Source organism: Manacus candei, unplaced genomic scaffold (assembly GCF_025592945.1).
Source record: "Manacus candei isolate 608988 ecotype Guabito, Panama unplaced genomic scaffold, ASM2559294v1 h1tg000015l, whole genome shotgun sequence".
In the NCBI taxonomy this organism is placed as follows: Eukaryota; Metazoa; Chordata; class Aves; order Passeriformes; family Pipridae; genus Manacus; species Manacus candei.
Window position 1 is genome coordinate 10,742,487 of NW_026138063.1, and position 565,305 is coordinate 11,307,791.

The following is a 565,305-nucleotide window of genomic DNA, read 5'->3' on the forward strand; positions in this document are numbered from 1 at the left end:
AAGGCAGGATTACTGGATCTTTTTCACTTATCGTAACCTGTGCCCTATTTCTATGGAAAGAAGGTGAATAGGTCAGGTGGGATGGGATGATAGCTCTTTCCATAAAGACTGAACATGAAAGAAATTGCCTAAGCAGCAACAGGAAGGAGTTAAACCCCAGCACAGGGAGCCACAAAATCTCCACTGGATCGAAAAAAAAATAAATCATAGTCTTTAATTTTTAGCTTTCCTTTATGGAAGTTGCAGGACTTTGTTTACACTGACTGCAAAGCCAAACCAAGATCAACATGCCCTTGATTTTGCTTTGCATGTTAAGTACTGCATATTTACCCCTTGCCACCTAATTTGTGAATTTGCCAGGAATCAAAACATCCATTTAAAATAGCCAGGAAAACAGCAAAACATGAGTACAGCTAGATCATTATCTAATGCATGGTTATGATGTACTGAAGGTGGCTTTGCAAAGTATGATGAAGTAATAAAATGAATCTAGACAAAGGAGAATAAAATAACATTTAGAAACAAAAACAACAACCAGAAAACCCCAATCCCAAACAAAACACAACAAAAACCCAAACAAAAGGCAGAAAAAACCCACGGAAAAGTTTTATTTGCTCCAAAAGCTGATTCTTGGTAGAAATTAAACTGAAACATTTCAGATTAAAAATATTTTCCCTGTGGAAAAGCAGTGGAGGCTCGTAGGGTATCCAAGGTGGTATCCAAGGTTGTCTCCTTTGAGATGGGCTTCATGGGTGAACCTCAGTCTTTCCCAAAACCCTCTGGCCTATTCCCCAGGGAGAAAGGAGGCTGCAATTCAACCTTGGGCTGAAAACCTGGTAAGAAATACAGTCCATCTGGAGAATGAGGGAAGAGAGACCCCTAATCTTCAGTGTTCATGCAAGTCAAAGGTTTTTCAGGGACAGAAGGGGAGTGAGTGGTGAGCATGGGGCAGCAGTGATGCATGAGCTGTTGCATGCAGATTTCAACATTATTTTTGTGGATGCAGTTGGTCTAATTTGCCCCAAGTTGTCTGTCTTGACAGTAGCATAGCCACGTAGGAAAGAGGAGAGTCTGTCTTGCTTAAATTGTTCTTTGTATTTGGTTGGTTTTCCCCTAGAAACAATTTGGTAAGGAACAGCAGGCTTTGAAGTTAAACCCAAGTCTTTATGAGAAATACTGCAAAAAGTGGTTTTTATAGAACTTTTGGTTTTAATGACCTAGGAGGATCTCTGACTTTCTCTCAGTACTTACACCTTACTGTTTCTCAAAGCATAATGTTCAGCAGAAAAAAAAAAGGTAGTCTTATCACAAATCTGAGACTGTCAACATTTTATTCCATTTTTCACAAGTATCAGACAATGCAGATATTGGTCCATTAGAATACTGAACCGGGAAAAATTATCTGCCTGGTAATTTGTGAGTGTTGGGATGTCTCATGGTGTTTATGCCTTAGTTTTCCCATTTGTAGAACAGAAATTGTTACGGTTTTCTGTTTTCCAAACATCCTTGAAAGCTGGATGGCGATGACCATATGACGTTTTAATAAGTGAGCAATCAAAAAATGTATAAATGAAGTAAAATTACATTAAAAAAATAAGTAAAGGACACTTTTACTTTCTACCTGTTTTTGTAACGTGTCTTATGAAAGAAGGGGAAATCCTTCTGCAGCTCAGGTTGTAAACTGAGCTCAGCTGCATTATTAGACATCAGAAAATCCAGCCTGGCAGGAGCAAGAGGAAGCCAACCTTCCTACGCATCACTGTCAGGGAGCTATTGCACTCACTCCAGTGTGGTGGTAATGAATTATCTTTGAAATTGTTGGGCTTTTTATTTCTGAATGTAGGTTCTCAAAAAAGGAAAGTGCACAGGATTTTCAGGGTTGCTAAGAAAGCAGCAAGAGATATCAATCTGAATCTTATATTGTTGTTGATGCACAATGGAAGTTAATGAGGTTAGCTGGAAGTGTTAATTGTCCTACACTGCTTGCTGTCTACGCTTGCTCTGGAAAATCCATGCATGGCAGCAGCTGAAAACTCAGCAAAAAGTGCTTTAACAGAGGAAATGGGCAACATTTGGCCCAGTAAAATCATAATGCAGGTGGCTGAGAAATCACTCACTCAATTATATGCATGAGGGGGACTCCATTTAAGAGCAACATTTGGAGCTTTATGGGCAACATAAAAGGAGAGAGAATGAGGTTTTTATATCGCTGCGCTCAGTTGTAGAAGAAGCGGGAGGTTGTTTCCCACCCCTTTGCATATGCTTGGACTGTGCAGGGAAAATGAAAATGTCTGCTCAGAGATTTGGCATAACACCTGGGGAGGATGGGCTGGAGCTATTCCAAAGGCCCCCTGCACACAGCCTGCTACATCCCCTATTATAGAGTGATTTCATGCATTCAGGACTGGGCAATATCAAAACAAAAGCCATACTCTAAAAATAAAACCTTTGGCTCCTTTACTAGCAGTAAACTCTCAAAGTAAAAAGTTTTCAAAAAATATGATCATAATTAATTGTTGCTTTTCTTGTCCCTTGGCAGTTGCTAGAGCAAGTGAAGTAAGATTATCTCCCAGCACGCACAGCTCCTGCCATTTTTATCATCCTTCTGTCTCCTGTAGGGACCCTCCCGGCCCCTGGAATATCATGAGTAAATCTCTTTATTAAAGCTTTTTTTCTAATGCTTATGTTGGCTGAGGGAAAGTGCACAGGTAAGAGTGAAACACCTTCCAGGGCAAAGTATTTGTATTTTCCTTTCCTTTAAATCCTTTTAGTGCCTTAATCCCTGATTTTTGTGAGGCTAGGGCTCCCAGTTCTATAACTCTGACATGGCAATGGCTGTGTCCATGCTTTCCTGCAGGCATGTCAGTACCTGCACTGTTCCCATCCCTCCTTCCTACTGTTGATTAGAAGACCCAAAACATTTGTTTTCTGCTGGTATGGATAGTCCCTTCAATCTATTTAGAGAAGATCCATCCACTAGCTCAGTGCTCTCTTTGCATTTCTAGCAGAGAAATTCCTAATTTATTTTTGTATTAAACAAAATACAAAACCACCACAAATACCTTAATTTTTTTTTCCTGCTGTAAAGCTTGACATCTGGGCCTGTAACAGCTCATCAGTGGATTTGTGAGATGAAGCAAATGACATTTCTATATAGAGCACTGGCTGCTGTAGAAATCAGATGGTGAAATGGAATTGCAAAGAATTTGGTATTGAGTGATGATCTTCATCCAAGGATCTCGGAGTACAGCAATCCCCACTTTGCTGACACAGACGATGGGTGACTTACTCCAGCCTGCACAGCAAAATTGGCCTCACAGCTGCATATCTCTGGAAACCTGTACATAAAGCACAAGTACCCTGGAGCAGGAATCACATCTCTGTGTTTTATAAAGCTCTTTGTTATAACAACTTTTTGATCCTGGTGTGGACAGAAGTGCATCTGTAAGTAGCTGTACATGAAATACTTGTTCCATCCTTGCCATGCATGCAATTCCCTTGGATATTTTCTTGCTCCATTGCCTTGGCAGAAGACAACTTGTGCCTTGCCTCCCTACACACATGCAATCTGAGCTGTAGTCTGTATAAACATAGTTTCTGTGTGTTAAAACACAGCATGAGGTCAAGGCAGCACTCGTGCTCTGTCCTGACCCCAGCAGCACTACACCAGAAAAAAGTCTGGAAAGCTGCCAGCAGAACTGCTGGGAGTACAAAGTCAAACCAAAACCAAAGACCTGAAGCAGTTTTAATATGAACCTGGTAAACTCCTAGGATGTGTTTACTTCCAGCAGCAGGAGACTGGACTCAGCAGCCTGAGTGTCTCTTCTGTCCCCTGTTTGTCCTCCTGAGGGCTGGTGATCGGGTCCCTGCCCCAGCCATGCCTAGTGGTTCCCGTGGCCACATCCCCAGGCTGAGCTTTCCCCTTCCCGCTGGTGCTGAACGCCCAGCCTCAGCAGTGCTTCCCCAGGATAGCTCCTTGGCTGGAGCAGAGGGAGTCGGCCCTTGTGTGGAACGGCAGTGCTGCCCTGACTGCAGAGAGGCAGGAGGACGTTGGGGACCACAGTTCATCTCCCGATGCTTGTAAGCAAACTCAAAGAGTAGAGGCACACTGCTGTGATGATTTTCAGTGTTCCTTGGAATTGCTTTGTTCCTCCCCAAGTGCCCAGCAGTGCTGTTGTGCTCTTGCACTCTTGCTGTTGCCCCTCCCACAATGCCAAGATCTTCATGGTGTGCCCACAAGAGCCTGCAGAGTTCAGAGCACCCTTACACAGGCATTTTCCAGTGTGTGACTTTGTGGATGGCTGGAAAGGTTGGAAGGGATGGACACACAATAAAGCACACCTCCTCTCAGTGCCAGCCATCGTTGTATTGAGACACATGGAGATATCCTCATTATCACCAGTTCCAGCACCTCTGTGACCTCTAGTGTTCCTGAGCAAATCCTGGATCTCACCCTCCTCCTTTTAACCTTTGGAGTAGCTGGGCACTGCCAGGCAAATTCTGCCCATCACGATGTGATGTTTAAACCTTGTGCAAAGGCAATTAATGTGCTTCAGTGAAGGCTGGAAATCTAGTTCTGTGCTCCAGCTAGTACATTCAATAGCGAAGACATTCAGACCCAGCTGCACCATCTCAAGCCACATCTGATCAAATTTGAGTCAGCAGCAAGAACTTGCTGATTCCCAGAAATTCCATGTCTTGTAAAGAGATGATAGTGATGCTTGTCTGTCAGCACTGTGCTCCAGCCTCTGGCAGGAAATGAGGGTGCCAAACTGGAGGGTGCCAAACTGGTGGCTTAAGGGGACTCCTGGATATTCATGGCCATCAGGAGTTCTGTGGCACTCTGCTAGAGAAGAAGCATTTGTATGTCCCCTGCTGCCTTCCATTCCGGGGAGCTATACTGGCCTTTTGCACTTCCAGCTGAGCCATTTGTTGTAAAGAATTGAAAAGCTATAAAGGTCATATTGTTATTGATATTCCAGTTTTGCTATGATAAAGGAAAATGTTCTCACAACGTTCATCTATTGTTATTTTTAATGAAATCTCTCAACTTTGATTGCAATGACTTTGCATATAAAACATATGTGAAAATACACATACATATATATGTAACCTACTGATAATTAAACAACATAGCTGGTTGGAATTTACTTTCCTGGAAGATATCTCAATGTGATGTCTTTCTGACTGGAACTCATGCTATGCTCTAACACTTCAAAATTTCCTGTGGAACTGAATGCACACCTTTACCTAGCATGCAGCTCACCTGCTTGTTAAAGGCCTCGATGGGGCTGAAGCAGGCTTATGACTTTAAAATTTACTTTGGAAACTGTTAGAAGCTATGTGGGTACTAATGGTACTCAATATCTGCAAAGATGTTTGCTTGCTGTTGGACCCTTCTCTGTTCTCTTGAACTGGAAATGCTTACCTGTATATACTTGGTGCAAACACAAAATGCACACTGCTTCATCTCAAGCACAGGCACTTGGAAGGAGGAAAACTCAGCTCTGTTCCTGCTCTTGCTGTGTGCTTTCAAGTGACCATTGCTTGCCAAGTTGTTTCACAAGAGAATTTGCAGGTGAAGACATGTCCAGAGTTTGGTGCTAGAGGTTCTTGGCAGCTCTAAAAGCAAATCCCCGATGAACTCAGAAGAAACAGAGTTTGCTCTCTGGGAACATCCACAGGGAGAGTACACTGAAGTGGCTCAAAATAAGTAAGACCTCGAGAAGCACAGGAGGAGGCATGTCAGCTTGAGTTGGTCTAGGGTGGTGCAGAGTGATCTGTCAGTGGAAATCTATCTTTATGGAGCTGCTGTGAGGTGTCTGCAATCCAGCACCCAGGCATTCCACGCCTGACAATGCCTCATCACTTCCCTAAGAACAAGAGAGATAAGGAAATAAAAAAATGCCAGAAATGGCTTTATCAATTGGCAACTCTATGTCATGTTTTCATTAAAACAGTGGAGACTGGGGCCAGCAGTCTGTAGCTTTGCTTGATAAAGAGATTTCTACACATACAAAAAAATCTAGCAAATCCATTACCTTTTATCTCTGTTGTACAATATCACCAAGTGGAGAGTATTAGTCACTTCTGGAAGTGGGAAAAGAATTTTACAACACAGAATCACATCTTGTTTCTCTCTTCCTTTTTCCAAGATTTTGTCCATCTGTTCCCTTTTTCAAAAACAAACAAACTATTAATACAGAGCTTTGATGGAGCCTTCTGTTCAAGGCTCTTAAAGGGCTGTACAGATATTCATGATTTTATTTGCCAAGAAAGACTAGAAGAGATAAATATTAAATTCTTTGCTTCCCACAGGGCAGATGCCAGAGAGGCTGTGTGTGTACATGTGTGTAGTGCTGACACCACGACCGGTGCCCTGATTTTAGACTCAGGAGAACTCTCTCAGTCCCTGGTTTTATCTCAGCATTCCCATAGGACTGTACACTAACTGCCTATTTCATCTGTGTCTCAGTTCCCCTATTTGTAAGACACGCATTTCTTTTCTTTTGTTCTGCCTTGCCACTTGCACACCTGACTTCAGCTAGTGCACAGGCACAGGGTGATCCATTCCCTGTGGAACAGCCCTTGCCTGGGGATCTGTGCTGGGAGGTTTTTTCTGTGGCGTGGCATAACCAGACCTTTTAGCAACAAAACGCTTGATGCTGGACTGGCTGTGCTGGGTACCAGTATCAGCGTAGTCCTGGCAACAGGACTCACTTCCAGCTACCCTAATGCTTGTTTGGATTCCTAGGCAGTTTTTTTGCCAGCACCAAGATCTTTGCTGCTTCTGTTGCAGTGCTGGTGGTCCTAAAGGTAGATCAAAGGGGCCTGCCAGAGCTGCTGTTGCTCCCTCATTTGCATCACCAGTGAACTTGCATAGCCCTAAATCCAATGTGGTGCAAGGACATGGAACAGTGCATTGGTACAGTTTGTGGAACTGGGGCCTTGATCCCAAATCTTGCTACTTTTTCCTAACAAAGGCACCCGTAAAGCACCAGAGAAAATGTACACGTGTTGAGGACTGCAGATTGAGGATCTCCCCCAGAAATTACTTCCTGAAAATCTCCTTGTTGCCTGAAACATCAGAGCTAGGGACTGCCAGCCTGGGACAGTAGCCCAGTCATGATGTTCTCTTAGCAATTTTTTTTGTCCTTTTTGTTGGTGAAGAAACAAAAGGATAAATTGGATAAGATGCCCCAGATGGAAAGATTTTGTTACCAGGGAAAAAGCAAAGGCATTCAAGAAAGGAAGGAACCAAATGTATTCAGGAACATCCCAATTGCAAGTTATCAGAAGTCAGAGCCTGAGAGTCACAAAAAAATTGCATCTTAAATGCCTTAATGAGAGAGCAGCCAATGCAAAGTTTTAGTTTTTTATAATGAAAGATGTCTCTCATCTCACTCTGATTTGAAATAGAGCTCATGATGGTTTTCAAAATATACTCTGCAAGTCTGAGTTGACTTGTGAGCCATTTATCTTAAACAGAGATTAACAAAGTTGACCTGACTTGAATGAAAATGATTTTCATCAACACTGGCCAGTTCCTGGGCCAGTCTGCATTGCAAAATTGTTACAGCTGGGCATAAGTGGCAGCTTCTGCTCAGGAGCTCAGAATAAGATTAGTAAAATGGATTGGGTTTAGAAATGTGGTGGGACTGTTGGATTTGGTGAGTGTAGCAGGCAGGTCTTGAGTCAAAGAGAATAAATGGACACCAGGCATTGTACACAGACAGAAAGACTGCTTGGATGAGCTGAGTAGCCATGGAGAACAGCCAGATTATCTACAACAGGGTTGATATCACGCTGTCTCCACCCAGGAACAGTACAAACAGTGGTAAAAGTACTTGTAGTGTGTCTAAATCAAGATGTGCTCACAGGCAAAACATCCTGGATAAGATGACACTTGTCTGAAAGGATCAACTGTTTCTTTTTGTGCTACAAGAGAGTCCTTTCTCGGTCTTGAGGGAATGTGCCTTTTTGGCATATTATAACTGTGGGAGGCCAAGGCTTCTTTGCTCCAGCAGAAATCCCACCCTGCAGGACTGGGATGCATGCATCCTTGTTCAGAAGGTGGGGATCTACTCTGGACTTGAGGGGTTTGGCTCATGAATATGCCACACATGTAGGCAGAGAAGACTGAGCTGCCTGAAAGGAATATGGGTCTGATGCCATTCCAGAGTCAACAGAGAGACACTGCTGGAGAGCAGTTTGGAGGGACTTCTGGACAGCGTGTCCAGCCCTCTGGAAGGGTGGGAGGAAATGAGGCTTCAGAGGTCAGCTGCATTCCTACTCTGATCTCTCACCACCTGCCACCACAGAACTGTGAAATTCACTGAACCTTTAAGTAGAGAAAGTCCTTCTATTATGAGATCTCAAGGCTGCTTGGTGGCAAGTGACATGGCAAAACAAGTTATTTCAGGACAGGTGGGGAACAGTGAGAGCTCATCACAGTGAGTACTGGAGAAATTAGACTAGACATTGTTGTGCAATTTCTTGTCATGACTTGGCGTGACCTCCATTATACCCATGAGATCACCTCCAGTGAGTATCAATAGCCTCTTCCCCTATGTCTTAATGTATTTTTAATACCCTGCAACTGCCAGAAAAATAATATTGTTTCTGGAAGCTTTCACTGCAACATTTAGTTATATATTTATCCTATTGTCTGTGAATTCAGGATCCTTAATTACCCTGAGCCCAACACCTGCAAAAGGAAAAAGGAGGCTAGGAATATATACCCACAGTAGTTTTAAAATAACATTGAAAGTCTTCATTATCTGTCCTGGTTGGGTACAAAATCTGATACAAATGATGATAGGCAATTCCTAGCATCTTGACCGGGATATTTTGAATTATTGTAACTTACTGATGAATTAGTCAATTAAAACTTCCACGTAGCTTTAGTTCCAGCTTTTTACCTTGTTTACCAAACATCATACCTTTTCACAAAACACAGATATTCAGCATGTGAATTGTATCGTCTCAGTCAGATGTGAGTTCTTGTAGTTACCTTTGCTAGATGTTAGCTTAGCTACTAGCTTAGGATGTAATGTTGCCCATCTTGAATCAAAATTAAGTGGGATTTATGAGGCTGTATAAGGGCCTAAAATGTTCCAAGTGGCAAATATGGATTGAGAAGAGCACATGTGAAATGAGTGATGATAAGGACTGTGCCATAAATATAACTAATCTTACAGCTATTGCCTCTACTTCAGTTGACTATGACAATAACACTTAACGCTCTTGATCAGAGGATCTCAGGTTGTTCTGTAAGGAATTCTTCTTGTTCACATTATTCTGTCAGTGAAAATTAATACTTGGAGATATTAATGACATCTGACACTTGAACAAACCACTACATATTGTAGAATCATAGAATAATTTGAGTTGGAAGAGATCTTTTAAAGGTCACCTAGTCCAAGCTCCCTGCCGTGGGCAGGGACACTTTCCACTAGATCAGGTTTTTCAAAAGTCCATCCAACCTGGTCTTGAACACTTCCAGGGATGGGGCATTCACAAGTTCTCCGGGCAGCTTGTTCCAATGTTATATCACCCTCATTGTAAAAAAACCTTCCTTATATATAACCTAAACCTGCTCTCAGTCAGTTTGAAGCCATCACCCGTTGTTCTATTGCTACATGCCCTTGTAAAAAATCCCTCTCCAGCTCTTTTGTAGGCCTCCTTATGATGTAATAAGAAAGAGTACAAACCTCATTTCCTTGTATATCCAGTGAGATGTCCTACTCACTGGACCATGGTGCCTCCTCGGGTACGTGGCCAGGTATAGTTATATACACACCTGTAAGCACATACAGCTTCAAAACAGTACAGAAACAGTCCAGGCACCTCAACCACACTCAGAACTGCCTAGTTGTGTGGCATGTGAAAAGTATTAAAGGAGTGAAAAGAGGTCCCTTTCAATGGCTTTCCTGGTAAGGGAATGATCTGGAAGTCAAATTTGTTGATTTTCTCTGAGAAAAAAATCTCATTAACTTGGGTGTACTGATCCTATACCCCCTGCTGGGACAAGAGACAGAAGTACAGCATTGACAGTGGTGCTTTGACCTGGGATCCACTTCTGCTTGGGTCTCCCATGTCTTCTCTTGGTCTTTCTCTGTCCTGGCTCCCTGGGAAATGGTGGCTTCCTGATCTCTCCATATAACTGCTGTGTAACCCATACCTTGTACCTACTCAGTGGTGAGCAGATGCTGAGGGGATGAAAAATTCCCTGGGCCAAGCCCTGAAGTGGTTGGCAAGAATAGGTCGATAGCCTGATTCAGCGGCGACAGCACTCCACCCTCCTTCTGTAAATGCTTCCCATCTCCTGCTGCCAGTCATTACAGAAATAGAGGCTTACCTTTTCTCAGGAAGATCTAAATGTCCTGGTTGCTCTTTGGTAAAGGGGATATTTCTCCAATTAATTATTAAGTGGAACTCTGGCTGGAGGAAGGGGCTGCAGAGATAGTGAAAAGGAGAGAGTGTTTTAACCTTTCTGAAGCTCTCCTGCAAACAGCAGCAGGTTTGCCTTGTGGGTCCTGTCCAGTTCTTGTTCTACAACACATCATCAAGGCTGGCCAGCAGAGAATGCCCTCATGGGGACCCTGCCAACTTCCATGGCCCATGGGCCCATTTTTTCTCTCTCCTTGGCAGCAGAAAAACGTTGCAAGGAAGCTGCTCATGTCTCCATCCTGCCCTTATTCTGCTGAGCTGGATGGAGGGTCCTGGCTGTGCAGCTGTTGGCAGTAGGGGAAGCAGACTTGGAAAAGCAGTTGTACAAACAGTGAGAAGATTCACCACCAAGCATGGTCTACTGGATATAATGTTAGAATGGAAGTTCAGAGACCTGGGCTTTCATCACCCTGCAAAGGAGACTGCAGTGACTTCCTCACCACATGCACCGGCCCTCATTCCTTAGTACTACCATAAGAAAGCTGCAGGGGCCCAGGAAATCACTGTAGCAACTCATGTCTTGGTCTCTTCAGCAGTAAAATAATATTCTGCTATGCTGTGGTCCTACAATGAAAGGCACTTTTCAGGGGCTGAAGTGGGAAAGATTAATTGTGCTGTCTTTTCCAGGTAGAATTGCTGAGGCAGACCCTCCACCATATGTATCAGCAGTCTGTATAGTATGGGATATTTACTATTGGACCCCGTATGCAGGAGGATTTTGCCCTGACCCTATGCTTTTCTTTTCAGATGGCTTAATTGTCCTTACAAAGAATACAGAGGAGAATATGTGAGACGAGGCTCAATTCCATTAATTACTAGATGTCTTCTCAAGTCTGAGTGAAGACAACATTGCAGAGCACCACAGCACTCACCTGGCCCTGCCCACCACTGGGAATCCTGCTGTAGCACAGGCACTAAGGCCAAAAGTGTAATGCAGCTCTGATTCAACTTACAAGCTGCCTAATTCTGTGTGAGGCTGTGCTTTTGTACTCAAGGAATGCTACAATCAGTAGGTATCCTGAAACTTTTCTGATTTACTCATGTCTTAGCAGCTGCAAAATAAGAATGTATAATTGCAGTGCTTTGGTTCTGATACTCTTTTCAGTGCATTACAATGGAGATGGTGAGAGGCAACTCACCAGCACAGTGCCAACCAAACTCAGCAAACAAAAGTCATAAGTAAGGAACAAGTAAACCAGGAATGATCTCCAAAGAGTTCATTTACTCCACAAGAGAGCTTTTCCCAAGGCCCTGTCCAGTTTGTTTTCCTGTTACTATTGCCAAGTGATACCTTTGCAAGTGCCCTGAGACTGCCCTGGCAGTGGAAGCCTCTCACTATCCTGCCATCACTCACCTCACAGCTGAAGTGTGTAGCTCAGGGGGTCAACTTCACATTCGGCTTTGGAGGAGCACAGGACAGCTGCTTTCCTTGCTCAGACTATGGCCATGTCAGCCTCTGCACTTCTTTTTCCCTGTTGTTTGTTTCTACCCAAAATCCTTTCCCAGTAAGTGCACAGATTTGGATTCCAGACACTTTCTCCAGTCTGGACTGCAGAACTTTGTTCCTGAGCACAGCCATCCCACTGACCTGGCCTGCCCTGTCCAGCAAGATAACTCGAAATATGTCTTTCTGGATGAATCAAACCATGTCATCTAAGCATATTCACACGCTTTCCTCTTGTCCTTAGCCAGCTGTTGGCAAACAGCTCAAAAGTCAGGGTCTCTGGGGCAAAGAATCCCAGCAGGACTGGGAGCACAGTTCCTCACTCAGTGCTTGAGTGAGGAACAGGAGGCTCGCTCCTAAATCAGACCCTGCCTCACTGCTCCTCCTGCCTAACCTGCATGACTCTCATTTTCATCCTTTAACTTTTCTCTCTGTTCTTTTTTGTGTGGTTGTCAGGAAAAGCTCCAGAGTTGCTTGTGACTCTGCACACCATGGTTTCAGAGCTGTCGTTCCCTTCAGCAGAGAAGGCTGCCCTGGGACCCTCTGGTTGCCGTGTACCTCTACATCTGATTCACAGATTCTGGGGACAAGCCCTTTGCATTTGTGTCCCCTTGTTGCTCCTATCTGTGCAGTGTGGCTGGGGACACCTCTTCCTCCCAGCAGCACCAGCAAAGACATAGTTTGCTGGGGGCTTTGGAGGATGAAAATCAGCCCAGGGTAGTAAAATGTCCAAGCTGACTTCTACCATTAAGCTGTCAGCAGGATGTGTAGAGGTGTTTAAATATTGATGCAAACACAGAAGAAATAGTTGCCTTCTTCCGGAACAGGTGAGGGATTTGTGGTGTAAAACATCCCAGAGCTCTTTGCAGTACTGTGCAGGTCACAGTTGTCCCTCCCTAGTACAGCACATGGGAACCATCGTGGTAGAAATTCCTCATCTCCTGCCCACACAGACCCAGAGAGATGAAACACAAGTAAGGCAATACTTGGAGTGGCACAGAGAGATGAATTTAGCCTAGGGGTAAAAATCCAATGGAAATATTGAGAGCTGGAAACTGAACCTCTCCTTTGGGTCTGGATGTGATTGGCTCTCCTGGGAAAGGAGACAGAAAGCTGCTGAGCCAGAACTTAGCTGTTCAGAAAATGAAGTTTTGTTATTCAAGCCTCCCCACCAAAATCACATATTTGCAAATGGAGGGAAACATTATTCCTGGGGATGTTTGCAGTGGGCTTCCTGCTGAGGTTTCTGCCAGCAGCTTGTAAGTCTGAGCCAGAATCATATGTATGAATTTTCTGGTATTGTTGTATATCCAAATATTCAGTCCTCTCCACTTGTGCCCAGGAGAAATGCTGAAGAAGCCTTCATTTGTCCCTCAACATGCTTTTCTGAGTTACATCCAGGCATGATTGAGCTTCTTGTTTCTGCTGCTTCTCTTAAGTCATTTGGGAAAGGGGAACATAGAGGCACTGAGGGGGCTTGTATAAGGTGTGAAGGACAGGTATGAGCAGAGACAGGAGGATTAAAAACCTTAACCATTTTCTGGGCACTTTGGAAAAAATGTCAACATCTTTGAGAGGGTGGAAATGAGAGTCAGGGTTTTTCTCCCTAAATCAGCTGCAAGTGCAAATTCCCAGGCAAACCTCTACAGCTCTTAGAGCTCATTTTGCCTTATATGACAAGCACAACCCAGACTTCACTGAGGATCAGCATCATGTCGTCCCCCCAGAGCCTCTCCTATGGCCACCCCCCACCTCCCACAGCTCAGGGGCTTTTCCTAAGCTCAGCTCCGGGCTGGCTGTCAGAGCACCACTGTGCCGCTTTCTGGCTCCAGCTGCTGTGCCACATCTGCACAGACAGGGCTCACCACTGGCTCGCCTTTATTGTCCTATTGCCAAATTTTCTAATTATAGACCTGTGGCTATCAGCCAGTCAACTCCATTTTTGAGGCTTGTTATTGGACTTCGGATGTCAGGCTGAATTTTTCCCAACTGTCCATAATAACAGTAATAGCTTGACTTCCACCATGAGACAATTAACCTTCTTAAAGTTTAGTGCCTCAGGCTGTGCCTCAAAAAGATTCCCTCTACAAAGCAGACAATTACCTTTACTTAATAACCTTTCTCTTTCTAATCTGATATTAGTACCAAAGTAAATGTAAAGGGCAGTGCTCTATGTCCCCTCTTAAGTACTTCAAATGCCTGTCCATGAAAGCTAATGAGCTGCCATTTTGCTTAATCTAGATTTGCTGTGGATCTAACAGTACTCTGCAGCATCTCCCTTTTTAAAAAAAATCTGGAATCCAAGGATATAGCTCTGTTTTAATTTGTATTGAAACTTTATACTTGAAAAAAGGAAAACTGATGAAGCAGGAAGAAAAATATGTCCAAATGACAAAACAAGAGAAAGCATAGCCAGCATTGGTCAGCTGCTGTCTTAAGGCTGGTTTCAGTGGGAAGTGGTGTCAGTACCTGTAAAGCAGGAATTTGTTGCTGGAGCTTTACTGGGTCAGTTGCAGCCCCTCCTGTTGACTCCAGTGCAGCTGTGGGATGGGAAGACAAGGTTGGACAGTTTTCTTGTGCATCTGTCTGTCCCACCAGCCAGGAGCACTGACCTCTGCTGCAGCAGACCCATAGCACAAGTACAACTGCTCAGTGGATGCAATTTCTTCATGGACTGCTGCTCATGGTAATTAATATGTACAACATTAGTAACCGCTGAGACATAAAATGCTCTCTCAGCAAAGAAGTTATTGCTCTGCTGACCCTGTGTTTTGCACTTTCAGTGAGGGTTCTCTAATAATATTGAAAATCGCTCAAAAATTTCTGAGATAAAGGTAAAGCTCTATCATGTATCCAAACACTATTTTCCCAAGAATGCTAGTGAAAAACAGCAACAAAAAGCACATTTAAATAACCCAGGAAAAACAGGGCTTCGGCTGCTCTTAGCAAAGGTGCCTAATTCCTCTGTAACTCTTAAATCAACGTCTCTGGATGCAGACTGTTTCTGCACGCTTCAGAATGTTGCTTTCATTTGCTTTATGTTCATGCCCCTGCTAAGTCCGTTGCCTGCTGCTGAGCCAACATTTACTCTCTTCTCGTAAGAGTGCTCTGATTTCATCATCTCAATATAATGAGGTTTGTATTATTTTTTTATTATAATAGCAGCAGCCTCAGGTCTTAATCAAGATATTGGGCTAATTGCTATGGAAACCTAATTAGGCAGACCATGTCTCAAACTCTGTAAATATTTATACATGCACTTAACCGTCTGCATGCAAGCCAACCCACCCTGGCCATGGGAATGGAGCTTTGCACATGATGAAGTGTTGATAGGGGTGGGAGTCTCCTTTAAGACAAAGTTTAGCTGTGCTGCAACAAGTAGAGAGGAGTGTGTAGCGGTAATCAGATTGGGATCATGTGAGTGCAGAAGAGGCTCAGATCAGATAGGACCTGGGTTATGGGTTTGGGTTAATAGCTCTACACAACTTTGGAGCTGCTGCACTTTTTTAATTACCTTATAGAATAATAACTAAAAAATATGTGAGTCAGTGTACCAGACACAAAGATACATAGAGAAATACAGGGATGTGTGAAGTCTCCTTGGCCAGAATAAACTACCGGGTGTCCTGTGCCATTTCTCAGCATAGCATTTTAAATATTATTTGAAAAACGTTCTTTAACTCAATTTTAGAAGTGGTTTGCATGCATGAATCAGTTCAGATTTACATGTTTATTGCAGCAGAGAGAAAATTTAGTGTTAGTTTTGGTACAAACACTTTATACTGCTAAGGTATTAACTTTAGAAGCTGAATATATGGAACTAATCAAAACCCTTTCATAAACAGATTAATGAGGAGACAGAAATGCACAAGTACAAGCTGCTAGGCTTTGAACAGTCACATCTTCTACAGCATATTTATTTATTTATTTAAGTTAACAAGTATTTTAATTGGTTTTGTTATGTGTTGGTTTCGGTGGGGTGAATTTTTTAAACACAAAGAGCTTCTGGCAGATAGAAATATAATAATGTAGCTGGAGATCCCAGCATGAAAGTCCATGTCCCGATGCTGATCTTTTATTCAGGGTTTTTCTCTCTGTCCTCCGTGTTTGCTGCACCCTCTTGTCTGAGCCCTGCTTCTTCATGTGCATCCCTCAAATTTTTTGTGCAATATTTGGTTTCCAAGGTGGGAACAGAGGTAGAGAACAAGGGCATTTAATTTAACATAACCACTATGACATCATCCAACCAAGAATAGTAGTTTCTCTCCCCTTCTCAAGACTTTCTACTCAAGCACATTGTCCATTTAATGTCATTTATTGCTAGTAAATAACCTTGTACACAGAAAGCAGTGAAACACTCCAAGAAAAAGAATGAAAACAACCCCAAAAGCAAAATCAAAAGAAATTACTGTGACCTGCTTATAAACCCTGTGCTTGAAGCAGAGGGGGACGGACGGGAGATGGGGCTGCTCAGAACAAACGTTTCCTGTGCCGGCTGAGTCACCGCAAGGTTCAGCAGCGCAGTCCTGCTGGGGATGTCTCGCTCCCCATTCAGGACTGTAAATTTCCTTCCTGAGTTTGTTAGCAGCAAACAATGTGTGTAAAAAAAACCAAAAACAACCAAAACAAAAACAAAAAAAAAAACCCAAACAACAAAACACTCAGGCCCACTATAACTGCTGGTATTATGCAGAAGAACTAATGCATAAGCAATCTGCTGCATTTGGAGGAATGTGCAATGTGACACAAGCCACCGCAGAAAACCAGGCAGCAGCTCTTCCAAACCTGGAGATAAAGAAGGGGTCTTAACAGGGCTGGCTGAAAATTTTCCATTCAACACTTCTCTTTTAAGTTGGCTCTTGAGTAACCTTATTTTTTAACTCCAAAGTTATGTCATTTCTGTACAAAACATCAACTTCTTACTAAACCAACCAAACAAGAATCTCCTCTCTCTTTGCTAATCTGAATAATTTCGACCCTGGGAAAATGTCACAAGATATGCCTCAGCAAAATTTTAGTTCACATACACCAAGTCCTCATCAGACTCCAAGGACAGGTTTCCCACCTGCTGTCCTAACTCCAGGAAGAGCTCCCAAGAAAAAGGGATTAATGGGCAGGAGTGTCAGTGCTGCATGGTAAACCAAGTCTGAGCAGGACAGCAGGCTCTGGGAGAGAACGGGGCTAAGTGTGCTGGAGTTCCAACTCTAGAGACAGCAAGTCTTAATTGCCATTTCCTATCTTTCAGTTTTTCACTGAGATACCAAATTTTTTCTTATATGAAAATTATATTCCAATCACTGCTGAAGTTAAGCCGTAACCTAAGAAACTCCCAACTTTTCTTTGTAGCTGTCTCTTTCATATTTTGCCCAAAGCTTGAAGAAGAAAGAAAAGACGCCATGGGATTCAGAGAAACTTGGTATTTCTCATGTTTAAAGGGGGAGTTTGTCATTTTAAAGCGAGCATCTCTTTGTATGTCAGAAAACAGAGTAGCAGAAGCGACAACAAAACACACAGCTATTTTTTGATTTTCAGTTCACTGTGAAGAGTTGTTTTCACCCTCTCCCCCTTCTCCCTTTAGGAAGAAGTGTTAAATTAGCAATGAAAACAGCACATTAGCTGACAGGTACTGCAAATAATCTAATCGTGAGACAGCATTAAAAAAACCTATTCAGCATGTTGTGGATGTTGGGGTTATTTTCTTCAGCAATTACATCTGAGGAAAGCTCTCCTTAGATATTTAATGGGTTGCAGCTAAAGAATTTTTAAAGCACATTTCAGAGCTGCTGGTATTGAAAAGGATCAAGTATTTCTTAGTCACTGCTAAGTTTTACAATTGATTATGGTACATCCCAAGTTAAGCTCCTTCAGTAGGAAGCTGGTAATGCCTAACACCAAATACTGCAAAGGAGAGTCTGTGTAGGCATAAAAGGAGAACACAGTGCTGGGCATCATGAGTAAAAAGCCTTATTCAGCCAGGGTCCAAAAGTGACTTTTTTAATGCTTATTTTTAACTAACTTCTGCAATAAGCACAGAGTGCTACTTGGCTCCTTAAATAGCTGCAATGACGAGCTGGCACTCGCTTCTGTTACTGTGTGAATTTATGGAGCTGTTGTCACACGCTTTGTTAGAGGAAATATATGATGGTTCTGTCACAGGGACTGGACACCTATAATTCTCATTTTCTTTGCCTGCTCGTAAATCCCTGCTGCTCAGTCACACCATTATTATACTTGGGTTGCTGCTATAATCCCCTCACCGGAGTGAGGCTATCGCAGCGCCTCGCAGGGGAAGCGCTGAGTCACCAGTATCACTCCAGTGGAAATGAAATGCTGCACAGGGCTGGTGACTGCCTGTGCTGCAAAGGAGGTTCAGGCACATACATCTGCTTCAGGGGCATGCTGACAGATATATCAGCGGCAGATGCTGAAAGGGCACTGGGTGCCTTGGAAATGCCACTTCTTTATGTGGGTTTTACTGTCTTGGATAAGGTTTCGTGGGTTTTGGTGCCTGACTGGCACCAAGGCAAAGGGACAAGCTCTGCTTTTCAATTTCCTCTCTAAGACCCAAGAAAGGGCATTTGCTGCTTCTTGCTGTTTAGAACAGTACTTGGCTTATTGGAGCACAAGTCTTATGAGGAGGAGCTGAGAGAGCTGAAGTTGTTTAGTCTAGAGAAAAGGAGGCTGGGAGGACCTTATCACTCTCTACAACTAGGAGAGGTTGTAGACAGGTGGGGGTTGGTCTTTTCTCCCACCTAACAAGTGATGGGTCAAGAGGAAATGGCTTCAAGTTGTGCCAGGGAAGATTTAGATTGGATAGTAGGAAATATTTCTTCACTGAAAGAGTTGTCAAGCATTGGAATAGGCTGCCTGTGGAAGTGGTGGAATCGCCATCCCCAGAAGTGATCAGAAAACGTATAAATACTGTGTTTAGAGACACGGTTTAATGGTGGATCTGGCAGTGTTAGGTTAATGGTTGGACTCGATATTAGCAGCCCTTTTCAACCTCTTCTATTCTATTCCATACTTCCCATCTCCATGTTTTTTGCTCAGGTCAATGCACCAGCTACAAAGGACTTGGTTGTACTTCATTTGTGTGCATAAAGCCCTGCCTTGCCCCACAGGCCTCTGATGGACGACACTCGAGCAGTGTGAGGTCCTTTGTTGCTCAGACATCCTCAGTCTCGCTGGGCTCAGGATGGGTTTGATCATGCTGGCTGCCCTCTCAGACCCCATGCCTTTGCTGCAGCGCTACTTTTTGTCTAACGCCAGAGCCGCTCTGTGCACGGCAGCTCTCACTGCCTCTGGCTTTGCTTGTCAACTCAGTCCCTTCTCTCTGCTCCTATGGCCTCCAAACCTCTTTCATCTTGCCCTGCCATGCACTGCAGCCGCCTTCTTTCATCTTCTCTTCTGTGCCTGTGGGAATGCCCTTCTGAAGCCTGTGGTCAGTCTCATCCAAATTGCTCTCTGAGGAGCCCCGTGTTGCTGCTGCATCTCGTGTGGCAGCGGGTGCCTCGCCAAGCTCCACGTTGACCCACGCCGTGCCGGTAGTGACCACTGCTCTCTTGCCTGACCCCCAGGAAATTACTGCTCTCCCTTGTGCCTCTGTTTCTCTTTCTGGCTTTCATCTGTCTTTTTTTGCCCTGGCCAGAGGCTGCCGTGTGTGACAAGCCTGACGGTACCATGACAGCCTGGTCTCAGCTGGGAGCACAGATAATAACCGCAGCACTGTGAGCCACGTCCCTGCTCTGCCCCTCATCTGCACCAACCACACCTGGCCTGTCTCTCATGTCCACTGCTTGGAGACAAGTGAGCCAGGGAGGTCTGGGTTGTGTGGCCACTCCTGCACCTTTGTGGAGACAGAAAAGACTGAAATGTGGCTCTGTTTTATTCCCAGCATTGGGATGACTGCACTGGGAGTCTCGGCCCCATGTTGAAGACAAGGGCGTAAACTGTGCCTACATCCACCCGTGACCTGGCTGGCAGCCCAGGAGCCACCAAGAACAGCAGCTGGGGGTTGGGAAAGCACTGGGATGCTGCTAGGTGAATTGCTATTTCTCCAGGCCCTCTCCAGGTTCCCAGGGAGCTACTGAGCATCTGTGACTCATCCCAACAAGGAGCCACACTCAAGGAAAGCCATACCTGTAGGAAAGAAAAGTCCTGAGGACAGACAGCTACCACAATCATTGTCTCATGAAACTTGTAGCTCTCAAGAATGATGCTGTATTCTCTTGAGTGGTTCCTCCAGGGACTCTTATCCATGGCCCTCACCACAAGGTCTCCTAGGACCAAATCCCTTCAGCAGCCATGCACTGAGATGCCATGCAGTTTTGTCAGCTGTTGAGTGTCCCCTCACCCCCTGAGGGGCTCAGGGATGTCCCCTATCTGTGCTGTAAGCAAGCATGGAGAGAGTGGATGGAGACACAGAGTCTCTGTCCTCTTCCTCCACCACCATGTGTCAGCCCATTGCACCGGAAAGTGGTCTATTGATCAGGATTCACTGCCAGTTATTTCCCGGAGAAGCAAGCAGTGATTGAAGCAAGTTTTGTGCCTTTGAGACATACTTTCCTCCCTGGGGCCGAGCACTTATCTCCTGATCCACCACCAAAGCAAGAGGGAAGGGCATAAGCCAACCCAAGGCTATTGTTGCTTTCTAAAAGGCAGAGTGATGGAGATGGCCAATGATGGGCACCCACTGGAGGAGCTTAATCCCATTTTGACAATAAAATTACACGTTTTGTTAACACAAGCTTCCACCTGGAGAGTTCAAGAAAAGCACAGGGAAGTGTTCATTCTAGCCAGGAATTTACTATTCTGCTCCTCCGGAGCTTTCATAAGTAGGTTTCTTTGCTACCACAACATAAAGAACACCCCTTTCATAATTGGAATTGCCTTCCACTACCATGAGCCAAGTTTAAGGGCTTTTTTGGTTTTGTTTTTGTTTTTTTTTAATGTGGGAGCATAGAAAATTAAATCTCTGTTGGATTTTTTTAAGCAATTATTTTAAGCACTGTGAATAAACAGGGAGTGCCTTACAAACACCTGTTATTTTTCCCATCGTGAGTTTGGCTGCTGCTGAACAGTCAGAAATGCTGCTTTTTATAGGATACAGTGTGTTTATCTGGCAGAGAAGAATAGTGTTTGTTTTCACCACAGAATAATGCACTGGGTGCTGTATAAAGTGCAGCACCAACTTTTATTGAATAGGCAGCACGTGTTCTCTGGCTTCCTCCTGGTTGCTGACGGATTGGTGAGATTCAGTTGCTTCCATCACAAAAGAGGCACCTTGGACCTGGACTGAAGGAACAGGGGCCATTTTACTACCTACTTCTCAAAACTTCTGGGTTTGCTGTGGAGATGAGCTGCAGTATAAGAAGTGATTCAGATCTGGCTCTCAGCCTTCTTCTGAAGAAATTGGGGGGTGCCAAGTCTGGACTGTTGAACTTCAGCAGGAGTAAAGTCTATCTCAAAGTCCGTATTCCCAACATGCACTGAAAAAAAAAAAAAGGAAGATATGGAAACACTTCTGGGAGATTCTCATGATAAATTGCTTCTTCCTTACCCCTTTTCCCTATCTCCCTGTCTAGATGCTGCAGGCTGGCAGTACCATGGGGACAGGGTGAAGGTTGCTGCCCACACCAGAGCACAAGCAGAGCAGCGCAGGGACCTGAGGCAGAGGGATTACAGCAGTAGTTGGTTGGCTGAGCTGACCTGATTGAGCTGACACTTCCTTCTTTTCCAGCCTTAACCTCTGCTGAAGGTTGTCACCTCCTCTCGCCTGTCTTCCCTCTGGGTGGGGGATGCTACAGAGCAGCTGAGCAGGAACCTTGTGAGCAGGACATGGCCCAAAGGAAGGGAAAGAAGAGGTCAGAGGTGGCTGGGACTCCATATCAGATGAGACAAGGCACAGGGCTGACAACAATGGATTTGCAGCGTGCACTTGGCATTTCAGGTCAGACTTGAGGTGACCCGACCAGTGACCATTCCACAGAGACAGCCGAGATCCTTTGTCCTTCTTCCCTCAGGTAGCAACCAACCATCAGTGTTATTTTTCAAGTACGTGTCTCAAGACAGCAAGCCTCTCTAACGAGCTAAGACAAGCATCACATTAGCCCCTAGCAGGGATTATTTTAGCAGGGACACTTGCAAAGCTCTATTGTAGCCATCCAGCAAATGCTCTGCCTCCTGTGTTTTTGTTAGTATGGGAGGAAGTTTTTTACTAAATTTCCTTGCTTCTCTGGAGTTTTCCATAAATCAGGGCACATTCTGAAGTTCAGTTAAAGACCAGAAAGAAAGCGCAGGACAGAAGTGAAGGGAGACTGGGATTAACTGACTCCTGTTGGTGCTTGTGCTTTTGAGCAGTTCAAATATCCATGTGGCTGGTTTTCTCCCTTCTCCTGCTGGTCTGTTACTGGTTCTGCACTGGACCTGTGCTCTGCCAGTTGAGGTGCCCTGAGCAGGATGTGGCATGGATAGAGGAGGGGAGAAGGATGCCACGTGGGAGGAAGAACAGAAGTTTGCACACCAGACTTGCTGGTTTAGCAAAGCACACTGCAAGTCAAGCAAAGCTGCCTGGGCTCTGAAGAGCTGAGAGGGAGGCAAAGAAATCTTACCAGTTTTACTCCTGCTGTTGCTCTTTAAATGTGTGAGCATGTAGGCAGCCAGCCTGCACTGCTCACTCTGAGCCTCTGCATGGTGAATAGGGACACTCAGAAATCTCCACCAGCTGCTGGGTAGTGTCAGAAAGGATGTTTTTAGTGGTTAAGGTGTAAGACAGGTAGCAGAGACCAGGCTTCCATCCCGGGCGTTGTTACCAGTAAACTGTGTGTGAACAAATCCCTCAGGCCAAAATTTTCATTGCCCTGCCCTTCTGAAAATCAGGCCACGAGTTGCGTAAATATGGGTGTAGGTACCTAGCAGTAGGCAGCCAGTTTGGAACATTTTGGCTTTAATCCCTGTGCCTGAGTTACCTCATTTATAAAAGGGGGATAATTCTTTGCTACCTCGAGGGATGCTCTGAAGCACAACTCTGTTGATGCTGGTAAAGCATGTCCCAGCTCGCTGGGTAGCTATTATTCTATTCTTGACAGAAATTGGATATGGCAGAGCTGAACAAGTGCTCTTGGTGTAGTTTTCTCTGTTGCCAGTGGACCGCCTTCGAGTCACAGTTCCTCCCCCAGCAGAGAGACAGAGTGGACCAGGTACACTTTTGGCATCACCACAGCTCCAGGCTACAGCTTTAAAAAAACCCAAATACCCCAATAGCTCTGCCCCTGCCTGTCACTGCTCCAGGGTACTCGGACTGGACACAGGACATGCATCTTTCCCCCTATGGAGGGAGACAAGAATTGCCAGGACACTGGGTTGGGTGGCTTTGGAAGCTCCTTCTGTAAGGAACAAATTGTTTTTATATCCCCTCAAGCTGATGTGGTTTGCTTTCATGTAACATGAACTCAGAACCTCTTCTGCAGGGCCAGACTTGAGTAGAAGTCAATTAAAAGAGCAAATTGATTCAGAAAAGGATCTTGGATACTTTTCTTCTAGGATAAAGGAATCTCTTCCTCTACTTCACATAAGTTGTTGATACCAGGAAGTTTTCCATCAATATTCCAATACTGAAAAATCTTTAATTCAGTCCATGATTTCCACATCATTTTCATAGTCAGCAGCAAGACCCTGTTTCCAATAGAACTATGGCCCTTCCTCCCAGCAACTTATCTCAGATACTCCTAGAAGAAACATGGATGATGCACCACTTTATGCTAAGAAACACATATTTATATTTCAAAAACTCTAATGCAACAGGATTCTTATTTGCACAATGCTAGCAGAACAAATACCTCAAAATCTTGCACTTAGAGTGACAGAGTCACTTCCAAATTTAAATCATAAGATGTAGAGAATAAGATTTTTTAATTGAAAAACTGCCTGCTTGGTTTTCATCTTCTGTCCTTTTGGAAAATAAAGCATAGAGGAAATCTTGGGAGAAGAGTGCTATCCTAGAATTTTCTGTTTGGATTCATTCTCAGGGTGAGGTGATTTAAGTTTGGGTGCCTATCTTCAATGACAGCTGCTGTATCCTCTGAGTTACAACCCTCAACATAATGACAAACGAACATCCATGCCCACCTTTGCACCCAACTGGTTTCATATCAGGTAGTTTCACTGCCCACACATAGGTTAGATAAAAGAGGAGTCTTCGTTTCTTTTGCAATCCTCTTACCTCCTCAGAAACCTTCCGCAATCTGCATTGTCTTGAACAAAGGGTGAGCTAAAAGATGAGTGGGATACTTCATTATAACCTCTGGCTGTGCAATGAGTCACACCTGTGATTTTGAAATGCAAAATAATAAATTAAGAGGGCAGTAGTGAGATTGAGCTGACAACCTGATAATAAAAATACTGGGCAACTTGTCAACTTTGGCTGAGCAACTAAAGAAGGACACTTTTTGCCAAGCACAGGCAAATGAAAGGCTCTCTTTGCTGCACTGGTGTCATGTTGTGACCAATAGCAATGTCTAGTGGTTCAATAAAATGTAAACACCAAGTATATTTTCTAAAGCCAAGTTCTCTTTTTGTCCTCACAGAGAAGGAATGTTGGCATCCAGGAGTCTGAAGTAAAGATCAAGAGCTGGGACTATGTCTTATGCCAACAGAAAAATCTGTATGACTCAGTTTACCTAAATGCAGACTTTATAAATGGGGTTTAGAAAAGTTAAATTACTACTAGCCTGATTTTCAGAGGGAAGGCACTCATAAATATTTTTTATTCATTTATCGCCATATACAGTCATCTCACTACAGCTGTCAAACTAACTGTTAAACTCTTTTCTTTATTTACTTTATTTGCTAAGTGTACATGAGTGTGCAGTGTGGGGCAGTTCAGCTGCCTGAGCCAGCTCAGTGTACACAGCTCTGCAAAGACATGGTGCAATGTATGGCCAACAATGCAGGGCACAACTTCATGGGGTAGCTTTGCAGGAGAAGGAACAGCAAAATGCCATCCTCCCACCATCATCTGGGTTCAGCAGCAGTTTAACACCCTTTACATGGTGATGTCTTTTCATAAAACAAAAAAGAAAAAGAAAACAAACAAACAAAAAAACACCAAACAGAATTTGGGTAGGAATGAGTGCCTTTCCTCATGGAAAGAACAAACAAAAGGAAAAGACTTGTCACCAACATGTCTTCTCCTTTGGGTGACTATATGGATAGGTATTTGTTACCAGGAAAGCCTCTGTTGCTCTGGGCGAAGAGCTCTCTCTCTTTGTCTGTGAGGAGGAGGAGCGCTCTCAGTGTTTCTTCGGAGAAAGGTGGGGCTGCAGCTGTGTAGCAGAGATGCTCACGTGGAAGTTTGGCATGACCCAGCATTGTCATCAGGACAAAACATCCCCAAATCAAACAGAAAATTTCTCAATGGAGTAAAATCCCTACTGAAAACATGTACAGAAAGCTAATCTCAGTAGCAAGGTGGGAAAGCTCCTACCAGGACGTCAAAACTTCTGGACTATAGAGTAAAAGATAAAGTTTTTAAAAATTGCAAATTTTTTTTCTCTTTTCCTATCATTCCAATAAACATGGTGTTAGGGAATGGACATTCTGGTATGAGGCAGAGCCACTGTGTTGCTTGTAAGTGGGCAAAATACAGCATATTTTACTTTTTGGATGCTCTAAGCGGGATCTCTTTGCTTTTGAGCATTGTTCAAATAAAACAAAGCACTGGAGATTTTGCCCATCACTACAGTTGCACATTTAGTTTCATGGTGTGACATCTGGGCTGAGTTTGTGTAAACTCTAATGTCAGAAATAACGACATTTCCAGCCGATGGTACAGCAGTGATTGAACTGCCAAGGATGTGCCCATTTGTAGCAGCTCTGAGCTGGAGGATGGCTCATGGAACAGAGAGCTGATTTCTTTGCACACACAAGCACCTCTGACCCAATCAGCGCTATTCCAGCGGTTATTTTTCTGTCTTCAGTTTCAGAACTTGTAAGGATTTGGCTTGCCAGGCGCTGGATACTGAAATGACAGAGACAGATCTGGATTGCATCTAGCTGGCAAGTGGAGCACACCATTTTTAGCAGGAAGTATATCTTTTGATATTGCAGCGAGATAATTGATGTATTACAGTAGGTCAGCACTGTCTTGAGGGATTTGGGGCAATGGGATTGTCTGTACTCCAGTGTCATTCACAACCTCATGTTCATATTACATCCTGCAGTAATACATGCCTGTGCTGATATTTTATAAAAACCAGTTCCAGGTCAGGATGCCAAATTGCTCTTGAAGCAAGTGAATCTGGCAGCAAGGAAAGAGCTTGGGCCATCTTCTTGGCCACAAAGTGGTGATGGAAAAGTAAACAGGGCAGATGGTGGTTGCTATAACAGACACCTGGCACTGCTAAGCCACTGCTCTGTCACTTTACCCAGTGAAAACCTTAAGAAAAACCCCCACTTCCACAAGCATGTTCATGGATTTAATCCAGTGGGACCTAGAAAAGCCAATTTGACACACGTCCATAGGAAACAACCCCTTAGAGGATGTCATTGCAACCTGTTATCTTTAACTCCTCGATCTGAATGACCAAATACTTATTTACATCCATCATTAGGACCAAAGACTTGAATTTGTACTCTTAAATATGCAGTGAGGTACGTCTCCTTCTCCAGGCTGCTGCTTGCCAGGGAATGCATAGATAAAGCAAGGTGCTCCCTTCTGTCACCAAGGACAATGTGCTCTTATTAGTCAATAGCTGCTGGCAAGCCCTGGAGGCTGGACATGCTTCTCGTTTCAGCAACCTGGAGTGAACATGGAAAGCACCTGGCTACAAGGGCTGTAAACAAATAGAGACTTGACTGGGAGTTGCCACATAGCACAGGAGTTTAAATGATACACAAAGCAAGGCACCTCCTATTACTAAGGAAAATTCAAGCCACCGTTTGTCCCTGCATGGTTCTGTTTTCCAATGCCACCACAATGCCAATCCCGTCAAGAGACAGTTTGGGATGGAGGATTCGCTGGGCCTGATGCAATGTTCTCAACCTGGGATCAGATTAGTCCTAACCCAAGATCTTATGCAAATCCGAGGCTGAAGGAAGCTTGAGAATGAAATAAGAGAAAATCCCCCTGATCAAGGTTGCTGATAAAAGCAACCGCCTCCAGCTGGTGAGCAGCACCGCCCACAGCCTGGCTGCTGGTGTGCCAGGCTGGGCAGGGGCTCGGGAGGCTAATGATAGTCCAGCACACCGAGTGTGCCTATCAGGTAGGAGGATAACAGGATGTTGTCCCATCCCACGCACAGAACAGCTCTACCTGAGCAAGCAGGAGGCCATGCCAAAAACGCGGACAGAGGCAAACATATATTTCACACTGTATGTGGGGAGTCCTGGGGCAACTGTGCTGATGTCTCAGCTGTAATGGTTGTGTAGAGAGGCTGAGTGCAGGCACCATGCACCCTCCATTTTCCTTGCTAGATGTCTTCTGTTCAGTGCATTATACATGTACTTTCTAGTGTGGCCAAGATTTGGGAGTTAAGAGGGTCTGCAGGGTGACTGTGCTTCCCACCTGCTTACAGACAGTACTCACAGAGTGTTTGTTGTGGCGTCCCTTTGGTGGGAAGGGATCTACTCTAGTTATCCCAATTATTAGGAATGCAACCAGGTCCCACAATTGATTTCACACAAGCTGATAAATACCATTCAAATGGCAGCACCTTCTCTCCCCTGCCCTCAATGCACAAAGTATACGATACAGCAAAGTACAAAGCACCGCAATTGCAGAAACAACTTCTAGTAGCCACTGTAATCCCTGATAATTACTCTTCTTAACCTTCCCTGGTGCCTTACAGATGCTTGATGGCTGCTCAGCAGAGCCAACTGCGTGTCCTACCTGTGCAAGACTCTTGGTATCTGGTATCAATGTGACTAAGACCGACTTGCAGGTTCTGTCACCATTCCCAAGAAACTTTCTCCCGAAGGCAGTCAAGGCACAGGGCTGCCACGGCAGGTATTTTGCCCAATTAAGCAAGTGAGCAGTGCTATGTGGCTGGTTGACATTTAGAGCAGTGCAGAGGAAGACAGATTGGGAGAAGATGTTGCAACATTGTTTGCGTTGGCAGTGGATTGGGTTGCGAAAAAGCCCTAAGAGAAAGTAACAAACAAAGGGTGTGTCTGGAAAGGGGGTTGAGTTCAGAAACCTTTGCACAACGTGCAAGCAACACGTGCAAGAGCCAGGTGATTCAGAGCTGCCTTTCCTACGCTCTTGTGACCTAAATCCCCCAACAAAAGGGACTAGTATGTGTAAATACAGCAAGAGCCTCCTGGCCTCTGGACCTGGTTTTCCAGGAAGAGTTCTTCCTCCTTGCCCTCTTCTACAGAACAACACACTTAGGTGCAGCATGGATGTTTTTATGGTTGTGTTTGGAGGCTCAGGGAATGTTTAAGACCAGACTCGGGGGGAGTGGCCCAGTATTTTAGTTTTTGTGTGGCTGGGTCTCTTCTAACATAAAGCTTCTCTTTACATTGCCTCTTGCAAGTCAACTCTTGTATGATTATTTTAGATTCTTTCCATTTGTTTTTTTTTTTTTCTCCAGAATAGGAAACAGCTTTAGTTTGCTTGGAGGAGCAGAAGGTCAGTGCTCCATGTGTGTGATGTTTTTATAGGATCATGGAATGGTTTGGGTTCTAAGGGACCTTAAAGATCATCTAGTTCCAAAGCACCCCCATGTGCAAGGATGCCACCCACTAGACCAGGTTCCACAGGGCCCCATCCAACCCTCAAACACGTCCAGGGATGCTTTAAGAAGTATTGTGTTAGTACAGGCTTCTAGAAGAGCAGAACAGGCAGAATCAGCAATACCTCTTGGTTACAGGGAATATGTACTTTCCAGCTTCTTTTGGAGCTCCAGGAACTAAGTGCAGGTGTTCCCTGGTCCTTCAGTTCAACACACAGTATTAGTTATTGTTCCATCTGCTGTGGGAGCTCCTCTACAGCACACTGATGTGTCACTTTACAGTAAATTTTTCTGAGGCCATGTTGTTTCCTGGGAGGGGTGTCTATGAGACATCCATGAGTTTTTTAATCCCTTGGGGACCCGTTTAGAGGTCAGTCATTGCTTTCTACCATTATGGACAGCCTTTCACCCCATCTTGCATGGCCAAGAGGAGATCACACAGTGATGCTGACTCAGTGCTACAGAGAGGAGTTCTGTCACCAGGCACTGATGAGGCAAGATGATGCAGTGATGTCATGAGGGTGGAATCTGCATATCCTGTTGGAATAAACAGACAAATGCCAAGTCAAGCTCCTCCATAATCTCTTGCATTCTTAGATTTTTTTCACCATCATTTGTGATTCAGCCTTTGAGGCACCTGGTGTTTGTCTGTTTTTTTCCCACTACTGAATCATGTTCTCATTTGCACATTATTCCTTGTGTGAATTTCCCCAATCAGTGTCTAGACAGATACTGCTGTTTTGTGAGGAATACAGGTGAAAAAGCACATTGTTACTCCTGAGGATCTCAGAAGCTTTTCTGAGAGGCAGAAAGTTCGCTCTTTTCTTTGAACAACATACAGACTATCAAAAATCAGACCACGGCATGGGCAGAGATAGGAACACAGTGTGTAGGAAACATAATATTCAGGTAGGGCGGCCAACACAGTGCTCGACTGTGTCTTAGTCTCTATAAATCAGCCAGATGTCTCACAGGCAGAACAACACAAATAAGGTCTCCAGAAAGCACTCAAATCCAGTGAAAGAAGAAACTTTATGAATCAGCATGGTGTGTATTGAGGTCAGTGAGGAGGAAGGCAGAAGGACATTAACATGAGAATAGTAATTTATTAAAACACTGCAGACCTGAGAAAGAAGAGTAGGAATTGTTGATTTCAGAGATCATATGCAACAACTGCCAGACAGGGGACTTCCCTTCTTCTCTCCTGGAGTATGACCTCCATTCATACTTTAGCTGCTCTGGTTTATATCCACATGTTGTAGCTCCAAAACCCTCAGAGCTGAGTTTGTCTGCAATATTTTTATGTAATGCATTTATTTTAACAGCTTCCCTACATGGACTGTGTGCAGTTCTTTGGGGACAAAGCCATTTTTCAAAGTTAGTGCTGCGGAGACAATAAAGAAGAGCTAAAAGAGATTAGAGTTTTGACTCTTACTATATATCAGGGAAATCTTACTGGAAACCTCAGACAGATGCACAGTAAAAAGGCTAAGCATGCTGCTTCTGTGATATATTTGCCTGAAATTGCTAGAAGACTCATATAACTTTTCCCTGTTTGCACTTCCGAAACAGATTGCTTCACTTCTTGATCCAAAATTTGAGCAGTTCATGCTTGAAAAACTGCAAACCAAGGGGCATTGGCTGATAATCACGCAATTGTGCTGCTTTTTTGTCCCTTTTTTTTTAGTGTATGTTGACAGCACATAAGTCACTGTAGCTTTCCAGATAGTTATACTGGTAGAGCTCTGCTCCCGGTATTTAAAGGCAAATCTTGCAGTATGAGGACTGAACATCAGCAGAGCCATGGTCACTATCACTGTCAGCTTAGCTGGCAATAAAAGGAGGTTAAGCCAAATTGCATCGACTGCAGGCCTCTGTACAACAAAGTCACACTGGCTTTGTTTATTACAGGCTAAGAGGGAGTTCATGGAGAGTTACCACAGCTCAGCTGATATATGTAAGTTGCTAAGCTGGTAAGTCTTGAGTCCCTATTTTCTGATTCAGATCTGACACAGGAAATGGAAGACAATAATTAATGAGTGGAAGAGGAGATATGGCTTTACAATAGAGAGAGATGGTGAGATAACCTTATTACATATTTCATTGGATCTTTTACCAAACAGATGATAGACTCATTATAAAGGGTGCACAGAACAAAGGAAACATTGACATTTAAAGAGATTCTGCTCCGGAAAGCAGCCACAGAATTGGCATGATGGGTTTCCTTGACTTTTATGTTTAACTTTTGGGTGAAGGAACAGCTTTGTGTCTATTAGACCTGCAAACTATTGCAATGCGGGAGTTACACTGATTTTGAGTCTGATGAGATTTTGATCTTGAGGTGCGCTTGTGTTCCTTCCTCCATCTCTTTTTTCTTTTTTTTTTTTAAACTTCTTTTTCCATGAAGGCCAGGTAGCAGCAGCCTCTCCTCCATTGTTTTCTTTGTTTGGTTTTTCTCACTTGCTCACAGGGTAGGGCTGCTTTTCCCACTATGTTGTTGCAGCTTCAAAGCTACCTTCACACAGGATTATACAACCTTAGTTCAATCAGTGTGAACTTCTGCATTTGATGATCTACATTATCTGTAGAACGTCTTATCCTTGTTCATTTAAAAAACTCTTCTAACCAACTAGAGCTGAAAAAAACAGCTCTATTGATACTTAGAGGGTCTGCACAGCCTTGTGCCTGGATTTAGTTAAAACTTCTTAAAGCTGCACTCTTTTAAATTAGTGTCATTGAATATGCATTCAATATATTGGAAATATCGTGCTGGAGTTGTACAAGCTATTGAGTTATATCCTCAGTGAGATATTATAAAATCCTTTGCTTTCAACAAGGCTTGAAAATAAGAATTAAAATACTTGTAAACTTGAAGTATATAAGTGCACTGGTGGAATTGAAGCAGTGACAATATTGGAATACATACACAGGGTGAGACAAAACCGCATCTGTCTTTGTGTCACATCTCTCTGACAAAGCACCCTCGTCAGACCCCACGGCTCCTGAGGTGTCTTTGGGAGCACTGGCTGCTGCCTGGTTACATTTGGGATCACTTGGAACATGACGTGTTTCAAGCTAGTTAAACTCTCATAAAAACCTGTAGGAACACCCAAACAAAAGGCTGCACTGAGGCCATTTTACTCTTTCTGAAATGACGTTTCTCAGAATTTGGGTTCACAGGAAATTGCAACTTTCCGGTTTGATTCAGGAAAACATGAAATGTCAGATTTTTCTGTGGAACAGAGATTTTGGGCACTCATTCAGCTTAGCCAGCAGGTGAGGAGAAGCTTAACAGTAGCACACGGAGTCAGAGTCCACCGCAGTAATCCCTTGAGCAAAGAGCACATGAGGCTGGAAAGCTCTGAAAGGGAAGTCAAAATGACCCTTACAGAAAACCTTTCCTAAAGGAAACCACATCTGTTCAAGCTGGCATGCAGGACTGTTCTCAGGAGGAGCGAGATGCAAAGTTCAAGGGAACTGCCTGCGAAGACACACAGTGACGGCGCTGGGGTTATATAATGCGCCTTGGTGTGAGGAAGCTCTTTGTTCTATTTACAAATCCCTGTAATACTGACGAGGAAACTTCAGTGGCTGCCTTCCAAAGACAACAATGAAGAAAGAAAGGTGGGTTTTTCTTTGTCTTGCAGCCCCCACAAATCCCCTCCTATTCTGAAATGTGATTTTTTAAATTATTTTTTCCCCCGTGTGTAATCCCATTGCAGGTTTTACAAGTGTAATTACAAAGCAATCAAACATGGGAGCAGTGAGGAAGAGTGCACCAAGGAACGCTGAGCCTATTTGTTTGAAAACTCCACAGGTGCTGGTTACAACTTTGAAACACCAGGGTTATTGTGTCTGGAGAATATTGTTTCATCCACAAAGAGGTCAAATACCGGAGAACATTCTTGGATATTATGTGAGATTTAAGTCAGACTTGTTTCTCAAATACTACCTTATAAGCCTGTTTATCTGATACAAAAGTTCCCAAACCCTGGGAAAACTCAGGGTGAGATTGGAACACCAAGGGAGAGGATAGAGAAGAGGTCACAAAATCATGAATAATGCAGAGAAAAGGATAGGGAATGATTAATCACTATTTGCTATAGCACGAGAACACTGATTTTCATTTTAAAAAATCACAGTAATTTTTCTGTGCAGAAACAGGCTGTTATTAAAGAAACTGCACTAAGCCAATCCCTGGGACTCTGCCTGTACCACTCACTTTTCTCTACTTCTTAGTAAACATTAGACTGAATGGTGTAGAGCTGTAATGTCCTCTGGGTATAAACTTTGGTACCTGTTACTAGATCCATTCTGTATATTTACTGATGAACAGTTTGGCTGTAGACTAAAACTGAGCTACAGTACTTAGGCCGTTCTTGCTATTCAATGAGAGATTTATTCTGTAAGACCCACATCTTCATCTTTAGCTATTAACAAGTTCCTGTTTAATTTCCTAGGTATTTTGGGGGAAAAGGCATTCATTTGGTAAAAGCACATTGTAAAAGAACTACAAGGTAAGGATAGTCCTCTTGAGTCTTGTTCAAACTCCATTTCAGACATCAGGAGTCCTTTATCTCAGCTCTCTATCTGGGAAAATATTTACCCATTCTAATGACCTAATCACAGGAAGGGGCCAGGGCCCAATTTTCTCGTTTGCCTGCCTGTCTCATCATGGGGTGAGGCTTTATGCAGGGTGTGTACCAGTCCCAGGTCCTTGTGCAGAGCTTGCAGTTGGTGTCCAATACCAACAGCATCCACCGGTGCAACACTCTGGGTGCTTATGACAGAGTCCGAGTGCTTTCAAATGCTTCCTGGTGATATTCAGCTTCTCCATCAGTGCCTTCCTACCATGTGTGCAGTGTGGCCACCTCATCTAAGAATCTTTGGAGCAACACTGATGTGGATAAAGCAAGGCTGAGTGGATTGTTGTTCCCGCTTGAATGTAAAGAATGAATGAAAGATCTTAACTGAAAGGTGCTGGAACCATTCTCTTAGGACAAAGGCAGAGCGGGAGACAGCCCAGATGAAGTCATGGACGTTCAAAGAGTTGAGTTGCTGTGTTTCCACAAGTAAAGACGCAAGCTGATATCTTGGTAATAAGAAAGGGTGGGGACGGTTATATTCTTAGGTTGCTTGTTGCCTTAAACCCTCCTGCTCTGTAATGCTAAATAAAACACATACTTAAATGATATAGCTCACTATTCCTCATCAGCTGCCCAAAGGGAGGAAACAGAGAGTTGTAAACAGCTGACACATGGGTGTAGCCAGCTTTTGATTTAATAGTGGAGAAAAGTGGCATTTTTCAGTCCGTGTTTGGGAAGGGTGAGATGCTGAACACATGAGATGGGCCTCCAGAAGTTCTGCAAATGCTGGAATAATATGGCTGAAACGTAGGCAGGATAAGGCAAATACCAGCTGAAATTTTTTCCCTGTAGTAGGTGCGGGCCTGAGAAATATGGGTGACACCAAAATGTTGGCTTTCCTGAAATTTTGAAGCCATTTGACTCTTTCTAAAAGCTCTGTGCAGATCAGATATTTTTAAGTGTATTGCCTCAAGCTCACAAGCTCACCATGGATTACCAGCTCTTGACAAGAGCAGTACCAGGCTCCTGGAGCTGTGGTGGCTGTGGTGGGTCTATAGCATCAAACAGGTAACTGAAGTAGCTATGTCCTGAAAGAGGGGACAGAGTACACATAATAGGTTGGTCTGACATCTTATGGATTTGCCAAGACACTAAGGAGATCCTAAGGTTTCTCCAGAGCAGCCATCTCGTAATAGTTGAGAACAAACTCAGTGTTCTCAGGTTATTACACTGAAGGGAAGGGAAGATGGTGCTTCCGGTGCACATTTACTCTCCAATTGTCCACTAGATTAGAGACAAGCAATTTGGAAGAGATCTCTGAGCAATCTGGTTTAGCTCTCTGCAGACATTCCTCTCCAGCCGCAAGCAGCTCATGAGCAGTTTGAACCCAGCTCTAGTGCCAGGGATCTGTCACCTCACTGGCAGCAGGGCTGGGCTGCCTCGTTGGCGATCCAAAATTTTGATGGTGTGAGGAAATGTGCATGCAGGGACAGCTGAGCCCAGGGATGCTGGGGTGCCCCGCATTGCCTCTGTGTCCCACAGAGGAATGGAGCAGACAAAGCAGCCTCTGGGCAGAGATGCTCTTGGTGGAGGTCAAACAGATGAGTTGAAATGGGTCTATAAAAATTATTGAGTCAGTCTACACTTATGTGCTATAAGGTATACAGAGTTCTGAGGATAACTAATGGAGATAGCGAGTTCATCACTTTAATACCCGAGTGTGATCTCCCAGAGGCTTGGAAGGCCTGCTGTCTCCTTTTATAGGTGGTGCACTGAGGTGCAAAGCTCCAGAGTCACTGGGGAGGAACATACTTGGACAAGTGTTTCCCATTAGGAAATGTTTATTTGTCAGACATGATTCCTTTCATGTTGTGTGTGTGGGAGCGTATCCATTTTAGCAAGATACTCTAGGAAATGTTTTCTTGGAATCAGCATGGAATTTCTGGCCAAAATGGTCCTTTATCATGGCAAGGTCATTCCTGGGCTGGCTGGGAAACTGTAGGTCAGGTCATGGACCTGAGACTGGCAAGACAGGGAATTAGAACAGGCGAAACGGTGCCCTGATCTTCAGTTCTGGCACTGTGATTTGTTTTTCATTGCATGCTTTTTGTCCTTTATTACAAGGGACAAAAATGTTGAGAAGTCCTGTTTTTGTCACAGTAGAGATGGGAAAGCTTCCAGACTCTCCAAGATATTGGCAAATGTTGGAAGCTGTTTCTAGCTCAGCTCAATCTACAACTTTCCCAAAGTCCCACGTCTGCTCTGTTGCAGAGTGGCATACTTAGCCCTGGTTTCCTACAAAGAAAATGATGTAAAGAAAACTATTTACTTTGGAAAATGACTGCCTAATCACATAGCTGGCACTCAAGAACTGGAGACTGAGCAGCCATGTCCTCTCGTTTTAACTTCATTGTCCTCTGTTTACAAGCTGGTCTGTCAGATTGGTCACACCTCTCAAATCTCAAGGCAGTAATTTTCCAAAATAAATAGTTTTCTTTACATCATTTTCTTTATATATATATATATATCTTTGGTATAACCAACTTAAACTCTTGCTTCTTCACGACTTTATGCCATTTAGGACCTCTGTAGGAGTCAGCTAGGTGTTTTGAAGCACTCTGTGGAAGACACCTCCCAAGCCAGCAAATCCAGAGCTTTGCTGTTGCATAAGGCACTATCTTATGGCACTGTGGGATTTGGGCTACCCAGAACCTCTGGGGACATCCACCTTAAGTTACTGGTCTTTGGCATTACCCAAACTGCACAGCTTCTCAGACTTCTCAAACTCTTCTCATCAATCCTGTTCTTCCCTCAAGTCTGCCCAAAGGTCAAAAAGGCGATGGAAATGGAAATGTTCAGGGGGGCAACCAGAGAACTCAAGTTTTGTTCAGATGAAAACCATCGAAACAGAGAGGTCCTCTGGACAGAGAGGTCAGAAGGTCATTGGCTTATTTTGCAGCCTTCTTAAAAAACTCCCTTTGGATCTGTTGTTCACCGCAGCTTAGACCGATTTTCATCCAGAATACCTCTTCATATTTTAATTTTGTTTTTATTTTATTTTATTTTTTATTTGTGAATTATTTCTCCTATATTTTACCAGGGGGAATCTAGTTTTCTCATCTTCTCCCTTCCTAATATTTCATATCTCTTTAGATGTCTTCGTACTATACCCATGCTCCCTGACTGAAGGAGTTACAGGCAAAATCCACAGTTGGCATTTCTAGCTTGCAGAGATTATATTTAGGTGGCTGTATACATTTCTACGTGCTGTAACTCTATTTACTTTAGAAGAAGAGCTCACAAGATTGATGAGTGAAGCAACATATTTAAAATATACATCTTGAAAATGCGTTAATGACTATATAGGCTATAGGTCCTTGTGGAAATAAGAAGAGTCATTCTTTTAATAAACAATGGAGCAAATCCAGTTTTTCTTCCTACTTAAGTTATTTCCAGCATATTCATTAAAATGCTACCAGATTCAATAATATTTGTCTCTTTCTTGGCTTCTTACATACATAGCTTTCTTCCATGACAACAAATCCAAGATTTTTTGGAGCCAAAGCAGGAATGATGATGTGTTTTTGTTGTTGTTGTTCTTCTAACCAGCTGTCTCTGCTCATCTTGCTGTCACTAGGAGAAGACATCTGCTTAGTACATTCAATATTTTCACTTTGATTCTCAACAGGGAGGTCAGAGCCTATGCGAAAATGTCCCCCAAAATATTTGTTACCACAAACATTTTTTTTAAGACTGGGGTACTTTGTTTACTCCGTGTAGGCTCCATAAAGAATTTAACTTATTCCCTTCCTGTAAAGCAAAGCACTCGTGATTTCAGTGCTAAAATCTGGACATGAGACATTCACCATTAGTGAGACATGGTGCAAGATACCAGATGGTGTAAAATACAAAGTCTAGTGGCTTCTGCTTTAATTATATCACATCATTCTGATGAGATACTATGAAGTTGCTTTTTTTCTCCCCACTAAGCTGAGACCCAGAGACTGAGGATTGTTAAGGAAATTATCAACTTCTTTACCAATTCTTTGTGCTAATTTCATCAAAAATTATTAGAAATATGGAGTAGTGCTAGTAATGGTTTGCCTATGGCCAAAGAGCTTCAGGCAGTTCTTTCTTCTAGACTCTAGCAACTCTCCTTCCTCATTAACCAAAGATGCAGTCTAGCAAAATACTTCAATCCTTAAATCCACCCTGTTCAATGGAAAGCTTAAACCTAAGCTAAAATCTCTCTGGGCTCAAATTGGATTTAAGCATGTCCTTAAAATGAAGTATGCTACACTGGCACATTGCTCAACTGTACTTCTCAGCATTGGGATTTAGCAGTTCTACAAAGCTTTACCATTTCTGTGGCACAGGCAGCTATGGCCTGGACAGTGGATGGAGCAGGGCAGGGAGCAGACCCTGATATGGGTTCAGGGAGGTTTATACACTCCTGAGGTACCCCAATGCTATTGCTGTGAGCTCAGATTTTGCATATGCTTCCAAGAATACCCTTTGGAGACCGAAGGGTCAAGTGTGCACTGCGTGCGTCTTGGTGGAAACAGGCGTCCTGCTGGCGAGGTGGGTGAAAAGTGCTGTGGTTTGGGGCAGAGGACTCTCCAGTTGATCCAAGGCTAATTGCATCTGATCTTTGTTTGAAAATTAGGTGGCAGCTCTCCCAAAAACACATGCTTAGTGTGTTTTCCAACTTCTCTGGCTTTTACCCACAGATGAATTAGTTCACCAGGTGGGCGACTTTCCTGTTGTTCTGAAATTGTTGCTAGTGAGGGAATACGTCAGATCCCCACAACTCCATCTGATTAAGAGCTGAATTGCAGCAAAAGTGACTTGGGTTAGAGATAAAGATAATTTATCTAACTGTGAAGCTTTGGAATGGATTCTCCAGATATTCTTACGAGCAGGGTAGGTGAACCTCTGTCGGGTATGGTTTAGGCAGTGCTGCTTCTGCTTTCTGGTCTGAGAGATGCAATTCATGTGGCTTCCCAAAGGCTCTTCCTGTCCTAGTTTTTTTTGGTGAGTTTTGCATCTGAAATCTCACTGAGAAGGAGAGACCCAAAACTCTGAAAAGCAAGGTTTCACCTGCTGACTTCTGGAAACTTTGCACAGAAAAGTGCACCCTCTGATGGGAGGTGTGTCTTTCTCTGCTCAAACCTTGTGCTGTGGGTTTATAAGGCTCCTCCAGACACAGGGAAGTGAATCAACTGGTCTAAAGTCACACAACAGAGGGAAAATAGGAGGAGAAGCCAGGTTTCCAATCTCCTAGTCATGCACCTTAACCACTAAAAAACTTAATTTCCTTGACTTAATACTGGCCCAGGCTGACTCCTGTATTCCTGCCTCCTGAGTGGTCTATGCAATGTCAAACATTTCAGTCTTTTGCTGTTTAATTCATTTTGCTGCTATGGTGCAGGGTGCGGTAGATATTACCAAAGGAATGATTGTATGTTTGCCAGTATTTTTGATTCTTTCCAGGCAAAGAACAGATTTTCACAGCCAGGCTCAACACCTTGAATTTTCTACTTTCATTTCCAAAGTGTATGATATTGGTCATGATAGGAAACTGGAAAAAAAAAAAAAGAAAATTCATGCTTTGTTTGACAAGGCAGTGACCATTCTGGGCAGCACGTTACAAGGGTAATGGGCTGCAAATCAAACTTCTGCTGCTGAGCTGCAGAGGATTAGTCACAGTTCATCTACCTGCAAAATGGAGGTAGTAGTAGTTACTATCTTACACTTTGGAGGCTCAAAGCTTAAAACTTGTGGGATCATTCAAAGGAGGCTGCTATGGATGGGCAAAGTATTTTATCTTCTGTTAACAGGACTGGAAAATTGCATAAGCTTGATGGATAAAGAAGCAATAATTGTTGGATATGGGACAAGGAAAATATTTGACCACTGGTTTTCTCTGAAATACTAAATGGAGAACACTTGTCTCTCATCTTAGGCCAAACGTTTTTTTTTAGTGTTCAGATGCTTCCCCTAGATACCAATTGACACAACACTAGGGCTGTTGCAGATCTGCAAGAAAGCTCAAACAGAGAAAAAAAATCCAGGCAATAGTTCCTGTGTGTATCTGCTTCTCAGGAGCATTACAAATCTGGGCTCCATTGAGAGCCTCACCATGCTGAGGTTGACAGACATGAGTGCCAGGCAGTCCCTGGTGATGACCACCCGCTCCTGGTGGCAGAAAACCCCATCATGAGTTGTCCTTGGAGGGCAATCCAGGAGCATGACCTTGCAGCCCAGTGGTCAAAGCGCTCAGATGGAAGGAGATAGGTGAACTGTAGATTCTGGAGGGAGGGAGCTGAACTCAGGTTTATAGGGCCTTGGGTGAAGGCTTTGGCTGCTCAGCTTGAGCTGGTTCTACAGTCTCATCCACTGGTGCTCTAGAAAGCAGCTGTGCCCGTGTCTTTCACAACAGGCCATGTTCACAGAGCACTGCTGGCACTCTAGGTACAACTACAGCATGGGGCCCTGGTGACTCATGCACTGTTCAGCTTTGGTTTTGGATCTCAGCAGGGTTTAAACACAGGGTAGGTGGCTGGGAAAAGGCTTGGGTATTTCTAGTCATAGTCGTAATGCTTAGAAAACGCCTGTGACCATGACTGACAGGCTCATGCAGATTTGGCTGCAGTGCTTCTAAGACAGCATCTGGCCCTGGCAGCCCTCTCTGTTCCTGGGGGGATTTTAGCACCCCTGGTACACGGGGGCCACCACAGGGCACCAAATCAACTGCAGACAGGGGGTGTGCACTGAGGAGTCAATTTGGGATATACCGTGCTTCCCCTCCTGTGGGGCCTGCCAGGGAAGGGGTGCTTGTCAGGGCAGGGTGATATCTCCTGGGGTCTCTGATCTGGAAGCACACTGACTTTGGCAGCCAGGGAAGGTGAAGAGAGGCTGAATCACAATTCTCTACTCCAGCTTCTTAAGTCTTTTAAGCACTTATTGTCCTTTTTGGGTCCTTACGTGTAGACTTGCCCTCCTGGGGCTGTCAAGGACTGTCTGTGGACATTAAAGCTGGTAATGGGATAAGATTGTAAACATCTTCTGAAAGCAAACAGCAGAGCCCTTTATTGTAAAAATGAAATACATTTAAAGTGCCTAAAAACTCATCCAGAAATCTCTTTCCAAATGAGTAAGGCTTGGCAGTGCTCCCCTTCACAGCCTGAACACAATGTAACCCTTCTGTCTTCCCCTTCTCTTCAGGGCAGATGCAGATACTGAACAGCTACTTAAAGGGTAACATTCCATTATAAAAACAATCACACTAAAAATCCCAATTATTTTAATTGCAGTCCTTAGAAATAGCCACAAAACAATCAAACAGAAAGCAATCAGAAAATAGTTTCCCTTCCCCCTCTCCTTAATATTCTCGACAGGTTTTGTTCTGAATCTCTGAGCAGGCAGCTCCTTTGGAACTCCCAGCACCTTTTACCTCCCCTCACCTTGTCCTTCGCCCCAGCTGTGGAAGAACAGAGAGAAAGTTAGTTGGAAAGCACCCAAAAAATCACAGGAGCCCTGAACAAAACTTCCCTATGGAAAGTTGGATCCTGCAAGGCACAGGGTGCATTTCTGGGCCTAACGCTTCCCCGGCCCGGGATGCAGGGCAGGAAGGTGATGCTCGCAGGGTCGGAGCCGCCTCCAGCCCCGTTTTCTCCCCTGCCAGGTACCGGGAGCCGCTGCCCCCCGCCCCCCCTCCGCCGCGGCGCAGCGCAGCCCCCTCCCGCCGTGCGGCCGCCCCGGCCCCGGCCCCGGCCCCAGCCCTTACATGGACAAATCTGCCTGCAGGGAAAGACAGGAATTTGGGCCCTTGACGTCAGCCGCGGGCAGAGCGCGGCAGCCCGGCGGAGCGGGAGGCAGCGCCCGCCGCTTTCGCTTTTAGTTTCGGGGCCGCGCCGCCGAGCTCGGGGCCGCCGGGCCCCCCTTCCCTGCACCGGGGGGAGGTAAGGGCTGGGGGCTGGGGGGGGGGGCGCGGCAGGAGGGATGCGGGAGCGGGGGATGCGGAGGGGCCGGAGGAGCGGCGGGAGGGATGCGGCGGGGCGGGGCGCGGGAGGGGCTGCCCGGGGGGCAGCGGCGGGCACGGGATGGGGGTACCCGGGCGGGAGCGCGGGAGGGGCCGCCCGGGGGACGCGGCGGGGCAGCGGCGCGGGGCGCGGAAGGGGCCGGCGGGCGGGCGGAAGGAAGGAAGGGGCCGGCGGCGCGGCCGGGGGCGGGCGGCGCGGGGCGGTCCCGGGGGGGCGGTCCCGGTGCCGCCCCCGGCCCGCCCCCCCCCCCGCCACCTCCTCCCGCCGCCGCCGCCGCGCTCGCCTCCGCTGCCTCCTCCCCCGAGGTATTGTTGCAGATAATAACTTGCCCCCTTCCTCCCCCCCTTCCCACCCCCCTCCGCCCGCCGAGGCAGCTGTGCCACAGCTGGAGCCCCCGGCCGGGGCGGGGAGCGCTGCTCGGCCGCCCGGGGGGGCCGCCCTGGCTCCTCCCTCCGCCCGGGGCGCCGCGGCCGCCGGAGGGGGCCGGCCCGGTGCGGGGCGAGCTCGGCCGCGGGGCGGGGGCAGCGCCGGGCATGGGGCAGGGGCAGCTCCCCGGTGCTCGGGCGGCCCCTCCGCACGGCTCCCCCTCGGCGCCGGCGGGCGGGCCGGGGTCCCCCCGGGCGGGCGGGCTCGGTGCCGCAGGTGCACCTGGCCCGAGCAGGGGCCACCGCCCCGCCCCGAGCCCCCGCCAGCCCGCGGCCGGGGCTCGTCGTAAGTAACAAGTTGAATAAAGCCTCGGCGGCTTTTTATACGCCGGGGGAGGCCCAGCCTTGCCCGCCAGGTGAGGACGGAAAAGTTTCCCAGACCCTGACGTCACGCAGGGCTTTTTTTTTTTTTCTTAAATATATGTAGGTTTTTTTTTTCTTTCCCCTTTTCTTGCCCTCCCATTCTGAACAGGCTAACCTTGCCCCTGACGTTGTTCAGGAGCACTCCCCGCGCCCCGGGGCTGTGCTTGGGAAGCAGGCAGCGCTCCCGAGGAGGCGTTGATGGAGAAACTCCTGCCGTAATTGCTCTGGCTACTGTACCTCGAGGTGCAGCTTGGCCCTGCTGGTGAAACAAACGAGAGTTGGAGCCTCCCGCTTTGTTTTGTTCATTTTTTGTTTGTTTCTTTTTTCTACACGTGATGGAGTTGGCTTTTTGGGCCAGTTGTGTGGTTGTTTGGTTAGTTTCCTGTTTGTTTTCTTTCTGTTTTGCTAGGCAATTGGTTCACGAAAGTTTACCAATATGTTGATATGTGTTCCTGCACATCCACAACACCTTTGGCCCTCTGCACAAAGTGGTTTTGACCCAATGCAAAATGCAAGATCTCACATGGAAGTGTCAAGTCTGTGGAAATACTCTAGATTTGAGGATTCCTTTGCTTCCATGTACTCATTTGCCTAAAGAGTTTGTGCTCATTCATTCCAAGAGTGATTTCTGGGGCAAGATCTGAGAGAGTGGGAAATCCCTGAAGCGGGGTGATACAGCAGGTGCTGGCTCACCAAGTAATTGCGTATATGGGGTATTAGGAAGGTATGGGAACATGCAGAGCTCGGGAACAGGACACAACGTTTCATCTCTATGTTAATAATGTGGCTGTATTCATGCTGAAAAATGTTGGCCCCTGTCCTGTGTTTAGCCAAGCCTGCTGTGCACCAGCACAGACTGGGGATGTGAGGGACTTTCTAATTATCCCCACCCTTGCTGCACCAGGACTGGCCCACACAAGGCTAAATAATACTCTGGGATTTCCCTTGGGAAGTAAGTGCATCTGTGGATAAAGATTTACTGTTGAAAACTTCTCTCTGTTGGCCTTCTCTGTCTCCCCCTGCCCACCTCATGATTTTTCTTCCTATTGCTCCTGAATTTATTAGCTCTGTTATTCCCCTGTTCAGTTGTTTAGCCTTTGTTGGAGGGTTTTTCCCTGCGGGATGGGCCGCAGATGATCGTGTGGGTGGTGGCCATTGAGCCACCTGGCACTAAGCCCCTAGCTCTGTATCTAATCCTTCCCGTAACTTTATTATGATGCTGGTGCTGCTAATGGGCCCTTCAGTCCTGTTGCCCATTGTTTCACAGGTGGTTTTCCTTTAATTGTTTTATTCAGGTTTTCTTTTTCCACCTGAGTCAGCTTGTGTAGGTTGTTAAGAAAAACTGCCATATCAGGAACACTTGGGTCTGGGATAGTGGCAGCGCTCAGTTGCTATCACTAATGGTGCTAGGGACTTTCCTGCCATCAGATGTCTTCTGATCCTTGTAGGCTCCTTTCCCTACCCTGCAGTTAGAGGACCTGTTTGGAGCACATGTGTTGCTGAAGGTCACCATAGTCTTTTTGGGCATCTCTGGGCTGTAGACTAATGCCTTGTGCTGGGCAAGAGAGTCGCTTCCCAGAAGTCAGTCCCACCACGTGTATTTTGTGGCCACGGGCATGTTGGCTGTGCGTGTCCCTTGTTGCCAACAGTCCTGCATACAACGGTGTGCAGTCCTTGTGTGCTGCCTGGGTAAACTCTTGGGTGGAAATGGAGGATGTGTCCAGGAAAATGAAGCTATAACTGTGTCTTATTGAAGCGTCTGTAGGTATGGCCCCAAGCTGCTATGAATTGCAGCTGTACAGTCCTGTGGTGCCCGGGTTGGTGAGAGGTACTGCCGTTCTCCTGGTGTAGATGTCTCTGTCTTGCAAGCCCTGCTCACCTGGTGTGGTTGGGACTGGCTGGGCAGAGATGCTGGTACGGAGCTGGGTGAGAAGCTCTGATTCCTGTTGCATAGAGGTGAGTTTTTCACCTTTGGAGCATGTTTGGAGATCAGTCTGCATGTCAGGGCAGAATGCTGGTGAGCATGCCTGTCTTGGTGCGAGTTCCCACTCTTTGAGTCTTGTCCCTTGTTCCTGTTTCATGGAGCAGTTATCCAGCTTTAGGGGATAAAAGTATTGAATGGTCTTGTCTGTCATGTGCTGTCTTCAGACCAGGACAAACTGGCCAAAGCCTGGCTTTAGACTGGCAGGCCAGAAGGAATTTCCAGGTCTGGTATCCTGGCAATCATGGTTAGTTTACCTGCCTTGTCTCATGGAAATTTGCAGAGCACATTGGATTTCAAAGTTGCATTGCTCTGAGTAACACCTTTAGCTGTGCAGTGTTAGTGAGGTAATGGGCAGAATGAGGAACTGGTGCAGTGTAATTCAAGCTTTCAAATAATGTAATGGCAGATTCAGTTGTGTATCCCTTGCCAAAGCACTTGTTTCTCTAGGATATTCAGGGGGTGAAGCTCCAGAACTGGACTAGTGAGTTTTGCAAGGCACCTAGTAGTGTTGGCTGCTGTATCAGTGGAGCTGGAGTGCTTTTATATGTATCATATGATACGATCATCAGTATGTACTTTTAATTATAACTCATAGTAAGAATTACAGTGTAAGGGTTCATGGTCAGAGTGGAGACACTGCTCAGTTTTGAAGCCTGGCTGTTGCCTTGTTAAAATCACTGCTTGTGTCCTACCTGTATAATGTCTGACTGTAAAACTTAAGTAATGCCCTTGTGATCAGTGAAACTTTGTGTATGCAGTTTTGGAGAGGGATAATAAGAACAGTGGGGAGCTGGAAAACTGAGAGATTTTGACCAGCAGTATGGGACTGCTCCTATTAAGAGGACACATGTTAAAAAGGTGTCACAGAAACAGTGCTGTGGAAAAGGGGTGCCTGTTTCTTTGTACAAATGCAAACTAAGGTGAAAGTGGCTAAGAAAATTAAGTGCTTTTCAGTGTAACTAAATGGTGGCATTTATCATGCAGGATGTTGCTGAGAACAAGAATTTAGCCAAGTCTGAACAGGAGATTGGATGATTGTATGAATGTCAGGTACATTCAGAATTATACCAGCTAATGGTGGTGCCCATTGTATCATAAACATCTATTTGGAAAGAAGAGAATGTTTTGTGTAGGTTTCCATGAAGCATCTCTTGCTGACTGTAGCTAGAGAAAAGCAGTAGCTTGGGTGGATGACAAATTGTTCCAAGAAGACAGTTTCTGTGTGTCTGTGGAAACATACCCTCAGGGTGCCTACAGTGGTTTCTCTATTCCTTTGCCCATCATGGTTGTGTGAACAATACATCCTCAGTGGTATTTTGTTACTTGTCAGGTCTCTGAAAGCCTGACCCACAGAACTCTTCCTCCCTCCTAATAAAATAACTTTTCTGTCTCTGATATGACTCTGAGCAACACTTGTACCCTCTACTCCGGCTGGCACCAGACCATGCTGGGTTTCACCTTTGGCTGGTTGTCCAGGCACTGGTGTGGTCTGTGGCAGCCCTGGTGATCCATTCAGGTGGAGGGAAGTCCCTGTGCCATGCATGGAGGGGTTTTAAGGGTGGCTTCAGGATGATGAAGAGATATACAATGGCCAAGAGCAGGACTCGCTGGTCCTTGTGAGTCCCTTCCAACTCAGGATATTCTATGATTCTTTAGGTACGTCTGTGCTTTTTGGGTACATTTTTTCTTTTTTGATGAGGAGAAGCTTTCAGGGAAGCAATATGAATACCAAGTCCATGTGACCCACCAGAAGCCTGGGATTCAGCGTCTGTGTTTGCTCTGTGCACATCAGAGTGAGACAGTGACGCTCCTGTCTGCTTTCGGTCCTCTGCCTTTTCACCCCCCTGGCTTCATCATCTCCCTTTGCTCTCTCTCTCGTAGCAGGGTAATTCTGCTAAAAGCTAGAGAGCTTACTGGAACTGCAGCCAGAACAAAGTGGGCAGGAACAAAGGAGATGGAAACCATAACTTACCGAAGGATGTGGGTTCTCTGATGGACAGATTCACAAGGAACAGTACCTTTAAAGAGCGTGGGTTATAGGTAGGAAAATACAGAGCTCGAAATTACAAACAAGGGTTCCAGAGGAAGGATTGGAGGGAAGGTCTTGTTATTGGCTTCCATGTGTGCATTGGGATGCTGGAGGAGAGCATCAGTAAAGTTTGAAGAGCTCTGTGTTTTCCTCTTTTTGATTTAGAGAGCTCTTTGTTTTGTAAAATAGAAACAAACAGAGAAAAGAAAACAGCAAATCAAACCGAAAACCACAGACCAGAAAAAATCCCCACAAAATGTAAAAGCTTTTGAGAGCTTGTGCCTGCCTACGAAGTGAAGTTTAGCGGAGTGTAGGGTTGGCTCTTTTCATTCATTCTGCTTCTGGGCATGGCTGGCCAGGTAGGGCTGGTGATGTTTCCAGTCCAAACGTGCAAAAAACCAAAAGCCACTACCCACACTTAATCGTTGCAATTAAGGTTATTGGTAGAGACAACTCAGTGGAGATTCTGATTTGATCTCCAAAAGCTGGTTTTGATCAGGTTCTGAGCAACTGCAGGAGCTGGCATGAAAATGATAATTTTTAAGTCGCTGTCAGCAAGTCTCTGTCATTTTAGACTGTCAGTATCTGTTGTTGGGATCTGTGGGTGACAGTGACACACACGTGTGAGTCAGAAGCACTCTCGAACTATCACAATATGCTCAGGGAAGGAAAACAAACATTGTTGGAGTTGTGGGCTGCTGATAAACTTTTCTTAGACAAAGTTATAAGCTTTTGAGTGTCGCAGGCTGTTAGGATGTTTTCTGTTGCCCTTGATGCCATAAGGGAACCCCATAATACAATGATTCCTCAGCAAACCCATAAATTACTTAGTTTAGTTTGTGGGGAGTTGGGATGCTTGAGGGTCTCTGGCTTATGCCAGCTTTGTTTCTGGGTGATAGTCCATCAGCCCTCCTTGGGGTTTCCAGATCTGTCTGGGAGAGATCCTGTTTTGTGCCTAAGTGGGTTTATGCACATAAGCATCCTCTAAGTAGGTGCTATTCAGCACTGGGCTGCCTTCCTCCCAGTGTTCCCTCTGCTCAGTGATGCCACAAGGCAGGCAAACTTCTGCCAAGTCCTGGATGATTGTGCAGCCAGTGGAATAGTTAGTCGAGATTAAATATGGGCATTATCTTTAGGTAATAAAGTATCTCTTTAGGTAATAAAGTATCTACTAACTTGCCATAACTGTGCTGTTTAATGTCTATTAAAAGCCCCACATACTTCATTCACTGGATGAAATTTAATAGAAGTTCATCTAAGCATTTATTGCTTATTTAATTTAAAAATAAGTTGATCTCCACTACTGGAGTAACAGGCGCTAAGGATTTAATTAACATTTAGTAAACTGTCCTGTTAGCTCTGAATTGCAGTCAGGCCTTGTTTATGCATCAATTTGTAACTCCCTCCCTGACTACCCTTTTTTTTTTTTTTTTTTTTTTTTTTTGGACAGTTGATCTCATTGTGGGGAGCTGCAGTTGTCTCTTCTCCCCCTGCTCCTGATCTCTCCTCAGCTGGAGAGCTTGTGCATTGCCTTGTGGCTGGGGGCTGAAATGCTGCTGAGGAGCGAGGACCCAACTCCTTTATTGTGGGACCAGCCCAGACAGCTGGGCAAAGGCAGGTGGGGTGGAGGAGGCTGACAAATCGTGCCACAGGCCTTGAAGAAGGGTTTGTGGAGCCCGATGGGGTGGGTAGTGTTGCACTGCGTGGTGGGGTAGAAGTGGTCCAGCTCCAAACCTTTCTTAAACACAACAGAGCAAATTTAAGATGTCTCCTGTAGGGCTCTTTCAGTGATGGAAAGAGCTGCATGGAACTCAGGTGGGTGAGGTTTGTGTTTTGAAAGAGAAATGTTGGGATGTTGTTACAGGCGACTTACAAGTAGTTCTGCTGCAGTTGCTGTGTTCATTGTACCCCAGCTGAGGTGGTTTCTATCTTGGTAATGTGCATGTTCATCTTCAATGTGCTGTGTGCACTTACCCTAAGGAGTTCTCTGTTTCAGTAGTTTATTACCTCACTTTAACAGATTTAAATTACTCCACTTAGTGAGGCAAGCTTGTATGAAAGCAAGGAGTCTCCCAGACAGTGCAGGCAGCAGAGACTGGTTTGTGAGAGTGATTGAATTAGCAGCTGATAAGTGGTTGTAGCTCCAGCTACTGCATCATCAGTGCCTCACTCGCCTGGGTGTCAGTGATGTTCCTGTTCAAGCTCAGCGCTGAAGGACATCAGCTGACTTGGATTTAACACGTCTCATTGTTTGAGGTAGAGACTTAATTTGCCTTCCATGGGTTTGGGCAAATCTTGAGAGATACCTCAAGCCATTACTGTGGGCAAGACAAGTCTTTAATCTGGATTTCCCTAGAAAAATGGATAGTGGTTGTGGCAGCCACATGGCAGACCTGTAGTTCATTGCATGCACTGAACTTTGTTAAAAGAATGGTGTTAAAGTTGCAAAGTCCAAGTGCTCCAGAGCTATGAAATGCTAGAATGAAGGTGGTTGATGAAACCTTAATTTCAGCTTCACCTGCAAGCAGGTATTATGATATAGACAATTGATTGCCAGAGCACCTACTCTTTGCGTCCAGAGTGGAAGGTGATACTTAATGAGCAGCTATTCAGTTGCTTTTCTTTTTGTGCACTGTGTGGCCCCAAGCCTTATTTACCACGTACTATTCAAACTCGAGATGGAATGCAGAATTATTAATTTCCTTTGTATTTTTCTCAAGTACTCTTTGATCTTTCATTGGAGTACTTTGCAAGTTGCAGGAGTGATTTTTGTAGTGCCTTCCCAAGGTGAAGGAAAATTATTACTAATTTACTGATGGGACACAGAGACTTGGAGAGGAGTGAAACTAGTTGTCGCACGTCACCCCTAACACTGCAATCATGGAGAAAAAAACCCATTTAGATCAGGGTTGTTCTCTTAAGTTTGCAGTCATAACTGATAATAAAGCAGAGAGATTGTTGGAAAGAATTGTTTGTAATTACAGACTGAAGTTAGCATCCTTAGTGCTCAACTCTGGAGATTAGTCTGAACTGTTCACTGCAGTGATGCCTATCTTTACAGTCCATCTCCTCCATCTTTTCCACTTGTACCTGCCTCTTATACGTTATCATCATTATCCTTTACTAAGGGGCAAGAGCTGTACTTATCTTGCATGGGTATTGAAATGCCTTGATTAGTGTGAAAGCTGGTCTTTGCCTCTGGCATTTGGAGGCTAGATCAGCTTAATGCTGTTGAAGCTGAAATGTGGTGGTGAGCAGGTCCAAAAATGAGCCACAAAGATGGCTAAGGTCCAGGTGGTATTTATGTATAAAAACATATTTCAAGGAGTAGAAGTAATGGAGACTTCACATCATCTGCTCGACACTTCCTCAGTGGCTTGTTTCCCTGGTACAGTATGACTGACATTTTTTAGGGTAGTTTAAGCTTCTCTAAAAGCTGTGGTCCTTCTCTATCATTTCTGATCCTGCAGGCTGTTTTTTGGGAGAATGAGAATTATGCCTTCTCTAGAACAGTTCCACTTCGGTGCTTTCTCAGAGAATCCATTTCTTTTTTTGAGTTCTTTGGGATGCACGGAGCTGAGCTTGGAAAACACGGCATTGCATCTTTGCCATTTAAGGAGGTCTTGGTGAATCTTCTGCATAGTAAGTTTGAAATTCAAGTGTCTGAGTAATCCAGCTGAACTCTGCAGCTACTTGTGTGCCTGAAGATAAGCAAGTGTTTTAGCACTGTCCTGTACCCAAATCCTGATTTGCCCTCAAGGCAGACGGGTGGGGAACAACTGAAGAGCAGAAGGGTTAAAGTTACCTAAGGAGATGTCTGACTTATTTTCTGCTGTAGCATGTAGTGTGACTGTAGCCTTGCTGCAATGAAGAGTCAGCCTCATACAGTGCAGCAGATCATAATGTGAGTGGTGCAGACATTTGCAAGCTTTTAACAGTGGCATTAAGTGATGAACTGTGGGTTAGAAGCATATTTTGGAAGTTAGCAGTGATGCCTTGGACCTCTGTGTTGCTGCAGGAATGAGTGTGGGGTACTTGGAATGTAATGCCTCTTTGAGTGTCTTCCTCTGCATCTGAGGTTTGGGATTGAGGCCAGAGCAGGAGGTGAACTTAAAACAATATAAATGAGCATGTCTTTCTAAGGCACTCTGCCCACCCAGGTACTCAAAGTGTCTGGGTGAAAGGATGGCAGCTCACAAAGTGCCTGCACGCTTCCTTCCATGGCTTGGCACAGTGTGTTTTGCTCTGTTGCGTGGGAGAGCTGTGAACTTGGGGTGTGTGGAGGCTGGGGAAGTTAGTTTAGGAAAAGAAATTTTTGAGGACTACATCATAGCATGAGAGAAGGAGCTACTAGAGCAGAGCTTGTTTCCTTACTACATACAAGGATTCCTGTATGGGTTGTTCATTTTTAAGTCATTCTGGATGAAGTTGACTCCCATGCCCTCATTGCACACACAACCTACATGCAGTGAGTTGTGGGCACTGTTTCTACAGGTAGGTATCAAATGTCTCTGAGGATGCAGGGCAGATGGGTTGGCATCACCTCACCTTTGCACTACTGGGTGATTGCCTTGCTGTACTCTACCCTGGGATGGCATAGAGAGGGTACATGCTCTTGGGTGTTACAATGATCATCTGTGCTGGTAGCCCCTACCCTCTCTAGGCCGCTTGCTGGGCTGTTGTATGCATATCCACACCACACTGCTTCCCTGGATGCCATAGCCCAAGCCTTCAATCTGTATTCATCTGCACACCTGAGGTGGTGTTTTAGGTCTTAGGTTGTGCTGTCATGTGCAAGAAGTCCAAGCAAAAGCAATCTAGTCCAGCTTTGTTGGGTTCAGGGCAGTTGTCTGTCTGTTGGCCGTTCCCCATCCCTTGAAGGTGGAGTGCAGTGAGGCACAAGCAACAGCTCTGGATAAATTTCTTATATCTCAGGTGATTTGATTAAGGGTGTGGCCACTTCCATGGGTGCAGCTGGATGTACAAAGGTAGCTGTGTATATTATTAGAAGTCACACATTGGCTCATCTGGTTTAGTTTCAACTCTCTTAGTAGATGCACCTGCTAGAGTGGGAGTATTTTTTGCGTGTTTTGGTTGTGCAGATTCTACCTGATATGTAATGAAAGTGATTCCAGATGCTCTTGATCTCCAGAAAGACAAGGCCTATCTGTGTAATGAAAGACATGAGTAATTCTGGGTATGGTATTGGTATACTCCAGGGTTCCTTTTGTCCTTCATTTTGCTTCCTTATCCCATAGCCAATGTTTTCTTTGTTGTCCATATCTCTAAATTTTACCAGTAGCATCTTGGGCTGAGCCTGCCACTTGTTTTACTACTCAGATGAGAGTAATGAGTGGCAAACTGTGTGCATCAAAGTCCTGTGAACCCAAGCAGAGAGCACAGGCTGCACCCATGGAGTGACATCTGGGTCTGAGGAGGTCCTGCCCTGGGAGATGAAATAAGATGGAGAATGGGAAGAGAAAAGCAGAATGATTGACTTGGGGACATAGTGACTGCTGATGAGGGAAGATGAAAAGGATGTAAAAAGTGTTTGTTAGCAGAAGTGACTAAGATGAAGATCTGATAAGTATTGAAATGTGTCTGTGGAGGGAAGGGGAGCAGTAGCTTCTGGCAGACCAAAGCTTTATATTTAGGACTTGCAACTTGGTGCAAAGCAGTTCTGGGTCATGGGAACGTACAGCTCCTGTGGCCCTGCCACCGCAAGCCATTGCCACCTTTAACAAACATACGCAGTTTGATCTGAAACCTACTTGGGCTCTTCCCCGTCCTTCCTGGGGACTTCATCTCCCTCATGGCTGTTTGTCACTGTGGTTTTTGAGCTGTGCATATTCACTGTCTCATTCCTCAGCCCTCACTCACAGGAGGCCTCTGGGTGAGGGAGGGACACCCAAGTGGAATGTGAAACTTGATGCGAAGTCCCTTGCCACAAGGAATTTGGGGGGCTGATCTGCTGCAGCTTGGTGTTTGGGAGCCTGCTGGAGATCTGTGGACTGTGAGTGTGATCTGCAGCCCTGTTAGGGCTCCAGAGAGTGGGATGGAGGCTTGAGGGAAGGTGGATTTCTGCTTCAGAGGGCAACCCCAACATGGGGGCTCCTGGTGGAGCTGCACTTGCCCAGCTTGTTAGCAAAAATCAGTTGTGCATTTGGATGAGGTAAAGCAGAGGAGGGGAGCAGTATGACTCACTTAAGTTAGCAGTGACCAGAAGCAGGCTGTAGGCAATAGGTGACATCTCATGTCTCCATCCTAAAACAGTAAAATCTGTCAGGGAAGATACAGCCATATGTGCAAACACCGTATGTGGGCTTGGGTCTTGGTCCAGCATTCACATCCATAAATAGGTCAGCCCCTTCCTTACTCTAGCATTTGTGTGCACTTCACAAACACGAACCAGCTAATCCCAGCAGATGTTTGGCAGCCTCCTGAGCCCATAAGGAAGTTAAGTATCATTGCAGTTTGCTAGAGAGATGCCCAGGATTCCAGTAACACCTGCTGAAAGAGCCCATTGGAGCTGTATGGATTGGTGGCTGTGTGGGCTCAGCTCTGCAGGGCAGCTGCTGCCACTGCCTCAGGGCCTACTCTGCAAGGGCCAGACTGGTCTTACGTTGACATCAAAGGCAAAACTTCCTTTAGTTTTTGAGGGAGAATGGGATTTAACAATATGTTTACACACTCAAACTTTATTAAAATCTAGTTGAAGGAGCTGTGGATTTTGCTTGCTGCCTACCTTTGTTCATGTGCTGATGGACCCACTTCTTGGTGGTTGTGTGAGAAGTCATGATGCTCCTGGTTGGCCTGCATCCTTTACTTGCCTCCCTCTCTTTCCCCAAGTGTGAATGTGTAGTTGCAAGCTCTAACACCTCTGAGGTCAAGCAGGTTATGTGGATGTGTTGCTGAAGTGGCTGTTTATGCTGGAATTGTCTCTGGAGTCTCCAGTTTGTGATTCAAGTTCTCAAGAAGGACTGAGATCATATGTGTTTCTCCTGGCCTCTATTTTGTGCTCTGGCTGTGTGGCTGTCTTGATTTTTCAGACAGAGTCATAATTATAAGGCTGCTAAATGGAGTAGTGGGGGCAGCAGTAGGATAGTTCTGGATTACTAATAAATCAAGGACTTTCCTTAGGTATTTCCTCACTCAGTTTCCATGAAGCTCTGTATATCAGGGTGTACTTCTGTCTTCTCAGTTAACACTTCCTGAAGTCTCCTCAGGTCACAGATCCTGCTAGTTTTTGCCGTTCAGCATCTCAAGGACAAGCCTTGGGTATCTCCTGTGATGACAGAGGCTGTGGACTGCTCCTCCTGTCCCTCATCACTGTGAACCTGTGGCGGTCACTTCACTGCACCAAGTGCGTGCATCCGACTCGCCCGGTGCTGCCGGCTGCTGCTGCCTGCCCTTTTTGTCTGCGTTAGTTTAATTGAGTGAGGAGCTTGCAGGAGAAGCTATCCATCCCTGTGGTAACTGTGCTTGACAATCAAAAGTTAGTCTGGGGTTGAAGACTGGTACAGATTTGTTTTCCTTGGTTGCGGATCTGTAGCCTGTAATAGTTTCTTACTCATATGAACCAATGTTAACTTGGTTTGCCACTAATTAAAAGCCAAAAGGGTATGTAGTCCTCTTCAAAATAATTACCATCGTTGGTGAATGGAAGGAAACTCTGATGGCTTCCTATCTGTTTCCAAACCCCTTCGTTTTGCCGTGTTACTTTTCACTGGCCATGATGCATGGGAGGGGCCCTGTAAGGGCCAGCAGCCCTGTCCTAGTGCACAGGGAGTTTGTGCTTGAATCCTTTGTCTACTGTTGGACCAAAAGGTAAATACAGGAAAAGAATTGGGTGATGAAAAATTTTATTAACCTAATAATTGCATTTGGGGTGGGAGGATGTGTTTTCTCAGTGGAAAGCCATTAAAGGTGATAGAGGTGAGTGTGTGCACCCTGTGTGCTGAAGCATGTTTTTATCTTGACTTTTTATGGGCTAAAAACCAATAAGAACAGAAAAAGGTTTTGACTGTGTGTGTACTCACTACCAGGAACCCCAGTTCCTAGATAGTTTGGTTTGTATCAGTAATTGGTTTCAGATACACATCAACTTTGATTCATGTGTTGCTTTGGGGAAGGTGTCCTCTCTCTTTTCTATTTGCTCAGCCTCTGCCTCTGTCATATTTTTGCCATGATTGGGACTGGGCCTGCAGCAGCAGGAGGGCAGAGGGTCTTCTCCCCTCAGCTGCTCCTGAGTGCCCATGCAAGTGTTTGTGTTCCTTGTGCTCCTTCAGTGCAAATGGGCAGGGTTGTCCAATGTCATTGCTGGGTTGAGGGCTGAAAGGTGTCCAGTTCAAAGTGCTTGGACTCCCTGGAAGCAGGGCCTGGAGCTCTGTGACTGCTGTTTGCTCTGTAGGTGCAAAGATAGAAGCACTTCTCCGGATTTGCTATTTATTCCCACCGTTACCTTGTGGTGCGGCTTAGGCCTCTGAGCGTCAGCTGGGTAGGAGGAATTGCTGTCTGGGCAGCAGTCACTGGCTGAACATCCTTCCTCTCAAAGGAGTGATAGAGGGATGGGCAGGAATCTCCCAGGACGAGGTTCAGAGGGTGGAGCAGGATCAGCTCCACTCATAATGCTCTGCAGATGGATGTGCCTGACCTGCTGTGGAAGCTGGTGATGGCAACAGTGTCCACTCGTCTGCAATCCCCCCTTTTGCTTTCCTACCTTGGGTACAAAAGTGAGTCTTGTTCACTTCATACAGGGAGCATTCCCAAAGTTTCTGTGCTCTGCTGTGGGACGTGCAAGGAGCAGCAATGGGGCTGTATTTTCTTAATCTGCCTGTTTGATGAGGCAGTATCTGACTGTGCCCTTAGCAACAGGTTTTTTAATGCAGATCGAGTCTCCTGTTTTAATTGACTAAGAAAAGAGAACTTGAAGAGGGTATGAACCCACGACCTTGAGATAAACAGTTTCTTATTGAGTTCCTGAGCCCCTAAGCCGCCCCCTCTTGTGAGAGTAGTATGGTTTAATCGAAGGTCAGAGGTTTTGTCACCTCTGAGAGGCTCAGAAAAAGAGGGCGACACAAGCGAGTTCTCCCTGGTCCTCCGTGACTGCAGTCATTTTTGGCCTGTCAAGTTTCCATTGAGCTCGCTATGCTTGTCCCCTGATGTTGGATGATGGCTCTCTTGACCTTCTCTGGTCTCTGTGAATGCTCAAAAAGACCTGGTGATCAAGTCATCTGTGTTTCTGGGGGTTGTAACGATATATGGTGGCTATGGGCAAATGACCTATGTGAGGCTGCTTTGAGCCTCTGTGTGCAACGTGCAGATTCACAGCCTTGATAGGACATAGTCTTCTCTTACCAGCTCTTCCCACGCAGCCTCCCACGGGTGTCTCCTGTTTCTAGGCTGAGGGCCAACTGTGGTATCTCACGCACTGCTGCGTGGTCAGTCTTGGCATGTGCTGACTTGTGCTTGGCCACTGATGTTGCAGTTGCTCAAAGAGGTCTCCCCCCATTTTATTCTGTGTTTCCTTCTTGGGTGGTGACCAGGCACATGGCTGTACCCCATTTGAGAGGTGCAGTATTAGTCTGTCTTCCTGACTGCAGTCACTAACACTCCTTGAGCCTGGCTGATGGCTGGCATGGAGCTGGTCTTGCTAGCACATTGGATGCCAACTTCCTTGATGCTGTGCCAAGTCAGTCTTTTGAAAATATTGTCTGGCAAGTCCTGGAGAGATCTTTGTCTCCAAAAGCTTCTACAGTTCCCTTCTGTTTTTCCCCATCACCAAGTGAAAAATAAAAACACTTGGCTCGATAACAAGTGCTGGCTTCAGGGCTGGTGACAAAATTCCTGCTGACAAGCTCGGTATCGTAGGGTAGGAGTAGGTGAGGACAGGTATGATGGTGGTGTTATGCTGTTAGATGCTCCTGTGAATCACACCAACGAGACAGAAGAAGTTTGCAGAGACCTTTCCTGGTCTCAAGTGGTTTGTACCTTTGGTATGATGTTGCACTCACACACAGTAGCTAATGTTTCAAACAAATAGATATGTGCTCTTCTGGAGTACAGCGCTCTGGTGTAGCAGGTTTGAGGATATCATGTGGCAAACTCTTGGAAGAACACAGAGAATTAGTACCCAAGAAAACTTTGTGCTGTCAAACTGTCAGGTACACGGTAAGAAGCACGATCTCTCCCTGTGAGCACCAGTGAGATCCAGTAAGGGTGCTGAGTGATGTGTAATTGTGAACTTTGCCATTCTGCAAACCAGAAGCCTCTTTATTTTCACTGAGAAACAGGAAAAGTGAACCAAATCACACAGGTCCAGGGGTTCAATTTTACAGTCATTGTTGATGCTGTAGGCAAATAATAAAGGAAATGCAGTGCAAGTCCAGTGTATATTCTTCTCAGGTCAACAAGGTACAATGGCATAGAGGGGCTAAAGGCTTTTTATCCTTTATTTTTAAGAAGAGGAAAGATGTGACAATAGTTGCACTTACTGTGCTAAAAAGTTATGTGATAAATCACAATCCCCTTTTATAGGCAATTAATTAAGCTCCTTTGATGGGAGGATAATCTGCAGAATTCCCATGGAAGTCTGTGTGCTGGTTCTCTTGCACAAGGTGATGGCTCTGCCACCTTCCCTTTACTTGAGCCTAAGCCAGGAGGATGGGAGTGTGTATAGGGCTGGGTGCCAGGCAGACATGTGCTGTCCTCACCTCTGTCACCTTTGGGGGTGCAGAGGAAGTGCATGGAGCTGTGTGTCATCCTGCAGGGAGATTACCAGGTCACTGTGCTGAGATAGATGGGCGTTTCGCAGCTATGCTGTGGGATGGCATGTGCATGTTCCTGCTGAGCCGGGGCATTAGGATTGCCTTTCCTTCCCATTGTCCTCCTGCTGTGTAAGCTGGAGACCTTCTCAGTCTCCTTTTTTTCTAGTTATTGGTGTCAGCCTGAGATTTGCTCACCTCAGGGATGGTGGTGGTGGTGTTCAGGTGTCCTTTGGGGAAGAAGAGGGACAGCATCTTTGTCTGTGGTGAAAGTCCAGCGGCTCTGTGTGATGGTGACAGCATGTGTTATCCCACAAAGCAAAGGCGTGTCATCCCACAGCAAAGCAAGGGGCAGCACCCTTGCCTTCATCCCTCCCCATCCCAGACTGGGAGTGGGGGCTCTGTGGTAGCAGGCCACTTTCCCAGGAAAAGCATGAAGCATAGCCTCAAACACTGCCCATAATATTTTTTTCTTTTTTTTTTCCTCTTGTATAAGGGTCAGATTCGATGAAGAGTCTGGCTTCCAGCTGAAGTTGGGGTAATTTAGGAACTACTAGCTTTTTAATGTATTTTCTGCATGTCTCAGTCCCCATCTATGATGGAAGTAATGGTACTTTCTTGTTCAGAAGGCGGATGCATACACAGGCTTCTGTGGTCCTCCTAGCTTTCAGATGTAATAAGAGCATTTATTAGGGCTTGTCAGAATTGCTCCAGAATTTTTTATCTATATTTGGAATAAATGGCTCTGTTCTCAAAATGGAGCTTTCTGAGGAAACGTCAGCTTGCAACGCAGTTCTTGTTTTGTAAAGGAAAAAAACCTTGGGTTTTTTCCTATTTTTCTATTTGTGATAATAAAAACATTTGTTGAAAACAAAAATGTTTTCATGAAACGCAGTCAGTGGTGAGGCCGTTTCACACTCTGCTGGCTTATTGCCTTGTGTCCATGTTTACCTAGGCCTCTCTGCCCCATCCAGGCTTTTTCCTTTTTTTTTTTTTGAAGGACTATGCTTCCTTGGCCTCTTTATCCAGCTGTTTGGAAAGAGGAGCAGCAACCCTGAGAAACTTTTCTGTTTCTAATACATCCTTATCCACCTGAAGGTATTTGTTCCAAGGCTGAAACTGGATTGGTTTGCTACTAGGATATAAAGGTGAAAGAGGATGGCTAATGCTTGGAGGGGGCAAACATTTCTAAACCAGAGAGATTTACTTGTCCTGGTTGATTGTGCTTTTTAAATGTCTCCATGAATTATAATGCTTTCAGAAATACCAAGGCTGACCACGTGGGCACAGGAGTGTGGATTCCAGTTGCCTGCCAGCTATTTGTTGCTATTTTCAAATGATCTGGCCAAAACTGGATAAAATCTAAGCCTTGAACACGAAGACTGTCTGGTCGTGTAGGCTCTAAGTTTTAAAAGTTTCGTTTAAAAATGGTTTTAAGGACAGTGATAAGAGGGCCTGCTGTGGTGCCAAGGGTTTCATGATGGTGGCACCTGAGCAAGCTTTGCACAAGGTGTCCTCTGCCTTCAAATTTTGGCCATTTAAAACCTAAATGGTTAAAGGAACATTATCCTTTATAATAAAACTTTATAATAAACCCCTTAGACTTGGCAGAGCAAACATGCACTAAAATGCCATCTCTGCCCTAGGAGATCTCAACCTAAAGGTGGGCTGCAGAAGACCCTGGGCTGGGAGTGGGGACAGCCAGGCACCTTCCTGCCCCTGTATCTTGGGGCACAGCACTTCTCTGCTCTCCTGGGCACTGTCAATCTGGTTTTCTTGACTGAGCATCGTAAGATGTGAGTGGCGTGTTAGGGCAGCATTCTGCTGGTGCTGCCTGGTGAGGGTGGCCATTCCTTGGGGAGTGGGCAAATGGCATGGTTTTTTGGATTGCAAAATGTTGTCCTTTGTTTGAAACCCAAGCTCTGTGGTGCTCTGATACTGCATGAGTACTTGAAAACAAAGTCGATTATCCTTGTTTGGTAAAGAAGCTGGACTGCATTTGAGGGAGAAAGTGAAACTGCCCCCCTCTTGCTCAGGGTCTCTCTGACCAGGCTTAGTGAAATGCAGACAACAAATGGTGGGGGAAAAAAAGAAAACAGTGAAAATAAAAATCAGTGAGGATGTTTTGCAAATCTTCCATTTCCAGTAGACTGAGGGAGTGCGAACAGCGTGAGGCCAGTAGTTTGTGCTTGAAAATACGGGATCCAATCCTGGTGTCAGTTACAGACGTGTAAATCACAGGCAGCACTGCTGGCAGTGATGGGGAGCTGCTGAAAGGTTGCTCCAGCTTGGGACCTGCAGGCTTTCTGGCATAGATGTGCTGATTCCTCTCATTCCTTAGCCACCCTTTTTTCCTTTCTGTCTTTGGGCATTTAAAATAACAGGAGTGCAACGTGGCTGATCCTGCTTTTGGGTTGTTTCCCAACTATCGTAGCCCAGTGGTTCCAGCTCAGGGTGACTCCTGGCTGCTGGGATGTTTTAGGTAGGACTGTCTCGCAGCTTGCTCAGCCTCTCTTTAAATCTGTTCTGCTCCAAATGATCTTTTAATTTTCTGTAATATAGCAATCTCTGGGAGGAGAGTGGGATGCCATCCCTTCAGTACAAATTGGATCCTATTCCTTCTGTGCTGGTGTGCAGCTGGAGTGTTCTTGCCTCCTTTTCCCCCCCACTCTCCTAACTCATTTTCCCCTTCTCGTTTTAGTCACATTTAATGAACCCCAGAACAAACGTGGAAATCAAGTGTGGCAGCAAAGACACAAATGTGTCCCCTGGTCCCTAAGCCTGCTGCAGGACCTTGTGGCTCCTGCAGGGCAATGCTGTAGCACCAGGCTCTGTGCCCTGCAGCACGTAGGGGCTGCCAGGGAGTTTATGGGAGCTCATTTTCCCCCTTGGAGCTGATTGTCTTTGCTGTGGCCGGCATCAGCCTTCCTCCAGGACTAGGGCTGGACCAGGAGCTCGGAAGTTGTAAGTCCCATTATGGCTAATTTTGACACATGGGTTGTGGTGGATTTGGAAGCAGCCCCGTGCCGAGTACTATCTATGAGGGGTGTGTGCTTCCTTGAGGACTGAAACTCGCCATTCACAGCCACTGCTTTGCACCAGCACAGGATCTGGCCTCCCAAAAGGCAGCAGCCAGGCTGCTCGTAGTGGTGACTCCCTGAGCAGGTGCTGCCGCTGGCAGCAGAGCAGAGGAAACACGTCTCCAGCTTTTATTGTCTTGTGTGATCTTTTTATTAGATAACTTTGAATTGAGCAGTTTAATTTTAATGTATGAAGCCTGAGAAGCAAACACAGGGCCGGATCCTGCATGAGTCAGTGTCCCAGGGTAGAAAGAGGAGCCCGTCTCCATGTGGCTGTGTTCAAGTGCGACGCTACTGATTTATATAAGCTGAATTTTAAGTCAGATTTGGACTCCAAATTGAGGGGAGTATGTAAGGGGTCCAATTTTCCAGTGTGTGAGAATGTGGAGACCTCAGATGGCTCCCTTGGTGCTGGTGGTGGCCAGAGCGCCTGAGGATCAGGGCTCTGGCAGTGGAGGAGATAACATGAGATTTCTTAGTTTGGGAACTTTGGCCAGAAAATAACAAATATATTGGCACAGAGTGGGAAAGACATAAAAAGACGTATGTCAGAACAGGGCAGGCTTTTAAGTGGTTTTCATTTAAAATGAAAAGGTCAGATTGAATGAGGTTGGCGTCTGGGGAACTGTTCGTGCACCTGCCAATCATACAGGGGGGACCCATGTCAGTTTGTGCTGATGGCTGACTGGCTGAGAGCTTGTCTGTGCTTAAAAATTGGTGACTGGAACAGTTAAAATGACAATTTTCCCTGTGGCTGTCAGGTTGAGCCATCTGCTTCATGAAGGAATGGAACAAAGGATCCCAGCACAAGGCTGCTTTATCCCAGTTCAACTGGTGCTTGCACTTGGGCTTCAACAAGTACAGCTATACTGATTTAAAAAACAATAATAATAATAATAATAATAAACAGGCTCTGAATATTGGTAACACTTTCAAGTGTAAAGGAAATTAAAAGTGAATGCAGCTTTTGAGTAGTTAGAAAAACAGTTGCAATTTAACCAGGCCGTTGTGATAACTGTAATTAGCACTTGCTGAAATTATTTTCACAGGTAAGATTTTCATTTAAATGGATTGGGGTGTCTGGTTACTTCCATTTCTACGTGGCCACAGTAAAGTTATGCTTTTCTGAAAGTGCTGACTGCTGCTCTTTGAAACTTGGAGTTCTTGCAGAGGTTTTCAACTGTCCATTCCTGAAAAATCTGAACAATCTAAGAAAACTCAAGCCATAACAGATGATAGATGCTTAAATTCAGGCATTGTAAACTACTGGTTTCAGATTTAAATCTGCAAATAGGTAAAAGTGCTTTCTATATTCCCCTTGTGTGTTAAATTTATGTTTATTTTTTTCTTGAGAAATACTGGTTCTTACTGTCAACAATACAGCATCAATATTGTCAGCCAGTGGGTGAACGAACTGCTTCTGATCATTATGTCACAAGGTGATAGGGATAGCTGGTGTGGAAAGTAAAGCCAGGAAGACACAGTTCAATTAGCCAAGTCCTATCACTGATCTTGGAAACGTTTCGTGAATTAAACCTGGGAGACACAATCCTGAGCCAAGATTTTTAAACACAGGTTGGTTCCCAAGAAGTATTGTCTTACCTGGAGCTCCTGGAGGTGCTGTTGTGAGTTGAACTGAAATGGTGTTGGAACCAGAGGGGGATGTTGTTGTCTTCTGCCTTTGCAGATAAGACCGAAGGGCATTTTGCCAGGAGCCTGTGGGAAGGACCTAAATTGTATGTAACTCTACATCATTTTTAAATGAAAAGTAAACATGCAAAACCATAATATTTGCTTGTACTTGTCTCCTCATTGATGGATGAAGAAAAATTGTTCTTTGGCTGAGTTCATCAGCCAGAAAACCCTGCAGTTACTCATCTTCATCCCAAGCCTGCAGTGAATGGGAGAGGCCATTGCAATCTCCAGTTGAATTTGTCCTCATCACACCTGAGGGGAGCATTGATGGTCCTGGGAACTTTTATACCTGGCCATCCCTGTGGGGAATCAGGGCTGGGTACCACCACAGGGACCATGGGACTGAGCTGGGACAGGGTGAAGGTCTGTGTGCTCTTGTGGTGTTGGCATAGTGGAGATCTTCCACTGCCTGGGAGAGGCAAGAGCCCTGTTGCTCTCCTGGCTGCTGTGGCAACAAGTGTGGCATGGGAGACAAGAGGTGCTGGCAGGGGCAGGAAGGCATTTTGCTGTGTGACAGGGAGGAGGGACCTGGACTGTGAGCCACAAAGACGCTTTTGTGTTTTGCTGCATGTTGGTTGTAGATTTGTGGGCTCACATGAACTCTCATGAGCAGCACAGGTACAACAAATGCAAATCTGAACTGAGCTTTTCCATAGTTACAACAGCAAATAGCAGTAACTTTCTCTGCTGAGCTGAGATGACAGGCCAAGCCTGTGCTTGTCATGGGCTGAGATAGGGCTGTCAGAGTGACCAGCATGTGGCTGAGAGGGGATGCTGGCTGGGGGCAGGAAGGAGTGTGCGATTCAGATGCTGCTGGTCTCCGTGGGCTGCACCCTGCCACTTGTCCTGGCATGCCACGTTCAAGGTGGTGGTCACGTGGCCTGGTTGTCCCCTCTGCTCTACCTTCATCTTCTGCAGAAGGGAAAAAACAACACTGAGCTGGTCACATCAAGAAAGGGTAGTGTCTGCTTCTCAACTACAGGAAAGAGTGAGACAGTCCCCAATGGGCAGAGCTCCTTAGAAAAAAGGCTGTGCTGAGGAGGGGGGCTGGGGGTGTAGCTCTGCTCACAGTAATGGTGAACCCCATGAGCTTCAAAACGCATTAGATGATGCCTTCTAGCTCCCTCACTGTGTCTGAGGTCAGGGAGATGAGTGATGGATTCATGCTGCTCTCTTAATTTATGCCTCATTTTGCATCTCCTTGTCCCTCCCCCTTCTTAGTGGCATTAAGAGCAGTAAAGAAGTGGTGGCTTGAGAAGGTGTGAGTTGTTGGCCAAGCTGTGGCATCTGACATTTCTAGTCATTGCTGGTTGTTAGCCCAGTTCTGGGTGGTGGGGCTTGCTTTTGGGGGTGCTGAAAGGAGTCCAGGAGTCTGAAGGCTTCTACTTAAGAAAGCTGGGGAGGAAAATGCTATGTTTCCCATAAGTTGTGTGGGTTAAACTGCAAGTTTTGTAGACAAGCCGTCGGGAGGCCCATCCAGTGTGCATCACTTGAGTGTCTCTCTCTTTGCAGGGCTGGGAAAGAAACCCAAAGTCGTGAGTCTGGCGGAGCCCTGCGTGTTTCCAAACGCCCTGCTCTGAGTTCATCCCACCAGTAAGGCTGTTCAGCGTGAGAACTGGTACGTAAACATGATTCATAGGCACAGGGGGCAACTTCTCAGAAGGATGTCATGCCTTTTCTGACAGTGGCACCTTGTCCATGGTTCTTGAAGTTTGGAGGGGGAGTGGGATCATTGGGAAAGAGCAGACAAACTGATGGTTCCCTAGTGGTGCTTACACCCAGAGGCTTTGGTGGGGAAGGGCTCAGCAGTGAGAAGCTGTGAGTGTCCGAAAGTCATTCCAGGCTATGGTGCTGAGGCTTCAGACGTGCTCTGTTGAGTGATGCGCTGTGTCATAGCACGCACGGATGGGCGATGTGGGGGTAATGACAAATACATGCACCAGAAATGCAGATACACACACACACACACACACACACACACACACACACTGCAAGTGTAGGCACGTGGAAACAAAGATGGCAATGCGTATATAGTATGTACTATACAGTGGCATATGAGAGCTTGGGGGTGTATATACCAAATGTCCGTATGTGCTATATATGGTGATAAAAGAATGCATATGCATTCATGTTCTTTTTTTTTTTCTTTCTGTCTCTTCTGTCTTTCTGTGGAGCTGTTGCAAAACTACCAGATTCAACCTCCTGGGAAGCCTTTCTGGCCAAGGTTCTACAAGCCAGCACCTGCTTTGCCTGCCTGACTTCTTTCTATATTTATTCCCCTGCACCCGGTTTTTGCCTTTGCCTGTGGAACTGTCACAAACATTTGTACTGGCTTTTGGCTGCACAGGACTTCAGCTTGCAAGTCCTAAGTCTGCTTTTGTGCATGGTGGAGAGGAGTAGGAGTTTGTGTGTGTAGTTGTGCATGTGTATGTATGAGCATCCGTGGTCCTTGCTGTCTGCATTATGTGGTCTGTGTCCCTGTGATGCTGCAGCAGTCCCTGTGTTCTGTAAACCATGCAGGTTGTTCTCTCTGCCCCTTCAAGATGTTTTTATGAATCAAATATTCTCAGTCCTCTTGCTTATGTAATGTCATTTAAATGAAATTAGCCACGCCTGACCCAGTGGCTGCTTTATAACAATCTGTACTGCTGTGCAGGAGGCTTGAGTTGGATTTTATTCCCAAGCCCCCAAGATTTCACTTCGCAGCCTTAGAACTGTGGCAAGGAAGGGGATTTGTGTTGCCATGTAGCAAGGGAGCTCCTGGTGAGGCTGTGGATGGACATAGATGTGTCTGTCCCTCTGTTTCTCTCCTCTGTGTCATTTGGGGTAGAAGGTGCTCTGCAGCAGAGGTGCTGAACAACAGCTTATGCTTTGGTACCTCTGATTAACGTAAGCACAGTAAAAAGGGAGAGGGTATAATGTCATTTCAGCTGGGAAATGGAAGGGAGATCCTAGTGCTGTCTTGGGGAACGTGAAGCTGGGGGAGTAGCTGCACTGTGGGTCTCTCATGAGCAAATGCTGCTCGGAGGAGGCACGTGCTCATTCCCGGTCCGATGGGTACAACTTGCACATATTGAAAAGCAACACTGGGCTGCCTGCCAGGAGCTGGGAAATGGCTTGTCCTCATGTGCTCAGACCCCTGAGCTCTCACCCCCTCTAACAGCTATATTTGTTTCTGACATGGGAGTCCCTCTAAGGTCACAAAAGCATTAGGCCCAGGTTTCAATCCCAAGAGCCATAAAACGTACCCTACTTGACCCCTGTGCAAATACAGAGGCAGTGTGAGCAACCCACATTCCCCTGGGTTTCATTTCCCTGTCCCCTCCTTGTGTGCCACTGCAGCCTGCATTCCTCTCCCATTCCGTAAACCCTTTCCTCTCGCGCTGACACAGCTAATATTTCCCTGCTGGCAGGGCAGGCGAGGTGGTGGCATTTAACTGTTAGGGAGAACTTTGATCCGTTCATGCTGTAGAATCCCAGAGCTGTAAGGGCTGGTGCACACCTTTGGTGGGGTTTATGCTCTTCCAGGTGTTCCCCTTCCATGCTTTGGCTCCCTTTCTTGACTTAGATAATTCTCTACTTCATTCCACTGTTTGTCCTTGCAAGAAGCAATACCTTGAGAATTGTTTTCTGCAAGGGGCTGGAAAACGGAGTCTGAATTCATAAAAATTGCACCTACCTGACCCTTCTTAGTTTTTGAGCATCTTCTTGCACAGTGACTGCAGTGCTCAGAATATCTCCTATTTCTGACCATGGAGAAAGCTCTCCTGGTAGCCCTGCTGCTAGCTGGAGCACACAGCTCTGGGGGAGGTTTTAGTGGGTTTTTTGAAAAATAATTGATCAGCTACCCATCGAGAGCTAGTCCCAACCTGCAATGCACTGAGGTTGTCCTTATGTACCACTTAGTGCCACTTGGACTGTTGGCTCTTTAAAGCTGCCTTTAGGACTACCAGTGTAATGAATGTGTGCTGGTGCTCTCTGGCAAGATTTATTTTTTTTTACAGTGATAGCAGTGTAACACTGAGTTAAATGTGGTTTGTATTCTAAAAGCAGAAAACTTTGTTGTCTTCTAAAGCAAAGGTTTACATGTTTTCTGTCATCTGTGGTAGCGGGTGCTAAACTCTTGCTGCCTGACCCCTGCTCAGTTACTGGAGGTAATTATAGAGCCTCTGTCAACGCAGCTCCTCCCGAAGCCTGGGCTTCAGCACCAGTGGAAGCCAGATGTACTATAATGTCGCTTTTTACAGTTTGTTTTGGCCATACATGGGCAGAGTCAGCTCTGGAATTCCTTCCCTATAAATTCAATAGCATCTTGTGGGTGGTGCTGGGGAATCACTCTGGTCTGGTTGGATCGCCTCGCCTCAGCAGCCTGTTCCCCTTGAAAATGTCGTGCTTTGCACATTCCTGAGAGGCTGCCTGCTCCTGGAGCGATGGCTGCGGCTACCAGGAGGCTGTTGTCCTGTGCTGGCAGGCGTAGTCACTTCCCTGCTGCCTGCAGGTCAGCCGTTGCAGCCGAGGACTGATGCTTATGGGAGCATTGGCACGGGAATATTGCTCTGGTGTGCATGCAGGCTCTGCAGGGACACATGTTTTACAAAGCACCAGCTCGATGAGCCAGATCAGGGGAGGTTTTCCTGTGCCAGGTGAGCAGCTGGTGTGGGATGTGACAGCAGGACCTCTCTGGTGTGACGGAGGGTTGAGCCTTGCCTTTTCTGATGCCAAGCTATTGGTGCTATAACCACAGCCTGAGTCTGCCTATTTGCCTTCAAAGAACACTCTAAAAAGTAGTCCTATGAGTTTGCTGCTGCTGAGTTGAGATGAGAGAGAGGTTTCTTTCAAGGGGCAAAGAGCAGTGACTCCTGGAGTTGCTCCCATTGCATCTTCCCGTGCATCCCTGGGAGGGAACAGAGATGCAGTGTCACCCATCGAGCCAGTAGCCTCCAAAGCATAGTTCAAGATGGTGACATGGGGCCCCATGACCAGGCTGTGTGTAGGTCAGCAAAGGCAATGTGCTCAGCTTATGCTTCAGAGGGGCAAGTCATCCTGGTGCCAAAGCCAGGGAGAGAAGGGTGATTTTTTTTTTTTTTTGACATCCTTTGGAGTTTTGATCTCCATATTTGGAAATGTTTACCCATTGCTCTGATCTATTGCAAGGGAGGGGAGGTGACTCAGGGTCTGGTGGAAGCAGGATTTGAATTCCTGTAGTAAGGTTTTTTTTTTTATCCCCCCCTTTCTTGTTTTGGAAGCTTATTGTGGTCAGTTTTCGGTTCTCTCTTGCTCTTGGACCTTGTTCTAAATTTGATCTGCTCGAGAGGGAAGCGTGTTAATGAAGGAGCTTGCCTGAATGTTGGTAAGTGCATCGTTGCTGTTTTAGCAAGCAACTTGGGACTTTTTTTTTTTTTTTTGTGTTGTTTAGTCAGATGGATTGCATCAAAGTGTTTGCCTTGCTGGTGGAGACAGGCGTGTGGATCACCAGTCAACAGCAAGGGACCCAATGAAACCTTCTGCAGTAGGGAAAGATGACTTAGTGGATTGGTCTCAAAGGCAAAATGTTTCTTCAGGAGTAGGTATAAAGATAATATAAGCCAGCTCCCATTCCGTCACGCTCTTCCTTTTAGTTTCATTGGTTAATGCAGCAAGGCAGCAGAGCACTGTAGAGTTAAATGAGTATATATATGCATGTGGTCAGCAAGGAAAACATAGCTTATGTACGATTTCTGTCTCTTAAGCAAGAGTGTGTGTTAAAAAGGCTGCATAATGCATGGATATATTTCTCTCAAATGTTAATATTTAACTACTGTAATATGTGTAAAATGTTAATATTTAGCTACTGGATAAAGTTTCAGTGTCTGTTTTTTCCTGTTCTGTGTTTTTCTTTAGTGTGAAGTTTAGTGTGAAGTTTTTCTGATATTGTAGCTGGCTGCTTCTCTTTTTTTTCTTTTTTCACACCCCCCCCCTTCCTTTCTCTTTCCTGAAAGGAAGCTGCAGTTCATCCAGACAGTCAGGGACGTTGGGGGGAACCTGGAAGATGCTCTGCTTCCCGTTTTGTTCATGGCAGCTAAAACCATGCCGGGGAATCTGGAGCAGAGATCCGCCATCCTGCATTCCTTTTGTCATTTGGAGCATGTAACAAGCATAGAGTGCTTTTAACGCTGCTCTGGGGGTTATGTAGCTGCCACTCCTGCACCTCAAATGGAAGGCACTGCACTTTGTCCTTTTACTTTGAAAGGGGCATTGGTGACAACTCCTTTATAGTTCCCACTGCTGGTTAGTAATCCTTGTATCTTCTCGCTAACTGGTATTTTAGGCTGCTTCAAACCCGTTGCTATCATACTCTCTCTATTTTAAATTTAAGACCTTTGTTAGAAAGTTAAACCTCTTATTGATTTTTCTTTTGCCCTTTTAAAAAGGGATTAATACTCATTGTGAGGTTTGGTTTTTCCAGAGATGTGGATTTGTAGGAGGTCCTTGAGGTACAAAACTGTCTGGATTGTTCTGAACAGGGGAAGATAATTGGCTTAGTTTGCACGAGGATGGATGTGAGATAAAAAGCACTAGGCCCCAAAAAGTGAAGGACTGCAGTTGGGATGTGTTGAGGGTTTGTAGACTTCAGCTGTATTTTCTTTCTTGTTACTTCAAGGTGCTTGGATTACTGGAGCTTTGGGAGTCAGGGCCTGGCTGGGCTGAGCTTGGTACCAGTGAAAAGGAAAGAACTGCTGTCCTAAAGCATGTACAGCCTGAACAGGCAGGAGAGGTGATGAGTTAGGAAACAGGGCACTGGGAATGTGTATGGAACACCTGAAGTCTCAGCCCAGCAACTCGTCCAGCAGCCACTCCTCCGTCTGTTGTGCATGGTGGTGCCAAGCTGTGGAATTCCTGCAGTGAGAGGGTGGTCTGTGTCTCTCCTTGTGTGCTGTGCTTTGCCTCTGCGTGTGCACACGTGGCCCCGTGCCATGGGCTGTGCTTCTGGTGGCACGTGGATGTGGCGCATCCAGGCTTCTCCAGCTGCTTGTGGCTGAGCTTGGTGTTTTGGGAACAGCATGGTGGGATTGGAAATGATGATATTCTGTTCCCCTCGAAATTTTCTCCCTTTCCTGCTCACCAGGACAAGGCTGTTTGTTGGAAGACAAGGATGAGCAGTGCCTGGGTGCTGTAAACCAGGGCTCTGGAAGTGCTAGTCTGTCAAGTCTGGGGAAGCGTGTTGTGACTCTTAATGTTCATGTGCTCATCCATCACTGCGAGGACGTGACTTGAGAGCTGGATGGTCTGTGAAGGATGAGCTCCCCATGTGCTGCCCATGTCCCCTTCCTGATGGGTGCTGGGCAGAGCTGGGGTTGCTCCGGAGAACGAACGATGCCCAGCTGGGACTGCAGCTGCCAGGGCTCTCCATCTGGTGTTTCTCCAGGACCTGAACAGATCCGGTGACCACTGATGCTAACCAGGATCCACAGTGGATTTTTTCCTGCTCCAGGAACAGAGCCATTAAGGGCTGACCTTGTAAATTAATACAGCTGACTAAAGGTTTTTTAGCCTGGCACCAGTAAACACTGGAGTCTGAGAAGCCTTCCATGGCACTGGACCTCAAGGGAGCTCAGAGAGTTCCATGCCTGCCTTTCTTAAGCTTCTTTCAATCACTTCTAATGATGTGTTAAAGATGTGTTAAACGCAGAGGACTTGCTTTAGCTCCCATGTAAGGAGGTTTGGTTGGCAGCCCATCCTTCATCTCAGCTGTTGCCGAGATGGATCCAGGGCTGGCACTGCATGGGATGTGGCAAAGGGGTGACACCAACACTGTGTGACTGGAGTGCTGTGAGGGAGTTCAGTATGCACTAAGGGCTGGATGTATGTTCCCCTTGGGCAGGTAAGAGAAGCTGCCTCAGATAGCATGGGGCTAGCACATGTGGGCATGAAAAGGATGAAAGTTACAAGCCTCTGCACATTCGATACTTTGCATTTCTTTAGGCAAAGGTTTTGGAGCCCTTAAACACTAAATCGTGCCTGAGGACTGAGAAAAGCAGCATTATTCTGGTGTTCAGGCATAGAGACTAGGGCACTGTGTGGCAAATTTGGGAAAAGTATTCCATGTGATGGTTCATGCTCAGCTCCTGCAGACAGGTGGACACTTTGAGGCCTTGTGCAGAGTGATACTGTTAAACCCATCTCTCTTACTCTAATAAAGTCATACTTTTCTGAGCACAAAATATTTCTGCATCAGTTGCTTAAAGGTAAACCAAGTGGCATTGAGTATTTCGTAAAGCTGATCTGTGTTGCTAGCGCGTGACATGATCTCATCACGTATCATTACTTCAGAAATTTCCAGATGGCACCTTACCTAATTGTGAGGCTGCTCTTTCCTGGGATCTGAGTGGAGTGCAGGCTTTTAAGAAATGTCTGTTGTTATTAGCTTTATAATACGCGTTTTCCTGTACCAGCTGTTGCAAGCAGCAGGAGGTCTCACTCACAGCCTAATTCTTCAGTCAGCTTTAGGGGGGGGAGGCTGCTCCTGTAAGCTAGGTATTTGCATTTGGGATGAGATCTCCCAGATGAGAACAACTTGTTTGCCTCCAGTGGATGTGTTGGTTCAAGGACTAGTGTGCTCAGAAGGAGGAAACAGGTTGCTCTTGTTGCTTTACCGATGTCCTCGAATAGTTAACTGTGCTTACTGCTTGTCATGGTGGGGGATGACAGTGTTCTAAAGAAATATCAGGTTTCAGAAGACTGGCTGCCTGTGGTGGAGAGGAAAGGAGTCCTTGCACTGTGCTGCCTCATACCTCTCCTGCAAAAATATCAAAGGGACAAGTTCTGGTGAAGCTGCCTGGTTTTGGCAGCCACTTTCCTCCTACATCCTTGTTCTTCAGGTAAATCCCTCTTCAACTTCGATAGCTGTTCCCCTTTCCTCCCTGAAAAGTCATCATCATCCCTTGAAATTAAGGAAAAGACAGGAGGAGGGAATAAATGGATGTTAAGAAGTAGAAAACAATCAATTAAATAGTACATAGCATGTAATTTTCCTTGGAAACTTACCATGAAATTGAGGAGCACTTGAACAACTAGTAATTTAAATTGCATTTGAACACTGCTAATGAGTTGTTTGCATGGGAGTTTTGGTCATTTCACAGCAGGTTGTTGTCTTTAGTACCCCTTCATTCAGTTAAAAAAAAACTCCTGATGAGGAAGGTGCTATAGACAACTGGTCCAGCTGTTGGTAGTAAAAGGTGTACCATGGAAATTTTGCCAGGTCTTGTTAGATGTAGAGCCATTTACATCTTTAGCATTAGCTCTTCCAGTGTTTAAATTCATGGGAATTTTCTGCTTTTTATCTAAAAAAGCTTGTTATTGCTAAAAGGTAGGTAAATAACATTATCACTGTTGCACTCATAAACACGACAGAGTCAAGGGGGCTGAAGAAGCTTCTCCAGGCTCTTGGGGCTGGGGTTTGTAGCTGTGGGTCTGACCTAGGAATAAATCCTTTGGCTCAGTCCTTATCACCTCAAACAAATCATAACAGTGCTTTGGGATCTGATCCTGGCTTGCTCCATCTTAAAAGGAACAACAGAGACGTGCTGATTGGCTGGGCCTGCGGGGTTAAGTTAATTGTCTTATTTTTCCAGTGTTTAATGCTCTCCTCCACCACTGTTTTACTTATAAAATGCCAACTATTTTCAGCAAAAGGCAATATCAACCTAATCATGTGCTATATTGCTGCCGAATGCACTGGGAACAGACTCTATAGGAAGGCAAATGCAAGTTGCTTATCGCCTGTTGCTGAATGAACATCCCATTTTCAGAGCAGAGTTTTTGCAAATCCGTGGGCATGCTTAGCATATGGAAGGGGGTTCCAGTATCAAAACAAATCTGGCCTCCTGTTTCTGGATGTGTAGGTTGTTTCTTAGAAGATGGAACCTTTAAAATCTGTCCCTGCAAACATGGCTGTTAAATCCTGCTATTTCTAGAGGTGTGAGGCAGCTGTCTGTACTGAGATAAGCTGTAAAAAGGCAATATTTTCCCAAACCAGCTTTTTTAGCTATACCTGCCAGACATCTTGGCCAGAGGGAGTACACCAGGAGTGTCACCACTGCTACCCTTTTATGCACAGGGTGCTGAGCGATGTAAAAACTTCTGGGCAAGTCTCCAGGGTCAGTGTTAAGCACCAGCTCTTCCATCTCTATCTGGTGAAATGCTGCTATGAAGGTGCATTCAGAGCAAAGGAAGGAGTGCTTGTTGGTTCGACATTCTTATGTGATCTCCTGTTGTTTTCTAGGTGATTGCTTTGTCCTCGGCTTTTGTTCTTAATTTTCATTGTGTCTTTCTTGTTTCTGACTCAGTGACCATCTCTAATCACAGGGGGTTCTGAATGCCCCCCTCCCATTATTTACTTGAAGGCATTTGTGTTTGCTGTGTAGTCTTGAGGGTAGCTGGTGAGTTCAGATGAAACCAATAACAAAAACTGTAATTTTTCCTGAGGGCCTGGATGAGGTTTCTCACAACATAACAGTGTTATCACTTGTGCTTCCTGACACGTGTGCTACCCGCAGTGCTGTGTCAGTTATCAGCTAATTCTCCGCCAAGATATGTGAGTGTCAGAAAGCTACATCAGATAATCTTGTAGAGGCTGTTAAGACTGTAGGGACAGAGAAGGACGTGGCTTTTGAGCATGTTCCCAGTGAAGTATTTCTGAAAGCTGGGAGGGCACTGGGGATGGGTGTTTCAAAGTGACTGGAGTGATGTCCTCATGTAGGTGAAGAGCTGGTGTGTGTGGGGAGACAGGGGGTGAAATCCATGTGGTGTAGGAGTGCAGAGACCCCAGCAGCTGAGGGAGTTATGAAACCCCAGGCAAATTAGGTTCTCATGACACTAAAAGATAGTGCTTTATCTCAACCCAGTGACCTGTCTAGGAAGTACTTTATTTTTTGTTTGTTTGTTTGTTTGTTTTTTCTTTTTTGGTTGAATGAGCATTTTATCACATTGATTCCTGAGAAGTGCCACACCTGCTATGCAAATCCCCCATCACATATGAGCATTGTTTGTTGCCAAACAGCCAGCCAGTTGGATGCATTGGCTCTGACATGGGTGGAGGATTTTGCCATCGCTGTTGTGGTATTTTTATTCCTTGAAGCATGAGCTGCCTCTTAGTTACCTCTTGATGCCCTGTGTGTTGTGGGTAATCTTTTCTTTATAACTTCTTTTTCCTTATCCCAGCTTTTCATTTCAGCAACCCACTTCCCTCTTTTCCAGCTTCCTTTCAAAGGTGGACACACACTCAGCTGGTGGAACTGGATGTAGATTTGATAATTGCTCCCCTAGAAAACAGCCAAGAGTGTCTGCTCGTCCAAAAACCTACTGAAAACTGAATAGAGCTGAGGCATGTGGGGTTTGAAATAATTCCAGTGAGTTATTTCTGGCTGTGGTCTGCCCCTGTGGTGCTCCTTCAAGCTCCTCTACATCTCAGGGTTTGAGCTGAGGGTGAGCAGGGCTGGTAAAGGCCCTTTGTTTCCCCACCTCCCTTTCTCAACTTTTTTTTTTTTTAAATGGTGATAAATTTAAGTGATAACCTTGTAATAGAGATAAGGAAGAAAAAGTCATACAGGTAGGTTAAGTTTGCAGTGGAAGAAAGGCAAACACCGAGGGAACCCACACTGAGCTACCCTGAAATGCTGGGAGATGGCTTGTTTATCATTTACCTACCCTATAAATGTATCCTGTGCTTTACAATCTGGGAAGATGACAATCCTTGTCCTAAAGAGTCTGCAATCTGAGGCAGACAAATGTGCACTTGAGGGTTGGGAAAGGGTCAGCATGGGGATTGCTGGAGATCAAAGTCCAGATAAAAGTAGATTGCTGGAAGAGAAGGGCTTCTGCAGTGGGAGTTGTGGGTGATGAGAAGGGTGTTTAAGGTGCTGGACGAGTGAATAGACAGAGGAAGGTAAATTGGTATGGAAGGAGGTGAGAAGACCTGAAAGGAAGGAAGGTTGAAGGGGAGGGTAGAAAGTGAGAAAAGGAGTAGGAGGAAAAAAAAGAGCAGCAAGTCTGCTGTGGGAGGGGATGCTATAGATGAGAGTTGAGATGACCTTAATGTCTCTTCGTTGTGTGTTAAAAGCTATGCCATAACTCAGGTACTGCAATTAGTCATCTCCTAGTGTATGAAGTACCAGTTTCTTCTCTGAATGGAGTGTACTGGTCCTGGCTGGAGTCCAGTGCTAGATCTCTTTGACCAGGAGTGCTGGGTGGTTACATCCTGCCTATGTACCACTGCCAAAGCTTATTAGGCAAGCATATAAGCAACTTGTCATCTTCTGCTTTATACCCTCAAAAGTAGTTAATTCTCTAGAGGTTCAGACAGCAAATCAGAGATTGGAGCATGTGTGTGCATATGCATATATATATATGTATAATATTGATGTATGTGGTGTGGGTAGGTTTTGAGTGCAGCAGCCTGCACTTTAGTGACATCTGATGGGATAAGGGTGGTTTCAGTGGTTTGTGTTGCACCAAACCCGCTCCCCAGGTCTTTGTGTATTAACTTCCATGGAGCTGAGCTTGGAAAACTCACTGGTTGTCAGGTTCGTATGTATGCAGCTTTCGGTTCTCTAAAAAGACCTTGGGCCTTCCAAAGCTTCCTTAGATGTTTTGTTTTATCCTTAAAGACTGAAGAAGTCAAGGAAGAATTTACTGTCACCAACCTGATTTTCCTTTCTCTGATTTTTTTTAAATTTATTTATTTTTTTTTAAAGTAGTTATTCTTGATGTTTGGCATTTATATGCTGGCAAGTGACTGTAGACTGAAAAGTCCACAGGGTTCATGAAGCAGCAGTAGTAGCTTCACCCAGACCCTTTCTCTCCCCAGTTTGATCTACCTCTGTCTTGCTTATCTTTTCCTGGGACTCCTGTCTGATCCCCATCTATTTTTTGTGTCTCCTTTTACTGCTGATTCTTTTCAGATCTTCCTTCTGATTTCCCATTTCCTCTACAAAGTAGTCCTCCATCCTTCTAGTCCTTTCCTAATTGCCCATTAGTTAGACTCAAGTCTTTTTTGGCCAGTAAAAGGCGTGGGAACATGAAGGACATCTCCTCTGGAGCTCAGTCCATCTACTGTCATGGCATGCTGTTCCAGCAGGAGAGAAACCTGAGTTTAGAACGTCTGAAATTGCCCATTATCTCCGCTCATTTCTTGCAGTCCATAATTTGGGGGGTGGGGAAGTGAGGGAAAGAGTAGGCAAGTCACTCTCAGCATGACTCACCCCCTAATAGATCGATACAAGATGTTCCATTACATTTTCATTGCCAAAAATTACTCCCCTCTCCCACCCCCCCTTCTATGAGATGCTGCGAAGGTTTTCTTGCTGGGCCTAGTGGTGGTGTCTCTTGGTGTGAGTAGGTTGGTGCCTTGGCCAGCCCAGCAAAAGGATGTCTGAGTTTTGGTTCAGACCTTGCTTTCTGAGTGGGCTGAGGTTGAGTGTGGTGGAGATGACCTGGTTTCGGAGGGGAAAGAGATTCCTGGCTGCTCTCAGGAGATTTCATGTTGCTCGAGGCGTGGAGCAGACCTGTTTGATGAGAGGAGTCACTCCCAGCCTCCCCCTTTGGGAGGGATGCCAACAGATGTGTAAAGTACAAGGCAATATAAGGAGACATAGTAGAAAATATCATGGGATATGTGCCAGCAGCCCCTTTGGGCTGGTGCCACTGATCGCTCCCTTGGGCTGACAAGATATTTCAGTGGTGTATCCTTGCTGAAGTGTCTTGCTGTTTGCAGTGATGGGGTGGAGATGGAGATGCTGGGCATTCTCTTGCCTGCAGGTGTTTATGGAGTCCTGGGATTTTGAAGTATTTTTAGGGCAGTGATTCTGCTGTCTGTTTACTGACCAGTAAGGGTCAAAGCTTGCCCACAGCTGCACAGATGTTGCCAGATGTATATAAACACTTGTATGTATGCAAGTGTATGTACATATATGGTAAGGCAAAGAACTGATCCAAGTTTCCTTATTCCATTTGTCCTGTCCTTCCTCCTGGCATCTTCAGGAGCAGCTTTGTGGGCAGCCCTACTGTAGCAGTTAGCCATGATTGTATTGGTGCAAAGGAGAGTGCTCTTCCCTGGGGCTCTTTCCACCAGGTGGGACCAATCTGTGGCTCTCACCTGGAATGGCAAGTGCCCCATGTGCATGGGAATGGGATGGGGAGGGGAGTATCAGTAGTCTGACCTCAGCAGCCTCTTCAAAAGGATGCAAAGTATCTGCAGTTATATCACATCTTCCACCTGCCACAGTCAAGGCCTTGATCTGCTGGTAAACTTGCAACACTGCTTTAATAAACCCCACCACTAACAGGTAGGGTTTTGTTGGGAGAAATTCAGCCTGTGAGGGAGGTGGCTGAAGTTCATGAGCGTGCGCTCCTGACAGTGTTAGTACAAACAACACCAACAGCGTCTTCTGCTTCATCCTGCACTGGGAGAAGGTCCTGCGAGGAGCTGGGCTGTGTGGGGTTGTGCATTGTGTTGTGCCACGAGGCCAGGGACAGGGCCCAGGATGTTCAGCAGTCCCTGGTGAGCTGTGTGGGTAGCTGCTGCTCTGCTTTGGAGCTGCCGTCACAGAAACTGAACGTTACAGGATTCAGGGCACACACACAAATGTGTTTACAGAGCAAATAAAGGCGGGAGAGAAAAAAGGAAAAGCCTCAGAGTGGCTTTAGATGTTTTTTTAAGTGGCAAAGCTGAGAAATTCCAGAGCATATGCAGTTCATGTCTGTTTAAATAGAAACTTCTTTAATAGCTGAAATATCAGCTCCTACAGAAGAGCTTTCCTGGTGGGTCTTTCATCTCTAACCGCCTGCCCTGCCAGGGTGTGCTGGGGGATGTCTCTGAAGGTGCTGGGCTTGGTGTTTTCAGTTAGGCTCGTTAGGTGTTTGCAAAGGGCGATGCCTGCCTTCATTCCTGGCTTGCTTCCACATCTCTGATTGTGTAGAGGTAAAAGTGGTAAATTCTTACGGAAACTCATCCATTTGGGTCACAAGGGTCCCATGCCTGATGTTGTTTGTTTTGGTGGCATGTCATTTGACACCATCATGTGTGTACATGGGTATTTATATTTAAGTACATGTTATAAGTATATACAGCAGTTGAGAGGGGCAGGTATAGCACACTGGCATTTCTCAGGGCTTTGAACAAGATACCAAGATGTTGTTATTTACTGGAATTCTGGAGGAATATGGTGCAGAATGGGCTAAAGGGCTTCTCTCCCATTAGAGCTGTGCACGTTGTGTCTGTGAGCTGGCTGTTCTCTGAGCAGCAATTCTGGTGAAAGCCTGTGAAGTTGTCAGAGTAAAACCTCTGTGGAATGGGGTACATGGTGGAGGCAGAGCAGGGTGATAGCAGAATCTTTTCAGGCTTGACCTGCCCATTAAAACTTCACAGGGTCTTACTGGCTGTATGGATGTCAAAGCAGAAGCCTACTGTGGACATGATGCTGTTTGTGTGTATTCAATTTGATTAAAAAAGAAAACACAAGACATGAGGATGTTTTGAACAGCCTCGTTGAGCACTGCTGTTGCCCTCCTCATTAGCTACAGCAGTGACCTGGGGCTTTCTGCTTGTGCTGGAACTTGCAGAGGTATGTTTTTTCCCCTTTTCTTTTTATCTTTTCCTTTGAAAAACACCATTGAAGTGCCTCTGTCGTGCTTCAGCAGCATTGCTTCACCCTGTACTGTTGTCCACATGCTCATTGGAGGCTCCTTTGTTATTTTGACACAGAGCTAGCTGTGAGGAGTGGTCTGCAGGACCTGCTTCAGTGGGGCTACACCACACCCAAGCTCGGTAGTGCACGGGGCTGGGTCCATACCAGGTGTGAATGGCAAAGTGGGGTACTTCACAGCCTGTTTTGTCAAGGCTGTTCTTCTCTGAATGTGAAGAAACCGTGTTGAACTCCTTGCATTTTATAAGGCTTTGAAAGCTTGACATGGACATGATGTTCCTTCCTGAGTCATAGCTGCTGGATCTCTCAGTGCAGTTCTTTTGTTGCTCCTGAGTGCTGGAAATCATGTGGTTCAAACATTTCAGAGTTTGCTAAAGCTACATTCTCCTTGTAATATCTCTTTTTCCCTAGAAAAACAGGTGGGGATGTTTATTCCTCTCTCCCCACTTTCCTTCCTCACCCCCCAACCTTGACAATGTCCCGCTGTTGTGGATCATTTGTGTCATGCACCAGTGTAGCATATGTCCCTTGAGAACACACCAGTCATTGCTGGTTTGTCTCAAATCATTGTCATTGCAGTCTTGAATACCCACATTAAGCAGGTGGAGCTGATACAATCACTTCCAACGCAGCTGACAGCAGCTGGGTCAGAGCCTTTCTCACTGTTTCCTGCCAGAGGAGAAAATAAAGCACACGTGAAGGCAAAACACACGAGTTTTCCCCTTTGTCTCCCCTCCCCGGCCCCCAAGTCATGGTTTCCGCAACAACAAAGAAGTCTCAGCCAATCTGTTTCACAGAAGAGGCTGAATTTCCTAGAGTCAACGTTTCCATGTCTGACAAAGTTTTAAAAAATTAAAAAAAAAAAAAAAAAGCAGGGCAGAGAGGCTGCATGTGGTCTGGCAGGCAGCCAGGCAAGGAGTGCTCTTTGGGGTTATTATTAGGCAGATAACAGTATCAAGAACTTAAACATCACCCTGGGTCTGACGGCTGTGGTGCTCTGTGTGAAATGCTGATGCATGTTTCATACTTGTGAGAGAATATATTGTACTACCTGAAGCCACTTTTAAAAAGCACTTTTATTTTTCCTTTTCCCCTGCAATAACTTGAATGCCAGTAGAGCTCCTGGGAAGTGACTACAGGTGCTCCATGAGGAGCTACTGCTGGTTTAGGCCTCGCAAATGCTTTTCCTACTAGGACGTCTGAGTTCCTGCCTCAGATAGGAACCATGCCTAGACTTTGTATGTGTCAGACTGAGGTGTCCCTGAGTGAACTGGACTGCCTTGAAGATCTCCTAGCCCCTTCTCAGGACCTGTCTCAACAAAGATGAAGTTTTGAGGCCCATAGGTTCTGAAAGCTGTATGTGTACAGAGGGGTGCTCAGGGGTGTGGGGAGACCCTGTCACCCGTGCTGCAGTGCCCTGTAGCAGAGGGGACACATGGGGTAGTGGAGGGACAGGCTTTTGATGATCTTTGAGAATTGACATGCAGCACTTAACACACTTGAGGAGCAGAAGTTGATGAAGAGCTGCACAGGGCAGGATGACAGGGGCAGATCTGCTGGCTGGGAAGTTTCTTCTCAAGTACTAAAGACCAGCAGAAGAATGTCTGTTTGTAATGCTGCTAGATTCCATGTATCTGTCTGTGTTCCCATCTATAGCTGATATGTGAAAGGCTATATATAAACGCTATGATGGCTGGTATTTTGGCTGATACACTCACAGTTTTGTGCCACATTGAGAGATTTAAAAATATCCCCCCCGTTCCAGGAACATCCATACTGTGGCAGATGTCATCTGGTGTGGGGAGTGGCTTCTGAAAAGGGAGCACAACATTATTACTATGAGCCTTAGTAGTCTATTAGAATATTTATTGCTTCACTGCCACCGTAAGACATGTGAGGTGTGTTATTTCTGCCTGTCAGAGTTTTTTCACACATGCAGGCAGGCAGCATCTGTCATTCCTCCCAGCAAGTCACTAGCTTTCATTCTCAATGAACTTTCTTTCCAGCTGGAAGGAAGGCAAAATAAAGGCATCAGAGCTGATGAGAAAGGAGTTCATCAACTGTTTTTTTTTTTGCCTTGGAGTTGTGCCTCTGAGGGCTGTCTTGAATTTGGGTCCTTCTTGGCCAAGACACAGTCACCTCATGCTTGCCGTTGTTTTATTTCAAGGCGAGTCTGTCGACCTGTTGTGTCAGGCCCTGCGGAAACCTGGTATGAGTCAGAGCTGTCTCTGTTGCACGAGACGAAGAGTAGGATAGAAACAAGTGAGAAATGACTTGCTCAGGACTTTCTTTTGGGACTAGCTCTCAAGTTCCCCAGGCCTCAATTCATCAACTGAGGACCTGGCAGCACTGCCTCATCCCTGAGACCTGTCAGAGTGTGAGCAAGTCATATTTTTGTGTTTCCTCAGAATTGTGGTGTTTTTGTGGTGGCTGTGAAGCATTGGCTGTTCCAGCCATGTTGTGGTCAAAGTGCTCAGAGGGTGAATGCTGGCATCACCAGCAAACTCTGCTTGTACCTACAGGGGTAATTCTCCATTGCCCATGCTTAGGACTGGGTTTGGGTGGAGTCTTTTAGACTAGAAGGGCTGAAGACTGTGTTAAGGTTTGTCACTTTATTGTAGAGAGTTCCTGGACCTATAGAGAATATAAGGCAGTAGAAAAAGAAAAGGCAACAGAAATGTGAGAAGTCACACCTGAACCTTGACCTGGGTTTTGTGTTACCCTGCAAGGTATCAGTACTCTGTTCAAACCTTCCTCTGGGAGCTGGCATGGGATGCTTGTCCTGTAACTGAAAGCAGGGGAGCCAAAGCTTTCCCTTCTGTGTTGGGTGAGAATTGAGGCTTTGGATGTGGGTTCATTGCCCATGTTCATTGGTGAGGGGAGAAAATGATCAGTAGAGCAGCAAAGGTGTGGAAAGTGGGTTTAGAAACTTAATGTGAAGATTGGCCAAGTAGGAAGAATCCCTGTGGTGCTTCTTACTTGTCTGAGCCCATCAGGTGTGCCATGTTCCCTGCCTGGTTTGCCTGTGACTTGGTAGGGTGTTGTCAACACTGACCAGACGTCCTTGTCTGCCAGCTCTTTGCAGAGTTGTGGTGTTATTTAGGGAAGGTTTGCTGTAGAGGCTGGAGCTAGCCTGGGGCTCCACAGAACTGGCCTTGTGAATCACCATTGCCACAACACTTGTGCCTTGGCAGGTGTTGAACAGCCAGAGAATTTTTGATTCCTGGTCAAGGGCAACCCAAGAGCAGAAGAGTATTTTTGGGTTTACACCTACTGGAGACACAAGGGGCTGTTGGTCTGGACCAAGGTAGAACCTCAAGTTTTTTTCACTTTAATGATGGACTGAACAATGTCAGAAGCATTGTTTGTGGGGGTTTTCTGTAGATCTCCTGTTTCTTGCATCCATCCCACAGTTCTGTCCCAGACTCACTCATTCACTCATGCTGGGCCAATGTACACAAATAATTCAACTGAGAATAAGCCTGGTACATCCTTCTCACCTGGAGATGGACTTGCAGTGTTTTCCTGACAGGAAAGGTGTGGGAGGGACACAGCTTGGGGCTGTCTCCTCCCTGCTGTAGGTGGGGATGGGCCCTACAGCAGTGACACTGGGTCAGTTCAGATGATGTCCATCCAGCCCAGGGTCCCCCTCCGCCCATGGCCAGCAGCAGATGCCAAGGGAAGGCTATAAGCTTCCCCACGGCAGGGGTGACTGCAGTGAGCCCTGACCTTGCTCACTGCCCTTCCAACTGTGGCCTTGCAAAAACCCCGAGCATCTGTGGCGTGGCCCGGCCGGCAGATGAAACACAAAATACATAGAAAGCTTCGGTGGTGTGGGCGTGCATTGGGAGAGCAGAGAGGAGCGGGGTGGAAAAGTATCTCCGGTGTCACCTCACTGGGTGCCAGGAAGTGGCCCAGCACTGGGATGAAAGACGAGGAGGGTCTGGCCATGGTGGGGTCGGGGGAGCCGGCGGCCCTGGCGTGGCGGCACATTCTGTACATTCTGCAGCCCTGCAGCACATGGGGCTGCCAGCAGCCTTTGGTTGTGCTGCCAGGCATCCAGCCCAGCTGATATTTCATTACCCTCATACCCGCTAAGTTTCTCTTTCTACCCTTTTATTTATGCCCCTGCCCCCTCCCCCCCTGCTTTTAACCGAGGTGCACTTGTTTATCCATTGGGCTCTGCAGCCTGTAAGCAGGATTTCTCTGTTTCCTTTCAGCCCAGTAACACTAAACTGCTTTGGGTGCAGATAACACTTTTGGAACCCCTCTCCTGGCTGAATGAGCCTTGTGTGGGTCATAGCCAGCTCCAGATGAGACAGCACATGCCTGTATGTATATGCATATGTATCCAATAGGGATGTGGTATGAGTTGGCCACAGTGAACAAATTCACGTGTCTGTAAAGGAAGTAAGCACATGTTTTAGGCAGGGTGGCTGAAACAAGACACCGATTTAAACTGGATCCTGAATATACAGTTTGTGAAAACAAGCTATTGTATAAAACCCTAAGGCCCTGAAACTTTCTGGGGGAAAAAAATTCTGCAGTTTATTTTGTTTAAATGTCAGTTCCTAAAGATTTTCTCACTATGCCGGAGTCCTGGATACTGAGAGCCTGACAGTGAAGCAGAGCATGTGGAAAGGCATTGCATTAACTAGTGCTTTTAATGTTTAGTGAAATTTTAAATGGGGGGGGGGAATTGGAAAAGTACTAACACTGTATTTCAAGAAATTTTCTCCCTTCAGTGTTCAGGCTGTGAGAAAGCAGTGAGGATGAAAGTCATTCTTTTGAAGCACTTTTTGATCTGGAACTTTGCAATCACAAATAATAATAACAAGCAAAATGGAGTTTTGAGATGTTCAGTGTCTTAGCTTTAATGTTCAAGATGTTCAGTGATTTCTATAGATTGTGATCTTGTTGTAAGCTCTGAGATATATAAAGTCTTTTATAGCCTCTGCTCCCTTAAATCTGTAATTTCCTTTAATACCTAGTCTTTCATTTAAAATAAGCTTAAGGTTCTGGGCCTTGTGGTTGTTTAGGAAAGTTTTGGAGAAAAGGATTCTCTTTTCCTAAACAGGAGGTAAACTTTAAAAACACAAATTTGTATTGTATTGTTTTTTAAGCTACCAGCTCGGGGGCTGGACTGATGACTTCTGAATGCTTGAAGATGCAAAGCAGGTCTCTAGAAGAGAAGTGAATGATGTCTACTTTTTCTTAGGTCAGTGTGCCCTCAGCTCAAGATAATTGTCAGTGAAAGCTCACAGAGTTGAAAAAGTTCTAAGCTTCTACCCACCACTTAAACCAGGTTGTCAGATCAACACGTCTCGTTTACAGAGATGTACTCTGGATCTGTTACTGAGACGTGGTTCAGAATAGCTATTGAGGAACAAGTTGTTCTGCCACAGCTCTTCTTTGAGCACTTTGTGTGCATGCAGCTTCATTCCAAAATGAACATGCCTTTTTTGACTAAGTTCAGGCTATTTTGGAAGGTGGAGCAAGCTAAAACATGGAGGGGGAAAAAAAGCTCTGTTCTTCTGGAAATAAAGTGATTTGCATTGGGCGTATTTTCTGTGAGTTTTCTGAAGTTGCTCCCTACCTGGGTGGGTAGATCCCAAGCCGTGTGGCTGGCCCTGAAATTTTTGCAATTCATTTTACGGTAGCAGAGAGTCCTTAGGAGATCAGCTGTTTTCTATAAAAAAACTGGATGATGCTGATTTTAATAGAGGGGTCATGCTTGGCACATGGACCTTTTGTATGAGCAGACTGAGTGAGTGATGGGGCACGCTGGCACTGCTTGCATAAGGGTTTGACACAAATGAATTAGGTGATGAATCTAAAGTTCCACCTGCCATACAGATGCCATTTAAATAAAGATGTCCCCCTGATCTCAAAAGCATTTACCCATCACAAGGGTAGTATTTAAACTGTTTTGCTTAGCTCATGGAAAATAGGAGTAGATTTCGGTGTTGCCTTTCTGGGTGGGCAGTGTGACATTGCCAGCGGTCATGGGCCTCTTGGACAGTGAGAAACCCTCAGGGAGCTGGTGGCCAGCGGAGCAGGCGGCGCTGGAGCCGATGGTTTCCAGCAGAAACCTGGGCTTGTGAAGCAGCCTGTCCCTACAGACTGCTGGGGCAGTGGGGAATGTCGAGATTGTGTTTTGCTTTCCCACAGTGCTGTGTAAACCCTCCTGCCACCCCTTTAGTGTGATGTTACTCAGGTGCTATTACTTCTTTGGTAACATATTTGCATCCGCTCATCTCATGTTTCTCAGGAGAAAGTGGATCCAAATGGTGCAAGATCTGTAACTGGGCAGGTTGCCAGCTCACGTGTTGGCATTCAGATCAGAGGGATCGGTTGGATCAGTGGCAGAGCTTCCTCTCCCTCTGCCACACCTGGGAGCTGCAGCAGGGCTTGTCACTCATCTCACACAAGCAGAGTTGCACCTCCAGAGTCCTCCCAACCTTTTTTTTTTCTCCCTTTTGGAAAGAGGCAGAGCAGGACTGAAGCAGAAGGCTAAAGCTAGACTTGGTGGTGGGCACTTAAAATACTGATGTATGCTGTAGCAGAGACAACAGTGTCTCTTTAGAAACTTCCATGATCAGGAGGAGAGCTCCTGAAGAGGGAGGAAGACAAAAAGTATTGCATCTATGTGTATGAGATGGATGTTAGAACAACCCCTTCACTTTTCCCTGCCAGAAGTCACTCTGGATATGAGGTGGTTCTCCTCCCTGTTCTCCCTGTGTCCAAGCAGTTGCGTGTTGTCCTGGCTGTCTTTTGAAGTGGTCTCTGTGGTTAAAGCTGCTCCATGCATCAAAATCAAGAGCTGTGGGTTTCCCTCTTTTGTATCATGTAGAGAAGTTCACCTTCCCCACTGCTCACCTTGGTGCTCTCATCTGACAGGACCAAGCGCTGTGTAGTTTGTGCCAGAGCAGGAAGATGAACTGGGTTAAAAATCATAACTATTGTCCTTGATGTGCCTGGAAGAGGACAAAAATTGCCTTTGTCTTGTGTCAAACATTTTCTGATGCTCCAGAAGGTTGAGGAGGTGATGTGGCACGATAATCTCCAAGTGCTGCTACCTTTGTTGGCTTTGCGGCTGAATTTTGTTCACAACACAAGAACTTGTTAAGTTAAAAACTTTAGTTCTAAACCTTGCACTCCTGATTTCTGTGTATTAGCCTGGAGAGGCTTTAGAAGATTTGTCTGGTCTATGTTCCTGATGCCTGAGCTGCTCCGCCCCTTGGGGCATTTAATAGCAGGAAGGACATGGTGTCAAATGTGAAAAAGCTTGGTAAAATACAAAAGAGACCAACTGTTTCTAATGCATTTAGCAATGCTGATTGACAAGTGGTAGAAAAGAGAGGATGTATAGGCTAGTCATCTTAGTGGGTAGTTTCACTGCATTATTGAAACATTTTGGTGAAAGAAATGTATTTGAGTAGTGCTGCTGCATAAGAGAGTAAAGGCAGTGCTGCCTCAAACTAGAGGAGAAAGATGAGCTTACTGGTTTCCTCACCCCCACTCTTGTTAACATTTAAAGTGGAAAAAGTCATCTGATTTGAAAAATGTCATTTGGTTAAAGAAAAAAAACCAACCAACCAAAAACTCAAAGCATTTACTACATTTTGTTTTGGGTGGGATTGTGGGATCTACAGAAAAACAATGCTTGAGAGCTGGAGTGGCACAGGAATGAGTGGAGGTGAGCAATGTGCTAGGGCTGGATGTGGCACTGTCAGTGGTTCTGGTGTGGAAACAAGGTAGTGTAAATGGTTCCTCTTCCCAAAACTAAGATGTCCTGATTCTGTCCACTGGCTAGTAGTATATAAGAGAAGAAACAATGGTTAATTTGCTGGGAAAAAAATAAAAGCTAATGTGAGCAGAAGATTAATTTGGAGTCTGAAAGGAGGGCTGTGCAAATCTTTGAATGGTTTGGGTTGGAAGGAATGGTAAAGACTGTCTGGTTCCAACAGCCCTGTCATGGGAGGGACACCTTCCACTGGACCAGGCTGCTCAGAGCCTCATCCAACCTGGGCTTGGACACTTGCAGGGGTGGTGGAAGCCTTGTCAAAGTGCTTCCAACCATCACTGGTGGAGCAGAGGTTGTTGCTGTGCAGGGTTCAAAACTAGTGCTTGGGTGGAAAATGAGAAATGTTTTTGCGTGGGAGAAAAATTTAGTAGGAGACCCTGCCCTCCTTGAAACCCCCAGGCCTCTCTAGAATCTGATACTTTCAAGCTTTCTAGTTCTTCTTTGGTTTAAGAAAAATATTACAACACAAAGCTCCGTGCTCTCCCAAAAACTGCAGTATTGATTAAAAATTATGTCCAAGTGTTGCTTTTTGCTGGTGGGAGTTCTTCCTGAGAATAAATTGATGGTAGACCTCCAGGTGCTGCCCGGAGCTCAGACGCTTTCTGCTGCTCCACATCACTGTGTGGTTTGCTGGGAAGAGATACATTAAGTTTGCTGAGGATTTTTTTTTTTGTAATGCTGGTGGATGCTGTGTAATCTGTATTTTAATGTAATTCCCTTGGTCAGTTGTGCCTGTCGTCTGTGTTTTCTGTATTTTGGGAATCTAACAGTGTACAGTTTGCCTTGTTTACTCTCCTTCTCTCAGCTGCATGACTGTGTAATTCTGTCTGGCTGATAATCTCTGGCCTCAAGCTCTTTATGCTTTCCTGCTGACTTCAGGTATTTCCTCATTGCCTGCACCCTGCAGAGGTGCTCCTGAGGTGCTGGGTGTGGGTTACGAGTTCCTGAGAAAATCTGTGGGTAAAGAATTAACATGTTGTAACACTGAGCCCCCCCCCACTCTTCCCTCCCTGGTGTGGACTGGTGACAGTGAATATTCCCCTTGTGAGCTTGTCCTACCTGTCCCAAAAAGCAGATATCCTTGATTGGGTTCTCTCTCTTCTTTTGTTTTCTTTTGGCTCCTCTTCGTGAAAGTAAATAATGCACAAACTGCAAATGAGAGGTGGAATTGCAGGCAAGGAACTGACCTATAAGTCTCTGTTGATCTGGTTACATCCCTGCTCAGCAAGAAAACATCTTCTTGTTTGAAAGAAGATAAATTGAGTTATTCTGACTCAAACTGGTGCAAGGATAAAGCCACTCTGTTTGAACAGGTGCATTTGATTGGGGTCTGGTTTGAGCTGCAGAGCAAACTTGCACCCAAACATCCATGGTGGATGTGCCTGATCTGTGCTCACCTTCTCCACCTGCTTCCTCCTGACCTGAGCAGGCTGTGTGCTGAGAAGAGAAACATCACTCCCAAAAGTCTTACATAACCAACCCGGTCTGGGACAAAACGTTACTCTGGGTGAAGAGCTCTTCCTCTGGCAGGAGGCAGACCTGAAGGTCATCCTGGCTGCTGTAAAGCATGAGTTTCATGAGTTGGACCTGAGGATGGGAAGGAAGGGACAGGTGAGATTTAAAATCTTGGTGAGAGTAATGGCCTGTCAAGGAGTGGTTCAGGAAGGAAGTTTTGAGGTGTGTGTCAGTGAGCAGTTCAGTGCAAGCTCCGAGCATGAGGTAGTGACAAAAACCTCCTCTTGGGTTTTGTACAGCAGTTGCTCAGCTGTAGTTGGGCACTTACTCTGGCAACGGTGGCTGCAGAAAGACCTGCTGCTGCTGAGACCAGGAAGAAGAAAATGGGAAATACCCAATGTGTCTGCAAAGAAAAAAACCCCAAAGAGTCCTTTGATTGCAAGCTTTTGTGGGTTTCTCTTTATTTAGCTTGTTCACACTCCTTGGAGGATTTCTGGAGGGGCTCCAGAATTCAGCCTTGATGAAAGCCACCTTCAGACTTACTGGCCACATCCTCAATGGGGCTGAGTGTATGTGGGGAGAGTTCTGGCCGTGGGGCAGGCACTGCTGTTTCTCTGACTCCTTGGACCAGTTCCTAAAGTGAAGTACTGAAAACAAGGACAGCCAGATTAAGTGTTTCCCCTACCCGGTGGTATTTGTTGTGATGTAAAGCTGGAATGGTTCCTAGAAAGCATTAAAACACAAATAATATTAACCAGGACTGAGAGAGAACAGCCAGTTGCTGAGAAATGAGAAATATGTTACGGTGACAATGGGTCAGTAGGGATGAGGCTGTCTGGTTTTTACTACTGAATCTGCTACTAAATCCCTTGAGAGCCTCAGTGAAGGCTGGTCCAGTAGGACAGGGTATGAACAAGTCACTTGTCTGCACCAGGCTGGGATCAAGAGGCTTCAGCTGCAGGTGTTGCTGCTGAACTGGAGCATACTGGGCAAGGCTGGCCCTGCCTGAATATCATGAGATCCTGGGCTGGGGAGTTGATCCCTCTGACTCAGCATATTTGCCTGTCAGCTGGGACTGATCTAGTCCACGTGCCCCAGTGAGGCTTAAAAAGAGCACTTCCTTGTAAGGTATTTTGGGATCCTGGGAAGTGTCATGCTAATCACATGCAAAGTGCTGTTCATCGAATACTCCAACTGTTTATTGAGATATTTACCTGGATGATAATACCTCCTCCCCTCTCCTGCAGCATAAAACGTGCTTGATAACTCACATGAGTGCTTGTAAGGCCAAAGGGACAGTCAGCCCTTTTAATCTGTGCTGTCATGGAATAAATAACCCACTGAGCTAATTCTGAGCATGTCCTAATCTCACCTCACCCTCATCTTTGTTCACATGCGCAAATGCACCATCAGCAGTATGTGATGTGCTTCCCTCTCTCACAGCTTAAACAATAAATCCTATAAGACCAAAGCTTTGGAGATGAAAATTGCATCCTGTTGGTGGTCTTGGGCATGTGATTCAGGTTACTGAAGGTCAACTTGAAAGGACAGTGCTGACTTCAAAGAAATGTATTCCCTTCTATTGAAATTTCACACTATAATTTGGGGAAAAAACATTTTTTCAATTTTGCTTCATGTTAAATAGATGTATGCAATCATATTTGTGTTTCAAAGTAGTTAATTTCTACCATGGTTTCTACAAGATTTGTCCACAGCAACCATGAGAGAAAGAAACTACTGAAAACCATGGGGGTTTTTTAATTATTTTTTTTTTTTAACATACTGAAAAGGTGAGCAAGGGACTCAGCATAAGTGTAGATCCTGAAACTACCCGTGTTTTTCTCAAGTCTTACTCTTGTTGATACTCAAATGACCTCGATGGTAGAAAGAGTTTGTTGCTTTGAAGCGGGAAGTTGCAGCATCCTGCAACTCCCCTCCTCCTGTCTCTTTGTCACTCCTGTTCTTATTTGATCTGTTGTCACCTTTGGAAGAAGATAATGTGTTTCCCTGTGGGGGGTCGAAGGAGGGGGGAGGCAGGTTCCTGGTGGGTTTCTGTTATAGAAATCCATGTTTAAATAACAGGCGGTAAACTTTTCTATATTCTTCTCACTTTTGGAGGGTGTTTGGTTTTGTATGTTGGGATGCTGCACTTCCTGGGGCAGGCTTGCAGTGCGGGCTCTCCTCCCTGCAGTCACTATGTGATGTTTGATTGTTTCTGTAATTTGTCTGATCAGCAGATATTTTGGCATTTGTGTGTTTTGAGAGGGGAAGACAGGCATTTAGCCTTCAGCTGGAACAAGGCTCAGTGTTACTGTACATCTTGTATTCAATGCAAGACTCGCACAGAGACCCTTCAGATCAAGCCTTCTCACCCCTTTGTGTGGGAGTGCATGTTGATACTTCTCCATGTCTCTGTGAGCCTCCACACTACTGGAGATCCAGAATCCCTTTGCACAGGGTGCTGGAGGTCCCAGACTAGTGGGGGAAAGCCCTGAAGTTGTGTTACAATAGGGAATGATGTTGGTTGGCACCTTCCTCGCCACTGCTCTGGTAAGCAGCACTTTTGCTCTTGGCTTTGGGCACTGAAGATCTTGTTGATCCCTTATCCAGGTGGGGTAGTCGCTGGAACAGAGTGATGATTAATGCAGAGAAAGGCCAGGGCTGGGAAAGGATAGTGTGCATCCCTTTTCTGGGTGAGTAACCCGAGGGGTGGGTTGATGTGGGAGCAGCTAGACTGTAATGTGGATCACTGAGGAACAGGGAAGGGTGAGCCCTCTAACCTAGAGGGGTTTGGGCTCTGCCCCAGGCTAGCACAATAATCATCAGCATCAATATCTGGCACATCTATTTTTCCATTAGAAACTCAGTTCTTTGTGGGGTTTTAATATCTTGGCTATTTCAGATCACACTGAGAAACAGCATGGCCCTGCGCAGGCACTCAGCATGGATGCTTTAGTTGTTTGCTAAGCCAACATATGTAATAATAATTTATTGCATTGCCTTGAGAAGGGGGAAAATGGGAAAACCAAGCCCCTACATAGCAGGAGTTCTTTTCTATCAGACAAGCTGTAGGAACAATGTGCTCGCAATTAACTCTAATAGCAAGAGAGTAGCTGGTGAGGGGAGGGATCGGGCAACGGGGTGTTTTTGGCTGAGGTTCTCTTTGGAAACATGAGAGCTCCTTGATGATAGGGCTGGTTCAGATACCTCTCATTCATTGCTGTAGTCCTTCAGCCCTTCCCTTGCTGGGAAGGACTAAAGAGTGTTCTCTGTCACTTATTGCATCCTTCCTTGCTCTTGGCTCTGCAGTTGGCTATGTGAGACAACACTGCACTCTCTGCCATGGTTGGGGGGATATGGTGGGTTGCATGGTCGTCCCTTTGAGCATAATGAGGGCCAGTAACTGTGGTCCTTTGTGGGTGGTTGGCTGCAGCATCATACCATAACCCTTCTCCTCCATGACACAGTGAACTGGAAATCAAAGACATTTCTGAGTTTGGCATGGAGCATCCTGGGAGGAAAGGGATGCCAATGGAGTTGCACCTGGTTTTCTGGTGTCTGCCTTATAATGCTGTCCTGGGCTACAGAAGACTCCAGGCATCTGAAAGATCAGAAATGACAAAGTTTAGCAGTCACCCATGCCCAGTGAAGTAGTGTGGTGGAAGGCTGGAAGGAAATCACTGTCTTTTCTCATGTCCCTGTCCAAGATAAAGTACTTCCAGACCTCAGGGTGGTTATTTAAAACTCTGAATGAAAGAAACATTCTGATCTGTAGGTAGGCACAAAATTCAGGCAGTCTGGTTTGCAGCTAGGCTGGGGAGCCAGAGCTTTCCTGAGGGCATGAGCTGTGCGTGTGTGTGTGTGTGTGTGCAGCAACCCTACAAAACAGGATCTGGTTTAAGAGAGTATTTCTGTACAGGAAAGAACGTAAGTATATGCTTAAGTCCTACGGAAGTCAAAGCAACTTAAACACATATTACAGTTAATCATGTACTTAAGTGATTTTCTGAGTTGACCTATATCTGGAATGACACATAAGGTTCTCTTGAGTTGGGATTCCCAACCCCGTTCTGTAGTTCCTTCCCAAGGAAAGTGCTGATTTATTTATTTTTAATTCTTACCTTAAAGAACGGCCTGTTTTGGCCTTACTGCTTTGCAAGTTATTGGAAAGGATGGTGCGAAAAGTTAAAGCACTCTGAACAACACAGTCCTTTTCAAAAGACTAAGAGAATTTGTACCATTCATTTCAAAAGGACTCCATGTAGCAAGAATAATGCTGTAACAGGGATGTTTCACTGAAGGATACTGTTGGAGTTGAAATGCCGTCTGGTGTGATCAGAATGACAGCCTGCTTGAAATTGGTGCAATGTAATGTGCTACTATAGGATTGCTTTCCTTTAATGTATTTTTTTTTGCCTTCCTGAAGTCTCTTTGTGATGAGTGGGATGCTTGCAGCATGGATTTGAATGGAATATCGGGTAATAAGAATAATAAGCAGGTGCACTGTATAAAATTTAAGTGGAAAGCTACTACCTAGAAGGGAAAAGTAATGTGGTTACTGCTGCATCTTTTCCTCATAGGAGCATTGTTCCCGAAGTACTTATGGGTTTCCCTATGTATGAGGTTTATCTAAGATAAATTCCTATTCAGGTGGATGGGACACTGTGCTTCTGAATTGATTTTTTGGTAGAACTTTTTGTGGTTATAACAATAGACAGTGCTAATATATAGGTTCTTTGTAAGAAGACTAATGTTTTGCCTGGAAGTAACAGGATCATGTGATGAATGCTGGAGTGTTGCTGATGAAAAGAGGTGGGGAAGGAAATTACCTTTAATAAGGAGTTTAAGTGACATTTTTCTTATAGAATGCCATTATGTTTGATTTTTCACAGAAGCAAGAAACCAAAGGTGTTCGTGAGGCTGGTGTGGTGCAGCTGGTTGCCTGAAGACTTGCCTTGGCTACTCTTTTGTGTGCCTCAGTGCTTACCCCATCCTTGCTCTTGGGCAGGTTGGTGCTTCCTGGAGCCCATCAGCCCTGGCAGCATCCCTTACAGGAGCAATCCTCCTGGTGTTCCAGGCCCTGTTTGCAAAGCACTGTCTGTTCTTGTGTTTCATGTCCCCACTCGGCCTGGCCGGGAATGAACCCTTGTCTTGACCTGCAGCATCCTCTGGTAGGAAAGCTGCCAAGCAACTTCCAGCTGAAAACACAGTTTGTTGGGAAAGGGAACGAGTTACTTTTTGGCTTGCCTCTTGGACTTCTGGCCTCCAGACTAAGCAGATCTTCTTTCTAGTCCTTGCTGTAGTAAATCCAATCTTGCCAAGACCAGCAGTGATGCTGGGTGCTTTTCTGATCAAGTCCTCTCTCTAGTATTGGCTCAAACAAAACCTTCCAGATTCTGGAAGAAGAGGAAGTGTGCTCCTATGAATGTGCCTGATGACCCCCTTTTACTGAGGCAAGTTCTTAGCTAATGGTTAAAATCCATTCTAAGCCCCATTAATACAAAGGTACTTTATCAATGGGAGAACAGGATCTCAGGGCTTGCATTGTATAGGTACAAAGTTTAAGTCCTTGGTGGTTTTGATATATTAGCGTATTTAACCTAATAAATTCCAATAACTCTCTAATGGAAACTCAAGAGCTGTTTAGTTCACGAGAACTTCCATTTCTTCTGTCTGCAAAGTGGGGATGGTGCTTTCTGTGGTGGGGCTGTGAGACTACAGGGAGTTGGTTTGTCCTCACAGCTGTACAGTGGCTGAGTTACCATGGCCATGTGTTCTCCCAGCCTGCTGAAAAGTCGAGGCAAAGCCCTTTAACTGAAACCACCGAGAAATTGCTTCACTGAAATTTGTTAAGCCACGGTGATTTTTGATTACAGTCACCTTGGTATTTAGAAAGCGGTCTGGTATCTGAGCAAGTGTATCGTGGGGTTTGTTAGTTTTAATTTAAAGGGTTTTGAAATACTGGAGACTTCTGGGTAAAAAGAATGGAGGTTTTGCTTTTTGTATGGTACCAAACCAGCCTTGGACATGGTGCAGACAACTGTGTGGCTGCTTGGGGACTTGCTACCTTAACTGTGATATTTTTGCAGACAAAGCTTCAAGTAGAGTTCTGTTGAAGCCCTTCATACCCTACAGTGAAGGAAATTTCAAAGGGTTTGCACAGCCTGGCTTGAAGTTTCTGGCTTATGAAAGCAAACAGTGTAAAATGCTTTTGGCTGGTTTTTGAGGGCAGATGTCTGGACCCTTGCATTGTCACATAACAGTGGATTGGTTGGGCATCATCGTCTTTTGTTGCAGCAAGAATTTTCCTGAATCCTCTGTTCTGTCTCCAGAAATGGCAAAGACTTTTTCTGTCAACTAATAGCTCCCTTGACAGGGATGTGACTTCAGTCCCTATGGAAAATGATTTTGCATCTGTCCCAGAGCAGGAATGGGGCTCAGATCTGTTTGGTATTCCTAGCATTGCTTTTACTTCTGGGTTGCAGCAACTGTGAGGGCCAAATTTGTCCAGTGTGTCCCCATGGGAAACACTGGAGGAATGTGAGTCTGTTGTCTTGGGTAAGGATGACCACAGTCGTGTTGGGAGGTTGGCTCTGGAGCATTGAAGCTCTGTGGTAGCTGCAGGAATTTGCCCAGAGCATATCTCTGCAAGTGTCCTGTGGATCTTGTGTTAGTATCCACATAGTGCAAAGGCAGGGGCTTTGGTTGATGGGCCACATTTGGGATGATTTTGAAAGCCAAACCTTCTGCAGTGGTGAAAGAGCTGTAGGTGTGGCTGAAAGAAAACTTTTGCCTTCCTGCATTGCTGTGGCTGTGCTCACTTTCTTTTGTTGTTCAAAGGCAAAGGCACCATTTTATTATTATAAAAGGAGTAAAAAAAATCCCAAACTCCAAAATTTCTAGTCAACTGGGCTACAAACCTGTTGAGGGCAGAGAGCAGAAACACTGTTGAGAAAAAGTGTGAGCTTGGTCTGTGATATTTTTGGCCCTTAAGGGACTTCTGGTCCTTAGTAGCTTTGCAGTGAATGTAGGTGATTGCCCTAATGGTGATATCTCCGGGGAATGCTCTTATCACAAAAGTGGTGAAAGAGGATAAGGGAGATAGTTTTCCTCTTTCTCATGAGCATATTGCTTTTAATTCTTATAAAGAAGAGAGAGTAGGTTCTATCTCAGCATTATTGGCCAAGCCCTCAGAGACATCAACTGTTGTATTGAGACATGACAAACTGAGGCTTCCCACTGGCAACTCGTTGTGGCTGGTGTCAGGGCTGCCATGAGCAGGTGCTGGGGAATGCAAGGTGACTGCTTTCAGGAAACCAGCTCACCTCCAAGAGACACAGGCATGTTTCTTCTCCACACTTGTGAGCGGCTGTCTGGGTTTGCTGGTCTGCCCCACCTCTCTCCCTTCCTGCTCCTCTGGCTGCTCAGCGAGGACCGGTACCTCCTGAGAAGTTCCAGGCATACTAGTCATTTATTGCAAGACTTTTTTCTTTCTCTCTTTGTTCTTATGCTGTAGCATTTAGACAACAAGAGTAAGGAAGGTTTCCTAGCCGTCTGCTTAGAGCACCTACTCTGGGCAGGAGGTGACATCTCTGGGGAGACTGACAGTGGCTGATGCTGAGACACAGGGCAGTGGGTGGTTTCCCAAAGGTGGGGGACAGATACACTTGGCAGGGAACACGTGTGGGCTTGTTGGCAATGGGGAAGGAAGCGTTCACTCATGCTAATCGTTCCAGCCCGCAGGAATTTTTTATTTTACTGATTTTTGTTGGTGGTGGTTCTTTCGTGCAGTCATTATTTTTTTTCTATTCCCTCCTTTAATTGTTGAAGCTGTTTTTAATCCCTGACCATAGTAAAGCCACACTGTTAACAAAAGCAGCGGGGTAGCTGAAATTGCAGCTGTACTACAAGCTCTGCTTTTAATTTCAGGCTGTTATTAATGAGGCTAGAAACTTTCCCTTCCCCCAGTCGAGTTTCAGCTATGTGTCTTCATCCAAGTCACTTCACTCGGTTTTTCAGAGCATCCTTGACTCAGTCTGGGATACAACAGGTGAAGGCTGAAGGCTGTTTTTGGATGTCATGAAGAGGTTTCTGGCTGCTGTCCTTCCTGTTCCCTTGTGCATGTGGAGAGTTGGTAGCAGGCAGCTGCAGGGGCTGGGAGGGGACCTCCAAAGAGAGGGTGGCAATGGTGAGCTGCAGCTCAGAGGTGTTAGTGCTGGGGAGGAGATGAAACTTCACGTGCTTGGCAGAGGTGGGAGGACGGGATGGTTGTGTGGGTTTGGGTTGCTTGTGAGCTTCTGCCCTGCCCTGTGGTCCTGGGGCCGAGCATGAGGGGCTCTGATGGCTGCTGTTGTCATCCCGTGGGGCAGCTCCCATCAGTCTCCATAAAGGGAATGTAGTGTGCTGTGTGTCTTCTCCTCTCCTTTTTGCTCATGCAGTGCCCTGAGTGCCCACCGGAACAGTCTGTTGTTTACAGAAGAAGCAGTAATGGCAAAAAGGTTTTATTTTTTAGGATGTAATATTGTAATTGCATTGGGGATATGGAAATCCCAGTCTGCCGCTGAAATTGCTGCAATAGACTCAAACTTAGGGATTGTCAGGACTCTAGGAAAAATTCCCAGCAATTTACATCTCTAAAGTGCAGTCCCACATTCCTGTGTATAACCTGTGTGTGTTAGAGAGGACCTGTTTCTCTGTGGCTAAGGGCACATCCAGCCCCAGGTGCATGCACTGAAGACCAGGTTGTCCTTTATTTTCTGTGCAGGTATGACTTGAGTGCTGCAAACCTGGGAAACAACCCTTTAGGAGTGGAGCTGCAGTAGTCTCTAGTTTTTGAGTTATCAACCCCCTTCCCTGCAATGTAATGAAGGAAATTATTGCTTGTGCAGTGTACATGTGCTTGCAGCTCTGCGGGTGCACTCGCTGGGCTGGTCTTGTTCAGTTTGCTTCTCTTTTTATCCTGCATCTCAAGACTGTGATGTCTGAGCCTGACGCTCCATGGCATATGCACTAGTTTTTTTTCCTGGATGGATTTATTGGATTTCCAGTAAAGACAAACAAAGTCGGAAGGCTAACGGTGCCGAGCACGCAGCGCTGCGCTCCCTGGCCCAGCCTGCTGTGCTCAGCTCCTTATACGGCCAAAAAAAGAAAGAGGAAAAGAGGGCGCAGCGTGAATACCAGACATACGATGCATTCCTCCCAGCTGCAAACTCGGAATTTGCTTTTCCCTGGAAAGTGGACCCTCTGTACGTCCATTAATTCAGGCTCTGTACTGTTTATCAGGGAGAGGAAAGCTAGCATTGAGCTGGCTCTGAGCAACACTTAATTGTCTTGTGTAAAGGAATTTCTTTTCTGTAAGGGTTTTTTCTTTCTTTGGTGGGGGACAGCAGAGGGAAAGGGACTGGGAGAGGAAGGGAAGAGGAGGCCTGATGGGCCTGAAACTCGCTTTCACTTGGCAAACTGCAAGCAGGTAGACTGCAATTACATCTATTTTCTTCATCTAAAAATCAATCTGATTCATTGTTAGCCTCCGCCTTTAAATTATATTTTCCCTGAATAGCATCTTCCAGTTAGTGGGAGGCGGAGGGTAGATAAGACAATCGATCCTGTTGCTTCATTCATGATCTGGCTTCAGCCTTTGTTGTTTGAATAACTGTGGGTGTGAATGGCTGGCTTGAGGTGCTCTGATCTGGGCTTAGACTGGAAGTACAAAGCGCAGGTCCTCTATCTATTAGATATGGGCCTGAGTTTCCAAAACGGATTTGTTAGCTTGGGCATAGCACCCTCTTGAGAGCTCGAATGAGGAAGGTCAGGCCAGTCCATCATCTCTTCTCCTGTGCATGGTGTGCAAAGGCACCTTCTGCAGTGACACGGGAGCTGAACTGCCATGGCAGGTGTTGTGGTTTCCTAGATTGTTTGGAAGCCAAATTATGGACTAGAAGCCACAGTGGGGTGAATCATGGTGCTGCCTGCACATGGGCAGCCTGCCTGCTCACCAGCACCTGGACCCATGTTAGCAGGGACACCTCCAGCCAGCCCTGTTTGTCTTTATTTCCAAAGAGAGAGCTTTATCAAGACCACTTGTGCTTCCGTGGTTGCTCTCTGTGTTTCATGAGCACCAAACAGGTGGGAGAATTGGGCAATTGTCACTCAGCCAAAAGGCTTTTCTAGCAAGGGAAAAAGCAACCTGACAACTTTGAGTCATGTTTTACTGCTTTGGGATCAGAGTGCCTGGAAAGCAGTTCCCTATTGTTTCTTCACAGGCCTTGTGGAGGTGATGATGCTACTTAATTTCACAAGCTCCTTTCATCTAGCTCCTGCACCGTGCTTTCCCATCTTGAGGATGGGCTGTGACAGCACTTGACTAAGGCAATCTGTGTAGCTTTGTGAAGATCCCATCTGTTTCTCTACTTGACAGCTGGGTTGTTCCATGTTACTTGCCTTCTTGCTTTCCTGTAAAACCAAGCACGTTATTAGGACCCAAAATAGTAGCTCCTCTGGGCCATGTTGTAATAGGAGGGTGTTTCATGATGACAGGATTCAGCATTGCATGGAGGCAAAGCCCTTTTATACGTGCAAGGAAATAGCAACAATCTGCTTGCAGGTCATGCATGGCTCAGCTCTTTGAACCTCTACATTATCAAGTGTTTGCTGTCTCTGTTCTTAGAGACTGTACTTTGTAACCAGCACTGTAAATTATGAGGGTAATAAAGGAGTTTGATGTCAGAAGAAAGAGAAATGAATGGCAAATCTATGCTAATGGAAACATCTGTTGAGTATTCTTGTTACTCTTTCCTCATCCATCCCCACTTGCATCCGGAGGTTGTTTCAAGCCAGGTGGAGTAGAGAGTGGACCTTAGGCTCTGTGAAAAGGTAGCTATGGGTGCTAGACAAAATGTTTGGGGTAGAACTGCCAGGTGTTGTTTTTTAACACCGTTTCACTTAAGTGCATTATTGAGCATTTTGCTATAAATGAGACGTAATGGTTCTCCTGGTGCATTAGCCAGAGCTCCACGAAAAGTTGAACAGTGGGTTGTGAATATTAGATTAGGAGTTAGTTGATGTTTTTACTGTATGAGTTCTTTATGAAGATATTGATGTGGATGATGATTGCCAGTTGAGAACAGGAGACTGGCAAGCTGGTAGGATTGGGTACACTCATAGCATCCTGTGGGAAGTGAATGCTTGGGGTGCTGGACGTGCAGTCAAGTTCCTGTGCATGTCTGGCTTTCTTCTGAAGATGGGGAGATCCAGCTGCCCCAACCATCCAGCTCCAGAGCTGCTGCTGGATGAAATGTTGGAGGGCAGCTGCACTCAGGTGGCCACAGAGCCCTGGCTACAGGTTGGGCATTGTGGCTGCTATCCTGGTAAACCAGAGAGCCTGGGGGGAGAAATGGGTGTCAGGACTCCACTCCTGTGTCCCCAGTGGGTGTATTGCTTGCAGAAGGCTGTTGGATGTTGCAGATATCTGACCTGTGTGTGTGGTTAAGGACTATCATGAGTTTTGTGGGTGCTGAAAGGTCACAGTCTCTCTGTCTTGCTTCCATTTTTGCTAGGTTTAAATGGGAGTAAATTTCCACTGGTTGCTTTTCTAATGCAATGAAGCACTGGGACTGGTGGAGAAGGAGAGACAGGTAAATATTTCTGTAAATGTTTGGGTGGTTTTATTTCCAGGATGTTATCTTCTTGTAGGGAAAAAAAATGTAATTCAATAAACACAAAGCAGGCACCATGTTTACACCCTTTAAGTATAGGGGAATGCTGTTCTTCTGTTCCTTTTATATGTTTTTTTGTGGTACTGCCTTAAGGTGTCTTACCAGAAGTATGGGCTGTCATTATTAGAGAATCCTGTAAAACAGCTGTAATAATTGCACAATGTTCTTTATTGCTGTCAGGTTTATTCATAGTTATTTTTTTTTAAAGACACATGAGGGACTGTCTCTGCACACATCACTGATTTTGCTAATAAAATCTTATATTTTGATGGTACGTTTCATTGGAAAATCATCAACTGCTCCATAAAATTAAGACTTACACTGTCGTGGGATGGAGATGTTTCCTCTAGCCTTGATAGTGAGATTGATCTAGATGGATTTGTTTGATTTCTTAACAGCTGTTGTGGAGGGTACAGAATCCAGTGCCTCATCTCTACTCCAGATTGTCTGATCAGGGTTTTGGAGTTCAGCATCCAGCTCTTACCCCTCATTTTCTCAGCAGGCTGCTGTGATGGCCTGATGTCTGTCCCCTGTGTCAGTCAGGGATGCAGAAGGATGCTTCATGGTTGGTGCTGAGCTCAGTGTGACTACAGAACATGACTAGCTGTGTGGCTGCAGCCCAGAGTGGAGCTGGTGGCTGTGCTGCAGTGGGTGCTTGTACTCATTCGACAGAGTCATCCCTTGCCTGATTCTGAGCAACCTGGTCTAGTGGGAGGTGTCCCTGCCCGTGGCAAGGGGAGGTTGGAACCAGATGGTCTTTATGGTCCCTTCCAGCCCAAACCATTCTAAGATTCACTTATTTCATGGGGCATCAACTCTCCCCACCTTGATTTTGATTTTTTTCCACTTCCAACCCATGAAAAGCCTAATGTTGCTCCTGGCTGGTGGCTCTGATCTGTGCCAAATTGTGCCTCTGCTTTCTTAAATGTCTCTCACAGTTTCCCATGGCACCTGAGGACTGCAGGGATTAACTCACACATAGGAGTGGTGAGGCTCCCAGGGTGCGAGGACTGAGGGATCTGTACTTTGCAGAGGGGGTCTGAGTGCTCTGGGCTGCTGATGGATGGAGTGCTGGAGGAGAAGGTCCCATGGGAATGGAGGTGATGTCCATGCATGTGGTGTGCCTAGACATCTTTTCCTTTCTACAGGGAGTGGGTATAGTGCTTAAAACCTACTTGAAATTATTCCAGTGCAAGGTATGAGGAGAGGACACCTCTTTGACTATGGCCACCATGTTGTCCTCAGTGGTCTGTCCATGCAAGGTTTCTACTGGCAGCTGTGACCACAGGTCAGCTGCTCAAATGGAAATGTTGTTTCTATTCAGGCTATTCACGGATCACGGGCAGGTTAAAACTGCCTCTGTCCAGTATCAGCTAGGACATGCTTGTAAGCCTTAGGCTGAGCTTTTGCTGTCCCTTTTGGCTGAGATCTGCAGGAGCCTGGATCAGCAGAACATAGTTTTAGATCCCGCTGAAAGCCCAGAGCACATGAAAGGGCCCAGAGCAAGGTGAATCTGAGCACTGCTCTGGTTTATTTGGCCATTAAATAGCCAAGGCAGCGGTCGGTGTTGGACTGGCAGTCAGAAAACCACTGCTGAGCCAAACTCCAGTCCTGTATTTTGCAGTAATTAGCAAGTTTGAGCATGTCATTCATTCAGCCAAAAATCCTGGGAGATGACACAAGTCTGTATTTTATTGTATTCATTAATTTAGTGAGCCTGTGTATGTTGTATTTGAGGGAATGTTTTGCGTTCAGGTTCGTAGAGCTGAATCGATTCTATTTTACAGGAGACAGCCCAGTTGTCCATAGCAACCTGAAATTGATTCCCCCCCTAGTCTACCAGAAGCCGTTCCCTCTTGAATCATCCCTTTAATTTAATACAGTGAGCAGGATGTCCCTGCATGTGGAAACTTCTTTTTTTAACACTGAGTAACCTAGGCATAAAAAATAATCTTATTTGAACAACAGCCCTGACTCTGTCTTTGTTGCCACTTGGCATTAGTCCTTTCTGTGCCATTTCCTTGTACTTCATTTCAGGTACTGGAGGCCATTATCTCTGTCAGTTAATCACCACTGCTGCCTCAGGGGGATGCCCCCTGCACGCTGCCCTGGTTTACTCGGCCTCAGCTTTGTGGGCTGGCCCAGTGTGCTCATTATGCTGAAAAGTCTGTTCTTTGTAGTGTGTGTAGAATCAGCCCTGTGCTTTCCCTTGACTTGCAGTGGTGCCCACACGTGGCACTGGTGATGCAGTGGCGTTCCTCGAGGAGCGGGATCGGTGCTCCTTGCAACAGGAATGCGCTGCCCAGCGCATGTTCAGGGCAATGACATTGTTGTCAAGTGTCCCCTCCACCTGTTGCTAATGAGGATGCTCAGGGCCAGGAGCTGCCAGGGGGCTCTGCTGCAGAGACCCAGCAGAGACCCAGTGCTGCCTTCATCTCAGCGCTGTTGGTGCGGGCAACCTGGGGCATATACAGGCCTGGAGGTAAATACATGCTCTGTGTTGACCTTGCTGAATAATTTAAACTCAGAAAGCATTACAATACCTGCTGCTTACAATCTTCTCTGGCTTGTACCCTTTTGGCTCTGGTTTCCTATACTAGGTCTCTGCTGTTGTCAAAACCTCTTTTTGTGGGTTTTTCCAGCGGAAGTGGCTGGTTGGAAGGTGTTTGGGAAGAATGGGAAGAATTGCCATGGTGGTTTGCTCCTATTTAGAAATCTGTGGGTGCCTGAGGACTCCACGGGAACAATTGCCTTGTCATAGGATTGCCAGGGATGAGGAATTTAGGACATTTGTGGTTTTGCTACCTGGAAGAACACTTGACTGTCTTTGGAAGGCCAGCAGCTTGTGTGTGGTCAGTGCAGACTGCAACATTTTTCCACATTTCCCCATTTTCACATTTTCCACATTTGCCCCTGGATTTTGCACAGAGTGGCAAGACAGCAGAGACTTTCTCCTGTGCTCTTAGTTCTTGCCCTGCTTGTTGTAGAGCCATGGGAGGAGGAGGTGTTGCTGGGGCAAGGTGTGCCGTGGGAGCAGTTGTACCACCAGAATTGTCCCCGTTGGCTGTTCCACACAGAGAGAAGCAAGCTGCTGCTTGCATCTACACTTAGGCCATTAGCACAAATTGCACCAATCTGTGCTGCGAAATCTCTGCCTTTTCCTGGCTTGTTTTATGAAAAGTTAAAAAAAAAAAAAAAAAGGGAAAACGACATGAAATCGATATGGCAGAGGCGTCGGTTGCATGTTCACCTGCTGTCACTGCGAGAGGAAGCCGTGTCACTTGACACGCCGGGTGTATGGCACTTGTTGAGAAGATAGTTATTTCATGTCTCCCTATTTTTCTTGCATCAGTCATAAAATGGTTTGTTTAATGTGCATCATCTGAACGTTTCACTGAATAAGCTACCCAAAAAGGTTAATCTCCAATTCTGTAATGCTTTTACTGTCGCATCCAGCTGCTTCAAAGACAGCAGTGTGTGTATCTCTAATGATGACTTCCAGATGCAGAAGTAGCAGAGGCATCTACTTCTTTCAGGTGCCAAAACTGAGACTTACAAGGCCTGTTTTTTCAGAACACTTCATGTTTTGTAGCACTGTACATGGTTATAGTACAAATCTCAATTAAAGGTTGAACAAAGAATCTTAATCTCTTCTGGACGTGGTCTTTCTGTATCTTAGCCAGAAAAGGCAAAGCAATAAATATATGGGAAAAAAATGATATATGTGACTTTGCTCCTATCATTCAGAAGGTTTATGGCAGAGGCATAAACAGGATCTAATCTTTCCAAGTGATGCTAGGTGCCAGACCACAAAGCATCCTTTCTGGTCTCCTTACCATTGCCTGCCTTGCACGCTCCCCATCTTCTGAAAACTGAATGAAGGCAAGGAGACCATTGTCCCACCTGGCTGCAACCTCCTTATTGACATGACTTGGCTTTCATACACCACTAGCAAGTAGAGTCTTCAGGTCTCGGTGAGTGTGTGCCCGTGTTGTCATTCCTCCTTTCAGCAGGAGTACTGCCTGCCTGAGAGATGGGTATGATCTGGCTGGGCTAAGCAGAAGTTCCTCGACTGTTGTCTGTAACTTCTGTCAGCAGGATATTTGTAAATTTAAACGCTTCCTCACAGAAGTATCAAAGGAACTAAGGCCACTTTTCAGCATGAACATGAAAGGCTTTCGTGCACTGGTGCAGCCAGGATTGCCATGGAGAACAAAGGCTTTTGCTAATCGCTTCTAATGCCTTTCAAGTTTATGCCTCATTTTTTCCCCTTTTTCAGACAGCCTCCCAGAGTAGAGACTTCAGTGACTGACTCACCAAATAATTAACAGGAGGAGGACTCCATCTCTGAAACTTTTGAACACCTCTTTTAATTTTCTTAAACCAGCCAGCACTCTGGCCAGGATCCAATTTGTGTAATTACATTTGACCTAACTTAATCTCTTGGCAGTTTCAATTGCATGTGGTAGTCGTCTTGGCTCCCTGTCCTGGGCTGCCATTCAATGCTACTCCATGGTTTTCAACAGCTGTTGTAATTCAGCTGTAGAAATGGGTGTATTTTCTTGGTGGAAGCATTCCTCATATCTCTATCCTTTGCTAAACATCCTTATCTCGCTAATATTTTGGGAGGTGACGTGTCTGATGCTGCAGATGATCTTGCTGAAGTCCTTGGAGCTGCTTTCACTCTTAAAGAAGAGCATGCATTTAGACTCTTAGTAGTTTGTCCATCATATATTTTGAGATTGTTTTGAGTTTTTCGTCTTCATTAAGAGGCATTTATTTCTTAGTCTCCTCAGCTACTGTGTGCTGCTTTAGGGACATTATTGGTGCAGGTATTCCTCTCTAGCATTGAAAACAGTACTTCTGTTATCAAATCTGTGTTAAATAGGAGTTTGTCACCTTCCCGTGCTGACGGCAGTTGGGCTGGCTGGCTGTAAGTGTTGGCATTGGTAAGAGTGCAAGTGATGAAGGAAAGCAAATGCCCAGGGCAGCTGAGAAGGATTGCAGAGGGAAAAAAAAAACATCCCAAGCAGAAACTTGGAGATGAACAAAGTGCAGTAGCCAAAGGAACAGTTGGATGGATGATGCATGCGAAAGAGAAGACCCCGAGTTTTTGCATTGGCACATCCTTAGATGTGTAACAGAAATCTTGTTTTCACAGCAGATGGCAAATTGAGTGTTGCTTGACTTCAGCCGTCAGAAAAGGTGTATTTGTTACAAAGCCACTTGATCCTTTGGGACCAGGAGAAGCCCCTGCTGAGAGGAGACAGGAATTTAGATGAGATGGGGTGCAAAAGGTGATCTACTGCTGAAAGATGCAGTTGTGGCAAATTGTCTGCTACCATTTAGCTCTGCTTTTCTGAGAGTCTCCAGAAGTAGGAGGGGAAATGTATTATTGCTGCTCTCCCTTTTTACTGGTTATCTCTCATGAAATTTAGGATGTTTTTGATATTCAGAACTCTCCCCTGTGTTTCCAAACACTACTCAGTGTAAATCCTTTCTTTATTCTTTCTACATTGTCACCAAACCCTTGGGTTCATGAGAAAGATTTTGTTTTGCTAGGTAGAATATCCTGAAGATGGACGTAAGGACTATCTTGGGAACACAAAAGTTATTCAGCCATTCATAAGGCCTGACTTTTATCCTCTGTGTCTCTCCCATAATTACACACATTTAAATCTCAGAGTAGACTAGAAGTCTTGTCTCTGTTGGTTTCAGTGACACTGTAAATAAAGTCACGAGTGGTAACATTAAGATTTGTCATCTGTCATAGTACATAAATGTTTGGAGTTGGAGCCATTTTATTTTGATGTGTGCTGTGTATAACTTATAGGTTGGCAGAACTTTCTGCAAAATCCATGAACAGTTTCCTAGAACTGAGATTTATCAAACCCTTTTGGTGGTTGTCAGAGAAAGTGTGGCCAGGTTTGAGTGGTGGCTCATGATGTATCTGCAGTCATTGATGTTGCTTTTGAAGATCTGTTTGCATGTTAAATAATGGGGTGGGAAAAATTCCACTTCAGAGTTGTTGGGTTTTCCTTTACTATTGGACTGGACTGTCTACCATACTGAAAACAATTATTTTCTTTTCCATGTTTCAGAGTACTTTGTAACTGGGTGTGCCTGAATGCATCAGCCTTTGGATGTGAGCGTCTTCTCTTGAAACAGCCTCTTGATACCCAACTGCCTGCTCTCTTGGGGTAAGAAGAAAAATGCACATGCAGAGATTAAGAATGTGGTTTGGGCAGAAGCAGAATGGCAAAGAGAAGTCAAGCAGTACTGGTGCCTCAGCTTGTAAATTTTGGAAATAATGAACTTGTCATGGAGAAAGGGAAAAAACTGTAAATCTGTCCACTGTAAATAAGACAAGTTATCAACTTAAGTTGCAGCAAGAGAAATTTAGCTGAGGCATTAGTGATGATCTCCTGCATTAAAACTGATAGTTTGAAAGGCAAAGGTCAGTGTATCTGTGCAGAATGAGCTGCATGTTTTGATGATGAATTGATGCAACAGCAATTAACTCTGGTGCTCAGTGTCTTTGTTACCTGAATGGTGATGTTCTTCTGGAGGGAAGTGTAAGCTCAGTGAGAAGAGGTTTAATCCTCTGTTGTTGGCACGCAGCATAAACTTGTGGTAAAAACAGGAGGTTGTATCAATTCTGACTCCTTTGTAGAAAGTTTCTGGGAGTTTGGTTCTCTTCTGTGGTCCTTGTAAGAGATTTACTCTCAGGTGGGCAATCTCATCTGTTTTACTGTGACATGAGAACACAATGCTACAGCTACAGATATACTGAGCAAAACACAAATATCATGTGGAACGCAGAGAGATTGGAGCCAGGGCTGATGAAATGGAGGAGAGTTTAATTTTTCTTCTCTTTCTCTTCTGTTCTTGTTCTCCATTGTGTTTCTTTGTCGTACTTTGACAGCAAACACAGCAGGCTTTTCCTGAGTTTAAAAATGCTGGCTCACCAGCTGGGTCTTGAAATTATATCCTGAAGATGGCTGCTCCTTTAGTTCCCTTGCTTCTTCCTCCCTTCCCTGGATGCTGCTGATGACATACTGAGCCTGGGCTCAGCAGCCTCTGAGCCATCATACTGAGAGGAGTGGGGTTCAGGTGCTTCGTCTTCCTTGGTCTGGTGAAGAAGATCAATGAGATATCTGTCCTATCTCGCAGGACATCTGAAATTCAACCTCTTGTTGGACTTTGGTTTCTGTACTATTTATATTTCATTCTTAGTGTCAGCAAATACTGGTCTGCCCTGGAGTTACTCTAGTGTCTTATTGTTCATTATCGTCCTCTGCTTAGCAGAGATAAGCTGTTGTGTCCCAGGGGCATGGGAACATGGAAGAAACTTTCAAATAGTTCTAAGAAATGCAGATGGTGTCAAGAGAGAAATAAGGGATGCCTTTCTGAAGTCACCTTTTTACATGTTTTTTTTTTTTCTCTTCCCTGCCCCTCCCTTCTTGAGCTTTTCAATTCCTGCAACTATCTGTTGAAATCTTGAAAGCAAAATGCGTTCATGGAAAGATACAATTTACTGTGTGCCCCCCTGATCTTTTGATCTCAGTCAATCAAATAAGTCCAAGACCTTGCAGTTCACCTTGTTTCAAGGACGGTTAATAAGTTGAGTGGTTGTGCCAATGGCAGTGATGGCTTTCCAGCCTTGTGCTTCTTTTATTGTTGTTATTATTTTTTATGATTCTGACCTTTTGGACTGGTCAGGGTAAGATTATTTGCAAAGAATACTCCATAAATATGCCTGTCAGGACCAGAGTTAACATTCAAGCATTGCTGCTTAGCAAAAGAAAACAATATGCCAAAGTTCAATTTAGATTTCCCTGCAGGGTTGAAAATAATGACAAGACTCACTTAACATGGCAGGGGTGAGTCCTGCTACCTCTGTGGGAGTGACTGCCTTATGATCCTGCAGCACTTTGCAGCTCTGTGCCTGGGTAACTTGGCGGCTGCACCTGAAATTTGGCATCTGGTGCTGGGGCTCACTTGGGGAGGAGGATCCTTGGGTGTATCTCCTGAATCTTGAAGGTGCCAGCTCAGTCAATTAGTAGTTCTCTTTGATTTTGCAACTGAATTTTTTTACCTCTAATGCTGCACTCCTTGCTTTTGCTTGCAAATGAGGTTTTGTGGAGCTGCTCTAAGCTCTGTCCTGCAAAGTCATCCCGTTCTCATCCTTGCATTCGATCCTTGCACTCAGCACAAGCCAGTGTGTGTTCCAAGAGTGGCTTAGGAGAGCCTTAGTGCATCCTGGTATGTTGTGAGTTGTGACCTGTGGGTTGCTTGCTGTGATCTCTGAGTGCTTTGAGAATCCCAGATTTCAGTGGGAATCTGGTTGCATTTTCCTTGCTGTGACTATTCATGGAAACAGTTCCTAGATGTCTCCCACTTAATGTTTGCCACCAAGGAGGCTTGCAGCATCCAGTGTCAAGAATCTTGCTTTACTGTCAGGAAATATAATGGTGATTGTCAATGTTTCTGCTGTCCTGTCAGCAAAATTGACTCCTGTGGCTGGGAGCAGCATGAGGAGTGAAACTGGGAGCCAGCAGCTGCTATTAAGGCATTAACCTGCAGTGTTTGAAAGCCACACAGTCTGTTGCATAGAAATAGTTTGTCAGAAGCATGTGGCTCTTCTGAGGTTATCTATTCTTCCTTCCATAGATGAGAAAGTGAAGGTATTGAAGATCACTTGCTTTGACCACAGGAAGTTCATGTTAGTGGAGCTCTGAGGCTGGATCTGAAACCCATAGGTTTGACAAAAAAAAAAAAAAAAGCTATGTGTGGTGAAAGACAGCAAGTTCCCTGAAAAAATGTATGCTATCAATTGAGAAAGCAGACTGGGACTGGGTGGTGAAATAATGGTGCAAAAAGCAATGCAGCTTGTGGAAGGTCATGCAGCACCTCCATGCCAGACCAAGTCAGCAGCACTGTAACTTGCAGTGAAGATGGGTCTGGTTGCCTGTCAGCATCAACTGAGAAATTCAAAAATAAAATAAATAAATTTGTCTTTAGGCCCATCTTAAAATCCAGAAGTTGTTTCTCCAGCACCTGTAAATAACCCTTTTCTGGATTTACCTGCCTTGCTCATAATAGGAGAAGATATGGGGAAAAATGGGGAACTGAGGATGGCAGAGCAGTGCCTTTGTTGTCTGGTGCCATACCCTCACAAGTCTGGTGGCCATACCATGAACTGGGGAGAGGTATTCCCATCCCCATGGACAGCTGCCATCCTTCAGGTGCTGAGGGGAAAAGCCCTTCTGTATACAGGAGTTTTGCATGGCCCAGAAAGCGACACTCTTTTTTTCTTATTCCAAAAGGGACTGGCAATTAGCAGCAGGGGTAATAGCCACCTGGAATTAAATTGTATGGAGGCATGAGAAATAGTAGGATATATTTAGAAATATCTATTGCATATATATATATACCTCTTAAGAAACATGTTGGAGATGCCATATCCATAAATACTAATAAGGCTGTTTGATTCCAATTTTCAGGTAAGATTAACATTTTATTGAGTATTATATCTGTCACATTCAATGCTTTAGTGTACCATCCTCTCAGGCTTATTAGCATAATTGCAGTGCTTAAGCAACAATAAAAAATTCAACAGTAAAATAGCGGTTAGCACAGGCAATTTGTTATCAAAAGCTTTTACTTAAGGACAGCTTTTGAGCATATTTATTATCCAGTTAGGGCTATACATTATTTTTATTTAGAAAAACAAGAGGGAAACATTGTAGGTTTATTTTTTCTTTTTTAATGTCTAAATCAGAAGGCCTGAAAATTGGTCACAGCCTTTTTCTGTTTCTTAAAATTACTCAGCACATTCATTTGGAGTGGGAAGGCAAGATAGCGCAACAAACTCAGGTCTGGAGTAGGACTGTGACGTTAATAACTCAGCAGAACAATTCTGTTAAATTCTGATGCTGACCTGGATTCCCTCGTTGCATCCCAGACCCTGAAGACACTGTCCTCCCCCTCTGTGGCTGATGGCACTGTCATCAGAGCAGCACAAAGGCAGGGGTGGCCCAGCCTCTTGCCTTGCCAGTGGCTGCAGCCCGGGAGTCAATGCAGCCCTGTGCTGCAGGGATGATGTACCTTCAGACAAGGGGAGGGACTGGATGGGACCTGCAGGAAAATGGACTTTGATTTCAGTGCTGGTTGTCTCTGTGGCTGGAGCAGAGGAGCATGGTCTGGCTGTGTGACAGTGCTGCACACTCCCTCTGTTCCTTTTTCTCACTTTGAGGACACTTAAGGGAACAGTCCTTTTCCAGAAGATAAATAGCACAGATGTGAATGCACATCTGTTTGTGTGCATGCCCCTGCTCGTGCACATACACACAGAAGGTCCCTGTTGCTAGCATGGCAAAATTTCATGTGAGTATTTTAATTTTCAACAAATTTTCTACGTGTATTTAAAATAAAAAGTTGTACCTCATAAATGAAGAAGTAAATGAGTTTTAAACAACACAAGAAATCCTTACACTAAGAGGTCCATCAAGAAAAGCATATGTATATGGTGAGAGGAAGACTTGCTGTGATTGCTTGTGCTTCCTTTGCTGGTGGAGCCTTTTTACAGACCCTCTCTCTCTGCTTGCTTTTGCTCCTCCAACACCCTTCAGACCCGTAAATTTGTCTGGTTTTTTTGCTCCCATTTTGATTGTTGTCTAAGCTTACCATGAGGAGAAGTGAAGGCAGTGCTGCTGCCACAGGGAAGAAGCTTGTGTTCATAGTGAAACAGGATGTGCAAGCAGGTTGTAGGAATTGGGAAGGGAGCACATGGAAGCAGGTGAAACTAAGCTGGGCACATATTAGAGAAGTGATGTGCTTGTGGGGTCCTCTTCACAAACACCCTCTCCTGTGAATATGTAGAATTTGAAAGGAGCTGGTTGTTTCAGATCCTTTTTTTTGAGGGTGGGATAAAAAACCAATGTTATTATTCAGAGATAAATTGTGTGTTTCAGATTCTAGTGTAGTTGAGTGTCTTGCACTGGTACACAGCTCACTCTCATGAAACTGCCTAGCACTGCATGCTCTTTAGACTTTCTGTCAACAGAGAGCTTGGTGATGCTCCTGGGAATATGAATACACAGAAACTGACTAAAGCTAAACTTCCTGGGAACTTTGCTCTCGGTGGAAATTTAACTGTGATTTGAATTGCCATTGAAATATCTGCTCTCTGCCTCCGTGATCACCTCTAGGAATGGGGACTTGTTGCTGCTCTCTCAGGAACAAACAGGTTCCTGCACAGACCTGCAGCTCCCCATTGTTGCTCCTTCTGGCTTTGCTTGTCTGTGTTTGGTAGTGCCCAAGGCATCAGCTACTTGAGTGTCTCCTGGTTGCATCTGGTCTTGTAGCTAGGAGAGAGTTTTCTGCTACAGCCAGGGAAGCACTGTTCTAGGTCCTGAGCACAGGCACAGGGCTCCACATCCATAGCAGGAGCTGGGGGACCATGGAAGGTGTTTTCTTGGGGTGTGGATGTGGTCGAGGGCATTTCCATCTGGCTCCCACCTGAGATCTATAGTCCTCCAACAGTTTAGGGAGAAAGGACCTTGCAGCTCCTGGTTAAAAACAGGGTTAGCTTCAAGGTTGGATGAGGCTGCTCAAGAGCTTGTCAAGACAGTGGTGGCCTGGTGTGATCTTGAGGGATGATGATAGTATGTGCCTTAGTCAACAAAAACAGACCTTATGGAGGGCTTTGTAGGCTGTAGTCTGGTGTAAGGATAGTGGAGCGATGACATTTCTGGGAGAGGGTCTGTGTGAAGGGTTGAAAGACACAGTTTAGGTAATACAGTGACACAGTGATTCCTACATCAAATTCCCCATGTGAGGTGGGAAACACCATGCCCAGCTCTGCAGAACTGATGCTGCTGGAGTCTGGCTGCCACCATAGCCACTGGGTACACCTCATGCTCTCCTTCACGATGGATGGGGAGGGATGCTGGGAGGAGAGGGTCTGTCTGGAGATGAGTCTGCATGTGAACACATCTTCCTTCAGGAGGAAAGTGCCTATATGCTTCTGGCAGGGAAAAAAAATGGCTGAAAGAATTTAGCAGTGATAAATGTCATAAAAAATACTTATGCTGGAGTTTGTAAAGCCTGGAACATCTGTTCTCAACAGTGCTTTGATCATGTTGTGAGGCTTTTAAAATGATACTTCCATGAATTAAGTGAGATCCTTATGGCTGCAGGATTCCTTTCAGTGCCCTTTTTTTCATGGAGCAAAAAGGCAAATTTCACAGGGAACATTACATGACTTGAAACACATATTTTAACGGTTAGTATCAACCAAACAATGTTTTATTAGGTGCTAGAAAAATGTTCCAGTTCCATACCCCAGGAAGCAAAGCACTCCCATTTACTTTTAAGCTTATGGGAGCTGTACTTTGAAAAAAATGAATTCAAGAATTCAATGCTTGTATGTTACTGTATTCAAAACCAAAACAAACATGGTGAAGTGAGCTTAAACCTTTTTAAGTTGTTGTCAGAAAAGGACCTTTTTGGGTTTTGTTTCCAGGCAGAGGTACAGATGAACCAGGATCCATGTGTTTTCTGAGGGACCCACAGCAAAGGATGGTGAGATACTGATGATTTACTTCTCTCAGTGCACCACCTTGGACTGAGTAGCTTTCATCCAGTTTTCTCCAAGGACTCGTGCTTTCCCCTTTCCTTGTTATTTTAGGAGGCTTTTGCCTCTTGCCCTTCCAGCAGCTGAGTGTTTGTGGCTGAAATGTTTTGATGCTGAATGTCTTTGCTGTTTTGGGTTCTTTGCAGTGTCACGCCTGGCAGCAGGATTTCTGATCCTGCGCCTTCCTGCTACAAGTAGGGAAAAGACTGTCTCCTGGGCTGTTTGCAGGAACAGCCTGTAGGACATGAGGGGTGGCAGGAAGGAGGGAGAAACTGAAGAGGAGATGTGGAACAAGGGGGGTCTCCTCCTGTGCTATGTTTGTATGTTCAGACTTGAGAAATCCTTTTCTGCTGCTGCAGCCAGCAAGTCTGGTAGCTCCAAGCAGGATGGTGGGGCAAGGCTCCTTGCTCCAGTCTCTTCTTCCCTCCCTGGGATGGATGAATGGACCTGTGGGTGACCCTCGGGCTCTACCCAGCAAGCAGGAGCCTGGGGCAATCGATTGGTTCTTCATTTAGAGACTCTTCAAGCTGTGAAAGGAGGAAAAGTTATGATCATAAATAACAGAGGAGGAATATAGATGGGCTTCCTAGTAAGGTTCTGGATGTCAGGGGTTAATTTATGAAAACTAAATTGTTTAATTCCTGCAGCACCCAACAGGTGAACAGGCGGCTTATTGCCGTGACATATCCATTTATAGCAGTTTTCCATTGCTAACACCTGCGACTCAGTTCTGTTACATGCTTATGCTGTCTGTTAATTATTTACCAGTGATTTACAAGTACAGAGTGCAAATAAAATGCTTCTATGCAGAAGACTGCATTGCACACCCAAGATTCCTGGGAATTAGGGCACTCTGCTATCGTGTACAATTCCATCAACATCCCTGGGCTTTTGATGGAGGAGTCCTTGTATGTGCCTGAGCAGGAGACAGCCCTTTGCCTGCCAGAGCTGGCACACAGAGGGGCTGTGGTGTTAGTGAAGGGCTTACTACACACAGGGCTCTGGTGTATGAGTGGATCCTTTGCTTCCCAGCAGATTGATTTTTGCCATTTTAAATTACTGTCTTCCTCCTCTACAAAGGCTCATTCTTCTTCATAAATGATGGCAGCAGCAAACTGTTAAAAAAAAACCAAAAAACACAGCATGATGTGCTTTTTTTAAAAGAATAAAATAGTATAAAAGTCAAGTAGCAGATCAAGTTCTGACTCAGCTCGTAACTTATGATCCTATGTTATTTCTGTAACATTTTTAGCTTATGACCAAATTTTTCTAATATTAGGACACTGCCATAGAAAGTGTGTCAGTCCCAGGCTGCCAGAACCTGTCACTGTACAGAATATATACCCTTTTGAGCAAGTGTGCAGGAGCAGGCCAGTAAGTTCTTTGTTGTGGTTTTAAATTGCTGAAGTTCCTTTTTTTTTTTTTCTTTTTTCTGTCTGTTTGGTTTTGGTTGTTTTTGTTGATTTACTTAGCAAACAGTGCTGTGCAGAACAACATAGCTGCTTTTTGTTTCTCACGCAGTCAAGCACTGGGCTCCCGTCCCCAACTGTGCCTCTTGCAACTGGAGTTACTTTATTGGTAGATTTTCAGCCAGTGTAAAGTGCTGTAAGTCAGTTAAAACTGTACCAACTGTATGGATTTTATGGAAGTTGAGAATCTGGTCGTACAGCTCGTGGTTTTAGTAAGGAAGGAGTTCTGGAGATGGTTCTCCTCTTCTAGGCAGCAAAAAAGTACATGCAAAATTTATCTAAGCTTAGGGAAAGTGTGTGTGAACAAACAAGCATCTGTGTTGCAGAGAATGCTATTACTGAGGAAATCCCAAAGTTTACGAGTAGGATTTTTTTGTAGGTTCAAATCTGCTGTGGTTTCAGAGTATCTAAGGACACTTAAAACAGTGAAACTCCAGTCCAGCCCAAACATGCATGACACTCACAGCAGCAAAACCATCCTTGTGTTTAGTACTACTGACCAGCTCACTAATACAACATCTGCTCTGGGATTTTGTGTTTAATTTTTGTCTGGATACTAAAGAGGAATGCAGGGTTAATGAACTGTGTCCTGTTTCTCTTCACAATGCTTTATTTGCACTTTGTGGCTGCTTTTCATGGTTCTTTGCAGCAGCCCTAAAACGTTAACTGACCTGAAGAAATCAACAACGGACGCTTAAAAAATCCAAAAGAAAAGCTAGAAAGGATGTTGCTTTCTAACTTTTCATGTGAACACCTTGTACTCAGACCCGCTTTGATTAAGTAACCAGCGAAGCCTATTCATATGTACTCCAATTAAAATTTAATGAAGCAAGAGGATGTATTTGTGTATGCTGACTAATGCAGGAGGAATAGATTCCTGTAACTGCTCTGCAAGCCCTTTCCTTTGCCATCACGGCTCAATTTACTAGAAAGCTCCTCAGCAGCTGTGGGCCTCCTCTGGCATGAACAACCCTCACAAGTCTGGGGTCTTGTGTTTACAGCAAGAGGTGATGATGGCCCAAATGTGGAAATAAGGTGACTCTTCTGTAAAGCAGAGCCTTACCAATGAAGCCCAGTTTGGCTGATTGCCAGAGGTGAGCCAAGGCTTCTGCCCTAATGTGCTCCATTGGATAAGAGGGAGTCACTGGATGTGTGTGCTCTATCTGCCCTGATGCCAAAACTATCACTGAGCAGCAGTTGGATGAGTGGAGCAACACATAGCAAGAAGGGAAGTCCCGTGGGCCCTGATTTGTAAGTAGGAAATGGGTGCTCAAGCAGGGTCTGTGTGACTGGCAAGCTGGTGCCAGGAAACAGACAGGCTTTTGGTGCCTCAGCCTTTGCTGTGGGTTTATTGGGTAGTTGCTTTGGTCCTTGTTACCAAAGGGATCCGGCCCTGCTTTGCAGGGCATTTTGCTTCTAAAATGTGACAGGGAGTGCACAGACATCTGCGTGGACAATGAAACAACCGGACAGGGGTGGTACTAAGACTTGCTTACTTTCACACTGTCCCCATCTCTTCCTGGGTGCTTCCACGTCTGGGGCAGCTGCAGAACTCCTGCACCATTTTGCACCCAGGATATGGACTGTAGAAATGATATTAAAGGAGCTCATCTGCTCATTGCATAGTGCCCTGTGACTTCAGATTTGTTCAGGGACTGATAGCCCACCTCTAGAGTGGAATCTGGCAGTGGGGTGATGCTGTACAGCTATGTTAAATGCCATTTTTGGATAAGCAATGAAAGATCCTGCTGTATTCACTCATATAATGGGTTGGGCGATGAAACGGAAATGCTATGGTGGAATTTGCCTTTGCTGCTGACCCTTGCATGACATGTGAAAGCTCCTCATCACCAGACCTTTGTTCCGCCTTATCCAGAATACAAAGCAGTGTTTCATCGGCATGGCTGACTGTTCCCTTCTGTCTTGACTCAGTGGCAGGACTGCAGCAAGCTTTCCCAACATACACTGTGTTTTCCAGTTATCATCCACTTCAATCCCAGTTCCGTCCTGCCAAGGCTCTCACTTGTACTGTTGCAGTGAAGTGATGAAGAAGCCTTCAAAGGGAGATGCAACTCTGGAGCTGAGATCTTGGCCTTCATTTTTGGCCTGGAATGCTGCTCTTGGAACAGTAAGCATGAGATTTCTCTTGAAACCTTCTTTGTGTGCCTTTCTGAAGAAATAGCTGGAAGGAGAAGACCTGTCAGTTGAGCTCTAAAAGAGAAACCTATTGGCTCTGAATACACTGGGGACATTATTTAAGGTCAGTTGATCTGTGAGAAGGCACAACTTATCTAATGCAGCCTAAGGTTAGTTATGCAACAGACAAGGCTGTTCTTTGTTGTGAAGAACAACTTCAGTGTGTGCCTGTGAAAATCAAAGGTCTTGCTGAAGGCATGTTGTGTTCTGGCTGGAAGCTATTGGGTGTCCTCCTCTAGTGATTTTCCTTCTGTAGTAGATTAGCATCGTGGAAAGGTTTTCAGAGGAAAAGGCATTCAGCCGTTGCAGGCTGCAGGGGTGGAGCTGCCAGTAGATGTGTGCTTTGGTGGGTGCTGGTGCAGGACCATGTGCACGTGGTGTTTCAGACCAGCTTTTACCTCTGTCTGTTCTCCACTGTGCATCTCTCTGTGTCAGAGACCAGGTCACTGAATTGTCTAGATGCCTACATAGGGCAGTATTTTTGAGGTAAACACTGAAAGGGGTGTTTTCTGACTTCTAAAGAGAGAGATGTAACAACTTGCTATTTATATTGGTTTGAAATATGGCATTTGCAGTGTACTGGCTGCATGGGCACTGACGTCTCCTTTCTTGGAGAACTTTTCTTTCCCCATAATCTCTTATTAAACATGCTGCCCAGCCAAAGTGCTGTTATCTCTCCAGAGAGACTCAGCAAATAGAAGAAAGGGTATTTTTTTTTCTTTAAAATTAGGATTGGTCTCCTGTGCCTTGTGGGGTGGATAAGAGTGAGCAGTTCTGGGTAGGCATTTTTGGATTTGAGTCTATATGCACAGTGAAAAATGCTTTATTGCTTGTGCAAAGCTAAGCATAATATTCAGCAAGCTTGCCTGATATGCTCCTGGATGGTCTTTTTTCTGTGCTTTTTATTGGTGTGGTGTGTGCTGGGAGGTTTAATATTTGCAGGATGAAGATATTTTAACTAGCTTTGCACAAATGCTGGTCTTGTGTGGTTTCTTAGCAGTGCCTTCCTGGGCAGAACTACATGGTAGCGAAAGTAATCAAATACCCTGAGATTTTTTTTTTTTGAGGACTTTATGTAAGAGATGGAAAAATTAAACCTTAAAAGGAAATAACTAAGGTGTATGGTCACAAAATGTTGTTTTTCCTAGAAATTCAACTTAGTACGTAGACAGCTTGGTAAAGCCCAAATTGTCTGCGACAGAAAGGTGATGACTGTGACATGGTGTGACTGGGGGGAGCAAACTGGTATTGCTGCAGTGATCCCTGGTCTGGGTGATGCAGATGTTCCAAGCTCAGGGGGAGTGTTCCCATCTCCCTTAATGCAGCTTGGGACCAAAAGGGTTTTTCTTAGTTGCCTCTTGCTCTGGAAGCTTTTGGCTGTGCAACTGCTTTTGGCATTTGGCTTTTGGCATTCCTGTGATCTCCCTCTGAAGTCTGCTCAGGTGTTGCAGTTAATAAGAAATTTCCTCTGCTTTACAAAGATCAGACTCTACTTTCCCCCTTCTCAGCATCCAAAATGATTAGCAGTTTCTGTGGATTCAAGCCTATGGATTTTATGAGGACCCCTGACAGCCAGGGGTGATTGTGCTCTTCCCAAGTGTTTTCTAACTAGGAGGAAATCAATGCATCAAGGGGGACTGTGCCTGACATCTATTAATTACACAGTCCCCTTATGTCTAATGTACCAGAAGAGGGTCTAAAAGGCAACCCCCTTTGCCCTGGCTAATTGATACAGAAACAAATTGATACAAATGAATGTAAACTGGTTCCTTAACAAAAAGGAGAACATTAGTTTGGTAGTTGGAATTGGAAGGAGCAGTTGCAAACTGAAATAAAACATACAGTAGTGTGAGATAGTTGGTTGCAGCAGCCCCCTAAATGATCCCAGCAGCCCTGCAGTGCCCCGTGCTAAATGCTTGGGAATAAAACATGTTCTGCTGTTAATGCTGCATCAAATGAAGGCATTGTGGTACGTGCCTGGGGCAATGGGCTGGTGGATAATTACTGTGCCCTTCCAGTACACCATAGATGAGCTGATTTTGAAGCTTTACCATCCTGACTTCTGCAGCACAAATTCAGCTAGATATGACATCAGTGTTAAGAGCTGTGGCACTTGTGGTTACAGCTTTGGGATTCGTTATATTTACTTTCTAGGGAACTAAAATTCAAAGCAGCTTTTATGGCTGTCATGACAATACTGTCAGTTTCGAAAGAGGTGGGTAAATGTGCATTGACCTTTAACTAATATGGCCATATCCTATTTTCCGTGTGTTTCCAATTAGGAGAACTATGTTACGAATTTTTGAAAGAAATTTTTAAAAGAGAAAAGTTATTTAACTGCAAGACTTCTGCTTCTTCCCAAAATAAAAGTAGTGAATTTTTTTCCTAGTGCAGAAGGTTTCATATAACTATTATTATAAGCTGGAAATCAAGATTTAATAATAGCACCATACCATCTGCCACCAGTGGTGGAAGAACAAGACCGAACCCTTGACTGCTGTAAGCATTTTTAATTTGCAGCTTGGAGTGAGGCCACAGGGCTTCACATCCTTCTGTGGAGGAGAGGATGGGATTCTCAGTTGCTGCTGTTGATCCCAAGCTGTTGGGTTTTTAGTGCTGTAAGTAACAGGTGCAGCATCTTGTTCTTGCTGGGTGTGGTGAGTTGTGCCTTCAGAGTAAAATGAAGGAGAGTGTTGACTGTGCCAGGCTCTCTGAAGCCATCTGCAAACTCCTGGTTGTCAATGATGAGAGCTGGACCAGCTCTTTGGGAGGACCATAGCTAGTTTTTTCATGTGTTTTGGTGGTGGTGGTAGGCAATGGGCCCATGCTGCTTTTTAAAGGGCACATCCCTCCTCCTTATTTTCCTGGATGTACATTGCAATATAATTTTATGCCTTTATTCCTAAGACTTAGGCTCCTTTTCATGAGCTGTGGTGGATCTTTTGCTACCTTAGGAAAAGCAGAACATATTTTTCCACTTTTTAAAATGTACTTTGCTAAAAAGGTATTTTTGTCAAATTGCAGTTTCCTCCAAAACATTTTTCTTTATATAGAAAATGGTATTCCACCTCTCTTAGACCTTTGCTAACAGCTGTTCTGCTAGCTAAATGTCACTGAATTAAAAAGAAACAAAAATAAGAATATGATGGTTTCGGATAAAGATTTTAGTTGACTATTTCGGTCCCAGGTAGAAGTAAATCTCCTCTCTTCTGAACGTTGAGATATTCTAGGGATTACTACCCTGCTGTTTTACCCTGTAGAACAATATAATAGTGCAGCATTTCTGGAAAACTATTATAGATGTATAACATGTACATGGCTTTTGCCAGTGCAGGGAAGCGCTGGGGCAGCTATGTAGGACACCTGGTAACTGAGTGTGCTGCTGGTTTTGGTAACTCAGCCTTTAGAGCTGACCTATAACAAAGTTGATGCAATGGGATAGTTTCAGGTCGAGGTGCGTAGGAAAAGGGGACCTGTGCCAGCCTTTTGAAGGTTGCTTTGATTTGTTGCTGGGCACAGTGAGGACTCCTGGGGTATTATCTGAGGATTAAGTGCAACATTAAACATTGGAGCTGGCTTGTCAAAGAAAGGGCAGTTTATCAAAATATAATTTATAACCAGCAGTTTACTACTGGCTACAGTAATTAATATGGAACATGATGAGGCCCATCATTAATGTGCTTTGTTGTCTCAGCTTGCATTACTGCTGCTGGCAAGGCCAGCTTTCGAGGCTAATGAGGGACAGAGAGGAAAGAAATCTGTGCTGCTGTTAACTGATGGTAATATTTCTCCAGGTTGCACACTGCATTGCATCTGATCACAAATCTCAGCCAGACATACCTGTCCAACAAAAGCTGCTTTTCCAAATTCTTACTTAGAGAGGCAAGAATTATTGTTTGTGTCAAGGTTGCTCAGCGCTGCAGCAGCGACTTGATCTCCTTTCTGGTATTTTGGGGCAGCTGATGGCTCTCCTAAGGTGTGTAAAGAGTTCATGTTAAAATAAGAAAAACTGTTGCCATGGTCTGTTTGCTCTACTGAGTCTGAGTTTGCCTATATTCAGAAGAAAGATCCCACAATGTTATCCAAGTTGGAGAAATACCTGAGACTGGAGGGGCTTGGATGCAGGAGTCAGTCAGGTTTCCTACACAAAGATAGCAGTGGGAAAAACAAATGCCTTTGAAATTTGGCACACTTGTGGTTTAACACCCCCCCCCAAATTTAAACATTTGGTCAAACAGTACTTTCTGACCTGGAGCTGCCCATGGTGGCAATGCCTAACTGGGGCACCTTTATAGTAGAGTGTGTTCTATGTTACTTTTATTGAGCATTGCCCAAATGGTTGAGAAGGATCTTTTAAAGAGTCTTCTGTTAGTCCAGATTTAGCTACTGACATTTCCCAAGAGCATCAGGGCTCTTGAGCTCTTGGCTCTTCTGCAGGGAATCCAGAGGAACAAAACTAGAAAATTTCAGCAGTTCTGCTCAAGCTAGAACCAGGTAAGCAGTAGTCTCGTGGTTCTCTCTCTTCATCTCTTCCAAACATGTGCTTTTTGGCATCTTTGGTGATAAAATCAGATACATTCATTTCATGTTAAGATGACATGATAAATGGTACATTTGCCAGTTTCATTTCCATTGCCTTGGTTATAATGGGTTTTGCTGTGTGCCCTTAGTCATCCCTGTTGCTGGCTGTAAAGGATGGAGGGATGTGTCTTGTGGGGGATTATATACACCCATCATGTCCTTTTTTTAGATCTCAGTGCTTGACCTCCTTACTTATCCCATAAAGGAGCCTCTTGAACATTGACTAATCCCACCAGGATTTATGCAGACTGGCTGAAAGCCAAGTCCTCTCTGGGTGGGTGCAAGATACATCAAGGAGTTTGAACATTTGTGTCCTGGCTTGCCTGAATTAATCTTAGTCAAAGCAGCTGGGTGACTTGGTAATGCAGTGTTATGCCATCATCATTAAATTAATGCCAGGTAGGGCATGACAATTTCATGACCATTAAGAATATTTGTGTGCAAACGATGGGGCTGATCCAGAGAGATGCAGAATGGGGTATCACTGAGAAGTGCAGAGTTCTTAGTGTATGCACTTAGTAGGCTCAGACTACAGAACTGACTAGATGACTCACAACAGGGTTGAAAACCTTGCTTCTTCAGAACTATTTAGTATTCCAGTTGGTTTTAGATTTTTACTGTTGAATTGATATTTGTGTTGTAGCAGCAAGTGAACTTTCTCTTTGGGACCTTCAGTATATTTGATAAAGATACATTTCTCTGAGAACCACAGGGACAGCACAGCCAAGGATTCTGGAGGAGAGTACATGGCCAGAAACAGCTATCTGGAAAATGAACATTTCGAGCTAAAATATCAGTGCTCTTGTCTATTGTGGAGAGGGTCAAAATGCTATAAATGGCATGGTTTGGTTTGATGCAGGAGCCAGCAGATTACCCATCCCCAGTAATTGCAGTGTCCTTCCCATTTGGAGGGTTCTTAAGAAATTTTTGCTAGAATTAGATTCATGCTCTGCAGAGGCAGAGGGGGAAAGTTCTAAACATTTTGAATAGTTTTGAAAATAGTAATAATCTAATCACAATAAATAGCACAACAGTGATGTACACAAAGTGGTTCAAATATTGCTCAGTAATCTTTACCTAATGCATGTGATGCCTTGGGCCTGTTGGCATGAATTTCTAGTTGCTTTTTGAAACAAAAAAATAGTCTTTTTCCCCAAAGAAAAACTTGTATTTACTGCTTCATGTGTCTGTATACACAGATACGTGCATAGGTAGACTTGGTAACACTAATGCTGTCTTCTGTGATTTCATGCTGTATTAGTGAGGAGTGTGTTGTTGCCAAGCTTTCCAGTATTTGTAAAAGGTCTACATGGGTAATAAAATCTCGTTGGGAGAATTGATCTAATTTTGAGATTGAGAGGTGTGAGAATAAAGGATGCTTTACTGTAAATTGTAGGTAGGTAACAACAGAAACTTGAATATTAGAAGAAACTGGGTATCACACAAACCACACACTTTCACATCACTAAAACAAGAGCTGTGCTCACACAGAAACATGAACCTCTTTGCAAACCACAGAAAGTAAAAGGAGCACTCCTGTTTCATTATTGATCTAATTGCTCTTTTCTTGATATGAGAATAGATATGAAATGCTCTTGAATATTCCAGTATGCACAGAAACAGACTATTGCTTTTGGAAACTTTTAAAGGCACAGCACATACTGATAAACAGCAAGGCCATTTATTTCTGAGAGTTACAGCTACTTATCTAATGTCACCTAATTGTTCTTCTGGAACCAAACATATTATAGCTTCGATGAGAACTTTCCACTTAGGAGTGATATTAAATGAAGAGAGCCCAGACCATCTTTTCATATGACTAAATCAGTTTTGGAAGATCAGTTGGTGTAATCTTTTAAGTAAGTCCTGTTTTAAGAAAAAGGTCTTCTGAAGATTGGGTGTTTTGGAGTACCTCAGTGTTGGACTCCTCTAAAGCTCCCTTCTAACTCAAATTGCTCTGCAGTTCTTTGTGGTCTTTGCCTTTATCTATAATCTCTTTCCTTTGGTTTACAATCCCATTTAAGTCCAAGTTTCCTGAGTAACCTGAAAGTTTGGGCCCGTGGGACTTGTGCAAAATGTGTGTGGTTAAAACCTTGCCGTGTTTGCGTGTGAGAGCAAACATGCATACGAATGAGGTTCCTGGATCGATCCAGCGAAGTCTGGACGCGTTTCAAAGCTGAGAGTCTGACGAGGTGTGTGCTTTTCTGGGGGGGGAACTGTGAAGGTGAGTATCAGTCTGTGCTCACCTCCGTGTTTTACAACACTCTTCCATTTATGATCTCCACCAGCTCTGCTGCTCTGCCTGCTCCTGCCAGCAGTCTCACCTCCTACTCTTCTGCCAGGCTCTGCCAGACTGAGCAGATTCTGGAATCTACTGGCTGCAGGCAGTGCAGCTCCCTGCCGGAGCCCTTCCCAAGGCTGTGGGCAGACCTGAGGGAAAGGGATCCTTGGTTCTCCTTGGGTTTTGGCAGTGGCTTGCTCCAGTGGCATTAGACACCTCTTTCCCTTGGTTTCAGCAACTTCTCTCTTGCTTGGTTTCTATAACTTAAAGAGCACTTCTATCACCAAATTTGGGTCTCTCATAGAATCATAGATGGGTTGGTTTGGAAGGCACCTTAAAAGATCATCTTGTTCCAAATCTGCTCTGCTGTAGGCAGGGACACCTTCCACTAGACCAGATGGCCTTGAACTCTTAACTAGAACTGCATAGTGGCTATTTTTTCGTAGTGGGTTATCCTAAATACCCAACTGTGAGAAAGAAGCCAGATGCAACCTTTTAATAAAAGGCTTTTGAAGCAGTTTAGTTCATTTTGAGAACTAATTTTCACTTCCTAAAGTCACTAACACTTCAAAATGGTCTAGAGATTTGCAGAAAAGGTCACTTCCAGCAGTAACTGGAATAAAAGGTGGAGAGGAAGAGTGACTTCTCTTGATAGCTTGTTCTTAAGACATCTCAGTGATTTGTTTGATGAATCAGTGATGAATTTTTAGATGAATTCCCTGGCAATTCACTTTACCTGTATGTCATGTTCAGCTCATTGTAATTTTCCTTTCTTGTTTATTGGCTTGTTGATTTTTTTTTTTTCCCTTCCCCCAGGAAAACCAAATTAATTAGGTCTCTTTAAACCAAGATGAGGATGAGTCTCCAAGAATGTGACTGTGTGATTGGAGTGATGTCATTTCTACAGAATAAAATGGCTTTGTAGTAGTTGTCCAAATTGGTGTTCAAACCCATGTTCATTCTAAGGGCATTTTCCCTTGAATTGTCATGCAGTCCCAAGGCACTGAAGATAAGCTTGCACAAACCTATCCAAAAGTCAGCCTCTCAGAAATGTTAGGAACTTGCTGGCTTTGGGTCTCTGTTCTTGAGCCAGTAGGAGAGGAAGTTGGCTTTTGGTTTAGGCAGATCAGGCCAAACCCAGATTTGTTTGCATTTGTGCACCAAGTTTTGTTTTGTTTTGTTTCTGGAATAGCAGTTGTATATATAATGTAACGTGGGAAAAGATTAAGTAAACTCCTTTCAGAAAAACTTTAGCAGACATTTGGCAAAAAAATAAGAAAGATGATGATTTTGCTCATTGTTTCCTCAGAGCTTGGAAAACCATTCTTTTGAGTCAAGGTGAATTGTTGATGTGTTTGTAGGACTAAAGAGCTGTTTCCAAGATGCAGATAAATAGTCTGCAAGCACCCAGATGCTGCCAGGAAGAGAAGTAAACATTTAGCTCTGGAAAAGTGCAGATCACTTGCTCAGGGCCTCTACCCTGAAGGATTTATGTACTTGTATGTTGATGTTTCAGTAGCACAAGAAAAGCCTGATTTTTGGAACAAGTCTCAGTTGACCAACTCTGTAACAACAGGTCGTGACTATCGCCAGTGAAATGGACCACAGTCACAGCAGGTGGATGTGAAGAGTAAAGGTAGAAAAAGAGTGAGGGCAAAAACGGTGTTTCTGTCAATGTTTTGGTAAAGCTGGTGATGCACAAGACTGACATTCAATAGCAGTGTTAAATGGTAGAGCTGTGCTTTCTTCCAGATTGTTCCCGATAGTGGCTGAATATTGCCGTGCCTGCTGGATGGGAGCTGGGGAGAGGAGAAATGATTTACCCTGAACTCTATCTGGAGATAGCACCTGAACCAGGGGCAGGAAATCATGATCCTTCAACCCTGTTGAGGATAAGAAATTAATTTGTAATCCCCAGGCAGGTTCGGAAATTTTAATCCTCTACCTTGCCGCTGTTTTCTGTAACCTTTTGAACCAGAAGCTGGAGAGTAGCAGTGTACGTGAGTTGGATTTCCGTCTTTTTTACAACTGGTCACTTTTTTAAGTACAATATCACCTGCTTGTGGTGTTCTGGTGCTCAACCCACATAGTGGCATTTTGAATCATATGAATCAAACTTAACTTCCACTTTCCAGGAGAGTGGTCCAGTTCCCACTGAAGGATCATGTTGTCCTGAACTCTCACACAGTTCTTCCCTCCATCATGAACTAGTGTGGTGCTGAGCTGAGTACCCGCCCAGACGTAACCACGTTTCAGTGGCAGATGAAATTATTCCTGCCTCTATCAGTTTGTAAAGCACTTTGGGATCGTCTCAAGTGGAAAGTGTTGTTGTTTGTCTGAGCCAGTATTTTCTCCATGTTGTACTTCCATTGCTCCTGTTAGATATGTCGAGTTTCATTATATCTTCAGATAAGGCTGATGTGAAATGGGCTTCTGTTTTGTTTTCTCACCAGAGGAGTGATTCATATTCAAATTGAAATGTTGTATTGCTCTAAGCCAACCTTCTCCCCATGTGCTAATGGGAGGAGAGGGAGACACAGACGTGGACCAAGCAGGATTATTTTTCTCCCATTGCATTTAGAAACTTTCCAAATGGCTTTTTAGGAAGGCACGTGGACTTAACTGCTTGGCATGGGAGAATCCTGGTCTTGCATGTTTTAAGAATATGAGATGAGCCTGAATTTCGTCAGCTGTCTGTTTAGGCTGCAGACCCATATGCTACCAGCACTGTTCTCCAAAAGGAAGAAGACATTTTATGATCCACTTTAAGTTGAGGGTTTTCTTTTTTTCTTTTTTTTTTTTTTTGCCTGGTCCTGTATTTTCTCTTTATTCATACCACTAACTTTAAGAAAGTTGCTTGCACTAGTTTTGGGGCACTGACTCCACAGGCACCTTTTGCAGCACAGCAAAGGCCACCAACTCATGGTCTCTGTTGGGACCGTGACAGGACCCACAAGGATATCATAAGAGTTGTGTTGCTCTGTCACCTGCATGTCTAAGTGAATGTCTTTGTAGATCTTGTGGAGCCTGGTGGCTGTCCCATAAACATTTAGACTGGGATAATAATGTATTTAATGGAAGCCAATAAAATTTTGGTGAATATTCTCACCTTAGTGACCTCACTGAGCCTACTCAAGAGGAGATTTACCATATTTTAAACTTAAAACCCAGCTCAGTCTGTTCTTTTCCTTGGTCCTTCTAGGTTGGGCTTAGGTATGTGAAATGACCCTCCCCCACTTGCCCTTTCTGTTTCCACAGAGTTTGTGAAACTAGGTGAATGTTCCTAAGGTCCCCTCAAGTTTTGAGATAAATGTGATAGATGAGACATTGATCCTTGGAGGATCTGTTGCCTTTAATGGAATATCGGTGGCCATGTCCTCTGTATTGCTTTGACAGTTCAATTACACTGACCAGCTGAGGGCATTGTGAGGATCGAAAACCTTCTGCATTTTTGTTGGCTTAAAATTAGAATTTACGTGAAAGTTTATCCAAGGAGGAAGAAAGAAAAGAGACGGTGACAGATCTTCATAACCGATTGTAGGTTTGTTCACCACAGGAGAGCTGGTGAGACAAATGTGAGACCTTGGTTACACGTCACCTAAATACTTTCTGACTTAAGAGCATTTGAGCTGGAATCACTTGCAATTAGCATGGGCTTGGCAGAAACTGGCACTGCTGCTGTTTGCATAGAAACTGCTTGCATAGTCCAGTTGTGCCATGAGGAAAACTGCTGTTAGCAATTAGCACAAGGGTAGTCTTGAGGTGATGTCTGTGCAGTGGCTGCTCTTAGAGCAGCAGATGTCCTTGATGACACACTAGCAGCTCTAAAAACAAGAGCCTAGCTGTCTGTCATCTGTACGTAGTCTCTCTCACCCAAACATGGTAGTTAACCTAATTGTCACCATAGCCACATGTTTTTTAGGCAGCTATTTGTGTCTGGGGGCTTTTAATTGCATTGCTTCTGAAAACCTAGGCATGTGCATGGTCCATGGAGATGTGACCATTGCTACCATTGCTCTGCTCTTGATAATCTGCTTGGATGAGGCAGTTTCCTCAGCTCGCTGTGGTCAGGCTGATGCTGAGTGAACCTGCTGTAGACTCAAATGACCCAGCTGGGATCAATTGCCCAATTGACACAATAAATTATATTTAAGTCTGTTCAGTTAAGTAAATAATGAGGACCAAAGGGGCACCTGCTGGTCCCCATAATCTGCGTTGCTGCTTGGAGGTTGCGTGAAGAGTCTCCTGCTTGCTTGATGGAGCCTGGGAGCTTGTGAGTGGGTGGCGTGGGAACTGGGGGCAACTGAGGATTCGTACAGGGATGCAGAGTTGCTCCTTGGGGCAGAACAATAAATGTATGATTCTTGGCCCTAGAACGAAGAAAGCAAGACGCTGAGGACTTGTTGCAACCCGTGCAGTCTGAGAATGTTTTCTTCTTGTCAGATGCTGCTGTCACATAAGTTATTTTTTTGCCAAAGGGCAGGGAATGAACTAGTGAAGTAGGAGAGAAGGGTATGTACTGAAGGGCTGTGTTGTAAAATTCAGTGCACCAAGTGTGCAGTTCTTCACTTTCTGCTTTTGCAGTGTTTATTTACCTATATGATTTGGGGGGGGGGAGAAGGCATGGTGGTGTAGGAGGTACATCTGTCTCATCTCGGAGAAAGCACGTGTTCAGATGAGAAAGCATTATGCATACAATGCCTGAAAACAGCCCTTAAAATAGCACACTCCACATCTTAGTAGTGTATTGAATATATCTGGATAAGAAACAGGCTGATTGAAGTATTGAGCTTATTGTAGTGTGTCTGCTGTGACTCATCAGAAAATTGAAAGTCTTGAGACAAAACTCACCCCCCTTCAGTCTTTTTGGAAGAGACAGGAATTAGTCTTAGATGGGAAGTAATTAATTGTTCTGTGATTGCCCTAAATAGGTACTGAACAACAAACTCATACTGAAGTATTTATATCCTAAGCCCTGTCTTGTGAGCCCAGCTATCCAGAGTCTCCATCAGACAGAGACAGTGAAAAAGAAAGTTCTCTAGAATGAACAACACTTCCACCTACATGCATTTAAGCAAGACTGGTTGGAGGTGAGCTGGTAGGCTGCATGCTGTAATAAGCCATTTACTAGGATAATGGCTGCAGGCTACAAATGCTGTTTCTACTTAGTCTGTCTATTCAATGCAAACATTAAAAAAGAAAAAAGAAAAAACCCTCTCCCTCAGTAAAGTCTATAATACTCTTAATCCTCAGTGTACTCCATGGATATTAACTCAGTCAATATTGTAACACCCCATGGAGGCAGGTGGCACGTACATGCAGCCCCTTTCATCCACCAGAGAAACTGAGGCAGTGGAAAGGACTTCAGGCTTCTGGTTTTAGACTGGGGCAAAATCCTGGGCAACAGTCTGGCTTGATGGTGACTAGGATGGAGCTGTCTGTTGGTCTTTGGTGGGAGCATGGGAATTATGACTTTCGGGGACTAATCCCATAAATTTAGGGTTTCATTTGGAGAGATTTGCTACCTACTGTTGCAGGCTGCACTGCCCTGCATATGGAGTCATAAGAGGGTGCATTGGCACAGCTGACAGAGTTGGATTGTGGGGGGATGAATATGTGCAGGAATATCTCCATAATTTACTGAATAGATATAGCCATTACGTATCTGACTGCAGGATATTACTGGGAATCCAGATGTTGAGAAAAGAAGCAAGAGAATCAAGATGATCAAATACCTGTTTAAAAAAAAACAGTGCCCAAGGAAAAGGAGCTTGATGGCTTTGTGTTTGTCTGCAGTGAAGTCATGGCAACAGAGCACTCATTTAGCAAAATTAACTGTTTCTCTCTTACAAAAAAAAATCAAATGAAAACGATGCAAGGGAACATCCTTTTATCTAAACCAAATGAGTCCATTTGTGCCAAAGCAAAGGAGTCATTCTTGGGAGTTTGCTCCAGAGAGCACGTACTTTATTAGAACAGAATGTAATAGTTGTCCCAAAGCCATAACTGTAAAAGCCTGGTGCCCTAGGCGAGCACTTTCAGTAACAGGAAAACCTAAGTTAGGTTCCTGTACCCATATGGTGTTGAAATAGGAGCATGATTTTAAGCTTTTGGTTGTTTGGGATTTCAACTCAGTTAAGCTCTGGATACAGCTTTCAGGAGGACTCTTATCTCTTTGAAGTTCCTTATGGGTAATGCTTAGTTTCAAAATTATTTGGGCATCTAGGGACAAAATGCTGATGCTGCGTCGGTTTGGGTGTACCCAAATACTTGTGAAAAACCAGTAGCCTTTAAGTACCTTTGACTTTTGTTAGACCATAGTCTTCTTCATGCCAAAGACTCCTTTTTACTTCCTAACTTAAGTAGTATTTGAAGTAATTCTCACACAAACCCCAGAAATAACCCTCCTGTGCTACTTCTCTTTTGACGTTCGCTGCCCATCTCCGTGCGCAGACCACTCTGTGAAGCAGCAGGCAAGGTGAACCACACAGTGACTGTATTGGTAGGCATGAAAGTTCATTTTACACCACGGAGAATCTCATATTTGGAATTCAGAAATTGTTCATCTTAGTGATGAGCAGGGGCAAGCTCCAAGGAAAATATCACAAACTCAAATGTGTTGCTTGAGGCGCCTGGGAAGTGGTGTTTCTCTTAAGCAGTGTTTTCCAAACAGATTTTATTTCATGACTATCCTGGATATGGTTTTAGGCAATGCCTTATGGTTTCCATGAAAGTGTCTGACAGGAGAGTTGCAGAGCTTTCATCTGTATGATGGAGTGCAACAGTTTGGGGGAGATTTTTAAGTGTGATTCGGCTTTGAGGTGTTTTCTGTCAAAAATGTTGGGAAAGCTTCAGACTTATTGGAAACCTGCCCATTCATTGAAATCACAGAATATTCTGAGCTGGAAGGGACCCCCACGAGGATCATTGAGTCCAGCTTTTAAGTCAGTGCTCACCAAGCAAACTTAAGTTGTTTTCCATTGCTTCTCATACCTGGATGACACCCGTGCCTTTGTCCTGCAACTTAAACTTTGGTTTAATGAAAGTGGTAACTGAGTATAGATGGATGAATTTTGGTCACTGAAGAAAAACCATAATCATTTTATTTGAAGATAGATAACCCAGATGTTGTTGTGAAGGTCTTCATGTAAAAAGCCAATGTTTGAGGCAGTTTTTGGAAAACATCTCTTTCAGAAGGGACCTTGTGAATAGCGGGACTCTTCATACTGCTGACCCATGCTTGTCAGATGGGTTGCAGAGGCTTGCTGGGGGTCCATGATGTTTTCCAGCTCAGCTTCAGGCTGGTGTATTTGCAGTATTGGCTGGCTGTTTGTTTCCACTTGTTTCTCATCCCCAAGCCTGGATGTACCCTTGCTTTAGCTGTTAATGGTATGAGCCATGCAGGTGGGCTTGGATACAGCCCCCTGCAGGGAGGAGAGCAAGCAGGTGAGGGTGAGAGTGCAAAACTCAGGCAGTTGCACATCAGATGTTGTCAGAGGCTTTTGAGGAGTAACATCTCACATCTCAGGCTTTCTGCAGTGAGGGATGAGATCCCCAAAACACAATATTTTCAAGCTATGCGGCTCCAGCCCCATGGGTTGTCCCAACACCCATGGGGTGAATAAGTACAGCGGAAAAGCCTGAGCAACTGCTGCCAAACGACTGGGAAGATGCAGCCCACGGTGTCTGTTGTGTCTGAGATCTCTATAAAGTCTCTCGCATCTTTCCTCAAGTTTAGTTTTCCAGTGGAGGCTGTTGCAGTAATGAGAATGTCTCCCATCTGCTCCTCACATGGCTTGGCACATTTAGCCAGAATATATATATTTTTATTGTGGGGTTAGCCGGTGGTAACCATGACAATTAGACTTATCACGCAGCATTTTTTTTCCCTCCTTGAGTCAGTTTGAAATGCTGACAATTAAATAGATAGAGTACACTTTAGAGATCCATCAGTCTCTTTGTTGTCTTGACAACCAGAGTATATTTAGAAATGTAACAAGTACATGGAGTTCAATTGCACTTTTGCTAAAACATAGTTTTGTAGCTTGAGAATTTAATCTGTTGTTTGTAGGTCCAGGTGCTTATTTGAGCTGTGCCTGACTTTCTCTTGTGTCTCTCTGGGAAGCTCCTACATCGGCTGGTGAAAAGAAAGTCATCATCAGGCAGGGAGCAAATCTGCCCACTGCGTGTGGTAGGGGCTTGGGTGTGGGGCTGGCAGCCCCTTCTTACGTGGGTACTGGATGTGCTGTGTCCCTGGATGCTCCTCGTGCTTGTGGTTTGACTTGATTTGCAGTGCAAAAGGAACGTGTGTGATTGTTGTCCCAGATCTGCTGTCCCTGGAGAGCCAGTGCAGCAAACGATGCTGGGGAGCCGTGAGCAGCATGTCTGAGCATCCTCCCTCAGAGGAGCTACTCTCACAGTTCAGTAGCACTTTGGGACAGGAGGACAGTACCATGGAGTGTGATGCTGGCAAACTGTGATGGCTTTCCTCCTGCACCTGAGCTACCTCAGCTTTGGTTGCAACTGGGAGCATCTCGCAGCCACTGAAACAATAGGAGACTGTTTCTCTTGATCACTTCTGTTTTATTTTTGATTTGAATGGGGCGTGTATTTTTGATTTTACCAAAAACTACTACTAAATTTTTTTTTGTCCCTTCCTATTTGATTGCAAAATTGAGCTCATGCTCTCCCCACTGAACTGGAGCAGCAGCATGTGGGCTAGCTATCTGGAGCTATGGATTTTTAAGGCTACATTCAAGGCTGGAGGAGCAGGAGGGAATTACGATGGACTGCACTCTGGGGGGCTCTAAATATCCCTGTCTCCCACCAACCCTGTGCACACAGTGAGGATGGGTGGGTGGGTGTTGAGTGGCTGTGTTCCTTTCTGCCCTTTCCCTTGCTGAGCCAGTAGAGAGCTGTGGTCGGTGCAGGCACCTGTGTGAGTGTGACAGCCATACCTGTAAGTGTGGTGACATGCAGCTTGGACATGTGGCTCTTATATGCTGCCATCCTACAGCACAGTGCCTGTGAGATACAGGCTGGCACCACAGTGCCCTTGCTACATCCTTAGCACAGGACCTGGCAGTGCCTCTGCCTTGCCTTACTTGTGCTGGCTTACAAATCTGTGTCTGAAGAGAGAGGCACCCAAACGTGTGTATCAAAGTATTTCCCTGGCTTGAGTGGTGAATGGATGAAATGAAATACCTCAAACGTTCCCCACCACCCCTCCATCTGCCTGACCCAGGTAGTGATGCTGGTCAGAGGTGCCCCTTCGGAAGGCTCGCAGGTCGAGGAGCTGCTCAAACGGACTTCTTTGTGCTGGTGGCTCTTCGTAATCAGCACCTGAATCCCATGGCAGGGCCTGGGATGCTTGTGGATTTTCTGCAAAATGTTAAGCGAGACTCTTCCACCTCTCCCTGCTTCAGGCTTGGCTTATAATTCATGCTTGGCACTGTAATTTGGTCAGAAAAAAGGAAAAAAAACCTAAACAAACCAGGATTCTCCTTTATCAGCAAAGCTGTGGCAATGCAACAATCTGAACAGGAGCTTGGTTGCAGCTGATAGAGTGGCCTTTTGCCCAAGGGAACCAGTTCATTTGGTGAGATGGTTTAAAGAACACAACAGTAGGTCCATGGCACAGATGTAGTGATGTTTGGCAGCATTCAGTCCTGGGCAGAGGTCTGTAAAACTAGTCAGTAGCACTGCTCTGCTCCTGGAGAGCACAGTCAGTACAGGCTTGTCTCTGGGTGGTTTATTACAAGGAGATGAGGAAGGCTGAGGGAAAGGAGTCGATCCTGAGATCAGCTATTACAGCAAGTGACAGCCGGTGAAATGCAGCTGTATTTCCTTGGGTGTATGACATCTTGTCTGTGCATCATACCCAAAATATAATTTAATAAGGCTCAAAAGGAGGACAGAATTACATGATTTCGCTTCCTTATTCCCCGTGTTTCTTTTTCATTCATTATCTGTCAAGTAACGTTTGATTTCTCAGTGTGTATGCAGAGCTCGGTTTCATTTTTCTGTTTTCTTTCCTCCCTCCATTTTACCAATTTCCCAAAGAAAATCCCAAACTATAGTTATATCTCCACTCAAGGTTTGTTTGTAGAATGTTATTATGTATTTTTCCAGTGTTTAATAGCTGCTGGGGTTTATTCTTAAAATATAACCACCAAAACCCAATGATCCTAATGAGTCTTCAAGAATGTTTTAAAGAAGTTATCCCAATCCATCTGACAAAGATAATGGTCTTCCATTAGAAGATACTTAGCTGGAGGTTGCATGAACTGTAATGTTTATGGGTCTGTAGATCTGTAACCAGACAAAATCAGAATACCTCCTTGGATTTCAGTGGAGCTATGTCTGTTTATTACAGCTGAGGCTTAGGCAGTGCTTTAGATGCAATTGCAACCTCTGTGAAGTGGGGTTTTGATTTAATTCTTGGAAGCAGTAATGTCAGTAAAGAAGTGAAGGGCTGGGACCCACATACCCTGAAGTCTGTAACTTCAGGTTGTTCTCCTTCCTTTATTGTCAAGATCAGATTCCCTTGGTTGGGGCTACTAATTAAAATGCAGCTTCTCTTAAGCATCTCCCAAAGGCAAGCAAGTGAAAGTGGAAGTGCAGCCTATGCAGATTATCTCTCTCTCTCTCTCCATATTTTGCAGAAAATGGTAGTGGTTAGGTTGTTCTCTCTGACTGCTTGTGGTTGGGCTGTTGACCTGGAGTTTGTGTTTTCCAGCTCCAAAAAATGCAAAGGCTCTATGCTGAGTTATCTGGCTGTGATGCAGAGAGAACTGGGTTCTCCTTTCCCCCTGCTTATTCATGTCCTTGCAGCCATCAGGAGACATGGGCCACCGCTCATCACCCCCACTGTGTGTGGCATAAGTGATTCACCATGCGTTCATTTCTGGTCACATAAGGGCCATTAGTTTAAAGCAGGCTTGAGGCATAGGTTAGCGTTAGCTATTTGAAGTCTGAAGTCTGAAAGCAACATCAAACAGGGAGCAGAAAATGTATCATGCACAGAAAAATCTCTGGGATTTGTTTCTCCCTTTAAAAAATAATAATAATAAATTCCAAACTGTTTGCATATGCTGTCTCCTCTGTGGTCAGGACACCTGTCTGCCTCTTTGCAGATACTTGATACGGGCTTACAGTGCTCGCAAAAATGTTAACGCAAATTTTTTGTCATGGCAAATGTGAAAAGAATATCCAGTGTCTGTGTGGGCAGGTCCTCAGCAAATTTTTCTGTGCTTCTTATCCTTTGGTGTGGGTCTGAAGCAACTGCTGCTGTTCTGCTCCTCTTCCATCGCTGCGGACCAGGAGTGCAAAGCTGCTGCCCTGCCAGACCCGGTTCTCCTGAGCAGAGACAGCTGATGGTGGGTCTAATGAGGTTTAACCTGGTTTCCTTAAAAAAATCATGTTTATGAGTGGCTAGATATGTCTCTCCTTCTTCTCTTTAATGACTTAATCCTTAGCTAATCTCAGGAAAATAGAGGTGAGGATGCAGTTAGGAGGAGCTGGAGGTAACCTGGTATAACCAGGAGCATGGTGGGCTGGGAGAGCTGGGGCAGGCAGAGGTGAACCTTTCATTAATCATCCCTAGTATTTTTTGAACTTGCTCATTTATTCTCCAAGACTGAGATGAAAGGAAATAGAAAACACCAAATAGGCTCAAATATCAATAAGCTGGAAGTGTGAAAGACTGCTGGTTGAAAGCAACTTGTGGTAACTTAGAAAACCTGTGGTTTTTTTTTTTAATTGGGTGTCTTTGGAGGCACCCAAAAAGGAAACCAGAGCTGGAGATGGGGGTAGGGTTTGGGCTGTCCCACCCTGACTCTTTTTCCACAATGTCTATGTGTTTAGTGCATCCCATCTTTGCTTTGGTGCTTCTTGATGATTGCATGGCAAAGCCAGTGCTGTGGGAATGACTCACCGTTGGCCTGAGCGGCAGTGGAGGCTTGGGAAGAAGAGGCCTTTTAAGCATGAGAGGCAGAAGGAAGTCTGGTCAGGCTTTGAAAGGGACTTTGTTACCTGCAGCCCTTACGTCAGTGCCTTTCACCAGCTCTACAGTGATTTAAAACAAGTAGCTTCTCTTCCAAGTAAACCTCAGCTACTTCAGCTCTTGCTCAGATGTAATCTGTGCTGCCAATGTGTGAAAAACCCTATATGGGTCAAAACAAGGACAGACTGACACGAGTTGTTTCAGAGAGGGGAAAAAAAAGCTATGGTCTGCCCTGTACGGGAGGGCCGCTGGCCTTACATGCCCTTTTGGGGTTGTTTTCTTGGCGAAGTGTTACAGCCACCTTGATTTACTTTCTGCTTTTACGATGAGCAAAATGTTGATTCTGACCTTTCTGTTTGCACCTGCAGGGGTCCCTTGGAAGAGCCTGTCCGTACGTACGTCTGTCGGGGTGCCTGAAGGGGCTGCCTTGCTTCCAGGTGAGGAATGGATCAACTCGAGGGGCTTTTGCCAACTGCTGAGTTTAGAGAGAGTGGGAAGACCTCGGTACCACGTTTGGTTGTTCAGCAGCTGATGGGCATTTCTCCAAAGCCTGGGGTGGTGGGAGGCCAACCTACCCAGAAGGCTTGAGGTGATTTTACTCTTTCTGAGTCCAGGTCTAGAAGCAGCAAATGTTCAGCCCCCTCTGGGAATGGGGGTGTTGTATGGGAACAATTGCTTGGTCTTGTGGGCCATATTGCTTTGACTCCTTTTTGAACAAAACTTTCTTGCTTGTGGACCTGAACTCATTCCCCATCCATAGTGTGGCTCTCTGCAGGCTGGAGACACTCCCAGCTGGTGATGGAGAGCTGACTGTATTATTAGTTTTAATCAACCATGCTTCAGTGGATGAGTAGAAATTCATATGAGGAGCAAATTAATTTCAGGAACAGTGTCAGGGTAATGGGTGTGTCCTCAAGCCTCTCTGTTGTGCCATCCCAGGAGACAAAAGGGTACTAGGGGTGCTGCAAAGTCATGGCTCCTGTGGGAAGAAAGCAGCGTGCAGCCCTTCTGAGAAGCAGATAATGAATGAACCGCTACCCTCGTGATTTTGACTAGTGGAGCTTCTTTATTTGCCATGATGTTACCTGACTTGAGGACCGTGAGATGTCTGTGTGCTATGCCAAAATTAGGAGTAGTGCTTCTTCACCCTCTTGTGTCACTGAATGTAAAGACACTTTCGTTCTGCCCTTTTGCTATACAATGCACATCCCTCCTTTCTTCCTTTACCCTCTTCTTGGGTTTAATTTTTGTGGGTTTTTTTGTTGTTGTGTAAATTATGGCTAGCTGGAGATGAGATTTCAGCATCCTATTTGCTGCAAACAGGGGTCATTAATAAATGTTGAAAGACAAAGACAGACCAGGGATTAATAAGCAGAGGACAGGAGATTAATAGCAAGAGAGTAGAATTTGGTTCAAGGCCTGATCTTCCCAGTTGCTGGGTTATGGAAGATTAATGGCAGCTCTTCTGTTAATCTCACTCTTTCTGTGGCAGCTTTCCTGGCTAAGTCTAATAAACTGTCCCAGTGGGTTGCTGTAAATATGAAATCTAGGAAGAAGCCAATCCTTTTATACTGTTAACTAAATAAGGCAGTATTAGTTTTGCTTTCTGTTCAGAGCTTGAGCAATAACATCAATACATTTGTGAGTGGTGAAGTTAGATCTTCAGGTACTTACTACTCCTCTCAAGACAAAAACATATCATAAAATGTATCTTGCCAAGCAAGCTGTCTCCAACAAATTGGTTTTTTACTCTGTGTCTTGTGCAAGAGATTAATTTCTCTTCTCCTGACTGGGTTTTCAGCTTTCTTTCTGTGAAAAATTGGGCTCTTGACCTCTTGCATCTGGCTTCTCATTAGGCTCGACGTGAGATTAGATCATTTTAAGAGAACACTAACTTTGCAAAGATCATTCCTGGTTAAATTTGCTGGGGAACTGTAGAGCATGGGACTATGTCACAGAAAGTTTATTCTGATAGAAGGGTGCATGGAGTTCTGGGTGTCCTACAGAGATTGTCAGCCTCCCTCTCCTACCTTTAGGCTGAAACTGCTGAGTCAAGCACCCCTGTAGTCCTTTGACCTCTGCCTTTGGGTATTTTCCGTAGTCTTCACAAAGATGAACCCAAGCTCTTAGTGCATAGGGTTATAGTGAAATCTAGGTATGTGTTCCTGTAACAGTGAGCGTGATGAAGCCAGGGCTAACATCAGAACTTCAGCAAATATCCATCAAAACTTCAGCAATAGCTGAATTTCTTTTCCAGGGAAGAAAGGGTGTACACTGCTTCAGTGGCCCTGTAACAAAGCTTTTCCCCTCTCATCTGCTCTTGCATGCAGTGCCCTTGGCTTTTCAGAAGTTAATTGATTTGTCTATATTATTATTCTCTATTTAATTTTATTTGTGTAAAGAAGAACACACGCTAATCTTTCTCCAGAGAAATGTTTCCCATTGCTCCTCTTTGAACCTTGGCCCTGGGTCTGCTGTTTCTTAATGAGTGTCTAACTAAACAGCTACAGTTCCCACATGCTCCAGCCTTGACACAGACATACTTGCACACCCACGTGCCTGCTCCCAGTTGAACTGAGCAGCCTGCCTGCTCCCTTGCCCTCTGGCTGCTTTAGGATTCACGTTAGCAGGGCGGCATCTCCCTGGGAAGCCCTACATGCAAGAGGGGGCTTTATACCTGCGGGTAGAGATAGATTTGGCATCAAATGAGCTGTCCTATGAATTGGAAGGGCTGTAACCTCTTTACCACGCTGTGCCCCCACCCCCAGGCTTGTTTAATGTGCTTCTCCAGGAGCCTGGATTCCTGTGGGCTGCGCTGCCTGCGGCGCAGACCCAAGCGAGTGCCGAGCGCCGAGCTGAACACCCAATGCTGAATTACTGTCTGGTATGCCACTGGCTGCCAGATCTTTGATAGCTTGTTTTTAATGAAGATTCCTCCTGTAATTCCTAGAATATCTTGCAGTGCAAAAAATGAACGGTGTGTGTATTTTGCTGTGGGCTGAATTTTTTCCTGCTCTTCACAGTTCCCTCCGTGAACAGAGAGGAAAGGGAGGGGGAAGCAGCTGACTGCTTTTTTTTTGGTTGTTGTTGTTTTTCTACTTGACTTCTGTGAAATATGTGGCGATCAATCGCTCACAACTAACAAAATGTTTTTGTTTCTCTTTGCAAAAGCATATGGGAACTGCAGGAAAAGCATATGGGCCTTTTTAGGAAAACATATTGGTGAATGGACAAATTATAGTGGTGCCAATATGTTTTGGATGTCTGGCTAGACCACTACTACTACCACACTTGCTGGCATGCAAACACATCCACAAGATTTCCAGCATGCGAGGGGTGTGTAGTTGCTCCTGGGGAAAGGCAGGCTGTGCTGGATCAAACTCCTGTTAGAACAGTGCTGTGATCCATCGTCAGTGTGCGTGACTGCCTCACCATGTCCCGGGCTAGGCTCATGTTTATGGCAGCATATCCATTCTCTCTGAGCCCAGAGCTCCACTTGCAGCTGGCTGCAAGCAATGATAATGGTAACCATTTTTCTTTCTGAAGCCCTGGACTGTAGTCCTCTTGAAGCCTGAGCATCTTGCAAACAGGCTGGGCAGCCTCTGGTTTTCCTCTGCTGCTCTATTGAGACCTTTATGTGTTGGCTTGGGCTATTATTTTTAATTTTTCTATCAAGGGGTTTACTTTTGAGGAAATGCAGAACATTTGCATTATTGCTTCTTTTCCCAGTCCTGATTGCCCTGATACTGGTGACCCATGGAAAGGCATCCATGAGCAATAGGGGGATTAAGTGCTCTTGGTTGGTAGGTTGGTTCTGGTGGCTCACAGCATCCCTACAGTGTGAGCTGCCCTGCTGTGGACCCCTGTACAGGGAGAAGTCCTTGACAGCTCCAACTGGGCAGTCCTTCCCGCTCACCCTGGCAGCGAGGGAGTGCTGCCTGCTCTGCCTCTGCCTGTGATGGGCATGGCTGTACTGGGCTGCAGGGGTTGGTAGCAGTTCTCTGCCCACACTGGGTTTCAGCAGGTCCCAGGGGACTGGCTGAGGTCTCCTTGCACAGATGTGCACAGGGGTAGACACCTCCTGTCTGTAAGAGCTTACAGTCTAAGTGGACAAAACTGAGCTGCTGAGAAGGATGTGAAGGTCTGTGAGTGCTGGGGAAGATGGGCAATAACTGAACTCAGGTGTGGTTTCATGAGCAGGTTCAACTGGTCTGAGTTTGTACCATTGTTAGAAGAGGTGGTCCTGCTGTTCCTGTGCCCTAACCCTCATTTCTGCTCATAGAGTAATTTTTATCCTTTGTAAGATAAAAGTGAGTGGTGAGACAGAGGAGGAAGCAAAACATGTGGCTAAAGAGTGAGGGGATAAGCAAGATGCACATTTGGTCAGTCATTTTGACACAGTGTTGTTTATCTCAGTTATGAACCTGCACTCAAATATTCTGAGTGGTAATTCAGCACCTTTTAGTGTTCTTCCTCTTATGCCAACTTCAGGATGATTTGCTAGTGAGTAATTTTACATTATTTAATGTAGCCACTTTCCATATAGCTCTTTTGTTCTGTGAGACAATTCCCTATTTTATTATGCAAACGGTACATTAAGATCCTTGTGGGCCTAAGTTCCCAGCAGTGCTTGAGATGATGGCAGAGAAAGAGGTTATTTCAGAAATCATGATTCTCTCCTCTAGAAGCTTTCTTGGAGTTCTGCTTTAACTGCTTTTGGTATTATACATGCTTAAAAAAAAGAAAAAGTTAAAAAAATCCAGTACTTCCTAAATGTTATAGAGCTCAAAAATACACTATATGCCTTGTCACAATATTTAATACAGAGTGCTATTTACAGTAATGAATCAAAATGTCAGTTTTTAAAATATGAACTGTCAGAGTGTTCCTACTTTGCAGAAAACTTTGATATGACAGTTTGTTAATCATATGACTATTACATCAAATGTGTCTAAGAGTACTTTTGCTAAACGAAGTCTTTTTTTATTCTTTTCCCTGTTAATTCTGGTAGGGTTGTTTGATTGAATACACTTTGATTAGTGGTCAGAAGAATCCAGAACTGAATGCTTTTGTGTACTGACAAAGGGGATGTACCACTGCCTGTGTTCTTGCTGGTCATGGTCACCTAGTCTTAGGTACAGCCTGGTTTGGATCACTTTCCCTTGTGTGGTCATCCCAGATCTGCTGTGTGCAGGGCTCAGGCTCAGAAACGAGCCCTGACAGAACAGTGCTGATGCCTTCAGGGGTAACTCTGCATTTGGGGCAACTGGGCTAGAACTGTCTATTCAGTAATAAAAAGCTGACTTGTACAGTAGCACTACTAATCCCTATAGCTTTAGCATGAAGGCACAAGTAAAATAAAGAAAAAATCAATTTAAAAATAAAAACAAAAATAAAAATAAAGGCTGCCCACACCTCCTTGATGAGCTGAAGGGCTGGTTGTGCAGGGCAGGGTTGGTGTTGTTTCTGGAGGAGGAGGCAGGGGGCTGGGAATGCCAAGGTCCTCTCCCTAGTGATTACTCTGGATGAAGGTCAAGAAGTGTGTTTGTGCCCTAAACTCCCTTCCATTAATTTAGACCAGGATGTTTCCCTTTTTTTGTTCTTTTGTTTGCTTATCTGCAAAATGGGAGTAATTAATTGGTATTAGTTAACTCACAAAAAAACCTTAAAGCCGATTAGTCAAACAGCTGCACTTCCTGGTGAAGACAAGGGAGAGCTTATGTAGATAACCATGCTTTAGAAAATAGCCTCTGGAAGGAGGAGAGGATTCAGGGTGCTAATGTGAGGACTGGAGGCCAGAGAGGAGTCCCAGGTCTAGCAGAGTAATGTTCCTCCACCCAGAACGTGTTTGTGCCACATTGCCTAAGGCTTCAGATGTATTCCTATTGCTTGTTAAAACTCTCAGCTACCATTGCATAGGTCTTACAAGTACAATATTTCTGATTTGGAGTCGGCCCAGCACAGCTATGGGAATAGGAGGAGTCTAAGAAAGGAAAAGCTGTGTGTCAGCAACCCAGAAAAGAGGAGCATAGGCAATGCAAGACAGTAAATCTTAGAATCATAAAATCATAGAAAAGTTTGTGTTGGAAGGGAACTTTTAAAGACTATTTCGTTTAAATGCACCTGCCCTGGGCAGGAACACCTTCCACTAGATCAGGTTGCTCCAAGCCCCATCCAATGTGGTTTTGAACACTTCCAGGAATGGGGCATCCACAGCTTCTCTGGGCAGCTTATTCCAGTGTCTTATGATAAAAAATTTCCTTCTTAGGCCAAATCAGATGGTCTTGATTGTGGGTATTTCCTGGGGCCTGATTAACTTGGCATTTCAGCGGGGTATGTCTATTAGATAACAACCTTGAGACTTTCACTGATGTTACTGAAGAGGTGATAAAAACTTGTTTTCAGGGCTGTAGTCACATATTTAAGTGCACTTTTGAGTAGCACATTAGCCAGCTGTTTCATGTGAAAGGCAAAGGTAAAGGCACTGAACATATCAGAAGTCTGGTATGCAGAGGCCCACTGGGTCTCACCAGTGGAAGGAGACTTGGGAAGGTGAAGGCAGTGCTGTAGCATCCATTCCAGTAATATCCTGCTGATAGAGGAGGTGAGAAAAAATAGAAGGGAGAGGAATGGAGGAAGGAGGCAGCTGGTGTGTGAGGCGAAGAGCAGGAGAAGTTTTGCCAATGGTGGTGCCTGTTGTGGACCACCAGGAAGCCTGGGAGAAGCTGTCACGTGAAGCCAGTCCCAAAAAGGCTCTTTCACAAACACAGCAGTGGCAGAGGAGTTGCCAACAGTGAGGGCCACCAGCAAGACATATGTGAGGGCATCACTTTTCAAACCACATCTTTGTCACCTCCAATGAGTGAGTGCTGCCGTGTTGCCTCATCCCACAGAGGAACACTGGTTATTATTCAATTTTCATTTTAGACAAACCACACTGTTAGTGAGATGATTTTTCTTTTATTATCGTTAATTCAATGGATGGAAAAGGAGCTCTAACAGATGTATGATTAGCAGGGCATGAAATTAAAAATGTTTGCGTACAAGGAAAAAGGTTGTTTACTACCAAATTCCTCATTGGGAAATTAGCGATACTAAGATTACCATGCAATTCTGCAGCAGGCCTGCAGCCCCCTTCCTTCCCTCCCCCAGCAGCATTGGCTGAAAAGTAATAATATCTTTAGTGTTACCTTTATTAAAAAAAGTAGTAACACAGCTGAAAAGGGAGTACCTGCTTTTGGATGCAGATTATCCAAAGACATTATTCGCCCACTCTGGTACTGACAGTGTCAATTCAAAGAAATATTTTGACTGATGTTTAAGCTCATTGATTAGGACAAATTTAATATTTCATATCAAAATTCATTTGGATGGAAAATAAGGTTCTGACTGAATAATTCTGAGTGTGAGTGTGTCCTCTTACCCCTTACCCACCCCTCCTGCCGCAGGTAATGAAATTTTTAGTTTGAGAAAATTATCTTTTTTTCTTAGGAGCTCTACCTGTGATGCACAATTCTCAGGTACAGCTGCTCTTTCCGTATTTCCTTTAAATATCACAGAAAGATAAATTATGCTAAGTTAGAAGGGAGCCATCAGGATCATTGAGTGCAACTCCTGGCCTTGTGCAGGACACCTCAAGAGTCACACCATGTGCCTGGGAATATCTGGTGATGAATTTTGAGAGAGCTACATTAAGAAATGTGCATCAGAAACACTTTGTTTATCTGTGTTACACTGTTGAGATAAGCCTGGTCCTACCTAGGACTGAAAATTTCCTAGGTACTTTGAGTCTCTCCCCTATCTCATTCCAGTCATTTTGTCCTCTAAAACCATTGTGGCCAAGTTCAAGGCTGGCACTGGTTGAAGTTTGGGCTATTCACATGTCAAGTTTCACCTGAGTGTTTGCAGGACCCACACCCTAGGTGTCATCGTGATGGATTCTGCCTGCTGAGCCTGGATGGCACTGAGCAGAAAATAGGAAGAGGGATAAAAGATTGTTCCTGCGCTCTGGGAACAATTGAGACAGAAAATTGCTTCCAGGATTTCTTCACTTTTCCACAGAGGGTAATCAGCCTGTGTAATTCTCTACCACAGGAAATACTGCCTGAATCTGTTACCCAAAGACAGCAAGCAAAATTCAGATAACAGCCTGAATACCAGAGGTGCTGCAGAGCAGGGACTGTCCCTTAGTCAGGGTTTTTTTAGTGTAGTGGCTGCTCTATATGTCATGGGATGTCACAGTGGTGCAACTAATATGACAGATAATTGAGTAATTGCTTAGATACTGGGCATGTTCTGGTACACAGTTTGACTTTGGTGCCCTAAACAAGGAGACAAGTTTGTATGCTGAGGTTGTAGATGAAGTTTTGCTTAGTGTGATGGTCAGGTTATACCCCTGATATTGTGGGGGAGGTTAGAGCAGTTCCAGTGGGGGTATGGGTTTCCAGTAACTTCAGTCCTGCTCTTGGCTCATTTTTAATCTTTGCTTCATAAAGGTAAGCAAATCACAATTTCTGCACCTTTATTTGTTAGTCTGGAGGATGGGGCAGCACTTGGGCTACTTGGCAGGGATTTGTGTTAAGTTTCTAACAAGGCCTCTCAGACGTGTTTTATTCCAACTTTTAGAGGAAATTATTTAATTTTTTTACTTAAGTGAGAATGGTTGTAGCCAAATCATTGCACAAGCATTATACCTGCTGGGCACTGAAATTTGATTCCTGAATTTCCATTAGCAGGTCATACTGGGCCAAAGAATCTTGAACCGCTAGAATAGAAGAGAATAAAACAGAATGGAGTTGGTGTTTGGTTATGGGCTCTGGATGTCATTGTTCCTGACTGTTCATCTGGCTGATGTTTGCTTTTGTGTAGTATTTGTCTGTGTCTGTGCTTCTGTGCACATGGGGAAAAGGAGGACAAATATCACTGGGGTGGATTAGCATTAAAAAATAGTTAACTGATCAAAGCCATAAAGCTTGTCCAAGTGAATTCTTCAGAGAAATAGTTTTGAATTTCCCAAGCAGCCGCAGGCCATAAAAGCGAAGCGCTATCACTCAGAGATGCAAAAAATCCCATTCTGTTGGCGTGTTGGACCTATTTGTTCCTTTTTAGGAGGGGATTCAAAATGTTTTCTTAATTTTCTTCTGAAGAGCTCACTGCTATCCATCATGAGCCTTTGCCAGCTCTGCTCCCCCTCTGTTTTAACCCTCCACTGAAATCTGTATATGCATATTTAGCATTTTGGATGCCTTTTGGTTCTGTGCACTTTGCGGTGGGATAGCCCTTACAGAGCATGTCTTGTCTCTGAGCTCAGTGTTGTAAAGAAAGGGATAAATGTTGTCCCCAGTGTCTGGATGGAGGTGACAGGGAAAGCAGGATGCAGATGGAGAGTGATGCCTGAAGGGATGGCAGGGGAGCCCTTTTCCTGATGCCATGTTCTGTCTTGTTACTGGTCATGCCCCAGCAGGAGCACCAGCCCCACCAGGTCTGCAGAGCAGGTGGGGCAAAGCGGGAGGGAACTGCATTTCTCTCACATGGAGGAGAGAAAGCAAAGCACTTTGTTTGACTGCTCAAAGTTATTGAAGCCTCATTATTGAAGGTTAAGCAACCAGCCTCTGGGAATTGGGCACATAAACTTGCTTTATGCTTATGAAAGTCTCTTTCATAGTGTTTTGCTTTGTCGCTTCTTAAGATGTACAAAAAGAATGAAGTGCTGGTGTATGGTCCATAGACAGAGTGTTTGGATAGCACGGTCATTAGTAGGAATGAAAATTATACTGTGGTGGATCAGAGCTTGCCAAGAAAAAAAGAAGGAAAAAACTCTCAGGAGACATGAAGTGCTTTGTAGCTGGAAGTGCCTGTTGCCCTGCGAGAACTCAGCTGTCCTTTTCAGTCCCAGTCTTCTCTTATTGAAAATATCTTACTGCCTAATACCTACTAGCTTTTTAATACTGCCTAATTGTACGCACACCCCCCCAAAAGAAAGCCACACATATTTTTCTGCTCTTGTAAATGTTCAGCTTTAGGGCCCCCGGGGAGGGTGTTAATGGCCGTGTCCAGGCCGCCTTTCAGGCAGAGAATTCCACTTTTACTTCCCTTGTGAAACTTGGAGTCTCATTCTCCAGATAACCAAATTTTAACCACATTTACAATGTGTGTGTATATATATATATAAATTTTTTCTTATGATGAGTCCTAAGTATATTCTCCTAGAAACTGAGGTCATCTTTATAACAGGTGGGCAGTGCATGGAGGGCAAAGCTGTGTCTGAGGGACAGGCCTGTAGCTTTTCAAAAGGGATTAGATGCTTGCACAAGTGTGGGCATGACATTTGTCTGTTCCTTGTATACACCTCCTGTGCTTGGTTTCTGTGGTAGAGCAGAGGTAATTTACCCACATAGCAGAGCCATTTGCTACAGTGAAGTCATCATTGTTCAGTTACTAAAGCAATATACAGGCACATCCATATACAGGATAGTGCAAAGTCACTGGGAAACTCATCTTTCTCCTCCAAGATTGTACTTTGGCCTCTTGTATAGGCCATATCCTACCCTCAGATGGGAGCAGTGCTCAGCTGCTGATAATATGAGGAGAAATTGCATCTGAAGCCGAGGGCTCTTCTGCTCAGGGAAGCTATTGCGAAACAAAGCCAGGGTGTGAATTTAAAGTGCAATAGCTGTTCCGAGCGTACTTCTCATGTGGGCAGTCTTATTCTGCTCTGAGAGGGCCTTTGTGCAGTTCTGCTTCATCCAGTGCCAAAGGCACTCTCAGTGCAGAAAGAAGAATGCCCACACAGGGAGTGGATAGCTTTTCCAGGCTATTTCACCATGCTGAGGAGTCCCAGGAGATGCCATGTTTTTATGTCCCCATGAATGTTGCAGGAGCTTACCCTTCATTCAGCTCACCCTTCCACCCGAGCTTTCAAGGAGACGTGTTTTGTGCTGTGCATGTGGTGGTGGAGTTGTGTCTTCTGGACCCTGCTGGGTGCAGCTTGCATCACTCATTTGCCTGAAGTTCTGGGGCTGATCTCTGGGATCCCTGAGGTCTCGGTCTTCTGTGGATGTTGCTGGTGTTGCAGTTTGGCATTCTGCATCAGTGCCATTGCTTCTCGTGGTGTGTCCAAGCTGCTGAAAGAACTCCTGTGAGAACATGTCTATGATCATGTGTTGTTCCTTTTCATACGAAATTGTCAAGCAAACCTGTGCACTGGGTATGATCGTTATCTGAATACTGTTGAACAGGGAAAAAAAAAAGCCCATCTGTTCTACAAAGAGGCAGTGTAAAGAGCAGGCTCTGTGACTAAATAAATTCACATCTGTTTAGCAGAACCATCAAATGGCAAGCAGAGGGGCCTAATGTGAATCACATGTTGAAACCACAAGTATGAGTGAGATGAACTGCAAAAGAGAGAGCCTGGAAGTGTTGATCCGTGTGAGCAACTGTTGGTTTCTCTCCTTATTCTTTCTCTCTACCAGTTTCCTGAGCAAATGCTATAAAATCAAAAAATCAGGGGTGTGCAAATGTCTATGCGTATATGTGTGCATGAGTTTGTATTCCTTGCATGATTAAATGACCTTCCTACATCATCCTGAGCCATTGGATCATAACTTCAGTTGGAAGGGTGCTGGATGGGGGCGGGGCTGCAGAGAAGGGAGAGCAGGGCTGATATGAAGAGAGCAGGTTGCCCAGTGATGTGAAGGTGCTTCACAAAAAAAATGGCCCTGGGGTACCTTGTTTTAAAAAGGGACTTGCCTTGGAAGTGATTCCTTAGGATATCCCTCTAGCAGTGTCATCTCAAGGAAGCTGATGGAGCAATGTAAAAGCTTCAAAGCATAGGTTATGCCTTCATGTGCTCAAGCTAATTTCAAAATAGGTATCCCAGTCCTAACAGACTGCATCTTTCCATGGATCAATGTAATTTGTTGCTTAGGTTTTCCCCTTAGTGTTTTAAGCCCTGCAGAAACAAAGGGCAGCTCAAGTTTCTGTATTGGTTGCATTTGCTGTTTATTTCTTTTTTGCGTGCCAAGAACATGTCAATACAATTTCAAAACTTAGTATTTTTTGTGACTTAAGGCAGCAGTTTATAACTTAAAAACATGAAAGCTTTGGGGATGTACATACAACTCAGGTGCCTCAGTTAAGGTTCTTTGGCTGGTCTCCATAGCCCCTTGAAGTGTCCATGCAGAGGAGCAAGCATCTTCTCTCCCACAGGATCTCATGAAAAGAAACATGCAATAATTTTAGTCTCAAATAGTTTCTTGTTGCTGTCTTGCCTTTTGTCCTAGATATTCTGCAGTAAACGAGGCCAAACTTGTGGGAGCAAAGAGTGATGGAAGATAGGCTGTTAGACCTGATTTGCACAGATTCTGATCTGCAGCTCAGTCTGCTCTCTTTAGCTGACAGAGAGCTGTGCTCCTACAGCTCACCTGGGATGTGAGCTCTGCAGGAGTGCACTGGAGGTAATGAAGCACTTAAGGGCTGACGTGGTTGAAGGTCCCCAAGGAATGATTAAGGTGTTGGCAGCTGTGTTACTTTGAAAGAGAAATATGTGCATTACACAGCAAAGGCATGCTGAAATGCCTTTCAGATGCTTAGTTGTGTGTGGGAACATGCTTTGCCTTAGACCTGTGAGATAGCAGTAGCAACTATTGAAGGGCACTTGATAAATGGAGCTGTGTGTGTGCTTACCAGCTGCACGGCCCAGCTGCCTGCCCGAGCATAGCTCAAAAACAAGTGGTTGCCAGCAGTGGCTAAAATGCAGCAGCATGTAACTATCTCTAGATACATTAAAAGTCTGGTTCTTCCTTCCCTCCAAAAGTTCCCTCTGCTCATTATTCATTTCCCCTCTTCCACCACCCGCCGCCAGTCTCTCCCTGAGGGTGCAGTGAGAAGGTAAAAGAGCATTGTAATGTTTTCCTAGAGACTGTCAGGTTTGAGCTGTTTCACATCTAGGGAACTGATGTGGCCAGTCTAGTATGAAAACTCCTTTGTCACAAGTAAACTTCCTACTGATTTCTGGAAAGGGGAACAAATGATTAGTTTGGGTGGTCAAAACCAGAAAACACTAATGTGATGGTAGTGGAGCAACTGGAGTCAGCTTTTTAATATGATGAGCTTGTTTAGCAAACTTGCAAGGCCAGTGTGGATGCCTGGCTGGATTAACTTTCTAGCACCGTGGTTTGCACTAGTTGGGGAATATCACCCAGAGCTTTGCATATCACTGTCCTTGAATGAACAGACACAGAGTTAAAGGGGAAGAGCAGCAGTTTCTTGGGTTGGTGCTTCGTGGTTTTATGAGTTTCAAAGTAGAATTGAAAATTAAATCTCAAACACTTGTCTTCTGTCGCAAGTTTCTATTCAGAGAAGAACTAATGTTCTACAGTTACTAAACCAGAGATTTATCTTGATGTGCTCCAGTGTGTCATGGTGTGCTTTGCCTTTGCTTTTAGTATTCTTCTTCACCCATTTCCCTGTGCTTCCAGAACTGCCCTTTTTGAATAGGTATCTTCTCAATGAGCTCTATGTTGTGTTTTTTGCAAATAGCATAGAGGTAGCTTATATCACCTTGTGACTACTCCACATCCTGTGTGGCCATGGACATTGTGGAGCTCCTCCAGCTTAGGCACTGTCTCAAATTATGCCTTTTGTTCTCCTTTATTTCTTGATGAAAGGGCTAGAGAATTCTGTGAACACCCAGTCAAATATGAGTCCAGTGTGTCCTGTCACTGCCAGTAAAGCAAACTGGATATGGGGCTGCTTCAGGGGGAGCTTGGACAGTAGATTGAGATGAGTTACTGTGCACCTTTACTCCCTGCTGTTGAGGCTGTTAACCATCAAGGAGGCTGTCTTGCATCCACCAGTTGAAGTGGGATGTTGAAGAGCTGGAGAGGGTCCAGAGGAGGGTCAGGCAGGGACCTAGAACACATGGCCTACAAGATGAGGCTGAGTGCTTTTGCTCCTATCTATCATGGAAAGGAGGCAAAGGAGTGATCCAATGGCAGCCTGTGACTGCTGCCAGGGGCATTGTGAAGATGACAGAGCCAAATGCTTCTGTCCAGATGGCAAAATGAAGTGCCATGGACATGCATAATAGATTGGGAGATTCAACTGGAGAGCTGGAAAAACATTTTCATTGGGCAAGTAGTGTAACACTTGAACAAATCACCAGGTATCAGGGAATTCTTCATTTTGGAGGTTTTCAAGGACAAAACCACAGCAAGCCTTATCTAGCATTGGTGATAGTCCAGTCTCCTGCTAAAAGCAGGACTTGGTAACCTGCAGAGATCCTCTAGAAGAAGTCATCCAGGGATTTGTTGTAATTGAAGCTGTGACTTCCAGGATGGCTTGGTATCTCGGGCAGGAAGAGTTAAGTGGACCAGGTGGTAAGAAAAGAATGAGGGATCAAAGATTTTGATCCTGGACACAGTTCCTGTCCATGAATTGATTTAATTGCTTGCTTTTTAGGCATTAAAGAATTTCAAAGTCTGGATTGTACTGCCAACTCTTTGAGGTGTCACAAGAAGTGTATGATGGCACTGGGCCTGCACGTGCTTCCTTCCTGAGTAGGGTCCGTGCTGTGCCCGTGTTCTGGGCTGCAGCTCCTTTTCCATTCACAGAAACCCTCTTTATGGCTTGGGGTTCAGAGTGCCAATAGTAGATATGTTTTCTTCCAGGGACAACAGCAGCTCACTCTTCCTGCAACCACAGCTAGTTTAGAAGAGCAGCAAAGTGCAGGGACCCCGTAGTAAATTGAAAACCCGCCTACACCCCCGCTAGCCTTGCTTAGTAGGACCTCAAGCTGTTTCCTTGTTCACTCCATCAGTTTCCCACTGAGCTCAGATCCCTGCTATCTCTCCTGAGACTGAGACACACACACATACCCCCCCAGAGCACTCTGCAAAGCTAATACAATTATCTGTGTGTGTCAATATGCTGCCACAGTCCCATTTGGTCCCACTGGGGTCTGGTATCTCATAGCTGACCTGAATGTTAGTTCTGCACAGTTCCTTTTTGTTTACAGGCAGCATCAGCATCCAAACTCCCTGAGCTTGCTCTGACAGCCTTAACCTTGCCATCTCTTGTTGTCCTGTTTGCTTTTCTCTTATGTGGGACTCCTGATAGGCCTGATTCCAGTGCGTCTGCATTGGTTGAGAAGTTCAGTCCCTTAATCATTTTATTTGATGGATAAGCTCTGTGTTGCTTGGCAATCCCTTGCTGAAGTAGGAAGCCAAGTACTGAGCTGTGCTATAGGCAAGACATTGAATGTGGGCACAAAAGGAATAAAGGCAGCTTTTTTTGGCAAAGAGGTCTTGAAATAAATTGTATGCAGGAAAATAGTATTTGTGCAAGGGAACTCATGGTCTGAGACTCCCAAAATAACCTTTCTGCATCATTCTGCCTGTTTTTGCTGTCTCTATTAATATATTTCCTCTCTCATTTTATACACAAAATTCTGAAACATCCATCTCAAACTTTTCATTGTGGTGTAGCAGCATCCTCCCTAACTTGTAAGTCAGGTTATCGGGAAGAGAGACTTTAACAATTGGAAGAAATTTGTCTGGCTCAGAGCTACCTCCTGGCTCAACTCTTTAGGTTCAGCCATAAACTTTGCTGTATTTGAGTAAGCCAGCAGGTCTACCTCCTCCAGGCAATTGCCCTGGGGTTTGTTGTGACCACAAGTAGCTGAGTCTTTGGGTTAATGTTTTATCCAATATGATTATGTTTGGAGTAGCTGAGGATTGTCACAAGCCACGGAAGTCAGGAATCAGCTTGCTCTCTGGTGAAATTTTAATGCAGTCATTAGAATTGTATTAGATTATATAGATATATGTCTTTACTTCAGTGCACATGGACAAGTCAAGTTCAATTTATTGAGATTTTAAAGCCTAGTCTGTTGTCAAACAGCAGGATGTGACATGGCTGTAAGAGGAAGATCTTGTTCATCAGTTTTTATGTGTGTGTTTTGCAGCAGCAGTCAAATTCAAATAGCCAGCATCTAATCCCAAAACTACTAATGCAATTATACAGGGAAAGCAAAGAAGTTTTATGTTTAGTTTGCTCTTCTACTTTTCTATTACTGAAGCTGATATAAGAGAAATGAGGTAAGGGGGGAAACTTAAACTTGACATCAACATCTTGGTTGATATCAAGATTGTCCCAGCAGCAGGGTTTTGGTGTAAGAATTATAATGATATTGGGTTGGTGTCTGATGAACTATTTTCATGATGATATTAACCTGTGTCAAGCGTCTTTGTACCAGAGAAACTGTTCTTTACCATCACATCTTTGCAATCTCCACTATGAACTTACTGTCTTCTGTTTACGTCTGAGTAATACTGTAGAAGTTGTAGTTGCTTTAGTATGTACAACTAAAGTCACATCCCAAACTGGTGTAGATCTGCTGGCAAAAAAATGAAGTGTAAATGCAACTATACTAGGGGAAAAAAAGGTTATTTTCCAAGTATCGGTTATTGACTTTCAAGAATGGGCACAAACTCTGTCCCTTTCCAAACCATTGCAACTAGGGAATAAGGAATATAATGTTGCATTGCCAGTAGGTGATAATGCTGTTATCTCTTAAGGGGGATACAGTAATTGCAAACCAGTTTGAGTACAGATAAAGTCCCAGCAGGAAGTCTGGGGATTTAGATTCATAGAATAGCATCATCTGCTCCAGGAATCTCTGGAGGTTATCTGGGTCAACCTTGCTCAAACCTTATTCAGGGTGAACTTTGAATTTAAGTCAGGTCTTCTGGAAGATCCCATGGAAGTTTGATTGAACCTATTAAAGCCAGAGTGAGACATTACCAGACTATATTCTTCGAGGAATAATTCAGCAAAAGCAGTGCTCTAACTAGGTTTCTTTCTCCTTTAATTCCTCTGATTACATTAGTGATGTCCCACAGCAGGAAATAGGTAAATGCTCTCAGCCCTATTTAACTGGAGAAGTGACTTTGATTTCATTTACTTTTTTATTTATTTTACTTTGAGGGAATTGGAATGAAGATAAAAATGCCTGCCTTATCCAGGCAATGGAAAGAAACTCTGAATCTGAGGGGAAGAGGCAGGGTTTGAGGGAGGAGCTTTTTTGGACTGGTTAATATTACAGGACTTAAATTTGGTGAGATGTTGTGCAGATCGGCAATGATTAAGAGAGTTCCAAAGGAATCCCAATTTCCCAAATCACATAATTTCCCATACGATGTAAAATAGATGAGGATAAGTAGTACCATATGGGAAAGATATCCCAGGAGAGCTTGTGCTGAGTTTATAAGTACCTATGGCACTTCCTATGTTTGGTTAAAGGCCTCTAATGAGATCAGAATTTTGACATTGTATCCTCTTTTGAAGGCCACAAGAAGTAGGAGAGCTTCGTGGCTGGAGATATCAACCATAAATGGAGAAATAAATTCATTTAACATTCAGAGGGGAACAGTGCCAAGAAAAAAAAACAGCATTGGAAGTTTGTAAAGAGCAAATCTCTCTGGTCAGCCTCAGTTACTGCATTTGACTAATTAGTGGAGTGGAGGTGATGAGGACAAAGCGAAGAACTGTATTTTAGCAGGGCATTTGGATTTGCTGTTTGGGGAATTTTAGGCAGAAAAATTAAGACAAATCAACTCAGAGACTTCCAGTCTTGTAGGTTACACCTCTAAACAGAAAGGGGCAATGAATGAGTGGCATGATTTTGTGTTCTGAAGGGTGTCTCTTTGGCTCGCTTCTAGAGCTGACCTTTAAAACTCAGCTGAAAGGTGAAGTCAGAAGTTTTCACTTCGAGATATTTTACATGGATGAAAGAGAAGAGAGAGTGGGGAGGATGCAGTTTGCCTTTCTACACATCTCTTGTAAGCCCTTAGAGACAAACTCGGGTTATCTAGGAAAGATGATGTCTGGATCGTGTGTCAGAGAAAAGCCCCAACAAAGCTTTCAGTCACATCTACTGTCAAGTATATCTGGTCAGTCCTTTGACCTTAGGAGTGATGGTTCACTGTGCATGGGTGATACTAAGACAGAACATCACAGACCTACATCAAGCCAGTGAATTTAGGAAGGTGTGGGATGGAAGACAGAGCAGACTGTCTGGAAGCACAGACGGTTGTTGCTCGTTTTTTGTTAAACACTTTTGCTACCCACTATGAAGCATTAGCTTAATTAACTCAGGGACAAAATCTTCTGTCTTGATGAAGTCCATCAACATCCAAGGGAGTATTTGGTCCATGTTATAAATATGAAAATGAAATGAAGATTTATTTGAGTACAGTCTAATCACAGGAAAGCGAGCTTGTCTCAGAGATGAATATACTAACAATTTTAAAAGTAGACAAATTGGTACTCTACCTTGTCATTGCTTATCTGATGTGAGGGTAAATTGACTTAGAACCCTCCTTGTTTTACCTTTGCTTCTCAAAGGTGAATGACATCCTGTAATTAAAAGCAAAAACAAGCTCTTAACACCCACACATTTAAAAAAAAAAAAAGGGGCAACAAAAAAAACCCTTGTCAGGCTTTTATTACTGCTTGGTATTATCTTCTATTGATATTCCTGGTCTGACATTTTTAGATAATGCGGTCTCAGCTTGGGATTCGTGGATTCCAGTTCCTCTGCTGTGGTGTATTCTTTCATGGTTAGAATTTTCTGAACTTGCAGCATTCTAATGATAGAACCAGAACACACTGTTTTCCTTATTTATGCAGCGTGATTTCACTCTTTGCTCTTAATGTTATTTATCATAGTTAGTCTGGTCTTATCCTCTGCCTCCAAAAGTAGGTGATGACTAATGCTTCCAAGGAAGGAAGGCTAGCAGAACCTCAGACATCCACAGCTGATTTCAGTCAGGGTTTTTTTTGGTTTTTTTTGTTTTTTTTTAATATTATTCATCATTTTATCCCTTCTATTTTAAGTTGCCATTCTTGAAAAAATGTTCTTACTCTGTCATCCAATACCATTCATTTCACAAAAGGTAGCTAAAAAATTGAAGAGAATTCAGAGTAAACATACATGAAAGAATCGAGAAGTCTGCCCTTTACAGGGAGTTTAATTGATACTTAATTTAAATGTTTTAATTTGATTTAACCAACGACCTGGCTGTGTTCTGAAAGGATCTGCATAAGTAAGAGTGGCAGGTCTGTAATGCAGATGACAGGAGCATAACAAAATGCAATGGTTGGAAGCAGAGCTAGCTAAATTTAAAGCCAGACATACAGGAGAAGTTGTAATTATGGTGCTTAATTGCTTGTCCAAACAATTTACCTAATGCTGTGTTGGATTCTCCAACACTTGCATTGTTTCAGTTGAGGCTATGTGTGCTTCATAAATATTCTTTAGCTCAACAGAAGCTTTGTGGAGCAGTGGTTGGGTACAGTTCAGTGCAGAAGGGCTGGTTGAGATGGTCAGTGAGAAAGGCTTTCAAAGCAGTGACGTAAAGAAGATTTAGGGGATTTTTTTTCTGGGATGGGGCAGTGAATTTGGGAAGTGGGTATTGCCAGAGTGGTCAGTGAGTAAGGACTCAGAGGAAAAGCTTGTAGCAGTCAGATCAGGGGCAGAGCTGTTAGTAGTTACTGCTGACCAGGGATGGCTATGGGACAGTGGCAGGCAGAATTTCAGAAGGCTTCAGCCAAGACAGGAAGACATGGCACTGACGAGGAAGCAAAAGGTTGTTGACCCTCTGGGAGGGTTCCCAGGGACAGGGGCTCTGCTAACAAAGGCTTTTCCAACCTTGCTGTGTTAAATGTTGCATGTCTAGATTTATTCAGGTTTGCCAGGAAGGGGCTCATTGAATGCAAACCACATCTGAAGAATGATTTGATTGGAGTAGAAATGTGGGGGCAGCTGTATATTTAACCTATAGGTTAACTTTTCAGTGAAAAATAACCTTTTATGGAAGAAAATACCTCAAAAGTGAAAGGTGTGTTTGCTGGTGGGCCAGAAAAGCACTGCCATTATCTACTGGAGATTCTCGTTCAAGTGCAGGAACCACAGCGACGCAGAGACAGTGACATAAGAGTAAGTTTAGAGTAAGGGGATTAGTTATAGGCCCAGGTTTCTCTGTCCTGTTTGATTACTTGCCTACATCACAAAATGTTTTGCTGCAAAGGAGCTTCTACCTGAAAATAGGCAATATTGCAGGGAATGGAGAGGGAGCACTGATGGCTTTGTCCGAACTAGCCAGGGTTCTCCACCGTGGAGAAGTCTGCAGAGAGGTGGGAGGCTGTGCCTCTCTCCAAAACCCTGTCCCTTACATTCTTCTTTGCTTTTGGCCTTTTACCAGCTGACAAAATGGGGGTAAAATAACAGTAAACCCAGAAGTTTAACTTCAGCTGTTAAAAAGAGATTAATTCACTTTCTTTTTTTATGATCTTGCAGAGAAGTTAGGCTAAATTTAATTGAGGCTGGGGAGCTGGGGCTGGAACAGATGAGGAAAAGGGAACTTGCTGAAAACACTGTCAAGGCCCAGATAGCAAAAACAAGTAACAGTAAATGCATAACAGAAAATGAGAGGGGGAGAAAGAGGAAGAGAAAAGGCTAACGGGGAAACAATTAGAAAATACCACCACGGCCAAAACAAAGGCGTTAGAGGTTAGCTGAGAGGAAGCTGCGTGCCAGCTTACAGTCAGCAGCTGAGTTACTGCAGGGTGTTCCTCACACTCCCAAGCTGTCCATAGGAGCGTTCTGCTCCTTAAGCTCATTCACTGAAATTCTCATTGTCTTCAGCCGTCCTCAGTGCTGTGCAACCTGGCTGCTGAGGCAGACATTCTTGGTTTGTGCATCATGCAACCCATCCTTGCCATCAGCCTGGCAGACCATGAGAGCTGAGTGGGACCAAGGCATGCTGCCTGGGAGGTGGTTAAGGAACGTTCCAGAACAGGAATGGTGATAATCTAGTCAGTACTGGGATTTTTTTCCCCTTGTTTCCTTTGAATCAGAATGGAGATAATGTCCAGGATCTGAGGGTGCTCATGCAGCAGGATGCTCTTTCATATGAAATATCAAGCCAGAGGCTGAAAACCTGTCAGAATTAAACTCCAGGATACTTTTAGCAATGGGTAAGGTGCAGTTGTCTTCTCATGTAATAACTCTGAAGAGTGAAGACTTGTTCTGTTTTGCTCTTAGGGCTGAGTGCCCTCATTGCTTTCTGATCTTAAAACCTAGATAGTTGCTTGAATTTTATTGCTGCTTTTACAGTTTTGAAGGATGTGGGAGGAGGAAGCATCAGTGTAGGTGAATGTTACTGATGGAGTGACAGTCATTTTCAGGGTTGGTGTTGTTAATGGGAAGTACCAGGCAGAGGGACCGTGGTTCCTGTGCCCTCAGCCTCCACCTGTCATGGCTGGTTTGCTCCCCAGCCCTGTGGGGAGGATCTGCCTTTCACTTCTTGCTTTCAGAATGATGCTCTGCAGTCTTACCATAGATTTGGATGATAGGCAGACAGAGGAGGAAAGTCTCATCCTTGCAGCTCAGCCTTGGATACTTGTCCATCTCCAGGCTGCCCCTGCCATGCTCCTGTCTGCCTCATTTCTAGCCAACCTGTGTCTTTTTTTCACTGGTACTGGATTCCTAGTGCAGCTGGCTCACTTTCTAGTATTAGAAATTGTCAAACTACTGTCTGCATGTCAAACAGTCAGACTGCATGGCCAGGAAGAGACAAAACTGTTGGGACTAGTGTTTGGCACTTGACAGTTTCTCTCTCGTGCAAGGAGTGATGGAGGTGGAAGATGACTATAAATTGTCTACTTTCTGGTGTTGGGTCAGACATTGGGACTCAAAGTAGAAATTACTCCTGAAGTGGGAAACCTGTTACCTGAAGTAAATTTATCGTGCTGGAATAAGCACTTGTGTATATCCATAAGTTTAAACAGTCATTGCTGTTAACTGGAAGTTCTGTTTCTCCACTACCATGTGGAGACCTTGATCCTTTCCTCTGACTGACTCAGCATTGCCAATAACAAATTGCTAGGACATGGTTATCCATACAGGAACCCACAGGAATACGTTCTTTAGTTTATACCCCAGAGTCTTCATTTACTGTTTTGATAAAAGGACTCAATGGAATTTGTTCCACCATGAAGCTTGTAGGATGCAGCCACGATAAGCGGGCAAAATACCTCTGCTCCTAATTCCTGAGAGCTTAGTCTTGACATTTCTAGTGATGTGTGAGCCCAAATTAGGAAATAAAAAAGGGAAACAGTGTCCTTTCTGCTTTGTTTTCTCTAGGGCAGACTTAAATATGATATCAGGTATGTCTTCTGCCTGCCTAAATGGTCTTTGTAATCCTGGGGGCTGGTTAAAGAGCTGTGTTGCTTGTTTCTTGGAGAACTATGTGTGCATGGAAGTCTTAGCTGTGAGGCACTAGGGATATGCCCAGATAGGCTGGGAGTGGTCCCTCTGAGGGGGTCTGCACCTGCCAAAAGGCCACCTTTCATCTTCCCCCTTTCTATTTCCCACCCTGCCCTCGGGTAACCGTTCACACTGGTACAGTCCTTGGTGGCATGCCCAGCAGAGCTACAACTCTCTTGCAGCTCAGCCCCAGCAGATTGCATTTACTGCTGCAGTTAGAGACCACCTCTGTGTGAATCCAGCAGCTCCTCTGCTTTGTCCTGTTGTTCCCAGGTGGAAGTGCCTTTCTGCCATGGCAGTCTGCTCATGTCTCCCATGGTTTGGTGCTATCTCTTGCACTGATCTGTTTCCATGAGCAAAACAAATCTTTCCTGTTTGGGTCACAGCTGCCTGCTGGCTTTGGTGGCCTTGAGGAGTTCTGACAGCAAAGCAGTGTGTGGGCAAAAGTGACAAAGTACTCAAGAGCTCCAAAATTAGCATTAGCTTTTGTCTGTATGGGGTCTTCATTTCTCCAACACTTCTCAAATCCAGCTCCATAGGATCATCTGATGGTACGGTAGGACTGTCGTTGCTACCCAGCAAGTATGGTTTGTGTGTGGTGAAAAGCACTTGTTTATTGCAATGAACAGGATTTTTATGGGCAACATTTTCAGTAGCATCTGAGTCCAGTTCTCAAAAGTGATGTAGGCTTTTAAGAGGCCAAAGCCAAGATTTTCATAAATAAGTAATGATTTGGGCTGCCTCTGTTTTTTGTTACACAAGTCAAGATGTCTAAAAGGAGCCTGGTTGTCAGCAGTTGTGGGATTCTGGCATTTTTTCAAAATTGATATGCTTTTAAAATGTCTTAAACTGGGCATTCAGAAATGGAGGCATCACGAATGATTAGCTGCTTTTGAAATCCTTTTTCTTAAAAGTCTGAATGAAAATCACTGGGGCATGGGGTCCTAAATGACATGTAAAAAAGTGCTAAAAGTGTATTTTGGAAGTGTCTACCTCTCTGTGACTAGACTTGTCCCCAGAGCACCTACACTGTTGTACTTTAATGTACTCACAAAAGCCTAATAGGGAAAGGCAAATACATCACTACTGTGCTGAACGGGTGGTGGGATTGATGGGCTGCTTCAGGGTATCAACCTATCTCTGCTCTGGTTTGAAGAGGAAAAAAGCAATGCTTTTTGTAGGCACCAGCAATAAGCTAATCAGCAACTCTGACCTGCTGGGAAAAGAAAGACAAGTTTGTATCTAAAGTCCTATACATTAGGAGCAATATTGTCTAAAGTGAAGCATGCACCAGTTAAACATATTAAAGGGTTTTGTAGGTTTGATTTCATAAACCAGCAGAATAGTAGGAATCCAACTGTTGTTTCCCCAGCCTAAATTCCTAATGCCCATGTGACTTTTTGCCTCTCCTCTCAGATCTGAACCATGTCCCACCCGTCCTGGCTGCCACCCAAGAGTACCAATGAGCCTGTTGGTCATGTTACTGCAAGGATGGAGACCACGCACACCTTTGGGACTCCCAGCATCTCAGTGTCCACCCAGCAGACTCCAAAGAAATTTGCACCTGTTGTTGCCCCCAAACCAAAGTACAACCCATACAAGCAACCGGGAGGTGATGGTGAGTATTTATTTTTTTAGGAAGGAACCACAACTAATTCAGATAAACTGGCTGCTAACACAGGCTGTTCCTGACTTGGTCTTTGTTGGTGAGTTTGTGGGAGCCTCCCTGTTTCAGATCATTCATATCAAGAAGAATGTGAAGGTATCTCCTACCCTTGCTCTGGCTGCCTACCCTTCTGAGAGGTGTAGGGCTGGGGGAGGACATGGGGACAGGTGTTTCTTGGTTTTAATTGGAAGCAGATCTCCCATGTCCAAGGCTGATACTTTTGAAAGGAAGCTTGTTAGTCTCTGCTGGCATGTGATGATTCAAGGAGCTTGGGCTCGAACAACCCTTTTCAGTATTGATCTATGGGAATATGGGTATAATTGGGGATTGTAGGGCCTAAGTTTGGCAGAATGAATTTGAAAGTGCTTCCTCTTCTGGCTGGATTGTTTTATTCTTTTCCCTCTACTATGGAACACTCTTGAATATGAAATAATTCAAAGGATATTAGCCTCTGAAACTGTTATGTTTGCAAAGCAAATGCCTGCCAGTCACTGTGTGTTGGCCTTCTTCTACCTTCTGCTGTAAAAGTCCTCCTTTCTTCATGTGATTGAGCAGCAAGCGTGGGATTTGGGTTCCTGGCTTGTGGACACCTGGGGGGAGGGAGTTCCCAGCATCAGGAGTGCATGGTTGGAAGCGCCTCTGGGGTTTTCAACTGGAAACCTGCCAGTTGGAGCACCCTGGATGCCCCTGGCTGACACTGGAAAGTGTGTGATGGAACCTTACTGCAGCAGAAACAAGGAGAAAGCCAAGGATTTTAGGAAAGAGTGGTAGCTGTCTTGGCAAGGCATGACTTTTCTGTTTGTGGTGATTTACTATGGTTAGAAATGGGTGGAACACTCTTCCCCTCCTCCTCTGCAACCCTCCCTCAAAAGAAAAGCTCAGTTGTATTAAAGAAAATTGCCCAAACAGCTTTTTTATATGGTTTTGGATGCTCTGCTTTGTTCCATTGTCACGTTTTCCTCTTTTGTATTGAGTACAATAAGTTAAATATCATCTGTATATTTTTTCCTCTTACTGCTCTATCTTTTGTAAGTTGTATGCATTTTCAGGAAGACTACAGAAGAATGGGAAGGAGAAATAAAAACAAAGGAGCACATTAAGTCTTGCACTTGAGTGATTTTGTGAAGTGAAGGATAGCTTGTAGGAAAGTTGGAAAAGTCTGAGTGTTTTGGTTTTTTTCCTCTGCCACTCTAATTTCAGAGAATTCAGAACAAAAAAAGAAAATGTGTTGGAGGGGGAAAAGCGAAGTCTTATGCACCTGTTCTGCTGCCTTCAGTAACAAAACTTAGCGAGAAATAGGAAGAGAAAGACATTTGGAATTTTAAAAGTAAAAAATAATCCACTTCTGAAATGCAGTGAAAATGTCACCTTCAAGTCAAGTGGAAATTCTTATTTTTCTGACTCTCTTGAAATTAAAAATAATAATGGAAAATAACTCTCTTTTTTCCTAGGAAAACTGTTCTCGATCAATCACTTATTTTTGGGTGAAAAAAGTCAGTATGTCTTGTCAGTGCTTTAGTGATTGTGGGTCTGATTATATGTGACTCAGGAACATTATCACCCTCTAAAAATTCTGTGTTTCTTGGCATTTGGGGAAGGAGGCTTTCCCAAAGAGCACAGCAGGCACTGTAGGCTGAGAAGGGGAGACAAGACACACAAACATTTCTGATGCAACCCTGAGTGTCTGGTCCCACAAACAGTCAGGCATCACCGGGTCTGTTGGAAGCTGAGAGACAATCAGGAACTCATAGGGGGACTTCATCAGTGCCAGTCCCTTGCCTTGTCTGATGCTGGGCATTTGGGGATCCTGTCATTATCTGACAGGCCTGGAAGAGCTAAGGGTTGGCCAGGACCTGGTCAGAGACAGGCTTAGTGATGTGACAGCGTGCCTGCAGCTTAAGCTAATCCACTTTCAAAAGGTGACATGCTGCTGGTCGCTGTCAGCAGCCCGTGCAAAGCCATTACCCAGCCATATATAACCCTGAGAACATGAGGCTTCTGGGATCTGGCAGGCGAGAGCAGAGCAGTGAGAAATATTTAGCCCAATGTACTTCATTCACTTTCTATGGCTCCCTTCTCCAGGCTTCCTAATTGTTTTTTCAGTGACCTCCCTGCTTTTGCAGCAATAATTCATCCTGGGAGACAGCTCCGTGCCCCGTTGGTTCCCTGCGTACAGGGGCACTGTGAGTCATTTTGCCTAAATTTGTTCTCTGTTGGTCACGGGTCTTTCCCATCTGGTTGGCTGTGAGTCTGTAGGTGGGAGAGCTCCAGGATTCCCTCACACCCTGGTGTGTTTTCATCCCTCCTACCCTGCCAGAGCTGCTTTGCTGGAGGAACATGGGGTTTACCTGCTTCCTTCTGCCGGAGATGAGTGGGAGCAGCGGCGCCGCTCAGGGGAAGGGCTGTGATGGGGCAGAGGGTCACTGTGCACGTCACAGCATTGCCTGCCCCAGCAGTGTTGCTGGAATTGGTTCCCTGCAGCCTTTGGCAGCTGGAATAGTATCTGGAATCTCTCTGGGAGGCTGGTGAATTTTGTTCCTGGTAATTTCTTCAGTCTGTTGCTTTTAACATTCAAGATTATGCATCCTCTGGCCTTGTGTTTCTTTATTATTATTTTGTAGGTGTGTTGCTTGCATATGGAGGGTCTGTCTGGCTGATCACATTTGTGATTTTATTTCTTGATCATATTGAAAGCACAGGGAAAAGACACTGGAGTGACAATGGAGCAGGTACTGTGTGCACATGTAGGGGGAGTGACCGTACCCCCCTCTCCCTCCCACCAAAGCATTTCCTTGATCTCACCTTGACTTTGATTTTATTTTTCTTTTCCTGACACCTGCACAAAAATCAACCAGAAGGTGCTGATTAAAAGCTACTTAATGGAACTTTAAAGGAAGTTAGAAATGGTTACATGACTGAAAAAAGTGAAATCACAACAGCCAACAGTTTATAAACCAGCAGCGTTTTAATGTAATTTGAAGCACTCAATGTGTGTGTGGTTTAGACCAGTGAAGTGAGCAATTTTGCTGGTGCTGCCAGCCCCCTCCTTACTGTTTGCCGTGCTGAGTTGCTGCAACTTGTTTCAGACTATATTTATCCACTCATCAAAGCAGAGACCATTTCTTTCTATTGCAGAGATCTGTTTTGGGGGCCCCTGGGTATGACTGCAGTAGTGGTAGAAATAATAATGATAATCATCATTATCATCATCATCAGTAAGACCAGCTCTGCCTAACATTCTGCACAGGTCTCTGCCATGCAGAGAGCTGAAAAGGCGGGCACAGCTGTGTTTTTATAGGTCCTACAAACACCAGACCAGACTTCATGTGCTGTGGTCTGGGCTGGGTTTCTGGAGGATTTAATGCTTCCATTCCCCACTGTGATGGTTTGCAGGGGATTAACCTTGCCTGATCCTGGGAGGCGTGAGCACCAAAGCTTCTGGGAAGTGCAGGTGCTCGTCATCTTACACAATTCTGTATTTACCCCACAGAGAGAGGAGAGCTGTTTGAGCTTGGGGAAGATGTTTATCTACAAGATGAACATTGGGAGGAAGTGTAGCTGCTGATGAGTTAGGCTGGAAATCAAAATTAGATGTCCAGACATGGAAGCAGGAGCTCTAAAAGAGTTTAACCAGGGTCAAGGTGGTCCTTGGGTGGAGCTAGATGTAGTTTGAAGATTGAGAGCATCTTCTCTTTGTGCTTGGAGAAGATGAGTCCTGAGATGGATGAGGCAGCATCAAGCTATGGGTCCTGACAGTCCACTTCTTATATATTTGGTTTCTTTTTCCATGCTCATGTGTTTGGTGTTTTATGTCTCCTCCCTCTGCTCCTCAGCAGACCCTGTCCAGCTCTGTGCGTAGCAGGGTTTGTCCTCTGTACTCACAGACCAAAAAATCTCTTAAGCAAAGTAATGCCTTTTTCCAAGGAGTTCATATTTATTTTGTTTCCTTTGAAAGCATTGGATGCCCCATCATTGAAAGTCCTCAAGGTCAGGTTGGACAGGACTTTGAACAACCTGATCTAGTGAAAGATATCTCAGCTGATGGCAGGGAAGTTGAATTGGATAATCTTTCAAGGTCCTTTCCAACCCAGACCTTTCTGTGATTCTGTGGTTGTCCTTCCTCCTTTCCCTACCACTTACTTCTCTCCTGCTCTCCAGCTTTTAGACTTAAATTGGTATTTCAGCATCTTCAACAGAGCTGGAGCCTTACAGAAGCGCTGCCACACAGCTGTTCCCATCTATGCTGGGCTCAGGAAGATGGAAAGGATTTATAGCTTGCAGATGAAGCAAATTCCCTTTTCTCCTCTTTTTCCTAGTTCCAGAAAATGGGGCCTCACCCTCAGGGCAGACTAAGGAGGCATCTGGTGTGGAGTGAGGTTGGCGATGGCTGATCCGCTGGCTCTGTGCCCACTGCCATGGGGCGGGTGGTGCTGGTGTGGGATTGTGCACTCCATGGCATGGGGAGGAGAGCTGGCAGCTGCTCCCAAACAAGTGCTGCTGAGGCAGGGCTGTTGGGATGTGCTGGGACGGTGCCAGGGGTTATGAGGCCAGAAGCAGGGGCTTCAAAAATGTGTAAAAATCTGCTGTCAGTCTTGAGGTCCTCAGAAAAACCAGTCATGGCCACTGGATGGCTTGAGCGCAGTGAGTAGCAAGCTTTGCGGTGTGATATGCCTTTTGGTTTGGATCCTTCTGGCTTGAGCTTGTTTTGGTAACCATAAAAGCTGTTTTCCTCTTGCCTTTCCCCCTCCCCTCCAAATAAAGCTCTGCAAGTGCCAGAAAAATGACACTATGCTGATACAGGTGGAGCACAGTGGTGAGCTGGGGAATCTCAACTGGATTGCAGGGTTGGGCTTCCCAGTCCAATATTTCTGAGCACTAGCACACCTCCCTGTGGGTTGAATGCACTCTTCTGCCACTGTGTGCAGTCACTTGAAAGATGATTTCATGGTGATAGGGAAGGGAACAAGTCCATCCTTGCCTAATGGGAAGTACCAGATGGTTGCTTGGCTGCCAAGAGATCTCCTGCTCCTGCAAAGATGATCATCTCCACTCCCAAAAAACCCAAATTCCTCATATTCTTGCAATGTCTTCTGTCATATGAATCGGACCATGCATGTTTCTGAAGCTGCCTGAGACAGACACTGAAATGCTGCAGTGCCAACCCTAACCAGAAAGGGATGTGCAGCCAGCATCCCTCACAGGGCAGTCACTTGGTTTGTGGGGCTGCCTCATGCTTGGATGTGCTTCTCTGTCTCCCTCTGAGGCTCCCAGGACATTCTTTACAAAATTAACCACTTTGGTTTATGCAGTTGGGTTCTAAATTCAGTGCTGATGTCTTTCCTTGTAGTTGCCACTTTGGTGCAGAAACAGTTATTATGGATTTAATAGTGGAAACTAAATGAAGGGATGAAACTCAAAGCAAGCTCTTCCCTTCTCCTTCCTTTCCTTGGGTGCCTTTCAGATATGGTGAACAACAGGTCTCATGTGAAGGTCTTTGAAATTTTAATTACCTTTTTTTTAAACCATCTCCTTCCATTTACCTTGGTTGGTGGACTAGGCAAGTGACTCATGAGACAAGGCACAACAGCAGGATGAGCTCCAGGATAAGGTTATGTCGTTGACACCAGTGTGTAAGCTTGAACCCAGCTGATCCAGGTTTCCCAGGGCTTGACTCTCCATGCTCTCCTCCTCTTCATGTGTGTAGAAGCTTTTGAGCACTAGCAAATTATGTTCTGCTATGTCTGTAGGGGACTGGGAGCATGAACTGTCAGGCTGTTTATTGTTTTGTTATTGTATTTTTTTATAGGCAGATAGACATAGTGGGTTTTGTTTACAGCAGCTGCTATCAGTAGCTCTGCCTTAATTTTTGAAGCTTGGGTATGGATTTATTGGACTAGACACTCTGTTGTAGCTTTGCTGTTCCCATCTCTGCAATCTTTGACAGTTCATAGAAGCTAACCAGCTCCAGAGTCTCTTCATTATTTGCATTGAGAGCCCTGAAAGAATAAATTGAGGCTGACTTGAAAGATTCTGTGGGGTTTGTGTTGTTTTTTGGTTTTTTTGTTCTGTTTTTTTTTCTGGTTGTCTGTGCTGGGCCCATAACCCATAGCAAGAGAAATTCTTGCTAGTGGAGGGGTTATGTTGGTTGAGAGGCAGAGGGGGTGATGTACCTACTCCTTGGTGTATATCATGAGCTTCTACAGTGCTGTGCTAGTTGTTGGAAGGGGCTGGAGTGCGGGCATAGTGAGATGTCTTGGCCATTCCAGTGCTGGTTTGTGTGTGCATTAACATGAGGTAATGCAATTGAGTCTTTTATTCTGGCAGAAGCAGAAGCTGGCTGTCCTGCATGTGTTGTGGATCACTGCTGCAGCCCAGATGAGGCATGGGAATATGTTGTTACTCTGTCAGTTTGATGCTGAATTGAGTCCTGTGAGCACCAGAGTATTTCCAGTGGGATCTGCTGGTCCCTGCCTTGTTCCTCACCTCTGCCAGCAGCTGAAAAAATCATTGATGCTTCAGGGCGGAGACAGTATCTCAGTGGTGGGACAAGAAAAATTGTCCTGCCTGAGAAGTGCTCTAACACTTTCCTGGTCCCATCATTGCAGTGGATGCTACAGTCCCATCCCTCGCAGCACTGAGCTTGAAAAAAAGCAGAGTTGAAAAATGTAGTTTGAATAAAGAGGTAACCTTACTGTTGCAAATCATCCTGACCGAGCCTGAGCACAGCCCCCATGTTAGTTCTTGTTTTTTAGAAAAAGCTTTTTTAACGTGTATGTTATAAACTTTTAAAGTCTTTCTGAATCCTTGCCCTCGTTCTTCCCTGTGTTTCTTGGACTGAATGAAATGCAGCAGATGAAGCAATACTTTATTCATTAGTGTCAGAACTGCATCATCCACAGGCTCTTTCAAAATATAGCTGGTGAAAATGAACTTGAAGCTCTAGGACTCTTTGTCATGGGTTTGCTACCTTCTACACAAGAGCATTTAAAGCACAAACAAAGCCCCCAAACACTGCAGAACAAGCAGGAAGGCGGGAGTCCCTCATTAAGAAGTAGCTGTGAACCAGTTTGGAGCAGCCTTTCGGAAGTCTCCATTGATTTCTCTCTAATGACATCCTCTTTCCCGTTGGTTAGGAACCAAGTGAAACCAGTTGGAAATGAGTGGTGGTTCTCATTTGTATAATAGTGGATTTAAACTGCCCAAAGCAAGCTGAGCTGTGTTGAAGAGGCGTGAGACCAAGCCGATGCCTTTGTGCTTGGGCAGCATCCCTCCACTCGATAGCTTATGAGTTATGGAGACATGGAGTTTTGCCCAGTTGTCCACAGAACAGTGACCAGTAGCAGGACCTGTGATTCTCACCAGTGTAAATAAACTGGCTCTGTGTGGGGCCTTTTGTTTTGATAGCAGTCATCTGCTTTTTTTTTTGCCAGAGACAAATTTGTAGGTCTGCGTCTTGGCTTTGCTGTCAGGATGAGCATTTTCTTTTTTTGAAATACCACCTCAGAAGAAGGCACTGGGAAAAACTGCAGCATAAAACAGGTGCATAAAAACTGTTATTGAACCAGTGTACTTATCTGTAGTTCACAAAATGTCAAGTCAAGCCACCAGGTTTTATTAAGTATTCTGACTGTGTTTTGTTAGAATTACAAATACTAAATTTTCACAGGCTCTGGAACACATTGCCTCTTATTCGTGAATTACTTGAAGTAGTGCCTAGCCTTGGGTTTCATTCTGATGAGTGAGCTTGTATTTTCTCAGTTATTTGGTATCATAAAACAAACATTGCACTCGTCAGCAGGTAGATTTTTAATTTTTTTCTACCATGCCTGTTTTTTTCTCATTTTCTTTTCCTCCTGTCTGTCTGTTCTTCTAAGATACTATATTTAATTTTTCCGCTTCGTTATTTAAAACATTGAATAATGATTCATCTTAGCAGTGGCCTGTTCTGTGAACCACTTTGGGTAGAATAAAGAAATACTTTGGACAGAATAAAGAAAAAGGGCAAAAAAGGAAAGGGAAAAAAAGAAAGAAAAGACATTTATGACATACCCTGGAATGGAAAGGAACTGTCTCTTTGTAACTTGAATTGCAAACAACTGTCATCGACCATATCAAACCTACTTTTAAAAAGATAATGTTTGTCCTGTATATAGTTTTAAAGGGCTATGGTGCCCAATCAAAGCAAGAGAGCATTGCTAATGCAGAAATAGCATGAATTCAAGCAGGCAACACTTGTCCCTTTTATTTTAATCTGAAATTTTAACATCCTCCAGATGCTAGTCTGTTAAATAATAACAATTGTTATACGACAGTTAACAATCGAGTAATATTTTTTATTTTTTTTGCCCTTGCTCACACAATGCAACTCTTCTACACTCTGAAAGCTTAACTGTTATAGTAGAGGATTATACTTATGTTTATCCTTTTCTCTGCCTAAAGCTTTTTTACTTTGCCAGACTGAATCCTGCTAAGTCAGAGCGACCAGTAAATGTCTATTGGGTTATATTACAGGTTGGTCTAATAAAAGGTTAGAAGAATGAATGAGCAACTCTTGAAGCCACAGAAGCTGTACTTGTGGCCAAAGAGCAGGCATTTCTGGCAGTGAACACTACACAATTACAATTTGGGCTAAATATACAAGGCCCGAAATGCTTGTTGCTAAGCAAAGCATGTTGAGATGGACTTGGCACAGGAGTTGAGGGTCTGTGAGCAGGACTGAGAGTCCTGTGGCTCTGCTTGGCCCAGGAGGGTGATTTTGCCAGAGATGAGCAGGGCTCTGCTCTAGTTCCTAATAACCAGACACCACTATCTAAAAATTTCCCTCCTGCCTTCTTCTTTAACTAGCACACACGCTCTAAAGTCACAGCCATGGAAGAAAGCTCAGGCATGTCCTAGGGGTGTCATTGGGGATTTACCCAAACTATTTGAAGAGCTGTGAAGCACTACAGACTCACAGGTCTTTTCCAACTCTTAATTCCTGTGATGGCAAAGACTAAGGTAAGGTTTTGGTTTAGTCTAGACATGACCCAAACCCTAAAGCCAAGCCTGGCGTGAAGGGCTGGTTGGTAGAAATGGGGCTGGCATGAAAACTAGCATTTGTTTTACCAAGAATTGAATTTATGGGAAATGGCATGGAGATGAGAAAGGGACCTGTGCATCTGGGCCACCTCTCTTACAAGGTCCACTTGGAAAGATTTAGTAATTGGCTTTTCCAGATATTCTGCAATACCTGTGGTGTCAGGGGTCCTGCCTCAGAAGCTGTCCTGAGCAAGCTGGTGGGAGGAGAGGGAACTCTCAAGAGTAGGAAAATGGTACTAAAACCGTGCAGGGAAACACAATCTTTCAAGAGTAGGTTTAATAGTAGAAATTATATACGTTTGAAATTTATGTTATAAAAAATGAATGTGATGAGAGTTAAATTCTTACTAAGTGGAACTGATGGTCTCTGAGGTTGGTGGCCCAAACCTGAGCAGACCTGTTCTTTTGTAATAACATCAATGTAACCAACTTACCTTAACTTTTTGCCCCACATATCCCTCAGTGCAAAATCCCAATCTGTGCTCCACTGCCCCCATCCCCTATGGCTTTTTAGCAGGGTCAGTGCCAGGCTGTGACTGTTTCTACATGAACTGGGAGCCTGTTGGGCATCCCAGTGCCTTCCTTGGGATCACTGTGCACCTACAGTTGGAACTATTTTCAGCTGCTTTCCTTATCCGGAGCAATCCATCTTAGCTCTTTGCAGGACCGGATCATCTCTCAGCCCCTGAGGTGTTATGATCAGCTTTACAATGTGCTGTCAAACCCTTCAAGGGAATGTTCTAACCCAAACTGTGCTGTGTATATGCAAAGTTTTTTTTCAAGAGAATGGAAAGGAATAATCATAGTTCCTGGGCCACTTCTTGGGAAGGGTAAGAAAAGGAGGGTTGCTCAGTGAGGATCCATTAACACCGCTCTGACTGGCAGACAGTGAAGCACAGGAGGTAAAAGTCCATTCTTTTCCTTTCCCAGTCCTGTGATTTAAAATGTTTGAACGTGCACTTCAGAAGCCAGGGAAGTAAAAGCCCCCAGTTGTGCCTGGAGTCTCTGCAAAGGCCACGGCGAGCAAAGGGGCTGTGGAGTGTTAATACAGTCCATCATTTTGTAACGAGCCCGATGTTCTTGTATGAGCTGTGTCAGGCTGTTGTCTGCACGCTGTCTTTGCTGATCACAGTAATCGGGTCATAAGAGAAGGAGAAGTAATAGCGTGTCTCTTAGCAACCAGCCCCAGGAGAAAGAGAAAATTACTCAAACAGACTATCCAGCCAGGGAAGTAGAAAGATGAAATTTTCTGAAAGTCTGTTGGAAAGTGCTCAGGGACATAATTCTTTTATGTGTGAGATCCTTACAGGCTGGATCCAATGGTATCAGACAGTTGTTTTTTTTTTCCTTGTTGTCTTCCTGGTAAACTTTTATTTTTAATTGGTCTCAGAAAAAAGGGGGAGAACCCTCTGAAACAGAGACATTTAAAAAAAAATAAGTGACAGATTTTTGTATTTTTAACAATGCCAAGGAGAAGGGAGGGAGGGGAGGTCAGTGTGTCTCAGGCAGGAGATGAGGGGAGCCTCTTATCTCTGCACGAGTGCTTTGAATGCTTCCCATGTCAGTACGAGCCAAAGCACGTTGCTGTATCTGCCGACGCCGCAGTGGCATGTACAAAACAAACTTGTTGGGTCTCCGTTGCATTGCACGGGGTGTCACGTCCCATGAGTGTCCCAGACTGTGTGCTGTGCTGATTGACAGCTTGGCAGAGAGCTGGACCTGATGTGCCCTCCCAGCAGCCGTGCTGGGAGTGCCCAGCTGAGAGGTCAAACAGAGCAGGTACTGGTCGAGTTCCTACCAGCAGCCTTTTTGTCATTATCCTGGGTTTTGTCCTCTTTCAAGCTACTGGTTTGTATAAGACTTATAGGGGAACATCTTTGAGGCCTTCTCAATGACTATTTGGCCAGTGTCGTCCCCAGGTCTCAGAGAGGAGGGTGGTTGTGGGGACAGTCTGGAAGTCATGGTAATAAATCCAGGCATTTGCAGTTTGTGTACAGGGTGGGGACAAGGTTGTGTGCTTGGATCTTATACTTTTAAAAGATTATTTTTTATCCAGAAGGTTGCACTTCTGTGGTCAGCTACTCTACTTCCTACCAGGGGATATGCTGGCTGCTTAGGGGAAGGGCATGGTCTGGCATGGTCTGTCCCCCCTCACTAAGCAAGAGCATAAATCTATGTGTGTTGAATGGAAAGGTACATGACTCTAAGATGGCTGAGACTCGCAAGATTTGTGGTTGCATCCTTAAAAATATTGCTGGGAGAAAATGTTTCTGAAAGCCTGACTTAGTCCCTGACTCTGAGGAGACATAAGGGCACTGTTGCATGTGTGAAGGGGAACAGGCACTTGTAAATGTCTGATTCAGGTGCCCTTCCTCTGCTTCTGTCTGCTTTGTGATACCAGGGCATGTCTAGATTGTGCAGAGGGATCAACAAACTCTGCAGGGGATAGTTTGACTATGAAGTTTGACTAACAGGTTTACCTTCAGATTCATGCGATTTAATGAAGGCTACAGCCATTCACCCAAACTGGATTCTGAACAGTTGGATAAAGGGTTCAGGCTAATTGCTGGGCTGTGATGGTTGAGCTGTTGTTGGTACCTGAATTCACTCAAGTCTTGCTAAAGTTTTTGGAGACAAGGCTGACTTCAGCATCTTATCCCATAAATAATCTGTAGAAGAGAGGAGAAAAAGCTCAAACTTGCAGCTGCACAGAATTAATACCTTAGGAGTAACATCTACTACTATCAGGGAAAAGTAAGATAAGGAACAATATTAATTTTAACTTCTTCCAAGCAAATCATAGAGGCTGCTGCTTTGCTGTCATGTCATAAAGAAAAAAGACCTTCTTCCTTTAAAGTTTAGTAATTGAAGACTTTCCTTGCTATTTTTGTGAGTACCAGTAAGTGATGTTTCCTGGAAATTTTCCCCCAACTCTATAAATATCACCCTAAGGCTTACAACAGTGACTCAGTTTGGGAAGTCAACACCATGCACTTCCTCAGCACAGCCTGGCAGCCCCCCAGCCAGAACAACTTCTGCAAAACTACCGATTGGTTGTTAATCTGCAGTACAATTGGGCTCCTTCTTGAAAACTGCATTCCTGTAACGAATTCCAACCTTCCTGTCATGTTAGTCATGATGGCACAGGGGACAGAAGAGGCTGAATCACAGTTTGAATCTGGAAAGTTGTAACTGGCATTTCGAGTTGCCACCTTTCCTCTCGATAACTTTCTCATCAAATGACCCCAACTGACAGATGAGATGTTCCTTATTGCCACTGCTCACTGTCCTGGAACCAAGATTATCTCACAGATCTTGCTTTTGTAATTGGGTCCTTTCCTCCTTCCTGTTACACTTTTGAAATCACTTTTGTACCAGCTGAACACAAATAGAACCATTTGTAATTCTTTGTGTGGTGCCAAAGGAGAAGAAGAACCTGGTGGACTGAATTAATTCTGCAAGTATAGAAGGAAAATTGCACTGGGAGCTCAGGTCTGACACAGCCATCTTACATAAAAATGAATTTATAAAGACAACAGGCAATATTTGAAGGAAGTGTAGCTGGGTAAAATCACAGCTGGCCTGCATCTCCTCTGGTATCAGCATGAACAGGAGACCATACAGTCATACCAGGTAATGCATGAAGTCTTGCAGTGTATTCCTCATCTTCTGCTTAGTCCATTCAGTGCCTTAGATTTGGATTAAATTCATAACTGGGTTTTCCTTGTTATCCCATCCATGCCAACAGAGATCCTGCAGAGTTTGAGACTGTAACCCTTCCCTATGCCTGAAAAGTCAGTTGTGTTTGAAACACGAGCATACTTGACCAACTCCTCTTGGTGCTTCAGGTGCTCAGCCTGTGTGTTTAAAGGGACATGTGCCCTCAGGAGGGAGAGGTGACCTTTCAGCAGCAGGAGGGGGTTGGGCTGGTGGATCTCTAGCTCCCAGATCTCTACGTTTTGTTCAACTGTTCACTTCCCTCACTAGGGTCAAGAGTCTTTTAGACTTAGCTGCTGAAGGGTTGGTTTGGCAGAGCCTGAAAACTCACGATATTTAAGCCGTTTCTCTGTGTTGGTAAATTGCTCTTATTGGATAGACAGAAAATACTTTAAATTTAGCAGCTAATCCAAGATAAGAGATGTGATGTGTGACCACAGCTGAGCTATTTCCCTACAGTCACAGTTGGACTTAATAAACAAGAAATTGCTGAATCACCATGATTCCATTCTGAGTATATGATATTTTCCTGATATCATGGAGACAAGCTAATGGAGGGTCCTTTTGCCTTTTTATGCCTTCTTGTGTGGAAAGACCATTATAAAATTTCTGTTTCTGGTGCACATTTAGCACTGCCTCTGTGCATCCAGAAGTGCTCTGGCTAACGATCCCTTTTGCCCCAGTGAGAATGTGTTTTGTAACTGCAGTGGGGAAACAAATAAAAGAGAAATAAAGTAGCAGGGTGACTATTTTGAGAGATGAGCTTTCACTTGGTATGTTGATTTTCCTAAGAGATAGGGCTCATCCAATGCCTCGTGTAAGTTGAACATCCAGCATGGCATGGGTCTCTGGAGCGGGAATATTCCATTTTAAGACTCTATTGGATAAGGCATGGGCTCGTGTTTGATGAACGTCGCCAACTATTTAAACGTTAAAGTGCTGTGAATTCCACCTGTGAAACTGGAGGAGGAGGTAACACAAGTTGGGGAATCGGGTCCTAAATGTCAGGGCCTAAAGGTCACATTTAATCAGAGGAAAGTGCAGTTGTCACCACAAACGTGGGGCTGCAGGAAAGGAATTGTGAGGCTCCCTGTCTCCTCCTTCTAATACTTGACCGTTTTGTTTATACTGAGTCCAGAGGGGGGTTTTTTTCTGTCCTGCAAATGTGGTTCTGGTCTTAGGACTTGAGCTACCCTTTTTTTTTTTGCTTTTTTTTTCCACCTTTTTTTTCCACTGTTATCCAAGAGCTGTAAAGAGGTTTCTCAGTGTTTGGACAGTGACTGACATGGAGCTGAAATCAGAGCTTTCTCTTGTAGCAGTTCTGGCTCTGTCATGAAAGCTCTTTATGAGAGGATCTGGAAAACTGATGAGGCAACAGAAGGAGCAGGAAGGTGCATCTTATTTCTATAAGCTTTTAATTTCAAAATCTTTTCACTACTTATTAAAATGATTAGTCAAGACTACTGGAAGGCAGTGAATGTCTGTTTGTGGGGACTAGGGAAGATTTGATCGTCTCAGATTTCTTACCTCCTTGTTACTCCTTCCCTATTGCAAATGGTAAATGATTAAAAGGAGGATTAAGAGGTTTCTAAAGAGAACTTGGAGAATTCTGTCCTTGCTTATTAATTAATTCATATGGAGTAATCACCATTTGCAAGTGGCCAAGAAACAAAACATTTGTTTGCTGATCCCAACTCTTTAGCATGCTTTTGAGAATGGAATCTTGGTTTTGTCTGGTTGTCCCTCATTCAGCAGTACCACAAGGCACGTTTCCCTCTGACACTTGCACAGCCCAGTTACTGCTCAGTTAGGTCAGAGGAAGACCTGGAGTCAGATACTTCTTGTCAGGGGTGGCCTAGTTGAGCTGAGAAAAGGCACAGCCTGCAAGGAAAAAACACTTTTAACTTTAGCCAGTAGCTCCAGTTTTTATTGGGAATAATCTGCACTGGGACACAGATGTGTTTACTGTGAAAATGCCAATTTTATATTGCCATATCTATGTGCTTTTTTTATATTTGTTGGAAAACAAGAGAATGGAGTTGTCTGTATTTGATTAAATGTTTTCCTGTTAGGGTCTGGACGCTGTGTCCCAGCAGGCTTATTCACATACAGTACTTCAGCTGTGGGCTTATCTTCACAGGGAAGGAGTTTGTTTCACGGTTAGCTGGCATGTAGAGACAAGGGACTGGTGAAATCTCAGTGGAAGCTGCGTGGTTGTAGCTCTCATATAAGTTAGCAAGTGGAGTAAAGCTGGAAGCACTGTATTATTTGTGTTATCTTCAGGTCACCCTCATGACTCCAATGGACATGACTGATCACAATTTTGCCATTTTCTAGTCATCACATGTGTGCTACTAATGTTAAGAAGGCATCCTTAGCCCAAAGGAGGTCCTTACTGAACTGCTCAGATCTTACAACCAGTAGCATGGAAGTTACAATGCAGATGAGCTGGTGGATATAGGTCAGCTGCATATGGCCTTCACCGGGGGCTTGGGATGTTGCTTTGAACGCAGTGGAGAAACCTGATCCATTTCTCATCAGGTTGACATGTTCTTCATCGACATTGGTACCTGATAAACGAAGCATTGCTTCTCAGACTTCATTGACACATTTTCTGTTGCCTGTCGTCTCATAAATCTCCCTGTGAAGCTCTAAGTAAACACCCCTGGGTGGAATCAGCAGATCATTTTTGTGGCATTTCTTGTCATCTAAACAATAATTCATTAAAAATTTAATGACTCTTTTGCTCTGGAGAGGAAAAAAAAGGGAGCTGGCGCCTGCCTTTAAAGTTTCTGTCTTGTATTGTTTGGTGATTTTTGTTTTGTTTTGGAGATTTTTTTTATATTTTATTTTGGAAGAAGTCAAGTTGATAAACTGAAAGAAAACCATCTTATTACAAAAAGCTTGAGTGCTTCTGAGAACATTTAAAACAAGGATGACTAGAAATGACCTTTCCATCCTGAAGCGAACTTTGAGTGTATTCTCCCTTTGGCATTTCTAATGATAGACTTTCCATCTGGTCTTTGCTTAAAAGCTAAGATGCAACTTGGGTTTTTTCACATAAAAACTGTGCATACTCTAAAATTAATCCTCTTGATCATTTCACTTCAGGGAGAGGAGTACAGGAGCACTGGGAATATTTGCTTATTTTTAGCAACTCCAGTCCTCCTGACAGCAGATTCCTTTTGTCCCAAATCAAGCAGATTCTAATTTGAGGGAACCCTGGATTTCCCTGTGCTTGAATTTGGGGAGATTATACCCCCTAGAGGAGATTTTTAATGGAAATTGAAGAGATGTCAGTGGCCCTGGTGGAATCTGGATCAGTGGAGAGGGATTTGTGGTTACTTTAGCTACCCTGGGTAATACTGTCATTTCTAACATTGAGAATTCCCTGATCCCAGTTTCCCATAGTGATTCCCCAAAGCTGAATGTACTAAAGGGAAATCGTAGCAAATGAATACTTCAGGGAAGAATTGGAGATCTCCTGAGAGTTACCAGTGCAACCATTTAGCCTCATTTCAGCAGAATCTTTGGGGAAAATATGTAAACTGATCCTTTTGCTTAGCAAAGCATTTCAGAAAATGCCTAATTTGATACATACTTTGTGAAGGCCCATGGGACATAACATTTAAGAATGCACTTGAACTTAGGAGTGTAACTGAGTCTGTGCTGCATGCAAGCACATGTGTGCACGAGGGGAATGTTCCTCTGCATCATATGTAGCAACATCAGACAGCAGATTTTTAAAATTTTTTTGTTTTTTCCTCCCTGTAACATGGGTCACTACGTAATGTGTTTCTTCTCCCTCTTTTTTTTTTTTTTGTTTTTTTTTTCTTCTTCATTCTTCTATTCAAAAAATTCTACAAAAATATAGGTAGAATTTATGGTGGGAGATTACTGGTGAGCCATCCATTCCTCAAATGTTTTTCTGGTGGGAACAGCCAAAAGCAAGTCTGTTAGCAGGGTCACGTTTCTATCAGCACTGCATACGTGGTATGCACAGAAACCAAGTTTTCTGAGCATCGAGAAGACTGCAGAAGAGATGTTCTTTGGGGCTCTTAGCAGGTAGATACTCTGCTGAGGGTTTCAGCATTTTTGCTGCAGGTACTTCTGGTGACCAGATTTATTAAAACAATGGGAGGGAGAAAGGATGTTGCAGATAATGGCAGAGAACAATTCTGGCACACGTAGCTTCCTCTTCATAAAGCTGCTTTTCCCTTGAGGCAATATATCTTGCGTCTTATGGGAAGGAAATCTTACAATATAAAAGGAAGTCTGAACTGCTTACCAGTGAATTTAGAAGCGTAAAGTTGGATTCTTTTCATGAAGAGACAATATGGGGCCTGTTCCAGTATATTAGGGAAGCTTTTTTAAGATGCATCTCCAAAAATAGGAGGACTATGGGAATCACTTCTTTAAAATAATATTTGTGGGTGGCTTATGTTAATATTCCCGGAACCTTAGGGGATGTATGCTCAGCATAATGAAGGTGTTCAGAGAACAAAAGCAGCAGAGAGACAGTATGTTTAGCCTGAGCTGTGGGGCAGGACAGGACATGGGAGGATGGCTTTATGTTCCTGGGGATGCCTGTGACGTGGGTTGGAGTGGTCCGAGGGCTGTCCTCGCTTTGCTCTCCTGCAATAGCTCCTGAGGGGCTGTTCTGCCTCCAAGAATAGCTGGCACATTGCAGTGCTCTAATTATGCTTGTTTTCTTGCCGCATCTCCTGCACTGGGAATGACGTGCCTGCTGCCAGCTCTGCTGCCAAAGGCTGCCCTCCTGCCGGCTTTGCTCTACGGCTGCTGCCGATTTACAGCTCCTGATGGTGGATCAGGGTAAAAAGCTGGGTCCATCCAGAAGTCTGCAACCTTTCAGCCCCTCCCCAGTGCTCTTCTCTCTTCCCGTTTGCTTCACTTAAGGTAAAGTCATGGAGAGAGAGAGAGAGAGAGATGGGAAGAAAGCAGGGTTGATTTTCTCTGAGTAGCACAAATGGCGAAGTCCAGATAACTTCAGTAGGAATATCCACGTGAGGATCTTTTATGCAGACCTTAGCAAACCAAAAAATGGTAAACAAAAAATCAGGAAAAGAAAGTGTTGAGAATCCTTCTAAAGAATTTCTTCATTTTTTGCAAAGTTCCTAATTGAAGGGGATTTTTTTGATAAAGGCTAAATTGTGTATGCACATGAAAAATTCATCAGAGAATTTAAACCATTTCCAAACCACATGAAACATTAAACATTTCAAGCTCAAGAATAACTTGAAGATGGCATGCATCATCCCAAGCTTTAAGCAGTCATCTGATTTTTGTCTTGCAAATGTTAAATATATAGTAAGGGAGAGCCAAAGTAGGTTTTATCTGCTTTCTCATAATGACTGCGGAACCATTGCCTTGAAAGGTTTTGCTGGCTGACCTGACACACACCTTTGTTTATCTATCTTGGCTAGATGATTTTAGCTGCAGTGTCTTGAAGAATGAGGGGAGCAGATACCAGTGCTGCAATCGCAGTGTCCTGTTCTCTGCTTGTGATCAGATCCAGACTTGGGCTCTTTTCTGAGTGGCTCTTAAATTAGTTTTTTTAATCCAATGGAATTAAAGATTTTAATCAATCAAGATGCTAATCACCATGACATAATGTGATAAGTGTGACTTGACAAGGCAATAAGGTAAATCTCATAGTCTTGTGAAAGCAGAGAATCTTGTTCTTTAAGTGATCTTCAACATACATATTTGGGTTTCGCCTAGATGTGTTACTGGATTTTAAAGCTAGGTTATGCCTGTATTTTAAATTTAAAATTCTTTGTGTAGCAAAATAAACAGTGGCTAATTTCAGAATATTCTCAGATGTGTCCTTGATAGCTTCTTGTTTTCTTGACAGCCCTGGTACCTGAACATGCCATGTTTTCTCTTTAAATGAAGTTGTTATTCACTAGAGTGTCTTTCATCAAGGAAATCTGACTGTGATTGTTTAAATCCTCTAGGAATGAGCTTTGCTTCTGCATAAAGCAGTCACCTTGGATGACTGCATGCAGCAAGTCATGCATTGCAAAATTGCAGTGTGAGTTTTCACAACCTACTGCTGTTCAGTTTCATGTAGCAAAGCTGGTTAATGCTCTCCAAAGAAGGGTGTTTCTCCTCTAGGAGAACACTAGGACCATGACTCAAGTTCGTCTCACTTTGCCAAAGATGGTCATAAAATCATATCACAGAATCATCAAATGGTTTGGGTTGGAAGGGACCTTAAACACCATCCAGTTCCACCCCCTTTGCCAAGGACAGGGACAGCTTCCACTAGACCAGGTTGCTCAAAGCCCCATCCAACCAGGCCTTGAACACTTCCACGTATGGGGAGTCCACAGCTTCTCTGAGCAATTTGTGCCAGGGCCTCACCACCCTCCTGGTAAAGAATTTTTTCCTAATACGTAATGTAGACATACTCTCAGTTTAAAGCCATTCTCCCTTGTTCTGTCACTACATGCCCTTGCCAGAAGTCCCTCCCCAGCCTTCCTGTAAGCCCCCTTCAGGTACTGGAAGGGGCTTTGAGGTCTCCCTGGAGCCTTCTCTTCTCCAGGCTGAACAACCTTAACTCTCTCAGCCTCTCTTTGTAGAAAAAGTGTTCCTGGTCCTCTAACCATCCTGTAAGAAAATTCTGCTGCCTTAAGTATCTCCATGTGCACCTTTACCAGGGCAGAGAGCTTTGTCATTTTACGTTGTAAAAACACCACATTAGAAGCACCACAGCCTTCCTGTTGCTTCACTTGGGACTGGAAAAAGGCAAGAGAGTAATGACAGTCCTTAGCTCCATGGCACTGCTTAGGTCATGGAGGAGACACTTCTGTCCTTGCTGTGATTCAAGAAGAAGGTAGAGATGTTGGCTAGAAAATTCTCAGAGCTGGTAAGCAACTCCGAATGACGTAGGGTTCGTGATTCATCATAAAACCTCAGCACATCAGGCATTTCTATGTATTAAAATAATTTCCAAGCAAAGAACCTGCCTGAGGTCTCTCTGACTGTTTGCACTTGCTGGTAATGTCAAATTGGAAGTCGTTCTTCCTGCATCATTTCTATCTGATGGAGGAAAAGGCCTACTCTTTCCACTTCACTGATGGAGGGATTCTTGTTAGGTGGTGAGAGGGACCATCCAACTCTTCCGCTATGCTGCTAAGCACTCTCCCCTTCCCATTCATTGCTCCAGGCATGTGCCTGTTAAAGCATGGGGAGATGTGTATACTGCAGTGGATAACTGTTGTCTGCCACTGCAGGCATCAGCAGACCTCCAAGTATGACGGAGGCTTTTGTGATCATAGAAGATTTATCCTCTTCTCTTGCTCCCTGAGCACACACTCAAACAATATATCCATTTTAATTGTTTTCTGAGAGGTTATTAATATTGAAGTAGGGATTTAGAATGAAGATCAATCATTAATCTGAAGAGGATAGATTTGCACTTTGCTGCAGAAAAGATGGAAAAAAAAGTTAGAACAAAAGAAAATCAAGAGAGGCTCCCCACCTAGCCTGATTTAATTTTTCTTTTGCTAAAATTGTCCAAGTAACAGTTCTGAGGGAAAACCAAACCTCAGAATGAAGATTTCAGAAGTCCAGCCTAGAAACTGTAGCAATATGTTACTACAATTTGTTACCATTTTTTTCCACAACATTTTATTTTAAGAATAAAATCTCTGGCTTTTCAAACAAAACCACAATCTTAGCAGAGGATTTTAATTTTCTTCCGCATTTTTCCTTTTAACAATATCCACAAATATTTCAGTAATTTGTTTTCTGTTGGTTAAATAGAAAAGTTTTAATTCAATCTGGAAGTGATCTCACACAGGTTTCTCTACACCAAATAATTGACCCTGTTTTTATGGTGAGGGCACCCTCTCAGTTGCTCTGGGCTTCTGCCAGACCCTAATACTTTTTCTCTGGAAGGGAGACACCATATGCTGAGCAGAATTACAGCACAACTGCTGGTTTGATCAACTGCTTTCTCAGAACGGTCAGAAGCTTAAAATGTGTAAAATGTGTGCTTGGATAACTATCTCATGGCTGTTCCTGCTGAGAGTGCAAGATGAGAGCCATGTTTCCCCCAAAACAGCACGGGTTTATCCCTGCTTTTATTCTGGGGATAGGCAGTCTGCCTGGGTCAGTTTAGGGAGTGAATGCTATTTTCATCAGTGTCCTGAATGAGAATATAATTCTCCTGCTTGGGAAGTCATTTTTGTGACTCAGTTATTCACCTCTTCCTTGCCCACTTTAAGTTGCTCCTGATAGGAAATGCTCTGTGATGGGAAGTTGTTTTCCTCACCGCAGTGCTCTGGACTCTCATCAGCAAGGAGAAGAATGGGCTGGTTCTTGGTAGGGGATTTTGTGGAATATGGGAAAATAAATGTAGTTACTTACCTAAAAAATCAGTTTAGCATGTTCTTTCCTAGCCAGTTACTTTACTGAATTATGCAAATGTGTAAATGTTAAAGCATTTCTGCTCAAATTTGGCAATAACCGCACGGATAAGTGTGTATAGTAGCTTTGGCACGTTGGAAAGTGGTCATTGGTACAGAAAGCTTGTGCATCAGTGTTTTAGGGTAAAATTCATTTCAAAGAAGAGAAAACCTGCATCATTTGTTTTTCTCCTCTATGTTCTCTGTTATCAAGAAGTACAGTAAAGAGGATGTAGAGCACCTCCAGGTGGAATCTACCCAGGGAAAGATACACATATCCCTCTCTTTTTTATTTTCTTTTGATTTTAATCCCATTTTTCTTCCATGAACTAACCAGATCACATGTGACATTTTTAGTAGGTACCTGCAAAAGGAACCAAACTACCACCACTCCATATAAATATATATTTATATAAATTTATATATAGAGGTAGAATCACAGAATTATTTAGATTGGATAAGATCTTTAAGGTCAAGTCCAACTGTTAACTGAACACTGCCAAGTCCACCACTAAATCATGTCCCTAAAATTTGGATATGGAGCATTAGCTATTTATTTTGAAAAAAAAACAAGATAGAGGTGAATTCTATGTATCCAACATTTAATTTTATCTTAAATTATCTCCAGAGATAAAGGATGTAATTTACTATTCAACTCTTACACTGGTGAATAAGAAAGCAATTATTTTGTAGCAGAAAGGAAATCTAGTTACTTTTCTGCTCCCTGGTAGCACTGATTATGTGCAATAGAAGGAAGAAAGTTAGTGCTGTTTGTATTAGTGTAAACAGTGAACTGAGATACATCTCATGGAGACACATTTTGCTTTAATCTTTCCAAGTCTGGATGTTTGTAAGCGTTACATAGGGAGGTGTGGCAAAGAGGATGGGAGGAACTAAATGACCCAGTTTGAAAGCCAGTCTTTGGGGATTGGATTGGTCGGTTCATCTGAGCACTGCACATGCATTTCCCACTTGGTGTTTTTCCTCCAGTCTCTCAAAACAGGGAGCAGAAGACTTAGTGAAGAGAATACATTGCAGGAAGGTTGAACTCATCACTCAAGGATGGTCTGCTTATGGCCATGGTTTTTGTTGTCCCTCTTCCTTGCATGCTGGGCAAAGAGAATGGATCCAGCACTTCCAGATGTTCTGCAGCGCAGGCCACTGCTGACTGTGAGGCTTAAGCCAAGGCTGCAACACATGGGTTTCCTCTGACTGCTCAGATTGCAATTTGCCCCCAAAATGGGAAAACAGTACAAAACCAGTTATAGACAAAGATAAATGAAACATTACCTAAAACTGTTGGCTGAAGTTTCCAGAACTTGAGGAAGCCCCTTGGCAATGAAGAGCTCTGCGATGTTTATTTGCTATCTGTGCAATGTTTTATATTTCATCACCAGGCACAGAGAGGATTTGGCTGGAGATAAGATAGGTTGTATCTGAAGGACATGGTCCACATCTTCCCTGTCTGCTGCCTCAGGGGAGAAAGCTGACCAAAAAAAACAGACTCATTTTCGTTGTGCCATGCAACAACAGCCAAGGAGAATGAGGTCCTAATCCAGTGGCTTAGCTCATTTTTTTCGACTCCTTCACAACAGCCCTCTTTAGTAAATTAATGCATATGTCAACTCTTGTCAGAAGCTCTTAGCAATGAACAAATGAGTTCAACACCATAATCTAATAAACAAATAGATAACCTGTTCCAGTTTTGTTCTGAGTGAGGCAGCGTTTCCCTTGTTGAGTTGTTTCATGGACCCTTCACTCTGCAGAGGAGAAGGATGGTGTATGGGAATGCAGCCTGTTTCCCCTCCAGGACAGGGTTTGCCCTTCTGACTTAGATGCCCTGATTTCCACCTGTTTGTGTGGAAATCTCTGCATCCCTAGCAGGCTGTAATTTTTTAAAGAATCATTCAGAGATGCTTTTGTCCCCATTATTGGACCTGAGCAGCTGCAGCTGAAAGTGGGATCTCATCATACTAATTGCTGCACAAGAAAGATGAACTCTATGCTTACTTCTACAAATGAACACTGGAGAGAAGGCAAAGGAAAGATTTTCATGCTTGTGGGCAGAGGCACGGTGACATCTCCAACATCCTAAAATAAGTCTATGGCAAGGAATGGTGCGTAGAACTTTTTTGTTAATCTTATGGCTCTTCTTCCTCCTTCTATTTTAGCACAGATTTTAATTAAAGTTTTACAGTGCCATGGGCTGTTTCTTGCATTGACTCAGCTTTAGTCCTTCGCTAAGCTTTAGTGAAGGACTGATGTATTTTCCATAGAATTGAGTTCTGATACTAGCAGACCTCTCATCTTAGCAGACATCAGCGTTACAGAGAGAACTGCAGCTTGTGACGTGTTCAGATTGGGAACAGAGCTGGTTTACTTGCATCACGTTTAGAAAACGGGTTGTTGAGGTGAACAAAATAAGTTGCCTCTGTGGCAGAGAGGTTGGTGTGGCACATTGGCTGGAGTGCTCTGCCTCACAGTCACATGGAAAAATAAGCTGAAGAATCAAAATGCAGCCTTGTATCAATGGCTTTGTACTTAGTGATGTGTATTGCAAGTGTGACGTGTAGGAAGTTTGGCTGCTGTGCTGGAGGAGGACAGCCCAGTGCTGGATTATACCTGCCTGCCCCTCCCTGTGACCTTTGGGGCAGGACCATCAGCCCCAGTTTGCTGGGAAGGATGGCACAGCTTGGTGTCTGCTGCCACAAGCTGAATGAAAACGCAGTCTCATCAGAAAACCCCATTGTTTTCACAATGAGGGCCATCCACTGTGGTGAAGCAGCTGAGATTTTGCATAATTTGGGGAACTGAGCCCTTATTTCCTATGGTTGTGCTAATTACTGCCTTTGGGGTGTTTTGAGAGGGAGGTCAGTGAGCTCTGTTGTAAACCCCGGGGTAGAGGGGATTTCCCCGTAGGTGACCAGAGCTGGAGCGAAAGATCTATGTACAGGACACTAACACAGCATCTGTTTGTTCTAAATTAAGTTGCTTAGTAAAAGCTGCATCATTTGCAGTGAGCCTGGCCTGGTGTGCCAATGCCACTCCTTTTAACAGTCACAAACTTGTGGGCAATGCAAAGGGTCCAGCTTCCAGTCCCACTGAAGCACCTGGCTATGGTGGTAAAACCCAGTTACCTCTTGAGAGGGGGTAAAAAATGGCTTTTGAACTGCTGCCTCAGCTCAGACCCAAATGTCAGAGCAGCCAGTGCTGGATCTCCCCGTTGGCACTCTCCCACGCAGCTTCTCTGTCCCCATCAGTCTCATCTGCTACTCCTGAAAGCTTTAGTACCTTAGTCTGGCTCTAGTAACACTGGAAGAAATCCAGAGCAATTCCAGCAGAGCTATTTTGGATTTGTGTTTGCAGGAGAAATTGTACCTAGAGGTTTTAAGTTAATCGCACGGTCATTTTTCCTCTGTATATTTAACCACTGAAGTTAATTAACATTTCAAAGTTTCACAGGCTGCTTCTTCCATTATCTCAGCCAGCTGTGGTGAAAGGCAGGAGGGTTGTAGTCTGGCTGGAGTTGTACAGATAGGAAAATTGCTGGGAATTGTTTCCAGTGAATCCCAGGGGTTTGAGTAGTTGGATGGCAGGGTGAGGGTGGAGGTAAGGATGCATAAGCTGGCATGGTAGGTACATGTCGCCTATTGACTTTCCATGTAGTAAACAAAATTACCAGATGATTGTTGGCGTGTGGTGTGGTTTGTTTTTTTTTTATTTGAAGAGAATATTTTAAGCAGGACTGCGATTCATAGTCCTGAACTGTAGGGGACTAATGTTCCTGTTCTCCAGCTGGGAGAAACTAATTCAACATCTTGTGTTGTAAACACTCACTCATTTTAACTGATTACACCTCCAATGTTCCTCAAATCACTAAAATTACTAATTGCTATTCCTTACACATCAGAGAGTGAATCCTGAATAATTAACCCCAAATAAAATTAGATGAATTGGCCCTTTTAATTAGAATCCCTGCTGCTGTTTGTTCTGAGCTTCCTTTTCTTACTGTTAAGAGACTTTTAGAATGATTAAAACTGTTTAAGACTTAAACAGCCAGTGACCTTTTAATACAATATAAATCCATAAAAGCAATATTTCAGCTAGCAGGTGGTGAAGTAAATTTTCAGTGCAACTACCTGACAGACTCAGTATTCCTTTTTTAAATGCAGAGGATGAAATTAGCCAGTGTGCGTTTTTTTTTTCTGCCTCATGCTTATTAATACAGTAGCTGATTAGCACAAGTAGTTGAAATGGTAGGATTAGTGATTGGTAAGAGTGGTAATTTAAACAATTGGGTTGTTGGAGGTGCTTTATTTTAAGAATCACAGACCAGTGTTTAGGTGGATTGAGGAGCTGGTGTGTGTCATCATGCCACAGTTTCCCCTGTACTGATGTGGTGTCAGTGACCTCTTGCAAGGTGGTTGTGACCAAAAAACATGATTTTAATAATGTGCTTTTCTTGCCTAGTTATTTGTGTTAAGTACAGATGTTACAGGAAAATGTTCATTTTGGGAAAACTTAGTGAGATGCGTGTTCACACCTAAGAGCCACCAGGTCACATCTAGCTGAAGTTTTCTATAAAAATCCTGTGACATCACTTTGCAGTATGAAGTTTCCCAGAGCACATAGTAATACTGTAATATTCTGCAGGTTTTGCAATGGTTATCATGGAATACAAGTTCATGGTAGCCTCAATCAACCGTATTTTGGTCTAGCCCTCAATGAATTAGGGTTTAGGTGTAAATCTTAATTGTTTCACTGTAGATCATCAAATTGCAAGCTTTGGCTTTTTGCAGTAGAAGGTAAACACTTGACCAGGCAGTGCCTGTGTCTGCTCAGTACTTTGCCAAATGGAGTCTGTGTGGATCAGAACAGAAATACATCAGGGGGATTTGCTCCATCACTGTCCTTAGTCTGGTCTCTGAGTCGGGGCTGAGCTGTGTTTTTCAGGTGATTCAAACTGATTCTGGACCAGCTTCAGAGGCAGAAATTATCAAGATGACAATGAGAAAGGATTATTTTTGCTTGGAAGGCAAAAAATGAGAAACAACTGGGCATATAGTCCTCAGATGTCAGCCAGAGATCTGGGAAGACCAGTGTGGACCCAGTTTTGTTAGTTGATAGGTTTCAATAAGTTATTGTTTCAGAGAAAATACAGTGTTTTGCTTTTTTGTTTCTTCATGTTTTTCTCCAAAGAGTCTCTTCTTACTGAACATGTGAGACCTTCTTCATATCTAGAAGTTTCAAAGCTGCAAATCTTCATGTCTAAACAACTGTGTCAGTCAAGGAGGGAGACAATCACTCTGCTGCAATTCATTTGTTGACTGGCAGATGACTTGAGACACGAGCCTGATCCAGCAAAAGCTGAAGTGCACTTAAAAATTTAAAGGTTAGACTGTAAGTGAGAACGGTGCTTAGTGCATGAGGCAGGATGTTTTTCTCAGCTCGTACTTGGACTCAGAAGGCATCAGGCAGCCAGTGGCAAAAATGTTATGAGCCTGACAACTTGTGCTGATGTAGATGTCTGTTAAGGCTTTGAACAATTTTTTATTTGTATACTTAAAAGTGTAATAATGAAATGCCCAAATCTCCTTGGAAAGTGTAAGAGGAAATTTTGGGTCAGAGAAGGGTAACACCTTGCAAGTGCATCTGCAATAGCACAGATTCTATCAGAGCCAGAAGCCAGGCTAGAGCCTGGGAGGCATCACTTCTCCTTATAGCTCTGCTGTAGTTTCCCAGCATAGCCATGATGGACTCACTTAATTTCTGTCTAATTACTTGGATGCACAATATACAAGAGTTATATTGCTTAGAGTGGAATGTTACCAGGGCTGACAGTGTCATCTCTGGTGGTTGCATCGGGTGATGCCCTGGCACAGGAGCAGGCACGAGTGCTGAGAGAAGAGCTCAGAGCTGCGGTTTCACGGCATGTTGCGCCGTCGTATCTGAAATAACCGAGCTGGCTCGTGTCTCTCACTGCTCAGCCCCTTTGTAGGTTGACTCACGGTCTTCACAGCTGTTACAAAGAAGGAACAAGTAGCTGGTGCAACAAGGAGTGTTTATTTTCTCTGCTAAATGTATGGTAATGGGTAGAGATTTCTCATTGTAAGAGCTGAAGGCAGGCTGTGTCGCAGTGTGAGGAGGGGCAGGATGTGATTCCCTACCTCCAAACATACCTGCCTCAGGCTGCCTCCACGGGGAGACTTGCCATTTGAAGGCAAGTCCCTTCACCTACCTTGAAGTATAAATTGCTTTCTGGAGGTGCCTTGATGTCTCTTTGTTGACAGAACTCAGTGCAGTCACTCTTACAACTTGAAGTACATCCAAGTACTTCCAAGTACATCCAAGTGTTCAGGCTAATGCCAGGTGAAAGTCAACCAAAATACCAATCTCGGTGCTGAACAGTAATCAATATTAATGAGCCTTTTGCCCATCTTATCCCTTATTCAAAGCCAGATTAAATCAGTCAGGAGAGGCTGAGTGCTCAGGGTGGGATGTGTCCTCCACCAGCCCATGGTTAACTGGTAACCCAGAGCCCCTTTCCCCTGTGGCTGCTGCTGCATCCATGCAGACCAGGGAACGGTCCCTTCTCCAGATAGCTGCCCACATAGCTGTCTGATGCTGAAGGTGGTCAGCAGTGGGTGGCAGTGATATGCTCCCTCTGAACATGGACTTTCCTACCTCCTCACATGCCTTGCCCAGCTCTAAGCAAGTGAAATCTGTCTGGCTTGCAAAGCTTTGTGGTTGAGGAAGATCCCCAAGGAGCATTTCAGGGACACCCTGCTTAAAGGGAGTGTAAGCTCCTTTTTTACTCCCTAAAATGAAGACCTGTTTCTTCCACATGTCATCTAGAATCATACGCTGCTCAGGACACAGATTTTAGTCTTTGCTTCCCTCTGTGCCGGAGGGAGACTTCCAGCAATGCCAATAATAATAATACAGTAACAGCTTTCCCTTCTGCATCCGAGGGAATACTCTCCCGTGAGTGCAGTGGGAACAGCGTCGGGTCCTGTGGCTGTGTGTGGGAAAGAGGAAAGCACAGTGGCAGAATAAATAACTAAAGCTGTGAAGGAGAAAAGCCCATCTGTTCGCAGAGGACCAGGAAAAGGCCAAACATCTGCAAGGTCCCCCCAGTTCATCAGGCATCTGCTCTCTGCTTCCCAATCTAAAAACCTTCCCATTTGTGGGGAGAGTGGAGCCAGCAGCTTATCTAACATGGGACATAGTCAGAAGAGCTGGTCTGGGATGCAGTAAAGCCAGCTGTCTCCTACTGCAAAGAAGAGTGTTTTCTTCCAAGCTCCAGGAAAGGACTCTTCTCTTTTTCTGTCCTTTTCCCAAGGACAGAAAAATCTTGCCATTGTGTTTTTTCTTCCAGGAGGAATGGATCTTGCGAAGGGGCAAAATGGTATTTGGTTTGTGTTTGTTTTAACAGTCATTGTTTTCCCCTTCTGTTATAGCAATTGTTATTTTTCCCTTCTGTTTATGCACAAAACCTGCCCTTTTCCCTCTCTCATCCCCTCCAACACATTCTCTACCTTGATTTTTCTTAGATGTTTTGAAGGGTTGTAATAAAGCAAGGGAGTCTGACTAATGTGCTGTGCAGGGAGATCAGTCTTTGGCATCAGAGCCAGGACTAACTGGAGAAACATCATCTGAAGCATATTTTTTGGGAAGTATGTGTCCCCTGGAGTTGAATTTGTTTGCAAAATCGCGTTGGCTGGTTGGAGGGTCATTTTCAGAGCAAAGGAGAAAAGTTTACTTAGCACTCAAACATCCCAGCATTTTTTAGAACTAAACACTTAGATATTAATTTCAAAATCTTTCTACTTTTCTTTTTACTCTTTATTGTATTTCACATGATTTGAAATAAAAGATTGGATTAATTACAGGGCATAGACAAAGATACTGCAGATGTTATTGGACATAATTTTTAAAAAAATCAATCCTGAACTCTATAATAGACATGAGCCAGTAGGTTTCATGGGATTTTATGTATTGGAGCAACATGGTTGTCTTAAATTAGTTTTCAGTGTGTTGTTTTCAAACTGTCTTTGAGCATCTGTATTTAGGATGATACTTTCCTAGGGATTCACAGGGGGTTTTTTTGAGTCCCATTCATGCTCACTTTGGGGAAAATGGGAAGAAATTACTTTCCTGGGAAATAACATCCCTGAAAGTCCTAGGGGGAGTTTGTGTCTTTCATAGAGTGATTTGAAATAGAACAGAAAAACTTTCCAGGGCTGCAGACCCATCTGTTTCCCATGGCAGATTGCATGGAGGTGCTGTGCTGGTGGTGCTGCTCAGCTGGTGCCCATGACTGGGGTGGACTGAGCCCAGGGCTTTGAACCTGGGCACAGGTGGCCCAGACTGCAGGTCACAGGGGTTTGGCTCAGCACCTCTCTGACCTGAGCCTGCTCCATGGTATTTAGGGATGGTGCTCAGGGTCTCTAGCCAGGAGGCTGCATGGAGGTAGGGAGGGTCAAGCAGGGAGCTCATATTTCCTTCCAAAAGGGTTAAAATCCTCCAAAAGCAACAGTTCCTATAGATGTGAAATATCACACTTTTGTTAATCTGAAACTTCCATGCCAGGTGCTGCACATAGGAGAGCCAACTGCAAACAGCTCTACTTTGCAGCATCAAGCTTCATAAGGAGAAATAAAAACATACCAAAGTAGTCCAAATTGCAGGCAGCTGCTTTCCCAGGAGACAAATCCAGTATTAATGGCAAACGCTCTTTTTGCACCCTTAGGAGGTGCTTTGAGAGCCTGGTAGTGTGGTGTGCTCTTTCCCTGTTTTCTTTCTCTTTTGTGCTCCCATGTCGCATGAAGTTCTCAAGGATAACTTCTCTCTGCTCCCATCTCCCATTTCTTCTAAGCTGGATGGCTTCACAGCCAGTATTCTGCTTTGTCATCCCATTGGCACTTTTAGAAGTTTAAGATGAGCAAATGGAAGCCCCCTTGTAAAAATCCTCCCAAGTTAAAAGAGGTGCATGCTTCTGTGCTTGCAACTGGCCCGTCATGTGGCTGTTGTCACTGAGAAGACTCTGTGATCTTCCCAGAAGTTCTTTACATGAAGCTATGAAGTCCCAATAGGAAGAGGGAGCTGCGAAGTGTGGCTGCCTGCCAGCAGCAGGGATGCAGGAGATGGGCAGGTCTAGATTTTGGGTTCCTGCTCCAGCCCTCTGTGTGTCCTCTGCAGCAGGGAATCCCTGCTTTTAGGTAGCACCTGATGCTGTCTTTATAGGGATCAAGAAGAGCTGGCATAGTTTAGCACACAATGGGAGTGAATTGGATGATATCCATTGCAAGGTTAGACATGGGATGTTCATAGTTGCAAATTTTGTAGTTGCCTATGGCAGATTTGAAATGCAGCTTTGATCTGTGGAACCACTTGTTGGTGCCTTCAGGCTTTGTAGCATGTCACCTTTTGCTGTGGAGTCTGAGCAATCTGCCAGTGTTAATGAGCTGTCATAACCATCTCCTGAAGCAGGGGTGGAGGGTGCAGCTGAAGATTTAATGGTTAAACAATGTGTTTTGTCCTGTGTCATGAAACCAATTGGCAGAGCTTCGAGTAGGGCAGGGTTCGTCCTGATCATCCATGTCATGATGTGGGCAAATGCTGATGAGCCTAAATTCTCCCATTCTCTCTCCTAGGGGACTTTCTTCCTCCCCCACCACCTCCTGTGGATGACCTCGGGAATATCACATCATCACAAGGTGCCTTTCCTCCCCCACCCCCTCTGGATGATGTTACTTACAATGTGCAGGTAAGAAGACAAGAATTTTATCTTTCGTGCACAACTGACACAAAAATTGTGGAAATGAATGAATGCTAATAAAATGAGGTGGCAGAGTTCTGTGGTTAAAAATCATGTGTCAGGAATAACCAAGTCAGCTTTAGCAAGCTGTGTTTCTCAAGCAGGGAATATTTCCATTCAAAACTTGCTGGGCTATTAAAGGATTTTTCCCATCCGGCTTGAATTAGAAGACTAATTGCTTTGTGTCCTTGTGATGGTGGATGGGAGCGAAGCCTTCCCAGAATGAATTGTTTTCTGGAATGGCCATCTCCTTCCATGGACTGTGGAGAGACTTCAGGGCAGTAATCTGATCCTAAAAGTGCTTTGTTTCGGTGCCTAAAATTAAGTGAAGAAAATAAGCCCTGGCCCAGGCTTCAGTGATGTCACTGAGACCCTTTTCACCCCCTCTTTGCTGGATTGGATCTTCTAGATTTGCCATCTGGATGAAAATGCAAATTCTAAGATGCATCAGGTGATGATGGCATGTCCAAAGTGGGTGTGGACATACCCTGAACACCTTTGAAAGGTATGAGCACGTTTGTGCAGACATTGCAAGCTTGCCTGGAGTGCCAGCTACTGTTGTGTTTGCTCAGGCACATTCTGGAGAGATGCATTCAGACTGCAGGGACAGGCAGTCGAGGTGATCAAGGAGTAACAAACTGATCTTGCCAGGGGGGACTAGAAGAGTTTGGCTTGTTAGCTGAGCAAAAGGAAGGCTGAGGAAGGGATATGGTTGGAAATTTGAAATACATTTGGGGATTAAGCCCCTAATTCAGCTCTATGTGAGTGTTGGTGCAGAAACAGGAGAGACTGAGCTTACCAGGAGTACCTTCATGCTGGTGTTTGGAAATTTTATAAGCACTGAGGCTCCAAAGGTCTGGAAGAGCCTTCTGTGAGGAGCAGTGAGAACAAAGAGAGCGTGGTGTAGGTTTGAGGCTGGTGAGAGTTGTGTAAGCACATACCGACAGCTATGTGGCTGCCCTTGATGGCCCTGGAAGATTGTGGCTGTCCTGTGTCTCTCGGTGGGTTTGAACCTGAGAATAGGCCAGCAGGCAGACATGAAACAGGATTCAAGAGACCTGACTTAGTTCTTGACCCTCTCACAAACTCTTGAGTCAATTAATCTACTTTGTGCCTCAGTAAAAAGAAAACATTTCCCTCCCTCATGGGCTTGCTGTGATCTCTTGCCCATGGCAAGATGTTCAGATGGTATCACAAAGCCTCAGCCTGTTCCTGCAGTGGGTTCGGTGTTGGAAGCAGCCTTTGAGCAGGAAGGGGTTACTGTGAGTTGTGTTCTCCCTTGCCAGGAAAGGCTGCAGCCGTCAGGGACATTCGCCAAGTGCAGAGCATGGCTTTTCCCAGCCTTGGGGGAATGAAGTAATTCCCCAGCAAGTGTTGTTCTGTCTTTTATCTCTCTGAGAAGAGTGGACCCCGTGGGAGCCGAGGAGCTTCCAGAGCACCCTGGGAAGACGTGGAACAGCAGGCTCCTGGCGAAGGCAGGGCACTGCCTGCATGGCTGCCTGCACAGGAGCCTGAGTAGTGGAAAGGGGTCGAGATGCCTCACGTAATTCCTCAGGGTCAGGCTTCCCTCTTGCCACGTTGCCCAAGGAGGAGCTGGTGTCTTCAGGTCCACATGCCTCCCTTCTGCCATAGGTCCAAAAGTGTGTCTGAGCCGCTCGGGGCTGTCACGGGCACGTGCCCCTTGGTAGAACCACCCGACAGGACGGCTCTTCCTGCTGAGCTCATGGAATTGCTCTTTATCACATCTCTCTCTCTGGCTTTGGGAAACTGAGGCTGGAGCTGCGTTCTATGTTGGGCTTTGGCAGGAGCGTGGTTAGAGCAAGATTCCTTTGCATGGTATCTTGTTAGGAGGAAGGTGAGCCTATGAGTTGTACCTGAGCACTCCTTCCTGTCACCACCCCAGGTGTACTCTTATGCAGCAAAAATGGCTCCCTGCCTTTAATCTGTCCTCTCTTGTCACCTATTCCCCTTTCTTTTCCCTTCCATCCTCTGTAGATCAGGAGCGGACAAAAGTCAGGGCTAAAGTCAGGAGCCAGCAGGGTTTTGTGTTGCAAGATCAGCTCCTTATCTTTCAAGAACAGCTAAAGCTGTGCTGAAGCAAGATGTAAAGCCCAAGAGAGGAGGAAAAGGGCAGCTGGTGATGGAGAAAGCTGTTCAGTGCCTTTGTGAACACAGTAATTTTCACAACTCTGAACAGACATTCTTGTGCTAAAGGAGCAGAACGAGTGGTGACTGTGTTCCTTCTACTGTGAATCCTTTCTTAGCTCTCAGGAAATGGTTACCTGAAATCAGGGATCTCATGAGCATGTGTTGTGTCGGGCTCCAACAGGCTGATTTTGCTCTCCAATGCCAGACCATTTCATTTCCATGCCTCAGTTTCCCCATTGCTGAATGTAAGTGCTGGAGCAGCAGACCCTCTTCCTGAGCATTGACCAGGCCTGAAACTGCTGTCTGGGGCACTTTGGCCCCTGTGGACCCGGTGAGAACCCTCCAGATCTACTCCAGAGTTTGAAATTTATCTGTTCCAGCAAATCAGCCATTTTATCTCAGAAGTTTCTCTCTGAATGGCACAGTGCCGATGACAACTTATGAAATAAGGGTAAAGCTTTTTATACTAAGTGTTAAGTTGATGAGGACAGCAGAATATGCGTTTAGTTTATTATCATTTCGTGTGTTACTGTTAGCAGACGGCTAAAAGCTGCACAGATTATTGCAGTTTAAGTTGTAGCTTAAGAGCAGCAGTTAAAATAATAATGCCCAGTTTTCATAGCCTTGTTTATCTCTTGATCTCTATTTGGGCAGTGGAACTGGCCACTTAGGATCAGATCCAAGAAGGTACTTTAGTATCTCACTTATGCTCTGATGGAAATCAGAGGAGGGCTGGGTCATGAAATACCTTTGTGATAGATCTGGCATTTTCTTGTAATTTCTGTTTTTCCATCTAGATCCTTCATATTCAGATTCACAGCAGTGCTGGGGAGGAAAGGGGAAAGAAATTTGAACTCTTTTCTTATTAGCTGGAATTCTTTTTGAAAAAAAAAAATAGAAAGAAAAGGAAATATTTATTTTAAACAGTGTGTGTTTGGGATGGGGAAGAGTTGTGTTGGGAAGTTCCCCTTCAGCTGCAGTCAGCCGGCGAAGGCAAGGACTTGTTCCCAGAATGGTGGTGAGGGCGCGGCGATGGTGTGTTTGACAAATAAGGACATGAGCAAAGAGCCTTTTGCCACGTTGGCCTGGGCTCAGTTTAAAAGAGAAAGAAAAAAAATTCTGGACGGGAAGAAAAATGAAATCACTGTTTGTCGAAGGGAAATAGATAGATCTGGGAGGGAGGGAGGCAGATTTTTATTATGTTTTTGCCTTCTAGTTTCAAAACAGGCATTCTGCCCAGACCAGGGAAAGAAAAAGTGAAAAACTTGCATGAGCCACCTCTCAAGTGCCCTGTTTGCTCACAGAGAGGACCCTTGCTCATGGCACTGGCAATTTCTTTCTTCTTTGCCAGGCAGGGTTACTTAGGGATGAGGACTGTGTGCAGTGGGGTGGGAAGCCAGTCCCTGTCCTGTGCCCCATCCTCATGAAGGCTGTCTCGGGGGTCATGGGTGCTGCAGGGGCTTCAGGTCTTCACTGGCTTTGATTGAAATGACCAGTTCTCCTTAAAGGAGAGGTTCAGAGCACAGCATTTCATGTTGGGGCAGGACCTGAGTGGCACAGAGCAGATATGACCCTCAGTTGCCAACTTGCCAAAGGCCACCTTGGGAAAACATCCATTTAAAAATTGCTACTAATTACCTGCATCCACTAATGGGTCTGATTTTCATTTGGGATCTGAGATGCTGCTGCAACACGGGCTGGAGAGCATTGTGTTCAGAGAGGAGACTGCCTCTTTCCCAGCAACCTCTGGCTGTTATCAGTGTGTTTTTTATTGACAGGCCACAAAACACTTTACAAAAGAAATACCAGTCTCTTCCTGATAAGGAAGGTAGAGCAGGGAAAGTACTTTGCCTAGGTCACCAAGCTGACCAGTAGCAGGCTAAAAATAGGACCAAGATCTCCTGCATCCCAGAGCAATTCTATCTGCTACATCCCACTGCCTCACTACTGTAAGAACTGCAAATTAATGAGTAAGCACCATCAGTGGCTGAACAAAGGAAGAATTTGGGCTATATCAAAAGGGATGTGAAGAAATGTTTTTAGGTTGGGGGTTAAAATGTAGAAATAATCAGACTTTGAGCAGTTGCATGAAGTGCAATATAAAATAGTTTAATATTCCAGTTCATGTTATAACCACCTATGCTTGGAGGGGCTGCAGGGCTGCAGCTACACGATTAGGGAACTATTCCCACGTTCAGACCTACTGAACTCACTGATCCCATTATCCTGTTGTGTGATATGCAGAAAATCAGCCGAAGGGCTCAGATTTCTGATGCCAAGGAATTTTGGAAAGAGAAAATCTGAAACGCCGTCTGAAGGCGTGTGCGCCTTCCTTCGCGAGGCTGTTCAGAGGAGACCTGTGCTCACGCCTGGGAGAAGGTGGGAATGTGTTGATAGATGCGGGAAGCGAGAGCCTCATCCTTGTTATGGAGGAGGCTGCCAGGTGTTTCGCTGCCCGACTCCGCTCCCCGCGAGCGGCGGCGGCGGCGCTGCCTCTGTGGGCTGTGACTCACCGGCTGAAGAAACAACCGGAACAGAGGAATTTTTTTTTTTAATTATTATTTTTTTAAGATTTATTTCTTCATTTTGGGCACACATGTTGACAAATAGCTGGGGAGGAAGGAGCATGAAATTTGCCAGTGTGGGGGGGTGCTGCCTTAAAAAGAACATCTCCTGTTTGGAGGCTGGGTTCTGCCCGTGGGTGCTAGGCTTGCTTAAATCACCTGCCTTTTAATGTTTGGAGAAGCTGAAAAGGCCAAAGAGAGCAGAACATGTGTTCAGCCTCCCTCTAGTGCTAGATTTTGTTAATCATCAGAATTATTGGCCTGGATGTAGGTGCTTGCTGGCGAGGAACACGGGTAACACAGGGCAACTCTCGCTGCTGGCCGGACTGCCTGACTCTGGGCAGGCAGCAGTAGCTCCCAGCAACTCTGTAAATAAAGCCACAGTCTGTGTCTATTGCTTGCCATTTGAGATCCAGCTTTTGCGGATTTCTGGCACTCCTAACCTGATTTATTAAAATCCATGTGATAAGCGTCTGCCTTTTATCTAAGTTGAAGCTGTGTCCAACAGTATAAATAGATTACCTGGTAATGGTAACCCTCTTACTCAAACTTTGGCTTTGCAGGAATGCTTTTCATCTGTCTCCGTCCTTCTGCCTTCCTCATGTGTTTGGGAAACTGGAATGTGCTGTGCTGTAAATTAGACTTAAACAAATAACATGTATGCTCTCTGTATGTTTAAATGCTCACTGGGTCTCTACATGTCAATATGTGTTTGCTCTATAATAGGGGTTTCTACACTCTAAGGTGAGAAAAATCAGTACTATAACATCTGTATGTGTTGATGAATATCAGGATGCATGAGAGATAAAATGCATGTTTTTCTCACGTGTGTATTTATCTACCCTATATGTACAAGAAGTGCATCATGAGTGAGGGTATAGAGCAGACCTCCACATTACTGGGAACAAGCATGCGCATTTTTTATGTTACTTTTTTGCCCTTTTTTGTGGGTAGCATGACCAGTATATCCAGGATCACAAGAGAGAAGGAATACTGAGCACTTCTTTCAGGCGGCTCTTGATGCAACCCATCTTATACGCATGTTTGTTTTACAATGCCAAACCACATTCTATTTTAAATCTTTAATGAACCTCTGTTCCCATCTATGTAACTTTCCAGTCCTTGCTCTCTTCAGGATAGACAAAGATGCTTATTATAAACCACAATTTTTACTGAAAGGATAAACTGGAAAAGTTTTAATTGTATGGCGTAAGCGTGCCATTCATCTCCCTGTCTGGCTATTAATATCTTGGCAATGTTATAATGCGAGACAGCCTTTAACAGCTGAACCTCTCGGCAAGGACTACAAAGTAAGCAAGGATCCAAACAGTTAACTGTGCTCATTATTTTCATCATGATTATTACTGTGTTATTTAATGTATTTGTTATTGTTTAGTATAGTAATCCAGCACACAGGATGTGCTGGGACCTGCACTGGGCACACTTGTGCTTTCTTTGGGAAGAGGGCTGGGAGATGCTTTCAGAGACGGAACAGGGCAGCTTTTCATAATCGGGCATACGGCATGATGAAGTGAGGGAACAGAAGAAAGCAAAAGCCTAATACAGATCACGTGTAAATAAGGGTGTAGGACCTTCTAAAAAACCATGAGAGGAAACAGAAAGGTCAGAAATGTTGCTGATTATAATGATCAGAGATGATCAAAGTAAATCCCTCCCAGGTTAAGACATAGCACATGTGCTGGCTTGGGTCTGAGCAGAAGGCTGTGGTCCCCTGTTGCTGTGCCTGATGTTAAAAGCTCTGGTGGGCATATCCTTGATCCTGTGGGCATATCTTTGTGGGCCACTGTCACACTGCCAGTGCTGGAGTCAACCACAACTGGCATCTGCAGAAAGGTAATCTGTAACCTGGATTATCCACCCGTGGATAATAGAGACATGAATGTAGAAAGTAATAGGGGAGGCATGGAGAGCATGCAAAAGAAGCAGGCAGTTTTATCGTTTCAGAGGTAGTATCAGCCAGTGACAGACAAAAAGCCAGCAAATACATCATTGTATCCAAGGTAAAATTATTTAAGCAAAGGGAAAATAAAAAGATAATGAAGATGTGGGAATTCTCCCATCAAAGCAGATGAGCTGTGTGATGGAAGAGAGCGAGATAACATGACTGATGCAAAAGAAATTTCCATTCTTCTCATTTCTGAGTGCTATTCAAATCTTCTGTTGGATTAGTAGGTTCTAGGAAAAATCTCTTGGGTTGCTACTGTCTCAAATCCTGGGGAGCCTGTGTTACATTGGGGAACTGGAATGCAGCAATAAGCAAGGCTAAAACAAACAGACTGTCAGAAGCAAAAAGGAATGCTAAAAATTGCAGAGAGAAATTATGTCTTTTCTATGACAGCCTTTTCTGTGAAACTCATTGGGGTTGGAAGATGTGGTTTAGAAAGTCAAAGTCTTTCCATGCAGCTTGGGCATGGTGGTAGTCTGGAACGTGACAGAGCAGACAGTCTGATTTTCACCTTGGTTTTGGTGCTTAAAGTACTATGATCCTGTACAGTATAGAAAAGATTTTTGGTCAAACAAGAGAAAAGGAAATAGAGCCATATTGATTGAAGAATCCAGTTGTTGCTAAATTTGGGTTTACAGCCCTGGAGTTTTTCAAAGAGTAAGGCAAACTTCATGCTATTTTTGATGGAAATTCTATGTGGTAGTAATGAGATGTGGATATGGAGAAGTTATGAGAGCATCTAATTTCCAAGAATGGAAGGGGCTGAAATGCAGGTTCCTGTCTCTGTTTTTCAGTTTCCATCATTGGGAAAACCAGCTTCAGCTGCCATGAAGAGTAGTTTAGTTTGCCTCTGTGAAGAGTGTGCAGCACATAGGCTGAGCAAGCTGAAAGGTGGTAGAAATATCAGTGAGAAATGTAGCCAGAACTGAAGGAATTTGTTCCAGACATGGTTTTAAGTGTCTTCTGCCATTAAGGTCAATCTTTGAAGGACCATTCTCCACAACTGTATTTTTCAGTTGGATTTGCTGATGAAAATGCATGATGTTGATTAGCTTTAACACACAAAAAACAGGTAAGAAAAAGCATCTGGAAAACATCATATGATCTTTTTAGTATTGATTGTAGTGGTGTGAGAAGTAAAATATAAATGTTTGGGAAAGCTGTAGCAACTCCAAGTACTTCTGAAGTCAGCAAGTGACAGAAGTGCTGTAAAAACTCCTTTCATTCAACAGTCCTGAGCTACAGCTCCTTCCCTCTCCATCTCCTCATCTCCATGTCTCTCTTTTGCCATGGAAACAGTCTCATGTCTTGTCACATTCCAGGTCTAGCCTTCCTCTTCAGCTCTGTTACTCCACGCACTCCTGAGTCGCTCTCCCCTTCCTCCCCCTGTCTGGCTCTGCAAATTCCTCCAGTTCTGCCCTGCAGAACCCCTCTCTGTGTGTTCCCAAAAGATGCCACTGCTGAGATCTGTGCAGACAACCAGGTGTCCCATGGGTGGTGGTAGGGCTGCCATCAGGGAGCAGCGTGGGGTCAGTTCTGAGATCAGGTGAGCCTCTTAAAGACACTTAGGTAAGGAATACACTTTCTTTGCAGAAGTAAATCCTGTTTGGCTTCTAATGTGTACTGGAGGCACTACCTTTTCTGATGCATGAATTCTTATTGAAAGACAGCATCTTACATTCTTTTATCTGCATATGGACAGTATCAAATTAAAGTTTGGAGTTCATCTGGGAGGGATCTGCACACTGAGGATTCTCGCAACAGGGGTTTGCAGCCGTCTTTGGGCAGCACAGTTTATTTGTTGTTCAGCTTTCTGTGTAATTCAGGTCTGTTTTCTTCAGCTGAGGTTCTCACTTAGGAGATGTGTAGAATGTAAGATGTCTAAACGAGGAGATTGTTGTTGAAAAGGAAAGAAAACCCCATGGTCAGCCATCCAAATCCAATACCAGACACATCTGGCATCCTGGAAGGGAATGTAGAAATGGACCTAATGGTTTGGGAAATGAGATTGCAAATTTCTTGAAGGCAAGAACCTTCCTCAGTGAATCAGAGCTGTGGGGTTTGCCCAGCTGACGCTTGCCTGCCCCATGGACTGCAGCCATTGACCACTCCAAAAACATGTAGGCTGAGGCAGGGTCCAGATTTTCCTCTTCTCAGCTTTGAGACATATAGTAGAATTTTAACATGACTCATTTCCGCAGAAGCCGAACCCAAACCATTGACTTTCATGTAGTTTTATGTATCCATTTTGCTGACATTTTGCCAGGTTCACTGGGAATCCTTGCAAACATTTTGGCACTCACCCCTTCCTATTACAACAAAACAAGCAAACAAACTCAGAAGTATGTTATTATATGTTTAATTTCTGGACCTGGTGCTTACTCAGGCTGTGAAAATTGACTGGCCAATTTTAATTTTACTTTTTTTTTTCTCAGTGGTGATTTCCTAGTAACTACACAGCCCATGCTCAGGAATGCTTTCTCAAATTCAGAGAAACTTGGCTGTGTGCTTAAACTTCATTAAAGTTGATAGAACTTAAGCACACGTGTAAAATTAAGCATATGCTTGTGTTTTATACAGCCTTTTTGCAGGTGACACAAGCAGCTGCATATGAGTTTCCAATATGTGATTAAATTCCAAAAGGAGTTTTTAAAAACAGTTTTAGTCAACCTTAATTTTCTGAAATTGGTAGCTTTAACAAAACCTATCCTTTTTGATTAAAATTGCCTGAGACATGTGCCTTTTAAAAAGCTCTTTATTTAACTGTCACAATATTCAGTCTTGTGTAGGATAGAGTTTGTTCATGTAAATTTAATTCCCAGTTACAGTGGTGCAAACACAAAGTGATGTCAATAGATCTTTATGGATGTGGCAGAGCTGTTTCTTTCTCACCTCTGTCGGTGTGGGGGCCAGGCAGAGTCATTAAATTGTCAGCTGTGCCCTTCTGCAAGCGCAGATCATAAAGCTTTGCCCGGTCACCCAGGGAGACCAAAGGCATCCAGCCTTGATCCACAGACATCAAGAGGTGGAGAAATCTTGGAAGTTTGTTTTAACATTTAATTATGTGCAGTATTACACATAAATGAATATCTCTGTTATTTCTAAATGGAATTTCTCCAGCTTTGACTTCCCAACCTATGTATGTTTTTCTGGTTTGCTTGGTTGGACAGCCTCCTGGTATCTGGCATTTTCATTCTGTGAAACGGTTTAGATATTGCTGTCAAGCTACTCAATCTCCTTCATAGGTGAAACCAAGTGAGTTCTCTACGTGTCTCCTTTTCAGCTGTTTCTGCTTTTCTGGGGCGTCTCTCAAGTTCTTACAATGCTGCCTCCCATACTGGACACAATATGTCAGCGCCAGACTCACCACAAGTGTGGAAAGGAGTAAAATCACCTTCAGCTCTGTGCTTTCCCTGCTCCTGGATGGTTTGGCACCAGGCAGGAGACAGTGTTTGGTGTGGTTTTCCCCTATGGGATGTAAATCCAGAGTGGGGAGGCTGGGTTTGACAGATTGCCTTGTGCATAGGCATGTGTAATTCATGGCTTGTCAGATACATCCCATGCTGTTGGAGGCATCCTCCTCTTACTTCTTTTCTTATGCCAGAAAAGGAAAGATGATCACAACTTGGCCAGGATGTGGAGATGAACACCATTGACATCACCATTGGATCTTCTATAAATGTAACATTCATGTTGTATGACTCAGTGGGAAGGTCTTCCATTATTGCACTGGACACTTAATGAGCTATTTGTTTTCTACATTGATTAAACTTCGCAACTGTATTGGGGTAATTGGTTACTCTTTGGTTATGGTTCCCCTTGGAGGCAGATGATGAAATATCTGCTACGTTCTCCTATTTCTCAGTTTTTCTGTAAGCAGCAATACTCTGCAGGGAACATCAGCTCTGCTTGATGGCTAATTAAACATTAATTTGTGACGATATTGGAGCAGATTTTAAGTTGGTGGGAGAGTGGGCAAAGAAAGGGGAAACTTTTAACAGTCACCATAATTGTCAATAATGAGTCCTAATGTAATTGCATTAATTAAAAGAAAAGGGATATATTCCCTGCTGCTGTGAAGTTAGTTAAGTCAGTGAAAGTCATGCTGGGTCAAAAGGATTTCATGGCCAGCTGTTCTTGCCCTGTGAATAAAGAGGCAGCACTGTCCTACCGAAAGCATAAAGAAAAAAATAATATATCCCACTTCATATTGTATATTCCACTGATGAACAGGAACGTTTCACTAATTCAATTTAATTCCCAAGGACGAGTGATTGTAACTCCACCCAGAGAATATTAAATTGCCTTAATGGAAAAATAAACTGGTTTTATTCTCCCCCTTCTCTCCCCATCTTCCCCATTCAGTTTTCAAATAACTTTACGTGCCTCCTTAGTTTATTAATATACTTCTCATCTTGCTGCTGATTTTGCATCTGGTAGCACTTAACACAGACAAGACTCCCAAAGCTTTTGATCAGACATGTTAAGTAAACTCTCAGGACTGTCGGGTCTGCTGCTCTGGCAGATGTCGGCTCGTGGGACTCCTCCTCTCTCTTCATCCCCTGACTGTTCCTTATCAAATCCATCCTGTTGCTTTCATGTGCTGAGGATTACAGTGCCTCTTCCCCACATACTAGCTGGCCCACAGTACGAAGATCTTCTAATTGACTGAACAGCGTTTGCCATTTTTCTCTTTTCCAGTGTAGAGGCTCAGAGAAGCACTGCAGTTTCAAAAACCCCATTTAGCTAACCTTGGCATTTCCAGGACTTCTTTCCATGGGCAAAACTCAGTGGTTAGAAGCTCTTTACTCCTGTCACATAATTGCCTTCTGTTGTCCTCGGGGGTGGCAATGGGAGAGGAAGTGTTGCAAATCTCCTCGTGGTCTGTTGTCCATGTCCCACCACAGCCAGCAGAGTTGTCTGCTGCTGGCCTTCTACCCAGTGCTTCAGCACAGAGTGTCCCAGGCCAGTGAACCTGTTGGCTAAGCTTCTGTGATGCAGTTCCATCCTTTATTTGCTTCTGCTTATTCTGCTTAATCTCCAGGGCCAAATCCTCTTGAAAAGTCTGGACAAACCATGGGTGTTTGTGGCAAAATATTCCCTCCAGTGTTAGGGTTAGGAGCTGCTGGCAGGGTAGTTACTCCTGGGCTCTGCTGCGCATTCACACTGTGCGTGCTGCCCCCAAGCAGAGCCGAGATGCTGGTTTCTGGATTGGGGCCCTGCTCAAGTTAAGCAGAGGGCAATGGCTTATTAAACAGTGATGAAGATCACCACTGACCCACAAGCTGGTGCTTGGCATGGCAGCATCTCAGATGCAGCTTTCTGGTCATGTGAAATTTTGGCCATCCTGCAGTGAACTTGCAGGTCGTGCTTGGATGTCTTGGACAGGGGTTTGTTGTCTTCTGGTGTGTTTTGTTGGGGCTAGGATGGCAAATAGAGAGAATTAAGTGTCCTTTAAGGAGCTGGCTTGGCCCAGTGGATTAATGTCTTTATCTTGGTAGCCTGAAGGGAGCTTGGTTGTATCTCCAGTTGCAGCACCTTTCTCCCACCCCTCTACCTGCTTTCTCTTCCCAGGGCTGGTATCCAGTTGACAGTAAGCTTCTTGGGACAAGGATGTTTCCTAGGTATTGTATGTGAGCAGTGCCTGTCACACTAATCTCTAGGGAAATATAAATCTTTATTGTCATACAGATTCATAACTGCAACAGTCTTTGCTGTCTTTCATCTATGTGTCCCAGGAGGCTGCATGCAGTTGACTGTGATTTCTGTTGTTTTTGCTACAAGGAAGGAAGAAGTGGGTTTACAGGTGTTGGTCCAAACCCTGGCACTAAGGTGATGGTCAGTTATTTACCTGCAAAGACTGGAATGTGCCCACCAGCAGAGGTGACTGGCAGTTGTCGGTGGGCAGATAGAAAACACAAGCAGAGGCTCTATGTGAATGTAGAGCCAAATCAGATCACTGTTGGCCAGAGAAAAATGCAGAAGGGGACACACAGAACATTTTTTATTTATTATGTATCTTGGTGGAGTTTTCTTCCACGTGTTGCTCCTGCTGCTTTTGAAATCCATGTAAACTCATAGCAACCACAGCATCTTGCAGCAGAAGTAGATCCACAGCTTAGTGGTATGTTGTGTGACAAAACACCTACCCCCCTTTCTTTGTTTTAAAACTGATGCTTTCTAATTTCATGCTTTCTTCTGTTATCTGCTTTTTCTGTATGTTTTAAAATATTTTTGTTATTTACCCTTCTCATAAGCTTTCTATACCAGTGAGTTCTTAAATCAGTTGTTAAGGTTTTGCAAGGTGTCTCCTAGCAATGCTTAGCAAATAACTTTTCATGATCTGCTTGTTCATTTGCCCCAACTGAAAGCCCATGCAGTTCTTCACAGTACCTTGTTGCTTCAGAAATTAGTTCCATCTGGATACCCAGTGCTATGAGTGGAAAAATGGAATGTGGGACTGTGGCTATGCCAAACCCATGCCATAGGTCTGGCTGAGCTGTGCTTGGACCTGAGGAGCACAGCTCCCTTTACCCCACTCTGTCTCCTGCATTTTGCAGTGACACAGCTGCTGATGTGAACTTTGCCAGGGGAAGATATTTGACACATTTATTGGCCCTTTTTGGGACAGTAAACGTAGGCAGTAAATGTAGTGGATGATTACCCCCACTCCACTTAAGCTCTGTTCCAGGTAGGCCCACCTGCCTCCTTACAGTGAGATCTTCAGAAGTGGCTGGAGTTGTAGAAATGTTGCTAGATTAAATGACGGCAGCATCTGAGACACCAAATGGTGCCTTTGAACAGCCCTCTTTAAACTTTTGAAGTGTTTTCCTTTGGTCCTGCTAATATCCAGCAACACAAACCAGGTAAAACTATTCTGTGGCTGAAAAAAAGAAAAGCAGGGGAAAAAATAAATCAAAACCTGACTTCCCTTTGGCTTTTATCCTTGATGTCATCAAAAGACTAAAAAGGATATTTCAGGCCTGGCTTTAGCCTGATGGAACAGCAGGGAAGTTCTTTTCTATTAGATCCTTGATACAATCACATCTGGTGAAATCACTGCGGTCACATCTGCTGAAATCTTCCATCATTTCAGATTTGTTTCAAAAGACTCAATCTTTCTGTTTTTAAAGGGCATGACTTCTTTTACAGCCCCTCCTTGGTGCGTGGAATGGAGATTAGGCATCAATCAAGCATCTCAGACCTCCTTTGCCCTGAATGCTGCAGTCAGCTCTTGTCTCCATGTGCATGTGTGGGGGTACAGCCTTTTGGAACTCTTTTAATTTACATTAGGGAATTTGGAAGAAAATGTTTGCACTTGTCTATAGGCTCAGGGGAGAATAGACAATGCAACTCTTCAGGGTGCTTCATTTTCCTGATAGATGCCCTTCAGGATGCATCTTTTTGCCACTGCAATGTCTTTTTGGGCTTTAGATGGCTTTTGTGACCTTGGAAAGAAGAATGAGAGAGAGCTGAAGTAGCAGGGGTGTGTGTCTGAAAAGGACCTTGCCTCCGGCAGTGAAATTGTCGAAGAAAGAGCAAAGAAAGAGAGAAAAAAAGGAAAAATTAAACACAACCTCCATCCTGAAGTATATCAAGACTGAATCACTTTCTTTCTTCTTCCTAGTTAACATTTCTCCCAATCTCTTCTTGTAAGTGTGGTGAATACCATCAAAATCAAACACTTCTCTCTCCCTTACCTGCCCCCAGCTAAAATAGGAAATTAAAGAGCCCCAATCTTCTTGCTCAGTCTGTGACTCTGTCTAAGCCCAGTGCCCAAGGCCATGGAGCATGAGGGAGGCTCACTTCTTGTTTGGAGTCTGTTCTGTTTGCTCTTTCCACCACCTCAGTGCCTACCCCAGGATTCAGACAGCCTGCAGAGCGTGACAGGCGCCTGCGGTGGGTGCAGCCTGGTGGAAGCAGACAGTGGTCACTGAGTTTATCAGCTGTGGCTCATTGGCTTTTACTGGAGGAAAGGACAATGAAGTCTTTCAGGGCAAAAGTCCATATGTATTACACCTGCTCACAATCTCTGATTTTTCTAAATTCCACTTGATCCCCTCACTAGTTTAGTCCTTCCTTTGATCCAGAAGGCTTTTCTGCTCCCTGCTTTTCCCCGTTCTTGGATGTGTAAGTGCAAACAGTGTTGACGTGTTGCAGTTCAACGAGAGCTCCCAAGCACCTCGGGCTTCCAGTAAAACCAAGAACCAGGAGCAGAAGGTACTGCAGGCCCCCAGCTTTGTTTTGAGTCAAGATATGACCTTTCATGACACCTTCATGGTGTTCATCTCCAGTCTTTCACTTGTGAGTTATGAAGTTATCAGTGACTTGTGATAGCACGGCATGTGGAGCAGGCTGATGCTACAAGGAAGGTTGCTTGTTTAGCTGTAGCTCTGCTGTCTTGGATGTGTCTGTACAGATAAAACAGCACTACATTTCCCACTAATGACAGCTCGTGTTCTGGGGACACAGCTCAGAGGATGAGCTGGTCACAATGCTCAGGAAACATGCTCAGCTCAACCTCCGTTAGATGAGACTTGAGCAGGGCTGAGGTGGATGGGGACATGGTGGATATGGATGCTGGTAAATTGCACTGTGGTGAGCAAAGTCCTGATGGTCTCAAAGTATTCAGGAGTTTGGCCGTTGCCTTGTCTTAGTAGAAAATACGCACTGGGACACTGGAGTTACTTGTAACTGTCCATGTCTTGTCAGCAGGTTGCTGCTGCAGAGTCACCCTCCATGTTTCTCTGACACATCCACACCACCAGGCATCAGTGTGATTTACTGTAGAGGCTCAGAGGCCAAGCTGGCATCCCATGTTGCATCTCTTGTCCCAGGGGCTGATGCCTGTCCTGAGCTACAGCACTGCAGAGCAGCAAACAGGGCATAGAGAGAGGGGAAAACAGAATAAAAGAGAGGTGTCTGGGTCTGGGTAGGGAAAGGAATTTGGAGCAGGAGCTAAGAAGGACATCTGGGAACCAGATTCTTCTCTTTGAGCCCACTGCAAGGAGCTGGCTTGGATAAACGAGAAGTGTTCTTGTTTCTCTGCTGGAAGCTCCAAAATTTGATAAGAATAGGTGATCTGGCATTGTAGAAAGAGGTGACATCTAGGGAAATCATTGTGCTTTTCATGTCTTTTAGCTTGGTGAATAGTCTTACAACCCTTTTAGAATAGTGAGGCAAAATTTGAGACCCTGCATTGACATCTGCACTGCATGTTCTGTAATGAATGTCCCTTGGGGTGGTGTGGGGGGACCTGTGGCACTGACTGGTGTTGGGTGGAAGGATTAGCAAAAGTAAAGCAAATTTTCATCAGAGCAGAGTCGGTTGACAGGGCTCAGGAGCAGATTACCATCACAGCTGCTCTGAGCTGCACACCAGGAATTCAGAGGCGAACAAACAAGCCAAGCAGTGAAGCTCTCTGCTGTTTTTCTGTCTTTTGACTCACAGCAGGGACTGAGCCAGGGGATAGGAGTGTAGGCGTTGCAGAAGTTCACGTGAGTGGATGGTCTCTGGTGTGAGTAATTTGTTGGACTAGGTTGGCTTATGTTTGCTTTTTGTTGAACTCACGTTGACTGAGCCAAAGATAGCATCCTTTTTCTTTTTAAACCCATTTTTCCATCTTCTGCTGGCTGAAAGAGGGGGTGCACAAGCGACATGTCTGCAACAATGCCATAAATCCAGACAGAAATAGAATTAGCAGTTCTTTCTGGTTCCGGTGTTTGTATCTGCGAGGTTGTGAGCTTAACCAGTCTGGGTTCCTCGGAGCAGAGCTGTGTCTGTGTGAACCTGTTGTGCCTTGGGACCTGGTGCTTGGGTTTTGTTCCAGAACAATATCATAAACTTTTATAGCAGCGTCATGACAAAGAGCATGGGAAGAGAAATAACTTAACCCTCTCTTGCTGAAGTTGGTGTTGCAAATGCTTCTCCTGTTTCCCCAAATCCTTCAGCTGAATGTGGAGCACTGTGGAGAGAGAGAAGATGCAAGATCTGTGGAGATGGGGAAGAGAGAGCAAGCAGGAATCTGTCTTTGCACGGATTACCATTTCTTAAATGTCTTCAAAGTCCATTCCTGTCCCATTAGGCCCTGACACATATCAGTAGTGTTATTCGTTGGCACCTTTGTACTGCGTTGTGCCCCAGCATTTGTAGAACTGGGCTTTTAATCTATGTTGGTTATGTTTTAATTGAATAAGTAAATCTTCTACAGAGCCTCGAATCAACAGAGATGTTTCCATTCTATTTTATTTTATTTTTCTAGGTTTCCTAAGGACATTTAACTTTTACAACCTTACAACTTGTTCTGCAGTGTTTGCTAGTCAGCTATTGCATAATTGTTCTGGGGAATGAGAACCTGGGAATAATATGGCCCAGAAATGCTAAGAAGCAGAAATGAAATTGGCTGATCTTCTCATCTACCACCATCCCTTCTCTCCAGGGTCAGGGTGCCAGGAAGGTCCTGTGTGTACTCCAGGTTTATTCCTGGGCCTGCCATTCCCTTGATTTATCTCTTCGCGTGCTGGGGTCTTGGATGCCCTTTGCATCTCTCCTCTCCTTTCCAGGCTGACTTTTGGCTGCTTAGCTTAAAAATGTGCTGGAGTGGAGCAATCACAGTTTTTCTGTCTGGGAAGCCTGTGGCAGTTATAGGCCAACTACTGGAGGATGGAGAAAAACCAAACAAGAGCCATGAAGTGGAAAGGAAATTGTACTTTTGGAGCTATGAAAATCCAGGTGCCTACAGTTATCCAGGAGTAGGGGTCTGGGGTAATTCCTGTGAAAAATATTTCTTTTTTTTTTTAACAATAGTTTGGATGGAAAGACTTTGGCTCTATAATAAAAATAGGCGAGAAGAGTTGAGTTTCTAAGTAGTTTCTAACCTGACTTTCAGCCTTTTAAATGGTGTGTTCTTGCATAAAGCACATTGGAGCTTCCATTTTCTTGTTAGTCAAGCCAAATTTATTGTAATCCAATAAAATTTAATAATCATTAGGAACTAATGAATGCCTCAGCACGTATAAGTTTGGCCAACTAACAGCCTGTCTATTTTGCATAGCCTGTCTCTCATTGACCAACTTGCCACTTATGTGTCAGATTGATTACTGGGGAGTTCTGTAAAATAGGTAATGATCGAATACTCCTGAAATGAAATTTAAATAAAAACTATCTGGAACAGCCAGTGAGCCAAAGGAAAAGGCAAATTTTTGGCTTGGAAAATTGAAATAACTTGGTGAGAGTGAAGGCAAACAGAACTGGATTGTCTGTGGGGAGGTGCTGGTATGGTCTGAACAGGCTTTGCAGTTGATATTAGGTGAGTTGTTAGGTAATTCTTTAATATTTTTATTGTTGAAGTCGTCAAGCTCTGAATGAGCTCTTCACTGAGCTCTGTGCTTGCACGTACGTGGAGAGACTCTGTCTGGGGGATTTGCAGATAAGTAAAAAATGGAAAGACAGAAGAAAATTAACTCATGTTGAGAAAAGACTTTCAATGTAATGTTTCCCTTGACTCAAGAACTTTGGTTTCTTTGCATGCCCTAATTGTGGGCTGGCTCAGTGGGGCTGGCTCCTGGTACCTACTTCCAACACTGTAGGGATCCTTAACTGGTTTTCTTAAATTTCACATTCCTGATGGAACTGCCTAATTTCCAAAGCACTGAAAACATTAAGGAGGGTTTCCTAATCTGTACCTGCCTTTGTGCCCTGTCAGGGTGTACCACTGTTGGGTTGGGCTGTACAGCACAGAGGTCCTTTCCAGAAGTTTTGGACTAGGTTAGTTGATCAAAAACAAAGCATGGGAATGAGTCCTCTTTTAAAATACTTATTCTAGCAGGGCTTGCAGTGCAGCCATTGAACAGTGGCTTGGGGATCACATGCTCTCCTGTGGTGCTGAGACCTGGGTTTTACTTTTTGAGGTGGGTGGTGGTGGTGAAGATTCATGTCTCTTCCCCTCCAAGTGAGCATCCCTACCAGCCTGGGTACAAGTGGGGCTGGGCATAAAGAAAGCATAGAGAAAGCAAAATGCATTGAATTAGAAAGGGTCCTGGCTGCATGTTGGCATTTTTTTCTGGGCTTTCCTGCATAGTAGCCTTTTCACAAGGACCTTATTTATGCTATTTTCTGACTGCTTATTGCAAATCACACCCTTCACCTTGAATCTCCTAGAAATGGATTGATCCTTTTCACTCTTCCTTGAAGGGACTCATTTTTCAGATGAAATTTGTGAAGAAGTGTTGAATCAGGGAGGCACAGTTACCAAGAATTGATTTAGAATAAGAATAGGTACATGTGGCTGGTGGCTGGCCACTATGGCTTGCAGTTCATTTCTGTTTGTGCTTTGCCTGAGGTGAGGACATGGCAGAGGAGATGCTCTTGGGATCCAGGTTCTCCAAGCCTGTCCCCAGCTCTGTTTTCCCAGATGGGTATTCTTGGTGTCCTGCCTCTTCACCTCAGCAGCGAATTGCTGAATTTCTAATCCTCCAAGTCAGTTTAACACAGTGTATTTCATTCACATTTCCCATTGTGGGAAATACATGAAGAAAAGCCCCAAAGCAGCATAAGTCCCTGTGAGATGGAGGCTTGTTGCTAGTTCTGGAGGGAACTATAGCATTTCAGCCTGTTTGTCCCTGAAACTGGAGAGTTAATTGTTGGGCATGGTGGCAGCTTTATGAGTAAGAAATCACGTACCAGGCCAAGTGGTTTGAATAACTGGAACTTTTCTTTCTTCTTTAAGGTGAATCCTGGTGGCAAGACGCTTGAAGAGAGGCGGTCCAGTCTAGATGCAGAAATTGACTCTCTGACCAGCATCCTGGCCGACCTGGAGAGCAGCTCTCCATACAAACCTCGGACTCAACAGGTTAGTGGCACGTTGCATAAACAGAGAGTGGGAAAGGGGCCAGCATCGACTTCTGGAGTCAATTTGCTAACTGCTTGGTATTTGTTGTGAGCAGGCATGCCAGTTCCTCCTGATAGCATCCAGATGTGGCTGTCAATGGGGAGAAGGGCACAGCTGCTCTGAGGGGGCACCGGCTCAAAAGCTGCCACACCTCTGAGCGAAGGGCCTCTGATCCCGATTGTTAAATTGCCACGGAGATGTTAGAGAAATACTTTCAAAATTGGCATTTCATTCTCCTCAACTTTTAACCAACAATAGCTTGTGAATTAAAACCTGCTCAGTTCACAAGTACTTTTATGCTTTTATTTTCTTGTCATTTTTCCGTTTTGTTAACTTTTATCTGTCATGCCGCCAGAAGGATCCAGATATTTGCGTCTCAAGTTGTTTTCTTTTGTTTTTTGTCATCTAATCAGTGGCGATGAAGTGGCTTGGACCATAGCTCAGCTGTCAGGGTGGCTGTAGCCCAGCAAGGCAGACAGGAATTCACACTTCTCTTCCGTGTCTAGACAAGGACTGCAGGGGTGTCAGTGGCTCGGCTAATTTTTGTCACTCATCCTAGGTAGTGCTTGAGTGGAGCTATTTAAGTTCTGGTGAGATGTCATCTATCTAGCAGAGGAAGTGGTGACACTCTAGTGGCACTTTAAAAAAGGGCAATTCTTGGGATCTCATAAAATCTTATAAAATCATTCCAGATATGTTTGTGCCCAGTTGTGTGCCGTCGTTCCTTCCTAATCTCATGACTGGTCTCATTTCTTACATGTCTGTAGGGATGTATGCAGCTATATATATGCTGTATTAACCTTACTAAAACACCTAAAGTCAAAAGTATCAAAGGGATAGGTGAGTGATGGGTGCACACCCATATAAGCCTTCTCTTTGGTTTGTGGCTTTTTTTCGTTCTTTTCATTACTGAATTTCTTTTAAGTAGCTGAGAACTGATACTTTTGGAGCAGAACTAAAGTAGTGATCAGAGTCTCTTTAGAACTGCACATGTTTAAGTCTGTGAACTGAGCAAAAGCAAAGTGAAATCAGATTTGGGCAGTTTTGGAAGTGTCCATCTGCCACAGAGACTCTGAGTTTCCCATCCCTTCTGCAGGGACTTCCCTATTAAACTCTTCTTTCATTCTAGCAGCATGTGCACAGTTATTGCATAAAATTACAGAATTGTGCTTGAAAAACAGTCTAATGTGGGTTAGTCAGTCAAAAAGAGCAACAATGTAAACCAGATACCATTCAGTGCTTTTCCCAGTGAGTTTTTGTTGTTGCGATAAATGAGACAAGTTCTGCTCGGGCACTGCTTTGAATAACCCACGTTCATTCTGTTCGTGTGGGCCAAACACACACAAATGCACACTGTTACTGGGAAATGCTTTATAGTGTCGAAACACTGCGAGAGTTAACTGAAAGAGATTTGTGCAATGCCCCTGGGCAGCTCCAATATCTTTGTAGTAACTTCTGTACCCACTTCACTGAGCAGTTTGCTGACATTGCTGACGACTGCCTCCTGATACTTCTTCCTTTGGGATCTGGGGTTCTGTGAATAGGTTGGTTTTTTCACTTTTATTTTGCACCTTTACCATTAAAAAAGATAAATAAAAAAATCACAGCACTCAGATGCAAACTTCTGCAGGTGCCTTTGAGTTTCTTTAAGATTTGAAGTCATAGGCCAAGTTCGGGTGTCAGCCTCCAAGATGACCTATGCTGTTTGGGGCACATGCTCGTTCCCATGGCTTTTTGCCCACAGCTCAGGTGGGGGCTCTGCAGACTTTTCCCTCCTTACCCAGGATGGTGAATCTCCCAGGTGCGTTACACACTGTGCAATCCGGTGGGCAGAAGAAGCTGAATTTCATCTCTGAGATCAAATCCTAATTTCTTTTGTTCAGTTTATCAGGCTTTTCAGGACTTATTGGTTAACATAGTGATGTCCTGTGAAAAGTACAGCTACAGCAACTTCTAACTTGAGCTGTTAGAGAAAGAAAATGCCGGAGTTGGATGTATCATCTGCTGTAATTAAAGAGTACTCAAACAAGTCCTTGAAAGGTGGAACTAGAACGTAAAGCTTTGATATTTTCCTTTGTTTGATCTGTACTAAGTATTAAAACTGGTGAGTCATTTGATGGTCTTATAGTAGGATAATAGATTAGGCTGCAAATTGTAAGGTACTTACTCAGAACATCAGCACATTTATTGGATTACACCTTAACTGACCTTCCCAAATTTATCGGGTTAATGGCTGCAGATAGGAAAATAGAGTTAGGACTTGTTTTCAGAGAAGACATTTTCAGTTGTGCTTATGCAGTTAAAGCATTATAATAATTTTGTAGGAATACCTTGCCCTTGGGGATATTCCTATTCTGGAATAAGAGAAATTTTATCGTTAGGTTCCTTTTTTATATTATCTTCAAGACAGTTTTAAAGCAACATAAGCTAAATGGTAACATAGTCCTCTCTCAGTGGAGTAGGAGTGATAGCAGGGTAATGACAAGCAGTTTATTTAACATACTTTGCCCATTGGCATAAATTCACACAGAGGGAAGCTCTATTGATCTTTGGTATGAGTTCAAGATTGCAAAGAGACACACTGCACCAGGAGGTGCCTCTGACACAGAGGGATGTGTGCCCTCTGCAGTAGGTCTGGAAAGTCCTCAATGTTTCTCAAAATGGGTGGGCCAATGCCAACCCCAGACAATGTCCCTTAGCCAGCAGGTCTGCTGTTGAGGACATGGATGAGTATGCATCTCTGCACCATCCCTGCATTGCTTATCTCTAAAAAGGTTTTTTGTGTCCTGGGTAGGTGACAAGGACACTTCCATGAGCTAAAAATGACCAGGGAGAGAATTTGGACACCTGTGATCAGCAGTGCCCTCCTTGTACTTGGTGGTCCTGCCTAACTCAAGGCAGCTGAATTGGAAAGCAAAGGTAGCTGATGACTGCTTCCCATGCCTTGGGCAGAGGAGGTGGGATGTTGCTGCACTGCAGAACTGTGTTGCCCTCTCCTCTGAAGTGATGAGTTTGAAGAGCATTTTCTCAACATGGATCCTTTATGGAGCAGAAAAGGCCTTTCCTTCACATAGCAGCAGGGTTGGTGGGAGAGGATCCTTCTGCAAGTTGGGTATCCCAGCAGGAGTCAACCTCAATGTCTCTAAACCTCAAAGTGAAAGATTGTCTCAGGCTTCATGTTTGGAAAGTTCTTCTCTCTATCTTGAGGCAGTTGTTGAGAGAGCCCCCTGCAGTAGAGGTTTTTTAGCCACTGAGTTTACTTCATATTGGCCATCAATAACATGTGGGTAACTTTCAATCACTATAACCTCAGAGCCAGGCTGAGTCCATGTCTTGCAAGTGAAAGTCTCTCTGAATCACAGAACCAGTCAGAAGTGATTAAAATGCAGGCTTTACCTTTCAAAATTGCACATCTCTAAAAGCAGGGAAAATTACAAGGCTAAATCATCATCTTTAGCCTCAACACAACAGTATCTGAGGATGTTTTCTGTCATGTGAGGTGGTGTAGGAGAGACTGTATTCAAAGAGTTCAGCTTGAACTGAAGTTTTAGAAAGGACCTGTGTGACCTTCACTGTCATGACGAGTTCCAGCCCTCTGGTACAGTGAATTGAAACGGAGAAGATGACCAAGATGATCTCAAAATTACCATGACTGCAATGTCATGTGAGATTTAGCTTGCCTTGGGTATTCTTTGAAGACCTGCAGATGCATTATGAAAAAAAAATCTAATTAATATTTTCCTCCCACTTGGTAAAGCTTGGAAGTGCTAGTGTGATGAGTAAAGCACAGAGCTCCTCTTGTGTAGCTGCAGTGTGTTTCTGTGTACATATCACACCTTCTGAATTGCAGTAACGCATTGAAAAGTTCAGGGGCAGAGAACCCACTGTGTCTTTCATTAGTAAAAGGAGGCATTAGTAAAAGACAAGACATTAGGTGCATAACTTTCATGGATGGAACAGGGGCTAGTCCTAAATTGTGTGAACCCCTGTGTAGAGGCCTGGTGAATGCTATGGTCATGGGACTCCTCTCTTAAATGGTATTTTTATCCCAGATTTTACCTGTTCTGCTTAAATCCTTGCTTAAGAGGTCAGTGCAGCAAGACCTTAAGAAAAAAAAAACAAACCAAATTTCAGCCCATAAAATAAATGTTTGCATTTTTTGAAAAACAAGAAAACTTTGTGGCTCAGGAGAAAGGGCTTCCAGCAGAGACTGTGAAAATGAAATACTGGAAATAGCAGCACACGTAAGCTCAGGATTTTTTGTCCCTGCTGTGAATTATGTATTGAATGCTGATTGCTTTGTCTGGAATTGGACACCTACCTTCTGAAACTCTTGAGTTTTATCCTGAATTTCCAACAGAATATCTGTTTGGCAAAATAGCACTTTGTGGGAGGTGTACCAAGTAATGAGATGTACCTGGTCTGAAGGTATTTAATATTTTTTTAAAAGCAAATACTGTGTTGCCAGTATTTGTGATGTATTTAAATAGCAAAAAAACTTGCTTGACCACCCGTCATGGTCAAGATGAAATTTATTTGTGTACAGTTCTCAGAGGCAGCTTGATCTGGAGGTATCTGGGCTGGCACTCTGGAGACCTGTGTCATTCCCAGCTACCACCACTGTGTTAAATTACCTTGAACGTAGCGTTTCCTCATTGCTTCCTCTCAAAATCTCTTCTGTAGCCTGGGAACCTCTTCAGTGTGATTTGCCTCTTACTACCCATGTGTATGGCATGTAGCAGTGTGGAACCATGGTCTGGGTTGAAGGTGATGTGGTTGTACAAATAGTGGAAAAGAGAAAGAAATTATTTCTTTCATCTAACAGATGGGGAAAATCAAGGCAGAGTTAGGCAAGATACCTGAAGGTTCATGCCTCTATCCCTGCCTCTGTGTCATTGCCCCTAGTACTAGACATCTACCACTATCCAACACTATCAGCCGAAGTGAGCAATATTTTGAAGGAAAAGAATCTTATTCTCAATGTGAGCTACAGAACAATAAAAAAGTAAAGAAGATTAAATTAAAAAATCAGTGATACATTTTCATTATGTTCCAAACATACTGGGAAATAATGTCTTGTAATGACTGGAGTTTAAACGAGATTTAAATGTTTGACAGCGCTGGTTGTTATTCCATCACTTTTTCTGACAACCAGTTGAGGATAATAAAAGCAGTGAAAAGGCAATGGATGTATTTTCTTTCAGAATGATGGGACAGGATTGAACAGTATCAGCTGTAGGATGGCAAACCATGGAACAAGGCAAAATGTCGAGTGCTGAAGACTCCTAGGAGGACTCTTCCATGTGAATTTCTAATTTTAGTGCCCCACTTAGAGCTGCGTCAGGAATGCACAGCTAAGAGTTCGAGTGTTTTATCTTTGTTTATGCAGAGCTGTATCTCCAACCATGAATAAAGCCTCATACTCAGCAAGGAGCAGCAGATTCCCCCAGCTTAGAGAAAAATCCTTATGATTCCTCTTGGTTGGGGCTATGAAAAAGAGATTGCTGAATCTGTACTAGAAACAGTCCGTGCAAATTTGCCAGTCCAGGCTTAGAGTCACTTTCATTGTTCCTGGTTTTTGCCTGAGCTTGGCTGCTTACACACCGAAAGGATTTTGCAAGTGCAGTCCACGGAGTATTTGCTAGCATCCCAGTTGTTGTCAGGAATATTTTCCCTTTTTTTGGAAAAGAAAATTTAGGGGTACAAACAGATCGAGATTGATGTGGTGGGTTCAGAATTAATTCCTCCCTCCTGTAGCATTCATGTTACAGAGAGTTTTATGGTTCCTCAGTTATGGGACTCGGGGGGATATGGCTGTTTCAGATGTTCAGTATGGGCTGAAGTCAATGGCTTTGCTTCTGCCATCTTCAGATGTGATATTTGAGGTAAATAAAAGTTCCCTGACCTCTTTCTGCTGGTCTGAGCATGTCTAATCTGTGGGCACCTGCACAGCTTTGCCAAAGACCCTTCTGAATCCAGCAGCACAGCAGGGTAGCCAGGCAGTGCTTTCCCAGTTGCAAAAGATTCTGTGTATTTGTTCACTTGAGGTCTGTGCATTTTGGGGTTTGTGGGCTTTTTAATCTCTTTGCTTGTAGGACAGAGAGGTTCATTGGGAATAAGCCCATCTGCTGAAACTGAGAAGCATCCCCTGTCCATCCTCAGGGGTTGATAACCTTTTAGTAGGACCATCCAGCTATTTCAGAGCTTCTGTGCTACCTAGTGCTTTTCCTGAAGGCTTTCAGTGCTGCCATTTTGCCACTAACTTGGATGACTCATGTGTACACAAAAGGATGACAGTGTCTCACAGAGGTGTGCCCAAGCTGGCCTTGAGCTGGTGAGCTCCAACACTTGTAAGCAGCATCAGAGGACTTGTGCAGGCTCACTGCAGGGCTGCTGGCTAGGGTGTTCTCAGTGGGCTGTGACACTTTTGCCATAGTCATGGACATCAGGAATTGCATGGGCTGTTTTAAAGATGGGGTCAACTCTGAGAGCTGCTCTCCTGCTTCTGGCTGCAGCACACTGGCTTTGTGCTGTTTGCAAAATCCGTGTGGGTTACTGAAAGTAGAAAAGAACACATCCCATCTGGAGTAATTTCAGTAGGTTCCTCCCAGCACTCAAAAAGCAAAGCCTTTATATACAGAAACCCTTCCTACTGTGGTTCCCCTCTCCAAAGGCAGAGTGACATTCCCACCCTGCATGAGTGGTGCTTGAGATGGTCCCAGGGTTGAAGCTTTCTAGGAGCACCCCTACGGGTGCACTGGCTGTGAGCAGCACACGTCTGTCACCATTCCTGACATGTCTGCAGGCGGGAACACACACAGCACAGGGATGTTCAGCCACCTATGTGTGAGCTGGGGGGCACAACCAGGAGATGATTTCATGTATGTTTGGATTTGTTCTTTCTCTATATGAAGGGGAAAGCTTCCTGTGCTCATCAACTCCAGCCGGTGCGTGCAGCAAACTGACTCTGCTCTGATTAGCAGATGCTTGAATCTGTTGCATCTGCCGGTATGTATTAAACCTTAATCCTTTTGATAAGAGCATGTCCGTGAAGATTTTTAAAGAAAGTTTTCTGAGATCCCAGATTATCAGCTTGTCACAGATGAACAGGATAAGAGTGACCTTTGCAGGGTATTATTTCTTCCTCTTGTACTGTCATCAGAGGGAAAATAAAGCAGCACTACTCCTGCTGTTTCTTTTTTCTGATATATAATCAAGTTCACAGTAATATCAGTAAGGTTTTCTTTTCCTCTTTCGCCTTTCTCTTTTTTTGCATCCATTTGGGTTTCCTGCCTACGTGCTTGGCTACAGCTTTAGATGACGACTACTGTTGGATATATTGGACTTTAAAATCTGTGCAGGCATCCCAAATTTGTGTGCGGATAAAGATAAACATTTACTTTGGGAACAGCGATAAAAAGCAAATAGTACCTCATAATTTGATCTTTTTCTCATTCTGCATTTGTGATTGTTTTGCCGTGAGTGGTTGAGAGCAGGGCTCTTATTCTCTAAAGCTGTTCAAGGCCTTCTACCTATTGTTATGTTTTGTTTTCTATCTTCTTCCCCACCACGGGACCAAGGCACTGTATACCATCATCTCAGGAAACCTGTCATCATTTCCCCATCCTTGCTTTTTGGCACTTACTGTGGTTTGGCACTCTTCTCAAAGGGACCCGACACACTTCACAAGCTGTCCGTGTGTCCAACCAGTGAAGAGCAGCTGCCTCTAGGGCAGAGACCTGTGTTTTGTTGGGACACGGACTCTGCTTGTGTTCTTTCATGGGTCGATGCATCTGAGTGCTTCAGCGGCGTCAGATTTACCACCATGACAGCAGCCCTGTGAAATAGGGAACTGTACTGGCTGTCTCATGGGCAGGAGAGGAACCAAGGCACTGGGAGATCAAATATCTTGGTTTGTGCCTGGGTCAGCAGAGGAGCTGAGGTCACAACATGATAAATCCCTGTCATGGATTTATCCTCCTCTCATAGCACATGTGAATGGATGAGGGGAGGTACATGAGAACCTCCCCTGTCAGGAGGATTTAGAGAGGTCTTGGGTGTGGAGAACTGCATCCATCTCTGCCTTGGAGTGAGTGAACCAAGCAGGGGAAATAAAAACCTTTATGTTTCTTCTGTGGGAGGGTGTTGCTTGATACTCAGCTACAGTTTTGTGATTTACGGTCAACAGACTTCTTGATGTGATGCCTTGCCAGCAAACCCACAAGAATTCAAAACTTCAGGCCCAGAAAGTTGTGGTGTCCAAGACCTGTATCATCACTTTCTGATCTACCCAGCACTCCATAAGTGGGAAGTTTTTTCCTCCCAGCTGTGTGTGGCTGGAAGTTTAACTCAGTCCTCTGGCGCAAGGCGGTGATTTCCCCACACTTGCGGCAGCCACTCTCCTGTCCAGTGCCTGCCAAGGAAACAGTTGGAGAGTTTTGAACTAAAAGCGTAGTTGATTAATTCTTCCTAATCAGCACCCGTTGGTGTCCAGCAGTTGGCTGCTCCCCATATGTGATTTGAATTCTGTGACCACTTTTAAGTGGGTCTAAGAGAGGGATTTATGTGTGAAGAACTCAGTACCAGGCAAGAGGGACTCAGATCCGTCTCGGGGAGCTGCAGCGAGGGGCAGGAGGGACTCAGATCCGTGTCCTGCGGAGCTGCAGTGAGGTGTCCTCGCTGTGGCCCGTGGGCTGGCCCGTCCACACACGTGCACAGTGAGCTCCCAGCCCGCCGCGTGTCTTGCAGGCAATCTGAACTTTTGCTCTTCCAGACTGTGCTGTAAGCAGGATCTCTGACCTGGAACATGGATTGTTTGGCTGACATACACAGACAAATGCCAAGGCTAATACTAGGGGGAGAAGGGAAGCAGGAGGGGCAGTCAGGAGAGGTAACAAATGAGAACAGGAAGGGTCAGAGTCTGCTCAAGACGCAAGACACAAGTCCATAGGAAATCAGGCTTCCTTTGCTCTGCTCTCTATGGTTTTTGTTCCTTTTGTGTTGTGTTTTTCTCTTCTGCACACAAGAGGAACCAGCTGCATTTCCCTCTCTGCTAGGGAAAGGAAATAGTTCAGAGCCAAGGGAACAGCACAGCAACTTATAGAAACACCTGCATGGCAATACATCACTTGGGACTTTGCTCCCACAGTGGCCTGTGCTGGACATATTCCCCAGGCCATTTCCACCAAAGTGGGAATGATGACTCTGTGGTTCGTGCATTACGCTCACAAGGAGGGGGGCATTGCCTTGGTGTGCCTTTGAATTGTCTCGAATCTGTCCAGAGACCATTGCAGGGCAGGCATAGATCCTGCTGATGGGAGTTACTGTTGAGTTGTGCTCTTTAGAAGAGGAGGGCAGCTACCTTCTGCAGTTGTAGTTTCTAAATACATCTGAAAGGTGGAGGGTCAAGCACACTGGGAAACCCTGGCATTTAAAGTATGGCCTTCTCAAATTTGTCCTTGTTGTTTACTGGTGCCTGTTTGCATGAGCACTTGCAGCTTTTCGTACATTGTGCCCTGAGGAGGAAGAAGTTTGATTCTTTTGTTCTGCAAATGGAGAACTGAGGCACAGAGAAACCATGCAGCTCATCTTAAAACAGGGCCTTGGGCAGACATCAGTGACTTTCTGAGATAGTGTTGGCTGGTCTGTACTTGTCTTGTTTTTGTGAGGGTCTACCCTACCTCTCTCTTGGGAGGGAGAACCTCTCCCTAGAACCCTTGATGGCCAGTCCAAAGGCAGGGCAGATCTGTTCCTGGCCTCATTTCAGGCAGGGCCACCTGTAAGGATCCAGAGCCCTACAGATATGTGAGAGCTGGTCGTGCAGTTTCTGCATCAGACCCTGCTATCAGTGTGTAAATAAACACAATAGATTTGTAGCCTGAACATATCTCAGGATCGTTCCAAGATGTTCCTAGTTCAAAACCTAGTTCATTAAAGTAAGAGGCAGAGGCATCTGTGAATGGTTTGAGGGGCTCTGTCTATATTTTCTCTTATTGATTGCCTTTTGCCTTCCTGTCTGGAACCTTTTGAGAGATAACTGTGATGCTGAAATGCATTGTCTCTTTCTGTATATTAAAGCTGCCTAGGCTAAAAAAAGCCCTAACCCACACCCAGCCTGTATCTGAAAGTCATGAATTGATAGATCCTTGCTATAGCTCTTCAAATAACTGTAAATTACTCCAGGCTGTTACAGTTTCGTTGTAAGGAAGTTCCTTCCTTGACTCAGACTTCTTTGCATCACAGTAAAATGCGATTAGGTGACGTACTTATTGTGGCTTGGAAGCACTTACTATTCTCTCAGCCTTATGTTATCAACTTTTACTCAATAGCAGGCTTGTGGACTGTGTCACTGTGCCTGTGTTAGCATATATTATCACCATATGGTGTTTCAGTAGTGAATAGGAAACTTCTATGAGTATGTAAAAGAGAAAGAAATGGAAAAAAAATATTACAGCAAGATAAAACTAATGTGCTGCTTCACTGCTGAAAGTAAGCACTCTAACTAACTACTGTTTCTATAGGAGATCAATAATGTGTTGGTCCAATGAGTGTTACTGTCTTCTCGCACAGATTTAAAAACAAAACTGAAAAAAATAGACCTGGCCAGAAAAATGAGATTTTGAAGCAGTTATAAATACTTCTGCCAATGTTTTCAGTCTGAGACTGATTCCTCCCTGCCCAAACAAAATATTTTGAGTATTACAATGAATTCTTCACTTGGAAGGAAGTAGTTTCATGTGTATAAGTACAGTAAGAGCAAGGGCACGTTATGCAGTTTGTGTGGCGTTATGTGTAAAGATAAGTAGGATTGTTTGCAATTGTCTCACTTGGTTGTCAGCACAACCCAGGTCAGAGACTTTGCTGTCCTGCCATAAGTAGCACTGTTGTTTATCTTTGGGTTGACAAGAAACTGTTACCCCCTCTGGAGTGATTTGTAAGATGTCAATGAGAGCCCATTCCTGTCCCAGGAAGCTCAGAGCCATGAAGAATTGCCATATTATGTACCAGCAATCACTCCAGTCATCCTGGAGTCTCAGGCAATTTTGATGCCTTCTTCCAAAAGCACTAACTTGTGATCCAAGGAGAATTCAAGAAAGATGGGAGGCACAGCCCTGTTTCCATCCAGCAGAAAACCAGGATGCACATGCTGTTTCAAGCTGTGATTATGAAGAGGGGAAGAGAAGGTGTTGGGGTTGTTTACTGTGCTGGTTTGCAGAAGGATCAACTGTGCATTGGAATATCTGTGCAGTTAAAACCCTTTTGCAGCCTTAAAAACTGATGGATAAGCCACTGTTGTTCAGATGGATTTTTTCAGCGCTGTATAGTACAAATATTGTTTTGAATTCTAATTAATCTTTTCCTGGAAAGATTTTGACTGGAGTCTACATCAGCAGCTAATGTCCAAAGTGCAAGACAGGGGATCAGGCTGTGGAATAGGGTGGCCATGAAGGTCATGGTATTTTATGAGGCCCCAGTGACAGAGAGCTGCTACTGTGCTTGACGCAGCACTTTGCTTAAAAAACTGCGGAGATACCGTGCAGAGGATGCAATTGTTAACTGCTTCTTTTGGGTAAATGTAGATAGATTACTGTTAGGTTTTGGAGGTATCTGGAAGAGCCAGAGCCAGCACCCTAAAGCAGGGTTGTTTAATACTGGAAACCATCAGGCTTTCTGGCAAGACTTCCCTGTGACAAGACTTGGCTTTGACACTGTTGAGTAATGTGGTCATTTCTAACTAGTGGCAATAAAACTTTAGAGAACACCTGCTGCTTTGATATTGAACATATGTGTGCGTGCTCATGTAAAATCACAAATGCATGCAGGTCTAGAGAATACAATTTACATTTGGCATCTTTCCTACAAATTGTATTTCAGAACACCTTAAAGTCTTCCTGTAAATAAAGCACTTCACAATTGAGCTCATTAATGTAGAGAAGATGAGGTAAGGCACAAAGACAAAGGAGGAAAAAGGTGGGGTTTGTTTTGTTTTGTGGGCTTTTTAAAGGCAAAGCATCCATTTGACGAATTCAGTCATTTGCTGAATGTACTCAGTGATTTCTCAGGAGGACATATGGACAATCTCAGGAGACTGTCTTTGTGATAGGAGCTGCATGGAGCCAAAAACAAAATGATGGGCTGATCACTTAAAAAGTATAAATGGAGAGAACATCTGAGTATCTCTGGCTCTTTTGCTTATGAGGCAGTGCTGGATTATCCCCTATAATCAGTGCTTTCACCAGCCCAGTTTCAAATAAATTAAATGTAAATATCTCATTGCTTTCTTTGGGTGATTATTCCAGACTGAAATGTATACAGCTGCTAAGAGCTATTTGACTTCAGTATTTCCTTTCTCAATTTAATCTCCTTGTTCCAAGTGGCACTTCATATGTGTCCATGCATGTGTGCTCGTACCATATGGATGTATACCACATCTATACATACAGAGTGCAAGGAGGTTGAAATTCCCCAGTACAGAGCTGTAATAAAAGGACTGACAGACTGGGTCTGTAATATGCTTGACCTGACAATTAAGCAGACTTATTACCATGTCAGCCTGCCAGATGGATCATCTATTCATGATGTAACGTGTGTTGCTTCTTGAATGTATTGGAGTGCAGTTTCCTATTTTATGTTTGTTGAACTGAGAAAGGGAGAGGGAAGAGACAGTTTTATTTGAACTAAACCCACTCGTTTCAAGTGTGTTTAATGATAGCAATATGTGACAGATAAAATAAAATCCTAGGCCCTGGTCCATGTTTATTTTAATTTCAAGCAATGGGGAGAGATGGAAGAGATAAAATTATAGGCTGAAAATGTCTCTTGTTGTAAAATAGCGGCTTGAGCCCTGAAGGGACTTTCCTTGCTGCACTCTAGAGGATTCTCAGATATGTCTGTCAGAGCCTTGCCAGGTAGGAATTTGGGGCTTTGGCCCTGAGAAAGATCAGGTTGGACTGATTGGCATCAGCTTTACAATTGTTTCCTCTTGGCTTACTAAAGATACTAAGGCTAAACTGAAAGAGTGGAGAGGAAAGAAATACTCAGTTTGAAGCATCTATCACTAACCTGGACTTTATTTTAACAAGAGGTGAGTTCTTCTCAGAACTGTGTTGTAGATGTGTCCCTGAGACTTCCAGACCTCTGCTTGCTGTTGTGCAACCTTGGCTGAGCCATCTTGTGCCTCTGGGCACTTCTTTTAAATAGGGAAAAAAAGTATTTCCATGCCTGCCTGCTCAGTGTACAGTGTTTAGGTGATTGTTCAGTACTTGGTGCAGTGAGGATGCATAGGTGATGTTGTACTATTCATGACCCTATAGTATTTGCACCTGGACCTCTGGGGCTTCATTGTCTCCACTCTTCTGTGATGGTAGCGTGGGTGGATTGGGATAAAGTGTCTGTCACCAAGGATTATGTTGAGCACAGCCTTGCAAGTTTGTGCAACTGTTTCACTTTTCTGTGCAGCTAAGCTGGTAGACCCAACACCAAAGCAGATATCTGTTTGTCTCTGAAATACTTACCAAGGTGCTGTTCTCCATTTTCAAGCTATTCTCTGCTAGAACAGCTTAAGAATTCTCTATGCATCCAAACCTCCCTCAATCTGCTGGTACTCACCTCTGAGGAGCTTTAAGCTCACCACTCAAGGAGACATGAAAGTGATCCTCTTGTTCTGCAAAGATGCTTGATCTGGCTTCCCAAGTGGAATGTTGTGCCCAACACAAGTGCAGTATGGTAAAAGGGAGGCAGTAAAGATTAGTGCTCAGAACCGCCATTTCCCTGGGAGATTCACTGTCTGGGGATGTACCAGTGCATCCAGCCCTAGTTCTGTCACATGCTGTTGACTGGCCCTCTGTTAATTGGACTTCCCACATGCAGAATAGACTGCGGTTTCACTGTTGGAAGACTATCCCTTGGGGAATTTTTAGTATCTTATTTACCTGTCAAGCTTTCTTGAGCACCTCAAATGCTGGCTGTTGTGAAGACTCAGCTTCAGCTCCAGCTTGATGAAAGCATTTTAGTATCCTGCTTCCTGGACCCAGATAAATGCTCTTGTTGTAGGACTTTGTAGATTGAAACTGAGCTTGGAAGGAAGTCACATCTGGATTGTATTCAGTCAAGGACATTTTGTCCCGACTCATATCATTATAGTGTTGGTTGTGTGCTGGGTTTTTGGTAAAGATAGAAGTAGCCTAAGTCTGGTTTCTAGAAAAAGAACCTGCCTGCCTCAGAAATTGGAATTCAAGCCTTGGATTTTCAGTATCTTTCTGTCTTCTGTCAGGGTATATAGGCCTGAAATTAAAAACCTGAACTTGTCCATCCTGTGTCAGATGAATGGTCACTCCAGCTCAGTGTTCTTCCTACTGAATACCTAAGAAAGAAGACAAGAGTGGTGCAAGTTCATAGCAACATGGCCTCAGAATATTTCCCTTTATCTAAGAATTTGCTGATTGTAGAGTCTGGCTTGATAAAAATTATGTCTTCCTTTATATTCAGTCAGGGATTTTTCTTTCATTAGATCATTCAATTGCTTTATGAATGCATGTAAATCTCTGGAATTTAAAGCATCTCATGGCAAAGGAGTCCCATGGAGGAGGGGTAGACCCGCCTTATTCTCAATATTTTCCATTTACCTCCCACTAGGGTGGTTTCCTGTTGCTTTTCTCTAGCAATGGGAGAGACAGAACAATCATTCCTCCTGTTGGTACTACTCAGAATTTAGCTGTCTCTTTTCAAGGCTCAAGGCTTCTGGGATACTTAGTTATTTCAGAGAATTTGAAATATTTAAGTGCAGTATCCGTTTGTTTCTGATCAGGTATTGCTTTCTAACTGCAAACTGGTGAGCTTACATGCAAAAAAAAAAATGGAAGTGGTAATTGGACCTGTATTACTCTATTTTTATTTGCTATTGACTTACTCTGAAGCAATGGATTAACTGTGGATTTTGTTTATTGGAGGTGAAGCCTGTGATTCAGCTGTGGGACTTTCAGAGCAACTTCCATAAAGCCCTGCTTTTTTCTGGTTTGTTTTGGTGGGCTTTTGGTTTTTTGCTTCCCCTCAATCATTGCAGGATTAAATGATTTGACTAGATTTTGACCTCTTTGCCAAACTTCTTGTGTGATTTCCAAAGGCAGTATCCACGGGCACTTTGATGCTTTCAAATACAAAGTGGTAGGAGAGATACAAAATGACTGATTCGGGAGAGGTCTGATGCAGCCACAGTACTTTGGAGTGCTTTTCCCTTTCCTCACAGGTCTCTGCCATGACCCTTTATTTTCAGTCAGATTTTTAATTTTTCTAGCATTAAGTTTCCCATCTGTAAAATAGAGATGGTAGTAGTCACATATCCCACCTGGCTGTCTGACTTCAGAAAGGATTTTCAAATCTTCTACTGAAAATTCCTCTGCAAGCACAAAAATATTACAGTTTTGCCAGCTTATGTAAAAAATCGTTTCTTGCAGGGAAAAATCAGTATATCAAATACTTTTATTTTCTGTAAGGGAATTCAGCATCAGACTCTTCCAAATGTTTTAGATAATGTTTTGCATTATAGATTGTGTGCTGTTAATTTAATTTAAAATTCTGTGCAGAGAAGAAACTGTTGAGTGTACTTTAGTGATTTATAATATGATTTGATCAGTGTGTTAGTAGTCTGGCAGATCTTAACTTTCAGAAACCTCTAAGAGTTCAGTACATTAGAGATGAATAAGCTATGCACATGAACATGTGTGCTTTTATTGCTAAAGCTAAATTAAAACTTGAGCCCTTTTGGGCTGAGTTAGCTAACACTTCTCCAGCTCTTTTTGTATCTTGCAAAACTCCTCTGTGCAACTAGTATGAATCTAATGTGCTCTGCATTATTTTTCTGCTTTAACATGGAAACCTGGAGAGACAGTGAAAGCTCTGTATAGAAAGTATTGTGAAGTGAGGGAGGGAGCCCAACAAAGCTAATTATACAGACACTCCCACTCTATTACCCTTTAGAGAAATTGAGCCTAACATTCTGCTCTGAAGCTTGTTAAACTATTCTTTTTGGGTGCAAGGAGCTTATTGAGGGAATGAAATAGCTACACTGTGTAATCAGAATGGGAATTGGAGCAGATCATTATATTTACTCATTTGATTAGCCATAAAATAGCTACTGAAGTCCCCATTTTAAATCTGCTTAGCAATTGTGCAGCAGGGCAAACTGGGTCTTTTAATTAGAAAAGAAAAGAGATTGCAGTATTTTTTATAAGTAATAAATATATAAACACACACACATTGTGATCCTGTTTATGTAAATAACCTCTTCCCTGTGGGTGTTCTTGCCTCCTAATTGTTTAGGATCTGTCTGCTTCCAGCTGCAAAGAAAAGGGGAATGACACATCTACATTGGAAAGAGCAATGTCTGGGATTTAAAATCCAGCCAGAGATTTAGATTAGCCATTAGGGTAAAATTGCCATAGGAGGGATAGTTAACTCCAGAAAAAGATGGCATGGAGAAATGGTAGGTCCTGGATTACTGGAGGGGCTTTAGGTCAGGTTGTGCAAAGGTCTTTCAGGAGCAGTTTAGGCAGGATGAGTCCTACCATCAGGGAGAGGATTGGACTGAACAATCTCCTGAGGTCCCTTTAAACCTGTAAGATTTACTCAGGAGCGGTGAGGCCATACTGCATCATCAGGGGGTTGCCTTTGACCAGCTCCCATTCCCCGAGGGAGCTGGAGTCTGAGGTGGGCTCAGGCAGGGGCAGCGCGTGTTCTCCCCCAGACGTCTGAGACCAAGTCCTGAGCTTAGAGGCACTTCGACAGCCAGGGCTGCCCTGTTTTCTCTCTAAGAAAATTCAGTGCCCAGCCACTGATCTCTTCATAAAGGCTTGGAAATGAGCCATTACTGAAGGTTTTATTTTCTAGCTTCCTTTGCTATCTGAGGGACTTGCAGATCAGAGCAGATGTTCCAAAGGCAGCAAGCTCTGTGGTAGCCACTGCTTCCTCTGTTTAGGATGGTCACTGTCTTAATGTTGTCTGAGTATAAAATATACCTTTGGGAAGTCAAAAGCTGTGAAAATATTTCAGCTTTTTATTTATTTAATTTGGTTTTAAGACAACCTGAAACAGAAAAATGAGCTTGGTTACAGAAAGCACACTTGTTTTTTGAATGCATAAAACTATGTGTGGAGGGCTGACTGTTGGTAAGCACGTGCTGTGGTGCTCTACTTTTGTGGGTCACTGAAAAAGTCATGTTATTAATGACAATGACAAAATCATTCTTTTGATGTTGCTTGTGGGTGACAAGACCTTTGAGCAGCAGGAAGGGGCACAGTAGTGCTTTACCATTGCTGTTGGAAAGGATGAAATAAGTATTTGGCCTATTGACTCAGGGTTTTTTTCGTGAAAAATTCTCCAATATTTCCTTTTTGGTGGTGGGTTTAACTGGTGCCATGGGTTAGAACCCTCTTGCAAATTCCCAGAAATCCTATTGTGTTGAGAAGTCATCTCCAGAGAGCCTCAGAGCAATCCCTCCCAGATGTGCTGTGGGGATCTAAAAGGACGCACCTCAGGGAAAGAAGTGCCAGCACTGACTGTTCCGTGTCTGCTGAGGGACATTGGTGCCTGGGGATTGTTAGTCTGGCATTGTTCCAGAGCACTAAATTGTATAAGCAGGACACTGGGCAGGAAAAAAAATTAAAAAAAAAAGAGTGCCATTATTAGGCCAAACATACCCTTAGTTATAACTCCAGGGCCAAGAGAACAAGCACCTAAGTATAAAGAGGTTAGAAGTGTACTGTAAATTTTAATGAACACCTAATTCTCTTTTAATGTGTCTTGGATGCCTGCAGTCAGCTGGGGATGTTCTGCTTTGCCCTGCATTGCTCTAAGCACCTCAGGGCCCACCTGGCTGTCAGGAGGAGCGGGGGAAAAGGGAGACTGCATGGTTCAGTTTTCACTTGATTGTGGCAGCAAAGCTATTTAAGGGCTTTCTCTGAAGATCTACACACCTGCAGCTCCCATTGAAATTAATGGAACACTTGACACTGATGCCAGTTCTTCTCCTTTTCTTACCATCCACCAGCCTGGCTCATATCCTTTCTGTGCCACAAGGATGGAGAGAGCCGTAGTCTAGTCTCACCAGCACAGTATATGCAGAATAACTGGCCAAGTGACGATCCTGGAGGAACATTTTTAATGTTACATCTCCCTTTTGCTACATGCCTTTCCCAACTGAAGCGGCTGCTTCACACCCGGGGAAGCAGGGTTTGTGTTTAGAGCACGTCTGTGAACTGCAATTGTTGACTGGATCAAGCTGTCACTGTGTCACTTAAATGTTACAATCTCTCAAGCTGTCACGATGACTTTTAAATTGAAGCAAAGGTGATGGTTTCCTTCTCACATCAACAGCCGCGCCATTTCCAGAGCTGTGCATTCTGGTGCTCTGCCATCTGCCTTCTGGTTTGAGGATTTCTATCCCCCTCAGCCTCTTTCCTGGGGTTCTTTGCATCTCACCTGGCTGACTGCTGTGAGGGCACAGTTAGATGAGGACACACAGCTCTGTGCTTTCAGTCAGTCAGGTGTTTCCAGCCAAGAACGTAACTTTTCATAATAATTTGCTGTCATTTGCATAGGACTCTCTCCCTTCCAAGGAAAAGTGTACTCCTGTAATCTGATCTAAAAGGGCTCCTAAAGGAATTACTTAACTGTTTCTCTAGAAGTATGTAATAAATTTCCCGGGAGGACTGGTGCTCTTCTGTGTGGCGGAGGAGTGAGAAAGTATTTAGTGAGATTTCCCAAGAGATGAGCCTGGATGTGTCTTTTTTGTAGACATATCTGCTATTATTGCTCATTGCAGGGACGTGCTGCAGTGCACAGAAGCAGCTTTGACTATGCTGGGGTTCTGCCACTTCAGAAAGGGCTTTCTTTTCTGGAGGAGCTGATCTCACTAATGCTTGTTTTAGGTTCAAACACTTGGGTACCTCTGCTCAGTGAAGAAGTGCTGGGCAGGGTTGCTGAGATGTTCTTACATAGGTGGAGTGAGCTGCCCTCATGCAGTCCCCCCACCAACACACAGCTTTTAATCTCTGAAGTGAAGGCAAGGGCACAGCCATTTCTGTTCATGTCCAGTTGTAAATGTTGGGAAGTCTCTTTGTGAGCTGCATTTGCAAAGCAGCAAGTCTGATGCATGTGTTCGGGTGATGGGCAATGGAGAATTCATTGCACTTCTGGGGAACCCGTCAAAAGTTATTCATCTCATGTTAATCCCTTCAGATCCTGCCTGGACTGGAGCAATACACACCAGGAGCCTGATGGACCTGAGGTTACAGTGTGCACTTCCACTCCTGGTCCGGTTGTCATGTTCAGTGTTTTCAGATGAAGCATTGGTAGGTGAGGAGGTGGTGACTTGGAATAAGGGCAGGTGAAACGCCCAAGCTGCTGTGGCAGCTGAGCACTTATGTGCTGGTGGTTTTGCTCATAGTTGCTGGAATTTTGGCTAGGAGGAAAAGAAAATCAAATCTTGAATGCTATGGGAAATTTGGTCTTTGGCATCTTAGTAGGAAAATGTATGGCATTCAGCATCCACGGGGAACTCGGTGCTCAACTGGGAAAGAACTAGAGGGACTGAAAGTATGACCTTCTGCCCATTTTAAGGCATGGATGTCACTGTCTTTTAGCTCATAGAGGCTAGCGTTTTCCAAGGGATGTCCTTTCCCAGGATAAACTAGGGGATGAGTAGGCTGCTGATTTTGCAGAGATAGGTGAATGCGGGAAACTCCAAAGCCCCGCTTCAGCCATCCCAAAGGAACGGTCACCACAAAGGAACAGGTCACCTACACTTCTGGGTTAGCAGTGCTGTGGTTGAATTTCTCCCTGGCCTTTGGACTGCACAGTCTCAGGTCACCTCCAGTTTTGGCAGAGCAGGAGATGGTGTGGAAATGCTCCCCTCTGGCAGGGGTGGGCAGTGAGTAGACTCACCATTGCAGTCAGATCTTGGTCCAAGTACTCCATGATATAATTAATGCTGCCTGGGCAGGGAGCAACCACTTCTCCGAAGCCCTTTGCAGGATCTTTGGAGTCTGCCTGTACAGTGTTTCTGTCTGTGTGTCCCTCTGCCATTCAGGGTTGGTGGAATGACTAAGTAGTGCTGACGACATTCGTTGTCGGCCTGTATTAATTATTTCCGCGGATTCTATTTACTTGCGTGTTCCCTATGGGAATGCTGTGCATACAGATCACAGCAGCACTTAATTTTATTGCAGTGAGTGGCTGAGGTTGGGGAAGGGGAGGGGAGAGGGGAGAGAAAGGGTCGTGTATGCGTCAGCCCTGTCAGGCTTTTCCTTCTGTTTCATTTGTGCTGAGGTTTTTATTATCATTAAGCCGATTGTATCTGTGGCACAAAGGGCTGAGTTACCTCGGTAACCACACTAGCTGGGATGGTAATCCATTTATAGCATCACTGCTCAGGTCTGATTAAATTAGCATGCTGATGACGTAAATGCTTGGCTGGGTGATGCTGATGAGGCTGCTCCTAATAGGAACTCTCGCCCTTACATTTATTCTCATTTATTTCATGAGACCCCTGCAGGAAATGTACAGAAATAAGGCTACAGATGATTGACTCTTGTTTTCAGAACAACTTGTGCTGCTAGAAACAGACAGTGCTTGATCTGAATGCAGACGGCAGCCTGCACATTTCGCCTTGTTTCCTCCTGCTGCAGAATTCCCCACACAGCCCTGCCGAGGCAGAGCCCCGCTCTCGAGCCCTGCTTGCCATCTGCCACAGCAGCAGCGGGAGCAGCTCCTCTGTCTGATGGGTTATTTCCAGACACTGCCACAAAAGAAATAGAAAGGTAATAATAAAAGAAAAGGAACACCCTGGTTCTCTACTCCCTCTTGTGAGATTCCTGCAAACACAGACATCCTTTTACTCACTTGAAACAAGCCAGTTATTTATGTCTGAATTTTCAGCATAGAACAATACCGTTCAGTGCTCACATTTGATACCATGAGGATCAAATGCTTTCAGCATCTTCTGTCCAGCCCCTTGAGGGAAAACACTGACAACTGCATGATCACATCGCTGTGCCTGTTATTTGATGAAGTGGTGAGAACAAGAGGACTGAGAGTTGCTGAAACTCCCGGATTCCCTTCCCAGCCCTGCCTATGATTTACTGGATAAGGAGTCTTTGGGGCAAGCGGCTTCCTAGCAGGCCTTTTGGGGCTCCCAGAACTTCAGTTTTTCATCTATGAAAAGAGAATTAAAAAGGATACTTTTACTTTTTTTTTTCCTTTTTGCAAGAAGCATGGGAGTGATTAAGTGTGTTTAGGTTCCAAAAGTATTTGGAGATCCTCAGGTGGAAACTCTGAGGTTCTGAACAATTTACCATTTTAATTGTCAGATTTGATTTATCCAGTCAGCATGCAAGGATTTGAAAGGAATTTTTGAACAAAAGCAGTTTTGGGAGGGAGGACTAAAAATGCAATAAATTTTAAGTAGCAATAAATAGTTTGGCATTTGCCCTGGAGTATGAGCAGATGTGGCTGCACAGAAACCACTGGAGCTACACCTGCTTTGAGTCAAATTTGGACATGGAAGTCTGTTATTTGTGAAATAAAGAGCATGGTTTTGAGACACGAAGGTGCATGGGCCAGCGTTCTCATTTTCTGGGCCTACAAATTCTCATCTCATCTCACCCCAGAGCTCAAGGGGTTTTTCCTCGGGAACACCAGAGTAAAGGGATGGTGTTTGTGTGCATGGGAGCCCTCTTCCTATGCCTCTCCCAGCTCTGGTTGCTCTCTTTGAGAAGCATCCAGCGCTCAGAGGACCCGGCCCAAAATTTCAAGCCATTGCTCTATAAAAATGCGAGGCACTGGATTTGTCAGTGGCAGTGTTTTACCCGCCTGGCAGCCAGCTGAGCCAGAGCATCCCAGCACTGCTCTGTTTGCTCTCTGTGCAGTGATAGGGAGCAGCTGAGCTGGGGATGCTCCTGCCCATTCCTTGGTCTGTGTGGGACACATGTGCTCCAGCCGTGGCCCCGCCAGCACCACGGTGGGATGTCGGCTCTGCTCCCCAGCCTCCTACCAGAGCAGGTGCGCTTTGTTAATGAAGGTATTTTGAAGAGTTTTCTTCTACCTCTGGCTCAGTTCAAAGCATCCTGCTGTCAAGAAGTGCCTGGGATGCCTTACCCTGGAGCTTTCCTTTGAATTTAAATTTTAACGGCTAATTCCGAGTTCTTCCCAAATCTTCGTTTGCGAAGCCTAGCCATGATGACTGTTTTCAATGTAAAAAATATAAAAGCCATCAGTTTGTTCAGGAGGGGCTGTGGTACTCCTTGGCTGGACTCTGCTTCCTCCAGAGGTGATGGGCATGAGCAGCATTTTCCTGCTTTATTTACTGGATAACTTTCACCTCCAGGTAGAGTGAGCTGCTCTAAGCAACATGGACTCATGGTGACCCACCCAGCACATGAGGTGATGGAAGCTCTTAGAAGAAATGTCCATCACTCAGCAAGGGGACTTCAGGCTGTACTGAGGCTTGGGAAGTCATCCCTTTCCTCCTCAGGTCCATAGGATCTCTTCTCAATAAGGAAATAATCAGCCCTCTCTTAATTACCAGCCTTTGTTTAATTAACCTGTGTACTGGGGCTGACAAGAGCGTATGGAGAGGAGAAGGCTGTCTCTGTTCCAGCAGCATTCACAAGCTGACTGGCAATATTTTATCTTCAAGACCATGCCTGTTTGTTTCAGGGGCATCACAAGAGCCTAGCTGAGGTCTGAGCTCCCCCTTTTCAGCTTTTTTTTTTTTCCAAAAGATTTATCCAAATTAAGAGTCATATTTTGGTGTGAAGGGTCTGCCCCAACTTGGTTTGCTGAAGGAGAAGTTACTCTGGCTCTAACGAGCTCGAGTCAGACAAGGACCGCAGGGCAGGAGGGGAAGTCCCACTAAAATTCCCCTCCCTTCCCCACGGGTTTCTGCAATTTTTGGCATGAGTGCGTTGCCTTAGAGTGCCTGGAAATTTTCATTATAGGTGAGCAAAATTTCAACTCATTTGTCTACCAAATTAGAGCAAGGCAGGAGATGAACAGTAATAAAATTCCTCTTTGTTGCAACAGACCCATTCTTGCTCATTTGGAGAAAAAGCAAAGCCTCTCATGTTTGCATATGTTTGGATTTTTGATGCTGCTTGAGCCTGGTCCCTCTCTTTTCTGAAGTCCTTGGGATATTTGTATCTTATTTCAATGGGAGAGGAATCCATTGGCAGAATTTGGTTTAAAAAACACCATAGGGATTTATTTTTTTTTTTTTTTGGGGGGGGAAGCTAGAATTGGGTTTTTTAACTATTTTTATTCTTCTAAAGGAAGGTTTGCTGCTTATTATCTCGCAAGCTTTTATCTGGTGCTGAGTCATGGAAGTGAGAGAATGTGTAGGCGTCTTAGCATAAGAGAGAGTAATTCTGTCATTTACATTTACAGACAGTTATGCTTTCCAGAAAACTTTTTTTGTGGGTTGCAAAAGTGATTAATTTGCTGTTGAAGCTGTCAAAGGAGTTTTTCTGTTTAAGAATTTTTTGAAAGGGAGAAAAATCTGTTTCTACTTATAGGAAATAATAAGGTAGAAATTGAAATGAAAAGAAAAGCATACTGAAAGAACAGACAAGAAAATGTTCCCTTTCCTAATTATATTTTTCCTTTTTCTTTTTATGTATCTATCCATCTGTCTATCAGCCTATATATCTATTTGTCTGTCTCATGGAAAAGTCGTGTGGACTTTGATACAAAGCTAAATATAGTAGAATTATGGCCAAGTTCAGCATCATCAATTCCAGCTGTTAAAAATATCATGGGATCAGTTCAAAATAATTTTTGTTTTCTCTTTAAAGAAAACTTACTTCAATTTCTTCTTGGTTTTCCATCAGGCTGTTTAGTTTTTGTGTTTTAAGATTTTTCTGCACTCTTGAAAACTTCTTTTTTTTAATGAAGTCTAGAGTCCTTAATTAAATATTTCTTTGCAGTAGTAGTAGTAGAATAAACTATTTCTTTTCTTTTCCTTCGTCCCTTTTTCTAGTATTTTTTCTTTTCCATAATTTTCTTTTTTTTTTTTTTTAATTACTATTAGGTTTTTCTTTTATTATTAAAAAAAAAGGATTAATTACAGTTGTGACAAATCCTTTCCTCTTTAGGACATATTCTTAGTGGTGAGAACAGTAGTGCTGTTGGAAGGCTAAAGAGAGTTTACCAGTTTCAACCAAATTTGTATAGACCCTCAATATCCATGGCATGATTAGCTGTGAATCTTGTTTGTTGTACCCATTCCTAAGGACAAACTGAACACGAACTATTTAACCTAGAAATTTAGGAGTTTTTTTCTAACCAACTGGGCAGTGATGTTTTCAATTGGTCTTCTGGCAGAGTAGGGGTGGGAGTATAAAAACTTGTTCTACCTTCAGCATAGTTATGAAGAGTATGATATGCCCAGCAAAACTTTCCATGTCCCACCTAGCTGAAACCCTCAGCCCAACCCAAATGGACTTTTGGCAAGGGCATATAGTGACAGGGCAAGGGATAATGGCTTTAAACTGAAAGAGGCTAGGTTTAAATCAGATATAATGAAGAAATTCTTCCCTGTGAGGGTGGTTGAGGCACTGGCAGAGGTCGCCCAGAGAAAATGTGGCTGTCCCATCCCTGGAAGTGTTTAAGCCTGGGCTAGATGGAGCTTTGAGCAACCTGATCTAGTGGAAAGTGTCCTGCCCATGGCAGGGGGCTTTGAACTTGATGAATTTTAAGGTCCTATCCAGCCCAAGCCTATCTATGATCATACGCTGCTTGCTTTGGTTAGAGGGGTGGTTTTCAGCGTCTCCCTTGTCTCTGCTCTGATTTAAGTGTCTGCTTTCCTCATCCCCCGTTTCTCACAGCTGCCCTTTCTCTCTCCCCAATTATAGTAGCTTCAACCACGGTCCTTTGACCTTCAGCAAGAAATTATTTGTGCCATGTAAGAGGAATATTGATTTTTACATCACATGGCCCACGAGGCATCAGAAATCACTCTCTTTCTCGTAAGTGTGGCTTATCTCTAGCTTTTAGGAAACAATGAGCTTTGGGCCCTGTGAGACTTCCTGTTCGGGGTGAATGGGTTCTGCATTTAGATCTTTTCACTGGAAAGCCATGTGCTGCAGCTGGACTTCTAAATTAAAGAGGGGAGGGAATTAACCTGGCTTAACCTAAGTTTTGACAATTCCATTGAGAGGCCAGTGACTCATTTAGAGAATTCATCGAGTCCACAAGGGTTAGAATGATACTTCTGAAAGCTTATAGAATGTCATTGCTTTGTGTTTTAACAATTGGGTCCTGCAGTGAATTCTTGTGGGTTGTTATGGAAAAAAGATTTATTGATGACTTGTGATGCCAGAATGCTTGCTCTGTGCATAATGTTTTTTCTTAAAATACAAACACATCACAAACCGCAAAAGAAAAAAAAAAAGGATACATTGCAAACTAGAAATGAAATATAACTTAATCCCATGGTAAATTCAGATCTAGAAACCTGAATTCTTCCCACTCTCCTCGAGTTCAGGTCTGGCACTTAGTTTGACCTGTGACAAGAATGAAAGCCATGAAACTCCATTTTGGATCCAAAATTCCTTGCAGTTTTTGGGCGTCCACTGCTGAGTTTTGGAGAGCGTTGATCCCTTGTTAGAACACTGTTGAAGCCAAGTTGCTCAGAAGGACTAAATTAATACTCCCTAGTCCCAAACTTTTTAACATTTAGTACTTCTGCCCCAGGGCTAGAAAGTCACTGTTTCAAATTCTAAAGCTAAAAATGTCAAAATCAGTTAGACTATAAATCCCAGTACCCATCAGTATGCATTTATACATCTACCACAAGGAAAGAAGTGAGGAGAGAAGGAGGATATGTCTGTTTGTTTTAAATTAGCACACTTGGGTTTAATTCCTAATGCAAAAGGACTTGTGGCTGGGTGCACGGGTCAGGGTGCACAGCTGGCCTCGGAACTGGGCTGGCGCTGCTGCTGCTGTGACGTGCTGAGCTGAGTCCTTGGAGGTGCTGAGGTTTAGTCCAGTGCAGGCTATATTTAACCTCGATTACAAATTTCATTGCTCAGGTTGCAGCAGTATGAATTGCCAGGATCTCTAGCATGTTGAGTTTTGAACAAAGCTAGGCGATTATTACCTGGAGGAGGTTAGATTTTGTAGGATTCATTACCGTTTGCATAGAAACCTCCACTGTGTTCCCAGTGGGGAGGAAAACCCTCTGAATTCAGAGGCAGTAGGAGGCCAAATCCGGATCTGCAACTGCCGGCATGTTTGGAGTAAATCTGCTGAAGTCAGTAGGGCTGGCACTGGTGTCACTGAGATCAGAATCTGACTTGATATAAGGCACTTCTAAAAAGTGTACTTCAGGCAGCAAGGGGTATTGGAGAATATTTTAGTTCTCAGCTGTGACTGTGATAACCCAATCAGCAAGACATGGAGCAAATGCCTTGGGATGTTATTTTGGTCCAAGAGCAGTGTAAGCGAAGAAAATTATAAATCATAACTCAATCGGGCTCATTAGGTTGTTGTTGATGAAGTTTAGCAACTTTTTTTTTTTTTTTTTTTGGTGAAACTTGCTGAGCTGAAAGGAGTGTGGCATAGGAGAAAGCCTGGTATTAAACTAGGATGTAGGGCTTAGCTGTATCAAAAAAAGTTTGACATTTTTGGACTAAGTATATAACCTAGTCAGCAATATCAGTCATTGAAAACACAGCTCTTGCATTCCAGATAAGAATGAAGAGAAGAGGGTTTTTTGTTCTTTGATTTTTTGTGGTTTTTTAATGTTAAAGCTTACAATGGCTATTTGTGGTTTTGTTTCCTCAAGGCATATTTAGGAAAACTGGATTAATTTATAATGCCATTTACAACAGAACGAAGCCTGGTGAGGCGATGGATTTGACATTGCTTTACACAGGCTTTTTAGAGCGATACTGTTATGATTCTAAATTTTTATCAGTGTTTCTTCTGAGTAAACATTTTACCATACATTTAATGTAATTATATGTTCTCTATGAAAAGAGGAAAATAACACAGAAACAGTGAGTTAATACTTTAATTTAAAAATAAGCTATCTTTCTGTATTGTTTTATACTCAAGTATTCTGTGGTACAGATGGCTTTTTTGCTTGTGCTATAAATTAATGCTCTCTCTTTCGCTTTTTCTCACTGGTTACAGTATTGCCCTGGTGTTTTGACTAGAATTGTTGCAGGGGGTAAATTCTATGTGTCTTGGTGTATGTATTGGTGTACCTAGAGAATAATTTTAAAAGCTACAGCAGGTGAAAGAAAACTTTTCCAATCAGATTTCTCAACATTGTGCTTGGAGTCTGTGATATTGTGGAAAGACTAAGGTATTTCGGGCTGTGGTGATAACCCAGGCAGATGGATAAATGAGGGAACGTTCCACTCCACTTCCCAGAAGGAGCCATCTGGGAAAACAGTTAAATTTGACCTGTTGTTGTAGCTCATCAGCCTTTTGGAAAGGTGTACACCTATTAGGTGTACCTAATAGGAAAATAACCTCTCTGTCACATCTGCCTGTCTTTTATGGTTTTTTTTTTTTTTTTGGTTAAGCTCTTATTTTTTTGTGAGGCTGTGTAGTTTCTCTCTGCTGCTAAGCACTCAAGTTATTAACTGGAATCATTTTGTATCCCACTAAAAATACTGGTGGATGACAGTGGGTTCTGGACCTCAAGTGAACCATAAGAAAGCAGATGTTGTATGAACATGGAATTGTTCGCTGATGCTTCTGCTCTTCTGTACTGCTGTTTGCACAGGCTTTAAAACGTGGGGAAAGGAAGAATAAAAACACATGGTTTTCGCAGGAAATTGAGACAATACTAACATTCAAAAATGTTTATACCCTCTGGTAGGATAATGTTTTAAATCTGTTTTAATAGAGTTTTGGAATTGGAAAAGATAAATAGGTTATAAATGCAAGCAATGCAGCAAATAAACAGAATTGTAAACAAATAGCAAGTAACACAAAGTAAACCAAGTAGTGCCTGAGTGCATATGTATTTCGTATTATTTTATGTGTGCATATGCACACTTTCTTAGTGTTCTGTAAAATTAATAAAGGAAGAAAGCTTGTATACTCTGTAAACACTCTATATCTCCTTTCAAATTTAGTAGGAAATGAGAAGCTTTTATAAACGTGTTGGACTGCTGTTTAGATCCATTGTTCCACATACAATAGAAAATGATAACTTTTCCATATAAATTGTAGAAGACTTCTCTGGAAGACTTCATGTACCCATAATTTTGTCATGTCCCTCACAAGGACACTCCTTGCCCTCATTCATGCATCTTCCATTGTCCTTCTTAATCCTTTTTTTATAATCATGATGCACATCCATGGACAGCGGCATAATCTGTATAACCCTCAAACCTGCCCATATTTATCGTGCACAGGAACTTCTTTTCCATTACAAATAGCAAGTTATAAAAGGAAGGAAAAAAACGTTTTAAAATCTGTGGATGGTGTAATTATGATACTTTAGGTTTCACTAGATTAGTAATAGCAAAAGTCATAAAAATGCTTTGCTTACCCAAAGTTCTTATTTATAGGGAGGTGGGGGCTTCCCCGTTATCACGGCATGGCAATATTTTACCTAAATTAAGCAAGGGAATTTGTTCAGCCCATTAAAAAGGCCCAGTTTGGTGAATGGAAATGCTTTGGACATTCCTGTGTTGCTAAGCTTTAAGAGAAGGTACTCCTTAAGGAGTTTGGTTTCACTGCTCCATGCACACAGTGACTTGTCTTCACATGGTACCATGCAGTTCTTTTTGTGGTCTTCAGTTTGGGGTTTGTACTCAGTAGTTCTGTGTTTTGGTCACTCAGTAGTTCTGCTTTTTAGTGTGACCAAAGGGCTGTGGTGTGTATGCCACTGACTAGGTCAGTGCAGGGGGCTGCTGTTGCATGTTCCTGAAGTCCAGATGGGTGTAAATTTGTCATTTTAGTGATGAGAGTGGGAAATCACAAAAATACCCCAAGATGAATTCAGAAAATATTTAACTTCTCCTGACTGGCATCTTCTGTAGCTTCTTGACAAAGTTATTTCTCATGCTGGTATCTGATGTTCTTGTGCATGAAGTTGCTATTGCTTTTGAAGTGGTCAAGTGGAATTGCTTAAATAGAAAAATTTTAATAATAACTAGCCTTTTCAATGAATTAAGCTAAAATTATGGCCCTTGACTGTCCACCAGCCTTGAAAGTATTTAGGTCAATTGTTTGCACATCTTTTAAAACTGGTCTCTCACAGAGTCCTCATAAATACCAGATGATCAGCCTTCAGAAAAGGAAAAGAAAATAAAAAAAGCTCATAGTAGTCATCCTAGTGATAATATTAGGTAAACAAATAAAAAAGTAAATATGAAACTGAGGAGGAAGTTCTTCGTTGGCATAAAACTATTGTGTTTTGGAGACCAAAACTTTCAGATGTGTGGAATTAATGGAGTGTTGCAAAGTGGAAACCCAGGATGCCTAAAACACTTGGCACCCATACTGAAACCAAGGTCTGTGTCTGTAACTGCACTCGTCAGTTGTGGAAGGCTGTTTTCCATGATAAAATATTGGAAGTCAACTGTTACCACCTTTTCTTTCGTGCGCGGTCTTCTCCTGTGGTTTCAAGCTGGGCCATGACAACGAGTACAAAAGAGGTTATGAAGCAGAAACATTAACAACTATGTCGACTCCCTTTCCACCCATAGTAGCAGCTGAAAAGCAGATCAAAGCTCAGAAGCAGTTGTGCTCTTGTAACACTTTATGGGATTCGTAAGGTATTCTCTTCATTTGGGAACCAGAGATGAACACTTTATTAGATTTCTCCTCTTCTTCTTTTGGTACAATGCCTAGGAGCAGTCTGTTTGAGTACCTTTTTAGCTGCTGGTGACCAAGCCAACAAACTGAATCCCACATCTGTGAAGTATGAGTGTGGCTGCTGATCCATGCACAGTCCATATATCTGTGACACTTGCTTGTCAGCTGCAAACTAGAAATGAGAGAATGATGAAACTCTAAAGAAAAACTTCCTCTGATTACAAACGTGTTTTGGCTGAGGGGTTTAAGGTTTGGCCCAATCTTCAAAACTTTGGACTGGATTCTTTGACACTTGAAGAAATCTGTGTTAGCAACTAAGCTGTGTGCACGACATAGCAGAGTGTGCATAGTTGCAGAGATGTGTCCTCAGCGTGCTTGAACTGTCTGGACATTATAAAGAAGGCCAGAGAATGATGTATATTGAAAACACATCAGGTATGCTAAATGGGAGCAGTGCATCTGCCCAAGATCTCTGGACATTAAGCAACCCAGCTGGAGCTCTACCAGGACTCCAGGCATCTACAAGTCCCAAATGAAAGGCCAGATTTCTCCTTTTCACTCAGATGTTATTTCAGACAGAAAAAGAGGATACATTCAGGGGAACCTGGCCTTACATTATCACTAGCAAGGCAGCTTGTTCAAATACAGAATTTGAAGTCAGCAGGAGTTAAATGTGTCTGCACGTCAGGAAACCCCCTAAAATGCCAGTTCACATTTTCAAGTACCTAAAGGCCCAGGTTTCAAAGCAGAGTATTTGATTTTTCTCAAGGGTTATCCTTCCCAAATTGAGGGGGAGGTGAGATTTGCTACCTCAGGCAGGAGGGAGGCTCAGTCCAGCTGCTGCTCCTGGCAAAGCAGCAGCTCCAGTTCTAGCAAGAGCCACTGTTCAGCATGGAGATGGAAAAGGAGGTGGGAAAGGGTGTCTCACTTGTGTCACCCGCCTTCGTACACTAGAAATACACTTGCAGCACAGCCCCTTGGTCATGCATTGGCTACGTGGCATGGCAGGATCCTGGCAGATCATCTGAGCTGTTGGCACTCCCTTTGGTGTGCTGCACTAACTGAGCTTGAGTGGCAGTGCACTTAATGCAGGGGAAAGGGATCTGTGCTTCTTACAGTCACATCAAAATTACCTGCTTATTGTGGAATTTGTCTCCACTAACTTGTGCTGTCTAAATATTCAGTGACTTGTCTTGCCTGTTTTTATGCTTCTTTTACAGTCAGTGAAGTAGATTCCCCCAGTGGATGATTCATCTCTGCTGTTTTAGGCTTCAGTATTAGAATAGGATAAATGACCCCGTGGAGGTACATTTCAGAGAGAGAGAGCTTTAAGCACCTCCAGCTAGCCAAGGTGAATGCCCATCACTGGAGTTAGGAGAAACCAAGTTAATTTTACACCCTTCACTGCCTTTCCTGCCCAGGCCTTCAACTGCCACCACCACTGATTGATACTTAAAAGATTTCAGCTGGCACATCCTGAGCTGGCCGTGTGTTTCAGTCCAGCTTGTGTAGGTGGACCATGCAACTGAGTTAGGAAGAATGCTGCACTGGCCCATTGAAGTGGCAGCCCCCTGAGAACGCTGCATCTTGGGTTCAGCCCACCGGTAGTTGCCAGGTTTCTGCCTTTCGAGGAAGAAGGGTTGTTTCATTCCTATCCTGGAGTAATTAGTGACTGAAATGCCTGAAAAAGGCAGCCCCAGCTAGAGGTTCTCAACCTCTGCTCTGCAAACCCTGGGGGTCTATGGATTACTCCCAAGATAACTAAGAAGAATTCAATGGAAGGTAACTTAGAACCCCATGTTTATTGTCAATAGATTAACTTTCTCCATAAAGGAGCTTGTGTCTTCTGAAAAACAAACGTTTGGGGGCTGCTGAGCATAAAGGTTGAAAACCACTGAGCTAGAGTAATGTATCTTTATATCTGATAATCTGACAGCTAAAGGGCTAAAGCTATTCAACTGTACCTTAATGAAAAATGCCTGGAGAATTGAATAGAATATGATAAACTTTGTGTTGGCATTTTTGATCCAGTCTGTGAAACTTGAGTAACTGAAGGGATTCTATAAAAGTTACGCTACAAATGCACAAAATAAAAGGACGATCAAGTCCTTTTCATAAGGCTTCCAGCTGATCATAGAGAATCATGCTTCTGCTGTAGACTGTGGTTATTCTCTACTCTTTTTAAGGTTTAAGCCCAAAAAATGGTATAGAATGATAGATTAATTTCTGTAGAACAACAGGCTTTATCCCTAGTACCCATGTGATGACTTTTTAGTTGTAGATATACATTGAATTTAATTTAAGATCTCTGTAAATAATTTCTATAGAATGAAAAGTCGCTGATACTCAGGATTTCAGGTTTCCCCACCAAGGTAGCTTTGAATCCAGACACCCACCTTTGACAGTCAGACCCCTTGGACAGCATGGTTTTATCACAACACCATAGACTTCTCCTATGATGGTTGGTACAAGAAACTCCTGCAAATGCTTATAAACTTTATCCACATTTAAGAAGACAGAGCAGGAGTTGCCAAGCAAAATTTTTCCCCTCATGGTTATACGTGCTAACATTTTTTAGTTGAAGCGTTTTGGGGGTTTTTTCCTCCCACATTGATTGAGTTTTACTTGATTTTGTCAGTATTAGTTCACCTTTATTTGAACTGCTGGATAATTCATTTGTAGAAGAGGCAGTACATTTAGGTACTTCCATCTGTGTTTAAGCAAGGCTCTTGTGCTTTCCCATTAAAAAAAAGATTTTGTATTATAATGCTTGTGGTAGATGAGGTTCTGAATTTAACTCCTTCCTACTCTAGTTTCTCTTAACAACTCTGTGTTATCAACACCTGGGGTTTCTAGTTTACTCTCTTTGCAAATATGAATTTGCAAGAAGGGGTTGATGGTAAGTAGCATGGTTCTAATTTGCACTTGCGAAGTGTGTCAGACAGTTTCATCAGGGCATGGTGAGCAGAGGAAAGCCTGTCTTCCTCTGAAAACAGCCCATAGAGGATGTCAGAGAGCATGTTTGGCTGCGATAGTCACATGCAAATGCAATATGGTTTTGAAATGAGCTGTCCAGGAGCTGCTGAAGAAAGGGATACCTGTACTCCTATGAATCCTCCCTTTGCCTTTCTCTGTTTTCTTTTTCCTATTTCTGTTTGTTTTCATGCCTCTGGGCTATCACTTTAATGTGCTTTTGGATGAGTCTACTTTGTTGTGCTGGTAGAAGTTCTATGGATTCACTTGGATGAAACATTTGTGACAATCATCTGTTTTGCTAGGACTGTACCCAGTGATGTAGATAGGCCTTACCAGCTTTCTGTTCATTACTCCATCTACCTGGCATCCTTATAGCCTCATCCATCCCTCCTATCCTCCTAGTGCCTTCCAGACATCTGTTGAAATCTCTCTTCCCGGTGGTATCTGTGTACCCTTTTCTCATCCTTCCACACATTCTTATCCTCAGAGCAGGAATCTTGCCCATAGTTCATGTGCATTTAAAAAGTCTTTTCTTAATCCATTAGTAATCTAGAGGTTTAAGCCTGAGGTGATATTTGAGCGTACGGTTGGACTGTGGCCGCCCTTCTCTCTCCCAGGTAAAAGGGCAGAGGATTTATGATGATACCTCACCTGTGCCCTTGCTTAAGAGCTACAGCCACTCTGTGTCCCTCTAAATCATCAGTGCTCTAGTAGTGGTAAACTCCCTCCAACCTGTCCCATTTCTCTACTACATCACATCAGCTAGCCTTACACCTCCCCCCCCAAAACCCAGCTTTCATCACACACTTGCCCAGAGCCCTCAGAGGAATTCAGAATGAGTCACATAGGGTGCCTCTGGGGACTCCTACTGATGCAAACTTCCTCCTCCTCAAGGCAGCCTGTGGTTTGATGCCACAGTGCAGCTGGTACTTGTTAACTCAAGCCTTCACTGTGAAGTTGATGGCAAAGCTTGGCCTCTGGCCCAGGCACCCTCAACTTGGCACTTTCCTTCACTGGGTTCTGGTGCAGGAGGGGACACTCCCAGCTCATCTTCTTTGTAGCATCAAACACAGGAGCTGCTCAGTGCCAGACAGTAGACTGGAGGTTTGGGTTTTTTTTGGAGAGTTTATAATTCATTCTTAGGGTATATTCCAGTCCAGGCAGGACACTGGCATCAGCACATTAAGTGAAATGTTATGTGGATGTTTATATGTAAGATTGAAGTCCCCCAGTTCTTGGGATAGGATAGACTTTCATCACGAGAGCTTTGTTGAGATCTGTCGTCACCTGCTTCTGGAGTCTGCATTCAGAAATATATAATGTGATGAATAGGGTTCATTTATGTTGTTTTGGTTTGGTCTTTCCCTCTCTCTCTGCTAGACCATTGTCTTTATAATATTATCTACCTTCTCCCTCTTCACATGGAAAAGAAAAATGCTTTTCTGGTGGTAATTACACAGTGCCATGTTGTAGACCTTTCATCCCATTACAGTAAGTGGACAAACTACTGTCATTTGCAAGAATGAAATAGGCGAGGAAATGGGAAAGTTTCTGACACTCCCAGGCATAAATGCCAACCTGACATGGGAGAACAATTCTGACAGAAAACAAGTTTTCTTGCTAGCAGTGAATACTGGTGTAGTTCTGCTCTGATTCAGGGATGGAGAAATGCCTGCTCATCTTCAGGTGTTTCAGAAATAGAAGAATAGAGCAGTATTAATGATAGGCTGCAGACCCTTAACCTGTCTCTGCCCTTGCAGTTCAACTGAGACACTATTCAGCTCTTCCTTGCTCTCAGTTTCAAAATCTATTCAGTCTGTCCATGTGCTGCTTGTCATGGATGTGTTAGCAAGGTCAGGGTGTGAATACATTTAGATGTTTTTTCTCTAGCAGAAATTTTCTGCCTTATTATTCCCCAGCTCTTCATACACACCTTTTACATCTCTTAAAACAGATTGGTGCTCTTATTTGCTTGGGTTCTCTTGATGATTTATAGTGTTTCCTCGTGGGAGGTTTGCTGTCAGGGGAGGTTTGCCCTGCAGGTATAAGGTCTTTGCAGGAATAAGGTCTTTACCAGTGCATCAGCAAAAAAAGGAAAAGAGCTACCAGTTGGGTGGTAGAGCTTCCTTATCCCTTTGGTAGGTTTGCTTGTGGTCTGTGGACTAGAAGTTGAGTGGCTTGCGCTTATCTCCCTTTTCTTCATGTGAGGTGGTTGCCAAATGTTTGAGGGGCAGTGTCCTACTTTCTCCCACCTTCTATGGAAGATGAGTTTGGAAGCCTTGGAGGCTCAGGGCCATGGGTGGTTCAAGTTCCTCTCCAGCCACTGCCCTGGGTGGTTTGGCAGCAATTGACTGTCGCCACCTGCTGACCAGGCAGAGGATTTCTCTGGACCAGGTACAACCCGTGTGTAGGGTGTCCAGAAGAGCCCCCACCCCGCTCTCCCTGGCAAGAGGGTGATGGGGCAGTAGGTAGAGGTCAGGGTGCCAGCATAAAGCAGGAACACTGAGGACAAATATGACATTGGTCATTTAGAGAAAGGTGGCACATGCCTTAGAGTGAACATAACCATGGGTGAGAGCTGAGCTGGTCTGACTTTGGGCTGCTGTGAACTTGTAGGTTTTCAAGCAGATCATGGATGAGATCAAGCCTGGTGCAGGAAGTTTGGATGGAATATAACCTTGTATAATTATAGTGTTAGGTGCAGTCAAATTGCATGTCTTCACTTTAATCCATCTCTGTATAGGAATGCATAAAATTCAGATACTCTTTCAGAATAAAGGAAAATAAAGAGACAAGAAATTTTACCTAATCCTAAACTCCGGAAGTTCAAGTTTCCTCTTCTTTGATTTAGTGAAAAAACTTAAAGTTCTTCAATGTTCTTCAGAAACTGTTTCACTTTATTAGTTTTTTAACAAAGATGCCTTTTCACACTGATGTTTTTGAACATTTAAATGCAAGGTAAACCAACAAACAAGTGCATTAGACTGAAGGATGTACAGTGCCTATGAGGTCGGCGTCACTGCACCAAAGCTTCATTCCATGGCCAAGTTGCAGGCAACAGCAGCATTTACTGTGATCCTCTTCCCTGGCTGCCCCAGCTGTGCCTGGGGCACTGGTGCAGAGTTACATGACTGCCATGGTGGGAGCTGACTTCTGAAGCTCTTGGGAATCCTACCCACCTTCCTGCCCTTTGATAAACCATGTGTAACATTTGCTTTCTCTAGGGTCACTCCAGGTTTTCAACCAGCACATCCAGGGTAGGGACACCTCCATGTTCGGCTTTGATTTAAGTTGATTCTTACAGTTTGGGACCTACTTTTAGGCCATCCCACCCTGCCGCCTCCTGCACAGTTAAAGGTGCTCCTGTATTGGGGCAGAACCCTACAGGTCCTCTAGGGACCCAAGGAATTTCATGTTTCCATAGAGACTATAATCTCATTTTCTCTCTTTTTCAAAACACTCTCATTTTCAAAGAAATGCCTGGAGTTTCCCCTGATTATTTTCCAATGAGTCTCCCCTTTTTTTTTTTCATATATTATCTTTTAGTTTGTTTGTTTGGTTGTTTGTTTGGAGGCAGAGGAGGAAACTCCAAGGAGAGATGAAATGCCACGCACGGCAGTTCTGCTCGACTGCCGTGGTGCTGTCCCTGTTCTGTCAGAGCAAGGGAAGGTTGCTATTACCATTTTATAATGCATGGTCTCAGGTACATTCCTGCTTTCCTAAGCAGTTTGAGTTGCTGCACAGATGTTACTGTAAATCCCTCTTTCCAACCTAACCCCTCGCTGCTTGATCTGGCGCCTGAGAGGCCCCTCCTGCTGACGCTGTGTCTCTCTTTCCTTACTCCCCAGGCCTCCGGGACCTCGAGCAGCTCCGCCGCCACCACCCCATCCGTGTCTACCCCTGTTACTGGCCACAAGCGGATGATCATCCCCAACCAGCCTCCGCTGACCGCCACCAAAAAGTCCACGGCCAAGGGCCCAGGGCAGCCGGCGCCCATCCCGGTCACTCCCGTGGGCACCCTGAAGCCGCAGCCAGTGCCGGCCTCCTACGCCACGGCCTCCACACCCAGCCGCCCGGCCTTCAACGTCCAGGTGAGGACGGCACAGCCCAGCCCACACTACCAGCCGCCCGGCCCGCAGCCCGTGCACTATGGCAGCCTCGGGCACGGCCAGCCCTACGCGGCCCCGCCATCCCGCCAGCCCGCTGCCCCACAGTATGGAGCGCCTCAGCCCCACGGGCCCGACTACGGCTACGCTCCACCGCCCGCCCGGCCTGCGGAGCCCGCCTATGGATACGCACCTCCGCAGGGCCGCTACCAGGACCCCTACTACGGGGGGTACGGAGGAAGGAACGGCTCCGAAGCACCCTATGTGCCACAGAGCTCCTGGAAGGCTGAGCCAGCGTATCCTGCTAGTAATGCCATGGGCCAGGCTCCTCCTGGCCTCTACCAGCCGCCAGGCACTAAGAAGACGTATATCACTGACCCGGTGCTGGCCCCGCAGCCACCCACCCTGCAGCAGAAGGTAGGAGATGTGGGTGCTCACCCCCCAGGGGATTGGAGAGCCGCATGGCTGAACGTGGCCTGGGACCCTCCCTGAAAGGGAAAGTGGTGCCATTGGGGATGTGGGGCAGGTCTTCCTCTGTATGGCTTCTAAAAGCTGGAAATAGGGACGTCTCATCTGCTTTGAAAAGAGGCTTTGTGGGGGCTTAGAAAAGCCATCAGCCTTGAAGTGTGAGCCAGTGTAACATGTGGAGGTATGGTGTCACCCCACAGGCAGGAGGGAGGCTTTGTTCCTGTGACATACCATTGCCCAAGGAGCTCCCTGGCCATGCCTCCGTACAGCATCGCTGCACTGGGGTCTTCTCTTCTGGGCCCTCCCAAGATGAAGTGAGGGGCTGGATGAGAGCTTCTGCTCCATGTGCTTGTAGACCTGAGTTGAACCCTGGTTCAATTCGTAATCCTCCCTCTCCTCAGGCAGATGGGAGGTACACAGGAGGATGGTTTTGACTGTGGTTCAGAGTGATTGTGGAGGTTGTCCTCTGGTGTGTTGCTGTTCAAAGATCACTTATCACTGAAACCACATGGAAATGAGTTCCCACAGAGCTTAGCTCTGGTTTTCTTCTCCGGTGATGATATGCTGGGTGGCCTCCATCCACTTCAACCAGTGCCCGGACCTCATAAAGTGAAGTCAAGTTGAAATAGAAAGTTAAACTGGTCTGCCTGGTTTCTCTGCTCAAGCTGACCCTGTCTGGCTTTTGTCACTTCTGCTGGTTGAAGTCTTTAATGTGGCTCTGGGGGCACACAGGCACTGTAGCTTTGCAGGGCCCTGGTGCATGACAAGCTGAGTCTCCACTGAAGGGTGAGGCAGGGAGACAGTGACACCATCGCTGCCCAGGCCCACCCTGGCATGTCTGAGCACATCCTGCTCTTGAGCTTGTGGGTGCTGACAGGGAAAGGGGAAAAAGCTTCTGATACATAGCAGAAACTCTGTCCTCTTGTTATTTCCTTCTCTTAACAGCACACAGACGATCTTCCTTGAATTCCAGGTTTCCTGGCAGTGGGAACTTTTGAAGGCAAAGATGTTCCTCTAGGCAGTTTAGAGAGGGCAAGAAATTACACAAGTCCTTAAAATATTATCTACTAGCAGCTAAGAAACTGCTTTTTCTCTTTTCTTTCCCTTCCTTACCAAGAAGCTTAGGACTAGGGAGAGAAACAGCAAACTCTCAGCTCTGCAAGTACTTAGCATAGAGCTTAAACTGAAAAGTCACAAAGACACAAAATTTGCACATAGCCTTAACTGGTGTAAATTGTTGTGGTTCCATTGGAGTCACTGAGGAAATGCTGAGGTACAGCAGATCCATATTTAGACTTTTATAGATACAAGTAAGCTTATATATATAAAAAATTTAAAAACTGTAGTTCAGTCAGCATCTCTATGGAAACGCAAATCATCTTGAACCACAAACAGCACAAGCCTGTTAGTCTCATTTGCATTACAAAGCTGAAGGGACAGTTTAATTTAGCTCAAGTTTGGGGTTTCATGTTTGCATATATATATTTTTATATATATGTTTGTGTGTGTGTGCACGTGGCATTTGCAAATACACATGCAGAAATACTTCATAAATATCTCTATAAAAATAATTTCAGTTCTGCAGAACAGACTATTATTTGCTTGGTGATAAATCCCTCCAGAAACTTTCTTTCTCATCCAACTTACTAAATAACTGTGTTGTTACCTATTTCACTTTTTAGCTTACAAATCTTCTGTAAGATATTGGTGGCAGATTCTGCTCAATTGTTGCTTTGTAACATATATAGTTTAATTGATGAAGAATTGAAGGTGATCTAAGAGTCTTTACAGGAAATGCTCAGTAATAAAGCATACTGCGTGCTGTTCTCTTCCTCTGCAGGCTAAGTAATTCATAAAATCAACATTTGGAATTATTTTATTTAAAAGGAAAAAAAAAAAAGAAAGGCTATATGAGAGCCAGATATCTGATAGAACTGTCACTGTAATTTGACTTGGCTACAATATGAATGTTAACTTATTTTCCTGAACGCAACTGGCTTCTGCATTTTGGTGTGTTTTGCCTTTTCAAGGTTGGTTTGAGGTCTTTCAGTTAAGGAAATAGATTTGAGAATTCAGGATAAGAAGTGCATATCACATAAAATGCAAGACGACCTTTAGGAATTTTATTTCTTGCAAGGGAATGATTTTAAAATATAAACCAATTTCTAAATGTATTCAAAATAGTACATTCTTTATCTTGAATGCACTTTGTGTGCAACACGTTAAGGATATTGTAGCAGATTAAAAGTTCATAGTTCTTAATTCTAATATGATCCATCACTTTGAGAGGTTAAATTTTTCATTTAATTTGTTAACGGCTTTTAAAGGGTCAAAAAAAAAGTATATATTTGGCATTCTGGCTAGAAGGAGGTCCATGGCATTGTGGCTCAGTGCTTTTTGCTGTGTACTAATCATGTTGAAGTCGCTGCTGATCCAAAATAAATCTGGATTGGTATGGGAACAGCAAATAATCTGTACTGGTTCTTAAAGCCTGCTGAGAACAATGAGTTTTACTCACTCACAACTCTGCATTGCATTCTGTCCTTGGGCCAGTTATGGAGTGAGAATCATGCATGTGAAACCTCTGGGCATTTTAGTCTTTCGCAGCACCCCGTCTAGCATTAGTGCCCAAGTCCTAGTTAGGAAATGATCTGGTGAAGTGCATGTCCTCATTTAAACCTCCATGTGCTTCAAGGGCTGAAAAACCTCAGGAGCTTTCTCCTCTGGATGGTAGGTGGTGGGGATTTCTGTAGAAGCAGCAGCAGAGCTCTCATGAGACCATCACAGAAACATGTGACACGATCAACTACTCCTGTACTTTTTGCCAGCAGTGCTGTGCCTACTCAGACCAAGTCAAAATCTGTAGCCGCTCTTTTAACTTCTCCCTCCCGAAGACCGAAGTGCCCAAGATCAGAGTGGCCCATTAGGTGCACTGATTTCTGGCACCACAATGTCCGCAGTGGACAAATGACAAAGCACATTGCTGTCATGGAGAATTACTGAAACTTTACCCTGTGGCCAAAGCAGGGTTGATAAAACTCCCACCACCGACCAGCTTAGCTATCATCAAATGTTTCTGCGCTGGACTGGTGAGACACTAAATACCTTTGTTGAGCTCTCATATCTTGAAATAGGTCTAGGTCCTTTTACTGCTTTTGGTCGTGTTTGAGTGTTTTTGAGACACTATTACATGTCTCTCAGGTAGATTTTGCGAACCTCTCAGGAACCTCATATATCTCCTGGTGTATTTGAGGGGTGGCCATTGGGAGGTCTGTTCTTCCTAGGTCTCAGATCCCAGCTATTCTCCTTCTTCTACTCATAGGCTTGGGGAACCACATTCCTTCATAAAGGAACCTGCACATTTTCAACATCCAAACTGGGTACCACTGAAGTAATTTGAGAGAGCTTGTGGTTTTGGTCCAGAATGGGGGAAATCTTAACAAACGCACTGACCTCTTGAGAACAATTTACCAATTCAGTGAGGACAGAAATGTCTTGTAGCTCTGATTTAGTGCAGCATCCAAATCCATGCTCCTTTGCTACAGATTTTCTAGAAGGAGAAAGGGAGCAGTGTTCCTGCAGTAGCTGTGTCTGTTCTCCCTGACATGGCACAAGTGCACGAGTTCCTTAACCTGGTCAGCCCAAACCAACCACCGGTCCCACTGTCCCCCTTCACACATAAAGAGCCATCAGTGGCCTCCTCTTCACATGACCCTTCAGTGTTGTGTACCTTTTGAGGTTAGCACCATGAAAAGTAGAGAGACAGTTGGAAATCATAAGGCAGCTTATGCTTTTGGCATGGTTTTGGTGGTGGTGACCACTCGTGATTAGCAGACCTCGGCCACTGCATCGTTTCTGCGCTGCTGGAGGTGGTTTCTTTTCTGCCTGCTGCACCCAGCACCTTCACAGTCTCATGAAGCTTGCAGTGCCCAAAAAGGACTATGATGGCTCACTGTTTTCTCATTTTACACAGCTTTTGCCAGTTTTTCCACTGATTTAATACCTGTGATGGAGACATTCACTTGGAAGTTTCATCTTTGCCTCAGAAACATATGCTCACTGGTGTCCTTTGCTATGACTGATGCACTTGTCTGGTACTGGTTTAATAATTTTTACAGTCTGCCATCACTCACATAAAGTGGATACCTCCGGCACCTGTGTTTGAACTGAGACTAATTCACTTGCTGTTTGCTGTTAATCTAGTGGCTAGAAATTTTTTGTTCTCTGCAGATGAATAAATGCAGTCTGCCAGATTCCCTCCTGCTGTCACAGGGATATATTCTTTCTTAGTGTTGCTTTTGACTTGGTGGAGAAAGGTAGGCAGCTTGTATACTGCTTCTCACCAAAAATTTTGTGTCTCCACCCAAGTGTCTTCTTCGCAAAAGTCAAGTGTCAGAAATTTCCACTGGATGGAATTTGGAGACAGAGTAAAATGATGGTTGAAGTTGGTTTTCTGTCAGTGTGGGACAGTGGCTTCCCATAGCTTTAATATGCTAAAATAAAGCAGAACAAAGTAGAATTAAAAAGGCTTATTTAAAATACTCTACTTTGGCATTTAATAACTTAAAAAAGACTGAAAGCTAATGTAAAATGAAGTAGAAGGTGAAATTCTGAAATTCAGAGTTAAATTTGCGAGTTCAGTGTGACATTTCAAAATTTCCAGATGAATATGTAGTTCCTTTCTACCCTGAGAATAGCAACAAATGTCAAAATGTTGACATTCTTCACAAAACAGTAATTCAGAGTTCTAACCAGCACTAGCTGTATATCAGCTGCTGACTCTCTCATTGCTTCTGGGTGGATTAAATTAAATGCTGTTGCTTCTGTTAAAATGAGGAGGAGGGGAAGAAGGCAATGGTGTCTAACAATGAGAAGCTCAGAGTTAGGACTTAGTAGTACTCTGTGGCATTGAGAATGATGTTTTCCTCTTCAAGGTATTATAATCTCTGCATCGAAATCTTTGTGGATTTTTTCAGGTGATAAGGTGCTGGCAAGAGGTACAAAGGGGGTTTCTCAGAACAATGTGCTTATCCTGACTGCAGGAACCCAACACAGTCTGGTTTACACCCTAAATTTTGGAAGAGCCCAATTCTTGGCTTGAAATGTGTTTAACATTTTCATTTGAGAACTTTACTCTTTGTGCTTTGTATTATATTTTTATTATTTAAGCACTCCATATACTAGCAGGAACCAGCTGATGACAGAGCAATTAATCAGATTTTTCTCTTAGGAATCATATATTTTTCTTAAATAATGAAACAAAGAGTTGCCAAACAATTACCTTGAAGTTAAAGGTAAGAGGGAGCCTGCAGCTACAAGAATAAGTCAGGTCAGTATATACTGAGAAACCAACTTAAATTTACAGCTTCAGGATGCAGCTTTTGCAGCTTTAGCCTTTATTCAGCTACAATGGGTTACTAATATAAGAGGAATAATTGAGAAAGAGGCTTTTGGCATAATACCTGGATGTTCTTTCTTGCTCCTTCTTAAAATAAGCTGAGGACAATGCCTCCACACATGATAAGGCATGGGGCAACCTTGGAGTTAATCAAGGGCTCTGTTTCTGTACTGTTTAACTCTTGATAACCAAGTGTCTACCTTGAGAGATACTGCCAGACCACGTTACAGTCTAACAGATAAGAATTTTAGATCTGAGATCATTTTTATGCAGTGACCCTATACTTAAGGAACATCTGATGGGAAGGCTCTCTGGTTTTCAAGTAGTGGTGCTCGCCTGAACCCTGGGGCCAGCTGAGCTCAGGTCTCTAAGGGACGACCTGGTCTGTAGTATGATGAGGATGGTTGGCCTTGCTGCTGGTTTACAGCTTTCAGTACAGAAAACAGCACCCATAAAAGTGAGTGCCACTTAATTATTTTGCAGGCATACTCTGGCTGCTGCATGTTGTTGTGATGGTGCTGCTGATTACTGGAGGAGCTGTTTCCTTCCGTTTTTCAAATACACTCAAGTCCAACTATATTGTAATTCTTTCAAAGCCAAGGCACCAGAGTGTGTGGGGAAGCTGTTCTTCTGTCAGATAACCTCTGTGTCATTGTCAAGTTTATTGCAATGAAGCTAGGACATGAATAGGTAGGGAAACTTGCCCAAGCTTATGCACCAATTAAGGGAGCTGGGGAGAAAAAGGAGACATGGAGCAGTTTGGTGTCATTGTGTGGCTCTTCTGTTTGAGATGAGAAGGTCTCTGGCTGCCCTGTTGGTGTGAAACTCTAGGCTTATGACTGGTAGTACCAATGTTAAGAGAAGTCACTGTGCTCACAACATAGTGATGCTTTGGGTAATGCGATATTTTGTCCGTGTCATTTGGAATGGGTCGTCCTACATTTGGGTGGTTTTCCCGCTGACCTCTGTGAAGCATATTTGTGGTCTTAATCCAGTTCTTAATGGCACATGTACATATATAATAGTAATTGTTTATTGCTAAAGGATCACTTCGTGTAGGAAGCTGTGCACAATTTAGAAGCTGACTCATTTCTCTGTGGATAGGCCTGGTTGTGCACAACTAGACTCTTGAGCCTAGTACTTCTTTGAGCAGGCAAGATAGAAAATGGTCATGGTGCACAGTGAGCAGTTGCAGCCATGTAGGATCCCACCTAAAATAGATATTGAGTTATAAAGAGTAGAAAGTAGTCTGTAATGACTGCTGATGTAATATTTTTTTATCCAAGGGTAATAGTATGAAATAGTTGCTAATATATGGTTGCATTTACTGATCATAAATGTTCTGGTACTAAACTAACTTAGGTGTCCACATAATGGGCTTCCTGTTAGGATTTACCTCTGAATAACTATAAAGAAACATAATATAGTAAATTTAATAGCAGCCTTTGGGGGAAAAAAGAAGTTAAAAAAAAAAAAGAGATTTCCTATCACAAGCTGAAAGAACTCCTGTAAGGCAAACAGAATCTGCAATTACACTGGCAGTTTTGTTCTTAAATGAAAATAATAGTGAATTATAAAGCTGTAAAATTGTTTTCACAACAATATTTTGTTTTTATAACTCATACTATTTCACTTAGTAGCTGCCTGGCTCCAGAGCAAGTTACATAACATGATATTATGAATATGATGCCTCAACTTTTTGTCTAGGGAATTAATTTAAGGGCTCTAAACTTTCCAGTCACATTTTCTTCTTTGTTCCAGACACAGTGTATTCTCTCTGCTGGAAAAAATATCAGATGAACTATGTCTTGCTTGTAGCAGAGTAATATTCATATGCTTCTTTATCCACATTAATAGACCAATGACTTATTTTCACATGGATCCTCAAAATAGTCCAGATTGAAATGGACCGTCTGAAGTCAGCTACACAAAACAAATTAGAAGAGCGGAGCTGCTGTGTGTTAGCTGATCAATCTGGCATTAGCAAGGATTTTCCACGGTGTGGTTTAGCACCAGTACAGACGGATGAATTAGTATTACTGTCAGTATCACTCATTCTCCCAATTAAATCTTTTTCTAAACAAACAAACAAAATTTCCTTAAATGAATCGGCAGTAACTTAACCTGACGTATTAGGATTACTTTAGTCATCAGTAAAATGGAACCGCACTTGAGCTATAGTACAGCAGATTAGCTGTCATAATTTTCATCCCATTATTGCCTAGTTAGACTCTACTTTGCCAACACCTGAAGAATATTTTTTTCAGGGGTTTCCTTCAGCTTTTTGAGAGCTGGTTGCTCGTTAAATGAATCGTGTTCTTTTCTGTTGTTACTGTGAAGGAGCTTAAAGAGAAAACTCATGCCTTTTTCAGGGAGAAAAATCCCTAAGTGGACAAGGAAGCTCCTGCTGTGTATATGCCACTGATGTATTCCTTCTAGGCTCTCACCAGGAAGCCTGGTGAGTTTTACTTTGCAATCCAAGTTGGTCAAGAGAGGAAATCTCCCTGAGGAAGTGCCCTGCAACATTTGTATATTGTAAACCTCCATTTCAAGAGTGTCTTGCAGACTTAAAAGTCCCAGATGACAATTGTGTTTCCCCGATCTGATGATCAGCATCTCCTTCTCCAGCTTGTGTTAGAAGGCCACTTTTCTGTTCCTTTTGCTGCATCAAAGTCCTTTCTCCCTCCTATTAAGCAACACTTACTTGTGACCTCTCTTCCCTGAGGCTGCATCCCAAAACATGCATCAATTCTTGCATGACCTCATTCAAATATTTCAGTTAAAACTTTCTCCTGAACCCCTTTCCTTAACTGTTTCCCATAATCTAGACTTTTCACAACTTTTACGTTTCCACATCACTTTCCCTGAGGGTTCTTGTCCTCTAAGGCTTAAGCTTAAAATTGGGCCTTTTGCTGCTGTAGAATTTCCAGATCACTGAGCAAGTGATGGATGAGTCTTTCTAGTAGATTTTTCAGTACAGGGAAACAATGCAGTTGTATTGCAGGCAGACATGGCCCTGTAGGTAACAGAGGGTGTTGGGAGTGCATGAGCTTGTGTTTGTTTCTTTGTGAGGTTGCTCTCCAATGAATATGTCCAAATACAATTTTCAAATCTGAATTTAGCTTCCCACCCACCTTTCTGTACCATTTCACCATCAGGTCACCTTCTGCTGAATAAATACAGTACAGCAATTAAAACCTTACTGTAATTAAAAGAAATTCAGCATAAATTTAAACAGTATGAAGATAAGAAAGGTAAAAGGATAAAGACAACTGGAAGCTCAGTTCTGTGTGACCTGCTTTTGAATAAACAACATTATATTCCACAGTCAATTATCCAAAAAGTACAATGTGTTCTGTTGCCAAAAAAAGGTTGTCAGATAGAAGTGGTTAGTCAAAAGGACACATGCACTGGAGTGAACATTAGTCTATTGTACTCAGTATAATATTATACAAACAGAGCTGATTTGTTACTGGCTTTTTTCTCTCTTTCTTTCTTTTTTTTTTAAAAAAATTTTTACCACAGATGAGATTATGCAGCTTTTTAATATTATTTCATGAACATCTAATTGCAGGCTTCAGCAAGAGGTGCAGATATTGCTAGGGAAATCAAATAAGGTATGCTCTGTGCAGCCCAATAATAAGGCTTCCAATACAAAAGTGGAAAAATAAGTCATTAGTTAGAACCATCGAACGGAAGAAGTCTAATGGGAGCCACAGGATAAACATTCCATTTTATTATGTCTTCGTTATATGTTTTGCAAGAATCTGTGGTTATAAATTAAAATTGCTTTTTGCAGCAGTGGCTGTAAAAAGTTCAAAATCTGTGAATGTACCTATTATTTTTATTTATATCACAGCAGGCTGCTAGCAAAATTAACTTCTTCCCCCTCCTGTTCGTTAGTTAAAAGATGGAAAATGCATACAAATGCATATCTGCAAGCAGTGCTCAAAAATGCCCCCCTTAAAAAAAAAATAAAATCAAGATGGCATCAATTTAAAGTGGGAGAAAAAAGAGGGAGAAAACCCAGACATCTCAGATAAAATTAACTTCTTCAGCATTACACAAGTTGGTAGGTCTGGTGTTTGTTTAGAAATTTAAATTAATGCTAGTGAAAGCATTCAGACTGTACTTTGACAGACGAGATGGGGTTTTACTTGAGACCATGTCGCTGACAAAGCAGAAGATTTTCCAGGGCTCTTCTCCAGTTGAACTGGCAGTCTTGGAGACCCTGATTACCAGCAAAAAAAAGCAGTGTTAGAACAGGATCTTCTCATGCTGTCTTCTGCCTTCTGAGCAGGCAGGAGACGTGCTGCTGTGTGAGGGAATGCGTTCAACCTCTGACTCTGCCCCACACTCTCTTCTGAACTTTCCAGCAAAACAATTAATTTGTGTTTTAATTCATCTTTTGGAAGTTACTGCCCCAAGGTAACAGCCAGAGCAAGAGATTTGTGGAATGGAGGTTTGTGGTGGTTGGAAACATCTGTTTCTTCTTTCAAAAAGGATACAAAGACATGCAGTCTTAAACCCGCATCACCCTCATCAGCCCTTCTGCTTCCATTTAGGAGTTAATCATTAACTGTGGGACCATAGACAGCTTTCCTGTCGAGGACAGGCTATCCCAGGCTTGAGATCAGTGGCTTTCACCCTGCAAATTCGAAGTGCCAGCGAATTAATTCTAAGGTGTACTTCCCCTGATCTATGAAAGCCTGTTGTCAGAAGCTTAAATTCATTATGTGGGGGCCTGCACGTCCAAGGGAGAAAATAAAAATGTATGCAAATTAAAAAAGCAAAAGAACACTTCCCTAGGGACTTTTTTACTCTTTCACATTAGCATTCCCCGTGGGACATTCAGGAAGCAAGTCACAGTGGTCTGTCTTGGGCTGGGAATTCCTGCTGTGTGGGCATGGTTGAGGTTCATAGGCATCTTTCTCCAGGGACTAGTCAGAAAGAGCCTTCAGGCAAGGACCACGGCACATCTCTAGGATAGATCAGATTAAAAAATGATACATGTTTTTGAGTCTCCATGGTGCTGCTGTTCCTGCTCCCTGGTTATCACCATTATAATTCTGCTAGTGTTGCTTAATAATTGTTCTAAATACTAGATAATGACAAGAAATCAATACCATGGGACCTAATTGCTTTTCTATCATTGGGAATTTAAAAAAAACCCAGACATGTTTAGTGATGAAGAACCTGTTTTAAAGTAGAGACCTGAATTTTTCTATACAACCTGATTTTCTGCAAACTTTGTCTCCCACTGTGCAGCCAGTTGCTGAGAAATTATTTTATTTCCCAATTTAGATGTTGGACAGTGACTCAATATGCCCTGGAAATACTATCATTCTAGCAATTTTCTCGTGTGGTAGCTCAGCTTAATGTCGGAGAAATGGGTAGTTACGAGACAAGACACTGTAAGGTTGGACTTGGGTTCTAAAAATAAATGTTTGGTTAACTTTTAGTTGTCAACAATTTTCTACTGCCACACATGTTAGAAAATGGAATAAGTGCCCTCATACAATTCCAGGATCCCTCTGTGGTCAACAGAAGTATCTACAGAAGATTAAATATGTTGGTAATGCAGATAAATGCTGTGGCCACTCTCACCATATATTTTGTACACTCTGCTGTATAGAATTTTGGGATCAAAAGAGTTAACTGTTTAATAAGGAGAACAAGTGATTAAGCGTGGGTCTAGATAGACCTTACTAGCATGCCTGATTTCTCAAATGTCTCCTTTCTGGCTCTAGACTTTGTAGTTTAACCTTTTTTCTTCTTAGCTTCCTCTGTAAAACAGGTATAATGTTTGCTTCCTGTATCACAGAGGGGGTTTTGAGACTTGAGTGTCTGCAAATTAGTTTTAAAGTCTATAAATGCAATGTAGTATTCCTATTTTCTATGTGAAAGGCAGTGGAAATCATGTACAGAGCCTCTCACAGCAGGCACAGTGGTTATTTGAAATGAAGGATATTTCTGCACCTTTATATGGAAATGAGAAGACCTCTCTTAAATCTGTGGCTATTAAAAACAGTTAACTTTTAACATTCATGTAGTGTTTTATATTATCAGAGCTCTCTTATGAATCTCAACTAAATTCTTCACAAAGCCTCTGAAACGCGTATGGCAATATCAGGGTTTTATGATCATTTCCTCGTACTCACAGAGGGAGAAAGTAACCCAGCCAGGCTCACATGGGTAACAGCCCCATGGCTTTCTCCTCCATTGGTGACAGACAGATAGCAAGGACCTGTGCCAGGCAGATAAAAAGGCTGTCTCAGAGGTGGAGAATGAGCTAATTAATCAAGTCATATGGTTTTACGAATGAGTTAGCTTTAGGGCAGTGAGGTATATACATGCTAGCCTTGAGGAACAATGCAGAGTTCTGACCTTGTCTGGATCAAGGGCTTTGGTGGGATTTAGGATGAATGTTGTCCTCTCTCTCATCTACTGTGCGTGCACTTAGAGCAAGAATATACAGTGCCTCACTGTGGCATATGTCCCAGTTTTATTTTGTTGCCAACCATGGGGAAAGGCCAGTGAGATCAGGCATGACTACTGGCATCTTGGGCTTTTCTGTTACTGTAGCATCTGTATGTTTTATGAGGAACCAGATGCAAAGAATGTGGGAAATGAGGAAGAGGATAAATGTTGTTGCCCAGTGTTCAGGATTGTTCAACCAGTTTCCTTTGGTGTTAAATCTGGGATGGTTCATTAGACATTTGGTGGCCACGTTATGCCCCATTTGGTTTTAGAAGGCTGTAAAACAAACTTATTTATGAAAGGAACTGTTTTGCAGCTGGAGTCAGGCTACCTCTGTACAGTAATTCCAGCTGTTGCTGGAATGAGACAAGAAACCAGGAATGGAAACAAGCAAACATCCAAAAAAGCTGCAGCAGATATGACACCACATATATGAAGTCCATATACATAATTCATATAGGATAATATTTAAGCAGTGAGTTTGATTTATCCTATGGAGACACTTGAGTTGTAATATACAGGTTACCTTTCTGTGGTATGTATATAGGACCAGAGTGATGTCGGTATAGCTGTATTGACTTTGGAGCAACTGTTGATTTAGTAACAGCTGGGAGTATAGATCAGGGGCTAACATAGTATTTGTCATCTGGGGTTCTCAAGAAACAGCTAGGAGACTGAGTAAATCATAGAGTAGCCTCTCCTATTCTCTATTCTATTCCTATATTCTTCTATTCTATTATTTCCTGCCTGCCTAAAATAATTATACATTGAACCTATTTCTGATGCTACAGTGACTTTAGGGTTAGCTCTAGGGGAATCGACGCCTTGTACCTGCTGGTATGTAGGAGAGCTTGGTCTGCTGTTTACTAGCCTTAACATTTTTTGATGCTTTCTTTCATGAGATATTGCTTCTGAGGAAACAGAGATTTTACTTCCCATATTAAACGATATCCATGTGTGAGTTCTTGTAAATAAGAAGGAAGAGGAATGCTGTAACACAACAGCTCTAGTAAATGACACCCTGCAGTGGATATGCAGCCATTTCAGGGGGGATTCCTATGGCTTTGAGAGTGGTCTGTGACTGATTGGGGTTGTTTCTGGACAGACACCACCAGTGATGTGAGATTCATCAGAAAGGACTGTTGACAGTATAGGTAGAGAGCAAAGGTAGTTATCAGAATGGGTTGGTTGTAAACTCACATCCTCACAGATATGAAGCAGAAAGAATGTTGAAAACTTGGCCCATTTTTACAGATATGTATTTCTTTGTAAGCTTTCTTTCCAAGCCCCCTACTCCTAATTTTTCCCATAAGGATTTCTCTGAATCTCACATCCTATTTTTCTTGGACAGAGATTTTTTCCTGCTTCTCTTACGCTCTGCACAAGTGGCAGCCATTCACTCCTCCTCAGTGATGAATATATATAAGGTTCAGTATACAGCATCCAGAGCATTGTGATGACAGTGAGCAAGGCAGCTACACTGAGCTTTTGCTGATGAGAGTTTATTGCTCATGGTTTCATATCAGCTCATATCTGCCTCAGCTGTTCTGCAGATGCCTTTCTTCCCCAACACTGATTTTGCACTTGACTTGCAGGAGACTGCAATTCCTCCGCAAAGGTGTGTAGCTTTCCTCAGACCTCTGTGATTGCCACTGGGTAGGTTTAGATTGGCAGGAGCCCAAGAGACTTGAGTGCTGGGAGAACCATGAGTACTCATAAATCATGGGACTACAAGAATGAATATAAAAACCTACCTGAGAAAAAGAAGCAACTTGGCAATTGCTGACATACGTTTAGTCTGAGGTTCGCTGTGGGATATTAACACTCAGATGCATGCACATGTAAGTAGGCAAATATAAGCTGGGTAATAGCACTTCCAGAGCTCTACCCACGTTCTTAGTGTTGGCTGATCAGCCATGATCTCTGCTCTTTTGTGCCTCCTATCCATGACGTTTGAATTGCTAAGGCTGAGGACTGCGACTTACGGCCTTCAGCCGAACATGTGCAATGAGTTGTTTTCAACCAAAACATGATTATTTAAGTGGACTAATTTCAGCCTTTATCATACCCTAATCAGAGAATTTGCCAGCTTGGTTTGACAGCTTGGACCCTGTATTACCTTTCTTTCCCCTGGGAGTTACTGTGGGTGACCTGTTCCACACTGATTTCCCCCATCAACCTGTTTGCCCCAGGCATGTGCGATTCAGGTGGTTCAGCCTCCTTTCATAGGAACTCTGGTGGGATCACTAAATCTGCCCCAAAGGGAAGAAGTCTGGAGACTACTGTGTGCAAGCAGTGAAGGACCCTAAGAATGCCTCTGAATAGGTGGCACTCATCATACAGATGTGAAAACCAAACTTTGTTTGGGTTAATTAACGTGCCCAAGTCCAAAGTGAAAGTGGTGTTGAAGAGGGGAAGTGAACCCAGAGGTTTTGCCATGCAGTGGTCTGTGCTTCCCCTGAAAAGGGGAAGTTGTAGTGGCACCTGTAAGGTCTGAGGGGTTTCTGTGACGCCATCCAAACCGCCAAATCCAAGTTTCAATGAGTCTCTCAGTTTTCCTTTGTTCCTGCTTCACTGGATTGCCAAGAGAAGCTCTGAGGGAAAGGGCCGTGTCTGGGTGTCCTCCTGGGAGCTGCTGGCCACCACTGCTAAGCCTAGGCCGGGAGCTGAAGTCAGGATGTCTTTCAAGTGATGCTACAGAATGACATGGCCTCTCTGGCCGGGATGCACAGGCACGGGGCAGTGAGCAGAGCAAACATGGGTGGGTTTGAGTGTGTGTGTGTTTGCACATCAGAGCACAGCTGCCTTGTCTTCTTGTTTCAGAGCCCAAGGGAAAGGGGACAGCCAGCGGTCACAGCTGCCTTTAGTAAAATGTTATCTCAATTAATCCTTTGATTGTCTTGTTTATTAGGAGATAGCACTGTCCACACAGCATGTAAGTTTATCCCCTACCTTGTCTTAGTCCAAAGGCAGAGACAGCCTGACAACACAGCAAGCCCAGAATTCCTCCTGTGGATGACACTAACAGAGCAAACCTCAAGAAAAGCTTTCAGTGTAGCTGAAGGCATAGTCAGTCCTGCTTGTTTGATCTCTCTGCTTTCACTTTCTTGCCACCACAACACACATTAGTACTTGCTGATTCATGAATGAACCCTCTCAATCTACATTTCTCTTGTATCTTCTAAGAAACAAGAAGGAATTTGTACAGCTTCTGTTGGAAGCACTGAGCACCTTGCAGAGCTGACCTTCAGCATTTCCTTCCCTCATTGTTCTTGTTTTAACATGAATAGGTTTTAACCTAAAGGTGACCGGTCAACACCAGGGCCAGGCTTCCATCGTGTTTGATGCTCTGTTGATCCAGCAGTATTTGTCTTGGTTATTTTTTTGTAGCAGTGAGTTACAGAAGTTCATTGCTGTTTCTTTTCCTGTGTCCTCATCACCCTGATCAGTAGCACCAGTAGTCCTTTTTTGTTGTGTTTTTTTTCCCCAAACCAAGATGTTAGACTCACCAGTTTCTGCAATTTTGTCTGGTGGAAGGCCATTGCATGTATCCATTTCTCTTCTTACCAGTGTCATTTGCAAATCTGCTGGTGCCATTTATACAGATCAGCCTCTTGAGAGACCTGCTAATTTTCCCACCAGTGCATGAGCTGTTTTGGTCCCAATCTTGGAGAGTTTTCTGTTGTCATTCAGTGTCTAGGGAGCTGCTGACTTACTTGAGTACCTTTGTTCACTTCTGGTGGGACACTGGCACCTGTTGAGCTGGGGCCGTTGATCTGTGTGTATTTGACTTATCATTTGCTTTTGTCATGCCATATGTCTTCTAATTACACTGTCCTGGAGGGATGCCAGCAGGAAAAGGACAAGACATACAGCACAATATGCAATGGCATGAAGAGGTTTTACTGGTGTGTGACGAAAGATTTTATCCAGGCCTTTTAGCAAATGTTTTGATATTCACGGGAAAGTGAATATCAAAGTGCTCTCCTTGTTCTCAGAGAGCCAGGGCCCAGCTCCAAACAGTTTGGAATCGCCCTCTCAGCCTTGCACATGAAACTCTGCATGTTGTGAACACATGGCTGTTTTCACATTGGTCCTCCCTCCATAGGAGTGGTGTCCTTGATGCCACAAAGCACTTACTGATCCTGCAAAAAGCCCTCTGACCGACTGAGACAAATTCACCTTTGAAAATGCAACTAGTGTAGTGTGATGACTCAGAAACATCAAGGGATTTTTTTTATTTGTTTGTTTTGAACCACAAATGGTTCTGTTTGAGGTTTACCTAGGGTCAAGCTGCAAACTATAGAACCAAATTTTGACTGTGCTGATGTTTGGAGCTTAGCTCGTTATAGGAAAGCCCGTTCTTAATTGGGATACATAATCAGATTTGAATTTCACCTCAGAGCCAAGAACTAATCTGTAACTTCTACAGTTCTGCATTTTCTGTAAAGTATGTCTTTATAGTCAGTGTAACACTGCCACATGAGTGGTAAACAAGCAAGTCCCAAAAGTAAACACAGTAAAATAGGAAAGCTACAGACAGGATTTACGTCATCAAAGTCTCCCTAAATATTTTCAACGATTATCATTTGTCTAACATTGTCACCATCTTTTTTGTTTGTTTGCTTTTTGTTTTTCTTAATTGACTTTATATAGATTTCATTAAGTGTGAACTACACACCATGTTTTACTGGTATTGTATATCAGGGAAAAATGTGCATCTGATTTGGAGGGAAATCCCGTTCAGGCTTCAAGATAAAGCAAGATTTGTGTAGTAGGTGAAAGTCAGGTTTGTTTTCATCCTTTGTTTTAGTATGAATATAGTATTTATGTGGGGAGAGTTGATGCTTGTTTCTAGTGCAAAACAAGTTGTTGATCCTCCTAAACTGAGTGAAAGTAGCTGACAATCCCAGGGAGAAGTAAAGAAGGATTTTTTTGAGGCGTGTCTCATCTCAGGCTGGGGAATGTAACTTTTGCTTTTTGTATCTTCACATGTGATGTTGCCAAAATTTCTAGCATGCTCACAGTGCTCTGTCTTCATTGCTGCTTTGCTTTTTTTGACTTGTGATCACCTCAGCTTCATTAATAACAACTAACCCCTTTCATCACTCTCTCTCTCTGTTTATTTAGAGATTGACCTTTTGAGTGTTTGCACTAACAGTTTCTCTTTGTGAATTGTTCAGCCACAGAAATAAGTTCCAAGAAAGGGAATGTTATTTTTCTCTTGCATACTTGCAGCATTCAGAAGATGTGCCTGTGCACCTGCTTTTCAAAAGAAGCACACCCAGCTGCTCTTACCTGTTTTGGGATGCCCAGAGCTGAGGAGATGATGCCATATAATGAATGTTAACGATTGTGATTTGGCCTGGAGGGGTGGCATTAGGATGTATTGACAGCAGTGATCACAAGGGGGTCAAGCAGTTTATTTTGCATCCCCTTTGAAAAGTCTCCTCTCTCAGATGTATTACTGAACACAGTTTCTCCGGAGATATACACGTATGAACAGCATTTGCTACTGTTTGTAGGGCTGGCTATGAGACAGATGCTGCAGAACCTGCAGCATTTAGAAGGACAAGGCAAATTCAGTCTCTTTATTTCCTTACAGCACCTAAGATGCAAATAAAAGGCAGAGAGATCTTGCATATGGAAGAGCCTGCCCATTTCCAGCTTTCTCTGATCCTTGGCTCCAGATAGAAATGAAGTGTACATATGTTAACAGGACAGCAAGGCCTTGGTCCAGCAATCATTCTAGAGGTGAATATGTTGCCCTCTGAACCATTGATAAAATTTCCTGTATGAAGAAGAGAAGGCAGAAAGCTTCAGCAGGAAAAAGCAATAACTGACTAAAGCAGAGGAACAATCACACAAAAAGCACAGAAACCCTGTTTGCTCCAGAGCAAATCAAAGCTGAATAGAAGACCTAGAGAAAGCAGGACACTAAGGATTGATGTCTGCTGCAAACAAGTGCAGCTTTGGGATGGTTATGGACTTGATGATCTCAGAGGTCTTTTCCAACCCAGTTGATTCTATGATTCTGTGATTGCACAGGACAGTGCTTAGGAACCCCTGTGCTCCGAATTTAGGCTAGAGTGACTCTGAAGGCTTTTGACAGAGCTCTAGCATGCATCTCTTCTGCTAAGTGTGAGAGAAACAAGAAACCACAGGGAAATGACTGCAAACCTTGTCAAAAGCTTTGAATAATCTTCCTGACTTTTACTTTTCCATACTTGACATTGTTATTCCTAAATCTGTTACACTACAAAACACAGCACGTGTGCAAGCTGCTGAGTTGCTGTTTAATGAAGCATAGTTTCCTATTGCCTGCGAGACAGTTTTTACAGACATGAGGTTTGCACCTCGGTTTGGCTACTAGAACCGAACCGTGAGCTCGAGAGACTGCAGTACTCTCAAGCGAGGGACAGTCCTTCTGTTACTTCAGCACCTCATTTAGCAACCTTGTTGAATTATCTAAGACTAACCAGATGAAAGCCATGGTCAGATTTCACCTCTTCAGTCCCAAGAAGAACTGTGAGAAGTTAGTTTTTGTGGTATGTGGTGTCACCATTCAGCTACACTGTCACCTGCACTGTTGTAACCACACGGTGCAGGCAAAACCAATGCATTAAAAGGAAAAAATATGCTGCTCCCGTCCCAGTCATTTCAGGCCCAAAGCCTTGTCTGGCCATGTCTTCTGGTGCATAACAACTTTCACTGGCTGTGGGCTCTGGCATCTGCCTCACAATCAGGTTTCTCAACATTCAATCTGTTGATTAAGAGCCCTGTTTTGTTTAAATCCTATAGGATTTGTAACTGGTCAGGTTGCTCATGCTGAAATATGTGAGTGCTCTGCACTGCAGGGCCCTGGGTCCATCTGCAAGAGTCAGTAACCTCCTGGGTGTCACTTGCCCAATCCCTGAACCTTGACATGTCCAGGCTATTCTTCGGCCAGTAGCTCATGCTGGTGCATGAGTATCTCTGGGTTAACCTGTAAGCTTGTTGTTCATTTTATTACTTCCCCTTAATTCATTAACTCTGAGGCTATCCAAATGTCACTGTTTAAGCCAAAACCAGCACACCAAAGCATACTGGCTTTGGTCTTGATTACAGTAGTTTTGGCTTTGCTCACTGTGTTTATACAGACTTTTCCTTCCTGGTTATCTGACTGTAGCTTGCACACCCAGGATCTATTATTTATTCACTTGTCTGCAGCTTCATTTGCTTCTTTGCTGTGATCCTCACACTTCTCCATTTTATCACCACCTCTGTTCAGATGTCTGGGTGGACTCTCATGACTGGGACTAGGATTACCACTGGTTGGCCCTAGGTCAATCTTCAGGCTCATACATCCACCACCCCCTTTTGTCCATGGTGAGAATCCATGTTGCTGCTGTTCTGCACTGACAGCCATGCCGATAGAGTTTGGTGTAAACCTGAGCAAATTAAGCAGAAAGATTCACACCCAGTGGATTTCTTTGGGTTTCAGGTCATGTTATGGGGACAGACTGAAGCATTTAGCACCCAGTATGCCACTCATGTGCTGAAAGCAAAATTTCACAGTGTGGTCACCACCCTAACTCTTCTCCATCACAAGACAACAACTCTATAATGCAGCATCCAAGCTGGGCAGCCTCTGCCCTCCTTGCTTTTTGGTGGCATTACAAAAAGGGTGCCTTGGAGGTGGCAGTTCTGGTAGACCAGCTCTATGGATCTGTGACCTTTGTTAGGGACAGGGCATCGTTTCCTACTTGTGTTCTGCAGCATTGAGGAGCATGTAACAAATGGGGTGATGCTTACCAACAGTTTTAGGGAACATGGTGGGGACTCAGTGACTGTGTGGAAAGAAGCATGGAGAGGAATAAGGAAAATCCCTACTGAGAGTGGAATCTAACTAATAAGTCCCTGCAGCTGTCTCCCCTTTCTGGCTTAATTTTCCTCTTAATTTCCAGCATGGAGAGCAGCAGGGGATGCTAAAAGTCTTTCCTGCTGGCAGAGAGGAGCATTTTGGATGTCTCTCTGCCAAAAATGTAGAAGCCGCATGCCTTGGTGTCACCCAAGATGCTTCAGTTCATTGACTCTTAGAAATGTAAAGGCTGGGAGGGATGGAGACTTTCTCTTCCCATTCCCATCACCAAAGTAGGATTGAGAGCAGCTCCCAGACACTTCTCCTGGCAAAGGCTGTTTCTGGTTGGGAGTCCTGGTGTTGCTACCAAATACCTGCTGGCTCCTGACCTGAATTCCTGCTGATGTGGTGCCATGAGGGTGCCCAGGCTTAGCCAGGCCTGACAAGATGTTTCCTCCATGCCAAGTTTGGTGTTAACAGAGATGCAGGCCTGGCATGGGAACGGTGAGCAGACAGGCTTTTCGTAGACTTGAGAGGGTTTGAAACCTGAGATGCCTTGTCTCCTTTGTTCCCCAAAAGAGGGAAATCTTCAGTTTTGTTGCCAAATCATGATTTTTTTTTTCTACAATATAAAATCAAGGCCTCAAACCCCAGTTTTGCAACAAGTTAGCAGCTGATCCTTCTCATTAGAAATAACTGTGCAGTGAGAGTGTGATACTGCAGCTGTAACACATTGATCACTCCTCTTTTTCTTTCCTTTGAGGCCAGACTTTTCTTTCTGACACCCAGAATTAGATTTATACATCTCTATTTGACTACTAAAGAAGCAGCCCAAGGTATGATTTTCCATAGCACAATGCCTTTGACTTCAGTAGGGGCTGAAGGGATGCAGAAGTTCAAAAAAGGTGACCTCTCATTTAGTGTTTACAGATGCATTTCAAAGCTTGACTTCAGGCATGTGAATTTGAAAATGTTTGACCTGAAGTCCTTTTCCCCTTTTGGTTTACTGCCAGCTCTTATCTGGTAGTTACTGTAGCAGGTCACCACATTATCCCTTAGCAGCAGCTATCAGTAAGTGTCAATTCCCAGCAAATGAATTCAGCAACTTGACAATATTTTTTTTTATGACTATTTAAAAGATGACAAAAATCATAAATCTTCCAGGCTTGTCATTGAGGGTTTTTATTGGGTTTGTTGATGAAACAACTTCACAGCTCAGCTGAAGAGGAACTGCAGGGTTTGAAGAAGCAAAAGGCTTTTGATAGTGTGCAGTAGTCCAAGAAATTGAAGATAAAAACCAACTTGCTGGCAGTTTTTCCCTATTCCTTCTTCCTAGTCAGAGCATGAACTTCTCTTCACACCCCTGGGAGAGGCTGAGCATTTTCCAGTCCCTCTGGAAAATCCCTCTACATGGCCAACCACCATGTAGAGCAAGGGGATGTTTTTAACCCTGGGCATTAGAGAAGGGGAATTAAGACCTGGAGGGCAGCAGTCGAGGTGAACATGACCTCCCTGAGTGCAGCAGTGTTTCCTTCTCTCCTTCACATCTTGCAGTGGAAAGTTCCATTGCAATATTGTTGTTTTACTGTTAAAAATTTTATTTGCTGAGGAAAGTTTGAATCTTGTGGACATTTTGATAACAGCCAATAAACTCTCCTCTATAAATCTATTTGGTGAACTCCCTGGTTGCCATTTGCATTCTCATCTGCTGTGCAGGCCAGTGGCTCTCATTGACACTTTATTTTGCAGTCAATGAACTTACTGGCAGAGTTTATGGAGTAATTGCAGCATTATGCAACAAGTGGGAAGGTTTACGGCTTTGTGTAGAAGGAAGATATAATTGTGATAACTAATATAACTGCTTTAGCTGCCATCCTGACACCAGGTTGCTCCTTAAAATTCCAAGTTGGATTGAATAGTATCTAAAAAGTGTGTCTCTGTTTAACAGAGAGGAATGGATTTTAGCTGGTTTTTTAGTTGTTGGAATTATTTTAGGTATCATTCTCTATTTCTTGAAAAGCAGGGATTTGCTTATCCTCCAAGCTTTGGCAGACTGCTGTTTCTGAAAAGTGGGGCTCAGTGGTTCTGTGATTGTATATTTATCAGTCAAAGTTAAGTTAAATGTAATATTAATAGCTTTTGTTATAACAATAGTTATCTGGTGTATCTTGTTCCACTGTTCGTTCAGTGGAACAGTCACTCTTGCATTACCCCTCAAAAAAAACCCCATTCTCCAGAGATAAAATCAGACTATGAGGTAAATCCGACACTAGGTTGAGCTGGTCTCTGAAGAGAAATTATGGTTTGAAAATCTGACCTTGGCTAAACTCCCTCTGTCTCTGGCTGAGCCAGAATTTCACCTATGATACAGTAAGCACCAATTTTTTTTCCTTATGTGACATTGAGTCACATCAAAGGTCCTTTAACTGTCCTTGTATTTTTCAGTCCTTCTGCAAATTACATTCTCATACTCAACCAGAGCTTCCATAAAACATGCATGCCCTTAGTCAAAAAACTAGCAGCACCAAATTGTGTTATGTCTTAGTACAGAGTACACAGCTATCCTTTGCTTTTCCCCATGCTATTTTAGACAATCACAGCTCCAGTGGCTGAATGCTCTTGTCCTCTGAGATGAGTTTAGGAATGCAGGCCCAAGATGGAATTTCCTGCATTAGGCACTAAGACAAGTGACTCCATCTTCTAAATGCTGTTGTTGTAGCACTTTCAGTTTGCTTCATTGAGCTGCCCAGATTCATCACCTAGATGCTTTATAGGTGACTGTGTGTTTGTATAGCTGTGCTATCTGTGTGTATATTGTATGTATTGTACATATGTATACTATATACCTGGGGTTATATTTTTGAAAAATCTTGGTTTTGTTCTCTCAGTAACTTCTTTCTGCTGGTACCCAAAGCAGAGCATGGAGAGAATATGTTAAAAAGACTGAGACTGAAGGAGTGCAAGTGGGATGTTGCAAGTATGCCCAAGGGAAAGAAGTAACAGTAATATAAGTTTAGTGCAAAGAATTTCAAAATGTTGACCACTGGTGCATCAGGCCTAAAGTCCTTACTACACTTGAAAGTGGTTTTGGTATTGCCAGTTCCTCAGTTGGATTTATTTTAAACTACCAAGCAAAACTACAAAGCCTTTTCTATGTAATTGCTAGAGGGTCTCTGAAAACTAATTTCCACAGCAGAGTGCAGTGAACTATGACACTTGGCCTGAGAGCTGCAGTAGGTTACTGTCCTGTATGTGGAGCAGCACAGAGCAGCACAGCACAAACTGCTCGCCTGTGCTGGCTATCAGCCACGATAACAACAATGTGTTCTGCAAATATCTCTCTAGTCATGCATATTTTAAAATGCCATTTAAATAACTGAGGGCTTAATGCTAAACTTCCAAACTTTTAATGTTGTTTACACAACATACAAATCAGACCTATTTTGACAAGCCCAGAACCTTTGTCAGGTGCAGTTATGAGCTTGTTCTGTAACAGCACTGGACTTTCAGGAACTGCAATAAATAAATTCATGAAATTAAAGGCCCTGTGGTGAACTTCAACCAGGGCAGTGGATCCACTGGAGGCTGTCTGCCTGCTGAGGAACACCACTCCATCTTCTCTGATGAATCACCAAGTTTCGTGCGGTATTAATAAACATGAGCCAGAGAGCAGAAAGGGTGTTATCTAGATGTAATGAACTCCTGAACTGACTGGAGAACGTGACATGCTGACAAGGTGTCATCGACTACAAAGCAAGACAGGCCCCCTCACCTCTGAAGCCCAGTGATAGGTATCACAAAGCCACTGTTATCTGAACCATTATCTGTGGGACCAACTGTGCATGGTTGCCCCATTAACATTTCATGTGCAAGGAGAAGAAGCTGCAAATGCTTAAAAGTCTCCAAGTGGCTAAACTGCAAAGCTTTTATATTTTCTTTAATTGAAGACTTAGCACAGAGGCATTTGTGCGCATGTAATCTGCAGCCCGGAGATCTCAAGCTGTTAGGTAAATGAAATATTTCAGTGACACCTTTTGGGGTTTTGTCACTGGATACTGTTAGCCTTTAGTAAATTAGGAATAAATACTTGCAAAGGGAGTTTCATTTTTCTTTAGCACTATTTTCTGGTGGCAGCTGGACAGATAATGCAGCCACTAAGTGGAACTTCTTTATAAAGAAGTGGAAGTACAAGCTCTTCTGAGGCTTGCAGGCAAACCCCTACAGCTTCATAGCAGTAGTCAGCAGTATTTCAAGCAGTGAGAAGATAATGGTCACTCTGAAATGTAAGAAATGGATTTGGATGGCGGATTTCAAAACCAAGCACTGTTCTAACAATTGTGACCATCTGATTGCAGCAATCATGCTGAAGGGAGACCTGAGTCATAGTCACACTTGAAGCCTTAGTGCATCACTTTGGTTTTAAAAAAATGGTTTTAAAGCAGGGGTTAACTAATCTGCACCTGCCTGCTGCAGGAATTGCTAAAAAAGGTGTAGGGTGGATGTGAACCAGGCATCTTTTGGGCGGGAGACTGATTCTTTCACTTTATGGGCACGTACAGACCTTTCCCCTCTTGCAGTTCAGTTAATGTGGTTGTCTCTAATAGTCTTCTGCCCACCTTGAAAACAGCGGGCTACTGAGATTGTCACAGGGTGTTCAGTAGTTTTTTAAAAACCTAATTCCTCAATTTGTTGTGTCAGGCAGCAAGATGTGTCAGTGTCTTCAACAAATGTTGGTTTAGGTTTCTGATGTGATTTAAGGTACTGTGAACTGCTAATTAACTTATTTTTTAGTCTGTCCTCCTTTTTTTGTGAGCCCAGATGTTCTGCTTAAGCCCAAAGAAAGGGAAAGTGAACCTGACTAGTGTATCTGTAGGTGAGACTTGCAAAAAAAAGTAATGCAAACTGCAAAAATGGAGTGAAGTCTCAGAAGTCAGCTATGTCTTTGGTTTTTCTCATGCATCCCTTCAACATGGACAAGTCTTTAAATGCATGCCTTTTCTAAAATGCCCCGTTTCTCTTTCCGCCTTTGTAATGGCACCTGCTTGACACTTCTGTCCACTTGACCTGAGCTGAGCTGCAGCTGTGGAGCTCAACTGGTTTGTGAGTTAATAACAGGAACAAAACCTGATAAAGGAAGAGAGATGAGAGGATGCAGCCAGAGGAGCCCTGTGGTTCACATTCCACCGCTGCTGCTGCCACAGCTCTTTCAGCATTGGACAGAGCTCTGCAGGGCTTCCAGAGGTGTGCAGTCCTGGGCCGTCCTTCCTGAACGCCGAAGGTTTTGCCACATTAGCAACATCAGCAAAAGGCCATAAGAAGCTCAGTACCTTCCTTGGGCAGAAGCTGTCATGGAATTTGGTTTTGGCTAGATGGGGGTTGTATGTGCTTCTTTGATGGTGTTTCAGATAACCTAGTGGAAACTTAAATATTCACTTATAAACCAGTATAAAAATAATACTGCCCATCTGTTTAACTAGTCTTTGTCTGTCTTGTAACAGTTCACTAACCATCTGTTACTGTGGTGAAGAGATAGACATTGTGAATCCACTTGACTGTATGGATTTCAGACTTCAGTTTATTTTTGGTTGCTGGTACATATGGACCATGTTCTGTTACTCTCCATGTGTTTGTTCACAAGGACTTCTCAGCGCAAATTTCCCTGGGAGGTGTGTTTCAGAATGGGGGAAGAAGGGCACAAAAAGCAATTAATTTTCTACTTCAACAATCATAAATAGTTTCTAATTTGGATCCCATCTCACTCTCTTTTCCCCCAGCAAGCTGTGTGGATGGGTGAAGCAGCCAGGGGAGAGTAGCAAACCAGGTGTGAGCTTTCTGATTAGTGAAGTCACTGTCTCAGGCATGCATAGTAAAACTCAGACAAAGTGAATCATTTCAGAGTTCTCTTACCAGTGTTTCTCCTCTCTCACCTTTTTCACTTGGTTAAAGGTTGGGTAGGGTGTCCAGGCGCACCCCCCCTGCCTCAGTGCTCCAACAAGTGCTGTAAATTAGAACTGCACTCAGCTGACTGGATGCATTTGCAGGACCTGCTTGTGAGACATTTTTATCAATTATGCTGTTGGTTTCATTAATGATGCTTTTAGTACCCCGAGTCAGAGTAGTCTCTGCACCAGGGAAAGATTAGGGAAAAGTGTCTTCTTTCCAGGAGCAAGCAACGTTATGAAAGGGAGCTGGTGTTTTGTTGGGCTTCTTCGTGCTGCAGCTCACCATTTGTTGCCACATCTGTGGTATGTGGCTGTTTTATTGACCCTTATTGAGTTCAGTCTTAGTGAAATGTGTTGGAAGACAGTTTTTCTTAAGATCATAATGTTGTTCCTTGTGGACAGCTTCCCAGCAGGGGCTTCACGGTTCAACAGAGCTGGAAGGGTGCTATATGCCAGAACTGACTTTCCTTCCTCCTTCTATTTTACAACAGAGTAAAAATTCATGTCTGTAGCACTCCTGCCTTTGGGTGGCGTGAGGTGGAAGTGAAACTTCCTCTGCCTAACCAGGTATGAGCCAGGCAGCTGCTATGTGATTAAGTTAAATGTTGACACAGTCTCCATTCCGTTGATGGAAGAGCTTTAGAATGGCTGTGAAGGTGACGCAGGAACATTCCAGGCGTTGGTCTGTGCTTGTTCCTATAGCTCGTGAAATGCTTTCTAAGTTAGCCTAGTTAGACAAACAGCAGCATTCATTCAGGCATCACCTAGCACTCCAAAAGAATCAAGTTCAGCTCTAGATCAGTTATAAGCCATCACAACTCCTCTTGTCAGGAAATCCTTCTAGCACACACAAGTGCTATGGGGAAAAATACAGCCACGGTAAACATTGCACTAGGCGGTGCAACATGAATATGCAGATGGAGCAGTGTCTCAGCAAATGGTAGTTTCCAGACTAGGGAAGCATTTCAGGATCCCACCAGGACCCACAGTATTACTGGTTGGTGAGCAAACGGAGTGGGCTGGTATGCAACATGGAGAAGCAACGAAATCCCTCTCATTGGGAACCAATAGCACTTCTGTGAGTGTGACCAAACAGGATTATGGTTCTGCATTAGTTATCAGCTAATTACCCCCTTGTTTTTAGACAAGGCCCACTTTGTAAAAATCAGGTGAAAGGATTTCTTGCACATATTACTTACCAAAGCTTTGTTAACACCTCATCACCTTTAATCTCTCACCATTCTTATTTGTATTTAGTAGTCTATCTGAATTAGCAGTGGTGTGACCCATTCTCCACTGAGGCCAGACTGCCAGCTTATAGAAATTACTGAAATGAGGCGCCAAAGTAATGTAAGGACAAATGCCTCCCGGTACAGATTGGCATGAACACTGGAGGCAGCATTTGAGCGTAATATTGACTAATTATTTAACCATGAGTGGCAGCTTTGAACATTGTGTTCTTTTTGCTTCGCTTCCTGCATTTACTGTGAATCCTAATTACGAAGGGAACAAGTATTTCTTCTCAGGTCGCTGAGAACACAGCAGCCAGCTTTGGGAAAGTGCATGGGATGCAAAGTGGAGGCAACCGTGAACTGTGCATCATCTAGTTCTCATACTAGAGCTAGTACTAGCATGCTAGCACTAGTACTCATTGAGCAGGGAGAGCAGGTGTTGGCGGGGATCTGATCTGAAAATTCAAAAGCTTCTGATAAGAGAAAAAATAGATAGTGGACTAAAAACGCATAGTTTGAAATGAGGCATTTAGCAACATGATTTTTTTCCCCTCCCTTTGCAGAAGGGTTGGATTTTTAATGATGGTTCTTTCTGTGATGTTAACAAGTGTCCCCAGTTGAATGCTTTTCAGTAGGGTCATGTGTACGAGGAAATATGAACCCTAAAAGAAGAATGTAAACTTTGGCATTTTCTTTGTGTGCAAAATATCTCTGTCACAGATGGAAACTTTTTTGTGTATGTAGAGTAAATAGCTGGATCCCAGAATGATAGGAGACAACAGTTGCTTGAGAAGGCAGATGGTCATCTTATTCCTTCCCTTGCCACTGTCTCTTGGTTTCTTAACCCATGAGGTGAAAAATACTCCCAAAGAGCTGAACCAATAAACATGACAGTAAGGTGGGAATTAATGTTTAGGTGCTGTACTGAAATTTGTGTTACCCTGAGCAATTAGACATATAGAGTCTGATCTTATTTGGTCTGCAGCCCCTAGAAAAAAGGACTGTCACTTCAAATGTGTTTGTGTACAGCCAAGTCAGACTCAGGACGTGGACCTCAGTGGAGACTGGTGTCCTGTAGTCCCCCTGGACCAACCTTTCTAAGTTCTGAGTGTAGGCTTGACATCTCAGCTTTTACTTGAAAAGTATGTCATTGGTGTGGCCTCGTGGCTTGGCTCCATCCCTTGGAGAAAGCCTGTCTTCACTGTTGAGTTTGTCAGGTTTAGAGAACATGGTTTTAGCTCAGCCTGGAGATGAGCTGTGAAGTTTGAGTCTGTACATCCTCTCTGGCCACGTGCACATGGCTGGACTCTCCAAGGGCACCCGTCTGCCGCAGCTCGTTGTGCAGCTGCCAGCTCAGCCTCTCTATGGCTTGTTGGTTTTCTCTTCCATAAGCAAAAAGTCACCTGGAAGACTTTGCTCGGCCCTCAGGCTCATTCAGAGTTGTGGGAGGCAGCTGAAAGACAGCGAGTACCTCAGTAGTGGAGCAAAGCATGCTGGATTGCTAACCATACTGCAGCCTCCCCCAGCAACCCTGCCTGCACACACCTATGCTTTTGTGGCAGATTGGTGCAGTAGTTGTGGCAGGCTAAGGACATCGTTGGCTAAAAGATCACGTTGCTACTGCCTTGAGGTGCATTCTTGGAGGCTGGAGTCATGTGCGGTATAAATATATCCTCTTACTCTTTCATCTGGAGTCAGATGATGCCAGGCTATTATATTAAACGGTGTGGTGCAGTATGTACTCTATGGATGACTTTGTGAATGATACTTTTTTCCACAATAAATTAGTTGGAAATCCCCTACCTCTAGACCAAGGTGTTAATACCGGTCATAGCCCTTGCTTCCTTTCCATTAAGCTTGATTAAGTTAGCTATGGCTGCTACTTGCTGATTTTCCTCTGTGAGAAATCTACTGGCTGTCTTTCCTGGAAGCGCCTAATGGATGATTTTAACTACAGAGTTTATTGAGATATGCCAAGACCAAGATGTCAAGGTTGGCCTTGAGCATTTGTCTCTGTACTACTGGAAAATTTATTTCTGATGTAAAATGATTGCCAAAACCCCATTAGATAACTTGATGTCCTCTGCTCTTGGTTATTTCCAAAGTCTGCTACAGGGCTCTGATCCCAAAATGCACTTTTAATAAACCTGCTGTTGCTTTGTTTGTTTTAATTTAAGGTATCATTTCTGCAAACACTTTTTGCCCTTCATACTGAGTTGGTTGTGCATATTAATTAAGGGCCATTAGCACAGCAAGTGCAGAGCAGTGCAAAATGTGACTGAGCATGTGTGCTGTGCTGCAATCTGCAGTGTTCTGTGTGTACCATTTTTTGATGAGATTTGAAAAATTACAGGTGAAAACATACCCTCCCTTTATTAGCCACTATTATTAGAACCATATGGCTTGAACTGAGGAATAAAGTGTGCCTGACATGTATCAGCCTAGCATGTCTCTGCAGGTGAATATAATTTTTTAAATGTAGATTGAAAGGAAAATGGAAGTGGGCTAGTAGTGTTCACACAATTGCTTTAGAAAACGCTGGCTCTATTTCTCATTTTTAAGGTCATGTTACAGGGTCTCTGGAGGATGACACAGTGGTACAGGGGAACTTATCTGTAGGAATGCTGATGTACTGGCATGCACTTGCGTTCAGCTTTTTGTATTCCCTCATAAAATGAGAAGCATCCTTGTTTGTGTAGAGGTTAGCACGTGATACATAACACGAGTCCATGGAAGGTATTTGCATATTGGTGTGCTGCTGCTGTGCTGCTGAGTGAAGTTCAAGATAAGACCTTGACCATCCTTGAGTGGCTTATCATGAGATAAGAAAGCATGCTGTCACACTGCGCAAGAGGCTCTGTTTTTACAAAGAAACATAAATCCTCCTGTCTAAAAGCAGTCTAATTACAAATTACCTGGAGTGAAGAAGAAATTAGTCTTTTGACATACTATTTAGTATTTTATTGTTTTACGCTTCTTGAGTTTTTTTTACCACTTCATTGTCAGGTGATAGTCCCTGTCAAAGACAGGACCTTGCAGTGGGTAGAAACTGCAGATCTGATCTGTACTGGGGATTACGTGAGTTTCTCCTTGTCCAAAGGGTGTTGTGGTTACAAGCACTGTGGACATCCAAGATTTATGGTGTGCTATTACTAGGAAAGTGAAATGCTTCTTTCTCTGTCTCCAGAATTAACGTATCTAATAGGTCCTCAAACACGTACTTTATTTTATTCCTTCTTGGGATAAGGAGGTTTATTAAGCAGTCTCTCAAAATCACTTCCAAATCTCTTCTCCCTTGTTATTTCTTAGTTATATAGGCCTTTTAGGTGTCTCCTCTCTGCTGCTTTTAGGGTTTGATTAAGTCCTTCTTGGTACTGAAGGACATTTGACCAGGCCAGCAGCCTCAGGGTGTGAGTACAGATCTGGAGAACCAGCCGCTGCTCTGCTCTCACACTGTTTCCTTGTGCAGACAGGCATTCCAGTAGTAGGCAGCATCCTGGGGCGAATGACATCCCACTTCCTATTGTCATATCTCACCCAGCTGCCATCACGGGAGAGCCTCATTGATCCAACAGCAGCCACCACCAGCCTAGCATCAACTCATAGCTAAAAATAACACAGGGAGGAAAAAAACACCTAACATCTAAATATAAATCTCTGATGCCTCAGTAGGGAGCATTGCATTTCCTAATCATTCAGTTAAATTGTTTAAAGATTGATTAATACTGGAAAGCCTTGTGTTTCCGCCTTGGTCTCTGGTCTTTCCTTACCCTAGCTCTTTCTCAAGAAGGTAGGAGTTTCCTTTTCCTTTGCTCACAGTTCCCTCATAGCCCTTCCCTTGCTTGTGTGCCCTTTCTCATAAACCCCACTACCTGCTGGAATGGTGTGAGCACCATGTGGTGCCCAGACACGTTCACAGAGCTGTACTGGCTCCTGCAACTGCCTCCCAAAGAGCAGCATGTTAGGGCTAGAGGAAGGGTCCAGAGGGCACAGCGTGACACTCAGGGCACCATGACTTGCCGTCTGCAAACTGGCATGATTCCCACGAAGTCAGCCTGTTGAGTTGTACCACCTGGGCTTGCCACCCACCCTTAACTGTGGCACAGGTTGAATGAAATAACACACAGACATGGAGAAAATGGCAAGAGTGTATTCTTTTCCCAACTCATCAGCTGTCTGCCTTTGAAAATCAAATGCTAGAGAGATTTCTTTCCTCGGGGAATGCATGCCAAGCAATCGTGTTCCATTGTTGCTGGCAGATTTGTTTTTGCACACTTCAGACAGGAAGAACGGCACTCTCCGGGCGAAGACGCTGGCACAGCTCAAGCGAGGTGGGAAGAGGGGAAAGAGCCAGAGAGTGGCGGGGAAATCTGCAGTGTCTTTGCAACGTTCCCTAGCAACCTGTGCCCCCAGAGCCACTTCCAGTGGCTCCTCTTCATCAGTGCAGCTGCATGGGCTGTGTGAGCCTTGCTGTGGTCTGACTCGCGCTATTTTGGGTTTAAAAAATGAAGCATGTGATTGCAGTGCTGTCATGGGCATAAGGGCTTTGGATTACTCTCTTGCACAGATGGGAGCAATTCACAAGGAGGGTTAGGAAAGTGACTTTCTGTTCTTGCTTGAATGTTGTCTGGTACCAACTAGTAAATACTGTCTTGTGAGTTAAAGACTTTGCGATGAGTAGATTAGATAGCTCCCCTACCATTTGATTTTCCTGTAAGGTGGTATTGCAGGGAGAGATTGTGTTGATGTTTCTGGAGTATCTTCTTTCTTTTCATGCACTGCAGACAACACGTGGGTCTTTGCACAACCAACACGTGGAACTTTTTGCTGTCTGGGGCACCTTTGATAATTTTCTGAATGCTGCTTTGCCTGCCATTTCTATGCTCCTGGCCAGACTTTCTGCATCCTGTCTAGCTTCTGGGAGGTTTTAATAGTGATTCAGCACTGAGTGCCAGATGGGCATTCCTGAGGACCAGGACAAAAGCAGCCGGCTATTTGTCTAACACAAATATTTACAGCCCGTACAGTGGGTGCTCTGAATGTGCGGCCTCTTGCACCTGGAATCAAAGCTGGAGATAGAACATCTTGGAGATAGTAAAAGCAGGGCAGGGCCTGCTTAGGACCCGGCTTCTTTTTCTTACCATTTCTGAACCAAGTTTCTTTCATTTAGCATCTGGAACCATCAAGTAACTTAAAACTGCATATGAGCTTCCTTTCCTGTAAGCAGCTTCAGCCCTGAAGATGATCCATAGGGCTTTCAGCTGGCTTTGCTCAACTCCGTTGCAGAATATGTCACAACTGCTATCACAATCACAGAAGCATAAACAATAAAGCTGGAACAGACTTGTAGATCTGTCAGCTGCTCAGAGACAGGATCAACTCTGCCTAAGCTATTCTTCACAAATATTTGTTTGTTCCTACTCTGAAAAGCCTCAGTGATGGAAATCACAGACTATCCCCAGGCAATTTCTTCCAGCATTTGCTGGCCTCACTGTTTCTCCTCCTCCGAATTGCAAACACTCTTAAAGTGTGTGAGTGATTTTCAGATGAGAGTCCTACACAGGATGGGGGCCTGAGCTCCTTATTTAGTAGTGTAAAGCTAATGCAGAGGGGCAGAAAGGGAGCTTAGAGAGCAGAATACATAGTTTGGAGAGAAAGAAGGGAAAGGCATCAATAAAGTGTTTGATGTTCACAACTTTTTTCTAGATATGCTTTTGAAATTTACATGGCTCTTAGGAACAAGGATAGGTAATAAGGGAGGTAGAGGAGGCACACTTGCTCTGAAGGTCCTTTTCAAGAGGGAGCCAGCTCCTCAGAAGGAGAAAGGATAGAGGAGGCCCTGGAAAAAATGTTAGCTTGAGCTGGGATTTCATAACAGGACCCCATGAAAGCCAGGCTGATATGGGTCCCACAACTGGGGACAGGAACTTTTAACTAAGCCCTAGAGCATCACCTGCAAGGAAGCAGGTTTCAATCACCCATATCCCCAGAGAGTGGGGTCTTTGTCTGCAGTGTTCAGTTTTGGTCTGGCAGTCTGGGAGCCGGTTTTCTCCCTGTGTCATATGTTCATGTGAAAGACAAATGCAGCTGAGGACTCAGGGGGCTACAGTTAGTCTGGGCCAAGCTTGGACAGCCTTGTTGACTCAAATTGTGCCTCTCGACCAGCCAGTGTACACCTGAGTACTTTGCTCACTTTGGCATGCTGAGCTAGATCCTCCACTGCTGTGTAAATCAGTGAGTTCCCTGGAGCGACTCTGATTGGCACCATCTGAATGTCTAACCCATCCTTTTCAAGTAAATTCTGCAGCAGAATTATTATATATATCTCTTTGTTTTTCCCCTTCAGCCTTTGCTCAGTCAACCTGCGAGCTGCTTAATCATTAAAAAACAGAAGGAGACTGCTGCTGTTGTTGTGGTTGAACAGGACATGAAAACAGTTCACGGATAAAGTGATCTTTTTAATACATCAAAATGGTCCATGTGCAATGTTATGTCCAGCCACAGTCCTCAGCCTCCTCAGTTCTAATTGCACATGCCACCACCTCTTCCAGTTGGCTCTGTTCTTCACGAAGTGCTGCTCAACCAATTAGCGAGATAAGCTCATCTCTAGCCCCAGATGTATGTGGACAGCCTTCTTATCTGCATCTCTGTACATGGAGGAATGTTTTGACAACTAAACATGGATCTTGTTGAGCTGGCAGTTCTGCTAACTCTCCCAAGTATCCCTTATTTATTGAGCCATCAGGCTCTTCCTCACCTCCTCAGAGCGAGTCCCAGCCTCACAGAAGAGATGGCATAGAAATACAGCTCAAGCATGGCCTTCTGAGCAGAGTGAGTTTCTTCAAGCATTTGATGCCTTGAACAGTGTAGATCATTAGGTCTGTATGTTAGTTCAGTGGCTATATGCCCTCAGGATGGCAGCAGCCTTAGAGGCTGCAGCTGGGAAAATTTAGATTCCCTTCCTTAGTGTACAGCCTGGTTTGGCTGCCAAGATCCTGGGGCTTTTCAAGAGGCTGATAGGAAAGCAGAGGATGAGTGAAAGCAGTAGAATAGCTCTGAATCCAGGGAATCCCATATTCCCTTCTGGCTCCAGCACCAAGCAGGGCATTTCTTCTCCTTGCTCTTTATTCCATAGGTACTTCTGTAGCACACAGCACAAGCCCCAGCACAAGCATCTATGCACTTACCAGTTTGATCATCTTGGCCACAGAGTAGTTTTCCATTTGGCTGGAAAGCATGCCCATGACAGACATGGGATCACATAGTACATGTGGCAGGGGAAGTGGAAGGGAGGAACATGTGACACTGAAACCCAATATAACCCCTCCCTATGGGAATCAAGTGAGACTAAGGCTGTGGTGCTCTGCCCTGGGTACCTACCCTCCCTGATGTTTCATCAAGAACACATGCACACATGTATCTGGAAGCATCTGACCAATCCCATAGACTGAAACTGCTGAGTTTGGTTAGCACTTGATAGTTCTTGGACAAGGGAAGTGATTCAGTAAAATCATCGGATGCTGACACCTCTCATTTTCTCTTGCTTTTCTGCTTGCTCTCTGCTCTGAGGATACCATCAGTCCATCTTTCCATTTCATACAGCCTCTTTTGCACACTAGTCTTCCCTAAGCCACTCTCCTTCATGCAGTGGGTGCACACAGCTCTCTTTCCATGGACTCTTTCCAGCTCTGGAAGCTCCTAGCCAGGCTGCACTTTCTTCTTCCTCTCCACCTCATCCCACCCTCTCCTTTGATGCTGGGCTCTGGCTTAAATCACTTACTGCACGCTGCCTTCTGACTGGTCTTCCTCTCTTCCTACCAGCATTTTTCTTTTGCCTTTGTAGTTCTGCCTTTTTTAATTGTTATATTCGTGTTGATAAGGGCTAATTTCTCTTTTCCCTAGCTCTTTCCCCTGATTGCCAAAGCCCTCATCCCGGATCTGACCTTGACCTCTCTACTCCTGTGGCTCTTCTCTGCCCAGGGCCATCTCCTGCCCTGTGCATGAGCAGGATTCACAGAATCCACAACAGGAATAGCACAGCAAACTCAGATCTTCACTGCTATTCCAGCAGGTTGCAAGAAAGTTGAGACCCATGGTGAAACTTCCTGAAGCATTTTTCAATAGCCCATAATCCCTGCTTCTGCCTTCCTGCCACAATTTGGCCACCAGATGGGACGTGCTGGGTCTTCAGCCTGTAGTTCTCTCTGAGGGAACATCATTCCTCATCTCTTGCTGCCCTTTTCTCAGCTCCCACCTCCCTTGTGATTGTGGGAAATTCCTGAGCAGGGACAGTGTTTCAAGAGAGACTTGGAGCTTTTATTTGAGTAATACTTAACTGCCCTGGACTCTATTACAGGAGAATTATGACTTTGTTGAGAAATTTCTATTGCTGTGAGCCAAATGAGAGATCATTTTCATAAGTACATTGGGTGAAATAAATGATAATCTAGATGACGGGCATTTACCCTGGCCTTTTTCCTCCAAGTGCAGTATAGAATTTGGCACTGCTTTCTTCTGAAAATATTATTTCTGATTATCTTGAGGTAATTGATAGTGAAACATGTACAAGCACCAGTGCTTAGGCTATCAAGATGACGTTCACTGGGGGCTGCAGCCCTTCACTCTCTCCTCCTTCTTTTCTTGTGCATTACTTCCTCTGCTCCTGATGGCACTGTTTAATTTCACCACCTTTTTCCATGCTGCCAGTATGTCCTATCCTCTGCCTGACATTGCTCAGCATCACAGTAGCACCTGCAAGGACAACTAATGCCTTGTGGGTGCGGCTGCACCGTGACCCTGCTGTCAGACCCTTTCCAGGCTCTGATGTGAGTGAGTAGCATTAGGTCTGCAAGCAAGCTACCCACTTTTGGTGGGCACCTGTATTTCACAGAAGGTGACAGGGTTCTCTAAGTTTTTAAACACCAGTCATGATGAACTCCAGTGTGGTAATTTTGTGAAGAGGCCATTGTCTTGCTTGGACTGGAGACAGCAAAGAGGCCAAGCTTGCTGTTAGAAGTGGTACATGTGATCTGCTCAACACTGACAGTCTGGGTAATTTCTTCTCATGAATTAAACAACACATGTTTGCAAATGGTACTTGATACGATGTTAGATGGCCGAGCTGAGATTTAGGCAACTTAGCCTACGGAAGCCTCTTGATGGGGAGAATTAGTTGTTTTAAATGCAGTAAAGCTTCAGTCTCGTAAAGGTGAATAAAGCAATTCAGCAACAAAACCATCCATGTGGATGGTATAAAATATAGAGACGCTCTAATTGAGGCAGAGATGAGATGAACTCTGATCTTTACTGCCTGCAGATTGTCTTGAGCTATGTCAGTACCCTTTTAATACTCTTCTCTACAGTCTTACCACAAGACCTGGAGGTGCAAGCTAATGAGCTCTTCCTCTGACTTCGACGAGTAGCAATCTTCTCATTATTATTTGCAAATTCTCTTTTCTCTTGCATCATTGGAAAAGGTGTCATTTTGAAAATTTTTTGTCACCCTTGAAGCACACCTTAGCTGAGAGGCGAGCACAGTAGATGACCTGGGCAGAATCCAGATGTCTGGACTATCTCTTAAATTTCTGCCTTGTTTTCCCTGACTCAGTCACTGAAAGTCAAATGAAGGATCCTATTCAGTGCTTACACTCTCTGATGGGTCCAGAGCTCCCCATCTTCTTTCCAAAGGAACTTGTACCCATTTTGTTAGGAAGGGTTGGAATCCCCCAGTTACCACTTCAAGAAACATGGCCTGTGCAAAGTTAAAAGAAAAACAGCAAAGCTCTTAGAGCGAAAGCAGCTACACATGAGGAAAAGAGAACAAGTAATTCTGGAATCAGAACATAAGTAAAATGGAGAAATCTTCCAGTTGTGAAATAAGAAGTGTCTTAGTCCAGCAGGAATTTGATTTGATTTGCCAAACTATTGATTTCTCTAATATTATTTTTATCACTTTTATTTATACAAGATCACTGAGGGACATGTTGGGAGACCAGTATTTGTTTTGAAAATGTTAGAATCTTGACAGGCAAAATGTAGGCACATGTGAGTGAGAGGAGGCACAATTTTGGCTACTAAAGGTAATTAATAATAGCCATAATTTGTACTCATTCAGCGCCTTTCATTCAAGGATCTCAAAGCATTTTGTAATCAAGAGTTCATTGAGACTCTCAAACTCTCTTGAGACAGCCAAGCATTATGAACACCATTTATAACAGCAGGGTGCAGGATCAGGCTGGTTAAGAATATTGCTGAGGATAAAGCTCAGGAATCCATCCCTCCAATGCTATGAATGTTGAACCAAGCACCCGCTCAAGTCTGAGAAGCTTTTTTTTTTTTACTGTAATTTATATATATAATCTTTTAATGTTAAGCAAAATATGTAGTCTTCATTTAAGTCACTGGTGTCCTGGGAAGTGTAATGGCCCATGTCATAGTTGACTAAAAGTGAGATTACAGATAGTGGCTTAAACACATTTGGTTAACCATTTGTTTGCTGTTATAGTTTTCACATGAAAAAAGCTTATATTAAAACCTGTCTTGGTGATGGAAAGTGATGTGATTTTAGGTTTCCTTGTGTATTAAAACAGAAACACAATTTGCATATTTTAAGTATCTTTTCTAGCATATTCAGGCATCTGGCAAGAAAGCTATATTTAAACTGTTAATACAGTATGAATGCAAGTTTCACATGCAAAATTAGTACCACTAAAATGGTGAGATTTATTTTTCTTTTGAAACAAGTGATGCCCCAGCAGTTCTGTTTTTGTTACCTGATAGGCACTGCAGCTGGGGCAGCCTATTTTTTCACTGGGCGACGAACCTGAACCGCAGGGGCAGGTGTTGCTCCTTGCAGGAGCGCCCGGTCCAGCCCCCAGCTCCACATGGTGAATGGTGGTGAGATCCCTGGGCGCTGCGGTCGCTGCACCGGAGGTGTGTGTGAGCCCATCGTGCGGTGTCGCCTTTCATTGTCTGTGAAAACAGTTGAGCTCTGCCTTTGTGAAGTGCTTTGCAAATGAAAAGCTTAAGAAAGGGCAAAGCTCGAATATTTCCTTGGATTCTTAAGGACGTTTCTGGGAGGGTAGGCTTTGGAAGGAAGGCACTTTTTTCGATCGTTTCATTGTGGCAATGAATCGTCTGGGCGAGTTGTGTGCTGTGTCAGCAAACACATCTTTTTTCGTCAGTATGAATATTGGAACACTCCCATTTTTATTAGGTTTGCCCCTGGGCTTGTCCTCTAAGATGGGAATATGGCTCGGTTGATGGGGAGACCAGGAGCCCCACTTTGGAGTGTCAGTCATTGCAATTGGAGTCCCCCACAGCTTGATGTCTTTCAGTAGTGCTGCCTTGGACTTGCACAAAGCATCTCTGTACAGGTCTTGAGGCTCATCACCTGCCCAGGCAAGAAGCCCTAGATGGCACTGTGTACCCCATGGTGTATAGCCAAGATGACAAAAAGTGAATTCAAACCCTTGTACAGCACATCCCTGTGCAGCTTGGGACCAAGGCTTTGAGACTGTCAGCTCATATGGATGCTTGTGGCTCCTACTCTGAAATGCAGATTTTGACCTGTTGATAGCAGTAAATATAATGCTCAATTAATTAATGCTTTGAAGGCCATCCTGGAAGCCTGCAGTATTACAACAGAAAGGAGGGGAGTTGATAAGCAGCCTATAGGGTCTTCACTGCTGGTGATGATACATGGGAGTAAGAGAGTGCTTGACTCTGAGCCCAGAGAGGTGTGGCAAGGCAAGCAGCTTAGAGCAGAATAAAGCCTTCAATCTTGAAACAATAGATGAGGAAGCATAAGACCTCCTGATGTAATTTTATAAAGCAGACTAAGCTCTTTCAGCCAAAACCATAGGGCTAAAATGATGCAATCTCTTTATTTGCATGTGGATGCAATGGTGACGCCTCATTCTCCCACTCAGTAGTACCATCCAGCTTGTGCTTTGAGTTCCTGGCTTTTTTTGAAAGTGCCTAAAATGTCTGTTACCAAAATAAGTGGGGTTAATGGAAAAACAGCCTGCTCCCCTTTTCATAGGAGATAAGCCTTGACAAGTGAAGCATATTTGTGTAGTGATAGGGCCGAGAGGCCCCAGGCAGGATCAGGCACTGCTGAATTTGTTTCTGTGTATACTTTTAAGCACCAATGGAACACTAAAATGTGGTATTTTATAGCTGTTCTTATGTGAAATATAGCTTAAATCTGCTGTTTTCTGAGATAACATGTAAAAAATTTATTACTTGAAAATCTGTTTGTTTTGCTTTTTCTAATGAGAAATGACCAGTATTGCTCCATAAAAATCTAGTTCATCTGCTGTTAACCCTGAATATATAAACAGTCCACAATGTCCAGCAGAAACAGGGACTTGCCATAATGTCAGTGGAAGGTAGCATTTAACACAGTCATGCTCAGTGCAAAAGCAAGAAGCAGATAGCAGTGTTTACAGATTATCCAGCTTTTATAATACCTAGCAAAAATAACCAGCCCTTCCAGATTCAAAACATTAGTGAGAACATGAAGAATAGCAAGAAAAGCTACTTAGTCTGTTTGCATATAATAGCATAAAACAATCCAAGGACAAAACAGTCATGTTCATTTGTTACCATGCTTGATGATTAATAAAACGCTCTGTCTCCGTGTAGTCACTTACATTGCAGAAGCTTGGAGAGCTCTGCAGGCACTGATTAATTAAGAGAGAAATATTGTTAAACCCATTTTACAGAGTAATTAGGATATATGTATGGTGATCCTGTTGAAGTCAGTATCAGTACACAAAGATTTCAGTTTCATGACTGTAAGCTATAAGTTCTTCTCTGGTGAGTCAAAATAGACATCTGTATGAGCAGCTTGATTTTCGGAAGTCTGGGAAACTTCTCAGCTCTGTAGTGATTTTGCTATCTGGTTCTATTGTCTTGCTTTTAAAATATCAACAAGATACCTCCCCTTCCTACCTGTCTGCATCCTAGCTTCACAGTGTAAGAAAAAAGAGGCAATTGTGCAAAATTGCAGACTGTGAAGTTAAAACAGAGGAAAATATTTTTGTTGTTGTTATTACTCAAATTCTGTGTAGCTTAATGTCACAAGAGATCACTGAAACTAAGAGCTTAGCAGGATTAGAATAGGACAGTCAGTGTGCTTAGATAGCTAAGTAAGGATACAGTTACAGTAATGAAGTTTAAAAATAAAGAAAAATATCCTCTAGAGCTTTGAAGCAGTTACAAAACTGTCCTACTTCAAAGCAAGGCAGTGTTTAACAAATGAGGGCTCTGCTACCAGAACTGTACGTTCTGGATTGCTGGTTTGCTGTGGGAAGTGATGGCAGGGCAGGTGGGCAGCAAGGCAACCAGTGGCTTGTCCCATTCTGGCGTGTCCCAGGGGAGCCTTCTCTCCTGCCAGCCCAAAGACTTGTGATTTTGAGCTGCTGGTATGGGCCAGAAGGCACTGGCTGTCAGTGGAAATCTTGTCATGCAGGGCAGCTTCCTCAAAGGATCTTCATGAGTTATTCTTCAACCAGGAGTAAAGCAAGGAACGTGCGTGCTGCAGGGATTTCAGGCAGAACTGTCTTTTCAGGAATCTGTATGTACTCTGGCAGCTGTAACCTTTCACTGGGAAAACAAATCAAGAATTAAAATATTTTTTTCTATTGTATCTCCTCTGTAAGAGTTGGCCTTAATTATGAACTGAAATACAGCTGTAGGGAATCTTGATGTTTATTTGGGAGTGCGACTCATGAAAGACATGGCACCGTGCTGGATTTCTTGCTCTGAAAGTTTGCAGTTGTTTTGGACAGTCAATAATTTAAATGAAGAAGTGTGGTCTTTGTCAGACCATTGAAAAAAAATATGCTGTGATGCTATTTAACTATTGATTTAACTGATAATCAGTTTTGGTGCATGAAGTGAAGGGAAAGGTCCAACTTTATGCAGTCGAACAAGGAGAAAAAAAATTAAAAGGAAAGTTGCTAACAGTAAAAGATGTTTCTGGCTGCCTTTCAATTCCAAATTGGACTAATTCTACCTTCTGTGAAGAAGATAATTTCCATGTTTCTGTAATTGGGAACACGTAATTGAAGTTATTTTCTCTCAAAGAGAAGAAGCTTCTTCTACAATATTTGCAAATGGACAAGACAAATGACCACATACAGTGTTTTCTGGAGTGACGGTGCATTCATCAAAGCACCCTCTTCAGTTGTCTTTGCATATTTTGCACTGTGGCTTTTACCCCTCTGGGTAAATATTTTTATGTGGATGGGACAGGTTCTCATTGGTGAATGCTCTGGGCAGCCCTTACGTCAGAGACAGCTGATTACCAGTGAGACGTGGAGTAGAAAACATGTGCCAGGGAAGCGCTGAAACAAGTATCAACTTTGTGTACCAAAATAGTTATACAGTGATTCCACGTGGCTGCTTCTTTTGACCTGGCTTTTTAGGAACTGAACTTTAATGAGGAAGATGAGCCAGATGTTGTTGCAGTGCTTTGATAGTGGCACAAGCGATTAGCTCACTTCCTCTGTAGCGTGAAGATATTTTCTGCTACAGAGTTTAACCCTGGGAGTGGTGGCATTTTCCTTAATATCCTGTTAACTATGTGTGCAGGACAGTGTTTATTCAGGAATGCTTTTGCATCTGCATGTGCAACTGCAGTCCTCCTCTCTTCCCAAGGTTGCTCCTGCAATCTTCTCTTCCCTGAGGTTGCTTGGTATTTGATGACAATAGCAGAGGATGGACTCAGGTGCTTGTGCTTCCAAAGCATAGTCCCTCCTGTCAGCTTTTTGCTGACCAAGGCTCTTTTCCATTTTCCTGGGTCAGTTTATCATCCCTGATGTTTCTGTGATTAGCCAGACAGAGTGGTGCTCAGGGAATTTGTTGCAATTCAGTGTAGACCCCATCTTTGAGATGTGTCTAGCTAAGGAAGTGGATATTTGCGTGCATTGAGACATCATGGAGAAAAGAGAACACATGAAGGTAACTGTGGTAGATAAGACAGCAAATTGTATTTCTAGACAGCCTTGATCATTGTACAGCTCAGGAGAAAATAGAGGAAGTTTAATATAAACAACAACACCACAACTCTGTTTTATAAGGAAAGCCAGTGTTATATTTTTACCCTGACCTAACAAAGGAGGAGGAAGGAAACTGTTTTGCTGAAACAAGAATTTTAGATTGGACTAAAGATACACTTTTCTCTCTATGTTTGTGTGCGTGCATGTCCCAGCAAACTCAACAGCATGTTCGTATGCATGAAATGCATTTTCCTGGAGGCACATAGTCAGCATGTGCCATGCAAGGAGGAAAAATATGTGCCTAGCACTACTTAAATGCTGGTCAAAAAGGCATAGCATTTTAGTCAAAATAAGTTAAAGTGTCTCATAACATTGTGGTTGGTATTTGTTATTTTAGCTGACATTGACTACTGGATAAGAAATCTGCCTCGTTTGGAAATGTGCAATGTAGATAAAACACAAGAGTGGCCTATTTATTGTGTATGTGAGGCAATGTGGCCTCCAAAACCAGAGAGAGCAAATGGGGGAAATACAGGGATGGGGGCCATCATCAGCTTCGGGCTGTGCTGTTTTCTCCATGCAAAGTCTAGGAAAGGAGTCTGCTGATGGGATGGCAGTGGTCATTCTTTTCTGCATGGAAACTGAAATAGGTACAATACCTGGAATAATACTTTGAGAAACTCAGTAGTCAGATTGATTTCTTAGGCTAATAAATCCTTGGCTGCACTTACTGTGTTAAAATATACGTTCAGACGAGATTCATGATCAGCTCTTAGGAACAAGAGAGCAAAGGGAAAAAATATGTTGTTCCAAGACTAAATGCTTTACATTTGACACCTTTAATTGGCTTATTAATAAACCTTTTTTTTTTTAGGGTTATGCTATTTATTATTCTAATGAAGCAGTTGTAAACTAGACTTCAAGAAACAGCCACAAAGCACTGGCAAAGAGAGTCTGAGTGTTCTGGGTCAAATACCAGGCTCTGAAACTTCTAATCATATGAATGGCCTTATCCCCACCAAAATTATGTATCCCAGGGATGGCACTTACATGACTTAGAAAGCAAATGTAATTCCTGTGCACCGTACTGCCTGCCTCCCCACATGAAAAAGTAAGTTTTGGTAACCCAAACATATCAGCGTGGTTGCATTTGTGCAATGAAGTTTATTACTCTGTGTGTGGACATTCAGGATTTTCAGATGTTCAACAGCTTCCTCAGAACAACTGCTGGGCAACTAGAATTCCTAGAGAAATGCACAAAACCCTTAAATATTGTTCAGAAAAAAAATCATAAGCAAAAAAAGGAAACATCTGTGGGAAAACCTGAATGTATGGTAGGTCCAATCTATATTCTCAGTCAGGGAGTCTGCATGTATGGCAAACAGACCTCACACAACCCTTCATGAAAATTCATCCAGCCTGGGGCTTATTCCAGGTACACTTTTTTTCCCAGGGGACTGTGCCACCCCTCTCCCTTGTGCACTTCTGCTATTCCACTACAGAGCAGTTGTCGGGCAGGCAGCAGGTGCAGCTTCTGCATCGTGTGTGCACAGCAAATCCAGCCCTTCCAGGGAGCACAGGCATGTGCTTATGGGCTCAGTGCCTATGAGGAAGATCAGACCAACAAGTGAGGAGGGTGAAGGTGTACAGCTTAGCATGGACCTGGAAAATAAGTATGGTTAGGAACATTCAAGAGTTTGGTTTCTGGGAGTGGATGATTGAAGTATTATTGCTAAGCGCTGTTCTGAGGCCTTCTCTACATTGATTGATGTCTCATTTGAAATCTCCTTCTTGCCTGAAAGAAAAAAGCGTCAAAGCATTTAGTTAATTCTCTTGCAGTGCAGTACTTTAAACCTGCTGTTCTTTGTTGAACATCACTGACTAAATAAAGATTCATCATGTCAGGTGTAGTCTCTGTAAGCCAGATAGAAGTGGCCAGTGTATTGTTTCTTCAGTGATTTTACATTTTCTTGCCATGTAAGTAGGTATGGAGCATAGAAAAATGCTTCCTTGTTTCATATCAAAAGTCCAATCCGTGATGAAGGCAGCAATTAATCAATGAAATCACTTGCTTTACTGAAATGCTGTGTTTCATAAATAAGTTAGTTTTCATATGCAAGTCTTTCAAGAAAGCAGTGCACACAAGGAAAGCTGGTGTCAGCATTTTTTAATCCTGAAATGACCAAGTTTCTTATTATGGACACTAAACTTAGCTTCTTCTAAGAAACTTCTAGGCATAAGACTGTGCTTCTCAAAATATGCCCATAATTCTGGTGTTTTCCAGGGAAAAGATGCTCTGAAACAGACTGTAAATACTGTATGCAGCTGTTAGCATATGAAAGCCAAGAGAACCCAGTTTCTATGTCCATACTAAAACATTTGTATCCCTAATACTAAAAATCTGTGGACCAGCTCCTGATCTCACTAATGTTAACAGTAAGATTTCTGTCAAAACAAACAAGAAGAGAACATAACTAGCATCTTTGGAATATCTGTTTCTGTCCATATACTCTACCACTGTAGGAATGATTGTTCTAGCGTCTTTTATGTTGAGTTGTTAAGTGATGAAAGCTTTTAAGTCCAAAGTTAAATACTTCCAAAGCCTTTTTTAGTGTTGGAAAGGTTTGTATCAAGTTATCCTTGAAATAACTTTCTTCTTTATTTATTATTGTGTGCTATCCAGTAGACACCTAATTATGAGGCAGAGAATACTTCTCATTCTAGGAGGTTATATAGCACTTCACTGGATGTTTTTCAGAGTCCATTTTCATTACATTGAGATGTTTACTTGCTTGAATCCCTTTGGTTTTAAAAAAAGCAAAAACAAGACAAAGAATGAAGTTCAACACTGAACAGCCAATAGACCCTCTTACTGTGTGTGAATGCTTTTATATCACATCACATCACACTGTCCTTTTTTTCCAGAGTGGATATCCAAGCTCTGGACCTGCATCAAGCACTCCCTCCTTCAGGCCTGAGGATGAGCTGGAGCATCTGACCAAGAAAATGCTGTATGACATGGAGAATCCTCCCTCTGATGACTACTTTGGTGAGCCATGTCACAAGTGTCTGTAGCTCTCTTCCGTATTTAGTGGGTGCAGTGACGGGGAGGCCTCTGGCAGCTGCACTGGTAACGTAGTGACACTGGTATTGATGGATGTGCTTTCCACGCTTGGGCTGGAAGTGTAATCAGCCATAGGAATTCCTCTGTAATTTCAGCATAAATCTCATGCTCACTCACTGTATGTTTGTAATCTTTCTGGTTTTAAAGTTGAATTTTTCAGTGTCTGGTTCATTTTCACACCATCTGTCCCCAGCTCCTTGGCTACCTGTCTGAACTCAGGTGTGGTGTGCTGTCTTGCCTGCCTGCCCCATTGCTCCCTTCTCATTGCAGCTGCAAAAAACCTGGAAGCGTAAATGTGTTCTGCTTCTAAGGCATGGATTTTCATTTTCTGTGTGCTGGCACACATAAAAAGGAAATCCAGTTTGAGTCAATCAGGGTGGTTATACATGGGGACCTATTAGCCCAGAACTGGGTCTAACGAGCACAAGGAAGACAAATCTGAACTGATTCACTTATAACCTTATCATCTTCCTTGCCTGGAAAAACATAATTGTCTAATTTCCTTCTTAAGTGATGTAGAACAGAATTATCTTAGGCAGCTGTAGGTATAGAATGTATATCTTGCCTTTATATGAAACATAGGTGATATGGGGGCTGAACTCTGCATTAAAGTCGAGAGTCTTGGGCACATTTGATGCATCTGCCTGTATGTTTAGTTTCTTACAGGCTTGGGTAATAGTGTTGTTAGGAAACAAACTGCTACAGTTTGTAAAGTTAAATACTGGGGCAAGCCATTCATTTTGTGTTCTTTATCTTCCTTTATTTCATAATTTCATAAAAATTTCATTTAGATTGCTCCCTAGCTCTATTTGCTGTAGAGTTTGAATGGACCAGAACATTTCTGGCTTAAAGAAACTTTTGTGGTCAGGTTTAATCCAAAAGCAGGTGGGACCAAGGTTTAACTAATAAACGAGGATCTTGCAGTGGCAAGAATCTGATAACACGAGCAGGTTAAGATGTTCTCATCAAACAAACATTGCCCTTGTAGATGGAGTTGATATCAGTCCCCATTGTCCATCAGTGCCTTCTACCTTCTGTGGTCTCCACCCTCACAACCAAAATGTCTTCTCTGTCAACATTAGTAATCATCAGAGTTGATGACTATCACTGATCTGAGGTGTGAGCAGGAATGACTAATTGAATAGAGAATAGCCAGAGAGCATTTTCTGTGTTGATGGGTTTGACTTCATCTCTACCCATAGCCATTTGGGTTCACTCTCTGATGTTTTAAACATGAAGCAACAACCAGATAAACATAACATTTAGCTATTAACTGGGCAGGCAAGAGGGAGAAACTTCTTTCCTTCTCCTTTTAGGCAAACGGCTGAAGCCCTGAAGCATGAGATTTGATTATAGTAATTTTCTTAATGCAGAACTGTGTGGCAGGAGTTGGTAGATGGACTAGAGCCCATCCAGTTTACGTTTTAGCCCAGGAAGGTAGGCAGATGAACAAAGAACTTGGAGATGCACAGGCTTCAAGGTCAGAAAGGACCTTTCCATTATACTGCCTAATGTCTTACTCTCAGTTTGTCCCAGAAACATGATTGAATCATGACTTAAAAAAAAAAAAAATCTAATCTTATCTTAAAGACTTCGAGCAATGGTGAGTCAACCACCTACCCTGATAAGCTGTTCTAGTGATTAATTTTCCTCACAGCTCGGAAATTGCTTCCTGAAGTGAAGCTTTAGTTTTGTTTAGCACTTGTATTTATGAAGCTGAAAAGCTCGGATTTTGCAGTCTAATACTGTATGCCTAAGATGGCTCTGCTCTGTTTGAGAGGGTGGTACGTCAAAGTTTCTTCATCCAAAAGGGAAGCATAGCTCAAACGGTTGGAACATAAAGTCTCTCATCGATTTGGCTATCAGATGAGAGGTCAGAACAATGCCATGCCAATAGCTCTTAATTCAGCAGGAGACAACAAAATGGAAAGGAGGCTTCAGAGCATTCACAGGTTTTGCCAGAGTTTAAGTGGTGGCATGATCAAAGATGGAATGATCATTCATGACGAAAGGTGGAAGATGCAAATCAAACAACCTTAGTCCTGCCTTGGGCAGATGATGTGTAATTACCAACTGCACCTGATTGCTTTTCTAATTGCACTGAGTGTATGCTACTGAAGTTCGTCTCTGAAGCAGTATCCAGCCTCGACATTCCTGATGTGCAGAAGAACCATGTGTTGGGCTGATCATCTCCTCAGCTTTCTAAGCATGCTATGCCCCACACAGCCATTTAGGAGCGTTATCTATCTAACAAGATACATAATGCTGGACCACAACTGCTTTTTATGGTTGGATACCATCAAAGTGGTAGGCTGCTGTCATCCTCCTAGGTTTGTTCCAGCCCAAGCTCCTCCCTGGGGGAAGATGGTCACAATAGATGAAGCCCTTTGATATGGCAGTGCAGGCCGGGAGTTCTGTACTAATTCTGGCTGTGTCAGAACTCAATACCCATCTCTACTCGAGCTGTCAGCCAGTGCCTTTCAGTAACTTCGTGCTCATGTGGAAAGAACAAATTAAGTGTGGGAGGGAAAAAAGAGTCTTTCAACTTTGGTTAACTGTCTCAAACAATATCCCTGCCCTTGTGCTGTATTTGTTTAGCATGGTAGTGTGGACTGTACAGGATTCATATGGCACATTGATCAAATAATCAGAAAAAGGACAAATGGGCAGAGACATTGACTCTGATTTGCATTAAATATCTTATGCCTGAGGTCTAACTGCCATGGTAATTGTAGCATACCAGATAGCTGTCAGCTAATCACTTTTATTAGTTTGAATTTAGAAAACTGGATTTCAGCATATTAAAAGTTGGTTAAGTGCAGATAGGTTTTGAATTGAGGAATCTAATTAACCTTGCTAGAAAGCTGCAAGGCGTTATATTAAGTCATAAAAATAATTTGTTGGAATAATTACATTTGAACTGTCAGACTGGAGAAAGGTCATTTTACTTGGCCCGTCAGCACTCTGGAATCTTTTTCTTAACCATTTTCCTTCTGTGGTTTCACTTGCTGTATCTCTGGTTTTCAGTCAAGCCATCTTGATTCTGGAGTCAGCAGAATCTGCCCAGCAGTGGGCAGAGTGGAGGTTCCTTGGGAGGGAAGAGGACTAGGAGTCACTGAAGTTGTTTCTTTGCCCTGGAAATGCTGGCTGGTCATGCTGGCAGACCAAGTGAGATGAGCTCAGGAGCAGGACAGCCAGCGCTTCCATCCAGTCTGTGCTCACTGCACCTCTCTGCAGCTTCCCTGGGTATAAATTACTGAAGGTGGTTTCAAGGCTGGGGGAACTGTTCTAGGCAACTGTTGTTCATGGAAATACACACAGCTGGCAGCATGGCATGGATCTCACTGCCTTCCCAGGGAGCCGGGGCACATGGTGGGAGCCAGAAGCAGCATGCTGGAGACACACTTCAGAGCAGCAAGATCACAGTTGACAGCTCTGTTGCCTAGGCTTGTCGCAGCAGCACAATCCAGCCACTGGGAAATACTCTAGCTGCCATTGGCAAGGCAGTGCTTAAGCATGGAGGTATCATCACTAAGCATAATAATTAAAAAAAAAATCACTGTACGTTTTTAGGAGTTAAACATTCATGTTGCGTATTCTACCTAACCTGATTTTGTTAAGACCAGACTACTATAGTAAGTCTAAGCACCCCAATCCTTGATGTATGTCCCCCCCTACCCTCCTGTAGATTCTGGAGTGACTTATAGAGTGACTTCTCCTGGGAAGTCCTTGGCAGATCAGCAGATTGAAGTCTTTTAAGTCTAAGCTGCTCTTCTTTCTTTACTGCTGATTCAGTTGCTGATCTGTGGTAGTTGGCTGTCTTTAATCAAATCCCTTTTTATTAGAAAGGATTCCCAAATGTGTTATGCACTCTGCAGGAGGGATAGTTTCTCTCTATCACAGCCCTCCCTGTTGATAAATGTGCTATTGTAGACAGGCATGTCTGATTTGTTGAAAAAAATAATACTTTGTGGAGTGGAAATTGGTTAAGGTTGAGAGAGGAGAAATGGATACTTATAGGAGATTAGAATGAAACTATCAGAATTGTTTGTTTGCTGCCATGGGAAATTACAGCCCTTGATTTTGCATTTAAAAAAACCCCGACAAAATACACACACACACAAAGATCACAACTGTTCTGGACCACTGTTTCAAGTCTCACAGAAAGAAATGACTTCTGGCAGCTTATCAGTCTCTATCACCATGTAGACAGTGTTGATTAAGACTGGAAAAGTGCCATCGGGGCCCCTCATCTCCTGTTGCCTTCTGGACTATATCCCAGCTGAGTCACTCCTCACAGCAAAGTTTCCCTGGCTGGTGGGAACAGACTCTCACTAGTATTTTACCGTAGCTCAGAGCTACCAAAGGAACTACCAGTTTTATGTATTGAATAATATAGCAGTCTCCTTTTGTAGTTCCAGTGTGCTGTAGGAATGCACATGGGGAGAAGAGAGGTGCTGAAATGGTCCTGTTGGAAATACTCCGTTTGTGCAGTAAAGGGACCTTGATTTATCTCACAGATGATAATTCAGGATATGTGGTTTTCTTATGTGTATTTTCTGTATTCCCAGACTTTGACAAGGGGAGAGATGGTGCAGTGTTGGGCTGAGGAGCAAGGCCAACAAGCAGAATGCTTGACTTCCTTTTCTGCTCCTCATCTTGACCTCTTGTGAGACCTGTGGCAGATCATTTTACCTTTCTAAACTTAATTTTTTCCCTTTTCACCCAGTTTTCAGGAGGTGGTTAACAACAGCAATTGTATGAGTGCTTCCCATTGAGAAGTCTTTGTCTCCAATGGTTCTTTGAGATGCCATGTCACAGTTAAGATTAAAGAATGATATGTGGCACCATATTGAATCTCTCAGGGCTCTGTCAACCTTTCCTGTCAGTGCCTTTGTGTCTCCATTAGGCTTCCATTCATAAGCTAAAAATCCTTCACTAGGGCCAGAGACCTCATGTCCAAACAGTGTCGAATGCGTTCCCTAATTTTACTTCTCGAGGGGCAGGACACAGTTTAGCAGGTAGCAGTCCAAGTATGGTATGGCATAGAGTATGGTAGAGGAATAGAACCTTCAGATAAGGAAGCACACTAGATTGTCCAGGTACAACTTCCTTTGGTTCATGGTGTCTTTGTTTCCTTTGACTCTGGAAAGCTCTGTGTGCTGAACCATTCTGGGGTCTCTAAGCTGAACATGGTCTGTATCGCATTTCTGTCTTGGTCAGATATATTTGTAGCCTCTAAGAGGCACAGGTAGCCTCTTGGTTTCATCTGAATTACCATAAGAAAAAGAAACTGAAAGTTGTCATATTTTGCCTGTACTAGATTTCTTCTGAAAAGGTTATCATTAAATGAAGCATATTATTATTACTAAAGCATAATTGCATTGTAATTTTGCCATGTAATGTGATGTGTCATCATGTCTTTTGTTTAAAGGCAGGGGTTCTGGTGCAAGATGGTGTACATCTTCATCTAAACAACATCTGGGTCAGAAAATAGTAGGTTAGATTTTCAACAGCTGATGAGCCGACAGTCATTTTCTGTTATATAACCGCTCACAAAAGCAGGAGGAACAGACATATAATGGGGACCCTTTTCTCCATTGTAGTTCAAGTCATTATTTTTTATGTTCAAGCCATGTTCCAGCATTCGCACACAGGCTACAAAGGCTGGGAGCAACCTGTGCTCGGGAAGGTCATAGTGCGGCACCATCAACCTCCAGCAGCCCTCTTGTGGCCTGCCGCAAGGGGAGTCACCCTCCCTCTGCTCCCCAGAGGCTTTAATTACCTTGGTAAATGGCTTTCAGAGCCTGTTTCTTCAGTCTCACTTCTGTCAGTACTTGCCACCACCCTCTAGCTTCCTCTCAGGGAGCCCTATGCCTGCCGGCATCCTTGCACACCAAGTCCAGGTGGAGTTTGGAGAGAAAATGTGTAAGAATAATCTCACCTAGAGGGTAAATTTTTACCCACAGTTCCAAAGTAAGAAGAGACAAAAAGGAGGCCAGTGAGTGGTTGGAGAGCAAAATATACCATATCTACGTGCATTTATTCTGGCCATGAGAAAGGCAAGTGGCTGTGAGCTGGTCTAATTTGCTTTTCAAGCATTTGAAGGACTGTAAATGGATACAAAAGTTTGATTCTTCCTGCTGTTGATCTAATCCATTCTACTCTGTAGTAATTGTGGGAAAAATGTTTTGTGAAGAGGATCACCTAGGTCTTTTTATGCTACAGATCATAGCCTTATAAAGGCTCGAGTGCACATCTCTTAATGAAGATCCAGCAGATGTAGCAGTGGGGAATGAGGGAAAGTTGCACTTCTGTAAATCCTGAGCACCTGGTACAGCAGGATACTTACCTTCCCTTTCTCCTCTTCTTAGCCACACAAGAGTGGTTGAGACTTTGCATCATGAGTGTTTCTGAAGCACAATCTCTTCAGACACCAGCACTGCTTCACAGATGGGATCTAAATCTTGCATCAAACCCAAAATTACCCTCTGTTACTTTAGGTGATAAAATCCCAGCTGGAATAGGTAGCAAGCAGCATGACTTCCTCTGTGTTTTTACGTCCCTAGTTTAGCTTGAATTGCTGGCAGTCAACCTAGACATACTTTTACTTTTGAACAGAACTAATTTGATGCAGAAATTATTTAATGCAGAATAAGTTCAGAATACTGAGGTAGCACTTTATCAAAGGGATTTCCGTGATCGTCTATGTGCTGTGAAAGAGAGATGGGTTTTAGGCCATGATTGGAATTAGGTTTGTCCCAAAAGTCAGTAAATAAAAGCTGACAATTTCCTACTGTATTCTAAGAGGAGTGAAATGTGATAATGAAGTATCAGGGATGTTTCTTTCAAAAGTACAGCTATATTCTGCAGAGTTCTCCAGCATGTTTAAAAATTACATAGCCATGGCAAGCAAAATAATCTATGAGCGTGGTAGATATTTTTTCTGTTGTGATAGGGCTCTTAGTGTGCTAGGAACTGTACAAATGGATGGGAAACCTCAACCTCTTTCTGAAAAAACTTTGAACAATGATGAGGATGTTAGCCAACCCCACAAAAATTAATAGTCCTACATGAAAACAAACCAAATCTTTCTACCTTAGTTTGAGAAGCAGTTTAAAGACAAGCCAACTTGTTCATGATAAACTTACGTACCCACAGTGAACTCTCTGTGGACTGAAATGGCTGAAGAATTGATAACGAGCCACCAAGTCTTTGGCTGCAGGTCGTTAGTCCATAGCCAACTCACATCAGTAAGAAGTGAAAGTGGGACCTACCTTCTGGCCCCACATGAAATGAGCTGGCTGGTCTCAGGGGGGTTCTCTGTGGGTATGTCATCACTTGACTAAAAACCATTAATTGTGGTACCTGGAGGATCCCTGGTTGGGAATCTCCTTGATGAGACCAGGAGCTGAAGACAGGCTGTTCATCTAGGGCATATGGGATGGAAAAGGTTGGTTCTCCCTCTCCTCCTGTTAGATGTATTTTATGGAGATGAGTGAAACCGGGAATTTCCATCCAGGGTATCATAAGCACTAAATTCTCATGTACAGGTATTTTAAGAGGGGGGTGTATGTATGTGTGCCTGTGAATCAGAATGTTTTTCTGGACTCTCTAGTATTGTAGAAATAATTTTCAGATGGAGCTTTGGAGTGTTTTAAACCTTGACTTTTTTTTTTTTTGTCATGACTTATAGCAGAGTTGTGGAGTGAGGTACAAACATTCAGTTTTGGAGCTGGAGTTAGAAACCCTTCCAGCCATACAGTCCCAGAGAAATCTTTGTCCCAATAATGTAAAAACAGTTTAGTTTCTCTTTGTTTTGAGTTGGTTGTGTACCTAATCTGGCATAAATGAACCCTTTTTTTTTTGCTTTTTAAAACTGAAAACAGCTCACCTATTGTTTGAAGGTGGATGCACTAAATTTGCAGTTTACTTCTATGTTATATTTTGGCTCATTGTGCTGCAGTAACATCCAAGGCCTGACAGCAAGGCTGTGGTCATGCTGTACTATGTGCAAATTAAACATGGAGTAGGAAACAGTATACATCCCTCAGAGCTCTGAAACTGAAAATATGGCAAGGACCAGGAAATTACTATCCTTAGTTTACAAACAAGGGGCTGACTGGCAGAGTTTAGGTGAGTCACCCAGAGTCATGCTGAGATCCAGTAGCAATGTGGGAATTGAGCCTAGAATTCCTTCAAGTTCTGTGCCTTACCCAAAGCTGTAGCCACACTTTTTATTTTATGCAAAAATCGACCAAAATGGACCTGTAAGCCTTGTCTGATAAGAAATCACAACCAGTCTGAAGGCTCTTCCCAGCGTGTAGAGCACAAGCCCTATTTTCCAGGGTTAATAACAAGGCTATGGAAATAAGAAAGGGGGGAAAAAGTGCTCCAGGACCACACTGGGTATCTTTAACTGCTGTTAATATGATGTACCCACTAATGTTATCACACTTCTGCATTGAGATAGTTCAAGGCTGTAAGGAAAATTGATAATTCACCATAGTAATCTGTTACTTTCCAGTCTAGCAATCACCGTTCCACGGGGGTGTGGCATTTTGGTAGCGTTTGTCTCATGCTGTCTTTTTTGATAGGGTGGTTTGTCTTTTGCCAGTAGCTTTTGGGGGTATTTTGAGTGTCATTAACTCAAAATGAGTTATTTTCAGTGGGGGGAAAGGCCAGATTTTATCTGAGAATGAAATGTGGTAAAAAGAAGAATTAAACAGGACTGCCTCATTTGCTGAGTGTTCTCTAGCCTCTTCTCTTTTGATGGAAATGCATCAAAACTGTTTGGTTTTTCTTTTTTATAAAGGAATTGCTTTGACTCAGATTCTGTGAGATGAATCATAACGCACTTTCTCATCTGAGATGTGGGAAAAAAAAAATCCAGCTCTGCTGTCAATGTCAGCATAATCAATACAGTGTGTTTCTCGGTGGTGCAGAGGTAGGAGAGGATTAAAAGAATGAAAATAATCAGAAGTAGCCAAACTTTCCTGCTGGTTTTAGTAAGCTGCGCTGTTTTTACGTCTCGAAATGCACCTTGCTGTTCATCATGTCATGTTAAACCTGAACACAGTTTTCACATTTCTGGCTACAATCCAAGGTCACAAGTGGTGCTCAAAAGTCAGGAGACTGTCATCCCAAACTGGCAGGCAGATCACGAGAAGCCAGCCCCGGCAGACATTTGGGATGTTACCAGCAGCTGAGAGTAAACCTGTTTTGATTTGTGAAACCTGCAGTTGAGATGTCACCTGCCTGCACTGTGCTGGCACAGATTTTGTCAGCTGAGCAGGAGAGAGTGGCAAAGCACCGTGCCTGTCCTGTGGCCCTGCGTGAGCCAGCCCCATTGAGGGAAATGGAAAACTTCAATAGCAAGAGGGTCACTGTGGATGCAAACGGGAGATGGGAGACAACATCTGATACCTTGTCACCAGCTTTCATTTATGAATTTGCTCATTTGCTTTTTTTTATTGTGTGTCTGCCAAGACATGCACAGAGATGTAAAAATAGTTACTTCTGGAAGTTTGAGCTAAGAGCCAACCCCCTGAACAACTGTGTTCACAGCACCAGGGTCAAAAGGTGACAGCACAGGTAGGTTATCTGGGTTTTGACAGTTGACAGAATTTATCTCCCCATTGAGCACAGTGGTTCAGTAAAACACACTGGCAATAGCAGACCCTTCTGTAGAGAGTTTGGAGGTGTGGGTGCAACCATCTTTCACAGCCTAAGACACTGCTAAAGAGAGACAGTTGGATGTGGGGTGTGAATTATTTTCTCTTGTAGATCCTTCCAAATTACTGTCCCAGCCATGCTAAACTGTCTGTTTAAAGCTGTGAATCAGGCTGTGTTCAGTTAGCAGCAGTGTTCAACTTTAATATACAATTTCCTCAACAAGTTCTGGTTCCAGACAATACCTTGAGAGGTTAATAACTTGCTATCTGCTCAGTGCATGTTCTGATTCTGTCTGTGCTGTCAGGGGCTGACTGGGCAGATGATATGCAGCAGTCTTTGTGAGTGCAGGTCAGAAATAGAGAAAGTTTGGGGGGAGGACGTTTAGTGGCTTTTGTTGTCATTTAAAATTACACTTGAAAAAACCCCAGCTTTTAAAATGTCTCCATTTCCTCATTATATGCTTGCTCTCAACGACAAGTGAATTCAGCATTTGACTTCCAAAAAAAAGCTGCAGAAAGCCTGAAGCCTTTTACCTTGAATTTTCACTTGTGTTGATGAATGGCTGGGACATGACAATACTGACTTTCCACACTTTTTAATTAAGAGTTTATTTGTTATTATATGAGCTAAGGAATTATGTCTGGCTGAGCTGAAAAGAGACATTTAGAAGGGACTCTAATGTGGGTCCTTTATGCTGTGCAGAAGACTGTCATATGCAGCCAGCTCTCCTGGACAGGAAAGTCCTAGTGATCGTCATTGCCAACGTGGAGCTGATTCTGGTCATATGTTCTTGTTGTCATCTCCATGAGCTGGGCAGCTGCTTCTTGTTGCTGTCTCATGGCTGAAATTAGTGAGAATCTTAAAGTGCACATGCAAATGTGTGTGTGTGCATACATATATATATAGTGCAGGATACTACTAGGACCTTGGATTCTAATGGCGTTCCTTTCTTTCCTATTCTCCATCTCGACATCTCACATCAGCCGATCCAGCTTTCGATGCCTGCATGGTCTTGTGAAGTGTGACTGTCTCTAGCATTGGCAAATCTGATGTGTGCGCTTAGAGGAGGGAGGAAGGCGTAGTGGGAGGACAGAACTGGGGAGGATATGGCTACAGCAGTGGATGTTTGAGTGGGACATTTTTAAGTGTTCCATCATTTATCCATATATACCTAAAAGCATTGTCTTCTTCTAAAGATAAAATGGCAAAGCACAGGCTTCAGTGTGCTGTGCTTGTGTAGTACCATTAGGCCACTACTGATGCTAAAGCAACCATAACCTCAATTTCCATGCAAGACAAAAAGAAGGGGAGGGGACCAAAAAATGGAGTTGTTTATGGTCAGATTTATTTCTACTATTTTTTCGCAGGCAGAATTCAAAAGGTGAAGAAAGTGGAGCATGTGCACTGCAGATGTGCACAGCTGGTGCACTGCCATCTCCATGGCATCCCTCCTTCAGAAGGGCAGCTGAGGAGAGCCAGAAGGTCTGTGTCAGTTATATGGCCAGCTCCTAGTGAAAGCTTGTCATTTAAACTCTTTTGGTCTCTTTCTGCACTGCTGTCTCTGAGCGAGGAATGGAAACTGCTCTGTTCACTCACGCAGGGCAGACACAAACTTTCAGGTTTTGAGGGTTTAGGTGAAAAACTGCACAGGTAACGCAAGTTTCAGGAATCTCAGCATGAGGGTCAGAGACAGGCATTGGAAAAGAGGCCAACTCCAAACTTAGGGCAGAGGACATTGCTGTTCTGGGGTTACAGATCTGTGCCCTGAGCTAGCCCTGGTCATGCCTGGTCATGAGTAAAGGACTTTGTTCATAGGCCCGTTGACCTGAGTGTGGCTTGGTCTTTTAAACAAAAACAATACATCATAGAAAGCCAATTAGTCTTGGGATCTTGGTGGTTTTTCTGTTTTTTCTTTGCTCTGATTACAGCAGGGCATGTGGATGAGGAGCCGTAACTAAGCTCTTTGCAAGTCTGCCAGATTCTGCTTCCTTCTGTTTTGTACAATTGCAAGTGTTCACACACAGTCTTGTTGCCTGTTGCCTTTTGCAGCACAACTTTCTTTTATTTAAGGAGGGAATACAAGGTGACTGACTTGTCACCTTGAGTCCTTTGTAAATGACCAAAGTCCTGATGCTATGAATAACAGCTGCTAGGCAGCAAGTAGAAATGGTGTGCATCCAGCAAATGTCTGATTGCAAGAGCTGTTCTGGCCTAGGAAAATTGCAACTGTTCAGAAGAACAAATACATTTTACAGAATGATGTTTTGGAGCATGGTCTAATTGTGACCCATGGTGGGTCACATCTCAATAGGTGTGTGTTGACTAGAAGATTCTCCAACTGACATCAGCTTGGCTAGAGGTCTGGCTGAGTAAATATTGCCTAAACTCTCAAGAGATCAGTGTGTGCAGTGGCTTCATGCTTGTGCTCTCAGGACAGAGGAGAACAAAACAATATGCAGGAGAAATAACACTGTAAAATGATGTATTAATATTGTTTTCCCATGGCAATTTACTGATTTTGTGTCCCTCTTAGATAGGAATACCTCAGGCAAGGCTCATCTGCATGAAAAGAAGTTCATAAGTCATCAGTCTGTGGTTTACAAAATGCCAGTCTCTTTTTCTTATGGAGAGGCTACTTTCTCTTGTAGCAGTACTGGAATTCAGACTTTTTTGCAGGTGTTCTAATGTTTGGACATGGATCTGAAACCTATCTGGAGTCATCTGGTCTAGAACATGGGTTATAGACTTCCCACAAGCTACATAATGCATTTTGTTTTGTCGATCCTCATCTGTGCAGAGGCTGCAAAGGGGATGCTTAGACCAATGGAAAACAATGAGAACTATTTCCAAAATGTTTGAAGTCTCAGTCACATTGAGTCTCAGGTTGCTGCAGTTCTGTTTTGAAGATGAAGGCTACAACTTTTGTAAGTTGTAGCCTTTCACTGGGACAAAAGTCTCCCACACTGTTTCCTATGCTGGGGTGTGAATAATAGGTTCCCTTCTACCCATCACATCTGACTTTGTCAACATAATAAAGTTGCATCATTTTATGTGCAAACGGAAGCCAACTGACTTAAACCAGCATTGGCTTTCTGGGTTTGGTCATATAAATTCCAAAGTACACTAAGTTGACTAGGTTTACATCAGCTAAAATCGGACTTGGGATAAACTGAGTGTCTCTACAAGTACCTCAGATCTAAATTTGGAGGTCTAGTGGATTTCTAATGGTTCTGTTATCACATGTAAACAAGTTCATCAGTTTTCCCTACTGTCATACCAAAGTGCTTAATGAGGATTAGATACACCTACCGTTCTCATAGTGAACTCCCAGGTATGTAGGAAACCAGCAAAGAGCATCTGAAAGTTCAGAGCACAACCATTTGCCAACTTACTCATACAGAGGTTGCCATCACTGGTACAGCATGTTCAGGACTTTTTCAACACTGATTTTTTTTGGCAAACACCTACAGTCCCCACTGCTGCTGGCCTTTCCTAATGCCCGCTCAAGGACGTTGGACTGGCAGAACTCATCACAAGCTCTGGATATCGGATCAGTCCTTTCCTATTGGTTCAGCCCTGTCACGAGGAGGGAAGGCTTTGGGGGTTTCAGTTTCCATGGGCACAAATTCTTCAGGTCAAGAATTCTGTGAATAATTCAGGAGCCAGGGATTGGTGCCCTTCGCATGGAAGCCAATTTAGGAAGAACCTCCCATCTTAGAAGTGTGAGCGTGCCCGTGTAGATGCTGGTCAACATCAGAGCCTCCCCATAGAGGGCTTAAGATTAAATGTCAGGACAGCCTGTATCATGATAAATATGGATCAGTACCCACAATTCTCATATCTCCTACTGTTAGTCAACAGGCCCTAGAGTCTAAACCACCATCTCAAACAGATCAGTCTTTTGGGCCACTTAAGAGCTTGGCTTTATGGCGTGAGGGTTTTTTTTAGCTTATTATTTTTTAAGCCTTGCTAATTTTGAATCAAAACTTGTAGGATGTGTGAGAGTGACACATGCAATTGTGCAGATGGATTTTCCACATCCTTTCTTTAAATAAAATAATAATTGTTATAAATATGTATCTCATATTTTACACTAATTCACTTGTAGTGGAGGCCAAGCAGGAAAACTTTAATATCCTTTTTCCGCAACCTCTGAGAATATGACTATCAGGTGAGAATAATGATCCATGGATACTTGATATCATAGTGCTCCATCATGGGCTCCAGATGAAGCATGTGCCACAGGTCATTTTGAAATTAGAGAGTTATCAGTATTACCTTCTGTCTTCCTCAGCCAGTAAAAGCAGGTCCCATGACCCAAAGGATGAACAGAATTATAATGATTGCTTTATTACATCAGTCTAATAAATACAGTGTCACCAGCATCAAATGATATTTTAAAAGGACTTTTGCTCTCAATACAATATCACATTTTAGGTTATGACATGTGTGGTCATCCTGAATAGGAAAAAATGTTGCATGTCCCCTGCGGGATCAGAGTGTTTCTCCATCCCAGGTTCTAAAGTTCCTTTTACTTGTCCAAGAGAGTAAACAAATACTGGACCTTGTACCTGGTTGGAAAATTCTCAGATTTGGGGGTGAAGAAGGAAACTTCTGTCCAGTAGGTTGCTTTAATGAGAAAAAAACCAGTGTCCATTAATTCCAGCTGCTGAGAAATTTGGAGTGATGGAATTCATTGCAAGGGACAGTGGATGCTCAGCATACAGGTGAGGTGATTTCCGGTGCCTGATTTGTGGCAGGGCTGCTGTCAAAAGGCAGACAGCGCATGTTTCAAAACAGCAAGGAACCTTTGGGCTGGTGCTGGGTTGTGAAAGGCAGGGTTTTCAGAAGACCTTAAATAAATGAGGTGCTGGTTGAAATTTGATGTGGCATATTCTTCTGATGCAGCCAAACACCTTTGAAAACTCCAGGCCTCAAACTTGTTAGGCCTATGAGAGCTGCCATTTGTTCAGGACTCTACTCTTTGTTGGATCCAGCCTTTCTCCACTTTTTTTTCCTTTTTTCACTTTTGGCAGGGGAGAGACAGGTTCCCTTCCTGTTTTTTGTTTTCTTGTCAGACGTTTTTCCCCAGGCAAGCATGCAGGAGACATGCCAGGTTGGTAGGCCAGAGCCAATGGCACAGCAACCGTCTCTGACTCAAAACTTTGCCATTACTCAGGCGTTTTCACCTTCACCACTGAACAGAGCCTTTGGTAAAAATCACTTTATGCCACCACTCTCCCAGTGATGCCACAAGGCAGAGACAAGCTGCCAAATACCAGCTGGAGCACAGCCAGGCTATGGAAGAGTGAATTGAGTCATTCATGCCCAGCAGCGGATGTGATTTTTGGCTGGGCTTGAGTCTGGTGAACACACTGATGGCGCCTGTCCTGGACTTATGAAATGGGTTGGCTGGGCAGGGGGACAGAAATTGTTTGAAGTGCCCTTATGCAACATGGACACAGTTGGAGGTGGAGATGTAACTTTTCTTTTGGAAAGGTTAAATTGTTTACCGTGTCTTTGTTCTGCACCTGACACCACAGAGCTGTGCCCCATTGCTTGGACTCCCTGAGACTGCTTTCATGCTGGAAGTGGCAAACCTAACTGTAGTCCTTTGGCAATGCACTAAAAGACAACTCATTTTTGACCTAGACGTAAAGGCTGCTGCTATCTATGTAAGTGTGAGTCTTAGCTGGTCCCTTCTGACTGCACTCTCGGTTCAGCTCTTAAAACAGCAAGAGCTAAGGAGGATTTGGTCTATGTTTAAGGTGTATTTGCACTGAACAGTAACATGAGCCTGTGGGCAGCCGGTTGCTGGTCCTCCCCACCTGGAGGAGTGGGTGGGAAAAGATGCATGAACCACTGCACAACAAACACCCATCTGAGGAGACCAGCTCGTCTGGCCTCCAGATCTGCTCTGTTCTACAGCCATCGCTTGCGTACGGGGTTGGTGCAGCAGCCCCTGAAACTACCCTTCACTGCTCTACCAGCAAATCTAATCTCCTGAGTCAGTGTGGGGGCAGGATGGGACAGCACACTCAGAGGGACACCTGCGAGGGGACCCAGACAGGCTGGGCAGAGCTGGCCCCTCATAGCTGCTGGCTGGGGCTTCCGCCACTGGCCCTCCTAGTAATTGCAAGGTATTTTTTTGTGGCTTTCCAAAAGAGGATCCTGAAATCTGGTGCAGCATTACAGAGCAAACCCAGCAGGTTAGGGGATAGCCCAGGTAATGCCCCCCTGCCCATCACCCCTGATGAGGGTGGGAGGAGGAGTGATTTCTGCCTCCTATCCTGCTTTTCCCTGCAGGAGATTCAGACAGGCATGGTTGCTCACCTTGTGTGCTGTCATGTATTTGGTATTTCCACTGTCCAGGGTTCATCGTGCAACATGGCTTTGCAAGTGTAAGTGCAAAGCGACCTGGCTCAGTGGTTGTTGCTGTTGGGATCACCAGAACTGCCAAAATTTGTCTGACCTACAGCTCTGACAGAAACTGTTTTCCTCTCTGAGTTCCTTCCCAGGAGGGGCAAAACCCCACAGAATCAGCTTTGGGATAAGTTGCCCAGAGAGAGGATTCCTCCGAGCCCCATTAGAACTTAGCTGATAGCCTCACCTTCCCTGAGTACAGAGTTGCTGAGGTTGTTCCCTAGATGCCATGTATTGGTAACATCTCACAGAAAAATAGGATTTCAACATTAATGATGTGTTCCAAGGAGAAAAGTAGTTTTTGTTTTAAAAACTCTCATTTTCCTATGGAAGGTAAATAAAAGATTTTTATTTGGGAAAAAAAAGAGGTTTCCATGTTGCTTGTTTTTCCAACTTGTTATATGTGATCAGTTTGCCGTGAAGGAGAGGAGTGATGGCACGGGATGGTGGAGGACTTCTGTGAAAGTGTGAATTTTTTTAATTTTTTTTTTCTTTTACAAAATGGCATGATTTCACACCTTAGTTAGCTGTTTGTTCGCCAGGGATTTTGGTGGAAATCAGTGCTTTGAAAATCTTACCCACAAACACAATCATGTTTTTAATTAAAAAAAAAAAAAAAGGAAAGAATAATTATGAAATGGTACTTCTTTCTGTCTGGCTCTACACTTGCAACTTAAAACTGCTTTTCTTTACCATATCCATGCCTAGTGTTCAGCCTGGGCTGGGAGCAGTAGGAAAGGGAAGCAGGTAGCAGGGAGTGCCCAGGACACAACAGGGGACATGGCAGCCTGTTTGCAGTGTTGGAGAGCCCGGGGGAGATGAGCTGGAGGACGAATTGCTGTGGCTTCCAGGGACAATCCCCTGTGCCCTGACTGAGACTGCCTGGCAAAGCTGCACTGACAGCTCTCCCCTCTGCTTCCCGAGCTGGGGCCCTTCAGTGGATATACAACTGTTGTCTTTGTCATCTGGTGACTTTCATCAGCATTAAAGGAAACATTTATAAAGGAAATAAAGTACATTTTACTCTCTCCCTTGCATTTCCTTGATCGATTAGCAAAGGGAGGAATGTTTCCCCTCTCGTGTTCTTTTTTTTTCACCCCCTTTCTTTTGTCTCCAGATGTTAGGGAGGCTCTGTTTCAACCCGTTCGCACATGGTAAAACACGTGCCAAAAAGTTGACACAATGTAACAACAGCCACAAAAAAAAAAAAAAATAGCAAAGCATGCTGCAAAAAACCTGTCTGGGACCTTAAATACTGTAGAGCATCACTGACCCCCACTGGGCTGGCACACTCACTGCAGATCACCCGAGCTGGGGACTGGTACCTCATCGACGTGTGGGGCTCATAGTCACACTTGCCTGCGAGCGGGGGCATCTTTCATTTGGTCCTGTACAAATGGTGTAGATCAAACCAAGCCTGTCTGTGTTCTTCTGTCCGTCGTGAATAGAGGAAGAAGGTATTGGCTGAGCTTGCTGAGAGGGGCATTGTGGTTGGATGGCAGAAGGGCTCACTAGTGGTACAGTTTGGTACTTGCTGAGATTTTTTGCCCAAGTGGTTGGTGAAATCTCTGTTGCTGAAGGTCCTTGGGAACAGGTTCAACAAGTGTCTGTCAAGAATGCTGTAGAGAGAGTTGACCCTGCCTTCGAGGCAGTAAGAGAGTTTCGTGACTTCTCAGGATCTTGTTCAACTTGAATTTTTATAGCTTCGTGGGAAAATCAGGTGTGCTCCTCTCCAAACCTTTATTTTTGTGGTTGCAATAATTTAGGAAGGTGTCTCTCATTGTTTTCTTCTTTATATCAGAAACAAGCTAAATTGTCTCTGTTGTCCCAGGGAGGTGAGTAGAGGATGGTGTAGATGTGTAAAGGATCACCATATGGATGCTGAAGGAAGCAGAGGCCTTTCCTTCTGTGTCATTAAACAGAGGACAGTAGCAGAGGCACAAAACTCTGCGTGCTCTGTTGCTACATGGCTCAGCCAGGCTGCCAGATAGCAATGGCATGGTCTGCACAGGGAGGACATTCCCCCTCCTGGGGAGAGGATTCCAGCAGGACTGGTGCTGTGAGCTCCCTTTGAAATGGAGAAGTTTTCAAGCCGCAAGACGTTCTCACCATCAAGCCTTTTCAAAGATGGTCTTGTGGTTAAATAAACTAGACTGGGATTGAGAAGATATGGTTTCAGTTCCTGGCTCCATCATAAACTTCTTGTGTGACCCTTGGAGAGTTATTTAACGTGTGTGGGTCTCAAGTTCCCTACCTGCATGTTGGGTGTCCTGCCTGTCCTCTACCTTCCCTGGGGTGTTGGAAAGATTCACTGTAAGGGCTAATGATCGGCTGAGACAGTAAACGTGTGGTGAGCAGCATGGAGAAGTGTTTGAAAAGGTATGGTGAAGTGTTGGCAGAGTGAGACTGCACAGTTGCAGTGCATTTGCTGTACGGTGTGGAATGGGACCTCCAGGGCATATCAAGAATGTGTAAGGTTTGCAGCCAAGCAAAGTGAGAATATGAATTTGTATTGTGGTCGGGGGAAAGAGATGCAAACAACACAAGAGTGCAGCTACTGCTCAGTGCTGTACAGTACAAGTGACAAGTAGGTCACTGCAGGGACCTGTACATCTGGAGTACAAGTGCAACACAGTTAAAGCAGAATAACCAGGACACAGTAATTAAATCACGGCCTTGGATTTAATTTATGAAGTGTTTCAGGCACACACTGCAGCATGAAGCTCTGTTTACTGTGAAAGATTGTGTTTTCTGACGTCTGCTGAAGAAGAGGGAATTAAGATTGATCTGTCTCTTGTCCAAAGGCTGTGTAAGACAACTGATGCATACAGCCTGCTCCTGTCAAGTGGTGATACTTCAAGCTTGGATCCTGGCACAATAAACCATTGCCAAGGGCTTCCCACTAAGTCAAAAGTATGAGTTACAAAGCAAAAAAGAGGTGGGTAAGGAAAGCAAGGATAAGATGAGCAAAATAATGTGCTTTCCTACAAAATGCCTTTGGGTTTCTCTTTGTAGCATTACTGAAGTACCCTGAGTGCCAAAGTGTCAGAATCACTCTGGGACAAATATGACCAATGCATCTTTCTCTAGCATGATCACAGACACATACCTCCCATGCTCTGCAGGAAGAGAATAAACCCTCTCTTGTGGATCAGAGATTCCTATTTTATTCCATTTGGACGAATCAAAGAACCCAGGACCTGTTGGGTACTTCAGAGTTGGCAGAGGCTCTTAACATTGAGGCTTAACTTGATTAAGGTATACTGGCAGTTAAGGGCTGCTTTTAAACTATTATCCTGATGGATGAATTTCTGCTCCTGTATCCCTTTAAAATGAAATAATTGCGCCTGTCTGACATAGGTGTCCTGAGGAATCCCACGTGCTTGGGAAATGTTTGAAAATCCTTGGATGAAAGTCATTAGGAAAGAGGAGGGAGAGAGGGGAAAGTCTTCCTACACTGTTGACTTATGGTCAACGTTGTCCTCGAAATGCTGTTTTGTCATCAATATTTCTTCATTAGGAATAATGATTTTTCCACATTTACTGCCAGCTGATTCAAAGCCATCCAAAAGCAGAATGTGTCATGAATCTCTAAAATGCATTCGCTGGCGAACTCTAAACAGAGATGATTAGAAAAATAACACAGCGGAAATACTGGGTGTCTTGAGGCTGCCAGGGAAACTTTTAGTGAGATATTTTGTTCAATGTATTTATGTATTTTAAAAATGTTCTTGGTACAGTTTTGTAATGGCAGCATGCTTTATTTTTTTAGTTCTTTCTTGCATAGTGTATCAGGGCTGCAGTGACAACCGGGGAATACACTTAGCTGATCAAGGGAAATTGTGTAATTGATAGACACTGAGGATATGACCTTGTGGTATATTCCCACAGTACAGTTAGGTGGGAAACAGTTTTTTCCATCAAGCAGAGTTTTTTGAGATATCAACGTTTTTTCCCCACATTTCAGCAAATGCAAAACCTTCCTACTTTGATGCTTTTATCAGAAAATTATCCCCTATCTCTTCTCTATGTAGAATGCATGCTTTGAATTCGTTAATTTAAACCTTTTGTGGAGAGGTTTCCACATTTTTTTCTCTGTTTTCTTTACTCTTGACATCTGTAGTTACTGCCTGAATTGCCTATGTTAGGCACCGTACATCACATTAGCAGGAGACAGCCAGTGCCCCCAGTGGCTTAGTGTCTAAGTAGGTATGACAGATAAATAATGCTGTAGCCTAAAAAAGGCTAATGCAGTCTTTGAATGGGCAAACAGGAGCATCTCAGGCAAGCTGGATGGAGTTACCTTACCTCTGTCTTTGGCTCCAGTGTGATTGCTATGAGAATATTATGCCATAAGCATTAGTATGGCATATACCTATTCCATCATCTATCCAGTGGTGGATGTTTGATTGGCTCACATTCTTAATCTGATGTTTGAAAGTGATGCATGTCCCAGATAAGGTTGGACGCCCGGTATCTAATTCCTTATCTCGAGATCACGCCCCGTTTCTGGCCAAATCTTAAAACTCTTGCTGAGTAACAGCTCAGATTATGGCCTTTTCTGTTCATCTTCACAGATAAAACCTGCATCCAAGCTCCAGTGACCTTGAATCTCTGCAACATCCTTTTCAAAAAATCTGATTTCTCCCTGTTCATGCTCAACTAGCTGCAGAAATAACTCTCTAGCTGTAACTTAGGCCAGATCATTCCTGCCTCTTAATTGTAGAATCATAGAATATCCTGAGTTGTAAGGGGCCCACAAGGATCATTGACTCCAGCTCCTGAATGTCTCTCCTCTGGTTTCATTTCTGCATCATATCAAACAGAAGCTTCATGTCTTTACCTGCATGACCTGAATGACCTGTAATGACCTATTCCCACCCTTTTTCATCTAGTATTCTCTAGTGACATACCAACTCATCCTTCCCATCTGAAAGTGTCTATGTTCAGTCTTCAAGCACTTACATTCCCTTTTGTTCTGTCTTTGTCCTTCCCTCAGAAGTATCCCATTAAACTTCCTATAAAGTCCCTCCGGGTCCTCTTTCAAATTCTCCCTTAACCTTTTCCTTTGCTGGGCTGTCTACAGACTCCTTGTCAACAATAAAATATTTAGAGTGCTGAGACCACAGTTTTCCTTGCTGACTGTTTTGTCTTATTGCTTCCTTCTATTTCCTATCTCTACCCGGTTGTTAGTGCTTGTATTAGATTGTAAACTCCTTTGAATTCTCTGTTTTTCCAATATCCAGCACAATGGGACTGTTCCAGAATCTGTGGTGGTATAGGCAAAAAACATGTAATAATAGTAATAAAATAATGAGAAGTTAGAACATGGCATCATGACCAATATGAGCTCCTTTCCTCCCTTCCCCCTCTTCCTTCAGATTTGCAATATTTCAAATTTTTTACACAATAGAAGACAGTAAATGAGGAGGTTTCAGAATAAAGTATAGTAGCTTATGTATCCTTTCAGCTGCTGAAGTGTTTCCATGTGATCCACTCACTTATGGTGGCATTTTCAGCAGGGAAGCCTCTGTGGACACTTCTGTATGTCCCCTCAAGGTAAGACCAACATGTGGCAGCCAGGCAATGCTGAAGGAAGGTCCATGGCACAGCCAAGGTTATGAACCTCTTTCATGCAAAAATAGAGGACTCCTGTCTCCCAGGCTTGCTGCCAACGTATCGCCTTCTAGTCTTGCTGAAGTGATCTTGAAAAAGGATCTGAAAAGGGCTGAAGGGGCAAAAGAAGAATGTTGAAATGACATAGTTTCATCTTCATGCAGTTTAGTGCTAATTTTGTCCTTTGTCTTTAAGCTGCCTTTTAAGTGCTGTTTGTCTCTGTGGGAAGCAAATGGGTCACGTTGTTCTGTGTTTCTACTGTAATACGCTGCCTGCTATTTTTCTCTTAGATTATTTGTGTAATCTTTTTTTGTGCAATCTGTTTGTTCTTGAGTCTTGCAAACTTTGCTACTTCTTTCCCAATAAGCAGTGCAACTTGTTCTGTATTCACTAACGGGTATTCTGCACACAACAGACTGGGTTATTTCAGCCAGTATGAAAATATTAAAATGGGGAACATGTGTGGGCACTTAATTGTGGTGAGCCCAACCACAAATACCTTCGCTGTTGGTAACTGGCAAGCAGGAAAAGCAGACCTTTGTTTTGTTTTTATCAGACATAATGATAGATACATTGTTTTTAGTGGGGTTTTTCTGGTTTTCTAAGGAAATGAGGCTTGTGCAATCACACTGCCTGTGTGCATGTGCCTGTCTGCTTGTCAATTCCTCCCTCACTAACACTTGAAGCTAATAGCCATTTTCAACTAAATTTGAGCAAGATGCAGGAGTTGGGAGAAGAGACCAGCTTTTGCAGAAGTCTTGTGAGTTCTGCAGAAGGTGCAGTCTCCAGTGGTCACATCACTTCAAACCGGATCGGTTGTGTATATGCCCACATACCTTCACATGGATCCAGCCACCTAACTGTAAGCTTCCAAATTTGAATATTTTGGCTTATTTGCTTTTACCTTTTGGGTGAGTGAGTCAGTTGGGAGAGTTGCTAGGCACAGAGCTTGTGTTTTGATTCTCACTGGAGTGGCCATGTCTCATGAAAAACATGGTTTGCTCAAGGCCACAGTGTTATAATTTGCATATAAACTTATAAAAAAGGAAGCTTTCTTTAAGCTTTCCTGTGTGACAGTTTACAGGAGTATTTCTGTCTGTGTACTTAATCGCAGAAACTGGACTTCTCATAAATGTAGACAGGTTAAGTCTGTCACTGCCTGAATGGGAATCTTCTGTGGAAAAACCCAGGAAGAGGAAGGAAAGCCTAAGGAAACCAACTTAAAGGGGAGAAGTTGGCCGAGGCTTGTGTTACGCTACTCTTTGGTTTGTGTCTGACCATCAGTAGTTAGCTGGGGAATGCCTCAGAGTTATGGAGGAATGTGGCCTCAGGGCACCTTTGGGAGACAGAGAAGATGTACCTTTTGCTGGAAGAGAGGACAGAGGTACAAAGGCACTGAGTGACTTGTCAGAAATTACAAGAGGATGTATTTGAGTTAGGAAACAGACCCAGGTCTCCCAGCACAGGTACAGCCAGAAGTATGGTCTACATGTAGACAGCTTCTTCAGCAAATGGAGAGATGCCTGGTCAAAGAGGAAGATAAATGCTGAAGTATACCAGAGCTGGCTAAATTATGAATGTGAGAAGAGGAGGAGGGGAAGAAAAGATTCCCACATGTTCTGCTTAGATGTTAACAAAGAAAGCTGAGAAATGTTTGCATAGACACTACATTATTCCATGTCCAAATGCCTCATAAAAATAATACCGGATGATCACAGAATGGCACACTAGGGAAAATAAATTCTTCAGTGGAATATTCCCTCTGGAAAAACACTGTGTAAAGTAATACACTAATGGCTTTCAATTTCATGTTTTATATATAGAGATATTAACTGCTCCCCAGACGTCTCTTCGTATTACAGCCCAGCTACACGAGATGTTTGGAGAAGGCCCTGGAGCACGCACAGTCTTGTCCACATGCAGGACTGAGTGGTGCTCTCTCGTGGTACATGCAGCTCCTGTGGTGTACACAGTAGGTGTCTTCTGCCTCCTTCCAGTGCAGTGCTGCTCCTGTGATTCTGTCCTCTGGGTTTGGGTTTTTTTTTGCTTCCTAGTCCTCGTGGTTTTTTCTGTTCTTCCCCCATGCTCTGTAGCCTCACCACCATGGTGGGAAACCTGCATTCCTTCTCTGCTCATAAAAAAGGAGTCCTCACTACAAATGCTACAGTGGAGTAATTAAAACACAACACTGTCAGTCAAAACACTAATAACAAATGCTAAAGAAAGTTAAGTTCACATACAGCATTATTAATTCCTTTTTGGGGGTTTTCCAGGCTTGTCTGGATTCATCTGGTGACTTCTCTCTCCAGATTGCTCAGGCTGGGAGCTGTTTGTGTCAGGAACTGTCTGTCCTGTATAAAGCCAACTACGGTTATGCCGTTGTAGCAAATCATAACGATCTGGGGTTTTTTTCCAAGCTTTCCTAATATATCTCAAATGTGTATATATATCATCCTGCCACATCCTGAGGGATCCAAAAGTAGCTTACATGCTTTGTTCCCTGAACATAGTTTACTGGAGTCTGGGACAGGCAGGAAAGAAGTTGTGAGGGATGTTGACAGTGCACTGCCTAAGGACAGCAGCCCTGCTCCTGGGATGACAAGACATGTCCAAGTCCTTTAAGGAAGTTGTGCAATATATGCTTGAAAAGCCCAATAAACACAGACTGTGGTATGAGAGAACATCATATAGTTGCTGGATTATTTAATTATTATCAGATGCATATTATTTGTGTATGCATTTGTGAATAATTCTGTATTGAACTCAGTCTGCCTTCCTGCTTGTGCCTCAGCTCTTGCCTCCCTTCCCCTCCTTCCCACTCTCAGTGACTGTACCACTCTATCCATGGAGCCTTCAAGAAGTGCAGGGCCCCATGACTGGAGACACCACAGTCAGTCTGAAACTGGACAGTACCATTTTGGATGGGGCAATGTCCCAGGCCACAGTTGCTCTGTTACCTTTGGTGGGTTTCTCGTGCATAGAATGTCTGAGGTTGTCCTTGATACCTTCCATTTTCAACACTGATCATTGGGTAAGGACATCAGACCTGCATGGGCTATCTCCATTTTCCAGAAATTGAATGACAAAGAAAAATGGCATGGGTGTGCCTTCCACCCACCTCTTCCATCATCTCTGCACCACAATCTTTCCTAGGAAAATATCTTTCCCATGATCTAAGAAAATCTTGTCTTCACTTGAAATCTGTCTGCCACATAACATTTTTAACAACAATCTGAACAAGGCAGGAAGCCTTTTGTATGTGTGTGTGTGTGTCTGCAGATTTTTTGTTATTCATTTCTATGTGACATTAGGGACCTGTTTCAGAAACAGACAGAGCTCTTAAGGCTTGTCTATACTTAGAGTCTTTACTAGCAGGTTCTGATACACCTTTCTTGAAGGATGGTAAGAATAAAGTATCCATGCCTCAGTTTCCTTAGGAATAGTTTCTGTACTTTAAATAGACACAATATCTTAATCCTTATTAATCTTTGAACAGAAAAAAAAGTAATTGGCTTCATTGAGAGAATTGGTTTAAGCTGTACAAGCAAAAACTACTCTTTAAATGGTAGCAACTCTACTGCCACCAGGCAGCTTTTATCAGGCATCCTACCACAAAATCCTTTAACGTGGAAGCCAAAGCTTTAGGCACAGGTTTATCACATCTAACTGATGAGCTGAGGATGACTATATAGCTGGGTTAGGTGATAGCTGGGTGGTTTGTATCTGAGCTCAGCCTCCTTACAGTGAACACTGAACTGATACCAGTGCAGTCTTGGGAGCCAGTTTCAGTCCTTTCTAGATCTTTTCTTATGGGCCAGCACCAGAGTGCCTTACAGTGGTGGTGGATCTTTGCCAGCAAGTGGCACAAATTGCTCCTCTGTTGTTTGAGCTGCTGTGTCCCCCTTACACCTGTGCAGCACAGGTGTGTGGAAGGACCTTCTCTGCAGCCAAGAGCAGGAGCTTGCTTTGACTCACATCCATTCCCTTTGCTGACAGGCCGCTGTGCCCGCTGTGGGGAGAATGTTGTTGGAGAAGGCACCGGTTGCACGGCCATGGACCAGGTCTTCCATGTGGAGTGTTTCACCTGCATGATGTGCAAAAGCAAGCTGAGGGGACAGCCTTTCTATGCAGTGGAGAAGAAAGCCTACTGTGAACCCTGCTATATTGTAAGTACCCGTTCTTCTTTGTGTCCTGACTTTAATGCATAGACATTGGAAACACTGATTTCCTTCTTGCTGTAGAGTTGCCTTACAGTTAAAATCTGACAATCCTGTGGCAATACCATGGGCACCAGGTTTTTCCATGGTATTCAGAAGAACTCCGATATTTTCAACTTACTGGATGAATCTCTTTTCCTGGTCTGACGTGTCTCCAAAAAGAAATGGGACAGGGGAAAGCACAGCAGGAGAAATAGATGCTTTTTGTCATTTTTCATTTCTGTAAGGAGCAGATGATGGAGTGATTTTTTTAGCAGTAGTGTTGTCCTTAGTTTTCTGTATTGGGAAACCTGATGCCAAAAAGTTTACAGACTGTGGTGCCCACTACGATTAAGGAGGTGGGATGCAAGAGAGCAGAGAATATAAAAATTCTCTCTAAAATAAAAGCCTTTACATTGCTTGATGGAAATTTTTCTACTGAACTAGGAGTCTTCGGATTAGATATCTTTTGAAGCTTACCTTGCCCTAAAATTTCATTTCATGCCTCCAATAAGGTCTTAAAGAAAACAATTAGCAGTTGCTCTGAGGAGCTGAATCTTGTGAGGGCTCCTGTAAGAGCTGCTGGAACCAATTGCACAGGTGCAAATTAAAGAAACATCACGTAACGTGCCTGAGGCCTTACCTTAGTGTGACCTACACATCCAGTATATGAGGGTAATCCTTGTATCTTAGAGTACCAAGCACCAAAACATTCTGGGAGTGTTGATAGGTCTTTGTCTAAACATCCAGTTCTAAGTACTTACAGACACTGGGCCTGAGACCCTTGCAGAATTGGACTTGCACTTCTGAAAGTAAAAATTGATGCTTTACTTGATGTTTCTGCATTCCAGTAATAATTAGAGCAATAATACGTATTTTTGAAAATGCCACCAATATCCCATTGTTCTCTCTATTTCTGCAGAGCCTTTACAGTGGGATTATTACTGAAATATTGAATATAAAAAGGGCAGATTCTGTCTTATTTACAATGGCAGTGATAGATGGGCCTTGTTAATTTGTTTTTAAAAGCTAAATGATCTTTTGATGGAATATCTATCTTTTGAATCATTTCTATTTTTGTTTGCACTAAAATGATTGCACCATAAAAAATTTAAGGTTCATTTTGTGGCAAGTTCAACCATGTGCGAAGCACTGCAGACTTTAGGAAGGTGCATGCATAATATAATCGGAGCAACTTTATGTAACTGGAATTAAACATTTCATTGACTTCAGACTGGAATTGACTTCATCTGCTTGCAGATTGATACTTTCTTTTCCTCTTTTTTAAATCAAGCACGCATTCTTCACCACTCATCTGCTTTAGTTTGGGAAAACATCTGCATTAGACACTGTAGTAATGGTTTAAGATTATTTAATCCCATTACTTATACACTTCATTAGCCTGAGTGAATTGTTGGCAAGGGTTCAGTAAACTTCCTACATTGGGAGATAAAAGGATAAAAAAGGAAAGGGAGAAGGATTCTGTTCCTCATTTTCTTTCAAATTTATCTTCTATCTATTTAAGGGATAAAGGAACGATAATTGCCTGGTTGCATCTGCGTTTGTACATTCTGTGATATGGCTTTGCAGCTCTGAGTACAGAGGAAAGAGTAAACGTTTAATAGCTTCTTTTTATATAACCAGAAGGGGCCTTTAAGTGTTTATCCACGCAGTCCACAAAAACCTGGTTATGGACTTAACCCAAAACACGTCTGGATCCATCTGCTGCTGCACATGCAGAGGAAAGGATGGCAATGCTGATGGGGCTGTGTATGTGTAGCTGGACAGCTGTTACTGTGAGTGGGAAATGGGAAGCTGGAATCTGGCAATCTGAGGCAGTAAAGAAAAAACCAAAAAGCCAAGCACACATTAAACTCTTAAATGTGGAAGAAGCAAGAGTTGGAAGCCTAAGTCTCAGAACCTTTCAGAAAGCTCAGGACTCAGCTGTGCTGAAAGCCAGATCTACAAGGGATCTAAGCACCTGCCATGCTACTGGCTTTGGGCCTGAGGAATTTGTGTCCTAGAGCATATGTCTCATTGATTTTTCAATGGAATGAGGTCTGCATTGGCTTCAGAAGGATAATGAATGCCTAAGTACACTGAAGCCTTGAGCTAGGCTTGCAGATTCTTGCAGATGAATTGGGGACCCTTAAATTGATGAGTCACAGTCTGAATGCTTTTGTCTTTAGATGCCTTTAGATGTGTGATGCAGTTATACTGAACTCAATGAGAGTTAACAACCTGCTTAAAATCTAGCCTGTGCTTAAGGATTCTGCTGAATTGTGGCCTCAGATTTTTTTATTATTTTTTTTTTTGAGCTTCTTCAAGTCCTATGATCAGAAAACAACTTGGATACTAGGAACCCTAGATCTGTAGGAAGTCAATGAGACTGAAGTGCCTAGACTCAGATACCTCTGGACCTAATTCCCATGAAAGGTGCAGCCTATGTGACTAGCCCAAGACTGCACACCTATTTCATGGCAGCGGCCAACTGAGAAAACAGGGTTTTCAGCTGGCCTAAGTCTGAGTAATTCAATGAAACTTGTTTACTGGTCTACCTAATTCACACTGATTTCTAGCACACATCCCCATTTTCCTAAGTCCAAAACTCTTGACCTCTGATGCAAGCCATGGAGGCTTCATTTATATAATGAAAATAAACTATAGTACTTGCCTAATTGTGAGATATAAATTATTGAAGTCTTTGATTATTTTTTAATAATTCACTTGTGTGACTTGTGGCCTTACACACACAAAAACTATGCACAAAAATAAAAATAAATGTTTTTCAACAATTAGAATTGGCTAATCTTCTCAGTTTGTTATGTGACTCTTAGTTGTGGTGCAGTGAAGCCATAATTAAGATTACTGTGAAGAGCTGTATTTAATTACTGGTTAGTCAATACCAAGCCTAAATAGCCTGCAGAAGGGCTTTTCTTTGGTTTTGTTTCTGGTTTTATTTATCAGTGACCCAGTTAAGATGAAATTCCCCAAAAGTCTGAAATAACATCTAAGGAGATCTTTTTGAAAATAAATATTTTTCCTAATGGGAATTTGAGTACCAGAGTTAATTTCTTTCACACCACAGCCCCTGCCCCCCAGAAGTCCATCACTATCATTTCCTGTTACATCTTACGAGTGCAGCGAGTTCTGTTGCCAATGTGTTTGCTGGTTTTGCTCTGCATCCAAGGATTCTTTCATTATTGATGTTATTTCTAAAAGAGTACCAGTCTTCTCCATTAAGACACTTCTGCTGAACTAAAAGCAACTGTAAAAACTAAAGTGTTAATAGGAGACAGATGTTTCCTAGTCATTACGACAGTCAAGTAACATCTGAAATATCATGATAGGGGTTCCAGTGTAACCAGTGTACTGCTGTGCACGTGCTGAATGCTGTGTCTGGCATATGTTATCAGTATATTTTTTCCCTCCCTTACAGGGCAAATTACCAACAAAAAACCATTTGGTTTGCTCTCTCTTAAGTAGTGGAAGAGATTTTAGCACTGGACTCAGAGCAAGGAAAAGGTTAAAAGTAATATCACTGGAATTGTTGTTATAAAAGACTGAAAAGCAAGATGTTAGAGCAGTGCCAGCTGTCTGCTTTCCAAATACCGTGTTATCGTAAGGACTGAACACAAGGTTAACCAGACACACCAGTCTGGCAAGAGTGATGCTGCTGTTTTGTGAATGGGATGTTCTTTGATGTCCAGATAGCTTTCTCCAGGACATGGAAATTCTCCTCCGTTCTTTATCCCCTCTCCTGGCAGTCTGGTGGTTGGCAGTTGGAGATATGAACTCTGAGGGCTGAGAAGGACTGAGCTCCTGCAGTTAACACAGGACACAGAGAGATCTTGCAGATGCTCCTGACCTCTGAGGGTTTCTTCTGTTTGTGTCCAAGTCAATGTGACCCACCTGAGGAGAGGACCATGATGTGATTGGGAAGGGTACAGGAAAGCAGAAATAGCCTGGGTCAGCTGAAAGAGTTCAGAAGAGTAGTGGGTTAGAAATGATGAGTGATTGAAGGAGAAGAAAGAAACTCTCATGTCTGTCTAGCTAGAGTGGGGGGAAATGGTGGGTATGCTCTGCAGTGCCCTATGGAGAGCCAGGAATTGAGGTTTTCTGTTTCTGCTGTGTGCTGGGAGATACTGATGACGTGACCTTAAACCCATCCTCAGAGATCACTTACAAGGATTTTACAGGTGAAGTTCATCTTTCCGTAGTACTAAAGCTGTGAAAGAGCTTTAAGGAGGAAGAATTGTGCTTGGAAGTCATGTCATGATTACTGCTTTTCTGTAGCTTTAAAGTCAGGACCATAGTGATCCACTGTTGTTTTTTCTTTTTCCCCCAATTACTTGTTCTGTGAGGGAAAAAACCCAGTATATCTTAGAGGTTTTTCTCTCTTACAAGTGTCTAACTTCCTGGCCTATCAGTGGCTCTAGTTCAGTAGGAAAAGGTAGTTCAGAACAGAACACAAGAGAAATGCTGATATTTTAAGAAATGGTACGACTAGAGCCACTGGTGCCATTGAGCATCCTGGGAAAGCTTGAATTTACTAATCATTCTGAAATGTCAGTGTCAACTCAATTTGTGCTAATTGAAGTCTCTGGTAAGACTGCTATTGGCTTCAGTGTGACTGGTATTGTAAACCTCGCCCTGTGTGGGCATGTGAGTGTATTTGGTTGAAGGCTGTGCAAGAGCAGCTTCCTCCAGCACATATGGTCTAAAGTGTGAGGTCGATCCCTGCAGTAATACTACATCTATTTTTAAAAAATAATTCTGCAATTTGTAAGCAGGGATTACAGCACTAATTTAGCAACTATGTAACAATTTAAATTGGACCAGAAAAGAGAAACTATAATTTAAAGATTTTTTTTTTTATGATACAAGTTTTCTTCTTTTTAAAGTAGAAAACCTTTTATTCTTGTTTTTGTCAAGCAACGTATTGAATTTGAGAGTAATTTATGGAAAGTGCTGCCAGCATGGTATTGCGAGTGCTCCACAATTTGAATTTAAACTGCTCAATGGGATCATTAAGACTATTATGCCTGCTTTCCAAAGAGTTTGAATTCAAAATGACAACTGGAACAAAAATATAAAATAAACTAAAGAGAAGTCACGCACTCTTTATGTGGTGGAATTTTTCTGCCCTGGAAATATTTCATTGAGATCAATGCTTCTCTTCAATCCTCTCCTAGAAAAGAGCTGGTGTTGCTAGTTTTAGTTGGTGCTCCTGTGTGAGTCATCGGCAGCAGGGAGCTGAACCTGTGACCCGTGGATCGAAAAACATTAAGTCTCAGCTCCTGTAGCAGAGAGATGCAGCTGGGCTGTGCCAGGCAGCAGCATGCTCCTGCCCTGGGTATTTCTTACCCACGACAGAAGTGGTCCATGGGCATAGCAGACAAAAAACAGGTCAAGAGTGTTTGGTTTGCTTACAGGTGTGTTTTATTCTTATTGATTATTAGTTTGGATAATTTCGACAGTCTAGGGCCAGTTGGTAATTCCTTTGGAAAAATATTGTGGCAAGGGAAGACTGTTACTTCTGGTAAACTGATCATTTGTAAAAATGAAAAATTAATAAATCCCTTAAGAGTTATGGCCCTTTCTATTGATACCACCCAGCGACAGTTGATACAAAAGATACAGATGGAAGGTGGAGGACTGGTGGCCGTAAGGTCAAAGCTACTACTTTGAGTGGTAAATGGTTTTGTGCAATCAGGGCAGAGATAGAGGAGGATGGGATACTCTTGCATAAGCTGCACCTGGAGCTTCCAGGAGTCCAAGTCTAGGAGGTACAAAAATGTGTGTGTGAGAGAATATGTCGATGAAGCAGCTTCTATCAGAACTGGGACAGCTGAACTTAGCTGACCCTCTGAAAGCCTGCATCTGTTTTTTAAGTGGCCTACTAGCTGTTATAGGAGATGGGTCATGCCTCTTATTTTGTAATGAGATGGGGGAAAAGGTTCCTTTGCAGGGCTGGGTGGGAGAGTCACCAGTGATCAATAATCTCCTTTCTAAACTGGATTTACAAAGAAAGTAGAGAATGAGATGATGAGGTAATTCTATATAGGAACTCCTCTGTGGAGACCCAGAGGTTAATATTAAAGAAAACAGAGCCAATTCATCTTGCTGTCCAACAAGGACAGAGGACAAACCAAGCCTGTAAGAGAGAAAATTCATAGTGCTCTTGGAAGACAACGAGGATGAGCCCTGCCAAGAATTGCACTGGGCTCACCTTGGCGATGGATTCTCTGAGAGCAACATACCTTGGTGTAATTGACTTTCCAGAAAGCTGGCTAGAGCGTTGCTTTAGAGGAAGACCAGCTATGGACTGTGGAGGTAGAGAAACTCGATGCTACCAATGCTGGTAGTGTTACGAGGGGGATATTTTTGGAAAAGTTACCATACTGCTGGGCAGCATTTTAATAGATAAATCTGTGTTGGAAGATTGGGCATGAAGTGCTGATGAAGTAGCTCAGTGATGTTTTGATGGTGAAAAGTTTTGCTAGGGATGGATCACTTCCCATTCTTTTTCATAGGCCATAGTTAAAAATATGTCCTTATTAGCCTTGCTTGAGATCTTTGTGATGGCTTGCTAGAATGCAGGAATCCTGATCTTTCCTCCTCCATGTGCTGACACCCATAACAACTTGAATTGTTTTCTTGTCTCTGCCTTGTGCTTTTATAATTAGAAGCATTTTTCATATTTTGATTATATGAACTATGCATTGATTTGACATGTGTAATCTAGAAAAACTATACCATGGGAAATTTTCTGGAGGGAGTTCTTAGTGACTGAAATGATGATACTGTGAAGGACCGGGTGCTTCCATTCAGTGAATTTCTCGCCCTGCGGGGTGAATTCCCCTGACCAACTGTATATTCTTTGGAATAGTCCCTCTTTCTGCAGGACTAATGGGATTTTATGGCTCCTGGCTATACATCCATTTATGGATCATACTAGAGTTGAGGGGATGGTGAAGTCATTCAGCAATGACTTGTCATTGTGTTGAACCTTCCCTGTAGAAGGTATCCCAACACTTGCTGCCTTTGCAACTTAGAAGAAACAGCTATAAGGAAAGAATAAAGTCTTATGCACCTACATCTTTGTAGTAGAAGGAAAATCTTCCTCATTTACAGTCAGGTGTAGATGGATATTAGATGGCAAGTCACATCCTGTGTTTACAGCGTTCATCTCTTTTCTTTCAGTTGTATTTCACCACCTCCTCAATAAACTACTTGCTGTTTTCACCCTTTGCTACCCAAGTAGCATCTAGAGATCCCACTTTAATAAACTCATTCACTGTCAGTGAATGACAGTGTCTGCCTCCAAAGACCTTCTTGGTAGACAGCAAGTCTAGGGAAAAGGCAACAGCATTGCCTCCATATTGCAGATGGAGATCTGACCCTAAGAAAATTAAATGCAGTTTGTTTAGAGCATGGATCTCCATTGCTGAAAGCCGTCAAGGACAGGTGGGGTAAACATCTTTTAAAAACAATTAAAATTTAGGCAAGGGCAGACCCAGGAGTGTTTTCTAGTCCTGCTTCTTCCTGTTCTGAACTTGAGTGACCTATCCAGGACCACAAACACATCCTGCACTGTACAGCTCAGGTTTTCCACGTCCCAATTTTCTACCTAGTTTCTACCAATTTTCTAGTTGCAGTTCAGCCTGCAAAGATCTTCAGGTGAAGGAGCTACTTTTTCTTTTCTCCCCCTCTTCTAACCACTGCTGTTTAGAGCCTGGACATGAATATGAACAAGCAGCTGAAAGCTGAGTGAGGGCTCTTGAAAAACCGAGGAGGGTGGGAGATACTATGACAGTGTTCCTTTCCATGAAGTCCTGCTGCTTGCTTGTAACCCTGCATAGTTATTTGTCGATTCAAACTGCTGAAGACAATTATTTTGGAAAGGCTGTGATTTATTTGAAATTGGGCCTGTAATTTAGGTGTACGTTTCCATCACATCTGTGTATTAGGGAGTTCTGTCCTTTCTAATGCAGTGATGTCAAAGTGCTGCAATGTCCAGACATAAAAAAATGAGAACTCATTAAAGTAAATAAACAGTTTTGTTCACCACTGCTCCTGTGCAGAGCTGCTGGTAAAGGCCTTGCAACCAGGCTGCAATATCTGTGGGTAACAGAGCTGAATCTGTCATGGAATGGGTGTGTTTGGATTGAGCAGGTATGGTTTCCCCTTAGCAGCATTGCAGAGAACAAAGTCTTGTCTCACTCTCAGTTCTAGATGCCTTCTTCCTTCAGTCCAGACAGCAGTTTGCAAGCCTGTGTGCCAGAGAGGCCAGCAGCCTCTTGCAGTGTGCCACTTGAGCCGTCTCCTTGGTGAAGCCACATTCCAAGGAATTTGCTCTGGCAAAAGCTCAGTCTGTGGGTTGATCCTCCCTCTAGCGTCTTGCCTCTGTTCTTCACTCCAGGACATGGTTTGCCTGCGTGTGGTGTTTGTTTGCAGTGGAGGAAACTGTTTAACTCGCCATCACACACACAAACCCCAGTGGTCTTGGGAGATTTCTGGTTAGAAAAAAGAACAAAATAATGCCATTGTAGAGAAAGCGCAACAAATGGGAATGATGACAGGAGACAAAGTTTATTGATTCTAAGAGTATAGAGAGTGCTTGGTACTCACATAGGGCAAAGTAAATTTTAAAACTGTTGTTTCTTCTCATCTGCGTTGATTACAAAGCTGTGGGGCTAAGTACAGTATTGAAAGAAGAGGTAAATCATCCACTGGGGTATTTTGGACAGAAGGAAAACCAGATTATAGCTCAACTCTGGTGCTGTAGCATTTGCTGGGGAGGGGACAAGAGATTATTGTGCACTGGTACGTAGCTGCCTTCACAGGACCAGAGAGCACGTTGGTTAACATGGCTGGTGAGACCTGCGGTGCCTCCCATCTTTTTAAACTGCTCTGAAAATATCAAAAATAAGGGTTATTGTGCACAAATCCTAAAAGTTGCTACTGATCAAGCCTGGATATTTTCCCTTGTTTGTGAAGGGAAATATAGCAAGAGGGGTAAAAAATAACAGTGTTGAAATACAAATTAACACTCAGATGTTATCAGGGATTGAGATTTTAAGTATGAATATTCCATTAGCTCCTGACAAGGTAGTTTTTTTATTTAAGGTTGTATTTTAACCAATACACCATCTTGGCATTCCACCAACAAAGGTATCTGTGTAAATGCAATCTGTGTTCAAGCCAGACAACACTTTAAAAATTTATTTAATATTTCCTACAGCAAGCCATCTGTGAGTGGTCATATTTTAGGAAGCAAACGAACATCATAACAACATTCACCACTCTCTTTGAGTAACTTCTAGACTTTTTAAATTAAATGTGCTGCCAAATATTTATGTTTTGTTGTGAAAAGAAAAATATTTGTTTCACATGCTAGTCTCCCTGGCAATTCGCAGTCAGTTGCTCCTCTTAGGAGCTGTGGTTTTCTCATGGGTACTGCCAGGCAAAAGAAGGGTGTGGGCATCCCTGAAGCTGCCTTTTGGGCTTGCTTGGGGCTTTGCAGGGACTGAGAGAGGTTGAGCCCTGGGTCCTCATGGGGAGGATGTGGTGTGTGACAGGGTTGGGCTGGGGGCAGGTTTTGCCCGATGCTGACATTGGTGGGTTGGAGGGTGGTGGAACAGGTGGCTATCACGGCACTCCTGCCAACATTCAAAAGGCTCAAGAATTCCCAGAAAAGCCAAACCCTTTTGCAGGATGTCTTCCAGTGCATCTGCCACAGACATTGCAGCCATCACCAAGGCAACCAAGATGCCGGAATTTAGCGGCAGCAAAACAGAAGGAAGAATTAGTGATGGCCTAAATCTGGCTGATAGATGCCCTGATGGAACTGAGCTCTGCTCTAAGTCCTATATATATATCCTGCTTTTAGTAATAATTTTCACAAAAGTCTTGTATTTTATCCTGTACCATAGTTTTATGGCTGGCCTAAATTTGATCATTCTAAAGTAGTGAAATGCCTTTGTTCAAGAGGTCAGAAATTGGTGTAATCCTCTTACTACATACAGGTAGCAATAAACAACTAAAATGCCTGAAACTATCCTGAAACAGTTAATTGCGTTTTGGAAAGGCTGAAATGTTCTGAAGAGTCCCTGGTGGCATAGCACCAATTTTTGCTCAGTACTCATTTGGAATGATCCATATAACTTGCCTGTACTTACCATACTGGGACTATTGCAACCAGCAGAAGTCCAAGTGAATCGTCTGCCCATAACCTGTCTACATGAGTCTGTCATCTATAGTATCAATGCCAGGCATAGAATGTGCATATTCTTATATGCTGGAAAGAGGCTCTTGCAACACAGAACAGGGAGAGAAAGCAGTCCTGATTTGCTCTATTACCTCTGACAGTTTTACTTTCACTGTGGCATGGCAATAAGATTAAAGTTTTATAGCAATATCACCTCTACCCAGACAAAAAAAAAAAATATCTCCTCTCTAGTACTTAGATTTCAAACTCTTTTATAGAGCCTCTGCATCTGTTAATAAAATCCTTAATTCATTTTGAACATTTTATTGTTACTTCGGATAAAAGTTTAATCAGATAGAATTATTGCCCTTCTAATATTCCCTTAACCTTTGCATTTTAGACTTAGACCGTATCAGTTAAATTTTAAAATCACTCTTTTATAGACTTGAATGCCCCCATCTCTGTTTAGAGGGTAGTTCTGTACGGGAATGCCTTAGTCTGTCTTGAGGTCATGTGAAAACTTAAAAGGCTCTAATGTGAGCAACTGCTCACTTTCTGCTGAAGTGTCTTGCATGCCCTATTAATTACTTTAATGGTGACATGCTGGTTTAAGGGAGTTCTTTATTAATGCCACTAAATCTTTTTTTATTGTTGTTTAAACACTTTTTCTTTCCTTTATGTAGATGTATGTAATCCTTTCTGTCTTTAAAATAAATGAGTGCATAACTCTACATGAAGTGTTCGACACTTCCATTTTGCTTTCTCAGGAGAGTGTAGGGTATCCCTTTGTTCCCTTGTCTGTATTGTCCACATCCCAGCAGACATGCACATCTGTATTGTCTGTAATCGTGTGTTAGATTGTTGTGGTGGAAGTAATCTTTGAAATCTGGTATCTGTCTTTACAGAAATAATATGCAGTGAACTTGCTCTTCCAGGGTGTTGAGATTTTAGAGGTCAGTTTGGATTTTTTGTTAAAAAATGCAGCACTCTCAGTTCAAGAGAGGATTTGCTTATGTTTGACCCCTTTCTCAGTAAGGAGGACACATTGATTTGTTCCCTCAATCTGAACTAAGCAATAGTATTCTAGTAGTTCATTTCAACATTAAAGATGTATAACATTCACTATACTGGAGAATTTATAGAGCAGCCCTTTTACTGAACTAGCTAGCTGGTAAAGCATTGACATCCATGCCTGCAGTTGGATTTTAGTCTAACAGATTTCTATTTTTTAAGGTGATACCTTTTACAAAATATCTGTTCTTGATTCACATTATCTGCAGATTTTCTTGGTCTGGGGAGTGGAAGCAAGGTATGGGAGAGAAACTATCTTCAAGTCCTGGAGAAACATTTTCAAAAGCACATAAATGACTGAGAAATTTGCTGCCTTTGGTTTGTTAACTCACTCTTGACAATGAGACTTAAACTCTTACTCCTAAATAATCTTATTCTTTAGTCACTTTATAAAGTGTTACGTCTCCAGTAACTATTGATGGCTTCACCATGGGACTCTCCTACATTTGAGATCTGTAAATAAACTTCACTCGTCTTAAGGAAAATCAGAATGGATTTTTGAAAAACTGTGAAGAGTGATGAACAGATTTTTCTTTGGTGAGAGGATAGTAGTTTAGGGACTGGGTTTGGTTTTTGTTTTCTGTGGGCAAAGTATAAAAACCTTGTAGAGTATGTGTAACATGAAAAGTAAAGTATGTGTAACAGAGTGTAGTCTCTCTTGACCTCCTCTCTCCCAGATGACTTCTGACTCCTAAAAACATCCGTGCCCAGCCGGGTAATAGAGTTTCTGTTCAGCCTTCCATGGCTAACGTATACCTGCACATGCACACAGACTTGCACTGGAAGAATCTGGAAGCCTGAATTCAGTCTGAAATGATTTGTCATTTTCCTAGGAAAGGTATTTGTTCCTCTCGTAGACTTTCCCTCAGGTTTGTCCAAATCAGTCTGCAGTTATCAGTAGCACACTTTGCTGTTGAGTGGGCAGACTCTTTTGTTCACAATTGCTATTTTAATTTTGGGACCAGGCAGGATACTTATGTACTTACACAGTACTAAAGGGTACCTTTTGCATTTTCAAATTTCGCTAAATGGTACCCTTAACATTTTAGAATAAGTAGCTAATTAAATGGCAAGGCTGAGTGCTGTTTGAACCATGGGTGTAGAATCACTCAGCTTAGACAAGCTAGAGACTGTAAATCAAATTAGTCCAAGGTATGGGCCTGGTCCCATGGATCCCAATTTCCATGTTTTCTTTGATATTAATAGAAGCTGCATCAGATTTCTGGTGCCCAAGACAATGTGGTTAATGAAAGTGTAAGACACATAGACCCCATCTCATAGTGATCTGCTTCAGTGTGTGAGGAATCTAGACTGACTTGATCAAAAGAGTTTTCAATGTCTGGTTTTTAAAGTAGAAGTAAAGAAGCGGAAATTCCCTAAAATGAACTGAAATGCTCAAAACATGCTTTCCCCCTCCTCTAAGCTTGTGTTTGCTTCCCTTTTCCCTTGCGGATACCTTGTTTATTTTTTAAATAAATAATCATATTTTAAAGCAGTGTAAATAAATTGCAAAGTGTGCTCCAATGGGGTGGATAAATATATTCCATCTGCTGGGGAGTGATTATTAAATAATTCACCAGTGGCAAACCCAGGAGTGGTTATCCATTTTCCTCTCATTCATGGGTAATTTTTTCTACATCCCATAGGAGCTCATTATGTTTTCTTTGTACATAATGTTTAATAATTTTTAAAGTCTGGCACCAACCCCTCCATCTACAGATTCTTCAATTTTTCCAAAATATTTGTCCATGTTGTATGCAGGTATTGGCAGAGGAAGATATTTGTTTCCTTTCTTCTTTCATTTTTTTTTCACGTTGAGAGAAGGTGAGCATTGATGTATGAAGTGAATTTTCTTGTGTGCAATGGAGATTTCTCCTGTATGGGCAGTGAATGGGTCACATCTCTGCTCTCAGCCTTGTGCGGGAATCAGTGTGGCTTCAGAGCTGTGGCAACAGTATGGAGCTCATACTTCAACATTTGTAAACAAAGAAATAGGAAGCAAGGAGAGGGAGTGGAGTATGCATTTGAAGAACCGTGTCTTTTTTTTCCTCAGTGTTAGGAGGAATTTGCTTGTCCTCTAAGTGAGCAAGAGAGACCCAATGAGCCTGGTCTGTGGATAAGCAGCAAGCAATTGCCTGATGAAAACTGGAACTGTATCCTATGAGTTGAAAAATTGCCACAGATATGTGGGTTGGTGGGCTTTGAATCTGACCTTAAGAAAAGAGCTCAACTCCTCATGGTAGCTAACAGACCCAAAGAGCTTTGTGGGCTTTGAGCAGGCAGGGAGGGTAGCTGGGAGGAGGACTGGCTGGAGTTGGCACATAGCAGGAAGCTGCCAGTCAGGAGCTGGCACCCCAGTGCTGGATCCCATTTCAGCAAGGTTCATGTTCCCATGACTGTGAGGGACCACCATCCCATCCTGCAGCTGTCAGTGCCAGTGCCCAAGGTCCTGTGGTCAGAGTTGGGCTCGACCCCAGGCTGGAAGTAGATGTTTGCAGCTAGATGACAGTCACTACCTTGGTGCTAAAATGTATAATCAGCCACAGGAAATTGTTTCCTCAGCTGATGAACACAGGAAGGTAAAAGTGTCTCTTAATGCTTTCACTGTTCTTCTAGGGAGTTGAGGGAATCTGGCTGCCCTCACAGGGGTCAACAGCAATCCTATTCCCAAACAGGTAATGATCTCTGCTGTTTTCTTGCACATGTCCAGGGGTCCATGCTGTCAGCCTCACTGAGAGGCAGGGAGCTGTTTTATTTCTCTCTACTTCTTTTTCACATTCCCTGTAGGCGTGTGCAGACTCTGGGTTTCAGAGGCAGCTGGGTTCTGTACTAAGCAGCAACAAACAGCTTTTCGCTGGGACAAAGAGCAGACCCCAACAATTTGGTTTTGGCTATAATTTCTGTATGATTCATGACCTAGAAACTTTTCCTTTTGTTACTTTGCTAATCCCTTTTCCTAACCGGGAAACAGGTTTTGAGGGGGTGGGGGGAAGTAGTCAGAGTGTAAATTAGTAGAACCTTGAATATTCTGCTTGCTTGAGAAGAAAGGCTCTTCTTTCCTTTGCACTATGCAGGCTGATATTCTGATATTTCCATCACATATTTCCATCACAGAAAGTGTTATTCTGGCCATAAGTTTGACTATGACTGGTTTCTCTGCAAAACATGGGGCTTGCTGCTCTAAATCTAGGATTGAAGTGTTACAACTACTGAGGCTGGTGCTGACTCTGGGCTCCCTTCCCCATCTAATTTCCTGCTCCAAGTGATTGGTAATTTTCCCGCCAAGAAATGATGCTCCAGGATGGAAGAGCACAGGGAAGCTAATATCCAGGGGAAAGAACAGTGTTGAGTGATCAGGTTGAATATAAAGTCCTAGAGCAAATGAACAGTGTGTTCAGCACTGTGCACTGTGGACCTTGCAGAGCAAGTGCTGGAGGATAAGCTGAGGTGTGCTGGCCAACATGCTAGCTACAGGAAAAGCTGTGTGAACTTGGGGTTTGTGGAGCTGCTCTGATTTAAACCTCAAGAAACTGGTGTGAAGGAACAAACACACCAGCTGAGGGCTGAGGACCAGAATGGCGTTTGATGGCTGTGAGCCTCAAGCACATTCAGTGTGATAGGAGAACTGGTTGGGTCAGATGATAGGGTAAGTCCAAGGGCTCAGCTGGAAAGATGGCTAGAGCTTTCCCACACCCTGTACAAGGCATATATAGGATAATCCAAGCACCACTTCATGCTGCTGTTTCTGTAATGGCACTGCTGGCAGCCCCTCTGCCTAAATGCACAGAGCTCCCACCGCAGGACACGCGCTCTCCGTGCTGACACAAAGCCTGTCCACTGGGCCCTAATGCAGTGTAACGTGTATTACAACGTGCCATTAAGAAAACTGTGGTTGCCAAATGTTTCTGTTTTTACATAAAGCTATTTCACTGAGGTTGTTATCTGATTTTTCTGTGGTACTGAGAAAAGCGGTTGAATCAGACAAGAGACCTTGTGGGTGGAATACATTATGTCCAAAAATCAATCATAAGGTAAGGTAAGAATAGAATTGAGTTTATTTACAGTCCGTTGACTTTTATAGTTAGCACCATTTATTAGAGAAGATGAAGAAGAAGAAGAAAATTAAGCAGAGAGCAGGAAAATGTTTCTTTGTGATATTTTTGTGCCTGGCAATGAAAAGAGATGTGTGTACGAGCTGACAATTTATCTTCTGCCCTGAAGAGAAATGACTTGTTCTCAAATGGGCATGAAATGAAATAGTGCAGAACACGATAGGAACTTTTCTGAGTAAATGGGTCAATTTCCTGTCATTCTCTTGATAATTGTATGTAGAGCACACTACGCTCCAAACATTGGCAAATGTGATTTTTTTTTTCTCCTGTTATTTTACTCCTCTTGTAAATGGGTGGAAAACATATTCCAGTACTGGCACTGCTATAATCAGCTTTTGCCAGTGGCTAATAGCAGTCCATTTTCGGTGAATGCTTATTACCTCCAAGCAGTCCAAGACACTACATAATAACCCAGTACTGTGTAGACTGGTACCGCTAGGAATGAGATGTAGTTATAGGGACTGTATTGCAAATGCCCAATCACAGCAGGAAATTTGCTTGTCCCTTTATCTTCTCTTTTCTAATTGCAAAATAAGCCCTAGTGCTCTAGCTGGAGAAGGAGTCTTGTTTGCCTTCTGAAAATTTCTGGTATGGTCAGGGGCTTTTTGCCTCGCCATCCTTTAGCAGGCTGATGCATTTTCCTCCACTAACAGGAGACCTCTCTGTTGCTGAGGGGATATGGATTCAAGTCAGACTCACTAAGGACTGAACTGGTAATTTTACTTCAGCTGTTGTTAATTAAAAATAACAGAAGTGCTGTAACAGGTGTTCAGTGGGTGATGATTAGGAGGATCTCTGTGGCAGTTTGGGTAAATCTCACCAGTACAGGTTAATGCAGTGACACAGCTTCATGAGTGCCTTTGAACCTCAGTCTTTGGAAAAGGGGGAAAATGTTAAAGGGTTAGCTCCAAGGTGCTGGATTCTGGCTATGGAAATATCTGGATATATCCCAAATACTTGATTTCAATAACTTTTCTCCCTCTTAACTCCAAGCTAAGCAAGATGTAGACTTCTCCAGCCTATCTAATCATGCACAGTATTGTGTCCTTGTTGGAGGTTATAGGAAGGATAAAAACACAATCTCAGCCTGATGAGGACTGTATCACCTGATGGGGCAACACAGCCCTGTGAGACCTAAATCCCACCATTGCCTCTCCAGTTTAGAGCTGAAGATCATTGACAAGTTCTGTTTTCATCCCAGTTATTCTCCAGAATGAAAGTCTTTAATCACAGGTTTTGAAGGATGGAATTTTAAAGCTTTGAATGGAAACCCCAAGAACAGGTTTTTCCTTTTTTTTTTTTTTCTCCCTACTACTGAAAAGCTGATTCTTAAAAGTGTGGCAGAGTTGGACATTTCCCATGCAAATTTTCATTTAGGAAGGGAACTCACAGGCATTTCTGAAGCTTTAAACGGCATTTTTTCTTACCAGTGTGACTAAGACCTCTTATGTGAATACACCCCAGGGTCAGTGTCACCTTCATTCTGTGTATGGCAAACAGTTTTCACTCCATTACAGTTTGGATTGGGTCACAGCTTAAAAAGGCCATTGAAAGTTTTTCAGTCTCAAGTTTCTTTTTTGTTGTTGTTTGGGTTTTTTTCCACTGGAGTAGGAAAATGGCTGCTTCCTGTGAGTGTCTGTAAAAACAGACAGGTCTATTTGTCTCTTATGTATACAATTGATGCAAATGGACTGGAAATAAGGATACACAGAACAGGTCTTCAGTAACTTCTGTACCTGCTGTCAGGAGATGAATTCATGTAGCAAACCCATTCCGTGAATCAGCAGTTGCTAAAATATGCATACAACTGCTGGATGGAGTTGGCCCCACTTGGCTTATGTGTAAGCCAAGACTCCTCACAAGTCATGAGGAACTGGAAGTAAGTGATCTCTGACCTCCGTCAGCAGGGAGCATGGAGAAATGTGTGTTGTTTATTCCACCTGTCTGTGGAAATATGCAGCCCTGAAGGACTGATTCAGAAGACAGTTATGCTCAGTAATTCTGGAATTGCTCAGCTGCCCGGGATAGGATTGGCCCACTGTAAAAGCCACTGGGGGAATTGGGTCAGAATTTAGTCGTGCTGCTGCTTCGACCAGAGAATAAGTTCTAGTGACTCTTACTTGGAGCAAAATAGGAAAAGATCGAGGGCAGAATTAGTCATTTTCCCCATGTTACATAACAATATTTTAGCAAACATTCTTCTCCCTGAACATTTAAATGCATCACTTGAATAATCACTGAAGACAATGAGGTAATAATTTGTTCCTTATGTACTGGAGAAAAAGCATTTATTCTGGTTTTACTTTTGCAAAATGTATTAAACTACTTAGTGTTTACTGATGCTTACACACAAGGAGTGTGGGGGGGGGTTTGTTTTTTACTGCTGTTTCTTTAAGGGAGCACATTTTTGTCTGATTTGAAGACAAGGGGATTTCTGTTAAATGGGTTTGATGCTTGTGGTGGAATTCATTCCAGATAACTTCATCTAACTACAAGCCACATGCTTGGGCTGACAAGCATGTGTCTTGGGAGTGATGGCGGAGACTCATTGGTACCTCTTAGGGAAGAATATTTTAACCAGCCCTACCTACAACTCTCTTGCAATCACCCCAGTGTCGGTGTCACCTTTGCTCTGTGTATTTAAGGCAAGCCACATCTGAGTACCTAGAAAGTAGGTTTTCCTCCACCTGTAGCTCCCATGTGGCCTGGTTGTTTAGTCATGCTCTAATTCACCCTTGTTCAGAATTGACTCCACCAGAAAAGGCAGTTCTGACCATTTTCTTTGGCGTGGTCAGAAAAAGAAAGTGGAGGTGCAGTATGCTCAGATTATTTTATGACATGTAAGTGGTTAGGAAATGGGCCCTGGAGATGAGTGGAACCAGATTCTGAAACTGTCTTAACTGGAGGCAAAACTACCCCAAGACTGCTCTTTCTGAGATGTAGGGGAGATGTGAGAGAAAAGGCTGCTCAGGAAGAGGGTCTTGTTGCAAGTCCAGCTGAAGCCAGCACACAGAAGATACCCTGGGATCTGCAGGGCCAGAGAAGGGCAGGGAGGGATGGGAGTGTTCATTGGGAAGATGTGGGTCAGGACTGTGCCTGTCTTCCCACCACAGGCTCCCAGCCTGCTCCAGCTCCCCTCTTGGAAAAACACAGGACTGATACTGCTGACTGAAAAAGGAGATGGAAAAGGGTCTTAATCCATGGGAGGTGTATGGTGGTCACCATGGCAGTGCTGGAGGGGTGAGCTGTATGGGCTACAGTGCTACCTGTGAGCAAAAGGTGTGGGTTAGGGAGAGATGTGGTGTGATTTCTTTGGTGGCTGGCAGGAGAAGTTCATGTTGTCAGAAATGGATTTTGCTTGAAACTTGGATTAAAAAGCATATCTATATTAGCTCCAGACAGAGATGCGTCCTGGAATCTTGGAAACGGTTTCACTGCTGTCTTTGGGAGGAAATTTTGGCTTTCTGAATTACAACATGACTGATATGTTCTATTTGGTTTTTTGAGAATTTTTTTATACTCCCATGACTCAAATCCATTTGAATTTTTCCTTTCAAACTGTGTGTTTGTAAGCTCTGACTAACTTAGCATTGCACTGGATATTCTGGCATTGGTCAGTGGAGGATGGAGGAGTGTTTTTCCACTGCTACCACAGCAGTCTTCAGCTCAGTGTTGCAAAGCACAACTTTTAGCACAATCCACCACACTCAGACTGACACTTCCCAGGAGGAGCAGGCACAGGGATTATGATACACCAAGACCAGCATTGCTGAATAGATGCACTACAAAGAGAGGCACAAGCCTTGCCTCTTACTGTGGCATCTTTCTGGCCTAACGTGTGCCATCTCTTCCCCTGCCTGATTTTGCTGCTTTTATGTGCTTAAGTAGGATCTGTCCTTCAGTGACATAATTGTGGGGCAGTTGTCTTCACCCACCCTAAGGCCCTTTGCACGGTCCCACTGTTCACTGACCTCAGATATAGGATATTTCCCCAGTCTTCTGCCCTTGCATTGCAGAGTGCAGATGGTTGGTGTCGGCATCTCTTGCTTTCTCCTGGGCAAGCACAGGTAAATATTTGCTGGGCAAGAGTGAGACAGGCAGAGAAATTGATGCTATTACTGTAAGGTCAAGCTGTTTGCTGGAGAGAGAGGACATTAGCCCTCCAGGCAAGTTCTTAGAACACGCTGCAGATCCAACTCTGCAAACAAGATATACAAGGGCATGTCCCATTTGTGAGTTGCCACCAGTCCTGAATCTCCAGCCAGCATTGAACAATCACCACATAAATGGTTGTGTGAGTTCCTGGTGGTGAAAAATGGAGACACCTCAGGGACTTTGTTGAAAACTGTATGTTTTCCCTTCCTATCATCTGCACCAGCTCCCCAAGGGCTCTGAGAGCTGAGTCTAAAAACTCATTTGCCCCCTTATGTGCTGTTCAGGCAATTGAGAAGGCCTGGCGAGGCTCTCCAGGACATCCTCCCCATGTGAGGAACATCACCACCACCAGGGTGCCACCACAGCACTGGTGCCTGGAGGGAACACAGACAACACATCTCCTGATGCCTGGGAAAGGGTGGGAGTCCCCCTTGCTTTCTGGGAGCTAGGTTGCCTGCAGGGCTTAAAGGGGTAAAAACTTATTTTTGGTTACTGCTGTCAACTGACCTGACTCTGATGCACTTGTGTAAGTGGGCGGCATTTTCACCTCCGTGCTGTTTGCTTTAATGTGCCAAACAGCTGATGTTTTTGCAAGGTTTCCCTAGCTCCTCCCTCCCTCCCTCCCTCCTTCCCCTTTTCTTCTTTCTCTATAAAATAATACTGCTATAATCCAGTTTGACTCAGCAGGATCCCTTTCACGCTGGCTAATCCCCATATATAGGCATCAGTTCAGGGAGGTGCACCAGAACGCTGCAATATTTTCCCTAACATTTTGTTTAACCAGGATGACATTATTCAGACAAATTAATTCCTCCAAGACGTAAACTTGTTCTGACTGAGTGCTGCAGCAGCCTCCCTGAGAGCAACAAACCATGATCTGACATCTTAACAGCTCTCCACACAGTCAGGGGGAGTCTTACATAAAAGATCTTCAGCTATGCATATCTGCAAGGTGCAGCTGCCCCTTTCTGCAATAGATTTCTTTTCCACCAGGTTTTGATAGAAAAAATATTGTTGTTTAGGAAGTGACCACAAGTCATTACGGAAAATATCCTGGCATATGAGGGCATAGAGTAGAGACTACCCTACCCTCTGAAATCCTTGCCAAAGACTTTAAAAGTGTTTGTCTACTTAGGTCACTCTTCTTCCATTATGAATTGAGTTTATCTTGCATGTCTGAACTAACGTGTTCCTATGCAGGATTTACAAAGCTCATGCACATGTGTAGGTGAAATGTCAGCTGTTATGTGCCAAATGGCAGCACCTGTAGGAAAGGGAAAGAAAAATGAAATGAGCCCTTCGCAAGTCTGCCAAAAGAAGGAACTCTTGGTCTGCTTCATAGGGAGGAGGTCCCAGCATGGTAAAGTGGCCCGGTGGTGCTGCTTTTACACCATATAGGGTACGTATGGGCAGTTGAGTTACCGTGTGCCCCTCTGTGACACCAGCTATTTGGGGTGACATGACCAGGCTGCTAGAGCTGCATTCAACCCTGAGGTTTTCTGTCCACATTCCCCTGAGATGCTTTCCTGGTACTTGAGTAACCTCTTGTTCTCTGTAATGTCAGGTCTCTGGGAGACAGCTGGGAAATGGCTTTTTCTTCCTCCTGCACAGACTGTCATTATGTCCATTCAGGTGCCTGCCAGTTCTTCCCCTCAGTGTTTCCTTAGCTCCTAGATCCATAATCCAGAAGGTCTGCTTGCTGGCCTCAAGCATGCCAAAGCAGTTGAGAGTACCCTGAAGCAGGAGGAAGGAAAGAAGAAATCTGGTTAACTTAAAGTAGCTGAAGCTAAACTATTTGAATGCTGTTCTGGGTCCATATCTCAGAGCCCTGACTTCTGTTCTGAATTCTTTGTTGCCTTATGTCTGTTTTTTGCTCAGCTTGAGTTGCTTCACTGTGCCTTAGTTTTACCTTCCTGAGAAATGGGTTGATGTTAATTGTTTATTCATTGAGACTTGCATAGAGTGACTTCAGAGAGCTCAGCTGACTGGATTGCCATGGTCTTGGGATGTTGGCAGCTTCTCCTAGCTGGATTTCTCTTCTACACCTTACCATTACCTAGGCCAGGAAGAACAGCTAAGGGAAAACACATTCCCTTCTCTGCAGCAGTGTATTATTGACAGAGGGCATCTCTAGAGGCTCCTGGTACTCCACTCTGAGTACCTCAACATAATATCATCGCCATTAATTCAAACTGCATTCAGGTTACAGCAAATAAGTGTAACATCCAATAGACACTGAATAGTTAAAAAGGTTTATAAAGTTGCAGCTTACAGAAATGGAGTTACAGGTGCATAAAACTACTTTTATAGTGGTGAAAGGCAGAGCAGTGGTGGAAGCAGTAGCCAAACACTCTCAATAGAAATGAGACACACAGTTGAACAGCATGACTTGTTACACCTGGAACAAAAGGTTAGTAGGCAGAACATCTGTATCTCTTGATGCCTTCAGACTATACTCAGGCACTGTGATGGAAGTCTTGATTTAGTCAAACCTGTAAAGCAAAAAAAATCCCAAGTGGATCGGTTCCCAGGGATTCTGTACAGAAACAATGCTGTGATAGCACCAAGGACCTCATAAACTGTAGATTTGGGGTAGAAGGAATGGTGCCTTGTTTTGTTTTTATTTTGTCACATTCCCAAAAGAGAGCAGAGAGCCCAGGCATGGTGGGAAGTTGGGAAGCACGCACATAGTGTGCTGACAAGATCCTTCTGTCCCATACATGGCACTAGCTAACACATTCCTCCTGTTAGACCACTGCCATGGCAAGTCCAGATGTCAGTAACTCCAGCTGATACCAATGAAGAATAATGATTTATGGCCACTGGAGATTTGTCTGCCTTTGTTCAGGAAGCACAAGAAAAGCACTTAGAGGTTGTGCTTGGGGTGGTCAGCTATCTAGGTCAGAAGAGGTAAAAGCTGCTGTTTTCAAAAATTGGCCTTCTTTCCAGCCATCTTGTGGTTTGTCCTCTCTGTGAGGGACTATGGGCTGCTTTGTTTATTCCAGGATGCTGAACATACCCCAACTCAAGCTGCAGGAATGGAGCATCTTTAAGAAAAGGTGGTTTGAATTAACCACCCTAAAATATAGAACACCCTATCCCTGAAGACACTTTGCAGTGTGTGACTGTGAGTGTTTGGTAGTTAAAAGGAGGGTTGTACCCATAGTGAATTAATTCACACATCAAGCCCTGAAAAGATCAGCTCTACACCCAGCTGTAGTCCCAGGAATGCCAGGCAAACAGTGGAGTTTAAAGTGCATGGAAGATGGAGAAATAAATGGGAAAGACAGGTCTTTGGTATCCAGGCAGTATTTTCTCACCAGCAGACCTCAAAGTGTTTTCCAAAGCCTGGTAAGAACAAGGATATGTGGGGTCAGATGAACCCTGGAGAGAGTGCCTCGTTTTCAGTCACACATTCCACATCTTGACTCAAATATTTTTGCATTGGGCTTCTTTCAGAAAAGTGCAGAAAGACCCTGGAGCCAGAAATACTGTGTAAAACATGCAGGATAATTAGCAACCTCCTGGAAACATGTGCAATTTTAATAAAACTTAAATTCCAGTTCTTTCCCACAGGTGGAGTCCAGCAGTACTGTAGGCAGTATGCACAATTAAGCTATTTTTATGCCTCTTCATCTAAAAGTGTGAGTGTTAAAACATATGTAGGTAAAGCAAATGGAAAGCTTAAACTTGCCTGCATGCCATGCTCATTTGCACTCGCTGCATTAGCCTGGATTGCTGCTGAGCAGTGTATGCTCCAGCAAAGGTTTTGCAAAGGGAAATGTTTTCACCTACAAACCTGGCTTCTTAAAAAGCCCTATGACTTTGCAGCTCCAGAAGATATTGACTTCCCTGCCAACCACAAAGGGGAATAAATGACTCTGGGAGGGCTCAAGTAATTATACAAAGTGCCTGGATCAACTTTTCCATGGGGATCCTGTAGCTACTGGTCTGATGGCTTAATAATGTGCTTCTGAAATGGCTGCTTTCCACTGCTGCTTCTCTCTTGGGCCAGATTTCCAGCAAGACTCCTTAGCTGCCCTTGCAGAACTGGCAGGACTCATGCTACATGTGAAGGAGCCAACATTAATTTTTCCGTAGGAAAACTTGCAGGTAGGGCAGAGCTGGGCTATGCTGCCCTAGCAGCAAACTTTGAAAAAGAGGATGACTCAGTAAGCCCTAGATCACTTCCTTGTTCTCCACCCTTCCCTGCCACTCCCTGTCCCTCTGTCCTTCTCCCTCATCTCTTTGGAAGCTGGTGTGGGAGTGTGTGCAGGGAGGGACCACTTTGCACAGCAGCCACTTTGCACTTTGTACAGTGCCAGCAACAAAATGTGTTCCTTTCATTAGGAAGCCACCAGCACTCGTCCTTATTGCCTGCATTAGCTGGATCACTCAGGTTCAAGAACCTATACTAGGTTGTCTTGTCCCTTTTCACCTGGGTCTGGTCCATAGTTAGAGCCTGATGAAGAATGGCCCTTCCCTCTTTTGTTCCTCATAGGTCCATTAAATTGGAAACTGTGTATGGAAAGATGTGGGCCTGTACCAGTTTTACTTTGCATGAACTGCTCGGCAAAACATGAGGGTCAGATTACTTTGGGTGTTCAGATGTTTTTGCTGGGGAGATGGCAAAAATTTCTGGTCCTCATAAAGGAAAGTTGGAAGTAACTTGTATTAGGATGGAAATGAGCAATTCAGCAGTTATGCTGGGAAACAACCATTGGTGCAGGTGATCTCAGACCTTTTAAAATACTGTGAAAAGCACTGGAGCATGGTCTTTTCCACTGTTATGGAAAGAAAATCCCCATAACAGAATGGAACAGTTACAGAACAGAATGATCCTGGAATAATGTTGGGTTTTCCTCTATATTCCATAACCACTGTGATTTCAACCTGGGAGTCCATACACTGAGAGGATGCTATTGACTAGAGAATGGACATATTATATAATATCTATTATACATTCAGTGTGTTTATATAAATCCACATTTCTTATGTAACTGTGTCACTAGGAAAACAGTGAGGTTGGACAAGTTGGTTTCTCCTGCTGTTGCTGTTCTGCTTTGCTTGTTGATTCTTAAGCACTGTCACAAGACACTGGAGTTTTTGCTACTGCTGTGTGTGCCCAAGTGAATCTCTTTTCAAAAGCTCCATTCACGTTGGGTTTTGCTGTTTTTGTCGACTGCTGTTTCTTTTTTTAAACATAATATTTGGCTGAAAGCCTTCGGTGTTGTTTTCACAAAGTCGGGAGTAATCTGGTTAGTGTATACTAGGGACTGACAGTTAGTTGACTAGCACAGTGTTCAGTTGCTGTGCTTTTCAACTTGAAATAACATCCAGGGCAGTCTCCTCAAGTGATGTAAAAGACCTGGTAAAGAAATGCCAACTGTCATCTTGATTTTTGGTCTGCTCTGCTCTGACATAAACCTTTCTGACAGCTCAAACCAGTGTCCTTCATATTCCAAATTAATCCAAAATTTCTCATGGTGATGAAAGGAAAAGAAATTACTTGAGTGCAGGTTTCCTTCTCCGAACATCCTTGACTAACCCTGCTGACACCAGAGAATTACCACCTACTTAGACGTACCCGTCTGCTCTTGATGCAACTTTGAGCCTAAGACATTTTTATTTGCTTTCCAACAGTTTTGCCATCCAAGATCTCAGTATCCAAGTCTCCATGTTGTCTGTCCAAAATAAGAAAACTGGTTTGGGGTTTTTTTACAGAGAGTCTTAATTTTTCTAGCTTGAGAGCAAAGGAGCAGTGTTAAGAAGTTAGATCAACTAGGCAGACAATTATGTTGCAAGGAATCTTCTGTCCAACAGTCTCACAACAGTATCTTGAGCAGTAGAGTAGCCCAAAGGTTTTGGTTTACACTTTTCACGTGTTGTTCCAGGAGGGATCTGATCTATGGTGTAGATATCTGTTTGTAAGGTTAGAAGGAATACTGTGCCATCTTTTCTCTCCCAGCTGTACAGCAAGCTGAGTTCTAGCAGAAGCACCCTCGGAGATGGGCTAGAGGTGCAGAGCAACTGATGTAAATCATCTCTGTCTTTCTGTGGATGAGGTCATCTCATATGAAGGAAGGAAGGTGATGGATGGATTCCCAGCATGGAACATCAGTCTCCAGCTTTCACTTTTCTCAAATCTCGCTTGACCTCTTTGGGAAGTTCTCTTCTCTGTGCTGTACCTTGTCTGGATTTTTCTTACATGGCTGTCTCAATTTTCCTTTTTTGTATCCCTTCCTTCTTTGTCACTCTTATCTCAGCAGGTGGCTCATACTTGCTTCTCCAGACCAGGAACTGAAGGAAACATCCAGGTCACCTGAATGAAAAGAATAGGGATGTCAATGCATCTAAAAATAATGCCAGTACCTGCTAGGTGATATACTTGACCCTGGACTTACTCAGCAGCCTGGATTTATTTCCAATTAAAGTCTGACTCTAGATAGAAGAATGGGTGTCACTCCAGGGGATAACTCAGTTCCAGCCTCTGAAGAAATCCTGGCCCCCAAAAATATAACATTTCTAGTCTTGGTGGAGAGGGAAAAGAGTATAGAAATACAGTTCTTGCCTTACATTGACTCACTAAATTCTGTTTTCTGTTATTCTTGACAGTGACCTGTGCTGGTTTTCTGTGGGCTGTACCCAGTGTTCTTTCTAAGTCTTTAAAAGTACACATTTCATTCAGGAAGCTTTCTTCAGGAAATAAGAAGCCCACATTCCCCCTCCCTTAGGAAGGAACTCAGAGTACCCACAAAGTTTTTCAGCCCTTGTATTCCAGGCACAGATAAGTCTCCCATTGTCCTAAAGGCTCCAAGATGTTCTCCTCACATCAGGGACATAAATGCATTTGGCAACTCTTTAAGAAACATATCAGGGATTTGGAAAAATCATATTCTCACTGTCTCTTTGGGTAGCAGCAGCATCCAAGTGTTGTGAGAGTTTTGGTGGGGTTTTTTCCAAGCTTTATACTGGATTACGTTATCTATTAAATGCAGCTATTTTTATGCTGAACTGTTGCCATGACCTGTATTTCACAACTTGCACGTATACACTGAAAAAAATATTACCTTGCATTCAAAAGGTGTTTCAGTGAAAGCTCCATGAAATTCTGTGCAAAATCTCATTACCTTCTTGCTTGGGTTTTCAGTTTGTTTCATTTTGGGGATGTGTTTATTTCTCGGTAGTTCCAGGTGCCAACTTTGGTGCTCATAATGGAGATGTGACTTCTGTCAGAGCACCACCGGCCTCCTCATAGTTTACTAAACCCACTCCATAGATAGTGTGAAGGATAGAGGTAGAAAATAATGAAATATTGAAATTATTCCCTGAGTCACTGGGGAACCCAAGGACAGAAGCCAAGCACCCTTAGTTTCCAGTGCTCTGTCCCTGACACCAGAAAACATGACTTTCTCTTGTAACTTATATGAGATGTTCAGGAGAAGTTTTGCACTGTTTGAGCAATTAGGGTGGTAAGGGTAGCTGTTAAACTGATATCTAGCTGAAATATTTAATTTATTTAGTAGCTATTAGAAGCAAATTAGAAATTCCCTTATCTGTGGCTTGAAATAAGCAGATGAAAATAGGTTGTCTCCTTTCCTTGTGGCTTAGAGAGATGTGGGATTTTTATTCTCAAGGAGTGAAGGGGAAGGATTCTGCCATTTTTTTTTTTCCTTACCAACTTCAGAAGAACCTGAACTCTTGAGTAGTAGCCGTGTCTTTTCCCTTGGTTTCTCCAGGAAATCTCTTGGAGAGCATAGGAAGCAGAAAATGCCAACTTTTTAAACAGGTTGTAGTTAAAAGAATAATAGCGTTCAATCAGTAACCAAAGCAAGCTCAGCTTTGCTGGATGCTAGTTTACTGACAGAGTTTCCAATTAAAATTTGTTTTCCATGTTGATCAACAAGGTTCCATTTTCTTGATGGTTTTTATGTCACAAATTCTTGCATTGCTCGGAGAATCCTTGAGGAAACGCATGGCAGGCGAGAATTCATTTCTAATGTAAAAATACCAAGAAAGAGGAGGGTGAGGGGAACTATAAATAACCACCAAGATGTCACAAAGTCAGTCATTTTTTCCTCTGCAAGTCAGCTTTAGCAGTTAAGGTCAAGATAACATTTCCATGTCAATGGTCAGTTACATCAAAATTCTAAAACAGGAATATTGAATGGAATTTTGGATTTTTTTTCTTGCATTGTGCCCGGATTTGACCAATTTATAGTCTCTTTGGTCTGCCAGCTCAGAGTTCCAGTGTTATTTTGGTTAAGCTCTTTGCCAGAGTGGCAAGCTTGGATTGGAACATTGGGTTTATTAAAGGCTATGAAATTAAATTCACCACCAAAAGAAAAGAAAAAGAGCCCACTTCTTGCCGATAGTCACTTCTTTATTTCCTTTGATGCGGCTCAGTTTGACTTGAATTTTAGCCTAACAATTTCTATACAATTTTGTTTTGTTTTTGCAAAGTTCTAATCAGCTTAAACTGCAAACAGTTGGAAATGCCTCTCTAACAGCTTCCTTGGTGTTGCTAATTAGGCTTGAAATCTCTTGTGTTGTCCACAATTGTGTCTAAACAAGGAGCAGAGTGTATGTGCTCGCTGTATGCCACATCTCCCAGCTGCATGTAATTCTGCTGCCTGCGCAGAAAGTAATCGCAAGGGGACAGAACCTATAGTCTTTATTTAGGCAGAACTCCCGGGGTGACGTGCAAGGTCAGGCACATCGTGTTTTGAGGGAAGAGATGGATTTGATGGTGAGAATGTGTACAGCAAGCAGCACTACATCTGTAGCACAAAGACTGGAAGTGCCTGGCCATAAAGAACAGCTCTGCTTTGTCCCCCAGAGCACTTTGTACTGCAGAGCCCTGAGTTATGATCTGTAGGTGCTCTCACCTGACGTGTGTTAATAATAGATAAAAACACAGGGCTATCAAAACCTACCACGTATTCTCCCTGTCCCTCAGGAGCAAAGCTAATAGAATATCATAGTTTTTAAAGCTACCAAGGTTCACTTCAATGGGAAAAGAGCCCTAACAAATCCTCGAACACATCTTTCTGCACTCGGCAAAGCCATGGGATGATTTATCTCTAGGTAGCGACCGCAGTGGTGTGAAGCAACACTAATCTGCTGAGGCATGGCTGCCTTGTGCGACGCGGGCCAGGGATTTCCGCGGTAGCTCTGTGCCAGTTCGCCTGAGCTGCAGAAGCCTTGAACAAACTGTTTACCTCTGACATTCTGGAAGGGATTTTGAGGGATTTCCTTCAAATTAGAAATCTTTGAAAATCAGCATCCTGCGCCAGGCGTTGTATTATGCAACGGCTTGGAATGAAGGTCTGGTATGCAACGGCTTGGAATGAAGGTCTGGTCGTGCACTTTGGATCTTCTTGGATTGAAGAAATCAGAGATGGAAACTGTCTTATCAGATCATCCCTCCCTGCCAAGGCAGGCTTGTCTCCTGTGCTCTGCTGGTGCTGCTGTGCTTTATGAATGCTCCTTTCCCTAGCACTCTAAAAGCCTGCCCCAGCTTACTGGTTGGATGTTTTCTGGACCACGTGCATTCCTGGTGTAGTGTGACTGACTTCACGTGGTTATACTGAGGTTCATACCTGCTGTTTGGTGTGCTTGGCAGTGCTAACACCAAGTGTGAGCTGTGCTCACCAACATGCACAATGAACTGCTTCAATTCTGTGGGGAGTGTGCAGATCCCCTCTTCTGGTGGCAGTCGACAAGATGTGAGAAGGTTTGGAAATGCAGCTTCACAAGAAAATTACTGAAGAAACTGGGGCTCATTACAAAGACATTTAATAATGTCCTTTTACATAGCAATTGCTAAGGATGCTTTCAGTTGTTTGGCTTACTGTAGTATTCAGTGCAACTGTAATTATTGTTGTTGAAAAAATTTCATATGCATTGACTTTTTATTCTCCATGCTTTTTTAAAGTCAACTCTAAATTAGAAGCATTTCCCCAGTATTAAATACTTTAATCTTGCAAATGGCTATAGACATCTTGGAATACTCTGAATAATAGTCAAATGCTGTTCCCCAGTACTGCACCTCCCAAAGTCACACCTGGTCAACTTTTGAGATGTGTTTCAATCATTACAGATTAAAAAAATTAATTTTTGCTGCTAAAAATACATTGTTTCCATTAAGTAACAATTTAGGCACACAGACTACTTCACAAGTATTTATCAAACCTAACAGCATCCAGTTTCTCAGTGGAATATGTAACTTCTGCAGCCATTTGATTTACAGGCCAACTGAGGTGCAGAGCATGGGAGTGCTTTGCCTATAGCAGTTACTTGGTTTAAAAGCCAGAAGTAAAATCCAGGCTTTTTATCTTCCAGCCTACCACTTTGGAGGACAGTTCACGCATTTCTTACATTCATAGGCACAGCTGTTTTAAAGGGACAAAGATCTCTGTGTTGTCAGAGCAAGGAATTTACAAAAGATGAGTAGCTTTGAGTGCCAGAGAGTAGTTAAGTAATTTCCAATGTGAGGCTTCTTGTGGATTTTTAGCTGGAAGGAGTCAATGTGATTGTGGTTGGACACAGCATAATGCAGAGCAGATCATTTAACCCTGATGTTCCTTCCTCACTCTCAACTTGGTAGTACTAGAAACAGATGTGGGTCTTATCCAAACTAGCACTGAGCATCAGAGAAGTCACGTAGTCCCTGCCTGTGCTATTCCAAACATTAATTAGATTCACCATTAAAAATATATACCGTTCTGCTGGTAGCATGGCCAGCCTGTGTGCCTTCCACATCCAGCAGCCTTCTGTAAGTTTCCTCTCCAGCCTTTGGTATGCTCAGACAAAGGCAAAGCCATCCCTCAGCCTTCACTTGATAAGACAGCTATCTTAGCAAGTGGAGCTCCTTCCTCCTCTCACTGTAGAGCATATTTTGACATCTACATATCATTTAAGAAGCATTTCCCAAGCGCTGTTCCATTTTCATCGTGGCCTTTCTGTTATTGCACATTTGTGGATTCAACTGTCTGTCATTGTCATCTTTGCTACTAACATAAGCCATAAAACATATCTCGTCTTTAATAGTTACAGGGCAAGGGGAAGGGACTCCTTTATCCTGTGTACTTAAGAGGACTTTCTGCCAGATTCTCCTCCAGCTGCTCCAAGTCCAAAACTACAAAGCTGAATTCAGTTTTCCTGAAGAAAAGCAAATTCCAGCAGAGGAGAAGCATGCCAGCCATGGTATTGCTACTGTGCTGGGAAAGCCACTAAAACCTGAGCCGAATGGAAGAACGATTTGAAAGCCACTGAATACAGTAACCTCTGGGGCCAGAGTCTGCACTGTGCAAGTGGGAGCTGCATGCACAGCTCAGACCAGTTACCAGCAAGGGTTGCCAATGTCATTTATTCCAGTATCTTCCTTTGCATCTCCCAGCTAAACAAGCTATACCATATAAAGAACAGCCTCACTGCTTACCATTGTGTGTGAATTAGGGGGTTTTTCCAGGGTATTTTGGATTGTCAGGGATCACATCTCTTGCCCCAACACACTGATACAGCTATGGCAACATGGTCTGGAGGTCAGAGCATCGGCTAAGGTGCTTCTGCAGCACTTTCCATTGCTGAAACTATCCCTCAGAGAGCAGCAGGAAGGGAAGGAGCATGTCACCCACTGCTAATAATGTGTTCAGCTGATCAGTCTAGGTGAGAAGGATTAACTCATGCCCAAACTGTCTCCTCAAATATGCAGGAAGGAATTTTGTGATGGCTTTTAGTGACTTAAATGTTAGTTTGCCAAGATTTACCCATCTGTGGAGGTAGCAGTTGGGGAGCCTGAGGTGGAAATCGGGTCTTGGATTTTCCTTTTCTAGAAATAATGCCAAAAAAGTGTTTGAAACTGTTGAAATTACATCTTGACACTTAACCCCTCCACCAGTGTCTGCTTTATATATAATTTGTAACCCAACTATATATTTTCAGACCCAAAACCTAAATGAAACCATTTGAAATTATTTGAAGTGCACTGTTTCAATTGACCTGATCTAATTTGGGGTTTATAAATTCACCAGACTTCTTGAGATTAAAGTGTTCTGTCTTCACTTAAGTATGGAAACATTTTCAAGCCTCAAAAATTATCCCACAAAGGGGAAAATATCTGCTGCTCTGCTCTCCTTGCCGTCTGAGGAAATGAAGGACGGAGTCACAAGATTTAAAGCAAGTCACTTACCACACTTTCCTAAGTTACAGTTCAACTATAGTATTTGACCATGTGCCTGTTTTTAGCACAACAGTCACTTTTGATTCATGCAGCTTAATACCATCTCCTCTGCTCAGTCACTTCGAAAAATGTGTTTCTCCTGCAGTGCTCATAGAAAGTGAGTTTGCGTCCCTGTGCATGAGTTGCCAATGTTATTTATTCCAGCAACTTCCCTCCCCTCTCTGAGCAAAATAAGCAGTATGATGCTCATGTCCCTGTGCATGAGCTCTCCTCTGTCTGCTGTTCAGAGTGCAGGAGAGATTATTTATGTTCATTAGAGTTTGGGATGCAGTGCCAATACAGAAGAAGCAATGGCTAAGCGTCTGTGTGGCTCTTCTTGTGCACTCATTGCTAGGTCATTGTGGGAGTGTCCTTGTGTTGCACGACCTTGTGAGTTACTGCTGTCACCCAGAATTTGGTTATGATGGGTTATAATCTGCAGCATTAAGGAAGCAGGATGAGCTGCAGCCCATAGGCTGTCACTGCACCTCTGCTCCCCAAAGCTGTTTGTCACCTTGCCATCTGGGATGTGAAATTTTCAGGAGGGGATTCAGACACTTCCCAGCTCCAGTCTTCTGTGGCTCTTGCAACCCAGAAGTCTTTCCCAGCAGTCTGGGTTTTCACTTCATGTCCCATGTTTAAACCTAACATCTGCAGAGTGATTCCCTTTGGCTTTCTGTGGTTTCTGAAGGAACAAGTATTGCTATAGGGAGATCAAACAAATCCCACCACCACTTGCTTCTAGATGCTTGGTCCCAAGCAGCTTGTTCCCACTTTGCCACTGATTGCGTTGTACATGTTTAAGTCTCTGAGTTTTTACTTGCAAGCTGATGCTTGATACCCTGGTCATTTCAGTTCTTTCTTTGTGTTTTACTGTACCTTTGCTTGGTGTTATTTTTCTGGCTGCTGTTTTAGGGTGCATTATTCTCTCCATGTGCAATTCTTTTTCTTTGCCGTGGGTAAGCAGTTCTGCCTTCAAAAAACATGGACCCAGACTCAGCTTTTAACATTGTGCCAACCTTCCATTTAGAAATGGATGGTTCCTTCCCTGCGCTTTTCAAGTCTAGATTGGATTTGGAGACACAAGTCTCTCTAAAAAAGAAGGGCACTCCCTGCTTCTTAGACAAAATATGGGAAAAGGATAATAAATCTACCCCTCAGCCCACACTGGATTTGTGGTCCATATTCTTATGAATTTGACCACAGCCCCTAGGCCTGATTTTTCCTGACTGTTTCTCATCTTTCTTCTCTGCGCCTTGCCTTAGCCCTTGGTGTAGCTGATCAGAAGCACTCAGCTCTACCTGTTGATTACAGAGAGGGCTTGTAACAACAGCTTGGGAGAGAAGAAAAAAAATAGGGCTGCTAGGCATTTTTCTTCATCTTGTTTGGCTTTTTGTAGATTTGTAAGCTCCGGGAGGTGTTAGGAGAGTTAGCTAAACTGTGAAAGAGAGCAAAATCAAGAAGCCAAATTTATAATCCAACAGGGATGCTGTTCTCATAATGTGCAGAAATACCTTTGTGCAGGTTGTTAGCTGCTGGGGCAGCACTTTGGCATGTGGGATAACCTGATTAGAGAGTCAAAGAAAACTCTGTTAGCTCCACAGGCCAAATCCTGCCTTACAGCAACCTGATGTCAAATGGGTGTGAATCAAGGAAGCTTTCCCATTGGCATCATCTGGTAACACCTTGAAGAGAAGGGTCTGAGCCAGGGTTCTAGCAAGGAGAGTGACTTAAGCAAATACACTCCCAGACAGGGAGTGAGCTGGAGTCTGAAACTAATGACTTTGTTTTTCCTCACTGGTACAGACTTTGAAGGATGAAAAGAATAAATTTCTCAGGTCTAGTTTTCAGGTTGTATAGAAGGTTTAATCGGGAGTTGGTTAATTTAAAATGCTTGTCTTACTTAGCTGCGAGAATGTCAAACAGTGTGACTGAGCTGAGATTTGGGAGCAGAAGATGTGTGTTTTCAGAAGGCATAACCCATAAGGGTGATTGCCTGCTGTCCTGGTCACTGGGAAACTCCATGTTAACTTCATGTCAATGTTAACATGAAAATTCAGACAAGATGGTTCTAATGATCCCTTGCAGTCTTAAACTCAGTGTATCTGAAATGTGTGAGCAGGAGTTAGAGCTGTAGTGAGAGAAGTTCCAGGCCATGGTGTTTGGTGCTAAATCCCCTTGCAGGGTGGATTGGTGCTGCAGGGTTCTGCTCTGTTCACAGTCCTGCACGGACTGTGCTCAGTGCTGCTGTCTGGAGGGCCTGTCCCTAGGCAGTGGTAGCAGACCAGGGGAACTGCTGGGCTGATCGGCCCCCAATGTGGTTGTATGCCAGGGAACTCCTGGTCATGTTGTGGGTGCTCAATGTTTATCAGAATTCAAAAATTGTCAAGAAAGTTCGTGGGAGAAACATGCCACTTGAGGCAAAATATGGAAAGCCAAGCTGTCTCAGGAAGTCCCTAAACCAGAAATCAGTGGAGGCTGGAAGCACATCCTAAGGAATTGCTGTATTTTGCTAGCCCTGTTCTCATACTTTGGCCTCTGTTGCTGGCAACTGTTGGAAAAGAAGCAAGCAGTGACTTGGTGAGGCAAACCAAGTACTTGTGTGTATTCAGAAGGTGTCATAGCAAACGCCTTATGAATGGCACAATCTTCCATCAGTATCCGCAGGTATGCTGCGTTCCTTCCTTGGCAAAAAAATACAGAGAACAGCTTGGATGTGGACTGAGATGATGTGATCTGCTTATGCAAAGCAAAATGGCAAATTTGCCAGGTTATTTCTCCAAGGAGAAAATTATTGACCTTGCTTTTTCTGGCATACCAGCTACTGTTATAATGATGATGATGGTGACAGCAACCCAACAGAAGGGCCAGCAGTCATTCTTTCCTGCCCATTATTACAAGGTATAAAGCAAAATCCAGTCTGAATTCAATGCTAGTCTGGCTCTACTCTCTTTACAAATCTGTGAGGCAGTACTCATATGGTTTGAAATTCAGGACTTTTCGTATAGACCTTTCCAAAAACAATCCTTTTGATCTTCTGATATGAACTTGTGTATTTGTATGTTTGTACATTACCAGTCACGTGCAGCCCAGAGATATGTATGATAGGAAATGTATGAATGTAGAAGTAACCTTTCTGAGCTCCTGGGTGATTCATCTGACAATACATTTTGGCTGCACATGTAAGGACTGGATCTTGCCCCTGAGAATATTGGCTCAAAGAAACAATAACAATGCGGTCAGTCAAAGCACTACTTTCCCTGGGAATTTTGTTGCATGAGGAAGCAGAAGAACTTAAGCCCTCCTGTGCTAGTCAACATGATCTGCCTTTCAGCAGCTTTTTATGCTTCTATCCTGTTAGATTTTTTCATTTCTCCACCCTCCTTATTTCTATCTATCTAAATGATAATCAGTAGTGTACTTATAGATTTTTCTCCCTCACCCAAGGTGCAAATGCTGATTGATGACATTATTTGATAACTTCAGGTGCATGAAGCAAGAATGGTAGATTAAGTTTGCTTTCCTAAAGTCCGGTGAAATGATCCAAATCATATTATTTGCACCTATGTGGTTTGCACTCTCCATTTATGGCATGTGTCTTTAAGTGCTTGGTTTGAAAGGGTAAGTTACCCAGCTGGTGTCAGAAGGGCTGGTGTGGCTCACACACAACCGTCTGAAACAAAATGATCTTGGTGTTTCTATAATTAACTGCAGGGGTGAGTGAGGGTTGAAATGAGTTGAATCATTCAACGGACCCCACTTGAAAGGTGGGAATTTTTTTGGCTCCAACACTTCAGGAGCAGTCCAATATGTAAAACCTGCGCAGCAAGGATCATGGCCTTAGAGCTGGCATTTCACAGTCATTATCTCAAACACTGTGGGCCAGAGATAAATGAACCATTTAAGTCATCCTGAACTCCTGTCCTTGTGATGCTTTCATTGCAGCCTCTGCTTTGCGCTCTCCCCAGACTCAACAGTATTCTCTGTGGTGAGAGAGAAGATCAAGATTTTCACACAAGGCAGATAAAGATTTTTATGGGATCTGTATTGGCAGAGCAGTTAGGGGGTCTCTGTGTGGCCCCAGGAGATTGCACTTCAGCTTTGCACTGATCGCTGTTGGAGCTTGTCTCTAATCATCTCCGCTGCAAAAGGTCACTCAGACTGGGCAGTCCACAGGCAAAAGCCCAAGAGTGCAGGCTGCAGAACTCCTTCATGTGCTACTGGCTGCAGAAGCTGCAGTGTTTGACACACCCACCTGATGGGCCATCTCTGATCGTTTATCAGAGCTGCTGAGAGAAGGCTCTGGTTTGTGTTGTCACACTATATAAAGGCTTGACCCAGGCCCTGTGCTGTTATCATAGTCTTTGATAACTGTTGACTGTACTGCACTTATCTAGAAGAAATGGCTAAAGCTTCCAAGTAGACCAGCAGCAGCCTTCAACCCAGCTGACCTTTGTAGATGTTCCACTGAGATGGTGCTCACATCTGTTGTGTATGTTTTCTTTGCAGAATACTTTGGAGCAATGCAGTGTCTGCGCAAAGCCCATCATGGAAAGGATCCTCCGAGCCACTGGGAAGGCCTATCATCCCCACTGTTTCACCTGTGTGATGTGCCATCGCAGCCTGGATGGGATCCCCTTCACTGTGGATGCTGGCGGGAACATCCATTGCATCGAGGATTTCCATAAGTATGGCCTAAGCTGCTGTCAGTGCTTTGCTTATTGTCTTTTTTCGTTTGTCCCTAAAAGTCCTCCTTGTTCAGCCTGAGATCTGAACCCTCTGCCATTTCCTCCCAAGGCTCTTAAATACTAGGCAGAGCTTTGCTCTAAGCAGGCACACCTTGGCATACAAGATTAATTGGTTAGGGACTGATGCTGCTTGATCCCTGTTTCACTTAGAGCTGAATTCAGGGATAACCTCTGTGTTCCCTCTGTTTTAAGTGCTCTGCCTTCCCCTGCACTCAGTATGTGCATGTTTCTCCTCACTGCCTGTACCTGCACTTTCACATCAGCATCTCCCTGCTTTTTCCACTGAGCAATTAAGAGAGGTCTTGTCCTGCTGCACTCTGCAGGTGTTTGCTTACCAGCTAGAGGGATCTCTGTGGCCACAGGCTGCTCAGAGCTCCTTTTGTTTCTAGTTGCTAATTAGCTTTTTAAAGCTGCTGAAAATACAGCCCTGGTAATAATTTATAGTGAAACTGCTATTTAAAGTAAGTTGAAAGGTAGAGTTTCAAGTAATTTCTGTCACTGCCACGCTACCACCCCCATCATCACAACTAATCTAGGGAAGACAGGTAGATATAATCAGAGCACAAATGTTTGCCCTGTATGGAAAAGACAGATACACTACACCCCTCAATTAAAAGATGAAATCAATACTGACAAATGTGAGTTTACATCTCAACCATTTATCTCTGAATTTCTAAGGGGGTAGACTTAATTAGAGCCTCGTGACATCAGTGTGTGGGTCTGAAAGCTCAAAGAAGTAGGCTGACTTGACAGAAAGGGAAGCAGCCACAATCAAATGGCGTGTTAGAATCCAACACAAGGATATTCCCTGTAGCTCAGCTAGGCTGGGTTAATTGGCAGCTGCTGTATTGCCTTGCTTTTCTGTGCCACCAGTTGTATGTTAAGGTAAAATGTGGTCCTGAGCAGAGGTCCAACAGGAGGTTTATGCACCACTCGGGCACCTGAAGGGTGCAATTTGGAGGCTGCTCCTTCCACAAGCCCCACAGGCCAAGGGCTCACATGCTTTCAGGAGAAAGGCTTGATGTCCCACTCTGAAGTCTTTTGGCAGTGACTGCATATGGACCTCGGGGCTCTGAGAGTGGGAAGTGGGAGGCTGTCAATCCAAGGAAAGGACATAAAAATCACTGAGTGAAAGACTGAAGGGAAGATGATGGGAATAGCATGAGATCCAGTGTGACACTCAGGATGTTTTTGGCCAGCCACACATTTCGCAGCACTTTGCCCAGCCCAGTTTTAATTGATTAGGGCTCCTTATCTGGAGGTTGAGTGTTCTACATCTACATCCTCTTGATAACAAAACTGTAGCTGATGCTCACACTGTCACTCAGCTTCTCCCTGAACTCAGGCCCTGAGTAGCACATCCACAACCCCCAAAATCTGCAGGAGTTATCTCAGGGTACTGGAAGATAATATTTGGCTCATATTGAATTATTGACTGTAGCTTGGACAAAGAAATGTTGAAGTATTTTTAAATACCACATTTGAGCTAAATGGCACAAGGAAGTGCCTACATGAAGCAGCATATAATTAATTGCGATTACAGCTCTGGTCATATCATGATCTATTTAAGTTATTTTTCAGAGCGCTCACTATAGCCACTGTTTAATTCATTTTTTCGTTAGATCGCAGCTACACAGACATCTTTCATCTGCTGCCAGTGAAATTAATATTTTTCTTTATTCCTAGTACAGATAGATTTCTTTTTTTTTCTTTTCTAAGCTAGTTAATTCTGAGATGGTTCATGTGACAGGCTGGGTGGCAGAGTCAATCTTTAGTAGGCATTTCAGAAGAGAAGGGCCTTTGATCTCCTCATGTTCTGATGTTTGCCATAAGCTTTGCCCTCTGTCCCCCATAGCCCCTGACCCCGGCTCTCATTATACGGCAGCAGATTCTGTAGGTGTAAGTTTCCTTTTATGTAACCAGAATTTGCAGCCAGGGAATTGGTACCAATAGGTTTTGAACCAAAACAGCACATAATGTTTCACCACAGGCTAAATGTTCCCAAGCATCCCCACCTGCCTAGGAGCAGAGATGGCCACTTCTCATGGGAACTCGGGGGAGCAAAGCCAGAGTTAATATAGAACCCAGGTGAATTAGCCAGAAGGGCATATGGTGAGCAGTATAAGGGGAAAAATAAAGGCCTCTGCTTCTCTTGATCCCTGAGTTGACCCTGATTCAAGTGAGTCCCTTCACGCAGTGAGTTATTATCCTTATACAATTCTAAGGCTGACTGGAAGAGAGAGCATTGGTGTCTCTGCACCCAGACTTGTTCCCTTTTAGGCCTGGGCAATCTGCTATTGGATAACTGAGAGCTGGTTTTAGCTAGAAAATGCAGCAAGTCAGAATTGCCCTGATCTTCTTATTTGAGAGTGAGCCAGGAATGTGCTCCTGTGTGCATAAGTGGGTAAGATGGCTCCGAATTTTAAAGTGGATGGGATAAACCTCAACAAATGAGTGTGGTGCATTCTTTTTACCATCTGTATCAAGACTTTTAACCTATTTGTTCCAATCTCCAAATTTTAATATTTTGGGGTTTGTTTTCAAGAGATCCTCCTGAAGCAAATTGTGGTCATCTTTCTAACCTTGGGATTTGCATGGGCTTTCTTAGAGAGATGGTTAAGGGTTATGGCAGTGCACAGATGCCACAATTATGGGACATTCACCTTAGTTGTTAGTTAGGACAGGCACAATATGCTTTGCTGCCTGTCAGATGTTCTTTGTCCTCTCCTAAAAGTCTGCAAAATGTTCTTTAATATCCTACAAGCCCGAAAATACATTTTAAGACTAAAGTACTCCTTCCTGTCTTCTTTCCAAAAAGGCAGCTGTGCAAAGCTCCAGCTGTGATGTATGTGCACGTACATAAGTGTGTTTGTACAAATGCACGTGTTTCTGGCTTGCTGGTCCAGTTAACAAAAACTTTCACTCCAAGTTTGAGGATGACTGAGACTGTCTCTTCCTTCTTCAGGAAATTTGCTCCGAGATGTTCTGTGTGCAAGGAGCCCATCATGCCGGCCCCAGGACAAGAGGAGACTGTACGCATTGTTGCCTTGGATCGTGACTTCCATGTCCAGTGCTACCGATGTGAGGTTAGTATTCCAATCACTGTGTGAAGGAAATCTGTGAAAGACAGAAAGTAAAGATTGGCTTAACTTCATCACCACCTCATGGTATGCACACGACAGGTATAACCTATTGTAACACTGGCTGTACAATCAAATTACTTCATTGACTTCAGCATGCAAGGAATTTTTCCTCATATATATCAACGCAAATGAGAAGAAAATCAGGTTCCTTGTTTATAACAGGTTCATTAGGAGAGCAAGAGAATGTGACTCAGGTAATTAGGGCTTAATATTTGAGAACTTCATAAATTATAGCTTGGATACAAACGTAGCTCATGTTTATGTTCTTAAAATGAAAGCTAATGCATGTTAGAATTCGAGCAAGATTGTACAGGAAACTCAGCATATGGCTCTGGGTTGAAGAATTTTAATGGACACATAAACATGATCATTCTTGTTTTGTGCAATGCTTTTTGTGCTACTTTCCCTGTTCCCTTTCATTATGCACTTCATGTAATTTTGATGGTAAGAATCTGAAGACAGAGAATAAAAATCACCTTAAAGCAATTAACATGTGGGAACAGCTGTGTTAGGGAACCTTCAAGAATTCTTCAGTGGAAGTGTTGCTTGTTCGATAATACATCATCCAGATGACAGGGTAAGAAAATGAGACCAAATATATTTCGTATCACTGTTGCAGGTTTTAATAACTTCAACAAGAAAGAAGGATAGACTAAGGTTTAAAGGTCTAGGCTGAAACTTGAGGCATCTGGTTCACTTCTCAATCTGGCACTGGCTTTCAGGGTGCATATATTTTAAGATGCTGGGACATTCCTACACTAAATTTTGTACAGCCTAATTCATCATACAGCATGTCTCCATGCTGGCTGCTGAGATACCTAGGCTTTCACACACACAGATGTCACAAGTAGATGCAGTAGAACAGAACACAGACACTCACTTGGCCTTGATCTCCATGTACCTCAGCTATCTCAAAAAGAACAATAATAATATTCCTCTTTCCACCACTTGCTGCCAGGTATGTTTACAAACACTGATTTATGATGAAGAGGCAAGGGCCTCTAAGTGAACTCTAACCCCTCACTGCAGCCCCATCAGCAGTCTTGGGCCAAGCACTTGTTTGATCACATGGTGAGGGATAACTCCCAACTTTCCTAGCAGCCTTATAAACTTAGAGGCTGAGGTCTCTGGAGCAAGATTTGGGGTATTTAAATGGGGTTTCCATGTGCCTATCTGACATCCTCCTTTAAGGCACAACCTTTTTGGCCAATTGTGCAAACATAGGTGACTGTTCTGGTAAGGGGAGACAGGCAGGGAGTTTGCTTAGCTGTCACCCCTGGAATGGAATCTGTAACTTTGTGGCATTAACTCTTCCAAAGAAGATTACCTATAGTCAGATATTGGTACCAAACTTTCTTCCCAGTGATGCTTCTTTTTTATCCTCTTTTGAATTAATAAAAATGTGCTTCAGTTTGATGTTTCTCCAATGCTAAATGACCTTTGCTTCCTCAAAAATGTGAAGGCAGTAATCTCCTTTTACTTTCAATTGGATTAAATTCAGCAGAGAGCTTGGGAACCCATCTTCTCTGCAGCATTGTCTCTTATCAGAAAACAGCTTAATCGTGAAAGACATCATGTACCTCAGCTTCATGCTTTACGCTGACTCAGGCTAGATCCCATTACAAGGTGGAGTGTGAGGAGAGAGTTCTTTTCACTAATAGATTCTTTGCTTAATCTTGCTCCTTCTTATTTTCTTTCCTCTTTCTGTTTGCTTATTTTCTAGGACTGTGGTGGCCTCCTGTCTGAAGGGGACAATCAGGGCTGTTACCCTCTGGACGGGCACATCCTTTGCAAGACCTGCAACTCTGCTCGGATCCAGGCTCTGACTGCCAAGGCCAGCACTGATCTCTGAGTATCAACTGTGACCCTCCCCAGGATGCCCATCGGGGGATATTGCACAAGCTTTGCATGATTTCTTTCCAGGCTAGGGTCTGAATCTCTATTTAAAAAAAAAAGAAAAAAAAAAAAGGAAAACTGGAAGGCCTTGGAACAAGAGGGCACTTTGAGAGGCCATGTTCAGACTGCCTGTGACAAGCATCTAATTTAGACACAACTGTTCAAGAGGGCAGTGAGTCAGAACAGCTGCTGTATCTGCAGCTGATGGAGTTAAGTGGTCACAGCAGCTAAGTTACATGCCTGTAGAAGGAGGTCTGAACATGGTCCTGCCTACGTTTGTGTTTGATTCCTGTCTCTTAAGAAGTACATGAAGGTAGAAGGTGAAAGATGGCTGAGCTAGTTATTTCTCCCAAGTTATTTTGAGAACCTGGCCAGCTCTCATTGAAGTCATGGGGAGGTTCCCTTTGACTTTAATAGGATCTGTGTCACCAGCAGAAGTAGCTCCACTGCCCTAGGTGTGAGAGCAGACCCAGCATTAACGCAAACAGTGCAACTGCAACTGTACTGCACCTGAGTGTAGGTGTGACCTTGTATCCCTGGGACACAGATTTGTTATTTCTTAGGCCCTTACTTGTCTCCATTCCCTTCCAGTTCAATAGGGTTTTTTCTTTTACTCATGAAATTTTACTTTGCTATTGCATAAATTTATTCAGTAGTGATGCTTCCAATTCACAATGTATGAGCAATCACAGAAGGATGTGAGCTTGCACACTATACACTACACACACACACACACACACACACACACACAACATGCTTTTGATTTACCAGAGGCATAAGCCGGTCATGGCACTGGAAATACATTTCTAAAATCCCAGTGGTTAAAAAAACCCAAAATTACTGCATAGAACTGCAGTGCAAAGCGATGCTCAAAAAAATCTTACACCACTCTGTCATACACCCCTTCTAGTGGGACCACTGGCAGTGTTGGTCTCTGGGTAAACATTTAAGCAATAGAATCTTGTTCCACCTCCTGTTATTGCAATGTGAGGATTTTCCTTCAACCGTAACAGGGATTGAATCAAGCCTTAGGATGATATTCATTTCTCTGATGTTAACACACATGATCTGGAGTTCTCATTAAAAAAAATCAAGGATCTTGTTTCAACAGCAGCAAAAAAGACCCTCCTAAATACATACTGTTGTTCAGTTTTTATCTTAAGAAAGCTAAAGAAGGTATTAAACCCTTCACTATGCCATTCTAGAAAGTAAGCATCTTTTTTCCTCTTCTGTTTTCATCCCAGCCACTTATAACTTGTCTCTGGTGAAATTCATAGCAGTAGAGTGCTAGGCCAGCAGCAGCATTTTCATTTTTGGTCCAGAATTAATACATATGCCAAGGTAAATAAAAACTGGATGCAGATAATCTTTTTTTTATATAATAGTGGTTGTTGGGTTCTTTTAGTTTGGTTAATTAAAAAAAAAATCAAAAAATTAGAAATCCACAGCACACTGAGCAGCTATAATATTCTTGTTCATGAAACCCATAATAACTAAGGTGCAAATTACATAGTGAGGGAGTAATTTTCATATCACTGAATTGACATTAATATCTTATTTGCAGATGTAATCAAAGAAAATACCTTTCTTTGCACTTAAATTAAGAAGCAGAACTGAAACAGTTTCAGGCTGATTGACCCATATAAGTGACAAACTGGCACTTTTCAAGAGTAAGTTATAAGAATTTTTTTCATGCTCCCACTGAAAAACAATAAGAAATGTGGTGCTTTCACCTTTATATGAGATTTCTATTGTAGAGAATGATTATATCTACTAATGCTGAAAAGTTAGATGAGCTGGAATGACAGGAAACAAAGAGGAAAAATTGTGATGTGATACTGCAGCTCCTGCAAATGGTGCCTTTCCTTTCAGTTTAGCAGTACCCTTTATGGAAGAGCACTGAAATTCAATAGCTTCAGCTATGTACAGTAAATTCAAATACAGAAATACCAGTCTGAAACCTCTTGTTACTTACATGGTTTATATGTTGGCAAACTCCACCAGTGTCAGGGAAGTTTCCCAAAATTCACAGCTTAAAATGAATCCTTCTTTGTAGAAGGGTGGCATCATTGAGCAAAAGAAGTCCTTCACCAGCATAGAGGCTGTGCTGAAGCAGTTTGCCTTTTTATACTGGCATTCAAAAATTTTACTGCCTCAGACATAAACAGATTTTTTTGGCACCCTGGCTCATGCCAGGTTCCACCTGGGCTGCTGCTCCCTGAACCCGTGGCATGTAAGATCCTTCTGAGCTCGCTTTTTTACACACAGTCTGCACCACCACCCATCAAAAAAAGCTTGCAAATATTGAGGAAATATAGTTTGAACTAACCCTACTAAAACACAGGAGGTCAGTGCTGGGACTGATAACACTTGTATCCTTGTTGAGGATTTTGCATCTCTACAAGCACAAGTCAGGATGTGATACACTCAGATGCAGAATAAGCCATTCGGGAGGCAGCAAACCTAGCTCTGATCTTCCTTACCCTTCCTAGCATTAAATCAAGTGGCTGATGAGACTCTTCTGAATAACACTGGGGTAATTGATGGAAAGAAGCTGTTGTGCCTTCCAGCAGAATGTGGCTTAGACCAAGGATGACTCAAGTCCAGAGCCTTTGGGCTTTTTATGGCTCTGCCATAGGCTGGACTGGAGCAAGTCATATGGCTTCTTGTCTTCCACCGTCTGCATGAGAGAGCTTCTTTCCAATTTCCCAGACACATTTTGGGAATTAAACTAGTCACAGATTGGTCCAAACTGCTGATTTTTGGAGTTCTATTTTCTCTTTCCAGAAAAGCTTACTGGTATGTAGGTTTGGGCTTCCAGCCCATTTCAAAGCACAGGGCCAGCCAGGAGATCTAGATCTAGATCTCTGTTATTAGGGTGCTGTTGTGAGTTGGGCTGGCATGCAGGGAGGTAAGAGTCAAACTTTTCAAGCATTAAATACTCCATGGATGAAATATGATTAACAAAGATTGAGCAGTATTGATATTTGAGGTACTGTGGCAAGTTTTTAGAGCTGACGCATCTGTGAAAAGGTACTATGATGGGTGAGTTTTTTCACCCCAAAACACCAAAACCATCTGCCTGTTGGAAGGAGTGAGTGTTCGAAACACTCTTCTTTATCTTCTGTGGTTTTCCCTTTTAAAATTGCTATAAATCTATTTGAAAAATATTGTATGTACATCACAGAGGCTCTCATCACCCACATGGGTATGGAAATCTCCCCTCTGATGCTTCAGGATTTAATTAGGAAATTCTGGTGGACGTATCTCAATTGCACTGCAATTAAGAACCACTGGGATATTGCTTCATCACCATATTTATCACATACTTTTAATATATCCTGTTTATCTGTTCCAAAGAAGGAGTCTTTTTGCCAAAGAGCCCCTGCTTTTCTTAAGGTGGACTTAGCCATGACAAAAATTCACATCTTCTGTGGCTGTGGTAATGTCCAAACTGTTCCTTTCAGAAAGAATTGGAAGATCACACAGACATTTCTGTTCAATTCTTCAGTTTCTGCTTATGCTCCTTTGTCCTTGTCTAGCATTTGTTGGCAAGTAAGGCCTGATCCCATGATTTGTGTGGCCACACAGGCCTCAGGATCAGGTTCTAATTTAGCAAAATATTTAAGTTCTGGCGTTAGTTTAAGCACAGACTTAAAGCCATTGCGTGGTGTGACGTAAGCCATTAACACTAGACTGATTCTGCATCACCTGATCATACAGATTTGATCTGGCTAGGATGTGGGCACAGTCAAATTTCTGTCAAATTACCCAGAACACATGAAATGGCTTCTGTGTCACCCTTATGCTCTTGCTGCAGGAGAGCCGCCTGGCTGGTGGCTGATTGAATGTAACATTTGGATGACAGGAGGGTGAGGTATTACAAGATGAGTGCTTTGTGTTGGGTGGCTGTGGCACCTTCCATATGGCACAAGTAGCCCTACAGCCAGGTTTACTGTATCTTTGAGGGATGGCTTTAAAACTGTCTGCTTAAACTTTCTCCAGAAGATTGGGTTGCCTTGGTTACAGCCCAATCCTTAAGCATATCCCCAAGGCTAACGCTCCTATTTTGTGAATGTGGTTCGTTTTATTGTCATTTTAATCACTGAACATTGCTTTTAAGAACAGAAAACAACACCATTTTTTTAGTGTATCTGATAATGCACCTTTAATTTGAGGGTTTGTTTTTGGGGTTTTTTTAATATTTTAATTCTGAGATTTTTATCATGGCTGCAAAACACTCGGGTAATGATTGAATCATAGAGGTATGGAAGTACCAAAGTGTTCATCACAGTGAACTCTACATAATAGCATTCATCCTGATGGCAGGAGTGAGGCTTTCCCAAGGCACAGGCCTTAAGTTGACTTTCTGCTTATCAGCAAAATGTGCCTGAGAAGAAAGAGAAAAAAAGTGTCTTATAAGAAATGGTGGTTGTTAAAGAGAATATGCAACAAGTCACTCTGAAGTCTCTTTGGACCTGTTACAGCTGCTGACTGGCCATGGTTAGTGAAGCATGACTTAGGTTTGATAAATGCTGTTTTCTTTTGATTTGAGAAAGTCTGGCAGGCAAGGGATAACAGGACCCAGGAGAAGGTTCTTGGGGGAAATTCTGTGTCTTTGCCCTCCATCAGCATCGGATATAAATGTTAGACACCTGGTGCTTCAGCTGAATGGCTCAGAAAGGGTTTGAGTTTGTAAGTGGTTTCTGTTGATATCTGGTTCCTACAGTTGGTTCATCATGTTGATTTGCAGTTTGTTCACTAAGCTGGGTTGACAACACCTCATACAGATTTCAGTGCTGCAAGTCATGGCTATCAGGGGGGAGGGCTGCTGAAGAACCTCACTGTGGTGAAATTCCCATGAGTAAACACTAGTGATGGTACCTGAGTGTTTGTTGTGGAAGGAGAGCAGGAACTACTCGGTAACCTAGAAGTTAAAAAAGTACAAACGAGGAGAGCTGTGAGAACACTATTTCCAGTTGGAGCTGGTTGCAATTTTTACACTAAATTACATGATATCAGAAAGACTGTTTTTAGTGAGAAATTCTCTCTTTTTGCAATGTTACCCACAACATTTTTTGTTGTTTTTTTTTTTCTCTTGTGATTAAAATCATATTGAATTTTTATCTAAGTAAATTTCAGAATTGTTAACAAATATTTTCATTTCTCAAATCCCCATGTCTTCTTTCAGTTTTTTTGAGTAGTTCTTGGGTTTCTTCTGCTGGTAATTTAAAGTTTCTGTGACAGTTTTGAAAACTTCTTTGGATAAAAATTTGCTTAAAAAAAAGCACATCTTCTTGGGAAATGATTCAATATTGGACCTAGTGAAATAAAAAAAAGCTTTGAATCTTCTCACGAGATATTTTTTCCCTATTTTTAACCAGTTTTGCTAATTTTGAAGTCACTATTTCCTTTGTTAGAACAATCCAAATAATGTGACTCTTCTCAAAATAACAGTTTTGTTTCTGTGTGGTTCATTTTTCTTTCCCATCTTCAAGCTGTGGAGTGGCTGGCTATGGGTACTGCCAGTGTCTTTTTCTGTGGCAATTGCAGTTTTCTTCTTTGTTTTTATCTTGGGGTTTTTTGTTTGGTTTTTTTTTTCCCCTGAAATTACTGAAGAATATAAGCACATTATGGCAACTGCCATGGAGATCAAGAGATACTGATTGAACTTCATCTCCACATACCTTTCTGGGCTTGGGAATGGCATTTCTCCTTAGACATTTCTAGAAATATTACCTGGCTTCCTCAGCATTTCAAGTGTGAGTTTGCAACAGTCGATTGTCCGACTGGCATTTGGAGCCTGAAACAAAATAGACTTTACACCTGTGAAATTATAACATTCATCCAGCATCTAAAAATCTAATAGAAAAAAGATAACCTTGGTAGGTTTCCTGGTGGACATTGGGGAACAGCTTTTACTTCAGCCTGAAAATTTTCTGCTGAGATCTGAAAAAACTGAGCTCCACACTCTCTGGCATATGCACATGCACATAAAGTGGTTGTGGGGCTATAACTGAGTAGAGATACAGGCTGCAATATTGAGTAGTGCTACTTATACCTCACTGGGCTTTACTCCTGACTACGTGTCCCTGGTCTCTTTGGCTTCATGGTACATGTGGAAGCAAGAGAGTTCATCATGGGTAGCAAGAGCATTCAGTTCCAACATTTTTATTTTTTTTTAAATTTTGTTATTTGTCCACTTTTCTCAGCCTACCAGGATATTTTAGAGACTGAGGAAAGAAACAGAAGGCCCAGGTTTTGTAATTATCACTGCATTACTAGGGGTTAGAGACCCTCCCCGGGAACATCACACTTGGGGTGTCTCTGCTTTCCTGCCTCTGCCTCCCTTTGTCCACAAGCCACTCTCTTACCCACTTTTTCCATTTCCTCAACGTGCACTCATCTTTGCAGTGAAGATGGTTTGTTACTTGCTTCACCGAGGTATTGTGAGTCTTAGTTAGTAGTTGGAAAAACTTTTTTGGATCTTTAATCAAGTAGTTTTGTGTGTCCTTAGTATCAGTGGCCTGCCGTATAGATATCAAAGAAAATTGTTATAATTATTGCTTTTAAAATTATTATGAAATTGTGCCTTACTTTTTCAGTCATATTTAACCATGTAATTTAGAACCACATGATTGCAGGGATTTACCATGAAGAAATATGTTTGAAGGATAGTTTGTTTTTTAATATCTTTTTTGTCCATAAATGAATTTATTAGCTTATCCTTTTTTATTTTTTCCTCCAGTTTTATTCCTTTAACATGTTTGTGTAAAAGGGCAGCCTGAATTTGCATTTGTGAGAGACAGAAGATTTTATTTGGTCTTGTATGTAGAGCTTTCATTTTCTTTTATGTTCCTTCAGGAAAATTCCTCTCTGCCCAATTACTCATGCTGAGATGTCTTTAAATGCAGGCTGACCAGTAAGGGTTTTTTGTTGTTGTTTAATTTAGTGTGTGGTTTGCTTTGTGGTTGTGGTTTTTCTTTTAATTAACCAGATATTGAGTGCTGGGGAGCCATTGCACATTAATGCAGAACGTTAATGCTAATTTTCATAGAAAAGACAAAATTAGAGTCTTTCCCTGTCTCCAGTGTAGTTTTGTTACTGCTCTGTGTACAACACTAATATTAAGCCAGACTGTAAAGGCTAAATACTCAGAGTGACCTACTTCCATTCACCAGCAAGAATCCTTTGTCAGCTGACTCCTGTTTGTTTGTTCATTTTTAAATGTCGGATTACAGAACGAGCATCTCCTAAAGATGAAAGAAAACAGTGTTTTCATGTGCAGGAAATTTGGGGTTGCAGTAACAGAACATTTTCTTTGTGAATTTGGATGTCGTGGTGTTTTAAGCTCCTGCCTGGAGCCTAAATCAATTTGGCCTCTCATCCAGTTCATCTAACTGGTGCTCCTAAAAGGCTGCAGCCCTGCAAAAGCTCATGCAGCATTTTTGGCTGCTTTCCCTTGCTCCCATTTGGTACATATTTGCACAATTTAACTGAGCTTTTCTTTCTGCTGAAGGTCAGATGCAAGCGATACGAAACACTAAACTTTATAAACAAGCAAAGCCATTTCAACCACAGCATTTTGGACTAGAATGGATTTTTAGGTGGCGCTCTGTCTGCTGGCCTTTGGAGAGGGGATCCTGAAACTACAGTGGACTGGAACAGGATGCAAAGCCACAAGCCTTGTTTTTTTTAATAAACTACTTACTGTAATCCAGCTACACAGTTTCAGCCTCACACTTCAGAAGAAGCTTCCAGTAGCTATGCACGTACAGGCACTTTCTCTCTTACAGAAAGTGAAACTTTCCCAACCAGAGTAAATTTAACCTATTGCATAAGATGCTGGAAGGTTTTTTTTCCTTGGGATTCTCACTGTAACCTCTGTGTGTAAAGGATGAATAGCTTTCTTTTTCCCTCTTTTTTTTTTTTCTGACAAGATTAGATGTTGCATATTGATGAGCTAGCATTTCAAAGGTCCGTGGGGCTTTGGAACGTATTAAGAATCTCTGAAGTTTAATATTCACCATGTTTTAAATATTCAGAAGGAAAAATCTGCATAAAATGGCTTTTGATAAATACGTTCTAGGGATTCTTTCTATCTTACACAGGCGTTGTGGGGATTGTGGCTGTGCCAGTTTTGTTCCAAAGTATCTTTTGTTTCGGTGTTTCAGGACCATTTTGCTCCCATTTGTGTGCCCAGTGCCTGTACTGAAGTCTGTTATGGTTTCTACTGGAACTGTACAGCAGGCAGGTGGATGTGACTAAGAAAAGCCTCAGCTGAGCATCAGAACTCCCGAGGATCTGCTTGGTGCCTCCCCTCCTTACAATGCCTGGGCACATCCAGCCTGTTTCTGTGCCTGCTTCTCATGATGCAGATTGGGATCAGTCCATTGGTCAGGCCTAGCTGAGGTCTTTCTACAGAGGTCCTCCACAGGAGTTGGGATTTGAGAATGGAAAGGGCAAGATCCTGGGTGCAGGACCAAAGCAAGGTATCATTTGATGCAACTCTGATCTCACAGAGCAGTTTCCCCTTCCTTGCATGTCTGTTTAGTGAGAGTCTCAGCAGTAAAAAAAGTGCCTTTAGGAGAAATCCTCCCTCGGGTATGCTCCACTTCCCATGCGCTCGAAAATCTGATTCAGGCTTTAGATGAGGAGGATCAGTTGTGGGCTGCAAAGACACAGCTACTGTACGGCATCATTAGTGCATTGCCTTACCCTTGACGTCCCATGGTACATCCCATGGTGTTGCAGGACAGTTGCTTTGGTCCCACTCACACACAGCCTTGACTTTGTCATTCCAGTCCCTGTTGAATCAATGCCTGGTACTTGTTCTCAGGACTGCTCTGGCTCGGGCCAAGGGCATCTCGTGCCTCTATGCAAAAGATGGTGCTTTCAGGTTTTAACTTACAAATAATGCAGCCCTTTCAAACTCACCTTTCCCCTCTCGTGTATTCTTGACAGAAGTAGGATTTTAAATATTTCATAGCATTATTCTTTCTTCTTCCTTTTTGCCAGATGCCTTGAAAACATTGTCAGATTACGATCTGGGGGGGATCAGGAAAGATCGGTTTCCTTTCCTTCTTGATTGCATGGTGTAGGTTTGCAATGAGGGTTTTGTCCTTTTTTTTTTTTTTTTTAGTCTTACAGAACAGATGCCTTCAGTTTATGCAGAGAAAGATTGTCTATGATTAGAGCTAATCCAGGATGGCAGGATTGGACCCCCACAGTGAAAGCTAGAGAAGTGATTGCAAAAGTATTCTGTTTCTCCTTTATTAATTGCACAGGAAGTTTCCACCGAAGGCTCATGTGGCCCAACTGGCCTATGTAATAAGTAGCAGGGCCTGTAATTACAGTCTGTCTTCTGATACTATCTGTGCTCTGACTTTCTAGGCACCACAGTTCTATTTACATCTTGGTCTTTGTCACCTTTTAAATTTTTGATTGGTCACCAAGAGAAGGAGAGCACGAGCTGTGAGCCCTGTGGAGGTGCAGTGAGTATAAACGAGGGAATCCTCCTCCTTCTCAGGTATCCGTCTGATTTGGGACATGGAACAGAGCATGAGGAGCGGGGGGGATTTTGCCAGCCATGCAGCAGTGGAGGCAGGCTGTGTGCCAACTGGGTATCTTTCAAGATCTCAGAGTCTTTGTAGGACTGGAAATTTGAACCTTTTACAGGTCTTAACTAGTGTACTCTCCTGTGAGGGAGTTTAACAGCATTTCTTTGCTCAAAGAAGTTTCTACAGGATTTGACCTTTTTTCTCTATAAGATTCAAGGTTTTATCATTGCAAAGAGATCCTTCCCCATATGACATCAGGAGGGAGATGGCTTTTGGCATCATGCAGAGAAGCTGGGTTAGAAACCCTGGTATCAATGTGTAAAGCAAGAGTAACTTGAGTTGGAGGGGGAAGGCAGTGATTTACATGTGGTTCAGTACCAAGTTCACCAGCTTTGAGCACCAGTGAGCACAGCCTCAAGCAGATGAACTTGATGGGGTGTCAGTCCTGAGATCTGGAAGTACGCAGTAAACGGTCTCCTCATGGAAGTGGAAGTGTTTGATGCTGGTCACTTTGGCAGTAATCTCCTGTCTCTTTGGAAACGTGCACTAAAGTTAGGGTAAAGCTACAGAATGGTGCTCCCCAGTCTTTTTCTTCAAGGCAGACTCCCAGTGCTAGGTTTGATTAAGAGGAGTGAAAGCCATTGGGCAAATACTGTACTCTATGCAAAAAAAAAATTAACAATCCACTATGGATACTTTTAGTGTCCATTAAAGTGTTACACAAATTGTCTCTTTTCTGCAGCTTGCACTGTTATTTCATTATTTTTAGCCTGACTTCTGTTTAAAAAAAACTCCTCAATTATTTTTTAATTTTTTGTAACTCTGCTTCTAAGAAAGTTGATGCTTTAAAGGAAAAAAAAAACTTAGTTTCAAACATGGGTTTTTCAGGCTTCGAAATTAATAATTTCTACACCTGACCCAGTTCCTGCAGCTGCCAAAAAAGAAAAGAGAAAGCTATTTAAATTTCTCATAGAACCATTTATCTCTTAAAATATGCCAAGGCAATTTGAGGTGGGGGTGGAGACTCAGCTATTTATCTCAGCAGCTTGATTTTTCTCTTTATGTTTCTAACTGTCAGGGGGAAAAAACCGGTAGGAAGCTATTCTTGGGCTATTATTGATGTATTGTGTTGCCATTATGCAGGATGTCTGCTTTGCTATATACGGAAGGACATTAATAATAGCCATCTCCCCTGCCCCCACCCTCGGTTCCTCTTTGGGAAGATATGGTTTAACTGGAGCATCTGCTGTGTTCAAATTGCTGCTCCTTCCTCCCCTTCCCCCAGTTTATTCCCAAACTAGTTTTAGGAACCAGGGCTAAGGGAATAAGGAGACAGATTATATTTGCCGTTTTTCTGCCTACTCCTGTGGTTGCTCCAGGCAAATAATTTTCATGCCGTGTACCTGTCTACCCTCTTCCTTCCCATGTATTGCCCCTGCTTTCATTTTAAGTTCATCAGTGCAAAGGAGAAATGCTTTCTTGCTGTCTTTTTCTCACAAGGGCTGGCTGACAGAACAGGCTCAGCAACAGACCTCTGATTTGTTATTACCCAGCATTTCATATCCAGAAACATCAGTTTCATTGTTTCCCATTAGTAGGAAAACGTATTCCCGTTCCCATCCCTCCTGCCCCAGGTTTAAAACATTTTTTGAGACTTTGAAGGGTCCTTCTGCTTGTTTAAAGACTTGGATGCTTGTTTTATTTTTGGAAGCAGAGTGTGTGGTGAACAGGAATAGTTTAATGTTTAAAAAACAGCTCCAGTTCAGCATTCCCCTAGAGCGCGGGAAGTCCTGTCTCCGCAGGTCTGTGCCAGCAGCATGACAGCCTGGAGAGCAAAGCCAGCTTGAATAGGCAAAAGAACTGGCCTGCCCCATTTCATCTGTGAGAAGAGAGAGGTGAAAATAATAAATGTGGCAAAACATAAAGGGCAGAATTGCTCTGATACTTTTTTAATGGCTGTTCCTACATCTCCTGCTAATTCTGTTCCATAGAAACTTTGCTTATTCAGCATTTTTGGTAATCAGGACCACGTGCTTTTCAATGGTATCATTTTTACTTGTCATTTGTTGAGTCTTAGTCTTGCCTTGGTCCCCATGGGCTTTGGAGCCACTTTGGTTTGGGCACTGAATGAAAAGTTAGGAGCTCTGTCCAGGAAAGCTTACCTAGAATTTAGAACCAGAAAATGTGATCAGAATTTTTTCCAGTTCTGATATAGAGGAGTTTTCAGAATTGGAATCCTACATGGGAGGAATGCCTTCAGTGGAGGAAGTGCTTAGATTTCAAAATGAAAGGGAGATGACCATTCAGTGTAGTTTTGTGTTGCTTTTATATTCTTCCTTGGTGGTGGCCAAGGAGAAAAATTACACACTCTGAAGTGTTCCCTAAACTAGAGCCAGAGCCCAGCATCTCCTCTGCAACACTTGCTACAGCTTTCCACACTGCTGCAGCATGGGAGTGAGGAAAGCCTGCTAACAGAGCAAGGTCCACCTCATCCTCTCCATGGCCAGCACTGCTCCCCGTGGTGAGTCTGCATCCAGCCTAGGCCTTGATCCTGCCTTCCTAGTGCAAGTATTTTGCCAGAATCAGCTGTTTTCTCTCTGCCATTAGCTATGGGACTGTGTGCAATGATGAGGATTTGCAGAGAAGGAGAAGATCCTGTTCCAATTAGGCTGCCTTTGTGCTAATGTTTCATTCAGGGCTGTATGAGATAAGAGCAGTTTGCACTGAAATGCACAGCCGGAGGTTGTAGTTTGCGTTTCAACTGTGTTGAGGTGGTGCCCATTGAAAATACAGAACTGGGGAACTTTTTTTTGCATCTGCCAGTGCTTTACTGACAGCTCTGTGTGGGCTGGAAAGCCATTTCAGTTTGGCAAATGGACATTTTGTGCCTTGTCTCCAGAGTCTGATCTAGTTCTTTGCTTTATCCACCTAAAAAGTAGTGTTTCTAATGTGCCTAATGCTTAAGTAGCTAAGCATCTCAGCAGAACAAGCAGCAAGGTGGCGAATAGGCTACTGACAGAGCTGCCTTTACAAAAAATGTATTTCAATTGCTTCAATGTGTGCCTTTTCAGAGACCTGCCGTGCTCCTTTATGGGCAGCAGAGAAACAGCCCTAGTGCTGAGCAGGGATGGAAACTAGGAGGATGATGGAGAAGAGAAACAAGAGGTTAATGTTGAGCATCTGTTCTGTATTGGGATAAACAAAGCAATGGTCTATCCCATCAGCATGTCTTGTCATCTTGCTTAACACACCCTGTTGTCTCGTAGGCAACTGTTCTGTAGCAGAGGTACTTAGGTATATCTCCTCAAATATCTCTGTCTTATCAGAACTCCAGAGTCATTCATATCTGCAGAATTTATTCACTTAATATTGTCTCTTATAAGCTCTCCATCATTCATTTTTTAAATAATATTAAAAGAGAAAATTTCAAGGTGAACCAAAGGCTGGGTGTTTGATTGGTGCTACTGTATCAAAAAGGCTGATATGCTCTTACTTTCAATCCTCAAAATCATGTTTAGCAAACTCTTCCCTGCTGTGATCAGAGAGGAAATGCAAGGTATATTGGAAATTCAAGGTGTATTGAAAATGCAGAAAAGGGAAAGATTTGATGTTTTGATGCTCAGTACTGCACCCCTGTGACCTCCTCTGTTGTCCCTCTGGAGAGTGAGAAATGAGTATTGGTAGAGGTATGGGCAGAGCAAAATAATGCTTGGACTTTCTCTCATGGTCTTGCTAGAAAGGATCTCCCTTAGTGAGACTTCAACTTCCTTAAGGGTCCTTTACTTTCCTGTGCTACAGCTTGTACTGTCAGAGAGACTGGAGAGCAGCTTCCAGTGCCTTCCCTCCAGTGAGTCAAATGAGAGACCTGGAGTACTAATTCTGTAGTTCTAGTAACGACACTTTCCAGCCCAGAACAAAGAGCAGAGGTTCTTCATGTGTCAGAGCCCAGTCTCTCACACTGGCTTTACCTGTGGGCTGATACAAGGGGGTCTGAACCACACACAGGTCATTCCAGAGGGATTCTTCTTGGCTAAGTGCCCCATGGAGACACCCTCAGAGGCTGGGAGATTGACTTAGCTCTTTCAGACTGCAAGGAGGAAGTGCCCCCAGGAACATATTTGTCCTACATAGCTGCTATGCTTTGGCCTATCCCTGCCAGTTGAAGACCTGTCTGCTCGAGGGTTCACCAGCAGTGATCCTTATTGGATGTGCAGTAATTCACAGTGGGTGGCTAGGCCAGGTTTGAATGGTGTTTCAGCTTTATGGTAGTTGTTGGCCTAGCCCTTGAGATGGAGAAGGTTTTGCATTGTGGCCTTTGTTGCAATTGAGAGGGGAGCGTGACTGCATCAGCAGACAGAGGCTCTCAGTGGTATGGGAAGCATCTTCCTTTTAAATGTGAATCTCTAGCCTAGGTATCTGGGCAAGGAGGGGGCACAAGGAAGCATTCCCTATATGAGGAATGCCTGCTGCTGCACACTCTATGCCCTCAGATCCTAATGAAGTAACATTACTTGAGATTTTAGGACTGGTCTCCTGTCTGTCAGAGCTTGGGGGTACCAGAGCTTTACTCCTTGCTGAGCAAAAGCACTACCCAAGTCTGTGAGGGGCCTAATCCTGCTGCCATTGGAATTTTCCTGAATCCTGTGAGTTGCTGAGTGCACCTCCTGTGAGCTGCTGAGTAGTCTCCCTTATCATTGAACCCATCAGGCCACTTGTCTCCCTCACTGGCTTCTTCTGTAGGGCTTTGAGGGCACTCAGGAAATGCAATCAGCACCTTACAGGATTGATCTGCTAGGCAATAAATGAAGTTTTTTCTCTGGTAACTTGTGTGCATGAATTAAAAATCATTTATTCCAATTTGTTCTGAGGACAGATGCAGCATATACACATTTTCTATATTTATAAATATATATAGATATATATATTTTGTTCTCGGCTAGTTACCTCTTCTAAACTGCAATTTTCAGAGCAACCGGCATATATTTTTTATTCAACACTTAAAATGACTTTTTACAGTAAGAGAATGAAAGCTGTTTTAAGCATGTGTTTTCTGTATTTTTATTATGCATTATCCAATTATATTGAGATGTATTTTCCTCTTGCTCTGCTCTTTCAGTTGTTATCCTTTTTATCAGTTATGCTTTTCAAATGTTTTGTAAGGGAAAATAAATATGCAAAATGGCCAGATGCCTTTTTTCTTTGCAGAAGTATCACAAATGCTTTTTTATTACATTTTACCAATCCAATAAACTCCTTATAAATTTCATTTTTGTTTGCTAGTGTGTGAAATTATTTTTTCAAGTTGAATGGTATTTAACTGTCTCCCAACCTCCACCTGCAATTATACTTCATATCCTCCATATCTCTCTCTTTTTTTTAGGTTCAACATTTTATTGTGTGGCTCCTCAACGTACTCAATTCAAGAGCCTGTTTCACTGTTGGGTGAAGTAAGGATGCCAGAAATGTGTCTCAAAAGAGGCCACCCCCTGTTGTACTGGCCATCTTTTGACAAATTTTGCACTGTTCCTAAAAATGTGTGCCTTTGCAGTGAAGAACACTCCATTCCTAAATCATGCAGTAATCTGATTATATGGGACGTAGCCTACAAGTGTTCTCAAATTTGAGTAGTGATTGATTGACAGCAGAGCCAAGCACCTTCCTTTGCAGCTCAATGGAGGAACATTGTTCAAACTATTATGGGGAGAGTAGAAAGAAGGCTGGTTAGCAAAGCCTGTCTCTTCTAGAAAGTTATTTCTAGGCTGTCATTGCAGTAACTAATCAGGATTGTTCCCAGTCTAGTCCATTCTGCTTCAAAAATATCACTGATCAGCACACAGCCTGACCTTCACCTCTCCAGTCAGAGACCCTGACACAGCACCAAACCGTCACCAAACATTTTCCCTGATGGAAATGCTTCAAGTGATGGGGAATCCAGTGTATCCCGGTAAGCTTTTCCAAAAATACATGCTAAATATCTGCACTCTGCTTATAGCCACTGTTTTTCTACCCTTGCTATCCTTGGACCTTTTTATAAAAGCCCTTTTCTCTGAGAAATCTCCTGCTGCACAGACTGTGTTCAAGGTAGGATTCATCTTGAACTTACCAGCCTGGAAACCAGCTTTGTTATCCAAGGTGGCCCTCCAGTCAGTGGAGAAGGTCTGTCAACTTTTCTTTAGGTGAGCATCTGAGACAGGTTTGGTTTGTGTCTTTAAGGGTTAAATGAGATGAATACTGTCCTCCCTTATCAGCAAAAGTGATTACCTTTGAACAGTCTTTCAGAGTTGTAGAAAGATCACAAGGCACACAGTGCAGCTAAACCCATTCCCCGTTTGCCACTCCCAAGAAAATTTTATCTAGTGTGACCTTGAAGACATCTGCGGATAGAGATCCCACAACCTCCCTTGGCAGTCCACTCCACAGCGGTGCTGTCTTCACCTTTGGACAGTCTTTCCTACTGTCCAAACTAAATATTCTTGGCTGCAAATTAAATCCTATCCTTACTTTTCCACCACCAGGGAACATGAAGGACTTCTTTAGTAGGTTATATATTGTCAGGGGATGCTGTTAGCCATGGAAGGAGTCACAGGCAGCAGTTTCAGTCCCAGTTCCTCCTCCCTTTCCCCAGGGGACTTTAGGAAGGGCCTGTGTTCTCCCTCAGGAAAGGACAAGCTCTGCAGCTTGTTCCTACAGGACACAGGAGTCTGACAGGCTTTGTCTTGGCAGTAAAGGGAGTGTGATGGTGTGGGCTTTCAAGTCTATTCAAACTGCTATATAGTTTTCCAAACTCGATATTATTACTTCCTTTATAGCACAAGGTACTTTTTCCTAAACTTGTTATGATGGAAAAGTTCCAGGGATATGTTGTCCACATGCAAATCAAAATGCATTAGCAGGCCAAGGGCCAGAGGCGAGGGCCAAGGGTGGGGGAACTATTAATTGGATAGTTTGGCGCAGCTTTTCTTGCAATCAAAGACTACAAGAATCCTTTGAAGACAATGAAAGCTTTGGGAGTGAAGCGTATCTAAAACCCAGATGCCAAGGGGAGCCGTCTCGGGGCTGAGTGTGGGATGGAGGTAGTGTAGACTATTTGTCAGCCCCAGAGGTTGCTCTGTTGGCGACATCCCTGGTCAAATGAAGAAGCAGTCGTACAGCTCCATTTTCCTGGTGCAGTGGCTGTCTCCAGCTGTGGCTACTGTAGATTTAACCACCTGATTTGAAAAAAAGGTGGGTCTAGGGTGTTTATATTGAAAATATCTGTGCTAACTTGCTGTGTGACTACTACTGTGCCACAAATGGAGTTTTATTACTGAGCAAGGATGACTTTTGCTTTTTAGTTAATTTTGAGAAGATTTCAGGGGCTTCCTCAGGGGTTTTCAAAGCTGGGAATAAACCTGGAAGGCTGAGGAATCTGTCCCCAGAGCTGGTCTTAGCAGGCAGTATTGGTGTTCTGGGCAGGGTTTGGAATGATAGTTTGGAAGAGAAGAGCCAGTGCAAGTAAGTTGCAGGGCTCCCTCTGTGAGAGATGGACACTTCCAAAGGGCCATTCCTTCAACACATTTGACAGCTTCTTCATGGCAGGGTGAACTGTTTTCTGGAGATGTCTCTCTTGTGCCATTAACTGTCAAGGAGCTCTGAAAGATCAGACCAGACCTCTTCCTTTCAGACAACTGAAATTGGAGAAGATACATGGACATTGAGTGGGCCCTTTCACTGCTGTATTCCCCACAAAATGGCAAGTGGCTGCATAACACAGCACCACCACTGCTACAAAAACAAGCAGGGAAAGAGGGGAAGAGGAGTTTGGATGGGGCTGTCAGTGTCACCTGTCACAACCTCCCAGGGTCACACGAGACAAAGTGCCGCTCTGGTGACACAAAGGAGCTCCCTTCTCCCAGGAGTTCTTGTGAGGAAGACTGGGAGCTCTCTGCCTCTGGTCAGCCAGACCAGATCCAGGCAGTCCTGGTAATAGTGAGTCAAAGGACGTGAAGCCTACGCTCCTTTTGCTGCTGCAAGTTTTTGGGGACAACGTTATATTGATACTGAATCCACTTAAAATACACAAGATCAGCCCTGGAGCGGAGCAGAGACATCGCAACTGCTTTCCAAGGGCTGAACCACCTCCAGTGTGGTGTCACCAGGAGATACACATGACACTGCTTTCCACAAGGTAAGGAAAAATAAATAAGCCCAAATCATTGCACAGCAGAATGGTCTGCTTTTTTATCTGTTGTTGGTGTTGGACTGAATCTGCTGTCTTAAAGTATAAATATAAAGACGCTGCTAAATCATCACTATTTCAGCAACTAATGAAGGGGTAATGCTCATGGTGCAGCCATATATGAGGCAATAAACGGCTTTGGCGGCTGATTAAACACTGGCACCGAGGCATTTAATTACAGCGAAAGCCAATTACCATGTGCATATTCCGACACCATGGACATTACTCCTGTTCTATGACAGAACAAGGAAAGGCAATAAACCCAGCTATATAGACATATAGTACAGGACTCTCTAGCTTTGCCAAAACCAGCACCCTCCCTCTTCATTGGCTCTGAGGTGGGGGCTCAGTCTCCATATAGAAGGCTCAAAACAAAGTCCCGGAGTAAAAAGTCTTTGTAATTTACAGGACTCATTTGAGGTCTAGAAACAGAGCCAAATATTGCACATCCCCCCTGCACTAAGGTGCATTTGTAGAAGATAACACTCCCACACTCAGGTAACAGGTGCATTTAAAACCTCACCTGAGTATATTTAGCATCGATGGGCAAGTCAGTGGCACTGATGGAAGAGGTTATGTGTAACCTTTTTTCCCTTCAGTTATTGCATTGCAGAAAGCATAATCAGTTGCAAAACACCACATGCCATTCTTCAGCTAATTAATTGATTTAAAAGCTGGAGTCTGATTTTCACAGGCTTTCAGCTCTTGCACCATCCATTTGACTTAACCAGCTCAGCACCTCTTCAAATGAAGCCCTCGCTCTCTTTAACCAGAAGTGAATTCTTCTTTTTAAAGGAGTTTCCTAGAGAAATTCTCTCTTAGAAAATCCTTGGCACGAAACCTTAGCCAGCCTTGGCATGCAAACCTGCCTCACGCTGGCATTAACAAGCCTCTTATTTAAATGTTGATGAGCTCTTTGCTGCCAGTTAGCAACGGGAAATGCAGTCTGTGTGTTAAACGAGAGCTGGGAATGACTTCCAAATACCAAAATGTTTGTTAAACTCGCGGCCCACCTCTTCCCTCCTTGGGAGTGGGAAGCTTCCCAGCAAATTGGCCCCATTTTGCACAGAAACTGCCAGGCAGGAGCAGACCACGCATCCCTCTCTGTGGCCCATGTGGGAGTGCCATCAGGAGCACATCTTCCCAGGATGCCCCATGTACCCCTGATGTGGCCATCTGCCCCAGGGGACCCTTCCCTGACCCCATTAATTAGACATGGTCTCACATTTTGGAGACAGGCTCCTCTTGCCATAGCGTGCATTTGGCGTTACTTGTGTGCCTTTAACCTCTGTTGGGGCTATCACCTGGTACTGAGAGCTGATGAATTGCACCCCAAAGCCTTTCTGGACCCATTTTGTTCTCTGCAGTGCTTTACAGAAATGCATGCCACAAGCTGATTGCAGTATTAATTGATATATTGCTTTAGCTAGACAGAACCCCCCTAAAGTTCAGCCTGAGACTCTGAGACCAGCTTCTGTTTTCTTCCCATCACATGGAGACCAAATGCCTTGTGCCTCTAAATGAGGAATATCTTATGTGGTGGGGGCTCCTGGAACTCTTCCCTCTCATGGTGAATCAAAGGATGAGGTTCAAATACTAAATGCCAGGCAAGGGAGTCTCCCTGTATCCTTGTGTTACCTTTGCTGCCTTCTGAAATCAACATGTTCCCCAGCCAGGGAATGTGTAAATTCTTTTGGCTACCACTCACTTTTGGATGAATCCCAACTGCATATATATACAATGGTCGGTTTCCTCGGTGTTTGAATGAACCACAAAGGCTTTGTCTGCTATAGATGGGTGCTTTCAATCCCATTTATGGTACATTATATCAGTTTGAAATAGCATCTGCGAGGTCCTTAAACTGAACCACCATCAGATTTACAGCCACCGCAGAGGAGTTTGCAGGCTGGCTCCAGAGAGCTATGAGCAGTAACCATACTCTCCTGAAATATTTGCTTTCTCTGCAAAGTTGACCTGAGGAAGAATGTGTTGTTCATTTGAAGATCTCAGTTTGTCCATTTATTCAGAGAACGTCTTCACTTCAGAATGTAAAGAGATTAGCTTCAGAGCTGAGAGCCAAAGACATGCCTTTTGTTATTGCAGAGCTGGTGACAGCTTCATAGATAGGGAGCTTCCCATGGTGCATCCACACATCTGCAAGGTAAACCATGAGGGATTTGAGTTGTTCAACATCATAGGATGAGCAAGGCAGTTCAGCTAAGTACAATCTTCCTCTCAAACCTCTGCCCAGAACATGCCAGGGACCTTGTCTGAAATTCAGCGAAGAGAACAGGAAATGCATGCACTGACAAGTTCTCAGTGTTTAGTTCTCTGCTGCCTTGAAGAGCACTTGAAGCACCTTGGCAAGACTGCAACAGCAGGGATGTACCAAAAATCTCCCTCGGGAGCCTATTCTTGGGTCACTTCCAGTCCATTGGTCACCTGTGCTCTAATCCAGGCCAAACTCAGGGGACTTATCCCCCCTACTGCTCCCACTGGAAACATCTGGGGAATGGCAGGTTTTTGTCTGTTGTCCTGGGGAAGTACAGGCAGCCAACTGAGACTAGGGAGGTTTTTTCTTGATACTGTGCAGACATGGCCAGTGACAGCCCATGCCTCAGATGCTCCCTGTCTAAGTAGGCAGGACACATGAAGAGTGGGCAGCGCTGCCAACTCAAGCTGCCAGAGCCCTGTGTTTATGTGAAATTCTTGGCTTTAATTTAAAATAATAATAATCATAATAAAAAAAATCTGACCCACTCAGTTGGAAATATGATCCCTAAAGAGTCAGAAACCACAAGGCCACTCAAAAAGGCACATAATTCATATGTGTATGCTTACAGCTCTTGATTCTTAAGCCAAAATCATGGCATTTAGAGGCCCAACTGAAGACTTATGAATTCCTAGAGGCTGACAGTACCAAGTGGGGAAAGAGCAAAATTAGCACATGGGAAAAAAAAGAGTTGCCAAAGGTATGACAACAGGTCAGTGGGAGAGCCAGTGCTTCCTCGCCCCATGTACCACCACATTGCCTGGCCTCCTTCCCCAAAGGACGCTAAGAGTCCTTAAAGCAATCCTGACTATTTTAGTCTTTTGTTTCCATCTTCCTTTTGATGGTGTTATTTTCAGCAACGCACAGATCTTGCAGCATCCTGCTGCTCCCCATAGGATGTTGTTCCATCTCTGGGGCTCATGGCCATGGTACTGTGTGCTGATGACAGCTGTGGGAGTTTGCAGTAGCTTAACATTTGCATGCCATGAATATGCAGTTCTGATCATGGCCCAGTTCTCCATGCAGGCAGCCTGTGCGTGTTTGCCAGGGACAGCAGCATTCTGCATGTGTCTAGATCCTAGGAGACACCAGTTTCTGGAGTCTTGGGTGGCATCTTTGTGTATGCTTGGCTGTTTATAATCACAAACACCTGGATAGACAGCTTTCTGTTAAGTACCCTGGGAAATCTGGGTTTGCTTTTAATCACAGCAAAAATCAGGGTCTTCCTGGTTAAGCAGCAATCATCCCTACCTGAGCCTTTTCCAGGATCTGATTTCTGCCTATAAGCAGAGCACAGAAACCTCCCAGCACACAGCACAGTGCTGGCCAAGGGCACAGCCTGCCAGTGGCTCCTCTCCCTGTCACACTGACTTCTAATTTCTGTTTACACCAGCACAATGTCAAACATCACAGCAGCAGCTCTGGCGGAAGGTGAGTCTGTTAGAACGGAGGTGTCGCTTCCTCTGCTGAGGCCTCTCTAATAACGCCAAGATGCTTTTCTAACTAATTAATTACAGGGCTTTGGCTGAGTTGCTTTGATGATTCCCATCTTCCTGCTGCTGCTCTGCAATCAGCACTACTTGCAGTGCTGTTCAGAGCAACACTGATGCCATCAGAGCAGACGGATGAGCGATATGGGGCAGGGGGGATAATTTTTGTAAGCCAGACATATCGTGAGATGCTTGACTTTCTGCTCTCTGATGTACTTTCCTAGAGAAGAGGATAAGGTAGCTCGAGCAGGCCTTTAGCCCTGAGCAAGATTGCTGTCTCAAGGGAAAAGCTTATGCAGAGTGTAAATAGGTCTCACCTTCTCATTAAAAACCCATAAGGTCCTCAGGGTCCAGCTTACATGTTCATCCAATTCACTTGGTAGATCAGAAAAAACTGAAGCTACAGTTTGGAAGCTTTGCTACTGGACCTTGACTATCGAGACTGGCTCTAGATTGAAGGGTCTGATCAGAGTCAGTTCTCCAGCCCACCTGTTAGTTATGCTCTGTTAGCACAGGTCCATAGTAAGTGGCCTCCCATGCTTGTACAAAGCAAAAACTTGGGTCCAAATACTTATAGACTCAGTAGACAGAGGGTACAGGATGACCAGGCTACACCAGACTATATTGTATTATAGCACGACTGTGTGCAGGGGTGATCCCCTGTGCTGTTGGTACTTACTGCCCACTTCATTAATCAGCTTTTCACGTTGCATTAGAAACCCCCTGCCTGAGGCTTGCCTTGTGCCTTACTGCAATGGTGACAACAATTTCCTCACCTCAAAAAAATGATAACCAGAGTAGAAAATGAAAGGCAGCAAGAGAAGGCAGCTGAGAGAGCAGCAAGTCAGCACAAACACAGCAGCCTCAGGAAAGAGCTCCTGAGTGGCTGTGGGTCACTGTGGAGCAAGATGTCAGAAAGAATTTGAAGGCAGATACTGGTGTCCTGCAAGGCCCATTCCAGGAGTATGCACACAGAAATATTATGATATTTTTCTGAGATATATCGATGGACTAGGTACATTAAAAGAAATTTCAAGTTGTTTTTTTCCATATAAATATTGTTTATTATTTTTTGGTACTTCTAAATGTCTGTATGAGTATTCCCATTTCAGTCCCCATGTCATGAGCCAAACAGAGGTGATGAGATGAAGTTTTTTGAGTTCTATAATTAACAGCTGGTCCCTTGAGCAGCAGAAATGATCAAGCCTGCTTTCCTATGGAGCTATGCCACATGTGGATTCTTTGCTCAGAAGGATTGAATTCTTTCTTCAGTCTTTTGTTTACAAAAGGCCTTATTGAGGGAATTCTCTCTGACAAAATCTTGCTGGAATCTAGTATCTTTAAGTTTTTTCCATTTCCTTCTTTCCCCTCCAGTTTGAGGGAGTGAAGTTGGTGAGGGAATCCTGAAGTTACCAGAAGGTGGGAGAGATGAATGGTAGTGAAAAGCTGGAAAAGAGATGAAAGCAGATAATGCCATAATGTATAATAAGAAACCTGTTGGAAGGGGGTGTGTGTATATCTGAAAGGAGATAAATTAAAGTTAGAAACCCATTCTCCATGATTCCTTCCTGGGGCACCTATAACACCAAATAAATGACGCACTGGTCTGCAGCACACCAGCTCACCAGCTGAACCTGCTGTGTATGGTACAGCTCTTCCAAATACATTCCCGCAGCCAGAGAGTCACTGCATCACTACAGCCTCTATCCCAAGCAGAAGTTCAAACACAGAAATGCTGTGACCTCTCTCTCAGTGTAATTGAAAAATATTAGCAGAGACTTTGTACCGTCTTGAAGCTTTTGTGCTGAATTTGCATCTAATAAGAAGGGGCCTTTTAAGGAGCAAATAAATAAATAAATGGAGGAAACCTTCTCTTTGAGCTAATTTTAGACACATCCATGCTGACAGCTGCTCTTCCCTGATATATCTCAGCCACATCCTGGAGGGGCCAGGGGACTAAGCTCCATTCATGCCACTGCAACTGAGAAAAGGCCTTTGTTTGTTTTGTTTTTAAGGGACTGATGGTAGCTGGCTTTCCAGAGCGTCCCTTCATCCTGGTTTCCATTATAATACAGGTGGGAACAGGGGCAAGGAGTCATGGCACTTGTATGGGTGTCCAAGCCGTACACAAGGCTGTTGCTATTGCTGAACGTGGGATGTCACGCTGAAGTCCGCACTTAGTGGCCTTTTCCCACGTTGCTGACTGGGGAAGAAATCCTGGAGCACTAAGATGTGAGCCCTGGAGATATCCCAAACATCCAGTGAGTGAGTTTGGCACCCGGGATCACCTCTGGGGGAGAGGCCCTGATGGGCTGCAGATGTATGAGAGCCAGTTCCAGGAAGGGGAGCGAGGCAGGACCTGTTCCCGTGAGCCTCACGTTCAGCCATCAGTGACTTGACAGATCTGGCCATGCTTCTGCTGAGGTGGAGAGTGGTAGGAAGGCTTCTTCCTCCTCTAGGTGTGAAGTAAGCCACACCTTTTGCTTTAGTCCCTGGGCTAAACCTTGTGTCTCTCCTCCCTCAATCTCCCAAAGCATACACATGGATAAAACTGAGATGAGCATGGTGGGAAAAGTCCCAGCCCATGTCTGCTTGAAGGGTGAGAGATAACGTGGCATAAATACTGCTCTTTGATCTTCACCTGTAGCTTTTTTTTTTCCCCTGCTCAAATTAGAAACTCAGGACTTGTCTAGCTTGGATGATTGTTTCATTTCCTCGTCGAAAAGGTGATTACTCCTTTAGTTCTCATAATTACCTAATCAGGAAAAATCAAATCAATCAATGTTAATTTCGACCCTAATAAATATTCTCTGCTATTCTATACATTTATGTATATCTCAGAACTCATCCTAATTTCAAGGAAAATATGATTTCAGAAGTCAGACCAACTTGCTCAGCATCAGGCTCAGCATGTGCCACACATCCTGTGAACACACAGCGAGGGGACAGCATGTGGCAGAGGGAAGCTGAACAAACACCTGGAAACTGAGATGGGAACGGCTGATGCATAACAGGAGATTGTCTAGTCCACACCCTACCACAAGATAGGACGGGCTGGACCCAAGCTCGCCCAGACAGATGTTTGCCTCTGTCTTGTTCCTGAAAGCATTCGAGGATACAGACCTCACAGATCCCCTAGGCAATCTTTTCAGTGCTTAACTAGTTGTGCTTATTTTTTTTTCCAGTGCTTATTAGTTGAAACTTTTAGAGATAGGGCCAAAGTTAAGCCCTCCTTGATGCACTTTAAGCTTTTAGTTTCCTGCTCTGCCCACAATGGACTAATGAACTGTGCTTGATCTGGGTTGCTTCTTCCCGTGGACAGTGGATCTCAGGATGATGTTACAAGGTAAGAAACTGAGCCTGGACTGGCTGCAGTTATTGCACAAATACTGCCTGATGGTTTCTGTGAGTTGGTAAATTCAGGAGCCAATTGAGACAGAAGCAAGGCCTTTGCTAGTGTCCTAAAACAACAAAAAGTCTCAGCTTTTGGGATGACTTCCCTACTCAGGACAATCTCCCTACTCATGTGGAGGGTCCAGCTGGTGCTTGCCTGGCTCACCCTGCTCCATAAATAGGGCTGGAACATTTCTGTGTCTTTATATGTGTTGGTCTTGATGCTTGTTTACTGCCATGATTTCTGCTCCAGGGCAGATCTGTGGGGAAACGGTCAGTAGCATGAACTTAGCAGTCCCTACCCTGATACTATTTACCCTGAAAGGGCTCAAATGCTTCTTCTGGCATTGATAATAGTAAAAATACTTACACTGTAATTGTACCAACTTAAATCTTCTCAGCATTGTACCAGACACTGAGATGCCTCTGGCAGACTTTTCCTGTTTGCACATCTGTGCCCTCCCTGCTGACTGAAACAGCTCTGCTGGGCAGCAGAATGGCAGGTGCATTGGGCCAGGGCTCTGCACTCTGGGTTCGTGCAGCATCGAGCACAGTGTGCTGTGATGTGGACTCCTCTCCATAGTGGAGCATCTGCTGTGGAAGGACATGAGCCAGACAAGGAGGATCAGGATGACTTTGCTGGAAAATTGAGACTCTGTGTATGCCCCCACACAGCTCCTCCTGGGGAGGAGGTGCTCCCTCTTTTCTGCAACCTGTGCCCTCCTCCCAGCTGTCCTGCATCGTGGGACTGCATCTGGACCTTCTCATCCTTTGGAGGAGGCTGACATGTGGCTTAGAAGTCAGGAGGGTTGCATGTTTGTGGTTAGCCAAGGCTTGTGTTTTAAAGGATGCTTTGGCCCCTGATGACTTTCTCTGTGAGGCTGGCCTCGAGGACAGATGTAACGCAGTGCCAGATTTTTAAATGCTGGCATTTACTGTGGTTTTTGAGGAAGTTCCTCTCCAGAAAAGCATGCTTCTTTTTTTTTCAGGACTTTCCAGAGCAACTCCTGGTACAGGTAAACCCAACTCATCTCTTTCTTAGGCTGCACATGGTAAAAATTCCTCCTAAAGCCATGTCTGGCAAATGCAGTGAGCAACCGTGGCCTCCCGGCACCCAGCCCCCGCGTGGCAGATGGAGCTGAGCAAGAGGCAGTTTTGTGCTGTTTCGTGTCTTTCAAGGAAATAATTCCTGAAGAGGAGGGAGGGCTCCGCTCCAGGGAGATAAGCAATCCCATTGAGTCAGACCTCTGTGTTTCTCTTCCCAGTTTACAAGACGGCATCCTGAGGGATGGCACCAAGGGGCCTGTTGAGCCTGTGGGAGCAGCAGGGGAGCCCTGAGGTGGTGCCCAGGAGCCTGGCTCCATCCAACCACCTTTGAAGAAGGGAGCAGACCCTCTGCCTAGCACACAACCTGACTGCACTGCAATGCAAACGACTAACCCTTTCTCTGAGCCCTGAGAGCAGACCCTGCCTGACTGCTACTGCCAGGATGTGGAGAGAGAGCAGGGCTTGGAACAATGCTGGCATGCCCATGGCATGGGCCTGACTGCAGGGTATCTCAGATCCTGTGGGCAGGCTCTGACACCTTGCATGTGTCAGCCCACTCACCTGAGCTCTGCCCAGGCCTCCTGCTTTGCTCGGAGTCCCACCTTCACCCACTGCTCCTGACACTGTCCGTGCACATCTTGGTCAGAGGAGGCTCACAAGGATCGTTTCCCAGCATGTCTCCTTGCAAGAAGGCTGTGCCAACAGGCTCAGCTGGAAGTGTGTTGGCAGCAGGAGAGGAGAATCCCCCCAGCCTGTGCCCCGGAGAGGCCAGGCTGGACCAGGAGAAACAACATAGGAGCAGGCAGATATGGCAGGAGCAGGACAGGAAGGGAATGGGCTGGGATTGGGACCATGGTGAGGCAGCATGCCTGTCTCTGAGATGAGCTACTACATCAGTGTGGGGCTTGAGCAGAGGTGCCCAAGATTTTGATGACTATAAGGGATATGCTGGGGCCAAGTGGAGCTGATGCATCTGTTGGACGTGGGAGGGAAGGAAACCTCAGGTCTTGCAAGGGTTGGGGCTGAGAACTGGCATGACTGTGTGCCAGAAACTATGCCCTGAGTGGAGAAAGGCTCATGGCACATCATCAACGCAGTGCAGACAGCCCAGGGCGTGATGGAGCCACAGGTCTGGCTAGTAGGTTCTCAAAGCAGCTGTGAACAGAAGGTACCCAAAGGTCCAGAGCTGAATTAGCAGGAAAGACTGCACCTAGGTAGGATGGGAAAGTTGTAATAGAAATGCCAGCCTGGGAGAGGAGGCACTGCAAGATTTTCCCTCGGGTCAGGACTCCAAGCTTCGTTTTCAACACTGCCAACATGTGAGGGTCTCTGGTTCAATGAACCACCTAGAAAACTGTGGTTTTAATCAGAAACAGGTACAAGATGCCTGGAAGGAGAGGTTTGCAAGGGCAAAGGGGGTCTAAGTGCTTGTAATGGCCAAGGGATCTCATCAGAACTGCAGGGGAAGACCCCAGCATGGCTCAGGAGAAGACACTAGACTGGTCACTGGGCAAAGGCTTATGGGCATGTGTGAAGTGTATGATCGAGTTGGTCTCTAGCAATGGCAGACACCTGCTAATAACAGGTTTGGTAGCTCAGCCACTGCAAGCTGAATGTTCAACTCTGCCAGGAGAGCCTTCTCTACGGTCTGACCTTCCTCCCTTTACTGTGCAAATGTCTGGATCTGAAGCAGCCAAGCTCACCAAGCACAGCGTGTCTAAGCACCATCTTCTGCCCTGGGTACAAAAAGATAAATTAAAGACCATGCAGGAACTTCATCCTCTTCTCTCCCTCCACTCCCTATTTTCCTGTCTAAGCCCCTGTTCCTCTTGGGATACTGGACTCTCATTCAGGAAAGCAGCCCCAGTTCCCCAGCAGTATTTGTCCTGGGCACAAGGGCATCAGAAGCAGGAGCTTGACTGTCAGCAGATCCAGGAAGCGCAGGCTTGCATGGTCCCTAGGGGGGAATTATTTGCTGATTGCATCTGTTTCCCAGAAGCATCACTCCAATTCATCCTGGGATTCATGTTTTTATCCAGCAAATAAGCATCTTGGGAGTTTCATTTCCATCTTAGTTGTTAAATTTAGAAGTGGTGCTTCCCCTTCTCCCACCCTCTCCTGCCCCCTCCCCAACAGCTCCCGTATCTCCCCTCCAGCCCCCACCCTCACCTCCAGCTCTCCCTCTTTGTCGCATTACATAGTAATCTGAGATGCATTGGCCGAGCTCCAGGGAACAGAATGTACTTGGCAGGGAGACGGGTCTTGATGTCTGCAAAATGTCGGGAAATGCAGCCAAGAGCTGCTAACTGGGTCATTAACCTCTAGAAGAAGAGCAAGTTGTGGAGCTGTGCTCTGTCTCCCTTCATCTCGCCAATAAAAATGTCCCAGCAATGAGCGAGGGAAGAAGAGGTTTACAGCTTTAAGTCCCAAGCAGTCAATGCAACCACCCCTCCCTGACCCCCCTTCTCCTTACCCTCTCCCCCAGCACAGTATTAAAGCTTATAAGTGGCCTTTTAAAAACCCAGCGGTCCCCAAACAGCTGTCCCTTGGTGCTTGTAAAGAGGCTACTGGAGCAAACCAGTCACTTCCAGCGACATGCTGCTCCTGCTGCTCGTGGTTAGAGGGGCTCAAAGGAAGGGCCTTTTCCTGGGCTGCAGCCCCCTGCAACCCTTGTGTAAGTTGGGACCAGGTGCTGCTATCACTCCACAGACATATGTACCCCTCTCCTCTGTCCCCATAATAGCTGTATACGACACTTCTGGCCACAGCATCTGCACGAGCTGCCTCCCTGTGTTGGAAGCACGGGTTGCAGGCAGGCAAGTTCCCTTCCATGGGGAAGGATGTAGAGCTGCAAAACAGCAGCCAAGAGGCCAAGGAGGGTCCTGAGCTCAAAGGACACAGCCCATGTTGCTTTGTGAAACTTGAAATAAAACTGCTTGTCAATGGTAGTGAGGGCTCCGCAGGCTGGAAGGGGGTGGGTCCCCAGAAATGAGGTCCTGGCCAGAGTTGGCCAAGCAGGTGCTCCATCTCCAAGATGGTGCTCCATCTCCAAGAATCCCCATCTCCCACAACCCTGTGTGTCTGTCCAATGAGCAGGTCACAGGATGGAAGTTGGTGTAGTGGATGGGAAAGGGGAAGAAAGGTGCAACAGTGCCAGACTCCTTCTTCAGAGGTGCTTTATTTCCATCCTTGTCGTCTGGAGGAGATCCATTTTTGGGAGAGACTTGGCTGGGCTGGCCAAGGACCCCACTGCTCACTCCTGTGACTGTTGCCTTCACGTTGGGACCTCCCATGACCTTTTCCACCGGAACACGCATTCCATTTGCTCCTGATCCATTTTAAACGAATTTAAAACAAGCCACACAACACTTCTGGAATCGGGGAAAAGCAGGGGAAAGCGCTGCCTTCTGAAGCCCGGTCTCTCCAGGTGATCGCGGTTGGACAAGCCGGGAATGCGCCGCATCCCGGGATCGCGGCGGGTCCCGCGGCAGCGCAGCGCGGGCAATCCCGCTCCCCGAGTGCCCTCTGCCGGCGAGCCCGCGATGGTGCGGCCCGGGGGGCACGGCCCGGGGCGGAGGGGCAGCCTTTGGAGGGGCTGCGGCTCTCCCGAGGGCACGCGGGGTCTGTGTGTCCCTCGGGAGGTGTCGGTTCCCTGAGGAGCCCACCTCTAGGAAATCTCCCGTACGCGGTTCAGTTTGGTTTGGTTTAACTTAAAAGTTCTTGTAAGGTCAGGGAATATTAATTCCTTCCGTAACATACACGCAGATTAACACCTTCTCCCTTGCCCAGCAAGGATAACTTTGCCACCTGCCAAAAAAACTTTTAAATGAATGCAGCCTCCCTTTCTCCAACACGGAACGTTCCCCTTCTCCCTCACTGTCACAGGCAGTGGCAGTAAAGCTATGCTATAAATTAGGCCACTTCATTCCATCCTCCACTTTCCCACCCCACGCTGTAATTGCCAGAGCACAAACTACCCCAATTCCTCACAACTTCCCCAAATGCATCCTTGGGTTTGCTGGGTGCCTTGGAATCTGCAGAGAAAATGCTAAAAGGCAAAAAGTCCCTGCTAGGCTCTGTCTTTCCTGCACTCCCTTTGAGATGTCCAGCACCTCTGCCAGGATCTGCTGTAGGAACATAGGCCAGGCATGGCCAGTTGTTTCTAAGGTAGAGTGATCCCAGGTCTCTACTGATTGCCTGGGTAAGCAATCAGTATTTCTTCTGAAGAGGTAAGCTTAGAAGAAACCTTATCTCTAAGGGAGGAGCTGAGTGAAGGCTCCTTTGAAGTCACTGACCCAAATGAAGAAGCAGCTAGTGACATCCAAGCCCCTATGCCTATGGCAGCAGCCACAGCCACACTGTCCTCCTTTCAGCAGCATTTTGCTTGGAGGAAATGAAAGCATTGGAAAAGGAAACAGGGCTGAAAAGGCTTAGATCCCCAGCGAGCCGGCCTTTGTTTTCTCATTGTGCTAGCCCAGCTGAGCCTGTGTTGGAGCAGAGCCCTCCTGCAGCTGGGCCCAAAAGCAGCAGCCAAAGAGAAACCTCGGCAACCATCTGTGTAAGAGGAGGAGGGATGTGCAGAGGCTGGAGCACTTATCCACGCTGGGGAGGAGAGGTGAAGGGCTAGCAGCACTCACAGCCCACATCTACAGCCCCAGCAGGGCATGGCAGCTGCCCATTCTGAGCAGAAATCACAGAGAAGGAGCCTGTGGGGATAGATCAGAGGAAGCAAAGGTCTTGGGGAGCAGGACATTGACTTTCAGTTGGACCTGGACCACAGCAGTGCTGACCAAGAATCCTGAGGGCCACAGCTGTGATTCTATCTCCCAAAACACATCACGGCTGCATACCATGACCAACCACTCCATCACCAGCCAGTCCAAAAACACGGTAGGCCGTGCTTGTGCTTTGTGGCACGCAGTGAAAGCCTGTTTCTAGACATCCCAAGGGGTGCTGGGACCAAAAGTGGCTTTTGAGAATCACCACATGGTGATGCATGTGCTGAGTTCCACACGCAGAGTTTGTGGTAAATCTGACAACACCTCTGGCAAAATAGTTTCTCTAATGGCATGCCCAAAACAACTGGGCATGAACAAGTATCCTGCAGAGCACAGCCCTGTCACTGACCTTGATGGCTTGGTGTCAGCACAGGGAAAGTGCTGCTCTCTCTTTGAGTAAACAAGGGGTTTAAACTCAGCTCTGCTTCCCCTTTTTGCCCTGAAGGAATGGTCTGTGAACTAGCCTTGGTCCCACCTCCATCACAGGCTGAAGGGCTATGAATTCCTTTCAGCCTCAACTGCTGCTCTCTCTGTGAGGAGTAGTTCAGACCTTGATCCTGCCATGATTTGCCCTGAAATGACCCAGTACCTCTTGAAGGGAGATTGCTGCTCAGTGGATGAGAAATGAGTGCTGAGTCTGGGGGAGCTGGGTGAGAGGGCAAGACCCAGTCCTTTCCCTCTCTGCGTCCCTGATAAACCTGTAGCAAGCAATGCTTTTGAAATGGCGATAATTCCTTAAGGCTTTTCTTGCCTCCTTGGGCAGAACAGGCCTGCAGGACCACAAGCAGCTCTGCTCAAGCCGTAAATTGGGGGGTCCTCAGCAGCCAGCAGGGGTGTCCAAGCTGCCCTCAGCCCAGCTGGCAAACCGCAGGTGGCAGAAACTTTTTCTTCTCACTTGGGTGGAGCTGGAGAACGATGCCTTGGGAAACTTGGAACCTTGTGCCTTCCAACAACCCTGATCAGTCTTTCTTGGCCTAGCTCTGACATGACTTAAATAAAGCAGCTAGAGATACAGATTTCAGAAGGACTTCATTGTTCCTAGACTGAGGGTTGTATCTTCTGAATTTGTACCTTGAGGAGGCCGCGATGGAAGAACTCTGCCCAGTAACCCTGCCACTTAACTCTACCACAGCTGCTAATGATGCAGAGTGATGTTCTTTGATGTCATTGAACTGTCATGCAAATGTCTGGCTCAGGAAGGGTCGCTGGGGTTTCTGCTCAAGTTTTCCAGCAGCATAACACTTGGTGGCTTTTTAAAGCCCTTCTTCCTGGATTTGTGCTATTGCATGAATGTTTTTATTTATTTTTGGGAAAGATCTTTTAGGCTGCATAATTACTGTGGAAAAAGACTTGATTCTTAAAGGCTCCCAAAAGTAAATAAATTAAAAGAACCAGCACTTGAAAATTTCTCTTGAAGCTAATGATAGGAGAGACTGATGACTAGGGGCCTCTGAACTCCTGGAGCCAAACAACACTGCTTCTACTTCCTGAAACCTCTTTTTCTTAAAGGACTGTGTTTTCTTCAGTTGATTAAGGATCTACAATGTTTTATTCATGCACAACCCAGGATTATCAGCAGCGTTTTACATTTCAAACCAACTAGTGCCACCACTTCCCCAGCTACAGGAAGCTGCAATTCCTCAGTTTAGCTTGAGGCTACTCCTAGAGAAGGTGTCACAGCTATTAATATTTGTTACCCTTATTTGTTAACCTCTGGGATGAACTGTTAATGCTTGTCTCTGGTGCTGCCTTGGCTGGCTCACTTGTCTTTTTTTTTTTTTTATGAGCCCAAAACACATAAGTGATCATCTTTGTATGAGTCAGTGCTGAACCCATCATGGCAGTGAAGTGTCGGGTTTTATCCAAATAAGGAGCTGCACTTTGGCACTGGGTAAAGCATTTCTTGGATATATATGAATATGTAGACAGCAATATTCAGCCATACACAGCTAGCCAGCATGTTTAGCTGGTGTCTTTGCCTGCCCAGGGACAACAGCTTCCATTTCCAAACGGTTACCCCTCCTCCTAGTGAGAAATTCCCTTTCTGTTGTTAATTCTGCAGGGACTAAACCACACAATGATTCCCGATCACTAAAGGGAGGGAACGGCCCATTGTATTTGTAAATAATAAAGACCTAACTGGTGAATCTTACTGAAGACAAAAGTAGCTATGACAGCAAGTAATGTAGCCATCAGAAGGAAATTCATGGAGAAAACCCCATGTCTCCTGCTGTATGGTTACTGCACAGCAAAGCAGGTCATATATTAAAATTGTGAGACTGTTTAAGCACTCTGTAATTAACTGCTGTCTATTTAACCAGACAGCTAAAGCAAGTTAATTCAGTGTCAGTTAGGAGACTTATTAAGTGTCTGTGTTTTTTTAACAATTTACTGGTCCATCATTAACTACCCCTAGATTATCTTGTCAAATTGATAATTAAATGCCTCAAAAATTCATTACAGACTCAATATATTAATAGGAATATAATTAAATAATGTTTGCTTATGTGATCTGCAGTTTATTACCTGCATGCTGATTTATCTCTGAGACATTTAGTAAACCTTAGCTGTAGCCTATTCAGAATCAATACGGGCCCTGGAGTCAATAAACGTCGTATTAGATCCAAACGAGCTATTTAATTGGGAGAATGCATTGAAGTTGTCTTTTGGACCTCCAGTGAGTTTGATGAGGGGATTGTGACCTTACAAACACCAGCTGAAGAACCTGCAGTTGATGATTTATGCCTGGGTAAGAATCCCCCACTTGAAGCACAAGTTTTGGTCTAATTTTGTTGACTGTTTGATTTGGGTTCTGTAGTCTGCTAGAAACTGCCTAAATTGGTCTTACTCTGCTAGTCAGTTGATGCAGTGATGAATCAGAGGCTCTATTTTGTCAAAAAAGCCAGAGTTAACTCCTCTTGTCCTGTGTAAGATAGTCTAATGATTTCCTTAAATTTGTAACCCTTGGACTTTGCATGTCACATGAATTTTTCAGAGGACTTGCAATTTGCCTCATTAACTAGTTTGATTAATAGGACACTTAAAATTTTTAAATTATGAGGGAAAAAGAAATGCTTCTTTTGCTTCGAATAACTGTGAAGATGGAAGAAAACAATAAATCTGAGATTTGCTGTACTGTTTAAACACATCAGCTTGCTATTAAGGTACGTTATCAGTAGTTACCATCTGTTAGGATTAGCCAGCCTGCAGATAGGCTGTTGATCAAGATAAATCTGTGGAGAAGCAATGGCCACCCTTCCTCTGCAGCTGTGTGTGCCAAGGGGTGTTATGGTGTTGGTGAGTTGATGGGAGGAGGTGGTTTGAGCGCAGGTCCAGACCCTGGGACTGGCTGTGGCTATGGGAGCTGTGTCCAGCTGCAGGGCATGTGTTCCTGATGGGCTTGCAGGCTGGAGCTCCATGTATGGTTGTGTAGCTTTCCTGGTAATTTTAAAGACTAAGGAATTCCCATTAGATGGATTTTAGTTTGTGCACATTCATGTATGTGAAACGCGTGTTTAAAAACAAATAGTGGGCTGGCTGAATTATTGCAATCACAGTGCCATAAACCCCATGAGGTAGACAGTTACATTTAAAGGAAGTTTTAAAAGGTTAAACTTAAAATAATATAATTGTAGCAGTACTCTCAGGGACCTGAACTTCCCTCTGTTTTTCAGCGATGTCAGGAATCAACTATGTTGTCATGAAGAAGACATTTCAGTGTTCTTTGGCCCAGATTAGGTCACGTTAACTTTTTTACATGGCATATCAACTTTTTTGTTGTTCTATTTTCCATTGTGCCATTATCACAAGCTTGGGGTGGGGAGTGGGCTGTGTGAATTATTGCTTTGCTGTCCTAGTTTGAGCTATGGTACTTTTTCCAGGGGGATGCAGTAGGGAAGGAGCTGGTGATCTATCTGATTGTTCCTTTTCCCCAGTGCCAAACTGATGTTAATCACAAACAACCCACAAAGGAGTGTGTGAATACAGATCCAAGATAAGCTTTGGCATGGAAATGGCCTTGGAGCATATCTGGGGCTTAATTTTTTTCTCTAACTTTAGGCAAATACAGCTTTGTTTTTCACACTTAAATATATTTGGACTATTTTGTTTTCAAAACCTGGTATTCTACTGTTTGAATTATATGAAAAGCTGGCCAGATCCAAGCTGAGCATTCCTGGGGGAGAATTCCCAGCAAGCATGCTTGTGTGCATGCAGCCTTTGGTGTCTGCCAGGCTCTTCCATAAAGTGATTATACTGCTTCAAAAACAACAGGGGGGAAAAAAAAAGGAGAAAAAAAAAGGAGAAAAAAAAAGAAAAAACCCAGGCTGAATTCTACTCTGAAACACATGCAGTTCCAGGGAAGTCTGTTGGCTGTGGGAGGTAGAGAGCTGCAGGCAAAACTTGAGCTGGTGTCTTTAGGGCATTTTTCCATGCATTCTGTATGTACATTTTCCAGGACCTTGCAGGTCCTGACCAGGAATGCGAAAATGTTGTAAAATTTACACGTGCTTGTCTGCTAAGAGCCTTTGCATGAGGAGTTTGGTTAGGAAATATTTTTCTGCTTCATCCTTCTCTGAGCTTTACTGGAATTAAAGCTGAACCAAACTTTTCTGAAAACTCTGAAATGCTTCAGTAACTTCTGTTTGTTTTCCTCGTGTCTCTGTACTTGGCTTCTGGCAAGGACTGAAAGCAGCACTGAGTCACTCAGTAAAGAAGTCTGTTTTGACAGCATTCTCCTGGCCTAAGCAGGAAGTTCTGATAGTTTGTAGACATTGAGAGTTCTGGATCTCGCATGGTTAAGCCCAGATGTACAAACCCTAAGGGCATCAGGAGGCACTTCAGTTTCTGGAGCTGCTCAGACCACTAAAAACTGGAGAACCTCATCTATGACTGGAGTTATCTGAAAAGGTGGCTACAGCAGAAATCCTTAATCATACATCAATTTTGAGAAAGAGTCAAATTCTTTGAAGTTTTTCTATTTTCTGAGACCGTTAAAAAAAAAAAAAAAAAAAAAAAAAAAAAAAAGAGAAGGGGTGTGGGGAGAAAAAGCTCCATCTTACTCACCAAATCTGCAGCCTCTGTGTGTTCTGAGTCATAGCTGCTGGCTGCACTGACAATGGCAAGGGTTTTTTAATTTGCTTTCTAACCTAGTTAATGCAGTAAGAGGAGGCACAGCAAACACACAGACAGAGATAGGATTGTGTAAGCATCAACAAGACAAATTGGCCCACTGCTTCTCCTTTTTGGGATTAATAGTAAGGAAGAACCCAACTTTAGTCTGAGGCTCCAGTAGGAGTTATGCGATGTAGAAATTGGGAATGAGAAGTAAGGAGGTGAGGAGGAGAGGAGGCCTGTAGCTTGTCAGTAAGGGAGAAATCCATTTATGAACAGTTGATGTGCAAACTGAAAGAGCTGTGTTCCCCTGTACAACATCATGTTAGCATTACTTTACATAAAAGAGGCACTGAAACAGATTTCTTCTAAAGCTAAACTTTAGATTTGGCAAATGGGTGTTTCCCAGTGCTGGTGTTTGTGACCTTGCAAGGGATGTCACAGAGGAGGTCACCACATGTGAATTCAGCTATCTTCTTTTATCTTCTGAGATGAAGAAGGAAAAGATACATAATACATATGAAAGGGGAAGAGTTAGGTCTCTTTTGATATTTGCTAGCAATATGCCTGCCATGAAAAAGTAAGTGCTTGTTAACACTTCCTACGTGGTGGGATGTGGCACACCACACTCCTCACCCCAAGCACAGAAGAGGAAATCACTGATAACTGATGGCTTGTTGTTGGGGCTACCTCCTTCTAGTTATCTAAACTGTTATAAAATACATGGAGGTGAAGAAAGGCAGCCCCATTTTGCTTCAGTTGCATGCTAAATACTGCTCTGCTTCCTGTACATCAACATTATCTGTTGCTGCTCTGCACTAGTGAGCTGCCTCTGAGTTCTCGCCCTGAAGTAGTTGTATTTTAATAGTGAGTACAGCACTTTGTAACATGTGAATGGCCACTTGCCCTATACTCCCACAGCCAAAAATCTCCAATAGAGTTTATTTTAAAGCAGTTCCTATCATTGTGTTCATAGATGACTTTGGGTACCATCTGGGAAGAATTGGTCTTTTTAAATTCTTCTTTACTCCCTTTGGGATATGTATTTAAGGCAGGAGATGCTGAAAGATGTACTGAGGACTGTAAAACCAGCTTGAAGTAAAGATGTAGGAGGGAAAGTACTCAAGCTGTGTGAGTGAGCACGCTGAGCACATTGGAATGCAATGAAGGCTGAAGAAACCCCGCCTGTCCCAGGGCCCTGTGGGGGGTGAGATGTGGGCGCTTGCACTGAGGGAGTTTCCAGCTCTCTCTTGATGATACTAAATAGTTGACCAGAAGTTCTGGTATTTTAGGAGAAGGCCAGAGAAGTTTAGATTAGAACACACTGCTGCAACAGAACTGCTTTTTTTTTTTTTTTACTAGGAATGAGTAAGTGGGTTCATGCCAGTAACACCAATCTACTGCAAGGCACACAGGGCCCACTGCATCCAGGTATAATCAGTGCTTAAAAACCCCATGCTGGCACATGTTGCATGTGGATACCTCCTTTAGCATATGTATTTGAGATCTCAGACTTGGATTGCCACCTGACACTGGACACTGTGGTATTCTTTCCCCAATCACTGGGTCATTTGGTTATGACCCTATATCCTTTCATGAGGCTCTTCAGAGTCCTGTGTAACCCATATCCATTTCTCTTTCTAGCAAAAATGTATTTCAGGAAATTCCATAATTGCACATCTCTATATGGTGAGGTTTGGCACAAAAAGTCTGATGTGACATTGACTTCTTTTTCTTCCCTTTAACTTACAATCTTTAAGTTGGGTTCCTTCACAGATTCAAAAAACACATTCCTCTGGATCACACTGGTCAAATGGGTGAGAAAACCACAATGAGTTTTCTGCTGCAAGTTGCCCTTACAGAAAATGCCATGGTGTTCCTGTACAAAGAGAATTGACCATTCAGTTTGCATTGAAATTGTCTTGAGCTGCAAATAGCCACAAACCCACAGATGGATGTGGCAGTGCTTGGAGTCCACATTACTTCCACGTCTGGATTTCTCTCAGACTGTGGACCCTCTGGCTGTTCAGGAAGGGACTCCAATTTCCTTTAATAAATAATTTTTGCTTCTGTTTGGGAGACACCAATAATGTTTTGGCAACTACTGAAATCTAAAGCATAAGAAAAGTAAAGCTGAATGAGCACAGTTTACTTACAGAGCACTTTGTGTTGCTTTCCCAGAGAGGGTTATGTGCCTTTTTTTACTGTGGGGTTGGAGGTCTGAACCTATTCCTTTCAGAGCTGTCTTGAAATTTCATTAAATAGCTGCTTTCATGAGGCTGGTTCTTAATCAGGTGGCCTCTGGTAGCTTGTGGAAGATGGATCCTGTCAAACTAAGCTTGGGATTATTTGTGATGAAATTAAAAATAAGGTCAATAATGATACTTGTGGTTTGAGACTCATAAAAAATATTTGTCTTGGTACTCATAACACTTAAACTAGAATGATTCAAAATCAATGTGACAGAGTAAAAGGATTAAACACTGGCTTGGAAGCACAACCCAAAATGTCATTGTAAACAGGAAATCAGAACTGAGGGGGAGTATTTCTTGTGGGGTCTCCAAGATGCTTTGCGGCCCCAAATAGTCAGCTGTTTTAAGAGTGGCCAAGCAGAAAACAGGGAGTCAGTGGTCAGTCTGGCACATGGCACAAAGCCTGGTTGAGGACACACAGCAACCTGGGCCGCTCTGGGTGACTCTGGAGAGCACGACCTTCTGCCTCCCCAGCTCACAGAGTCCAGATAGGAAAAGTCTGGCTGCAGCTGCTTCCTTCTGCTGCAGCCATTTACACGTAGCTGCCAGTGCAGCCCAAGAGCACATGCTCGTCTGGGGGAAGGAGGAGAAAGAGCAATAAAATATTTGAAGTGCAGACATCCCTTATGAGAAACATGTTAATAAAATAGTAAACACTGTCAGGACGTCTCTCTGGCCTTCCGGTCTGTGTTAGAAGAGTCACTGCTACAAGGATGGGCTTTACCAGTTTTGAGTGAGATTGCACTAGAGGAGAAGTTGAAATGCAGAAGAGAAGTTCCTCATGGCATGTAAAGAATGAGGTTGTTGTGGGCAGGATGCCTTGGAGTCCCTGACCTCCTAGTCATTGGAGAAAGGGCCCTTCTTTGGTGCCAGTGTGTGCCTGGATTCAAATAAAATGGGGTTCACTCCAATCAAACATCCAGTCATTTTTCCTGTGGCATTTTCTGTAGGCCTGTTGAGATCAGGAAGGAGATTTCTTCTCCTAGAGTGCTGCTTTCCCCTATTGCTGAGTTTTCCTGTTTACTCTCTCAGCACAGTGTGGACTGGTGGAGCTGAGACTGAGACTTGGACAGAGGAGCAGAAGCAAAAGGTGGCATCTGAAAGAATAAACAACCAGGATTAAGCACTGTACAGGCTGTGGGGCTGAATTAATGCTATCCCTTGTAGGACAGAAATTACAGTGGTAGGCATTCCCAGACCTGGATATAAATGTAGCTGGAAGGAAAAACTATAGGGCAGCAGGACTTCCAGCTATAATATAACAAAATATAACAGTGCTTCCATTGCTCCCTGAGATACTCTTCCATCAAAATAATTAAACAGATGAACTCTACAGTCATCCTGTGGTCTGCCAATGCAGGTGACTGGTTTAGCACTGGGATAGGTAATGTCCTCATTCAAAGCCTGGTTCAGTTCTGTCAGAAGGCACACAGGGGAGTCACAGCAGAAGGACAGCTGGAGTTTGGTCAGTTTGAGGCCTGGAGCAAGACCAAACAGAGTTACCTGGGGGGGATAAGAGGCAGCCTGGCCATGCTCACACATTGCTCATAACACTATTGACTGGGTAATGTCTTGTGCACATCCTCTGCTCACGGATGGGGTCTTCTCCTGCCTCACCCCCTGGTAGCAGCTGGATGCAGAGGAGCTGGTGGAGGTTGTGCCAGCAGCACCAGCACCAGCTTTTGCCTGCAGATAGTGGGAATATTTCAGAAGTAGGGAGGTCAGGCTGGGTTTCTGGGCTCTGTGAAGCTTTTTTTTTTTTTTTTTAAGGACTTAGTTTTGTTTAGTTTTGCTTTTAAAGGGTGAAGAGGGGGAAAAAACAGCTTCCAGAAAAAAGCAACAGCTCAAGCTCCAGGAGCCAGATCTTAGCATGAGAACCCGACCCAACATGGGGGAGGGCTGTGTCAGATCACTGCATGCCCGAGGAGCAAGAATTTGCTGCCTGCTGAAAAGCCACAGAGCTCAGACCCTATTTGAAAGAGTAACATCTTTGATATAAAAAAAACAACCAACAACAACCCCAAACCACCCAGCCAATAAAAAGCCTCAGACATACAGGATCCCATTCATGGTGGGAGGGATTTAGTGGAAGTATTTTCCTTCTTTAAGGTTTGGCACAGCCTTAAAGGAGTCTCTTTAAAAGCTTCCAGAGCCGATTATATTTTGGATTGTGTTTCAAATCACCCTTCCCCCCATGTTTGGTGGGTCCTCAAACAAGTTCCCAGAATAAATTAGACATAACGGTAGCGGGATTTATTATTATTTTTTTTTTCTTGAGGAGGAGGAAGGAATAAATGACAGAAAATTCTGTAATGGAAAGAAAAAAGAAAAAAAAGTGTGTATCGGAAACTGCTGCTGAGTGACTCATGCTGCCAGACAAATGGAACCTCACTCATCACTCCATCTTCATCCTCCTCTGGTGAGAGAAAAACTCTTGGAAAAATATCAGCTCAACCCCCCCACCCTGCTGCTTCTCCCATGGCATCCGTACACAGGGAAACAGTCCAAGCCACAGTGATGGCTTCATGTGCTTCTTGGGGCAGGCATTTTTTTTTGTTTTAATAGCCAACTAGGAAAAGCCTCCGAGGTGACCTTGGAAAAATGTATGCACCAAAGGAAAAAGTTGTGGAAAGGGGGGCTGGGGGGCAGCGTTGGAGTCCTTGCATGCTTTATGTTTGGAGAGTCTTTTTTCCTTCATAATGTTTTTCCAAATTTCCACTGAAATAATTTTTTGCAAGTTATTATTATTTTTTTTATGAGTGGGAAGAGAGGGGAGGGTGCGCCATGAGAAAGGCAGAATGAGCTGGGCACAAATCCGACTTAAATAAATGCTGCGTCATAAAAGTATAAAGGGTAGGACAGGGGGCAGTGGGATGCAAAAAAATTGCTCTGTTTCTCCCCTGTTTGGGAGAGTAATTAGCATTTTTATGAAACATATAAACTGTATACAAATCAAATACGTTTTTATTAACATAAAAATGAGGGGGAGTCTTTCTTTTTTTTTTTTTTTTTTACTTTCTCAAAACATCCTCTGCAAATGTTTGGCACTGCCTGCCAGAAAGCCACTTAAAATGCAGCTTTTCAGACTGCCAGCTCCAGCCAGCCCTGCTGTGGGCACAAGGGCTATTAGCCAGTGGCAGCCACTTCCCAGCAAATGCCTTTTGAGCTGTAGGGCAGTGGGCTTGAGCAGGTACATACAATGGCTAAGCTCTGTCTCATAAAAAATCTTGCTTAAGGAGATACCATGTTTTTACAGGCTGTTGGTTCTTGTTTTTCATCAACAGGTTACTTCTCCTTCCACCCTGAGATGCCTTGAATTTGATTGTGCATGGTGTGAAAATGGCCATGAAGAGGTGTAATGTTCTGTTCTTCCCTGCTTTTTGTGGTTGTGGTCAGTCTCATGCCCTTTTTAAGTGCTCCCAGTTTTCTCCCTTTTCTTCCCACTATAATTCTTCCCTTCTTCCAATGCCATTCGTTGTCTCCAGCTCAGGCTTGCACATCTCACCATCTGCAGAGCTGGGGGAGCTCCCAGGACACTGTGTAGGAGTGGTGACAAGAGCAGAGGGTGGCCTGTGACAGCAGTTTGGGGTGGCCAGAAGACATCCAAGGATGCAGGAGAACAGCACTGGGCAACTCTGCCTCAGGGACTCCTCAGGGGTTCACACAGATACAAAAGGAGATGTTGCTGATGGCAGCAGCCACAGGTCCCTGACCTCCTAGACCTTGTGGAGCTTACCCCTAGTGCTCCTTTCCTCATCCCCTACCCTTCCCTGGGTTTCACAGCCCATGGCACGATGCTGCAGAGCCAGCTGCTGTCCCCATCCCCGCGCTGCTCTGCGCACGGGTGGGACAGCAGCCAGCCCAGCTCCGGACCCAAACGCCCGCGGGCAGACCAGGGAGAAACCCCCGGCCGCGCTTCCCAGCTGAGGCCTGAGAGCAACTGCGGCCGACGAATGACTTTCATCTGGACCGCATTAGCCATGGGTGGTGCCGCCGGAGCGATGGCTGCGGGGAGCAGCAGCTCTATTTAAGGCAGTCTCTGCCAGCTGCCTCCGGGCTACCAGCGGTGGGAGTGGCTGTGCCAAGCTGGGACCTTGAGTGATGAGGTTCCCCGGGGGAGCTGTTCCTGTGCTGGAAAAGCTGTCCCGACTGTAAGTGCAAGGTTTCACTCACCTTCCCTCCCCTACCTCTTCCTTTTGCTTCGTTCCACAGGAAAGCAATCGTAGTATCAAGTGTTTCCTAATAACTTTTTAGGTTGATGACTAATTTTTCAGCCATGCTGACTGACGGGTAATAGTAAGATATTAAGCCCTGCTGTGAAATGGGCATCCAAGTCAGAAAAGTGTCAGGGAAGCTATGCAGGAGAGAGAGGTTTTTGAAATATCCTAGTTTCAGGAAAGCCTCTGTTCAGAGGTTCTGTGCCTGGGAGGCTGAAATCAATCCATTGCCAGGTAAAAACCCATAAGAAAATGAGCACTGGTGGAGCTCATGTTTGTGGCCCTGCCTTGCTGGCTATGGGAGGGAGCCCTAAGAGGTTTTCTCTTAAAACCCTCATCCTACCCTGGGGAAGGATATTAGATTTCAATCTAGGCTTTGCAGATGGGCCTCAAACAAACTGGAGGGCTTGTGAAAAACGCAAGGAAGTAAGATGTGGGTTTGGATCCCAAAATTCCTGTTCCTAACAAGGAGCCATCTGAGTGCTGCTTTGGAGGCTTTCAGCTCTGAAATGCTAGACGTTCCCCGCAGTGTCCCCATTTGCGGTGCATCGCAGGCTCCCAGTGCTTTGCTGGGCTTGACAAGCTTGCCACTTTGGGCTTATGGTCCCCATTTGGGGACTGTAAGCTCCAGACAGGCCTGTGCTGTGTCTTCCCTGCTTGCAGTCTTCCATGAAGATTTAGTGGAGGGGAGTGGGGAAGTGAGAAAGAACAGGATGAAATCATCTTTTTCTGAAAGTCAGCTGATGTGCTGTATAAAATGCAGGTCTAGGTTTTGAACCTAGAATTTTCTTTAATAACAAACCCGGGTCAATGAATGTAAAAGCCCCATGCAGAGCCTTTTACTGTGTTAGTCATAGCTTGAATCCTTTATGTTCCCTCTTCTAATGGCAAGTATTATCCAGCATGCCTTGTTACAGTGCAGTCTTTGGAGGGTGTGGAAGTTAGTAATGATGGTGCCTGAATGCTGTTACAGAGATCGCTGCTACAATTCACAGCAGATAATAGGAGCCACAGCCAGACGGATAATAGAACTGACTGAGATCCATTTATTGCTAAGAGACTGTCTGAATATTTGTACATAGCCTGAGCCACTCCACCCTCCTTCATCACATTTCCCAGGAAAGGGGGGGGGAGGGTGAAAAAAACGAAGCACAAGCCTAGGGCAGAATGGGGAGGAAAGGAGAGATTTGCACACTCTGATGCATTCACACTGAGCCAGAATGGTGTAGATTGCTAATGTATTTACAGGCTGCCTATACAGGTGAAGGTGTGGCATGACAACAGGAAGCAAGTGGTGGACTTAGGATGGGAGCCTGTCTAAAGCCTAAACATCTGATCCCAAAGCCATCTTCCCTCTCAGGTAAATAACCAGCATGATGGAAGGTTTCAGTGCATGATGGGCTGTAGGCAAAGCCAAAGTCAAGGATAACTGAAGTAGCCAGGCCAGAAGAACTTGACCTAATTCCGAGCATGATAATTCATTGCCACTTCAAATTTCTTGGTCTTCATGTGCTTGCTAAGCTGTTTAGGCCTTGCAGAATCTGTCTGGAGAGGTAATTTGTGTGCCAAAATGTATATATGTAGTTCAAGTTACTCAGGGTTTTTGGTATCTGACTGACCCTCCACTCACCTTTCCCTGTCTGGGAAGTGTTGGCAGTTTTTAGGAGCATAAAAAGTTTGGGAATTTTTTTTCTTACTTTCAGACAATTTTCTAACGTGTTGGTTATGTATGTGCAAATTAAAATACTTGTAGCTTGTATTCCTGGTGGTTGCTCTTTATCTTTCAAGGGGGCCATTGCTGTGTTAGCCCTTCTCTTATCCCTGGTGCTGGCTCTGTCTGTTCAGTATCTGCTGTTTCTAGGATGCTAGTGAGGAACAAGCAACAGGCAATGGCAAAGTCCAGCCCAACAACAAAGGAAATACTGATGATGGCATCTCTTCTTCTTTTTCAAGGTGGTGGAGCATAGGGAAGTTAAGCTGCAGTGCTCCCAGCTCTGGAGAAGGACTGTGGTTGAGGAGAGCAGCTTTGTGGTAGTTAACTGATGGTCACTGCTGACTCCTGGCAGCAAGCCTGGCTGTGCTAATGGAGGAACTGAGGCTCTGATGGAAGTGGATGATGTGCTGTGAGAGAGCTCCCTACCTGCCTGCTGAATGATGACTGGCTTGGTTTCCTGGCTCTCTCTGTCAGCACGTTTGGATGCTGCCAGTAAGAAAATCCAGCCTTGCCCCCACCTTACCCTTTGCTTTGAAACACTTTGTGGTGTTGAGAGCATGTCTAAGCGTCTGTGATCTGAGGTACTCATGGCTCCCAGATGTTAGAGCTGCTCAGCTGGCACAGAGTCCTTGCTAAGGCAATCTTCTATGACCATTCATTTTTACATTCTACATATTTTAAAATTTTTTTTGTTTGTTTCCTTCATCCCAGAGGTACTAAGGCCTTTTCTTTACCGATCAAACAGTTTGTTAATAGCACTTCATTTTTCTATAGTCCTTGGAGGTCACTGAGTTTGTTCAGCAGTGAACTAGGTTAGACTTGTGCTAAGGAGGAAAAGTCAACTCTGTTTTGATATGCAAACGTATTCAGGTGCAAGTCTGTTTTCACTCCCAGATGTGACCGTGTGCTGTCAGTGGGTGATGGAAAGTGTGTGGGGGGGATAAGGGTCTCATTGCAAACCAGGGCTCCTGGGCTCTGTTCTTAGCTTTGAACAGATGTGTGAACACTGAGCACCTTGTGTTACCCTTCTCTGTCATCAGGACTGGGAGCTGACTTGGGCAGGGACCACCTCTGAGTGTTTGAGGCTGACTAGTTAGGGCTGACAGTTCCTGCCTGTGATGGGCAGTGAAGGACTAACAAGAGCTTTCACCTGCACCTCTCTGAATGGGTGAGATGTGTATGGACAGTGGAAAACCAAGCAGCTGGGTGCTCACTTATCCCTGGATACAGCAGGTGTACAATGCTGGGTAGTCTTGACCTCCCCTCTGCTACCCTAATAGGGGTGAGATCATCATCATGGCTGGGCTTTGCGAACGAAGATTTGGGAAGGGCTCTGCCCACGTTTGTTGCAAGCGTGTTGAGGGGTGAGATGCAAGATCAGAAATTAGAGTTCTCCATTGTAGGCTTCTTCTCCCACCCATCCCTTCTTTCACATTTTCTTTAGAGACCAGAGATCTGTAATATGGGATATTGCACAAATCTCTCGTATAGCTCTGCAAAATTCCCAGTATCTTGAGTAAATGAATGAGGGAATGTTGTTTTCCAGCTGGTTGGAAGAGATCTTTGTCTTGGAGAGCCTTTCCTCTTGTGAGACTTCCCCTAGGAGGTTATGTGCAATAAGGCTTCTGCTAGCAGCAAATACTGGTCTTGAAGCATTTTCCTGAAGTTCATGTGGAAGGCGGAGGGATGGGATTTCTATTCTACACTGAACTTAAATGTGAACATTTTACAACCCATCAGTTGGCCCTTTAAGCTGAAAGATCCCACCAATGCTCTAAGAAGACAGTGTTTGCTTTTTCCTTTTTTTCCTCTTTTTTTTTTTCAGATGCTGTAGGAAGGGCCATTTCAGGGCAGATGTTAAGAAAACTGGACTACTCTGTTATTAGGAAATATGTTCATCACAAGAGATATAGGTACATTCCAGGATAGATTTGGACTTTTCTAAGATGTTCTGTCATCCTAACTGAAATGTACAGTTTAGGTAGTGGACATTCCCTGACTCCAAGAATAATTTATTACATTTCTTTGTGTACAGTTTGGCTCACTTACCAAAAGTCCTTCAGAGTTCTCACAATTTGTAAGTTTAGGTCAAGCAGGCATATATGTTAAGGGAAAAGGAATGTCTTGAACTGTGCTCAAAAACAATGACTATATAGTTTAAATATCATTTTGAGGAAAAGAATTTATATCCCAGAGGAATGAGTTCTAGCAACTCCAGCATTGATGCTGTGTATGACAAAGTATTACTAAAATGTTTTTCAAAGGCTGCACTGTCTCTCTGGACATAAAGCCCTTTCCTTACCATCTCTCAGAATGATGGTGGCCAAAATATTTCCATACTAGGAGTTGGTCAGTGGTCAGTCTTCACCACAGTGTCTGCATGAAATTACTGTGACTGGTGCTCACAAATCACTGAGGCATTTTTGAAATGTTAGGCTCTTAAATCTAAGCTTGGGAGGAGCTTTAATGGAAGAAGAGAAAGAACAACTCTATTTTCATTTGAGTTTGGGAGCTGGCAGAGATGGAGGCTGCCTAACCTTCAAACAGATGGCTGGAGCTCACTTTCTTAGTGGCCAGGGAGACCTGAACTCTAACTGCAGTTGTGGCTATAAATAAGTTGTGGACCACAGGCAAATTCTTGTGCTTGCTTTCTCATTTCCAGAAAGGGTGAATTGTTTCTTAGAAACACATCTGGTCCATCCTGCATGTTGGGGGCTGTCAGGATGTGTGTGACCTACCTGTTCCTGTGGCAATCTTTTTTTATCAGATTCTGAGTTCCTCAAAGAAACAAGGGACAGGAAGGGTGTGGGTGTAAGTGAAGGGCATTTTACCATACGTTTTTTTGTTTCGAGCCTGAAGTAGCACAAAACAAACCACAAGTTTTGATGCAAATTAGGATTCCTGAAAAATGACTGATTTCTTTTTTTAACATTGATGGACATGCTTAAGTCCTCCTTCATGCACAAGATCCTTTCTTGAGCCACACCTTGCCTCTCTGCTCAGCCTGTATATTCAGTGTGTGCTGTTAGAAGAGCAAAGCGAGAGTGCAGCAGCATCACCATTACAAATACAAAAGTAGGACAAAATCCTGGTTGAAATCCAAAACCTGAGCATGAACTTGCCTTCAGAGATGATCCAAAATGCTGTCTAAAACATGGCTGCCTGGAGAACTGGATGTGACCACCCAGGAACTCCCTTGGGTTTTATGCCTAGGCTGCTGCCTGAAAAGCTTTTTACTTGCACTGTCTACCAACTGCATGTGTAGTTTCAAACCAAAGTATCTGAAAATCCCTAGCTGAAAGTAGGGATCTGTGTTCTTTTTGTTCTAGATTCGACAAATGTCTCAAACTTGAAGAATAAGCAGAAAGTTATAAGGCATGTATGATGCATTTCAAACATCTTTGTGCTTTACCTTCTGCCATCAATATAATGGCTATAAACTAGTACTTCGACTATGACAAATTAATTTGAATCTCTACTTTCATATGTCCACAATGATACATAGAGTCAGTGCATGAAGAATTGAGGCCTGGGACCACTCCTCCACACTGGTGCTTCAGGTTTAATGGACAGCTGAGCAACACTTTAGAAGGTGTTTTGTCTTTTCTGCTTGTCCATTTAGATCAGTCCTAAGCCAGCAGACTGAAAGCTGCCACTGTCCTTTGAGCTGTGTAAGGAAAGCTGAGAGTGCGACTTGTGAGTAAACAGCAAGAAAAACTAGTCTATGATCAAAGCTTGCCTGAGTAGTCCTGTGGGGGAACCCCCTTGTTCCACCAGTGCTCTGAGGTCGTGCAACTTGCCTGTGCAACAGAGTCTAGTGTGACACACTGGGCTTTTTGTCCTCAGCCCTCATTCAGTACAGGTTTGCTCCTCATTAGGGTCTCCAGTTTTCAGCTCTGACCCATCTGGACACTGGTGCACTTTGCTGCTTAAATCCCACTGAACATCTCTTTATACTGGAAGAGGAAACCATAATTTCCCTGAAGCTCCAGCACAGCCAGAAGCTCCAGCCACAGTGAAGCTGTAACACCAACCTGTAAAGGACAGGTAACTTCTACTGTGTCCTGACTTCAACCTCTGCTTCAAATCTGGGCTAGGTGACTTGGTACTGGAGATGTCTCACAGAGGTCTTAGAATTAATCTTACTGATTACTGTGTACAGCTGTAAGTAATAAGAGGTATATTGCCTGGAACCATATAGATTAAAAGGAAAGATCTCAGTCTTTTGCCTAAAAATACAATCTACTGCCCAGTTATTCAGGCCAGGAAAAGATTTTCATGATGCTGGGCACGAGGTCTAGAACTTAGTCTCTTTTCTGCTGCTGTTAGGAAGGGACAGGTTTAACAGACCATTGCTCTCATCTCCTTCGCACTTCAACTTTCTGTGTCTCCCCAGAGAGTGATCTCCAGGTTGGTTTGGTCCTCATCTGAAAAACTATGGTGAGGGTCTCCTATTACAAGCTTTGAGATTGATTAGCTAGTAGCTACAAAGAAAGCCCAGGCCTAGGAAAATAGTAAGGGTGCTAGCCAGGAAATATGTCTGGATAGGAAAGGAACTTTCCAGAGTGTAATTTCAGATCCTTGGTTTGTATTAATGGACCTGGTTCCATGTTTTGTAGAACTGTACACTTGAAAATAAACTGGAGTGTAAAAGAGAGAAAGAATTTAGTCATGGTAGCTTAAATTCTCTTCTTTTGAACCATGTGAAATGTCAGGAGGACAGGAAGCTCTCCCAGGGGTAATCCCATCCGAAACTCTAGCTGCCTCTGAATTAACCAAGTCCCCAAGCAGACTGATACCACAGGATGCAGATGTTTTAGTTCTGGCAAGTAACCTGAAACTGCAGGCCAAGTTTATGCTAAAATTTTCTTTTTTTTTTTTTTTTTTTCATAGACATTGCTTTTTTAAAAAAAAAAATTAAATGTTCACACAGACTATAAGCCTTGTTTAGAAATGTGAATGGGTGTATGTTCTCCTGCTGGCTTGGTAATTTGGTAGATGTTAACACAATGTAAATACAGTACAATACAGTTTGGCATGATGTTTATAAGGACATATGGGAACTATCATTTTTATGCAATCTAGTACTGGGTTCAGTGCTTCTGAAGGGCTTCTGCTTTGACTGTGTGTGAGCTTGACTATAGTGGGAATGAATTATGAAGAGAAGCAAAATGTGCATGTCTTGTAAACTTGGTCATGTTGAAAGATCCAGATAGATGCATAGATGTTCTTCAAAGCCAATACAAAAGAGAGCAAATCTAAGGGCAGATGCCAAAATCTTTGAAATGCAGGACTGAACTTCCAGTTCGTAGGATTTGAGAATATGTCCCTTTCATGCTATAGGGAGAAATAGTCAGTGCTCTGACACTGGTGGCTAGTCCAGGCCTGCTCTGGCCCAGAAGAGAGGTGGGTTCCCAGCTACAAATCCTACAATGAGCCCATGTCTTAACTGCTAGTGATTCCCTTGTGCAGCAGAAATGTTGGACATCTGTTGCCAGCCAGAAAAAAACCCAAAACCCTAGGAATGTGGGTATGAAATGCACTGTCTGAATCAACAAATCAAAGCTGCCACAAATTTAATTTACTGCATATGAGATGTTTAGACAAGCAGGGTCTTTCTGACCTTTGCTAATATAACATGTTGCAGAGCATCTCTCTGTATCCCATGATAAAAGATGAGTGAATGTATGCAAGGCAAAATGCCAGCAAAGGCTTCCCAATGCTGCTCAGAGGGTGTTTGCCAGGAGAGAATGGCTAGATGATACTGAGGATGTATCAGGCCCCAAACTGCAGGGGGGGGGGAGGGGAGAGACAAACAAAAGTTATTTACATAATGGTCGCTGCAATCTGACTTGGAGGAGTTTTCTTCCTGTCCCCAAATCTGGCATTTGGTCTAACTTTGCATGGGTGAGGAAAAACAAACCATCTGAGCTTGTGGGAAGCTTCTTAGCACTGGGAGGAATTCCCCACCCCCTTTCCCAGTTCATCTGTACCAAAGTTTGATCTCTGCTCCTTCTGTCCAAGGTGAAATGCTTTGTGTGCCCAAGCTCATGGGTCAGAAGGAAAACATCTCTTGGCCCATACTGTAGATGGAGCAAGTCAGAGAAAAGTCCATTATTTTGTCTTTTGCCTGCAAGGGACAAGAGAACATCATTAGGAAGGGTGACAGCACAGGGTTTTCATTAGGCAAAAGGAAGGTTTCATGCAAGGCCAAGTTACTTTCATTGCTATGGATGCTTCATGGCACTCTACTTTTTGGGTGTGGGCTCAGTCCCCCCATTGAGACTTGTTTATTCCAGAGCTCAGTAGGTTTCTGGGAAGTGCTGTAATAGCTGGGAGGAGATCCCATGGAGAGGGTGGATTCTCTCGGACACATGCTGTTTAACAATGCCACTGTCTGCAGAGGAACAGAAAACAAACAATGCAAAATCCCTGCCGTAAACCATGCAGAAACACCAGAATATGAATAGCCTCTCAGAAGGTGGCTAGTGCCAAGCAGCTTTGCTGCTATTGTTTATTGTGGCAGAGGAACTAGAACCAGCTCTTCAAAACAGGCCAATATTGCCCATTTATAACAGGTTAATGGTTCCTGCAACTGAAACTGAAGTATGATAGCTCCTGGTGAAATGAGGGAAACATCTGTAGAAAGCAAATTTGGAACCAGTAAAAACTGCAATGAATTAATTTCATTTTATTCAGATATCTTAGGCAGGGAGAGCGAAGAGCCCTGTTTGAATTAGCTGTTGCAATTGTAAAGCAATAAAGGCTCAGAGATTGTCTCTCAGGACTGATCATCAAAGCACCAGGCAAGAGAAGCAGGTGAAAGCAGTCAGATGGGTGGGAGCAAAGCATACCTGGAGTGGTTCTTAGGGTGGGTCCCTTCCAACTCAGAATATTCTGTGGTTCTCTGTCACTGAGCAGTGTGAGTGGCTCTGTGGAGTAAATCAAATGATGGTGAGAACATAAGGTCAGTGCTATCTGTCCACAAGTTTTGGGCAACCTGGGGAATCTGTGGCTTTTGGAGAGCAGCTTCCTGAGCCTTTGACTTGGCCATTGAAACTTATATGTGGACTCTAGGGAAGGATTCCAGCTCTTTAGCAGTGAGCCTGTGCATACTCAGTGCCTAGGTGGTAGTGACTTTCATTTACTCTATACTCACCCATCCCAAACATTTGCAAGGACATTTTATGCTGAGAGCAAAGAAGCAACTGCTGTGTCTTTGAGTGAACTGGAGACAAGGGCTTTCCCCAGAGGAGCCAGGTCACACTAAAATAGGATAAACACCACCTATGCTAATTGCAGGGGAAAACTGAGAGCAGCTTGTACAGAGCTGCTCTGTGTTGTCCCTAAGCAGGGATTCAGCAGAGCAGCTCGGGTTCCAGAAGGGCTCTGGAAAAAAAAAAAGATACTCAGAAGGGAACAGTGTCTTCTGCACTCAGGGACAGTTTTCAGGTGTGTGAGTTTTTTTGAAGATGTATTTTTAGGAGCTGCTGGGGTGTGCAGTTGTATTGTGAGCCCTGGAGCCTGTTTTCTGTTCAGAAATGCATTCTGCAGAGAAGATCAGTTTGTCAGTGCTCTTTTTTTGTTTCTTTTCCTCATAACATATGACCCACTCTGGGTCATATGAAGGAGACATGGATGGTATGTGACAGGAGAGAGGCTGCAATCTGTAGCTGGCTCTCCAGCAGGCCTTGGTACTTGGAAAATTCCCAACTGCAGTATCTTCTTCATCTCCACTGCCTATGGGCCAGTGCAGCTGAACACAGCACATGGTAAGTGGTGTATCTGGGACACAGATGGATGGGGTCTTGGTGTAGTGCTATATTTTGGTGAAGCGTGACTGGTTGGACATTCAGCAGTTCTTGTTCCAGCTACTGACATGCTCAGCAGGAATAGACCCCCAAGGGGTTACTTAGAGGTAAGTGAAACAAAATGCTTTTCCCTGAACAGCAGCAGTGTAGCCCAGTCCTTATGCGCCAGTGGCCAGTAAGTACAGTGGCAGTAACTTCCAGCAGATACCCAGCTGGATCATGTCCTAAACTTGGATATAAGAAGCTCTCAAAACTTAGTGCTACACCTTTGAGGTCTTTAGCTCCTCCTTAGCAGCAGGCACTGTAATGATTAAAGCTCTGAGAGTGAAGATATAATTGCCTACAGCTGTGGCAGGTGAGAGGAGCTGTTCCTTAGGCCAGATATTTACAGCCTGGTGCAGGGTTACACTTCTGCCAGTGAGTCCCACTGAGCATTATCCCAAGGCACATGAATACTGCCAGGGTTCACGCCATTCTTTCCAAACCAAGTCTGTGTTGGCTCCTGAAACGAAAAGTAAAAATTGTGAGGACCCTTTTGGGCTTGGTCTACAAGCATGGCAGTACACTCTGTTTGTCCTGCAAACTCTCCAGCAATGAAGAAAGCAAATACCAGTCTAGAAATAGCTTGTCTTGACTCTCCAGTCTTGCTAGAGTGCAGACTAATACTGCTTGCCTTGCTGCAGTTGTGCTCTGAGCTTGCTGCCAAGGACAACCATCCCTGTGTTTCGAGAATGCTCTGGTTTACCATGGCCATGAACCCTTAAAGTCATGCTAGACAAGCTTCTGAAAGCTCAAGAACTAAAGAGGTCTGGATGGATAAGAGAAATAAAAATTCTTAAAGGATTATTTGGCCTCACAGAACAGACCAAATTCTAGTTATTTTAGGAGTAGATATTTCCCAATTATTCTTTTAGGTACCTCTTCACTGAGTTATTAGGCATGCCTGACAGTCTGCTGCACAGAATACCTTGAAGAATTAGGGGAATTTTATCTCTTCTCAAACACCAGGGAAGTGAGACATATGGAGACTAAAATCCACATCCTCAAAGGAATGTAGATTTATAATTTCCACTGGAAAGTGGTGGAGATAGCAGGATTTCCCCAGGGTTAGGGTTAAGCTGATTGACTTTTCTGGTAGATAGGCATGTAATTGATTATCTTGGAGGCTCTGGGTGTAAGCATTTTCCTTAGATCATGTCTGTAGGGGAGGACAGAAATGAGCTGGTGTCTCCTGAGCCAGTCATCCCTCAGTTGCTTCTCTGAGTCACTGCTGCCGTCTGTGATGGTGTTTCTTACCCTTGCCTCTGAATCAGCTGATTTGAGCTTTGCAGGAGCCAGGTGGGCTCCGATTTCCGTGCAGTTATTAAAGTCAAAACACAAGACCCTTCTCTTATTCTTCCTGTTATCTCTTCGTTTTCAGCTGTGCAATTTGAAGTGCCTGGACTGGCCTTGCCTTTCCTTGCCTAACCTCTCACAAACAGCCACGAATTTTTGAAAAGGGCCCTGATTTGCCCTGCCAGCACTCCTTAATTTTGCCTTTCCTCCTTGCAAGCCACACTGAAGCAGCGCTTTGCTATTCTCCAGGACGAAAATAAAAAGAAAAAAAAAATAAAAATAAAGTAGGTCATGGTGTCATGTAAGGCAGCCGAGCGCTAACATGGAGCCAAGGCGAGCGGAGCGAAAAAAAACCCCAAAACTGTCGGATGGGAGAAGATGAATGACCAGCTGTGCGGGATAAACAGGGATGAAGAGACCGACGGGGGAGCGCTGGGAGCGGAGGAGCCGAGCGGCCGCAGGTGGAGGCTCCCGGCGGCCGCTCCGCTCCCGGGGCTGCGGGACCGCGCCTGCCGCTGGACAAGGCGCCCTCTCCCGGCACAGGTGAGTCTCGTTCTTTCCCTCCGGAACAGCTTTCCTTCCTCTTGCAAGCAATGATGGTGAGTTTTTTCATGGTTTTCTCCCCCTCGCCCCGCAGTTCAGTCCAAATAGCTCATGCAGAAAGCATGGGACAGGCGTGGAAAACTACTCTCAGCAGACGAAAAATCTTTGGTTGTAAATAATTTTACTTTTTTTTTTTTTTTTTTTTTTTAATCCCCCTTTATGTATTTATGTTTCCTGGTTTATGTCAGCTGTGTTTTATTTTTTTCAGAATTAACATATGAAAGAAGGAGGATGTTATTGCCCTCTAGTTGTCTTGACTCTCGCCCAGCATTACTCAATGAGCCTGGAATAGATTTCTTTGGAAAATGGACTCAAGCCTGACCTTATCTCTAAGGCAGGATTTCTCCCTAGAGTTTAAAGAGAGATATTCAGATCTGGAGATGTGGCTTATCCCTGTAAGCATCCCTTAACTTGGGGTGCTGATTACAATTTGGTGTGGATGATGATCTCTGCTGCTTGCCTAATTTAGGATTTTAATCTATTAAAAAAACCCAAACAAACAAACAAACAAAACCCAAAACAGAACAAGGGTGAGAGGCAACCTCAAAAGACAAAAGTGTTTTAAAGCAATGCTGGCTGAGAGAGTTTGGGGTGTTAATCTTCTTGCTGTATTCCTGTAGATACAGGGATTGACTTTGACTTTCACCAGTCTGTTTATGGCATTTCTGTTGTCACTCAAGACAAATTCACTTTGAATTTGTTGTGGGTCAACACATGTTGCAGGACTCCCAGTCCTTCAAAGCATGTGCAACAAGGACATAACTTGCCTCTTCACCAGGTCTGAACTCCCAGCCTCAGAACTGGGGTGCGAGCCCACTTGGAGGAAGTGAACCTGGATGAAAAGAGCCTCGAACTGTCAAAGTTTAGAAATGAGTGTTCTTCTAGAATTTGGAGGGCTTCATTGTATAGCCCTGTTCAGAAAAACCCGAAGTTTTCTCTGGAGGGCTGGTATTTAAATCCTGCTCATAGCTTCCTTCCATCTTCTAACTATAAATGTTGCTTCAGCAACTTGGAGCAAGCCTTCCCTTGTGCCTGGGGGTTGGGGGATCTAGCTGTTACGTTTAGTGAGCTGAAACGTTCTTGTTTCAGTTGGTTTTTTTCCCCCACTCTTTCCACGTATCAGGGCTGGTGGAACAGAGCTGGGCAGCCTCCTCGTGTTGTCAACATCTGCTGCCTGAGCTGACAGAAACGAGTGCTGAATTCCTGTGTCCGAAAGATTCTTGAAACCTTCATCTTTTCCTGTTCTTCAGCCAATTTACTTCTGCAAATGCTTGGAAGTGCTGGTGAGTGGTAGAAGAAAGCAGTCTCCAGTCTAACCAGAGTTTTCTTCTGCTGCTGGCTCTGTGGAAGAGATTTTAAGGTCAATTTTAAAATAGTTCTGCCTAGAAAGAGCCAGTTCAGGAGGATGACACTAACTAATATGCACAGACCAGAGATCTGTAGCCAGTTGTTCCTGTAGACAGCCTGTATCTGGTGTTTGAGCTGAACCATGGAATGCAGAAAGCTCTTCTGTCCAGAGTGGGAGTCTCAGCAGTGCCAAGGGCCAATTACCCCTTCCCCGTCAAAAATAAGTGTCCTGTTTACTGTTTTAACTGGCTGACTTAAAATTCCAGTTTTAAGATTCCAAGAATCTTTGAATACTCCTCAGACATTAATAAGCCTTGTTGATGCCCCTAGAAGGCTACTTGGTGAGTAGGATTACTCCTGTTTGGTCCAGCAAACAGGCCACAAGAAGCGAGGGGATGTGGCTGCCCATGTCTGTCCCCATCCTGGTGTTCCTGGCTCCTCTGTCATGCTTGAAGTGTGTGACAACTTTGTGCCTCCCCTCACAATGGCACCACTTGTCCTTGAGTTACCAGCCTGTTTTATTAGAGGAAACTGAATCAGCGCACGGTGCTCACCAGTGTAGGCTACTGTTACTTCTCCTGCCCACTAGGTGTGAGCTTGGAAAACAGTTTAAAACAGATGCATAAAATGGACTTTGTTGAAATGTATTAGCTCACCTGCAGTTTCCAGAACCTGTGTGTGTATTTTGCAAGCAGAATATCCCAACTTTCAGCTTGCAGTATTTGGAAGCACAGCAGAGTTATGTGACTGTTCCAGCCCTTGTGAGACTGGGAGGTGGAAATAGTGGTGTTTTGGGTAGTGAGTAGGGTGGAGGTAGCCTTTTGGAAGCAGCAGTAGATGAAATGGTATGAAAGCATTGATGGTGTTCATTTGCTTGCCCAAAGGTCTTTAGGCTTTCTGTAAGACTCTCCCTAATTATTTCTAAGGCAATAAATCCAGTCAGAATACTGAAAGAGGTTCACGCAGACCAAGAATTATATTTTCATGTTCCTCCTAATACCTTCAATTATTAATCATGTTTAGAAGATTGGCTGATGCCTCTTTTTCTAATCTTCTGTTCCTGGTGATCAGCAGGTATCCTGATATCCTGAGTTTCAGCATTTCAGAAGGCTCTGTGCCAAATCATGTCTCCCTACTCATGTCTTTCTTCCCTTACTCTTTAAATATTAGGAGTTGTAACAAAGCCTGCTGTCAACCTTTGGATTGGATTGTAAATACTGACCCACATCCAAATTTTTCAATTGGTTCCATTTGTTATAATGGGTGGAACTAGTTCTCTGGATCCAAGTACAATTAGATGAATCTAGATCATAATTCTGGGCGTTGAACCCAAAAAATAAGAAGTTAATTTCCCTTTATCTTCTGGTTCCATTGAATAACAATAGGCCAGTACTAGCCTTTGCTGTTCAAAAAATCTATTATGAGCTACCTCAAAGGCCAATGAAGCCCATAAAGAAAGAGCATGACAACCTGTGAGGGAACAGCATGTCAGAACAAAGTGGTGGAGGAAGGTGGGAATACATGCTTTGGGACACTTTCAAATAATCCTCTTTCTTTTAGTTTTGCCTTATACCCTTGCCTCTGTATTTTAACCCACATTGGATTGTTTGATTACCTATTTTGACTTTCCTCATCATGAACTGCACACCAGTGGTTTTGTGCAATTTTTTCCCTAGACAGCAGGCGAACCACTGCTTTGTGCTGCAGAAGAGATGCAGGTCCTGGGTAGCACCTTGTCAGCATTGGGAATGCTCTGGGGTCAATACTTCTGTGCTGCTGTAAGGAGATTAAAAAGCTGATTATTCTCTGCAACGAGTCTGGGTTTGGTGTTCTCCTCCTGAGAGATGGCTCCTGAGTCAACAACCCCAGCACAAACTAGACACCCATGCTGCTGCCTCTGTAGTATAGAGGAGAGCTTAACTCTGTTTCAGTAGCATCAGTCTTTCAGGATCAAGCTGAAATTTTGAGTAGCCTAGAACTTTTAGGTTAGTTACTGTCCTGCAAAATAAAAGGCTGAGCTCATCAGTGACCTTATGGTGAGACTGTTGAATGGCTTGTTTGCTTTTTGGGACTGATTCATAAAATAGGCCCAGAGGAAACAGCCAGGAACACATGCTATTCATAATAGTGCCTCCAGAGAATAGCTCATTTTCTTTTTCTCTTCCAGTGGTATTGTTAGGCTTCAGTGTACTTAAAAACAGACCTGGCACAGACAGTACAGATAAGTTAATGAAAAGTTGAAGAGGGTTTTGGTTCCCCCCTCCTTAAACTAAACGTAATGATAACTTCTAATGAAACCCTCTTTTAAATTGGGATTCTTTTTAACATCTCTTATTTGTAGTTTTTAAGAGTTTTCCTGCTTATTTCATACCTTTAAGGACTAGTAATAGTATCTGGAGTTGCTATGTAGCAGCAGGAGAATGAACGAATCTTATATTTCTGAAGGACCATGAGCTAGTTACTCATGTAGTGTCAGGAGAGTCATATATAATTCTTTTACTCTACACAGTCCTGGGGAAACAGCTGGAGCATTGTGTACAATTTGCTGAGCACATTTCAGGGAAGATGTGGACAGTGGGGAGATGCCAAAGGAGAACAGGGAGAACAATTGTAGAACTTGAAAGCTTGACCTCAAAACAAGGAGGGGGAAAAGCTGACTTAACTGTAATTAAAATAAAGTACAACAGAGTTTTCATCATATATAGAAAAACTGATGCAGAGAGGGGGGGAAAAACACTCTTCTCCATAGCAATGAAGATAGGATGGGAAATAATGCACTTAAATTGTAACAAGAGTCAGGCTGTACACTTAAGAAACCTTCTTAGTGGTAAATATATTGATGCAGTAGTTTGAAGTATTTGGGAATGTCATGGGGTTCCTGTCACTAGAGGTTTTTAAGGTGAGGTTAACCAAGCACGTTAAAAATAGCGTACCTCCTTCTCAGTTATCAGAAGTGACCAATATTTGCTTAGGGCACTTTCTAATAACTATCTAATGCACAATTCAAACTTTTTGAGTCATGGGGAACTTAGCCACGCTTATTTTTGCAAACCTTGACACTTAGAATAGAGAAAAAGCTTTATTTTAAGCTAAACTACCTCCTCTATTGACTTCAGGGAATCTTGAAATGTGTTTGCAGATGTCACACAGATCAAATCAGGCAGAGATGTCCAAGGAGTTGATGCCTGAGACCTCAGCTGAGGTCTGAAGTCTGAGCTTTGAAATCATGTAAGAGGAAGCAGAATTTCTTATTCAAAATGTAATTCTCATGGTGTTTAGTACACATTAACCCCAGAGGGAAACGTTAGCTGGTTTTCCCAATGCTGGTGCTTATTTGACCATGAAATATTTTTCCCTCTGGGAGATATTTAGAAGTGAATTGGATGAAGTGCTGGAAAATGTAGAGTCCTGTACACTTTGGAGACAAGAAGTTCCATTCAGTTGGGGCATCTGAACTGGGTTCAGTTTCCTATTTTGTCCCTGTTTTATTTTGTACTTGTGTTGCTTTTATTTTGAGGTCTACAGTTGGGAAGAGCAAGAAGTGCTGAGATACTCTGACTGCAGGGTCTGAAGTGGTGAAAGATCTAGCTGTACTCCTGCTTTTGGATATACTGTGCATGCAGTTTAGTAACGATAGTGCTACAGCAGTAAACTTGGGCACATAAATTCCTGTGTTTGGAAGTTAGTAGTTAAAGTTTATAACAAAACTGTAGACCAGCAGTTAGTCTCAGGTACTCTGACAAAGTGCTGATATCTCATCTAATTCCCTGCTGTTTTGTTTTTTTTTTTGAAGGCAGCATGACATTTGTAACAGCTCCATGGGGGTTATTTCCATCACTCATCCACAGAAGGGGCAGCAGTAAAATGAGAATGGTGTCTTTTCTTGCATGTTTCCCTAAAGTAGGTCTCAAACTACCCTTTGCCCAGAAGGTAGCAATGCCTGTTCTTTTTCATTACCTGTAGAGATACTGCTTCAGATGGCGACACTACTCCAGAGCCCTGCTCCAAGAGTATTTTTCCAAGTGGCACAGTAGGTGTGCAGTCTGGTATGATCTGGCTTAATTTTTAATGCTCTTCAGAGAATAGCTTCAAATTGGTTGGGGTTTTTTTTGTGGTTGTTGTTGTTCCTTATTATTCTCATGTAGAATACTATGCTCTGAAGCACACTGAATTGATTATTGTCGTGGCTAACCAAGCAATGCTACTTACTATGATGTTAGTGTGTCTTTTCCAGATTGCAGCTAAGGAGTAGGGCTGCATGCCTGCCTTGACTTCTAAGTGTGCACCTAAACATGCTCAAACTCTGAAGATGTTTTAACAAAGATCTCAATACATGTATTGAAAAAGATTGTTGTAACACTGCAAATACTCCTGAATCAGTCTCTCACAATTAGAGGTCAGAATTTAGGTTGTTGATAAGATTTCTTTTGCTAAGGGCTGGAAATAAAATGTAAATGGATCTGAAGGAACTGTAAAAGGCAGAAAAATAATCTAACCTTGTTTATTGTGGGTTTTCCATTTGGGAAAAGCAAAGCCATGGAACCCACCACAGCACTTTTTCTGTTGTTCCCTGGGTTTGTGATTTCTGTACTCCTGAGTGTTTAGTTTCTTTGCCTGGTTTAGGCTATCTCGTTTTTATCCTAAGTTCTCACAGGTTCATTAGACTCTTGTGTCTAATCAATCTGTACAGTACTTCAATATTTGGCTTTCTTACAAATCTGTGTAATGCAGAGATAGAAGCTGCTCCAGGAGGTTTCCTAGCTCAGCATGACATCATACCACTATTAACATCTGTTTGTGTGACCTTGTTAGTTCAGTATACACAAGGTAGATATTTTTCTTCTGTCCAATGCACTGCTTTTTATTAATAGGATGTCCAGTATAAAATGTTACCATTAAATTTTTCCCAGCTGGAATCCTTACTTTGGTGTTAACTTACACATCATAGGATTTGGGAATAACTTGAGCCACAGCTTAGAATAAAATTCTGGTAGCAAATGATCCTATAACTTGGCACTAATCTTGTATGACACCCCATAGCCATTGTATCACCAGCTTGTGAGCAAAATCCTGAGTTTTTGTACTAAGTAGAAAGGTCCTTCTTAGTGTCATGGTTTGTTTCTTGTGGGACTTGCTAGTGGGCAAGCTAAGTGTGCTAATTCCAAAACCATCAGGCAGAAATTAATGAATCAACAGAGTGAATAATCCACTGCTTATTTTGTGAAACAAAGAGCACCTGTAACATTGAAGGGATAGCTGCCTGGCAGGAGGCTGGTTGTACTTTTAAGCATATAGGAATGTTGGGACTGGGTAGAGAGCTAGGGACAAGTGGATACACAGAACCAAGCCTAAGTGTGGTTTGGGCTATGAAACCTTTTTGTCAGGTGTTGGTGCCTCTTCAATGCCTCTTTCTGTTCCTTGATAATAAAGCCCATGTTTGTGTGGGATCTGACCTCAGGGAAGGTTAATGCTTCTCCTGCTCATGAAAGCCAAGTCACACTCCTTTCAATCCTGGATGTTTGCTGTTGCTTGCAAGGCTGTTTCTATTTGTGTTGTCCTTTGGATATGATGCCTGCAAGGTGGGAATTGCCTCAAGCTTGGTTTGTTTGGTGAGAGAAGGAAGGCCTGTTTTTCAGGTATGTTCTCTTCTGAACTTCTTCAACTTTTGCCAACTTAGTCCCAGCCCTCAGGCTGAAGAGGCAGGTGTGAAGTGAGGTGAGCTGTAAAAAGAAAAACACCACAAAAACCCCAAAACACATGGAGTGGGCTTGTGAATGGGGGAGGAGGAGGAGGAAGTTTGCTGCAGAACCTGGGTGGTGTGGAAGGCAGTGAGAGTCTGGACCTATGTTTCAGCAACCCATGGTATTGCTGAGGCTCTGTGTTTGCCTCCTGACAATGCTACAGCAGGTAGCAGGAGTGCAGGGTCTCTCATCAAGGAGCCCTCTAGCTATGCCTGGGGTGCAAAAGTAGTCTCTCACTACTTTTTTCCTTGTCTTTAAGGATTTAATCTGCCTAGAGCAGAACAAATAATGTGGGAGCTGCTCCACACCAGCCCCTTCTCTCTGAGCAGGCTGACAGGGGGAGCTTTCTTGTGAAATGGGCTTTAAGGTCACCCTTGAAATCAAACTCATACTTAAAATGTAACCTTTGCCATGTGCAAGGTATTGCTTCTCTGCAGTACCTCAAGGAGCATCCATGGACACAGGCATCTTTAATGTTGGCATTGCACAGATTGGAATAAGAGAAGTGTATTTCCTTCTTGGAGACTTTAGCAATAACAGGGCTGAGTCTCTGTCAACTTTGAGAGCATTTGAGAGGAGGTTCATCTAAAGCCAGTTCCTCTTTTGGGGAAGTGGAAGTTGCTAAAGCAACTGATGACTCAGTTTCTCTGGCTGTAGGATGCAGATGAGAAATGTTTACTTTTCAGATAATGAATGAGATTTTTCCACGTGGGACATGCTTTGCAAAATCTAGGGTGTTAAAAACGGTAGTATGAAGGTCAATAGGCAAACTCATATTCAGTCTTTGACCCTTCATAAGATGACATAGCCACATAGTAATGTTCAGTCTGATGGTACAGAAGAAGACAGTGAGGTTTCTGCTCATGTGTTGTTGGACAGCAAGGATAAGCGCAGAATTATCTCTTCCACAGAAGTTTTTAATACATAATGCTGTAAAGAGAAGCTCTGAGAGATAAAGAAATACAGATAAGGTACTCACAAATCTTCCAGTGATGCCTTGGGAGTCACTGTAGCATGACACAGACTTAAAAATGTTTGAGTGGTGGGAGCTGAATTAGGAAGTGGAGAAGTGGCTTTTACTTTCTTACAGGATATGGATTCTCTGCAGCAAGGTCTTCTCCATTCTTGTGTAATACTGACTCTCTCCCTTTCAAGACTTTGTATTTAATGGTGGTCTTCAACAAACACTGAAGCAGAAGCAGCTCTCTGAACAGAAATTTTGGATGAGATTCCAGAGGAATGAGCAGAGTTAATTCCAGTGAATCCCTTCCCAACACTGTGGCATGTAGTTGGGCTCAGTGGTGAATTCTCACAACAAATCAAGAAATATTTTGCAAGATGCTACACAGAGCTGTTCCCTGAGTGACCTTGCTAAGCTAGGTCACTGCTACCCACTAATGCCAAACCATGAGTGGGGTTTAGTGGATGGGAGAGGGAGGTAATGTGGAAGAGGGATGTTTGCCCATTGGACCACTGTCGGTCATGGAACGCTGCTGTCAGGCAATTGCCAAGGTTACATGGGAAAGTATTTTATTTATCACTTAGGAAGATAAATTATTGCTGTGTCTTCCCAAAATGGTGCTTCATTTTTGCACTTTTTTCCCCTGAATAAAGACGTCCCTGTTTCCTACCAGGCATGTAGAGGAACAGCTCCTGGCTAATGTTGCCAGAGAGTAAGGTAATGCAGCTGTCCCAGAAGAGCAGGCAGTTATACAGGGAAGGTGATCATAGTGCTCTGTATTTGTAAGAGGGAACCTGTGTGGATCCATACATTATGGATGCTGACGTCTCCTGACAAAGGTCTTACAAACCCTAGCAGTCATCTTGAAGGCAAGAATTCATTCTGGCTAGTCTGCCAGCAGCACTGACTGCCTCCAAAACTGCATGTTTTCCCTTGTAAATATTTTCAGTGGGCTGTTTTCCCAGGACCATTTTGCTTACCATCACCTCCATCTTCCCTGTCTGCATAGTCATTTTTTAGACTAAGAGAAGGGGAGGGGATGTTGTTTTGTAGCAGTCAGCGTTATAAATATACCCTGTATGATTATTTTGGAAGATTAACAGTTCTCCCCATCACTCTGTAGAGTGACTAGCTCCCCAGAAGTCTTCCTAGTTTGTCCCTAGGAATAGGACAGTCTTGCCTTTCACCCAGCTTCTGTGCTAAGTTGAGGAGAGAGAAGTTGGAGCAAGGATTCACTATGAATCATGACTCCTTACTTCCCCACCCTAGCTAAACCTGGAGCTGACTGGAGGCTGCTCTGGCTTAACACTGCTGGCAAAATTACACTCCTGCCACTCTTTCTTGCCCTGGCTTGCCCTCCCTGTTAGGGTATAACTGCCAGGAATCCCCTGCTACGTATGCAACTGCGGGGGTGACACAAGCACAGCTTTGTGTTCAACATGCAATTTAGAAGCTTTTTTTCCCATTGCTGATGATCAGAGCAACATCTGTCTCCTTGTTTACAAGGATGCAATTGTAAGATGATCAGAAAAACTGGGTTTCTGAGGCTCTCACTTATTCTAACTACTGAAATGGAATCCTGCACCAGCATGAAGAATCTCATAGTATATAGATAGGCCTTCTAATCTGTTCTGCATTAGCAAATGATGAAGGCAGTCCAAGCAGCAATAAAGAAAGCTTGTCTGATGGAAAGCTGTCAAGATCCTTTTAGTTACATCTTTGTGTTTTATGTTGGGCTGAGTGTTGTCCTGCTTAGCTCTTGGGCACTTGGGTGATCATCACCTGTGTGATGACTGCAGGCCCTGCATCCACCATTACTAACCCTGCCTGGGCTAGTTGACAGGCATGCTTGGCAGGGCTGTTCCAGTGCTACCTCCTTCAGTGTGATGAAGACCATAAAAGGTGGTGTCTTCATCACTAGTCCCCAGTATTGTCCCTAGTACTGAGGTGAGAGCAATTAGCTTTGAACTTAGTTTGAGTGCATAAATGCTCAGGGACATGCCTATAGTGGAGCTGTGCATGAGAATTGCTTGTGTCAAGGAGCCAGTTGTGATCAAGTCTCTGGGAGCACCTGGGTTTGGTGTATCTCTGACTGAGGCCACTTTCCTGGTACCTGCCAGTGTCTGGGCACAATCCATGACTTCTGTAGATGTTTCTCAAAATAGCACCTATTGTTTCCCTCCTTGTTCTGCCACTGATTACCTGTTTCTATCCTGTTCTTTTCAGCTTCTTAGTTTCATGGTCTCTCCCTTGTGCAGAGGGATAAAGCTTACAGTGGTGAGCTTCTGTGAAGAGCAGAGACTGGATGAAGGGGAATGTTTTTCAGACCTCTTGTCTCTTAATGTGCCTTGACAGAGTTCAATTTTGTGGCATCTGTGGGATGTCTGGGCCCATGTGGCTTTTTCTGTGGGTTTAGAGCTCTTTACATGACTCCCTTTTTTTTTTCAGCATTATTTTCTGCACCCTTCCTATAATTTTTGTTTCAAGAGCCCTACTCCACACCTAGCAGATAAAAAGCAGGTATTTTGGGCTGATGATGTCCCCAGGACTGGAGCAGTCAAGGTATGGCTGTCTAGTTTTCCCCTGAGGGAGCAGATAAGCATGTCTGGGTAACCCTATGATAACTACAGAACAAATGGTCTGTAAACCAAAAAAGAACTGGAGCCTTTTCCTGAGAAGGATAACTTGTCACTATAATGGTGGGGATAGCAGGGGGCAAGGTCAGCAAGCAGAGGTGGCTTGTCCAGATGTTTTACTGTCTCTCCAAGTAAATATATATATGCTTAGGGTGTTGGTTTCAGAAAACTCCGTTTTCTTGACAGTGGAGTAACTTACATGTCTGTGTCAGCTCTTCAGGAAGTATTGTGTCAGTGGCAGTATAGAGTCTCCTGATCTCTTTTAACTCTTTGACCTTACTTGAATTCCCTGAGTTCTCAGCAAACAAAGATTAATTGAATGCCTTTAGACAGTCAGTGGAGGTTCATGCTGCAGTGACCTACCAATTGCCACTGACAGGAGCAGCGAGAGTTGTAATTTTGAACTTTTACAGACACAGGTTTTCACCACTGTGTTGAAAACAAATCTTGTCCCACGGGTAAGGAACATGTTGGTGTGCAGAAGGTGCTAGCAAAAGACTAGCAAATTAGTCAGTTGACATTAGATGGAAAAACATAGTTGCTGGCATCTTTAAATGTGCTTGTTTTCAGTAAAAAGGCTGTACTGTAGTTTGAAGTGTCTTCTCTATAGCCTGATTTGTTGGAGAGAAGGAAGTATTGGCTAAAGAGAAGGTGGAGTGTTTGGATAAGATGTTAGGCTGGAGCTCAGGAGATATTAGCTGTATTTTTGGGTAGGCTGCCAATGACACATGACCACAGGCAAGCCATTAAACATGTCTATGACCTTGTCTTTATCTTATTTACTTGAATCTCAGGCTCTTTTGAACAGTCTGTCATTGCTGAATGCTTGCAGACTGTAGTGCAGTAAATCTGCTTTCTGGGCCAAACCTTTGGACACTGCTGTTATAAAAGCAGTAACTCATGCTCATCTGTTTCAACTGTGGCATTAGCCTGCAGAAATCCATAACCTCTACTGAAGCTTCCTTTGCACTGGTTTCACCATCTGCATATTTGGAAGGACTGTGCACCCAGATATAAGCAGAGGAGCTGAGAAGCTGCATCTCATTACTGTTTAAGTATCTGTGCACTTTCTTTTAATGTGTGTGGCCAGTGCTGGCTGCCTTTTGCCACTGTCCTAATCAAAGCAGTCGTTGCTCATCTAGGTAATGTGCTGTGTCCTTACAAAGTCATTGGCACACGTTTCCCTGGCACTGGGTTTTACCTTGGTGCCAGATTCCCTCTGTCACCTCAATGGGTTGCAGTGACACCCAGCAGTAATGCTCTCCACAGTGCTGATTCTCTCCTGATGCTGATTCCTCTGGGGTATGTCCTTATAGGTTTTTATCACTTGTCCCCTGGAGTTTGCAGCGTCACCATCACTTAAACTACATTGTTCTAAAATGTTCCTCCCTTCTACCTTGTTCTGCTAATCTGTCTCTGTCTCCCTTGCCTATCCAGGCTGTAAGCCCTTGGAGAAAGGGGTTAGCTGTGTTACTCCTGCCATATTCACTCATAGCTTGTCACTTGGTGGGGAATAGCCCCTGAACTTTCACTCACAGAACAGGTTTGATTACATTAGACAGGTCTAATTATAGGGCAGCTAAGATCTCTGCAGCCTCTAAGCACAATAGTAATATACATAATAGTTTGGGTAGCTGCATATGTTCTGAGACCTCATAATAACTGGAGGTGGAGCAGGTCATATTTTGGCTTTCCCTGAGTGAATATTTTGATAGATGCAATGGGGATGTCTGCAGTATGCTTGTCCTATTCAAATTTCTTTTATTATGAGATTTCCCATTTGGAGAGGTGATTATGGATGCAATCCCATATAACACTAGCTTACGCTCTCCTGATCCTACAGTAGATATCCTATTATGGGCCCAAGAGTGCTAAAATTTGTTTCCACATATTTTTGCTTTCCAGACCCCTCAGTAAAAGAGCAGCATAAATACCTGGTACTCTGATAGTTTACTCTGTGCAGTACAAACCCAGCATTAGCCTCCTGGCTTCTGTATTTACCAATACTGTTTCTGGAGTGACATACAGTCTGATAAAATCCAAACTAGCATCAGCCCAGCACTGAGTGTGCAACTCCTGCTGGATCCCTGAAGTGGCCTCAACTAGATGGTAACACTGGGGAAAATACCAACCAGGGTAGAGAATGAGATCTGATCTCAGGGGGAATCACTTCTACATCAGTCTGTGGGTGGTCATAAAGGATCAAGAACTTATTCTGACAGAGAAAATAAAATTTATTTTGTGTGTGCTAAGGAAGTTACTGCCTCAAACTAGGACATCAAAGTTCAGTTTTGTCATTCCAGGTGAGTTAGAGGAGACTCACCCCTTCTCTCTTCCTTGAGTAAGGCCATGACAGCTGTGTTGTGCCTACCAGAGATGTACTAAAACTGCCTGTCCTTAACCTTCTGATCTGTATTTTAGCTTATTCCAATCTAGATGTGCCTGAAGCACATTCAAAGTGCTGGCTGTCCAGCAACAGGTGTCCACCTTTGGCTGGAATCTTGATACAGAAGAATGTTTACTTGTGAGGGATAAAGCAGGACAGCCTCTCTGGTTACTGCTGAGAGTTGAATTTAGGCGTGCAGGCTCTGATGATCCAAGCTGGAAGCTGGCCAAGGACACTAATGTTAACAGTCCTGCTTTTGGGTGAAGTGGTGTAAGACCTCTAATGAGCAGAGGAACTGAGCTTTGTTTCCCTTAAACTGTTACCATCTTGGGGATTTTTATGCTGTTTTAGGTTTGTAAGGAGAGGCAGCGGGAGAGCACCATTTTATTAAGTAGTCTCTTTTCTCAAATCCTTGACACGTAGCACACTTTTACTCTCCTCCATCTATTTCATGCCAGCAATACAGATGTTCCCTTCTGGCATTTCCCCTTCCATCAGTGTCAGTTGGTCTCGCTAAGTCTCTTTTCAGCCCTGTAGTTGGCGTTTTCCCCTCAGCTTCGCTCCAACTTCAAACTCCTCCGTGCCCCGCTCCCTCCCGGAGCTCCGCGGAGCGGCCTTCAGCACTGGGAGAGCTCCAGCGGGACATCGCCGGGCTCTGCCGGGATCGCGACTTCGGGCGGTGCTGATGCGAAACAGCCGATGTTACCCGGCAGATGGGGGATGCTTACTAATTAGTTAGTGTTAAACGGATTTCAAATCACTCTGTTCGGATTAGGGTTTATGCTCTGCCCAGCTCCATGCTGAGTCTCCAGCTCAGGCTGGAGCACTGGATTTTGGTGACAGTGATGGTTTTTCTTGACCTCTGTGACTGGACGTCTTCTCCCCAGCTGCACTCTGAGCAAGCAGGGCCTGTGCCCAATCCAAACTTCTCTACCATGAGCAAGTTCCCTACTACTTCGCTCAAGGCCTTTCTGACTAGGAATTGGATTTTGCCTTAGATTTGCACTTCACTGAATGCAGCATGGATCTGCCCTTAGAAGGGGAGGATCTGCTTCCACTTAGAAGAATACTTTAAAAGAGTATTTAACAAAAATGAGAATAGGGCAGAATTTGCAGGATAGAGAAACCCTTACCCCAGAAACTAAAGGCAAGGTCACAGAAAACACGAAGTGATGAATAAGAGCAGGCAACAAAAACTTCAGATGCTATGCATAGGTAGAGCATGTTTATATTTGGCTCTTGTTGTGTATTTGGAGCAGAACTCCCTTTCTGTCGATGTGAAACAGAATGCCATGAGGTTTTAAGTTCTCCGTGTGACCAGATGGGGTTTGCCGCAACAATAGGGTTTCTGCTTGGTTTTGGGAAGGGCAGCAGTTTTGCTGGCATTACACAAGCCTATGTGTGATAAAATAAGGAACCTTCTTTCTCCAACTCTTCTGATTTATGAATCTGCTGGAAATCAAAACTTCTTTGCCATTTGTGTAATTTTTTTTATTCTTCCAAACTGTACTGGATGTTCTTCACATATTAATTTGTGGATTACAGAATGTTCTAGGCAAAACATCAGTGGGACAGTAAAATGTTAATGCAAGAGTTCAGCTAACATAAAATAAAACCACAGTGTTCTTCTATCCTGCTTAATAATGACTCAAGTGAAATGGGGACAGTTGTGTGGTCTAGTGGCTAGTGAGGGGTGTGGTCTTTTGGATTCCTGGAGCTGGTTCCCAGCTCTTCTTTCCCATGCTGGGTGACCTTAAACAAGTTTACCCCTTTTAAATTAGAGCCTGATGTGTGGCTAGGAAACTTATTAGGAAACTTAATTTTTTGAGAGAGCATTTTGGGAACTGGAGATGTCAGGTGCTAAACAAAGACACTCCTCTCTATTAAGTAGCTCTAAGAAAACACAGTCAGATTCCAATTTTGTGACATTGGTACTTAGGAAACTCATCTTTTGGCTTTTTATGAATTGAACACTCTTGATCTGGATGACAAAAGTGGATACTCCTGACCATTTCACTGGAATGATTGTTTTAATTTTCAACACTTTGGTTTATTGGCATCAAAAGAACAATGGATTAATTTCCATGTCAGCAAATTATTCTGGATTTAAACGGAACTGTGTGGCAGTGGTCTCAAGCACAGCAAAAGGTGCCCTAGAGCCAGGAAGTTAAATTGATTGTAAATAGCAGTAAAGCAGATTGGCTGAGCTTTGCTTTCTGAGCTAAGTGTAAGATATCAGTTGGGAAAAGCAAACACTAGGAAAAAGTATGTTGCAGTAAATGAAGACTGGATATGCAAGAGAAAAGGGTTGTCCTACAGAATACCACTGTTAGGACACTTAGGCTAATTCTGCAGACATGTATCTGTTGAAAGGGGACAGAAAACATCTTCTGCCTCAAAGATTAGGCATAATGTAAGGTTCTAAATTGCTGAGGTGCTATGATAGTGGAGACCAGGTAGAAAGAAAAACCAAGCTGTGAACTGGATTCCTGGTTGAAGGATCTTCATGCAAGTTTCATCTTTAATTATTTGTTTCTCTACCTTAAATGCTCTTTAAACAAAGAAAACTTTTTACTTATTAGCCTATTTTCCCCCTTCCAATCCCCACTGCCAAGGGAGCTCAGGTCCAAATCATTAATCAGAACTTCCCCTAGCAATGTGACAAAGAGGGTCTGAATGCTTCCAAACGGTGAAGTGTGAGCTAAAGTTTTTGAGAAGAAAGTCTGGCATGTTCGGTATTGTGCACCAGAGTTTTGCCATTGGATTTTAGTTGGAACTGGATCAAACTTTTACTTTGAATGCACCCGTGATCAATTAATTTCAAGCTGTGCCCTCATCTATGGCCAGAACAAATCAAGATTTTTCCCTTCCTCCCACATATGCATAAGTGACATCATGTTGTTGGGTAAATGCTGCTTTCTTGTCCAGCCAGCAATTTGTCCTGGCTTGAGGTTTGGTAGCCGTTTTCTGCACAGTGTGTACAGTACTGCACAGGACACCTGGAGAATATGTTTTGCATTTGCAAGTAGTTGCTACATATTTAGGTAGCAGAAAAGCAAGGATTGCTGATCTCTGTGTGTTAGGCAGACAAAGGCAAGCTTGTGGGTAATTTAGATCTTGAGCCTTCATTGCATTTGAAACTACATTTTTGCAGATACTTGTTCCCAGCATTAAGATTTAGGAACTACATACTCACATGGAACCATGTACAAACCATGATTTGCTCTGAGGTGTTTCATACCAATCAACCTGTGTAAACCTCTCTGTTGTGAAAAGCTGGTGTGGATCAGAAAGTCAAAGTCCCACTGGAACACTGGGTAAAGGAGTGCTGTGATGTTAACCCAGTTGGGCACATTAATGATGCCCTCATGCCTAATATGACAGTACAACTCTTCCAGAGGTGAGAGTCTCATTTGCACTCAGGTCTCTTTAAGCTCTTCTAGGATTTGTGTCATAAATAGGGCCCCACTGTATCGCTACTCCAATGAAAATGAAAATTAGTTTTTAAAAGAATTTTTTGAGTTTGATTTGCTTGAAGACAACATCCAGATTTCAGGATTTCCATAAGAAGGGAGACAAGTGAAATGATTCAACCAAGGTTTTATGGTTAGAAGCGGCCATGCCTTCCTATGTGACAAACCAGTTTATCTCACGGAGGAACTGCTACAGGTCCAGCTATGTCCTGATCCTTACTCCACCCAAGCAGAAGAATAAGTAAGAAACAGGGCTGGGTTTAGCACTATCACAGTAAGAAAAAATTATGAGATGTGGTTCTGTGATCATCATGGTCTAATGTGGAACCAGTAAGACAGTCTGGTTTTCTTTTGAAAGCAGAACAGGGTTCTGAAGAGGAGGCACAGGTAGGTTATGTGAGCCTGATTGGCTCTAGGATGGCTTCTCTGTGCTCTAGGGATCCAGCAGCATATTCAGTCAGAGCAACTGGGTAAGTTCACCCCCTTGATAGCAGGGCTTTGGCACATTTTTGGCACTAACCATGACCCATTGGGAGGAAATACTCCTGCGGAAGGGATGTTTGCTGAGAACACTGTGCCTCAAGCTGGTCCTTCTTCCTACTGTCCCATCCCATCCTTCGCCACTGAGCTAAGAGATGAGATCTTTCCTTCTGGGTTGTCTGAGGGAAGGAGAGGCGCACCTAATAAACACAGTTCTTTGTGATGCTTCCTGTTCTTAGTGCCTGTCATTCTATAGTGAGGCAATGACTGGGGTCCTGGACTCTTTCACCAGGATCAAACAATGAATAGAGAGTTGTCATCCTCCTCCAAATCTGGCCAAGGTTTTACAAAGCCCACAGGAGTTTTCGTATGCAGACACAGTCTGACTAGTTCACATTAATGCACCAGTTTATACTATCTAACAGAAATTCCCAGTAGGCTGAGACTCTGCCACAGACAGATGTGTTACCATTTTGCAAATGTGGAGTTAACGATACAATAGAATTATTTAGAGAGCTGGTGATAGGATTATGACTCTAGTGTGTCTGACTCTCAGATCTATGCTTTCCTATATCTATCTTCCCTAGACATTATTTAGAATGATTTTTCCTTCCAAACAAAAAATAATTTTGGGAAAGACAGATTCCCAACTCAGCTATGAAATGTCATCTCTGTGATGATGATGATTATGGGATGCAGCAAATGCATGCATAATTACTCTCACTGCTCGCAGAGCAGCAGATAGGCCCATTTGCTGCCTTCTGAAATATATAACCAAACACTTTTCCTCGTGCTGTCTGCTCTGTGCATTTTCATGAGCTGGTTCCCTAGGGCTTATTGTGAAATTATTCTAATTTTTTGGAGTAGGGAGAAAAAAATGAAATCTTTCTGTTGGAAATGGCATTGATTTGTCTGTGAAGTCATTACAGCTGTTTCTCTCTTGAAGGTGTAAGAGGAATTCCTGATTTATTTATTTATTTATATAGGGAAGTGGGAAGCAGTCTGATAGTAAGAATGCACTGAATTTTGGAAGCAGTTCTTACAGTGCTTTCGTGTTATATATGTGAGAATGCAGAACAAGGATAATAAAATAAAGAGTATTTTCTGACTTTTAGATGCGTAGCTTGGTCTGTGTCAATAGGTATAACTGGATCTTGAGGTAGGGTAATTTATTTGATGCAAAGGGTTGTGTTTGACAGCCTGAACCTGTCAGCCTTGAGTCACATAAGGGAAAGCCCAGCAGGATATGTAATGTTAGTGTTCACATAATATAATGAAAAATACCCTTCTGAACTATTTTCCATTAAATATGAAAATTGAAATTACTTAACAAAACACTTTTCTGTCCCTGTCTTTTAACAACAAACAAAAGCTCTGATATGCAGTCTAAAATTGCTCATCAAGGGAAGAGACCAGGCTAGGATTTAGTAAATGGCTTTTTTTTTTTTTTTTGAATGAAGCAATTAGTTCTAAAGGGAACATGTCATCTTTGGTACATTGCTAAGGTAGAACAGTCATTGTGCTTTCTGGCACTCCATCAAGCAGCTCCTTGTGCATAGTTATTGGAGAAAGTGCATTTACACGTACTGTCGACGTCCGATGCCGGGAAGAGGTTTCTTAAATAACAAGACACGGGCTATTATGTGCATTAGCTTTATTATTTTTTAAAATGTGCCTTAGCCTTTGGGGACTGAAGGTACTTAATAATATGTTGCAATTACAGTGTGCCAATGTGTTGTCCTCATATCTCAGGTGCTTGACAATCAAACAAGTGCAGCTTAACCCTTAGATGTCCACTGAATTTCTAGCCATCTACTTTTATGTCTAGAGCTTGTGATGAGTCCCCAGTGCAGTGAAGGCCAACATGCATCTGTGGCTTTGGTGCATTGCCAGAGGCTGTCCCAGGAGGAACATTGTCTTCCACCCCCGGGTATGCTTAGCCTACTTATGAGATATAAGCTCCATGCTTTTGGTTTGGATGGCACGATGCTCTGGAGATGGAGCACGATCAGACAACTTGCCCCTTGGAAAGCATGTGTTTGGGGGGGAATGTTGTGATTTAACCCCACCTGGAAATCAAGTACCACACAGCTACTCACATGTTCCCCCAACACTGGTGGTGAAGAGAATAGAAAAAAAAAAAAAGGAAAAGGAAACCTCATGGGTTGAGATAAGAACGGTTTAATAATGGAAATAAAATACAATAGAATAATACCACTAATAATGTTAATAATAGTAATAATAATTGTAAAAGACAAAGGAGAGCTGAAATGGAGGGAGAAAGAAATAACACCAAGGCTGCTCAGACAGCAGTAAGCTAAGAGTAAAGTCCCAAGTCACAAAACTCACCAAGGAGAGTTGAAGTAGTGATGTAGAAGAGACCTGAACTAAAATGGCTTGTGAATGGACCTGTTCCATCCCTAAAAGGCCAACATTAAATTACTTCTCCATTGTGGGTTTTTTGTTTGTTTTCCTCCTCCAACCTCCCTGGTCTTGAAAAAGCTCCCAGAATGAATGTTAAGGAGTTGTTGTGTTGTAGCATGTCAGGTACATCACCTTCAAGTCACAGAAAAGATTCATTTTGAGTTGATCTCTGCTAGATGTCCAGGTACAATTTGTCATTCATTATTTGTTCTCTGTATTTTGTGACTTGTCTGGGTGTGGACAGGAGGAGGCAAATGGAGAAACAGCTGCTGTCTGTAGGTATCAAACAACAAGAGCTCAAAGCAGACAGTCTTTGTTTGCAGGACAATATAAAAGCTTTGTAGGTGGTGCATAGTGTTTGTTATTTTTTCAATTTTTGATTTTTTTTCCTTTGGAGCTTGAGTACAACTCAGAGGGAAACTTTTGATATGCAAGAGATTCAAGGAAGTTTTAAATATCAGGTGAAGAAGTCAAGCAAAATCTCAGAAGAACTAGTTGAACTATGGTTCCTTGAATGGTGTCTGGTCAGTAACAGGGTTATGAACCACCACAGTACTTCTTTTTGTGATTTTTTTTTTTGGTGTGTGTATGTGTGGTTTTTGTGTGCTTTTTTTTGTTTGTTTGTTTCGGTGGGGTTTTGTTTTTGTTTTGTTTTGTTTGTTTGTTTAATTCTGAAGAAGAGTTATGTCCTGCCGAGGAAGCTTGGCTGGCACCCAGATCAGTCCTACTTATATCTTTAGGTGACTTTTCTCTGTGCAGTATGAAATGAGGTGACGTGACGGTGCAGTAGATAAGCTGCAATACCTTGTCCAGGAAGAATTGCTCTCATTTGAGTCAAACCCTGCATCTGCAGTTAAGCCAACAGTCCTTTATGAAGCAGGGGTATGTAATTCTCCCCTGTTGTGCAGGCCATTCAGCAGAGCAGTATCAGTCTCTGTAGTGTGTGCGTTACAGGTACAGATGTCGGGATCACCAATGAGGTTAGAGCTCTTCTGTCAGAAGCCAGTGTTTGCAGGATCTCACAGGCTGCAGAGTTTTAACTGGTTCAACTGGTGCCTCCTGTGCAAAAGGTCATTCTTCTCTCTTATTTTAGTCTTGGTTTTGTTTTCTTTCTTTGTGTTTTGGAAAGTTCCAGTTAAAGCGGTTCAGCTGTTTTGGAGAAGGAGACTGGAAATTGTTTGTTAATAACAAAATAAGCTTAATTGTCCTCCTCAAGTTCCATATTTTAGAGCGGGATCTTGGGCTTTAAAGGACAAAGGGTTCATGGAGTCCCTATGGCGTTAAGGAGGTGCTTTGCCTGACATGTCTATGAGAATCTGTGTATAGCCAAATTATACATCTCTTCTTGCAAAAAAATTGAAAGGGGGGGTGGTGGTGGTGAAGCAGTTTCATTGTGTTCAGTGTCTGCCAACAAATCCTCTTGATATTTCCTCTGCTGGGATGGGAATATGGGTGAGACTGAGCAGATCTGTCTTTGGTGTTGCTTCTCCCAGCTGAAGGGGGTTATTGTAGGGCCACGCTCTAGGAAATAGGAAGTGTCAACCAGATGGACGTGGCTCGGGCCTGGCAGATATTATCAACCACAATACTTGAGTTAGATTTCAGAGCCTTGTTCCAAAGTGTGGAAAATATGTATCTTATCATCTTTGCTCCAAAAAAATTGATATGGGCTACACAGTTCTCATCTTTCTAGCAGATACACTACCAAGAGGCCACTTTTATGATCACGTTAGACACATTTTCCCTAAGTCGAAGGAAAGCCCTTCTGTAGGCTCCTGTTCTGACAGAAACAGGAGTTATGCTGATGGTATTGATATGAATAAGGAAATATACAGGGTCATTGGCTCCTCTTCCTGATTTGGCTACTCAGACCAAACCTGTAAAACCTACAGCAACAATTAAAGGTCTTAAGGAAAGCTCTGTGCAGAAGAGGGTTGAGGAAGACTGATAAAAACACAGGTGAGACTGATGAATGGGGCATGGAAGAGGAAGCATGGCTCAGTGCAGGAAATAATTATGGTTCCCATTACTAGGAAAATCTCTAAAATGGCAATGAGGATTAGACTTAGCTTTTTTATTTACTGATAATGCATAAACTAAAGTAGGTCTCTGTCCTACAGACAGCACTAGTAGAGCCCTGGTCTCTTCTGTTCATAGTCATAAGAAGACAGTCAATCTTGCACATTCTGAGAGTTCATTGCAGCTTTACAACTTTGCTTGGAGCAACAATTCTTTGATGAGCTTCAGGACTCCCCTTACCTTCCCTCATGCATCTAATTCAGAATAGGGGCTATTCTTAGAACTGTTGGTATTCCTCAGGGTGAAAAGTCCCTGGAGAGGGACTTCTAACAAGGGCATGTATTGATAGACAAGGGAGAATGAATGTAAGATGAAGGAGGTTAAGTATAGGTTAGATATCAGGAAGAAATTATTTACTATAAGGATGGTGAGGCACTGGCACAGGTTACCCAGGAAGGCTGTGGACTTCCCATCCCTAAAGGTGTTCAGGACCAGGCTGGATGGGAGTTTCAGTAATCAATTTAGTGGAAGGTTCTCTGCTCATGACAGGAGTGTTGGAACAAGATGCTCATTAATCATTCTTTAACCTAACCAGTCTATGATTGTATGATATTTCTGGAGGCCTTGTCTAATAGCTGTGATTAGGATTGAGCACTGAGGTGTGACTGAAAGAGCTGACTTTGAGAGCTGACCACTAAGCTCAGTATTGCACATCCTTAGGATTTGAATCTTTCTAGTCCTTGGCATGCTCAACACACAACATGGGATACTGCAGAAGCCCAACAAAACCATCCAGGTTGGAGTGCAAAAAGACTCCATTGCCTCACAAAGTATTCCAAGCAGTGGAAGGAAGCCCTAAACCACCAATTTATTTAACAAAAGAAGTGAAAAATGAAAGCCAAGAACTGCATAAAAGGATGGGCATTTTCTGCCTTCATGGATGCCTGGAAACACAGAACAAGTTTCATGGGAGAAGTCAGCTCCAACTGGGAACTGGACCTCACTTTCATGTTTACTTTGCAGGTCTAAATTGATTAGTTATGCTGCATGGGCACCCAAGAGGCAGGTAGCTCCATGGCTCACTACCAGCCAGCTCAGCAGCTGCCCGGTCAAGTGGGTTTGCTTCCTACATAAAGCTTCTTGCTGTTGGCTCAAACAACTCCAGGCACTTGGCTGTCTTCTTCCAGCAATTCCTACTGCTGTATTTTGCTTGGGATTGAGAGCTGAGCTTTCACTGAGAGCTTTATCCTGGTCTCTTTAGCATCCTTAGACAAAAGACTAATGCACTTCAGGTGCTTTGTGGGTAGGAAGAAGACTTCTTTGGGGAAGCTTGATGTTTGGTAGCACTCCATAGATCATCTTTGCTCCTCATAAGAACCTTCTAGCTCCCTAGACATGGAAACCCCCTGCCAACAGGTTTGTATGCCCATTCTGCCTGTGTTGTAGACAGACCTGGAGGGTGCTTCTATTTTTCTTATCATCTGAAATCCTGAGCTCCTCTACGATATTTTTTGTTGTTGTTTGGGCTTTACTAGGAGACCTCCTGGGAGACTGGCTCTTCTTTTTCTCTCTCTTCATTTGGATGCTTGATTCCTGGGAACATGTTTAGTGGGAGAGTCTGAAGAATGCCTTTTTCCTAGAAGTGAAGTCGCTACCCAGAAATGTAAAGCCAATGCTGCAGGGGATTGCTGAGCTGTAGCACTTTATTCCTGGAACTGCATGAGACAGCTCACAGAGCATGGGAGGTATTGCCACCTTGCTGATGTAGAGCTTTAGGGAATTATGCAATACTTTCATGCCTGAACAACCTGAAGCTCTGGATCTTCTGGCTACTTTCACTCCTCTGTGAAACTACAGAAGCATGGTACACAGCGCTCTCCTGTCTGCTCCTGTGATTCCTGGTAACATATGGTGGGAGAGAGGGGAGAAATTAACCCTCCTATGCACCTGATGGAAAGTGCAATCCCTTATGTCATGTGTGCGTGGCAGCAATTCCTTCCTGACCGTGAAGATTGACTGATGTCCTAAAGAGCAGGATTTAGATCACTTTTGTCTTTATTCTCAGAGCTACATGGATAATTAATGCCTATAAAATGACCCAGCTGCAGTATTTGACTTGGTGACCTTCACTGACAGTGAATTTTGTGGGCTGGCTATACAGTGGGGGTAGGGAAAGCTTTCCTTTATTCTTGAAGAATGTGGGAATGCTTCATAGAGATGTGAGACTGGAAAAGAGGCCTTGAGAGATTGTCTACACTGATCTAAGCAGCTGAACCGTGTGACACTTTCTGGTGAGGGAAACAGGAGGTAATAAAAGACCTCACCTGATTCTCATGAAGCAAAGAACGTATCCTGCGGCAAAAGGGTTGTGTTTACATGCAGTGATTGTGCACCCATGGTTCCACTTCATATTTAAAATTACTCAAGTTATCTGTGCATTGGTGCTGGCCTGGGAGCTTTGGATCGTGAAACCCTCTGTACCATCCCATGAAAACATTGCCAGGCATCTTTACATTGTCCTGGACCTGTGCCCCAGTGGCTCAGACCAGGGAGCGAGAAGTCCTTGGCCTCTCTGCTCAGCCTGCTCATCAAAAGGCCTTGTTAGGATGAGCTGAGCTGAGTATTTTTGTGTCAAAGGCCCTGGACAGAGGCTACCAAGTTGATTTGGCTGGTCATGCATAAGTAAGCAGAGAGGAGCTCTCATTCTCTACCCGTTCTGAGAGGCTCCATGGGACAGCTTCCTCTCAGTTCGTTCATTTAGTCTCATTATACCTTCACTTATGTGAAGTCTGCTTGAAGAACTAAAAGGTGCACTTTGCAGCCAGCCCAGGGAGACATGGAGCACACTCCGACTTGAAACCCATCTCATCTCATGCTGACCTATTTTGAAACAGTAAATTCCTCTTCTCTGACTTCATTTATGTGCTGGCTGTCAAGTTATAAGAGAAGAATTCGACGGTGCCGATGCTGTTGTTTGTATCAGCAGACAATCACCAGCCTAACAAGAGTTTGTAATTTGACTAACAGCTCATGACATTATTATTCTTATTTATTTTTGGCAGAAGAAATGCAGCAGCAACTTGCTTCCATGGCATCAGCTCCAAATGTCTGTGGCATCAGATCAGCCAAGGCCCTTTTTTAAAAATTCAGCCATACTCCCCCACATCTTGCTAACTTTACAGTCCCCCATGGCATCTGTGTGCAGTGAACTGAGCTGTTGAGACTAAATGCAATTTGCAATCAGGCTTCTGTTAACGTGGAAATGTACCGGCTGCTCTCCTGCAGTATGGATTCTCATTCTGTCTAGCATATGGTAGCATTAAATCCAATCTGGAGTGCCTCTCGTTACCACACTGTTAGTCTTTGCAGAGTGGAGAACCCTGAAAAACAAGTGTGAGAGAAATATATTTCGGGAACTGGCTCTCCTCTAGCAGAGCTTGTCGGAACCTATCAAAAGGAGACCGTACCTCAAAAACTTGCCCTGGCAGCCATCTAAGCAAGTACAGAAAACTGACTTGAACACTGATGCAAAAACCATGTACTTCCCAAGGTAGGTATCACACAGGGAGAAGGGGACAAGGAGAATCAAACAAGAGCAAGTCCATTATTAACAAGTTAAAAAGCTAGAAGCAGTCTACTCTTCTGCTACCAGTATGGGAGGAAGATTCAGGAAGATAGCCTCGAGTATGAAGCCAGCAGTTATGTAAAGACTCGATATAAATGTGGGCAAAACAAGGAATATATCCATCCACAGAGAGAAAAAACAGGAGTACTCCTTTCTGCTCCTGTGCTTTGGTGCCTCGTGACACGGGCAGACAAGGTTCTGCACAAGGCCTTTTAACTATTTAGTATTTCATTCCAGCTTTAGCTCATGCAGCACATAAAAGCAGCCTTGGAATTTCTTCAGTGTTAGCATATCTCCCATTGTCATGTAAGGTAGTTTAATTTTAATTTTGCTATTTGAGTGTTATGAATAATTCAGAGTGTTTTCTCACTGTTGACTCTGATGGATGTCCTCAGCTCTTCTTCCTTGAGGCACTCAGAGCACTGGACTTAGTGAAAAAGATACAAGCTGCATCTGAAGTGAATTGGGTTTGAGGCAAGAAATCTATTGCCGTGGCCCAGCTGGGACATGGGCATCTGAGTCATGAGCTCACAGTGCTGCTTATTCATTGCTTTCTTTGGTCAGTCCCACCATGAGGACCAGAAGCGTCTGTTCTACTCATGCACACCCATGTTATTTGTTACTTGCAAAACCCCAATCTGTTTGGTGCCCTAAGCCTTTGATGTGTGAAGAATCCCAAATTGTGGGCTGTGGCCAGAAGTAAAAGCTAGTGAGTGAACACATTTGATCTTAGCACCTGCCTTTTCTTAAATAGTTCACTGAAAATTTTGTATGAGTGGCCTGTATCTGGCTGTTGAGAAGAACTGGGTACAGAAGTAGTGTCAGTAGCTCAGGAGTGTGATTACAAAACCCTCAAATCCTGAGATGTAGGAGGGAAAGGTGATTGTAGATCAAAGGCTACTTTTCCATCCTGGAAGCTTCAAGTCTGTATGGCTGAAGCTATAAGTGATTGTAGCATCCTAAAGTGCTTCCTGGCAGTATTATGTTTAAATAAGACTAATATGCCTGTTGGATATACCTGCTTCTTTCTTTATTACACTTCTTCATAGTTCTTGGTAGGGCTAAGACATGGGAAACTGTGCATTACCTGGCTTGAGCTCTGGGCTTCATTGGTTCTCATATGTGTAATATCCCTTTGTGAATATTTTAGTGTCCTGACCCACAGTGCTGTGACAATCTGAGATGGGAACAGCTATAAGCAGATCTGTGAGAAAAATAGAAACAGACTGTTGGCTAACGAAGGTTTGTGGTTTTCTTTTTTTTTCTCAGAGAATGCTTTTAGGCAGGAGAAAGACCTGGACCAGAGAGCAAATGAGGTAGACTTTGGACCTTCCTCAGTTCCAGATGGCCAGAATATTTCATGTGTGCTCCATATTTCATGTGGAGAAACCCTGTACTTTACATGGAGACAGAGAATAGGTGTGCTCATCCCCCCTTCAACACAACCTCATCTTTCTGTTTATTTTACTTCAATTAAAAATGTGAAAATTGGCCTGGCAGGGTCTCATTTTTGACTTTTAGGCTATTGCAGTATTTGCTTATTGTGGCTAGTGAAAATGAGGATAATCTTCATCAGGAGAGCTGAGTAGACCAAGAGACATCTCATCTCCCCTGGGAGGTGACTAATCCAAACTTAATCCAGAAAGATAAAAATGTAGTTTAAGAAAGTATTTTAGCACAGGTTTAAAATCTGAAAAACATGATGGAATTTAAGAATAAACTTGTGTGTTTATGTGCTTATGTGAATATGGGTAGAAAAGGGAGTATTTTCCAAGTAACTTCCTATTTCAGATTCTTAAATCTCTTTCTGAGAAAACCCGGATGTCAATTTTTTCCTGACTATAAGTGGTTAGTTTGTCCTCAGTAGCAGGAGGATAAGCAGCTCTTGCTTGTCATGTTTACCCTAAATGTGACAACAGACAATTCCTAACTGTGTAACTCTCTCTTCTCCTCCTCCACACAGCATATTCACTTAGTTGCCTCAGTGATATCCAACTGGGCTTCATCCCAATTATTTGTTTTTCTGGTAATCATCCATATTTCCATGTAAGAAAAAAATGACATTGGAATAACTGTGGTTTTGCAAAGTAAATAACTGAGCAGAAACTCTATGCATCTGGAAAGGGAAGAAGGGAGGATTATTTTTTGGGGAGACATTTTCTTTGGGTTTAACCTATATCCTCAGATTACATCACCAGAGACCTTAAGCTGGGCTTTACTCCTTTCTGCTCCTGTGCTTTGGTGCCTCGTGACAAGGACAGACAAGGTTCTGCAAAAGGCTCTGTTGGCATTGATGCTACTGTGTGCTGGGAGGGGGGAAGTACCTGCAGGGCTCAGAGCTCAAATGCTTGTAGATTTAGTCTGGCAAAGTTCATTTCAGATGACTTAGTTCCCTGCCCAAATGCTATCCCTGTCTTGGAAAGCGAGAGGTCTGGTTTGCCAGTGTATGGTGTCCTCATGGTGTCTGACAGAGACCTCCTCTGTCCTATCACTGCTGGTCAGCTTGGTGATCTTAGCACTTCTGATGACCAAAAGTGCTTGGGCTTTGTCTTCCTTTGATGTTTCTGCTTCTACTTTGCTGATCTTTTGCTGCCTGTTCTCATTTGGTTTCTACCGTCACCCATTACTGCAACTCTGAATGTCCTATTTCCAGTTCTGATTTCTAGCTTTACAGAAAGAAAACTGCAGTTTCAGCAATAGAAATAGATAAAAATTCTTGTAGTTTCTGCAAACTGTAGTGAACTGTCAAGAAGTTGGTACAGAGGATGCAATGTGAAGTGCTGAGATGGACAGGTGCTGCACCTTGGGCATTTGGAGAGTGCTGGTGAAATAAAAAGGGTGAAGTTGATGGCATATTTTTGGAGACCCATGGGCTATAGATAATGACATTGCCATGGTTTTGATTACAGAAAAGGGCTGTTAATTTGCCTGTAATGATCTAAAATAAATTAAAGAAAAAAGTTTAAAAAAAATTACAGTACAGCAGTCATGACTTGAAGGCCATTGGGAATCAATGGCCAGCACTACAGTTAACAAATATTTGAAATCCTTCCCTCTTTTACTCTGATGCTGTGCACAGTAATTCACAATAATTTCTTAGAAACATGTTTGAGGAGAAGGGTGTGTGACTATTCATGCTTGATGGGATTTTCCCATGTTATTCTGGGGATAAAATATCAAAGGTTTTGGGAACTTAGTGAAGCCATCAGTTCTCTGATGGGACTTCAAAAGAATTGTAAGGCTGTAAAATGTGTATATTTGACCTTCATCTCTTAGTCAGTTCAGTTCCTCTTGGCCAACTTGGGATAAAGCAAATGAATTACTCAGAGATATTTACTAGTGTGAAGCACATGAAATGCTCTAATCACAGCAATTTTTGAATGACCAAAAATAAGAACTTCTCACTTCTGTGTAGCATGGTCTGTTTGCAGGGTAATGAAAGGAAAGATGTCTCCATAGTAACCTGCAAAGCAGGCAAGTCTACTTCTTCCACTTCGATACAGTCTTCAGTAAACAGATTGTACATCTGGTTTAAAAAAAAAAATAGAAAAATATATAGAATAAACCACACTTTTGGGTTATGTGACTTCCATTACTACTGAAGAGCTGTTAGGTTCAAGATCTGTCCCTCTGCTTCCCAGTATTTGTTACATTTGAAATGATCTATGAAAGCCAATAAATTGTAACAGATGTGAATTGCTGTTACATCAAGGGGTCTCTACCTGAAGGGTTCTTCTGCGGGTGAAGAGACAGGGTGCTGTAAATAGTCTTTAAGCATGCAAACAGATACTGTGAAGAGAAAACATTCCTATTGCCTGTGGATAGGGCCAAAAGTCTCAAGCTTACCTTGAGAAAGAAAATATGATCAAGCCTAGACATTTGATAGTATTTTCTGAGGGTAAGAGGAGTTAATATTTAATGGATTTCTGACAAGATTATACAATTTTCCTTGCTTGAGAACAAAAAAAAATAAATTAAAACAAATGGACACACTTCACCCCCCCCCCCCCCCCCTAAAAACCAAACCCAACTCCAAAAAAACACTGCAGAAATTCTTTAAGTGGAGATAATCAACTCTTTAGACACTGGGTATGGTGTGGTGACTTTTTGAGTTCCCATTCAGTGCTGTACTCTCCAATCCATTATGTTTCCTAGGGGGTTCTCCTAGGAAGCAGGTATGTTTTTTTGGGGAGCAGAATATGAAAGCTGCCTGCTGTTTTCTGTGTGATGCCTCTTCTGTCAGACCTCTCCTGTCAGAAGAGCAGATACTTTGTAACAGAAGTGAGGTCCAGCACAAGAAATAAAAAAGGATGGTTGAAGAATGGCTTCAAACATCACTGCTTGAAAGTTCAAGTGTCATTCGGGGGTAGAGGAGCAAATTAAACCAGTAGTGCACTGCCTGGAGGGTGGCTGTGTGACACGGGCATCTGAATAGGGACAGAGACTGGAGTGACTCAGGCACCGGACTCTGGAGATGGGATGAAAGGTAGGGCTTGGCTGACAGGGTGCCCCAGTCCATTCCTTCTCCTGGTGTCTAGACTCTTTCATGTCTTTGTTTCAGTACGCTATTACCAAACCCTCCAATTTCCTTTGTGGCTCTGGAGAGATGACTTGTAGGAGCTCTAAAATCCAGCTGTTTTTCAGGCTTTTTTTAGTCTGAGGAAGGTAACCCTAGGGATACAGAGGGGACAGGTTTCTGGGACTCCCTGTTTCAGCTGGGCTGGTCTGATTGACCATTGGTATTTCCTAACCTGGCAGACGGAAATGGAAATTACAAATGTTTTGAAAATAGTTCCAGTTAGTTGTTTTTGTTTTGTTTGTTTGTTTGTTTGTTTTAAACTTCAGTAAAAGTTTTATTCTGGTGAAGACTGACAGATGATGCAGGAGACAAACATTTGTGGATCCTGATGTTATCTGAGCAGGATTCTTGACTGTTGGGAGAATATTGAGACCTGGACAACATGTCTTTCTGCTTCCCTGGAACTGTTCTAAAAACATGTAGATCTGATGCCTAGGAATATGGTTTAGTGGTGGACTTGGCAGTGTTAGGTTAAAGGTTGGACTCGGTGATCTTAGAGGTCCTTTCCAACCTGAATGATTCTATGATTTCTTGTGCTTTTGCTCCATGGTTTTCCCCCCTTCCACTGGTAATATCTGCATTAATTTCTGCTGCTTTCAATATCTCCTATTGCCAACTGTAATCCTGCATTAATCAATAATAATCAGAGCTTCCTAGCTGCTGCCATCTGTTTTCTCAATACGGACTGTTTTTAAAACAGCTCAATTTGTGGCAAAGCGCTTCCAGGGTGTGGCGTGTGTGGAATTGGATGGGGGCTCAGAGCCAGCGGGGCAGGATGGGGAGACGGCGCACTCCGGGAGGACGGATGCACCTTCTGTCGTCCCTGTCCAGTCCCTGGGAGTCGGGAAAGGTTTCTCCCCCGGGAAGCGGGCTGCCCCCGGGAGATGCTCGCGGTGCCGGCCGGGTGCTGTCGGCGGCCGTCTGCTGCCACCTCCCGTCCGACCGGAGGCGCCGTGCGGGAAGGGACGGCGGGCACCCGGCGGTGCCAAGGGGAGCACGTGGGAAACCACCTCCAGCCTTCACGTATGGGATTTGTCATGTTCTTTAGATTCTGACCGCGGTGCCGTTGTCTGCAAGGGCAGCGAGGATGTCAGCAGTCATGGTGCTGTTGCCGTCTGCTGACCCCTCTCGTTGCATTTTTACTGTCTCTGCTATGCAAGGGCCTTGTTTCCTTTTGCAGTTTGTTCTTTCTGGGTGTCTTGGCCGCTTGGATCCCCCAACCAAATGAATGACCAACACCAACACCTTGGAGGCACGCGGCCAGCAGCACTAGCCAGGAGGAGGTGAGCTGACCACTTCCCTCCATCCCTGCATCAGGACAGCAGTGGGGAGCAGGGACTCCTCTCCCTTTTTCCACTCACTTCAGACCACAGCAGCTCCCAGCTCCACTGGCCTCCCCAGTCAGCTCTGGGTTGCTTGGTTGGGGCCTGGACACCAGAGCAGGGTGTGCCACAGTCCTGTGCCAGAGTTGCTTGCTGGCAGCCAGGCTCTGACCAGGCAACTCTCCTGACGCTGGCCGGTCTGAGGTGACTCGCTAGTACTGGTGACTAGTTAGTAGTTGCTTTTTAAGTTGGATCCCTGTGTCTCCTTTCTGTTTTTTGGGGGAGGGCAAGGGCTATTCTTTGTCCCTGCTTGCTTTTACTTCTTTGGCTTGTTCTCTAATAGCTATTGCAGCCTCCCTGCTGCCTGCGGTGACTACAAATTTGAGCTGAATTAATCCCAGACAGAGGCTAAATCTGAGGCAAACTTTCCTTCCAAAATGTTCAGTCTGAAAAGACATGAAAGCAGGATGGTCTTGCCACCTACCTTCCCTGCATCGGTCTCATCGCAGGCAAAGGTTTGTTCTCTCACTTCACGCAGGACTGAGAGGCCCTTGGTGCTGTGCTGGGCACTGACCAGGCAGACATGGAAGGATGAGTCTGTCTGCCAGACCTCAGTGAGCAGACAAACAGAAAGCAGCAGCGTGGCTGGCACTGACAGGTTTTGCTTGCCGCCCTGGAAGCAGCCCTTGGTTGCAGCAGAGGTGTTGCTGCTCCTTCCCCAGCTGGCCCAGGCTGCTGGCACTGCTCAGACCCTCAGCCTGTCCTTGTGCAACCCTGTGCTGGCCATGTCTCTTCCTGTTCAGTTATCCCTCTCCATGTCTCCTAGAAGCATCAGGATTTCAGCTTTGGTTTCTCCCTATTTCCTTTCTCAAGGAGTCTTATTTCGTGGCGTCCTGCCCTTTTGTGCTGAGGTTTACTTTCATGCTGCCTGGCTGAGGTCAGCATGTATTCCCACAGTCACTGCCCAAGGGGGCTCTCTGATACCTGATAACACAGTTGCAGGCCCCAGCCCCTCTATGATGACAACTGGGTGTTAGATCCCAAAGCAGCCACTCCTCCTAAATCAAACATAAGGAAGCCAATTGCCTTCCTCTTCATGTCCAAGTCTATGCTTGCAGGTATTCCTCATAAAGAAGTGTTACAGCTATCCTGTGGGGGGGACCACAGCCGGAGCCCCCCTCCCATAAGGGACCTCACGGTTGATATTCCTGGAATCAGCTTTCCTCTGAATTCAGATGCTGCTTCTTCCTTGACCTGAGACTAGCAGAGAGATCCTTCCAACCCTATGCCTGTGACAGGTAAAAATCCTACGAGCTGCTTTCCTATGGGATATTTTTTTCTTCTTTTTTTTCTTTTTTTTTCTTTTTTTTGCTGTGGAGCTCCCAGTGCTGCCATATTTCAAAAGAGGCTGAAAAGCCAGAGCAAAGAAGCACAGAAAGCCCCAGAATCCCCTGCCATGGTGCTGTGCTGTGCACGTTGCTGTGCCATGCAACAAGCTTTTTCTTTGGAATTCATAGATAATTGCTAGTCCTGTCAAGGGCCAGTCATTTTACTAGTGTAAAAATCACTATGGTTTTATTTCAAGCTTGAGAAACCACTTTGTCAGACTGGGCAAATTTTACCAAGCCAGTATGTGGGCTGTGGGCACAGCTGGAGTTAAACAGAAAGAGCCCAGTTCCACAAATACTAGATTTTCTCTTACTTGGTTTGAAACAGGGAAACAAAGTAAACAAGGGAAGAAAGGGCTGGGGAAGTGGGGAGAAGGGAAGGGGAGAAAGCTTCCTCCTTTCTGACAAAACTGTTTTCATCCCCTCATTCCAAAGAGAGGTTTTCTGACATACGGAGTTTCAAATGTTTGTTTGCTCTGCCTACTTGGTTATTTACTGCTCTGAGAGTCTGTGCTGCCTTTGCTGGCATGCTCAGTCTTTTAGGGAATATGACGGAGTGCAAAGCTGTTTACTTATTTCTACTAGCACTCATTTAGCAATGAAGTAGTTTTTTGATCCAGATTTTGCCAGGAACTAGAAACTGTGGCAGGAACATGGTGGTGGTGGTGATCTTAAGGGAGAACTATTGCCTTTTCTAGACAATAAAACTTTTGGTATATGCTCTGCTATCACTGGTGTATTTGACGCATGGAAGAGGGGAGTTTTTGGAGAAACAAAGGACTTTGCAGAGAAGAAACTGGAGAAGGAAGGTGAGGCAGATATTTATCAAAAGGCCGTGTGGAGAATCTATGGGAAAGCCCAAGTGAGACAGGAATTTTCTGGGTCCCTTATCCCTGCTCTATGAACATCTGCCATCATTGCATGTACCCTCCAGCAGCTTTTCTCTTCTGACCTTGTCTAAGCAAAGGCTGTGTGCTGTCCCAGGGCTGGTCCTGGGGTGCAGCCCAGCTGCTGGCCTGAGGAGTTAATGGATGAGCCTGGTCTCTGCCATCAGCTTTGGGCTAGCCAGACCGGTAACTTACACTAACAGACAAGCTGACTACTATTGTTCTAGATGTTCATGACCCTTACAAAGTTTCATGTTCCTTTTGCCACATTTCTGTAGGGCTGCAATCATTTCTTGAGGGCCATGAGGCAAACACATCTTTTCCTTCATCCTCTTAAATTCGATGTTGGGAAGGACCACTATTGCAGTACACCTGTAGACTTAAACAGCATTCTCTGGACAGCTTCAGGCTGGTACATTAACCCAACGCTAAGAAGTTTGCTCTTCCTTCAGAATAACCTGCTGTTTTCTCTGTTTTTCCGCAATAGAGAGAATGAATGACATTTCATTTTATTAAAACCAAAAAGGATGCTGTTGGCCATTTTGCCCAACATCCTCATCAGTACTGGCCAGGGAGGTCACTGCTTACTCTCTGGATTGGGTCAACAATATGCCTATGACCCAGGATTTTTTCAGGTAGTAATCTGAGTGCTACTGATGCTGTCTGAGCAATATTATCCTGCAATTATTCTGCAAAAATGTTATTTTTCTATATTTCTGTTTTGTCGTTTAAGGATCCTAAACCCCAGATTTTCTTAACTGTGTTTCAAGGAGGCAATGACTGCTTGCTACGTACTGGAATGTGACCTTTATATTTGATATTAACTAATGGGGACGAAATCGCTTTTGGCTCTTGATATTCCTAAGTGTTCCCCTTTGGGGGCTGGATTCCTTCCCAGCAAGTGGCAGCAGCCACCAGCAAAGGTGAGTTTGACATTGCTGCAAACTCTCCCTGAAGCAACCCATGCAACTGTGCCAGCACTAACTCCCTTCGTTCGGATTATTTATTGAAGGTGAACTCCTTGAGCATACAGAGCACAGAATGTTTTTGTGAGTACAGACGAGGACCCCGGAGATGTACCGGAGGAAAAGACCTCAGGGCTGTGTCAGGCAGTGCATAGGCTGCAGGCTGCTATCTCCAACTGCTTTTGGCTACTTGTTTCCTGGCAAGGGGCAGCTCCCCTTTTTCTGAAAGAGCCTGTTGTTTCCAGTAACTGGGGGAAGGATTATTGTCATTTATGGTTTAGAAAGTAGGGAGAGAGAACTGGGATGCTTGGCCCTCTGTGCCTCACTTTTCCTATCTATAAAGTGTGGGCGACAATATTTTACCTTCTTCAGAGGGACATTTGCAAGCTAATGGACAGAAAGTGCTCAGAAACTCCCCACCTCGGCAGTCTGGACACGTTGGCAATTTGCCCAATAGCTTTTAGATGTGCCTCACCTAAGCAACAGTGGGTGACAAATGGTATAAACACACTGTCTCTAATGTGCTGGCTGCTCCCTGGGTGCTGTGTGGTCTGTGAATCTGCAGGCAGTGCTGCTCCTTTACTACGTGTTGGGAGCTTTCTCCTCCCTCTGTTCCAGGTTGCACAGAAGCCTGCCTGCAACTTTGCTGGCAGAACTGCTTTTTCAGCCGAGCAAGTGTTACTGTGTTCCAGCACCACCATCAACTCAAAGAAAGTTTCTCTAACAGGCCCTGGTGCCTTCAGGCCCTGAAGGCCAGCATGGGACAGTGTCTTGCATGAATTACAAATGCTGACATTTTTTATGGCATTGCAATTATGCTCTCTGCTGGCTCTAGACACTCAGAACTAACCCTCTGTCATGACAGCAAGGGATTTCTCTGGATATTTATGCTGTGAGACTGGGAGCAGAATGCAACCCTGAATGCTTTCAGTAGTGTTAACTTACCCTCACTGCTAGTATATGAGAAACCTGCCATGCTGTCTCTTCTTTGATATCTTCCTTGGATTTGTGCTGCTGCAAGGCTTCTCTGATCTCTTCCACTAAATGATGCAACCTAGAAGTGAACTTAACTTTGAGTTTTAAAACCAGAGTGATCTTTGAGAAAGGAATTACTTAGATCTTTGATGCTGCAAAAGACCATGCAATTGGACCATACAGGAGAAACCAAATGGTTCAAATAGCAGGAACATGAGGAGAAAAGTGTTAGTGTCAATCTTAGGTTAATTGGAAAATATTCAAAGGACTTTGTTTTGCTTAATTTTGAGGTTAGAACTTCCCTGGGGTTCTATGAAAAGAATGCAACACTGGCAGCTCCTTTGAAATGAGTAGGAGTAAGCTGCAAAGCAAGGAAGTTGTTAGAGGGGATGTGACTTCCTCGTGGCTGGCTGGATGGGGCTGCAGAAAAGAAAAGATGAGAGTACTATGCAATTACTCTTGCTTCAAAAGAAGTCTGTGGTGTGACATAAGTGGATAAGTATGAAGACAGCATTTCTAAATCAGATTCATCTTCTGTTCATCCTGACACTCAGCATCAAAGATGAGGTTGTCCAGCTCCAAGCTCCCCCTGATGCACACATGAGCCATGGGAAGCACCAGACAAACCAGGTGTGTTCTGACTCCATCGATCTGTCAGGAACACCACTGCCAGTATCGATGGTAAACTTGGCATTGCTCTGCCAAAAAAGGCCAGGTTTTTGGCTGTTGCTTGTTAAGGGCACTCCTTTTTTTTGTTACCTTTTGTCTTTTTTTTTTTTTTGCCTAAACATAAAGTGTTTCGCAGGGAATGTTTTAGCTTACATATATACAGTATTTCGCAGAACAGGAACCTGCCCGTGTTACTGACGACTCTTGGCAGTGCTGAATGTAACCTGTGCACATGGGAGGGTGGGAAGATTCACCTGCCAAGTCTGGAGCCTGCAGAGCCAGTTCAGCTCAAGGAGTCACACGGGGGAGCCTCTGAGGCTCCATGCAGTGATGGGGGAGCAATACAGCAACCAGCTTGCCTGTCCTTCTCCCTGTACCTTATGCCAGGGTGATTCCAGCTGAGCACTCTGCTACACCATCTGCAGTAGGGCAGCACAAATAGAGGGAGACTTTCCATCATGCTGGCTAAGAGGAAGTTTTAGAGCAGCTCTTTAGTCAGGGAATTATGAGATGGAGAAACCTATTCAGGTGGGAGGCAGATTCACTTTCCTAACCTACTTTTGAAGAAAAGGAAACTCTCCAGTATTGTGAGGTTCTGCCCCACTATATTGCCTCAGAAGCATTTCAAGCCTTTGGAGAGCTTGAAGACTGGTAACCATGTTCAGGGGTGTAGTGTTTAACCACATACCCAGATTCAAGACAGTGGTGGTGCAGTGATGGGAGCAGGGCAGAGAACTGCCAAGAGTGCCTGTGAAGTGAGCACACTACCAACCTGAGAGCATGACCTCCAGCAGATCTCTTGGAAGAGAGAATCCTGCAGGCTTCTTAAGTGTTTCTCAACCCTTTTGGCCTGTGAGCCAGTTCTGCTGATTGAAAAATCACTTCTATTGATTGAAGAACTCTCTCTTCCTTCTAGCAGTTTGAATCACAGAATAAGGAAAGTGGGCTTCAGATCTCTCTTGGATTTTTTTTTTTCTTACCCACTTTGAACCACTGTATTGAAGACTGAAATGGGCTGTTCTGGTTTGGTCAACTCCATAGGTTACACCACCAAAATCTACATGGTTACTGTCCCATCAAAAGCCAGGACCTCTTTTCTACCTCCAGAAAGGTACCTGGTCTTGAGCTGCAGACATTCAGGGAAAAAATCCATCACTTCACTTGTGTTGAACCTTCCTGCCCAACCTCAAGTTAATTATGGAGGTTTGGTTTTCCTTCTGATTTTGTCTGGCTAGTTCAGGCTCCCAGCTCTCACTTTTTGCTCTGCATTTCACCTGTGGCTTTAAGTGCACTGTAGTAGCAAATATTTTTCCATACTGAGGGAACCAGTACTTTTAAGCTGCCACGACCTTCTCTTTTTGCTCCTGCAATGCTTAAAAGGCTCTGGGAATACTCATTATCAGTGTTGTGTAATGGTCATAGTGCACTCCAAGAGTCAAAAACATATTGTAAAAAAGACAAAAGCCACGCCCGTGTGGACTGGCCCCTTCTATCCAACAAAAGAATAACCCCTGGAGAGCTTTAACCTCATACTGACTGCTAACATCATTGCTTTCTCCTGTCAATATCTCTCAGTTTTTCCAGCTTAGGTTCAATTCAGATTCAAGACTGCATAAAATATAGAAGAGAAAATTCTGGGGGAAAAAACCAACCTTACACATTATCTATAATTATAGACTGCACATTGTATTTATCATTTTAGACTGGGTACAATTTTGTGTTAATACAGAGTAGTATCCCTTCTTTGGGAAGATATTCTTAAGTGATTCTCTAATGGAAATAAATTGTCATGTACAGGCAATAAAAGCATACTTGGAAATTTTGCTTTGTATTTCAATTCTGCAACATGAAGACTCTGAGCTTCTATCTTTGTTGATACCTATTTCTTGTGGTAATACTGAAGTAGATGAGTTGCTTAGTAAGTCTGGGTGACCCAAAACAACGCAGGGGGAAGGTGTTCCTACTCTCTGATGGAAGCATAGCCCAGAGGGAATCAAAATCATTGCAAGCTGCAGTTTTGGCCAGAGCTTGGAGTGATGCCCTTTAATAAGATGTGTTGAAAACTTCCATTAAATAAATGTCCATGACCAGTTTTGCAAAAGATGCAAGAGAGAGACCTGAGTCAAAGCCAAGCACGTTTTCTGTGCCTTGGAAATGAATTGTCTCCAATGAGCCCTCCTAGGAAGTTCATGCTTTTTACCATATGGAAGTTACCATGGCCTTATCTCTGTGTTCATACATCTGTGGTTAGCAACCAGTCCAACTGTACCAGTGCAGCTGTGCTAAGCTGGTATTTGCCTGAAACCCGTGTGAGTTCAACTTAGGTTCATCACCATGGTGTTTAAGTGTGCTGCTCCCAGCCCCTGTGCCACTTTGTGTCCCCTGCTAAATGCAAGTTGAGGCCTCCTATTCCTTGTTTTATCTGGGTGTGCACGAAAGGGAAAATGACTAAAGAGATTTAAAGACTAAGAGAGGGGAGAGAAGGTGAGTGGTTAAACTATTGTTCTAGGTTTTCCCAGTTGCTTTCTCTTGTATAAATGGAATCTGGATTGGTTTAGATTTGAGTTTGGTGTTATTAGAGTTTCCAAAAGTGGCATATAGGTTTGGATGATAATCTGGACAAGCTTCCAGAGGTTCAGATATACATAAAAGTCTTATAAACTTGTATTTCTGGTGCCTGAGTCTTTTACAGAACTCTTGAATAACCTTAGCCAGAGCATTCAACCTTTCTGCACTTGGAAAACAGCACTAACCTCCTATGAGCTGAATAGCATGGGGGGAGATTCAGCTAATATTTGTAGAAGAGTAGGAGTTCTTTAGAGGCATGAGAGTCTTAGCTAATATTTGCAGAACACTTTGAGGTCTTGGGATAGATAATGCTACCAAAGGGTGAAGTGGTATTCACATGTTCTCTTATGTCTGTTGTTTACAAATAGAATAGAATGATGTTTTGAAGGTCAGGGACCTTGAGAACAATAGTGGGTTTGAAGCACTCATTTATTTTTACCAAGTTCAGATGCCTGGCATACACTAGCATTTCATTTATATAGAGGATCTGATCAAATATTTTGGTTGTTTAGAGGGGTTGTTTTGCTTGTTTTTAGGCTGTTGAAATGTCAGATGGCGAAAACAAGCAAGAGTTCCAGATGGAGCAACTGGATGAGAAACATGACAAAGATGGTAATGGGAAAACTTCAGATTCACACTTGATTGGGAGTCCCATGTTTGGGATTGGGAGTCCCCACCTGTGGCTTCCAAACCCACTCTCTGTGCAAGCTCTTGTGAAAAGCAGCATCCCATGAGGAAGTTCTTCATTACCATGGTAAGCAAAGCCAGTAACAGTTTATTTTCACTGTTCATTAGTCCATCATGTTGGGAATTGTTTGGGAGCTAGAATCTCATCTGGAATACTCAGCTTTTATGCAGCCAAGAAAATCATAAGCACTCTGCTTTAATGACCCCAAATTTGAATTGGGGTTTCTTGACTTATGTTAACAGGGCAAATAATTGCCCGGTAGTTTGATGTCATTCACTGGTGCTCATGCTGTTATTTGCACCAGCAGATGAATCTCTGCCTTCCTAACTTCTAGTGGGGATACAGACTAAATCTATATTTGAGTAATGATAGAAGACAAGACATATAATAAATGCTGTAAAATCCCTGGTCCTTGATGGAAAAGTAAGAGCTGGTAAAAAGGGATCTATCTAATCAGACACACAAAAAAAAGGTCTCACTTCCTCTAGTCTATGGCCAGCTTTCTTGAAGACAAAGGGAGGCATAATTTGTACTGGCAAAGCTAACCCTGATTTAAAATCAGAGTAAACAGTTGGCGCAAATTGCAGCTTTTGTTTGTTTACACTTGAAACTGTGCTAGTCACTGAGGGCTGGAGCTGCAACAAATTCCTAATGTATGTTGCCATCTAATTTTTTATACTGATGGGAGTTTATTCCCTAATGTTTTTGAAGCGGAGTACGGTAAAGACAGAAATTACCTTGCAGTGACCAACTGAAACTCCTTCTTTGATGATGGTAATTGTAATATGGGAACGTACAAGGGCAGTATTGGGATGTGCTTGGTCAATCACTGCCATTTATTGTGTCAATCAATTATTTTAAGAGCTTAATTCTAAGTACTTTAAACTCCTGCTACCTTTGCTGAGAAGTTGCTAGCCTTACAAGGCTGTGTCCTTCGTTTCTGTGCCAGTCTAAGGGATGGGCAGAGAGGCTTTCAGGAAGGAAAAGAGGTGCATTGAAAGCCACTAATCTGAGACACAGTGTGAACATGGTCTTTAGTTCTGTCTTGGAGACTGCTGTTCTAAAACACCACCTCAGGAGAGCCATGCTCATCAGCAGAGATATTCATAAGCTGCCATCAGTGGCTGTCTATGAGCTATTGTACCCAAAAGACAAAGGGGGAGCGGAAATAATTATCCCTGAATTTGACAGTTCAGAACATGTGATGTATAGAGGAATGGAGCTAAACCCATGGGATCGGTGCTGCCTAATTAATGGCTCTTTGTTACTGTGTCATAGTCTGTACTCTGCTGTGAGCAGCACACTCTAATAGGCAAGCTCCCTGTGCTTAGGTTTGGATCTTGCCAATTCAGGCTTGTTACATACTCCCAAAAACTAGTCTGGAGATTTCAGCCACGTAATATTCTGGCTATGTGGGTCAAATAATAGGGATGTATGAGATCAGTCATATAAGCATGCTCGTAACTGAGCCTTCATTTTAGAGGTTAGTATTCACACAGTTAAACCCCAAGCATAATGATTATGTGAGAAAGTAATTATTTACTGGCTTTGAATCCAATGGTAGGAGGCAGATCAGAGGTGCTTTGGTATAAAGGTATAGACAGTAACTTGCAGAACTGAGTCCTCCTTGCTAGTAGAAAAAATATCTGACTGTGTCAACTACAGTCCTTTCTTGTCTAATTCCTTTGCTTTCCAATTCTCTGTGGAAGGTAACTTTGTCTCCTCTGAGGAAGACGATCAATACAGTTAAATCAGAGCTGTGCAGGAGGAATGTTAGGGAGGCTGAAACCATCTAAAATGCTCTTCATTATGTGTTTTGCTATGACATGAAGAGACACTCCTGTTGAAGCTTGTGGGCTTTCTAGGCAGAGGAACATGTGGTGTGAGGCCTTCACACACCTCTTACAGTAGCACCACATTTTTCTTCCCCTCCAGCTCTGCCTTTTGTGTCATTTGTTGATAGTTATGCTTCATGCAGAATCAGCCAGATTTTCTTTTCTTTCTTATTTCATTTAACATTGCATTAAATTTGATGTAGCTTCAGGAAAGCTGCTGAAATAACACACGTGCAACAACACTTAAACATGCTAGAAACTTATGTAAACCAATAGATGACTGTAGTAACCAATGAGGCTCCCTGTGCTTCCACCTCAGTTTCTGTTGTAACAACTCAAGGTCTTTCAGATCACTTTGGTAGTTTTCTGTGCTTTGTTTTTGGTGACTGAAATAATGCTTGCTCAGAACTCGTAGGTCTTTTTTTGTGATGAATTCCATGACAGACTGTCAGTGAGGATGTCATGGCTGCCTTGTTGCCATCTGCATGAGACATGTAGGGACACTGATTTTTATTATTATTATTATTATTATTATTATTATTATTATTATTATTATTATTATTTTTTTTTTTTTTTATTTATTTTTAATCTATTTTAGCCAGATAGAAAATAGGTGATAGGCTAGCTCAGTAATTTTTGCTTGGCTAATAAGAGTACAGGATGTAAAGCAAACTACTGTTAGTGGCTTTCTATGAAGCCGTCACCTACCCATGTGACACTGAACTGATGATCTGGAAATTAAACTGAAGTAGTTTTATTTTGGCTATGGTCTTTTATTGTCAGGTTTACTTTACCATTCTTTTGCAACATTCCCTTATTTTAGCCAGGGGTGTTTGAGCAAGCCATGGGAAGTCCATGTCATCAAGAGTACTGAGACAACTATTTCAGCTTCTGGAATTTGAGAGAGCATGAAGGTACATGTGGGGTCAGGCTGCAGTGATAGTGTAGGTGATGGATTGTTGGAAAGAAGACCTGGCAAGGCTGGGAGAGGTGCAGCACAGTGGAGCACATGAGGTGTGTGCACAGAGGAACAAACGGCCAAGCAGTTGGATTGTGCCAGCCTTGGTGTAAGTGTCGCTTCATGGAGCCGGTATTTGACCTACCTCATCTAGAGGCACATGTATACTTAGAATGCAGACCTATTTCTAATAATAATCTTTCTGAAGTGATTGCTAGATAAGTCAATTATCTCACTCCTCTTAGAATGGGAACTATTAATTACATAAGTTATAGGCACAGAGCAAAGATGATCAAAGCAGATGATGCAGTGGGATACTGAGATCCACAGTGTGGTTTAACACTGAGGATGTCTGTTCACTGTTTATGAAATTCTTTGAAGATGGGAGATATGTAATGTTTCTGATTGATTATATTAGCAAGTGTGTTATCTGGAGGGCATTTGATGGGGATTCAGGATATTTCACTCTGTTTCTTGGTATTTCCTTGGCCAGCTGAGCAAGTTAATTCTTCTTTCTGTGCCTTAGTTATCCCACTATTAAAATGCAGATAATTACTCATAAAACTGAGATAATTATGCTGTCCTTTTTGAAAAGTGCTCAGAGACCTACTGATTACATGTTCTGGATGCATTTTTGAAGCTATTACTATTTTCTTTGTTTAGACAAGATAATAATAATAACAGACGTCAACATCAGTGAATCTGTGATCTGTTCAGAGCAGGCAAGGGGAGTTGGAAACTTGAATCATTATTTGTTTCATTTTAAAGGTCTCTGCTAGCAAATTCTTTAAAGGAAACAATAAAGGTTTATGCCAGAGCTCTTCTTTTTGCTGCGACTTGGCACTTCTGTGCAGTGCCTGTTTCTAGTTAAGAGAATCCTAGCATTTGGTAAATGACAGCTCTTCAGTCTAATAGGTGGCACATCACTCTTGTCTGGGAGTGTAAATGTTCTGTACTTAAGAATCTTTGCAGGTGGCACCCTCGATTTAGTGGAGACAAGAATAACATTTACTGCCACTTCTGAAAATTTTGAGGTCTCACAAAGCCATTTGAAAAGTGTAGAAGTAAATACTGGAGGATCAGGCTTAGGTGCTTTGGAAAGCCATTATGTACAAAACAGCTGAATATCAGCCTGAGACATCATCCTCAAAATGTCGTCCATTGAGAGAAGGCCTATTTCTTTTTAAGTCTTACATACTGCTTCCCTTCTTGACACTTTGCAAAAAAACTTGTCATGTTCCTATTTGTCATCCTAAAGAGGAGGGAAAAGAAATCCGTATCTGATCTTGAGTTAGTGAAGGTTAATGTGGCTGGAAGGAGAGTGGTCATTTATACCGGTAAAAGAATGTAGAACTGCTGGAGGAGTCAACATCACTGATAGAGAACTGGCATTGATATACTCACTTGTTATTCAAGGTGCCTGAAAAGACTGTTGAAAGGAGGTCAGAATTACTGCAAGGTATCCATTTCCATGACAAAGTTGTGGCAGCGAATGCTTCCCACTGTTCTCCAGGGTTGGATGTGAACCTCAGGACCAACCCATTTTGCAGCTGGCCAAGCTACTCAGGCCAAGTCCATAACCAAAAATCACTTTCTGCTTTTGCAAGAAAGGATACTTCACAAAACAAGCATCCATTGATCTTGTTGGAGCAGGTGAAAGCAGAGTAGAGTAGAAGAGTTTGCATAAATGGCTTTCCCACTTGTAGTGGCTGGTCTTGCTGAAACAGTATCAAGATCTTTGAACCCAGCAGACAGCCTTACTACACAGCCAGACAGTTTTCTTCCCAGATGTCACTGAAATACCTTCTTGTTGTTAAATCGCAGATTGAAGGTGCCAAGTCTGCCTTTTATGTGGTCTTGGCTGCAAGAGGCCAAACCTGATGCTGCATTTCCAAGTGCTGGGTGATGTTCACACATGCCCTGAGCGGTAGCCAGCCCCTTCTCCAAAGAATTTATGATTGGAACCACCAGACAAAGTGGGGATGAACTAGCTCCTTTTCCAAAGCCAATTTTCAGCTGGTGTGGGCATAGAGGGAGCTCAAAAACATTACTATTTTCCAGTTGATGTGGACAGCATTGGGAATATATCTAGGTTCCTGCAACAACTGATTTGATCATTTGGCAAAAAAAGATACACTGTCAACAGGCTTCTTCCACTTCCTTTGGGAATACAGTATCCTCAGTTCAGTCATCTCTTCAAATGTCTGCTCCCCAGGATCATTGTACCAGACAGACCCTGAGATGCAGGCAGAAGATTGGAATCCAGATCTGAGGAGTCCTCCAAACACAAAGACTAGCTTTCTGCTCTCTTGCTTGGCATTTTGTCCCTGCCATTGAGTTTTGCCTCCTGCTTTCATTTCTTACCCTTCTTTGCTGTCAACCCATCTTCATTCTTCCTGGACCACTGGAGGTAATGCCTCCTTTTAGAAGTGATACTCAAGATAGTACTTGTCTGTCCTGGCAATCGTGTGTATTTGCTTTTTTTTTTTTTTTAAATAGCCCATCTAGCAAAGGAGAGTGGCTCAGGGCAGATGCAATGTGACCTGCTCTTCCTGATATGAAGTGTGGCTGAGTTGCTAAGGATGTCAGGCTGGCTTATGTGACCATTTTCGCTTTGGGACAGGCTGCTTCCATCCTCCAGGTCCTGTACTTTAACACATCTTCACAACATGCAACAGAGTGGCTTTCAGGTTAGTTCAGCTGAAGTGGTGATTTGTATAAGGTTTGAAAATGTTTGGGGGGCATTCCTTATAAAGAGTAGTTGTTGTTTGTTAGATATCAATGCCTTAATTTCTGCCTATAGACAGAAATTTTTATGGCTGCTGGTCCAGTGACCACCAGATAGGAGTAGTGACAATGCCAATTTCACTGAGATACTCTGGGACCCAGGAGCTTTTGAGATTTCTTTGTTGGCAAACACTGGGGAACCAGGATACCTAAAAATACATAGTTTGTAGCCCAAAAGTCCACTGATAAATGAGTTTCTTTTGAAACTTCAAAATATTCCCTCCTTCTCCAGACATCAAAACTTGAAGTATTTATTTCTTCTTCAGGGCATGAGCCCTGTGATCAGCAAGCTGAGTGAGAGTTTCTTCATTAGAAGACAATACCAAAATAATCAACTCACAATAAAATCAAGCTAATTTGACACTGCACCTTCAAAGTTTCCTTGGAAAATAACTTCCAGAACTACAATTCTCTGGGAATGTTCTCTGAGAGGGACCCAAGTGCTTTCCAGTTCTTGCACAGAGCCTAGCATTCAGGTGCTGTAGTCTTAGTTACTGTTTTGGAGCAAAATTCTCACAAAAGTCCATTGAGATAGTTTTAAAAATTGAATATACTTTACATTTGAAAATGTTAAGGCTATTAGTTAAGGCTTCTAAGTCACATTGACACTATCATTGCTGTTAATATCAAGTCCATTTAGTTGTTGCCTTGGAGCTCTTTGCAATACAAGCCAGCTTAGTTAATGAGTGCAGTTCTGTGTTATTAGTTACCCAAAATCAGCTGTAAAAGCTGTTGGCTTTTATTTCTGAAATGGAACTGTTCTCATCTCCAATGACGGGAACAAAGAATCAGCCTGTCAATTCTCTTCCTGCCAGCTGATGCCAGGGTCAGAGAAGTAGGTCACACCTTTCTGGTTTTGAGATGGAGCAATACTCGTTTTAGACCAATTTGCTCTGAGCATGGAGCTCATCTGCTGGGTTGAACCAGGGCATTGTCGCTTTCTCAAGTGCATTGTTCTGCTCTCCCTCTAATTAGCTCCAAATGTTTCTTATGCCTGGAACACAGTGGTAGTGATGAATAATAGGCTCTCTTCTTTTAACCCTTGACCCGTAATTTGGCTGTCCACTCCCACCTAGATGCTTTCACTTTCCTGCCTCTACCTGTGCTAGTCTGACACCTGCCTGTATCAGACTTGCTGCCCCATAACCTCCTCTTTCCTGTTCTGCAAATGGAGTAGGAAGTGCAGGAGCATGGTCTTAGTTCCAGCATTTACTGTTGAGATCACGATGTTTCCTTTACATGTGTGAGTGTGAATAAAAGTGCATCCTGTATGCCCTTGGCTCTGGGTAGAGGGAGAGCCACAGTCACTCCAGACCTCCTGCTTTGGGGATGACCTGCCCAGGAAAGTGGTTCAAACTGCTGATTTGTAGAGCTGCTCTAGTTACATGCCAGAAGAAGAAAGGTGTTGCAGGCTTATCCTAAGAAATGGGGTTTAATTGCTGATCACTTTGGGTAAACAGTAATGCCTCTCAGATGTGGTGTCCTTATCAAGGGTAGGCTGCAGATATTAGACAGGTCACATGTGAACAGGCACATGAGAATTGAAGACTGAAGAAAGCAGGGGTGACACATATGAGTTTGTGCAGGCGACTGAGGTTAGCGGGAGGAAGGAGAGGGAGAGACTTGCTGCAGACAAGTCATGGGGGCAATACTTGGAGGAACTTGGACCAGTTGTAGCCTGTCCTACAAAATAGTGCATTGTCCAAATATATTACCATCCTTTACACTTCAAATCCTCTTGCTTTAATTTGGTGGGTTTTCTTTTTTTCCGATTTAGAAAACTGAGCGGTCAGCCCAGCTTGTGGAGCTATGGCAGGCAGGCAGACCTTCGGAGGGCTGGCAGGTGTAGTGCCCTGGGTCAGCACTCCCATTTTGGCACAGCTGGCCATTGTCCTCTGCCTGGCATAGTGTGCCACGTCTATGCTGTCTCCCAGTGTGTTCCCTCAGCTTGCTGGCAACACCTTTCAGCCTTGAAAAACACTCAGAAGCCTCTGCAAGCCCTTCCTACGCAGAGGAGTGTGAGCACTGAGGGCTGTGAGCTTCTGCTCTCTACCTGCCCCAGTCCTGCACCTCTGCATGCTGCTTCCAAGAGAAATGCCCCCAAATTATTGCAAAGACCAATGTGCTGTCATCACATTCTGTTTGTTTTATAACTGTCCAGTCCTGTAAAGCACTTGGTGGCATTTGGTGTAGGTTGGAAGCAGATTACAGCTGCAATAGCATTGTTCCATGTCTCTGGTTGGAAAGGCTGAGCTTTTTTTTTATGTTGGTGTTGTCTGTGCTGAAGCTCACAAGGGCTGGGCTGAGACTGGGGGTATGATGCTTTTGGATGCTTGAATCACAGGTCTCTGGCTGTCTGAGCAACATGCAACTCCCAGGGAGCTGTATCCACTATAAATTCCTTTCCTTTCACCAAAGATCTCTGTGGGTTGGAACTGGGAAGAGAAAGGGTAGGCATTGCAGACATTACTTTCTGTGCTACATGACCTTTGTGTGACTAACATCTCTGGAGGCTCAAAACACTGAAACTGGCCCACACCTCTTTGTCACTCTCACGTATTAGTTCTTGCTAAAGTCTCTTCTCAGCTGTTACTACAGCCCAGGAATGAATGCTTCAACTGGGGTACAGAATGGCCTGTGTTGTCCCTGGACGGCTTGGTGTAGAGAACAGTTTATTTAAGCTCATGTTCTTTTTCTTTGTAGAGACAGGTAATGACTGGGCAGCAGAAGCTGCCCCGTTAGCTGAAGGCCACCTTTGCTCCTTGTGTGACAGAGTCCTTGGAGCTGCTGTCAGTGTTGTGTCGACACAGTCTGTGAAGTGAGTTTGCAAAGGTGGGAGTCAGGCCCTACAGCTGAAAGACAATTCTCTGCAACAAGAACCTTGATATTTGTAGGCTGTAATTACATGAAGAGACCATGCTGCTAATCTAGTCTCACCTTCTGCCTCATTCAGATGAGATCTGTACCTGTAATGTCTGCATCAAGGCTAATAATTCACTGTTAAGCTACAGCACATATTTCAGGAAGACAGCAAATCTTGTTTTAAGAGCTCCAAGGGTGGAGAATAAAACTCTCCCCTACATGGTTTGTTCAACTGATAAACTAATGGCATTATTGAAAGTTTTAATTTTTAAAAGTTTGTATTATTTCCAGTTTGATTTTATCCAGCTTTTATTTTGAGCTTCTGTATCTAGTTATAGTTTTGTTTGCTAGATTCATGAAGTCCTTTAGGATCTCTGACAGTCCCCCACTGAGAAACGTTAGTAGATTTAGATCAAATCACCTCCAAACCTTCCCTTCAGTAAGCCAAATAGATCAGGCTGCTGAAGTCTCTCCATCTCCCTTTCTTGCTCTCTACAACATCTGGAATTGAATGATGTGTTAGGTTGGATCAATCATCTGCTCAGAGCGGCATCTGACCACCTATTTGATGATGCTTAAATGCATCCTGCTGAAAGTACTTCTTTTACTTGTGGCTGTTTTCTAGACCAAAACCATCTGCGAATATTTTCCACTGACTAACTCGACAAACCCAAGCCCGGAGCCGAGGGCAGGCGGTACCTGCTGCTGCTCCGGGGCCGGCGAGCCGGGGGCTGCGGGAGAGGTGCGGCGCCATCGGGGCCGGGACCGGGGAGCACCGGGCAGCTGCGGCTCCTGCCTCGGGAAACACAACTCGACCATTTTTTTACCAGTTCCTCGCAATCGACTTCTTGCCTCCAGCTTTTTGTCGCTTGTTTGCTATTGCCCTCTAGTGGAAATAGGATGGCCAGTGGCTTGGCTTCCCAAGCTCTGTTTTCTCCTGGTTTTCCACTGTTTGTTACTCTGGGACAATCGTCTTGGTGATACGACAGATTTCAGTAGTATTATTTACCTGGATTTTAACATTCAGCTTCATTACTCAGAGTTTTATGCTATGTAGGAAACAAAGATTTGCTCTCTACGATTGATAACTAATGTCCTGCCATGTCTGAGAGTAGAACAGACTTTCCTGTTCATTGAAATGTTTTGGCAAGAGAAACTGCAGAAGATGTTGCCATTTTAGGCTTAGAGTAATTCAGTCCTGCAGTCAGAACTCTGAAGTGAACTCTGTGTGTGCTGCCAGCACCTGACAGCCTGGTACATGGAGTTATCTTCTCTTGAAGCAGAAATACTGCCTTTTTACTATTGGTATTTCTATCTAAAGTCTTTGCTTTGATTATAAAGAATGAACTATTTAAAGCACACTCTTTCCAATCAATCATTTCCCTTTGTCAGACAAGCCAAATCATTTATTGAATGATCTTGGCTAATCAAAGTCTGCCTTCTTATAGAGATCCTAGAAGATGGTTTATTAATGAGACCTAGATTTTTTTTTCCCCTGGTTGTAATGCAGGGAGATCTTAATAAGCAATGAATTGCTGTGTCTGCAATGACTTTTGAGAGGCTTAAAAGGAAAACAATAATACTATGACTAATATGATTGCTCTCCCCACACTGCCATCCGGTGGATGCAAAATTCATTTCCTTTTCTAAATGGGAAGGGAAATTCTCCTACTGATATCACAGCTTGCAAACTTGCACCAGGCAGACTCTCACTTGTAACGCAGTTTCCAGACCAGTGAGGAAAATGTTGGCTATTCTTTTAGTGGTTTCATATTAGAAAAAGAAGATTTCCAGTCTCTCATCTACAAAAAACATCTTCTACCTTGGAATGGAAACCTGTCTGGATCTCAAAAAAGGGCTCTGAAAGCTTCCCAGACTCTCTGCTCTCAGTATCTGGCATGGAGAGCCCAAGCCACTGAGCACTGCTACTTTGGCAGCTTTTGGAAAATGAAGGTTGAGCTCCAAGGTTGATTTTCAGATAATCAGTGTGTGGGCTAGCAACAACAGAGCCTAGGGCCTAGCACTGCATTTTTGGTTTTGGGGGGAGAGGCATGGGGATGGGGGTTAACCCTGTGCATTTCCCCCCTAGGACTGATGACTGAAATAATTAAAAGAAGCATGTTGTGGTGCTCACAGCCTCCTACCTGCTGGTCTGCAAATGGGACCTCACCACACTGAGCTCCTTCCCGGCGCAGCAAATCTCACTGACCACCATCGACTGTGTTGGCCACTTCACCATTCCAGAGGAATCCAGAGAAGTGAGTACTGGGAGTCCCTCAGCTGAGTGCACAGATGTTAGGGCTCTGTCATTGCCTGCATCTTTCTCTACTTCTGGACTCTAAATGAGTTAATCCAACAGCTGTAGCAATAGGATTTCCTGTGCCTCTCTGCAGGAGGGCTGTGGAAGTGGAGCAGAACAGCCAGCTTCAGAGAACTGAGCTGACAGGACCAAGTCTGGCATTTTGGCTGCTGCAGGTGGGCCAAGCAATCACCAGGAATTGCCATCCATCCTCTGAAGATAACATGACCCATGCTGGGTATGGTGCCAGCCCTTATCTGGAAGCCTTGGCTTTTTTTTTTTTTCAGGGCACACTAACTCCAGAGGGACTCTGCAGTGGGCTATTTGGGGCCATCATGGTCCCAGTCTGGAGGTGGGAAGTCCTGCTGCCTCACGGTGTTGCCAGCATGTTCCAGTTCTGAGTCATTCCCTCGCCTGTTTGTTTTTGGTATTTATTTATTTACCACTGAGGTGTCAACCCAGAGTAGGCTGACTGTGCCGAACTCCTTCGGTGGCCTGGTGGCTGCTGCCAGCTCTGTCAATGTCCTGCAGTGTTGGAAGTGTTTCACCCTAAGCTGAGGGGGAGAGAGATCGGGTTCCTGCGAGAGCAATGCCACCACAAGCTCCCATCAAAAGCGTGCCTGGCTCTAGGTAATGAGGGCAGTAGCACAGGGTAAACTACTTTCACCCTCCCCACACAGTCCCCGGCTCCCAGATCCTTTCCCTGAGCTGGCTGGGGGGGTGGAAAGAGGTTAAGAAGCATATCCTTTGCTGTAATTATATCCTGTTGCTAGAGATATTGTGCTCTGCTTAAAGAAATCATCATAATACAGCCTCCCAGAGAAGGTAATTACTGTGCATCTTATGAATGGCTGCATGTGAATGTCTGCTCAAGCTGCTGTCAACAGCAAGTTTCAGCACATCTTACATACCAGGCATTTTACAGCCTCAGTTTTATTTGTTTTCATCGCCCCTTGCCTTGTGCTTTATTTTTCATTAATGGATCTCGGGTGGGGTTTTTTTTGTTTGTATTGGTTTTCTTTTTTTTTTTTTTTTTTTGTTTAAGAGGCCAGAGTTCATGTCTTTGATGGAGCATTTGAGTGGTGGCCACAGATTTTACTTGGTGCATTTCCATTGCTTTGTGGTGGCTTGAGGGGGCCTGTCTGGAAGATATTGTTTCCGAGCCGTTCCCACACGGTAGCATCTGAGTGGGCCCTAGTTTCCTAGTCTGATCCCAGACAAAATAGACCATACCACTGTTGGCAAAGTTTGGTGTTACTACCTCTAGCTCAACAGCACAGATTTAAGCCCATGAGACAACTTATTTTTGCTGTTCTACTTTCTGAGTTTCTCTCCCATATTGAAAAAGAGTTGGTCAGGGTCATCAGACCTTTCAGCTTTCTGAAACCAGTGACCTCCCTGCCTTGGTTAGCAGTCAATATACGTGTCACTGTGAGGTGGCTGGAGTTTTGGAGAATCACAGCCTGGTAATTCTGCACACAGAGGTTACCATGTAACTGTTTTCAGAGCCTTATCCCTTGATGTTGCAGGGACATTTGAGCCAAAGAGATGGGGAAATGCCAAAGATCCCTGGCTTGTCACAGTAGGAGTGATCCAGCCACTCTTCCTTTCTCAAAGGTCACTCGTGCTTCCCTTTCCCCAGCAGTATGAGTGGTAAGCTGGCCTTGTGCTGTGCATGTAGGGCCATTGTGACACCCTGCATGGCTGTAAAAACATCATGTCCATCTCATGGCCAGCTTAAGGAAGGATGTGAAACTTTCCTTGGATTGCTTCTTTGTGCAAACGGCTGGGGCTCACTCTTGCAGTGCTGAAGCTGAATTGTCTTAGTACCCTCAATGATTTATCATGTTTGTGGCCAGGCTTCTGTGCATGCTGAGCATCTGCTTTCTTGCATCCAGAGGTGGCTTCATCCTGGTGCTGTGTCCATCTCTCTCTGTGATTCTTAGTAAAGCCTGAAAGGCAGCCTAGCTCCTGGAGGGTGGAAGGTGCTATAATAAATGCGAGCTCATAATGTTATTGTTAAAAATAACTGGAGCTAAATTATAAAGAAAAAAATCATCTTGTTCAGTCCTAGCCCAAGGGGGAAATGGACATGAGGAATTGGGCAATCCCTCTGTAAGTTCTCTTTCTTTAGACTATATTTAAACCACGCAGAGAGCCAGATTCTCAGCTGGTGTCAATTGTTGTTGACTTCAGTGGAGTGAGGCTGGTTTACACAAGTTGAGGCTGCTAAATGCCAGCATCTGGATGAAGCTGAGACACAGCTGGAATTACTTTTGCAGAAACCTCTAATCTGATGCTGGTTCAAAAGATCTGAGCCCTCCTGTGCTTTGATTTAGCAGTTCTTTTGGGACGTGAAGGGTTATGAAAGGACCTTTACTCAGGTCAAAATTTGCTCCGATCTCAACTGGGTTCTGCATCTCTTGTGTCTGTCATTGTGCTTTAGCTGGACTCCTCTGAAAAGCTCTGCAAAACCTTTTTTACTTGCTACTTCACCAGCATCATCTCCTGTCTAGACACTTTAATTATGAGAACCAGGGAGCGTACAGCATGATGTGTAGATAAACCTGGGTAACTCCAAGGCAACCATGTGCTGCTTCCATCCCTCCCCTGACTGCCTCTAAACTAGTTTTGCCAATTTGTTGTCTGTTCCAGCATGAACATTAGCAAAATGGGGACTGCACAGTGCCACCTGGGCAATATTCATTTGAACTTTGCCTTCAGAAGCAAGTGTTCCAAACCGTAGAAATGGAGAGGCAAACCTCAAATTGCAGTGGGATCTAGCAATAGTACATTTAGCCTTCCCGACTTCTGTTTTTCTCTATGGCCAAAAACTCTCTGGATTAAATAAACAACCTCCCCCACCACTACTGTCAGCAGAATGTATTAAATCTGTAAGCTGATTTCAGTATTTTTTTGTGTACTCGTATCCACTCTAATTCTGTTCTTATCCATGGACTTGCTTTTTATTTACTTCAGCACAAACTGTATCCAAACTTGAGCTCTATCTATTTCAGCTATGTCCTTTACATAAGAGCTTTTAAAGCTACTGATTTAATAGGAGGCCATCAAATAATCAATAGGTCTAAAACATTGGAATGCATTTGCTTGATTCAGTTGCTCTCCGCAGTATGCCACCTCCAGGAGTGTGTAATGAGAGGAAAAAAAATTTTTTTCTATTACCCTTCTTTAATTTGTCATCTTCCTTGATCTCTTGCTATAGCTGGTACCAAAGGGAATTGTCTGTGATACTTAGCAAGGCCCCTGGGATTCAGACTGTTTCCCAAGTCTCTGCACTCACCTTGGGGTGCTGTGCAGATTTCCATGGGTCTCTGCAGGAGCTGGGTCATCTGAGAGTAATCTGCTGTATTTTGATTCCAAATCAATGTGCTTTGAAGTGATTATAGGGAGGGATTTTTCAGTTCAACTTTTTTTTTTTCCTTGGTAGCAGCTTTTGAAAGGCAGAGTACTGATCCATGGGGAAGTCCCACCAAGCAGCTGCTTCTGCTCCAAGGGAGGCACCTTTTGCACTCCAGGAAGTGACATGGGTGAGGGAGTGCTCTGGGACATGCATTTTGGTTGCAACTCTTTATAGTCTGGATCATAAAGCACCTTTTTATAGGTCCTGGTAGTTGAAACATGCCATGAGCGTGGATGACTTGAAAGAAGGTGATACTAGAGGCAGTTAATGGGTGACTGGATGAATCTCCCAGCTTTGGGCTCTGGCAGGAGCTGCTGAGTTCAAGTTGCATAGTGCTGCCTCTTTGGGAAAATTGCACAGGTTTAATTAGAATTTGTTTCTCAACTGATGGAAAAGTCTATCTGAGTACTCTTTATTCAGTGTAAGCTTGGGGTTTCATCTGAATTCACCTAGGACACATTGACACCTAGGACACTATAAAAAGAGCTGAGTTTGGTGGCTTATGTACTGAAAGAGTGGACCTCTAGTCCTGAGCCCCTGAAATCAAACTCCAGGTGGGACTTCTAGTGTAAGTAGGGATGTCCTCAGCCTGCACCTAGCCAAATCGGAGACTCCAGCTGGAGCTGTGGTTCTAGGACACTTCCCAAAGGAGATTCAGGAAACAAAGCCAGGCCAGTTCAAATCTTGTATGGAAGTGGGAGCCCATCTTTCCCTCCCCAGCCCTCAAATCACTCTCTCAGGTTGATGATTTGCTTTGGCTGAGGATCAGTTTTCGGTTGGGTGGTTGGACACTTGTTCATATCGCAGAATTCAATGCATGCACATGAGCCCAAGGAAAAAGGAAGCTCCATGTTAAGAAAGCACAGTTCTTTCCCTTCTTTTTTTACCATCACTGCATCATCATGTTACTGTGGATGGGTGCATGGACATTGAGTTGCTATGGCTTCCTGCACCTGATGCAGCTCTCAACCAACCCATAACCAGTTCTCCCATGCACCCAGCCAACAGAGCCACATCATCCCTTCTCTCTATATTGATCTTCTGTTGGATGATCTTTAGAATGGATGATCTTTGCTACCTTTTGCATCGGACTGCCAGCTAAACCTGCAGCGACAGCAGGAAGCTGGTTGTTGTGTAATCTATAGGAGCGCTGTAGGAAGAGTAGGTTTGTACTTCCTACACTGTTTTGAAGGTGAGGGTGCCAGGCTGGGTGTGTGTTGAAGGTCCCACTATGATTATTTTACTTCTGTCTTTGCTGGAGGATGTTTCCACAGAATGTACTATGGCAGGCTTTGAACCAATTTGTTGTTCCTTTGTTTATGACAAAATTAGTTGACTTGTTTGATGTAAACTATCCATGAGATTGTTTACATTGGCACAGGGATCCATGTGCTTTCTGAGATGCAAGGAATTTAGCTACCGGGAGCTTGTTTAGTTTAGTTTGTTCCATTTGCAAAACAGATGGTGGTGGGGAAAATGTGTGTGGGGGGAGGCTTTAGGACAGGATTTTCTTAGTGTTTGCTGCTTCTGTAGTTTCCTTTGTTGTTTGCTGGCTGAAGCAGGGTAAGTTTTCATCACAGAGAGAAGAAAGACAACATATAAGAACTGATATGCATTTTGCATGAAGGGAAAAATAAATATAATTTGGAACTGAGCTGTCATTTTGTAGGCATCTTCGCCAAGGTGGAACTCCCACTTCCTTGGGCTGGTGGAGGTACAGAAGAACCATGAAGACCTTGTACATTAACTTGGCTCTGCCCTCCTGACTCCTCTGGAGCCCTGTGGGCCTCAGCAGACCTGCAAGGCATCTGTGATGGCAGTGCTGTGCTCCTGCAGAGCAAAAGGAGGGAAATCTTCATGAAATGTGTGCCCCAGAGCTGGCTGTGGTGGGGTAAGGCCATCACCATGATACTGGGGTGTCCTTTCAGTGTTAATGTATTAGGCACAGCTTTCTGTTGAAGTGAGAAAGGTCTGTTGTCCTCAGTGGAAACTGAAGCAGAGAGTAGAGAAGACAGGACCCAGTCAAGGTTCCATAGAGAGTGCCCAAAGGGGAATGCGGGTGGATCCCCGCTCTGCTCAGCCAACTATTTGAGCCTTGCATCAGGCAGATCATTTTGGAAAAGGCCAGAGTTTCTCTGTTCCAAGGGCCAAGTCAGTGACAAGTTGCAAGGGATGCCTGGAAGGCTCTGCCATGTCCATTTGTGGTGGCTTATGCGTGCTGGGTTGTAGGGCACTGGGAGAAGTGCCGTTTTCCACTGTATTTTCTAAAAGAAAGATTGCCTGTTCTCATGGGCTCTGACACTCTGCTTTATATGTTTGGGAGACTTGGCCAAACTCCCCACAAGCCTTCACGTTCCTGTCTCTGGGTTTGTTCCGGGTAACCAGTAATTCCCTCCTTGCAAGATCCTCACAGGAAGGATCTTGGACTGATCAGCTCTAATCAAACTTGGCACTTGCTTAGGGCAGGATCATATTCCCTTGCATACCTCTGTGGATATGGCAGGCAAAGAATTCGTCATCGTGTCTGATGACCTTGCCTGCAGTGTGAAGTACCAAGAATGCCCCATGTTTTCTCAGGGTGGGGTGCTGTCCACCACTAATGCCCAGCAAAGCTGATGACAGGGTGAACACACGCTGGGATTGCTGGTGCATTTGCTGGTGGGCTTGGTGGGGGAGGATCCCACATGCCACCACCTGGTTATTTTGGGCAATGGGCTGAGCTGCTGAGCTACATCTTTCACTGCTTCATCCAATTTTCTGCCCCTACAGAAGCATTTCTCAGACATTAATGCTTTTCCCATCTAGATGTCATGTTTCTGGGAGACCTTTATGCATCCCACTATGAGCCCACTGCATATGCTTTTACCCTTGTTCAAATCTCAGAGCTGAAATGCTGTGTTAAAGGTGCTCAAGTGTTTTGCAAGCCTCCACTGACAGAACAATATCTGCCTTGCAGGTCAAAAGGTTTTCTGTCTGCTTACTGACCTCTTTTTTACCAAGGCTAGCTGGATATCTGTTGCATTTGGACAGATGCTGTTGATGCAAGTGGGGAGTTTATTAACAGACATTTAGCCCTTGTCCCTTTTAGATTTTTTAGAGCTTCAGAAGTCTTATATCCCTCCAATTTCCATATGAAGAAGTTGAGACATAGCAAGTTGCAATGGTTTGTCTCAAGCAAGTCTAACTAGAAAGTGCTTGAAATCCAAATTTCTTGCTAATCAACCTGGGTCTTGATCAGAATGTCCTTCTGTTTCTGGTATTAGAGCCTGCTGGTATCTGTGTGAAGAGAGAGGTCATCCTGCCCTAAGGCAAATGGAAATTGCCTGGAGCGTGACGTGTGGCTTCTCCTATTGTTCCCAAAATGAACAAAGAGTTGGTAGGAGCAGGAGCAAACCATTATCATGGATTGACCAGCTACAGAGCATAACGAAAGTACGTGCCTTCCTTGAGCAAGGTGGTGTTTGCCATATATGCTGTAGCACCACAGTGCCCCATTGCAGGGTTGTGCCTGCCAGGTGAAACGTAGCCTCCAGTGATCACCTTAGAGCGGTGCTCTCCAGGCTGGGCTGGATTTTGCCCTGCTTTGTAGGTAAGTGTGGTTACCAACACCTGCACAGAGCAAAGATGTTATGCTAACAGACCTGAAAAGCAGCATCTGCTACCTGTTTGACCATGGCAGGGTGCATGGCCAGGTCAAAGTGTGAACAGCAGCAACAGTGAAGGTGAAAACGAAGGCAGCAGTCTTAGGCTATGGGTCTTCTACCACTCTCCAGTGCTGTGTGTCTGTAGTCTTCCCTCCATCATGTCTTGGAGCCTAATATTTCTTGTAATTGTCCATTTGGATCAATTTACAGATTAAGCCCTGCAGCCAGCTGTGGGAAATGTAGAGGTATGTCTCCATGCAGCATATCCAGGGATGGCCTGGCTTGCTCAGTGGTCCTGCCTGGAGTCCCATGCTCTTCCCAAACTCCATTTGCAATGCAGGTAAACTGTAAAGGAGAGGAGTATGTGTAAGAGAAGGGAGATGCACCAGTGTGTCTGCATTTTCCTGCCCCTTTGCAGGCTTTCCAATGAGAGACAGAATAGTTGCATGGCCCTTGGTATTTTGGGTTTGCAGTTTCCCTCTTGAAGCCTTTAGATGTGGATCACAGCCCTGTGTTGGTAGATTACACAGGCAGCTAACAAGGAGACCCTGTCAAACTTCGAGGCTAAATACTGTATGAAAGGCCAAAGCAGGATAGCTCAGACATGTGGGTGGAGTAGAGCTGGAAGGAGAATGTGACAGTGTAATGGAAGGGTGTAGTGGAAAATCAGGAATGGCACCTTGCAACTAGTCTAACCAGGACCCTGGGGGAGAAAGTTTCCAGGTGTTGTGGAAGCAGCCTTACAAACTTTTATGGGGAGGTGGATGTTTTGTTTTTCCATGCATATGAATGAGCACAAAGGTGTTTGGCAAAGAGCTAATTCTCAAACTTTGGTGCATTACCCCTCACTTAACCACTGATCAGTGAGTGCTGCAGGACACCACCACTGCACTTCATGGAAAGAGACAATTAGAAATGGAGTAAGATACTCTATAGGAAAGGAGATAATTTCAGGAATCCCTGAGAAATCTCTGCCTTATCTGGTCATTTCAGACCCTGTGCACTCTCTAGCCCTCTTGGCTGCAATGCCTCTCTTGGTGCCAGTGCAAAACCGCACTTGAGTGTGCACTTCAGAGACTCTTCTGAGAGGATAGGAGAGGACAGGATGTTCATTGGGAAGGACAGGGGTGAGGAGGACAAATGCACCAGGGAGGTACGGCAGGTTGGTAAGAGACGGGCCGTGGGTCTTGCACAGATTTAAGTTGAAGACTACTTTGTCATCTGGTTGTGCAAGAATGTCTGTGGCAGAGGGAATGTGTGCGATGGACACGAAGGAGGGGTGCCTGTATGTGTGCATAAGGAAGTACCTGCAGCAGCTGTTGTAATTGTTTTAATAAAAGAATGTTTCCCTGAATTTCTCTTTTGGCACCTGAGGGCCCTTCCCAGGATGCCCTTGCTAAAGCTGCTGTTTGATTTCCAGGGCAAAAGCAGTACACACACACACAGAGCCCCATCTTGTTCATGCAACCCACAATCCCATCAGCACACAGCTCCTTTTCCATTTGCTAACAGGGAAGGGGGAGTGCGGGGGTTGAAATAATGACAGAGCTGATTATAATTAATATTTTTTTAAGTCTGAAGAGTGAAAGTCCTGCCCAAGTCCCCCAGCTGAGCAGAAGCCAAAGTGCTAAATCCCTGCAGGGGTGTGTTTTATTACTGACGCTCTGCGTGTTGAGGCTGGTCGCGGGGTCTGATGCTGTGTGTGTGGAATTTTTGTGGCTATTTTCTATTGTGCCAGTGAAAAGCAGGATCTCATCCGTATAATGAAAAGGAAACTTGAAGGTTTCCACACCTATGTGGAGGTGAATACTTGCAGCATTAGTGTTTTAATTAAGTATTTTACCTTCACATGATTTTCATAGAATTGCAGAATATTTTGAATTGGAAGGGACCCACAAGGGTCATCAAGTCCAACTCTTAAGTGAATGGGCCATATGGGGATTGAACACACAACCTTGGTGTTATTAGCACTGTACTCTAACTAACTTAGCTAATCTCAGTTCCCTATATGATCCCATTGCAAATGATGGAGTAGACACTACTGGGGTCAGAATATGATGGGATTTTCAATGGCTCTTCCACAAAAGGTTCTGTTTCTTCATTAGGCTGGTCTGTAGCTGGGTTGTTTTACAGTCTTGTAACTCTTCAGTGGGCAGAGTGTGCTGGGTTTGATTAATCCCCGACTGCTCCTCTTTTAGGAGTAGGGCTGTGTGGGGAGGATGGGGACTGGGAGGCACTGATTACTTCTTGATCCTCTCTTGCTCAGCTGGGTGATTTCAAATAGATCTTTACATCTCCTCAGGGCTCCATTTTATCTGCATGCCTGAGGTCACACAGCAGAGCTGAAGGCTGAGCTGGATATGGAAGCTGCCCTTAGCCCAACTGTGTACACAGGGTAGTAGTGGGGCAGCTGCACTTCCCAAAACAGTCCAAAACCACATACTGCAAGCACTGATCACTTCAGTGGGCTGAGAGACCCTAAGCCCACACCAAATTAACAGGAGGAGAAAGCAGTTTCTTATGTGACACCTTGGAGATACCTTTGACTGGGAATTGTAGTTGTCCTGGCTGCAATCCTGCAAGCTTTCCAAGACCAACTAAGCTTTTTGGATGTGAAAATGTGGAGAGCCCCCAAGAGCCTTGGGGACCGGAATTGTGTTTGCACCTGTGCAGCCCTTGGTCTCTTAAGGCAAATTTCAACCAGCAGAGCATATGTGGCACTCCCCTGAGAATGGGGCTGCCTGAACACAGTCCCCAGCAGCTTCCAGATGTCCCTCTTCTCTGTCCTCCTCACAAAGGAAGGATGTGTGTGTCTGCTATAGCTGTCTTTCTCTTGCCACCTTAGCAGGTGAGAGGCTATTGGGACACAGGCCCATGGCTGGCAGCCCACAGCTTCCCCAGCCAACTTCAAGCTAGTCTCAGGAAAAGAACATATATCTCTACAAGGTGGCTCACTGTCTTCTGTCCTCATGTCTATCAGCAGGAATTCCACCAGGAATATGGCTGAACAACACTAGCTTGGTGGCTGTTTCCTCCATTTCAGGATGAGTGTCTCTCCACATCCCACACAGCTGGCCCATGTACTGCTGTTGCTCAACCTCCTATTTTCTGCCCTCTTGGCAATGATGTAGACAAAAACAGCCTATAAATCTGTTCCCTGTGAACTTCAGTGCCTGACCCTGGATCTCCAGTTTGTGCTTGTAATACCTGCAACCCCCAAGTGATCTGTCATCTAGGGGTGAGATGCTTTGGGTTTTGAACTTGGCATCTCAAAAATACATTCAGCTCTGTCTGTCAGAGGTCTGAGGCTTTCTCTGAAACTCTATTATTGTTTTCACTGGATTTTTTTGACCTTCCAAGTCCTCTTTTTTTTTTTTTTTTTTTTTTTTTGCACTCCCAGAACAGCATGCTCAGCATCTAAAGGACAAAGCTGGCTGGGGCATGCAGACTCTGAGCAGTGTAGGAGCTGCCAGGAGAGAGGAAGGGCAGCAGGACGGCTGTGACAGAGCACACGCGGCTACTGCCCTCAGTGAGCCAGTGTGCCCATCACTATTGAAAGAAAAGCACAGCAGGTCTCCAAAGAGTTCTCTCATGGGTCTTGCTGAACTTATAAGCTGGGACCACAGTATAACTTAATTTCCTGAAATGTCAAGTGGCTTATACTGGCTGCCTGCTCTATTGGTGTTTTTCTTACAAACACATTGTACTCCCATTTCCTGCAAAAAGTTCCTATCAGTGCTTGATGATTGCTTAATAAGAGAAATCAGTAAGGACATGGAAAGTTCACATCCTGCAGATGAATATAATGACTATAAGCTTTCTTCTGGGTTGCCAGAGGCTTTTTTTTGGTTGTGGTTTGATTTATTTGTATTTTTATCCATCCAGCCGAGAACATTGATCTGAAGCTGTATCCTGCAAATGCTGAACCCATTGGTGAGCTGTAGGAGGCCTTCAGCAACCATCAACCTCACTCCAGAAGGAAAGGGTAGAATTTCCTGGATGACCAAGCTGGTAAAAGGTATATCAAATTGGGAATAGTCACAATTTGGGGAGCATAGCAGTCACTCTCATGTTTTTATTACCTGTTTTGTGATAGACTGTGGGTTTTGTTTGATTTTGCAATAGAAGAGGGCTTGTATAATCGTAGTGTGGGTGTGAACTCATGAAGGTGACTGTAAGGCTTGCAGGCAAGCCTGAAGGATCCCAAATGGATTTGTTGTTATTTTTTATATCCCAGTTTCTAGACAAGTCTTTCAGTAATTTCTTAGGTGTGATTTCTGAGTCCTGTTGGCTGTTTATTCAAGATCAATATTTTATCATTCTTGTGTGAATTAACACTCTTTTAGACCTGGATATACTGGGCTTATAGGGAACCTGGTAGAAAATAAAAAAAGCTATTTCTTCATGATAATTTTCATGGCTCTGCCTAGAGCTTTCCCACTTCAACATGTTGTGCAGTCTATAGGCTAACTGTACAACCTAGGTAAGTGATAGCTAAATAATACTCCTTGCCATTTGTAGGGCATTTGAACTTCTCCTAAGCCCTTAGTTTTACCATTTGGCACCATGTCTCTGAGGAGACCTGGGACCAAAGTATGGTGCTGAGCAGGGGGCCACTGAGAGCCACCCACTGGGAAATATTTGGCAGAGGGACTGACTGGCAATTTAGACTGGCTGACCATATGCCTGAAGGAAAAATCTTCTCTTGTGGTGACTGTTAGCTTTCCAAATGTCTCTTGCAATCTGTCTCCTCTCCCAGCTACGCTTCACAGTTCTCATCTCTGTTCCTCACACAAGACCTTGGTCTCCAAGGGTCTGACAGAGGAAAGTGATTGTAATGGAGAACCTTGCCTGATTAGGTGTCAGGAACGTATTGAAAATAATGCAATTTTTTATGCCACTCCCTATATTTTAGAACCTGAGGGCCAATAACAGAGAAACTGGTCAAACAAAGATAGAAAAATAATTTTAAAAAAGGGCATTTTAATACTAAAAATATAGTCAGCCCTGGTCTGCCATTGAGGAGTGCACCAGCTTTTTTTTAAAAGGAACAAATCATATTTTCTCATCACACAGCACACATAGGCACATTCCTTTGTTCAGCTCCTTCCCATCACAGTACATTACATACGCCATTTGAAGGGGTAATCATCTGATTACACAGTACTGTCTTGGTTCCCTAAATACTGGAAAATATTAAGACAGTGAGGTAAATAAACCTTAGTGTAGGGTACTGCCTGTTGCAGAGAGCAGATTCGTTAACTTTTTGTTGTTGGATCCTTGTGTCATCCCTTTGTGTGGATGTGTGTACGCTGCCTAGCTGTAGGAAGCACTAATGTCTACTCATATTCTGCAGAAGGAAATTTGAGATGATTAAAAAAAATATTCTATTTACTTTTTTTTGAGGAGTATAATTACAAACAGGCACTCATAGGTGTTATGAAAGAAAACATATCAGTCTTGCATTTTGGGTACAAGAGTTCTGTGACTGTCTCACTGTTTGCAGTTGCCCTCTGGCTGTTCAGGGCCTTTTTGGCTCAAGGGGGACACTGTTACATGGGGCAAAGGATGCAGTGACTGGTGGTTTCATGCCTGGCCAGCACCAAGGCAATGGGGCGTAGATCCATGTACTTCCTCACTAATCTGGCCATTACTTATTAATCTGACCACTCTCACTACCCAAATTTCTGTTACAACTTCAAGACTGACTACCCGAACTGAGGAAAGAGAGAATTTTTGCACTTCACAGATAAATCATCTCTTTGGAGGTCTATCCACACAGGCATCCTCTGACCCAACTGATTTGGAAGCAGCTCTCAAGAAGCCAACTGGGGTCACCCACGAGAATTGCAAGAGGCTCCGCTGTCTCCTCACCCCAGGGGGCCAAGATATTTAGACAGCTGCCTCACTATGAATGGGACTCTCTGGCAAAAGAATTAAGCAAAGATTAAAATCAGTTTTAGCTGTTAAATGTGTGCTTTGCACAGCATTTAGCAACTAAAAGGCTAATTATCTTTGAACTTATGCACGTGGTTTTAGATGTGATCCGCACAAGTTGCTATTTTTTCTGTTGTCTACAAGGAGCTGAAAATGAGGATAAAAATGAGATGCTGGTGTCAGTAAGGGCACAGCTTTTTGAGTAGGCTGGAGGCGGTGCCCGGTCTGCAGGGAAGTAAGGCGCCTACTGAATGAGATAGGTTAAAAAAATTATTCTAATACTTGTCATTCAGACTCCCCTATTTAATGGAAGTTCATGCTCTTGATTAAGGAAATGCAAGTGTGCATCTAGGTAGGAAAATGAGACTACTCTGAGAGAAAGCCAAGCTCATACCTGGAGGGAAAACTTAGTCTGGATGTTGATGCTTGCAGGGCACAGAGAATGAAATCTGAGAGGTGCGGAGCACTGCAAGACCTATGTAAGTCAGTGCAGAGCACATCAGATTGAATTTTAGAAAGTTCTGCAGAAAGATAAGAAGATAAGGAAGAGTTTTGTGCTAAGTTGCAATATAATAGAGAGGGACTCCATGTCCCTGTGCAACCTGGGTGCTTTGGAAAGCTGCACCAGGCTCAAGATACCCATGTCAGTGAAAACAGACAATGGGAGGAGGTAACATGGTTGATACAATGCTGGTTCCATTCAAAAACCCTTTAGGGAAGCAAGTGAACATTGCCAAATTGTGAGCAAAAATTCTGGATCTTCTCATCCAGCACAAGTCAAATCATGACATAAGACAAACTTTTTTCAGTTTTTTTTCACCTAGTCTTTCTGTGTTTCATGGTTCTTTGTGTTGCAAAGCAACAAATAGGTAGATAGTGAAATCGGTAGATAGTGGTATTTATCAACTCAGAGGCAGAGTCACAGTCTGACCTTTTATGAACCTCTGAAGATTGTCAGACCTCACGTGTAAGGTGAGGGTCAATAACGTTAATTTTGTAAGCAGTGGTGAAGGTTTCTGCATTGATGTCGGAGAACCAATGCTATGAAAAGGGCAGATTCAAGAAAAACTCAATGAGAAATTTTTGCTTCAGTGTTCGGTCAGGCCTGAATTGTAGGACAGTAAGACTTTGTGATTTATGAAGTGTAAGGTATGGATTATGCATTTGAGAAACTCATTAAGGATAGTAACATGCCTTAATGAAAGAAAGATCTCTAGCTCAGGCAGCTTTGATTTGAAGATATCAAGGGAAAACCAATTTCTTTTAACAATGCAAATGGGTTCTGAAGTGATGATGAGGAGATGAAGATGCTGCTTGGAGTAGAGCTGAGCAGCAAAGCCTTGGTTGTGGCAAGGTTCACGAAAGGCATCTTTGAATGACAAGCACCAGTTTGGGCAAGAGGTTTTCACTCTGAACCAGCCAGGAGAGGTTAGAGATCTGCACAGTACATTTTCCTGGCGACTCTACTGCTTTGTCCCTATTTCCATGGCTCTGCTGGTTACCTACCACCTTGGAGAGCTGCTGCAGGCACTTTCTAGTGGGATAATGTCATTGGTCAGAGATCTCTGTGTATGTAAAATGTGGGAGAGATCTATACCATCCCTGCCCAACTGATGTTTGTAGATGATGGGTGAGGCAGTGATGTCCCAGAGAGCTCCACTGCCTTGGGCTATGATCTCATAAATTAAGCAGGGTTGGGCCTGTTTGTTTTTGGAAGGGGACTTAGAAGGAGAAGTTGATTGCTACAGTCAATTTGACTTGGTAATTCAGAAGGTGGTGCTCTTCCCCCTAGGTAGCACAGGCTGACATGCCAGGATGATTATGCTCACCACAACTCCTAACCTTTTGGAAAAAATGTAAACCCAACATCCTCACCTTTCCAGAATGAACATCACGGGACTCCTGCTATTACACCAAAGTCCCAACCAAATTCCACCTCAAAGCAACCACGCCCTGCAGATGGAGATCCACCCTGCCCTTCCAGGAGGATGCAGTAAACTTTGCTTTCCCTGCTGGGTTACATTGTACCTCCAGCTGAATCACTGCAGAGCTCGGTACAGATGGCAGCAGTATTACTCGGACAGGCAGCAAATGCCCTTTCAATTAACCTGTGCAAGTGTTATCAGTATAAAAGGAGTGTTTAAATAGGTGCTTTCCCACTAGTAGAGATTTTTGGAAGCCTTGGTGGTACCTGGTTTGAGCAATGGCTTCCCTGTGCTCAATGCGGGGTAGCAGCTGGAGCTTCCCACTGTTCTGCCTCTGGCTCTTTCTACTGCAGCACAATGCCAGGCTCTTACAGCACAGGCACACTCTGCTGCCCATTGCCCTCTTAAAGGGACAAAAAAAATTTACTTAGCTGTTTTGCACACCTCTTCGTAAGCCAGTGTGGCTACTTGGGCCAAATTCTGGAGTGATGTGAGTTATTAAGCAGCATGTAGGTGTAAAGTGCAGCAATTTTCTGTACTGAGTGGGTGGTAAGGTAGGGGTGCAGCAGGAAAAGCAGCAAAAAGGATGTCATTAGACAACATGCTCTCTGTGTGAAGGGCTGCTGGGAATGGAGCTCTGGTTGCTTTGGCCATGTCTTAAGGCAGATTTGTTCAGTATTTGTTTGTTTTCAAAGCTGTGAGTGCACTTGTGTGCATTCTTCTCTTTTGGTTTAGCTTAAACCTTTCCTAATCCTGTTAGCAGAGATAAACCTCCCTGAACCACAAGTAAGTATCTGCACAGGAGTTTGCACGAGCTGAATTAAATCTGTGTGAAATCATGCAGGGTGCCCTTGTGTGGGTAAACACAACCTCATGTTGACACCCTCCTTCCAGCATCCTTTCCTGGCTGTGTTGCCCCCGCTCTCCCCTCTTTGCAGGGGAGGTCACATTGAAGCTTCTTGTTCTCAGTTTCCACAGGAAAATAAGCAACTCCCCCCTCCACCATCACAGTGACTGCAGGAAGGGCTGAGTGAAATGAAACCAGGCTTTCTGTTTGGGATCTGTCACTGAAGGGCTCACTGAAGGGAAGGCTGTGTGCCAGCAGGACCAAGTCCCTGACCTAGTGACATGCAGAAGGGGGGATTGCTCTCTGTACTAGCCCCACTGATCTCTGCTGTCCTGGCAGAGCACAGTGGGAGAGGCAGGCAGCTGGGCTTAGCTTGGGCTTTTGCATATTCTTTACCATGCGTGTCCTGTCTTGACAGTATTTATGCAAATTTTTAAGTAGAGGAAAAAGCTGTCACGTAAAACAAAAAATTTATCTGAAGGCCAAGTATGTAGGTTGGTTGGCTTGTGTGTTTTCTTTTTTTTTTTTTTTTTTTTCAATTAAAAATAAAGTAACCTATAAAATGATGATCTAGTTTAATATCCTCATTACATGTTCCAGGCAGCATCTGAGTCATGCCGTTTGCACTGTGCTTTGTACCCCTGCGGGGGATGTAAAAGTTCCATTTTTGGAATACTCCTTGGTCCACCCCAGTCAGATATGCCAGGTGAGAGTGCCAGGGTGCAGGGTTGTGGGTAGTGAAAGTGAATTCTCTCAGGATAAAATTGCTGTCAGGACAGGACCCACAAGTCACTATTTAAGGTAAAGGGGTCTTCTGGCTTGCCTGGGCCATTTCAACGGGGTATTTTTGCAGAGATAATTGGTAAGATGATTGCTGGTTAATGCCAACTGTGATAATGGGTTTTGTGACGCAGATTCTCATTTGCTAAGAGCCAGAGTAAACCAGACTTGCCTTCTGGGATCTGCATACCACAACAGTCCAGAGATCACAATTATGAAGACTATTTTTCCTGAAGACTCAAGGTCACAGTTGAGGTACAGCAATCTAATAATTTACTGTTGATCAGCTCACAGCCCCATTATGAGCCAAGGTGCCAAACTGCCTTTCACATAACTAAGAGCTTGCATACCAAGGGTTGCCACTGCCCATCTCATGTACAAATGTCTTCATCTGTGGGACAGCACTTGTGAGCCTTTTCCACCATTACAGGATCATGGAAAACAAGGCTGAACATTGTCTTGACTTTAGAGCACTTGGTACCCAATAGGAAGGGGCTGGCAACAGGGGCTTTCCTTTAGGCTACAGATCTCCCACCTGCTGTCTCCATACCCTCCCAGTGTGGTGAGCTTCAGGGACTTGGCAGATGTCAGCCCTTTTTCCACTAGAATTGCAGTTTTCTCCTTGGGCTGTGTCTAAATTTCCTTGGCACCGAGGGAAGGTATGACGTTACCAGCACTCCAGGGAATGCAGTACCATACAATTATTACTTTTCAGATATGCTATACAGATACACTTGGAAACCTCCATTCTCTCCTTCCTTCAAAATACACGGCTTGAGCTGTTGCATTTGGAGACTGTGGCTCTCTGACTCTCTAATGGTTTGCCTGCTCAGGAGGGGTGACAGCCTGCAGTAAATGTACCTACACTGCCAGATATATCAGCCTCCAAGCCCATTTCTATGTCTGGTGTTGAGGTGAACCAGCTAGACCCCACCAAAAGGAGACCTGCAGGACTGCTCCCAGAAGGCAGCACAGCACTGTGACATTTGGCTTCCATCTGCCCCTTCCAGTCCTTCCAAGCCATCCCAGACCTTGTGCTCTTTGGCTGTACCCTGCCACCACCCCCTCCTTCTGCAGGACATGCAGCACAGCCCTGAGTGTCAGGCAGTAAAATCATTGCCTTCCTGGGCTGCCACACGACTCAAATTATTTTAGGCATAGTGACCTCAAGCACACACAGAAGCAAGTATTATGTCTTATGGCCACAAGGCCAAGTGCCACACATTGTGGGCATGGTCGCTCTGCTCTAGAGCCAAGATAGCCCTGGGCGGTGTCGGCATGAGATGTTCCGTACTACCTGTCCTGGGAGGCTGGAAATCATTCCCTAGGGTGGATGCCACTAGAGATATAGATATAACCTTTAGCTACTAACTAAAGAAATTACTTCTCCCAGTGCAGGGGTATGCCTGCGTGCTGTCAGTATTAGAAATTGTAGGTTCCAGACCTAACTTTGATGAGGCTATTGTAACATTATCTAAAATATTGTCTTTTTGACTCTTTTTTCATGAAAGTGTTTAATGCCTAAAAATTTTCCTTTCCTCGATTTACCCTCTTCCTCTCCAAAACTGTATACACACACAAAAAAAAAATGACTTCTGGAAGTCTGGATGCTTTCCTAGAACATTTAATAGCACTGAGGACATGAAATACAGTACTGAGTCCTCTGGGAAACCTACAATTAGTGGGATGAAAATACCTTCTGTGAATGATTGAGCTCCTGAAACAGTGTGAGCAATTAAAATGCTGTACAAGACAGAGCTGAAAATCCTTACAGGATTATCAGTGAGGCATTGTATAAAAGATGTCCTTGGGTTGGACAGTGGCAGCAACACTGAATGCAAGAATTACTCAGAGCTCCTGCTGGGAATGGAAGATGGCAGATATCATGTGCAGTACCTGGTTAGTCTTGTGTTTTCCTCCATTTCTATCCTCACTGTTAGAGCTGAGAGGAGCTCTTCATAGCTTATTTATTTCATCCCAGGAGGACTACAGATTGATTGGTTGTTGGGGGGGGGTTGTTTGTGGGATCTTTTCGTGGTTTGTTTTTAAACCAGTCTGTAATGATGGCTGGGAGTCCAGAGCCAGGGAAGGGACAGCTTTGAAAAGTTGCTCTTTGCACATCTACATATGTGGGGGTCTTAGTGTATGTGTTCATCTGATCTTATCCAGGGATTGGAACCAAAGAGCTGCCCATACACCTGATTAAACACTTAATGCCTCTTTTGCAGTTTCCATGCCTTGTTTCCAAAGGCATTTCAGTACCTGAAGATGCCTACAGAGCTTTCACAGGTCCTTAGCCTGTTGGATGCCAAATGTGATGGGACTGAATGTTATAACTTTATTGCAATCCTTGGAAATTTCCACTAGGATTCCATTTGCCATGAACCTAAAATCCTTATGAAGTATAATCTGGGTGTATTTTTTGTTTGTTTGTTTTTCTGCCTAGCAGGAAAGGCTTCCTGGAGGTGCACTTCCCAGCATGGCAAATCCTGCACAGCGTGCACAGAACAGCTTCAGAGATGGCAAAGGCTGCAAGGTACTTATACAATATGATAACCAGTTGGACAGGATTGAAAAGGACAGTGACACATTATGCAAGTGAGCAGTGGTTAATTTACTTTGTGAAGATGCTTAAAACTCAGCGTTGTTTTGGGCTCATGAGTGGAAGTTTATTATGATAAATTGGTTGGAGGGTAAGGTCACATTTTTGTTTCCTGGGTGAAAAGTGAGGCCAGACAAATATATAAATACAGTTACAAGCACAGTTAGCAGATGACTGCATCTTATCTGATGTGGGGTGGCATGAGTGAGCTGATGGGTGTGGGCTGGGGAAGGGATGTGAAAGGGGAAATGCTTTGCACACAGTAGGCCTGGAGTGAATTTGAGTTGAAGAACTTTGCAGGGAAGACAGGAGTGAGAGAAAGGGAAGAAGAAAGGAAAAAAGAAATTTTCCTTAGATGGGTAAAGGTGGTGGGACTGGAGGGAACTGCAGTGAAGGTGTGTGTGAGTGGGCCAGACCCGAGCCATGCACATGTGCAAGGGGGAGCTGACTTGTTGGGTACAAAATAGGTTAAACAAGGACACACGGCAAGAAGATAGGAAAGGGAGGGGGACTTGAAGGTTGGGAAGGTAGAAGGTGAGTCCAGCATGACAATAGAGCTGTGAGATTGCAGGCAGGCCTTTCCTTTTCTAGAGGCAGTTGCTTATGGCTGCTTATTATGTCTGTTTTTATCTCTCTGAAAGGAAGCTTTCCAAAAGCATGAATAATACCTTATTAGGTAGATGGTAAAGCCCCTCCTTTTTATCCTGCTTTAATTCTTGCTTCCTCTGCTTTGGTGGCTGCCTTGTACACAGTGCTGTTAAAAGTGCAATTATCATTCTTCCTGGTTGGGCGGCATGAAGGGCGTATCCTCTCGCAGCATCTCCTGGAGGCTTATTACTCAAGAGAGAGGAGTTGTGCACTAGAAGCCAAATTAAAGTGAGCAAAGAGGAGGCCGTTTCCACCGCAGGGATGGAACAGATCGTTTTTCTGAAGACCAGGTCAGGAGCTAGCTATGGGAGAACATGTAGCTGGAAGCTGGAAACCTGTGATGTAGTGAATTTGTGCCATGGAGATGAAAGGCAGAATCCTGTGGTTCTTTGTGGCTTAGCCTGGATCCCTCCCTTTTATCCACTGCTGTAGGGATGTGGGTTGGTGAGCATCCTGTGCTCGACAATGGAATATTGTCCTGCACAGGTTTCAAGGCTAGGAGCTGTAATTGTGACCTTCTCCTCTGGTCTTCTGCAGGATCTTGAGTGTTGCTTCTCAGAGAGCTATTCATACCTAGCTTTAAGATACCAAGTGATGGAAAATGCAGTGCATCCTTGAAAGAACCACCTTTTCCCATCCTCTTTTAAAAAGTATCTTTTTTCTCAGCATGAATTTGTCTGGGTTTTAGCTGTCTTCTACCATTGCATCACCACTGTTTTCCTTCTGCTTGTTGGCAAAAACTCCTTACACACCACTCACTGATCAGCTTTGAGGGGCAAATGGAGTCTCCATCTCTATTTGCCAGGATTCCAGATGTCTCTGAAGCTTTCTAAGCACCAGGCAGCAAACAGTTAAGGCAGCTGAGCCACAGGTCTCAGAACATTTTGCTAGGGAGCCAGGTGAGCAAAGAACAGATAAAGGCAACACCTGCCTATGGGTTTGGAACAGCCTGGGGCCATGGATAGAATGTAAATACACTCTGAAAATCTTATTGTCTGACACTGTGCCAGCATCTTCTGGGTTCTTGTCATGGAAAATATTTCAGCTGAGGTCATTCAGTCAGCAAAAAACCAGCATTTAATACCCTCTGAGGTGCCAACTTGCTTCTTTCTTTGTGTCGATAAATAAACAAGGTAGGGTAACATTTCATGTTGCCAGGATGATCTTTGTTTTATTAGGAAGGGTTTAGAGTTTGCTGATTATTTTTTTCATTTTTTTTTCTTTCTCCTTCCTCCTCTTTAAATCCAAAGACTGTATGTTTCTGCTCTCTTTCTCTGTTTGCTCCTCTTGGCTCACACACACGCCCAGCCTTTAGAGTTAGAACTAATGTCTGCTTCTTGTAAATCTCTGCTGGCTGCCCCAGGCTGTGTTTTTAATTCCTTTATTCAGCTTTGAGATGAGTAGGAGAGAGGTGCAGCTTTTTGAGATGATGGAAGTTGCCATTTCCCTTCTTCAGTCAATTAGGCGCTTTGGTTGTTTTCAGCTAATTCTCAAAACTTTCCATTGATGATAGCGCTAAGGGGTGTGGGAGGGAATGCTGAGGGATCTGGGAGGGAGATGAGGGAAACTGAATTATCTGCTGGTAGAATGACTGATTTGCTGCCTGTGCCTCGGGAGAGAGAAACAACCTGACTTCAGAGCTGTATTAGGAGCAGCTGAGCTTCTGGTCAGTCAGATTTATGGCTTTCGATTACATTTGTGCAGTGCCTGTCCTTTCTTAAGTGTGACATGAGACACAGTGATCTTGTCAGTGCCCTTGGGGAAACTATTGCTTTTTCTTCCAAATCTTTGCAATAAGAAATCCTTTCAAAATTTGCATGGATCTTCCCTTCATTATGTGTCTTTGAGACCCCTTCCCACATCCTTCAACTCCAGACCTTTCCATTTCTGCCTCTTCTGGGTAAGTCATGGGTGTGCAGGCACTACTGGTTAAGGAGGAACTACTTGTCTAGAGGTGATCCCTACCTATCAAAAGCCTTCACCTCATCTATCTTTTGACCAACAGTCTCTCTCTGGCTCCTCTAGGCCTTGTTTACTGGCCTGTAATTCCCAAGACCCTCGTGGGTGGTAACTAACCTCGTGTAGGTGTTGTAGAAAGCACTACAGAGTCCTGTGAAATCCAGCAACAGTGTTCCCTTTCTTCCACTGTACTTCAACAATGATATGAGAGCAAAGGATGGGCTTTGCCTTTGGAAATATCAGCTCTTTCTGCTTTCAGGCAGGGAAGGAATGAGATCAGTTCTTCCACATCAGCACTTTTCTTTATCTTGTTATTTTTTGCCCCAAGTCTGTCAGGGTCTGTGGCTTGCCTGGTAATAAGTCTGCAAACCTCGGGGCTGGGAATCATCTCACCTGATTTTGGTTATCTAAAGCTTAGACATAAAGTTTAAGATTGTCATCTAGACTCTCTCTTTGCTCAGTGAGGAGTGATAAACAACCCATGCCATTCACCTTACCCATCTTAGACATCTGCCTTAGTTTGGGATGATTCATACTTTGGAAGCTCCTGTGCACTCCACAAACTGTCAGGGAGGCATAGGTGAGCATTCAGATCTGGACCCCTAACTCTCACAGGGCTCTTCATCTGAGAAATCCAGCAGCTGTCTTATTTTGATGATTTACCAGGGGTATTGTTTATGTGCAGGATAGAATTATACTGTCCCTTGTTTTAAGGGGAGTGACCTGTGCCCATCTAACTGCTGAGATGTCTGTGCTGATTTTGATGGAGATGGTCTTCTGCCTGTGATGGCCCAGAGGAACAGAGGAGGTTTTTAAAGTGAGAAGGTTATAAATACTTTGTCAAATGTTGTCATTCTGCTATCAATTTTTCAATCAATCAGGTGGATTTTAAGGCTACCAATTTCAGAGCTGATAAAAGAATATGGGGGCCTGGTTTCCATCAAAACTAAAGATCTCAACTGCTTTATATTTGCCCTTATGTTAATCTGTGATGCCATTGCTTATCCCTGTATATATCTTTGAAGGCAAAGACTGCAGGCATTCCCCATCCCGCATGAAATGCGGACCTCAAAATATAGAGGGGAAAATAGACTTTAGATCTGGGCTAATCTTCTTGGGTTGCTGCTGGGAGCACAATGGTGGCAAATTGCTGTGGCAGGGGACCCTGCTCTTCAACCGAAGACAGGAACTAGACTGACAGGACAATAATAGTGTGTTGGCTCAACTGGCAAACACACATCCCTTTTGGACAGACTCAAAATGTTACACTGAGAAGCAGTTAATACACCGTTGTGTAAGGTTCCTAATGGACTGGAGCCAGAATGCTCCATTAACCACACACATATAAAATATTCATTGAGCTTGGGTTTTGTTGCCAAGCTGGAGAAAGGGGGAGAAGCTTTGTGTGTAGAGATAACACTGTCAGTATTGAGGACTGAAGGGAGGAGTTGATGATGTGTTCTGAAATCTTTTATTCTTTTTAAGAAGAGAAGTATTTCTGATCTTTGGCAGGGTGTTAAGGGGTGCAAAGAGGATTAAATGCAAGACTTGCCAGGTTTTACATTTCATGTTTAATTGACTGAGGGTTGAAGGTACCTTCTGTCTCTGTGCCAAACCCCTTGATCTGTTCTGTACCATGTGCTCTCTGCAAATTAAACACAGGGTCAGTCTTTAGAAAATAATAAAAATAAAAATGCGAAAACCGCAATTGTGTTCCCCAGAAGGCTGGCTTCTAAACAGATGAAAACTTCCCTAAGCACAGGAAAGTGAGGGCTGTGGCGATAGGAAGTATGAGCACAAAGTTTCTCTCTGGTAAACACATGTTCACCTGTTTTTTTGCTGGTTTTAGGTGTGCAATAAAAGAAGCTTTCTGTTTTCTGGGTGATGAATGTACAGTGGACTTTTAGAAGAGATTTGGTTGGGAGAATTGGCTTGTCTTGTTGTTGGTGCTTGAATTAGAAGACAATAAGACAAATCATAAAATTGTGTTTCAGACTGAATGAGTAAATGTGTGCAGAAGATACTGTCCATGTGACCCCTCTCTCTTGCCAGAAGGCAACTTTGTGTATCCGCTTAAGCAAAACACATGCTGGAAGAACCGCAGTCCCGCTGGGTAGGAAGAGCCAGGCTGTGGAGCTGCATGGGACTAATAACTGGGAATACAAGGCCAGGGGGGAGCATGTAGTGATTTGGCTATGCTCTGGGGGCTTTGTATCTTGTGGTGTCTGAGCAACCTCTGAGAGGATACTGGAGGGGAGCTGGTGACCTTCCTCGTGTGTCATAGCTGGTCATTGTTGTGAGCACCAAGGAAATACAAGGGAGAGGTCCAGGAGGCAAAACATAACATTTTGATAGGAGGGGTAAAAAACAGGAACTCCATTACAGCATTCAAGAAATACTTGCCCCAGACAATGAGAGACACAATGTGTGTCTAAGGAAGTGGTGTGGGAAGAAGACAGGCGAGATGCTCAGGAATGGATGGGAGGGATGGTCTCTTCCGAAACAGGGGTAGCCAGGCTGATGGCACTGGGAATGAAAACAAGTCTTTAAAATTATTTGAGATGAGGTCCTGGAGAAGAATACACTCATCCTGGTGACAGGTTTCCCTCTGTGCCTTCATGGCAGGATAGAACAGCCATCAATAATGTTCAGATAATGCAACAGTCTAAGCAAACCCACAGTTAAACCAGGCACGTGCAGATGGGCAGCTGAACCAAGACCAAAAGTATCTGTGCTTTTCTATAAATATTAAATGTATATAAAGTTAGGATGGGTGAATTTCAATGTACTGGCCTCACAGAAATCCTACTGAATGAAGCTAATCAGTACAATGCTGTGCTACCAGGATAATTATTATGTGGAAATAACAAGAGTAGATTTTGCCGTTGGAGGAGTGACTCACAGGCGGTTGGAAATCAGAGTCCAATAAGATAAATCAGTTATCTGTATCATCGTTTACCACCCACTCTCTATGGGTTGAACATTGCCATGCCAAATCAAGAAAAACATTATCACAAACGTACCCTTTCAAACATCTGACCAAGGCAGTGAAAATATCCGTGAAATACTTAAGAAAGATCAAAGGCAATGGAAAGAGAGTATCCAAGAAAATAGGCTGGAGAAGATTTATCCTACTTAGGATATAAAGGGTAAATTTTAATTTACACTTTTAAACAGACCAATAAAAGGGAAAAGACACTTTTGACTAAGTGCCATTTAAACTGTAGCTGTTGCACTGAAGAATTGCTTGGCAGTAGTGACCACTGCATGGTCGATTTCCATACTTCACTAGTAATAATAACATTAGGAAAAACCCAAAGACCATGACAGTATTTTTCTTTCAAAAACATTTTAATATTTAAGAAATTTAATTTATTTTAATAACATTAATGAGTAAAAATTAAGAATGTAAGTACCATGCCTGTAAAGTGGAGAAAACATATCTCATCAGTTCCCAAAATTCACCTTACCCCTGAAGAAGTTACTAGTGTTAAAGAGTGGAGGAAGGGGGTCTATTAGAAATAAAAAGGTGTCCTTTAAAAAGTGGAAAACATGCCTAAGCAAAGAAAGCAGAGGAATATAATTTCTTACAAGTTAAATGTAAACCTGTAACAATACAAACCAAAATATTTTGAGGAGTGACTCATAAAAGACATGGAAACTAATAACAAAAGTTCCTCCAAATACAACAGGAGCTGGTAGTCTGCTTGCAAATGGTGGGTTCAGCAAGTGACCAAGGTGTGAAAGGAGCAGTCGAGGTCAGCAAGCAGAGGCACTGTCTGGACAGCAAACGGGAAGTCCTCCAAGGTTTGAGCCCAAGGAATGGCCTCTAATTGAATTGTTAACAGAAGAGCTTTTAAAACAGATATGAATGAAATTAACAATAGCAAATCACCAGAACGGATAATATTCACTCAAATGTTCTAAATTACTCCGGTATGAAACTTTTGGGTTCAGTCAGCCCTGATCCCAGAGGAGGTAACTAATTTGACACTAATCTCAAGAAGAGTTCCAGCAGGGATTAAAAAAACTGCAGGCGACTGAAGTCTGGCTTCTCTACCAGGAAAAATTAAAAGGAAGTTACAACAGATTTAGTGGCAGCACACGAAAATACGATATACTGCGGGTGTGTTAACATGACCTTTGTAAATTAAAGGCGTGCATTGCAAACCCTGGAGATCTTCAAAGGAATGAATAAGCATCTGGAAAAGCATGTGACACTTAATATAGTGTGCTTGGGGTTTTGAATGAATTTTGAAAGGGTCTCACCAAGGTATGAAAAAAAAGATAGCTGTAAGTAGCCAATTTTCACACTAGAAAATTTTTATGTTCCTTATAGTGATCCCTTGGGGGCAGGAGGGGGAGGGCAGTCCTTGTAGAGTTTCTGGGGCAGGGCAACTGCGTTCTTCAACAGCCCTGCCTGGAAGAAAGAATTAGTAAGGAGGGCAGTGAATTCAGTCATGCCAAAAAATCACTGTCACAGTGATAAATAAAGCTTTTTGGTCCTTTGCAGAAGGATCTTGAGAAACTGGGCAGTACAGTGGCAGATAAAAGTCAGTGTCAATACACATAAATCTTACAGGGGAAAATAATCTTGACCATTCATGCCTCTAGGTAGCTGTTTTCTGTGTTTTTTCTGTTCAGGAAAATGCTTAATAAAGTCACTGGTGCTCATTTTCCAGAAATATCAGACAAGTACTAGAAGTCCTATAAAATACAAAGATAAATTTTTTGAGTTTTTTGGAATAATTGACAACAAAACAAAAGGCTTACGCCACTGCAGTATGTATAGGAGAGAGATGGAGATAATGATCTTCCTGTAGCGTTCCTGCATGAAGGACTGTTCACTCAATTTCAAAAAAGATGTGTTAGAAGTAGAAAAGGCATTGCAAAGAACAATAAGAGTAGCTAGAAGTGTGAAATATGACTTTTTTTACGGAGAAGTCTAAACAAAGCATTGCTTTTCAGTCTAGAAAATGAGGAAGCATTTGACAGAGGCTCATAAAATCATGAGTGATATGGAAGAGGTGAATGGGAACTGATCATTTCCTCCTTCCTGTAACACAAGAACTAAGGGAGCTAAAGAAACAACGCATAGTAGCACTGAATCAAAGGAGTACTTTTTAATATTTTATTGTGGAAATGATGATGAATACTGGAAAAAGAAAAATGAAATAAATATAAGATAGGATCAGCCAAAATCTTGTAGAATCCATTAATCAGAAGCTCCTAAACACAGTGGCCTCTGTGGGTTTAGAAGTTGCTTCAAGTCCCTAAATTGCTATGGCTGGAAACTGGAAGACTGTGACCATTCTGTGCATGGACTGTGTCATGTGTCTGTTAAATATCTGCTTTTGCAGTGTTGCAGGTCAACTGCTGGGCTAGATAAAGCTTGGCTTTACCTGTGCCACCATGTTTGTATCTCTTTTCTACTAAGGTTGAACTTACTTAACTCCAAAATTTGTTTCCTGCTTTGTGGCATCCAGCAGTTCACTTGGAAATATTCCTTTTCCTTTGTCTAGGTTTGTGTGAGCTTTTGGCCCAACTGCTAGTACTCAGTTTTCCCTGCTTGATGTGCAAGTTTCTGCATCCTCAGCCTATGGATCCCTTTTCATATTTGGAGATTAGCATTGTGTTTCCTTTTAAAAATCACAGTATTTTAGCCAGATTCACAAAATCAATTGATTTATAAGCCCTGAGTTAACAATGCATGTAAACAGAGGACTAACTTTAAGCATATGCTTAAGTTCTGTGGATCTCAATCACATGCTTAAGTGCTTTGCCAGATAAAAATAGAAGCATGATTTAACAGTAAGCCTGACTTTCCATTGTGCTATTTTAGTTTTATGCTGATTTAACTCCAGCTAACTCAGCCAGGATACAGGACTTGGTTTGGAGAAGACAGCTTTGGTCTGAAAACAAGTTATTCCAAACCCTAGAGCTGGAAGAAGTTCTCTAGGACCAAAGATTTACAAGAAAGGGTGTGATGGCAGTGTTAGGCTGCTTCTTCTGGATTCATGGTAGGAGTTTGAGTTTCATCCTGGAATTGCACAACACCCAGATACAAGTGGGTGTCTGGCCATACTGACAAAGTTAAAAGTATCCAGATGTGAATGTCTTGGCTATGGAAACTTTTGTGCTTTAAATGTGCTAGCCCAATTTTCTGGCAAGAATATTTGGACTTCTTCCTCTGCTGAGATTTTTTTTCAGCATGATTTAAAATGTTGAGCAATGTAGTGATTTTCCTATAGTATAATCTATATATCTGCCCCTGAAAAGCTAATCATGGGCCATTTCACCTGGATTTCCCTAAAATATAAACAGATATTAGAAAAGAGAAAGAAAAAGTACTGCTCCTGTTTTGAACTGAATTGAAAAATCAAGGAACCTCAGCAGTGTTTGAGAGAGGAAGAGCAGAATTTTGTAAACATTATGCTAGAAAGATGAGATGCTGCACCCACTCCAGGTTTGATAGCAGTCCAAAGGCATGTGAATGAGTCAGGAGACTGGATTCTTTAATTTCTAATGGTGAATGCTCTTAAATCAGAGATTCAGCAGCCTGATTTTGTTTGTATTATGGTTCACCTAGCAGTTTGAAAAAGAGACATCAAACAGACTCTTCAAAGAATAATCTAGATTTGTGCTGATTGCTTCCAACTGTACGTTCATAAGTGCCCTAGAATTTGAAAGGCTACTGACTTAAAATTGTTGAGAACTCTTACAGTGGTGTTATTGAATATATTTTTTGTTGTTGTTCTGAATTGGTTTTTTAATAGGGAAAGGAGAAGGCATGAGAAATCCCTCAAATCATTTGAAGGAAGAATTGGTTCTGCTCCAGTGAAACCTGTGGTCTGTGACTCCTATGAGACCTTTAGTGAACATTAGGGGAAGAATTGCAGTAGAAGTTTCATTGCACTCTGCAGGTAAGGGAACTGATGGATCTTGGCAGCAAGTGGAAACACAAAGGTACCTAAAGGCTGATGTCCTGTTTTGAATGTGAGTTGCTGAACTGCCTCATCTCTAAAAATTCTTGTGTTTAGAAAGACTAACTGAGACAGCTTCATTTCAAACCTCACAGTCATATGACAATGATCAAAAGTCATGTCAGAAAAAAAGAAGACAAACTGAGTAATATTTGTGATGTAGAGTAATATTTGTGATGCTATGCAAGTGGGTGGGTTTTTTAGTTTTTTCCCTCTAGCTCTAATGTAGCCCTCAAAGGTTAATGATGACTAAATCTTGTGTATTCCTCTAGTCTAAAAATATAAATATGATCTTATAGAAAAATTAAAAGAATTTCTATAACTTTGAGTTGTACCAGTGGCTTACCCACTCACATTTGTACAGAAGTCTTTCAGGACTGGTAAGGTTAGTTTCCTTTTTGGGCTGGGCAAATGAAAACTAATGCCAGATTGTGTAGGAATCTCTGGATTGATATGAGTGAAACATCGAAACTCATCAATATCTGCAGATATTTGCTTGACAGCAGAAAACAACATGGCTAACGTCCTAGGGTGCTGGGATAAATATTTTTGCGAGCCCATAGAGGAAGGGAGGTAGATCACAGGATGTGTTGAGTCCAGAGGTAGGAAGAGTCACCTGCATGGAGATGTATGGAAGCTTTGTCTTTCCATTCTGACAGAAGAATGCTGAAATAGTGTATTTCACTGTGGTAATAAAGCCAGACTGGTTTTGAAATTAGTGTCCAATATCTTCTGCAAATAATATTGCAGCAGATGGCTTCATTGCTCCCCAGTCCCAATCAGAAATATGGATTGTTCTTAAAACACTGAAGGAAATGTTAGGAAAAAAGCAGTGCAGACTCTGCATGCCAGTGTGAAATGGATGTAGAGATACAATGGTTAAAAACAGAGGTGTAGGACTTGCCTTTAATGGGTACCTTTCCTGAATATATTACATAGTCTTCAAGGCTTACCTTGAAGTTCTGTGCACAAATAAGGGTGTGCTCTGTGTCTGAAAGTAGCAGAGGCCAGCCTGAGTCACAGAGGTAGAGAAAGCCTTGTTCACTGGAACCCCAAGTTGGGTTTTAGGAACATGGAGCTCTATTCCTTGTTTTGTTATAAAGTTCTTCCATGTCTTTCAGCAAGTTCTGCTGGTTTACGTGCATAATACTATAGGATAAAATATTTGCACGTCTGAAAATATATAAGGAGGTGTGCTCTCCCATTATTGCAGAGAAGCAGTTATGCCACCACTCTGGTTCTGGGACTGGGATCTCAGCCATAGAACAGTGCTCTCCTGGAAACAGCAAACAAACAGTGGGTTGGCCCCTCCTGCTGCAGCACACCCCCAAGTCCTGGTGCAAGGAACTGTTTCATGTGAACAGTTACATCTCCCAAAATGTTTACATGCATATACACATGCTTTCTCTGGGTTTTTACCACTTGACCATAATACATGAATCCTTTTCAGGTGTGAAACCTCCCTATGGCCACGTCTGGTTTTCTATGTACCTCACTGGGAGTGATATGGGTGCACAGGTAATGACTTCTTTCACACTAGTTGTCCAGCTTCAATTTACTGTTCCTTTTCCCTTGTACCGGATTGCCTGCTAATGCTGATATAACCTCCTTTTCACTCCCTCTCCTTTCTCAATGTAAATTGACTTGCCACAACCTGCTACTCTCCCAAAATCACAAGGCCTCAGAAGATAATTTGTTGCTGGTGCTGATAGCATCTGCTTATTCTAATGCAGCAGCCAGTCGTGCTCGCCTGCAGATGGGGAGAAAATGACCTTCAGTAGAATCACAAACTTAACAATTCTGAAACAGCATCTCCCTCGGCAGCTGGCTCCTGGTGATCTGAAGTCCATGTTTTCCGGGGGCAGCACTCAAAGCGGTGCAGAGCAGGTCTGCCCTCAGTGAGGCAGAAGGTAACCTACAGCTTTTTAGAGAGTAAGGAAATATGGGAATACTCACAGTAGAATTGTGGCCTGAAAAAAAGCACTGTGCACCAGATCTTTTCAGGATGCTTGGATTCCTTGTTTTCATAAGCATGAAAACTGCTTCTGCTCCTTTGTCCACAAATGTCCAATTAGAGTTCGATGCTGGTGCCCCACGGAAGGTCTGATTAGTACATTGTCACTTGGAAAATCAGATAAATAAAGAAAATAATAGAGTTTAAACTAGATAATCCATAGGAGTTCAGTTGGTTGACTGGTTGTGATAGAATTGACAACAGTGGCACAAAAAGAGTCTTCTTTGTATCTTGTGAATAAACAGAAGATTCATGTTTTCTCTGGATAGTGGACTAATTTTCACTTCATTGGAACTTGGGGGTATGTTAACAATCAGGTTCTAAAGTTACATATGCAAATCACTGAGGTTTTCTAACTCCAAATCCTAGAAGTACAAAGCTGAAGAGCTCCCTAGATCTTTATTTTTGTCTCTAATAAGAAACACAGTGGAAGTTCTAGAGGCTAAATAAATCTAAGTTTAGATCAATATATTAAATAGATTGCTATGATAATTAATAATTAACATTAATATTAATTCAAGGAAATTCAAGGATATACAAGGAATACATACGGAATGACATACTAAAGAAATGTATCACATGAAGAGGCATCTAATATTGATTTTTGGAAACTAACTTTGGTCAACATCAGTGAGATTTAAAAAAAAAAATCTATCTGCCTGATTATTATACTAATATTGATGTAAGAAGTTCCTATAGGTCTTTAACTTGCTCCCATATATATTCTTTCATAAACTTAAATGATACAGTACCAAATAAGAAATAGCAGATGGATTCCAACTGTTTCAGTTACAGTGGCATTTGTAAATAGATTTAAAGTGTAAACACATCAAATAGCTAAGTTACTAGTGGCATCCATTTGTTACATTGAATTGCTTAATGGTGTGGCAGTGACTGTGAGAAGGGGTGAACTCCACACTGCTGATGTCAGCAAATGACAGAAAGACTAGTTCAGCATATTGGATCTGTTCTAGTTCATTCATTGGATCTCTTGATAGAATGGAAATAGCAAATAATTTTTCTCTTCAGGATGTTACAGGTAAAGGAAATTAAAAATCTGAGATCTGTGTACCAGATGGAATAGACTGAGCTGAGAAACAGGAATCTGGAAAAGGATTGAAGGTTTGAATGCATAATTGGCTGTCATCTCTCACTCTAGTGCTGTGGCCAAAGGGTCTAAAACAATCCTTGGATCCTTTCTAACGCCTACTTGATATTCCCTGTCTATATACCCAGGGATCACTTTACTGCTGTGTTTGGCATTGGTGCAACTGCTTTGGGAACACTCCATCCAGCTGTGGTACCCACAATTAAAGAAGGATGTTGAAAACCTGGCTGTCTTTCAGAGAGGAGCCACAAGAATGACTGAAGGATTGGCAAACATGCCTTACAGTGCAGTCCATCTCCTTAGTTTACCAAACAACAAGTCAAGAAAAGTTTGGTTTTCAAGTATGCTATATAAGGAATAGAAATTCAGAAGCAGAAGCTTCTCTGGGCAATAGTACAGTAAGAACTGGTAGTTAGAAGTTGGACAAGTTCAAACTGCATATAAGTCTTCAACATTTAACAGCGGAAACCATTCTTGGAGCAAAAGTCAGGGCTATGGTTTATTCCATCATCTGCAGTAGAGATTGGATGCTTTTCCCATCAGTTGCACTCTGGTTCATACAGGATATTCATTCAAAGCAGCCTTGTTGCTGGCATCCTTTCAGAAATCAAACCTAGTAACCTATCTGACCGTGGCTGTCCTCTGGCTCTGCTAATTTATAGATCAGGGTTCTCATTCCGAGTTGTTCATGATCTAGAAACATAACATCCTTCAGATACAAATTCTGATGTCTGATCCTAAACTTCATTCTGCAGTTTCAGTGTGGGATTGGATAGGAAAAGCACGAATTTGTGGAAAAAATTGTATGAGATTTCGATTGATCCTGTGAAAAGCTTAGGGACTGGATGTTAATTTTAGAACCATTTCTCCATGTTTACAGTTCCCATATCAGCACACAGCCATTGGCAGGGGACAGGACAGGAGGTTTTGAATGAACAATTAGAGTCAGGCTCCTTTTCTCAAAGGCTCAAAGTCATAGTCTGGCAGAAGGATCCACCAACACTTGTGAAATGGACAAGGAAGAGGAGGGAAGAGAAGAACCATCTCTCTGGTGGGTGCCAGGTCCTACCCCTGATGTTCCCTCTAACAAAGCCTGACCTTGCAGTTTTGACTACCAGTCAGTCTGTGTGGTGCCCTGTGGCCTTGGCCACTATTCTGCCTACCTCTCTAAAGAGAGATTTTTTTCCTGGGCAGCAAAAAAACATATTTGCAATGGCACAGTGAGAAATTCTGCCTTTCTGCTTCCCACACTATGGCCTGTGTCAAAGAAGCCTACCTGAAATCTTCCTCTTAAAAACAGAAATGGGCATGGCACATTTCGGTGTTCACTGAATTGAGATTGAATCCAAATATTCTTTGAATGCAATCAAACCTCAAGTCTGGAGGATGTCTGAGCCTTGGATCTGGGTTTTTGACATTTTAGAAATACTGCTTTCTAGCCTACTTCTCTAGGAGCACTCAAACCCCTTCAAATCAAACCAAATCTGTGGCTTTTCCCACTTCACTTCTGGGCTGCTTTGGTTTCTGAGCCTTGAGTTACCAAGTAGAGGCCACTTTGCTTCCTTCTACAGGAAAGTATTGTCACTAGGATGATCTAAAACAAGGAAATTTTGCTGAAGCCTTTATCTGAAATGTTTTATTTCAAGGAGTTTTTGCTTACTTTCATGTCTATATGCTTTCTCCAGAAGCACCTTTGTAAGACACAGACTCTGCTATGATTGAAGCTGACTCTCTACTCTTGTTTTCACCACCTTTTAAAGTCCAAATCCAGGAGCTTTGCAGTGCAGTAAGGAAATGTTTTTTACCAACCTAAGGTGCGTATGAATGTGGTAGATAGAGATGTAGTTCATCTGAAGGTATTTACTATCGTGACTGTGAAGTGATATGAATATTTTAGTTATCAGCAGTTTATAGGCATTCAAAATAGGTTGTGCGATGATTACATTTGATATATTTGTGGAGCAACGGTAGAAATATCATTAATAATACCTTTTAAGATATATCCTGTTTTTTAAAGAAGTGACTTTAGTTTGGATCAGTTGGAGACCTCTGGAACAACTTAAAGATAAAACTGGAAAGATATTTTCCCTTCTTCAGTATACTGTCAATATTGGGTCTCCTTAGTCAAGCAAAAGTTTGCTGTTGAAAATAACTTTGTGAAGATACAATCAAAGCAAAAGTAATACTGAAATACATCATGTTAATTCTTACAAGACAGCATTCTTTCTGGAGCTATTCTGAAGGGCATTTCAGCAGGAACAAGAAGATTAGGTGATGAAGAATAAAAAAAAATGTTTCTGTTTTCTTGACATTACAAGGTTTGGTTTTTTTGTAAAATAAATATATTGACTGATGAAGGTCCTGATTTTATAAATGTCAGAATAAAGTGATATGTTACCTTGGGATTTCCAGATTTTCCAAAACCCAATACCTTTCATACTTGTATTTCTCTAGGTTTCCTGAAAAAAACAGATGAATGAGACTGCATGTGTTCTCTGGGATAATGTGTCTGTCAGGACCCCTATATTCTCCCTCAAAAGAGGCCCTGCATGGTAGATGTTACCTCTTCACCCAAAGTCTCTTTGCATGTGAGCCTTCCAGCTCTAAGCTATTATGTTTGTGTTCAGAGAGAAAAGGGTGAATCATCGTCTTAATTAAGGTCAGTGTGTGATACCTCTGTTATTCTTCCAGCTATTCTCAGCTGGTGAATAAAGAGTTAAAAATAGGGTATAGACTGTCCTCTTCTGTACTTTTTACTGATAGCCCAGTTTACAGAAAGGTTCTATAAACATTCTCAGTGATAGTGTGTTTTGATTAATATTCACATATCTATCCAGACTTTTTTCTTTTAAAGGCTAAGTTGAATGCAGGCTGCAAAATCAATTGAATTGTGTTTGTCCAGTTCATCATTGGGAAGTTAGACCTTCGGTCACACTGGAATTTTTTTCAGCCTAACTCTGAGTTGATCAATCTTCATATTTTTAGTAGGTTTGTGTTTCAAGCACATCAGTAGAAATAAATCAAATCCATTTCTCAGACTCCAACTAGAACAGCAGTTCAAAGTCAGGGTCAGGAACTTAAAAGAGAGAGGAAAGAGGGAACTGGGTTCCACATCAGTGCAGCATTTTCTCCCGATAACTCGTATAAGTTTCATTGCAGGCCCCAAGGGAAAGAATTTTCTACTTGGCCTACAGGAGGGAGTGTTCAAGTGTTGGGAGAGGCAGGGTGAGAAAGCAGCTATGTTGCTTAGTTAGTTGTTCTTAGAAAAGCTTCACTGGCAAACTAGCACAATAATTTTGCAAAAGAAAAAAAGTCTTGCCCAAGAAGGGGAATTTTGCTGACAAGGTGTTAAGAGAAGAAATATCTGCTTTTATTTCATTCTGTTCTCTAAAGGGATTTAGCATTTTGCTGTGTAGCTCTTTCGTACCAAACTAACTTTCAAAGTAAATCCAGTTCCTCTGCCAACACACTTTTTAAAGGTGCAACACAGCTCTATTTTCAGAATTTCATCTTGTTTGAAATATGTTGAATTTGTTGGTTTTTTTCTGGCTTAAAGTGAGAGGCTGGGCTTTGGGATCTGTAAAAATAGTGCTAACATGGTTGACTCCTGTAGGAGGACAGAAGTTTCTAACATCATGTTGTGTGTGGTTTCCTCCAGGATCAGAAGAGAGAACTCAGGCTCCTTAATGCTGCTTGGAGGCTGATCTCTACCCTCCTCCCTCCATGCCAGAGCCACAGTCAGTGGACAACACTGGGCACCACATAGTCTTCCTTCTAGTGCTCCTACTGGATCACTGGCATCAGCTTTTTGAGGTATATTATGGCAGTGCTAAAAAGTAGTGTTATAGGATTACCAGAGTGCTTGGATTCAGCTTGTTGGTGTGGCCTTTTAATAGGTTTGGAATGGGAACAGAAAATGGTTTTGATCCATATTTATCCTGGATTCTCTGTCACCCTTCAGGGGCTGTCCTGCAGATGTATCTTTTTCACAGAGTGGGGAGAAAGAGTGAAGGAGAAGGGTGGTTTTTTGTATTTAACTTGTATCAGCATTGAAGCACTTACAGTTAGTCTCTCATCAAGGTACACTAAATAGGGACGCCTCACAAGTCAATGTAAGGGCTGTTTTTTATGACCTGAATGCAAAACCTGCATTAGTTTCAACCTGCTTCTGGTAACATGTGTCTAATGCTAAATTATGTCTTTCATGTGGTTTGTGTATTATGCACTAACCTCAGATTGCTTTCATGTGTTCAACTTTCAGGAGTTCAAGAGTTTTGCAGGAAGAGCAGCAAAATGTGTTTTTGTCAATCTCTTTAGTTTTTGGGCCAAGCTGGGTTTCTAATGGGCAGTTGGAACAGCAGTGACTGCCTGGAACAGCAGGCATGTGTGAGTGCATGAGCATGGGAGGGGACTACCAGGGATCCTATTTGAAAAGAACTGTAATGGCACAGGTCAAAGGCTAGAACAACCCAGTGACAAGCAGACCAGGATGGATTGGGAAGGAACACTACAAAGTCCTTATTTTCTTCAGCAGCTGTGTTTCTAGAGATTTAGATGTGAGGATAGACCTCTCAATGGTTCATGCTGAGCAACGCTGTGTCACAATAGGGTACTGCACTGACAGCTCTAGAGCTGCTGGGCTCACTTCTTTCCGTCTGAGCCTGATTTTTAACCTAGCACTAGTTTTGGATTCCTTGGGAAATGTTTGGGATGAGTGACCTCCCCCCTCCCCTGGCTGGTTATAGGGTTAGTACCAGCACAGCAATAGTCATGGAAACTTTTAGTCATGGAGACTTTGTGCTTGTTGTGGAGTGTGGATTTCCTAATCTGCCTTTAAAGCCAAGTATCTACAGTCCCTGATTCTACCTGGGCCCATAGTGGTCTTCCAGAAACTACCCCTGAGAAGGGTGAAGTGAGCAGTTACAGGGCATTGTATTAATACACATGGGAAGGCAAGAGCAAGGAGACTGTGCTGTGGTGGGGCAGTGCAGGGGTTACAGCAAGGCTGGGGAGAGGAGCAGAGATGCACCAGCCTGCTGGGGCTGCGTGCTGGGAATGCTTCTCCCAGACTGCCCCTGTCCAAGGGCTGTCACTTGCTACGGATACCATAGCGTGGGCTGATAGTCAGTGTCTTCTTTATGGGCTGTCTCCCTTTTCCTCTGCACAAAACAGTCGTCCAAGGAGCAAGGCAGCAGGAATCCTCAAATGTCCCCACTTGCAGCACCTGCTTTGCTCTTCCACGCCACAAGCCCTCCCTGGAGGAAGAGGTGGGATAGCTCCTTCTGTCTCTTCCTGAGTGGGATGATCTCAACATGAGTCACATGCAGCAGAATACGGACCCTGTTTCTTTGGAAACAGCACCCAGCTAGCAGCTGCACAGCTCAGCACAGCTCTGACGCAGCTTCAGGAATAGGGCAGGGCACCTTCCGAACCGAAGCATTCAAGGGCAAGGCTTGAGCATGCTCTAATTTTGTAAATGGTCTTGGCTGACAATGGGATGTGATGACCAGAAGAGGGTGGAGATACTGTGGATCCATTTCCCTTGTTCTTGGTGTCCTCAAACTGTTGGCTTCTGAGCCTACAGGGAAAGCCACAGGAGCAGTGAGCTCTCTACTAGAGATATTAGCTGTAACACAAAGGGAGATCTTGCTTCATTGATCACTTAATGATCTTACCTTGTGTCTCAGTAGAGTTTCCCAGTGGCTGAGGGTTATTCCTGAAATGTTCATATCAGTCCCAGCCCTTTTGCTGTGGGAAGCTGCCTTGCTCCTGCTTGAGTCTTCTTCTATGTCCTTAATTTTAAATGTATCTCATGAGATTCTCAAACATCTCCTAGACCACCACCTTCTGTTCCTTGCAGTGGTCCACCCTTCCCTTGAGTTGTTGGAAAACACTGCCCCAAAGCCATTTGCTTGGGCTGAGTGACATGCTGGGCAGTTAATGAACCAGCACAGCTGTGTCGAAGCATCCCAGCAATGAATACAGGCTAAAATAGAAGCCACAAGCAGGAAGCATGCAAACCCTTCTTGTGCCAGAGATGAAATCCAGGGAATGCTGGGCCGGATTGCTGGCTTTTCACGCCTCTCACTAAATAAATCCTAGTCTGCAGTCCACCCATCAGCTCCGTCCGAGTTGGTGGCTTCTTAAAAGCTTTATGGAGGCATTTCCATTGGGGCACCTTCCAGTAACAACAGAAACCCTCATGCATCACCTTGAAGGTAGACATATGTAATTAGGCTGGTTTTTTGGAAAGTTGGTTTGCTACAGGCAGATGGCTCATCACAGAGTTTAAATGGCCAGCTTGCCCAGTTTTTAACCTCAGAAAGATTCTGTTACAGTTAATCCTTTCCTGATGGTCCCTGCACCCTGTTCCAAGTAACTTAAATGATACAGCTTAAGTCTATTTAAAAGGAGGGGTGGAGTACTTGTTCCACTTATTCCAGCAAGGGAACAAACCCAGGACAGTCAAAAGGTTTCGACTAAGATTGGATGATACTCTAAATATGAAGATATTTGGTTTGTTTAATGATCCAAATGTGGCGAATGGAGGAAAGTTGTGCAGTTTTAATCAACATTTTTGCAATGTAGAAGTGGGAGTAGCAGTTACTGTGTAGCCAGTTCTCATAACTTTATCCTGCATTTTGCAGGGGTGTTATTTCAGAAAAATGTTATTATCTAAGAAATTCAGTTCTCATAAAAAACAACCAATCAAACAAAAACCCCCAAACAACCCTGTGTTTCTAGCCTTTATTCTGTTGTGGAATATGACCCCAAAGTAAAACAAACATACCTCACCAAACCTTATGGTTCCTGACTACACTCATATTCCCTTCTGCATTTGACTTTTTTGTTGCTGGCATTTCTGCAGTTATAAGTCAAGGGATGCCTTGAAGCAACGATTTGATCTTCCTTGCCTGGGCTTGCCCCACAAAAGCCTATTGGTAATAAATATTTCCCCAAGTGACTGGGGTGTAAGTAATGGCATTCTTTGCCCAAAGATCACCCCCAAAAAATCACTTTCTGTTCTTGTTTGGAAAATGCTGTTGGGAAGAAAGGTGCAAATGATTCTTTCCTCTGCTCTTAATGTCAGATACAGTTCACCTGGACACCAAGAACCAGATAGACCTAGCAGGATCCAAGCAATCTCTAGTTCTTGATGTCTAACCTGTTTTTCTGGTGAAGCCCATGTCTGAGACTGTGTTTAAAGCACCCTCTCGTCCCCCTCCTATAAGGAAGTACATGGTGCCTTTCCCTCTTTTGACCCGGCAGCCCAGGCCAGCTGTGCACAGATATGCATCATCCCAGCCGCAGCAAGTCCAAGCTCACTCTTTCTAAGCAAGGACTGATGCCTTGGGCCTGAGCCTGGCCAGCAGCCACCAATACAGAGAGCTGTGAAGGGCATCAGATCCTGTACTTAAGGCCTCCATGGCTTGGATCCCTGATTTCACCAGCACCATAGCTCCAGCATTGAACTGGAGAGGCTCCCATGGAGACAATACTGCAGGGTAAGCCCAGGCACTCCCTCCTTCACTGCCCATGGAAGGTGAGCATCACTGATGATCCTATGAGGAAAGAATGAGTCTTCTTTTCTAGGACTCCTTTTTTCTTCCTTCTTTTGTTTGCAAATATAAGTAGTAGAGTGTGGGAGGACATGGAAATGCGCTGCTTCGTCTGTATTTTTAACTAAGTGCTTTGTATTTTAGGCTTCCCTGTAAAATATGATAGATTTCTTCAATAATAATTAAAGTGGGAAAAAAAAGCTTTATCCAAGTTACATAAGACTAGCTTTATCCAGGCATGTGGTTTTATAAGAGCTTAAATGTGATTATCTAGGAAAGACCACAAGCTTTTGTTTAGTGATAAGAAGGGTCAAAAAAAATTAAAGGAAACCCAAACCATAAACCTCTCTCTGAACAGTATTTTGTTCCACCACAGTACACTAGTGATTCTCACTGGAATCAGTGTGTGGTTCTCTTATCTTGTGGTCGGAAGATAGACAGTCCCTGGGGAAAGCAGTAAACTGCCTGAGTCTTTGAGTCAAGGGATGGAAAACAAGGAGTGTGATTTTCAGAATCTCTGTCCATAATCCATCCTTAAATGTTCCCATAGCTCTGTGCAGTTTGAATTCCCTTAATTGCATGATGGCTTTACAGTTTAACATTTCAGATATAATTACCTCTATTATCGAAAACAAAGAAGACACGTGCCAGTCTGAAAGAGTAAAGACGTAGCCTCGAGGAAAGGGATTAGTTCATCTTGTCTTTTCCCCTCGCATGCACATGCAGATATTTCTGTGCAAGTCCCTGTATACCTACTTGTCAGTGCATTCCTTGTCCCTTGACTTCAGGGCTGCTCTTTCTTCATGCCTCTGGGAAGGTTCCCAGTGGCTGAAAATTCCTTTGATTGATTAAGTTCATAGTCATCATAATAGGCTCAGGTACCAAAAGGGGTCCAGGTGTTTGAACTTTGATATATGTGGCAAGACTAAAATAAACTGTTTAACAGTGCTTCCCATGATCCAGACAACTGGGAACCTACTGGGCACTAGACAAGAGCACCAGGGCGCTCGGTGAAATCACTGTACCTGGTTCATAGAGGGTAGAGTTCTTCACATGAATGCTGACTGTGTGAGACACTAAATCTCATTCATTAAATCCTCTCTTTGGAGTCCTTTTTGCATTTAGGACAGGCAACTTGTCTGCAGGATCTTCCAGACCTCACTTGTTCTCTCACTGGAAATATCTTCAGAGTTACTACTGCAACCTGGCTGTTCAAGGAATTGACTACAAAGAGACATAGGACTGGACTCCAAATTTCTGTTTGCATTTAGACATCCTTATGAAAACTATTCACTGGCTATTATTTAATCCCAAACTATTTCTGTCCACTCCCATATATAAACATGATGATTGATGCCCTTTGCTACGGGTGGACATCACTAGGATTGGACCATTAGTAGTGAAAAATAATTTAAAAAAAAAAAAAGTAAAAGAGACTATGGTGTCTTGGAATGTGTTAGATACAGATTTGAGGCTTTCTTAACTCCTTTTAAGTTGAGCAGTGCTGGTACAACTGAGCGATATTGAGACAAAGGGCAGTGAGGTGTGTTTGCGTGTCTGTGTATGTGTATGTAGACACATAGTCAGCTTTGGAGAATGACACTGGAGAATTAGATCCATTATAGCAGGGTGGTGGCATTTCTCATATCAGCCTCATTCATCTCTCTGTGCCCTGTGCCAGGAACAAAAGGTTGTGATGATGTTCAGTGTCACACAAGCAGCTACCTGATGGTCCTGTTGTGTACACACTGTGGATGTTGCCCTGGAGACCATGCAACAGCAAGGGCAGTGTGCCTGTGTTCATCCAGATGCTGAGAGTTGCTTGGAGAAGCCCATCCATCAGGCTGGTTAATTGAGAGCACCAGCCCTCTGTGCTGTGTGGCTCCTTGCTGTCTCTGCAGAGCTCCAAGAGGGGAACAGCAGTTACCAAAACACACCAAGAGCAGAGGAGAGCTGCGGTTTGGGCACTGGTTTTTGCAAGCAGCCACATGTGGCTGTGCAAGACATCCAGGAGTGAGGTCACTAAATCCCCATAGGAATCTAGACTTCTTTTGCCCCTTCGTAGCCCCCTACCCTGCTTAGCAAGGTGGTATCAGAGGGCTGCCTTGGTACAGCATGTGGTTCTCCAATGGGGATTCATCCCACCGAATGTGGACATGGCAACACCTACACCTAAGCCGTCTAGACACCCCTTCTAACAAGTAAGAGGTGTGCCTAGGGCCTGAGTCACTTTAACCTGACAGCCCAAACAAGCCTGGCTAATCTCCCCTAAAAATATGCCTGGTTTTTTCCACCAGCTATGACATGAGCCCAAAGTGCTCAGGCTGGATGGAGATACCTGCACTATAAGGCGAACTGAATCCTTCTCCCTGTTTTTGTGTTGGCTGTGGTCATGTAAGCATCAACAGATGAGAAAGCTGATTTGTTCTGTACTTGTCTCCATGTCTTACAGGTCTTCTGCTTGAGAAAGGAACAGCCAGCTCTCAAGGCGGTGCCCCACTTTGAATTTTTGTATCTCCTTCTTTGTCTTATAATGAACTATACACCTGGAGATGTGTCTCAATGGTCAGCGCAACCAGTTGGGCACAGTGCTGAGCAAAAACTGTATCTCCTCTGTCTAGGATGTCAGACCCTACTAAGAGCTACCATCAGTTACACACAAAGTCCCCAAATATCTTGGTGTCTCCCTAATACAATGTATTGAGCTGGGGGTAAGTTGGGTCCCTTAACAAAGAAAAGCCCACAGAACCAGGCTTCACAGAGGGGAATTTTTAAGTGACTTTTAAGTGTGTGGCCAGGGGCCTGCTAGATGTTCTCCAGCTCTGTTCTGCTTCCAGATCCTGGTGATAGACACGGCATTCAGTAGAAGCTCTACCAACCAGTCCATCAGAGCAGGGCATGGATGCAAGAATTCATCAAGGATGAGGAGCTGACTTTAGACAGTATGTTTGCACCCATCTGAAACCTGTCCACTGTCTGAGATATTAAGTCATTTTCTGAGCTTCTCATTATTGCTTTGTGCTCTTTCTCCATTGTGTTTGTATAAAGCATAAGCCTTTGGGGTAGAACTTTTCTGCCTTTGACACTCCCAACTCATTCTTGCAAACATATATTTGTTGTTGTTGTTGTTGAGTAACCAGTAATAAATAATGTTTTGGTCAAGACTCTTGCAATGTGTAGCTGAACCTCAAAGTGTCTCTGAGTTGTCTGCACGATGAGTACCAGTGCTCCTGATTTAGGATTGAGTGAAGCATGGTGAAGGCATCTTAGGATATCTTTGAGTGAGACCAAAAAAACCAAAAATTTGTGCTGTATTGTATTGAGGGGGATGTAACATTCCCTACCAGAAATCCTGAGGACGTGGATGTAGACAAATAATAAAGTTCTAAACAGACTAAAAGAAAATTCCTCAATCATACAGAAAATGTACAGGAAAGGGAATTTTTATCTTATGCCTCTTGTTCCAGGTTAGAGTTCAACAAGCATCTTCCTTCTAGAGACAAAGTGTTTCTGTAAGTGGCAGAACAAAAATACTGTAGAAAAAAAAATCCAGACCTTGAGTTTTAAAAATACTGTCTCCTTTCAAAGTAAGATTTATATGCAAGAAGACAGTCTCTCTTACAGAGTTTTTCCTGTCACTTGGAGTCCACTTGCTGGAAACAAGCACACAGTTTAAAAAGATATTGGAAGAGCAGCTTGGACACAGAGAAAGGAATGACCTGGAATCTTAAAAAACAGACAAGCTTTTCAGTAGCTTGGAACTTGGAACAAGAAGCCAGAAGTTATGTAACACCAGTAAAGTTTGGGGCATTCCTGCTACCTAAAAAATAACCATTCTTGGCTTCTCACATTAGTATTAGGGATTATGTTAACTGTTTTGTGGGGAAGCTGGATGAAATCTGCAGCTGTGGTGGTGAGTTTTCTTGAATGTGTAAAGCATTGGGATGAGTGAGTGGTTAGGTTATTTGAGGGCTGGTGTTCCTGAGCCCTCTTTGTCTGGGATCCAGACAAGCCTTCCTGTTGAGAAACACTGGCCTATTTCTTCAGTGCAAGACAAACAACAGACCAGGTCCTGCACTAGCAGGACAGTGGAAGTAGTGAACTTTTTCCATTTAATGCTACAAGCATGTAGTGGCTTCTGGAGTTATTTAAGCAAAGATAGCACAGCTCCTTTCTTGCTCTCCCTTTCATTCCTTTGTTATATTAAGACAGTTTTGGTTTTTGCAAAATTCTAAGAGGTGATGCGGGGGCTTCTTGCAAGGAAAAAGTCTGATATTTCTCTTACTCTGTAGCTCCTGAGGATTAAGAATGTCCTGGTCAGAGATGAGGATGCCCATATACACCTCCAAGGTGGAAACCATGGGTACCACCAGCTTTATTCAAGGACACAACTTCATCTTCAGGGTGAGTGGAAAGTATGTGGGAATACTTAATAGCATTTCCTAAAACAAAACAAAACAAAGACCTAAAAAAATTGCCCTCCCCTTCCCCCCACCTCAAAAAAACCCCCGAAAAACAAAGCAACAACTCAAAAAACCCCAACCAAAAACCAACCAAACAACAAAACAAAGAGAGGCATATGTGCTTCATTTAAAACAAACAAGCCCAGATTAAAAAAAACCAGTATATCTTTTTGAAACAGAATAGAGCAAGGACTGGTTTGTTATGCAATGTGGCACCCCAGCAATGCATGGCAATGACTTCGCTGCTTTGGTGAGCTGGTGAGGCCTCAGTTGTGCTCCAAGGAGCACTTTGCTGTGTCCTTTAGGAAACACTGCCTAGGAAATAGGGAAAGGGATGCAGAAGATGTTTTGTGACACCTTTGAAACTGGCGATTTATGGCTGTAAGTTGTGCTGCTTTTTGCAACTTTGTCCAAGTCATCATGGGGCTGCTTAAGAAACCCCAAAATCCCATAATACCACCTACTGCAATGGCTCTCCCTCTGTTCTGCCACAGATGTGCTGCACAGGAGCAAAACCAGATGGAGACTGCCTTCAGTAGCTTTTGGTTTTATTCATTCTTTTGGGTTTTCTTCTTTATGGTATTTGAATGGGATTGTCTTTTCATCTCCTGTACCTTTTATACCCTTGTGACAGTTTAAAGGGGTCCAAAATCTGTCTATATAAGGGCATGTGTGTGCATAGAGCCCATCTATTCTACTGATGACTATATAGGCTATTACATATACGTTTATTAATTGTATCACATGTCTAGTTTTCTCTGTGTGAAAAGCATAGAGGTACTTATCAACAGATATAAATGCCTACTAAAATGCTATGATGTGGTAGAAGGGCTCTTAGCAGGGGATGTGTGGGAAGTACTCTTTGTTATGGCTTTGCTAACCTTAACTAGCCCAACTGTGATGATCCCAAGCTGAAGAAACCTTTGTACCACACAGTATTTTCCAGTTAATTATATATATTTGTACATCTGGGTGTGTGTGTGTGGACAAGTGAGATCATCCATGCCTGTGAGACTTTTTTATCCTATCCAGAACATTTTTCCTCTAACTAGCTCCTTTCCAGGAGCTCAACAACAACAATAGGGCCAAGAGCCCTCCCTCTCATCTGGTGTCTGCAGTCCAGTGTCTGCTCTGAGGTGTGGACTCTGGGCACTCCAGTGGTGTCAACTCCAAAGACTGATCCAGCTTGAGTCTGCTGCATTTCCAAGCTCAGATAACATGGGAAGTTTTCAGGCCAGCCTGGCTGCTGGCTGGGCTCTTGACAGAACTGGGAAATGGGAACCAGGAAAACAAATATTTTTCTTTTCTTTGTATGTATTTGAATATGAGGGGAAAATATCAAAGAAAAACTCTAGGTTTTGAGCCATCTGGCATCCCTTAGTGAGTGGTGTGCAATCAAGGGGCTAGATCACCTTTAATGCTAGATCACCTTTAATTCCAACAGTTTTGTTCTACGGTTGTGTTTGAAGAATTCTATTTTAGTGCTTGCTTAGAAGTTTTGGAGTCGGTTTGGTTGATTTTTATAGAGATGGGTTGGTTTGAGTAGGGTTTTTGTATTTGAAAATGGCACTATTATTTTTTCCTTCCCGTATTTTCTTGGATCAGAAGGTTCACTGAGACGCCAAACTATGGCTGGCTACAGCTTCAGTACATCTTGTAATAATGCAGGCCATGACATGCCAGAGTGATGGAGCGTGGTATGTACAGTGCAGGAAAGATGTGACAGATTAACACTGCTGATAATGTTCACCACTCCGGATCTTCTACTAAAATCCCCTTCTTCCAGGTAGTTTAACTCTTGAGACACTGATATAGTGAGTACCTAACGAAAACAGATGCTTACGGACAACCACAGGACAGGTGGACAATCAGAGTATTTTGTGCTCCATCAGAACAATATTTCTTAATTGTGGAGCTGGGCAACAGTAGAAATGTGAGTCACTCTTTACTAGTAAGGGAACCATAATTTCTGTTCAATTTCTGTGTAATTTCAGGCAATGTGCTGGCTGGGATCTGCATCCTGCCCCTGCTTCCACAAGGAGTATGAGGAATGCTGAGCAGCGCCCACCACAACATGCTGCTATTCGACAGCTCCAAGATACATCCCTCTGCTCTTGGTCAGAAAGGGCATTCATAGTATTCCCACTCTTCCTATTTCCCACCTTACACACCTAGAAAACACAGCTGTACAATGCCTGCAAAATTTACAGAGCATAGGCCAGGCCTTGCAAAGGTACTTTAGTTCTGTCTTGGTTTTGGGGATATAAACAGGTTATATTTATGGTTTGGCTTTGGGTAAGGTGCTCATGAACCAGTGAGAGTCCTACAGCCCTGATCTACAAGCTAGCCCACAAGGGAAGGAGGCAAGCCTGGATTATGGGATTGTTAGTTCTCTAACCTGAAAGAAGAGGGTTGTTCAGGATGAAGAGGTGTTATTTCTGAGTATAATGCACCCTTCCAAAGGAAGCTGCACTCTCATCTGATGAAGTCTCAACCTTGTGAGGAGGCAGTGAAAGGTGATTGCCATATTCACCAGACTCGTGGCTTCCTTTGTAGTCTCTTTCTCTTACTTCCCAAATGTGTATAACAACTATCTTGATGGAAGGAGAGACTGTAGAGATGGTCTGAACATCAAGATCACTGACCTGCCCTAGAGGACTGGTCTGGAGGACTCAAGATCTTCCTCCCACTCACCTGAGCAGTAGCAGGACTCTCTTAGTGAAGCTCCATTCACATTTTTACGATAGCAGTTTCCAAAATCTGGAGAAGAAATACACTTACAGCTTTCCCCTCATAAAAATAGCTAGTGGGAGGGAAGAACAAAAGAAAAGTCCTGCAATGATCACTACTGAGTTGAAAAGAAAAATCTCCACGTTCCAGGATGCCATGGATTTGAGTTAGAAAGACAATGATTTTCCACTTAGCGTTGGACAGACTCAGGCCAGGCTCTTGGATGAATCCTTGATTTGGGATAGGAGCCCCATTGTTCTGGTTTTAAATAATTTTTCAGGAACACAGTCCACAACAAGTTTCACAAGTCAGAAGTGAAACTTGATGAACTTTGCTTGGCAGGATCCAAAGATGAAAAAGGGAGGACAGATCACCAGAAGCACATCACCTGAATTCAGACAGTTGTGTTTTTCCGGAAGAGAAAGGAGAGAGGGATACCCTTGTTAGTTCATCATTTTTCCCTACCTCATCAGTAGGGCCATTGGTATAAGGAAACTAGAGCACTGTTTGTTATTTGTAAGCATTTATTAATGTATGTATTTGTTCTTATCATGAAACAGAATCTCCACATTAGGTTCCAGCCCTTTCTGTTTACCTTCTTGATCATCAAATTGTGTCCATTTCTATGGCATTGGCTGCTACATGTAGTCCATCCATCCTTCCATCTATGCTGGAGAGCAAAGTTACTAAAAGATCAGTTATTCCACGGATTTACTGCACCTTGTCTGTTCTGCTGTACCCAGCCACATGCATGCCCTCAGCCACCAGCCTTCAAAAGGCAGCCTGTGCCATGTTCAGCAAGGACTTGGCTTCCTCCACTGGTCCCAGGACAAGAGCAGGCAAAAGGGAAGTTACCTTATTGTAAGTGGTGTGCTCTAAAATTACACCCTAGCTCACCTTGCGGTAACTTGCTCGTGTAGTCATGGCCTTAAGGCTTTTCCTTAGTATCCATGGCCACAACATCTAAGCATTTTATGGTACAGCATACACTAAACATTAATTTCAAATTATTGAGAGTATTTTCATGACTCAACAACTTTCTAATGACTGTGTACCTTGTTAAAGTCTTGCAGCTCTTTAATAACAAAGTTTTTCCCTGATCCCTTGGCATTCAAACACTCTGTATAACTGAAATGAAATGCATAGTTGAAGTGTTTTTTTAGGACACTCAATTTAAAGTGAGCCCAAAGCAGCAAAAGACTCTTTGAACATCTCCAGAGTGGACACTCCCAGAGCTGTCTGTATACAGTTTGAATTAATTATTCCCTTCATGGAAATCGTACAAAATGTCCCTCAGGCTCTTTTTGACTGCCTTGCTGCCCTTTTGTGATAATCCCTTGCTATCCACTGGGCTTTCTGTGGTCCTAAACTTAACATATAAAGCTATTTTTATCTAGGGGTTAGGGTGTGAATAAATGCATGGAATGTCTCTCAGCATGACTTTGTGAGCCTTTCTTCAACTTGATTATAAATGCTCAAACTTTCTTGCAAGCTGCCTTTGAGCATCCTCCAGTGAAATAGCTGCAGTTAGAAGGATTTCTTCTCCCATGGGTCACACAAGTCGGCAACCAGTCAGGAGCAAAAGAAAAGCTTAGAGGCAGAACGAAGGCTCGGGAGATGGATCCCCTGGTCTCTATTCTTCTTTGCACCACTGCCACATGAAACGACCTTGGTCAAATCTCCTTGCCACTCTTGGATAACATAGGTGTGATGTAGGCGTTCATCCCACAGCTATGCCAGAATCATGCTGTCTGCCTTTGCTGGGCTCAGCTCAACTCATTTAGTTGAGGTCTCAATAGCAGCTTAGGGAGGTGGGTTCCTAGCCCTCCATTAATTTTAAGTGGGGACAAATCTGCCTCCAGGGTTCTTGAAAAATCCAGACCTTAATGTTTTATGGAAAGGGTATAAAGGGCCAGGAGAAAAGAAGGATTTTGTTCACATCATTTGTTTTCATGAGTCCTTAGGATGGAGGCAGTTCTGTGAAGCATTGCAAAGATTCCCTGCAACAAGCCCCACAGCCTCTTATTTTTAAAGACCATCAGCAGAGAGAGCACACAGCTCAATTGTTTCGTACGAAAATGCCAGTTCAGTCAGGCAGTGGCCAGCAGCGGGATCCTTGCCTTGCAAGAGCCTTGACGAGCTCCACCTGGCAGCTGAGCCACTTCTGAGAATTTAAAAGGTGTGCAGCTCTCATTGTTTCGTCATTTAAACATCAGTTGAGAAATAGCTTCTGCTGGAATTATAAAAAATCAACCAAGAAAAAAAACACAACCAAAACAAAACCAAACACCAAAGCCAATGAACCACTGTAACCAGCTTGGGGCCCAGCCACGTCAGAGCTGCTGTTTTGGGTCAGTCAGATAGGTGTCCTTGGGTGTTGCCAGCTGTGCTCCAGCTGTGCTGGAGACCACACTGTCAGGTTTTGTGGTTCAATACTGCCTTGTGCCTGCCTGGTCCAAGGCTTGCACAGGGGGACTACAGAGACCCACTACCAGCTAGACAGGGATGAAGGCTGGCTTAAAGCCAACGTCAGCTTGCTTGTGAGAAGGACAAAACACCTACAAGCACCAACAGCCCTGGCACTGTGCAGGACTGCATACATTCAGTGGGCCCTGCTGTGACAAAGAAACGGTGGTCTCAGACGTTCTGGGCCCTTGAGAGCTGTGGTCGGTCAGTTTGGGTCACAGGTAACATGACCACCATTCTGTCAAGCCATCATCCTTCTTATTTCAATGTAAACACTTCCCACCTGTCCCAAATATGCGTGCCATTCTCCAAGACTTTCCAGCATTGCTTGCATTTGCAGAACTTTATTCCCTGCTCCCGCTCCCTGTGCCGCATCTGTTCCCATCACAGCTGTGGCCACCCTGTTCTGGCTGGCTGACACCCTGGCCCCCCTTTCCCATCCAAGCCACCTCCCCTTCCAAGATCAAAATACTCTGTTTTTATTTATTTACCCTGCAGCTGTCAGTGTTGTGTCTGGGTCACTGCACCGCAACGTGGATGGACACGGGACACGCGATACGTGGAAAATCCTTAAAACTGCCAATCCTGGTAGTAACCAACATACACACCATCAACAAATATATCCTTTGGCTCTTTACACATTTGAAAACAACAGGTCCAGGTGATGGAACAAATGACGTTGCTGGAGGCTGGTACAGGCATCCTGGCCCAAACCAGAACTGTGTTTGGCTGTGGTCAGGGAGAAAAGGCAGGGCTGAAGAGAGCAGCTATCCCAGGGCTGCTACCCCGATGTTTTTTGGCACTGCACAGAAATGCACAAGGCCAGGGATGTGGCTCTGAGATATCAGAGCTTTGCTGTCTCTATACCCCACATGCTGCTTTTTAAGATGACAGGAAACACTGTAAATGTCTCAGCCCTGTTCAGCCACAGCATCTAATAAAGGCAGGCTGGTATGTGGGATTAGCAGGGGACCTCTCATTCCTACACCAGTGTTTAGGAAGCTAAGTTAACATTCCAGCATACTCCAGATGTTGGGGTACCCAACACTCTGCGGCACTGCATGCAGAATACTTAGTTGATTGCTTTAGGAGGCTGTTGTGCCTGCATGGCCATTTGGAACTAGGGATGGATTGACTGGCTCAGGGCTACTGTGTGTAAGCAGCAATCAATTTTTTCAGTATGTTAGACCCTGTTTTGTAAGCAAACACTTCATATCCTCTACCTCACCAAAAGGCAAATGCCTTCTAAAAAATACCTGTATTCTGCCCACTGCTTAAAGACACTCACCCATGTTACAGCTACACCACTAACCAGGGCTTTGGTTTCCTGAACACCAGGAGCTGTGTGCAGCTGAAGGCAGTGTTCCCCTGCAAACCTGGGTGTTCACTCCTGCTGGCAGCTGTGATTCAGGCTGAGGTAGGATGCACACCACAGCAGCTGCATGTGCAGCTGGAAACCAGGTCTTCTTTGGCTGCCAGCCAGTGCCTCAGGCAGTGCTCAGGGCCACCGGAACTGCTCTTTCCTCTGTACCTTCTCAGGGTAGGGGAAGAAAGGGGCATTGCTCTCCCCTTTTTAGCTCCAGGATGATGTTAAGAAAGGCTGGAATGAAAAAAAGGATTTTTTTTCTCCTACTTTCTCCTTCTCTAAGAAAAGCCAGTTTGTAGACCTGTTACAAATCAGAACGACAAGTAAACAAAAACGCAATTGAGGAAGGACCTTGTAGCAGCAATATGTCCAGGTCACAGGTGCCCTTGGTCAACTTGCTATCTTCTAAGCATCATCTGCCTTTTCACTGGTACCTTCCCAAGCTCTGCAAGGCAATCAGCAGGTACCTCAACAAGAACCTTGCTGGAACCTCTCACTCAGACTGCCAGGACATGCTTCTGGCACCCAGGCTTTTGGGAAAGGGGATGAAGATGAGCAGGGAAAGTCTGGAAAATGGCTCCAGGTAGGTGTTACAGAAGCTGCAGGATGCCCGGAGTCTGGCATTTGATGTGGGAATAGGATTGGGAGCCTGAATTAAAGATTGTGTTCAATGGGGACATGCCAGCTCTGAACTTGCATTGTGATAGTCAAAGGAATTGTCACACTGCTCTCTCTTCAACCAGGGGAGGGATGTGAAGGATCCTGCGGGCTGCAGAAGGCACTGGGAGGACAGAACCTGTGTCACATCCTTCCTGCCATGCAGTCTTCAATCTCTGCAGTTTATGCAGCTCACTGAGAATCACAGCCAAACCATGTCCTCCCTTTTTCTCTGCCTTTGCCCTCCCAACCTTCAGGACTACTTCTTGCATTGCCCCCTCTTCTGCCAGCTGCAGCCCTACATTGTGGGGCACTGAGGAGAAGAGAAACTTGCAGATGATGACATGTAGAAGAGAGAAGATGAAAATTTTCTGGCAATTTGACTCCTTTCCCACCTGATGTTAGTTCCTTTCTCAAAGGCATCCTTTGAGAAGACATAACCCCTTCTAAAAGACACAGAAGGTTAAGGTCTACTTTGATATTTATCTGTTATTGGTCTATAGTGTATCTAAGTGATGCAAACAGCTATTGACAGCCTAGCAGGTTGGGCAGAAATAGATTGCCTGGAACTTCAGTTTCACATCCCAGCAGTAATATTTCTAGTCCTTCAGATGCAATTAACCTTGCAGCTAGCAGCTTGCTGGATGTTCAGAGACTGACATTAATGACATGTCATGCAAAAGTATTTCTTCCGGGACAGAATCTTATTCCTCTTAGTGCAGCACAAGCAGTTATTGCTCTCTTCCACCCCAGAAGTGGCCGCATGTCTCATTCTGGCTACGTATAAAGCAGTTTGTGAAACATGTCAAGACTCTCCAGCATGCAAGGCATTACAGAAATGTAAGACAGGATCTGAGCTATGACAAGCAGAGTGCATGGCATCATATTCCATCGTTCAGCAGGGGAAATAGGGATGCAAAATATGTTCTTGAGCTGAATAAGCCATTTGGACAAATTAAGGACCGAGGTGAACTTTTGTCTCCAAATTTAAACTAAAACTGGATCATAACCCTTCTCACATTGGTCTGTCATAGCTATCTCATGAAATTACCCCACCTCCATTGCCACCCGCTGTTTTCTAGTGTAGGAGTTCAATTCATAGTTCCAATCACTGTAAAACACCCAAAAATTGAGGCAAAGCAAACAGGAAATCTTGTAGCTCGACTGTAGCAGGGTGAGTCATTTCAATACTTGGTGCACTGTACAACCTCAGACCCCAATGATTACTTTTCATTTCTCTTTTGACCTCATGGGAGTTTTTATTTTTTGGACCTGGTCTGTGAGAAAGCATTTCAGATGTGAACATTTCCTGAGGTCTTCTTGCTTCTTCATGATTTGTGGTTAGCACGGTGCTGGAGAAACCCAGCAAAAATCTCTCTGGTTAGCCCAATGTAACCTAATCTAGTCCAGCTGCAGCCCCTGAGTACTAAATTGCAACATCTAAAGATTTTTCAGGCCAAGTAGCACCTCATCACATCTAGTCACCACCTCCATCTGGAGCAAAGGGAGGGGGAGAGCCCCAGCAAGAGGTGGATGATGTGTTTGGGATTAGTTTGCATCCATGGGGGACAGACCCGGATTGCAAAGCAGGGGCAGTCACTATCTCTGCTCTTAAACAGGAGTTCCAGTAGTGTTAACCAGAGAGCCTGAACTCTCCATCCCTTGCTGGTTTCAGTGGTGAGTCTATGGAGCCTCATGCTCGCAGATACTGTTCAGCAGCAAGTATCTGCAACGTGTGTTTCTCTTTGCTGTGGGAGGGGCTGGTGGGTGCCTTGCTGGCCGTGTGGAAGGGCATGGCTTTACTGTGCTCTGTAGGTTATATGTAGTTCCTTAAAACCAAGCATTTTGCAACCCCAGCATGCACCAGGGTTTCAGCTCCCATAGGCTGGAACTCCCATCAGACTGGCCAGCACAGGTAGCACCGGGGGGGCAGACAGGACAGCTGGCTTCATGTGTAGCAGTAACCCGAGTTCATTCAGCTTCTCAGGAAGGATTTGCTGAGCTCCCTGTTGTGTGGCTGTATGGCCAGACAGTTCAAAGCTGCTTTGGCTACCGTGCGTCAGCTGTGCTTGATGCCTAGAGTCAATTGGGAATGTTTGATTGTCAAAACATTTTAGTGTCAAGGGCCTCTCCACACCCCCTGGTGTGATGTGATCCCTGGCTAATAGATTAAGCTTGATTTTGGGACCCCATCCCAAAGCTATTTAGACTTGCACGGAGAAAGGGTAAGATACCACTGTTTAAAAATGATAGCTGCTGGGGTGAGTGAGGTGCTGGGTATGCAAGAACTGAAGTAAGAAGCAAGTAACTGAGCTCATTTGTCTGCTGTGGCAAATGATTGAACTGAAGACAGCAGAGCACAGACCTGCCTATCTTACCAGGTGTTCTTGAAGATAACCAGAGAAACTGCTTCTTATTTGGGGGAGTTTATTCCCCTCTGCTTTAGTTCTTTTAGATCTTTGGTCTAGACCCAGAAGCTTGGCCACAGGTTTGGGTCCCCCTTGCTCAGTGATCCAAGTTCAGTTGTTGCTGTGTTGGGGTTGGGAGCTGTTCAGCTCCTCATGTGCACCCCAGAGAAGGAGCTTGTGGTGGAGCAAAGTCTGCTTCCTCACCCAATTCCTGGGATAGTAATAGCTGCACCATGATTGGGGCGCAGCCCACCCGAGTAACAAGTGGCAAAAGCTGGCATGTTTCAGCCACTCTGCTCTGTCCCCCTCCAGTATCTGGTTCTGTGAAGGGGCACAGGCAGCAGCTGCTGACATTCCAGAGTGCCCAGCTCCATAACTAACCTGGCAATCTCCCTGCTGGTCCTCACTTTGTGTTCATTGGGATATCACAGCCATCAGCAGCCCCAGCGACTGGCAGCAGCAGCAGAGTGACTCACCTGGCCTGGCTCTCCTTGTACTAGATCTTGCTATCAAGATGATAATCTGCCGGTAATTTTTGCTCCAGCTGAGTGCTGTAGACCTGCTCTCACGCATCCTGCTCTCCCTGTAGGCAGAAAGCTTCCCCTCAAATTACCCCACCCTCGGTGTACCCACAGTCTCTGGCCACTCTCCAGCACATTGTCTGTTTTGGAAACCAAAAACCTCTGCCCTAGTACCTAACTTCAGGAATTAGGCTCTGGAGGCCAGTGAGGTGCCATGGAAAGATTCAGGCAAGTGCATTTTGTGGAGGTTGCAGTGCTGAGGCCGTTCATCATTCAGTCAGGGAGGGGATGCCCACACTGCCCTGCTGAGAACAGACATTACAATTAATGCTGAGCAGCTTCTCCCTAAAAGTTCCCTCCTGGCTCCCTTGTGCACAGGGAAGGACATGTCACATCATGGCACAGCAGTGGGAGAAGGCATTAGACCTTTAGCAGCTCCAGGGCACAGACTACAAGCTGTGAAATGCAGATGTGTATTGCTGCACTAGTAACAAGCAGAGGTCATGACTGTGTGTCATGCTGTCTTCTCTACTCCTTCTGTCACCCATTTGCCTCCCTTTTCTTTCTCCCCTCTGGCTCTCCTTTTTGGTGTTATATGTGATGTAGGGGCTTTATTCAAAGAGGATGCTATACTCCAGGTCTGGGTGGAGAACTCACCATCTTATTTCCTGCAGGACTGATCACCTGTCAGTCCAGCCTGCTTGGGCACAGCAGAGGTGCCAAGAGATGCTTTCATAACTGATTTTCCTGGTCTGACATTGAGGTTTGGGGTCTCTGTGAAAAAAAAAGCCGAACACATATATAGACCTCCTACTGCACAATTAGTAGCATTTAAGAAAAAAAGAGTAAGAAATTAAATGGTTTCGTTGCTTCTCCTGATTCCTGGGAGGAGCTCCATGTTGAGCACCTGAATGATTTATCAGTTTGGAGAGGGGACCCTTTATGTCCTCCAAAAGGGAGTCCAGGTCATCTCCTTTGCTGGAAAGTGAACAATGCTGAAGGTACAAAGCTGTGCCACCAGCCCTGAGCCCTGCAGTGACGCTTCCAGGGATAGTATGAGCCTCATGGAAAGGCTTTCTGCAGGAGGTAGGCAGATCCCTTATCCATAGTGATATCAAAGCTACTAGCTAAGCTGAAGGGTCTGACTGTTGTTGGAAGAGCATCTTGGGGCTGGTTTAGAAGTTTCTGAGGTTTATCTTAGCTGGGATTGTGAGACTCCTTAATGGTGTGTTTCTGTTTCACAGCTACTAGTAATGAGGGAAAGCAAATATCCCTTTGTTATGTGAATCCACAAACCAGGAGTAAAGATAAGGATGATGTGAGTGGTGTCTTCTCACATATTCCCTTCCTCTAGACCCCTTTGATTTAATTTACATTATTATTTATTTCAGGGTGATCAGTGTCCCACCTTGCCATGGAGGTCAATGGAAGTTTAGTCGTTGACTTCATGCACAGGATTTCAACCCATGTCTGTGCTTAGTGATGGAATGAAATCTATGGCTTGGAATAATTTATCCAGCGTATCCAATCAAACACAAACATACTCTGTGCTTGAAAATAAATGAGGCTTGGAGGCAGCTAGCCTGCTGCAGAGGTTTGTGATAGATTGATGAGCTGAGAACAAGCTGCCACCCTCCACCCCTGTCGTCAGTGACTTCCCAGTCTGAGGAAGGGGATGCCAAGGCTAGAGGTGAAGGATATACTTTCCAATAAGTGTTGCAGTGGGAGGTGAGAAATAAGTGCTCCCAGTGGAGTAGAAGAGGAAAAAAAGGCAAGCACTGTCCTCTGTTAAGCAGGGTACAGTTTAGACTGAGCAGCTGCCTGACAGGCTTCTGGCACGGGGGTCAGGGCAGGAGCAGCCCTGTGCTTGCAACACCTGTTATTGAATGCTACCAGCAGGTACCAGGGCAGCACAGACCAGGATTGCTGGCTGATACAGTCTTTTTCCAGTCATGTGTGAAAGTAAGGGGCCTGTGAGATGAAAGAAGACAATGAAATGGCTCACAAGGTCTGCCCTCGGTGAGGTGTGATAACACCAATGCAGAAGGACTCACATCCCAGTGGCTTTTTGGGCTTAAAACTGAAAATAAAGTCTGAGTTTGAGTTCCAGTGTCATCATGCAGTAATCTTTAATTGGGAAATTCATGTTACTTGCCCTTTCCCTCTTTCCCCCCATAGCATACCAGCTCTAGAAGCATGACAGAGGGTCGTATGTGACAGCGACATGCTTCTCCTGCTGCAGAGTAGCTGCACCATCAGCTGAACTGAGCTGTCACAGTCGGGGTGGGAGGGTGGTGAGGCTGTGATTCAGCTGAACAATGGTTATGCCAGGGCCAGCAACTTGCAGTTCTCTGCCCTCATCTCAGTGTTAATTAAGAATAAAGTGAAATTTGAGATTAGCAAAGAAAAGTTTGAAAGGGTGAAGAGTGTGTAACCCAAAAGTGAAGAAATCAGAAAGCAAAAAAAACCTTTAACTGACCATTTTGAGTACACATTGTTTGTGATTGTTGGATTTAATTTTTTTTTATAACTGGGGCAAACCATAATTCAGAGATTTATTTTTAAGCAACATCTAACTAAAATATATATATATAAAAAGGAAGTGTTTAAGGGCATATTTTACTGTGCACTAATGAACTATAAAGGATATAGTCTAGATTTTTCAGGTATTTTGAAAGCAGTCCCACTAAAAGCAAAAACACTTCACACAAATCTCTTTGCTTTCTAGGTTGTTTCCTATGTGTTGGTGCTAAACCAGAACCTCCTTCAGCTTAGGATCTTTTCTTCTCACCTTCACCCCACCCCACACTGCCTTCTAACCACTGACAGTGGGTAAAAATATTCATGTTTCAGTCCAGTACCTTTATGTACATCTCACACTGGAGGGTTTTTTCCATTCCCCTGGGGTTGGGCAGGCCACGATTATCACTCTAATAGAGTTAATTAAGAGCCTAGAGGCTCTGATGTTTTGTTTTCTTTGGGACCAGACCTTTGGCTTAGGCCTCTGAGCTACCTGCTGTGCCCCAACCCTTTCCCTGTAAAAACAGCCAGGCAAAATCTGGGAACTGGCTCTTCTGGAGCTGTGTGCACCCCCTGGCCTCAGTGTGTGCTATGGGATCAGATGTTGATGTCTTCTCCTCCACGGTATGTAGTTGAGCTCTATTGGCTAAGGTAAGCTCCCTGGAAAGGAACAATTCCTTAATTTTGAATTAGACAATAGCTCCAACAAATAAAAATGACCCTATGAAACAAATCAGCAAGACAAGGCATGTCCCCAAAAAGTCCATCTCCAGGATGGGTTTGGTGCTCAGGATGCCAGCAAAGCAGTAGTCTGCTCAGAGAGCAGGTGAAGGCCATCAGACTGGGGCTGTACTCTCTTATCCTTAGCACCTGTGAGAACCATCCCCCAAAGTGAGTTTTCCCCTTGCTACAGCCTCGCTCAGCTCAGTGGAAATCTCTGAGAACAGGTAAGGACTTTTTTTAATAACTATAGGAGCAGAGGGTCACTCCCAGATGTGGAATAAAATAATAAAGGGCTTTTTTGTGGGAATCTTGCTGTCCTCTGGAGAGTTGTAAAGATCAAAGACTTGAAGCAGTGGCTAATTGCAGGTGAGGTTACTCCTGTGAAACAATTAGCCCGTGTGTGCGCGTGTGAAAATGGAGAAGGTGCGTTGCTAGCAAACTGAGGCATGTGCAATAAAACTGCCTTAATTTTAGGGGATGTTAACTATTCCCTTTCTGAGTTGTGTTTTTTCTAAGTGACCAGTTTGAGTCACAAAATCTTTGTGCCCCAACGGCTCCTGTTCCCTTTCTTGGCTTATAAGTGAAATATGAGTGCAAAGAGCACACACAGGACTTAAATGACGGGGAGAAATGAGCACAAACCAGTGTGGTGTTCTGGAGAGGAGTCTATGTTCTTTAGTCTGTGAGAGCTGTTCATGTGGCAAAGAGGAAAACAGAGGTTTGAAAGTTATAACTCTGGGGTTTTGAAGCCTTTGTCTCAAATCTTCACAGAGTTGTTCAGTAATTTGAAGGACGAGAGTAAACTGTGACTATAATTTGAAATGGTCAAACTTAAAAAAACAGAGGGAGAATGGACAGTTTTCCATAAAACTGAAGGAATCCAAGGAGGTCTCTGAGCTGGGCAGTCAACCCTAGTTTATTTACCACTGCTGTGGAAACTATGAGGAACTGTAGAAAAAAAATGTCCTGAAGAGTAGTGAAGAGTCCCTGAAGAGGGAGGGAGTTGAGCTGGTAATTGAACAACAAAACAGCCTTGGGAATTCGTGGCTGCAAAAGGATGAGCAGAGCTGAACAGGCTCTGGATCCAAGAACCCTTGGATCCAGGGTAGCCAGTGTTCAGGAGACAAGGCCTAGGGCTTGCTCTGTGGTGAACCCTTTCTGGTCAGGGGAACAAAACAAAGAAGAGCAGTGAGGGGTAGAAACCAAGACCTGATGTTTTCACAAAGGCCTGATCTGGGGTCTTGTATTTCTACCTCAGATTGAGGAGGGGCTGAAAAGACAGGGAGGAGGATAGGAGCTCGGAGGACAGGGAGTAGTTCTGTGTCAAAGCAAAGTGAAAGATTCTGCTCATGGAAGTTATTGAGATAGTAAAGAGAATTGTGAAGAAGTGATAAAATGGCAAATAACAAGGAAAGTACACCTATTTTCCCTTTGCTTCTCTTTCACATGAGAGAGATGCTCAGTGAAGAAGTTAACAGCAAGCTTGAAAGTAACCAAAGAAAAGTCTTCTATTAGCTTGCTAGGCAGGTGATTTTTTTTCTTTCTTTCTGCCAGTATCTGTGAACTCTGAATACAGATAAACTATGAAAAGGCTACTGACATGCAGCTGAGCCTGGAGGGGTGTATCAGATTATAAGAGGGGCACTAGTCACATTGTGCCATCATTTTAGTTCTTTATTCAGAGACAGAAAGCAAAAATCTGTATCCTTGTTCCCTCCTGGGCTTTTCAGGTTCTATTTCACATCCTCATAAAGTCTGAGGCAAGACACCTGTCGTCTGAGCTTTGGAATATGGCTGTGGCTGGCACTTAACCCCTCTTTTCACAACAGGTATCTGCTCTCCTGCACCAGTGGCCTAATTGCATGCATACATGTTGACACAGGGTGGAAAGAAGAAAGTCTTTAGTTAAGCAATTAGTTGCTGCCATTGCAGGCCCTGCCACAGGATAATTGTGTGCCATTAAGTAATGTTTGGTTCTGAAATGTAGCAATTATCTCGGTAATTGCAAGGACGTTCCTTGAATTCTAACCCATTTTATTGACGTGTTGAGTGTTTCTGCTCACATCTAAGCTGCTGGAGTGCCTGGTGTGAGACAGCGGGGAAGCGAGCAGGGAGGAGGAAGGAAGTGTGTTCTCTGGGAGAGCCTGCCAAGAGCCAAAATTTGGTGGTGCTTTTTGTGTTGCAAGCACCTGGTATTGAGCTGGCTTCACCCTGCTCAAGTCAAGACCTCTCAGCCTGAGCAGTGGGATCTTCCCTCTTCCCGAGATCAAAGCAGATATGGGGTAGTGGATCATACTCCCTCTGGGCTAGTGTTTGACCTTGCCAGGTCTCTGTCTCCTTTCAGATGTGCAAGTCATTCTTGCACAGCACCAGCTTGCTTCTAATCTTGAAGCTTTGTGGTCCAATGTTTCTCTTCGGCCAGGAGTGATCTGAGCTCCAAGGGGATGGGATTGGCCACTAGAGGGTAGCACAATTAAAAGCATAAGGAAGTCTAATTTCTCGAAGTCGGGCGGCTGTGCTGGGGGATGCACAGCAGGGATGGCCATGCCTCCAGGCTACCTGCTGCCCAGTGGATGGGGCAGTGCAGGAGCAGAAGCAAGCTCATGGTGAGGAGAGGACTTGCCACAGTGAAGCAGAAGCACATGGCAGCAGAAGAAGAGCAGGATTCCTACCGCTCCTGCTCTTCCTGGCCACCATCCTCTTTGCTCCCTCCTCACCAGAGTCCAGGGTCCTAAAGGAGCATTTTGGTTTGGCTCTGCTGTTGGCTTAATGTAATTTCTTGATCCGTGGCTCTGACCCCAAGCTCAGAGCTGGGATACCACTATGATGGATGGACAATAACAAAGTCTTTCTCTGTTTTTTGAGTTAATGCATCTATAAAAGACTTATTGGGTTAAAAATACTAGAGTACATACTGTTCTTCTCGTGGCCTTTGTGGGCATGTACGAAGTGCTATGCACACTAGTAGATGAGAATGTAAAAGGTTTTTAAAATCACACTACTGTATGAATGGAGAGAAATAAGTGGTGGGTCACGGAGGAACCAAGATTTTAATTTTAAAGCATGCCTCTGGAGCCAAAGGTCAGAGTAGAGCCATCCTCCCTTGAACAAAATCCCCACCACAACACTGTATTAACATGATACTTAAAAATGCAGCTGCGCTCTCGGGTTAAAGTCCTGGCTGTGCAGAGAGCACACTCGGGCAGGATCAGTTTCAAGGATGGAGAAATGTGGTGTCTGACGCACACTAAAATGTCTGTCTCCTGATCCGCTGTGCAGCAATGCATCAAGCACGTCTTGAAACGTGGGCTCTGCCAGCTGCCAGCACGCGCCAGGGACAGGGGGCTAGCTACAATGTTAATGTAGTTAATTGGGGATGTGGAGAAGCCTGTGAAGGAGAAGGCAAATGCTTTTCTTATAGTCGTGTGGCTCATTAGAGCAATTGCATAGCACTGGCAGGGTGAAAGAGCTTTTTCTCTTCAAGGGTATTCGTAGCATGCCAAGAAGCCTTGTTGCTTCATGGGGGTCATGATGATGTTTCCTTGCTGTGTTTTGGGCAGCATTGGGCCACAAGCAGGTGCACTGCAATAGCACAGTGCAGTTATGACACTGCTGTGAAAGAATCCAAGTGACTTAAGGTAGAAATTTCTGATTGCATAGAAAAGCACCAACTTGAAACTGATCCTCACTAGTTGCAGGATATCACTGTGGTAGCAAGACAGAAGAGCACAGAGTGCTTGTTTAACTGTGAATATGCCCTCGTAACTCGTGGGACAAACTATGGTCTTTGCACTGTGTCTGCCCATTTTAAACCAAAAGATTTATTCACCAGACTGAGACCCCTCAGGTTAATATATCTTCAAAGGTCGTTGCTGGTCAGCTGTCACCAAGGAAAGCTTAATCTGCTTTTCCCAGAGTACCCTAAATGTGAAGTGACTCTCTGCCTACTCTCATACACACCAGTTAAGCTCCAGGAATCCTTACAGTATTGTGTTTTATACTATTCCCTTCTCAGACACATAATCCCCTCGGAGCAGTGGGGGAGGCCGTGTTTGACACCCACCTTGTTTTACAGGCTGCCAGGTGATCTGGGGCTCTTGAGTTTGTGCTTTGGAGAGGAGTTTCTGCAAGGTTATAGTCATGTCTACAGTGAGGGTCATTGCCTTTTGGAAGAAAGATGTCTGTCCTAGAGACATGGGCCAGGAGGAAATGGACCTTGAATGCACAAACTCCTCAGGAACTAAGGAGCACATTTGTCCTGTGCCTTCTCTGGTAGCTTCCAGCTCCCCTGTGCCTCTTTCTGCATTGCTTTGGCCTGGTACTATATGGGCAGAACTGGCCAGGGGTGGCCAGTAAAGGTCAGGAGGCTCTGGAGTGCCTTACTGAAGGAAATGAACATTCACCAGCTGGCAGCATGGGTGTGAACCATTCCCTCTGGATATTTGAAGCATGAGCAAGTACAGTAGTGTGTTGAAGTTGAGTGTGTTGGCCTTTTCTTTGTTGCCTTAGGGAACAAAGAAGTCTCTTATTAGCCCTCAGGTGGCCTGGTGTGGGCTCTGTATTCCGGGTGGCAAAGTGCTTCCCTGGCCTGACCCTGACCCTGGAGTGCAATGGGAGGAAGATGACTGGGAGGGGGAACGCATGGGGGCTATTTTTGTTCCCATATCACTATCTAGTTAGACTCCAAGATGCTGTCCTTCACTGCTGTCTGCTGCCTTGCTTGCTCTGTGGCTCTCAAGTGTTTATCATTGACAGGCTGTGAGCAGATGGACTGGCGAGAAGAGATAAATTTGACCCAAGAAGATGTCATTTGAGGAACAGCTGAGGCTAGTGTTTCACCAGATGTCCCAGCTTTAACCCATTAGCAACTTCAAGGAACCCAGCATAGTCAATGGCTTAAACACACTCCATTACTACACAGGCAGGGCACAAAGGCTATTGTTACAATTTGCACAATAAGCAGATATTCCAGGTTTTTTCAAAGGGGTGCTGTGAACTCGAGCCCAATAGGGGTGTGCAATAGTGATGTGTACCATGGTCCTCTGCGAGCTTGGCTCAAACAGCTAGAGTTAGTCAAAATGTTACCCATTTAGTGCTAAATGACTCTTCTGGTGTGTGAACCAGCAGATACCATGTTATGACAATACTGACAAATGCTCCCAAAGGCATCCTCGTGATTGGGGCAGCCGGTTTTCCCCTTAGTGGCTCTGTATTGGGTGTCCCGAGAGGCACTGCTGCTTCTGCTGCCAGATTAAATGTGTAAGCATGTGCTTGGTGGCAGTGTACCCTGGGCTGTGACAATGTGGGCTGATCACTATCAGATTGTGCCTAGGAAATACTGCAGAGTGGTGAGGGAGCCCACGTGAGTGGGTGGACACGCACACAGTCACTGAGCAAGAACATTACACAGTTGTACAGATCCCTTTCCAGAATCCTCGATGGAGAGCACACCCAGCACTGAGCACCAATGTCTCTGCATCTGCACCCAGTGCTGCTGTAACTCTGCCTATGTGGTCCTCCAGGAAGGGTTGTCATCTGACATTCGGATAAATTTAACAAACCACATTTAAACTGGTAAAAGAAAGTAGTGGCTATAAGGTCATTCCTTAGTGTAGAGATGTGAGATTTATGGATATTTGAGCCAGGGAGACAAGCTGGCTGTGGCCTGATCAGATTATCCCCCACAGTGGCAGTATCCCCCAACTTCCACTGATGGTTTTATGCTTGTTTGTTGGAGGTGACTAACACTGTTTTTGCTGGTGCAGCAGCTGCTGCACTGGGATGCAGCGTCCAAGGTTGCTGGGACACAGGCAGGTGTCTGTTATTTGCCCATGCAACTTCTTGTTGTCAGAATTATGAAGAGCTGAGCATCTTGGGGTAGTTTCCTATGTGTAGTCTGAAAAAGACCAAGTTTACAGTGTCTCGTGTTAAATCCCAGCTTGTCACCTTTAGCCCTAATGAATCCACTTCCATGTATGCTCCCAACTGACAAAGCCAGAAAGCCAAGGGAGCACCTTCTCATTAGCTGATGTTTGTTAATGGGTGTTTTCTACCCCAGGCAAAATTGAGTCTAATCAAATTGCCCTCTTCAAATTAATTGCCTTGTTCAAGGTCTGATCTGGGAGGTGGAAGAACAACTCCTCTCCCTTTATCTGGGAGAGTGTGAGGGAGTGTTTGGCACTGTTTCAAATGCAGCACCCCCTCTTGCTGGTTCTCTACTGCGATTCTGGGGAAGTCACAGGTTCAAATTTGCCTCTGTCTTTCCTCTAAAGCCCTGGAATGGAGCATCGCTCTCGGAAGCAGTCCGTGCACTTTTCTACCAAATTTTGTAAGATATTTAGGGCCAGGTTTTCAGCCAGTATAAACCAATGTCCTTAGATCCTCATAAATCTGTCCTTTCCCCACTGAAGCAATGCCATATATTTCTTGACATATTCCTGCTCAGTTGGGAGGATGTTGACACTGAAGTCAGGGTCTAATGTGTGGCAACAGAGTCTTTCCCTTGCAACCAATTTAATTCAGGATTCTTCAGAGAAACCACTCCTGGGCTTGATCGCAGATCTGAGAGCTCCCTACTGCAAGGATTGTGCTGCAGACAATTTTTGTACTCCAAAGGCTTGGCTGTGAATGCCAGCATTTACACAAGCTGCCCAGCTGCTTTTGGATGTGTGTGCTGTTTACATGCAGACTCCAGCTGGTTGCTAGAGTAGGATTTAGCCTGGCAGGATCTGTTGGGAAAAAGCTTCCCTCTGTTACAGAGATGGGGCAGTGTCTGTGTTGCTAGCAGGAGAAGCTGGCTGGTTTTATCACCCTGAGACTTGAGTTCTGGACAAGAAAAGCCACAAAATCTGCCCCAGAAAGGCAAAGGAGTTAGTAGTGTTAATCTACACAAGAGATGCTGGGAATCCCAGTGCTGACTATTCGATGTCTCTGCTGCACTTGCAGTGACAGTTCCATTGTGACTTGGGAGGGAAAGTGAAAACTGAAAGCAAGAAAGCAAGTACAGAAAGCAAGAAATCCCTCTTTCTGTCCTAGCAATTATGATTTTGGCCATAAAAGGGTCTCTTTTCCTAGAAGATCACCTCCTACCAACTCTCCCTGTCTCTTTGGGTGTTACTGGTTGTCTTCAAATGTGAAGATACAATAATAAGGACAGACTTTATTGGAAATAGTGCTCAGATCGGCCAAACTAGAAGCTGTTCTATGTACTGGACTGGGGAATCCAACACCACTGCGAACTGACCTTTTCAGGCTGTCCATATGTGAGTGGGTGTTTTAAATAACATTTTATTGGCATTTAATTCAATGTTTTGTTCAAGAAGGATTTTCTGCTCCTCCTACTTCTCTCCCCCCTCCCCAGAGTGCTGGGAAGTTCATCCCAGAAACAAAAGAGAGACTGGAAGATGTATGTCTCTTGGGGGTTTTTGAGTACTGATAAGAATTGCGGAAAGTCCCATAGGTGTGCATTTTCCTTCATTACTCAATCAGACTTGGCGTTAATATTTCTTAGGAACCTGCCTCTCTCTGTGTCTTGTTTCATGCAGTTTGATTGTTATGACATGTACAGTAGCTGAAATTTAAAATCCATTGAACTGGGGCCAATATTTTCTCAATGGCCACTAATTGGGAATTCTGTGACTTTTTAGATACCTGTTGTGAGTGGTTCATCCCTGCCTTTCCAGAGGAGCTGAGATTTGTGAGTGCTCTGAAATAGATCATTACATGCTCCTAGGTTAGCACTTTTAATGAGATCTGTGGAACAGCTCTGTCATGCAATCTCATTTATTCTACTGCCTAATAATTGTTAATGGGAATTTTCTTTGCAGAGGAAGCAAGTATTTTGTCAGAACAAAAATTGCTGGGGCTTGTCATCTTCTTTCTGGTTAGGTTCATCAGTCCATGTTTTCTGATTAGAAAAGGAAGAATGTATTGGATATGCTACATTTAGGAAAAGTACTCTCGACAAGTAGAATTTTGGAATTTTGCTGGCATCATATTTCTGATGCAAGATGCAAACTTTTTGTTTTAAAATGTTGCATGAGAAAATGTGGATTTGTTTTGTGTGTGTAGGGGTATTATTTCTTTTTTAATCAAGAGCAAAGAAAGTGAATAAGATGTCTTCCCTCATTTCACTGAACAAAAGTGTTACCCTTTCAGTATTTTAAATGTAAAACCCATGCTACGCGACAGAGCAATGTTTCCTTCTTGATGGTGAGTGTAAATGAGAAGCCACTGATGCTGCAATAAGGGACAGATCCTGCAAGGGCAGAACAGATTAACTGCCTGCTGACATCATGTGTGCTGTCTTCTGGGCAAGGTGCCTCTCTTGCCCTTCAGTCCATGCACTCCTTCAACCTACGTGGCATGGATGCAAACCCACATGTGGGCTCTGGCTTCAGGTGACCTTCTGGGAGCAGTGGGAAGAGAAATCAGTGCCTCATGCTGTCCCTTAGCATGCACCATCCTGCAGTGCCAATGGCACAGTCACATTTTGTCTGCCCCCGTACCTCCTCCCTCCTTGCAGCAATGCCAGGTGATGAGAGAACCACACTTAGAAAGGTCCCCAAGTCCCAGAGCTGCTGAGGTCGGTGGTCCTGTGAGTTCTAGCCAACATGGAGATGTGCTGGTGAGCTCAGGTGGCTACACAGCCCCTTGCCTTGCTGGGGAGCACATGACATTTGGCCTGGCCTAGGGGTCAGCTGGCACTGAGAGGAGCAGTTGATTTCCAGAGCAGCCTTTATGGGAGATGCAGCCCAGGGAATGGCTGGGTTCATGTCCGGGACGGCTCTTGGGGGTTCACTGCAGGCCAGGCGGGAGGAAGTCACCGCTGCTGCCTGGCTTAGATCTTCCAAAACTGCTGAAGGCAGAAAGGCAAAGAAGCAGCAGACAGCAAAGGAAAGATTAATTGGCCAGCTGCCTGAAGGGCTGGTTGGGGTTGTATTTCTTGTTCTTACCCTTGCAAATTTCTGCAGGATTGTAAATCTTGAGCTGCTTCCCAAATGGGGAGACTTCAGGTGTGTTTTTCTAAATAAGCAAATCTGAGCACACTTAAGTTCTTTGACTCAACACACAGGAATTCCCATTGGCTTTATTACATGCTGACAAGTGTGCTGGGGAAAGCAGAACAGATCAATGGCTGTGTTTGAAGCGGGCCATAAATCACTCATGACACCAGGCAGCAGATTGACTGACTCTCCTTGTTCCTCCTCCCTTCTCAGCACACCAGCGTTGACCCCGGCTTGCCACCAAGCCGCAGGGAGAGATGCCCGTGATTAATGCTGCAAATGAAACCCTGGCAGCAGGCAAGCTTGAGCCAAAGGCCTCTGCAGAGAAAAGTCAGAGGACAGCCGTGCGAGTCAGACAAGGAATAAATTTAACTGGGTTAAATCCTCCCCAACTCCCAGCACCACTGGGTCCATGGCATACCCGCTCTTCTCTCAGTGCCCCCATGAAATCCTAGCTTTACATAAATGTCTGTCCCTGCCCCAAACACGTTGTGAGAGCGTTTAACGTCATGGGTTGAGCAACGATGATGTTAAAGCTGCAAATTGGACGGGAGGGTTTCTGATGCCAGACGTGGGAATTTGGCCTCTGACGCGTTTTGACTTTTCGGAAGGAGCCGAGATGGGCAGATGGTTTTGAATTTAATACTTTCTTTGCTGGAAATTGTAGCCTTGGGGTGATAGAAAATCAGACATAGCCCTGGTCTAGACAGGAGAGGGGTGTGAGAACCTCCAGAGTGCCAAGCACTCTCCTCCCCTTCCCCTGTGCGCCAGGGCTGGCGTGGGAAGCGAGGGACAATAAGAAAAACTGCTGGAAAAATCATACCATTCTTGTTTGAAGATTTCAGACCGCTCTTTTGTTTTTACTGATAGATTGAGATCCAAATTAGGGAAATTATAATTTAAAAAATTAAAGCAATAGAAAGTGCAGCCACTCATCCAGTTTGGTTGAAACCCTTCTTTTTGGTGGGAGGAGAGAATAAGAAAGATCTGGATTCTTCATCCAATTTGAAAATAAACCCTCCTCCAGTTCCAGCAGTGATTTGTCACTTCACTTTGGAGCTGCCTTTCTGGAGGAAACAGTTAAGCAACTAAAAAAAACCCATCCCTGCACACACAGAGCTTGCTCCTTCCATGGGAGCACAGGATACTGGGAGTGCCTTGTGCTGCTAGATAAGAGACAAGATGCCAGGGCTGTGGGTCTGCCCAAGGGCAAAATCTTAATTAAAAATTATCTATGTTATATCAAATATTTTTCTGAAATTTTTCAAAGTTGTTTCCATGTCTTGTGCTAAAAAGAAATCAAGGGAATATTTTGCAGGATCCTGACATTCACACTTTTATCATCTAAATGCTTTTTTTCTTCTAAGAAGATCCAAGCCCTGTGCCAATGAAGTGTTTGGTAAATAAGAAACATTGACAGAAAATTCTTTTTTTTTTTTTTAATAAGTCAATAAGAACTGTAGGAGAAGCAGGAAATGCCATTCACGATAGCATCTTCAAGCTTTTCCTCTTGAAAAAGCAGACCTGTAATGGACACCCAAGGGCCCTGCCCCATCTGTTCAAATAACCTCAAAATTCAGAAAAATGCAGTAGAAATCAGCCACTGTCAGGATGGGACCCTTCCAACTTCACAGGCATGGCAATGTGCAGTGTTAGCACATACCAGAGGACTTCTGCCCAACTGTGAGAAGGGAGGTTGATGCCTGTTGGCACTTTGGTTCCTGCGCTCTGGGAACAGGCAGGCCTGGCCAGGTTGCTTTCCTTTGTGGGTTTTTCTTGGGCAAAAAGAAGCATTGGAAGAAATGGAAACTCTTGGTGAGAAGATAGATTTCTTTCCCGTCCACCGTGCTCCTCTCAAGCACAACTCAGTTTTACTTTACAGGGTTTCCCTTTCATCTGAAACCTTCCAATTTCAGGCAGGTTAGCTTGCCAAGGTGCACCTTCCCTTTCATAAATATTGCAGTAGCTACAGGCTACGGAGAGTTAGCCAAGCCAGTTCTCTTCATCTACCATGATCTCACCCCTCCCTTAACCCCCTCCTCTCTCGCCCTCTCATTAAATAAGAACAAAAGGTAAGCCATAACCCTCTCACATGCCACATTAATATATGGTATAATTTTCCAGTTCTGCCCAGTTCTGGTATGGCAGCTGTGTGCTTGTGTAGAAAGTGGGGCATCTCTCATGTTGGGAACACTTGCGATCTGCTGTCCAAACGTGCTCCACACTGGAACATCCTGGGCTGCCCAAACACTGCTCAAATAAGGTATTGGGCACTTTTTATGCCCCTGGGCATCAGAGGATGAAGGACCCATCCCTGCTCCCTGAAAACTAAGAGGCAGCTTCCCAAACTCTTCTTTCCCTGACCTTCAGCTCATCAAGGGTTAGCAGAGCTGCAGTCTCTGATGTTTTGAGAATCAGGTCTTTGGGGCAGTGGCACTTGCTCTGCCCTTGCCTGATGTGGAGGTTTTCCTCTTAGGGCTGGCTGTGCTGCAACCACTCTCTGTGAGAGCAGGGTCTACAGGGAGCTCTGCAGCTGGTGTTCCTGCCGGGAGCCAGGACTGCTCTGCCTCCCACCTGGGTTGCAGGGGAGTTCAGCTTAGTTCTGCAAACAGAAATGACTTGAAATACAGGTTCCCAGCACTCAGCTAAGTATGGAATGCTTTTCATTCCCTGTGGCCTTCTGGCACTGCTAACTCATGGGAGAATGGGCTTTGTGTGCACCCTCACTGCAGGTCTGTTTGAGGCTCTGTACACAGGCACACGTGTGTGTATATGAGTGCACAAAGGCACACTTTAAATCAATGTTCTTTTACCTTCAAGGATACAATTACTTCTGGTTAAAGCAGCCAAAGCCAGAGATAAGCAACTAATATATTGACTCATGGAGCCATTCCTTTGCTCTAATGTTGTGACACCAGATGCTGAACTGTGCATTATCTTGTTAGTGGCTGCGTTACAGCACTGCCCAGAACTCCAGATGCTCTGATCATGCTCATCACTATGTATAGTGAAGTTTATCCATGTGTGTAACCCTGAGAGCATAAGATGATGAAATGGGTGAAGGATGAGACAAGCATTTGTAAAGTGATGTGAAAAAGTTCTTCCTTTCAGTAATTTCAGGCACATAAAGAAACATAGCAAGGAAACAAATTCTTCTGTCTGTTTCAAATTTTCAGGGAAAATGCTACATCCGAACAGCTGGCTTTTTGTTTGTTTGTTTTTTTTTCTTGGAAACCACAAACAATTATAAACAAAATACAAACCTGCCATAAAATCTTAAAATTTCACCAGAAAATAGCTCAGACCTTGCAGCTTACGTGAGAGGTACGTTCCATGTATCTCACGATCTTGCGGTGTTAGTGTGATGAATGTGGTGCAAAAGCCATATTTCCCTTATGTTTTCTTAGAAACTTTTTAACAAGCTCTGATCATCACTAATCTGAGCAGGCTATGTAGAGGCAGGTTTGAGGGTGAATATGCTTTGTCTTTAATGTCACTTTCTAGCGCTCCCAGAGCAGAGATGCACTGCTTTGTGTTTTCTCCAGCCTCTCATTCCCTTTCACCACAGGTAGCTTTCATTTCTGTCCAGGGTTGAACCGTTCATCAGGGGGCTCTGCTGGACCCTTTATTGCTGCCTAGAGCAGTTTTCCCTCCTTCCCTGTTTCTAAAATGTCTCTCCTCACATGCCCACACTTACATCTGTCAAGGACACCAACAGGTGACACCTTCCTCCTCCCCATCACGTCAAGGCTAGAAAAGGCTGTGGCAAGGGGAGCACTTACAAATAAGGCCAGATTTGGTGACCGAGGTCCATGATGCATTTTTTTATTTATACCCATGCACGCACACTTGCGTGTATGTTACAATGACTTCAGGGGACTGGAGGGGACTTTCCACAAGGATTAACTGAGTGCGCCTTCAACAAGGTAATACAATGAACTTGCCTTGGCTGCTGTGTGTTTAATTATGGCTTTTTGTCATATAGAAACTGTTTTTTTAAAAGAGCTTAATGTGGTTAGTAAAAGACACGGCGGTCCTAACTCGGTGAACTCTCACCAGAAAACTAAGCAGGTTTGTAAGGGGTCTTTGTTTAAAATCGTTGCTGTATTTTGTTACTGACAGTGTAGTACTACAGAGATGGTGTCTGCTAGTTGCCATATGTATGTGAGCAATGAGTCCCCGCTCCAAAGAGCACACAGATCCAGATGTTGGATGCAATCTGATAAGGAGTGGAGAAGATAGACCAAAAAACATGCAGAATTTGTGCCAAGTACAGTTCTCTCCCTAAAGTCCAAAGTAAGAAGTGCTATGGTTGAACTGGGTCCTGAAACTTAATTAGGAGGGAAGAGTGTGGACTTTCCTTTTGCAGTACCCTTTCCTCTGTAAACACTGGATGCACCAGGTGGATTTGTGCAAGAAGGTGACCAACCAGTGGCCACAGAAAATGCTGCTGGTGTGGTGGTGAGGTGAAGGATCCAAAGATCCCTCTTTCAGACACTGAGAAGAGCTATCTGCCGTCTCTTTAATGTTCATGGCATGTTCTTGCTATATCTAAATTTCAGTACAGCATCTTCTGAAAAAGCATTTCTAGCCCATAGGAACTTCAAGGCACCCAGACTATGCTTAGTACTTGCATTATCTATAAGTTACAGAGATCTGTGGGCATCACTCATTGATGGTAAAGACCACTTCTCTTCTGAGACAGAAATAGAAATGAAAAAGGGGAGTTGGAAAGCTGTGGATAGCACCCATACGTGCAGCAATACATGTGCTCTCCCACATAATTAGCATTTCCCAGTGGAAGGTGTAGTGAGTTCACCTTGGACATTTGGTGTGTAACAGTGGTATTGAGCCTTGATATGGGTTTTCTGCAGTGGGTGGTACATTTGAAGGTTTAGGACTCAGGGAACCTTTATGAAGCATGAGAATACTGCCACTGACATAATGGGACCAAACTTCACTTTGATCCTCTATGCAGGCCTTTGAGTCTGAGCCATATATTATGAAAAATAGCCAATTTCCAAACCAGAGGTTTGGTGCTGACCTATCCCAGAAACTGTCACAGATGTGGGGTGGAAAGCTTGCTGTTAATAGTTTTGGTGCAAGAAGAGGAGCCGGTTTTGTTGGTGCCCTAAATTGAGTTGAAAATGCTATGAGAGCAAAGTTTCTGAAAAAAAAAACAACAACAAAAAAAAAACCAAACAAAAACCCAGCTAGGTCTCTGGAGGTTATGCTACAGTGCTGGAAAAGGAGAGAGCTGATGCATGTAGGAATCAAGAGATTTAGAGAGTGTGAACTTAGCACAGTTTTGCGTGCTGCTGGGGGAAGGGATCGAAAAGAGTTGCTTTGATTCCATCCTAATCCACTCACCAAACCTTGATCTCATCTCTTTTGAACAGCTGTCAGCTGTAAGGCAGAAGTGAAACTCCTGGAGTGAGTTTGCTCTTCCACTCTGAGCATCAGTGTGGGAGCTGCTCCCCAGCAAAGGTCTTGCCCTGGTGCCTCCTAGACTAACCACGCTGCAATCATGGGGAGCAGGAGCTTCATCCTCTCCTTCACCTGCTCTCACCGCAGCTCCCTTCATGACTTATGTGCAAACTGCATTCACCAGCACAGGCAACCAGTGAAGAATAATTTAATAGGGTTAATTTACACATCTTGACCCCAGCATGTTTCTGCTCATCCCAAGAGCCAGCTGGTATTGGTAAATTATGGTTTTGAATAACAACATGCAGTTTAGTGTCTTGTAGAAGCACTTGAGGCCCTTCGACACTCATATTTGCAAGAAACACCTGCATAGAGTGACCAGGAAAGGTGAATGGAGAGAGCCTTATGCTGCCCTAAAACCCAAGTGTGCTGGAGAGAATGGGAATGACTCAGTAGAGTGGCTGCTGACAGCATCTACTCTGCAACACTTGGTGGCTGTTTGCTTTCCTTCTTCTCTGTCCCTGGATGGTGTTTAGGCTGTAGAGTAGACAGATAACATTTTCAAAGTCACAATAGGGACATAAGGGGCTTTTTTTGGCCAAAGGACACTCCTCATGAAGCAGTGTAGAGTTTTAGGGAGGCTGAACCAGTTACCACACTGTTGGGCTCCAGCTGCAGTGCTGTCAGAGCATGGCCAGGCCACTTCCCATTGGTTATTTCATGAACACAAAGATCTCTGCTGAATTTTTTTAAATAGCATCAAAGCTCTTTGCTTCTCAGTGGGATATTAATGGAAGTTGGGCTCCTAAGGCCCCAGGAGTTCAGGGATCAGCTCATTGCCTGCTCTGCTGTCTGACACCAGCCTCATCTCCAAAGCTTGGGATGGTTGAGAGAACTTATTCCTGGTGACTTGGAACTTAATTGTTCTCCTACTTACTGAGTATTGATGGATGAACTTAAAAAGGCCTGGCTATCCTGCATCAAGGAAGTAACCAGCATTTGAAAAATTAGCCTGCTTGGCAGCTTCGTCTTTGATGTTTCTATGAACAAAATTAAATTGAAAGGGTGTTCTTGATGGGATTTTATTTTCTTCTTCTGGTATCTCCTACAGATGTGAAGAGAATCTAGCCTTGCACTTTAGGAGGTTTGATTAAATGTTGGTAGGGCTGAGTCACATGCCTGTTCTGACTGATGCCATCACACCCATGAAACACACAACATGTTATTGCTCAGTGGCTTAGCAACATGCACCATAGCCTGCCTCCTGCAAGCTTCTCACCTTTGCCTTCCCTTCAGGGCCAGTATTTAGCAAACAGAATTTGCAGTGCCATGGTTACCAGCAAATAGGGCTTGGGACCTTTGAGCTATTTGCCAGTGTCTTGGGTGATATCTTGGCTTATAATATTATAGCACCTTTTGCTAATTCAGCTTTTCATAGAATTGTAGCTGCTGGGGGGGGGAATCAGATTTTGCGGAATCTCAAGATTGCGTGATTTGTCTCTCACTGCAATGACAGCTGAAACTTTCCTGTGCTGAAACTCACGAGAGAATTAGGGAACTTGTGTTTAAGCTTTCCATACCATCTGCCAGCCCTGACCAGTGAACTATAACAGCTAATGTATATACTTTAATATAATAGACATTTAAACATTTATATGGAAGTGAATTAGCTCCAAGAGGCCACTAAAGGCTAAGCATTTGAGTAACCCAAGTGTTGTCTCTGTACCCATTTATGGCTTGGAATAAGTCTGAAAACAGGACACGTAGTCGTGCTTGCAACCAGGTGCTTTCCCAGATCATCCTGATACTTTCTTGATACTTAATAGCTGCAAATTCCATGAATGTGTTTGGTCACCTCTTCCACTCATATAAGCTTTTAGTGACCTAGCTTCTCTTTCCTTGAGCTGGCCCCGGTCCTCAGTTTCTAATGCTGTACATCACGCTGCTGTTGTGTTGGCAGAATCTTGCTTGTTTTTTCCTTAATGTTCTGCCTCCCTTAGTTATCAGAAATCCTACCTTGAATGTTAGAAATTTGCCCAATCGAAGGAAAGCTTTGTAAAAAGCTGGATTTTAATTGTGTGTTACATTTGGTGAAGAACACTAATATTCTGAAAAATAGAAAATCTTACAGAAAAATCCTGTTCTATTCTGTCCCCAGCAAGGTGCCCCAGTGTCCCGCTGAGTTTCTGGTTGCTGTTTCATGGCAGAAGCCAGAGATGGGCGAATAGAGCCATGCCCAATGCTATGGACCCATCACCACTTAAAGCATGAAAATGGGGAAGCCAGTGCTTTTATGTGAATAAGATGGGGTAAATTCAGGCTGCTATGTATGTTAAGGGTTTATATATGTGTCTGTGTAACAGAGGAGGAGGTCCTCATATGTGATGGGGGATTGTAAAGCTGTGTGAGCTTTCAGGACGAATAAGTGTTTGGTGAACCTGTCCAGGCTGGCTGTGAGCCTCACTCTGACAGTTCTGGGTGTAAGGCACAGATATGTGCTGTTTTCTGCACCGAACTCTCCTAGACATCTGAGGTGTCAGGACTGAAACCATGTTTTGAGGGTGAATTGGGAGCCTTGGAGTCTGATGGGAATGGGTCAGCTTTTAGCACAGGTCAGGGCCTCTGCAGGGTGAAACGATTTTCTCCTCCTGGCCATGCCAACTCCTGTGCCCTCAGACCCTGCCACTCAGGCTCAGAGGCTCTTTACTGTAGCTGCATTGCCACATTAAGTGCCTTAAATCAGTCATCATCTGTGCCTTAAGTCATCAGTCAAGAGCACAGAGGGACATGGCTGTGTCCTGCAGGAGTGGGTGCTGGATAAGCTAATTGTGGAGGAGGGGACATGGCAATACGGGACTGTGATGGCCTGTGCAGGGAATGTTGCAAAAGCAAAACAAATAGGCAACCCTAGTCCCTTCCCCTTTACATTTGGGGGTCCAACAGCTGCTTGCCTTGACTGATGGATGGCAGTGTTGCCCAGACACCTCCATTTACCCTCCTTTCCTTCCCTCTCATCTTTCACACCATGCTGTATTTCCCTCTGCTCCCTGGATGACCCTTAGCAGAAGCAGCCTTGTCATAAAAAGCTAATGGAGGTACTTACTGTCTGTCAGGGTGTTAACGGGCTCACTGGCCCTCAGAAGCCTGTCACCCTATCAACTCCTCCTTGTTAGTGGGTTTGGGTTATTTTACAAGCTCAGTAAAGGAAGGGTCTGGGAAATGGATCAGCAGGAAAGTGCACTGATGTGGTTGGTACAAAGCTGCTTGTGCACAGCTCCTGTGCCCTGCTGCAATGCTCTCCCAGCTGCCCTTCAGTGGCAATGTTTTCCTGTGGGTGGGTGGTAGGATTAGCAAGCTTTCCCTGCATGTGAATTTGCAACTTGTCATCATCTGTGCTTCTGTGAAGTCACAAGGAGAACTCCTCTGCAAGGCTTCCAGGTTACCTCATCAAAAGCATGGTGGTTTGTAGTGTTGGAGCCTTCACTGTGACACAGAGCCATGATGTCCCTGATGCATCCCACTACCTTTGCTCTGCAGGTCTGTGTGCAGTTAGAGAGTCTGTGGATCTCCTTTCCTCTCATGTAGTAGCCAGTTTTTCTGGAAGGCAACCTGATGCTATGGCTGACAAATGGAACTGCATTCACATCCTCATGCTAGAGATACAATGTGCTCTCCCTCCTTGTTGCTTGCACTTTTGAGCAAGTGACAACCTATATTTGTATCTCCTTTGACATGCATCAGAGGAGAAGTTTTAAATGAGCTTTCTTGTATTTCTGTACATTTACTTTTTTCTTTTTTCTCAAAGTCTATTTTTTCTTTATTTTGAAAAAGAAGAATGTTGAGGTTTTTTCCAAGGTGATGTTGAATTCTTTTGATACTGGGGAAGAAATCAAGCTAAAAACTTCTTGGCAGTCAGTTTTTAAAAAATCTGCAATTTTTATCCTAACACGAGAAAGAGGTAACATCTTCCTCTCTGGAGTTCACAAAGTAAGTGACAAGGAGGGAATAAATGGTACATTCCTATGTGGTCCCCCAGTCACTCAGATGGAGAATAGGCATCACTGGAGATCAGATGCCCCAAGCACAGAATTCAAAGCTGCTGCTACCTACCTGCTCTTCTGGAGATGAGATGTACTCCTAGGGCTATTTAAAGTGTGCTTTGTGTGCTGTGACACTCAGGTAGTCCCCCACAGTAGCCACACCTCAGGATCTGCTGCAGTCAGTGTGACCCTGGAATATGGTTCTTACCTGGCAGACCATGGCCTTTCCCATCCCAACAGCTGTCAGAACATTGCTGAGGTTGAGGTATGTCAGGTCACAGGACCTGGCAGAGGAAAAGCAGGCCCTCAAATAGAAAGCTGACTCTTACAAAACGTCTCCTTTTGTCTCCAAAATCCAGCGGAACCATCACTTCTCACTTCAACAAACAAAATTTATTGCAAAAATTTTGTCCTGAAGTATGAGCTCATGTTGTGCAAACAGACAGTTTTACAAATTTGTTTGCATGAAATTATTCACCCCGAGTTTGTTGGCTGTGTATCCACCCTGCTGGTTATTCAGATGTTCTTCTCTGCTGTGATTGTTCTGACTGTGCACTAGTCATCAGCTGCTGCCAGGGGTGTCTCATCGGTCACCTGCCTCAGGAGTACAGCTCTCACTCCCCAGCGAGCTGAAGCCCACAGCATTTTCAATGATTCCCACACAAACACTTCCGGGGTGAATGTGTCCCAAGAAAGAGTGTTTGCAAACCTCATCTTTCTCCAAGGAAAAGACCCTCCTTTTTTTCTTTTTTTTTTTTTTTTTTTAAAGGAAAAATGTTCTCCATTGTACAACAAGTGAATGCACTTAAAGCAGGATTTTTCCATGAAATCTAGTATTTATTCAAGATCACAGATGCAGGTATTTAAGCACCTAAGGCTACATAGGAGCACCCAGAGGTGGCAAGCTTCAAACATTTCTGGTTCTGCAGTACCAGGGTTTTTTTCAGACACTCTCAGGAGAGGTGACATGGAGTCTGGAAGACAGCCCAAGTCTGACACATATTGTTCTCTGTAGCTAGAGTATCTTACAAACAAAAAGCTAATAATTTGGGAGTTTAATGCCTCTGGGGAATTGCAGTTTGACCTCTGCTCTGCTTTATGCATCTGGTTTTCTTGCCTGTGCTTTGCAGGATTGCATTTCTTTGATCAAAATCATGAAAGATTGGTTCTGCTGAGATTAAGAAGAACCCATGAGCCTGCCTCCCATTGCTGAGTTTTAGACACACAACTAGGCACACAACTCCCTGACTGAGTTGCAGAGACATGGAGGTGCTTCACTTAAAAAGATTCTCAATACACAAGCAGTTGTCAGGAGATCCCTATCTGGTTGCTGTTAAGATTTTCAGCACCTTTCCTTCCCTTTTTTTTTTTAGCCCAAATTTATCCTGTTTTACAAGCCACACCATGTTACGGAATTTTCATTCAGGAGATTGAGTTCTTGCTTACTGTGTCAAATGCAGCTCCTTAGGAAAACATGAAATATTGTTCATTGAATTCACCTCTTTACCTAACATAAATAGGAAGAGAAAGAAAAGAGAAACATAGGAATAAGCTATGCTGCCTCCAGAATTTGAAGTTATTTACCATCTACACAGTACATAAGGTTTGTGCCTCACAGTGACTTGATCACCAGGTGGTATTTCTCATAAAGCTTACCTGGTCCACTGAGATTCAGGTGCCAGCACCTTAACACAGAGACCCAGCTTCAGCTAAGCATGTGGCCACAAAAGCAGTTTTATTGACTTCACTGGGCCAGCTTATATGTCAGCCAGTGCTGTGCTTACATGCTCTGTGAAGTCAAGCCTGCCTTTCTTTGTGCCAGGAAGGACAAAGGCACTGTTCATATTACAGGAGCTCAACAATATCCGTTGTCACATGATAACAGCACACACACGGGCACCTACTTTGCAGCAAATTACATTTAACGTGAGGAAAGAGAGGCAAGCTTCATTTGCTGCAGGCAAAGCCCAGGACATAATTCCTTGCACTGTGTCAGGTGATGTGCAAGAGCTCATTAGGCAATATGAACTTCATCACACACCAGAGCCTCACATCCTGACCAGTGTGGGAGGAGGACAGGAAGTAGACCATCAAATTTCCTGACATCCTTGAGTGGTTGTGTCATCACAGTAGCTGAAAATCTATCTTGAAGGTATTTTTCCTCAAAACTTCACTCTAGCCCAAAACCAAAGTATACAGCCCTGGTTTGAAAAAAAGCATGTCCCAAAGCTGGGAGCTGAGCTCAGGTCTCCCAGAGTGACAATAAATGTTCTCCAAACACCAGGACCCCAATTCAGAAAGACAAATATTGTTGTACTGCCCTTGGCATCACCAACCTGCTCTTTGGTTTCCATTTAGCATCCTCCTGAGGCGAGGCAGATCTCCACCTGTGCTCTTGTGTGCCCTTTGTGCCGGGATCACAGCATAGGATATTTTTGTAAATTATCTAATGACCGAAATGAAAAGATAGTCTTTCTAGGGTTACCACTGCAGGCAGGACATTACTCCAGAGCACAGTATCCAAGCATCTTTGCTTAGTAAGGGAAGGTGGTTGGCTGCAGTGTCTTCCCTCTGTGCCCAATGAGAAGGGCTGCAGGACTCGGGTTAGCAGTATCTTGGTGATATGAGCCCCCATAGGGTTTATGTCATACCTATATTTCAGAAGTTACAGAATGTGAAAGATATTATTACCAAAGAAGCATGTTGCAGAGCCAGCTCCTCTGGCCTAACGACACCTTCTTTTTAAAGGCTTCTATGTAATGCAAATTTAAAATAAGGGCTGTGGAGTGGTTCTTTATTACAAGTAAAATGAATTCCTCTTGTCCCATTACAATGGAATGGTTGTGCAGCAGTAAGAGGACCTCGTGAGGAGTCCAATGTATAAAGCTGAGATGTGGTTTAGGAGAGCACAGTGTTAGCAAGGACAGGTTGACAGTTACACTCACAATCTCCTTTCAGTAACTGAAGTGAAACTGAAATTATTCAAGGACATAAATACTGTCATATTGATCCTACTGATGCATCTGTTAGTTAAATACCCTGTTCAGATATTATAGTGCTGGAAGTCAGAATTTTTTTTAATGGTTGTGAAGCCAGGAAAAATGCTTATCCCTGTTTTTTAATAGAAAATTATAAATTCTTTGGTTCGTGATATTCAATCCTACTGAATTCTTTTGTTTGTTTACTTTTAATTCTGTAAATTTAATAAGGTTACAGTAGATATAAAAAAGGAGTCTGTAGTTGGTGGGGTTGGTTAGAAGAACTTTTCATCTAACAATTTTCTTCTCACTTTAGTTTGTGGAGTTTGAGCTTTTGCATTCTTTTAAGCAACATCTTATGGTTAGCCAAAATATTTTAATCAGAAGCAAAGTTCTTGCTTTCCACACCTACTGTGAAATAAAAGCAGCGTGCTTCTATCTGCACCTCAGGATAGCAGAATTCTCTCATTTGGACTATCGAAACTGCCTGTGACAGGAAAGCACTGATTTTACTAGTTCTAGGCCTTGGGCTGCTGCCCTCTCCTGGAAGGAATGCCAGATCTCTCGTCACACCTAGGAGCATCAGTTCTTAAATCTGGGACCAAACCCTTGACCATGGCTGCAGCATTTTTAGGACTAGGGCACGTGGCCCAAGAGAGGTGGTCCCAGACGTGACTTTTCAAGCAGCAAAATGGGTCTGTGCACCAAAAACTAAGATAAGGAAATTCTATGGCCAGCTCTGATAGCCAGCAACTCTATTCTTACTTTTTCTACTACTAAATGTGCCCAAGTGGCAGTATCTTCTATTTTGGGGAGTGGAGAAATCTGGAGGTGTATCTCATCCCCGAAGTGCAATGCCAAGAAATTGTTGCAGAATGATTCAGAAAGCCTATTACTGCCTGTGCATGGGCTAGTCCCCAATTGTTCCCCCAGTCTTGGGAAGTCAGGTAATGATTCACCATATCACCCCTTCATAAAAATTGGGCTGCTGCAAGGGATGAACCCCAAAAAAGTACATCAGAGAATAAAGTTAGGGCAAAGGTCTCAGTCATGGCTCTGAATTAACAGAAATTTTCATGGTGTAAGGGAAGCAAGGCACACAGGCCTAAAGGCTCATAGGCATATGTGAACATTTGCCCCTAAAGTAACAAAGAATTACTTAGGTTTAAAGTAAGGATACCAGGGAGATCAGATCATAAGCTGAGGCAAAGTTGGGGCGTTATGAAGGGTTCTTCTGAAGTTCATCTGGAAAACTCTTCTGCTTTTTGAGAGAGAGGATCATACACAGGTGTCTGTCCTTTGTAGGGAAAGGGTCATCCTCCTGAAGGAGATATAAAACCTCTCTCAATGCTTGAGGTCCTTATCTGGCTTTGGAAGAGGAAAGGTGCTAAAATTTTTTTCAAAGGACAGAAAATGGGACAATATTGGACTTAGTCCATTTCCAGTCCTAATGCTCCCTGCAGGTCTTTGCTTTTTGACCTTTTTTTTTTATCCCTTTTCTTTTCCCCACCCCATCTGTAAAATTGGTTGCACTATATCCCATCTGTGTGCCTGACTTTCTCTGCCCAACAGGCAATTCTACTTCCCCCTTCTCCCAAGAATCATCAGGCCCAAGGGGATGGCAGGCAGGATTGACTGCTTGGAGGATGGCATGAACTGGAAGGTCTTGTAAGGGTCACCAGATGCGATCTAAGGCTTGTGATGTTTTGTAGGTTTTGAGGAACAAAACAGTAGAAGCACAAAGTGTGTTTTTGCTTTCTCTCTCCCAGCTTCATTTACTTGCTCATTAAACTCAGAAGCATGTAGCTACACCCATAGAAAATTACTGCATTTCGTAACCTTTAATTGATTTGCCTATTTATGGGGAAACTGGTATTTCGGGACTATCCAACTGTGCCATCACTATCAGCTTTTCATGGGTCTCTGTCTGTTTGGTTGCTGCAGAGAAGCCTTGATGTGTGTCTGCCTGGCATAGACCTGGCAGATCCATAGGCTGAATTCTTCACTGCAGGTTACTGAAATCAGGAGAGCTCTTGTTTGTAGATGAGGCAGATATTCGTTGCAGCATGCTCTGCTCTGTTTGCTTGCCTGGGTGTTGGTATTCCAGCAAAGATTTTGAAACACATCAGTGTGCTGCATGCTGCTAACTATGTTCCTTTTCTATATTGTTAGGAAAGGTAGGGGCATGACTGGCATGGAAAGTACTTCAGTCCACAGTTACTGACATGGGTGTAATTGCTCCCCACATCACCTCTCTCAGTCCCCTGGGATTTTCAGCTGTTGTAAATTCAGTGATGCAGTAGATGTCTGCATGAGCTAGGAGGGAGGTAAGGGTCCTCCCAAGGCCTATTCTGCCTCAAGGGCACAATTCTGAAAAGCCAGTTCACTGGCTACAGCCTTTATTTTGATGGTCACATCTGTAAGGAGGCAGTGCATGATAAGGAAGTGCTGCTTCATCCACTTTGTTGACTTCAGTTTTGACTTCTGCTTCTAACTTCTGAGGCTGGAAAGCCTTGCAGACAATACACTGGCCATGAAGACTGATCATTCAGTGTCCTTTCTGTAGCTAATGCCCCTGTTTTGGAGTTGATTATACTGCTAACCCTGCTGGTTGGAAAACTCAGGCTTGGATGTTTCAAGAGTTTTGCCGTACGTAAGTAATGGTTGAGCTGCCCAAAATAGCCCAGGACAGGCACCATTCAACCCACAGCTGATGTATAAGTCAGAACTGAAGGTCAGCTCCAGCCTCAGCTGAGGGGTTTGCAGCTGCTCAAAGGTGGTGCTGGGTAATTGACCCAGTAAATCCCTCCTCAACAAGCCTGGTGACCCCGGGGAGGGCACAGTCACAGCTCTGCTCTGTCTCCAGCAGGTATTTGGAACATATGACCAGCATGGGAAGTTGTTATTGGGATGTATAGACCTTTCTGGTGAAGCTGCAGCCAGCATGGGCAAGCAGGGGGTGTGCTGGGGGACAGCAGAGCAGTGGTGGCAGGCCAAACCATGTCTCCTGTTGTCGGCTTTAGGAACTGATGCCCAGCCATGTTGCAGCATTGCCAGGAAGACAACCAGGGCAGGCAGAAGGCTCACCAGGGAGCTGAGACTGCATGACACAGCAGTGAGGAGAACCACCTGCAGCCCAGAGGCACCTGAGGTCACTCTGTGGCAGCTGAGATTTACTGAGGCTTTCAAACTAGGCTGGTTCACAGCAAGCTAAGGGCACTGCATGACCGTAACATGACCTACCCTTCTTTTTAACTCAAAGAGCATGAACACTTATCAAATTTTCTATGCCTGGTGGGAAACACCACTTTTCAGGAGCTAGAGCTGATGCAAGGATGCTTTGTGGAAGGGTATACAAAGAGTATTCTTCCATAAAACCCCCTCCCCATGCAGTGGGGCCCTGCAAAACTGTTAGCCCAGGGTTGCTTTGTAGCAGAAACTGGAGCTGTCATGTGGGGCTGTGTTCACAGATGCAAACCTAAGAAAAGAAACGAGAGAGGAGCAAGAATCTGTGTGTTCTTGAAAGCATCTGCAACACTTCAGTCTTCATGGTTTTTGTTCATTTTTCCCCCCCTGTTGTTCCCCACTTATCACTGAATCTTTCCTCTCTTCCATTTCTCAGTCTCTCTCTCTCCCTGCTTTTTGAGTGCAGAGTTGTGCCCATTTGTCCAAGCATCTCTGCAAGCCCCAGTCTGAAAATGGACTGTAAGAGCCTCATTTCACTCCATCCACACTATGGTCCTCAGCAGAGCCACACTGAATGAGGCCAGAGGACCTGGGTGTTCCTTTGTTGCCCCTGGCCCAATGTCTGGAGCTTATTGCTGCATCAGAAGCCATCACGAACCCTCTCCCTTGAGAAAAATGACCTCAGGCCAAGCCACCACCTCCAGGTTATCTCCTGCTAATTGCAGGACATCCTGGGGAAGATGGTGGCGTTTACACCTTTGATCCCAGTGCTGCAAGGTTGGGTTCTCTCTTCTGCAGGCTCTGAGAGAGTGTAGGTGTTTGCTTTAGGCTACGATGACATGAGAAATACCTTAGTGAGGCGAGGCGTGGGTGTATTGGGGCGTGACTCAGAGGAAGTCAATGTACAGGGATTTGTTTTGTATGCAAGAGATCTATTCACTTTAGTTACCAGCATGGGTGTAATTAACTTTTCTTTTTACATTTTATTATTTTGATTATTAATCATGGCTTAAGAATGGCTGAGCCAATGAAGATTTTAAATGCAATTTCAAAAAGTCCAAGATCTATATTACCAAGGGCTGGCTTGAGAAAGCCAGGGAATTTGATGACAGTTCACTACATTCTGATGAGGGACCAGTGCAAATCAAAGAGGCTGGTAGCCTGGGGCAGGGTATCTTCCTTTAGAAAGAGAGAATAATGAAGGACATACTTAAAATTGGCCTAGGAGAAGTCTTGTCAAGATGACTGTGGAGAGGATCAGTATGGAAAAAGAAAGATTCAAAGAAAATTAAGTTGCTTGTTTAACTTCTCCAGATTTCCTTGGCTTTGGACTTGGACCTCTTTTTCTCTTATTTGTTTTAATCGACAATAGACAAGATTAACTATAGTTTTTATATGCAGTAAGGATCACTCTGAGGTTATTCAAGTTTGCAGAGCCTTTAGTCTTGTCTTAATACATGCAGAGTCAATCTTTCTGCAGGAGATAAGGCTGTATAGGTCAAAAGCTCACCACAGTTTGGGGTCCCATTCTGGTTCTGGACCCCTTAATTTAGGAAGGAAATTGAGGTGCTGAAGCAAGTCCAGAGAAGGGCAACAAAGCTGGTGAAGGGTCTGGAGCACAGATCCTATGATGAGCAGTTGAGACAGCTGGTGGTGTTTATCCTGGAGAACAGGAAGCTCAGAGGTGACCTTACTGCTCTCTACAACTCTCTGAGAGAAGGTTGTAGCCAGGTGGGGGTCAGGCTCTTATCTCAGGCAACTAGTGACAGGACGAGAGGACATAGTCTTAAGCTGTGCCAGGGGAGGTTCAGGTTGGACATTAGGTAGAATTCCTTCACAGAAAGGGTGATTATACATTGGAATGGACTGCCCAGGGAGGTGGTGGAATCACCATCCCTGGAGGTGTTTAAGGAAAGCCTGGACAGGGCACTTAGTGCCATGGTCTAGTTGTCATGCTGGTGTCTGGTCATAGGTTGGATTCAATCTCAGAGGTTTTTTCCAACCTAATTGTGACCTGATTCTGTGATGTTCCAGTAGAGTTGCTGTGGTGTGTATAAAACAAATCTAGGGCAAATGCACAAGGATCACATGGCCCTGCTGCAGGAAAGCTCTTCTTGTCACAACCCTGCTGCATTCTGCAGTGAGATCACCAAAGTAAATAGAACATACGATGCCAAACCAAATCAGCAAGCAGGCTGTAAATCCTATAAAAGTTAAGGGAAATATTACTTCAAAATAAATAGTAATTAATTTTCCAAGAAGAAAAAGTTGGATTTAAGTGAGAGGCACATGAATCATGCTGCCTGTAATTTGGCTTCTGCCCCAATTTGAGACTAAAATCGATAGGTTAGGAGGTGAGTCAAGAGAAGCAGATGGGGCACCTTGTGCTGATCAGAACCAGAAAAGGTTCGTATAAACTCTGCAAGCCTGAAGTGTTCTAATAGACAGGTTCAGAGGATTTGATAATATGGTGCATTGACTGGATTTCTCTGTTCTCATCTCAGATTGCCTTGTTTCTATTTTAAATGAGAAGCACCTTTTCACAAAGGTGTCTACTCTTCCAGTAGTCAACTTCAGATCCCAATATGAAGCCAACATATTCAGGTGGCTAACTGATCAGAACTGAAGAGAAAAGGAGCTTTTTGCCTTGTGGGAAACCCAAAGATGTGTTTGCATTCATCCTAAGAGTGAAATAGTGTCAACACTTTCAGGAAATAAAGAAGGGATTCTTGCAACTAAACACAGTACATTGATTTGGATATATGGAACAAAACTTTTGTAATATATTTGATTTAAATGAAACTTTTTTTTTTGGATCTGCAAGTATTGAGGATTCAACATTGAGCAGTTCTCAAAACTTGGTTTAAAAAGGAAATTATTTCTTGCTTAGAAATTTCAACTCAAATTACACTTGAGCCAAGACAGGCAAGAAAAAGAGAGAAGAGATGGGGACCGGGTGGTTTTGCCATGGTAGAGCAAAAAATGGTCAACTGGACACATGAGACAGAATGTGCAGGCTAGAAAAGTGCCATTTCAGCATGTCACTCCTGTCCAGAAACAAAGCGACTGGGTTTTTACATTCCTGGAAATGTGACCAGGTCATTTCCAGACTAAAGTTATTTGTGTGCACTGCCTTCATTGATTCTGTCAGTCCAAGGATGTCAGGTATAGAGCCTGCCTGGGCATCTCTGCACCTATTGCACTGGCACATCTGTATCTATTTTGTTTTGGGAGGGGTGATAGTCCCATTGTGGCCTGGATGGTTGTGGATCTCCTCCTAGAGAATCAATGAATCTTTTTTTCCATTTCCAATGTTTTCTCAAATGAGATGCCAGCATTTTCCTTTTTGTTGCTGAAAGAGTGTATGTCACTGATGATGCTGAGGTATTCTCAGCCTGTAATACATAAGAGGATGAAATGGCAAAACTCTCTTATCAAGGGCAGAAAAGGGAAAGAGACAGAAAGAGGCCACTGCTGGTGAGTGCCAGGCACAGTGAAGACCAGGAAAACTTCCAAGCTCTTTCTTGCAGTTTGTCAAATCCCCGGGTGACTTTTCCACAGCTCATTCCTTGTACCTTATAAATAATACTTAAGTCAAAGTAGACAATTGTGGCTACTGGTAGAAACCACAGAGAGTAGCTAAACACAATGGAAATTACTTATTCCACCATTTGTTTTTACTTTGGAGCAAGCAAAAAACTTACGAAAAGAAATGAGTCATTTTTCTTCATCCATCTTGGCTTTTGTCTGCTCAACAATGTGTCATTTCTGTATGTAGTTGTGGTCTTGATTTTTTTTTTGTTGTTTTTTATTTATTTACTTTTTTCCTGCTTTGCTTTCTTGGTTTATGATTGTCACCCAATGACAACTGCTAGCACCACAGGGATAGAACCTGGTAAAAGACAAAGCAAAACCACCATGCCTTTGGGGAAATGACTCTTCTACCTTGCCAGGAAACATGTTTGTCAAGTTTATAAGCCAAGGTGGAGTTGGAGTTCTCTGAGCCCTTCTGCCCTCCTTGAAAGATGTCAGGTGGGAACCTCAGCAAAGCTAATATCTTGAGTAGCATCTCCAGGGTTGGGCAAACTGGTTCAGGTAGAAGAAATTGCATCTCAGACTGAACCTTTGCCCATTTCTTGATGGGCTGAACCTAAATTTTGTCTTCCTCCAACTCAGAAACTTAAACCGTAGCATGTCTCTTCTCAGAGCTGAACCTTCATAGACATTGAGAGAAGTATGGTTGGTATTTTAAAATTTTTCTCCTGCATGTCTGCCCCTCTGCCCTACCTTGAGGTTAATTATTTGAACATCAACCAGCGTTTACTCCATATATGCTAATCCCAGACTGGTGTGGGCTTCAGGCCCTTAGCAGAGATTTACTCCCCACAGGACCACAAACCAATGTGTCCCTTTGGCTTTGCCAAGAGTGTGTTAGAAAGCAGGGGCTGTGGCGATGCATGTGGTTAGCCTAAGCAGCCACTTGTCATTGTTGAAGAGTCTGTGTGGTTTTGGGGAGGAAAGGGATTGAATAGTCTTCCTCTGAGTGACTCAGAAAACACAGAGCAAGGGGCTAGGAGTAGAAATGAAGAGGTTTCTTTTTGTCCTTAAGGAAATCTTGGTGATTATACCTCCATAAAGAGTAGGTCTTGCACAACAAAGATGGAAGAAAGGGCTGCAGGAGACAGAGCAATGGAAGAAGCCACAGAAAAGGGAAGAAGCTTCCGACAGGGTACTCAGAGACATTTGCTGGCTCAGCACCTTCTGACATTTATCAGCCTTGGGTGAAAATGGTGAGTGATGAATAGCAGGGATATGTACTGTATCCCTGAAATCTGGGATGGGCTCTAGGCTGAGGATGCCTGTGTCCATTTTGTCAGTAAGCCATAATGAGCAGGACAACACCAAGATTTGTTTTAAATTAAATTAGGGATTTTGGTTTAAAGTGGCTCAAGATCCAGACTGCTCCAGTTCTATTGTATTATTTTGCAACTGCAGCTGAATCTGTAAATCTTGATGCCTCTGCCAAAGGGGATAGAGGGACAGATTTCCAGTTCTTCAAGCCTATAACACCAGCAGCTCTTCTGAGCAGAAAAAAAGTCCTTGAGTTAGCAAAATAATGCTCCTCTGGCCTGACACTCAGCTCAGAAGTGCTTCCTGGGCTCCTCATGTAGCTGCTTCCCTGTTGCGAATCTTCAAAAAGTGGAGAGCCTTCTGTTTATATTTTTGCTTGCAATTGGCAGAGGTTGGCAGGTTATCTGAATACTCTATCTCTGTCTGTATTTGCCTACTTCTGATCTGTTGACAGTATAAGAGTGTCAATATTTTTTCCCTTGTAAGGTGATATGAGCAACTGCCTAACTGTTGACTCAACTGAGGATTACTAATTTCAATAGCTAGTTAACAAATCAGCCCACACTCCAGGTAGAAGGTAAGTTCCTGCCACTTCTGAAAGAGCCCTGGGAAGCTAAGAGTGATCAGTTGCTTGGAGCCCAGGGCTAAGCCAGGGTGGAGTGTGATGATGTTCCCTTTGGGAGGTGGTTCACCTGGCCAAGAAATAACCTGGGTGGGGCAGGTATGGTGCTCCATGGGATGCGCTGTTTCAGGATGTCTCTTCCTCCAGTTCTTTGGATGGTAGCTTCCAGAAATTTACTTTGCATGTGGTAGGTAAATGCTAGATTTTCTTTCCTCCTCCTAGTGAAATTTTATAAAATTTATCCATCTAGCCTGGATCTTTCACAGAGAGAATGGAAGGGCAGGCTGTAGTAAAGGTTGGTGAAAAGTTTGCATGGAGCTTGCCAGCCCAAATCCCACCTACCTGGGTCATAACAGGGTACTTTTTGCCATGTGGCAGCTGTGAAGCACATTTTAGAAATAGGTTGGTTCCATCTTGTGCTGAGCTATACCTTCCTCCAAGTGTACAGGCACTGACACTGAACATGCAAGACCTGTGCCTACTCAGCAGTGCTTCTGCTCTAATTTTTATTTTTAGTCATCTCTGAGATACCATGAAATGGCTTCTATTCCATTTCCCGTTGTCTTAAAATGCTATTGAAGTGGCCATGAGAACGTAGTGCAGGCTGGCTGTGTTTATCTGGCTCTGCTCTGCTTTCTATTTGTTCTGCAATTATCTTGTGAAACACTGTGTATGCTTTCAGGCATGATTTTTTTTTTCCCCAGCTCTGCTCATCCCTTTCTTTTGCACACATGCATTTACAGTTTTTACAGTTCATTTTTTCTAATGGAAATAATGTCCCACAAAGGTCTGAGGTTGAGGGAAAGAGAGGAGCTGCCTGTGTGCTCTTTTCATTACATTAGAAACGAGTGTTGATCAAGTTCCACTGGAGTAAATTTACTTGTATTTCCATGTAACAATAGCCTAGAAAAAGACTTTCTGTCTTTATTTACAGTACTACCATGTGTGTGGATAAAATGAGCTCAGAATCTAAAGATATTGTGGTGGTGGGAGATGTCCATCTCAGCAGTTTGTGCACATGTCCAACATTGCTCTGTTGATATTCAGTCAGCCAAACAGTGTCTCTAGTTTTACTGAATGTTTTTGTCAGCTTCTGTGGAAAATATCCCAAACTTATCAAACTTTCACTGTCAGTGCTGGGGAGGTACCTACAAATCTTCCATTTCAGCATCGAATTACCCATCCAAATGCACAGTCACACGAAAAGCAGCTGGCAGTAGTGCAGGACCAAAGCCACAGTTTAGTTACAGGTACCTGTGCATTATGAAAAATTCTGGCTGCCTTGCTGTTTCACAGCATCTTTCACATGTAAAAGGACTTATCATATAGATGGACAAGACAAAGAATGGGAGAAAGGAAACATTGTTCCTGTTTTTATGGTGGAGAAACTATTGCCTGGCCAATTTCAGCAAAGCATCTGAGGTGGTGCAAGGAGTCTGTAGGAAGCTCTGAACTGCAGTGGAATAAGTGTGAGAAAGTCACGCCTCTCCTCTCTCCATAGCTGGGACAGCCATGGTGGTGATGTGACAGGGAGAGCTGTGCATCAGTTCTGTGCTCATCCCTTGAAGAGTGAAGCTTCTCAGGGCCCTCTAGGTCTGCCCAGACACATGAACCTGCACCTCCTGACTCACCTTACAGCTATTTTGAACACTGAAATCCTTGAATTTACAGATTCACCTGCAGTTGCAAAATAATCCAATAGAACTGGATTTTGAGCCACTTTAAATCAAATCCCTAATTTGAATTAAAACAAATCTTGATAGTTTGGCCCCATAATTTCTCATTCAGTGATTAAAATGTTCCTCTCTAGGCTGGTTGGGGAAACTGTTTGCTCCTTACCTTCTTGACAAAAGCAAGTATCTCCCTGCTTATCTCACTTGAAATCATCTATTTCACATTCATCATCTGAATTCAATTAAAAATAACCTGCAGCTGTAATTGTTGAGGGCTGTTTTTAACTGAACTCCCTTCATCCCAGAGCATGTGGGATTTCCCCCTGCAGTTTCAAGAGCAGGTGGTCAGTGGGAAATTCCTACAAGCTCCTCTGTGTAGGGCTGCTCTTGGGGGGGGAGTCACAGTGTATCAGATCTGACTTAGCACGCATCTCTACAAAACAGAAGACTGATTACATCCCCCCTTTCTATCAATACTTGACACAAACTATGTGAAAAGGGGGGCTACGGGATGCAGATCTGCCCTTGAGTTTTCCAGTGCACGTGTAGGCTGTTTGCAACAGGGAGCTGGAGCGTCCTCTCAAGATTGCCTGCAAATAAGTTTGTGCAGCATGACAAGATGTGCCACAGAACCATTTTAGTTCATTTTGAACATAGAGAATACAAGTTCCCTGCAACACTTGTGTGACTAGCATGGTTTATATCATAAAACAATTAGAAGCGAATGGGTTTGGAGAGTGTGTAAGCATTCATTCGTCATTCTTCTCTTATTGTTAATGGGAAGCTTCCTGTTAAGAACTGGGTGAGGCCTTGCCTTGCAGAAATGTTCACAAGAAGCGTGAGAGATTCTTGCTTTTGTTTCTACTTTGTGGGAACTCTGTGAAGTCTGCAGCTCAGACTGAACTGCAAAATCCAGACCTCAGTTGTGGAGACATAACTTATTCTAGGAGATGAGAGGACCCTGATTTGGCTTCAGTTGTCTTAGCTTTTCTATCCTCTGTTCCTGCTTTCAGGAGTCTTGGTAAAATTTCCTATGCATTTTTTTCTGTTTAATTAGAGTAATTTTTTTTTTTTTTGTGGAAAGCTTAAGGCTCAGTAGTTTAACTCTCCTCTCTGACTAATAGCAGAGAAAAATGTTAAAACTTGTTACTCTTCCTTTTTATTCAACTTGGCACGTGAGGAGCAATAGTTTACTCAGAGAAGATTTGGCAAGGGAACTTGATTTCGTTCAACGTCTTTGATTGTTGTAGTGAAAATGGGTTTTGATTAGACAAAGTCAAAAGCCCTTGAAATCCTCATATGTACAGTGCAAGAAGTGGAATCCTTCTCTTGTAACTTGTCATTGCTGTGTAAATGTGAGCTCTTGTTACCTCCTTCACTGGCTTTGAAAACGCTTTGGATCCAAGAGCTGCTCTTGGGGAAAAAGGCTTCTGCTGTGTGCCAGTTTACTTGGCAACATGGTCTTTCTCTCATGGTCCAAGATAGAAATACATTGTGCATCTCCCACTCCACTCAAATAGGAGTATTCAGTGTGGAGCAATGCTCCCCCCAGCCCACTCTGAATTTGGGATCTGCTTGCAGATCTGCTTGCACACTGTCATTTTGCAGCTTGAGATGTATTTTTGCTTTGGCCAGGGAACTTGGTCTCCTCTTTCCCCTGCTTCCTCTTCCCTTGATGCAACACTGAAAATTATATCACCTTTAAAGGATATTTGGCATCCAAAGTAACACACCCATACTGTAGCTTGTCCAAATTTACATCTCCAAAGCAACTAATCCTACGCCCACTGATGACTTTTTCAGTGGCAGGGTGGGTGTCTGTGTGTACATCTTTGTGGCCATTCCCTGGGGCACAGTGCCATTTTTGGCTCCTATTCAGATGTGTGTCCCTCCAAAAGCCCAGCTCTGGTAAATAGTTTCATCACAGTGATGCACAATCAGAGCTGCAGACCAACTAAAATCCACCTCGTGTCACTTGGGTTCTGAAAGGCTTTCCTTTCCTCCATCTGCTTTGTGTGTCACCAGTTCTGTCCCTGCAGCAAGGGCCCTGGGACATGAGCCCAGAGTTGCTTTGTTCAGCAGCAAACCCACCAGCATCAGTTCCCTCTAATGCAAGTGGGAAAGCAAAGCTTGTAAAATGGTGCATTTGCAGGCTCTCTTCCTTCCCTGCTGAGACAGACCATGAACTGTTTCAATTTTAACAACAGGCAAGTGGGTTCTGTGATTGGCAGACAATGAAGTCAGATTTCCTAGGGCTTTGTCTGGTGGTTAATGAAGGGCTGGTTTGTTGGGTTTGTTTAGGTTTGTTTGGGTTTTTTTTCCCCAGAACTTTCTTTCCCCCACTGCATCATATTAAGACTCAAATGTAATAATAAGCATTATATATGCACAGCAGAGAGATCCCCTGATAGACGAAGGGATTCTCTGCTGTTTAATAAAATAGTCTCCCCCGTGGGTACTTCTCCTAGATCCTAGTTTTATAAATGGTCTCATTAAGATTCTTTTAATCTGGTAACGGCTGGACCATTTCTTGCATCCTTCCTTTCAGAGAGCACAGGGCACTTGTGGTTTCTATCTATCTGGTCATCAGACAGCATAAAATTTGTAAGAACTAAGTATTTTCCTGAGCATCCGTTAGCAGTGGTGGGAACTGGCCAGCTCCAAAATGAAAGTAGGAATGTCGTAGAGGGAGAGGAGGAAAAGCATGCTATTGCAGTCCTCTTAAAAGCTTTCTTGCAAAGACAGTACTACCTTCTGCTGAAACCTTTGTAAGGAGAAATGGAAAGAAAGCATTCAGACACTGTTACAGTACACCAGACCCTGAAGAAAGACATCTTAAGAGCTCTCTGGAGGTTTCTGTACATGTGCTATAGGGATGCAAGTGGGAACACATACTTCTTTTTACCTATGTTTGAGAAAATGGCTCAGTTACTGCAGGTCTGTCTCTCTTTAGTGGCCTACATTTCCCATCCTGTTCCCCAGCACTATCCCCTATCTCTCCTACACGGAATGCTTTTCATTCACTGATTCCCAAACTGACTCTTATCAAGTAAAAACAGTTGGAGCATCTGGATGTGATTGGCATACAGACCTTACCTGAGCCAGGGCGTTCTCCCCCTGCTAAGAGCTGTTCTTTGCCCCTTTCTGTCTCTGTCTGATACCTCTTAAGGGGTGTGTGTACATCTTCTAGTGCTGCTTGAATCCCAAGCTACAAGGCTTTACAGAACCATCCAAAGCAGTCTAATAATGTCCCTCTACTCTGTGCTGATCACATGGCGATTTCAAATGACTTGAGCATTTCACATTTTTGTGTAATCTCCTTAATGTGGGGGCACTTTGGGAGCTCTCGGATTGCAGAGAGTTCAGGGTAATTTTAACTTGTTGGAACACTACAAGTTTCCACAGATCTGAGCATGGAGGTTTGGTGGGGTTAGGAGCTGCAGTACTTGCCTGGGAAATGAGTGGTGGAGGAGTCAGCAGGTCCATTTGCCTTTCTGTTAGAGCAGGCATTTACTGAATGAATAAGGACACAGGTTGGCACCTAAAATCCACCTTGGAGTAACTAAGGTGCGAGGAAATCTGCATGTGCTCATTTGCAGAGGTGACATTTTAGCTTGAAGTGGATAGTGATGCTGTCTGTGAAAGCTGATGTAGTTATTTGCCAAACAGGTGGACTCCATTTTACAAGGTTACTATTCAGTCATGTTTTATTGGCAGCACATTGACACACATATTATTATGCAAATTCTCAGAAATGCTTATCTGTAGTTTGACACTGTTGATCTATTCACAGTTATAATCTCCCTGTCCCTATATCTTTTCCTTCTCTTGGGATAAAATGTTACAGAAGTAAAAGCTCTTTTGGTGTGTTAGTTCCTCACCCTGAGTTCCTTGCTTATTATATTTCCCAGTGTTTTTTGGGGAAACATTTAGGTCTCTGGTATTTTGGTCAAACTTCAAAAGAATCAATTTATAAGCAAAGACATGAAGCAGTTTCCATAAAAGACACAGCTAAGCAAAAAAAGTGAGGGAGAGGGGGAGCATGTTAGGAGTCAACTAACTAGTGAGTGGCATGAAGAGGTTATCTAGATGTTTTATGGTCACTTACTCCCAGGAGCTGAAGCACAGAACTAGACTAGTGGCTGCCAAGTGTAGAACAACCCAAAGGAGAGTGACTGAAACTTGCAGACATGCATATTCTTATTCTCCCTCAGGGGAGTTGCTCTTCTTGTCACACTGAACTATTACACAGTGCACTTTGATACCAGAGGAAGCTGTGGGTACAAAAAGCTTCTTTCAGTTTAAACTGGTAACTAATGAGAGATATGTGATTGGCTTACTAAACGCAACAGTAACATCTCTGGCTTGGGGTCTCCCAAAGGTGGAAAACATTAAAGCCTGATGAAGTGTTGCAGGTGAGTCTGGTGAGAGCTGGTCATGGAGACCTGGTGAGTCTGGTGTTCTGTAACCCATCCCCTTAACCCAAGGGTGTGCTTGGTCCCTCTCCCTTAAGCTTCTCTTCAGAGCCAGACAGAGCAGCAGAAAATGGGAGAGGTGAATTGTCCTGTGATAATGAGACTTGTAAGGCACCAGCTCAGCAAGAGAGGTTGCTGTGATTGAGATCCCACTATCCTCAAGTGGCCATGCAGAAGGGAGACTGTGTTGAAAGCTGGGTTGAGCCCTCATAGGGCAGATTTTCTGGGCCAGCATTAATGGTGATAGTGTCATGTAATAAACTTCATCCTTCATTTTTTTAAGAAACTCTATCTCACTTGGCAGAACCTCCTTGTTCTTCATCCTCTAGCTGAAGCCCAGAGCATGAGCTTGTGTTTGTCCTTGGGAAACCTTGAAGAGAACAAATGCTGAGCCAGGCTGAGGGCTCCTCCAGCAGTCAGGGAAAGGGGGTTTGCAGGGGTATGTGGAACACCTGGGGCTGAACACAGCAGTGACAAAAAGCAGAACATGCTGAAACACAACACCGAATGCATGTCATCTTGCTGCAGGGAGGTTGGTTCTCCCTCAGGCATTAATTCTTGCAACAGGAGACCTGACATCCAAGAGGTTTCCTGGGTGCCAGCTATTCCCAAGGCCTGTGGGCATCCTGGTCATGCTTCATGCTTGGTGGCAGGGTCAGGGCAGCAGGAAGCTGCCAGCATCCCTGCCTCTGCAGACACCTAGGAGAGATGCAGAGAAAAGGAGCTCGCTACCTTCAATAGCTAGACTGCCGCTGATTGTCAAAGACAGCCTAATTTAATTAGAGCTGAACTGGATCTTTATTTAATGAGAACTGAGACTAATTAATTTTTGGAGTCACAGTACTAAAGACGCTTTGTTCCTTTTGAATAAGTAATTAAGTGAGGCGTACGCAGACAGTCTGTGCTCTGCTGCATTTGCAAAGGATTTGTTCTCTTTCTTATCTTCATCTTATTTGTATAAGCACTTTGGAATTAGGAATTAATTGTTTTGTTGCTGGTGATGTTGGGTATAATTATCTTGCTTTAGAATGGCAGACTTTGTGCAAGTACCAGGGCTTTGTCTTCCAGAGGACACTGACCAGACCAGAATTGCTCTGCCATGGTCATGGCTACAGAACAGATGACAAGCTGCCCAGGATGATGAGTTGTCTTTGAACTGCTCTGAGCTAAAACTACTGCTCAGGAACAGACTGTCCAAGTGGGAGCCACTGCAGAGTGGCAGGTGACAGCATTTCATAATCCCAGCTCCAGTTGTCTTTCCAGTGTAGACAAGTTGTCTTTCATGTGGCTTATCCTCCCCTGGTTCTGCCAGAGCAGTATGGTGTCACCACAATGCTAAGCTGCCTGCCTTCAGCAGAAGGAGATTTTTTTGGTCCTTTTTTTTTCATTTGTAGTGACCCTGTGTGCACCACATCACTGGATCAGAACAGCTTGGCTGTTTTGTTCCTCACTCCCATAAAAGCTGCAGGGGCTCCAATGTTTGGAAACAGAAGGTAGCATCTCACTAATTGAAGTGACATTTATTTGCAAGCTGAGGATTAATATTTTGATTTCCAATGTCTATGGAGTAGTCTTCTGTGACTCGTTCCCCATTGGCAACAGCAATTAACCCACAGTGTTCAATATCTAGCAGGTCATTTCCATTAGAAAGCAAACGGTGTTTGAGCCCAGCATTTCTTAGTATGGTCTTGATGAATCTTTTTCATTTGTGCTGCTTAATAAGGACAGCTTCATGGTTTCTGGCACCTGAGTTAGCACACAACTGAGAACAGCTTTGATTTATCTGAGGACCATCCCTGTCTTGACTGTTTTGTGGTTTCTCTTTGCTACCTCACTGCACACTTATGTACATCACATGGACCTGGAGGGTGCATCTGTATGAGTCTGTAAGGAAACCAGGTGACATTCACAAGACTTTCATCCATGTGCACATGCTTTCTGTTGCAAAAGCCCATTCTTTGAAGGTTGTGGGTTGGTACAAGATCATGACCCGTTTAAAGCCATTGAAATAGCATATGTACTTCTGACACAACAGCACTTGCCCTACCTCAGCTTGGCCCATTGATCCAAAAGAATGAAACTTGTAACTTCTTGGTGACCCAACCTTATCCGAAAGAAAAGGGATAGTTTATACTGACAATAGATAGAAAATAGGGCAATGATAGTGTGTCCCTGTCAGGATACTTCCCTGCCACATCCCTAGATTGATTTCTCATTTTTTCCTCCCATCCATGTCTTTGGAGATCCATTCTCATCTTTCAGTGTCTCTCTAGGAGAATAGCAAAACCTCTTTCAGAGGACTGCTACAGAACGGTGCATATTTCAGACCTGTTGCCCAAACAGGGAATGCACTGTTGATCCATTTCTGCCAACTCCAGCTTTTACACCTACCTATTCAACTTTGGAGGAGACCGATGCTGAAACATGTCTTCAGAGAATCCCTACATCTTAACTGTGGAACTCCAGCTTATTCTCTCTCCTAGGGTCTGTCTGTGCTGAATGCAATCTGCTATAATCATCCTTTCCTATCTTTCATTGCTTAAGGACTGCTTTCCTATTCCCTGACAGAATCATTAATGTTTTCATACTCTTATGCACCTCTTTCTACACTTTTAGATGCTCCAAACCCCTTGTATTTCCTTCAGAAACTCCTAGCAAGAGGAATCTGGTGCTCTCTCTCACCTGTAGGGCACTCTCTAACCACAGGCCGTGTGCTATGTCAGCTGGTTGCCAAAATGGCAAGGCAGTCCTGGTAAGGTCTGTTCTCCATTTCATTGAGACTGGAGCCCAAGAAAGTCATGCTGGTGGCTGCACCATTTGTGTGCTTGCTGTGGGAAACCTTGGCCCACATGGCCCTTGCTGGACAGGGGATGTTTCCAGAAAAAGGCTGCTGTTCCCTTTGATCCTTTCCATGTGGCAAACAGAAGCAGCGAGCACAGGGCTCTTTGCCCTTTCTCTTACCCTTCCCAGCTCCCAGTTCCAGCTCTGTCCCTCTCCCTGCTCATGTTCCTGCCCTGCTGGGAACTCTCGAGCTGCCTCGGGCACGAGAGGTGTGTCATGCTTGCATTGATGTGGCAGTGTGGGGAAGGAGAGGTGAGGGTGCTGAGGGCTGGAGCAAGAGAGCCTGAGAGCAGGTGCACTGTGGTTAGGGCATATGACTCTACCCAGTTAATCATCTTGGAGCAGGTCTCCACCTATTCCTCCTTCTCTTTTTCTGGAAAGTTACTGTAAGTTGCATATTTCTGATGCTTTCTGCCGCTGCAGGCAGGATGACTTGTTTTCTGCTATCCAGTCACCTGCAAATAACTTGCTTTTGGTCAGCTGCATCATCTAAGGACAGCCTGAATCTGCTGAATGGCTTCCCCAGCCTGGTTTGCACAGTTCTTGACCACTGTGAAATGCAAGAGGTTCTCCTACAGTTTACAGATGTCCTGACCTGAGATGATGTTGGATGCATCACGAGGGATGAGGCATTCTCTGAGCACAGAGCATTGCAGAATCAGACCTTGCTGGAAGGAGAGAATGGCAGTGCAGGGTTTGCAGACAGATGTGAGTTCCTGTCTAGTCTGGACAAAAGCCAGCTCTGGATTGAGGCATGTGGCTGTGGTTATGTTGGTGCTGGGTATACTGGTCTGGGCTCTCAGCCAGGCTCACATAACTGCATAGCTTTGGGTCCTGAGCTGAATCTTTACTGGTTAGGGCAGAGCTCGCTATGGGTCTGCTCAGAAGAGCTCATCAGAACAACTCAACACGCTTATCCCACAGACGTGCCAAATGTGTCTACAGAAATGAGTAGTCAATCCCATCCAGATTTGTCACCATTAATCTTCATCTAGAGTCACACCTCTTGAGGCCAACAGCGTTGAGATCAGCCAAAATCAACAAAATTCTGCATTGTTAGTGTATCCTCAGTGCAGTGCAGCTGTCCTTGCTATGCAGGGAGCATAACCTAATCTTGCAGCGCGACGTGTTGAATTTATTGCTTGGCGATGTTCAGTGAATATAGAGCGATGGGTGGGGGAAATCCTGGGGTTCGATTAAGAATTTGTGCTATATCTGTGAGTAAAAACACACATCTGACTCAAAGCAAACAGCTTCCATTTGGGCTGCAGTCTTTCACTGTGCTGCTTTCCTCCTTTCTTGGGCTGGTTCTGGGTGGCAAGAAGGGAGATCAAGAACAGAAACTGTATTAAATAAAATTGATTTGTGAGAAGAAAAGCTAGCAGGTTTTTTATCCTTTTATGTAAGGGGAAGGGGGGATCGTTCAAATGAAGACATCATTTCCCTTTTAACTTAGCTCTTGGAGAACGCCACCGTGAATTATTTAATCTCCTTAAGCAGATCCCCCAATCTAGCTTCCTCACAGGCATTTGCTCACAGTATCTATGTCAGCCTCTTAGCACAGGGAAAGTTGCTCCCCATTCTGACTTCTGTGCTAAGAGGGATTTCTGCATACCTGTTCCCCAAGCTGCTTGCTTGCTGAGCACTCCTCAGGGCATGAAAAATGGGAAAATACCAAAAAGGCAAAGATACAGCTGTAGCCTGTTAATTAAACTGAAGACAAGATCCCGGTGGCAAAAAAACTTACTGAAGTCAGTGAGAATTCTTTTGTGACTTGAATAAGGACAGTTTCAGCCCAGATCTGGATCCACGAGTCTGTTTATGTGGCTTTTGGGCCATTTAAACCCGTGCTGCTTATATTTGGGTTTTGAACTTCATACTGCAGTCTCATTCATGGGCTGCCCTTGGCTCTGGTCACTTCTCAGATGGTTACTGAATGCAACATCGTTATCTATAGGAAGTCTTTTGAAAATACTGGACTTGGGTCTGCTTTTTCCTTGAGGTTCAGGTAACTGATATTATTCTGTTGTTGCTTTCCTTATGGCTTACAGTTGAACTAGAATGACAGGGCAGGATTTTCTGGCTTAAGGTCTGGGACTAGCTTCAAGCAAATCATAGAGAGTAGTTTCTTTTCATGCATGGTGTCTCCTGCAGGGTTATTCTCAGTGTGCATGTTATCACCTTGTGTGATATATAATCACCCAGAGGCTAGGACATGCAAGCACATGGTTGTGAATACCCACAGAAACACTGTGATCCCTTGCCCTGATGCCAGAGATAAATGCTTTGACTCTGGACTCTATTATAAATATTCTCAGAACCAAACCACTCAGCAAACCTGCCTCGTGATTCCACTCAACCCTGTCATAATGATTTTAGAAGAAAACCACAAGAAACGTGGTGGTTTTGGGTCCTTGTCAAAGCACAGCAGAAGAGCGTTGGTTGATTACTTTTTTAAAATTCATTTTTACATTCAGAGTGAAAGTCTGGGCGTATACCTAAATATTAGAAATGTAAAGAGGGTCTTACATATGATTGTGGTGAGAAACCACCGATATAATTTGAAAACTTAGTGTGGATGCAGGACATTACATAATTCAAATCTAACTTTGTGAAATCCCACCATGAAAACTGTATGTGCTTCTGGGTTACTCTGCCCTTTCTTAGCTTTCTATTTCGTTTCAAAAGCTCTATTTTTCCTAATATACTAACAAATAAAAATATTCAAACTTCAGCTCTGTGAATTTAACATTTTCTTCTCCTGCCCCCTTTGTCCATGCTTTCCCCAGACACACACACAAACAAAAAGTAGCCCATGGCATGTACCTGAAAATGATATGCCCTCCTCTCCACACCTGGGTATGAATGCAGTTACAGACAGCTGCCATGAAATAAAATCTTTTTGTGATGAATAACAGCTCTGGAGCTCACCAGGCATCTGACTATTACTGGTCAAGGGATTGCTGAGGTCAGTGGCAGCATGTGCAATTACAAAACACTGGGCAGTTGTCCAGGTGGTTGGTAGAGGCACAAGCACACCCTGTAGCTATGAGTGCATTTGAGGCTCTGGACTGGGCAGTATTGAGGACAGGGGAGTGTGGTGGTGGCAGCTCAGGCAACTGTAGCTGTGTCTCATGACAGTGAGCAGAGCTGTTGGGAAGGTGACTAAGAGGCTCCAAAGTGGGTAGCAAGTTTCTCCTCCTAGGCTATCCACTACTCTATGGCTAATGCAGGGAGATTTGCTAACAGTGCTCACAGCTAAACCAGATGTGCTGCTCTGGCTGGTTGGGGCACTGCCATGTCTTCATGCAACCCTTCTCTCTACCTGGCCATCATGCCAAGATGATTATTGTTGCATTAGGCATGAATGGAACACAATGGGGGCTTTGTTTGCAGATGCTGCTGACCACAATATGATGTCTAAAGAGTCTCACCTCTCTTCATGTTGATGAGACGCTGGTCCATGAAGTGATACAGTTGAAGCACTTGCAGGGACTCATCCTAGTAGGATGTGTGTGGTGTGGTGACAACCACTGCCAGGAGGACAGGAGGGGTGGAAACATCTTTAGCCTCCCCATGAAAAAAGCCCAGAATTAATCTCTCAGAGTCCTTTCCAAATGCTATAAGTGCTAATGCATTTAGTGTTCTGAATTGCTTCTCCTTCCCTCAAATTCTTATGACACCAGGAATATTCGGGTTAGAGGCCATCAGCAGGTAACAGTGGTGTGGCCCTCTGTGCCCTGTCAGGGGGAAGTCTGCAGTCCTTCCAAGAGATGTGAAAGCTGACACAGCAAAGGCCTCCTGAGATTAATAACAGGATAGGGCTTTGTGTGCAGAGGATTCTTCCCTCTTCCCCACTGCTTTAAACAGGACTGCAGAGGGTCCTAGTGAAGCCAACCTTGCACACTGTAGACAGAGCTCTCTCAGATCTCTTTAACGGTTGGAATTGTGAAATATTTGTTGCATCTATAATTAGGGAGTAGAACAGATGGCTAAAGCTTAGTTATAATTAAAGTCTAATGCACGGTAAAATAACCCAATGCAGCCAGTGATTCAGCAGCAACCAAAGAATTTTAATTCCTTCTTTGCTGGGCTTAAGCTTCAATTGCAGGAATTGGGACTTCAGGGAAAATCTGTTGCATCACTTATTACATAGGGACATGGCTCTATATTAAAGGATTGTGTGGAAATTTTTGATTGCTATGTATTAAGTTATATTGTGTGGTCTTGCTTACCTTAGTAACTTGAAATCATGTGTGAAAAAGGCATGTGAATTGTTTTAACAGCACAGAATCTGCATGTTGCAATCCGTTTTAGAAGAGACTTTCTTAAAACCTGTCTGCCTAGTAATTGATTGGTAATGCTTCAGGATAAGGTATTTGGAAAGAGGCATTAACTAGGTGCTCTTAGGAACACATTTTCATTATAAATCTGTTTTAAATGGAGCTTTCAGAAACATCATTTAATGCACATTTAACACCACTTTCAAGTATGGATCGTTAGAGACCTCATGCCATGAGAACTGGAAGCAATTGAATAAGCTTCTCATTTCCTGGGAGGCAGGAGACCAGATAAGGAGTTAGCATCAGCAAAGAAACATGAAGAGGAGTTACTGTGAGCTTTGCAGACTGTGGAAATGGTTTATATGTTTGAGGTTGGGTTTTTTTCCCATACTCTTATTTAAAGCAGAGGGAGGTAGGTAATACATCCTGCCAAATGTATGTAATACCAGCTCTCCCAAAAGGAGAACATGAACAGTTCTGGACCATTCCTGGAGACTGAGAAAACACCAGAGGAAATGTTATTATGAGCATTCTCCTTCCTCATCTTCTCAGATGACTTATTGAAAAGATTTACCTGTATCTACTTGGGATATTGGGGCAGTCATTGGTACACTAGTGATGCACTTGCTGGGGCTACAGCTGCCTGAGAGATTTTAAAGGTGTCCTCTCCTCTCTTTCAGCAGGTTGGAAGGAGCTGTTAAGTGACAGGTTTTTCTCAAAGCTGTGATCAGCCTTGAATGGCCACTGCTCTTCCTGGACCTGTCCCTGGAGGACTTGAGGGGCACCTCTTTTGTAGTGAGCATGAAGGGAAAGCCAGTTACCTGGTGTTTATTGTGGATTATAGGCATGCAGACAGCCCATAACTGATCAGTACCCAATCAGCATCCCATACATTTTGGTTGTCCCTCTAGTGCTGTCTTAAGCTGCAGTGGATTTGGGTGCAGGAGTTGTATGTATGCTATATGGGCTCCACAGGACTTGAAAAGCTACTACATTTAGCAGAGCTAATGCAGACTGTGGATGCTGCCTGGGAATCCTGGAGCAGGAGGCAGGTAGTGTTAAGGGTTCCGAAGTGATGCTGTTTGAGCAGCTTGCACCATGCTTTGGAGCCCTGCTCTTAAGAAGGGTGACTTGGAAAAAAAACTCAAACAGAACCACCAACAAAAAAGGTAGGAATGCTTCTCATCTCTAAATTTGTCTCAAATGTGGGCCTAAGGGCTAAAATACCCTTGCTCTTCAAGGCTAGTGCACCCCTGCAAGATAGAGCTGACCTCTGCTTTCACACTCACACAGACCCTAGTCTCCAAGTGAATCTGGAAAAGCTCCTGGGAAAAAGTATGGAAAGTCAGTGGCCACCCAAGAAAGGCAGGATTGGGCCTTTTGATGGATGAAAATAGAATGGGGAATGGAGGTCAGCTCAGCTTCACTAAAACTCATGCCTTCAGGGCAGCCAATATGCAGAGAGAATAAAAAGCATCCTCCTTCACCCCTACTCCGAAATCGAGTGTTTCTGACCTGTCACCCCATGAGACAACAGCAGCAGTGCTCAGCAAGGGTCTGTGGAGCACCTCGGAGCCAGTCCCACAAGTACTGGGAGTTTTGGGTGGCTGCCGCCACTGCCCGGCCGCCAATAATGCCATGGCCGGGTTCCCCGGTGGCCGGGATCCCCGGCGGCAGGGATCACCAGATGGCAGGGATCACCAGATGGCAGGGATCACCAGATGGCACTGTTACGCGCACTCGCAATAACTCCCTTTCCTGCACGGCAGATGTGCGCTGCCTCAGAACACGCTGTGTTGCTGAGGTTTTTAAGAGGCTGATTCTTGAAAATCAGCCTTTGGTTCTCAGTCTGCCCCCTGTGTGCTGTCCTCGAACCAGTGTTGCTGCCCGGGGGAGGTTTGATCCCCTCAGGAGGGACTAGGCTTCTAAAAATGTAGGATCACCTGTGTTTAGCTCTCGTTTAGCTGGTGTTACCCCGATGGCGTGTCACTTCTGCAGCTTCACTTCCTAACAAAGAGCAGTACTGGCTTCTGCCATCCCGTGGCCGTGGGAAAATTACCCTCGTTTGAAAAGCTGAAGTCTGAGCTGAGAGCTTGGGACAGAGGGTTAATCTTTTGCCTACTTCAAGGGTGCAATGTATGACGTGCTTAGTCTGAGTCACAGCAGAAATTGTTTCACTTTGGAAAAAGTGAGGTGCAAAGATTTGATCGTATCAGAAGTGAAGCTTTGTTTTTTTTTTCAAGGATACATACATGAGCTATTAACATCAAAGCACAAGGATGGGGGTAATGCAAGAGACTCTTCTTAAGTCATTATCTTCTCCACAAAGACATGAAACACTGACTCTTCAGCTTTCCTGAGCTTTGCTCTGAGGGGAAAAGAGCTTTTATTAACTTAAGTGACACCAAACCCTTATTTCATGCCCATGTACTGTAAGGTCACTGATTAAGTGGATTTTGTGCTCCATCCTGGGGAGGATAGACTGACTAGCAGAGCTGAGAATGTCCTGTCCTTACTGTTTTTCAAGCTATAAGGTGGGATAAGAACCTCTGTGCCCCTAAATGCAGGCATTCTTGGGCTGTATCTCCAGCATAGTCAGAAGGGAAATTATCAGCTATGTGAACACACCCATGTTAATGGTGAGCTGGGTACTGCTGGCTGGGGAGGTGTGGAAGTGCAGGCTTTAGCAGAGGATGTGCAGGTTTGCAACCAGGGCTTCCATTGCTAGTGGTTAATGCTTTAGGGATTTTTGTTTTAATTGCTATTGTTCTTGAACTGGCTTTAATCCCATTAGTTCAGGTGTGCCTGCAGGAGCTGTGCTTGCACCTTGGATTGCAGGAGAGACATAGCCTTAATGCTGGGAACTAGAGCTCTGCCAGCCAAGTAGCAAGTTTTTGTTGTATCCTGTTTGGAAAGAATAAATTCTTTTGAGACCGATGCTTTTGTATTGATGATTTATTTTCTGAAGCTGCCAAAAGGACAGAGAGGTTTCTGCTTGTGTGGAATACACAGATGGGAAACAGCAGGAACAGCAGGGTTGATAGCAGCAACATG

The 565,305-nt window shown here is 43.8% G+C and overlaps 1 protein-coding gene and 3 long non-coding RNA genes across 14 annotated transcripts; 2 read left to right on the forward strand and 2 right to left on the reverse strand.

Moving 5' to 3' along the window:
• Positions 1 to 40,501: 40,501 nt before the first annotated feature.
• LOC127468772 (uncharacterized) lies at positions 40,502 to 41,078 on the reverse strand. The gene is made up of 2 exons (XR_007903675.1): positions 41,002 to 41,078; positions 40,502 to 40,695 (listed from the first exon to the last, which is right to left on the reverse strand). It is a non-coding gene; the product is annotated as an uncharacterized LOC127468772 (long non-coding RNA).
• On the forward strand, positions 41,061 to 372,739 carry LPP (LIM domain containing preferred translocation partner in lipoma). 11 transcript variants are annotated; one of them, XM_051782312.1, is made up of 14 exons: positions 41,061 to 41,176; positions 63,109 to 63,214; positions 66,843 to 66,946; positions 104,354 to 104,452; positions 133,792 to 133,860; positions 157,170 to 157,371; positions 188,306 to 188,418; positions 207,875 to 207,997; positions 244,693 to 245,367; positions 290,244 to 290,367; positions 316,153 to 316,322; positions 352,636 to 352,814; positions 355,840 to 355,960; positions 357,741 to 372,739. In XM_051782312.1, the coding sequence occupies exons 6-14, from the start codon at positions 157,179 to 157,181 to the stop codon at positions 357,867 to 357,869; spliced, it is 1,827 nt and encodes a 608-aa protein (XP_051638272.1). In that variant the 5' UTR covers positions 41,061 to 41,176; positions 63,109 to 63,214; positions 66,843 to 66,946; positions 104,354 to 104,452; positions 133,792 to 133,860; positions 157,170 to 157,178; the 3' UTR covers positions 357,870 to 372,739. The 11 variants fall into 11 exon arrangements, with proteins under 11 accessions (XP_051638272.1, XP_051638273.1, XP_051638276.1 ...); XM_051782313.1 differs by lacking the exon at positions 66,843 to 66,946 and adding an exon at positions 98,094 to 98,171; XM_051782314.1 differs by lacking the exons at positions 41,061 to 41,176; positions 66,843 to 66,946 and adding exons at positions 41,489 to 41,562; positions 98,094 to 98,171.
• A 71,095-nt stretch (positions 372,740 to 443,834) lies between these two features.
• LOC127468771 (uncharacterized) lies at positions 443,835 to 491,839 on the forward strand. Its single transcript, XR_007903674.1, has 9 exons — positions 443,835 to 444,006; positions 445,717 to 445,906; positions 450,697 to 450,914; positions 461,380 to 461,548; positions 461,684 to 461,827; positions 472,540 to 472,672; positions 480,593 to 480,679; positions 490,129 to 490,275; positions 491,786 to 491,839. It is a non-coding gene; the product is annotated as an uncharacterized LOC127468771 (long non-coding RNA).
• Positions 472,565 to 476,200, reverse strand: LOC127468773 (uncharacterized). The gene is made up of 3 exons (XR_007903676.1): positions 476,098 to 476,200; positions 474,986 to 475,112; positions 472,565 to 472,662 (listed from the first exon to the last, which is right to left on the reverse strand). It is a non-coding gene; the product is annotated as an uncharacterized LOC127468773 (long non-coding RNA).
• Positions 491,840 to 565,305: the final 73,466 nt, after the last annotated feature.

Bases quoted from the DNA above. Each gene is read 5' to 3' on its own strand.
- LPP (XM_051782312.1), top strand. From the start codon at position 157,179: ATGTCCCACCCGTCCTGGCTGCCACCCAAGAGTACCAATGAGCCTGTT. The intron at 207,998-244,692 runs GTTAGTGGCACG...CTTACTCCCCAG, and splicing joins ACAAACCTCGGACTCAACAG to GCCTCCGGGACCTCGAGCAG. The intron at 352,815-355,839 runs GTATGGCCTAAG...TTCCTTCTTCAG, and splicing joins TGCATCGAGGATTTCCATAA to GAAATTTGCTCCGAGATGTT.